Source organism: Seriola aureovittata, chromosome 17 (assembly GCF_021018895.1).
Source record: "Seriola aureovittata isolate HTS-2021-v1 ecotype China chromosome 17, ASM2101889v1, whole genome shotgun sequence".
Lineage (NCBI taxonomy): Eukaryota > Metazoa > Chordata > Actinopteri > Carangiformes > Carangidae > Seriola > Seriola aureovittata.
In genome coordinates, this window is record NC_079380.1 from 3,259,413 (window position 1) to 3,770,776 (window position 511,364).

General features: G+C 40.6%; 23 protein-coding genes and 1 long non-coding RNA gene across 37 annotated transcripts; 14 read left to right on the forward strand and 10 right to left on the reverse strand.

Annotated features, from left to right (window-relative positions):
- Nucleotides 1–307: 307 nt before the first annotated feature.
- slc16a3a (solute carrier family 16 member 3a) lies at nucleotides 308–13,963 on the reverse strand. Of its 2 annotated transcripts, XM_056400409.1 has the most exons (7): nucleotides 13,894–13,932; nucleotides 13,582–13,725; nucleotides 9,758–10,021; nucleotides 6,575–6,718; nucleotides 4,664–5,286; nucleotides 4,370–4,550; nucleotides 308–2,339 (listed from the first exon to the last, which is right to left on the reverse strand). In XM_056400409.1, exons 3-7 carry the CDS (start codon nucleotides 9,978–9,980, stop codon nucleotides 1,906–1,908), a joined length of 1,605 nt encoding a protein of 534 aa, XP_056256384.1. In that variant the 5' UTR covers nucleotides 9,981–10,021; nucleotides 13,582–13,725; nucleotides 13,894–13,932; the 3' UTR covers nucleotides 308–1,905. The 2 variants fall into 2 exon arrangements, with proteins under 2 accessions (XP_056256384.1, XP_056256385.1); XM_056400410.1 differs by lacking the exon at nucleotides 13,582–13,725 and having other exon boundaries at nucleotides 13,894–13,963.
- Nucleotides 13,964–15,865: 1,902 nt separating this feature from the next.
- Nucleotides 15,866–24,094, forward strand: dus1l (dihydrouridine synthase 1-like (S. cerevisiae)). The gene is made up of 14 exons (XM_056402455.1): nucleotides 15,866–15,967; nucleotides 16,977–17,254; nucleotides 17,480–17,588; nucleotides 17,711–17,761; nucleotides 17,952–18,064; nucleotides 18,521–18,603; nucleotides 18,825–18,928; nucleotides 19,046–19,193; nucleotides 19,465–19,561; nucleotides 19,784–19,872; nucleotides 20,038–20,207; nucleotides 20,294–20,331; nucleotides 20,606–20,681; nucleotides 22,014–24,094. The coding sequence occupies exons 2-14, from the start codon at nucleotides 17,018–17,020 to the stop codon at nucleotides 22,181–22,183; spliced, it is 1,485 nt and encodes a 494-aa protein (XP_056258430.1). The 5' UTR covers nucleotides 15,866–15,967; nucleotides 16,977–17,017; the 3' UTR covers nucleotides 22,184–24,094.
- Nucleotides 24,095–26,614: 2,520 nt separating this feature from the next.
- Nucleotides 26,615–29,868, reverse strand: LOC130185347 (tryptase-2-like). The gene is made up of 5 exons (XM_056401767.1): nucleotides 29,770–29,868; nucleotides 28,838–29,012; nucleotides 28,414–28,691; nucleotides 27,864–28,003; nucleotides 26,615–26,959 (listed from the first exon to the last, which is right to left on the reverse strand). The coding sequence occupies exons 1-5, from the start codon at nucleotides 29,819–29,821 to the stop codon at nucleotides 26,792–26,794; spliced, it is 813 nt and encodes a 270-aa protein (XP_056257742.1). The 5' UTR covers nucleotides 29,822–29,868; the 3' UTR covers nucleotides 26,615–26,791.
- Nucleotides 29,869–33,198: 3,330 nt separating this feature from the next.
- On the reverse strand, nucleotides 33,199–35,763 carry LOC130185335 (tryptase-2-like). Its single transcript, XM_056401751.1, has 5 exons — nucleotides 35,675–35,763; nucleotides 34,743–34,917; nucleotides 34,319–34,596; nucleotides 33,863–34,002; nucleotides 33,199–33,558 (listed from the first exon to the last, which is right to left on the reverse strand). The coding sequence occupies exons 1-5, from the start codon at nucleotides 35,724–35,726 to the stop codon at nucleotides 33,364–33,366; spliced, it is 840 nt and encodes a 279-aa protein (XP_056257726.1). The 5' UTR covers nucleotides 35,727–35,763; the 3' UTR covers nucleotides 33,199–33,363.
- A 3,337-nt stretch (nucleotides 35,764–39,100) lies between these two features.
- Nucleotides 39,101–42,788, reverse strand: LOC130185291 (tryptase-2-like). Its single transcript, XM_056401671.1, has 5 exons — nucleotides 42,688–42,788; nucleotides 40,646–40,820; nucleotides 40,222–40,499; nucleotides 39,766–39,905; nucleotides 39,101–39,460 (listed from the first exon to the last, which is right to left on the reverse strand). The coding sequence occupies exons 1-5, from the start codon at nucleotides 42,737–42,739 to the stop codon at nucleotides 39,266–39,268; spliced, it is 840 nt and encodes a 279-aa protein (XP_056257646.1). The 5' UTR covers nucleotides 42,740–42,788; the 3' UTR covers nucleotides 39,101–39,265.
- A 1,098-nt stretch (nucleotides 42,789–43,886) lies between these two features.
- Nucleotides 43,887–61,537, forward strand: cln3 (CLN3 lysosomal/endosomal transmembrane protein, battenin). 2 transcript variants are annotated; one of them, XM_056402401.1, is made up of 15 exons: nucleotides 43,887–44,352; nucleotides 44,448–44,484; nucleotides 46,006–46,102; nucleotides 46,237–46,320; nucleotides 46,760–46,839; nucleotides 48,766–48,851; nucleotides 51,034–51,106; nucleotides 52,012–52,155; nucleotides 53,308–53,447; nucleotides 55,411–55,463; nucleotides 55,551–55,619; nucleotides 55,797–55,852; nucleotides 55,954–56,047; nucleotides 57,243–57,383; nucleotides 59,485–61,537. In XM_056402401.1, exons 1-15 carry the CDS (start codon nucleotides 44,298–44,300, stop codon nucleotides 59,599–59,601), a joined length of 1,326 nt encoding a protein of 441 aa, XP_056258376.1. In that variant the 5' UTR covers nucleotides 43,887–44,297; the 3' UTR covers nucleotides 59,602–61,537. The 2 variants fall into 2 exon arrangements, with proteins under 2 accessions (XP_056258376.1, XP_056258375.1); XM_056402400.1 differs by having other exon boundaries at nucleotides 43,889–44,352; nucleotides 55,408–55,463.
- A 645-nt stretch (nucleotides 61,538–62,182) lies between these two features.
- Nucleotides 62,183–68,999, forward strand: LOC130184982 (serine/threonine-protein phosphatase 4 catalytic subunit B). The gene is made up of 9 exons (XM_056401135.1): nucleotides 62,183–62,341; nucleotides 63,034–63,282; nucleotides 63,649–63,700; nucleotides 63,800–63,850; nucleotides 65,184–65,285; nucleotides 65,444–65,617; nucleotides 65,775–65,901; nucleotides 66,746–66,935; nucleotides 68,040–68,999. The coding sequence occupies exons 2-9, from the start codon at nucleotides 63,173–63,175 to the stop codon at nucleotides 68,167–68,169; spliced, it is 936 nt and encodes a 311-aa protein (XP_056257110.1). The 5' UTR covers nucleotides 62,183–62,341; nucleotides 63,034–63,172; the 3' UTR covers nucleotides 68,170–68,999.
- Nucleotides 69,000–70,023: 1,024 nt separating this feature from the next.
- On the forward strand, nucleotides 70,024–78,295 carry aldh3b1 (aldehyde dehydrogenase 3 family, member B1). Of its 4 annotated transcripts, none has more exons than XM_056401133.1 (10): nucleotides 70,024–70,408; nucleotides 71,317–71,486; nucleotides 71,721–71,831; nucleotides 72,818–72,938; nucleotides 73,645–73,730; nucleotides 74,224–74,305; nucleotides 75,021–75,413; nucleotides 76,808–76,974; nucleotides 77,073–77,172; nucleotides 77,929–78,295. In XM_056401133.1, exons 2-10 carry the CDS (start codon nucleotides 71,325–71,327, stop codon nucleotides 78,114–78,116), a joined length of 1,410 nt encoding a protein of 469 aa, XP_056257108.1. In that variant the 5' UTR covers nucleotides 70,024–70,408; nucleotides 71,317–71,324; the 3' UTR covers nucleotides 78,117–78,295. The 4 variants fall into 4 exon arrangements, with proteins under 4 accessions (XP_056257108.1, XP_056257107.1, XP_056257106.1 ...); XM_056401132.1 differs by having other exon boundaries at nucleotides 70,024–70,327; nucleotides 71,287–71,486; XM_056401131.1 differs by having other exon boundaries at nucleotides 70,026–70,327.
- A 1,183-nt stretch (nucleotides 78,296–79,478) lies between these two features.
- Nucleotides 79,479–85,514, reverse strand: clpp (caseinolytic mitochondrial matrix peptidase proteolytic subunit). The gene is made up of 7 exons (XM_056401136.1): nucleotides 85,390–85,514; nucleotides 83,706–83,807; nucleotides 82,929–83,000; nucleotides 82,741–82,837; nucleotides 81,838–82,025; nucleotides 81,622–81,727; nucleotides 79,479–80,205 (listed from the first exon to the last, which is right to left on the reverse strand). The coding sequence occupies exons 1-7, from the start codon at nucleotides 85,399–85,401 to the stop codon at nucleotides 79,979–79,981; spliced, it is 804 nt and encodes a 267-aa protein (XP_056257111.1). The 5' UTR covers nucleotides 85,402–85,514; the 3' UTR covers nucleotides 79,479–79,978.
- Nucleotides 85,515–88,290: 2,776 nt separating this feature from the next.
- si:dkey-204f11.64 (uncharacterized protein LOC100537752 homolog) lies at nucleotides 88,291–91,582 on the forward strand. The gene is made up of 3 exons (XM_056401675.1): nucleotides 88,291–88,471; nucleotides 90,868–90,994; nucleotides 91,196–91,582. The coding sequence occupies exons 1-2, from the start codon at nucleotides 88,379–88,381 to the stop codon at nucleotides 90,991–90,993; spliced, it is 219 nt and encodes a 72-aa protein (XP_056257650.1). The 5' UTR covers nucleotides 88,291–88,378; the 3' UTR covers nucleotide 90,994; nucleotides 91,196–91,582.
- Nucleotides 91,583–94,220: 2,638 nt separating this feature from the next.
- On the forward strand, nucleotides 94,221–115,010 carry carm1 (coactivator-associated arginine methyltransferase 1). 2 transcript variants are annotated; one of them, XM_056400830.1, is made up of 16 exons: nucleotides 94,221–94,439; nucleotides 99,772–99,897; nucleotides 101,874–101,980; nucleotides 102,803–102,907; nucleotides 103,845–103,955; nucleotides 105,119–105,296; nucleotides 105,505–105,595; nucleotides 107,148–107,229; nucleotides 107,502–107,587; nucleotides 107,691–107,780; nucleotides 107,893–108,030; nucleotides 109,587–109,676; nucleotides 109,798–109,910; nucleotides 110,838–110,915; nucleotides 112,183–112,284; nucleotides 112,373–112,512. In XM_056400830.1, the coding sequence occupies exons 1-15, from the start codon at nucleotides 94,298–94,300 to the stop codon at nucleotides 112,281–112,283; spliced, it is 1,638 nt and encodes a 545-aa protein (XP_056256805.1). In that variant the 5' UTR covers nucleotides 94,221–94,297; the 3' UTR covers nucleotide 112,284; nucleotides 112,373–112,512. The 2 variants fall into 2 exon arrangements, with proteins under 2 accessions (XP_056256805.1, XP_056256804.1); XM_056400829.1 differs by having other exon boundaries at nucleotides 94,223–94,439; nucleotides 112,183–112,251; nucleotides 112,373–115,010.
- Nucleotides 115,011–117,214: 2,204 nt separating this feature from the next.
- Nucleotides 117,215–124,540, reverse strand: yipf2 (Yip1 domain family, member 2). 2 transcript variants are annotated; one of them, XM_056400832.1, is made up of 9 exons: nucleotides 124,474–124,540; nucleotides 123,943–124,008; nucleotides 122,479–122,630; nucleotides 122,300–122,380; nucleotides 122,044–122,131; nucleotides 121,049–121,165; nucleotides 120,782–120,948; nucleotides 119,150–119,332; nucleotides 117,215–119,070 (listed from the first exon to the last, which is right to left on the reverse strand). In XM_056400832.1, the coding sequence occupies exons 2-9, from the start codon at nucleotides 123,971–123,973 to the stop codon at nucleotides 118,981–118,983; spliced, it is 909 nt and encodes a 302-aa protein (XP_056256807.1). In that variant the 5' UTR covers nucleotides 123,974–124,008; nucleotides 124,474–124,540; the 3' UTR covers nucleotides 117,215–118,980. The 2 variants fall into 2 exon arrangements, with proteins under 2 accessions (XP_056256807.1, XP_056256806.1); XM_056400831.1 differs by having other exon boundaries at nucleotides 124,276–124,530.
- A 668-nt stretch (nucleotides 124,541–125,208) lies between these two features.
- timm29 (translocase of inner mitochondrial membrane 29) lies at nucleotides 125,209–129,182 on the forward strand. Its single transcript, XM_056402501.1, has 2 exons — nucleotides 125,209–125,420; nucleotides 126,431–129,182. Exons 1-2 carry the CDS (start codon nucleotides 125,315–125,317, stop codon nucleotides 127,099–127,101), a joined length of 777 nt encoding a protein of 258 aa, XP_056258476.1. The 5' UTR covers nucleotides 125,209–125,314; the 3' UTR covers nucleotides 127,102–129,182.
- Nucleotides 129,183–139,209: 10,027 nt separating this feature from the next.
- LOC130184644 (uncharacterized) lies at nucleotides 139,210–148,900 on the forward strand. Of its 2 annotated transcripts, XR_008830036.1 has the most exons (5): nucleotides 139,210–140,009; nucleotides 140,182–140,286; nucleotides 140,578–140,652; nucleotides 145,799–145,872; nucleotides 147,859–148,900. It is a non-coding gene; the product is annotated as an uncharacterized LOC130184644 (long non-coding RNA). The 2 variants fall into 2 exon arrangements; XR_008830035.1 differs by having other exon boundaries at nucleotides 139,217–140,009; nucleotides 145,799–148,900.
- A 5,704-nt stretch (nucleotides 148,901–154,604) lies between these two features.
- LOC130184620 (cytosolic phospholipase A2 gamma-like) lies at nucleotides 154,605–166,066 on the forward strand. Its single transcript, XM_056400596.1, has 14 exons — nucleotides 154,605–154,832; nucleotides 155,327–155,437; nucleotides 156,771–156,913; nucleotides 158,814–159,000; nucleotides 159,096–159,201; nucleotides 159,283–159,423; nucleotides 159,722–159,787; nucleotides 159,946–160,086; nucleotides 160,345–160,491; nucleotides 160,603–160,686; nucleotides 162,128–162,282; nucleotides 163,374–163,545; nucleotides 164,397–164,565; nucleotides 165,839–166,066. Exons 1-14 carry the CDS (start codon nucleotides 154,719–154,721, stop codon nucleotides 165,888–165,890), a joined length of 1,788 nt encoding a protein of 595 aa, XP_056256571.1. The 5' UTR covers nucleotides 154,605–154,718; the 3' UTR covers nucleotides 165,891–166,066.
- Nucleotides 166,067–168,464: 2,398 nt separating this feature from the next.
- Nucleotides 168,465–276,397, forward strand: LOC130185782 (carbonic anhydrase-related protein 10-like). The gene is made up of 9 exons (XM_056402430.1): nucleotides 168,465–168,953; nucleotides 179,257–179,331; nucleotides 224,183–224,325; nucleotides 252,391–252,576; nucleotides 259,882–259,977; nucleotides 260,433–260,505; nucleotides 262,986–263,140; nucleotides 266,094–266,268; nucleotides 274,627–276,397. Exons 1-9 carry the CDS (start codon nucleotides 168,893–168,895, stop codon nucleotides 274,647–274,649), a joined length of 987 nt encoding a protein of 328 aa, XP_056258405.1. The 5' UTR covers nucleotides 168,465–168,892; the 3' UTR covers nucleotides 274,650–276,397.
- A 36,269-nt stretch (nucleotides 276,398–312,666) lies between these two features.
- On the reverse strand, nucleotides 312,667–339,501 carry LOC130185130 (ras-related protein Rab-40C). Of its 3 annotated transcripts, none has more exons than XM_056401410.1 (7): nucleotides 339,183–339,501; nucleotides 338,116–338,372; nucleotides 329,963–330,023; nucleotides 325,157–325,217; nucleotides 324,893–324,970; nucleotides 319,550–319,772; nucleotides 312,667–318,614 (listed from the first exon to the last, which is right to left on the reverse strand). In XM_056401410.1, the coding sequence occupies exons 2-7, from the start codon at nucleotides 338,255–338,257 to the stop codon at nucleotides 318,340–318,342; spliced, it is 840 nt and encodes a 279-aa protein (XP_056257385.1). In that variant the 5' UTR covers nucleotides 338,258–338,372; nucleotides 339,183–339,501; the 3' UTR covers nucleotides 312,667–318,339. The 3 variants fall into 3 exon arrangements, with proteins under 3 accessions (XP_056257385.1, XP_056257384.1, XP_056257383.1); XM_056401409.1 differs by having other exon boundaries at nucleotides 339,104–339,501; XM_056401408.1 differs by having other exon boundaries at nucleotides 338,785–339,501.
- A 2,400-nt stretch (nucleotides 339,502–341,901) lies between these two features.
- On the reverse strand, nucleotides 341,902–359,901 carry pigq (phosphatidylinositol glycan anchor biosynthesis, class Q). Of its 2 annotated transcripts, none has more exons than XM_056402017.1 (14): nucleotides 359,805–359,901; nucleotides 358,817–359,014; nucleotides 358,355–358,541; nucleotides 357,859–358,082; nucleotides 356,380–356,576; nucleotides 355,733–355,864; nucleotides 355,273–355,393; nucleotides 354,630–354,756; nucleotides 354,343–354,496; nucleotides 348,480–348,591; nucleotides 348,279–348,359; nucleotides 346,855–346,969; nucleotides 346,464–346,525; nucleotides 341,902–345,500 (listed from the first exon to the last, which is right to left on the reverse strand). In XM_056402017.1, exons 2-14 carry the CDS (start codon nucleotides 358,967–358,969, stop codon nucleotides 345,348–345,350), a joined length of 1,818 nt encoding a protein of 605 aa, XP_056257992.1. In that variant the 5' UTR covers nucleotides 358,970–359,014; nucleotides 359,805–359,901; the 3' UTR covers nucleotides 341,902–345,347. The 2 variants fall into 2 exon arrangements, with proteins under 2 accessions (XP_056257992.1, XP_056257993.1); XM_056402018.1 differs by having other exon boundaries at nucleotides 358,817–359,038; nucleotides 359,805–359,867.
- A 1,700-nt stretch (nucleotides 359,902–361,601) lies between these two features.
- Nucleotides 361,602–365,903, forward strand: eef2kmt (eukaryotic elongation factor 2 lysine methyltransferase). 2 transcript variants are annotated; one of them, XM_056402636.1, is made up of 8 exons: nucleotides 361,602–361,751; nucleotides 362,726–362,788; nucleotides 362,881–362,961; nucleotides 363,188–363,289; nucleotides 363,645–363,778; nucleotides 364,241–364,485; nucleotides 364,647–364,787; nucleotides 365,766–365,903. In XM_056402636.1, the coding sequence occupies exons 1-8, from the start codon at nucleotides 361,602–361,604 to the stop codon at nucleotides 365,864–365,866; spliced, it is 1,017 nt and encodes a 338-aa protein (XP_056258611.1). In that variant the 3' UTR covers nucleotides 365,867–365,903. The 2 variants fall into 2 exon arrangements, with proteins under 2 accessions (XP_056258611.1, XP_056258612.1); XM_056402637.1 differs by having other exon boundaries at nucleotides 361,618–361,751; nucleotides 363,191–363,289.
- Nucleotides 365,875–371,722, reverse strand: alg1 (ALG1 chitobiosyldiphosphodolichol beta-mannosyltransferase). Its single transcript, XM_056402635.1, has 13 exons — nucleotides 371,430–371,722; nucleotides 371,163–371,240; nucleotides 370,967–371,070; nucleotides 370,478–370,626; nucleotides 370,143–370,232; nucleotides 369,293–369,406; nucleotides 369,020–369,141; nucleotides 368,646–368,684; nucleotides 368,484–368,543; nucleotides 368,273–368,383; nucleotides 367,320–367,434; nucleotides 366,536–366,611; nucleotides 365,875–366,337 (listed from the first exon to the last, which is right to left on the reverse strand). Exons 1-13 carry the CDS (start codon nucleotides 371,719–371,721, stop codon nucleotides 366,203–366,205), a joined length of 1,485 nt encoding a protein of 494 aa, XP_056258610.1. The 5' UTR covers nucleotide 371,722; the 3' UTR covers nucleotides 365,875–366,202.
- Nucleotides 371,723–373,330: 1,608 nt separating this feature from the next.
- On the forward strand, nucleotides 373,331–383,118 carry c17h16orf89 (chromosome 17 C16orf89 homolog). The gene is made up of 8 exons (XM_056401764.1): nucleotides 373,331–373,630; nucleotides 377,616–377,768; nucleotides 377,909–378,059; nucleotides 378,306–378,423; nucleotides 379,193–379,355; nucleotides 379,769–379,873; nucleotides 380,600–380,689; nucleotides 381,143–383,118. Exons 1-8 carry the CDS (start codon nucleotides 373,453–373,455, stop codon nucleotides 381,244–381,246), a joined length of 1,062 nt encoding a protein of 353 aa, XP_056257739.1. The 5' UTR covers nucleotides 373,331–373,452; the 3' UTR covers nucleotides 381,247–383,118.
- ift70 (intraflagellar transport 70) lies at nucleotides 382,878–397,501 on the reverse strand. 2 transcript variants are annotated; one of them, XM_056401762.1, is made up of 20 exons: nucleotides 397,328–397,501; nucleotides 396,697–396,762; nucleotides 395,698–395,907; nucleotides 394,922–394,978; nucleotides 394,581–394,716; nucleotides 393,381–393,485; nucleotides 393,156–393,284; nucleotides 391,508–391,557; nucleotides 390,732–390,884; nucleotides 389,720–389,785; nucleotides 389,482–389,535; nucleotides 389,135–389,200; nucleotides 388,640–388,716; nucleotides 387,951–388,158; nucleotides 387,765–387,812; nucleotides 387,056–387,127; nucleotides 386,747–386,850; nucleotides 386,221–386,299; nucleotides 385,284–385,413; nucleotides 382,878–383,791 (listed from the first exon to the last, which is right to left on the reverse strand). In XM_056401762.1, the coding sequence occupies exons 1-20, from the start codon at nucleotides 397,373–397,375 to the stop codon at nucleotides 383,655–383,657; spliced, it is 1,995 nt and encodes a 664-aa protein (XP_056257737.1). In that variant the 5' UTR covers nucleotides 397,376–397,501; the 3' UTR covers nucleotides 382,878–383,654. The 2 variants fall into 2 exon arrangements, with proteins under 2 accessions (XP_056257737.1, XP_056257738.1); XM_056401763.1 differs by lacking the exon at nucleotides 387,765–387,812.
- Nucleotides 397,502–397,809: 308 nt separating this feature from the next.
- Nucleotides 397,810–406,791, forward strand: si:ch211-76l23.4 (uncharacterized). The gene is made up of 6 exons (XM_056401838.1): nucleotides 397,810–397,986; nucleotides 398,243–398,305; nucleotides 399,212–399,669; nucleotides 402,896–403,021; nucleotides 403,414–403,543; nucleotides 405,650–406,791. The coding sequence occupies exons 4-6, from the start codon at nucleotides 402,910–402,912 to the stop codon at nucleotides 405,894–405,896; spliced, it is 489 nt and encodes a 162-aa protein (XP_056257813.1). The 5' UTR covers nucleotides 397,810–397,986; nucleotides 398,243–398,305; nucleotides 399,212–399,669; nucleotides 402,896–402,909; the 3' UTR covers nucleotides 405,897–406,791.
- A 56,897-nt stretch (nucleotides 406,792–463,688) lies between these two features.
- On the forward strand, nucleotides 463,689–504,101 carry gsg1l (gsg1-like). The gene is made up of 5 exons (XM_056402390.1): nucleotides 463,689–464,888; nucleotides 481,371–481,418; nucleotides 495,784–495,936; nucleotides 498,726–498,837; nucleotides 502,776–504,101. The coding sequence occupies exons 1-5, from the start codon at nucleotides 464,552–464,554 to the stop codon at nucleotides 503,146–503,148; spliced, it is 1,023 nt and encodes a 340-aa protein (XP_056258365.1). The 5' UTR covers nucleotides 463,689–464,551; the 3' UTR covers nucleotides 503,149–504,101.
- Nucleotides 504,102–511,364: the final 7,263 nt, after the last annotated feature.

A 511,364-nucleotide genomic window follows, 5' to 3' on the forward strand; every position in this document is an offset into this window, starting at 1 on the left:
TGTCTGCAGCAACCTTTTTGTTAGATGACTATCTCCATGCCCCTTTAGGTTGACCTAGTAATTGGCCACCAGATGTTCCAGATGTGACCATACAATGGCATTTCACACGCTTCACCTTAAGAGTGCGCACGCATGGGGACGTTGTACAATCAGGATTTTAGCAGCAGCTTTTCATGTTTTTTCATTTTCAAGTTCATCAAGTCAACACTTCTTGACTGTATCAAGCCTTCTGGACTTGATACAGTCTTCCAGAGAGTTCATGCAGATTTCATCACACTTAGCTCAGAAAATGACCCATGGTCCATAGTTCATTTTTGTTGTACAAGTTTATTGATGGAGTAAGGCTTCATATTGCACATACAGTACATGAAGAGGCTGAATAATTTAGATTCATCTATAATCTGCAAAACCGAACAACCAAAGACTGGCTTCTGTCCCTCTTGAGGGTTTAATGTTGACATCATGTTTGGCAGCTCATACAAAGGGAACATTTTACTGCACATTCTGACCACATCTGTCATGACTACTACGTAAAGCAACAACACCTGCACACATCATGTGGAAGTTGCCAGTATCAACACCGTTAAGAACAGTTCAGAAAAATACTTACAAATGAGTTACAGGGTCACAACTTTTAGTTCATCCCCAGGGAGACACACGAGGCCTTTCAGTCCTTTCTCAGGACATTTCATCCGTCACTGTGTGTGTGACAAAAATCTGCAAGGGCTTTCTGCAAGTCAGGAGGGTGCATGCTCACACACCGCCAGATCGTAGGTCTGTGTCATGTGTCGGAAAAATGCGACACACAGTATACCCCAGCAAACAAGCTCCAGTTCCCTGAACATAGCAAAGATAATTCAGTAATTTTCTGGTATAATATATGGTTCGTGGACCTTTTTGAAAAAGTGTGGGTTTATGTGCTCAAATGAAAGATTTTGAACTTGTAAAGTGACACCCAGAAATAATGCCAAAGTGAAGTAAATCAGCCTCTCTATAAACCTGTAAAATAAATCTGCATGAGAAATTCAAGTTTGCACATGTGTAGAAAGGATTTCTATTTGTAAAAAATAATATTGTCCTTGTGTAGAAAATATTTGCATTTGTAAAAAAATAAAAGAAAAAAAAGAGACCGAATAAAATCTGTGACATCAGCAGTGACGTTACACAAAGACACTGAAAAAAAGAAGTGCTTCTGTGAACATCTGTTTGCAGATACAAAGCAGACAACTGCGTGTTAAACTCAGCGCTCAAACTTCCTGGACTACGGTAACAGAGATCCCACTATATTGGCATTAAGACAACTTCACTACGGCAGCTTTGCTTGTTTACAATGGACAGGTTGGTTTGCAGAGGTGCATGGATCAGCTGTACTGTGCTCTTTTCTGATGTGAGCAGGCCTTTTGTAGGATAAACTGATTGTTGGTGTTTAATATTTATTTCATTTAAAAGGAAGCTCTTTAATACATGTGTTGCACCAGATCCAGCTAAAAGCTCATTTCCATGTGATTTGTTGACACCAATACAGAATATTGCCAATCTTTATTTGCTGGTGGCTACATCAAAATATAACTTGTGATATAAACTGTACAAACAAGGCAGTGCTGCAACTGAATTCTTCTACTGTCTCCTATTAACCACCACACTTTAAAACATCTAGTGCTCAGGAATTGATAACATACAGTAACTCTTAATGTTCCCTATGGCAGTGACACAGATTGACCCCCCCGCCCCCCTGCAAACGACAAACACTTGCACATGAACACGCACTGTATGACGGCACAACCGACCAGCAGGGGACTCATGGGAGCACTTCACAAAACACTTCATCCTGCTGCTGGATTATCTAAAAGAAAAAAGTGTGTGTAGCCTGCAGGTATAATCCTGTCCAGCATCCTCCGTCCCTGCTCAGGCTTCAGCACTGACGGCTGCGTCACCGTTCTGCTGTGGTTCTTTCAACAACGTTTCCACTTCCTGTGAGTCTGCTGTTTCATTCTCTTGCCTGACCTCCTCTACTTTCTCCTTGTCTCTCTCCTCCTCTTCCTCCTCCTCCTCCTCTTCCTCCTTTAATTCCTCTTTCGCCTCCTCCACAGTCTCATTCTCTTGCTCCTCTCCTGGTTCCTTCTCCTCTTCATCATTAACCTCTGCAGGTTTACTGAACACCTCTGTCTTGGCATCGTCATCTGTCACTGTGACATTCTCCAGCTGGTCTGCTGGAGCTGAAGGTTTCCTCTTAATAAAAAGGAGGTTACAAGTGGCCAGAACCACAGCGGCGAGGACCACCTCGCTCCCTGCCAGTATGAAGACATACATGTAGTTCTTGGTGGCATCGAGCAGCCGCCCTGAGTCAGAGGAAAGAGACACAAGGAAACAGATGAGAGGATAAAATCCTTCCGTCTAAGTCGACAAACTGCCATAATTACAGTAAATTAGTCACAGCATGTCTGTCCACAACGCTGTCTACTGAAAAATTTGGTTTATACATCAGCAAATAGGTTTTGAAAGAACAGACGGCAACTGGATTACACTGTCTTTTACAACCCTGTCTCCTGGAAAATAAGTTTATATATTGTGTACCTTGTGGTACTCAGGCTGGATGGTGGACATACAAAGGGATTTAAGACTATGACACCAGAGTCTGGGGTTCACATCCAGACTCATTGGGCCAGTTTCAAAAAGACATGTCAGACTGGTCTGTAGTGTTGGTTCAGTCTTCATTTAGCTCATAGTTTAGTCTAATGTTAGTCAGACTGTTCCACAAAAGAATGACTTATTTTAATCCAGAAACATTAGACACCTTAACCCCCGGCTAACTCAGGCCTAAGACCAATGTTACCATGGTAACAATCAATAACACCTAACAACAAAAAGCAGGAAAATATGGCTTATTATTCCACTTAAACTACCATTCTTCCTGAAGACAAACACTTTCTGCTGGGGTAAATGGAGCTGAGCAGTTGGATGCAGTTCTTCTGCCAACCATTTCTTTTATTATAAAATGTCTTAATTTACCCAGAATTCATTGTAGCACAGTCTGGTTTAAGTCAAGAACTAAACTCCTTTGTGCAACATACGGATTCAGACTCAGTCTATCTGAATCTGACTGTTTGTTATATTTAAGACACAGTCAAAGTCTCTCTTTGTGAAACCGGCTCCTTGCAACAAAAGCACTTTGGTTAAGGTTAGAGAAAGATCATGGTTCTGTTTAAACACTGTTAACCTTTTCTGTATTAAACTAGACCAGAGTCTTTCCCTAACCTCAACCAAGTGCTGCAGTAATGGAGCCAATATAAGTAGGATAGCCTATTGTTCTGTAAGATCGCACATTCTGGTGAAAGAAACTACATTGTCAGTATATTAATTAACATCAATTCCTCATAGCATTAATAGAAAACATAATCCAGTTGGAGTAATGTTTCCTTCCAAACATATTTGCTGTTGCAAATTAGTTGTATATAAATTTATTATTTCTTGGAGACAGAGTTGTTTCCCAGTGGTTACAATTACAACTAGAGAAAAATTGTTCGATTGTTATGATTAAAATAAAACGTGCTCTGCGAACGCATCATTTGGGCTCCGTCCTGTTATGGGGTCAGACATTTTTGTGAGTGTGCCATGAGTTGGAAAAGGTTGGGAACCACTGGTCTAGCATGCTTATTCATCTGAATGTGAGCAAATATATTTAGGGTGTTGTTTGCAGACAGTTGCAGAGCAGCTGTTTGTTCAAACTTGGGGTAAGTCTTCAATATCAGTTTCAAACCTTTATCCAGAAAGGAAGTTGATCAAACCAGTTTGCTAGCTCTATGCTCAGGGCTGCGCGATGTGTTGTTGCGATTCTAGGTTTTGTGCATCAGCTCTTGTGTGTGGATTGTATGGCGACGCATAAAAACAGCCTCACAAAATCACATAAAGATATCGTCATGGTAACATTATGGTTGCCATACATCAAGAAGGAGTATGATTTTCTAATATGAGCCGGTCAGAGGCAGACACAGGGACAAGGAGGAAGAAAACACCAACACAAAAACGTTGGTGTGTTTCCGAGTAACAAGACAGACCTTGATGGTCATCCATTAAGTATCTTTGGTTTGGTTTCTGTCTAAAGAGGGGGCACAAAACGGCTTCAACCACACAGCTCGTCAGGATCCGGAAGGCCCAGTTCCTTTCTTTGGCGTTGGCAATGAATGACACTGAGTATACGTATACGCCCTGTTAGATCCTAGTAGGCTTAGTGTCAATAAATTCCCCTGTAGCAAATCATTTCTCCAGTGCCACCTGTGCCATGACGGGCTCAATGCATGTACTACTGTCAGCAAAACCTTTTCAAATGGGCACTTTAGTGCAGTGTGTGCATGTCTTGGTGCTTACTCACCTGCACCAGGTGGCCCCACCAGCACAGCAATGGCCTCCATGAGCAGAACCAGGCCAATGGCACTGGGGAACCTCTCAGTGCCAACTATTGCCATGAGAACCTCAAATTGCAGGGCTCCCACCATGCCGTAGGAGATGCCAAAGAAGACACAGTAGACCACCAGAGATGTATAATCCTTGGCCTGGGTGCAAATATGAAATTGTGAAGTAAGAGCAAACCTAGCATGTTTAGGTTTTATATCAGTGAGCTAAATGTTTTCTTTTCAGTTCATATAAGGAGCAAGCATTCACATACCTGTGACCCCACCAGGTCAGTGGTTCCATTGAAGATCAAAGCAAAGCTGAATAAGTAGACGCAACGAGGCCGCACCCAGCTCAGCCCAGCAATCACACCACACGTGGGCCGTGAAAAAATGTCAATGAAGCCCAGGATAGTGAGCAGCAGAGCCGATTTGGTATCTTCATTCCCCAGCTCTTTAGCATAGCTCACAACGAACACTGGAGGCACAAACAGCCCCAGCACCATGATGGAGGCTGCTACAGTGTAGATGACAAACCCGCAGTCTTTGAAGACAGAGAAGTCCAGCAGTTTGGCTTTGGGCTTCTTCTTCTTCCTCTCTGCTTCCTCTGCTCCCTCCTCTGTGTCCTGCTCCATGTCCTTGGTTGGGATGGTCTTGGGGGCGACCAGAGGCTTCATAAGGGCCCCACACACACAGCAGTTGAGAAGAAGGCCACCCAAGATGAGGAAGCCCCCCCTCCATCCGTACTGGTACTGGAGGACCTGGCCCAGTGGTGAGAGGCAGCACAGGGCCACGGGGCTTCCAGCTGCTGACAGCCCATTGGCCAGAGGACGCTTCTCACTGAAGTAGCGGTTTAGCATAATCAGAGATGGCTGGAAGTTGAGGGCTAACCCCAGACCTGTGGCACAGGAAAGCAAGTTTTATACTGTTATACTGTCATTCTGGTATACTTACTAGATCCACAGTTGGTGCGAACAGGGACTTGTAAGTTCCCCAAAAGATTGTTGCTTTGAATGGATTTACACTACATACACCAGTGAGACAAGCATTGATTGCTATTTTTATCAACAGGCGCCAGTCACACTGGGAATCGCTGGCATTTATGAAGCTAATATAACATCAGCAATAGCTGAGGACATAATGTTGGCATCGCTTTCAGTGGCTATCTTTTACGTTGATATCAATAGGAAGGATTAATGAAGAAAACTAGACAAAACTAAACCAAAAATCACATGACTAAAGTTTGGCTAAAATTAATTTACATTTTCTTCAGAAGACTAAATTAAAAACATGTGTCAAGATCCTGACTCCAAAGTCCTTGCTCCACTCAAATATGTATTCATTACACTAAGCAAATAAATGTGAATATGAAATGACAACTCAGCACCTGGATGGAATTACCTGCATTTATGTATCAATTTTTCTAAAATATGATCATCTCTTCATCCACGTTAAAATTATGAACAAACACAATCTGTTTTAACTTATAACACATATCATTGTGTTTCTTGTCCATGTTGAAAACATCATTCAAAATTCACAGTGTAGCTCGAAAAACTATGTGAACATCTTGGCTGATGACATCAACATTGGAGTCTAATCAATGAAACCAGATTGGAGGTGTGGGTAAGAGACTCAAACATTTACAGTTTGCTATTCACATGACGCAGGTGCTGATGTGAACTATGCCTCGCAGAAAATATATCTCAAAACTTATGATTAAGAATTGTTATTTGCTTAAAGCTGAAAGGGTTAGAAATTCATCTCAGAGAGTTTAGAGCTATCAGTCCACAGTCAGACAGACTGTCTATAAATGGAGATGATGTAGTTCTGTGGCTGCTCTCAGTAACACAACAACAAACCTCAGAGTAAGAGGGTGTTTTTCAATAAAGACACAAAAGATTCAAATTGTTTGTGTCATATTACTGTAGGGACACCGTGTTTGTCTACATTTATGACTTAGATGAAGATCAGATCACATTTGATGACCAATCAATCAATGCAATCAATCCAAAACCAGGTCATTCCAAAGGGTTGAGTGACTTTTTCTGGTCGCTGTATATCCTCATATCAGCTTGTACTATATACTGTACGCTGTGACTTTACATCACAAGGCCTGATGAAGCGCAGGTAGGTTCATCCATTCTTGATAGAAGATGTCAGAGGTGTTAATACTTTCAGCTGACCTGTAATGACCCCAACAGTGAGGTAGATGTGGATGATGCTGGTGGAGAAGGAGGCAAGGATCATTCCCAGAGAGGCGAAGAGGCCCCCCACCATCATCACTGGACGACAGCCAAAGCAGTTCACCAGCATGCTGCACAGAGGACCTGGACAAAGTGTAATGAACTTAGTCAGCTCTGTGTCAAGGTGGTCTGGCACCTATATATCAGTGTGAGATACTGCATGTAATAAGACATTGTTGGGGGTTTTAGAAGATTATAAAATTAAGGTGATACTGATTTTCTGATCTGACTTGAGGCGAAAAATGAAAAGTATTTAATTTTGTCGTTGTCCAATCCAATCAACATGCTACATTCAAATAATCCAAGTTTATTAGCATCTGATTGGTTGGTCTGGCCATATAAAAACTGATGCAACAGTTACTTCACTATCACTTCAGCTCTGCTCAGTTGCTTGCACTCTGGTTACCAGCCTATTTCACCCACACTCAGTAACTTGAGTCTGATCAGAATAGCCTGGTTTTATTGATCTCTACATCTGACAGATTTATTTGGCTACTTGCAAATTGTGGTTTTTGTGATTATTTATTGTCAATCCAACTATTTCACTCTGAACCAATACGGTGGACTGACTAACCTACTTACTGACCGTCCAGTCAACATTACCATTCCTCTATTAGGGCCATGCCGCAAGCATGATTTAAAAGAAGTACATTTATTAAATTTTAAGCAAGAGTCTGTAAAGGTGTATTCCACCAATTCTACATGGCAAAGTTACTTTAGTGATGAGTACAATTCAGCCTGTGGGAAGTTGTTGAATATTTCTGTGGCTCTGAAAGAGCTTTGACTTGTTTAAGAAAATAGTAGTGACAGCTTGGCAACTACAAAGTGTTGGACACTATAGGTGTGGGGAGTTGTATTATGGGAAATGTAAGATCCAGTGTTTTTGGAGGTTAACCCATGCTAGGGACGGAGAGTCAGGATATCTCAGCCGCAGCTTTACTGAACTGATACTAAATCGTTGGAGGACTTTAAAAAGTGCTTTTACAGTGGCTGAAGCTTGTTACACATTTCCTGACTGAGGATCAACAGACACACGGATCATTCTAGAAGCAGAACTGTGAGGGAATCAAGGAATCTGTGTAATAACTGATGGAACCGTTCCATGGTTCCACCACTCTTCTTACCGGCATCACTTCACCAAACACCTCTGCAAGACACACACACACAGATCGAGCTGCACAAGTGAACTAGAACAAGATGGCAAGACCACTACATGAACTCCACGCTGAGATGGAGATCGCCAACCACATTCGCAAAATGACCCCCGAAGAGAGAAGGGCGTATCTCAGGAGAGAGAGCTTTAAAGAGCTGAGAGAGATGGAGATGGAGAGAAGAAGAAGAGTTGCTCTGGAGGAGCTTCAGAGGAGCAGGAGAGAAAAGGAGGAAAGAGATAGAGAAGCTGAGAGTGTGAGAAGGCAGAAGGAAAGAGTTGAAGAGGAGAGGAGGAGGCGGGAGGCCAAACAGAGAGAGGAGGAGAAGAGGAGGGAATATTATCAAAAGGCCCTGGAGAAAGAAAAGCAGCAGCAACTGAAGACAGAGACACTTCAGTGGAAAAAGGTCATGATGGTGCAGGAGCAGCCCATCATGAAACCCATATACACCATCAGTGATCTGAAGAAGGCGCAGCAGAGGAGGCGCGAGGAGGCGGAGCTTCACCGTGTGCAAGACAACGCCAGCTTGAAGGGCCCGACCTCTGTGGTGAAGAACCAGGAGCAGGGTCAGAGAAAAACTCTGATCAACAACTGGGTTGGAGAGCAGACGACACGCTGCAAGGAGGGGCTCCACCCAGATGACTCCACCCTCAGCTCCAGGGCTGAAGGAAAGAGCCTCAAGTCTCAAGCTACACCAAAATCCACCAAGGCCCTGCACTGGCTGCAGAAGAGACTGAAGTCTGGACTCAGTCTCAGAAAGAAGCAGGATGAGGATGAGCTGGAGAGGAAGAAGGAGGCTCGCAGACTCAGAGAGCTGTATGGACAGAGGAAGTGCATCAGCCTCTTGTCTGAGCAGATTGATGGTTACTACATGTCCAGGAACCGCATCCTCAAAAAATCCATGTCCTGAATGGAACCCATCCTTCTCTCCCTCCCTCCCCCCTTCCCCCCTCCACCAAACCCCTCCACCCCCTTCCCCTCTCTCCCCTCCAACCCCACCTCTACCCCCCCCTTCTCTCTCCTTGTCTAATCCCCCCCTCTTTTCTTTCTTTTCATGATATGAACTGGTTTAATAAAACCGTCTTGTTCCTATCAACAACATTTGTGTTTCTATGTTCCAATCACAGCAGTCTAGAACCGGGCCTGCCATACAGTCATGGGAGTGGTAAGAAGGTGAATATGGGTGCTGCCAAAATTTTCAAACTGTCCCTTTAAGTTTACTTGAACAGTTCATTTTATCCATAATTTTCATTTAGTCCTGGTTTGGTTTCGAAATTTAACCCCCTTGTTAAAATATTTGAAATGAAATGCAGGAAGTATTACAGCCAGTGCAAGTAATGAGACAGAATAAATAAACATTACACAGCACTTGGTGATGGTGTTGCATTGGACTGGATAATACTGTAAGATCTTCATGTTGTTCCTCAATCTGAACAGAAATTGCTTAAATATGGTATAAAGGCAGATGTCCATGTGTTGTTTGATTATAGATCAGGTCTAGGTTCTATATTAATACTGTGAAAGTATCAAAGCCTCAGTCCACAGAGAAATGCACACAGCCTGTATTCAGACACTGAGCCTTAAAACCAGCCGTCAGGACTTTGTGATGTCACAACAAAACAGTCAACATCCTTTATCTGAAATCTGCCATATTTTTATTGGATCACTCAGAAAACAGTCAGCCAATCAGAAGAGAGGCTCAGAGTCTCCTCTCTTCTGATTGGCTCACCAACCTGTTGTTACTAGAGCTCCAGAGAGAAGCCTGAGAGAGGAGATGTAAAACTACACTGAGATGGTTTTTGGTTCTTAAAACCACAAATATATCTTCTTATGATCACTACTTCAAATAAAACACAGAGAAGAAGAAAATATTGAGCTTTAACAAAAGATATCAATTATGGGTTTGCATTAAAGCTACACCACACTTTTTGCTACTGTGTCTACCTGTTGTACATGTGTAGCAGCAGCCTACCTGTCCCATAGAGCATGGCCAGCAGTATGGAGGAGATCCAGGCAGTATCGCTATATCCCACCCCAAACTCCAGGATCAGCTCTTTGAAGAATACACTGACCGCTTTTGGGAAAGCGTAGGAAAAGCCTGTGATGACGAAACAGCCGGCCAGCACTGCCCAGCCCCACCCTCCATCGGGTGCCTTCACTCTGTCCGCACCCACGTCCACCGCCACGCCTCCCATGATGTCTTAGGGCTGTGTCTTAACAGACGCAGATAGAGAAGCTAGAAAAACAATGGAAATGACAATTAGCTGTTGGATTGAGTTTCTCTGTAAATGCACGTAATTCAGTCCTGCACCATGACTACTGTCTATCAGGAATAACAGTTTAATATTGCCACCTTAAATTAACCTTGATAAACTTATGAATTTATGGAATTGCTAGAAACTCTTCAAGTTCCATTTGAGCCAAGCAGAACCCTCCAACCTGCTATTTGTCCCCATAATTTCTGAGAAGAGCACACCGTAGTTCAAATAACAAAAAAGAAGAACAGAAATGTGATCCTGCACAGTGTGTGTGGGGCTGCAGAGAAGTGATGCTAACTGTAGGTTAAGGAGGTTAAAACAGATCCTGATGAGCACTGAGGTTGGGCCAGTCCCCAATAGGAACTAGAACAAAAATCCAATCCAAAAACAACATTTGCATTTCTATGTTTATCTCTATTTTAGATATAAAGACTTTCTATTACTGAAAATGGATTTAGTTTAATTCCTTTAATTCCTCTTCTTCGTATTTATTAGTTATCCAAATCAACTTGCATTTTTTTCAGGAAGCAGTCGACCAATCAGTAACCCTTACTTTCTGTTTCTGTTCTCTTCTAAATTATCATTGTAAACTACATACAGAGGCTTCAGAAATTCAGACCACTTTGCACCCTTTTTTTTAAATTTCAAATTTATAAAACTGCTGTTTTTGTCCATCAGTCTACTCTCAACGATCCATAACCACAAAGTGAAACTATTTTTGGAAATTTATTAAAAATCAAAAACTGAAATCTCTCATTACAAAAGTACTCAGAGCCTTTGGCCTCAAAATTCCTCAGTGTGTTTTCTATTATTTCATATTAAGAGTTAAAGCACATTTCTCCCAGTTTTCCTTTTAGAGAGGTTTATGGGCGCCAGTGAAAAAATTAACTGCAAAGGTCTATTAGACTGGATTATTAGGCCTAGAGGCCTTGAAGCTTCAAGTATTACGAAGCTTTTCATTGTTTTTGTATAAAGTTTATCCTACAAATAGTTATTAAATATGATTTGGGTTGAAGTCACATGTAAAACAAGCACATTTCCAGAAACTACAAGATGTTACCTTTCAAATGAGGTCTCATAAATGCATTTTGGCCTTACAGTTCTTCTGTTGTAAGCTTATTACATTTACATATGCAAATAGAGGCAAAGCTCTAAAACAGGTGGGCTGTTAAGAACACAAGTGTGGTGGTCAGGGTGTTTCTTTTGGTCAGTTTTTAACTTTGTTTGGACAGTGAGGAAACGGCTTGTGTCTCCATCAGCTCATTTACAGGGAGCTGGAGGAACGAGCTGTGCGGTAGACATGCAGGCTGGGCTCAGCCAACAATCCAGTGTCTCCAGATAAGATGGTAATTTCAGGCCTCACGCTGACGGGAAGGTGACGTGACCAGCCTGACTATGGATCAACAGACACTGTGTGTTTCAGTCAGTCTCTCCCTGGGGAGTTTATGCTGCATTATTACACAGTCATAAAAAACTTTGAAAAATATCCTGAGGTCATTGTTGGGAGTATTGTATGGACTGTAATATATTCTTTCAGAAAATGTCCTCTGAGTCTCCTTGGACGGCAGATAAAGTCTAGAAACAACTCAGATATTGATTTTGTTACAGAGCAGTGCCACAAAGTCCTCAAACGTTTTCCCGGCACAATGTTGACAATTCAAAAATTTTCACAAGGCCTTGAGGGGTAACATGCATAAAATATTTCAATAACATTATGAGTAATTGTTAATAATTTAGCTTTTTATAGCTGCTGTTATTAAAGCGTGATCTTTTATTATCAGCATTTCTTATCCAGAGGGCTAATGTACAGTATGGTGAGATATATGTGTATGGTATGTAACTATACATGCTGCATGAAGTCGGCTCAAGACGTTAGTCATTACACACAGAAAAGCGAACATCATGTAGAATTTCAAAAAGCCAGGGATGTTCTTGTAGCTCAGATTAGTCTGGTTTCATCTTTAAAGCTGCGCTAATAAATATTTGTATCATTATAATGGATTCAATGACTATGTGTAATGTCAAAGGTGTTGCTCACAGTGATGAACCCACAGAGAATTATAACCTCAATCTAGTGTAGTACCCCCTCAGCCCTACAGAGCGTTTTAGCTTACTTTAGCTCATTGCTTTGTGTTGGCCCACTACTTTGATGTTTCAGTTCAGTCTAACTGATCTCATCAACCTCATTTTCAGCAGCAGGCAGCTGTTCTCAGCAAAAAGAAGCTCTGATAAATCCACCGTGCACTACCTATCTAGTAATAGCAGACATAGATGATGAGCTGGTGAACATAGTAGATGCTCTACGCATTGTGGCGTAGAGCATAGATAAAGATAGAGTTGGTGGAGCTCAAAACAGAGCAAAAAGGAAAGTGAAAATTGGAACATGACTCCAAATTGATATTGACTGTGTTGCTTTACGCCTGTTGGGTGCGTAAATTAGCAACTGTTAGCAAACATGTTTGCTGAAACAACTTTATATTGCAATATGTCAAAGTAGTTAGTTTGCAGCCTGCTACGCTGCCCTCTAGTGGCAGAGACAAATGAAAGCTGCATGAATGTAATGTGAAAGGTGTTGCTCACAGTGATGAACCTACAGAGAATTATAGTAATGATGCTTTAAAATCTTGATGTGGAAACAGCTTTACAGACCAAAACAACAACATAAGATGCCTTAAAGCAGTGGTTCTCAAACTTCTTCACATTGAGGACCCTAAACTGACACAATTTAGACCACAGACCCCCATCTGATAAGATTTTTGCTTTTACAGTATATGTCTTACTATAGAAAGTTTCAGGCCCATGACCAAAATACTCATTCACTCTGTCATTGTATTGCTTATAGATGGAATTATAGTGAAAATAAATGATTCCCCTTTTTGCTGGGAACCCACAAGAACCCCTTCAAGGACCCCTGGGGGTCCCTGAACCCGACTTTGACAACCACTGCCTTGAAATAAAACAATTGAAAGCATTCAGACTATAATAAGAAGTGATGTAAATAAAACAAAATGTGATATGGTTTAAATTTTTTATCATAATAAAAAAAAATTAAATTATTAAGAAACATTGTAGATAATGTGGCTAAACTACATTCTCTTCATTAGAAAAGATAACATTTTAGTGAGATGTTCAAAGCCATGTGACCCACTGAACAACAGGTCAATAGGATCGAGGAAATGAACACAAGAATACTCTGTAGTTTAAAAAAAAAAATAATAGTGCTGTAAGCAACTCAAGCTGAAATTAAGAGGAGAAAAGATTATTGATTAGCCTATAGTAATGCAAAATACAGTTTCCTAATAAAATAATCATAAAATAAATAAATAATAATAATAACCACTAATAATTGCCATTATGCCTGTCACATGAAAATGATTTCGATTTTTTTTCACGTTTATTTATACGTTTATTATTTATTTTACATTAGGATACTTTGAGAACACTGAGATTTAAGTAAAAGGTTTTAAGTTTAAATACCAAAACGCTAAATATAACTTGTTATGGGTAAACTAACGTCAGTCTACGTAGGCTACCATACCTGCATCATGGGGATCTCTGTCTGGATGCCCCTGCACACCTTATATAACTCTGTCATGACATGGACGGCTGGCTGGGATGGTGCGTGAAAACGTGCACTAAAATAACAATTTGCGCCATATGACGGACATTAACGGTCCCAGATCTAAAAAAAAAAAAAAAAATGTGGTTGTTAATATTAATGTGTCCCTGTCACTGTGACAGACGCCTCGCTCTCACCAGTCCGCCACAGACTTGCATGTGTTTATAATAATAGGAGAGATTTGATTATCAGTCGTGATGCCCACACGGTGACAGCTGCTGAGTCTCTTACCGGGTGATGCTGCTGAGAGTTGTCCCTCCTTCAGTCTCCTCCCTCAGCTCTGGAGCCTCGTTTCTCCCCGCACGTCTGCCTGCAGACCCTGCGAGAGTGGCAAGCCTCATGATGCTGGGTCCTAAAGCCTCAGGTTCACAGTCCTCAGCCGGCAGTGACTGATGAAGACTGTTTTTGACCTTTTTAATTACCAGTGTGGGACAAACTGGGACTGGCAGGCACTCTTATGTCTTTCTATCTCAGTGTTTTCAACAAGATGAATATCAGTGACCACAGGGATCTTAAATGTTGAGGTGCTGTAACTTTGATTACACATAATATACAGCAAAGATCTCAACATGCTGTTGCCAAAGCAGTTTACACATGATTGAAATATTATATTTCACATATAGTATGTATATTAAATATATGTGTCAAATACTGATGAAATCCATTGTTTGATTTCTATAGAATATTATTCAATATAATACAAAACAAATTTATACCGTTTAATACAATCATCAAATATCATACAGATCTGTAATTTGGAGGATTGTCTTCTCTCACTTGTCAAAGCTACGCCAGAGTAAGTAATAGTAATATTACTCGTCATTATTAGTAAAATAACCTTCATGTACATGTCGTGCATAAAGTCAGTCGGGTGGGGCTTTGGAAGTCTTTTTCTTCTATATTAAAGGTGTCCTACAAAAACTCTTTTCCTTTTCAACAGAAAAAAATGTTTATGTGTATGGGTGACACCTACTATGTTTAAAACGGTTATAATTGATATTCTAATAATAACAATGTATCAAATGACAAGGTGAAAATAATATGATAATTGAAAGGGGTCACTTTTAGTGACAAATCTACAAAGAACTGTCAGCTGAATCTGGGGCACCCCTGAGCTTTACAGAGTAGTGGGTTTCAGCTCATTGTTAAGCTGTCCAGCCCACAACTTTACTGTTTTGGCTCATTTACTACTTTCATATAACCCTGCCTTACCTCAGCTACTCCATCCCACACATAGAGTAACTATTTCAATAGTCAATCTTGAACTAATCACAACCTACAAGGTCTTTCTCAATCTTTGCAAATTTGAAATCAAATTGCATGTTGTGTTTTTCTCAGCTAATCAGAACTGAGTATAAATCAATATATTCAAACAAAGTGGACTTTCGTTGAGTGGTTTATCTTTGGAGACATGGAAGGTGGGATGGATGCTAATCGTCTGGGGAGGCGGGAATTGGGCACTGCGACCACAGGACCATCATAGGAAATCATCCATTGGGTTTTAATGATCAGCGTCATGAGATCGAGATGATGACAAAATTGCGGAAAATAAGGCGGGTATAGAGGACAACGTCAAAAGTATGTTAGGACGTGGAGACGGTGTACAAGGGAATCTTTAATTAGTTGTGTCTGGTCGACTGAACAACTGAGACTGTGAGAGTGAATGAGGGAGAATTTTTATTTTAATTTTTTATTGACAATCTTTATAACAATCAAAACGGATAAGAACATTATAGGCCAGAAGAAAGAAAATGAGTAAATACCTAAATAATAAGTAAATAAATACATTAATAATAATAAAACAAAGGAAAATAATAAACTTAATAAACGAGAAAAAATATATGAAATAAAAATAAAAATAAAGGGACAAAATAAGTTGGTATTAAAGTGCATAGCTATTCATATAGATGTTGGGCTTTTTTAATGTAACAGCATTTTACATTATAATTTTTAAAATATTATTTCATTTATATATAGGTGTGTTTTTTGAAAAACAACATTTATGTATAAAGTATTTTGCTAAAAGTATTTTTTATTATAGTATAGTATATTGTATTTATTATTATTCCCAAACTCTTTTTTTAAGGGGAATAAAACCTGAGGGTGGCAGTAAACAGACATCGAGGATGCCAAATGTCATTTAAAAAGTCAACGAAGAAGAAAAGGAGTAGGAAGTCCTTTCTCTGCGCGTTCACGGATTTCCCGGGAACGCACCCGTAAACTCAGCCAGTCTGCGAGTGCGTGAGTGCGGTGCAGTCAGGACATTTGGATCAAGCCACACTCTGCAAATCTAACACTATTACAGGTGAAACAATAAACCATCCAGGTGTATATTCGTAACTGCAGTTAGTACGTGACCGGAGCAGTGCATGTTGCCGCCAGAGAAACAAAACTGATACATTTTCTGTCACGTGCTAGATGTCTTTGCTAGCTAGCTGACAGTACAGCAAAGATACAGCTAAGTAGTTAGATGCTAATAGGTGTTGAGGCAGAAAGACAAACGTGAAAACGTTAGAGACCAAGCTGTCACCCTCACTCTTAACGTTAGAAAGACAAGTAAAAATGTGGCTAAGCTACAACATGTAATGTCTTAGAAATAGCTAGTTACTTTTTGACGTTGTTATGTTTCACTACTCTGCTTTAAGTGGTCGACGTATAGACTTCTGTTTGTACACAAGTAAAAATTGATAAATTGAAAATATACAAATGACTTAAGTTTCACAGGCAGTGTCTTGTCAGTAACGTCAGACACTTATATAAGTCCATATGTCACAGCTGGTTTGAAACTAGCAAACTAACTTAAATATCACACGTTTTATGGATGCTAAGTAAGCTGTCCAAGCCTTAAAGAAGAAAAAACACTGACAGCAAGGCAGGAGGAAATTTGAGGACTGGGTGGAACTACTGAGTATTACAACAAATGTGTCTTTCAAACCTAATTTCATGGAGTACTTTTACTTATTCTGTTCAGTGTTTGTTATGTTGGCAGGAGACTACATTTTTGCAGGCTCTTTAATACTGGGTTCAATGATATATGACAAGAATCATATTGTGATTGTTTTTTCAGATATTGTGATTGCAATATGAGTCAAAATTTTTGTGGGAATTTTTGAGTGATGAAAAAATGATGACGATGATGTGATTTTTGCTGGGGTCTTTACCAAACAAGCATGATGTTCCCTTATGTCTGGTGAATATGATTTGTAGGCTGTGGCATCTCTGTAGCCCCACAAAGCTGTATTAATAATGTTATGGCACATTTTACCTTTATCAGAAGACTGCAGCTTTTGATAATATTTCAATTAATTGTTCAGTCCTAGGTCTCGTGGTCTCCTGTGTGGTGAAGTCAGCTGTGATGGCCAAGCTCCAGGGCTTTGAATTCTGGAATAAGACCCTGAAAGCAGCACAGTTTGTGGTGGCACCCATGGTGGACCAGAGCGAGCTGGCTTGGCGCCTGCTGAGCCGCAGACATGGTGCTCAGCTCTGCTACACCCCCATGCTGCATGCACAGGTGTTTGTCCGTGATGCCAACTACAGGAGAGAAAACCTCTACAATGAGGTTTGTGAGGAGGACAGACCTCTCATCACACAGGTGAGGATCAACATCAACAAGGTCTTTTACGGTTTGTTTTTGTTAATGATGGTACTTTGAAGTGCTGGTGGAAATATCACAGCATATTTTTCATCTTTGATAACCCCGGGGAGTCACGGGTTTGTCACAAGACATATTATGTCACATTACACACACTGACATATTAATATTGTTCCTCATGTGATGTTAAATATAAATCACAGTGTTCTTTTCCCTGTGTGTCAGTTTTGTGCCAATGATCCAGAGGTGTTCCTTGAGGCGGCTCTGCTGTCGCAGGACTACTGCGACGCCATTGACCTGAACCTGGGCTGTCCACAGATGATAGCTAAGAGGGGTAGGCACAGTTTCTACAGAAATTAATCCTCAAATTCTCACCTAGTGGTTGTATCAGAAAAGATACTGATGCTGACCTTACAAACAACATAATCAAAACTAATTCTGATGCTTGTTTCCAAGGTCACTATGGAGTCTTTTTACAAGACGAATGGGAGCTGTTAGAGAAAATGAGTAAGTCTTGTCATCTTTGGGTTCAGCAAACATATCAGCAATGCAGAAATTTTAGTAGTTTATCTGAAACCAGCAAATTCTGAAAAAACACACTTCAGAGGTCTAGCACCAATTTTCCCTCAACTGTTTTATTTTTTGTTTTATAAACCACCGCAGCATCTCAAACTAAAATGCCACCGTTATCTTACAGTCAGGTTAGCCAATGAAAAGCTCTCGGTGCCCATCACATGTAAGATCCGTGTGTTCAAGGAGATTGAAAAGACAGTCTGCTATGCCCAGATGCTGGAGAAAGCCGGATGTCAGGTATGATCACTGTGATAATGTTATCATACTGTCACACTGTGTGAGTGTTCTCCCAGAGCACATCCTCCCTCCTTCATTTTTTCGCAATTATTTTTGTATTTTTTCCTCCTAGTGCTATTTTTAGTTAATTTAGGTAAATAATATCACCATTGATAAATTACTGCTGTTTCTGTATATATGTTGTTGTTGTATTTAACCTTGGTTTCTATAAACTCAGCAGTATTTTTAAGGTTAACGACCTGTTCAAAATCAATAAAAAATGGAATATTAAAATAAAATTATTGTATTTGTAGTGTTCACGTTCCTTTTATATTAGGAATATTGGGCTTATTATAAGTTTCAGAATATTTATTAGTATATATCTGAGATATTAGCCTTAATTGCAGTTTTAGTAAGAATTTGAAAATTCTTAACAGTCTTACATTTTAGCTTTTTTCTCTTCCATTTCTTTCCCAGCTGCTGACAGTGCATGGCAGAACCAAAGACCAGAAAGGAGCCATGACGGGTATCGCTAGCTGGGAGCACATCAAGGCAGTACGGTGAGCTACCGCCTCTTTGCTTCAATTCTTCACTGTACTGTATTTAATCTGAACATTTGTGCAGCTTTTCCAGTGGTCTCAATTTAATAATATAATGCCTCATCATCTGATTATCCGGTATTATAACAAAATCAAAGAGTCATAGTGCTGAACATTTCCCCTTTCCCTTTTCCTGTGATACATATCATATTCATTAATTGTTTGGTGTTCTTCTGCTACAGGAAAGCAGTTAATATTCCAGTGTTTGCTAATGGCAACATTCAGCACCTGAGTGATGTGGAGCGCTGTATTCAGGAGACAGGGGTTCAGGGAGTCATGAGTGCAGGTTAGTGTTTCATTATGTTCATTACACACATTTTTGAAAACACGTAATATAACGTACTTTCCTTCAAAGGTTATGCATTGTCCTGAAACGACCTCCTTTTTTTTGTATTATTTTTAGAGGGGAACCTCCATAACCCAGCGCTGTTCGAGGGCCGTAACCCCCCAGTGTGGGAGATGGCTGAGGAGTATCTAGAGGTGGTGAAGCAGTATCCTCCCTGCACTCTGTCCTATGTACGAGCCCACCTCTTCAAGCTCTGGCACCACACGTATGTCTGTCTGCCCCAGTCTGCATGTGTCTCTGTACAAATGCATTTACTATAATATAATATAATACAACTCCTTACTGCACTGACAGTTAGTTTAGGGAGATAAAATTATTTACATTATCTGTAGATAGTAAATAAATATACATATGGAGCTTAGCCATTTCTATGTAGTAGTGTCTCAGTCACATATAATATTTAATATAATATGTTTTAATGTAGGAACAATGTCTTGTTGCTGTGTGTGTGTGTGTGTGTGTGTGTGTGTGTGTAGGCTACAGATCCACCATGACCTGAGAGAGGAGTTGGCCAAGGTGAAGAACATCGAAGGTTTGGCTGACGTCAGCAAAAAGTTGAGGCTGCGCTGCCAGGTACCCAGACCTATGAATAAAATTTCAAAATAAAATTGTACCTAAATAAAAACCACGTGACAAATGAATTGGGTCTCATACTTGTTGTACATGCAAGTGACCTTATCTCTGCCAATGGCCAATGTTGACTAAAATCTTTTACACAGAGCTGTTTAATCAGTCTTATCCAAGCAGACTAACACTAACTGGATGAACAATGATTGGTGTGATGTGTCCGTACAGGAGGAGATAGCCAAAGGAAAGGATGTGGAAGAGAAGGAGAGCAGCCTGCCCTTCCCCCACTGGATCTGCCAGCCATACGTCAGGCCAGTGTGAGTCACCACACTGTTTTTAGTTGCCTATATATAATCATTTTACTGGCACAGTTTCATACATCAGTAAGATACTTGTGAAAGGACTTCCTGACAGATGATAAAATAAACAGATAGTGAAGAAAAATCTTTTTAATCTTACTGTCAACTGACAAAACCACACAGGCCAAAGGAGCCAGTTGCCAACGGTAACAGCAAGGGTTCAGAGGTGAAGAAGACAGTGTGTCAGAAGAGAGCGCTGGAGGACTCTGATGGATCTGCTGACACCCTCTCTAAAAACAAACAGAAGAAGAGATCCCGTAACCCCAACAAGAACTTTTGTCCCGATCAGAAACGTGAGTCTGGCCCATCACTTCCTGCTCAAAATGCTGAGGTCCTAATCTGAAACATACAAAGTCTGACTGTGTTTTTCTTTCCACAGCCAAGTACATCAAATGTGAACAGTGTGGAAACCCCAAGGTAAGTCAGTTTTAACACAGTGTGTGTATGAATGTGTATTTGATTCAAGGTGACAGAGGAGCCCAAATAGAGTTTAGGTTAGTTATGTAATGTCAATGTAAATAATAAGTCATAAGGGCTAAGTTTGATATAACGATATATGTGATATAGTGTGTATATATATATATATATATATGAGTATATACATACATATATATATGTTGCATTATGTGTTTTCACTTGAACAAAGTGAGCCCTCTAGTACATTTGTTTGATGTTTTATTTTGCTCTGCAGGGAAATAAGTGCGTGTTTAATCTGTGTAGAGGCTGCTGTAAGAAAAAGGCCTTCAAGGAGGTGGCAGACTGTCCAAGTCAGTACACACACACACACACACACACACACACACACACACACACACACACACACACACCCACACGGCATACACAGATAAGTGTTTTTTTTATTTTTTTCATACTTCATATTCATATTTTATTTAATCTTTTCCTTGTCAGATTTTTTTTTTTTTTTTTTAAAGATTAAACAGGTACATCAACAAGGAGGCTTGACATGTGCCACAGGTCATTTCATCAGCCTGTACAGTTGTGGTTCAGTCTTTGGCTCAGCTGTTTGGAGGAAACAAATTCTGCTCCAAAACACACAGGTTAACATGCCTCGTTATGTAACCCAGACTCATGGAATTGCCTTAATTATGACAGACAGTCACTATATTTGGGTCCTGGTTGGGGTGAAAATATTTTGGTGCTCCATCCCCTCAGGATCCACAGCTGGTGTCTGTGCCCAGTTAACTGTTTCAGTGATAGTGGAATCTCTGTTCGTTTAGTATCTGTTAGTTCTGAGACAGAGCTGCTGAAATATTTGGTAACAGGAAGCATTAATTGTTTTCCATAAATTTAGCAACAGCTAATTTCACTTCTAATGTGAATATTGGTAGGACACATTGTTAAGATTAATTCTAAGATGTGAAAATGTTAATTAAATTAAGATTCTATTAAGATATTAAATGTATAAATTGGAGCATCATATTAAATTTTTAGTTTTACCTCTTTAAGTTTATTTGTCACAGTTCGATACATTTCATATTTTGGTTTGAAATAAGGCAGGGTGTTTTTCTAAGTACAATACAAGAGGTACGTCCTCAGAGCAGCGCTACTTCTTCAGGACATACTGGACGCTACGGTGACTGGATATCGGAAAATGGGACGAGCCTACCGCACTGGAGCTAGCTGGTTAGCATGATAACTTCAGTAGCAGAAAATAAGTGATAGAAAGAGGGTTGATTTCCACACCTGAGGACAACTGTTGGCAAGCAAGGGAATAAAGTTTGAGTTTTAAGCTTCTTTTGAGGGCTGCGTCCAAACAAAATCCGTTTGAAAGTGAAACAAGGTTCCTCTCCTTCTTCCCTTGCTCCCCATCCCCACACCAATCATTTCCATACTGTCCCATAGCTTATTCATTGACAGTCAATAAACCAGATTTGCTTCCAGCTTGTCAGATGCAAAGATGTGCTGTTTATCTTTGTTTCATATCAATGTAAATTGATACTCTTTGAGCTTTTGGACCGTTGGTCAGACTAAGTAAGTTTGAAGACATTACATGTGACTGGCTGTGTTATTATTTGCATACTTATGAAAAAGTAGACTAACCAGTACTGAATTTAATCTTTATTACCTGTGATTGACAGGTCATGGGCTGAGGTTCAAGACCAAGGCGGAGAAACAAAAAGCTGACGAGGAAAATAGAAAGAAGGACTCGGCAGCAGAGACAGAGAAAAACAGCAGCGGCTCCCCTCAGCCTCCCCCACATCCAAGTCCAGAGCTGCAGGAGCAGTCACAGGCACATCTGCCACTATGAGCAGGAATATGGCTACCTCTACATGCACATACCAGACTGCTGTTATTGTAGGTCTGAGCCGCCACATCTAAAAGTCGGACTAACCCAGTTAAGACCATCTACATGAATAGTTCAGTTCAGATGTGCGTCACAGTAAAGATCAGTCCAGTGAGGCTGCTGTGTGGACCTACTGTGATATGTTTTGCTGGTGATGAACACATGAGGGGCGAGCTTTTGTGTTTATTCGGGCAACAGAGAGATGCAATTGGAGGATAACAACTTCAGGTGTTTGCATGTAGAGGTGACCAATGATAAGTCAGGACATTATATAAGACAACACAGCTGCTAAATAACCTCAATGACAGTTGTTTTCCAGGAAGAGACTGTCTGAATCGGACTGATGGTGGACATTGATCCACAGACCAAAACCATAAACTAGAAAAAAAATATTTTTAATTTGATGTGGATTTGCTTGGCATTTTTTCTGTGGGAAAGTTGGGAAGTTTCCTCATGAAAATGAATTAGTTCTCTACTGATTCTGTCATTTTATTTTTTAAAGATTGATCAAAGATTGTATGTGAGGACAAGTTTTAGACATTATTATTTTTATTTTGGGCGAAGTTGTTACTGAGTCACCAAAGTATGAAGATTCAGTAAGTGTCAGACTGACGGAGAAAACACCTCGTCCTGACAGACTGTATTGCTTTCATTTAAGGTCATGAATGTGGTTGCATTTTCAAGTGATGACTTAAACTATTTATTTTGGGTTTTATGTTTTGCCTGTAGTGCATTGACTGTATGTGCCTTTTGATGAAAACACCACTGCCTATCCAGATCTGATCTGAAGGGAGAGGAAGATCAAAGTGGTGCTCCATCTGGTGTTGTCTAAAACTCAGTGACGACACAGTACAAAAGAAATGTCTCTACTAACTATGAACACTATGACATTTTGTGAAATATGTTTTATCATCTTACACCCAGACAGTGTTTAGCCTAGCTTAGGACAAAGATTAGCAGCTAGCCAGAGCTCCATCAAAAGTGGGAAAAGAAATTAACCAACCAGAAACTTTGTTTACACATTGTACTTTGTGCGTTTGACATAGAGAAATCGGAAAATACATATTGTGACCTTTGTATTGGCAACTAACTTACTTAACTAAAGGGTGGGGGCACTAGCCTTATTCTGTCCAAAGGTAAAAATCCTCTGGTGCTGGTGCTTCTGTTCCCCCATGCATTCTTTGTGCTATGCTAAGCTTTAGATTTTTATATTTTCCACAGACATGGGGATGGTTACAATCTTCTCATCTAATCCCCTTGCAAGATATTTCTTGGAAAAAAATACATTCCTTTCAAACGTAAACCTCACTTATCCAAGGTTTCTCCATCCAAACGTCAGTCATCTATTTGTGAGAGTTGACGTAGATGAGTTAAGTAGATCATTTGAGCTGGTTAGCATTATATTAGCCTGGATGAACTAAACAGCAAACACAGACTGGGGTCGAGATCTTTGTGTCAACTTGTTTACTTGAATTGAAAAACTGAAAAATACAAGACGGGTGAATACAAATCGATCGTCCATTTTATCCAAAGACTCAAGTTAGCTAGCAGGAAGCCTGTAATGTACGTAGAATTGGATCACACTTGTTTTCTTTGAAGCTTGAAACCGGAAGATGCTGCTGCTTGTCAGACTCAAATGGACCTCGCAGATGTTGGAGAAAGTAAAATGCTAACAAAACTGATTATTGTCTTGATAAATACATGAAAAGGTGATGGGAAATGAGGTCTTAATTAGCCCTGCTGTTTCTGTTATGATTTATAGTGTTAAATTACATCCAGCACATGACAGGTTGATTTGGTGAAAGGGCATTTAAGTTCATCTGACTCAACTCTGGGTGTACGTCAAGACAAAAATAAAAAGCTGCTCCACCTTCACACATTTTTATCAGCATGAAGTGTTACTAGTAATCAGGTGAGGAATCAGCATTTGAGATGTCACTCTAATTATCTTAAGCTTACCCTTAAGAATTTGAAGTTGTATCGCTCTGCTTTATCTGAACTGGGAAGTCAGTCAGCAAGATCTTTGATAATTCAGCTTCTGCATTTTGCAGGTTTTCTTTTCCCTGCAGTCGAATCGTGCTGTTCTGTCAAAGTCGATATATACTGAACAAAAATACAACAGCAATACTCTAATATGTGCAGTTTTGTCACACAAAAACCAATTCCACAGATGTTACATGTTTTAAGGTGACGTGTATTTGGCATGCTGAATATCCACCAGAGCTGTTGCCCATGAAGTGAATGGTCATTTCACCACCATAAGCCATCTCCAAGGTCATTTCTGATGGGATGCCCTGGACCTGTGTGTGTGACTGTGATGCAGTTCCTGACAACATTAAGCAACTTCAGAGCCATTGAAGAGGAGTGGGCCAACAATCAACAGCCTGATGTGTAGCTCTGCATGAGGCAAATGGTGGTCACCGCACACACTGCCTTGTTTTCTGATCCACGACCTCCCGCAAAATAATGCACATTCGTAGCCCAAGTGAGTCATGTGAGAGCCACAGTGCAGAGCCCAATAAATGCCTTCTATCAAAATAATTTCTTTAAAAGTAATGTTTTGGCATTTTGCCTTCATTCTGATAGGTACAGTGAGCGCGAGACAGGAAAGTCAGGGACAGAGAGAGGGAATGACACACAGCAAAGGCCCGTGGGTCAGACCCGAACCCATGGCCGCCGCAGCCAGGACCAAACCCACGTGGTACGCACTCCGCCAGATGAGCCACCGAGGCACCCTAGGGTGACCCTTTGTTGTGACCAGCCCAAGGCACACCTGTCAGGTGGATGGATTATCTTTGCAAAGCGGAAGTGCTCACTAACACGGCTTTAAACACATTTGTGAAGAGAAACAAACCCCCTGTTTGTGTCCAAAAAAGCCCAAATCTTTTATTTAAACTCATGGAGGTAAAGTTGGTTTTATATTTTATTTCAGTGTAGTTTTTTATGTCCCCACACCAGCGAGGAGGCCTTATGTTTTCCTTTTCTTGTGAGCACGATATCTCAGTAAGGGAGGGAATTTATTCATATTTGGCAGATACGTTCACTTGGATGAAGCGGTATGTGATGGGTCATGAGCTGCTCCTTTTATCTCTCCATGCTTTTGTCTTTCCATCATTTTCAGAGAGGTTGATTTTGACATCATCAGTCTGTAGAACAAGACAGCGCTCTACTTGTTTAAAGTTTTTGTGTGCCTCTTGATTGTTTGATAAGGAAACATGTCTGCCTACATCCTGGAGAGCATTCTTGACTTGCAGTTTCATTCTTCACCATGCTTTTACAGTCATCCAGAAGGCTTGTGGTCCTCGGTCTACCAGGTCGTACACAACTGTTGATTTTGGTTAATTAACTACTTTTGTAGTTTTTTGTTTTTTTTTACCCTTTTGTACGGTGGCCAAGGAGAAGGGCAAATGTGCTGCAATGGCCCAAAACACGAGCTGCATATTCAGAAACGTTGCTGAACAAATACAACAACATGCTGCAAATGAAAAACATGTGATATGAAAACCCTTTCATTTCCAGTGTTGGCTTGTTATTTCATTACCAATATAAAATTTCATATATGATCTAATGTTAACAAACACCTACACTTACACCTACAGACAATAGAGGATTATTTGTTTTAGAGAAACATTTTTGACATTTGGTTTAATTAGTCCTTCACCTTTTTGATATTAGCTTCTATAATAGACATCTTTGTTTTGATTCAGCAATTCAGTTAACTCAGAGTTTTACCTGTTGGGTCATTGAACAATATGAAAATCCATGTGTGCTGAAGGCTCAGTAATTGTATTAGCAGTCACTACGTCACTACATTTATTTGACAGCTTCAGTAAAAACAAGCATGATCCTGAAAAGGTTAACATTTCTGTTTATTGAAGCACACACCTGCAGTGTACTGGTTCCCTTTCACCTCAGAGAAAAAGTCAACCCCTGATTGTCATTGTATAATTTGCACTCTGCAACAAACAATACCGAAATCAATATAGATGTGTACATTATATATTTATAGTATACTATTTGTGTGTGTGTGGGGGGGGCGGGGGGTCTCTTTCTCCTAGAAATATTTTTAATTTTTATTTTTTTTAATTGTTGTGGAAGTGAAATATAATATCTCAGAAGAAGTCCTGATGTTGCGGTTAACATTCTGTTATGAAAGTAGAGTAGATGGAAACCTGTATCGGGGTATTGGCAGGATCTAGCTGGTGCACAAATCTTTCACAGTGCATGAATTCCAGTTGGAAAAAAATGCAATAATTACTAATATTACTATACTGGAGCCATTGGTTTTGGGGGTTGAGGGACATTCTGTGTTAATGGTTGTAGATGTCTGATTTTGCTAATGTGCTTGAAGCATGTAAACAGGAATTCTCCAACACATATAGAAACACCAAGATCAATGCTTTAAAGCTTTAATGCAAAGAATTTAGTTGAACAAACCAGAGTACAAGTCAATCAGCAGAAAGGACCACATGGACTGACTGTACGGCACAGGGGAGAAGCTTTAAACAGTAAGGCGGCTTGGCAGGTAAATAGACTGGACCACTTCAGCTTCCTGGAAATTTAGACCTCAGCTTAAGCATGGTGGATGTAGTCATCGATGAAGTGCAGATGCTTGGACACCTGGGTGAAGACGCCAGGGCGGCCTGAGAGAGCACAACCGTTAGGACTCCCATAACTCATGATGCCAACCTGCACGAAACCACGGCCTGAACGACAGACCAGTGGGCCGCCGTAATCCCCCTGTGGAGCCCAAAAAACACACACATGCACCGTGCAGACCGTTAGACCGTGCAGTTTGCATTGTTCCTTTGTATTGTTAGATTTTTCTTGCCGAGATGATATACATTTTTAAAAATGCATTTTATTTTCATAAGCTCATCATGTTTTTTTCTGTTTTTTTTTTTTACATAAAATCTTTAACTGTAAATTAACAAGAAACTACAGCTGGTAGCAGGGGTATTAGTGTATTAGTATTATGTATTCCTCTGTAATGCTTTACCTCTGTAAACCTATAGGCCTACTTTAAAAGTCTCATATAGTCTAAAGGTCTCTGTCCATGTGTTGTTTGATTATAAAGCAGGTCTAGGTTTTATATTAATACTGTGAAAGTATCAAAGCCTCAGTCCACAGAGAAATGCACACAGCCTTTATTCAGAAACTGAGCCTTAAAACCAGCTGTCAGGACTTCTGTGACTTTGTGATGTCACAACAAAACAGTCCCAGCTCTCATCCATGCCCCGAGCCCCGCCCACCTGGACCCACCATTCAACCTTGATGGATTTGGTTCCTCTGAGTGTTTACCTGAAATCTGATATATTTTTATTGGATCACTCAAAAAACAGTCAGCCAATCAGAAGAGAGGCTCAGAGTCTCCTCTCTTCTGATTGGCTCACCGACCTGTTGTTACTAGAGCTCCAGAGAGAAGCCTGAGAGAGGAGAAGTAAAACTACACTGAGATGGTTTTTGGTTCTTAAAACCACAAATATATCTTCTTATGGATCAACACTTCAAATAAAACACAGAGAAGAGGAAAATATGGAGCTTTAAGATACTCCCCCTGATTGTTTAATGTATATAATTGATTCATTATGTTATGAAATTTTGAATTTAGATTTCAGTCAACTTAAATAATAAAATATTATACTGTGCAGGCGTCCTTCCCTCTGACCATATCCCCAGCACACAGCATGTCAGAGTTCAGCTCAGGATACTGTGTCTGGCACACACTGTTAGGCACGATGGGAATCTTCATCTCCTGAAGGACTTCTGGATCCTGCAGAGGAACTGCAGTGACACACACATGCACACACAAGACTTTTAATGTGAAAAACATTATTAAATGTTAAATGTTGTTGACAGTAGTGTAAAATGAGTATGGCAAACAACAAAGTAGAATTACTGATCTTTATTTATTCATGCCACCAAATCCTCTGTCCATTATGTGACAAATTACGGCAATTACCTTTTTTATGGACAAAACACACCAGTGAACTGATCAACTATTATTTAAAGAATGTTTTATATCTTGTAGGGGATCAAAAGAATTTGAACCAAATCCAAACAAAAACCAAAGTGTAAAGATTTCAGGTAGTTAGCAATAGTCCAACACATGACCCCCATAAATCCACAACTTGCTGATGTGTTCCTTTGTCCCTTTACAGTATCTTATAGGCTACGTCATGTGTACAGCTCACCACCAGTCCCAGTGTTCCCCCAGCCAGTGATCCAACACTCAGACGATGGGTCAAAGGTGTCGTCGACACTGGGTAGACTCACTGGCTGAACGCTGCCTGAGAATGTCATCTTCTTCTTCAGCTTGACCAGAGCAATGTCATTGACAAAGCCATTGCCCACAGCTCGGTATCTAGGTTCAGGAATGATAGCATATATACCCATGTAACGGGCAGATGCCTTTTGCAGGCTGTGTGTGCCGATCCAAGCAATTGATCGAGCCAAGTAAGGCTTGTCCCGTCTGTCAACACAAAAGACATGTATTAGTTTTTCTGCATTCATGGATGAACCCTCCATTAAGTGTAAAAACCCAACACACGTACACTACACAAAAGTATTCTTACATGAATATAGGTATATTTATATAATTTAGAAAAACACACTTACGAATCCCAGCAGCTTGCAGCGGTCAGCACCCACTGATTGTTGAGGATGGTGCCGCCGCAGCGCCAACTTTTCTTGTTTTCAGATGTGATATTTAGGTGGACCATCCATGGCCAGGCGCCTTTTCGAGCATCGTGCCCCCAAACAATGGAGCTCCTCACCTCAGCTCCATGCAAACCTAAAAAAGCAATAATGAAACTTTATAAAAGCTACTTTAAGGTAGAAGCACTGAAAATATGTATTATACTTTCTTTATTTTTATAACTTCATCATACATAGAATTTAAGGAACTTACAGAGCCTATGTAACAAATTCAAACATTGTGTTGGGTTAAAGGAAGGGATTCACATTTTGGGGAGGAAACTTATTTGCTCTCTTATCAAGAGTTAGAGGAGAAGATTGATTTCACTCTCATTGCTCTGTGTTAAATATGAATCAACAACTAACCGCCAGTTAGCTTAGCTTAGCATAAAGACAGGAAACGGAAAGGGAAATGGTTAGCTTGGCTCTGTTCTGAGGTAATACAAATCCACCACTGACTACCCAAGGGTAAAAAGGCATCGCACACACAGAGCTTCAGGACAAAGTTCACTAATCTCAATTTCACCACTTTATTCATGTCAAGAAACATGCTAATGTTTCGGTCTAGTGGCCTCCATCAGAGCATGGAGCAAAATGTAAGTCACGCCATTTACTGTACGGTACAATATTAATTTTTGGACTTTATCATCTCTACACACCAAGATGGCAACATTCATACCTTGAGTTACAAGAAGCCCATGCATTCAGGTGTTTTCAGTAAAATTCTAAATAGTTTATATCATTCTATCAACAAATTAGATTCTATTATCATAAGTTTGTGAAAATTAACCTTCACAAAGTGAATACAGATGAATCGGCACACAATAATAATCTCATGTGTCTGTCTTTCTCACCTCCAGTGATGTGGACCAGTACCAGCACAGTGAGAAGTTTGCAGAAGGCCATGGCTGCGACGGAGTGAAGCAGTGTCTCTGCAGAATACGAGGGAGCAGCTGCAGCTTTATATACACAGCTAGAGAGATTTAATCCTTATCAGCACTATCAGTCTTCCTGCTCAAACCACCCAAAGAATATTTACTCAAGTATTTTGAAGTGAAATATTATGGTACTGGTACTTTGAGTATTTCTAATTTATAAGACTAAATATTTGTGCTCCTTAACATATCATAGGGAAATATTATACTTTTAACATTACATTCATCTCACAGTTGTAGGACTTTGATTATAATACGCAGAACATGCTATTAACTAAGTTAAGGTCGCAGTGATGAACAGTCTTATCATCGCTGTCATATCATGCTATACAGTGGGTACGGAAAGTATTCAGACCCCTTTAAATTTTTCACTCTTTGTTTCATTGCAGCCATTTGCTAAAATCAAAAAAGTTCATTTTATTTCTCATTAATGTCACTCAGCACCCCATCTTGACAGAAAAAAACAGAAATGTAGAAATTTTTGCAAATTTATTAAAAAAGAAAAACTGAAATATCACATGGTCATAAGTATTCAGACCCTTTGCTGTGACACTCAGATTTAACTCACATGCTGTCTATTTCTTCTGATCCTCCTTGAGATGGTTCTACTCCTTCATTGGAGTCCAGCTGTGTTTAATTAAACTGATTGGACTTGATTAGGAAAGGCACACACCTGTCTATATAAGACCTTACAGCTCACAGTGCATGTCAGAGCAAATGAGAATCATGAGGTCAAAGGAACTGCCCAAGGAGCTCAGAGACAGAATTGTGGCAAGGCACAGATCTGGCCAAGGTTACAAAAGAATTTCTGCAGCACTCAAGGTTCCTAAGAGCACAGTGGCCTCCATAATCCTTAAATGGAAGAAGTTTGGGACGACCAGAACTCTTCCTACACCTGGCCGTCCAGCCAAACTGAGCAATCGTGGGAGAAGAGCCTTGGTGACAGAGGTAAAGAAGAACACAAAGATCACTGTGGCTGAGCTCCAGAGATGCAGTAGGGAGATGGGAGAAAGTTCCACAAAGTCAACTATCACTGCAGCCCTCCACCAGCCGGGGCTTTATGGCAGAGTGGCCCGACGGAAGCCTCTCCTCAGTGCAAGACATATGAAAGCCTGCATAGAGTTTGCCAAAAAACACACGAAGGACTCCCAGACTATGAGAAATAAGATTCTCTGGTCTGATGAGACCAAGATTGAACTTTTTGGCATTAATTCTAAGCGGTATGTGTGGAGAAAACCAGGCACTGCTCATCACCTGCCCAATACAATCCCAACAGTGAAACATGGTGGTGGCAGCATCATGCTATGGGGATGTTTTTCAGCTGCAGGGACAGGACGACTGCTTGCAATTGAAGGAAAGATGAATGCGGCCAAGTACAGAGATATCCTGGAAGAAAACCTCTTCCAAAGTGCTCAGGACCTCAGACTGGGCCGAAGGTTCACCTTCCAACAAGACAATGACCCTAAACACACAGCTAAAATAACAAAGGAGTGGCTTCGGAACAACTCTGTGACCATTCTTGACTGGCCCAGCCAGGGCCCTGACCTAAACCCAATTGAGCATCTCTGGAGAGACCTGAAAATGGCTGTTCACCATCCAACCTGACAGAACTGGAGAGGATCTGCAAGGAAGAATGGCAGAGGATCCCCAAATCCAGGTGTGAAAAGCTTGTTGCATCATTCCCAAGAAGACTCATGGCTGTACTAGCTCAAAAGGGTGCTTCTACTCAATACTGAGCAAAGGGTCTGAATACTTATGACCATGTGGTATTTCAGTTTTTCTTTTTTTAATAAATTTGCAAAAATTTCTATATTTCTGTTTTTTTCTGTCAAGATGGGGTGCTGAGTGACATTAATGAGAAATAAAATGAACTTTTTTGATTTTAGCAAATGGTTGCAATGAAACAAAGAGTGAAAAATTTAAAGGGGTCTGAATACTTTCCGTACCCACTGTAGATGATGTAATAGTTCTGAGTGAGGATGACAGTAATGCAGCTGAAAATACTATAATGTCTTCCAATTACATTTCATCATTCAGATTCATTCATGCAACAGTATCTTCCTTTAATCCGTATACTCATATTCAATTAATCTGAATCTGCAACCATGCTCAATGACAACTCCCAATCAACTCTGAGCCACATGTGAGCTCTACATGAACTAACATCAGGGTTCTTGGGAATCTTGCGACGCCCCTAAAGTGGACTGTACCATTTCTAACATCTCGTCTGCTGCCTCATGACATCAGTGGCCCCGTCCTCAAGTCTCTGCTACTCTGTGTGCAGAGACACTGCAGGTAGGCCTAAATGTAAATAGCAGTAGCTAACTATCTAGCTTGTTTAATGCACTTTACTTTCCAACCTTCAAAGTTCTGAATTAGATTGTCAAGTATATACAGATGAATGCTAATATATGTTAGCTAGCTTCTACCTTTAGCCTTAAGTTACAGTTTAGCTAATGTTATCTAGCACATAGCTCCCCTTTCATTTCCAGTGTTGGCTTTTCATTTAATTACCAATATAAAATGTCATATCTACCTTTAGCAAACACTCGTGCTCAGTCATGAGCAGTGAGACAATGGTGCATTAGTTGTACGGATACATTTTGACATCATTATAGAGTTTATTTTATTTGGTTTGGTGGTTTAGTTAGTGTTTTACCTTTAACATTAGTCTTTATAATTATACACACCCTCTTTGTTTTAACTGAAGAATTTGGGAGTTTTATTTGTTGGCTCATTGAACAATATTAAAATACATGTTTGCCCAACAGCTCAGTTCACTGAAGCGTGTGCCTGCTCTGTACTGGGTTTATACCCTGGAGAAATAGTTGACCCCCCTGATTGTCATTGTATACTAAGTAAATAATAAGGTCTGGACACCAGTTACTCCTTTGTGTTGTACTAGGCAAATGCAAAACAAAGGTATTCCACATAGTGTGTTTACAGGTTTCTATCGACTACACTGTCATAACAGAACTGCCCCTACCCTCTACCATCCTGCAGGAGGTGCCGGTGCATCAGGAGCTCTTATGACTTCTATACTGTGTTGAAATGACAATAAAGAAGCTTGAATCTTGAATTTTAAACTGTGATCCTGTAGCTGGTCGAGGTGGAACTAGTTTGTGCACTGAAAAGGTTGATACATATTTAAAAACTCAAATGCTCGGGTGAAATGTGTAATTAAGAGCATTATTTATGTAAATGTATGTGATTACTTGTCATCACTGGAGCCATTGGTTTTGGGGGTTGAGGGACATTCTGTGTTAATGGTTGTAGATGTCTGATTTTGCTAATGTGCTTGAAGCATGTAAACAGGAATTCTCCAACACATATAGAAACACCAAGATCAATGCTTTAAAGCTTTAATGCAAAGAATTTAGTTGAACAAACCAGAGTACAAGTCAATCAGCAGAAAGGACCACATGGACTGACTGTACGGCACAGGGGAGAAGCTTTAAACAGTAAGGCGGCTTGGCAGGTAAATAGACTGGACCACTTCAGCTTCCTGGAAATTTAGACCTCAGCTGAGGCTTCCTCAGCTGAAGCATGGTGGATGTAGTCATTGATGAAGCGCAGATGCTTGGACACCTGGGTGTAGACGCCAGGGCGGCCTGAGAGAGCACAACCGTTAGGACTCCCATAACTCATGATGCCAACCTGCACAAAACCACTGCCTGAACGACAGACCAGTGGGCCGCCGTAATCCCCCTGTGGAGCCCAAAAAAACAACTTCACTTGTTGAGTTGACAGACAGCAGTTGCTTTATATTTCTTATATATGTATATATTATTATAAGATTATCATAATTTTTTTTACATAAAATCTTAAACTGTTAAGTATCAAAAACTACAGCTGTCAGATAAATGTAGCAGCGTGAAAGCTATTGTTGGCCTCTGAAATACTTTCCCTCTGAAAACCTATACTTTGAGATACTCTCCCTGATTGTTGAAATGCATACTATTGATTAATAATGTTATGAAATAATTTTGACTGAAATATTAAAATACTCTACTTTGCAGGCGTCCTTCCCTCCGACCATATCCCCAGCACACAGCATGTCAGAGTTCAGCTCAGGATACTGTCTCTTGCACACACTGTTAGAGACGATGGGAATCTTCAGCTCCTGAAGGACTTCTGGATCCTGCAGAGGAACTGCAGTGACACACACAGACACACAAGTGCAGAGGAGGTGATATTATATAGGTATTCATGCTACCAAATCCTATGGTAATTTACCTTTTTTATGGACAAAACACACCAGTGAACTGATCAACTATTATTTAAAGAATGTTTTATATCTTGTAGGGGATCAAAAGAATTTGAACCAAATCCAAACAAAAACCAAAGTGTAAAGATTTCAGGTAGTTAGCAATAGTCCAACACATGACCCCCATAAATCCACAACTTGCTGATGTGTTCCTTTGTCCCTTTACAGTATCTTATAGGCTACGTCATGTGTACAGCTCACCACCAGTCCCAGTGTTCCCCCAGCCAGTGATCCAACACTCAGACGATGGGTCAAAGGTGTCGTCGACACTGGGTAGACTCACTGGCTGAACGCTGCCTGAGAATGTCATCTTCTTCTTCAGCTTGACCAGAGCAATGTCATTGACAAAGCCATTGCCCACAGCTCGGTATCTAGGTTCAGGAATGATAGCATATATACCCATGTAACGGGCAGATGCCTTTTGCAGGCTGTGTGTGCCGATCCAAGCAATTGATCGAGCCAAGTAAGGCTTGTCCCGTCTGTCAACACAAAAGACATGTATTAGTTTTTCTGCATTCATGGATGAACCCTCCATTAAGTGTAAAAACCCAACACACGTACACTACACAAAAGTATTCTTACATGAATATAGGTATATTTATATAATTTAGAAAAACACACTTACGAATCCCAGCAGCTTGCAGCGGTCAGCACCCACTGATTGTTGAGGATGGTGCCGCCGCAGCGCCAACTTTTCTTGTTTTCAGATGTGATATTTAGGTGGACCATCCATGGCCAGGCGCCTTTTCGAGCATCGTGCCCCCAAACAATGGAGCTCCTCACCTCAGCTCCATGCAAACCTAAAAAAGCAATAATGAAACTTTATAAAAGCTACTTTAAGGTAGAAGCACTGAAAATATGTATTATACTTTCTTTATTTTTATAACTTCATCATACATAGAATTTAAGGAACTTACAGAGCCTATGTAACAAATTCAAACATTGTGTTGGGTTAAAGGAAGGGATTCACATTTTGGGGAGGAAACTTATTTGCTCTCTTATCAAGAGTTAGAGGAGAAGATTGATTTCACTCTCATTGCTCTGTGTTAAATATGAATCAACAACTAACCGCCAGTTAGCTTAGCTTAGCATAAAGACAGGAAACGGAAAGGGAAATGGTTAGCTTGGCTCTGTTCTGAGGTAATACAAATCCACCACTGACTACCCAAGGGTAAAAAGGCATCGCACACACAGAGCTTCAGGACAAAGTTCACTAATCTCAATTTCACCACTTTATTCATGTCAAGAAACATGCTAATGTTTCGGTCTAGCGGCCTCCATCAGAGCATGGAGCAAAATGTAAGTCACGCCATTTACTGTACGGTACAATATTAATTTTTGGACTTTATCATCTCTACACACCAAGATGGCAACATTCATACCTTGAGTTACAAGAAGTCCATGCATTCAGGTGTTTTCAGTAAAATTCTAAATAGTTTATATCATTCTATCAACAAATTAGATTCTATTATCATAAGTTTGTGAAAATTAACCTTCACAAAGTGAATACAGATGAATCGGCACACAATAATAATCTCATGTGTCTGTCTTTCTCACCTCCAGTGATGTGGACCAGTACCAGCACAGTGAGAAGTTTGCAGAAGGCCATGGCTGCGACGGAGTGAAGCAGTGTCTCTGCAGAATACGAGGGAGCAGCTGCAGCTTTATATACACAGCTAGAGAGATTTAATCCTTATCAGCACTATCAGTCTTCCTGCTCAAACCACCCAAAGAATATTTACTCAAGTATTTTGAAGTGAAATATTATGGTACTGGTACTTTGAGTATTTCTAATTTATAAGACTAAATATTTGTGCTCCTTAACATATCATAGGGAAATATTATACTTTTAACATTACATTCATCTCACAGTTGTAGGACTTTGATTATAATACGCAGAACATGCTATTAACTAAGTTAAGGTCGCAGTGATGAACAGTCTTATCATCGCTGTCATATCATGCTATACAGTGGGTACGGAAAGTATTCAGACCCCTTTAAATTTTTCACTTTTTGTTTCATTGCAGCCATTTGCTAAAATCAAAAAAGTTCATTTTATTTCTCATTAATGTCACTCAGCACCCCATCTTGACAGAAAAAAACAGAAATGTAGAAATTTTTGCAAATTTATTAAAAAAGAAAAACTGAAATATCACATGGTCATAAGTATTCAGACCCTTTGCTGTGACACTCAGATTTAACTCACATGCTGTCTATTTCTTCTGATCCTCCTTGAGATGGTTCTACTCCTTCATTGGAGTCCAGCTGTGTTTAATTAAACTGATTGGACTTGATTAGGAAAGGCACACACCTGTCTATATAAGACCTTACAGCTCACAGTGCATGTCAGAGCAAATGAGAATCATGAGGTCAAAGGAACTGCCCAAGGAGCTCAGAGGCAGAATTGTGGCAAGGCACAGATCTGGCCAAAGTTACAAAAGAATTTCTGCAGCACTCAAGGTTCCTAAGAGCACAGTGGCCTCCATAATCCTTAAATGGAAGAAGTTTGGGACGACCAGAACTCTTCCTACACCTGGCCGTCCAGCCAAACTGAGCAATCGTGGGAGAAGAGCCTTGGTGACAGAGGTAAAGAAGAACCCAAAGATCACTGTGGCTGAGCTCCAGAGATGCAGTAGGGAGATGGGAGAAAGTTCCACAAAGTCAACTATCACTGCAGCCCTCCACCAGTCGGGGCTTTATGGCAGAGTGGCCCGACGGAAGCCTCTCCTCAGTGCAAGACATATGAAAGCCTGCATAGAGTTTGCCAAAAAACACACGAAGGACTCCCAGACTATGAGAAATAAGATTCTCTGGTCTGATGAGACCAAGATTGAACTTTTTGGCATTAATTCTAAGCGGTATGTGTGGAGAAAACCAGGCACTGCTCATCACCTGCCCAATACAATCCCAACAGTGAAACATGGTGGTGGCAGCATCATGCTATGGGGATGTTTTTCAGCTGCAGGGACGGACGACTGCTTGCAATTGAAGGAAAGATGAATGCGGCCAAGTACAGAGATATCCTGGAAGAAAACCTCTTCCAGAGTGCTCAGGACCTCAGACTGGGCCGAAGGTTCACCTTCCAACAAGACAATGACCCTAAGCACACAGCTAAAATAACAAAGGAGTGGCTTCGGAACAACTCTGTGACCATTCTTGACTGGCCCAGCCAGAGCCCTGACCTAAACCCAATTGAGCATCTCTGGAGAGACCTGAAAATGGCTGTTCACCATCCAACCTGACAGAACTGGAGAGGATCTGCAAGGAAGAATGGCAGAGGATCCCCAAATCCAGGTGTGAAAAGCTTGTTGCATCATTCCCAAGAAGACTCATGGCTGTACTAGCTCAAAAGGGTGCTTCTACTCAATACTGAGCAAAGGGTCTGAATACTTATGACCATGTGGTATTTCAGTTTTTCTTTTTTTAATAAATTTGCAAAAATTTCTATATTTCTGTTTTTTTCTGTCAAGATGGGGTGCTGAGTGACATTAATGAGAAATAAAATGAACTTTTTTGATTTTAGCAAATGGTTGCAATGAAACAGAGTGAAAAATTTAAAGGGGTCTGAATACTTTCCGTACCCACTGTAGATGATGTAATAGTTCTGAGTGAGGATGACAGTAATGCAGCTGAAAATACTATAACGTCTTCCAATTACATTTCATCATTCAGATTCATTCATGCAACAGTATCTTCCTTTAATCCGTATACTCATATTCAATTAATCTGAATCTGCAACCATGCTCAATGACAACTCCCAATCAACTCTGAGCCACATGTGAGCTCTACATGAACTAACATCAGGGTTCTTGGGAATCTTGCGACGCCCCTAAAGTGGACTGTACCATTTCTAACATCTCGTCTGCTGCCTCATGACATCAGTGGCCCCGTCCTCAAGTCTCTGCTACTCTGTGTGCAGAGACACTGCAGGTAGGCCTAAATGTAAATAGCAGTAGCTAACTATCTAGCTTGTTTAATGCACTTTACTTTCCAACCTTCAAAGTTCTGAATTAGATTGTCAAGTATATACAGATGAACGCTAATATATGTTAGCTAGCTTCTACCTTTAGCCTTAAGTTACAGTTTAGCTAATGTTATCTAGCACATAGCTCCCCTTTCATTTCCAGTGTTGGCTTTTCATTTAATTACCAATATAAAATGTCATATCTACCTTTAGCAAACACTCGTGCTCAGTCATGAGCAGTGAGACAATGGTGCATTAGTTGTACGGATACATTTTGACATCATTATAGAGTTTATTTTATTTGGTTTGGTGGTTTAGTTAGTGTTTTACCTTTAACATTAGTCTTTATAATTATACACACCCTCTTTGTTTTAACTGAAGAATTTGGGAGTTTTATTTGTTGGCTCATTGAACAATATTAAAATACATGTTTGCCCAACAGCTCAGTTCACTGAAGCGTGTGCCTGCTCTGTACTGGGTTTATACCCTGGAGAAATAGTTGACCCCCCTGATTGTCATTGTATACTAAGTAAATAATAAGGTCTGGACACCAGTTACTCCTTTGTGTTGTACTAGGCAAATGCAAAACAAAGGTATTCCACATAGTGTGTTTACAGGTTTCTATCGACTACACTGTCATAACAGAACTGCCCCTACCCTCTACCATCCTGCAGGAGGTGCCGGTGCATCAGGAGCTCTTATGACTTCTATACTGTGTTGAAATGACAATAAAGAAGCTTGAATCTTGAATTTTAAACTGTGATCCTGTAGCTGGTCGAGGTGGAACTAGTTTGTGCACTGAAAAGGTTGATACATATTTAAAAACTCAAATGCTCGGGTGAAATGTGTAATTAAGAGCATTATTTATGTAAATGTATGTGATTACTTGTCATCACTGGAGCCATTGGTTTTGGGGGTTGAGGGACATTCTGTGTTAATGGTTGTAGATGTCTGATTTTGCTAATGTGCTTGAAGCATGTAAACAGGAATTCTCCAACACATATAGAAACACCAAGATCAATGCTTTAAAGCTTTAATGCAAAGAATTTAGTTGAACAAACCAGAGTACAAGTCAATCAGCAGAAAGGACCACATGGACTGACTGTACGGCACAGGGGAGAAGCTTTAAACAGTAAGGCGGCTTGGCAGGTAAATAGACTGGACCACTTCAGCTTCCTGGAAATTTAGACCTCAGCTGAGGCTTCCTCAGCTGAAGCATGGTGGATGTAGTCATTGATGAAGCGCAGATGCTTGGACACCTGGGTGTAGACGCCAGGGCGGCCTGAGAGAGCACAACCATTAGGACTCCCATAACTCATGATGCCAACCTGCACGAAACCGCTGCCTGAACGACAGACCAGTGGGCCGCCGTAATCCCCCTGTGGAGCCCAAAAAAACAACTTCACTTGTTGAGTTGACAGACAGCAGTTGCTTTATATTTCTTATATATGTATATATTATTATAAGATTATCATAATTTTTTTTTACATAAAATCTTAAACTGTTAAGTAACAAAAACTGCAGCTGTCAGATAAATGTAGCAGCGTGAAAGCTATTGTTGGCCTCTGAAATACTTTCCCTCTGAAAACCTATACTTTGAGATACTCTCCCTGATTGTTGAAATGCATACTATTGATTAATAATGTTATGAAATAATTTTGACTGAAATATTAAAATACTCTACTTTGCAGGCGTCCTTCCCTCCGACCATATCCCCAGCACACAGCATGTCAGAGTTCAGCTCAGGATACTGTCTCTTGCACACACTGTTAGAGACGATGGGAATCTTCAGCTCCTGAAGGACTTCTGGATCCTGCAGAGGAACTGCAGTGACACACACGGACACACAAGTGCAGAGGAGGTGATATTATATAGGTATTCATGCTACCAAATCCTATGGTAATTTACCTTTTTTATGGACAAAACACACCAGTGAACTGATCAACTATTATTTAAAGAATGTTTTATATCTTGTAGGGGATCAAAAGAATTTGAACCAAATCCAAACAAAAACCAAAGTGTAAAGATTTCAGGTATTTAGCAATAGTCCAACACATGACCCCCATAAATCCACAACTTGCTGATGTGTTCCTTTGTCCCTTTACAGTATCTTATAGGCTACGTCATGTGTACAGCTCACCACCAGTCCCAGTGTTCCCCCAGCCAGTGATCCAACACTCAGACGATGGGTCAAAGGTGTCGTCGACACTGGGTAGACTCACTGGCTGAACGCTGCCTGAGAATGTCATCTTCTTCTTCAGCTTGACCAGAGCAATGTCATTGACAAAGCCATTGCCCACAGCTCGGTATCTAGGTTCAGGAATGATAGCATTTATACCCATGTAACGGGCAGACGCCTTTTGCAGGCTGTGTGTGCCGACCCAAGCCATTGATCGAGCCAAGTAAGGCTTGTCCCGTCTGTCAACACAAAAGACATGTATTAGTTTTTCTGCATTCATGGATGAACCCTCCATTAAGTGTAAAAACCCAACACACGTACACTACACAAAAGTATTCTTACATGAATATAGGTATATTTATATAATTTAGAAAAACACACTTACGAATCCCAGCAGCTTGCAGCGGTCAGCACCCACTGATTGTTGAGGATGGTGCCGCCGCAGCGCCAACTTTTCTTGTTTTCAGATGTGATATTTAGGTGGACCATCCATGGCCACTTGTCTTTTGGAGCATCGTGCCCCCCAACGATGGAGCTCCTCACCTCAGCTCCATGCAAACCTAAAAAAGCAATAATGAAACTTTATAGAAGCTACTTTAAGGTAGAAGCACTGAAAAAAATGTATTACACCATTTTTTTTTTGTTTAGCATAACGAAGGGGAAAAATAAGGGGAAATGGTTTGCTAGGTTCTGCTCATCCATTCTTCTATTACCCATACTGCTTTTAGGGTCGTGGGTGGTGCTGGAACCAATCCCAGCTGACACTGGGTGAGGGCAGGGTACACTCTTTTGCATGCCACCAGTCTATCACAGGGCTGACACATAGAGATAAATAACCATTCATGCTCATTCACATACTATGGGAACTTTAGAATGCCAATTAACCTAACGAACATATTTTTGGATTATGGGAGGAAGCCAGAGGAAACCTACACAGGCACAGGGAGAACATGCAAACACACAGAAAGTCCCTTCTCGCTGTGAGGCAACGATGCTAATCATTGCAGCACCATGCCACCCTGGCTCTGTTCTGAGGTAATACAAATCCACCACTGAATACCCAAGGGTAAAAAGGCATCGCACACACAGATATTCAGGACAAAGTTGACTTATCTCAATTTCACCACTTTATTCATGTCAACAAACATGCTAACGTTTCAGTTTAGTGGCCTCCATCAGAGCATGGAGCAAAATGGAAGTCATTTTATTTATATACAATATAAATCTTTTCATCATCATTCAATCATCTCTAAACTACAAGATGGAAACATTCATACCTCAGGTTACAAGACGCCCATGGAATGCAATACCTTCCTCCATTATAACAGCAACCACCCAAACCATTTAAAACAAAAATATATGGAAGGGACGACTCAGGAGAAGTTACTCAGAACTGGTTGAATTAAAATGCAGAGCAGATTAGATGAAATCAAGATTCTATGAAAGGAATTACCACCCATCCATAATATACCTAATATAACCTGACCAAACCTAATCGTACTTGGCTTCATCTAAAAGGAAAACTTAAGATGCAAAAAGTGCAGTAATTTTAACAAGACTACTTTTTTTTTCACCCATACACACACAGTCAAGAAGTTTCCTATCAAACAAATCATAAACTGAAATCCAAAATCAGTCATGCCTACATGCCCCTGTGGACAAGCATATGTTTCACATACAAATAGAGCACTCAACCTCTCATTCGCTCAGGGAACATGGAATAAGCTACAGCAAAGCGCTGTATTGTGCAGTTATGGTCTCTCTCTAACACCCCAACACTCATATTTGAGTCTAATTTATTTGCAAAAAAACCCCCCAAAAAACACACAATACACAAAGTTAAAGATGCATTATCATTATTATTATTCTCAGTTTCTTATAGATGTAGGGATAAAATTTTTTATCCTGAATTCTTTTGGCCATGATAATTGTTTAGTGAAAATCTGATCATTTCAAGTAATAAAATCCACCCACCTAAAAATTATACTGCTTGCGCAATTGTAACAATCATTTGTGAGCTTTACGGTGGATTGTGTCGCCTTTGGACAGAGCCAGACTAACTGTTTCCCCCTGTTTCCAGTCAGCTAAGTTATGCTGCTGGCTGCAGCTTCATATTTAACAGGCAGATGTATGAGGTGAATTGATCTTCTCATCTCACCATTTGTAATTGGAATTTGTAATGCCATTTGTACAGAGACCAAACTAAGCTGTCAGGTCATCACCATCAGTCAAACAACTAACAACATCAGAAAAATGATTAATAATAACAGTAATTTCAAATAATTTATATCATTCTATCAACAAATTATATCCTATTAGTATGAATTCAAATGAGTAGAAAAGTAAATTAAACCAAGATTAACCTTTACAAAGTGAATACAGATGAATCAGCACACAATAATAATCTCATGTGTCTGTCTTTCTCACCTCCAGTGATGTGGACCAGTACCAGCACAGTGAGAAGTTTGCAGAAGGCCATGGCTGCGACGGAGTGAAGCAGTGTCTCTGCAGAATACGAGGGAGCAGCTGCAGCTTTATATACACAGCTAGAGAGATTTAATCCTTATCAGCACTATCAGTCTTCCTGCTCAAACCACCCAAAGGATATTTACTCAAGTATTTTGAAGTGAAATATTATGGTACTGGTACTTTGAGTATTTCTAATTTATAAGACTAAATATTTGTGCTCCTTAACATATCATAGGGAAATATTATACTTTTAACATTACATTCATCTCACAGTTGTAGGACTTTGATTATAATATGCAGAGCATGCTATTAACTCTTTAAATACGATGCACTGTCAGAGTTTAAACTAAATTAGAATATCAATATTCTGGTCCAAAGTAACAGCAGAATTCTCAGTTTTACTAATTTCAAAAGACAGCTTTTGAAACCATCAACCACCAAGCAAAATTACGGTTCAAACATAATTGTGCTTGGTGGTAAGTTTTTTTTGTTATGAAAATAGTTTAGTGCAAATAGTTTTAATATAAAGTTACCAGTATGAATTATAAGAACATCACCCTGACCAAATATTGGCGCCTCCCACCTGTCCAGACCCCAATAATAATAATACATGAAATTATCATTTGTATTACTATCATTGTATGTTAATATTTTGTCTATCTCCAACTCTATTTTCCTGAGGTCCTATGTATTGCTGCATAAGAATTAATGGGCAGTATATAAACACTCACAATAAATAAATAAATAGTTTATGACATGCTATAATGTGGATATAAGACAATATAAGACCCTCTCAAAACAGAAGCTCCTTTAACAATGTATAAACAATTGATGATAACACAGTGTTGTTTATCTGTATATTACACACACCAACAAATTCTTACAGTGTGTTACAAAACATTTATTAACTATACAAATCCGTCAGTGGTGGGTTTAAATCACGTTTATAAATGTTTTTGAAACTCATGAATACATGTAATTATATATAATAACAGCTACTTTACATTATGTTATCGAGTATTTTAACACGTATGGAAATACTTTAGAAATACCAAGTGTTTATATACTGCTGATAAATATTAAATATGTAAAAATAAATAAATAAATAAATAAAGCCACAACTACATCCATGACCGAAGGTACCTTTGACCACAGCTAACTGGGTCGGGGTTTTTTCTAGCTAGCTGCTAATAATTAAATGTAAATCTTGTATTTTTTTATATGACAAAACACTTTCTATCAGCATAAACGTGAAAGGTTCCCACTTTGCGACCTAAATAGCTTCATCGAACGGGAACCTCAAGGTTGTCTTTGTTTCCAAGGGACTTTATTTGTAAGGAACACCGTGTTCCGTGTCGTAAGTTTGCAATATTGGTAAGTAACACAAGCTAAATCCATCCAAAACACAGCTCGTTCTTTGTGTTAAATGATTTGCCGTCTGTTTTTGTTGAAGCCACTGGAGCTGTTTAGCAGCTAATGTACGATGTCCGGGTTATTGTAGCAGTTTTAGCTGTTTTTAACCGGTTTTTAGCGGTTTTATTTAGTTTAGCCTGGGCTCATTTGCAAACATGGAGCAGACTGCCAGCGTCAACACAGATCCTGGCCATCGCTCAGTCACTAATGGTAGGTCTGTCATCTGTCAGTAATTTCAAAGAAATATGAAATTACAAATATTGTTACGTGAATTTCGAAAAATCTTATTTATCTTCTTTTTAAAGGTCGTTGCTCTCAGTGGCGCAACTGGACTGGATTTTGGTGAGTGTTCAAAACCGAAATTCTTTTTTCAAAACCACTGAGGAAGAAGCAGAACTACAACACGACAAATAGCCTTTCAAAGTGTAACATACAAGGGGAGAAATGGCGCTGGGAATCCTCGTAATATATATTAAGTATGAGAAATCCTGAATGTGAAATTAAAGTTCAAACTGATGAAGCCCACAGCTTCCTCATAGTGTTGCATTACTATTGGCAGTAATTCTACTTTAATGTTGATTAAACAGCCTGTGTATGTGACACATTGACATAACTCAGCTTTAGACTAGTTCATCTCTCTCTGAATTTCTTGATCCAAATACTGATGGTCATGGCTTAAAAATAGTCGAAAAAAAGGATATAAGATGAAATTATTGATATGATATGAATGAAAGTTCATTTGATCCAGAAGGTGTCTCACTATTGGATTTGTTGGACCTAAAGAAACACTTTGTGGTTTGACAGTAGTGTTACAGAGTTGCACATCATCACATCCCTCACAAATTATCTTTGACCAACGTGTGCTTTTAAGTCAGAATGTGGAAACAACATGGACGCTACAAAGAAGTGGTTAAAACAACTGGTTGGTAGCTGTTTCCAGTATTTGTAACTTATCATCTGCTAATAAATAGCTTTTCTAATTGATCTAGGTCACTGTATGTAGACAGAAATGAATTGTTACAGTGTTATTCCATATTACAAATTAAATGTTTGAATTTAAGATGCAAATTTGCACCATAAATGCCAATTCTGCATTTACTTCTGTCATAATAATAATAATAATGATATATTCAGCAACATAAGATGAAAAAAAAAGTAATTATGTTTATTTTTATATTGTCTCAAAAAGTTAACTGGTGCAATCAGAAAAAATATTAACTGCCAGCATATTTACACTTATTTTTTGTGAATTAGTGCGACATACAGGGAAAATATGAGTGGAATTAGATTTGCAGTTAGATTCTAGTGTCCTCTTGTTGGGTATCAAACCTCAATACATTCTGAGTTCCAACAAGTGGTCAATCGATGTGAGCTTTTCAGTAGTTGATGCCAGTATTATATAAGAGCAGGGTGGCTGTTATCATGTTTTGTTTTTTTTTGTTTTGCATCAGATAAAATACAACAATTCAATAATAATAACATATAGACACAAAATTGTTAAATGAACACTCATTTAACACTAATGTTATTATTAGATTAGATTTGCTATCATTCAGGATGAGAGAAACATTTAGAAACATTTAGAAAAGTAGATTTCGGCAGGTGCATGAGAGTTAGTACAGGACTCGCCACTAACTTTTTCACCACCTTCCCAAAACTGTCTTAAAGCATATTTTTTATGTTTGTTGACAGACTTGGTGACGAGACAAATCATCATTCCAAGCAATCCAAATCAAATGTTTGATTTGGATCTGCAGTTGTTTTGCTGTTTTCACAAAGAGAAACCTCTCAGTCTGTGGTTGTTAGTTATTGAGGCATCTGCTTACTCTGTATTATCTTACCCTTTTTTGTTGACCTTTTCAGGTTCCTTGGATTGTGCAACAACTTTGCCTATGTGGTAATGCTGAGCGCTGCCCATGACATCCTCAAAAAACAAGAGTCAGAAAATGGCACAGCACCTGTAAGAAGGCAAATTATTATCTTTTTCATCAGTGATTGTTATTTCTAAGAGTTTTATGCTATAAAGTCTATTAATACATATAAAGCTATAAAGCAAATTATTCACTTTTCACCTATTTTTTCTTTTAATTCTAGACACCACCGACAGTGGCTGTGGATTTCCAAGGCAGGAACAGTAGCAACAGTAGCCGCTATGACTGCAATCCTGTCTCTACTGCGGTAATTGGAGATTCATAACACAATGCTGAATAACCCCCTTCAGTCTGTATGATTACAAAGGAATCAATAGTATCTCATGGTGAGGTTTTGTGAAAGACGAGACAACAGAGGTATTATGCAGGGTTTCCTCAGCTGACCTTTAACATTGGTAAAACATTTTATTACTAAACAGGTACTGAAACTAAATTGGTAATAAATATAGAAATAAAAGTACAAGAAAGGAAATTCCCCGCAGCTCTCAGTGCTGCAGAATCCCACGGTGTTGTGAGGTGAAATGCTGTTTTTGTATTTACACAAAAAGACACAAACCAAGCAGCGTTCACTATACAGACTGAATTTAGCTCTCTGTGCAGCTCAGGGTTGGGGATCTCAGGCTGTGTTAAGATTCTTCAGAATTAGTTTGAACTCTTAATGAGAGTTTTCATTCTTCTCTTCTCAGGCTGTGCTGTTAGCTGACATCCTCCCAACGCTTGTCATCAAGCTGTTTGCTCCTTTTGTAATCCACAACCTGCCTTATGGGTAAGACCATGATTATTACTTCTAACTCTGTTCATAAAAATCTCAGGCTGTGATTACTGTGACTACCATTTGATTTAAATCATGGCCTTAAGGCAGCAGAGTTTTTTCGCTCAAGCTGAGTATTTATAGGAACTAACGCTGATTATTTGAATGGGAATAACTAATGTCAATGCACTGCTAATTATTCAAGTGTTGGTTTATCTCGCCGTGCTAGTGGCTATACCCGAGAAATGACTTCATTCATTCATCGACTAATAGTTTCCATTTGTTTCCACTTTGCTGTTGTTTGTATCACTGTTAAGCTGCCATCAGGAAACTCAACAGTTTCTTGGTACTGGTGGCCCAGATGTTTGTGTCTTCAAGTTTCTTTATAGGCTTTTACTTTGAAAGATGTGCAGGATGTGTTGAGTTTTAATGGATTTGCAACATGAAGCCACTTTCTAGCTCTTTTAGTGGCCTCTGTTTGTCAATGCTGGACAATTGTCCATGTTTTTAATAGCAGCTGTTTTTTTATTTCTATTTACAGTGCACACAGACTGGTTGACTGTTAGAAATGTCACTGCATGTGGCTTATATACAGTGCAGTCTGTAAATACTTACACAGTGACTTTTTAACAGGGCAAAATAAATATTGTTGTACCAATATAAGAGGGAGACTGAAGCGCTCTATGCTTGAGTGATGACACTCATACTGCACATGCTCAGTCAGACTCCCCCTCCTCCCAGTAGAAGACAATAAATGCTGCTCCATTGATTGAAAAATTGTTTTAAATGTGTGAAAGTAATTGACATATTCCTGTCAAAATGTTCTGACCTTTTTATGAATTAATCAAAACCTACTTAGTTTGAATCATTGTTTTCTTGGCTTCTTAGTGACATGGTGAGCACGTGTCGAGGCCTGTGTGTCTGGGACAAGTTATTGTATCCGTCCCCAAGCTAAGCAGCCAGATCAAGACAGACCACGCAATAATGTGCAGCTAATTTTGTCCCATAGCGCATGTTGGAGCCATATTAAGAGTTTTGGGGTTAAACAAGAAACATCTGTAGATCTGTGGATGCAGTGTTTTAAACTTGATTTTGAATTATATTAATTTGACTTATGAAATACTAATATTAGTTTGAGTAAGCTGGCCATAAAGGCCCTTAAGCAAAATATGGATGATGTGTGTGACCTGTGTAGGTGCTGATTACCTCACATGTTCCCGCTGTGTATCCTCTGCTCTAGCAGCCTATAAGTAGGTTTTTGGATTTGGATAACAAAAGTTTTCTGACCAAGCTCGTGATTAATCACATCAAAATCCTGCTTTGATCGTTATTTTCTTTTGGAAAGTCAACCTGAGTGTATTATTTAATAAAATCCCATTTCAGTTATTGAAATTATTATACATCCGTGCGTGCTTTATAAGTGTGTATGTCGGTCAATAAACGACAATTAAACCTGCAAGGATGACTGGACATTGATTCTGTCTTTTTGGGTCTGCGTAAAGACAACTGGCTGCCCCTCCTGTGCAAGTAATGGCAATATGGGAAATTGGATGAACAATGAAAATTGCTATTACAGATATATATTACTAAATAACATAAATAACATTGCATATTTTCATAATACTGAGCATATTGAGACAAACAGCAGGGAAATTTAAAGTATTCTTAAAATGTGTTATGCAACTGTCCCTGACTTCTGTCCCTAGGGTTGGGGTCAGTTGAAACATCTGAATTCTTCCATTCAAATAAATATTGTGAATGATATGTCATATGTATATATGATGTAAGTTTGGTTGGTCTAGTCTAAACAGTCTGTGACTTACTGAGAGAGATGCAACTGTGCAGTGTTGCAACCGTCCCCGGTCCCCCCCTAAACATGGTTATTTAATGTTTTTGTTCTACCTGCACATTTTGTTCACAAATGTCTGTTTTTAATTCTAGTGTCAGAGTGTTGTTCTGTGTCATCGTGGCAGCTGCAAGTTTCCTCCTTGTGTCTTTATCGACTGCCGTCTGGATCAGCATTCTAGGTAAATAGCCACCATTTTTGTTTTACAGAGCAATCATTAGTTTAGGTTCTAGCTTTTATCTCAATTAGTGGTGGAACTCAACAACTCAGATGACAGATTAGCTGCAGCATAAAAAGTCTTTTGCCGCGATTAAATTTCCTGCTGTCTTATCTGGATGACGGCAGCTGCGGCGGTTCCACAGAAACGTGATACTATTTTAGTCTTATCATGACCCGCTGCTGGAAATATTCATCGCCATGCTTTATCACCTGATCAGTAAAATATGTTCAAATTCATGTATTTACATTTGAGCTGTCAAGCGATGTAGAAAATGAATCTAATTTATTACATGCATTTTGATGAATTAATCTAAATGAGTCGACGATATCGGAGAAGCATGTAAAAATATTTCAATTCAAATGGATTTTGGTAAATGAGTAAATTAATTATTAGACATTATAAACTAAAGGTCAGCATCTCTTTTATTTCATTTTTCCCCACTGTTCCTATGCAATAATGTCCATAAATATGACCCAATGAAGAAATAAAAATCTGAAATATGTCAGCAAGAACAAGTATCTCATTTTATTCATGACATTGTAATGAATGTTAATGCGTCTTATTTTAGATGCCAAAAAAAACCAAAGCTAAAATTAGGCCACTATAGACCAAGAGTAATATATAGTGGAGTTTATGACAGATGTTTGTGGGCCTGGGCAGACAGCTGTAGATGGGTCGCTGCATGAGTTAACCACCGGTGCAGTGGGCAATCCTCCATGCTGATACTGAGGCTCAGAGCCCTTATAGGCCCTGTTACTTCTGAATCTGGAGCCTGAAACCAGCAGCTGGAGGCTCCTCTTTCTTCTTTGCTGGCTCCTCAAAAGGCCCTGGAGTGGCTCGGCAGGCCATTGCAATCCATTTAACTATTGAGCCGGTTAATCTGTCACAGATATACTAACTCAGTCTGTGTCTGAACTCGCTCAAAGCTCTGTGCTAAGCGTTTTGCATTGAGATGATATCTCAGGCTTGAACTGCTCCACTCCTGTGGTGAGGTTTTAACATAAGCCCTAGATAGGTTTCTTGACTCACCTGCACATCCACTTGATAAACAAACAATAAACAATGCAATTGTAATGTTTTATGTGTGTGAATATGTAAATCAAATCAAATAGTATGAAAATTCCTTACTGAAGGAATTACACAGAACCGTGCTTCTACCAACATTTCCATCGGGGTGTTTATTGAATTAAAAAAATTCAGATTTTCCATTCACTGAGCCAAGCATCATGTTTAAAAAGCTTATGTGGACGGATGTATTTATGTTCAAATTGTGCTATATGCAGTGAAGTATGGGGTCAAAGGGCATCAAAGAGTGTGATGTCATTTTTCTATAAGTATTAATAGAAATTAATACATTATTATGCCAAACTTAATTGACATATATTTTTGTTTGATACTCAACAGTATTTATCAAAAGAATCTAATTAGCTGTAACGAAGCGTTCACTTACCGACAGAATGTTTTTATTGCATCATGCATGACATAAGGCGACTTGATGCTGAGGTCCATCAGAGGTCAGAGTCCAGTTAGTCAGTCCACACTGATGACATGGACCCTGCAGGGCCCGGTGATTCAACAGCAGCACAAATTGCATCCTCCAAAATTATAATCCATTTGAATCACCTCTTTTTTTAATTCATTTTTTTTTTATTGTGTTATTTCATGATGCATTCAAGTAGTGTGATGGCTTATTGGTTTTTTCCATCCAAGGATAAGACTCAGTTGTAACCAAAAGTAATGAATCTGATTTAAAATAGATAATGCAGACGCAATTGAGGACCAATGAAGTAAATCAAACCATTGGCATAAAATAATAATGATGATAATGAATAAAATAGAAAACAGAAAAATCAAACCAATCCAAATAGAAAACAAAAAGTTGAGGTGTACCTGCGTGATACTCAAATCCCTTCATAAAAAGGGGGTTACGAGAAAAAGACATAAACAAATGACATTATACAAATGAATGCATGGAGGATAAATGATTGAGGTGTGATTTCACAACTACATTTATTAAATACACAGAATCACACAAGAATAACTGCCCTGAGATCATTCATTTTCTGTTCTTCATGAACATTTTAAAAGCATCTCTGTCTGTCCTTACTTCACTCACTCGGATTGTCTCTGTCTCTGTTTGCAGGAGTGATCTTCGCCAGTATCAGCGCTGGACTGGGAGAACTGTCCTTCCTCTCTCTCACTGTCTTCTTCACCAGGTAAACACTTTTTCCATTGTTCCGACTTAACAAAATGACAGAATGTGGAGTAACATATAGACTGTGAATACAAAAGGGCTCGAACAGCGGGACATTACACAACACTTTTCACAACTTGACTTCATGTCCTGCCATCCAGGAAAAGTTTTGTTATTGCTCTGTGATGCGTTTGTGTACATCTGCCTGGAAAGGAAAAAATAGGCCAATAGTTTAAATGACAGAAAGTAAAAGGTTTAGTCAGTTTGACTCGGTATCTCACAATTATGACTTACTATCTTCAAATTTTGACTTAACGTAAGGGTTTTTATTTTTATCCTTTCTGACTTTTTATCCGTTTGTTTCTTTTTGTGTCAGAAGTAAGATTAATAATAATGATAACTTGTATTTATACAGCACTTTTCTTACCAAAGTTACTAAGTGCTTCACAGAAAAATCAAGCCGGATAAAAGAAAAGGTCAAATGGGCTTCCATAGTCCGTGAGCAGGGGCTGTTTTCCTTATTGGGAATTTTGAGAAGAATATCTAACATCCTTGATTTCAGAATTGCGCCAGTAAATGTTTGTCACCCTTGACTCTGAAATCCCTGATTTTAGAGCTTCCTTGAATGCATCTTCAAGGAGGGGGCTCCTTGAAACCGCAATGCTACTTCACAGTAAATGATTCTATCTGAAACAAACTTCAATTCCTGGAAAATAATTGTATTATCTCTGTGTCATTACCATGAACCAAAATTAGAAAAAATTAGCAATGATATCAAGCAGCAGCAGCAGCAGCAGCAGCAGATCTAACAACCCATGTGTGTGTGTTTCTCATGTTTTTGTAATTGCTGGTTATTGAATATAGAATGATTTGTCTTACAACAATATGTAGTTTAGATTGTGACCAGTGGTTTTGTGCCTGTCACAGGGATGTACTGGGAGGTTGGGGCTCAGGTACTGGTGGTGCTGGTGTTGCTGGAGCCTTCCTCTACTCAGGCTTCACCCAGATTGGCCTGTCACCCCAGATCACACTTCTCATCATGCTGGTGGTCCCATTCGCCATGTTGATTAGGTAAGAATGTCATTGGTTGTCATTTACAATGTATTTCAGGTGAGGTGGCCCACCTCTTCTTATATAAAGACAACCCTTACGAGCATCAGGAAAAATGTATAATGGTTTTTGAAAATGAAGCATTAACCCTCAGGGGAAAAGAGCAGAGGTGCTATTTCACACTGTAAATGCCAATTAAATGGCATTTGCACTGTGGAATATGACTGTAGTTTAGGCCGTCTCCAGCTAACTAAATGAGTGAAGAGATAAGATGCATCAGGATCTGGACGGCTGACATCTTCTGCCTCTGCCTTTGCCTGCAGTTTCTTGGGGGGGGGGGGCATCCTGGAGAATAATAACCGTGTGTTTAGGATGGATGTTATGGATTTAGATTTAGAAATATATTTACTGACTCTGCAAAAGATTAAATCAACCATCATATGCAATTAAAATGAATTATAAATATGTTGTACAGCAGACAGTGGTTTAACATGCTGGTCATTTTTCCCTTCCATATATTTACCTATTCTCAGTTCAACCAGGCTGAAACCGGCTCTGTGAAGCCCTAGTGTTAGGTCACAGTGGTGCTTAGAGCTAAATGCTTAGCATGCTAACATATTTTGTGGTTTAAAAAGAAGATATAAGCATGTGAGCAAACTGTTAACTAAACATACAACTGTTTTATTAGTTCAGCAGCTGTGCAGGAACACGTTACTCAGCCTGAAGCACATTTCCCATGATGCCCCACATATTTTAACCTGGTTCATAGTAGCCCATAATACATGATACATTGTGCACCAAGATACAATAATACCACGACCTCACAGTGACAATGCTAACATGCAGATTTTTTGAATAATGTTCTATATCTTCTTCACCATCTTAGTTTAGCAAGTTAGCACAAAACACAAAGTACAGCTGAGACTGACGGGCACGTCATTAGAAACCAAAGTATTTGACCTGATGGTGGTTCTAGATATAATATAATATATTATAATATATTATGTGTGATGCTGATGTTTTCTGTTCATCTTTCAGTCATAGATCTCCTCTTTTTTTTCTTATATCATGAGTTGCTTACTCATAACATTATTGAGATTTTGTGTCCTGGTTTGTATTTTTTTGCTTACACCAACATGTTGACCTTCTCCTTGTCTCACCATCCACCACCAGCTATTTCATCCTGCTGGTTCCTCCACCTTCATTCCCTCAGTGGAGAAGCAGGACGATGGAGTATACAGCTGTGGGCTCAGAGGAGAGACAGCGGCTGGTGGATGATTCAGATCAAGAGCAGCAGGAGAAATCAACCCCAGGTATATGTCACAAACTCTCATCACAAATCATAAATAAGTATAAGTAAAAATATTTTTATATCAGAAAATCCAGTTAAAGCAGGATTTTCTGAACTGCACTCAGTTATTTTGTTGGTTGGTGAGTAGACTAATCTAACACCAAGGTTTTATATTAACTGCAACTGTGCAGTAAATTTATTTGGAAGGCCTTAATAAATTTTTTTCCATTTAAACGTGAGTGAGAGAAGTTTATTTTTAATATTGGTTTTCAGTGGTTAAAGGGAGATTTTGCAACAGAAAACATGGTGAGATGTGAGGTCAGATGACCTCAGTGGCTCCAGCTGTTTTATCTTGGTTTGGTTAGAGGATCTTGTCAGTCATTCAGATATACACTGAGTCACTTCTCAGTTTATCAAGACACCCAGCTAAAACTAATGCAGTCTGTTTCAACAGTCATGCAATTAATCCCACCTTCTTGACAGTAATAATGTCCAGTTTTTTTGCAGCTGGTTTAGAGACATGTTGGAGGCTGCAGTTTGTGGTGCTGCTGAATTATATAAGGTGTCTCTGTTATTTTGTCCACCATCCACCATTTTCTATTCTTAGGCTCTTATTAGCCGTCCTGTCCTGGTAGATAAAATCACTTGAGTTAATCTTATATTAGCCTTATTTCTCCCTTGTCAAACTAACTTTTGGCCACAACCCATGTGAGTTGGGGACTAGAAGCTTCTCTGCACGGCTGCCTAGCTAATGTCTACCTGATAGTCTGCATGTGAGGTGTTCAGGGAATCAGTAAATTATAGCTACAGAAAATACCCTGGGTTACAATCTCACCACCATCATCAAAATAACAAATGAGGGAAGATCTTTTGGAGGAATGGTGTTCATCCCTCCAGTAGAGTCCCTGAGACTTGTAGAGTCAAAGCCATGGAGCACTGCAGCTGCTCTGGCTGCACGCGGTAGAACAACATCTTACTAAGACACTGGACCTGGACCATGTCTTGCGTCCGGAGCAAAGGGTGTCTTTGTTAATCTCAAACCGACGCAGTTTCCATTTTCACGCTCAGCACACACGTTGTTCAAATAGCAAATATACTTGCGCCCATCTGAGCCGCATTATCAAGATAGTAACATGTGTCTAAATAGGTGGGTGCACAATACACTGAACTGCACACTGAGGTCTGTTTCCAGAGAAGCGTCCTTTCTTACTATTTGACAAGTCCTCCGTTGTAATAGCAATCCCCAAGGAGCGAGCACACCTGGCTTTTAAAGGAAATGGGAGATGGCACCCTGGTTGGTTCATTGCACGTTGGAAGTTCCCATACACTCCATAAGACAGTGGGTTCTAACTTTTCTTGTTATCAACGGCTCGTATAAATGGGGTTTAAGAGGTGAATGTGAATATGTGGCTCTCAGCGACTGACGCAATAAAAGGCCTGTTGTGATTTCTGTATTTTTCACGATCTCTTGTCTGCTCCTTGCTTGACCCACATCAAAGCCATCTTCCTTGGCAATCTAATAGATCCATATAAACCGTTTCACAGGTCCGGATGACGGTTTATGATGATGACACATTGTTCACCGGCTGACAGCCAATGGTTGTACATCATTATATTTATGTCAATTTTTGTTCAAATAGAAAAAAAAAACATTAATTTAATTAATTTGATAACAAACAAACAAAAAAATAGAGCCCCACATGTTAATTTTTCCTTTAATTTGTCACCAGTCTGTACATGGATGGTGAAGTGACCAGACAACCAGAACACTTCTCTTTTACAAATGAGGGTGAACCTGCTGTTTCTGAATTAGTGTGTCTATATGACACACTCCACAATGAAGCCACACATCTGTAATTTTGAATTTAAAGGAGGCAGCTGATTGTCCACTCTCACAGCACTGCACTGTTTCTCTGAAAGTGTCATTTGAAAGTCATGCTGTTGAATAACTACAGACCATGTTTTCTTCCCCCTGATTGTAGCAGATGACAGGAGCACTGGACCTCTCACCTTCACAGAGAAACTGCATGTCAGCAGAGTAAGTTTACTCTTTATTGAATGTCAGACCTGAGTATTTGAGTATTTGTGTGGTTACATGATTATTCCTCTTGATTCCTGGGAGCAGGGTTTGCTGAAGTTTGTGTTTCCCCTGGGGCTGGTTTACTTTGCAGAGTACTTCATCAACCAGGGCTTGGTAAGTTCTATGGTGCCATCTGCCATCATATTGATCTTACTGCATGTTGTCAAAACCTCCTTCTGCTTTAGGCTGTCCGGAGATATGATGTATAATTTTCATGTATTGGGAGCCCATTTCAAACATTTAAAAACATTGCAGCTGATAATATAATAATGCAAATGTTTCCTTCTCCAGATGGAGCTCCTGTATTTCCCAAACTTTTTCCTGTCCCACGCAGAGCAGTATCGCTGGTCAGTTAACCTCACTGGATTAGTATTCTCAAGGAATTACTTTATTTAAATTGTCTAAGGATGTAGACTTGAGTTTGTTTATTATTTGTGTGTGTGCTCAGGTACCAGACGCTGTACCAGGTAGGTGTGTTCGTGTCTCGATCCTCCCTGTGCTGTGTGAAGATCAGGAAAGTGTGGGCTCTCTCTTTGCTACAGGTGAGAAATAGAGTTTTTTTTTTGTTTTTTTTTTAACAATTATATTGTCAACAAAATGTGAAGCTGTCTGGATTACATTTTTTGTAAAATGAGCATATTTGCAAAATGTTCAATGACAACATTTTTAGTTGGATATTCCTTTAATTCTGATCATGCATAAAGCATAATCTAGTTGCCAAGTTCTATATAACCACTGTGTGAGCAGATAGTCAACTATCAGTCTATTATTATTATTATTATTATTGTTATTAGTCTTATTGTTATTATTACTAGGTTAAGAAGGGTATGTTAAAGCACTTGAAAGTGGAAAACAATTTCCTAGTGTCTGTAGCAGAGCTGATCTTGTCATGGAAAAATGCTGTTTTTGTGGCAGTTAAACTGATCTACACCATTTATGTTGTTGTTAACATCTTAATTATTTCTGCTGAATTTGAATGCAAGGTGCTCTTGAAGTTGAAATGTAGACACAAGGACAGTAAAATGTCCAAAACAAAGATCCCAAAAAGGGAGTAAAACGCACAGCGGTTTCAACCACTACAGGGTCTTCCTCAGGGCATGGTTGGAAAAGGGAAGTTTAACTCTGATATGCCCTAACAAAATGAAGGCATTTTAATTGTATCCTTAGCTCTGTGCGAGTGTACCTGAAGTCAGCCCAGAAGCTTCATAATGAACTGAAAATATTTAACTATTTCAAATGGATAAAAACTTATTTCATTGTAGAGCTGTGAGCAGTGCATTGACTCACTCAACCCCTTGTTGCACCACTCAGGGAAGTGAGATCTTATCACAAGAGGGAGAGACACATTTTAAAGCCAAGTGTGAACTGACGTATGTAGAGCGGACCACTTGTGATCGGATCACCTGAGACGCATGTTAATACTAGGTCTGAACAGGGCCTTAGTGGCAAATATCAAGTATATATCAGCTTTAAAACAGAATATTGATTCCTCAGCTAAAATAAAAACAGGTACAGTGATAACCCACAGCGATCGGTACATACAGATATGTTTGAAATCTGTATTTCAAAGAAGAACTTCAGAGCTTCGTGATTTCAGATTACTTGCCAAAGAGCTGCATTTGATAAGGTGTCACATTCCTCGTGACTGCTGACCCATCAGTGCAGTCTGTCTTGTATGAAAGTGCTGATTGCCGGGTTCTCTGTTTCTCCATCTGCCCTCCTCTCTGACCTCCACAGGTGGTGAATGCGGTGTTGCTCCTGTTCGCAGTACGTTACCAGTTCCTGCCCAGTGCCTGGCTGGTGTTTGTTATTGTCCTCTATGAGGGTCTGCTGGGTGGAGCTGCGTATGTCAACACCTTCTACTTCATCAGCAAAGAGGTCAGGTCAACGTTCTGTCGGATGGGTTGTTATTCTGTGTGTGAAAAGCAGCTGGACTGAACTGAAACTTTTCATGTAGCTCCATCATCAGATGAAAAATTCAGTTTGTCCAGTTCTTTGGTTTATGACAAAAACATTTACAAAACTAATGACATCACCTTCAGCCTCAGTAGTTGAGCTAATGTTAGCATGCTAACACTAAGACGTTGAACATAGTAAATATTACCTGTTAAACATCAGCATGTTAGGATTGTCGTTGTGAACTTAATAACAGGACTTCAAACTTTTGGTTTGATACTATCGAGGATGGAAAAATGTTGTATCGTTTAATACCAAATTTTGATATCTAAGGAGTAAATGAGTAAATCTCATCAGCATCACTGAGCCAATCAGCATGCAGCATGCTCAGACCAAGATCTAATAATGCTGGTGATTGGCAGTTTTTTTATTTATTTATTCTTTTTACACAAACACATTTCAATCAATCAGACTTTATTTGTATAGCACTTTTCATACAAATAATGCAACATAAAGTGCTTTACAGAATAAAAGCACACACACACACAGAGAACAATAAATAACCAAGTAAATATATAAAAACAATAGAAATAAGACAATAATAACAGGAAACGCTGAAGACTGGAAACCAAAGACAGTGATAGTGATAAAGATAAAATAATAAAATGCTAAAACCTGAGAGATGTATTAAAGTGAGAAAACCAGAAATAAAAAGTTGAATATTAAAAATAAAATAAAATAATGACAAAATAGTAAAGATAAAATTATAAGAGGAGATGTTTGGAAGTGAGTAAAAACAGAAATAAAAGTAGAAATAGAATAAATAACCAGAAATAAAAGTAAGGTATTAAAAGGAAAACAATCCAGAAAGTAATCATACAATAAAATAAAGAACAAACCTGTAAACAAATATATATATAAATAAATTGAAAGATAAAAAAAATTACTAATAAATAAAATTAAATGAAAAGCCAAACTAAAAATGTTGGCAAAGCCAGACAAGTTTCCTTTTAAAAATATGCCTAAAAATAAAACTTATGTCAAACTAAAATTTGTATTTTAATTTTTCTTATTGTTGAAATGGATTTGATAAACTTTGATTCAAAAGTATCATTAAGAATCAGTATCGAAGTCAAGGTATCTGTATCAGAACTGATACCCCGCCCTAGTATTGGTAATTCCTTGTTGCCCAAAATGTTTTGAGTATGAACTTTTTTATTATTATTTGAAACTAAGACATTATTTGAACACGCTTCTAATAAGGTTTTAATTACAGTTCATCACAATTCATCTTTTGTCTGCCTTCAGTTATGTTTAATTCTGTCCACACTTTACTTTAGACAAAGGTTTGCTTCACTAAAAAGGATTTCTGCTTGTATGTTAATGTAGCCTCTGATGAGCTGAATTATACAGTTAGTTAACAGTTTAACAGTTGGTCCCGACCGAGTAATTTGATTGGACGAGAGACATTCCATAAGTGCTGATATAGAGCACAACAGCCCTGGACTTTTAACTACGTGTATCACTCACTTCACAGGTGTTCCAATAACTGTTAATCAGCGTTACATTAACGGTGGTTTATTTGTCTTAAATTGTAACAAACTTTGCAAAGATGAAAATATTTCCAGAAGTAACATTTGAATCAAATGATGTATGACCATCAGAAGAGGATGAAGGGAAGAAGCTTGGATACTTCAGCGCACACTTGCAGTAATGTGTAGACAAAGTAACAAGCTAGTGTGCACTGTGCAGGTCAGGAAAATGTTTGTGTTGCTTAGCAACAGTCCAATACCATTCCAGTTGGGGAACTATTTGTACTGGAGTAGCCGAATAAATGATAAAATAAACAAACAAATCATAATTTGTTGTCGCTTATTTAACTAATATGGTGCTCGTATAACTTGTATAAACGTTGTCTTGGATACTCGGCCAAGTACCAAAGACAATCACAGCCGTGCTGATATTCAGTACGAGATCACAACCTCTCGTGTCATATTGCTTAATTAGCAGTGTGCTGCTAATTTGAAGCTGTGTTGTTTCTCAGTTTACATTAAGTATCTGACGTCTCTCTTCTGTCCCACAGACTGAAGACAGACAGAGGGAGTTTGCCATGGCTGCTGCCAGTGTAGGAGACAGTCTGGGCATAGCTCTGGCTGGAGTCGCTGCTTTCCCCATCCACAGATATTTCTGTTCGCTCTGACCCCGCCCACACACTGACCAGCAGGATGAATAAGAGAGACGTGGGTGTCTTCCATTTAAGGGATGTTTTTTGATCAGAAATGAAAAAAGCAGACTCTACTCCTACGTAACATTGACTCTCTCAAACTGTATTAAATGTGGATTCCTAATCACCATGAGTGAGCCAGAGAGACGAGGACTCACTTACCAGCTTGTCCTTTTCACCACCTCCCAAGGATCAACCAATGCAGCTTTTTGAGGTACATGTTGAATCATCCTTTGAGTAGGTGTGATCACAGTGGTTTGCCATAGAATAGGAAGCCAGGGTAAGGTCCCATATAATGCTCATTTTCAAGCTCATACTTTTATTTGGTACTACTAGAAAAGGTTTACACATGTTGGAGGTTTGCTGGTTTGCACAAACTGCACTGACAGCCTGTTTCACAGCTGCACAAGAAAAGCCTTATAGTGGCTCAGTGGTGAAAAGATGTAATTAGGCAAAATGAAGAAATTTAGTATGAATCACACACATCTCAAAGAAACAAAATATATGACACAATCATAATATATTTAATATATATATACATTATATATTTCAATAGTGTTTTCTGCACAAGCGTGTTTGTGAATGACAAGACACAGTGAAGTATGTCATTTTCAATAATTACGCCTACTGTATCTTTATCTCGTCTTATACTTTAAATGATTCCTGTAGCTGACAGCAACAACTAATTCTAAACTGGCCAACCACCAGACTACAGCATAAAAACAATAGTTTTACTGATCTCACTTATCTTTTTTTTCTTATAATAATGACGTATTCAAATTGACAAGTGTGTGTTAAACTTTCGCTGCCTTTCAGAGCTTCATTATATAAAATGACCCAAAGCAACTGAGACAAAACTGTTACAGTAAAATGGTCGGTGGTCAAGATGTGACAATATTATACAATATGTGTGATGATAATTAGACATTTGAAATGTTTTGTGCTGACTGTGGTGGAGTTATGTGATCACAGTTATACCATTATTACATGTTGATTCTGGGACTAAACTCATAATATGATATAATATAATATAATATAATATAATATAATAATAATTGAAATAATGTGTAATAATAATTCATTTGTAAAATTCCTCCAGGGGTTAGAAGCTCCCTTGTAAATGAAAATGTAAAAATGTTTTATGATGCCCTCTGTGCTCATAGAGCAAGGTTCAATCAGGTTATTGCTTAACTAACTCACCTATGTTGTTGCCTTTTAGTCACTGCTACTATAACACAGGCCATGACTAAAGTGACCAGAAAAGTCCTTTACTGTTTCTACCAAAGTTTCTACCAAAATGTGGCTTAGCAATTTATATTTTATGCACTGTAACAATCTGGAAAACAGGACAATGACCAGAGGTTTAAAATTATAATTATTTTAAAATTATAACAAGTCAGGAAAAGGGTTTTTTAACAAAAGATACATAACAGTATGTCTGTCATGACTGTTAACATCACCAGGGCATTTTGCCTTTGTTCTGCACTTTGTTGTGAGTTCTTCTTCTTTGCTCCAAAAATCTTAGTACTCCTGCTTTGTCAAAGTAATTAAATTTAAGTTTTAAAATGTGATTTTACAATCCAACAAAGTTGTGTTTCATTTACGAAAAAAAACGTTTTCTCTTAAAGATGTCTCACCAATGTGCACATTCCTACTGAAATTTTTGAAGACCATTATTTAATATGATACTGCTGCTGTTCAATTGTCATAACTTTGTTACAGTTTGATCTCATGTTATAAGCATGTACTTGTTTGAATAACTTTAACTAAGCTTTAACTACATAAGCTGTAACTGCATAATTGAGGAGGAAAAAACATTAAAACGCGTAATTGTCTTGTAAAATAAAACATGTATACAGTTTGAAGTACATTTGAAAATGAGGTCTTTATTATAAAGATATACAATAGAATACTTTGATTGTACTGTGATTGATGCTTCTGCTCAGTTGAAATTACGTCAAAGTGAACAATGAAATATGTCCATTAGATACCTAAATCATCTTCAAATGATGTGCTTTGTTTGACCAACAGCTCAAAACCACAAAATGTTCGGTTTACTATTACATAAGTGAGAAAATGAGCAGACACAGAAAAACAGGAAAACGAAGGAATAGTATTTTTGCTAGAAATATGAGAAATGATTAATCAGTTATTAAAATTGGTGAATAACTTTCTGTTTAATTGACTAATTGATGAATTAACTTGTTTCTTCGCCCCAAGTTTTCTTGTAAACTCATAGTTGAGCTTGATTTTGGTGAGGTTACACAGGTACAAATGAACATTTGTGTTGCGTTGGTGATATTAAAGAAATCCTCCCGATATTAAAATACTCAAATAATGATAATGATTAGTAATTTGTGCCAGATTCATTTTTTCCAAATATAAAAAGTCACTCTTAAAAATCTTAAAATTTTATCTTACGCCATTTGCCTTATTTTAAAAATCCAGAATGTAAGAATATGCAAGATTTAATTTAAACTTTTATTTACCATTGTCTTTAATCTCAACCATTCGTGTTTTTTCTTGTGCAATGCGCGCTCCCTACACCGGAAGTTACAGCCAAGTCGTCGGTGTTCATGAGCACGGCAGGAGCGAGTGAACCGGCAAAGACCGGGGTAAGAAGAGGAGCCGGTGGACGGCGAAAAAACACCCAATCCACGGAATGAACATACCGATGTGTGCTTCTTCTCAAAGTTCAGCTATCACTCACTTCACGGTAATCACTTTTACTTTTGAGTCGTCGATTTAATGGCAGCGTGTGAATCGTTTTGATATACCTCATTAGCATTAGCTAGCTTGCTCAGGAAACTAGCCGAGAAGCGCTAACCAGTGTTGACGCCGTTTGCTCAAGTTAGCCAGGTGCTCTGAGAGCTAAGGTTAGCCAGCTAACACACAACCTTTCGTCAACAAACTTAAATACATTACATTGTTTAATTAGCACACTAACACTATGCGGTTGTTCGGTACCAGTTGGTAAACATTAGCGTTAACCTCCAGAACAAATTCCCTAACAAAATGGTTGGTTAAGTTATCAAAGAATCAGTAGTTCGCTGACGTCGTTAGCGGTGATGTAAGCTAACGTGCTAACGGTTAGCTTACTGCTACGCTACGCCCATAGGCCCCACATTCTTTGACGAATAACGTCTGTTTTGTCTGGTCCTTTATTCCTCTGTGTAATTTAATGAACAATATTTGTGAGTTTCATTTTTTCTTATTAAATGACCCTAATTGTTCACTCAGGAACCACCTTGAGGAAACTCAAATCAAGTTATTAAGCAACAAACATTAGCCAAACATGTTTCTTTGGTTACGTGACTGTTGTTGCGTTGTTTTGGTCTTTATTCAGGTTCGCTTTTGCATAACTCAGCTGTTAACTGTATTTTCTCTTTTACATTTCCTTATTCTTAGCATCCTCATAGCAAGAGCCTGACCTACAATTGATCTGACTGCTTGCCCCATTGCCCGGAGAAGTACGAGCCTGTTATTTTAGTGACCCCTGTGTGTGAGAAGAGGAGTGTGTGACCATAGTGTGTAAGCAGCTCTCCCTATGTGTGTGACAATGGGGGACATCAGTGACCTGGACCGACAAATAGAGCAGCTCAGACGCTGTGAGCTCATTAAAGAAAACGAAGTCAAAGCACTGTGTGCCAAAGCCAGGTAATGGATCAAATACACCTATAACAGAGACACAAAATCAGATGTTTGTGATGCCAAATACATATAGCAGAGTTTCATCAGGACTTTTGACTCATGCTAGATATATCCATTCATATAGGTAGCATAAAGCTTACACCAAGCAAATTCAAGTAAATAAAAATACCTAAACTGTGTTTTCATGACATAGTAGAAACTAATTGTTTACAATATCAATGTCACCATTATAGCATTGTTGTATAACTTAAAGTAAATATCAACTAGACTTCCTTTATGACCAGCTGCTAGTGTTTTGAATACATCAATAGAAAACCCAACACGCTTTAGTAGAACACGGAATCCTATTGTAATATCTGTGTGTGTTTTCAGAGAGATTCTGGTTGAAGAAAGTAATGTCCAGAGAGTGGACTCTCCCGTCACAGTAAGAAATTTTTTTTTTTAGTTTGTATGTTCAGAATTTAAAAGAAGTTATATATATGTATGTGTGTAATAACTATGTTTCTCCTAATTTACCTCATAGGTGTGCGGGGATATACATGGTCAGTTCTATGACTTGAAAGAGCTATTTAGAGTAAGTTTCTGTTTGCTTTTACACACTGCTTAATACAGTCTACACCTTTTTTTCTTTAGAAGTTATATTCTTAAATTGGTTGTTCATGCTGGATGCCTACCACAATTTTCCTAGTATTTTGTAACATGATAATGGCGTTTAAAGGAGTTAATTGTAAGTTTTGCTAATGCTACATAGCTAATGTTAGCATTAACAGCTTACGAGTATTGCCAAAAACTTCAGCCATTGTTGTGTTTACAATGCAAATGGTTGGAATACGTCCTCTGAGCAGCTTCTTCTTCCGGGTAAAATGGACCTTACCTCTGATTTGGAAAGTGATGAGATTGGCCAATGCTAGCTGGTTCCACCCCAGACACAGCTGTTGACAAGTGAAGGAGCACCGCTTGACTCCTTAACTTGTGCATGACGACTACCTCACTTAACTGCTGCTGCAGCTCCCACGCATATGTGTGTCCACACACATGCCTTTGATAATGACCATCAATAATAATGTTCATCGTTATTGTTGATGAGCAGTCCGAAAAGTGAAGATTTGGAGCCAGAAAGCAGTAATGTGATTTTTTGTTTACCCTCATTTAGAGTGTGAGAGAGAGAGCCCATCATCCATTTATTAAATAGTTGATAGTCATGTTGTATTATGAATATACAATTGAATTCCATTAAAGAAAAGTTCCAAAATGTTTTTGTAGTTGTCAACTAGATTTCTTAGAATGAAATATGGAATCAGCTGATCAGACTTTTAATTGGAAATTTGCAAAAAGAATTTGCAATCTGTGCATCTCTAGTAGCAATAGCAAAATTTACTAATAGCTCCTTTTGAAAATGTTTTCCCTTATTTCACTGCAGCCATCAGGAGTAAATGACCTATGCATATCCAGAAAGTCGGAGTTTAAAACACAATTTTAATGCAGACAGACTAACTGCAATTGGACATATATCTTTTATAGCTGCAGTTAATGTTAATAGCCTATTCGATACTTCAGTAGCATTGTTCTCCTGTGTGCTGGACACTGGATTTCTGCCGTGTCCAAATCGTACTGAACTAAAAGGAGAGCGGGTCATTTGTTTTTGTTTTTTTCAGCTTTTGGTTTATTGGTGAGTTTTGTTAGTAGAGTGCTCACATCTCTACTAGCTTTGTAGGCACATGCTGTAGCAGTTCAGTAGACTCTGTTAGTCAGCACTCCAGGCTAACTAATGCTTGGTCAAGTTTGATACATGTCCAGTCACACTGAGAATGGTGCTGATGTTATTCATAACATTGTGTTTTTTATGTGAATTCTATAATATCCAACTGTTAAACGGACTGGTTGTTCATAATCTTTTTACCTTGCAGGTAGGTGGAGATGTCCCAGAGACAAATTATCTCTTCATGGGTGATTTTGTGGACAGAGGCTTCTACAGTGTGGAGACTTTCCTTCTTCTGCTAGCTCTTAAGGTACTCATGAATTTTCATCCATGTTCACTGCTGAACTGCACTGCAACTTGCAACTTAACAGGAAAACGCGTGTGTTACCTTTTAATGCTCATGTCTGCATATGCTTTAAAGAAATTCACACAGGATCCTCATCTTTTTGCTTCTGCTGTGTTCCTAAGGTGCGTTATCCAGACAGGATAACTTTGATCCGGGGAAACCATGAGTCGCGGCAAATCACCCAGGTCTACGGCTTCTATGATGAATGCCTCCGCAAGTACGGCTCAGTCACTGTCTGGAGATACTGCACTGAGATCTTTGACTACTTGTCCCTCTCTGCTATCATTGATGGAAAGGTGAAATGCATTTTCCAGTACACCCTTGTGAATCTGATATCAATGGAGCTTAATGCATTACATTTTTTCTTAGAGGTTTTGCTTTTCTAATATCTGGTTGAATAACTTATTTCCATTCCATCATCTGATTTGATCCACTCCTCTCTATGTCCTTCAGATCTTCTGTGTGCATGGTGGCTTGTCTCCTTCCATCCAGACACTGGACCAGATCAGAACCATTGACAGAAAACAGGAAGTGCCCCATGACGGGCCCATGTGTGACCTCCTGTGGTCGGACCCTGAAGGTATACAGGAATCTCTCATGCCTTTTAAACACTGCATTGTTGATTCATGTGCTTATTAATGTTCAAGCTAACATGGAAATTTTTGATTTGAAGAAGGGCAACTGGCAGAAGTGCTGGAATTGATATACATAGCCATGATATGGCCATGCAAAACCTGAAAAAGTCATGGAATTTGTAAATTGTGTTTTCTAAGTCTGTCAAAGTTTTGCAGGACAAGAAATCCTCAAAGGTTTTTGGAAAAGTGATTAGTCATAGTTTAACAAAGTTTAATAAATATAAGTTTTACAAGTGATCTGTACATATTTTATATCGGGCAATGCGACGACAGACAAATAATTACTGAATACGATGATCACAGGTGTAGCTGACCACAGTAACAAGCTACATTGTCTTGCGTGGCTATACATAGACAATATACTGTTTGTCAAGGTTTTGAAAAGACAACAGAGTGTGGATTGTGTGGAAAAACATTTGGCATTTGGAACATGGGAGATGAAGAGCTTTTCAAGGATTCACTGGATTTATCATGTTTGCACCACATATCTGATGTCCACTGTCTTCAACTAAACTGTGTTTCAGCAGACAAGAAAATTAACTATTTTATTCAGAATTTGTTTTCCAAGCATTAATTATGCATTATGAAATATGAGTATCTCTCTCCCCACGCATGCACTTTCTTGTCTCTCTTGTGTTGGTCACGAAACTTAGTTTAATGTCATGACTAAAATGTGTTTGAACGTTTCACGCAGCAATCATTTTCAAAGTTTACACAAGTCTTCCCCTAATCCTGATATCATGTTAAAATCAGATCATCACCTGACCGATTTTCTCTCCTTGCTCTCAGACACCACAGGATGGGGAGTGAGTCCCAGAGGCGCTGGGTACTTGTTTGGAAGCGACGTGGTGGCCCAGTTCAACGCCGCCAACGACATCCACATGATCTGCCGAGCACACCAGCTGGTCATGGAGGGCTACAAGTGGCACTTCAACGAGACGGTGCTCACTGTCTGGTCAGCACCCAACTACTGCTACAGGTAGATAAGTTACAGTAACACAGTTTGTTATATGTGCTTAAGGAGAGGTCTATTGTGTGTGTGTGTGTGTGTGTGTGTCTCTAATGGTAACCAGTGACCCTCTTTGTACAGTTTTGTGTCCTATTTGACATTAGGGAAGGAATTGTCCTCAAAATTGTCTTTTTGACATAGTAGCCAAAGTTGAAGTGAATCAACTGGTCAGATCTGTTGGTATGTTGGTTTAGTTTTAGGAAACTAAACTTTAACTATGTGTTATGTCTTGTTCACTTGTTGGTGAGTGTCCTTACTCGGTTCGTTTCGTCCATGCGTTTGTAAAGTTTATATTTGAAAGGCCTATCAATATGGTTTTGTGTTTTTCTGTAGTGTAGCACAGTGTGTTACTCATAACATTCTTTCCCAGCCCTGGAACTCTAACCATTTTAGGATACACCCAAAATTATATATTTACATAATTAAATTAATATCATAGATATGTGACAACTAGTCGCCTAATGCCTTGAACTAACGACTACTAGTCGACCAGGACACTCTTTGGTGGGAGGGAGCCCTATAATCATCAGGTTTAAGTTTCCTTCAGTAGTAAAGTTATTCCACTTCTCTGTACATCCATGGATACAGTGCAAACAGGAACTGCTAATAGTTAATTTAGCATACTGTTAATGTTGTCAATTTGACAACAAATATAGAACTGTGCTCACATTGTAACCACAGCTTTCTGTATAAAACTCCTAAAGCATTATGGGAACTGTAGTTCTTACACAGCGTGATGTACAAAGAATTATCCATTAATATGAACTATTTTTTAATATTCCTCAGCTATTATAAAGCTCAAAATGACTCATCACTGTGGTTCAGATATCCCTGCATCACTGACCCTCTCCTCAATCCATTCATATACATGTATATGTTCATTTGGATGATTTTAATATGTGAAGTATGAAAACTACCTGGTTTGGTATCTTAGCACCAACATCTAGTAGTTTATAGACAAGTCAGTTTTACATCACAGGTAGCAGCCATGTGTTGATTTACCCTCAAAGTTTCATGACTGGTAACTGCAAATATGTGAATATCCTAACCACTTTTTTGTCTCTGGACAATCAGATGTGGCAACGTGGCGGCCATTTTGGAGTTGGATGAGCATCTACAGCGAGAGTTCATCATATTTGAAGCAGCACCACAAGAGACCAGGGGCATCCCCTCCAAGAAGCCAGTAGCTGACTATTTTCTGTGAAGGCTTTGAGCAGACAGCCATGATGTGTTGAAACCTCCGGTACCATTTCACACCTGCCGCACTCCATCCTGCTGCTGGACGGTTCCGTCAGTCTGAACTCACAGCAGTTAGACAGAAAACCCGCCAAACCCTCTGAAGCTCCACACAGGTTCAGTTTGAAGAGCTGGATTTTTGCCGCACTGCCCAAGCCTGACAGAGCAGTCACTGTGAAAGTTGTAGGGGTGAGGTCGATACTGGGCCCATGACTGTTGTCACTTGTCTTCAGCTACATAAGGTGGTCATTTTCTTTCTGCCCTCAGCCTCCTTCCATTTCCATCTGCTGTCCTCCTCTCTCACTCTGTAGATATGACACTCTCTCTCCTCGACTTATCCTCAACCACACTTGTAGTATTTTTTTCATGACGAACATTGTCATTTAGTTTTAGAAATATTTGGAAGGAGTTAGATTTTTTTTTTTTTTTTTTTTTCAAAAATATGCAGGTGTAGGACAATTTTATCTTTTAAAGGAATTCCTCCAATGCATATGTTATTTGTTTTTGATTTTTGAATAATTTTTGCTGCCAGGATTAAATGCAAAATGACCAATCCCCTCACCCTGTTTTTTGCTCTTATGTTTCTTTTTAACTGTCATTTTGTCATGTGAGTCACTATTTAACATACCCAGTGCTGCTGCTCAGCACCATCACAAATAAATACCATTAATGTAATGACTCCCAGTAGGAGTCACTATATTCATCATTGTTTTCTCTCTTAATTCCTTTTAATCTACAAATCTCTGTAGGTCTGTCAATTTTGATATTGTGAGAATAAAGTTTTTGTATTAATGCTGATTTATTTTCAGGTGTGATTTAATGGCGCATGCATTGTGACATTGAAACTGTAAAACCGGATGTTTGATCCGACTGTCGCCTGAGCTCAGCTGTGATTGGCCGTCCTTATTAAGCAACTCTGTCCCAGTGAACCCTGAAATCCTATACCTGTGCAGTTTTAACGGGCACACAGTTAACACATGTCACAAGTACCTACTTGACTACTCAGTAATAGTGCTGACATCTTTAAGTGTTAGTTTCTCTTGCTTTTTATCGAAATATATTGAGTATTTTGAGTTTGAGTATTGGGTGTTGTGCATCTTTCAGCGCACATTAACATATGTTATATTGAGTGGAAATAATGTACTTTATTATTCTCCCAAGATATTAAGCTGCATAAAGCTGATAACTTAAGATAGGTGTTTTAACTTAAAAGTGTGATAATATAATTAATACTACCAGGGTTTTTTTTACATTACATCAACAAAACTCCACTGAGTCCTATGCATGTCATACTATGACAGTAGGAGGAATAAGAAATGACCTGGAGATGATAAGAACACAAAACAATTATTAACACGAATGCACACAACTACATTAAGGCCAAAGTATCTGCACAGCTTAAACATTGTACCTCAGTACTCGAGTCTGAAGCACAGTTCCATGTTGTAATATTTTAATTTATGTACAGTTTGGTAACAAAAGTTGAGAGGGTGAAAGTGTTTTGAAGACTCAAGAGAACGAGGACATGTCTTTTTCCTGCAGGCTGTTCTACCCTGTTACTGAAGTAAAAACACGTCACATCACATTTTTAACACTTCATAAACACTTTGTACAAGCTTCAGCTTTGTAGTTGTTAATATGTGATGCCCTCTCCTCAGATAATCCTCAATGGCTGACAGCATAATGAATACACCTCATGCAATTATTCAATCAGCCAATCATCAGCCCTCTGGAGCACACTCAGAAACACGCAGTGAGCTGTGGTGCTGCAGCCGTGTAGATAGGAGAGGTCAGAGTTTGAATAGCTAGACAGGCCGCAGTAAACCAGGCCGACGGGGGCTGCAACAGCAGCTGCACGGCGCACTGAATAAATGGGTGACAGTTTGCACATGGAGCTCCACGCTGAACACACAAGGTCACTGCTCTCCCGTCTGACAAGTTGTACTGCTAGTTTTTCAAGATCGACTAAAGCGGCTCCACCTCCCCGTTTCGATGGGCGTCCAAGGCGAACCGGTAGTTAGAAAAGGGAGAACACCCGGAAACAAAAGAGCTCCCACCAGTCATCATCTCATCGGCACGGGGGTTGCGGAGCTGTGCGGTTTGAGAGACAAAACTCACATTAACAGGTAGTCAAGGCTAAACATTACTTCTTCTGGATTTAAATTTATGTATTTGACAAACACTAATTCCCGTGGATGGATATCATAGTAAGTTTTTTTAGAAATAGAAAATTCCTTAAATTCCAGGGAAAAGGGGAAAGATTTGCTCTCACACTAACCTGCTACTTTCCTCAGGTAATCACAGCTTTGTGTTACACAAGCTGTAACTGTCTGCACTTCTTTTATCATAATGATTATTATTAAACATAATATCATGTCAGTTCATTTAAACTAAAACAAGTTAGTAAAACTAACTCTTTACCGCTAATCTCTGGCTTTTTAACAGTAGCTGCAAGTAACACTAATTCGGTGAATGTCACTGTCATGGTCAGACAGTGGTGTGCCAAACTCCATTGACAAATATCACAGTTTATGTGTTTTTTGCTTTCCCGCTAAAGTGAATGAGAACAGCCATACACTTGAATACATCTGGTGAATCGTTAAAGTGTTGTAGTAAATTCGTCTTACAGAATTTTTTACAAATGTTTCCTCTCCGCGGCGAAATATTGCGAAATTGCTTGAGGCTCCCTAGAAAAACCCATTAGTTTTCCCTGGGTTTTGAAGGCTCACTCTGGCGTCTTCGTGGATCATTTCACTTCTTGAACAGCTCCACAGCTAATGAACAGGCGCCTCAGTTCATGGAGCTATAACTCAATTCCACGGGGTTGCAAATAACAGGGTATGCTTGGAAATTACACAGAGGAATACTTAAAATGTACACTTCTTATACACAAACAATTAATGGTTGACACCAAATGCTGAAATGACAGATCAACACTGAATCAAGTTTTTTTTTTTTTTTTTTTTTTTTTTTTCTTGTTTTTTGTTTTTAAAAACAAGCATTTGCCTGTTACATCCTCTCAAATGTGATTTTTTTTTTTTTTTTTTTTTTTTTTTTTTTTTTGTCTTGCTTTTCTCTGTTTCAGCTTATTTGAATCTGCCTGTGTGTGTTCCAGGTGAAAGAATGGAAACCCATAGTCAGGTAGTTGATAGGCTGCGGTCATCGTTTCGTTCAGGTGTCACAATACCAGAGCAGTTTCGTCGAACACAGCTGACCAAGCTGATGTCCATGGTCAAAGACAACGAGGAACAGATTTTAAATGCATTGCACAACGACCTCGCCAAGGTACAAGACTGTGCTCACGTGTCGTGTACACACACACACACACACACACACACATGCACACACTCTACTTCCTCAAAGTTTTGTTTTGCACAGCTGTTTCTTTGCAGTTCAGTATTTTTAAAGCCTGTAACAACCCTGCTACACATTTGTGAGAAATTCACACATTAAACAATATGTACAAATATCAACTGTACTCAATAAGCACTAACTCTTTTCTCTTTCTTGGTACATCAGCCAAAGTTTGAGGCCATCCTGTCTGAGGTTGTCATTGTGATCAATGAGTTGCACCATGCCATCGCTAACTTCAAAAGCTGGATGCAGCCAGAGTATGTCAGCAAAAACCTGGTAGGTTTAACAATGATTTATCAAAAACATACATTTCATATACTTACATTATAATGCTTTATCATTTTTATTGTATACCATAATTAAATGATGTCTTGATCTTATCTTGTGTGATTACCATTACACATTGCCAAAGGTTTTCGGTTTACAAAGTTAAAGGATAATTAAGCACCAGGCTGAGAAGTTTGTTTTTACTTTTGACCAAACCCAGGACCGACTCAAATGTGATGTCACCAAGTACTGACACACCCAGTGGTACATTTCTACATCACTGCAGCGAGTCGAGACGTTAAACCTCTGGAGACCAGAAAAATCTTTTTCTTTTCAGCTGGAGTTAAAGGGGTATTCCAGTGATTTATACGGTGGCCCTGAGTGCTCAACGCACTGCAACTTAAGAAAACACAAACAACTATCAACTATCTTCATCAGTTTGACAACACACGTGCTGCAAATACTCGCAACACAATGGAAGTGTTTTCCAGGCGACACAAACAAGTGATGGACCTAACTGGGACACGCTTGCATGGATGAATTATAATACTTACATACTTGTAGTTCAATGCTTTTAACTTCAAAAGTCACAAAGTATGAACAACAAGTGCGTCCCGGCCGGGTTCATCACTTTTTAGTGTCCCCCTGGAAACAACGTCGTTTTGTGAGTATTTGCAGTGTGTTTGTGTATCTGGTTGTGTTGTGAGTACACGTTGTCAAATTGATGATGTTTTCTGAATTTGTTTGTGTTTTGTCTGTTTACGTGTGCTTTCCTAAGTTGCAGTAGTTTGAACTCTCAGGGCCACCGTACATTTAGTATTGCTGACAAAAAATCACTGGAGTACCCCTTTAAGTTGCTCTTTAAAGTTTTAAATAAAAGGAAACCTTTGCATTTAAAATGGATGACAGAAATGATGTTCACATACTGTATGTTTATGTGCTGTATTTTCAAAATGTGTGTTTTGCTTTATAGTTTTTTATTTGTCCATTTTCAGGCCACAAAACTAGATGACTGTTTTGTAAAGAGGGAGCCGTTAGGAGTCGTGTTAATCATCGGGGCCTGGAATTACCCCTTGCAACTCCTTATCCTACCTATGGTTGCGGCTATTGCAGCAGGTATCATTCACATCCACATCTGAGCTGTTCAAACTGCAATAATCAATTTTTTTTTATTTTTTTTTTTATAAATAATAATAAATCAAATGGCAACATTAAGTCATCACCAGTTCCCTTCAGGTCCATGGAGCATTTTAGCCTCACTAGCTTTTTGTTTCGGTTTTCTGTCCCACAAACTCCCACCCTGAAAAATTAAACCGGTTCATGCTGTTGCTACTGGAAACCAGCGCAGCCAGTAAAACCCAAAAAGATGAGCTAAAAGACGCTGTAAAGCTGAACAGAACTGAGGGGAGCAGCAGATCTAGGTGATACTTGAGTGACCTGTCATGTGATCCAGTGTTAACACATTAAATATTTATTAGTAAATTGAAGTCTTACGTTTTGCTTTGCATTCACAAGCTCTTTTTCTCAAACCTACAATTAAAGGCAGGTCCTCGCATGATGACGGCTGGTCTGTAGCTGACTCATGTGTTAGATGTCAAGATTCAAGGTCATTAACACAGCAATAACACAACGTTACATGAAGCCAGTAGATAATAGCAGCATTTCTGACTTCATGATGCAGTGGTCTCAGTAAATGTGGCTGAGGTTAGAGGCTTTACAAGCTAAATGTGGCCTCTAAACACTCTTAGAAACAATGTGCAATTTACTAATATCACTGAAGTCTTTACTGGTTGTTGTTGTTTATGTTGATGTCTCCAACTAGGAAACTGTATAGTGGTCAAGCCTTCAGAGGTCAGTGCTGCCACAGACAGTCTGATAGCAGAACTCATCCCCAAGTATCTGTCTCAGGTAAAGCATCGTCTCAGGTTTTCTTTTGGTCCCGAGATGTGTTTGATTGTGTTATTTCTTCTGTTAAATCTACAAAGTCAGTGTTGTGTGGCCAGTTGTGTTATTTTTTAACAATAATAGAAGGCTAAAAACATGAACCTGTGATCGATCGATCGATCAATCATCAATCTCATAATCTCAAAAATAAAGAGATGTGAGAAGTACTGGAGAAGAGTTGTGCAACGTGTTGTATGGACTTCAGTGGTGACCAATATATTAAATGAGCCATGACATGACTCATTTTACAGTTGAAAGACGAGCTTATTTGCCTTCAGGTGGATGAACGACGTGATGGACAAACTGTTTCTAAAACATATCTTTGACTTGTCTGTTCTGCAGTTTCCTCTTAATCATTGGCTGATGTATACACCAATAGGATACAGCTCTTTTGAGTATCTGTGAGCTTGACACAGTGCATCCGACACTAATTAAAGTGGGACTCTTAATTTGACAGGACTGTTATGCAGTTGTTAGTGGTGGAGCGGAGGAGACCAAAGCGCTTCTGCAGAATCGCTTTGACCACATCTTCTACACAGGTAAAAACCTCCGGGATGGATCCGTTTACTGCATGTCGGTGTTGTAAATGTAGACATTTATATTACCCCTTTTAAACTGGTCTCAAGACCACAACGTCAGCAATTTGTCTTGGACAAGAACACAACAAATACATGCTAAGATCCAAAGCATCACTCTGCTATCAACAGATTTGTAGTTGATCAGGGAGTTAGCAATATAGCTTGGTCCTCGCCCATTAAGGGCTTTGTATCTAAGGAGGAGGAGCTTTAGAATCAATTCTAAATGTAACAGGAAGCTAAAACTGACTGAAGTGCTCTGTCCTCCTGGTTCTGGTTAATAGCCAAGCTGCAGAGTTTTAATGAGCTGAAGTCTGATTTATTGTGGTGGTGGTGTTTTTTTAGTTTTTTTTTATTTGGAGGCCAGTAAAAAGTGGAATTACAATAATTCAGTCAGCTTGAAATAAAGCCATGTTTTTCAGCATCTTTTTGATTGTATAAATGACTGTACTATAGCGATGTTTCCATGGTAGGAAAATGTTTTTTGTTTCCTTGATGTGGAACACTGAATCTTCAAATAAGCAGGTTACTTAATAATGTAAAATTAGCGTCTGACAGTAAAGTAATAATCATCTTTTCTAGCAGCTGTGTTGTCATGAAATGTAGAAATGTAGTTCATGCTCATCAGAGACAGAATCTCATCCTCTCTTTGGACATTAACCTTTCACTTCTCTTTCAGGTTCTCAGACCGTGGCTCGCAGCATCCTGCAGGCGGCTTCGGTCCACTTGACCCCAGTGACCTTGGAGCTGGGCGGGAAGTGTCCGTGCTTCATATATGGTCGGGTGAACATCGCAGCTGCTGCTCGCCGCTTGGCGTGGGCTAAGTTTTTCAACGCGGGCCAGAGCTGCGTGGCTCCGGACTACGTTCTGTGCTCGCTGGCCACGCGGGACGCCCTGCTGCCGGCACTGCGGGAAGCCCTGGAGGGTTTCTACAGCAAGGAGCCCCAGAAGTGTCCCGACCTGTCCCGCATCGTGTCACCCCGGCACTGGATGCGTCTGATGGAACTGCTCAAGAAGTCCAGTGGTAAAGTTGTTCTGGGAGGAGAGAGCGACCAGGAGGACAAGTACATAGGTAGGTGATACCCTGTTCTACACAGCGTCTCACAGTACAACAGAGAAAGCCCAGCATTCATACAAAAACTCCCGAAGGTAACCTGTTATTAAAGCTTAACTCTTAACGAGCAACATGGCTGACATAGTTTACCCACAAACGACGAGAGGAGGAGCGGCAATGTGCTCGTGCCAGTTTAACATCCTTGATTTAAGAGATATTACAAGATACTGATAAGATACTCTGAGTGTATACCGGGTATTTCCCCTCAGCGGAGCCGAGTGGAAAAACAGGTAAATGATTGTTTTCATAGCGATCAGTGATCTTCATAAAGCTACAGGATGTAACCGTGCAACCTGATAACATCAGGAAAGTGTCTGTTCAGTCAGAGGAGACGAATACTTTAGGTGAGAAGAGGGAGAGGGGGATGAAGATAGAAACTGTGACATCAGTTACACAGGACAGTTGTTGATCAGTTAGTGTGTGTGTGTTTTCTTAATTTTGGAATTGAAACATTATCACTCATTTTACATTAAATGTCTCTTAAATAACATTAATGGTCATGATGAAAGTAAAGACTTAAAAATGAACTAAAGCGATTTAAATACTTTTATAAATCATGTAGTTTCTGGTTCCTCCTGCAGGTTCCTGATTCGAGCGTCTTCAGTGACGATTGTTTAGTTTAGGGAAACACTTATTATGTTTAAGAAGGTTCATAAGATGGCGTCTGTGATCATTTTAGATGCGTTTGGGGAAACGAGGTCCTGAACGGTAGAATCTTGCACTGACCTGTATGATTTTAACTTCAGTTGTTTATATCAGGTTTGAGTCAGTGCTCAGAAACAGTAAGAGAGCAAGAGCCCAGTGACGTCTGGATACTAATTAAGTAAAGTATAAATAAGTGTGAAACTGTCTAGTTCAGCTTTAAAATAGGTGCAATTTGGTGGCGTTTTTGATTTTGTATTAAATTACATCAATTTCTAAAGAACATGTAGGGAGGCAGGGAATGGAAACTCTTTCCAAGTCTCTGTTGTTGCGATAAATAAACATCTGGGTTTATGCATTAATGTAGAATAAACTAATAACTAATAAATTAATAATTGCTGGTATTGCTGGAAGAATTTGGGGGCGTTCAGAGATAAAATTTCATAATTCCATAAAGCAAAGTTTCTGCATCATCCACATTGTGTCTGAATGTAGATAATTTCTTGATGTATTGAAATATATATATATATATATATTATATATATATATATATATATATATATATATATTATATATATATATATATATATATATACACACACACACACACACACACACACACACACACACACACACACACACACACACACACACACACACACACACACACACACACACCGTAAAGGCTTCTGGTCCTGTGCTCTCCTCAGCTCCAACAGTGCTGGTGGACGTGTCTGAAGACGACTCCCTGATGGAGGAGGAGATTTTCGGCCCCATCCTGCCCATCCTAACCGTGGAGACTCTGGAGGAAGGCATCGACTTCATCAACCGTAAAGAGAAACCTTTGGCTGTCTATGTTTTCTCTGATGAATCCTCTGTAAGAACACACAACTCTGCTAACTCCCGCCTCACAACTACAGACATATCGTCTTATATTTTTATCTTGTAATTTTACTGTTTAATTTTTGTTTGGAGGTGGTCAACACGGTGCTGGAGAAGACCAGCAGCGGAGGATTCTGCTCCAATGATGGGATCATCCACATGACCCTGCCAAGTCTGCCTTTTGGAGGTGTAGGTAGGTGTGACCCTGTTCTAAAGTGTCTCTGATCTCCCACTCATGTGATCACTGGTTCAGATTCAGAGTGTAAACATCCTCTACTATGATTTATATCTTGTTTAACATGGTTTTCAAAAAAAATCAAAATTTTAAAACTGGGTCTGAAGCTCATCTTCTCTTACTTCCTGATTGAGAAATCTGGATCAGGCCTTGTGGCCCCGCCCACCACCTGCTGGCTCCAGGTGGACAGGTGAGAGAGCAGAGAGTATCAAGATGGTTAGAGGAGGAAACATGTTTGAGCCTCAGTCAGACTCAGATGAGGAGTCTGTTGAGACCAGAACCAAAGACTAGCAGACGGATCAGAACAGTTAGCGCAGTTAGCATCTTTTATTTGTTTATGTGGTTTGTGGCTCTCTGTGCTGACAAGGTTTCAGGTTTATTTAGCCCCGCCCCCTGTCCTCACAAGTTGACAGGATTGGTTCCTTAGGTCTGTGACATATGAAACCCTGGCTGTCTGAATCTGTTATGTGACTATCATTGGTTCATAGTAATATGTTAACAGGGTTAAACACTGGATTTTCATTGGAGGGGGTCTTTAACATTGGCTTGTTATTATTCTGAGTCCGTTTGATCATGTCGGAGAATATTCCCACACTGACACTGAGATGATAGTTTCTCAGTCATTTCTAGTCTGGACTGGAACATATGTAAGTTTGCCTCTCCTCCTTATCTGTGTTTTTTGACTGGTGTTCTGGTTTTCACTGTGTCGTCCAGGGGCCAGTGGTTGGGGCAGTTACCACGGCCGCTGGGGCTTCGAGACGTTCAGCCACCAGCGGGCCTGCATGCTGCGCGGCTGGGCTCTGGAGAGGCTCAACGGCCTGCGTTACCCTCCGTACAGCGACGAAAAGCTGGGCTGGCTGCGCTGGACCACGTCACCCAAGAGCAGCTGCTCGCTCATGTGATGACAAGCTGTGTGTGTGTGTGCGTGTGTGTGTAGATAGTGGAGCTTTTTTATACTTTGTGCATGAGTGAATGTTGGAAGTTAATGTAGAAACAGGATTAATCATTCTTTTTTTAATGTGTGTGTGTGTGTGTGTGTGTGTATTAACATACTTGTTTTGTCCCTTTTCACACTTTTCATTTTGCAACCGATTGTAATTTTGTAATTTACAGTGTTTTTAGAAAATATTATGACCTGTATTTTCTCTTCAATAGAACAATTCCTACCTTTAATCACTGCGTTTAAGTCACATGCTTACCTTCTGAGCTCATGTGTTTTGGCACAGATTGGAGAAAAAAGATTTTTTTGTGTTGTTTTTTTTTTTTAAATTGATAAAACTCTGCACGGGCTCAGATATCTAAATTTCTAGGAATTTCTGTCAGCTTACTTTTATCTCCTTGCACTGAAATCTTTAGGTGGTGAGAACAGTGGAAGTGTTTTGACGACCTCATTGTGAATCTGTCAGTTTGTTTTTTTTTTTTTTTTCTTTTTTCAGATTTGTTATTGTCTGTATTTTAATAGTTTTTCATTAAATACTGTAAATAAATTAGAAATTTGACCTTTATTGCCAAACAAATGTCTTTAAAAATTTGTTCCAAAAAAAAAAAAAGGACGCAGTCTTTATTTCACATTCTGGGCCACACTGAGCTCATGCTGCCACGTGACGATATAAGACAAGCAGATGTTTCAGTTTCCTGAAGTGTAATACATTTTCGAGATGGAGGACGGGTCGACTCAGGCGTGTTCATTCATGAGTCATGATGCTGTAGAAAACAATGGTAAATATTACGATATGCTGTGAACGTATGGAAACTCACCTGGGTCGCAGATGAGCACATTACATCTTTCAGGACCCCATCGGACCTGCAGTGGAGATGGAGGTAACGGAACCACCTGCCCTCTGATTGGACTCTGTCATTGCCCAATCAGTTTCAGGTGTAAAAACAAGGTCATACTTCAATACTTGTAACTTCAGCATTTGATGTTTGAGTGCTGAGGTTTATATGCAGTTTTGGGCTCTCTGTACATGTTCACATAAGCATTCGATCGTTTGACAGACTTCATTCTTCATGCCTAAACGCAGACAAACGGGTGTCGGCGCTTACGTTCACAGTGAACCCCAAATTGACCCCCAATGTAACATCAGCATGTGTGGTGTAGAAAGAAAAAAACCCCACTATGAATGTGTAAGCGTGGCATGTGGAATAAAGCGCTTTAAATGGTCGATGAGACTAGATATATCACTATATATATGAATCACTAAAATGTCTGTTTACACTGTTAGGATGAGTCACTATTGTGGAGTAAAAACAAGCCATCCGTGTTTTGTGTATTGTGGTCAAAATTAAATTTATTATTACAAATATGAATATTCAAATACAGGTCATACAAGGCCCTCTGCACTCTTCAGTGGACATCTCTGCAGTAAGGAGGTACAGACCAAGATGGCTCCGTAGTCTTAACACTGCTTCCCCTTCCCCCAGTGAACCTGTGTAGAGCTTCTCCTTCAGCTTCCACCGTGTCAGATCAACTCAACTCAAACACCAATCTCAGACCACAGGTATCGACATCTGACAAATAATTAAAAACAAAGCTGTACCCCACAATGACTTCACTTCATGTTAAGATATGTCACAGTGCATGAAGCCAGTATGTTGCCTGCACATGTGTAGACTGCATAGTGTTGTTACTGAAGGGGGAAGGAAGAAGCTACTTAAGACAAGAGAAATCCATCATGGAGGATGGGCCCCGCTCTCAGGAACTGTCAGGCACTGAATCCTGAAGAAGTGCACGGAGAACTCAGACAGCTCTGTCGTGGTGGGTTCATGGCTCAGGTTTGTATGAGGAGGGGGGATTTGTCCCTGTGGATGGCTGCTCAGGACCTGGAGACTCTTGGGGTGGGGAGGAACTGGTTGCTGCTGGTGGCTCTTTCTGCACCAGCTCAGGCTCATCCTGGCCGGCCTGGGGAGGATGGACCAGGACCCGGTCTATGATACCGAAGTCCTGCGCCTCCATGGGACTCATGTAGCGATCCCTTTCCATCACACTCTCTAAAAGACGAAGGAAAAGAGGAAAGAAATGAAGAACATTCATGGCAGTTCCATTTCCTCCTCTAATGCACATCACACCTACATGGTATACAGACCAGGTTTCTGTACCATTAAGTGACTTTTAACCAAACACCAGCTGGGGATGGGATTACACGTCACATGGAAAACATAAAACACACGTTTTTAATTCCATTCAGCTAGTTGTAAACACAACGCTGACTTATTATCAGCTTAATGTTAGTTGAAGTGCAGTCCGATGAATTTAAATCCAGTCTTTTCTCTCCTTCTAGTTCTGTTTTAAATATCTGGCTCAGTAAGTTGTAAACGCTCTGTTCACCAGCTAGTTTCTAAACCTAAAAACAGCTCACTGCAGAGTTGTGGGACGCTTCTCTTTGGCTTTGTCATGATGAGCGACTCCTTTCAAGATGACATATAATCATTTGACTCTTTGTTAAATCGATAGTTTGCGACCAAAAGTTCACACAATACTGATTAAGCCTCTAGGACTCTGGTAAATCTCTCTATATTCAGTAGTGTACCAGAGTTTTAAATCTCCTTCTGTATGAACATTGTAAGAGAACTTGAGGCTCGATTAAGCACCGGACACACAGCATTATTTCTCAGATGTTTATTAAGTGTCCCCTGATAATCCCAGTACAACATGCTGAAGGTTCCTAGATGAAATGCATGAGTAGGAACCTTAAGCATGTTGTACTGAGATGTTCAGGGGACACATTAAAAGCCCAGGAAGGAGCGACCGTAGCCATGGAGACGGAGCAGCTACAGCAGTAGAGGAGCCTATGATGGAAAAAGCTTGGAGGCATCCAGGAAAACTTTCTGGAACTTTTCTTTCTACATACAAAAGAAAGTCTGCGATGGTGAGAACAATCACAGAGTAACACCGGTACGGCTTTTCCTCGCTGGAGAGCAGCGAAAGAAGAGAAGAAGAGCGACGGAGGGCAGATACAGATGTCGCCTTACTGCTCCTGGACAGGTGGGTGTTTGTAAAATATTTGTATTCAACAGCGTTTGTGTAATTACTCTCACTGTCAGAGGTTCTGCACTGCAGGTTTAAGGATTTACCTGTTTGACTTTTATACTTAAACGCCACATCACTTTTTCACAAAGGGACTGTAAATCATCTCGTCAGCTGAAAGGTGCTTGACGAAGACTGACTCCCAATCAGCTCGGGGGACGTGTCAGGAATGGGAAACTAAACATCCCATTCCTTACTTGTGCCAGAGTCATAGCCGCATGTAGTGTTGTCGTATCCTAGTGGTGCTATTCTGCCTGCGCTGGACCACTCGTGACAAACTGTGCAGGAAAAGGTGATGTTGTTGTCATGTCCTTGACGCCTCATGTCTCTCCGTCAGACCACACAAAGGAGGTTAAAAATAAACAGTTGAGAAAACCTACCAATGGTCTCCAGCGGCTGCCCCGTGTGTTTGGCATAGATGTTGTTGATCTGTCTCTTCAGTTTCAGGATCTCCTCAGCCTGGATGGCGATATCTGTGGCCTGACCCTGGACACACAGCAACACTATGAACATTAATTCCCTGTTTCAGTGAAATAATCCCCTTTAAAGATTGATTTCAGATTAGTATCGATGGACCCAGGGAGACCAGCCCTTACCCTGGCGCCTCCTGAAGGCTGGTGAACCATGATGCGGGCGTTGGGCAGCGAATGCCTCATCCCCGTCGTTCCTGCTGCCAGGAGCAAGCTGCCCATGCTGGCCGCCTGGCCAACACACCAGGTGGAGATGGGATTAAGGATGTACTGCATGGTGTCGTAAATGGCCAGACCTGCTGTCACGACACCACCTGGGAGGGGAGAGGAACGACGAGAGAGGCTCATATTCAGATTATTTTACTCAGAATCTAAATCAAAAGAGAAAATTGCAAACAGACTATTATTGTACTGTCATACTCAGGATGATCAGACCATAATTAAATATTGAAAAGAAAAAGGAAACTGAAAAAGGGAATTGGACACTTGGAAAGTGAATGTTTTACCTAAATAGTTCATTTTTTCTTAACTATATTTTGCAGGCACCAAATTAACAACCAATCAAAAAGGGGAATCAAATCAAAAGACACAGACATCAATAATTTATAAAAAAAAAAAAAAAATCTTTACAATGAGACAAATAACTGAAGTTAAAACTGTACAATCCGAATCAAAACTGAAACGTTTTGTATAAAGGTTTAGGGGCAATGCAAAACATTTGTTATCAACACAAAGTGCTTTGAAGAGGAGGCAGATCAGACTCTAACCAGTAAACTTAAACTAATCTTTTATAGAAATAAAAAATCTGTGTTTACATTTGTGTTCTACACTTTCTATTATTTGTCTCATTTTCAGGATGCTTTTATGTATTTGTCCATTGTCCCAATCCTAAATGCGGATAAACACTTTTTTCCTCAGTAACGCACATGGACTTGAGAAAGAAACTGCAAAGTGAAGTGTTGAAGCTTAACAACTCCAGACGTCTTCTCTGAACGTCCTGTCTGCTTGTGTCTTTACTGATGCTCTTACCAGGACTGTTGATGTACATGTGGATGGGTTTGTTGTTGCTTTCTGACTGTAGGAAGAGCAGCTGGGCAATAACCAGACTGGCAACAGAGTCATCAATCTGAGCAGAAGGAGAGAGAAAGAAGAAATTTTAAAATTTTAAAATCTGCAATTTACTCTTGATCAATCTCAACACTCCTGAGAACACTTACAGGACCCATCACACAAATGATTCTCTCCCTCAGGAGGCGGGAGTAGATGTCATACGCTCGTTCTCCTCTCCCCTGGAAAAGAAAATAGGTACATGTGTTTCTTAAATAAACCAACAAAACAACTTTATTTAATGTCAAAATAAAAACACTGCATGTGCAAGCATATGTTTTTAGTTTTTGGTCCCCACTCTCCAAGCCACTGTCTTCAGCTCACTTCAGTAAAATAAACCATCTTGCAGAGACTTTAAATTTCCTTTAAACAGTAAACAGCACACTAGAGACAGAAACTTTTTCTGTTGGTGCGATCAAGGATGTTTTGACTTGTGAGAATTTAAAAGCTAGCAGTGGAACAGTAGATTATTATCCTGCAAGAACAAAAAATGTGAAACTATTTGTTTCTTATGTACCAGAGCATCTTTCCTTGTAAAATCTATCTCAAATCTGCACATACAAAAGCCTGAGAAGAGATGAAGACGGTAGTTTATGATGTTGTTATGATACAGAGGAATTATTGGAGGGAAAATGTTCCTGACTAACCTGCTGTAAGTTCAAAACAATTAACAGTGAGTTACTTTGGGGATATGAGGATATTAATGGGGATAATTTAGAATGGACTGAAACCAGCTGACATGTAGCAAAATACAAATATCACGCAATGACATCATGCTTATTAACATATTATGCCATTTAGCAACATTTAGCAACTTTTCCAGCAACAGCAATTAACAGACGTGGCAGCTTTGAACACAGCTGAGCAGTTAAAGTCATTTCACTCACCGTCTGCTCCACAACTATAGGTATGAGAGGACTCCTCCATACAGGACTGTGGTGGATGGTCCTACTGTGTTTCAGTGTCAACCCTCCGATGTGCAACACCCTCTGAAAGACAGACACACCGAAAAAAAAATATAGTTTCTTTCTTTGTTTTCAAACTTTATCTAAGTTTCACTTAACAACTGGAGCATATTTTCCATGTAAGACAAATGAAGAAGTGTCACTATAAGCTGAAGTTCAAACACTGTGAGGCAGAGAAACTGCAGGTGGCTTGTAAGGTTGTTTATGACCTGAAGCTTACTGAAAGGTCTTGAGGCGTCAGTAGAAGTGTGTGCGCTGAAAGGAGAGTAATATTAAAGTGTTTCATGGATAATTTAAATCATTGCCATGACTCCAGTGTCAGGAAACCTGTAAGAGGTGAAAATAGCTGAAGTGTTAAGGGACTGAAAGGTTGGCTGAAAGTTTTAAATTCAGTTAATTGGAGTGTCCAAGGAGTAATTTTCACTGGCAAAAACATTCATATATTTAAAAAACAATGAAAATGTATGGTTATTGAGCAGTAGGCATCACATGGCTTCAATATTGCAGTTAAACTGTTATCACCACAGCTGGTTCATGCTCTTATTTCTAGTAGACTGGATTACTGTAATGCACTTTTTGCTGGACTGACAAAGTCCAGCTCACTCTTAATGCTGCAGCCAGATTAGATAAATTAAAACCAAAAGGTTTAATCACATCACGCCTGTATTTACTTCTCATCACTGACTCCCACTTAAACAAGAGTTTTGATGCCTCGGATTATGGGGCCTTCAGTCATTATGGTCTCTGGTCTCTACCACATGAGATGGTGTCTCTTAATTCAAATCTGCATCAACTGCAGACATTAGCAGCCCCCTTTCTCATACATACTGTATCTATACACAACATTAGGTGAATTTACAACTATTTTAACTGAAAATATTGTCTAAACTCTTTTGAGTCCTTGAAACTTTACCAGGTCTACCAAGGAGCTCTGGGATAGGACTGATTTTCAAAGTAAAAGCCTCCAGATTGTAACTTGTGGTTACTGGGAGTTTCTCTGGAGCAGGATTCCTAAATAAAAGACCCAAAATATAACATGAGATTGGTGTAAGGCTCATGTTCAGACATTCAAAATAAAATACGTCAATGCACGCAATTTAGCCTTCAGCTATTCCCAGCTTTTACAGCAATTCAGGTTTGCTTCTGCTTTTCTACTAGCCAGCAATCCAAATGCCTTCTCCAGTTTACTTTTAGTGACAAATTTAAGCAGTTAAATCCATAAACTCCTGCAATGCTCTCTGTGGCCGTCATGTACACAAGGTAGCTAAACCTAGAAACATGGCTGTCATCCGCTGTTATGTCACCGAAACAAACGGCAATAAATAAAAACGAGCACGAATTTATTTTTTGACAGGCTCTGTCCGCTGCTTTTAGTGAGAATCCCTACACTCAATGTCTCTGTAGCAGAGATGATGAGTAGCAGCTACAGTGTGGAGCTGACAGTGTTAGAGGTGATGTCATGAAGCAACATTACACAAGCTGCTAGCTAACACAGCAACGGTCAACACCGCGAGCAGCGACAACAACACTACACACAATAAAATAAAATGTCAAATAAATGTTACAGTGTGACATGACATGAGGCTTCACTGCTGGATGTACTCACACGTAACAGCATTTTGGAATCTCTTCACTCCCCCTCTGTGTGACCCCCAGCTACTCCGGAAACAGTTTCAGTTTGACCTTTGAACCGCCACTTTAAGGCGCTTGGTTTTCCGGTTTATTTCATTAGTGCCATCTATCTAAAGGTTGAGGTGCTGTTTGCATCTAATATCAAATTCCCCGTTAATTACTGCATTCTACAGCATGTCATTAATATTAAGATATGCTGGTTATCGCCAGGCAGAACCGTTTCCCTAAAATATATGTAAAATATTACATTAAAAAATAGGTATTAAAAAAATTGCTACTCTTGTTGGATTGTGCTTCTCCTATATGGAATCATAGTGCCATAAAGAAGAATAAATCTGTAAAAGAATAATAAAAAAATTAATGTAAAAATATAAAGAGGAATAGATAAAAGAATGAATAAGTGAATAAAAATGTGTAACAATAAAGACAAATAACCAAACGTAAATAAATAATATTAAGCATTTTTTATTTTCACGTTTATTTGTCCATTTATTTCTGTACATATGTTTAAAAATGTTTTTAATTATATTCATTTATTTATTGCATATAAATGACTTTTGATTATTTAAAAAATGATTCATTTACTATCACTTAAGCATGTTGTACTGAGATGTTCAGGGGACACATTAAAAGCCCAGGAAACAACATACCGTTGTCTGTGAGGTGCTTGTGTTGATATTTTTTACAATGTACATATAGACAACACAGCATAGTGTCAGAAGGAGCGACCGTAGCCATGGAGATGGAGCAGCTACAGCAGCAGGAGTATAGAGGAGCCTATCCTAATCCTGAAAATAAATAAATGTGTATATATATATATACTGTATATATATATAATATATGAATAGCACAGACAAAACGCAGTGACAGTGGCCAGAAAAAGTATGTGAACCCTTACCTCATTTTCTGCTTTGATAAGATGTGATTTAATCTTCATCTAAGTCACAAATGTAGACAAACATAGTGTCCCCAAACTAATATTACACAAGTAATTTGAATCTTTCTTGTCTTTATTGAAGACGGTCAGTAGACATTCACACTCCTGGTGGAAAAAGTAAGTGAACCCTTGGATAGGATTGGCTTACTTGTTTATCAATGATCAGGTTTGATCACTGATAAGCACGTAAGCTACTTCCAGTAGCTGCAGATCAGATCTGCACAACATTCATTCTTCCTACAGAACTGGTTCAGCTCAGCCATGTTCTTGATGATGTTTTCACATTGGTATGCGGTGCCCTTTGCACCTTCCATATGTGCTGCATGTTCTTCCTGAATTCCTGTTTTCTTCTACCTTAGTTTCATCAGTCCATAAGACATTCTCCAAGTGCTGCGGAGTATCAAGCTGCTCTTTGGCAAACTTCAGGGGCACAGTGGTGGTTTTTGGAGAGCAGCAGCTACTTCTGGGGTGTCCATGGCAGGACTCCACACGACCATGCACCATGATTTGACTATGGTAGACTCATAAACAGAGATGTTAACCAGCTCCAATGATTCCTTTAAGCCTTTAGCTGTTAGTCTGAAGTTCTTTTTTATGTTACTGAGCATTCTTAGGTTATGGAGTCATCTTAACTGGACTGTGGATTGATGAATATCTAAACTCTTTGATATGACTCTGTGACCCTTTCAGCTTTATGCACATCAGCAATTCTTGATCGTAAGTCTTCTGAGGCATGTTTCACACCAGCAGTTTCTTGTAAATAGCAAACTCAAAATGTGTGAGTGGTTTTTCTATGCCAGAGTATCAAACCCACAACTCCAATCTGCTGTCATATACTGTTTCCAACCTACACTATGAATGTTTGAATGATGTTTTCAATATAAACAAGAACAACATAATTTGTTTGTAATTGTTTAAACAGATTGTATTTATTCATAATTGTAACTTGGATGAAGATCTGACCATATTTTAGGACAGATTTATACATAAATTGAGGCAATTCCAAAGGGTTCCATTACTTCTTCTTGCCACTGTAGCCTATATAGATTTGAAAGCTTGACAGAAATATATGATTATAATAGATTATTATTATATTAAAACACAGGGCTCAGTTTAAACACAGTACTGGGTTACACAAGAACAAAAATAACAGTTTAGTGTAGAAATTCAGCATTTCTGCATTGTGAGCACTGTTCCGAATGAGCACTTTAAGTGATATTCTTATATTCCAGTGTGGCAAAATTTTACTCAAATAAAGGATTCAAATGCATCCACCACCATTATAAGGAGGTATCACAATTTAATTTTAATCTACCCATACAGAGATGCAATAGCCTATATGACATATATGTCCCTATATCAAGAGGGATGTTGTCACCTATAAAGGGATATATTATTATCACACACACACACACACACACACACACACACACACACACACACACACACATTTAATATAGGTACATATATTAAATGTGATGATTTTATATGGTATAACACGTTGCAAACATATGTGTTACCAATATATATTTAACATTTCATTTATATATGCAAGTTTTACAAGTTTATTAAAACAGCATAGACTACATATACAAATTCTATATCCACATATGTTTTTCTTTTTTTCACGTGTATTTGTATGGGCTAGACATTGGCTATATACCAATATATGAAATTGTTTCAATCTCTAATAGGTTTTATATATGTTTTATTTTTTATTTTTTATGTAGATAGCGTATATTTCATAAAAGAAAACCCAATATATGTACAGATATTGAATTTAAATTTTAAATCGATAATCACAAAAATCGATTTAACCGACAACGAGACTGTAAATAAACAATTCACAATATCCTCTAATGTAGTGCGTGTGTCGGTGTGGGTGGGGGGGGACTAAGAAAGAGTGAGTGAATAGGCTTTTTATTTTGAAAGTTTTGACCGGAAGATAAGTTTTTATTAGAGACTAGGGGTGAACGATTAGTGTAACTGACTGCTTGATCACTTTCTCTGTTATTGTGTCCCAGTCATGTCAAACAACAGTGCCGCCAACAGCAGTTTAGCTCTCGCCCAGAAGTCGGTGAAGCAGCTTCGTCTGGAGGCCAGTGTCCACAGGATAAAGGTACGTGAACACAACACCTCCATTAAACTTATCATCTAACTCTCCTGTGCTCCACTCCCGCTCTGAGGCGCGGTGTGACTTGTAATGTGGAGCGCGCTGCAACTAATTAGTCCGTCAATCACTGTTAATTACTGCTGAAAGTTTCACGTTCTATATGTTTGCAGTCAATTCAAAACTTATTACGGTGTAACAATAAGTAGTTTTAGTCGAGGAGACAGTATATCCTTATGGAGCCTTCTAAATAGGTTTGAATGTAAGTTTTTATTTTCTTATTTTTTTATTCATCTGCCATGTAACAAGAAGATTTAATGTAATTTCAATAGGTCTAAAATATATAGTCAATGGTTTTTACAGTGCCTCTGTGACTGGGTAGAATAAATGTAACTTATAGGAAATGTTACCCTCTCTGTTCCTGTTAAAAGCAGCTGCCTACTGTGTTGTCTGTTACTACAAACTTGAACAGTCTCTTATTTAAACTACTATACACTTCACATATTTCCTGCTGTGCAATGAAATGGTAGCAAACAGACTTTTCTCTGCTGGTGCAGCACAGTGATAGCTTTGTTGATTGTGCTGCTGTGTGACTGGTGTGATTGTTGGGCGGTTACTTAATTTAGACCATAAGTCAGACAACGTGTGTGTGTGTGTGTGTGTGTGTGTATGTCTGTGTGTGTGTGTGTGTGTGTGTGTGTTAACCAGCCCAGCAGTGAGCTGTAGGGGAGGAGTTCCCATAATAAATAAATCACAGATGAATTTCACCCAGTCTACAGATTATTGCAATTAGTTCCAGTCCAAACAGTAGTGCCTTTAAACGATCACTATCGACTGGAATGACTTGAATTTACAAGATGAAAAAAAACAATGTAGTTTCAGTTGATTACTATGGTGTGAAGCAAAGGGATATTTACAGCAGCAAACATCACATTTTCATATTATGTCTTTGTTATATATTGCTGTGATACTATTGACACAACCTAAAAACAACCATGTATAAGAAGAGATCACATCATTTTCCTTTTACAAATGAAAAGTTTTTATTTACTCAGGCAGTCTCATTGAGATGAAAATCTCTTTTTTCCAGAGACCTGAGAACAAGAGACAATCAACAACAAAGACAACAGAACTATACAATACAAGAAGCTGAGAAACAAGGAATTAACAAAAACATTACAATACATCAAATAATAAACGCTTTAAAGTCTCCTTGGGGAATGTAAGACTCCAGTTTGAGGGCAGTTTGCAGTTCATTTTATTTAAATGGTGCAAAGTACCTGAAAGCAGTTCTGCTAATATTAAAGTGAACATGAGGGATGTCGAGGGTTAAATAGTTACTGGATGGTGTTCTGTGGATTTAAATGAGAAAGAGGTGAAGAGGTTTGGAAGCTTTAACAGCAGAGATTTATAAATATAACGTGAGATGGTTATTTCTTCTTGACGACAAAAGACTATCATTCAAGGTACATATTCGACACTTGATTCAAAAATTAAAAATCGAGAGAAATTCAAAGTTAAATTCATAACCAATAAAACACAACTTAACACAACTTGCTTAAGTCAAATGTTTTGTTGTCCCCACAGAGATTCACAGCGTTTTCAACTACTAACTAACCACTAACTCTTTTCACACATTTTATTCTTTCAAGTTGGGGAACTCGTGAAACACAGATTTAAAAATCAATCTTCAAAAAACGAAGCAGTAGAGGCTGAGAAGTCCTGACTTTTATTCCCTAATATCAAACACTTACAGGATCCTACACTTCCTATAATTCAACTCCATAGCCTCTCTTCATTAGCCCCCTCCTGCCTGATAAATACCATGTGACTTTCAACAGTTTGCCCTCAGTGTGTAACGCAGACTCCTATAATTTTATTTCTCCTCCAAGTCAACTGCTTCCACAGCTCAGTAGTGCTACTGAACTAAACTGAACTCCATGTGTAAAATTAACTAATTGGTTTGTAATTTTACTTTCATGAAGTGTCAAAAACACTGGATCCTACACTTCCCATAATACAACTTGATAGTCTTTCTTTATACAAGCCCTTGACCACTAAACACCAATCATCAGAGTTATTTAATATTTTGGCAACACACCCAATTTGTTATAGTGTGCCAATAGTGCCCACAAATTTCTCCCCGTTAGTTGTAGATGTTTTTAAAAATAATAATGGATAATGGATATTAGGATAAAATACGGGAATTTGTGGACACTGTGATGAAATCAGGGAGTGGACCTTTAAAATGTTGTTTCCTAATGCATTAGAAATCTGCTGACACATTTTCATATGAATATAAAAACATGTTCACATAAACAACTAGGCATTATCAGGCTCTATTAAATAATATTTTAATATAATAATATCCTTAACAATATCCTGATATACTGGATATTATTCAGGTTTCTCAGGCTGCTGCAGAACTGAAGACCTTCTGTTTGCAAAATGCCCACAAAGACCCTCTCCTCACCGGGGTGCCCTCCAGTGACAACCCTTTCAGGCCTCCCAAGTCATGTGTCCTTCTCTGAGGTGTGAGTGCTCCTTTTCTCTTTGCCTGAATTAACTTTATTTATTTATTTTTTTTATATATATATTCAAAAATTAATTTCTTTTTCTGCTCCTCTGATACTTTGTCTACTGTACCTCTCTCAGCTGCTGAACAATAAACATGCTGTGTTTTAGAGCACGAGAAACAGCCCTCAAAGCAACATTTATTTCTTGTTTTTTTAGGAGTGTGAAGGAGTGCAAACCACTTCTGTCATGTGCCCCACTGCCTCTGAGGATGAAGAAGTCAAGACAACACAAACACACACACACACTGGGGCAGCTACGGAATGATGCTGACATTTTCAGCTGAAAAATGTAGTAATGCATTGTATTTAATGTGGTAGAATGTCTGTGCAGAAATAATAAAAGCTACTGGTTTCATTTTCAACTCTTAGCAGGGTTCGGGGGTCTTCACTATGCTGGCTTTACACAACAGGCCTGATACACTGTTATAAGTTGATGCTGATTTTGTTGCTCACAGTGTGAACACGTGGTCCAGTTCATACAGCTGAAACCGTCTCTCTCAACCTCTGTGCAATTTTATTATTCACCATTAAAACTTGCCATCTGTTTGTTTTTGTCATCTATGACTGAAGCTGCATCTTGCATTTTAGTTTTTTTAACAAATACCAACGACACTGGGTTAAAGTGACACTTGTGTTTCTGACTTTCTGTCTGACTCTTTCCGAGTTCAGACCAGAAGCTGAATAGCAGACAATGGAAAATTAAGATGCCTGTTTTAGACATAATACAACATAACGCTTTACAAGGAACATCATTTACAGTGTGATGCCATTAACCCCTGATGTGTTAGACAGCGCTCTTCTCATCAAAACACGAAACAAGGGAATATCTTTTGGAGGAATGGATCTTCATCACTGCAGTTTCCCTCCATACATCTGTCTCTTTCTCTGTATTTATCAGAAAGTTTGAGGATTCAGAAACATATCATATGGGGCATTCTGAGCTCTCATTTACTAATCTCATTAGTACTAATGTAGTAGACTCATTTTCATGTCACAATTAACACTATAACACATGACAAACGTATTATCCTAACTGAAATTAGGGCAAGTTGTATATTATGTAACTCCTTTATTGTCTTCCAACTGCATGTGTTGGTCCAATCCATGATGGAGTAGAAAAAAAGAGGTATGATTTGGAGAATCGCTACACCTGCACACAAAAAGTGTCAGATTTTCATTGAACAATGAGTTCACACACTCTGGGACAAGTTGAGCTGCTCATCAGAGACTCATTCATGTAACTCCACTTGCAGCTTATGTTCACCTGTTATAAATAAGGCTGTGCCTGAAGTTTGCAGCAGATCATTGCTCATAAAGTAGCATTGTGAAAGTGGAAAAAAAGTGGTATCAGAACTAAAAGAGTGACTATCTTACTGTCAAATCATGGCTGGACTAAAGGTTTCTAAGGGGGCAGTGAGTGGAGCTTTCAGAACCTGGATCAGACAGTAAGGCAGAACAATAGTGACTGTCAAAGGCGCCCGATCAGGTGAACCTGAGTGCAAGCAGAGTCCACGAGACTGGGAAGAAGTAAAAGAAATTTACTGCAGGTTCACAGCCAGTTTGAGCTGGTAACTGGGAGCCTGGAGCAGAGAACTAGACGGGAGCAGGCTTGGTGAGGTAAGGCTGGAAAACAGCAGCTGGAGTCCGAGGCAGAACTGAACTGTATGGCAGATGGATAGCAGGATTAGTTCAGGGAACAACAAAGAGGACAGATCACTCGATAACAAAAAACTCGTACAAAAGAGTAGCTAGAAATGTTGCTACACTGACTGTTGCAGAGCGTACGACCTGGCAGGATGGAAGTGGCAGAGCTGAGTATTCAGAGGTTTGATTATAGAGCTGGGTGCAGCTCTGCTCTGACTCCGGCTCACCTGCAGACAATCACAACACACATACGTACGTACCCACAGAGAGAGAGAGGGAGAGAAGCTGGAGCCAGGATTGGGAAAGGGTTAGGGAGAGGCAGAATTGGAGGTGGAGGACGTGGTAATGGGCGTCCCAGTGTAAACACACAATCAGAAGATCAATACATCAAGAGAGATAGAAAAGGAACTTAATCACAGACACAGAATTTGCTAAATAAAGAGCGCAAGACCCAAGTCAGCAAAGTACAGTCAAAAGAAGGCTGTCCTGTAGTGGTCTGAGAGGACGGGTAGCAGTTTCTAAACCACTTCAAGGCCAAATGCTTTAGGTGGACTGAGAAATACCAGCGTTTCACAGTAGACAACTGGAAAAAGTCCTATTTACTGGTGACTCCATTTTTGGCAGAAATAGTAAGGTGTATTGAAGGAAACAAACAGGAAGAGCCCGATACCGCAGTGTTTGTACCTGCTCTGGAGTTGGACACCCGCACTGAACTGACTCCACCCTGACCAAACAGAAGTACCACTCCATTCTTCAGACATGATCCACCCTCTGGGTTGGGGTAGAGAAGGATTCATACAGGAGCAGAACAATGACCCCAAACACATCTCAAAGCTTTACAAAAAGTACACGAACACTAAAGAAGACCATGACCGACGAGTCCTGACTGTCATGGACTTTCCTCCGCAGTCACCTGACCTCAACCCCATTGAACATTAATGGGGGCACTAGAAGACTGAGAAAGCCAAGCAGTCTGAGACATCACAAGTAGGGACATTGTCAGACCATGCAGAGATAACACAGGTCATCAGGTTTTGCACAAACTTAAGGAGTCGATGCAGCTTGAGTGCATGCTGTCATCAAAGCAGAAGGTGGACAAACCAAATACTATTCTATAAATTCTCAAATTCAATAAGTAACTTGTTTTTGAATGACTAATATTGCTGTATCATATACACATAGTTTTGGTTTCATCCAAATAAAATGAAGGTGAATTTCATTTGTGACGCTCACAACATTGGAAAAAAACAGGAATTAATCAAAATGTAATGGGGGAAATATCTGAAATTTGTAAAAAGAAAAAAAAAAAAAGAAAAAAAAAAAGAAACAAAAAGATATATATTTTATTTCATCTAATCCAAAAAATTAAACATTGAAAAAAGAGGAAAGAAACTGTTTGTTAAATGAAAATCTTTGAGAGCTCTGGGGTTGTGTGAAGCAGTCTGTGGTGTGAAGTCATGACGTACGCTGCCTGTGTTTACACAATACCCGCTATAAGCCTCCAGGTGGCGCTGTTGGGGCGGCTAATCATGTTGATGCCCAGTCTGCCTCCAGCAGAGAGCAGTGCTTGCTTGGATGTGAGCGTCACCGACCTGTCTCGACTTCCAGATCGAAGATGGCGGTCTCGGTGTTCCCCGGCGTGCGGCTCCTCTCCATTGGAGACGCGAATGGAGACATACAGCGACACTCAGAGCAGCAACCCCTGCGGTTAGAAGTCAAAACCTCACAAGATGCTGCCCTCATCAATCTCTCCAATGGTGAGTTGACCTTTTCTGTAGCTGCTCATCGGGTTGGTCGGCCTGGCTTAACTGCCAGTGCTAAAGCTATGCAGTGCTAATGCTTATACGGCTAATCTGGCCATACGTAGCGCTAGCCACCAAGAAGCTAACCCATCTTGAGAGACCACGTCGCCTCCCCCTGCTCGTCACGAGGGAGCCCATAAAACTCAAAATTTCCCGTTGTCCGTTGGGGTTTTGGGGCTTGTTAACTTCAGGCTCCCAGCTCCCACACATGTTCTCCGCCTTGGAGACCTCGATAGAAGTGTAGTGCAACACATTCAGTGGAGCTTAGTTAGTCACATCAGTGAGCAGGGCAGCTAAGTAATATGTAGTTTAATGCTAGTTAAACAATGCCACTAGCCTGGCTTCAGCAGTGATGCGCTAACGTGCATGAGACCCGCTCACATCTAACATCTTTTGCCCTTGAGGGTTCACTAACGTTTATTTTGGCTCATAAATGTGGTTTTTGTTGAGTGATCCGATTCCGTTTGCCTCCAAGAGACCATTGTGATGTTATTTAGCTGTTTAGCTTGTGAATTAGCTTATGTGGATTGTTTTGGAGCCGAGAGCAGATGGCATCCGTCCCGGCTCGCCGCTGTGCGCTGTGGTCCAGGCGGCTGCCGCTGCTATAACACTGTATTTAGCCGGTAGCACGTTGCGTCTTAGAGCGGTAAACGCATAAACTTTTCACGCTTTTACTTTTTTGGAGGGGAAAACGGTGTATGCGTTTTGGGTGGCGTAGCGAGACCGGGCCCTCATTACTTATGCATTCATCTTTGTTCTCATCGGAACAATAGACGCTTCCCCGCGCCTTCTTCCCTCCCGTGTGGACGCAGGATCAGAGCCGCTGCGCTCCCTTCGCAGCTTTTGTTACTCGGTGGGATGTCCCGCTGAAAAGAAACAGTCGCGCCGCTGGCCTCCTCTGCCGTGATGCTCAAGTTAAACAAAAGCGCACATAAAAAAGGGCTTTATTGTAGCAGTTCTGCATCAGGTTTTAGTGTAGACACCCCCACACACATCTCTTGCTGCACAAATTAAAAGAAAGTTTTAAGTTCTCTTTGTGGGATTTTTTTTTAGGCCTTGGGAAAATTGAAATAAAGCAGAAAAAAGAATTTATAAAATGGGCACACAAATACAGCATAATGTCTTGACAGGGAATGCTTTAGAAAACTTAAAAAAAAAAAAACTTGAAATCACATCAAAGAGTGTATGTAAAGGTTGTCTTTAATTCTCTATTGGTATGCTATTGGAAATTCTGTTGGCATGAAAATCTAGAAAGCCTCTGAATATATCACACAACTTATTTGCATTACAGGGGAACTCTTCTGATTTTTACACATCAGTCTTATTTCCACGTGTTGTGGAGTACTACTGCAGGAGTGAAAAACCTCGTGTAAAGCCTCTCACATCCCCAGAGGGAGCAGTGTGAAGACTGACAAACTGCCTCAAAGATGTCACAGGAGATGGCAGCGGTCGGGTCTGAAGAGTAAAAGTTTGGAAAGTAAAAAAATCAAATAAAATCTGGGGGTGTAGAGTTAGAAAAGAAGGAGCTCAGAGCTCCACAGTGCAAGCTTTTATAATGTGTGAATGCTGAGACAAATTATTTGGGTGCATGAGTGCAAATGGCTGTTATTAATGAAGCTCATTGTGCAAAACATTCAGTTAGCGGCTTCCCACTTTTAGGTGGCACTGATTGTTGCTGTTGCTGGTTAAAATGGCAAACAGCAGCTCATATCAGCTGTCACTAACTAATATTAATTCGATGACTTAACTTAGAGTGTGAGAGTGGGGAGCCGTGCCCGGACTTTGTACGAGTGTTATTTTTCCTTGGTTTATAATAGGCCTGCACATCCTAAATGTATTGTTATTGAGTATTGGGTGTTGCACACCTCAGGCTTCAGGCCACAAGAGTGCAGGACACACCAACATGATATGCAATTATCCAGTGAAAGTAACACAACAAAACATGATTCATTTTCCTCTCAAAGGTTTCACCTGTAGTCCAGATGAAGCTGACTTCTGAAATAAAGAAGTGATGCTATGTGTGTATCATTTTTTACAATAACAAATATGTATCAACTTGTATGCATGTTGTTTCATGAAAGCAACCAAAATAAGAAACCTGGTGACAATAAAAGTATTTAAATCAACTGCACTTAAAGATTCCTATTGACCAAACTGCAGCAAATAGTCTTGGTAAAGTCTGAAGGCAGGCAGGCAGGAATAGTATCCACAGGCTTACAGGCACTGAGTCTACTGTCTGACTCTGGTATGTGAACGAACCTGGCGTGTCCGGAAGCTCCCTCACCCTAACCCTCCCTCTATCTTGCTATTCCTTACAGACTGCAGTTTTGCAGCGGGTACAAAAATAAACAAACAAAAAACAAGAAGTAAATCTAGTAAATTGTCATATCGTTTCATTTTATAGAGTAATGAGTTGCTGTGTCAAATTTTAATGTGAGGAATCATATTTTACAAATGCAATTCGCATGTGCTTGACGTGTTCAGGGCTGCAGGTTTTATATGATAGCTGGTATTAGCCACAGCCAATGTGGTAATACAGTGCATCCAGAAAGTATTCACACCCCTTCACTTCTTTCATTTAATGACAAAGTGAAAACAAATTTATTAAAAAAAATAAAAAACGGAAATCTCACATTGACATAAGTTTTCAGACCCTTTACTCAGGACTTGGTTGAAGCACCTTTGGCAGCAATTACAGACTCAAGTGTTCTTGGGTAAGACGTGGCAAACTTTGGTTCTGGACACTAGGATTTGGGGTTTTCCTGCCGTTCTACTCTGCAGATCCTCTCCAGCTCTGTCAGGTTGGATGGGGGACCGTCCATGGACAGACATTTTCAGTGCTCTGGCTGCACCACTCGAGGACATTCACAGAGTTGTCCCTAAGCCACTCCTGTGTTGACTGTGCTTAGGGTCATTGTCCTGTTGGAAGGTGAACTTTGGGTCCGGTCAGATGCCCTGAGCAATCAGGATTTCACTAAGTAATATCTTTGTTCAGTTTCCCCTTCACCCCCAGACATAACACTTAGAATTGAGGTCAAACAGTTCAACATTGGTTTCATCGGACCAGAGGATCTTGTTTCTCACAGTCTGAGTCCTTTAGGTGCAGGTATGGTGGTCCTTCTGGGACGTACTCTCTTGTCCACACAGGATCTCTGGCGCTCAGCAACCCTGTCTCCTTCCTTCTCCCTCCTCATTGCTTGCTTTTTGCTCTGATATACATTGTCAGCTGTGAGACAGGGTGTGTTCCTTTCCAAATTAAGTCCAATCAACTGAATCTACCACGGATGGACTCCAATCAAGCTGTACAACCATCTCAAAGATGATCAAGAGAAATGGGAGGCACCTGAACTAAATGTAAAGAGTCATAGCAAGTGTTTTTGATAAATTTGCAAAAGATCCTAAAGTTCTGTGATTGTGAGGTTTTGAGTGAAGATTGATGAGGGAAAAATGAATTGAAAGGATTTTAGCATGAGGCTGCAACATAACAAAAAGTGAAGAGGTGTGAAGACTTTATGAATGCACTGTCTATAAAAACAGAGCAGACAAAACCTTGTGCCATGTTGCACATCAGAGTCCTTGTATATGGTTACTTTCCCGGATGCAGCACACAGACCCCATGGGTATCAAACTCGTGAAAGTGCCAGTTGAAAAGATTAGTTTGCTAATTTTTGTGAGTGAGGAGTCTTCTCTGGAAAAACATTCAGCTGATCACGTCTCATCAATTTCCAGAGGTCAGAATCTCCCAGTTCAAGTTTCATTCATGTCATATTAAGTAAAACAACTAAAACTAAAATATTCACTGAGCACTTTATTAGCAACACCACACTAATACTGGGTAGTTCCTCCCTTTGCTCCCAAAACAGCCTCAGCTCTTTGTGGCATTGGTTCCACAAGATGTTGGGAACTTTCCTTTAAGATTCTGGGTGACGGTACGGATTTTTTCTTTCCAACGTATCCCTTTGGTTTCACTGTTTATCGCCAATGATCCCCCCTTACTTTACCCCTCACATGCCTCTTGTCTAACTTGAGTGTAGAAATATTTTAACACTTTTCATAACAACATAAAAGATAATTGAAACAGTGTTTTACAGCGTTGCTTCATTGTAGAGCAGCTCAACTCAGCTCGTCTCTCACAAACACACACACACACTGGCAAAAAAGAAACAGTTTTTGACCGTCCTCCGTGTGTGTGCGTGTAAGTGCGTGCACGCGCCGGGCTGGGCTCGCTCACGCTATGTTTGATCTATCAAACTCCACCCTTTCTTTAACTCAATTCTGGTACTTATGTTGTAGTTCTACTCTTTGCTGAAGCAGTTAGCTGAGAAAAGCCTTCTGTTCAGAGAGCTGTGTATGTGGAGTCACCTGAGTGAACGAACCAGATGCTGCAGCTCACTGGTGACGGCCTCTGTTGAACTGCATCACTGTGCCTGTATTTGTTTGTGGGTATGTGGTAGGGTCTCCTTGATTTCATACTAACCCTGGTCAGCTGTGCACATCGTAGTAAGCAGAAGTTGTGGTGGTAACATTTTGTCATGAATAATGACATGTGTGTGATAATTCAGCAGTAGCACATACATATGGGAGAAACACTTCTATTTCCTCCTCTTTGAGAAACATATGCTAAAAACCACAGTGTACAGCTGTTTGAGGAAATGACTGAACCTGACTGGCATTACTGGTTTTGCACTTTTCATGGGATTTATCGACACTAACAAAATTATAGAGGAACACCAGCTGTATCCTTCTATGCTAAATGCATTTAGCCTTGTAATGTAAATGTATGCAAATATAAATGTAAATCCTGTAGCGGGGACGACACTGGTATCATCAGTAGGTGTGGGATAATCTCACCTAGACCTATGTAGAATATGATGAAAATGAGAGTCTGGTAATTGCATATGGATTCCTGTTCATTTGCCATTTTTTCAAGCTTTTAAAAAAGACAGAATTTCACTAAGTGTGAGTCAATATGTGTGAGCAGTGGAAGGAGATAAAGAGGCTGAGGCAGCATTGTGTTCAGCTCTCCCACACAGGAGCTGGCTGTGTTAAATGTTAAATGTGTGATCAGCAGCAAGAAAACGGTCTCCTTGCCTGTTGTGCAAAATGCAGAAAAAATTAAGACACATTAAAACCGAAAAAGAGAATTTTTAAATCAGTTCTCTCTCCCCCCCCCCCCCCCCCCCCCAAAAAAAGTAAAGTTACAGCCATATGCATCACACAGTTGTTTTGGAAATGCAAGTATGTCTCATGCTGTCCTAACTCTCTCATCCCCTCCATTTCGTTCCAGGAGAGGAGGCGAGTGTGTTCAAGTGTTCGGTTTCCAGGGAGACAGAGTGCAGCCGCGTGGGGAAGCAGTCGTTCATCATCACACTGGGCTGCAACAGCGTCCTGCTGCAGTTCTCCTCACCTGCAGGTACACAGGAAATGCCCCAATACAATAACACTGTCACGCACGGTTCATGAGTAACACACACAACAAAATGCATGAGCCAGAATTGGTTCCACACCTCTAATGTCTGCAGAAAATATTTTAAATATGCAACTATTTCCTGTGTAAGTGAACATGCATTTGAAAACTGAAAGAATAATAATCCGTCCATTAGTGAAGAATGTAGGTAACTACAGACATGTGTTCCTCTTTAGTGCACACTTGTAAATACGCTGCTCCAGCACCATATTGGTTTTGCTTATAACCTCAGAGTGGGCCAGTGTTGAAAAGTCTGTGTAAGCAGTGAGCATGTGTTTCCCACACACTTGGCACACCTTCCACGTAGTGTGGAGCAGGTTTAATGAGTCTCACCCTGACATACGCCCTTTTTCCAATGATTCACCTGAATAATAATTTTCCAATCATTGCTTAGTAATTGTCACTAGCCAGGCCGGCCTGTCGGCTTGAGATTTCTCCACGAGTCTCCAGGAGTCTTTCCACAACCAAAAACACAGGAGCAAAAACAGTCAGGAATGGATTAAACATTGTGTTTACCTGCTCCAACATGAGCTGTAATCTGAAGCGTGTCTGGCTAAGTAGCTTATTACTACAGTGGTAACTGTCGCGTCATTAACTACTGAACACTAGTTTGTCAGGTTACAGGTTACTTGTAGGATAAGCCTTGTCCATCAGCAGCACATCAGCAGTGCTGCGTTCCCCTGCTGCTCCTGGATCTCACCGGGGTTTTAGGATAACGTTAACTTTAACAGCTCTGTCACGCTCAGCAATGGGTGTGGGGAAGTTTCTGCTCCAACAGCGTTACTTCACATAATGTTAGGCTTGGCAAACACATTGCTTAGTCCTCATCCTAACAGACTTTCTCTTGTCATGTCAAAAGTAAGAAATAGATTTTGAAAATCCCAACCAAAAGTACAAAGCACAAAGTATAAATCTAACATCTGTCTTGTTTGTACTAAGCTGTACTAGCTAGTTATTTTAGAATGAAATAAGTCATTTTTTCCCATTTTTCCAACTTACAGCGCTAAGACTCAACTAGCTCTTTGGCGTGGTGAAGGAGTTCAACATGGATCTCAAACCGGAGAGGATTTTAGCTGTTAGCTTTAGTGTCTGTCTTGGTATGATGTATGTAGCCAGCATGTGCAGGATTAACCACTTTGTGCAGCAGCTGTTTGTGGCCCATTTCTACACAACTCAATTTAATTAAAGTAATAACTTGTCATGTAAACATCACAGAGCCATGGCTAAAGCCTTAAATGGAAGAAGACACTGACACCATTAAATGTATAAGAAAAAATTACTTGATGCATCTCAGTGAAAATATAGGACAACAAAAAAAAGCTATTAATTAAAATCACACATTGACTCTACGAAACTATAAATTATAAAACTTCTTACATTTTACATTTCCTGGTTCCCACACTTAATGTCTGTAATTGCACCAAACTACATGTTGATGTGTAAAAAATACTAAGGTTCTACTGAGTGATTAGTAAGCACAGTAGTCAAGAATTCTTTTGTGCCAAAATGATCCAAAACCTCCAAAAGAGCTAAAATGTGTTGCTGTATTTAGTAATAACTTTTTTTATTTATTTATTAATTTTTTTTTTACAAATAATCTGTTGGAGCTAATGACAATTCTAAACATGTTATAAACATATTTACATGTACTGATGGCCACCAAAATGAGGGCGGTTCAATTTGATATTGTATGGGTAGATCTGTGACAATACACTGTTGAGCCAATATGCTCATTTTCAATATATGAATATGTCAACTTCACATTCATTGTTTCATTTCAAATCCAATGTGAGTGAGTGGCCCAAAACAATGAAAACACAAAACTGTGCTATTCTCACTCCACTGCGTGTATAGATTATTGTCTTCAGTGTAATGTATCCACAGTGTGACCTGTAATGTTTCATGTGTGTGTTGTGCTTCAGACTTTCAGTCCTTTTATAATCTCCTGAAGAACTGTCGTGGGCATCTTGGTGAGCGCTCAGTCTTCAGTGACAGAACAGAGGAGTCCTCTGCTGTACAGTACTTCCAGGTGAGACCTGCCTGTGCCTGTGTAGACATGTGGTCTTCCTCTGACTGAGAAGACAGAACTTCCTTGTTTGGTCATTTTAATTTTCAACTGTATTTGCATAAAGCAGTAACTTAACTGTTTTATCACTGGCTGTTTGTAGTACTGCTGTCAGACAGCAGCCTGCCACACAGCACAAAAAGACCTTGAACACAACACGCAGTAGCTTTCTTGCTGATGTCTCCTGCTTCTCCAAAAGCATGGACACATCTTGTCCTGCACCGTGACCTGCTGCACAAGCTCCCAACAGAGGAAAAGTACCTCATCATTTTATAGCCCACATAGCTAATAAGCTATTCAGTTGTAGCACACAGGTCAATAAAAAAACTTAGCTGTACATGGAAATGTTGGTTAGTTGACATGCTAACTGTTGTGGTCCATAAGCTTGAACACCACTGCTAAGAAAATACTTGCTGTGACGCATTTCAGTGGCCACATCTTTCAGCGGACGGAGGAAGGCATGGCCTCCGAGGCCCGCATAGACCACAAAGGCCAAACCGAAATGAGACAATCTGGTCTACAGAGGACTTCCTGTTTTTCCTCAGCTGCTGTTTTATTTGCCAGTTTAGCTCCAGTTCCTAGTTGGAGAATATCTCCCAAGATGTGTTTTTCCTTTTATTGAGAATTATTATTAACGGCAAATTTGAAGACCTTAACTTCATTCTTTACTGCAAAACAGGTTGACTTCTATTTGTTAATGTCCTGACTGTTGGCTTGTTCAGCATTGACTTCATGAATAAAGACAAATTGCATCATTATTTTAATATTTTTCTTGTCTCTCTGCAGTTTTATGGCTACCTCTCCCAGCAACAGAACATGATGCAGGACTACGTTCGGACAGGGACTTACCAACGGGCTATTCTCCAAAACCACAGCGACTTCAAGGACAAGGTAACCTTATACTACTGGATATGTGCGCCGTTTAATAAAGGCTGGGGCGTGCTTTAAAATAAGTAGTTCACACTAAGTGTCGACAAAAGTGTTTGTAGCTCTCCCAAATGACCAAAGGGCAAAAGGGCTGCTGTGATTAAAGAGTCGTAAGATGTAATGAATCATACAGAAGTTTTTATTGGACTTTATTATTTGTAACCCACAGAATGGGGTTGGGTGATATGATGGTATATATCATGCAATGGTGAAAATGTGTCCACCGGGAGAGATTTGGCCAAACCATTTCCACTGTGGTACCTATCCATTCATGCTGTGGTCACTGACAGGGGCGCCGCCATCCAGGTCCAGACGCCCAGCCTATCCGGACCTGGACCTATGCCCTATAGATTATTCAGACGAGAGTATTGAAATGATTGAGACGGACTGTTTCTATTTGAACCGGTGCAGCTTATCCAGCCTTTACGTGACACTACTCAGCCAATCATTAGTGAGTGAGTCAGTGAGTGTTTCGATTGTTTGTAATGAAAATGGTCGAGACTGTTGATGTGAAGTGGGGTGAACAAAAAAGTGAAACTCAAACTACGCTTTTATTTCATTTTTCTAGAAGCACTTCATTTTAAAATGCATATTATATTTGCATATATATTTTAAAAGCTCTCTTGTATTACAGCTGTTATTTTCTTTGGAATGAGAAAAGAACATTGAATTATTATTGGAGGTTATTTATATATCCCAATATTAACAGGTGCTAAACTTGTTGTTGAACACCCAGTTTTTTTTTTTGCTGGATTTCATTATTTATTAATAGAGGAAATGTATTTGTTTACTTCTGTCTAATGGAAATCTGTAATCATCACTTTTGCTCAGGATGTGGGTGGACATGTAGCTGTAATTGTTGCTGACGGTGACGTCGTGTTTCCTGTTCTCTGTCCTCCAGGTTGTGCTGGATGTTGGTTGTGGCTCGGGGATCCTCTCTTTCTTTGCAGCTCAAGCTGGAGCCAGGAAGGTCTACGCTGTGGAGGCCAGCACCATGGCACAGCACGCCGAGGTACACACACACACACACATACACACACACAAATTATTGTTAATATCAGTGACCTGATATGTTTGATGTGTTACTCTGTTGTGGCCACAAGCTCAAAATTAAAACCATCATTAAAATCATAGTACTGGAAAACTATTCTCAAGTAAAAGTACTGTTGTTAAAAGAAATTTTACTCAGGAAATAAAAGTACTTGTGTAGAAATGTCCTCAGCGTCAGTAAGTCAGGGTCTGCATGATGTAAATAACATCATCAGAGGATGTTCGCAAGGCAGTGCAATGCAGACCAATTTGTTGTGTCTGCATGGACTTACCCGAGTCCTCTGTGCTACAGGGGCACCAGCTGCACATGTGCTCCTCCAAGCAGACTCTGAGAGGAATAGAAAAAAGTTTAATAAGAACAAATATACATCCATGGTGTCAGCAGCTGTCCATGTCTGCAAGGGAGTATAATTGAGGCCTCACATTTTTAAAAGGGGGAAGCGGATGTTATATGGTGATAATAATGACACATGATGAAACTATTAAATTAAAGAAAGTCTTTTGGCTGCCAGGTATATACACATTGGGCATTTATAAAACTTATTGGAAAGATTTTTATTGCGTTTCACATAACGAGCTGTTGACCTGGCTCTCCTCTGTGCTGCTCCGTGTGTGTGTGTGTGTGTGTGTGTGTGTGTGTGTGTGTGTGTGTGTGTGTGTGTGTTTCACGGTGAAAACTGAAAGGAGAGGAGAGTAATGTGACTGTTTAGGACAGGAACTGTCACACTAAATGAGTGAAAATAAATAAGTTATATATATATTTTTTATTATTTGTTTTTCCGTGGTTTCTTGTGGGACCGGAGGGGGGTGTTTGATTTGAGTCACTTACTGTGGCTGCAGGGTGGTGCATCAAATCAGCGGCTTCCTCTCAGCTGCAGCTGCTGATTTGACTCTCTTATTTGTTCTCACACAGTTAATCAAAAGTCATCATGTGTGTGTTTTTGTTTGTTTTTTTATTGTGTAACGACTTTGACTTGTCGTTACTGTAGCGAAGCAAAACACTTGAGTTGAGAAACACTTTTTAAAAATACTTCAAAAAGTACAAGCACAAAAAAAATGACTGTTATAGCAATGACAGTGGATGTAAGTCGTTACAGCCTCAGTGAGCGCTCCTCTGCCTTACAGGTGCTGGTGAACAGTAACCGTTTAGGGGAGCGTGTGGTCGTCATCCCGGGGAAGGTGGAGGAGGTGACGCTGCCGGAGCAGGTTGACATCATCATCTCAGAGCCAATGGGCTACATGTTGTTCAATGAGCGCATGCTGGAGAGCTACCTGCATGCCAAGAAGTTCCTCAAACCCAATGGTGAGAAGGATTGAAGCACAGAGGAATGAGAAAACACAGTCACTCTCATTCTGTGTTGTAAGTTGCTACTTTTTTTGACTCGCCTCCTGTGTGTGTGTGTGTGTGTGTGTGTGTGTGTGTGTGTGTGTGTGTGTGTGTGTGTGTGTGTGTGTGTGTGTGTGTGTGTGTGTGTGTGTGTGTGTGTGTGTGTGTGTGTGTGTGTTTTCAGGTAAAATGTTCCCCACTATCGGTGACGTGCACCTGGCCCCCTTCACAGACGAGCAGCTCTACATGGAGCAGTTCACCAAGGCCAACTTCTGGTGAGGAGGGAAAGAGGCCTTAACCTGAACCTTTTAAAACCTTGTGAGGTTTTCGGGGCCTGGTCCTTCACTGTGTTTTAAAACCAAAAAAAAATGTGGATACACGTTATTAAAAAGGCAACAGATGGATCGACTCCGACTGAAATGGAGCCACGATGCCACTTATATGAACAGATTTGTCCTTAAGTGACGTGTTCAAAGAATGAGGGTGGTGGGTTAAGTGCGTGAAGGGGGTGGGAGGGGGCTGTAGGCTCTGCAGGTGTAGCGCAGATGATAGCTGTCCAGCAGGGAGGTGAGAGAGGGTCTTCCCAGCTGTCCTCCCTGTCCTGTGTAGTTTCTGTTTAGAAACTTCCCAAAACAGGCAGTAATGATGAGGGAAGATGCTGTTGATGGGGCCCCTGTAGAAGATGGCGAGTACCAGGGTGGAGAGATTTGTCTTCTTCAGGCTGCGGAGAAGGTGGAGTTACTGTTGAGCCTTCTTGAAAATTCCCATGGCGACCTGACCATAATGATGACTGCTGTCCGGTCATGTGGCAGGTGCACCATGGTGCTGTGTTTGTGTGTGGGGGGGCTCTCCAAAGGCCAATAACCATCTGGTTGGCCTTGTTGACATCGAGGGAGGCGTTATATTCCCTGTACTAGTTCTTATGGTCTGATGGTGTTGAGAGCAGAGCTGCAGAGAGTCCTGGTATAACAGTCCTTGTTTTCAGCCATTCGGTGGAAGTCTTTTGTGCAGGATGGATCTCTCTCTGTGACGGTCTTTAGGCAGGAGGGCAGCTCTGCTTGACTGAGTGAGGTGTTGAAGAAAACATCTTCCTGTTCTGTGCACTCTTTGAGAACAGAGCCGGTCCGACAGCCTTGTGGGGGTGGATGCCGGAGAAACCACTCTTCACACTGGCTCGGGATGGCTGGAGCTTCTGATGTGTTTCCCATAGATCTAAATGCAGATCTCACTGAGGTCACTGTTCCTATTGATCCACCGGTCAGCTGAGCAAGTCTGGTGGCTTCAGTCCCAGTTGCCTGGTGTTTGGTTGTCTGATAAATCTGAAGGGTTTTACTGTGTTTCAACTTTAGCTGTAGTATTTCATCATCGTCATACAGTGATATATTAATATTGTTGCATGGAAGTTTAATACTGACACATCCCTCATAGTCATGTAGGTTTCAAAAGGGAATTGGTCAAGTAAAACAACTTCCTGTCTTTATGTATAAATAACTTGGTTTCTATGATTTATATGTACCATCATCAGCAAAAATTAAGCTGGTTTGGTTTCTGTTTCAGTCAGTAACATTCATTATAGGGTGTTTGTTCATTTTTTTTAACACAAGAGGGCATTGTTTGAAGGAAATTTCACACAGTGCATCACAGCTCCTCCCTGGGGCAAAGATTTAGTAAGAATTAATTTCAACTGGTTCACAATGTTTTGTGTCTGCATTCAGAAACATTATTCTGAGATTCAGCCAAATATATGATTTTAGTTATAATTTTCAACATTCTTATAGCTGTTGAAGTGAGTGATTCAAAATGTATCTCTGATCTTCTGGCTCTCAGGTACCAGCCCTCCTTCCACGGTGTAGACCTCTCTTCCCTGCGGGGGGCAGCTGTGGACGAGTACTTCCGCCAGCCGATCGTGGTACGTTTTCCACCGCACATACCCACTGGAGTTAAATGTCTGTAGACGGCAAATGTCCAATCTGAAAAAATCAGAGTGGTTTTTGGTTCTCACGTAAAGACTGAGTTCTGGTTGTGGCCCAGAAATGCAGTTTGGTCTGGCCTCGTGTAAACCTCAGGGCTGCCTCTCTTATTTATTTGCTTCATGATACTTTTTCAAGTATGTTAATGAGGTCTGTGAGTTTTGTTGTTGTGCTTCAGTCTTGTGTGATGAGCAGAAATATCTCTCCACAGGACACGTTTGATATCCGTATTCTGATGGCCAAGTCGGTCAAATACACAGTCAACTTCCTGGAGGCCAAAGAAGAGGATCTTTACAGGTGTGTGTGTTTGTGTGTGTGTGTGTGTGTGAGTAAATATATTAAATGTGTACATCATGTGTTATTAACATGCCTCTTTCCTACCTTTTCTTTTGAACGGCAGGATAGAGATTCCCTTTAAGTTCCACATGATGCACTCTGGCCTGGTCCACGGCCTCGCTTTCTGGTTTGATGTGGCATTCATGGGATCAGTGTAAGTCAGCCAATCACACGTGGAGTGTGTTGAATCTTAAGAAATGCATTCCGTTGGTCCCACAAAATTCTCTTGCCCTCACACCACAACCTGACTTGCGTTCTTCCTGCAGGATGACAGTATGGCTGTCCACGGCACCCACAGAGCCGCTCACCCACTGGTACCAGGTGCGCTGTCTGCTGCAGTCTCCCCTCTTCACCAAGGCTGGGGACACTCTGTCCGGCACTGCACTGTTGGTGGCCAACAAAAGGTATGAAAGCCGTGTGTACTTCAGTGTTTCCTTATTGGAGGGCCTCAACAAAGGGATATGAGGAGACATTAACTAGCAAAATTATTTAATTGATTTAAATACAAAAAATACACAGTTTTTTTTAATTATTTCTCTCTGTATTTATTTGATACTTATGTAATTATGGCAGTCATCAAAGTGTTGATACTGAACAAATACTGAGGGTCATGGTTCAAAAATATAGTGTATAAGCTTAAATTACTGATATATGAAGTGATCTTCTCTGTGTACCTGGTACTCGGGGTGTGCATGAGAGCGAGCTGCGTGCGTGTGGCTGCCTACAACATTAGCTTGAAGAAATCTAACCTCAACAGGGCAATTGTTGACATGCTGCCAAACCTGCGTGGATTAGGAAGTAATTTTTTCCCCACCAGTTTAACTTGCCGTCTGATTATGTAATTGGTAGGTTGTTTTCTTCAGTTATTGTTAGACTGATGATGATGATTTCGCTCCCAGTCTGCCCAGTCAGAGAGACAGGGACAGGAGCAGAGGACGAGCCACGAGATAGAGCAACAGTCACTGAGCTTGAGACGAGCAGAAGAATGTTGCTGAGAGACGATGGCTGCTATGTTTTAAGCTAAAATACACTTTGCTCCTTTAACTGGCTACTTTAGAAAGAGAAGGAATAGAAAAGAGGAAACAAAAATGATGGGTGCTTAGAAATCGAATCTTTTCGTACATTAAACTGTACAAAAAGAGGAAGCAGAACAAAGCATTTATGCTCATCAGTTACAGCTGTTTCATGGATACACATAACAGCGGCAGCACAGATCACGGCACTTCACACTTTATCAAAGCCACTGAGAAGTTTAAAGGATGTTCAAAGTTTAAAGATATCCATGGTAACCACACCAGAGAAAGTCACAGTCAGTCCACCATCCAACTCAACTGAAATGTAAATAAAATCTATAACCGGCTGTTGATATTTTAAGTTAGTTGCTGTTTTGGTTTCATTCCAAAGATTCAAATGTTAACATCTCTCTTCTGTGTCGTCTCTTATTTGTTATGTAATCTGATGTAGACGCCTTCAATGTCGCTTCACTCTGCCAGACCATTTTTTGGCCCGGGCACAGTAACTTCTTGGAGTCTTTGCTGGTTGCACGGCAACCTCACATTGACGACAAGACTCCAGGAAGTTATTTTACCTGGCACTTCCCTTCCCGTAACAGCACAATGTTGTTTTTACATTTTGGTTTTTGTTCAGATTAAACAAAAACATGACATGAAAATGACTGAGCTCGCTTTGGAAAGAGCACGCCGTCTGCTGTCCTGTTTGGAGTCTTTGTGCTAAGCTAAGCTAACGGGCTGCGGGTTGTAGCTTCACATTTAGCATACAGACATGAGAGATGTATCTGTAGCTCTCAGCAAGACAGCAAACAAGCGTGTTTCCCAAAATGACAAACTACTCTCTGAAGGCCCCGCAGCAACCCACTGGATCTTTTGCTGGCGTGCATTTCATAGTATGTGATTTTATATTAATTTGTCAAATAACACAAAGTTGATCTCCTCCCCCACAGACAAAGCTATGACATCAGTATTGTTGCCCAGGTGGACCAGACAGGATCAAAGTCCAGCAATCTCCTGGACTTGAAGAACCCCTTTTTCAGGTGAGTTGGCCTCTTGAAACCCAGTAAACACACTTGTATGTTGAATGCGCTGTTCAAGTGTTGAAACGGGGATCGCTGTCTGTCTCTCTAATGTGGAACATGTGTATGTCTGTATTTGCAGGTACACAGGCACCTCCCCCAACCCTCCTCCTGGCTCACACTACACCTCCCCATCTGAGAATATGTGGAACACGGGGGCAGCCTACAGCATGAGTCAGGGGATGGCTGTATCAGGTGAACACACATACAAACACTGGTAAAAGAAACATATCCAGCGGTTAGGGATTCTCTTGAACATAACAGAAATTTAAGAGACAGGAAATTACATAAACAAAGGATAATGGGTAACAATTGTTCATTTATGTGTAAGGTCAAGCCTTTCCGGGCTTGTATACATTTTAATTAATATCCCAAAGTTTCTGAAATTGCACATTACATTTCACCAACCATGATAGGAATACTGGTGTTTAACGGTTACTGCCCTGAGCTGCTGTGATCAGCTATGATCAGTGTTGCATTCACTGTCTTCTTTGTGTCTAAATGGAAAAGGCTTCACTGAATGTAATGACATTCTTCTATACATCTACACTGAACCGCTTCACCTGTGTGAGGCTGTCGTTTACCTTACACACCAAACATTTCCAGTATTAGGAAGTGGCATGGTGTCATTAAAACAAAACAAAAGAAAAAACTGTACTTAATGTGTGTTGGTTACATCTGGACATTACTGGATCCATAATGGGTGATATCTAATTCCTGTCAGATTTCTTTCCACCTAGAAGTGTCGCCCAAAACGGCTCTGAGCAAATGAGTTTGTGTGTTTTTTTTTTTTCCTTATATGTCTAATATTTATGTACATAATACAGAGCTATGTCTTTATGTGAGCCAGAAAATCCAACATAAACTCAGCAAAGGAAAATAAAGTTTTAATGAAAACTAACACACAGAGACACTCCACACAGCCTGACACTAAACTGTGTTGTAAGATTGTTTATAGTTGTGTTTATATTGCCTCCACTGCCTGACTTGAGTTACAGACTAATGTTGCTGTGAGGCATTAGTATTTTAAAAAGGCAGTAAACAGCCTCATATTTCTTCACAGTTTTTACAAAAATTTGCGGGTAAATGTTTATTGCGCTGTTTTCTGTCTGTCCCCTCCAGGGATGCCTGCAGCTTATGACCTCAGTACAGTCATTGGCAGTGGCCCGGCAGTGTCTCACAACAACCTCATCCCTCTAGGTACGAACCACACTCCTAAAGCCTCTACGTCTCATGGAACTGAATGTCATGGAGAGGAAATAGGAGAGCGAGTGCAGCATGAAGTAGCAGGCGAACACGAAAACAGCACAGAAATGCTGCTGATATTCGACTCTAGTGAGCTCTGCAGCGCTGTATGACATGGAGAAGAATGACTTTGACAGCTGTTTTCCCAATCACAAGGCTGAAACAACATATTCCGTAGGATCATGAGTTTTAGAATAACCACTGAAAGAGACAGCTGTCACATCTTGTTGGTCGATATTTGATAATATTGAATATCGCGATATTTCCTGCCAAATGGGATATTTTCAACAGTATCATTTGTTTTTTTGTTTTTTTAAAATGTATTTATTATTTATTTTACTGTTTGCCCTGTCTGCTGTTATCAAGATACTAAATGTTGGATCTCACCCAAGCCTAATTACATGTCATTTGAACTCATGCTAAGTGACAAGCTAATATAAGTTAAATGGTAAAGGGGCAGTTATGTGGAAGTTTGAGCTTTTTAAAATTGTTTAGGGACCGAACATGAAGTTTTAAGTCTGACTCTCTAACTTGATGTTTTGTATGTAGATGACATAATAACATGCTCATGCTAGATAAAGTCAAGAAAAAGGAACCACCAACAGCAAAAATAATCATCCCATGTATGGATTTTTTTAGATAAATTTATTCACAATCCAAAGGCTGACAAATCTGTTGACGTGTTTCAGCATTAAGTCTTCCTCAGAGCATTTAGAAAGTCAATCTGCAGAAAACAATTACACCTGTACACCTGAGAGGAGGTTCTCTACATACATACATGTATGTATGTATGTATGTATTCACTTGAATGGCATTCATTTATTCCAGGACTTTCCACTTTGAGCTCACACTTCATCTCAGTTGGTTGCCTTCATTTCAGCTCCTCCCAGGGCTTGAACTTGAACTGACACTTGAGCTTTATTTAGTCCCTACACTGAAACTGTCGGCGCTTCCATTTGAACTGCGATTGAAATTTTTGTCAGTATTTGTATCAAATATTTTTCAAGAGAAAAATTTCAGCAACTAGCGAACACACTTTTTCTGACGACTCCCTCTCTGTTATCTGATTGGCTAGCATCAGTTACAGGTTGTACTACTACTCTGAGTGACTTAGTTGATGTGACGGGTTCTCATGGCAACACAACAAACGGGAAGCAACAGGCTAAAATCTGTTGTAGTGATGTACATATCGCTAACTGCTCTCTTCTCTGATTGGTCGTAGTGAACACGGGGATTGTAAACCACACCCACTCCAGGATGGGCTCCATCATGAGCACAGGAATTGTCCAGGGTATGTCCACCTGTACAGGAAACGGACAGTGAAGTCAGTTTGTGCAGCTTAACAGAAATTTACCAAGTAGTCACTTCATGCGCTATGAATATTGAATGTAACGCTGTGTCCTTAAATCCAGGAGCCACCACGGGTCAGTCGGGCCCCAGCAGCAGCGGTACTTACTATCCCGTCACCAACCAGTTCACCATGGGGGGCGCTGCCATCTCCATGGCCTCACCTATGGTCATCCCCAGCAACACCATGCATTATGGCAGTTAAGACGAGGACTTTGCCAAGACCTCTTCGACCTCCCAGTCCCTGCATGACAAGAGACCCCTCCCCCCTCCCCCCTCCCCCTCCCAGTGGAGCCCCCCTCAGTCCGCCACCCATCCACCCTTCAGCCCTGACTGATCCACCAATCCGCAGCCAAAACCAATATACCAAAACCAGTGCTGTTCCGGCACTTCCTCCCCTTGTTCGTCACCCACATCCTTCTCCGTTCAGTCCATCACTTTATGAACGATATGAACAGTCAAACGCTCTCATATCCGTCCAGACTCTTGTCTTGCTAACAGATGAAACCTCCTTTTCCTTTTCTCCTTGGATTCATCGGGACTGCAACACATGCACAGCTGAGATGCACAGCAGTTATCATCGACCCCCTCCCTGGGTTTTCACCTTCCCGCCGTCCCAATCCCTCCAACCCCTCTTCTTTTTTTAACATCATGATTCCCCCAAAGTGTTTCCCCAAACCCCCTTTTTCCCTAAGAACCGACTTATTGCCAGATACCAGCATCAGTCCGTTCCCAAAATTCCCCACACTTCTAGGACACTATTATTATCATCAACACTCATCTCTGAGCGACCATCTGGGCTTTTCATATCGGACACAATCTTCAAAAGCCTCTCCGCACTTCTCTCAAGAGACTGACTCAAGCCAGACTGAATGGTTCATTTTAAAGTATCAGTTCACACAAATCACAAAACACATTTTCCCTCTTTGCTCCGTGTAGATTGTTTGTTTTTAGGCAGAGGCAGATATATCAGAGAACTGAAGCTGTCTACATACCTGAGGAGGAGGGTCAAAGCTCCTCCCATCACCCCAATCTGTGGTTGTACTTAAAAGCAGTGGTGTTGATGCATTCCACTAAGGTTCACATTTACATCAGGGTTTTGGGAGAACGCTGGTCACCTTCCATGATTAGTGAGGAGATAAATCATCTGTTGTCTGCAGGAGAAAATCAAAACAATGAGATGAAAGAAGCTACAAGACTCGGTTAAAGTGAGGGAGTTACTGTAAAAATATTGATTAGTGCTGCTTTAAATGTATTTGTACACCCACACCTGTGATGTGGTTATCCTAGCTTAGCTGGAAACCTGGTCTCTCCCTGTGTCTATCCAAAAAATCCAAAGCTGTCGTAGTTTGTATCTTCATACATAACACGTTGAAATGAAACTTTTCGGAGCAGTTGTGTTGGGAGTCTTTTTCTTCAGCAGCAGCAGCTGGATGCAGGGTCTGCACGCAGCTTCTCAAAAGGTCCTGTCCTCATGCATGTTGTGGGGTTGCCAGGTTTGAGCACCGTCCAAAGTGAACTAAAAGCCAGGTGACACTTTTTATCGTCTCTTGCAACCAATTTAAAAAAAATGACTTCCTGGAAATAATATTTTGTCTGATTTGTCTGACAGAGCTCGGCTATCTCTATATATATCTCTGTAGTAGACACACTGAAACCTAATTAATGTGTCTTTTAGTCACCGAAAGGAGCATATTTTCTAAAATGGTGGAAGTCGGGTTAAGGCCTCAGAATGATTCAAATGTGTTGTAAGATGAAATTTAAAGGGAAAAGTGTTTTTAGCTGTTCTGAATGGCCACACTGGTCACAGCCTCCTCGTGGCTGTGTCCCACTGTCTCTGTGGTCTCCCGACAGACTCTGTCTTTCTAGTCTCATTGCAATGAATTGCACAACGCCGTCAGTCCCCTGGTTGTACACAAAATCTCACAGTAGTAGCTGTGTGAATAATGAAGAATGCGACCTTGAGATAGAAGCTCAAACCCTGCTCTCCATGGAAGATGACCAGTGGGACACTCTCCCAGACACCTGTTGTCTTTGTTCATGCTCGAACACTTTAGTCCTATAAACCTGAAACGAGCCGTCTGCTGCTCCCATCACCCGCCCTCGTTTTTAGCTGAGAGGACGTCGCAGCTTCTCCTCCCCGGCCAGGTTACTTCAGCTGCTGGAGGAAGAAGATTTAACAAACCCGTTAAGGACCAATAAACCCAGGCGGCAGCCCGCTGGCTGCTGGAGCGAGGAGAGCTGAGCTGTACTGGCAGCGTCCTACTTCACATCCTTGCTTCCTTCCCTCGCTTTTCCTCCCGGCCTCCTTTGAGACTGTGAGACTGTCGCAAAGAGACTTCATCGTCGAGGCGTGGGAGAGCGGGCCTGTCCACCCACCTCCCTCCTCGTCTGTTCACTATATATGACCGCCAGCATATCATACCCCCACCCATCACACCCGACGCCCTTGTCCCCTTTTATTAGTCAAGGAGAGAAAGACTGACACATGTATGCATTGCTTCCAGTGTCACAACTACTGGACTCGGTTTATTTGGAATTTATGAGTTAGCAAATTTTAAGAGCTGAGAAAAAATGTCTCTTTGTAGGATTAACCTTTTTTGTTGTCTTTATTTTGTTTTGTTTTTTTTCTGTCACAAAAAACAACAATTAAAAAAAGAGAGCAAATTAAATGTGGTGGAGATGTTCCAAACCCATCCTGGATCAGGTGTTGTAGTACTTTAATTTGTTCCCTCTAGTTTGTTAAATAGACTGTGGACGCGGCAGATGTTTTACCATGTGCCCTCTGTCATGGAAACGTTGCTCTGTGTAGTCAGTAGTGACATCCACTTTTCTAATGGAAACGTGTAATAGGCAGACTGTGTGTCATGTTCTGTTATTTCTGTGTTGACGAAGCAGTAATAACACCTTCACTCACTGTCTGACGTCGACTCCTCTGCTCCAGACTCCTCGACACTGTGGTGAGTGTTTCCTCTGTCCACGACACAGACGTCTCCGTAGCAACTTCAGTCCTGAATTAACTCAGTTTGTGTCGGGCACTAAGCACTTTGGTATGTCTGAGAGCTTCAGCTCAACATCTTATATCAGAGTGAACTGTTTTAACGCTTTTAAATTATAAGACGTTATTTCTGCAGTAACAAATGCAAACTACTAATATCCAGGTAAACAGACTGGACTAGTTGGACTGGGACTAGTTATAGTCTCATGTGAGATTATGTTTTGTGTGGATGTTCTCTATCCACACACATGTACTAAAATGGACCAAAGGAAAGGACTGATGATTAGTATGTAATCCATACTGCATATATTTACTATGTACAAAGCGTCTGTGTAAGATTGATCACTATAGGCGGATGATTGACTGAATTTTTCCCCCCCTTTTTTCTTTATTTCTCATGCAGATTATCATCATATAATTGATGTTTATTACATGAATATAGAATCAAACGGACATCTTCACTATTTAAAGATAAGATAACAAACTGTACCGTGGCCCTCTCCTGCTGCAAGCCGAGGCTGAATGGTCAACACATCGAATATAATGGGATGTTGAAAACATATTCACCCGATGTGAATTTATATTGGGAGAGCAGGCGGGGATGGCCGTTACACACTGTGGCTCCTAAACCTTGTACCATAAGTTAAAGCAGAGACTGAGCATATGACGGTTGCATAGGAGGCTACAACTTATGTTGTCGTGTACGAAGAGACCCAAAATGAACACTAAGCAAATTACTTGATTACTATAAGCAAATCATTTAAACAGCATTTGTTTAGGAACGATTCTGTCACAAGCTTTTGATCCACGTAAATGATTGATCGCAGCAACCATGATCACTTCAGGTAGTTTTCCACTGCAGTATGGATTTAAGAGACTACGGCCACGCCAGCGGCTCTGTGAGGAAGTACCGTGATAATGTGGAGAAGGTAATGTTTTCAACATAGTTCTGCATGACTGACACTGTAAGAAAAGACAGGGATCAGAAAAAGTTAGGGAGCAAATTTCATGGCTGTCCATTTGATATTGAGATGTTTCAGTCTGTAACTAAGTGGAGGACCATTCCCCTGACGACGCCATCAAAGAGTTCAGGAATGGGAAAACAAGATGGAGCCAAACACTTCAGGGAAAATGAATCCAGATTAAAATAAGGAACAGCTCGTGATCCAACACATGCGCCTTCATGTGTCATACGTGGTGCTTCTGCTACAGCTCAGGCATGTTCATGTACGGCTGCCAATGGAAGTGGCACACTGGCATTTATTGATGATGAGTGCCGAGATAAACAGGAGCAGATTTAACCAAATGCATCAAAACTCATGAGCTGACATTTCACATTCAGCTGGAAAACAACTCTCAGGGCGAACACAGGTGTTTTTACACTCATTATAAACCCACTCGAATTAGAGCAGAGCTCTGGCTCTTTAATGTAGTATCCAATATATACGGTACGCCAGGGCTCTGTACAATGTGCAAATGTATTTGTTCATCTTGTTTTTTGTCACGACCTCTGACCTCACCTCAAAATAACAATAGCAACAATCAGCCTCTCATTCTCATTCATGGGTGTTCCCTGCATTGTTCGGCCATATGTCTGGTAGAAGGCGAAGGCAGCTCTAACTCAGACCTGCTTACCCACGTCTACTTTAAGAGAACTATGGCAGTTTACTGGAGCTAACTGAGCTTGATAAGGATTTTATAAAGCAACTGTAACATGCAGAGAACAAGTTATTAAATGTATCATAAATCATACATCCTCGCCTTTCACAATCTATAAAATGTGGGAATTAAAAAAAAAAAAAACTATAAATGATTTGGCTGCCGTGCTTGAACTCACACAGGAAGCAGCATGGAGCCGTAGCTGTTGTTACAGATAGCTGAGAGTGTGGATGAAATAATGTTACAGAAATTAGCAGCACAGAGTCTGTTTATTAACAAAACACCCTAAACAGCATCACAGTGGGGGTTACGCAGACACAAACATTTTCCTCAGTTTACAATAAATCATCTATGCAAACAACACGACTGAAGTCATTTTGTAGATGAAAGTTAGGAGGCTGAGTGATGTGGTGCATCAGCAGGAGTCCTACACTGCATTAGTCCAGAATAACTTCCTTTCCTACATCCGTGACTGAAACAAGCAGCTCACGCGATTCAGTGTTTGAATTTTCAACAATAAATAAGTGTTAAGTCTTAATTTTACAGTATTTGCTGAAAGCTGTTGCTTCAGCTTTACGACATTCAAATGTGTGATTGAGGTGGAATTATAAGGTTTCACTTGGTGCTGGAAGGATTAATCAGGTAATCAAATAATAGGTAGACAGAAAATGAGTTGTCATAGCATTTATCAATGAACAAGACTGAGTTTACAACCAGAGCTCTGTGCGACTGCACTAAGACAACTTAGCTAATGCTAACTTAAACATAACATAAACCATGCAACATCAAAAATAGAAAATAACAATGTTAACATGCTGATGTTCAGCAGACATGTTTACCATGTTCACATGCTAACAATGGCTAATTAGCACTAAACACAAGAGGCTGATGGGAATGCCATTACTGTTGAAAGTATTTGGTCGTAAACTAAAGTAACTTGATCTCGGTGGACAAGACTTCAGGGGATCATCAACGTTATTGACTTTCTGCAACAAATATGGCGTTAGCATCTGCTAGCCTTGTAGTCACTGCATTTAGCTGCTTTTCTGTGTTTGTAACTAGTGAAACCAAATACAAACACACTATTTAGCTCCTCTTCAATTGGTTGAATTGGCTATGTTACTGTGTAATACTCTATTTTATTTACATGCAATTGCCAGTGGTGGCTTTGCAGCCATTTTGCCAGCTTTGGTTACTGACACCTCTCCAGTTCTCTTCACCAACTGCTGTCACATAATCCCAACACCTCCAACTCAGAGACTGAAGTGAACAGTTTTCCTACTTGGTTTCCTGTAATAACAGCTTGACAATTTGAAGGTGTCAATAAAATGACCGGTGACTAACTTACTGTCACCGCTTGATTAGATTAGAGCCACTGTTAGTGTCATCTTCTTTTGTTGTATTTTTCCTGTTTCCTGTAACAAGTCAAAATGTCCAGTGTTTCCACCCAATACTTGTTGACTTATTGTTGAAATTTCACCCAAAATCAAATATAATAATTATATTTCATTCTATATTTTGATTTATACAATTATAAATTTAATATCTTTTGGCTTTTAGTCCAGATAAGGAATTTGAAGATGTCACCTTGGGCTTTAAGGAATTGTTATGGACTCTGTATTCACAGTTTTTTAGTATTTCATAAATCATTCATTAAATAATGATGAGTCATTGTTAATTTCTCTTATTTAGTGTCTGTCTTGCTGCTGAGTTCACAGCGTTAAGGAAATCATTCTAGACAGTCTACATGCAGCACATCACAGTAGAAATGCACAGTTATTGCAGAGGAACAAATGCTACTTCAGTTACAGTGAAACCAACCTCAAGATAAATTAGACAAACAACCACACACACCCATTCCAGCGCATGAAGGGAACATGAAACAAATCACACAGTGGCAATAGTCAACATTGCCTCAACCAGCTTGTCTATACATGGTTATATATCGGTCTGTGATTCCAGACATAACAGCCTTCATTTCCTCTCCCCTGCCCACTCTCCTTCCTTTTCCCTCGGTCAGTGGGAATTGGTGGCCAGTGTGATGTGAGTGGAGGGGGTTGTAGGGATGAGTGTTGGTACATGTATTGCTGTCTGGAAGAAGTACATCTGAAAGAAAAGAGAGGAAGTTGATCATGTGGTCAAGGTTAACCGTGCGCAACTGATATGAGGCTTCATCGCCACTAACCTTACAGCCTATTGCCAGCAGCGTGTGCAAAACCACTATGGTCACGACTGTAGCCACAGCCATCACCTTGGTGTCGTCACGGACAACAGGCCAGAAGGTGAGGACCAGGACTGAGCCGGAGATAATCATGGCAACCAGGATCAGTGTCCAGCGTAACCACTCAAATGGGATGATCCACAGGACCTGGGGATGACAGGGTCACATGTCTGAGGGTGTTTTCACACTCACTGTTTCGGGTTAAAGTTGGAAAACTGTCAATCAGACTGGTGCACACTTAACAACTGAAACAAGGAGCATCTATTTGCATCTGGGTGAAAATAGTCGCACAGGAGCTATTCGGTTATTTACACAAGTATGGAACACCCAATGGCTCCCTAAGCGTTTTGTTTTTTAATGCCTTTGAAAAATGGAGTACAGGATGGCACAAATTGTTGCAATGTGCCATTTAATAAGCACCATATACCATGTGGCGTTCTAAACATCTGCCATCATCAAGCGCTTATTAAATGTTGTTGCAGAAAGGCTTTGGGGAGACGGATGAGACAGTATAAAGAGTGACAAAGACAACATAGGGAGGAGGTCGTCGTTGACGACTTTCCCCCAGGAAACCGGGGCTTGACTCCTGTGTGTATCAAAAATTGGTATTTATTTATCTTTAGAATTAGATGACTTATTGTTTTTGGGGGGCATCTTTATTTGATAGGACAGTGAAGATTGACAGGAAATGCAGTGACAGAGAACAAGGGAGTGACATGCAGCAAAGAGTTCAACCAGCTGGGAGTGGAACCAGGGACTCACTCAGGGCATTAGGGTATGCACCCTAACCACTCAGCTGTCGGGTCGCCCCTTAGTTAAGTTATGTTTTTTATTTTTATTTTATTATTATATTAAGTTTTCATTCGCAGTTTGGTTAGATTTAGGAAAATGTTGCGGGTCTAAGTTAAAAAAGACCCTCTCACAACATTAACCATGTGTTAGAAAGACTTTCTGCCAGAATTTCTCCAATGTGATTCATTGTAATAGTCAGGGAGCACAGAACATGGGTGTAAATAGCCATACTGGCTATCCACCCTGGGTGCAAATAGTATCTGCCATATATACTGTATATATCTGCCCCCACGTGCTGCTCAATGTGGGAAGTGTTGGGTTTCTCTCTTTAATACTGTAAGATCTTGACCGTACTCTGTAATGTGCCTTGTGTGTGATTTGGTGTTATACAAATCAAACTCGATTTAATTTTTCTGTGGTGTGACAAACAGTCACAATACATGACTATTTGACTGAGGTTCCAAGTTCATTCGTGACATTTTGGAGCCGTTCAGTTTCCAGTTGTCAATCATTTAAATCACATTTCCATTGTATTTGAGAGAAAATGGCAATAAATGGATTTATAGAATGAATTGTGTTCATGTTATTGCATTCACCGTGAGAGAGAACAACTGTCACAGGAGGAGAGGCATTTCTAGATCACAAAATATATAAGATACTTGTTCTGATCATGCTTTAAATCAGGTGGAGAGATGACAGTTTTTTTTTTTTCAGAAAAACACATGGTGCTTTATGTTGGAATAGTTTATCTGTGTAAAAACATCTTATTATGACCCTGACAGTCTTTAGTAAGGATCTACTCACTGAGGTGGGAATATAGATGAAGAGGGAGTAACCGTAGACACACACTGTCTCCAGGAAGGAATAGCCTCCAATCTGCCTCTCAGCCCCCTGCCGCCAGGTCAGGAAACCCCATAAACCGATTGGCACCAGCCAGGCATACATGAAGATCACTACCGCAGCTATCGTTACTGCCAAGCGAAAAGCACGACACAGAAACAAAGCAGACTCAATAAAAGTAACACAATGAATTCATGTAGACCACAGAACCTGACGGTGTGAAGGACTGACCTCTGTGGAACTGTGGTCTGTAATGGTAGGCGGGGTTTCCCATCTCACTGAGGAAGGTGGACAGGTTCCCGCTTATCGCTACTGAGAACACCAGCGTCACACAGATCCAGAATGGACCTATATACGCCACACACACACACACACAGGCACACACACACACACACACAGGAACATGTTGATGAAACAGCTAAAAGGCAAAGGATAGGATATACATAGAAATGAAATGCCTTAAAACTGTCAATAAAGAAATTCTTTGTATTAATAGTTAATTACTAGTAGCACCACTGACGTATCCCCCCAAACAAGCCTTAACTCAAAAACTATAGTTTTTATTGCGGAAGTTTTTTCACAGTAAGTGTCAGGAGACTTTGCTGAGGATGTGCATGTGCATTTGTGTAGATAATTAGAAAAATAACTGAGATATCGCAGTTTAAATAGTGCCCACATTTGTGTTTTCGCTCATGAGAGGGAGGGGTGAATTAACATTGGAGCCTCTATGGAGCCGTTGAGGGTTCCTCTTGTTCCTGAGGCTGATAATCCAAAAACAAAAGTCCTATTTCTTAAGTAGTAGCAGTGTGTGAAACAGAGCAAACCTGTCTACAATTTGAGATATAAATTGTGTGTGACAAGTAAAAGATGTGAGAGCTACAAGAGCTGAAGTACAATTTTTTTTAGCCTGCTAACCTGCTCCCATAGAGCACCATTATAAACTCTTAAGAAGACAGAAAAAAGTCATAAAACTGAAATTGCAATCATTCAAAAAACCATTTAAAGTTCAAAATGCGTCTGTAGCTGAAAGTATGTGGAAACAGTTGAAGTTCAAAGTGGAGTAAGTTTCAGAGGATTTGAACAGTTCTTCCATTCCTTTCAATGGCACAAATGTTTTGGAAAAAGCTGAATATTTTAAAAAGTAGAGGAAAAAAGTTGAATATAAGCATTAATAATTAAGAGTATGATCTTTAAATCAATAATTGAATTTGTCTCTACTGGCTTACCATATAGATCTGGGTTAGATCTAAGGTAGTGTTTGATAAAGTTTTTTCCAGGTAACGGCAACACTGATCCCTTAACTCTGTCCAGTACCTGCATCACATGATGGGGGTCAAACAGAAGAACAAACTGTTAGGAACTGTCACTAATAAAAATGCAAATGTCTTTTAACTTGGTTTGCTATTTAAAAAACACTTGTATCCACTAACTACAGCTGCAGTTGTATAATGACTGTATTTGTAGAGAGGGAGTGGCTCATACCTGCACTGTGTCCACATTGAAGAAAGACTCATAGTACTCAAAGGTCCAGAAGCCACCACTTGGTTTCTGTCCTCCTAACAACTGAAAACACAGACAGCTCTCAGCTACTGTCAAACGAAAACATCAACACTCTTAACCGGTGTCGTGGTGACGTAAGTCAACACAGATAATTCACTCACCTCTGAACTCTCCTCCTGACCCTCCTCATCCTCCGACAGGTCTAATTTCACATCCTCTCCTCCTCCTGCTGTAGCAGAGGTGTCTGAGGCAGACATACTGAGTGTGGAGGCCTTTGGATCTGCAGACAACAGCTCTGCTGCTTCCTCAAACTCTACAGACATGCGGAGGAGAACACGGGGAGTCAGTGGTGGTGGCGGGGATACAATGGGCCCAGATCCAAGGTGCACACAAAACAACACTGTTCTACTCCAGATCAGGTTCTGCACTGACTGATCAGGCAGAGGAATGATGAGACAAACTGATTAAACTAAAGCACAACACAAACTGGAACCAAACCTGTAATTTGTGTAATTAAAATTTACTCTTTAACGGACAATTCATCAAAAGAATATCAGATGTCAAAGTATTTTTGAACATTTAAACCTGTGTCGGATACAATAACATGAGAGGTTGCTGTGTTCTCAGTAGCTACACTTTACAGTAGAGGAAGCAGTATTCAGATCCTTTACTGAAGTAAAAGTACCAATAGAGCAATGTCAAAATACTCTAGCAAAAGTATATAAGTATACATAAGTATTAGCAGCAAAAGACAACCAACAATGTGCTGTATTTTAAAATCTTGTTAGATTATCTATTGTGTAAAATCTTCATCTTAAAAGTAACTAGTAACTAAAGCTGTCAAATAAATGTAATGGAGTACAATATGTCTAAGATGTAGTGGAGTGGAAGTATAATGTTGCATAAAATGAAAGTACTCAAGTAAAGTACAAGTACCTCAAAAGTGCACAGAAGTACAGTACCTTAGTAAATGTACTTAGTTACGTTCCACCACCGGCAGTTTAAACTGCCCCTGTGGTTTAGTCTGACTGCAGCTCGTGTCCTGCAGAAATCAGCTAATGCCACTAGAGGTCACTGTATCACAGGACTGCAATTAATCTGCCGCAGACCTGGGTGCTTCTCATTTGCCTTCTGTCTTGTCTCCTCGCTCCTCAGATGAAGACATCTAGTCTTCCATCATGAAGCATCGCTGCCAATCGTCCTTTTATTATTTGGACAAATACAGTCTTTTCACTCTGAGGCATCAAAGACACTACTGAGTTGTAACACCTGCAGAATGACAGCTGACCTAGCTGTGCCATCACTTCAGACACCAGTTCAGAGAGAAGGTTGTTTCATTTAACTAAAAACACGTTTCCTCAAATTCTCTTTCCTTCTTCTGTCAATCTCTCCTTGCTCTTTAAGTGGAAGAGACTAGGATGTGAGGGAAGGACTCAAGTTAAGGAAATGTAGAGACAATTATAAACAAATAAGAGGCACCCATTGTTTAACGGATCTTATGGTCATACAGTTAAAAATGAGGGCAGATGTCACAGATCAAATGATTGAATTAATTTCCAAAGGTTGTATCATATGAAAACCAGGCTATAATAAAGTAAGAAATATTTCAATTCCATGATCTTTACCTTGGAAGTGTAGATCATTTGGGCTGGCCATTCTTTCTGTGGCCAAACAGCAACCTCATGCAACCCCTTAGAGAAGATGAACATTGATGTAAGACGTTATGTTCACATAAAACAGCTTCCTGCAGGATGGATATATCTTATAAGTCAGTCAATTTCTCTTTACAGACCAAACATCTGTTAATATACTAGGCAGCAAGCTAACCTATTAAGAATCTCTTTTAAATACAAAGGTAAATATACAATAATCCACACCATTCTCAAAAGTAACCAAGACAAGTCACTTTTAAATTCTGCCTATGCATTGTGACCAGAAAAACTCGTTGAAACTCGCACCTGTCCGCAGAAGGATGACCCTGATGGTGGCTTGACAGCGGCCACACGGCTGTAACAGCTAAAACTAGCTAGGCTAAACGCAGGCTAGCACTCTCGTTTCGCATCGGTTTTAACATCTAAATGTGATAAACGTAAATATATGACACGGGACGTGTAGGTTTAATAAACTGACAGAAATAATAATAAAACACTGCTCACGCTTTTCTGTCAGAGGTAGCGACACTGCTCTCAGGGCAGGCAGTCTAGTTGGCATGCCTTCCGGTACACGTCACCACGTAAACAAAGCTGTCACGTGAATCGTGGGCTGCGATCGAAATGTAGAAAAAAAAAGGCTCAATTCCAATTCGGTCCCTACCATGGATGTACATCCATGGTCCCTACACCCATCTCCAACTGTCACTCATCGTTTGTGCCTACAAATGTGACTTCTGTGCGGTTTTTTCCAAATGTTGATAAATAATATTTGATAGACTGTTTTTGTGCACATATGAGTAAATTTGAGTTGACGCTGTATGTTGTGTACCCGAGAAAACTACTGGTGTTTTTATTTTATTTTATTTGACCTTTGTTGTATAATTCCAGGAACTATGGTAAAAAAAAAAAAACCTCAAGAAAAACAAGGATATAATCAAATTAAAAACGAAAAAACTTCAACAAAATATAAATTCGTCCAAAGAAGCGTTGGAGTGAGTTTTTATAATTTATAATTTTCCTTTCATAGGCTTGTTATGCCATGAATAATGTGTTTGTCAATGCTTATTAAGATTACGTTTTAGGCAAATATTCATTCAATTACGATTTCCTTTCTGAAATATTTTGGGTCAACGTTAGTTTGTAGTACACCATTAAAATTATAGAAGAAGAAGTAGGAGGTGTTCAATTAACAAGCGGAACGTTTGCGAGTTAGCACTTTCTGTCGGAAGGCTAAAACAGATACACCACCGGGCGCCATTTTGGCTCCATGTGAGCTGTCTTCTTGACCATCAGAATGATTCTTCTGCATGAAGGTGACCGTTCTAGTCATTAAAAATCAGTCGAAATGGCTTCGTTGCGTGTCGCAACGAGGATGTTCTGTGCTGCGGCCGAAGCAGCAGCAGCTCCGGTCTCAAAAACCCGCTGGGAAAGACTGAAAAACAGCAAAGCAGGTGAGATACTGAGCTCACGAGAGACATCAGCTAGTTAGTGTAAGGTTACAGGGACACCACTAGTTAAAGTTAAGGTAACCGTTAATTTAACCTACTGCTCAATTCACTTGATAGCTTTACACTAACATTGTACGATGCTAAATTTAAGACACCATCAGGAGGTGTACATGGTGACTTCCCATGCTGCCCAACAGATGTGTTCCCTGCATAATGTTGATATAGCCTTACTGTATATTGGTGGCATGACAATAACTTTAATGTAGCTGTTATCCTGCATGGCAATAACCACAGTAGCTGTCTGTCAGTAGTCTGACTGTCATAGATTCGGTCAGCAGGATCTGTTTCATACTTACACTTCATCATGCCTCATCTTGTTCAAGGTTGTGTATAAATGTTATAAATTCTTGAGTAAGTGTGTGTGATTCATTTCATTATTCGTTCACCCTCGAACAGAACAATTAATGAAATATTATCTAAATCATAATGTGGCTAAGTGCAATATCCTAATTATAGGAGCTGCAGTTGTTTTCTTGATAAAGGTAAAATGTGTTTGGTACAAGCACCAACAAATGAAATGAAAAAATTACCATTCCTACTGAAATCATGACTCATGCAATATGATTTCGGTCTTCTTTTTTTTCTCTTTGCATATCGTTCAGCCATAGTTCTCCCATTATTAATCTCCCATTATTAATCCCAGCCCTAGCTTCTGTTTGTTCATCTTCATGAGAGATGAGAAAGGAACCAGTGAATTGAGACTGTAATGGGGAAAAAACACAGCGAGCATTAAATAGAAATGGCCCTTGTCTTCCCTCCATATACAAGACAGCTGTATTGTTTTATTGTTGCAGCTCTAAAGAAGTATGAATTGTGCAAGTTTGATAAATGTGTACTTCAGATGCACTAACTGACAGCTGCAGTGTCTGGCTGAGATGGAGGCTGCTCAGTGAGGTGTGTGTGTGTTTAGGACACCAGGTGTAATGAAGTGTCTCCACCTCTGCTGTCTGTAGGTGTGTGGTGCCGCGGCCTGGTCTCTGATTATAAAGAGGCATGTAGGGAGATGGTGGTTGGTGCCTGGGAGCGGCCGGTCAAAGCCTCAGTATACATGACCTTCCTGGGCGGGGCCTGGGCCTGTTTCTACACTAAACCAGACCAGTCGTCCTTTGAGGGAGCCCTGCTGGAGCGCTCCAACCAGCTGGCCCTGCTGTCACCGTGGATCCGCAGTGCGAACTCTGACGGGCACGTGCAGAGTCTGGTGAAGCTTCGTAACGAGGGCCGACTCCGCCACGCCAGCCTGGGTCTTCTCTCTCTGGTTTACCACTCCAGCTACGATCCTGACGCCACACTGTACGAAGCCCAGTGCTCCAATCTGTCAGAGCCCTGGTGGGAGTTCCCCCGGCGGGTGCTGGATGTGGGCTTCGTTGGCCGCTGGTGGATCCTGGACTCAAAGATGCAGGACTATGACGTGAACACGGAAGAGTTCAAGCACTTGCCGGCTCACATGCAGGTGACGTTGCCACCCACCGTTCAGGAGGTGGAAAGGAATGAGAGGCTGCACAAAGAGTCCTGGTTACCACTAATGGTGGAGGTGGAGGAGGAGGAGGAGAAGGAAACGAAAGTAGTGGACAGAATGGAGGAGAGGATCAGTGAAGAGAGCCAAATGAAACCACTGAAAGATTAACGGACTCAAGCTGAAGTGCTGTGTGGAGCAGGCAGACAGGCAGGCACGCAGGCACACACACACACACACACACACACACACACACACACACACACACACACAACACACACACACACACACACACACACACACACACACACACACTCTCTGCATAAAAGACTGAACCACTTATTCTCATTCATCATGTCATGCTCACACCTTTGTCTCGTCAAAGTAAAAGCCCTTCAGAATCCTCAGTTGTATTTTATTTATTCCTGCATGGTTTTTTTTGGACCACATGTCAATAAATCTGTCAGTTATCGCCAGGCGTCTTACAGCTGTTTTATCTCACAACCCCAACATATTTATAAAGACCTTCATCCTTTTACTAAAATGCAAACAAATGCTGGATATTAATAAGTGATTCCTATTTTTGCCACAGTTTACTGTACCCACTCTCCTTCAAACTGCCTCGTTGTCTTTTAATTAATTTGCATTTTCTCACATTCTCGTTACTACATTTTGCTTAAATTTCTGCAAGCATGGATGTAAAAATGTGTCACTTCAGTGATGGATTCCTATTTGTATCATTGTTGAACGTCTGCAAAGTGATGGCTCCAGGAAGAGCTCTCTCTACATAATTCTGAGCAGTTGTCAAAATATGACATTTGACTGATGTTTTTTACGTCTCCTGAGTTGTTTTATGCTTTTACAGCAAATTGATTTGTAGATGCAGTAACAGTAATATCATTATGTCACATTGAGTGTGTTAACATGGACAGTATTCTGGTTATGATCATTTTTTTTGTAATATCCCAGTTAAGTGTTGATAAAGAACTGTAAAGGTCATATCCTGGTTTCAGAAACCTGATAAACCCTTGAACTGGTTTTGAGACACTCAAATATGCAAACTGGCATTTAAACATCTCATCCAACTGTCATGTTTGGAGGTTCTTCCTCAGCTCGACTTCGGGAATAAACTAAAGATATGACCATAAACAATGTGATGATGAAGTGAACCTGTGCAGTGTTGCAGATCAGGGTTTTCAAAGTCTGAGACTTCCCCGTCTTAGCTTATTTGCTTTGTTTCCTGGATGCCTACGGGTTCATGATTGTTATTTGATCCCACAGACACTCTGAGCCGAGATAGTCCAATACTGCAGTTTGACTTGACTCGAGACTAAACCAAATACATAAAAAAGGTGTGTCCTGAGGCCATTATTATTTTCTGACTGTAGGGAAAAACAGTAAAATTCCCCAAAACGACTGTATCTCTGAAGTATCTCTTCAACCAAATCACACGCGTTCAGGCTAATTTACGTGATCTCATTTTGATAACTTGTAATATTTTTTTTCCCCTTCCATTCACCGAGCCTCCACTGAAACTGTTTGGAGCCCCCCTGGTGAGGCCCGCCTCCCACTTTGAAAACCTCTGTGGTAGATGATGGATTTTGTCACTCCTGTCTTCGGTTACTGCTGATCAGATGTTGAAGTGAAATCAAACAGAGTGGTAAATGAACTGGACTGCTCCGGCAACTCACTCTGATGAGAAATCAACCCCACCTTGGAGCTACACACAAATATGTATACCAAATAGATTTAATTCATTTACTTATAAACTTTGTCCAATGAGGCCATTAGGGATAAAAACTGCAGAACATTGCATAATAAGATATAAAAACTTGGTGAGTCCCTCTGCTAGAATCCTGCACCATTTATTAAGGGATATCATCAGACGTTCATCCCTTCACGGCCACAGTTCACCATCTTCTAACAACAGCTCCTTCCAGCAGGATAATGCTCCATGTCACAAAGTGGTTTCAAAGTGGGTTCCCCCCCCCCCTCCAGTCTCCAGACCTGAATCCAGAAGAACACCTCTGGGATGTGGTAGAAAAGGGGATTGGCAGCTTGAATGTGCAGCTGATGAATCTGCAGGAATGATGTGATGCATCCTGTCAACATGGAGCAGAGGCTCAGAGGAAAGTTTCAACATCTGGTGGAATCAATGACATGAAGAACTGAGGCTGCTGAGCAAAGGGAGGAAGTACCCAGTGTTAGTATGGTGTTCCTAATAAAGTGCTCATTGAGTTTATTTAATAAGATTGTGTGTAAATTTGAATTTAAGTTGATAAATACATGCAGTACAGTAGAAAGTAGTAGAGTAGATGTACCCCTTGTCCTGATAACCCACTTATAACCCACCTATAGGGAGATGGATCCATAACGGGGTCAAATGTGGCCCATGATGTCACGCTATGACTCACTGTCGGAGATCACCTGGAGGAAGTCAAAGGTCAGACACAAGCCTGTGGTTTTTTCAAAGTGAGCTGACCCCACTGCCTCTGGATCTCTGTTCAGGTGGTGTTTTTAGACTTTACCAGCAGAGGGCGATCTAGTGCCAAATAATTATGAGCGCAGTGCCAGCCAGTTCATTGAGCTGGGTGTCACTCGATAACTGCAATTTCACATTCCATAACAATATGGAGCAGTTATTAAACAGCAGCAAGTCACTGTATGAGCATTTTAACAACATTTATATATTGAGTTTCCTTTGATGCTTTAGATGAATTATCATTTAAAGAGAAAGTTTGATACATTTCTAAAAAAAAAAAAAAAAAAAAACTTGAAGAAGCTGAAAATAAAACTTTCCCAAAACCTAACAGGGCATTTAACAAAACTATGTGGCCTCAAAATTCACATAGATGTTATTTCTGCCTGTCCCCACTTTGTTGTTTTATTTCATGGACTGACTGAAGACCTATAGCTGCCATGTGAGCGGCGGGAGGAAAAAGGAGTGGAAGGGAGAGACTTTATTTTTTCTTTGTAACTCAAGGTGAAAAGGGAAAGGTCACAGCTCTAAAAGAAGAGATGAAGTCATCATGACCAGGTTACGATCAGGTCACTGTGTCCTATAGCAAGGCTGTTTAAGAATGATAGGCAAGCATGCAGATGGCTCAGTCCAGAGACTGTGCACCATGTTCTTCTGGCCTGTAGACATTACTGAGTTGAACGGCAACAACTGTTTAAAGAGCCGCCTGATTTGCTGTTGTTTTCTTATGAAAATAACTATCAGCTAGTTGAGAAAGCTGTTTTGAATTTCCTGCGTTATACTGGACTATAATCTAGAACATGATCTGTAATGACTCCTTTTGTTTAATAACGGTGGAGAGCAGCATTAGGCTTCGTGGCGTGCAGCCTGCTGGAAATGCATTTGAAGAAGGAGAAGAATGAAGGCCTATTGCCCCCCTCCTTCTTAAAACATGTCTCTTTCACGCCAGAAAAGTAATTTACATAATGTTTGAGCAATGACATACAGTAAGTATCTAACGTTAACCTTTCCCGTGCTGTGACGTCTGTCCGGACACACAAACATGGTCAGCAGACCTGCTCAGCTGTTAAACCAGAAACACAGCGGCGACACCTTCCACTGACACTGAAAACACACCAGCCCGAAGCTTCTCACACGGAGCTGCGACACAACTCTGCTTATACGCAGTAACTTTGGTGTGAAAGGGTGAAGGAGTGAGTTGTCTTTGTCATATTTTCCATCTGTGTAAACTCAGGTAACTCTTCACTTGATGAATTTAAGGACTCTCCTGAACAATCTGATCCACGTATTAAAGCTGCTAACTGTTCTAGGAAAGGAAAATAAACAAGATTTTATACTTTTGCTAGAAAAGAAGGTGTTGAAATCTAATGTTCTTCTGTGGTGTGTAGCAAGGAGTTCTTCTCCTACATGTTTTAAAGTATGTAACGTATGTATGTATGATTCATATTTTGTTTAACATGGTTTTCCCACATAAAAAGTGAATAAAAGGAAAACTGTGTCTTAATCTCATCTGCTTTTACTTCCTCATTGAGAGATCCAGATCAGGTCTTGTGGCCCCGCCCACCACCTGCTGGCTCCAGGTGGACAGGTGAGAGAGCAGAGAGTATCAAGATGGTTAGAGGAGGAAACATGTTTGAGCCTCAGTCAGACTCAGACTCAGATGAGGAGTCTGTTGAGACCAGAACCAGAGACTAGCAGACGGATCAGAACTGTTAGCGCAGTTAGCATCTTTTATTTGTTTATGTGGTTTGTTAGCTTGTAACTTGTGATAATCTGGACTGTTGTGTGCTAAATCATGTTTTACTTCAACAGTTAGTAAAAGAAAGAGAGCAAAATAGCTAAATATATATTCCCTCAGTTCCTCGACCACCTGAGGCTAAAACAACAGTGAATGCTACACTGACATTTATCACCTTCATTCTGACTGACCATCATTTTCACAAACCACCCTGAGAAAAGCCCGGCGCCATTCTGCTTGTCTTGACACTTGAGCGCCGTGCGCCATATGAGTATTGTTAGGCTTTCATTAATACCACTTCTCCTCAGTGCTGCGTATCAGTCCACTGCGTTAATGGTGCTTATTTATTAATGTGCAGACAAAAATGTAAACATGTTCTTCGAAATAACAAAATATCGCCTCTGAAATAGCAACAGCTGTGTGGAAATTTAACTAACACAATGTTCTGGACATCAACACACTGACTTGAGTTTAAGTGTCGAGTAAAACAAAGAGGAATGTGAGTGTCTGATGTCTGATCGTGAATGTTCAATATTATAAGCATTTATTACCAAAGATACCAGTGCATTCAGAAAGTGTTCAGACTCTTTCACTTCTTTCATATTTTGTTATGCTGCTGCCAAAAATGATATAGATTAGATTATTAAATAAATCTACCCATGATTCATTTAATCTTAATCAACAGCTCAGCTCGTCCGACTCTTAAAAGCCCAGAGAAATCCTCTCTTCTGGATTTATTTCTAACAAATGCTCCTCAGAGACATTCCAATACTGCTGTATTTGCAAATGGTTTTAGTGACCATTGTGTTATAGGTGCGATCAGACAAGCTAAACTCCCAAAACAAGACCACAAATTTTTTAAAATGTAAAATTCTTAAACCAGGGTTAAGCATTTCTGTGAGCAAGCTTTTCTTCATGATTTGTGGGACTTTAAGTGGAACAAGATCTCTCTGATTAATAATGTAGAACTGGCTTGGAAGTGCTTTTACTAAAATTAGAGCAAATTTAGAGGGAAAGTCCAAAACAATCCAGGGTTTTCCCCTCAGCTGTCCACTCCACTAAAAGAAACAGATGTCGCCTGGGCTAAAGCCAGAAAATCCAAATCTCAGGCTCACTGGTTTATTTCAGATGGTTCTGAAATTGTTGTACCTCTTTAATCAAAAAGATTAAATCCAAGCTGCACCTTTTTAAACTACTAGTAATTTAAATAATCCTTAGAAATTTTGTAAAGTAATAAATTCTTTATTTGCAAGTGTAAGCTCGAGGGAGTTGCCGATGTGCATTGGAGAAGACTGATGTTTTTGAGTCTTTACATCCAGATTCAAACAGCCTAATGAGCACAGGGCTCACTCTTCACCACCCCAGACTTATTCTATGGTTCAACCATTCAATATTAAATGTTTCAATGTGCTAGAGGTTGATAGAGCCCTAAAACAACTGGACCAACCTGACAAGCTCCATCCTTCTTTCTCCAGTTAGCGGCAGACTTTATAGCAGAACCTCTGACTTACACTTTTAATCTTTCTCTTTCCAACAATCAGATTCCTAAAATATCAAAATCTGCCCATGTTCTCCCTTTGCAGACAGGAGGGCGTCCTGAATGTGTTTTAGCTAAAGTCCTTGAAAAAGCTTTTAGTGAACAACTTAAAGAATCTTTAGACAGAAATGCTTTATTAAAAACATACTTTAAAAAATACTTTATCAAAACTTGCGTCAGGCTCAGGAAGCAATAATCAATGCTATTGAAGTGATCATTACTGAGGCACCAGACTGCAAAAGATACGCTGCAGCCCTTTTTATTGATTTGTTCAAGTCTTTTGATACAGTTGCCCATCTCACTTTGGCAGTGAAATGATCAACTGAATATAGGAAAGGTGGTTTGAAATGTCCTAATATAATTTGGTACTATCAGGTTTCATTTTGCAACAAGGGATGTTCCACCGTGGAAAGAAATGGAATCAGCCTTTTTTACCTCTGCCCAGATACATTGCCGAATTTGATGAAACAAACTGCTAATCCAATTGTTAAAAATATGATCAAGGTATGGTTTGAAGTAAATAGCTTTACGAAGGAATCTGGCTTATTATCACAGTACAGTCCCGTGTGGGGAACAGCGTTTCACACCAGGAAGAGCAGATGCAGTTTTTAAAGGGTTAGAAAAAAAAAAATAAGGATTTGTATTTACCCAACACAGACAACATGATGTCATTTGAAGAGGTTAGGTGCAAATATGACATAAATAGAATTTTTTTTTTCAAATACCTTCAACCAAAGTTTTATTATAACAAACCGAAATAAAATAAAATAAAATAAATAATAAATAAATAAATATAATAGCAATATTCCCAATTTGTGTACAAAATGCACTTTCTTTATGTTTGGCAATGCAGCAGAATACATTTTTTCTGGGGGGGTAAAAGGTAATTGAAATGATTATCTCAAAAGACATTCCAATGGATCCTGGGTTTTTTATTCTATGGCTTTACCCAAAATTGCAATGTTTTGGAAAATGACTAACGGACAAAGTGTTGCATACTGGGTCAGGCAAATGTTAAACACTTTCCCCTTAGCAACAGTGACTTATATATGGAAAAGGAAACAGGATATGTTTGAAAAGGTTCGGGGACCATTTATTGCTCTTGTGAAATGCATGGATGAAATAGAGGAAGAGGAATGAGAACTCCTTGATGGAAACATTGTGGCAAAATGGTTACGCAGAGCTCAACTTGGTGAAGATGAAGTACCTTTAATTTTATTTCAATTTGTGTCTGAGATTTGTTTCGTTTTGTCTGAGAAGTTCTTCTTTGTGATTTTTGTTCTTTTGTGCCTCGGTGTGTGTTTTGGTTGATGAGGCACTTATCTGTTTTTTTGTGCCTATATGTACACGTTTGTCTGTGTATGAAAAATATTTAATAAACATATTGTTGAAAAAGAGACATAGAAAATAGACATGAATGATGAATGAATGAATCTAACTTTCTCTCGGAGCGAACATTTTACAGGTAAATATGGCCGTAACCGTAGCACAGCTCTTCTCTTTAAATTATGTGTTTGATGATTTCGTCAGACCATGCTGAGGTTATAAAATCAGGATTTCAGCAGGAGCTTGGAAATGATGGCTGGTTAACATGTAGTCTGAATGAGCCACGTTTCAGTCTCTATTTCATACTTATTCTGTTGTCTGACAACACAAACAGGAAAACATGTCAATAAGAACAGCTTTATTGTGAAGGCAGCTGTATCAAAATGCTGTATATGTGAGCACAGAGAGGAGGAGAGAAGAAGACAGATAAAAACCTGAAACCAGCTGATACTGGCCAGAATGCAAATATGATGACATCATGAAAATGCTAATTAACGTATTATGTCATCTAGCAACATTTAGTGACTTTTCCAGCAGCTTTATCTACCTTCCATTGAAAGTATTTCTTTATAGTGGTTCTGCAACAATTTCCAACTATGTCCTCAATTTCACACAGTGACCACATGGTCAGTCTTTCCTCAGGTTCTGACCTAGTCTTGTTGCAATAATATAAGTAATATATATATGAGACTTTCACTTATGCCTGTCCTGACCATGTTTTATAATTTTATCCTTAATTATCATGCAAACTTTAGCCTTCACCAAGAGAGAGAAGCAGAGAGCAGAAATATCTGAACAGACACACATTAACCTCTGCATTAACAAAATGCCAGAGTATAACTGCAGCACTGCAGAGGTGTTCACCTGCTAAATATCACTGAAACAGATGCAAATGTGGCGCCTGCTCTCTCTCTGTTATCTAACTGAAACTGCAGCTAACCACTATTTTTATATTTTCTGCGGCTCAGCAGGTCACTCACTCTCAGAGCCTTTGGTGTTTTAAGGCAACAACAATGAGGTGATTGTGACAGCTGTCATTCCAGCAGCAAACATCTGGATTTATAGCTGATAGGCTGCCCATGCCAAAATGCCTGAATGTGTATGCCCCCGTTTCTTTTGTTAAACCCAATGACTCACTGACAACATGACTCGAGTTGAGGACACACCTGCTGTCAGAAACTGCAGAGTCATAATCCCTCCTATCCACAAGGAGGCACACACCTGTGAAAGCACCTCCTCCCACCTTATAAACAGAGGCCAGGATGAGAACTTCCTCCTTTTGTCTCCAAACCCTCTTCACCGTTTGAGTTTGGTGTGTGTAGTAGTTTCTTTATTTTCCTTCGTTGGGATTATGGTGTATTAATTAATGAAGTAAGGCTAAATATTATTTGAAACATAAATGATTTTAAGGCGCAGATTTTGGATTTGTTGGGCAGATCTTGTGATGTTCTTCTCCTTTGTTACTTACAACCATGGCAACCACCCGAAATCATCATCCCTGTGAATCAATCCAATTGCAACCCCTTGTTTCCTGGTGGTTTGTGGCTCCACTCGAACCTTAAGTACCCAACACCTGCACACATACAGTATTATCTGCGTCCTGATTACGATTTATCCTGGCGTGGATAATATTATAATGTTTGCATGGAACATAACTAACCTGGTTACTCACATGTGATTCCTACATAGTGATGTGAGCAAATGGCTGTGGAATTGGGTGAGTGGAAAAACGACAGGTTTTGTGAGAGTCGGCTCTCAGCAGTGTCGTCCTGCAGTCTGTGCGGTCTCCTCTCGGTATCAGGTCTTTAGTGCAGTGTGAACAGTGTAAATGGTAAATGGACTGCACTTATATAACACTGGTCTAGGCTCATCGACCACTCAAAGCGCTTTACAATGGAAGGCACATTCACCCATTCACACACACATTCACACAGCTTTTTCCTACACATCTAGTGCTTTTCTAGCTTTTCTCTTCTACCATACAAACACACTCACACGCTGATGATGCATTAGGGGCAATTTTTGGGGTTCAGTGTCTCGCCCAAAGATGAAATGTGGGAAGTTCAATGCATGGCTGCCCCACTAACCAATCAGATGCAAGTTGTGTTGGACGTTTACATCCCATCCTCTCAAGCAACCCAAGAAATGAACAGAAAAAACTCTAATTTTCTATTTTATGTTTTTCAATCCAACCTTCTATAGATATAAAACAAACAATTCAATATATTCAGTGCTGTTTTTGTGCTGTTGCTTTGGTCTTAATCTGAGAAATAACCACACCCCCTCATTTGCATATAACACATGTGAAATAAATGTGGCATTTGGAAATAAGTCTCTGGAAATAAATAAATGTGTAATTACAAAATAAAAGTCTCCTGAAATAAATAAAAATGTAATTTTTAGTCATTTAAGTTATTTATTTATATATTCATTTATATTGCTATTTATTTATTGGCTCACTTATATATTTAGATTTAGATTTATTTATATATTTCTATGTATATTACCTAATTTATTTATTTCATAGCTGTATTTATTTGCTATTGAGATGGTATTCCATATAATCTGACCTTGCCTAAAGCCACACAGCTAGCATAGCTAAAATGAATTATGACCTTGGCTATTTGTTGCTGTAAAATCAACCTTATTTACATATAAACGTAAACAGAGGATTTCATATGTTTATGTAATGACTGTTTGTCTCATTAAGATCGTTTGACGTGCAACTAAGTGAAATGTACATAAAGAATATATGGTGTTGCTGCTTTACTTCTGCCTCCCTCATGTGGTGCATCCTTCCAAGCTTCCTCTGTCTGCATCTCCCCTCCGTCTTTGCCTTATGGCCTTTATTGACCCCTGCCCTCCTATCCATCCTGCCCCCTCCTCCACACAGACAGACAGTCTGTTGGCCAAAGGGGTCAGCAAGGACGGTCACTGTCAAGTGGTGTTTGAAAGACATGCCTTTTTTTTCTCTCCTTAAATGCAAAGACGTGACCATCTTCAAACAATAATGTGGAACATTTTCACATTTCTAAATGATAAATGCCTGTTTTTGATTGTTGTATTGATTCCTCTTCTTTCTTAGTATTGCAGTTTCTTTCCTCCTAATGGTTTGGGAACTCGGCTCTTTCCTGTGTTTACTTTCTGTGAGGTTTGTAAAATTCAGTGAGGTTTGAAATTTGTAAATTCAATTGGGCATTACAACAAAATTGCTTCCTCTTGCCACATGAACCCATTAAGCTCATAATGTGATGCTGTGTTCTACATTGCAAGCCAGTGCATTCATTTTCTGTCAGCTGCTATCAACCTAACTGTTAGGTGAGCTACTGAAAGATGCTGACATTATTGTTTTCCTTGCTTCCTTTACTTCGACTACACTCGCTAACCCTAAGGAGGGAGAGCAGGGGTGATGGAGGAGGCAGGGGGGAAAGGCAACAGAAAAAACAAAGGGGGTGGGGATGTCTGTCTGGCCACCATGTTGACCTCATTGACCACAGCAGGACCAGGCTCATACGCATCCACGCACATCCACACAACGACACACACACACTTTGAGCGACCTAATCAATATGTAACTAAGGAAGGAGGGAGGATGATGGAGAGAGTGGGGGATAAGTTGCAGAAGATGGAGGAGGGTAGAGGAACGGTGTTCAGTGAAAATACAAGTAAAGAGGGCAGCGTTCGGGTGCAGGTGCTGATGGATGCAAACCACAGAAACACACATGCTCGGGGAAAGATTTGAAATGCTTTCATAACAATTAAGTGCAGTCACAGTGGCATGTGTCTGGATTAAAGAAAATCTTCAAACAAGAGACTTATATGAAACAAAGCAAGTGAAACTGTTGCATTTTTAATAAATGCCCAAAGAAATCTCAGGATGGGAAGCAAAATGTGGCCGTTTCTAAGGAGTGTAGCTGGGTTTATGTGTATTTTTAGAACATGTTGGTAAAATGACCTTTACACACACTTGTTATAAGAAAAAAAGAAGAGAGCTGTTTTTCAGGTTTTCCCATTGTTGAGTCAGACTTTCCTTCAGTCTATCAGAATATTACCTTCATAAAAAACATATGAATGTAAACTTAGCAAAGGTAACACACATTTCACCTTAAAACGACGTGGTGCCTTATTTCATAGGATATTTTTAAATATTTCACATGTGAAATCTGGATTGTGCAAAATACCTAAAAACATAAATTTCACTTTTCGGACACAAGATTTTTATATTAAAAATCTGAAATGTTCGACATCATGTGAAAATGTCAATTTCACATATATATATAGATTGTATGTAGATTGTATGTATATAGATTGTATATATGTATTGTATGTATGTGAAAACAATTTCAATTACAGTATAATGTGAAACAGCATTTCATAGGACAAACACATGATGTAAGCATGTGATTTTCAAATATTCAACTTATGAAATGTGCAACTTCCATGTGAAACAGAATTTCACATATCATACACATGATACTTGAAACGTTCAGATATTGAAAATATGATAAATTCAGGTAATATAAATACACTTGATATTGAAATATTTGACATGTGAGATGTACAACATCATGTAGAACACATTTCATGTAACTTCACAATACCGACACATGATTTTCAGATATTTCACATGTGAAATGAAATTTGTGCAAATTGCCAAAAAATATCATTTTCACTTTTCAAATTTTTAAAGTACAAATCTGAAATGTACGACTTCATATGAAAATATAAATTTCAAATATATATACGTATCTAAAACACATATAGTAGTTTTACTAAATGACATATGTGACTTATCTAATGTGAAAAACCATTAAATTCACATGATGCAGACACGTGTGATTTTCAGATTGCATGTATATTATCATATTACGATGTAATGTCATGGGTTTCACACATGAAACAAATTTCACGTCACAAATTTACATGATACACATATACATTGGTTTTCAGATATTTTCAGAGAATGTCAAAACTGCAAAAGTTTCACATTATTATATTTCACATTTATATCTCACATATATTTCTACACATTTCAAATGCATTAAAATCATGCGGGTTTTGAAAATTTCATGTTAAAATACAAATTCTCATATGCTTTACAATATGCTTTATAATAATAAAAATAAGATATCAAGAGAGATAAGATAATAAGATATATAATAGAACACTATAAAAAAAAGAAGTCATTACATAAAAATACACTGACTAGTGCCTGTAAAACAGCATCTATTAAGGAAATGATAATACAAACAGGCAGGACATGCAGCTGCATCAGAAGGGTTAACTGTCTGGGTCCAGGAGAGTGAGAAGTGTGATCCGTGTGCGTGTGCATGTGTGTGTGTTGGAGGGGTGTCAGTAAGTGCAGCTCCATAATGTCAGTCTTGAAGTGTGAACATGTTTGAAGGCAGCAGTGAGGGAGAGGGAGGAGGAGATAGCGAAGGAGGGCATGTGAGAGAGGAGTGGAGGAGGGGTGTCTGGTAGACAGAGAAAAGGAAGGAGGGAGAGAGAAAGAGAGGGGGGAGGAGAGACAAGCCGAGTGTGCACAATATTCATTCAAACTGACAGAGGCTGTGTGTGTCCTGGTTTGCACTTCCCATTGCTCTTCGGTCTCTCTCGACCTCGCTCTCTCTCTCTCTCTTTCGCTCTCCTCTCTCTCTCTCTCGCTCCCTCTCTTTCTCTCTCTCCAGACAGTCTGCAGTTTACAGCAGCAGAAAGGAGACACCGGAGAGCCACTGGAGAGGAAGAAAGAAAGGAGGAAGATTGTGAAAAATGACAAGGAGAAGGAGCTGGAGGAAGCAAAACAGGGAGAAGGGAGGAAGTGATGAAAAGTAGGGATTTGAAGAAGAGTAAAAGATGAGAGCAGAGGATGAAAGAAAGAGAGAGAGAGTGGTGGCTTGGCTTTTCAATGGGAGGGGTAAAAAAAAAAAAAAAAGGAGATATAGAGACGGAGGAATGCAGAGAAAGAGGGACGGCGACACTACTGCTGAAGAGGATGTTGGGTAAGTCAGTTTGCACCTTCATTTCCTACATTTTTCCAGATGGATTATTGTGCACGCGGCAGGGCTCTGATCCCAGAGCAGCCCTGACTGTGGGAGAGGCTGCTTGCCGGCAGACATGAATGCGATGTGACAGTGTGTCAGTGGATGTTTGCCGACACTGATGTGCATGCAGGATGCAATGCCAAGGAGGAACGCCCAAAGAGGCAGAGGAAGAGCGCAGAGTTCAGCATGGAAACGGACGTAGTGAAGAACAGCGAGGTGGCATGCTTACACAAAAGTGAGTGTATTCACACAATGTGCATCTTCATTCATGATTTCTCATGTGACTGCCTGTGTGTGTATATGTGTGTCTGTGTGTATGTGTGAAGGATGGGCATGTTTTTTTTTAAGTGTGCATTTGTGTGTTTTTTTTTTTTTTAGGAATATGTGTGTGTGCGTGGGTGCACATATAAAAATGCATGTTGTATATGTTGTGTGTGTGTGTGTGTGTGTGTGTGTGTATGTCGGCTGTCCCAGTTGAAGTGAATGACAATTAGATTAAAGTACTGATCCTGTCTGTCTGGACCAGGTAGTGAGATGCAGACTTGGTCACACATCCAGCAGCAAGCGGGGGGGAAGGGCCGTCACCATTTCTGCGGCTCAGGTAACAGCACTCTGACATTTCTATGGCTCAGGTAACAGCACTCTGACATCACACACACCAAAATATGCATGTACACACACACAAACATCTGTACGCATCAGTAATGTTAGCCTTAAGCGATGTAAACCTCTCATTCAGTCGTCCTATTGTAAAAATCTACTCTTAAGAAACGGCAGAAATCGTATGAACTCACACAAACACAGACACCGGTGAACTCAACTCAGGTCACTCCGAAACGCACTCAGACACACACACACACACACACACACACACACACACACACACACACACACAGACCAGCAGTTTCCCCAATAATGGTGGTGCCTCCCATGAACTCATTCACCGTGGGGTCACGGGTTCAAGTCCCAGGAGGGGGAGGGGGAGCAAGTAAGCGATTGGGAGAAGTGAGAGAGGAAGGAAAGGAGGGAGGGAAAGAGGACCAACTCTCACTCACTCACTCACTCACTCACTCCCCACCCCGCCACCCACCCACAGCATGTCTGTCTCCCTTTACCCTCCCCCTCTTTTTCTTTACCTCACAGCCACAATCTGTCTTCCCATTCACAACCGCATGCATTCACACGCAACCATGCATGCACACTCACACACACACACACACACACACACACACACACACACACACACATGCAATAGATGTGACTCAACATGCCACTGTATGACTGTGTGTGTATTTATGCATACATGTGTGGTATGTCTAACTCAGTGTGCAGGTCAGTGGTGTTAAATGTTTATTTTGGTTGCTGTTACCTGAACCACAAATGTAAAGACATCACTGTCTGTGTCACTGCAATTGGCATTATTTCTTGTCTGGATTTGTGTGTGTGTGTGTGTGTGTGTGTGTGTGTGAGTGTGTCCAGGCTTGTGTGTGATGTATATGCTCCATAAATTAAAGCACAGCCACAGAGGTAAAAGGCTCCATCTCTTGCGTGAGTGTTGTCATCACCGTGTCACTGCAACGGTAGAGAGCAGCCAGTCTGGGTGGAGCAGAACACAGACAGACAGACAGACACCCCCCCCTCACACACACACGCACACACACACACACACACACACACACACACACACACACACACACACACACACACACACACACACACACACACACATGCACAGCAGTGCAGGGCAAATGTGTCACATATTATCCCGGCAGCAGCACTCGGGACTATTTTTAGCTTTTTCCCATGTGCCCTTGAGCAAGACACCCAATCACCTGACTGCACACCTGCTCTGTTGTTTTGGTTTCAAAATGTTCTGCTGTTCAGATCCTCACTGAAAAATACATGGATTTTTATTACAACTATAGCAAAGTTTAAATAGCTTTTGATGCATCTAAGAGAAGATGCTGCTCAGTATATTAAATAACAACAGTAGACCTGATGTGCTGCAGGTGAGGACAGCTCAGGATATGGAGCTTCTACTAATAGAAAAAGAGAAGTAAAACTAAGCAAAATACCAAGGAGCTCTGTTTCTCTGAGGTATTAAATCACAAATAATAATGATTTTTCATTTAATTTTCATTTTGTTTTTAATAATAACTTACAAATTCAAACACTTCTCTTGAAAAATAATAAAATAAAAATGTTTAGCATTTGCAAATCGTTGAATGTTAGAAAATAGCTGACACACATGTAAATAACTTCAAGTACAAGTTTAGTCAGTTACACAAGTTTCAACACACACACTGGTGATGGATCATTTGACTTGCATGGCTTTGCAAAAACACAGATTAACACGTTGCCCCACTCTGCACATGAGCATGAAAACACACACACACACTAGCACACACGCACACACACACACACACACACACACACACACACACACACACACACACACACACACACACACACACACACACATATAGATGCACACAAACACCGACACACAGCCTCTCTTTCATAGGAAACAAGAGCAGCTGACCTTTGACCTTTACCATTCAGCCTGTCTGGAAAATACCAAGCCTGGAATCGATCAGCACTCCTCTCGCCCAGACACCCCCCCCTCCAACCCCCCCCCCCTCCTCTTTATTCTCACCACTCACCCTTCACCCCCCCTTCCAGATTCTCAACCCCCCCCCCCCCCCCCCCCTTCTCCATCATCACACAATCAGCCCGACAGCAGTTACCCTGTGAGCATAAAGCAGGGTTTAGGCTTCACTGTATGTCCACACACACTCATACAGGCTTATTTACACAGGTTGGATACACAGGTAAGACAATATCTCAAAGTATTGAAGAAAATATCAGATTTGTTTTAGTTTAATGATCCTTTTTAAATCCTAAAAACACTGAAAAGAAAATGTAGTTTTAGAAGGAGCACAGGTAACAAAGTAAAGAAATTATTTTCATCCTACTCTAGCAGGAGTGTGCACACAAAATCGCGTTTTGTTTTATTCGCAGACTCAAATTGGCATGTTTCATAAAAACGCAGAATTGATATATTATTAACTAAGAACATTAGGATGAATCACTCAGTCCAGTTTTCTGTTCATTTAAAAAACGCATTTTTATTGGCCAACCTGGACGTTATCATCAGGTTCCCTCCACAAAAAGTCAGTAGGATTTTTCCATTGTCTTTTGGCTTATTACAGAAAATAAACTCTGTGACAAACAGAAATTTATGATACTGACATGATTTGTTCAGCAGGATAATCTTCACTTTAACACCTCATCTATTCGTTTTGAAGCCTAAATTCAATCAGCAGAAATAAAAAGCTAATGTTAGCCTATAAACCAACTACACTACGGTCACATGACTTCAGCATCACCACCAATAATCTTCACCTTGTAGTTTGATTCAGCTCTGACCTCTTCCACAAAAGCCTTTCCTCTTACTCAGTTAGTGACACTTTGTATAAACACAACGAGGCCGTAAAGGTGGACTGGAGAGCGGACTGGTTTTCATGCTCAACGTCATCACGTGAAAATGTCTTGAGCTTGTGTTAAACCACAGACCTTATTTCATTCATCTAATCAAAAACCCAGTTCCTTCATCCCAAAGTCTATGGGTTGACCAGAAATGCTAAAATTCAACTAATTTCCAGATTGTAGGACTCATTCCTGCAGCACTCTATTGTTTAAAATTTAATGATGCACTCAATTACCTTTTTTGTTTTTAAAGCATTCCCATATTTCCTCTGCTGTTTTTTTGAGACTAACAACACATGTAAAAAGGAAGTGGACAGACATCTTAATTCTGTACATTCATAACATTGTGTGTGGTCAGAAAATGTCTGGTTTTTAAAGCTTTGTTTTTTATTAGGGTTTTTTAGATGGTATTAAATCTTAATTCTGATCAACACGCTTTAATGATATTGAATTTAAACTGAAACCTGCAGATACCTCAAGTAACTAGACACACGATGCATCACATGGATTGCTTATAAATTCAGGCAAATTTTGCATTTATGAAGATGTGCTGAAATCCAATTATTCTATGAATTATTTGTGAGCGCTTCAAATTTTGAACCAATCATCCACAATTTTTTGCAAAAACAGAAAAATATCAGCAAATTCGACAAATCACCTTCCAGCCACAATAATTCAATTCAGAACCACAGCAACATAATTCATAGCAGTTTCCAAATGTCACTGAAACTGAAAATTGCAATGTATTTTCTAAAACATCTCCTTCAGGGTGATAAGAACAAACAACCAAAGATCATCAATATTCATGCTGTACTCATATAATTACACTGTCAGTCAGATAAATATAACCAACCTCCACTCCATAAACTGCTTCTAGAGGGTTTGCTGTCCTCTGCATCACTGGTGAAAGTGTGTTTGTGTGTGTGTGTGCACCTGCAGTGCTCTTGTCTCCTCTTGTTTAGCGTCCTCTCGGGTCCGTCCTGTCATGGCTGTCCACTCCTTGTAGCACTGGAGGACAGGCTGTTTGTTAGCTCGCTGTCAGCCCGAGTTTTTCAAGTCTTGGGGAACATTCAACGCTGTCGGTGAGTTTGTGACTCAGTAAAACCATCGAGTGTTGAGTGTACCCTTACGCTTGAACACACATCACCCTGAAACACGCGCACGCACGCACGCACGCACACACACACACACACACACACACACACACACACACACACACACGCAGCATACATGCATGTACCGCACACTGCACATGATCCTCCACATCTCTGCAGCATTTAGATATTAAACAGAGCGACATAAACAAGGGCTGCTTTCCATTTAGGTGTAGCAGTTTCAGTTCTGGCCTATTTGCATGGCTCAACGACATGTCAACGTGCAGCTGAGCCATTGTCCTTGTTATTAGTTCCACCTGTGCTTTTCTTACTATGACAAATCAAAATGTCTGCTGTGAAAAAACTCTTTAATATCGAAAACATTTTTAAAAATTCAGTTCAAACTGATTTTCAAGTGATCACAATATTATTCTATAGAACTGGCCATGGAACAAATAATGCACCAGTACCCATCCATGGTGCTGATGTAACAATGGCCATGCTACAGTGATACATGGCACTGAAATTAAAATGGCATGGATATCTGGTACCCCAGCAATATCCATACATTTCTATACAGAATAATAGGCTACTTTATAAAATGAAATGATTTGAATCAATGTATGGCTATATCAAATCCAGGCGCAGTGGTATTATTAAAGTTGTTTTTTATAAATAATCCAGACACTTGATGCATTCAGTTATTAAACTATATCCATATTCAATAAAAAGAGTTAGCTAAAAGCAAATGTTCAGCTAAAGTGTTAGCTTATTGTTAGCTTAAAACCCTTGGATAACACTAGGTAACTGCTACACTACATGGCTCGTAATGCAGCACATTGTCATTAAAGGAAAAAAAATGAACCAGCTGTGGAGGTGTGGAGTAACTGGGTAGAAAGTGAAAGTGAGGAAATGATTATTGCCCTAAACCTTGACAACATTATTATGTTGTGGGCCTGCAGTAAGTGAACTACATGTGTAACTACGTGATAATGATAATGTCACAGTAATATCATCATCAGCATCATGGCTCTTAAATGTTTTAATTTCCAAAATACATTGTCAGATACATATTCTCATGTAACTTCAGTAGATTAATATACAGAACATTAAGCACCTTTTTAAATAGATAAATATTAATCACTGCCTGTTCTTTGTTCACAGATTAATGGCAGCTATGGAGAAAACATCTGACAACTGTGCCTTTCCATTAGCGGAGCTATTGGATAATTATGCAGGTAACGAATAAACTAAATGTGCCAAAGTGTGTCCTTGTGTGTAAACTGTATCTGTGTTGGTGGAATCAGCTGGCCTGTAGCACTGTGCTCAAATTAATTTAATCTGAACCCCATCTGAAAACCCCATCAGTCGCAGTCTAAATCAGATCTGAAGTGCTGAGTTTTCTGTGTAGGAAATGGATAAATCATTAACATACTGACTGGTTTCTTCTGTTGATAAATTCGTTAGAGAAAAAAAACAAATTTTCCTTTGTTTAACTTGCTTGCACATGGTATTTTATACTATAATGGTACATGTCATGGTATTGCTGTACAATGGCACAATGCTACAGTACCATGGTACCATGCCATATTACTATGCGATTGTACCATCATCATTGTAGTGACCAAAACACCCTGCCAGTCTTTTATGGCATTATCATGGTCCTTTTTTTGTAAATGAAGGCAGATGCAGAAACTACACTGACCAATTCAAACTAGTGGAACAGAAACTGACCTAACATTTCAGCTCTATAGCTCCACCTGGAAAATGTTAGTGTGCAGTTAGTTTTGCATCAACATACCGACCTTCCAGGTTGTCTACAACTGTTATTACTGAGTCCTCTTTTTCTTAGGTTTTCCTGTTCATTTTCTATGAGTTTTTATGTCGTTATAGCAGGCTAGCTACAGTGCATTTACTCATTTATATACACTCACCGAGCACTTTATTAGGAACAGCTATGCACCTGCTTATTCCTGAAATTATCCAACCAGCCAATCATGTCAGCATGCCAGACAGCTGGTGTGAGTATTTCTGTTGCTGATCTCCTGGGACGTTCATGCTCATCGGTCTCTAGAGTTTTTCTCTCAGAGTGGAGCCAAAACCAAAAACCATCCAGACAGAAAGGCTACGGTCACTCAGATAACCACTCAGACACAACTGTAGTGAGCAGAAAAGCATCAGCGTGACCAACATGTCCAACCTTGAGGTAGATGGACTACAACAGCAGAAGACCAAGTCAGGTTCCACCTTCTGTCACCAAGAACAGAAACTGTAAGAACGTAGCTGGTTCTGATAACTCTGATTGTCTGCTGAGGCAGCAGGGGCATGAGCAGTCCAGGATGCTACTGCTGGTGTAATGGTGCCCTTTGGGCCCCTTAGTATCAACCAAACATGGTCTGAATGCTGCAGTCTATCTGAGTATTGTAGCTGACCATGTCAGACCACAGTAATTGCTACTTCCAGCAGTATAATGCTCCATGTCTCAAAGCTAAAGTCATCTCAAACCGTTTTCATCAACATGACACTGAGTTCAGTGACCTTCAGTGACCTCCCCAAGTCTACAAATGTGAATCCAGTGGAACACCTTTGGGCTGTGGTAGAGCAGGATATTGGCAGCATGAATGTGCACGTGTCACGTCAAAATGCAGCGGTCTCAGAGGAAAGTTTCAACATCTGGTGGAATCAATGACAAGAAGAACTGAGGCTGTTTGAGAGCAAAGGGAGGAAGTACCCAATGTCAGTGTGGTGTTCCTAATAAAGTGCTCAGTGAATGTTTAACGTATATATGCCAGTAGTTGAGTGATAATTGGTTCAGATCATTATCTCAAAAGTTCATCTTGACCTAATAAATGATATTGTTGTGGTGCTCATGTCTATTTTTCAGACTGATAATTTAATTGTTATGTTTCAGAGATGTTTTTGATATCACTTGAAATCATGTGACTTAAAGGTCATAGGTTCTTAGGTTGTTTTTAAGTCTCAAATAATACATATTAAAATATATATTAAAGCAGTTTGTGGTTGCTGTAATCCTTCCTCCTCTCCACACTGGCTGGTGTGTGATCTCTGCTTAGCGCAACCCCAGTGTAGGAGAGGGAGGACAAAGCAGCTAAAATGGAAACAGATTTGGCTGTTCCACACCACATACACCACACTGGCCTCTTCCTACGTTTTATTAAAAGCTTGATGTCTGCATTAACCGTCTGTTTCACACATCGGGATAGCTGCTTCCTCATCAACGGTTCCTCTGGGAAAATCCACACGTCACAGTCCTCCACCGCTGCAGGTTCCCGGTTCACATTCATCGCTGTCGGTGGGTTGGTGATGCTGTCAACTCGCCGGTCGATGAATGACAACCGTGTCCGTGCGTGGCCACGCTTCCTGGCGTCTTGCCTTCATCATCTGTATTGGCTGTTTGCATCTGCCCAGTTAATGGGTTGTTTGTGTTTTTTTCAACATGGAATATCTTGTCAAAGAGACAAATAAAGAATCTGGAACAACATCCTGTAATTGTTGTGTACTGTGTGTTACAGTGGTAAGAAAAAGTACGTTTTCTGCATCATACAACATGATTTGGTCCGAGCCATACTTTACCTAGTGAGCAAAATGAAACTTCTGGCCCAACATATGCCTGGATCCTCGGCCTGAGTCTGGCACATATACGTCCCTATCTGAGTCTGGCTGTTATCCTCTGATGCTGACTGACGGCCAGATGATTTTCTGTGTGTGCGCCAGAATTGGTCAAACTGTGGAAGCAGCATCTTAAAATCATGTTGTATATGGGCCGGTTTTGGCCCGTGGAACCGGGTGTATAGTGGGTCAGAGGAAAACAAACCTGTGGCCCAAGTATGGGCTGGATTGAATCTGCGATCTGGGTTAGGATGGTGTGAATGTCTCTCTTTTGAAATCCTTCCACAGCATCTCTACAGCGTTACAGTCTGGGCTAGGATCGAACCAAAAGGTGCATTTTCCTTCTTTGAAGCCATTCTGTTATAAATGTACTTCACTGTTTAGGGTCATTGTCCTGCGGTATCACCAGCTTCTACTGAGCTTCAGCAGGTGGACAAACACCCTGACATTATCCTGGAAGCATCCTGACACCATGATAAACTGGGGAATTCATTTTCTCCTCCATGATGGCAGTGTTGTCGTGCTGGTATGTGAGGTGCTGTGTGTCCTTCCCAAACAACTTAACCTTCTCCCAGTTGTGGAGTTTTGTTTTGTCACTTTTTTTTCTTCAATGAGCGGCCTGTGGTTTTGGTGCTGGGCACGTGCTCCTTGCAGAGTATTCACAGAAGGCTAATTAGACAAAAGAATAAATACTATAATATTATTGCAAAACAAGGCATATTTTTTAGAATATTATTCTTACTGAGACAAAGAACAAAAGTTTAATAGTGAAATTTAATGTATTTTAATATATTGCAACCATCCCTAATCTGTGCTGCAACTGTCCCCAGAGCTGGGGTCAACTGTATGGATAACTAATAGACACATGTAGGTTTAATATATTAATGTTTGGTTGGTCTGGTCCAGATAGTCTCCGAGTTACTGAGAGAAATGCAGGAAGTGTTGCAACTGTTCCCAGTCTCCCCTACACTCAATATTTGAATGGTGTGTTCAATGTGGACAAGCTTGTTAGCTCATCAGTTCACTACACTCGTTCAAATAGATTGTGTTTGTTGATAACTATAACTTTACTTTCTAATCATATTTATGACAACTTTATACATAAATATAATTCCAAAGGGTTCACTTACTTTTTCTTGCCACTGTACGTCGCAACCACTGCACCTGTAAGGGAACTTTTTGGTGGTTAACCTAATTAAAAATTCAAGAGGGTAAAAAAAGAAAGAATGTTGCTACTATTAAAAAAAATACAGAAATGAGTGTGAGTCAGACCAGTGCACAGGCAAGCAGAGTGAGAGAGAGAGAAAACAAGGGTAAAAGCTGACAAAAAATAATTGATACAAGGAGACAGTGGAGGAGGAGGCAGAACACAGGGGGAAGAGAACATGGATATTTGGGATGACACAGGACAGCATGACTCCAAGCTGTGAGTCTGTGTGTGTGTGTGTGTGTGTGTGTGTGTGTGTGAGTGAATAGCCTTCAAGCTTTGTAACAAGGTCACTGAGCAAGGTGCTTTCTTACACACCTCATGTGAAGTCAGTGTTTAACAACAAAGGAAGAACTGCCCTTCACCATGAACCTGAATCACAAGAGTGGACAAGATTGTAGTTTTCAGTTACTTGGCTCTGGCCTGTGACTGACTGAGACACTGAAATGTGTGTGAACCATTAGGTCCAATCAGTGATCATCATTAAGATAACAGCTGATACAAAGAAAAGCGTTAGTTAATGTTTTTCTCATATCTTATCTCACTTTATGTATTCCCTGTTATGTTAGATATAATGAACAGGAGCTGGTTGATCAAACTTAGCCTCGTTTTACTGCAAGTGTTAAGTAAATAGAGATTCATGAATCACTAAATTAAAACAGGTTCCACCACACAAACTAGTTCTTATGTTGTGATTAGATTTAATGAAAAATTGCTGGGTGCAACTGAACCAACTGACAAGACTGACGTTTGCTAGCTGATATATGAGCCGATCAACCTGAAACGGTAACGTACGGTTGACATATCTGAGCTGACACTGAATGATGTTAACTGTTGTGTAATGACAAGTCAAAAAAAACAAACGCGTTCTGTGAAGCTGTAGCCCTTCATGGCCCCAAACCAAAATGAGATGCCTCCGGAGGATTTTTTCGCTTTGCGTCCCCTGCTGTGCACGACTTTACCGTCGAGTCACACAGCACCACTCCTGTTGGCCGGAAACCTCGACAAAACGGGATTTTTTTTTTTTTTAGGCCCTCGGTTTTAACAGTTGTACCGTTATTTGTTTAACTTGCGTGTAATCCTCAGGCTCTCTGTTACTGTTATTTTGATTAGTGGTGTGTAATGAATCTTGGGATAGGTTGGGCCACAAAGGACTGAGTCGCAACGATGTATCGCAGTCGATGTATCGCAGTCGATGTATCGCAGTCGATGCAGCCTCCGAAGGGTGCGGCCCCTGAATTGGGAGACAACCAGTAAACCTCGAATTCCAAAATATCATGCTAATAAAGATTAGCCTACGTGACCAAATATCTGTGGTTAGCTTAACTGAACAAAAAAGATTCATACCTACATTTACAAAGGATTGTCTGGTCAGCTTAATTTAACTACTGCTTCAAACTGTACAAGATAGAGGCTGATACACGACAGAATTTAGGCTCATGTTTAAGATGGGAAAGTCACACATTACCCAGGAATTAAGCATCCTGTATTTATTTGTCAGCTAAAGTTCCACTATATTGAGTTCAAGTTCAAGTTCAAGTTCGAGTTCGAGTTCAAGTTCAAGTTCAAGTTCAAGTTCAAGTTAAGCTTTATTGTCATTTGCACACACACATGACATACTGTACATAACAGGGATTCCTTGTGGACCAAAGTGCAACATAGATTAAATATTAAGTACAATCACAAATAGGAACAAAAACAAAGTAGTCATAGACAAAAATTAAACATTAAAACTGTAAACTAAAAATCAATATGTAAATTCATCACACAATCTTCAGCACTCTTACATCAGCAACAACTTGTATGTAAACCAGGTCCAGTGTAGTTTCTCCTCTTGAAGTAAAGTTGATATGCTGTGGATCTTTAGATTTGCATGAGTGAAGTTTCCAGTGATGATGCAAAGTCCACACATGCTGTTTGTTGATCAGTGATGTTACAACTTACTTAGCGCTGCACTTAGCGCACACACATAAGATTGATATGTTATTGATTTCCTCATCGCACTCTTGGAAAGATGACAAATAATCATATAACCCAAAATAAAACTCTTCCTTTCAAGCAATGACTTTAAAATGCCTTTAGAATATGAAACTTTCCGCCTCAGCACCTCTGTGGCATAAAATCAGGCTGACATGGATTTATCAGGATGGATGATATTAATAATAATTTATAGCGTTTGTACCTTATTTGCTAGGTTTATTGTTATTTGTATGTTTAAGAGCAGCCAGTGCTTTTTTTATCCAGAAAAATATGAATTCTCAAAACTTTTATTTGATTAAAGTTGTCAGAAAATTCAAATCTAATTCATTACAATTTCATAACATGTACAGAATGTCACTGTATGTATCAGGGTCCTGACAATGGGAATAATGTCAAAGTCAAAACATGGTGAACAAAGAGAGACCTCTACTGTACATCTAAGTTACTACACCCAAATTCAATTCAATTCAGTTTTATTTCTATAGCAGCAAATCTTACCACACACATTATCTTGAGGCACTTTACAGAGTGAGGTCATGATCTTACAGTATTATAGAGACAAATGCCAAAGTTCCCACAATGAGCAGCACTTTGTGACAGTGGAAACAGAACCAGACTCAGGGTGGGCTGGCAGGCTGCTTGTTATAATGGTGATAATAATCCTGATATATAATGATATATGTAATAATAACACCAGCTAAGATAGCATCACCAATTGATACTACTGCTACTACTAATAATATTAAATAAATAAATTGAATAATGATAATTATGAGTGCTGAGTGGTAGTGGCAGATCCGGATCCTGCAGCTGTGGAGTGACACCTGCAGAATGAGGACAGAGAGGAGAAGCACGAGGGCCGTCACTGGTTACACTGGTTACACTGGTTACACTGGTTAGAGTCCGGAGTTGAGCTGGACCCTCCGCATGTCGTCACTGACATGGAGGACGTTGTCAAAGCTCCTCTCCATCACGGACAACTCGCTCTACTATTACGTCACAGAAGGTCCTTCTTCCTGTGAACGTACACTTCTTCTTCCCCTTTCTGCTGAATCTGACCAGTTTTTACAACTGTCACAGTCTACCGTCACTGCTGCTTACTGACTTACTTACATCTAAATCAGTGCTCTGCTGTTAAACTGTTTTATAACACTTTTCATTCAGTTTACTGTTAATCTACTTCACACAGTTTCATTTTGGCACTTTTATACATTCTGTGATTCTACATTACTTTTCACTTTTTGCACATTTGCATTTGTACATTTTTCTATTCACTTAGTGTGAATTTATTTTTATCACTATTTTAATATTAGTTTTTACAGTTTTACTTTACTTCATTTACTTGCAGGGATCAATAAAGAGAGAAGACACAAAGTTAAAGACATGCAGTAATGTGACGGCAAAAAACAGTGATGCAACTGTTTGCACACATCTTTGTACATCAGCCATATATTCAAACGAAAATAGTTTCAAATGTGATGTCGACGCAAATTCAAACTGATTCATTCTTTAATCAGTGATTAAAACTGTTATTTAACATGGTGCTGAAGTAATGGAGAAATAAAACACAAATAACTGGTAATTCTTTTGTCACACAAACCCGTTGATGTTCAGAGGAAAGACTGCCAGAGACCTGTTGTGAGAAGAGGAGGAAGGTGGAGAAGATGAGAGATAATAAGGAGGAGAAAAAAGAAAAGATGGAGAGGAAGAGTTGCAAATGAAGAGAAGAAGCATGGATGAAAGGGAAGAGGAAGATGATGATTAGAAAGGTATAAAGAAAATGAAGAAAAACACATTTAGTGTTCATTTAGTGATTTCCTTCTCATTTCTCAAGTCTATACAATGTTTGTTTCACAGTAAGTGTTGTACTGGGGGTGCACTGCTTGTGCACCTGGGTCAGGGATCAGGTGTTGGGTCGAGCTGAGGAGTAGGACGACGAGAGAGAGAGAAAGGGAGAGAGAGAGAGAGAGAGAGAGATATGAAAGCACGGTGAGTGAACCGTTGAAAACCTTTTTGTTTTTGAGAGAGAAACGACTATGCGGTGTAACACTAGTTTAGTTAACTAGTAGTTTAGCTAACTAGCCAACTGCTACGTCTAGGAGGTGATTGCTAATGACTGACAATAAATAATCACAAAAGCCGCAATTTGCAAGTAGCCAAATAAACCTGTCAGATCTAGAGATCAATAAAACCAGGCTATTCTGATCAGACTCAGGTTACTGAGTGTGGGTGAAATAGGCTGGTAACCAGAGTGCAAGAGAGCTGAAGTGATAGTGAAGTAACTGCTGCATCAGTTTTTATATGGCCAGACCAACCAATCAGATACTAATACACTTGGATTATTTGAATGTGGCATGTTTATGATTGGACAGGGACAGGTGGTGGTGGGACAGTTGCAGCAGTTGGTGGGACATTGCCCCCTTCATGCCTATAGAGCCGGGCTTGTATGTCCCTATATTAAGAGTGATGTTGCCATATATGTATATGTGTACAATATACACACATATATATTTACTAATATATGAAATAGATTTTTTGATAATAGGCTACTCGTGTACTTTTATTGAAGATGAAGTTTAGATGCAGGTCCGCCGCCTTGTTAAGTACAGCCAGACTATTCTGTGAGCAGGACTTGAACTTGCACATTGAACTCTCATTGTATTTCAAGTCTAACACTTCAACCACTCAGTCATCGCAGCACATCAAAGCTTTCCTCTCAGTGATACAATCATTGATTACAGTCATACATCATTGATTGGTTGGCCGCTGATTCCTTAGACTCTTCAATGATCAAATGATTTATTAAGCTGAACTGGAAGTCAGCCACGAGCCCAGTGCCAATCACAGAAAAAGACAGATAAAGAGTGTGTGTGAGAATGTGTGGGCCTTCAGTAATGCTGATGCATTTACCACTTCAAACGTACAAAGTGATTTATTTACGTGCTTTAGTTGGGAGCTCATCCATTTCATTCCTCCCTGTTTTTCAGCTTGTTTTGCATTTGACATCTGGTGCATATTGAAGCCAACACATGTTAGAAATTAACAAGCCTGTGTGTGAGTGTTAGATTTGTATTTGTGTGTGTGTGTGTGTGTGTGTGTGTGTGTGTGTGTGCATGCCTGTGTCTTTACACATACATGTTGGAGCGTGTCTTTGTGTCTGCAGCGACTTATGTAACTGCAGTGAAGTCAGAAGAAGGAACTGTCACTGTAATGTGGATTTAACTTCTGCATTTCCTTTGAAGTTGAGGCTTATTTGCATGTGCAGACATGCAGACTGGGCACCTACCTTTGTCAGCCACATTGATTTGCCTTTTGCTTGCGATTTCAGGAGCTCTGGTAAGAGCAGTGGACAACATGGAGGGAAATGATGCAGCGTCAGAGGTGAGAGATGCATGGCATGTACATTATTAACATGATGTGTATAATCCACTGTCTGTCTACTGTCCTTCACCAGGAAGCTACACCATTTATCAGATCCTGATACCCTGATACTGCATATATCTGTATTTGTCTGTATGATACTGTATACTGACAAAAACAAACAAACAAACAAACAAAGATTATTGGCTATAGCCTAGACTTTTATTGATTGATCATGAAAACCAGTATGAACTATTGTGGTATTTATTGCTCCTATTGTGGAAATTGTTAAAGTGCATTTGCAGGTATATTCAGTTATGTGAAAAAGCTCACACCATACAATGTGTATTATATTCTAGCACATTTCAAATTTAAATTCATATTAAGCTATAAGGTAAAATGTACCATTTCTTTATTAGTTTTCTCAAAAAAGAGTTTAAATCTAAAATCCAAAATAAAAGCTCGCCATGTTCATTTCCTTTTCAGTCTAAATCAGTTGATTTTTTTCCCCCCAGAAACCCATCCGTCAGTCCCACGCTCTGTGTGCTGGTGAGCAGGAGTATGTTGACAGGAGGAAGAGAGTAGTTCTGGAGTCAATCAACAGCCTGGAAATCAACTGTACTGCAGTAAGTCAGAACCGGCTCACACTGAGAGAGATCATCTCTGTCTGTCTTTTCTTTGTTTCTTGTATTTTTCTTTGGGAATGTGTCATATTTGCACAAATGTTCTTCACATGTTTGACTTTCGTAACTCATGTTTACTGTTTGTCCTCCATGACTTGATCATTGTTTCTAAGTCTTACAGTAACTTGTGCAGGCTTTAGACAATGATGCATCTCTTCACACCAAATATTCTCTGTACTGCTGAAGCTATGGTTAAATGACAGATACTGTGGTCGGTTACATAATATTATTATATCACAATCACAAGATATTTAAGCATGTTATGTCATACCCCAAAGCAAAAAAAAAAAAATGTAGTTGAGCCCCTTTTAACTCCCCTCCTCAATCCTTTCAACCTCTCACAGGCCTTCACTGCACCTTCACGTCTGAACACGTCTTTATTTAGTAATCTGCAGTTTGAGAACATGTTAAAAAATAAATTAACAGAGGTGCTATAAAAGACAGAAATAATACAGGACCAACAGCGTATTTTGATGGAAGCTAAGGACATGGTAGCCTGCTCTGCCTGGTTAGTAACGCAGCCTTGCATTTAGAAATAACACTGTATAAATAGATGTGGCCCGATGTGCTATGACTTTAGTTTATGGGACAGTTTTCCTCCAATAAGCAACAAATGATCGGTTAGAGAGTGAAGCGATAAAGGCCAAATAACGTATGCCTGATAAAAGATGAAATTACATTCCTCTAATTACAGCTGTCTGATGAAGCTATCATAGGTCCATGAAGTATTCTATATGAACTACAACAGCATCATTTGTAGAATAGTGTCAAACTGTAGCATATTTTGGATCTGATATTACATTGTATTTTATTTGTCATTAGACTATCATCTTGTAAAACGGTGTCTAATAGTATATTAATTAATTAGAGTATAATTTGGTGTAACAGTGTCTAAGTATCGTTTATTTTGAATATAACATGTAATTATAGGAAGTTACTAATTGCAGCATAATTTATGTGTAGCCTCTAAAAACGGCGCATAAAGAACATATTATTTATAGTTTTGTAAAATTTGATACAAGCTACAGCTTGTTTCATCTTTAATAAGGTTGGAGTACGTTAACATGTTTGAAACACTACAGGTAATACAGCTTCAAACCTATGAGCTCTGTGAGTTACATAAAAAGCAGCCTCTTTCTGATTAGACAACTGGAACTAGTTTTGGCCCAAAATGAACTAACTAATCTTTTCTACTGGTAATTTTGTAACTTTGACATGTTATGCATATTCTCCTAGCTTACTGCTACTTACTACTCTCCATCATCTCTCCAACCAGGACTCAGTTCCCCACATCGCTCTGCTGGCATCAGGCGGGGGTCAGAGGGCGGCCGTGGGACTGGTGGGTTCCCTCTATCAGATGGAAAAGGATGGTCTGCTGGACACTCTGCTCTACCTGGGAGGAGTTTCTGGATCAACATGGTAACAATGATCACGTTTCACATGTAAAATCATGTGTGTGAATGAATGAGAGCTGAACAGATGGAGGCCTGATGGATGATGAGCAGCTACCAGTGACGTGCCCTTACCAAAGGCCCTGGACCTTTCAGCTGTGAATGAGATTTGAGATGCTGCAGGAGCATCTGGAAAAAAAAGATGAAAAGACTAATGATCGGATCAAACTATATGATATCTGTATTTAATTATGAGGTTTATTGTCTTTCATTGTGAGGAAATACTCGAAGAGTAGGACATGCAATACTGTTTTTATAAAAGATCTACAGCTGTGCTAGCAGCTCTTTGAGGCTAAATGCTAACATCAGGCAGCTAACATGCTCACAGTGACAGCAGTGAGACTGACGTCACCTCTGGGCTAGCTTCTGGTATTTAATGCAGTCTCTCACTCAAAATTACTTGCATTGCTTTTTCCAGAAATTAAATGTGCTCCTGAGGTTTAGAGTTCAAAAATGAGAGGTAACTACACACAGGAACAGAAGTCGTACAGTAAGAGCAGCACAAAGGGAAACACAGAGACGTTAGCAGACAATCTGACCACTGAATGGAGAAACAGGGCTAGAATAAGAGAAGATGAGGGAAAGGAGAAACAGAAGTGTAGATGGATGGGGAAGTCCCAGTGATTGAAAAATGGAAAACAGTTGAGCAGGTGGAAGTGGGTTGGAAAGGGGAGTATGACAGGTCCGGAGAAAGCAACAAGAAAGTCCAGACACCCCCACCTGTTATTCTAGTGATGTCTGAGCCAAACCAGCATGAGCCAAAATCTCAGCTCCATACGCTCCCCACCTCTTTGCCCTTTTCTAACATTAGCTGGGAGTCAGGCACTGCCGAAATGGCGACGCTGGATCTGAACTTCAAAACTGGTCTTCAGAAACCGGTGGGTGAGGTCACGGAGGCTACGTCCATCGTCATTTACAGTCGACTTACCTCATTTTAACCTGCTATAGTGTTTGTTGAAAGCTGCAAAAAAAGAGAAATACTCAACCATCAATAATAGTACATTTTTTACCTATTTCACCTCACAACATGAAGTCTGTGTTCCAATGATGTAATTTGTGTTACTACAAGGTTTTATAACTTCCAACAGAGAACTTGAAAATCCCACATTTTCTTTGGGTTTCTATGATATTTACCATGTTCACCATCTTAGTTCAGTGTGTTAGCAAGCTCACTAGTGCTAAACACAAAGTAATAATAATAAACTTTATTTATACAGCACTTTTCATACAAGAGATGTAGCTCAAAGTGCTTATGCAATAAAAAAATGCAAATACTACAATGAAAGTGACAAAAGTCACGAGGGTTCATCCTTATAGGATCATGAATATCTGTACAAACTTTCATGGCAATCCATTTCATATTTGTCCTAATATTTCAGTCTGGAACAAAGTGGTGGACATACTGAACAGTCAACCAACCAACATTGTTGTCACCACAGCCACGCTCCAATGTGGTGAAAATAATTGCAAACTTGGCTTCTATGGGCTACAGAGCAGGGTCGTCCAACCTTTCTGAACGTGGGTCACACCACTGCAGGGACCAGTAACATGTCATGGCCTGGTTGTTGAGAATCACTCCTAAAGAGGACAGCCAGATGTAATCTACTGGAATTGAGACGGATGTTGGTGAATCAGTCAATACATGTTGTGTTTGTTATTTACTCTCCAGTGAGAATGTTTCTCAGTGTTTGTGAAAATACTCAATTATCCCTGTTTTAGCCCCAGGTTATAAATTAGACTGATACAACTGGATTGTTAGATTAACATTTGGTTGGAGCAACTTTAAACACAATTTCTACTACAGACGTTACAGAAAAAAAACAACTCATTATGCTTTAATTTGACCCTTGTCTGTCTTCCTCTGATAGGTCCATGTCCTCCCTGTACAGTGACCCGCAGTGGTGCACTAACATGGACACAGCAGTGTCTAAGCTGTTAGGTCCCGGGGTCGGGCTGGAGCAGGCTCTGGCCTGGTTGGATGAGAGGGCAAAAGAGGAACTGTTCTCTCTCACCGATATCTGGGGGGTGTTAACCTCTGCTGGGATCATGAAACAGGTAGGTACTAGGGAAAACACACACAAACTTTTACTCCAAACACACCCAAAGATTTTATTGTCAGTCCTTCAGAGAAATATCTTGTTTTTCATCAGATGGACTTGCGGCGTCTTTCAGATGAGGCCAGCAGGAATGCCACCAACCCTTACCCCATCTACAGCGCCATTGAGAAGCAATGCTTTTCAAACGGGCCCATAGAAGGTATGCATTTGCACATGTCACATTAGGACTAACTGAGTCACTGATTTGAATTACTGTGTAGAATAAACCTCTCTCTCACAGGGAAATGGTTTGAGGTGAGTCCTCACGAGGCTGGATTCACAGAGATGGGTCTCTTTGTTGAAACGTCTCTCCTGGGAAGCAAATTCCAGCGTGGAGAGCTGCTGGAGGAGAAGCCGGAGATGGACATGGTCAAACTACAAGGTTCGTGTTTACAGGTTAAAGCAGCATGATGTGAAAACCAAGGCAGAAAATATAAAGCTGAGCAACAGCTTTTATTTTTAAATATAAAAATCAGCTACATGTTAAAGCGACAGGAATTCTTTTTTTTTTCTTTAGGCAATAGGCAACTCTTTCCAACACATTAGCCATAATAGGTTTATAAGGTGACACTGTGTTAATATTGTATTTTGAGCTTATTATAGTGCACCCAAAACTCAATGAATCTAATAATTATAATTAAAATTGAAAAAAGGTGCTTTAACAAAATGAAATTGTGCAGGGGTTCTAGGCTGTGCGTTGGCTCATGAGGACATAATCAGAGAGTTCATCCCTCCCTGGCTGAATGGTAATCACAATGACATCTATGTAATCATCATACATACTAAATGTATAATATAGTGTGTTTATCATATATTACACACTTGCTCTGTGTGTGTGTGTGTGTGTGTGTGTGTGTGTGCGTGTGTGTGTGTGTATGTGTGTGTGTGTGTGTGTTTGCGTCAGTGCCGGGGCATATAGACAGTGCTTCTGAAGAGTACCTGCGTGTATACAACAACCTGGATAAACTGGTGGTCCTGACCAAAAGCACCATTCAGGATCCTGCTGCTCTGTCTGACCTGGATAAGCTGCAGAATATACTGAAAGGTAGTGATGATGATGATGATCCTAATGAGGATTTACTATCAGCTTGACATCGTATTAGTTTTACTGATTAAATCCAATTGTTTTGGTAGCTCTAAGCTAATTCGTGAAACTGCATCTACTGATAGCCAGACAGGAATGCCATCAGTGTTTCAATTTTCTTCCCAATTCAAATATTTTCTTGGATTGTGATGAAATAATGACACAGAAAATGTCTGATTGAAAAAGCCACAGTGCCCATTAGATTCTTATCTTTTCCAGACAAGGTAAATCATAATGAGTCTGCGCTGCTGGAGTCAAAGAGTGCGGAGGAAAGAAAAAGTCTTTTTCAGCAGTGGAGTCTGGAGCTGATGGTGGCAGTGCAGAACTGGAGCCAAAGTATGGAGGATGGAGTCTTCAAAACATACGGTCAGTGTAGAGTATGGCAGAAAAACAGACAAAATGCTCAATACTATTGACAACAGATACATTTTATTTAAATGAGATGGAAACAAATTTCTCTATTTCTTTTTCCCCCAGTCTCTCTGCTCACGAAACACGTCATTCCCCTGATTATGAAATGGGAATGGGGAACAACCAGAAACTTCCTCTACCAATACCAAGGTGAGAAGACACACCTCTTCAGCAACAATAAAAACATTATCTGTGTCTGTAAAACTACTATAATCAACATTTTTGTATGAAAGGAATATTTTGAGATTTTAGATAATACGCTTGTGTGTTCTCGGAGAAAGTTAAAGGTCCCATATTTTGCATTTCTCTTGTGTTTTATTTGAAGTGTTGATCCATAAGAAGATATATTTGTGGTTTTAAGAACCAAAAACAGTTAGCCAATCAGGAGAACCTCTTTTCTGAGAGGCCCTTCAAGGTTGGATTGTGGGTCCAGGTGGGCGGGGGCTTGGGGCATGGCTGTTACAGACGGCTCGTTTTAAAGATCCCATATAGTATGAATGTAGATGTGCTGTTTGATTACAAAGCAGGTCTAGGTTCTATATTAATACTGTGAAAGTATCAAAGCCTCAGTCCACAGAGAAATGCACACAGCCTGTATTCAGAAACTGAGCCTTCAAACCAGCCGTCAGGACTTCTGTAACTTGGTGATGTCACAACAAAGCAGTAACTGCCCTCAGCGGCAATCAAAGCCCCGCCCACCTGGGCCCACCATCCAACCTTGCAGGATTTGGTATCTGAGTATTTACCTGAAATCTGCTATATTTTTATTGGATCACTCAGAAAACAGTCTGCTGTAAAACTACATTGAGATGGTTTTTGGTTCTTAAAACCACAAATATATCTTCTTATGGATCAACACTTCAAATAAAACACAGGAGTAGAGCGTCTGAATACATTCTGCATTTCTCTGTGGACTAAGGCTTTGATAATTTCACAGTATTAATATAGAACCTAGACCTGCTTTATAATCAAACAACACATGGACATCTACCTTTAGACTATATGGACCTTTAAGATTTGAATCAATTAAGTAAACAAGACCTTGTTAATCACAGGGATGAACTCACAGATAATCATTAACTCTGCAGTTCACCTCAGCTCTGCTGAACATTTCAGCGTCTGCCTCTTCTTTGTTTTGCTTTTCCAGCCTACAGTTTTACTGCTTGAGTTCAGTCACACAGCTGTCATCAGCGTGGTTTCCAGCAGCAGCTGGCAGCTGTTTTCAGTGGAAAAACACACTCCACACTGCTAGCACAGCCCCAAAGAGCAGACAGACAAAGTCACCGACTAGCTGGTGAACAGAGTCAAGCATTTAGCAACTAAAAAGCCAAATATTTCCCTCAAGAGTTAGCAGACGCCAAAACAGAGTGAAAGAGAATAAATATTGAATTTAAACTGATGAGGTGGCCTGAAACACTACTCAGAGTAAATGCTAATATTGCTCTGTGTCTGCTGGATGTGTAAATAACTGCTCACTTGAGAGACCCTTAGAGAGTGCTTTTTCTTTCTTCTTTGACAACCCCTCAAGTTAGTTAGGAGATATTAAATGATGGAAAAATTAATTCTTGAATCGAAATATTTCTGTTGTCAGATTTCCCCATTCCTCCCTGCCTTCGCAGTCAAGAGAGATTCCACCTGGTGGATGCTGGGATGCTGATCAATGTGGCCTACCCCCCATTTCTGGGAGACAAAAGAGACATCGATCTCATCATTGCACCAGAGTACAGCGCTGGAAACATGTTTGAGGCACTGTGAAGAGTGTCTGTGTTGTGTGTGTGTGTGTGTGTGTGTGTGTGTGTGTGTGTGTGTGAACTTAAGCCACGGGCAGCATTTTAAACCATGCAGCTAACATTAGCATTATTAGCTACTGTAACTGTAGCTGATACAATCTGTCATTTCAATTGGCAAGAACCACAGAAACAAAGGTTAGTTTATCTGTGATCTCTGCAACACATTTGATTACACCTTTGTCCAAGTAAGACTGCATGAACAAGATTATAGAGTAAAAACTGAACATAAGCTGAAACACTTTATATACATTTATAGGGTTTATCTTGCACAACTATCATCTTTATCATGTTTAATAAGACATTTATTATTATTTTATGAATCAGGATTAAGTAATTCAAAACAAACAAGCTGTTAACCATTTACCTTCTGAAAAGTGCTGTCGAGGATCTGAACTTAAATCTGTTTTGTGGCAGCCCGTAGTTGGACTGGGAGAGAAATTCAGCCCTGGACTCTGCTCCTGGACTCTGCTGGGTCCACCAGACTATTGTATTATAATTTTTTTCAGATAATCTGAACAACTGAGTTTTCCTTATGGACTGAAAGTTGAAACATGCATTGTCAAACTGTCAAAGACAGATTTGAAAAATGAACCGTTCAGCAGAGTTTTAGTTACAGTAGCTCTCTGCCTAGTAGAGAGCCATGTCTGTCAAACTCTAGCTTATAACACAGCCTTTCTGTTAGAAATTTAGTGCCTATTAAATCACTTAGGATATTTTTGCAGACTTGAAAAGGCCCCTGAGATGCCACAGGAGATTTTATACAGCTGTTTTTCACAGTCTGAGTGGTGTTAACTGTGAAAATGAAGATGATATTTATGTGTAAAGTTCCCCTCTGAAGAACTAGATAACAAGACAGAAAAAGCAAAGCAGACTTTGCTGTTGTCACATATTGGAAACCCAAACATTGTTCTCACAAAATGTTTCATTACTGACCTACAAATACTCAATAAATGATTTATTATAACTTAAGATGAAGTGATATCTGTGGCTGTACCTGTGACTTATGAAGTGAAGGATGACTGACTGTTCACCATCTGCTGTCTTCAGACTCTGACTCTCGCCAGAGACTACGCAGCGGAGGTGAACAAGCCTTTCCCAGAGATAGATGACAAAATCCTGGAGGACAGAGACTGGCCGAAAGACTGCTACGTATTCGAGGGGAATGAAAAGGCGCCCACCATCGTTTACATGCCGCTCTTCAACAGACAGAACTGCAAAGGTCTGTTCCACACACTGAGACAAAACTGCTCAGTAAACACAACCTTAACCTTCAATGGACAGAGACAAAAAGGAATCATGGGTTTTTTTGCATCCATGTTAGCCAACCAGGAAACCTGTTTTATAGTGTTTTCTGCTAATAGTTTAGCTTATGCAGCAAAAAGGTTTTTAAAGCCACAGTGTAGGTTTGTGTGATTTATCTTGGCTTCACTAATGACATTCCCATCAGCCTCAGCTCTCCTTTGTCTTCAGTGCTAATTAGCACATGTTAGCATGGTAACACGCAAAGCTACGATGATGAACATGTAAAACATTATACCTGCTAAAGGTCAGCATATTAACATTGTCTTTGTGAGCATGTCTCCGTGTAGACGTTAACATTTACCTTTTGAAGTACGGCTGTGCCTAGCGGGGCCCCTAATGAAGCTGTAGACTCATGGTCTTGTTTTAATATTGAAACGGTATGGATCTGATTTGGAACCAGTACATTGATATAGACAGTAATATATTAAAGACTGTGGATCTGCCTTAAACAGCCATAACCTGTTTAGTGGCTGTAATTCACAACTTCAGCTTGTTTTAAGTGTCAGACTGGTTTTTACTAATATTTTACAAAATATATACATGTACCTATAATCTCTTTTCCTTACATGCTAGGACATGTACTGGTCCTGCAGCCTGCATATTAAAGAGTGTATTGTGAACTGCAGCACAGACTTTTGGTACATGTTCACTCAAGATGCAAACTTATTTCTGGCTGCACCATGGTCTGGATTTGGATGTGTGCTGGATTTTGTGTTTCAGTACCTGGCAGCATTGAAGGGCGACACATGTGTTCACTGTTTTCTATAGATGCAGAGGAGTTCAACGCAAAGATGGAGGAGTTCTCCACCTTCCAGCGTCCCTTCAGCCAGGAGAAGATTATGTTTGTGTTGGAGACGGTGAAAGCTAACATGAAGAACAACAAGGAAACTCTGCTGAGGGCGATCAACAATGCCGTTGTCCGCCGACGGAACAAGAGGTAGGGAAGGGCCTGAGTGGCAGGAAGTCTTCAGTGAGACCATGAGAGAGAATCAGAGATCGTCTTTTTCAGCATCTAATTTGTGAGCCCAGTGTGTCTGAGGAAACAATGAGCCTCATGCCAAGAACGTTCTTATCCTAAAAGTCTCTTACTGCTTCTGTGAGGCTGGTTTGTTCATTTTAAGTTTGTTTAACATAGAAGTTCCCCTGCTACCTTGAAAATGTGAGTAAACTGAACACAAGTTAAATAGTTAGTTGAACATTGTTTTTTGAGTTTTTGTTAACAGAACTTGAGAAAACAAGTTCAATAAACTTATTATAATAATATGATCATTTGAGTTATTTGCGTGAGGTAGTTTAGTGTATAATCTGTAGTGGATTCTGATTGGTGCCCTCTCAGCTTGAAGAAGTAGACCTAAAAAAGCCAACATCAGTTTAAGTGTACGGTTTGTTGTTTTTGAATATTTGCACTGTTTTCTGAGTTTTTTCTTATATATTTGTGACATTAAAGGGATAGTGCAGATTATTTGACTTGTTGTGTGAGGTAGTCATGCATAGTCAGAGTGTTAACTGTATTAGATTCAGATCAGTGCGCTGCCAGTTAGGAGAGGCAGCAGGAAACACCAACACACCAGCAGAGCGATGTGCTGCTGTGCACGGGGCCAGCAGAAAAACGTGTCTTAGACACTTTTAAAAGACGCCCACCGAATATTTCAGCACGTTATCTTCCAGTCAAAAAAGCACTTTGCTAAAGATTGGTACTACATTTTCACAACCGGTGAATTACCGTATTCATACACAGTGTACTGTATTACGCTGCAGCTGCAGGTCAGCTGAGTGAATCAGAAAGTGGAGTAGTACAGTGTGCTTGGTCTCAGCCCCTCCTCCCACTCACCAAGTTTTGTTTCTTTACCTATCATGGCCCTAATACGCCGTTGTAGTTTTCCCCCTGTGAAGAAAGGCAGTCTATCTGTTCACGACTTGTATGACATATCTGGACCACTCGTGGATTTAGCTCGGAACTGACAGAAAATTGTGAGAATGATTAAACGTCTCACTTGTACGAACTACTTCAGAATGAATCTGTCCATACGACTGCTTCTTGCATGGGGCCCAGTGTGTGTGAAAGGAGATGGATGGATAAAAAAGGAATTCATATAATATCTGTGTGTCACTGTGTGTCTGAGACAGACAAAGAGATGTGGATGGCTGATGAATAAATAACTGACTTATCAGAAATCTATCATGTCCTTTTCTATTTTCTTCTCTTCCAGGAAGCCTGAGCTGAGCCACGGCTCTGATTCTAATCCTTCTGGTTTGGTGTGAACTGAACTCTGTGGCTTAATTCATACTGATTATAAATCAGACACTGGCTTCCCTTTACATAGAGACCCTGCCCCAGGACACAGAGAAAGCACAGCAATACATAATCATGTAATGCATGCATGTCTAAGATATTCGTCTTTTGACTCACACTATCAATAAATATAACTTACATGTAACAGTATGTGTCTTCTCTTAGGTTTACTGTGCTGCACATACACAATATGTACATCTTTTTTATGTTTTGCTTCAGACCCTTTAGTTCCACTGAAGGGAAGTCTTACAGTAGACAGTGATCCAGTGGTTGCGACCATGGTTTGGGGAAGTCCCTTTCCTGTTATAACAAGACAAAACTGCTTTACACTAAGCCGGCTCCATAAAGAAAAGTTTTGTGGAAGAACTCAACCCCATCCAACACCTTTGGGATTAAATGGACATTAACCGATTGTGGATCAGGCTTTATCACGACAGGTGATCTGTAGTCTGTAGTTTATGACTACTTAAGTCCCACTCCACTCAGAAATGTTTTGTGCTTTTTCTTCATTCGCTGCCCAACTGCTCAAAAAGTGTAACCCCATTTCCAGCATATCCTTTAACAAGGTCAACTACAATTAAGTCCACTGTTGTCCTTAATTCAGGCTGCATTCAGACAGAAAGAAGCCCTGCTGCAAACAGCACAGCGTTTGTGGGGGTGTGCCTTTTCATATGTGAGACAATGAAATACAATCTGGGAAGTTCAGTTGGATTTTATTAGGCATCAAAACACTGTACAGTGGTTTGTAATTCTCACAGAGAGGATTTCGGGAAGGATGAAAAGTAATCATGGTAGAAAAAGGTTTTATCCTTCATTTCATGTCGAGGCAAACAGCAGAGATTCATATTAGAAAACTATATCCACAAGGAATAAGTGCAGGATAATGTCACATTGTGTTGCAGCTAAAGCTGAACCAGATGAAAATTTTTCGCTGCATGACACAGTTGTTTTGGACAATCCCTACAGCATCAGTGCACATCCCCCATTTATTAAATGGATGAGAAGGGTTCAAATTTTCCACACAGAGTAAATGTAGGTGTCAGTGTGGCCTTAACTTATCCTCCTCCTTAAGCTAACACTAGCTACCACTAATTAGCTTAGGTGTCAACACTAACCAGGAATTCAGCTAATACATGTTTGAACAGCCTCCTGCCGCACAATCCATCTCAAAGTCAGTCACAAATTAAATTAAATATAGAGTCAAAAGCATCCCAGCAGCTGGCTGGCGCACAGGAAACTGTTTTAATGTGAAAGGCTGTCTGTCATGGCTGCCATCAGCTTGTGTCAGTGCAAATAATCACTGCGTATGGTTACGCCCCCAAAGCTGTGATTGGACAGTTGATTATTTTTCATTTGATGATACATCTCCCTCTTACACCTCAGCAGGAAAACAAATGACAGTGCTTTGCAGCTAGTATTGGCAGCAGGTCTATGCTGCCCTCTGCTGGAGGCACTTCTTAATGTTATTTTAATGTGTCATGGAAAATTTATATTACAATAAAAGACAATTCATTCAGGCTGAATAATCTGTCATATCATTTAACATTCATTTAAGTTTTGAATTTAATTTTGACACAATAGATGCATACGTAAAAATACAAATAACAACATCTATTGTATTTTACTTTATTTCTGTGTTTGACTTGTTTTTATTTTGGCATTTAAACTCTTCCATATGTCTTTAATTAAAATTTTCATCCTTACAATTAAGCCTCAATGTCTTATTTCTCCATATGCAGGTTTAAAATGCTGTTTCAAAGCCAGTCAGGTTATAAACTCTGGCTCTAAAAATACTTTCATCAGCCTAGAGAAATCACATTGGTTTCTAGAGGCCCTAAATTCCCAGAAAAATACAGAAGACATGATCTCAGTGTGTTGAGGTATGGTCCTGCTCATACATACAGTACAGGTATATCCCATATCTTAATTGTGTGTATGCCATTATGTCACATTTCATCCTCCACACATACTAACTATAGCCTACAGTATGCTCAGCCTGACTGGCCAGTCACGTTACACCGCTTCTGAAAGCAGTAATTCAAACCTAACGCTAGAGGTCGCACAACATCCACACGAGGGAGCACCAGCGTTTGTCAATCCAGCGGTGCATTCATCAAAGCCACCTGCACATCTGTACACATCACTCTGCTTCCAAAGCTGGTCGCTCTGCCACTGTCGTTGTAATTTATGTAAAATAAAATGACTCATCAGTGCTGGATGATTTCTTTTAGTTCAGACAATCAGATTATCACTGACGCTGAGTTGGCTTTTGAGATTGGAATAAAAGCTTTGAAATCTGACAGTGTCTGATTGTAATGTTTTATATAAGCTCTCACTAGTAGCTTATGTATTAAAGTTTTTCCCTGCCATGCTAAACCACTTTGGTTGCAGGCTATTCCTTAGTAGAAGTCTGACTTTAATATAATTTGTGGTTTCCCATTGAGAAATGAACTTTTTCTGTGTGCTTCACGGAGAGAACACTCTGCCATCATACAGTATCATTAATATGTAGCCTCTGTCTGTCCGTCAGTCTGTGCGCTCCTGGTGCGCTTTGCGTTGCCAGTAAAGTTGCCTGATCCGTCAGCAGGCGAACCCTGCGCCACTAACATCCACCCGAACCAGAGGAGAAGCAGAGGAGGGAAAATGCATGATAAAAGATGTCACAGCTGAGATTCCTCTCAGGTGGATAAACAGATAGGTACATGAAACAAACGCGGGCAGGAAGGGTGAGATGCTGTCAAACCAGGAACCAAACCGGGAAGCGAAAGAGGACAACGCTGTGAGGGCGGATCTCCTGCGAGACTTCAGACCATCTCGGCGCTCCGTGAGGGCGAGACGGGGATAAGGAGAACAAGAACCGGAGAGGAGGGGGAAAAAATGCTCAAAGTTTGGCCGTGTCGTCTGGAAGTGCGACCCTGCAAAGCGACCGTCCCGCAACAGCTGAAGGAAATGAGCATGAATTGAACGAAGAATGCATGTCGTTTGGGATATATCTGTGATTTTACAAGCATATATCATCTGCACGTCATCAGGTAAGGAGACACAAGGAACTGCGACCCTTTCAAATATTAGAACAACATAGAGATATGAGTGAAATGTTGGAGTGATGCCATTAAATATGAAAAGTACTTAAATATGAAAATCAGCCCACCTGCAGGTAAATCATTACCTTTCACTTTTAATGGAGTGTGTGTTGTACAGTAGCTACTTATGTGTCAACAGGCTCTTTGGACAAAGAGACATTCAGTGCATCAGCAAGTGAAGCTACACTGAGATGATTGAATTCATGCCTGAAAACTCACACACCATAACCCGGCATTTTGATCAGCAGCCTCTTGTGGATGCGCATGCACTCACTCACTCACACACACACACACACACACACACACACACACACACACACACACATTCTGATCATAGTAGTAGTAGCCTAAATACACAGTCTGACTCAAACGGCCTCCCACTGTGAATACAAGTAGTCCTCCAGTCTCACTGCCAGTGTGTCAGGGAGCTCATACAGTATGGCCGTGTCAGTGCGTCCATCTAGACGGACACTCAAATCCCTCAGTGGGATTATGGTCAGAATTTCATACTCCTCCCTGCGGAAGCTGTCAGCCTCCACTTCTGCACAGAATGGGAGTGAGAGTTTGGACTGGCGATAGTGATTTTAGCAAACGGACATGCAGACAGCAGCAGGGATTTTGGCCCCATGAAAAGATATCACAATGGGCCCCACCAACCCGTCACCCGCTACCACAGGCCAGGCCAACCCTGCAATAGAAGGCTGACATGCATGCAACATTAATTCATATGCACTTCACTATTTCGATGCAATGCTGATCTATAAGAAATGTGCTTTAAAGATTTAAAAATGTCATTTTATTGGTAAAATTCTTGAATGGAAAATTCTCTTACCATTAATCAATAACTTATAGTATATATAACTTAAATACACATTTAAATCTTCACTCATCATCAAACAAAATAATAAAATGAGCGGCACATTTTTGAACTGAGTATACATGCCAACTGGAAAATAAGCAGCTGTAAAAATGGAAATGGAAAATGGAGAACAAACTGGAAATGGAAACGAAAAGGCCTGATGGTGGCACTAGAGGAAAGTGAAGCGGTCACAAAATCAGGAGGTTTCTTCCACTTGGGGTCTGGATTGTGCAAATCTATTTTTATGGAAATCAAGCCATTACTTTGAGGTATATCGTGTTCTTGGTTTGTTCTCAGCCTGTGGGCATCATGTGAGTAGTGATCCAATATCCATAGCCATGCCGTTTAACAGATATCACTGTGTGCATCCATTACACACTATAGGCCATGTTCTATAGCTGTTAAGGAGAGGAGGAAACCTCTGCAAATAATTTGGCTGCAGGTCAAAGAAACAATCAAAGGTTAGCAGCACTCTCAGCTCCCTGCCCTGACGTCCTGTGTCCGCACAACACTGACTTTTTTTTTGAAAGTTACATTTTCTGGCATTTTTTGCCTTTATTGCAGTGAGAGAGAGAGAGACAAGAAAGTTATGGAGAGAGAGAGAGAGACAGAGAGAGAGAGAGGGTCTGACTTGCATCAAAGGGCCTCAGGCCAGATTCGAACCCATGCCGCCACAGTTAGGACTAAGCCTCACAGGTATGTGCACAGTTGAGCCACCAGAGCATCCTGAAACACTGACTTTTAACCCCTTATCATTCCTGTGGAATTAGCCTAAAACTCCTATCCAATGTAAACCCAAAGTAAATTGAAAGCTGTTCTGGAACAACTTGGAGCAGAGGCATGGTTTCGGACTCTTCTGAAAGGTAACACTGACTGCAGATGTGAGTTAGACTGCAGATGAGACCACAGCATACCTAGTCCAAGTTCAAATCTGGTAACAATACCACAGAAAAAGAATATTTTACATAGGTTTTGCTGTGAGTATGTCTAGGTGTTTTCCAAAATGGCCATTTGGAGGCTCCAAAAAGGGGCATAAGTCACATACGTAGGATAAAAAGGCTACTAGTCCTGAAAGCCTAAACATACACAGTCATAATGCTGGGCTCTAATGAAAGGTGACACTTAGCGGGATCCTATCCCATATCCAGATTCACTATCAGCATTACTGACACAGAGTAACTCAAGCACAAACATTATGGTTCTTTTTTGTCTGTGTGGATATTAAAAGTGGTGAAGGTGGCAAATATAATTTATATAAAACAGAACAAAGCAAACTATTCACATTATTCACTGTTCACATTGAAACTATTTTACAGTTTTGAGAACCTTTGGAGGGGTCTGTCTGTCTGTCTGTCTGTCTGTCCGTCCGTCCGTCCGTCCGTCCGTGCGTCCGTCCGTCTGTCTGTCTGTCTGCCTGTCTGTCTGTCTGTTTGTCTGTCTGTTTGTCCGTCCGTCCGTCTGTCTTCCCAAGGGCATATCAATAGCATCGCTCTTCTACATGTTACTTGACATGAAGAAAAAAATTAACATAGATGAATGAATAAATAATAAATAATGATGTCACATAAACCATTATCATCAATGACATCACAGAATACACACACGCCTCCTTGCTTGCAGGTTTGATAGTTTGGCTTGTGACTGTAATTATATCTTCTAAACCAGCATAAGTTATGTCTAATGATTAGATGCTAGCTGAAGTTGATGGAAGATGATATTGGTGATCGATGATCATCAGAACGATCACTGACTGCTCATGCCTTTCCCATTAATGTAGTAACTTATTATTTGTAGTATTAAATTAAAGAAATATTATTCAGCTTATCAAATCAAATTCATCTTACTGTCATTACTCAGCTTATCCATGAGAGAGAGAGAGAGAGAGAGAGAGAGAGAGAGAGAGAGAGAGAGAGAGAGAGAGAGAGAGAGAGGCAAGCGAAACAGGACACACTGGCCTTTTTGGTCACTTCTTCTTCTTCTTCTTCTTCCTCTTCTTTCTCTCTGGTTCATTTGTGTGACCTTTGAGTGTGTTTTGTGACTTGAGGTTGAGTTATGTAGCTTGAGAGTGTTGTGTGGCTTGAGAGTAAAAGCTACGAGACGTATCAGCATGAAGAATGGTGTTTACTGAGAGGATCGGTGGTGAAAGGAGGACGAGGTCCACTTATTAGTTATATTGCTGTAGCACAGCAGTTCCAATCGTCACGGGTCTTAATTCCTGTGTAGAATATATTTGGTCGGAAAGTTTAATATTATCGTCTGCGGACTGATATTGACATGCATGTGCATTTCACATTAAGTGATGTTTAGTTTCATTTTGACGAGGTCTTCACTTCACAGACACACTGGTAGACCTTGTCGTGGAAATGTTCTGCTTTTGGTGAAGAATGGAATAGAGACTTCCGTCGGCCGACAAGGTTTTATTTTCTTTGCAAAGAAAAGGTCAATCAACGTGCGAGCGGTTCAAAATGAAGAAAGACCTCGAGCCTGGGGAACCTTGAACATTTATACCTGAGGGAAAAGGCCCCCCCCCCCCCCCCCCCCCGGGGTGTGTTTCAAGTCCTTCGTCTGCTGTGGGGTCGGCCTCTTACCTATGGTGTGCTTTCACACTCTTTCGTCTTTCTCAGGTATCGGCACCGACCCCCTGAAGTGTGAAGGTGGGAGGTTGGGTATCTTACAAAGAAGTTGAAATTACAATTACAACCTGCTGTGGTGAAAATGAGAATCTGCGAACAACAACATTTGGAGCACAGGAAGTGGAATATGTAAACAAGTCTCACCAGACAACATGAGCACCACTTAAACTGGAACACCAGGAGAGGATGGCAATGTTAGTGAGGACAACAACTCCCATGATCCCACAATACTTCGCTAACTCACCAAATTTTGCCACGATTTGGATTGAGAGACCCATACTGCACGTTGAAGGCTTATCATGGTGGAAAAGATGTTGTTCCTCTTCTCATGACTGGCTTTGGTAAGAGTTTGATTTAGAATCTGGCTCCACTGGTAGTGAAAAAAAATTAAGGATAAAGAATCCGATTGGTTGAAATTAGCCTGTGATAAACACATGGTTCATACAATCAGCTGTATTTTTTGAAAGCACCTGCTTTCCAATGAAGCCTTCCCATATGGTTCTTTGTAATATTGAAAAAGAAAGTAAGTTTAAGTGGAGGAATCTCTGTCTGTCTGCATTTAGATTTTCTCCATAACAGCTCATCTGATGACTTCACACTTGGCGGGTGTATTGCTGAGGACACAAGGAAGTGCAGTGTTGACTGTGAAGTCTTTTTTTTTTGGATGAGCAGTTCTTGAGAAAATTACAAACTTCGCTTTTCTACGTGTTAGTTGACATGAAGATGAAGGCAGATCTGCATTATGAGGGCAGGTTAGCACCTGCACAATTTCCAGTGTTAACATGCCCGCTGCAAGATGGACTAATGTAGGGCGATCGATCAGCTCCTACCAACATGCACTGCACCTGATGTTCTAATCATTTTTTATCGGCTCTGTCAGTTAGAGTCGTCCTAACATTTCCCTCCCATATGGCGCCTCTGAGCAAGCACCATACAGCCTGATTTCTGTTTGGCATGTTGCTCGTCTGGTGAGCCATCTGTGGGTAAAGTTCGGCACATAGCAAGCCGCACTCTGCGCTGTCTAAACGTCACTTTTTTGATGGAACAATGCAGGACAACCTGAGTCGCAGTAGTGGTATTGTGCCGACTACACTGGAGCAGCTCTAAATAAAGTGAAACACAAAATCAGAGGTTTAATTAGAATATAACAATGATAAAATCAATATAAAAAATAGGTATAAAACAGAATAATAGAATATTTTTAGTGGTCTATCAGGTTAAATGGTTGTATAAAGAATAAAACAGCTCAGGTGATTTAAATGTGGGTGTTTGGTGCTGGCCACGCTTCCTAAAGCGTTTAAACATGAAATGTTTTTTTCTAAACTTTGCAGACCCAGCTCACAGCTTCGCAGGGATTCCCTGCACAGGACTGTCCTTGTTACATTGTTCTGTTCTTTGTTCTTAAGCGATTCGTCTAATTGGATTCAATGGGACGACATCCATTTAGATACTGGACTCCCTTCAGAACATGGATGGTCTAAGACAGCCGGACATGGTGCCCCCCACTCGGCCTAGCTGGCGGTTTGTCCCCGTGGACACTTGTGGTACTGCATCAAAAAAAATTCTAGAGAATTGTCTAGAGAGTCACCCGCGCTGAACATGGCCCATTTCAAGAAGCTATAGCAAAGGCAAACTGCTGCTGCTGGCACCCACTGTATGTCCACACCACCAGTGTTGCTGCTGTGCCTCGGATAATGGCCATCAATAATAATAATCATCCATCGTTGATGAGCAGTCTGAAAAGTGAAGAGTTGTAACCAGGAGCTGTCATCTGACTTTTGAGGGAGAGAGGGAGAGAGAGAGAGAGAGAGAGAGAGCCCTTCACCTACGTATTTAACATTTAACAGTCTGTGTTTTATTTTGAAGGTGCAATTGAATTTTCCATTTGATAAAAGTTACAAGATGTTAGTGTAGCTGTAGTTCTTCTGTGTCAGTCTTTGAAAGAAACAGACAGAGATGGACAAAAGGCTGACTGAATCAAACTCATTCAGTTCAAGTAAAGAGATGCAAAATATCTGTCCCCATGTATTATCCTGACTGTCCACATTATTTACATCAGGTCAGAAGCTTCCACTCATCTGTCCATGCTGTTTAAAGTTTGAGAAATACTGGAAGTAAAGGATTACTGGCAAAACTCATTTTCATATTTCATGTTTTCAGCCCGGATGTTACATGAACCAGTGTTTCGACCTGCCTACAATCACAGCTGTTTTTCATCTCTCCTGTTAAAACAGTGTCATTACAAACAACTTTTGTGAAACAAAACAATGTATTTTCTCCAATACCGGAGAACCCTTACTACCGGATCATGTCCTGTAAAGATTTACAAGTTTACTGAGGTGGTGTGATGCGGTGCTGAAGCTCTCAGAGCAGAAAGTCAGAACGGTCATCTTGACGTGTGAATACCTGGAGATCTTCGTGAAGCTGCAGACTGTCACCCACCTAGTGAAAACTCCCTCCTCCCTCTTATTCTGTGAGGAGAGTAGGAACACCTCACCAGACGTGAGCTTCATCAGGTTACTCAGAGCAGATCCACAGTCTCTGCTACATTATACTGTTTCATTAGTGGCCTGATCACAGTGTTCATGTCAGTTTACAGTAAGACATGACTGACCATTTTTCTTTTTGAACTGACTGTCACTAAGAGCCTCTTCCACTATTGATGTGACTTAACAGTTGTGACATCTGGAGGTTTTTTTTTTTTTTTTGTTTATTTGCAGTAATTCTAGTGGGAATGATCTATTTTCATGAGCCATATTTTTAGAATTAAATACTTTACCAGACTTTTATTGCATCTTTCAGAAAAACTGTATCCATCTTTTTTGTAGAATGTTTACTCCTGACCATCTGTCTTTGTAGCATGGACAGCAGTGTACCTGCTCTGTCTGGAGTCATACATGCTGGTCTCATGCTGTGGTGCTGGCACAGGAGTCCTGCTGTGATCTACAAGACAAACTTTAGTTTCACAAGCTGTGGCCTCTTTTCCAGACAAAAAGGCCTGGTGCACATGACATTAACCATTTGCTCCAAGATCAAAAGCCTGCCGATGTTCGACCACTCTTCTTTCAGATGTTATATTATGTAAGAATCAGTATATGCAGCTGGAGATCAGCAGCAGCGCAGCAGACCAACTGAAATAACATCACTTTACCTATTCATGCAGACGTCCTAACGAGCTATGGGCTCGTTCTGAATGCGTGAAAGCTTATGCGTTTATTAAGTTTAAGAAATTCATTCATTCAAATTCGTCTGGTGTCTGACTTTTATCCACTGGGAGTCATAGAAAATGACGTGCCCTTGTATAAAAGCTTGAAGAGCCTCCCACAAAGCGCCACTACCAACATCGGGGGGGGGGGGGGGGGTGTCATAAAATTTAAACAAATCTATGTATTAATAAAATATTTAAATCATCTATTAAATCTATTATCTCATTTCTCTCTTAAAACAGATGAATGGACAAGTGGCGATGAATAAATAGATAGAATGGATTACATTTTTTTTTTAATGATTATAAATAAATCCACTGCGCTGTGGTCATTTATAACAGAAAAAATGAAAAACAAGCAAACATCACCTCATATTTGCTGGGTTACTTATTCATAAATGGAAATTTGCAAACAAAAAACTCCCTCTTCTTTGCTACTTTATGTAAAACATGAGAGCAGTACTTCAAGACCATTAAATCCTCTACTGATAGGAAGACTGCAAAAAAATGGAAATGGGTGTATTGTGTTTTGTATCTTTATTTAAATGTATTCTTTTATTTTGTTCTTTTTTTTTTAATTCTTCTTTTCTTTTATGTCTTATTACTGTACAGAGAACTCCCCACCCAGCAGTGTTTTAGTCTCAGTGTTGTATTTCATGTACATTCAAGTTGCAGTCAATAAAATAAAATAATAAAAAAGTTCAAGAGGGGCGTCGTTTCCTGCAGTTTGTCCTGCAGTTTGTTTTCTGCACTTGTCAGTCTCACTAACAAGACTGTATGTCTGCTTTATGTTGTAAGCTGCTTCAGTACATTGATTTGAAGTAAAGACAAGTAAAAAATGGCTCTATTACAGCTGGCTTCATCCAGTTTTTCCCCCAGGGTTCACTGGGTAGAATAACATAGGTATCTCTGTGTATCATATCTCAGACTCTGCAGATTGGATGCTGGTTTATTGATGAAAGCTACAGTATGTAACTTTTTCTAATGTTTTTTTTTTTTTTCGTTGAAATGTGCGACCCGAACATATCTTAATGTGCAGAGGTGCTAGCAAAGGCTCCTGTGAGCCAGACTCAGTGAACTGCAGCAGTGCAGAGACATTTTCCTCCAAAGTTTTTAAGTGAGCCTCAATTCTATTGGAGCCAGTTTTATTTATGTGGTGCCAGACCATAACATACGTTATATCAAGGCACTTTACAGAGTGAGGTCAAGACCTTATATAATATTAGAGAGAGAGAAAGCCAATAGTTCGCACCGTGAGCAAGCAGAGTAGAGAGGAAAAACTCCCTTTTAACAGGAAGAAACCTCCAACAGAACCGGAGCAGCTGTCTGCCTCGACTGGTGGGGGTGAGAGAGGGAGAGAGGGGGAGAGAGGGAGAGAGAGGGGGGAGAGGGAGACCAGGAGCAGCTTTATATACTGTTGTATTCAAGCTCTTCACGGTGTATATGTCTGTGGATAATGATGGTGTTTTTATGTCTGTGGATAATTTTTGTCACAGTGACAGTGATGCAGTCACAAACATGAACAGTTGTGTAGTTGAGATCAAAACTAGGGCGTTTGGTCTCAACAACACAACAACCCTCCAAAACAAAGAGAATTTTAAATTCTGTCAACACAACAGTTTTATTAACATATGATCTGTATTTATATTTAAATAAAAGCTTCACACAGTAACAAATAAAAGATTAAAAGAAAGTAAACTTTACGAAATGAGTTAAAAGATAAAAAACAAACAATACTTTTGCATCCATAATTATTTTATATTCAACTGTTCAAGTGTCGCAGTTCACCTTTTTCCCCTTGAATTTACATTTAAGCTAACTCCACCTTGACCAGCTACAACAGTAAAATGCTGCTAATCCAGTGATGCATCAGTATTAACAAGCTAATAAGATAAGGCTGGTGATGTTAGGTAGCTAGCAGGGTTTAATTTGAATTCAGTGTGGCAGCCAGCTGTTAGTTTACTACCTTATACTTTGTGCTCTGGATGATGAAAAAGTTCCTGATGCCTCTTTTTGGTGGCATGATCTCTACAAAGTACAAAACATGTTGGCATGGACAAAATGAAGTTATGTGTGCTGCAGTTCAGACAACAGAGGAAAGGGAGTCATCTGAAATACTACATTTTCGCCCCATGTTTGCGGTCTGGACCGGCATTAATAACTTACCATTGTCAGGACACTGATCCACTCTTGCCCCTTCCATATCTGGCAGTAATTGCGATATTTGTACATACTGTGAGCCTCCCCGCCCTTTCAGCCAATCAAATGCTAGCATGCCTCAGTCGTCTTGGAAACAGCCTGTGAGAGGGCACATCAGAGTTATCTTATATGACTTCACTCCAAACAGTGCCAACGAGTATATTGGATGGGACTTGTCCCCACCGTCCATATGCAAACCTACACCCCTGGATCAAAATGATTGCTCAGTGAGAACTTATGTAATAATCTAATAATGACAACAGAGTAATCATTGGTCAGAGCGTCACCATGGTGACAGGCGTCGCGGCTTGTGTGATCTCAAACCAAGATGCTCTCATGTGTTTACAAGACACCAAACGTACAGTTGCAGTGGTCAAACATTTCATTATATTTCATTTCCTTTTATAACAAAATTACAGGATATTTTCTAACTCAGACCCAGATATTTTATAACTGCCTGAGCTGGGCAAATCAAATCTGTAAAGTTTTCTTCCTGAAGTGTGACTCCACTTTTTCATAATGACTCTCTAGCATACTGTAGTATTATACAGCAAGGCTGTGAAAAAATACCTCACTTCACCATACACAAAACTTCTTGGACAATCTCTCCACTCCCATAATTTGCTAATTTTATCATGTGGAGCTGACATCAAATTATCAGGGAGATGTGGTTATTTGGGTGATATTGAAATAACATAACATACCTTCTATATCCTAAACAAATTGTCTATGTTTAGATCTGAGGACTCTTCAGAGTTTCCCTGTCTCCTCTGTGCATGCGTGGGTGTCCTCCAGGTGTTTCCTCAGTCTAAATTTCAGCAGGTCAGGTGAACTGCAGAGTCTAAATTGACAATTAGTGGGAATGTGAGTCTGTCAACCTGTTCACTCAACTTAGTAGTCAACTGCAGTCTTGCTCATGTTTGGATCATGTGACCTGGTTCTTGGTGCAACATAAAACTCTACCATTCAGATCTACCCGTCAGCTCTGTTTTAATTGCGCCGCTGCTGTCAGGCAGGCCGGGTGCAGCTCGCAGGGTCGAGTGGCAGTGGAGCTGCAGCACAATCAGTGGCAGCCTGAGGCCAGAAACATACAAGACACACAAGTGTTATGTAATGTGTGCTATAGGCAACTGTGCACACCAGTGACGCACCATAGGGACTCCCTCCATATGAACAAACCTCCATTTGACCCACTTTGTTTCATGAAGAGTCATCAACAGACCAATTATAATATAAGATAATTAAAAATTAAAAGCATTTATGAATGCTTTTAACATATCTGTATATGTGTATGTATGTGTGTATGATTTATTAACCCAGCTTGTTTCCTCTTTTTCTCTTTCTTTCTCCCTGTAGCTCAGCCTATTACATCCAAGCTTGATGAGGGTTGGTGGGCGTATAAGGACGTTGTCCAGGAGAGCTTTGTTCCAGGTAATAGACCATCACCCATCTCATACACAGCAGGGTTCATAACCAACAAACATATGGTTAGATATCTGAAAATGCTGAGGTGGCACGGGGCCGGTTTTTTCCTAATTCTAGAAGTGTCGATTACATTTTTTGAGCTGTGGTTTAGAATAAATTCTTCCTGTCTGTGAATCCAGCAAATCCTCAAAATGTGGGTCTGATGGACTGGCTGTTTAAAGCTAGGTCTGCCCAGAATTTGAAAAGACTGAGAATAGATCTTTAAAGGATTTTTGTATGAATAATACAATAACTGAATGCCAACTGGGGCATGTGATTTTAACCTGAAGGTACAGCGGTTCCTATCATCTAGGATTATTGATTAGAATTCATTCAGCTTAATGCTGCTCAATCAACCTGTGGTTATAAATGACTCGGAGAGGCTAACGGCTGGTGTCGATCTGTGTGATACAGACTTCTCATGGATTGGGGGAAAAAGGCTAACTAGCTTGTTATCCTGTTAGATGACACACACAGAGCAGTCAACATCCAATCACTAATCTCCACCACCTTTTAAGTCACAATAATGTGACTAGAATTGAATTTAATACTGTTTTCTTCTGTTTTCTTTCCTAAGCACTTCCATTTTCTGTTTTAATGAATGCATTGTTTGTTTGTTTGTCTACACGATGCAAAATTAGGCAGAATCACTGAGCATGACCTTGATAACAAAGGAGGGTTTTTAGGAAAGTCCAAGGAGAAAATCAGTTTAGTTCACTCCTTTGGGCCACTACATAACAATGAAACTACACAAGTCTTTTGAGATGATAACTGTTAGTTGGGGAATCATGCTGCCTTTAAGGTATTTAAAATGTATCTGCAGCGAAGAGGTGAAAATATCCATATCTTGTTTTGTAGTCCAGTTTTGTAGCCATCCCTCCCAGTAGGGTTCAAGGGACAGCAGTGCCACTTGGTATGAAATATATATATGGCTGTGGTGCTCAGAGGATAATGCAAATCACTATGGTGATTCCTTTACCTAGATAAATAGATAGATTGATAGATACTTTATTTATCCCCTAGGATAAATTCATGTGTATATTTGCTAATTGTTGATAATAATAAAACAGTTAATAATAAATAAACAATAATAATTAGATTAGTTCACTTCCTTTGGCTGAGGTGTTGTACAGCCTGATGGCAATGGGAACAAAGGATCTCCTGAACCTCTCTGTTCTGCAGCGCACTGAGATGAGATGTTTGCTGCAGCTGTAGCTGCTTCTCTGTCCTGCCAGAATGTTGCGGAGAGGATGGTTGGTATTGTCCAAGATGGCCTCCATCTTACATTGCACGCGTCTCTCCACAACAGTCCTGAGTGAGTCCAGACTCCTGCCGAACACATACCCAACCTTTTTCAGTAGCGTGTCCAGTCTCTTGTGTTCATGTTGTCTGACAACGACGTCTGACGACGACATGAACACAAGGAGATGTCAAAGAAGATGTCATACAATGTCATACGATGTCATAAGACGTCATAAGACGTCATAGGATGTCATAGGACGTCATGAAGATGTCAAAGGACCTGAGCCTCCTGAGGAAAAAGAGCCGACTCTGCTCCTTCAGGTAAATGGCATCCGTGTTCAGGGACTAGTCCAGTTTACTGTCCAGGTGCACACCTAGGTATTTATAAGTGTGCATCACCTCAATGTCCTTCCCTCAAATGTTGACTCGCTGAAGGGTGGGCCTAGACCTCCGAAAGTCCATGACAATCTCCTTGGTCTTGGAGGTGTTCAGAAGGAGGCAGTTCTTGTCTTGATTACGGCAATGGAGGTTATGTAATCTTAACTGCCTCCATGAGCTGTGTGCTGGAGCCACTGCTGCTGCTCCAGCATCTGGTAAACGGTTCAAATCTGCTGCCAAAGTGTGAGAACTAACTTGCTGTTGTTTTCAGAACACCTGTCCCTTTCATCTTTACCTAATATCCTCTGCACCTCCCCTACAACTTCATGCATCAGACCAGTGTTTACTGGTTGGTGGCTACTGACTGTTTTGTCATATTGTTGTTGCTATTGGGTAAGACCAATGGAGCGGGCAGTGGCTAATGTGGTAACAGATAAGCATGTCCTAAGAGGTTTCTGTACTACAGCAGTGGAAACAGGAAACTCAGTGTACTCCATTGTGTCCCTCTACGGTTCACCTGGGATCTCCACACATAATCTCGCATAGCCAGACCTCAGCGCTGGAGAATGGTCTGGCTGCTATTGGTGAGGAAATTCTCTGGTTGGTTTGCATTTCTTTAAACCAATCATAATCATTTTGGGTGGTGCTGAGCCCATGGATGCAGCAACGGTGCCCCTATAAAATAGTTTGCACATTTATCTGTACTGTTGTACATATGTACATATCTCATTAGTTACTGAGCTTCTTTTGTTTTCTCCATCATCCAGCATTTGTACCTGCTGCTTCATCACATATTTGTATATATAATAATGTATGTATATTACAATTCATGCTATCAGATTGTTCAGCACAGTGGATATTAAAATGGAGATGCTTTTTGCTGGTTCACTTCAGCATTCCAGGTAGTTACAAACATTTATTACTGTTAAAGGGAGTCTTATTGTAAAGTGTAAAACACATTTATTAATCAGTTAGTATAAGGCTCCTTTTACCAGTTATAAATGGTAGTAACTCATTAGTAGGATTAATGAGTAATAAGCATTAACTTGATCTTGCCAAATAGTAAACCTGCAACAATGTATATAAACTGTGTTATAACGTGTTTATAATTGTTTATTTATGATTTATTAACAACCGAATTAATAACATAATTACAAACCATTTATAAATCCTTTATAAGGGTATTTGTTACTCATTTAGTCATTTATGTGTTCACATGCACATGATGATTATCGTGCCCGCACTATGTTTCTTGCAGAGTTGCAGCACATCTGCCCAAATTAACTGCACAAATGCAATAGATCCACTTTGACTGGTCAAAGGAATCGCATAGGTGGAATTTAAAACATTAAAGATGGCTGCATTACAGTTAATGGAGCAAGTTCCATGGTGGCTGTGGCTCAGGAGGCTAGGCTGGTCATCCAGTCGGAAGGTTGGTAGTTTGGTTGGGATGTCAAAGTGTCCTTGGGCAAGATACCGAACCCCAAATTGCCCCTGATGGCGACTCCATCAGTATATGGGTGTGCTGTATGTATGTGTGACCGAATGGGTGAATGCAGCAGGTGTTGTAAAGTACTTTGAGTGATTTCTAAGACTAGAAAAGCACTATCTACAGTAAGTGCAGTCCATTTACCATTCTGGTATTGTGTGTGCTGGTTTACTGACATGGCCTTACTGCGCCCCTTAATGCACATGAGCAGTGTAAGCTCAGCAGCAGACTGAACAACTGCTGCCACCTTTTCTGCTGTGATTGTAACCATGAAGGAATAGATCAAGGTTTTGGGAAATAATCTTTTTTTTTTTTCTTTGCAAAGAATTAGTACTGCAAATATGAATCTGCAGCCAGTAGCAGGTTATCTTAGCTTAGCATACAGACTGGAAACAGGGAGAAACATCTAGCCTGGCCCTGTGTGATGCTTAATGTTCACAGGATCTGACTGTGTAGCAGCTTTAGCTACTTTTTTCCATAAAAGCAGTTTGTGACATATCAAGACACTTTCTGGACAGACATTATCTCCTCTCCTTCTCAGTGAATAAGCTCTGATGTGGCTCTGCACTGACCGTGCTCAGTGGGTGGGGGCAGAGCAGCAGCACGTTCAGTCGACCAATCACCAGCCAGACAGAGACACGAATAAGATGACCAATCACTGATCCCCACTGTTTATGACTTTACTTTACTATCTAAGTTTGATTCTGTTTTCAACACAGACAAACTTAACAATAATGAATTTATTCCAGTGCTCTATTCACACAGTCTGTGCAACAGTCTGCATAAAATGTTTTTTTAGTATTAGAGTGTTAGATTTGGCTAATGATGTAGTTGCAAAGTATGTTTAGATTAAAAAAATGTATCTTGTATGTATGTATTTGCAGGCTGTACTGAAAATAGTTGGCAACACTGCTTCTGAGATTGCAAATCGTCCATTGGTTGTTTAAGGGGGAGGAAGGCACATTTTGAGACATTACTGTGGAGTTTGTCAGCCCTCAGGGGCCCCCAAACAGCCTGGGGCCCCAAGCAGTTGCCTGCCTTGCCTGTTCACAAGCTGGGCCTCTGTATTTAACTTGTATTAATTACTGTGCTATCTCAAGCCTTCTTTTATATGGTGTTGTGTGGTGTAAATAAAGTTAAATACAGCTACATTAAAGCTGTTAAAACTTGTGAATGCATATTTTTCTCAGGCCCAACATCCTCACTACGCTTGAGTTTTTCCCCTCCTCAAAAGACGGTAGACTCACCAATAAGGGTCAGGGACCATGTGGTAGTACAGTAGTAGTCTATCACAGTTGTTATCACTAACCTGTTATTTATATTGATTTTGTCAAACATTGTCTTGACCATAAAATATTGATGTGATCAGCACTGCAGTGCAGCAGTCTCAGAGTGACTGATTGCCATGTAGTATTTATGAGCTCCAATCAAATCACTGCTTTAGACTTGTTTTGTTCACTGACAACAAACAGAGAAATCTGTAACTGAGAACAACTTAACTCACGAGTTTGGCTTTATCACAACACAGTTTAGGGGCTCATCAGAGAGCAGCAGAGATTGATGGATCTTTAATGGGGCGACACTCAGCAGAGCAACTGGGGAAAATCACGGGGATAAAAAGAAAAAGATGCATTAAAATTGTTTCTCTCCCTCTCTTGCTCTTCCCTTTCTTTCTCTGTCATGCTCTTCCTCTCTCGCTAATTGTTTACAAGAAAAAATGTCCTGTATAGGCCAATATAACATGAAATGCATCACTAAATTTCCAATTAACATGGAAACAAGGCTATGTCAAAACCTCGTATATGGCTGGACCACCTATGGTCAAATCCTGATTTTATAACTGCAGTGTCATCTCACAAAATCACCAAACACATAAATTAAAGACAAAGACTAAAATTATTTACTGTACCATGATCACTCAGAGAAAAAGTTAGAAGAGACTGACTATCTTTCTTATTTAGTCTCTCTCTCTCAGCTCACAGCCTCTGTCTGGGATCCACAATAGTTTAGTCTTTATTTAATTCATTTCCAGAACGAAACAGACTTTTATTAATGTCTAACTCCCTCTGTTTGATATGTATCTATGTATATGTAATTATTTTAGTACGAAGCCTCGTTTTCAGTTGCTCCCATTTGCCGTGTTAAAGTGACCGCATTACATGTTAATACAAACTCAACACTTCCTGTAACCGTTCGAATTAAAAGCCTTGTGTTTCAGTGGACAGAAACCCCTTTATTTCTTAACAGGGTTTTTATTTCTGTGCTGCAGTAGGAGTTTTGTCTTATTTCCGGTTGCTGGTGTTTCTGTTGTTTACATGCTATTCAGGTCTGCTAGTTACTTTAGTAGTTAACATTGACCTCTCTCTCTCCCCCCCTCTCTCCTGCTCTCTCTGCTCGGTCTGTCTTATGTTTAGTTATTCCTCTGCCTCCTTTAGTAATAATGATACATACAATGAAGGTAGTTTATTTGATGTAATGGTGGCGAGGCTCAGTGTATTGGAAGCTCACCTCCTCTTCCCTGCAGTTTTCCCATAGTCTTCCCTCCAGGATTATATCCAGTCTGTTTGGAAAAAAGTCTCTAAATCTGGAGACTATGTGCTAAATTGGCAACACTGCATTCCGTAAACACCCCCCTGTCAGAAACAAGAAACTCCAACTCAGACATGAGGCATTCGACTGACCAACGGTGGAAATATGATCGATCAGTCAGTCAGTCAGTCAGTCAGTCAGTGACATTCCAGATTATAGGACTGGCCCTGCTGTAGAGGTCCAACCAGAAAGAGCTGTGTATGATGTAATGGACATTGCCACAGTAGCCTTAAGAGGTTACACATTTATGGAGGTCTGCAGCAGATGAAATCGTTAAGTATCAGTGGCCCCTGGTCAACAGTGTCACATCTGTTGGTCTTACAGTTTTATTCATTTAATTTTTTTAGTAGTAAACAGAAACATTTTATCAGTTGCTTTCATCTCTGTCACTCTTTGTTTATCACTGTTGGTATGCTATCCACTCTTCCTCCTCTCCCTCTGTCGTTTCTCTTCTCACCTCTCTGTCTTTCTTTGCTTCAGGCTGTAATGAGCGTCTGGTTCATCCTTTAGTTGTACAGTTCTTATGTATATTTGATCACATCTGTGTCTGGTTGTCTCCCTGTCTCCTTTTATCTTCTCCCTCCTCTTGCCTTTATTCTCTCTCATCTCCTCTGCCCTTTCAGCCCCTCTCCTCCTCGGTTCCTTCTTTTCCCCAACTGTTCATCGCTGGTCCACTTTTCCACTGCCTCTTCTCTCGTTTTTCCTCTCCTCATCTCATCCACAGCCACCCATCCTTCTCCCGCCTGGAGATGTTGCTCTCAGTCATTTGAATTTGATCACGACTTGAGGTCCATTCAGAGCCTCAGAGGAAATCTCGACTTTGCGCTGTGGTGATGGAGAGATGGCTCTGATGATAGCACTTCCCCCATCAGCATTTACTTGGACATGTTAGAAAGAAGTCAGTCAAAGGATGATTGATGGATGTTGTTGGTCACGCTAACCTAAAATGTCACGGCAACAGAAAACCTCATGTCCTTGCTTCCAGGTTACTGTGAACAAATCTCAAAGAAAGATCAAATAAACCAAACAGAAGCTTGGTGCCTGTAGATGAGGTTTACACCAGGACAAGGACAATTTGAACAAGAACTTTTTCTATGTATAACAAGAAACTGAGCAGACTTGCCACAGTGGCCTGAATACAATATATTATTATAGTAAAGTATCAGTACTGGAAAACAGGTCACACATTTTTTTTCGAACAATCTTTTTGGAGAAAATTACAGGAAAGAAACATTTTACACCATACATTTTCTTAGCTGTTTTTTTTTTAATTCACCAACCCCCAACGGTGTATGGTTATATATATAGAATGTGCATGTATAAAAACCATGTGTTATGCTTCCTACCTTCCCAATGGTGGATCCTTACTTCACGTATATATCACTTAATATTATATATTAATACGAAATATTTGCTTCCAGAATCTAACCACATTGGGGCATTCCCAATACATACGCATAAATGACCCCAGGGAGTTATCACAGTGGAGACAGATGGATGATCCTCATGGAGTGATGCCTTCTGGGGGTTAGGTACATCCTATCAATAAATGTATAATGTATTAATTGATTGTCTGGATTCCAACACCATCTTCCAGCAAATATCCTCATCACCACCAAAAAACAGGTCACACAATTAATAACCATTTAATAAATGCGGTAGCAGAGGAGTTCAATATTATCTTTTTAATGCCAGCTTTAATGTATCTTAATTTATTATCAAGCCTAGAATTACAGCTACATTAATATGTGAGAGTGTGAGGCAGTGAGGTGAGTGTGAGAACATCGTAAGACAAAGGGTGAAATCCAACATAGCAGCAGTCTGTCGTTAGACTAACCAAACTACCAAACTTGATCAAACTACTGTACAGACTCTCTGAAACAGCGACCAAACAAACTGAACCGTCATTTTTCCTCGATTATACCAGCAAAACTCTGGATGAGTTAGAGCACTTCCTTGACAACTACTTTTACAGAGTGGTCCACTGAACCAGATGGCAGAACGCTGAGGTCAGTGTGTTTGAGTCAATAAGCAATAAACTGGCAAACTGGCAATAAACAATTGTCCATCCACCAGTCAAGAGTGTGAATTCTTGAGTTACGGCCAAAAACATGATTTGTGAAGTCACAATGACCTTGCCCTTTAACCTTTGACCACCAAAATCTAATTAGTTCATTTTTGAGTAAATGTTTGTGCCAAATTTGTAGGTATTCCCTTGAGGCATTCCTGAGATATTGCATTCGCAAAACCAAAAACATACGTTGTGAGGTAACAGTCACCTTTGACCTTTGACCACCAAATTCTAATTGGTTCCTGTTTGAGATCAAGTAAAAACTGTACCAAATTTGAGGAAATTCCCTCAAAGCTTGACTGAGATATTGTGTTCACAAGCATGGGACAGACAGACTTACAGACATATGGACGGACAACCCTGAAAACATAATGCCTCCGACCATCACTGTCACCAGTGTGGAGGCATACAAACAAGGATCTATCCAATTATCTATCTATCTCCCCTTCTTTTAGCATCTATCTATCCATCTATCTTTTCTATCCATTGTTTCATATGGCGATCTGTCTGCCTTCCTAAGTCATGGTCTATTTGTCTACCTATCGACATCACCTGTTAATATACGTAGGGGTATATATGTATATGTGTGAATGGATGGGTGAAGGCACATATATATGAATTATGTATGTGTTTATATAAGTATGTATGTATGTGTCTGTATGTATAAACATCTGCAACTGCTTCAGAGATATGTATGTACGTATTTACGGTGTAGGTGTATATGTATGTATTATATATATATATATATATATATATATATACAGTATACTGTATATGTGAGGTGAGCATCTGAGTGTGTATGTGTATGCATGTATGAGCCAGGTATGTATATTTATGCTTGCATATTCATTTCACTTCATTTGATTAATTGATGGCTTGTTCATTTATTTACATCTTCCAGTAGATCACAATATCACCAAACAGAAGGCATTGTTAGAACAGAATAGAACACCCAGTTGGCCCCACAATAAAACACAATGTTCTCTGCATGGTTTTGTTTTGTGCTCAATGTTCTCACATGGTGTTTAGGACCTTTGTCTCTGTTTTTCTTGTTGCTATTTTCTTTTTCTTCCGCCCTGCACTTTAGTGTCATGTCTTTCCTGTTCTGTATGTTGTATGTGTGCATTTCATGGAGGTAGGGAAGTTTGCATGGAGCATGCCATGACATTGGCACTGAATATAACATCCGGAAATATAAGAGGAATCAGCTCCACTGCAAAAAGTGTTGAGCCATCTATACAAACTGAACCCTGACATCTGTCTATTAGATGAAAACGAGTCTCAGAAACTCAAGGCCAGATGAACTGGCCAGACCACTCAACTTATGACTCCAAAAAACTTTGTGCATCTATTCTGAAAAAAAACAAACACTCCACACCTTCATAAATAAACTGTAACTGATCCATAAGGATGTTTCAATATCATCAATGATAACATTAAGAAAGACAGTATAAAAATAGTTCAATCTATGGGCCCCAGCACTGAGTCCCCACTTTCTTTCTATAACTCTTTTCAGAATTAGCCAACTTTCCTAATCTTCATTTTATTCTTGGAGGTGATTTTAAGTCTGTATTAATTCCAAATCTTGATCACTCGTCTATTTCAACCTCCCATAAGCCTTTCCGCTCCTCAACTACGATTAAACAATACATGTCAGAGTGTGAATAGATATCTGGAGACTACACAATCCAGACAAAAGAGAATATTATTATTACTCCCCATACCAAAATACTACGACATCAGCTATTTTCGGATCAACAACAGTCTCACGTAGAGCAATAGAATCCAACATCCACAGTATCATTATTACTTCAGACCACTAGCCTCAAATTAAATAACAGGAATTCATCCACATCCCCACCTAGATGGTGCTTTAATATCACAGCAAAGAGAATGGGCATCCTTTACAGAAACCAACAGCACCCCTGATATAACTAGAAGTAGAAGCACTCTCTGAGATACAGCAAAAGCAGTTCTAAGAGGTAGAATAAAAGCATATTCCACTGACAAACAAAAGAAGAAACTATGAGAGAACATTTTCTACAGCAAGAGGTGAAGAGATTAGATGCCCCGGCCTCTCAAACGCCTACAGACACAGACATATCACCAAAGAATTATTCAAAACCAAACACGAACTTAGTCGTCATCTTACCAGTGTTTAGAAAACTGGTATACTTCTGGCTAATCAAAGTGAAACCACAAACTGAAAGATCTAACATACATCTAGGAATATCTCCTCCCAAAGAGCAACACAACCCATGCAGAGAATTTGGATAAATCACTCTCCTAGATGAACAGAGGAAAGCACTGCTATTCATGCCTAACAACAAGGCCCCAGGTTTAGATGGATACCCAGTAGAATTATAAACATCGCTCGTCCTTATATTTTTTTTAACATTATCTCCTAAATTTCTGCATAGTTTTATAATTCAATTCATATAATTTATGAATAGTGCCTTGATTACTTATCCCTAAACCAAAGATGCTACACACTGCTCCAACTACCGTACATAAACTAATAATGAAACACAAAAGCTAATCTCATCACCTGTGCACCTGGATCAGTTTCATCAAAGGAAAACATGCAAAGATTATTCAATGTAATTAATGTATCTGAAACCAAAACAGATGCAGATATTAAACAACCTCCCATTGATTGAATTCTAGATACAGTAAAGGAGTTTAGATAATGCTGCCCTTGTCTCATTAAACCAATTCACACCATCATAAAAACTAGTCTATATGCTGATGACATCTTGTTATATCTCCCAAATCCCCCAATCTCCCTCCTAGTAGTCCACAATCTGATTAACAGATTTGTCAAGGTATCTGGCTTCTCGGAGACTCTATAACCCTATAACCACACAACATTAAATACCTCAGAAAGCATGTCTCCACAAATCTAAATGATATATTCAAACTCTATTTTACCCAATTATGACATAGTATCAAAGAAGACTTGGATGGGTAAAGTCCCACTCTCTTTAACTGGCTGCAATTCTACCAGCAAAATGAAAATTCTTCCAAAAATTAACTCTATTTTATCTTTTATCTCAATGTCCTGAATAGTGCATGGAAGGTAGCCTACATTGTGTCCACATCACACTGTTGAAATTAATAAACACATATATTCCTCCCCATTTCAGTCTTCCATCTAACGTAGGTTGCAGTATTTCTTACCCCAAAATGGAGCATATGAATAACAAAGACCTGTCCAGTGCTGGTCGATGGTTGTGTGGCATTAACCTTTTGTGAGCAATCATGTTAAATGCCAATAAAGCCAAGAACACAAATTATTATTTCTTCCTCATCCTGTTGTCTGACAACAGAAAAAGAAAGAAAATGAAAGAAGAAAAAAATATATGTAAATGAGAACAAAATTGTGAATGTATTAAACTACAGTATAGGTGATCACAAGAGAGCAGGAGGGAGACACCTCCCACCCCCTATTTCTATCTCTCTAACTTTTATACAAGAGAAATTAGTTTTACTGTGTTAATTTTCACAGTCATTTGACAAAAATATACACAGGCAGGGGACACAGCTACACTGGCAAGAACAGTAGCAGATCATAACCAGCATCCATGATTGAGTTGGTTATTGTGGACTTTTAATCAGAGATGCTATGTAGCAGCATAATGGGATTTGTAGGGTCCAGAATCTTTGAAGCTTCACCCACAATAAGAATTCGAAGTATGGATATCTCAGATTCTGCTGCTTCAATTTCAATTATTTGATCTTGGAATCAAGGATGACTCTATGAAAGTGCGATACTTTGATGTATGTACCAACACATCTGGCCTTGATATGAAGTCTTTGACATATTATTATTCAACTATATCTAAAGAACACCAGGAAGGGAAATGACCTGTAAAAGATTTAGTGCACACTAAATCCTATAAAGGACATTTTCCTTTTGCAGGAACTCATATTGTAGATATCATGGCTGTGTGTTGTTCAGTGGCCATGCAGTTTTTGAATGTTGCAAACCGCACTGGAAAGATTCTACAATTTAGACATTTCTTGGCTTCAAACTGGCGAGACTGGATTCTGTATTCTCTTCAAAGTTTGAGTTTCTTAGCTTTCTTGGCTCGGAGAAGCAGATTTGATAAACTGTCAAACTCTTATTCAGAGTTTTCGCCAGAGCACAAGTTGTCTGCCCAGCGTTGTTAGAGGCAACAAAGTTTGTGTTGCTTTTGTGATGGTGCCAGCCTCTGAGAAGGATGTCAAGATACTGCAAAAAGATCTGTTTTATGCTTCACATATGTGGTGTGTGGGAGAGAAAGGAGGACCTGTTTAACAATAATTGATGTGCATTGTCCCTTCTGTCAATTCTGCAGTCCCTCTCAGTCTCAAGCCTCAGTCTGACTTGTGAGGGTTTCTTTCAACTTCAACCTTTTTACATTGTACATGTATAAGAGGGAGCAAGATACTTACAGGAAGAAGGAGGACAGGAGAGAGAAGAAGGAAAGTAGTAATTTTATAGTTTATTTTCAAATCCTCCACAAAGGTAAGAGGTTGAGACAGTTGCTGTCCCTCCCAGATGTTGGCCAAGCAGAAGAAAGTGGGCTTTTAGGGAGTGGGCCCTAAAAGAGCCTGGAGCTAATATTGCCTGTTTCAGTCAGAGTCTCAACTAAGGGGCTGCAGTTTGAGATAGATAATGAATAATTTAACAGACAATCATGCTCTTGTGGAGTAAGAATAAAAATAGAAAATATAGAGCTGGAAATGAGCATAATAGTTCCCCTTTAATGTAACTGTGGTGAGATGACAATAAAGCTCCCTGTATCCTTGTACATATTACTAGAAACAGAAATTGTCAAAACTCATGGTGATGCAAACACAAAAGTCAAAAGTTCACTAAAGTCAACAGTATATCTGGGGACCATTAATGTCTGCACAAAATGCCATGGTGATCCAATAGTTGTTGAGATATTTCAGTCTGTACCAAAGGGGTGAACGGACCAACACTGCCGTCCCCAGAGCCAGCTAAAAACTGTGCTTTTCAATTATTAAAGCCTCTATACGAAGAATGAGAAAATTCCTGACTTTGGTGCCCCAAAGGGAGGCAACACGGTCAACAGGGCCTTACGCTGCTTTTAAAAACTTCACCCTCATCAAGAAGAAACTGTACTGTAACACAATCAGGACCTAAACTAGACTGAATGTTTGCAGTAATGAAGCGCTCAAGAATTAAACTATGTTAAAAGTTCTACTTTGGTTCTTATATCTCTTTCATATGACACAGCAGTAAAATCAGATTTACATATCAGCAGAATCTAATTAAACATGTTAAGCTGCAATTGTTTCATTACATTTCATTATTTGGTAATGTTAAACTAATACATAAATGCATAAATGAAAAATGAAGCCAACACTGAAGTGCCAAAAACTGCAGCTCCTCTAATGACCACTAGAGTCTGGCTCCAACAGTGAGTCAATCCCCATTGACTCCCATGTTAAAATGTCCATAATAAACATATTTACAGCCTGGTACAAAAAACAGTTTTGGTCTGTATAGCTAATTTCCTCCTTCGTGACAACTGTATATAACTCACCTGTTTACATTTGATTAAGACTTAATGTTATGTATAATTGAGGGTGTGGTTAGCAAGTGTATGCTTGCCATAAACTGCACCTCTTTGCCCATTTTTGGACTATTCGGGAGTTAGGCAGAGTCAGGCACTGCCAAGATGGCGATGGCAGAGCACATAGACATATATACGTAGACATTGTCCTCTGGATTGTACGACAACATCACTGCCATATTGAACCTGGCATGACAAGCCTGTTAAATGCAAGTAAACAGAGGAGAATTGAAAACACTGAAAAATGTAAATGTTATAGAGCTTTTTATCCAGAAAAGCTGCAGCTTCTCCATTTATACCTATTTGTCTAAAAGGCAGTCTTGCCCAGTCCAAAAAGGCAGCAACATTGATGCATCACAGCAATGGACTGAAGCGGCTGAAGTAGCCAATGTGGCATCTATGTATATATGTCTATGGCGGAGCAGCCCCCTCACAAAGGCTACGTCCATCTTTATACACAGTCTGTGGTAAATAGCCAAGCTCAGAATCAGGGGTGCAGGTGTCTCTTACTGTTCATCAATATGGAGCTCTTCATCCACAGAACTCAAAACTGATCCTGACGGAACTCATTTCAAACTTGTTTGTGTCTGTGTATTTCAAAGGCCCATATAGGGAGAGGCTTGGTAAATTAGCTATTAAGGCTGTGGTATGTAGCATTGATTGGACCTAATTTGGGTTAATGCTGATGTTTTAATGTGCTCTGCATTGGTATATGCTCCAAGCTGGAAGGAAGAAAAGTGAAATCTGAGTGTGTCTCTCCTCTGTCCCTGTTACAGAGGAGGATGCTGGGGGATGGCTGATAGCCCACTTGAGAAAAAGGAAAAGCAGGGAAAAAAAAAGACAAAACAGACTGCATCACCCCCGGTGTGTTCATGGAGGAGAGACCAACTTATAGTGGAGTTTGTGTTTGTGTATTGTGAAGATGGGGGCGTGTGTCTGTACAGGATGTAATGTCGCTGTTGTTGTTTAGTGTGTGTAAGTGGTTATTTCTGTGTCTGTGTGTTCTGGGTATATTATATCACAGCTCAGGGTTGTTATTTGGGTGTGCTGCAGAGAGAGTAAGTAGGACACCAAGTCAGTGATCTGAGGCGCCTCTGCCTCGCTCTATCTCTCTCTCTCTCTCTTGCACACACACACACACACACACACACACACACACACATGCGCGCGCATACATATTGTTATTATCCATATATATTTTTCCCTTTGTCTTTCTCATGCACTTTGCCAATTTATGTCCTCCTCACTCTTTCTTCTTAATATCTCTTTCTGTCAGTGCCTCTGTCTTTCTCTCTCACACGTACTTAACATGCAGACACACACCCTGGCAGAGACTCACAGGGCCACAGGAGAGAATAGAAAGAGGAAAGAAGAAGAAGAAGAAATGAAGAGAAGTAGTGAGATCTGGAGGAGGAGGAGGAGAAGGGGGAAACTACATTACTCCCACGCAGTAGAGGAGGTATGAGCAATTTTAGATGGGACGAGAGGAGGGAGACAGAGAAATATGAAAGGGAGAGAAAGAGAGAGACATATGAGAGATAGAGAGAGGATCAAAAGTGTCAGAGTCACCAGATAACACAGCAAAAACAAAAATACCTTACTTATTAGAGCGAGAAATCACATGCACAAAGCAAAATGTTATCTGGCCCTAAAAAGACAGAGGCACTGTACCAGAGCACAGCGACTGATGTTAAACAGCAAATTACAGACTGAGTGCAAACAGACTACAGGAACAGGAAGATATGAGAAAACATGGCTGCCAAAAGAGGGGCGAGTATTCCACCAGCGTGGAGGAACGAGTGTAGAGACCTAGAGAGCTACACTGATTGAAATCTGCCCGGCAACCAAAATTCACAAATAAATATTTAAATGAGAGTTCAAATAATGAGAGATTACAAATTGTTCTGTGGTAAATAAAAGAGAGTTGTGTCCTGTGCCTGCCGCCGCAGACGTCCAGCCTCACCGAGGATTTAAAAACACGCCGATGAAACAGAGGTAGTCCACTTAACTCTAAACACTAGAAAGAGCAGCATCCAGTTTGTCGTTGATTACATGTCTGAGAATGCCACTGACCACTAGATCCTGGTCCTGTCAGGTCCCTTAACTGCAACCTGAAGGCGGCTGTTCTGGTGGCCAGCAGAATGAGGCCACGTCTCCCTATTCTCTGGATAAAAACAACACACTCAGACCTCAGAAAATGTGAGGCCAGGTGAGGCTACAAGAATATTAATCACAAGTACCCTATTTCTTTTGGATAACTGAGTGAGAAGTCATTTCCTTTCCTTCTGGACCATCATCATTTTATTTGTCAAGTAGCAACAGAGGGACTTTGGTATTTTTCCTGGGAGAACATCACACCATCACTGACAGCAAGGGCCTCACCTTTTCTCCAGTTCACCGTTGCTGCAGAGAACACTGTTCCATTTTTTTGCAATGTCAGCCAACAAATCATCACCACTCTGATATTTAATAAAAACAATGGCAACATCTGGATAAGCAGGTAAACAATGTTATCAGCAGGTAAAATCAGGCCTTCAGTACGTGCGTATTACTCGTAGCCTGAGCTCCAGGGGGAGAGCACAGAGCTTACCAGACAGTGCACAGCCCTGCGGGATCCTCCTGTAAAAAATTAGCCCACAGGTCGTCTGTGCAGCAGCTTATTATGACCCATAGTTATGTTTTGTTGCTAGGTGACATCTAATGGTCGTAGTAATTATGACAGGAGCAAAGGGAAAAGTGCGGTGACATAGTATAAAGAGACAGTCTGTGTTAGGAGGAGGTTGGACAGGAGGAACGGGTCAACAAAACACAGGAATATGACACAGGAGATCGGTGTTTGACTCCCATGTGAAAGTAGCTGTTTAAGTTTTCTATTACCCATTAGCATTAATTCGTCTAGCATTCGTCTGGCAATCGTCTAATGTTGAGGAAGTACTTATCTTAACCCAAATCACGATCTTTTCCTGAACCAAACCAAGCCATGACTGTTTTTATAGTAACCATGGCGACCAAAGTAGGTACGCCGCTCTCGGTACAGTCCACGTATTTATTACTGTAGCCATGACAACCATGTTCCAGTATGCCTGGCACCGTCGGGGCGCTATTTCTATGGGTGGTGTCAGAGGGTTGAAAAAAACGACCTATATGGTTGTTCAGGTTGGAGGACTGGTTGGATGCTGCTTCAGCACACTCTCAATGTCACTGTACAACACCCTGATCTTGTCAATGAAAGCAGCACTGAACCCAAACTTCTCCAGAGGAAGAAGTGCTCAACACAGTCAAAAGGTTTTTCCTGATCTAGAAAAATCACATCAGTGTTTATACCCAATAAACTGAAGACATCCAAAACATCCAAAACAAACAAATTAGGTAGGTGTTATCTCTGCACACAGAATGTCTGCCTCTGATGGCTGATACTGGGTGCCAGTCCCTGATGTCCTGCAGCTTATACCTTATTTAGGCAGGAGGGTAATAACAGCCCTGTGACAGGACAGTGGAAGTAAACCTGTGGCCGGACTTGAATGAAAAATATCTAACAGATCGTTTGCTAAAATGTCCCAGAAAGCTTAACAAAACCTGACAGTCAGGCTGTGTATTCCTGGAGCACTCTGTCTCTGCATGCTCTGCATGCAGGGCATGAAGCTCCTGCACCTCCACAGGCCGCTCCACCTGAGAGTTGATCTCCTCAGAGACCTGAGGCAGCTCACTGCAGAACCCCTCAAACAGCATGTCATTCTCCACATACTCACTGATGCAGAGGGAGGGGAGAAATTCAACAGCTTGCCTTCTTATCTGGCCAGGTTCTGTTAGTTCTTCCCCAGTGTTAGAGAGGAGAGAGTGGATTATCTTGTTCTGTCCGTGTTTATTTTCAGGCTGAAGAAAAATCTAGAGGGAGCGTTCATCCCTGTGATGTTCAGGACTCGGGTGTGCACCTTTAGTGTGCACCAGGTCGGCCAGAGCCATTTCTTCAGACGTGAAGGTTTCAACACATTCTTGATTTCCTGTGGACTCACTCATTCTCTCTAATTCCACACTATCAGGTCTTTTAAAGATCTGGTGTCTCGTGAACATAAAAGTTAAAATTCAGGCTTTCAGTGGTCCCACCTCTACTTAAGACAGGTAACAGAGTATCCCTACAGTTTTTTTCATCCAAAGTTAAAACTGAATTGAAATGCTAATATATGCTTTTTGGTAAAATGGCTCTGATTAAAACATTAGGAAGGAATGAGCTGTGGAACCAACCGGCATAACTTTGCACATTTTAAAAATCTAAAAATGATATTTAAAACTCTAACACTGGTCAAGCCAGGCTAAGCAGGTCATGTTCTCTCTTACACCGGTCCATGGATGCTGTCTGGAGTTTGTGTGCAGCCGTCTCCACGCATCCACAGGCGACGAGAGCAGAGCAGCTGCTTCAGAGTGTGTGTTGGGAGGCTGGATGAGATTGTGTCTGACTGTTTTCTAAAGATTTATTTGCAGTAAATTTTAAATTCCTGCCTAAGAATAAAAAAATTCTCTGACCCACAGTTATTCAGTTGACCACAGAGAACAACTTTCTCTGTGCACCATTTGGTGGAGCATATGTTGCACACTTGGACTTCCAGGCGTGCATAAGTTTGAAATAATTCCTTTACTTCTTTTCTTTCGCTCTGGAAACAGAAACACAAGCACATCAGTGTAAGGCCAGGAACACACCGGCTGCGTGGCGTGTTTGTGGCGGCTGGGGTTAGAGTGGACACAGACGTGCTCCTCATGCATATTTTTGTGATAAAACCGACAGAGAAAAGACCTGATGATGTCATCATACCAGTAACATCCACTATAGTTTCAATGTCTAGGCTGAATCTGAATATGACACTGACATGAAAGAATATAAAAAGTATGTTTTTAACCATTTTAGCAGCTGCATGTGGAGACAGGGACATTTTAGTGATGTTTTCTGTCAAAAATAAATCAGAAATGAATTCATCTCTGTTAAAACTCTGTGTAGAAAGACAGAGCTGGCAGTAGCAGCAGACACACAGCCGGTGTGAACACACACAGCAGGTCAGCTTCATCCTGCAGGTTGTCTAGGTTTACTGAATGACACATGAACATTCACATTCCCTGTTGAACTTGCACGAAACATTAAATGTCTACTTTCTCTTTCAACACACACACACACACACACACACACACACACACACACACACACACACACACACACACACACACACAACCTGTTTGACCTGTATCTCTCCGGCTACATGTGGTTACACTCCTGATTTCCTTATTAGCAAGCGCTAGTTGAAGCACTGTTTCACAAACGCTCTTTCATTTAACTTGCAAAAATCCAATTTAAATTTCATATTTGCATTGCCTGTAGTCCATTACTCTTAACCACTCATTATATATCTGTGTTGTTACATAATTTCACCACTTTGCTCACATGGAAACACAGTGAAAGGTTAGCCTGTTAGCCTGTGGATATTACTCCTAGTTCCTGCTGCCCGCAATCTTTGAAGAGACTGTGGTCACGTGACACAAAGTTTAGTGTCTGTGTTTGTGCATTTTGATCTAAACACTTCTATTGTATCCAGTTTATTTTTGATTTCAGCTACTGATACAGCATATAGTCTATACAAGTGGTTAGTTTTATTTTCTACTGTGAAAACACACACCTAGCATCAACACAGTAAGTTAACTATAAACACTTCTTTATTTCATAAATGATCAGCTTCATGCAGCATTCAGAGACTACACGTTTGTCTAAAGAGTGAGGGACATCACTGAAGCTTCACTGCAGTAGGAGACCTTGGTCTAAGTACTAAGCTGTACATCTATTTGATAAGTGAAGGAGATCAGGTAAAGAAGTGAAGGCGTATAGTAAGAGCTAGTTAGACACGTCAGGGTGTTAGAGGTGTTGGGAGAGGAGGTGCTCTCTGCAGAGAGGAGTCTTCAACAGATTCTTGAAGAGGGAGGCAAGAGGACCTGGACCCAGACCTGGGGCATACTGAGTCAAGTAAGGTCTGATTTTCTGATGTTGTATAGAGCAACATGGTCAGAGAAGGATAGTCTGCGGCTTAATATTTTAGGAGGAAAATTATGCATTTTATTTTACTGCTACTTTATACCGTGGATACCATGTTGATGTGCCCTGCACTCCTGTGGGCGGAATGGTGCACAGCACGCACTGGAAAAAACATGAAATACTCCAAATGCTCCATACATCCAGAGGTCATCCTGGCACTATCACTCATTCCCTTAAAGCGGCCTCTGCACTACGTGAGGCATCAAGTCAAAGGTCAAAGTCATAAGGCAGAACCTGTAACACACTATGACCCCTTACTCGTTCTCTTTATACCATATAATCCTCCTGTTTTATTGCATTTTACCCAGGATTATCTTGTGACCTGTACCACCCGTTATAGAGCAATCCACCGCTGACAGCAGTCTCATGTAAAGACCCTCTCTGAATAGTACAGTTTAGCTGTTCCTCAACAATCCTTACCAGCACCCACACCACCCACACTATTCTCTCAGCCCCTCTCTATCTTCTTAAGAATGTGAGATTACTGCTTGACACGCAGCACTCCTAACAGCTTGATACAAAAATAATGTTATTTTTAAATGTCTATCTCTGTAAGTCATGTCAGATGTGAAATAGGCTTTGAGACGAGACGGAGATGAAGGGACGTTGATGGAGCTGAGGGTTCGGCATCAAAGAAACAGCGGGAAAAATTGAGTTGCGATTGAAAAGAGGTTTCAGGTTGTAAAGTCTAAGAAGAGTTTTTCTTTCTTGTTTTCTTGTTTCCTTTTTTTGCACCAGAAAACATAGAATCATCAGATGTAGTTGCGGTTCACTGATAATTAAAAAAAACGTGACATAATTGATAACACATAATTGGACAACATAATACTCCAGGGTCGTGACACCTGCTGATGGCATGAGTGTAGTTATTTTTAATCCTAAATCGAATCATTGTCGGCGTTAGCTCTGACCACTTTATGTACTGCATGTCTCTATGTGCAGTGTGTTCTTTGGGGTGTGTCTAATACATTGTTGTTGGAGAGCAGAGCGAGGCTGATTATATTGCTGACAAACCCACGACCTTCTTAAAAGACATATGAACGATAAACAGACAGACATGGATTTCTAACCGTTTGTAAGGATATCCATACGGTTGATATAAGCGCCGTTGATCCAGGCTTCAAGTTCCTAGGCCACTTAGTCTTAACTTATTAAGGTCTGAACTTATTGTGAAAACCCAACTGATTGAATCTTACATCTGAGCCTGGACCTTTACGGACTCGATGTTCTACACACTGGTAAAAGCCAATTAAGTAGATACGCTATTTTTGATAGAATATGCCTTGAAGACATACGATTTGGATTCCAGATTTATCAAACTCTGTCTAATAGTCAATGTATATGTTAAATAGTGTATTTCGCTATGGTTACACTTCTTTTTCTATTACAGTTGTAAAGTGTACAATTATACAATGTAATTTACGACAGGTGATTATTTTGGTGTTTTGGAGAAAGAGACGTCAACAGAGTTTTGGATCGTCATAAGTTTTTTGACCGTGGTGAATGTGACTGATTCAGCTAATGCAGAACATCAAGTAGGTATCGGACCAGGCTCAGATGTAGAATTGGATCACCTGCTGTAACGTTGGCATATAAAAATAATCCCTTGTTCAACTACTCCTGCCTGGGCGTGAGCACATTGGGTTTTCAGTTCAGCGACGCAGCCACCAGATACACGCAAGACAGTCAGTGTGTTCCCGCTGTTCTCAGCGCTGTCTTATCCAAAGCACTCAGCTGTTCTACAGCACAATCCACCTGTCGTAAAATACAACAATATAACTGTATTCTAACACTTCACAGCGGAATAAGAGAAAAAGAAGCATAAGTGTAGTTCACTGTTCAACAAATACACGTGTCATATATATGTGTCATAAAAGCAAATAACAGGACATGTACTTAATTGGCTCTGACAATATAAACACACTTAATTTTCAAGGCTCCATGATACTTTACAATGTAAGTATAGCATCATGATGCTGTTGAAGCAATGCATCATGGGCATTTTGCTTTCAGAAAAGGGAAAGTATTTCAATCACATGGACTTTCATTGCGTGTGGGAGCAATCGATATGTTGTTGAGGGTGTGGTAGCTGCAGTGTGTCGCAGCATTTCTAACCGTGGAATTCTTTTATTTTCTGGATTACATAGTTTTACTGTTAATTACAATTTGGCTGCACAGAAAGCTTTTTAGCTTTTAACTAACTCAGTAATGCACTGGCAAGGATGGCATAAAATAAATATAAAATAATATAGCCATGGAATCATGATATAATCCAATAAATATTTTTATAATTTAAAAAAAAAAAAATTGTGTCATTTTATTGTGTCACCCTGCTCCTTTTCCACAATCATTTATAGCAGTTTAATTTCGAAATACTCCTCTCCCAAAGTCTGTTTATTTCATGATGCCATTTTCCTAATGACCGCTTTCATTTAACAACGCCTCACAGTCTTTATCGGTCGAGACAAACATGGTCAGAGTCAGTGTGTAATTGGCTGCAGCTTCAGTCTGAATTAGTAAACAGATATGTTTATTTTATTTTTCTAATTACTGATTAATTATTTAATATTAAACACTGTGGATCATCATACACACATGCATTAGTTGTGTTTTTTTTTACTCTGCTGTGGTTGGAAAAAACTGAGAAAACTAAGGAAATAAGTGTTTGTTGAGGACTATTATCAAACAGGGATGAAAACATCTGGTTCTCATCAGGCTTTGGCCGCACAAATAATAATAATAATAATAATAATAATAATAATAATAATAATAATAATAATAATAATAATAATAATAATAGGTCAATCAATTGTTGGGTTGGGTCTTTCATGGGATATGTTAATAATGAGAATAAGGTAAAATATTTAAATATTTAAACACATTGTAGAAAAGTCAAGACCTGTAACCTGAGGTTTACTCTATTTGTGTATAAATGTTTTTCATATATAGGACAGCAGCGTTGCTCATAGACTTTGCCATACACTGTATGTATTAGAACAACTTCTGTATAAATATAAATATAAAAATCTGAATATCTGAACTGTGAAAGCAGAAGTTCGTTGCAGGTCTGTCTTATAGTATCTTCCCATATGTCAGCAGCCCCACATGTTTTCTGGGATCCTGGCTCCCAGAGCTCCGCTGAAGTGACTTGTCACTTCGCTAAAATTTGGGTCCTGAGCTGAAAACACACGAGTGGTATATCTGGCCTATTTTCACAGAAGCTTTAGGAGTAAAAAAAAAATCCCTTACCCTGGTGTCTCTCTGTAGTGCTGACAGTCAGACTCACAGGTTCAAAAGGTAGCAAGGTGCTCCAGTTCTGACTGCTGTTTTTCACACTGCTGTTTGGATCCATCCGGCTGAATCCTGCTGGATTTCTGTGGCAGTTTGGGAATGAATTGGACTTAAACAAAGGTGTATTAATTAATCAAGCTTAAAGCAACAATAAGGTACAGATATTTCTAAGTTGTGCTTTTTATACATCTCAAATTCTTTCTGTCTGTTGGAAAAACACTGCTCAGTCATCTTCAGAATTTCAGAACGGAAAAAAAAAAAAATACCATGACAGGATATTCACTTTGATGGCACACAGATGGCCAGCAGATTTATTTTCAAACTGCACTACAGTTGAAAACAGTCTGTATGTGGCATCGGTGAAGTAGGTGAAAAAAAGAAAAGGCGGTAAAAGGGTCTGAAAAGCGGCAAAGGCGACACAGTACAAACACTCACACACATCTTTGATCCTGGTGTCCACTCGTCCTGAGGCCGGACGTATAAAACTCTGTGTAGATTCATGACTACAACTATTTGTACGCACTAAATCAGAACTGCACATACTATACATCGCATTTCCACTCCCACTATTAGCCATGAATGGATGAAGAAGACTCCCTCAATCCATCACTTTGCATAAAAAACACTGTCTGTGCCACAAGTGATCAGACACAGAGAAGAGTGATGAGAAAGAAGCGCAATTTCACCCACTGTGAAACTGAGTCCTGCTTTACTCTGAACTTCAGTTATGAGGACCACAGACGTCGTAGTGAGGCTCCACAGGCTCTAACACTGTGATTAGCATATATTAAAATAGTATGAAACTATTACAGAATGACTCACAATAAATAATAAGGATATTGGACGATGCTAAAGGAAACATCGAGCACAAAAACAATTATTTCTGTTTATGAATTGTAAAAACGTTGCACTGATAATAATGACTGCGAGCTCTGAGAAGTTTGTTTTATTTTAAGTTCAATTGTCTTCATTTATTTTGTATTCTCACTTCACTGTAACTTGGATCACAAACCGTGTGGTCACATGGTCAAAAGGAATGTGTGAGGTGACACATTCTGTGTTTATAAAGACCAAGTTATGTGCGGGAAATGGCGTAGGCATGTATTTTGTGTCAGTCAGTCACCAACATTCGCGTTTATATGGCTGGCCCTGACATACATGTATACACACACACACACACACACACACACATGCAGACTTTTGATGCCAAATCTACACGCTTGACTAAAGTAGAGAGAGAATGGTCACTGTGGTCTTCTCCCATTCATTTCACTGCATCTCCTCCGTCAGTGAACTACAATGAAAACGTGAACCCGCTGTGATTCTTGCATCAGTGATCAGAGCTGATTGGGAAAGTTATATAATGTAGTCCATGGAAACAAATGTATTGTTTTATCGTGTGTTTGTGTGTGTGTGTGTGTGTGTGTGTGTGTTTGATCATAATTCATGTCACAGATGAATCACCTGGAATTTTCCTGGGTCATGCTCACGCTGAACATGTGCACCTGGGTCAGGGATGCAACAAACTGCACCTGCTTTTCACGCAGTCACACACACACACACACACACACACACACATATATATATATATATATATATATATATATATATAATATATATATATATATATATATAAATATATATACGTACATAAAGCTCTGTGCTTCCTGGTCCACAAATAAACACAAACTGAGAACAGTGTGGGTGGAAAAAGGAGAGGAAGGGCAGCATGTTCCTGGAGAAGGGCCAACGATCAGACTGAGCTTTCTATTTCCTGCTTTTCACCACTTCTATAACTCAGGCTATGGAAAATTTACAAAAACTCTGAATTGATTCATGAATTGTTTCCAAACGTCATAAACAGAAATGTAAAATTACCTATTCAATTCAGTTCTATTTACACAGCGACAAATCATAACAAACACTATCTCGAGACATTTTACAGAGTGAGGTCACGACCCTGTAGAGAGAAACCGAACAGTTGGTAAGACATACGTACTGTATATGTGTCACATATATTCTCATACAGTGGCTGCAGTTCAGTTATGCTTATATGTTCTCTCCCTCTTTACATCCTCCTCTCTCACTTTCTTTCCTCCAGAGGTGAAGAAATTAGCGAGTAGGACGGAGATGAACATAGAGACAGTGAAGGGGAATGGAAACAAAGTGGATTACAGTGGCGTTACATCATTTTTTGAAAACACTGAGACACTTTATTTGCCCCACATTATTATTATTATTATTTTACTGACAACTGCTGTCAGTCGAATGCAACGTTTAGAAATTTTAATTCATGTTGCAGCATCATGCTAAAATCGTTTAAATTCTGTTTTTTTCCCTCATCGATCTTCACGCAGGGCCACACGACGATAAAGTGACAATATTAGAGGTTTTTGCAAGGAAAAACTGAAATATCACATTAACATAAGATTTCAGACACTTTGGTATGACACTTGACATTTAGCTCAGGTTCCTCCATTTCTCTTGATCTTTTTTGAGATGGTTCTACACCTTGACTGGAGTCCACCTGTGGTTAAACTGATTGGACACACACCTGTCTAAGGTCTAACAGCTGACAATGCAGATCAGAGAGAGAAACAAATGATGTGGGGGAAGGAAGTGCTGCAGAGCTCAGAGACTGGATTGTGTTGAGGCTCAGGTCTGGGAAAGGCTACAAAACCTGGCCTCCATCAGTCCTGCACCATGCGAGGAAAACACTGTACAATATCGTCATGACGATACGACTTGCGATACATAAACAAATATTGAAGTGTGCATGTACTATGTCTTCCTCCACCATCATGTTAGCTAACCTCATAGTCGCCACCATTTTGACCATCTCAGGCCGGAGCTTTATGCTTAAAAGCGTTGTGGCAAATGAAGCTACACTCATACATACATATACATATAGAAAGTTTTCCTTTTAGCTTGTTGATAAACAGATCACCTTAACGCATACTTTTTTTTTTCTGGTTCATTGGGCTCAGGTGCTGCACCTTGAAAACTCCAGTGTGAATGCATGCTGCGTGTAGATAAAATTACTTTATTTTTTCGAATTCATCGTGTTTTCTCTCAGTCAGTTTTTGACCAAAATACATGCAGAGGAGGGAGCGGTACTTTTTTTTTTTTCCCAGAGCAGAGTCTGCTATCATGCTGAGTCTGGCCCCAGCAACCTCCACCAACGAGGCATAAAGTCCTACAGTGACTTGCTACAGAACTAGCTGCTTGTAAAGCTTATTGAAAAGAGAGACATGCTTCCCTCACTCCCCAGTGGAAATAATGTCCTTAAGTTGTTAACCAATATGTCTCTCAGCTAAAACTGTCTTATAATCTTATTATCCACTCTCATAAGACATGATCTGCATTTTTCAGACGTGACATTAACATCCTTATAGTGCTCATAGTGGACTCACTAACATCATGATAATGGTGTGTCGGTAATGCACTGCTCCTGAGGATATCTTGTATACAACATAATCCCTGCTCTCCAATCGAACATATGGCATTTCCACGAATTGCCGGATGTTTGTGTATGTGTGTATGTACAGCACATTACATGCACGTGTCTCTGTGCACACAGAGAGAAAAGTACAGAAGGGAATATGGGTCAGAATGGCTAATAGCCTCTTAAGCTTTGAGATGGGCTAATGCATACAGTTAGTGGGATGCTAATGGGCAAACACTGCAGCATCTATGACACAGTTATCACACAGAGCTCACATTTCATTTGATCACTTCACAGCTACTGTTTTAGCAGTGACAGCAGTTAATGCAGTCTCAGTCAACGGCTGCCCACAGCTAAGATTTTAGAAGTCAGTAGTAATTATTTCAAGGGTTTTTTCCTGAAGATCGACGACTGCTTATTATCTGAGTGTGACGTTATATATAAATATGTGTAAACTGTCGGGTCCAAAAGTCTGACATCACTTTCCCATTCACTTTTTACACACAAAAGTCTTTTTTCTTCGGAAGGTTCCTAACTGAGCGAAATGATGGGGAAGTATCCAAGCAGCAGCCATGATGAGAGCTGGACCAATTCTTTAAATGAAAGGAGCTTCAATGCTTCCTCTCTTATCTCCTTTAGCGTAGGAAACACTGGACCTTCCTTTATGAAAGGAAAGGAAAAGTGCCATCTGCACCAACATTTAAAAGCGTGATTGAAGTGTTACCACCGCAGACTCACATAAATGCAGAAACAACTGAGGACATTTTATGTTTGTGACATGATCCAAAACCAATGGAAACCCTTGTCTCATCAACTGCGTCTCAAATCCATATAAAAAAGTCAAAACTCTATGTAGCCTACTTACGTCTGAATATAATCTATTCTGGCCCCGACTTGCTTATTTTATTTACTCATTATTTCAGTGGACTAACTCTTTTATATGTCTTTCATATTATCTTATTTTAACATTTCAACCCTGTTTGTTTTGTGTTTGAGATTAGGAAAGAAGTATATATTGCGGAGATTTATACATTAAGTGTTATAAATAAAGTTTGTTTAAAAAGATCCTAGTGTAAGTGCAGTCAGATTCTCTCTGCAGTGCTGTTGTCTTTTCTTAAGTCCTTATGAATCCTCCATCACATCTTTCCTTGACCTCATGACGTTTGCCATCGAGGTCGAGGAAAAGTGTCTAGCAAAGGAGATTATTTTGACTTTTCGACAGCAGCACAGCTGTTCCCCTCTGCTCCCAATCTTTGGGTTAAGCTAAGCTAACAGGCAGCTGACTGTAGTTTCACATTTACCATGCAAGCAAGAGAATGGTATCAACATGAACCTCTCAGCAAGAAAATTCATGAATGCATTCCCCAAAAATGTGACCTTTTCCTTGAAGGAGACACGTGTTTTATTAGCTGACCTTGTTGAGGGAGTGAGCTGGGTTTATATTATGTTTACATGGTGTTTTTACTAGAACACTCTGTGCTTATGCACATCTGCGTAGGAAGCAGTCTTCAATTTGAACTTGAATTGAAATTTGGTGTATATTAAATTAGACTGCACTTCAATCTCACTTGTCTGATATGACATCATAAGCTACAATCCATTAAAAAAATATCCATTCATTTTTTAAGGTGTCCTAAGTGAAGAAAGTTTTATTCTGTCAAAGCTCTTTTAGGAAATGAGTTTGTTGTGACGTGGTTCACAAAGGACATAGATAAAGATAAATGTAAGACAAGGAGGAACAATCATGTCTCAGATTTGAAAAGATGCTGCTAATGCTTGTTGTTTTACGTCTGCGCGGCATTTCACACAGACAGAAGCAGTCAGCTGCAGCACTAACACAGAAGGGATGTCTGATAAGGGACTTCTGTTATGGCTTCCACTCTTGCAGGAGCTGATAATGAAAATCATTTCAGAGGATAAATTGCTTTTATAAAGAACAAGAAAGGTTAATGTCGGCATTTGCAGGCTTTGTGACTGCAGAGCATGTTCCCCACTGTGACACATCAATTCTGAAAGTGGTAAAACTCATATTTTTACAAGTAACCAATTTACTTAATGCTTGTTGTTTTCTGAGAGAGGTGGGTCACTCCTGATTTATTTGACACGCACAGTGAAACATTAATTTTGTAAGTGCATTATCCCAAAACAAACAGACTACTGTTGTCATGGCTGGTGGCGGGAGCACAGGCATGGAGGACTTAACTGCAGGTACACAGGTAGGCTGGTGCAGTGAAGTTACTTTAATAGAAGAAATGATGAATACCAAAGCATGGGGGAGGAAACCTCACATGGACGGCCTTGTGGCTGGACACTGGCGAAGCAAGATTCCTCAGGTGGACGGCCTGAGAAGGAAGACGGGAGCACTTCAGAGGGAGACCCAAAGACAGGGCCAACAGGTGGAACCTCTTAGGATGGAGATCCTGGAGGCAGAACCGCTTTGGAGGGCAAGCATGAGGCTTGCAGCAAAGGCAGACGTGAATGCAGGGCAAATACATTGAGGACCTGGTTGGGTGTTGCTGAAGGTGGCCAACCCTGTGTCCGGCTGGGCTTCTGTCGAGGGCAGTGGAGGTGTTCAACATCCCCTAATACCCTCTGGAAATAGCAAGCTGAGTGCCCAGGAAAGGTGACCGCTGAACATCTTCAGGGGAATGATCAGGCAGGAGGCCGGCTGACTGGAGGGTAGTTAACTGGGATGCACACTGTTGGCTAACCGACCTGGAGCTAGCAGGATGGGATGCATGCTGGTTGCTAGCAGGCCCAGAGCCAGCTGGCTAAGATGCAGGCCCAGAGTTGGCCAACTTGGAGATAGGCTGGAGGCAGGCAGGACCAATGCTGGCCAGCTGGGATGTAGGCTGGCTGCTAGCAGACTAGTGCTAGCTGCAGGAGAAACAGACTGATGGCCAGCATATCCAATGCTTGCTGAGTGGGAAGCAGGTCTCTGGTAAGCATGTGGTATAACTCTGCAGGTGGTAGAAGGGATGGGTTTATAAAAAACAGGACATGGAGCAGGGCTGATAAAGAGCTTCCACCTAGAGGGCTCTTGGTCAAATTCAGAGTTCTGCTCCCAAACGGTAGTCAGCGACTTTAGAAAGTCTGGCTCTGTCATTAGACACTCCAAAGTCCTCCTAAGTAAATGGCAGGCTGAATGGGAGCTTGTCTGCTCAGTCCATGTGGGCCAATTCATACTGTCATGCCTGGTGGTATGAACACAGACAGGGAGGACCCAAACAGGCTGGTGCAGTGAAGTACAAAGCATCTTAAGGCTAAAAGTAGCTCCTAACTTGCCGATTTAGGAGAAACAAGGGAGAGGAATAAGGGGTGTGTCAGTCCTAACTTTAGGACTCCTATGTTTTCTGACAAAGAGTAACTCCCAAACCACTTAGCAGTAAAAGTAGCACCTAAGTCTGGTAGAAGTTAGAAGTAGTGGAGAGGACTCATAAGACTGGAAACCTTACACGATGCTGAATTACTGAAAAGATACGACTCAGTCACGAGGGAATAATGATCGTTGTGGAGTTTGTGAAGGATTAAATAACATCTCCTACCAACTGAAACAACCCGATCAGGGCGGAAATTAAGTGTTTGGCAACGCTGCGTTACTTGGCAACAGAGAAAAGCCGATCTGTTCACCAAACAATAAATGAGCTCTGACCCGACATCATATGAGAATTCATACGTTTTCCTTTAGATCTTCAACAGCTACAGAGAAATGAAGCAGCTTCATGGTCGGTCTACCTGCTGTGATCGTTGCCAGAGATGGAACACATGTAAAATTTATTGCACCATCGAAAGAGGAGGAGGTTTGTAAACAGGAAAACAAAATAACACCGTCAACACAGGTTGTATTGATTGGTAAGATAAAATGCTTTGTGAATACGGGCCCTGGTGTACAGACAAACAGGCAGGCAGCTAACAGACATCAGGTAGCAAAGTGCAGGCAGCATTATCAGAACTAAAGGAGACACACTGACACGTATACAACACTCTGGCAACTACGGGCGTTTTCACACCTAAGGTTTGTTTGCTCTGGTCAGATTCAGTTGATGAGTTTGTAAACTTGAAGCATTTTCTCCTTGGTCTGGTTCGCTTTCACACAGAGAAAAATCAAAGTGAACCAAAATGCTTCACTACAAACCACTTGAGAATGTTCACTCCTCTTATTGGTCAGATTCTCCGTCTGGAGCAGGAAACTAAACACAGGAAGAGGGTTACGGAACCGTCTCCCTCAAACTTGTGAATTCCCCTGCTAGAGGGGTCGGCTCCAGGTCAGAACTCCTTCACACCAGAAACACATTGCTCCACAGTTCGTTTGGGAACAGACCAAGACCATCTCCTCAAAAGGGTCTTTTTTCCGCACCTGAGTTTTTACACCTGCACAAACAAATTGTACCGGGGGGGGGAATGAACCAGGGTTTGATTTAACTGGACTAAAAGGAGCAGGTGTGAAAACACCCTAAGTAACTAAAAAGGCCTGGTACAAATCCTTGGAAGCAAATGAGGGAAATGAGAAAGAGATGTGTAGGCAGGTGGTAAAGCTCCAGTGAATGTTACAGTGAACCATGTTAGCAGGTGTTGTATCTGGAAACAGGAGGAAAGGCCGAGGACACCTGGTGGGCGGGTGGAGTACGGCAGCAGACCGAGGCAGAAGAGCCAACATAAACAGGGCTGAGACAGGGATCATGAGAAGTGTCCACCCACCAGCCCTCCAACAGTTACTCTCCAGCTCTCTGAAAGCTCATCTTCTCTCTCTCTCTTGTCCTCACCCATTCACATCCAATGTCTCACTATTATACTGTGTTCCTGTGCTGGCAGCTCTTATTGGTGTCATTTTTATTGCATAGACTGGGTACTGGATATTTGCCTCTAACACAATGAGCTATGTGTTTAATTTGAAAGGAAATAACTGTCAATTGAAGAGGATGGGCTGTGAGAATGTAAGGCTGCACGTCACCAGCAGAGACTCAGTGAAGTTATTACAGCCAGCTATGGTCCAATGCATAACCCCTGTAAAATGTAGAAATGTTTTTTATACTCTTCTGTATTTGTATGGCTTACACAATCGAATGATTAGAGGTTCAGGTAGGCTGATTTAGTTACCTCAGGAAAGGGAGTCAAGTCTTAATGCTAATATAAGCTAAATGACTATAGCCTTTTATTGAGTGGAGAGACACAAGAGTGGTATCAATCTTACCCAACTCTACACCAGAAATCACAAAACCATATTTCTCTAAATGTCTGTGAGGCAGAAATCTTGCAGGAGGTGATGAAGATGAAGTTTCTATGATGAGGCAGAGTCAATCAGAGACAACAGTTCTCAGTTGAGGCACTTTAATATCAGCACTGGGTCAATGACTTCATAATTCATGTATTCTAAGAGATTAACAAAGAACTAACAAACCTCTAACCATTTACATTTGCTACAAAGTCTTCAGATTTACTAGCATCTCAACACCATAAAACAAGTTTATTACTCCATGACACGTATGGGATACATACACTTAGAGAAATGCACTTAGAGGGTTAAACAAAACATAGAAAACACAGTTCAAGACACAATTCTGACTTTCTGTCAAAGTAAAATGAAATTTCAGCACCTGTTGGGCTAACAGTGGCACAGCAAAGCAGGAATGTAGAGTATTTCTAATTATTACATTTATTACATAACATTAACTCAAGGCACTTTACAGAGTGAGTCCGAGACTTAACAATATTATAGAGAGAAACCCAACAGTTCCCACAGTGAACAGCACGGCAATAGTAGAGAGGAAAAACCTTTTGACAGGAAGAACTGGACTGAGGGTGGACGAACATCTGCTTTGACTGGTTGGGTTGAGAGGAGAGAAAAAGGGGAGAGAGAAAGAGGGAGTAACAATAGTAGCATTAACTATAATGATCATTTCAATAATGAGTGTAGTAGTGTCAGAGCTGGATCCTGCAGCTCCGGAGTCAGAGATACCTGCAGAATGAAGGCAGTGAGAGAGAGAGAGACAGAGAGAGACAGAGAGAGAGAGGAAAACCTAAACTATGGGAGTTAATGACATACAGCGGAGTGATATAGATGCATTGAGAGAAAGAGAGAGAGAGAGAGTGAGAAAAGTGCTCAGCGTGTCAGGAGTTCCACCATCAGTTTCGGCCTATAGCAGCATAACAATTTTTTTATGTGTGAGCCCGAACACAATTTTCCTTCCTTGGCTGGACAATCTATTCTATTCTATTCTATTCTATTCTATTCTATTCTCACCCGAGCCAACCTTGTCTCTAAGCTTTATCAAAGATGAAAGGCTACTCTTAAATGTGGAGAGTGTGTGAGAGGAAACTGATAGCTGAAGGCTCTGTCTTTGAGAGCAGAGTGTTCTGTCGGGATAATAGACTACGAGCTCTTTAAGATACATTGGAATCGGTTTTTCCAAATGTTTTCTAATTTTCACAATACTGTGCAGATGGAAAAAGAGTTGTTTTAAGAGAAGCGACCCTGTTGGCCCAATTGATTTTAAGATTTAACTGCTTGTTTTTAAATGAATGGTTAGACATCTGCTTATATCTGATTGGCTAATACTTCAGCATCCTCCAGCAGGGAGGCCTTTGCTGTTCACACCCTTCAACTGAGGAACTCACTGCCTGGAGAGCTCAGGCAGGCAAACTCAGTATCCTCTTTTAAATCTCTTCTTAAGACTCACTTTTATTGTATGGCTTATTCTTAACTAGGATAAGTTAATACCATCCAAAGAAACTATATGATTACATAATGTGTTTCTGAGGTGGGCCGAGTACAGTCACTCCAGTTTTGTCTGAATTTAGAATCTTAAAATTATAGGTGACCCAGATCTTTACGTCTTGTAGGCAAAGACATGCCTGAAGGATTTGTTTAACTTAGCTTTATAGATAAGTACAGCTGTGTGTCATCTGCATAGCAATGGACATTTATCTGGTGCTTCCTGATAATATTGCCTAAAGGAGGCGTACAAGGTGAGAGACATTGGGTGTACCACAGAATCTTGAACTCCATGACTAAGTCTGCATGTATGGAAGAGTCATTGTTTACATGAACAAGTCTATCCAGCGTAGTATGGTTCCTTTCATCCCACTGACATGTTCCAGTCACTGTAATAAAATCTTGTGACTAATGGTATAATGCTGAGTTTTACATGGAAAAATTATTGCTCACAGTCTGGTAAATAAATAGTCGCCTGCTTCATCTTCATATTGCGACATTCAACATGATCCTGCTTCAAAACAACAAAGAATATTTCTTTGTCAATCATAGCAGGTTCTATTTTTAAAATAACACTCTTTCGCTTTGAAAACCCAACTGTAGAATGTAACCTAAACACATGTCTATACCACGTCATGGTGGTGATTGCAGTGACATGTCTACCTGTACAAATGCAGAGCTCCAGGTGTTGCTTTAGCCAGACTTGATAAAAACAAGATGAGTTTTGCTCTGTTGCCCTGGTTACCCAGTGTTTTAGATAGAGACACTGCAGAGAGGAAGAAGTAATGGATGATGCTGAGGGAATTATTGGAGAAATTTTATTCAATTTAAAATTTTTCATGAGGCTATGGGAACTCTCAGTGTGTCAGTATGAATAATGCCTGTTGATTTTCACTAGAAACTGTAGAATGATTAATGAAAACAAAGTCTCATGTTCACAAACACAAAAAAACATGAAATAAAAGTGGAAAGACGAGTAAAACATGAATAGAGGGGGTTCATTGAGTTTGGGGGGGGGGGGGGGTACAACAGACAACAGAAGTGGTAAAACTGCTCTGAGCAGGCGAGCGGCAGACTGCACAAAAGCACAGCCATTCTCGGCACTAAGCAGTGTGCCACTGGATTCATGTTGCCACACCCTCTGTTCCCACCTCTCCTCCCACTGTGCACGGCAAGTCACAAAGATACCAAATTATGGAAATAACCTCAGTGCACCGCTGGAAAATACCAGTTCACTGGTGGGTCGCAGCATTTCACGCCATGCGCCAGCAAAAAAATGGAGCCCTTAAAGTTAATTTTAACTAGTAATATCGTCCATATTTCCTCAAATAAAAATGCTAGTCAATTACAAGTCAGGTCTCTGATAATGGCTTGGGGCATGGTTGACACAAATATGAAATATATAGAAAGACCAGGCCCTAAACACAGGCTGGGAAGAAAACAAAGATGGGTGAACTCCTGCCATATAATGTGCATGCCTGTTAAGCATAATGTACATTTCTACTGCTTTAATTCAATAAATTTAACAATATAATCATAGTATTTTCAAAACTTTGTTGTTCTCACTCACCTAAAGTATTATTGTCCCATCTCAGCCACTGTAGGTGTATGCACAGTATGTATCCACTTTACTTTGTCATCCTTTAATCACTTCTGTTGTTGCATATGGTATGCCTGTAAATGTTTCACAATAAAAGCTCGGTTAAGAAATAAAGGGGCTCTGTCCACTGAAATACTAAAGGGATTTTAATTTGAAACAGCTTACAGGAAGTGTTGGGTTTGTATTAATAGCATAATGCAGCATCTTTGACAGGGTAAACGGGAGCGGATCAAAACGAGGTTTTGTACTAAAATACCGGCATGTCCAATTATAGATATAAATAATGAGCTGACTCTAATAAAGGCCTGTTGCCTTCTGCAGTTGAGGTAAATAAAGGTCATCTGAGGAAACACAGTAATTGCTTTTCTCGAGTTATATTTTCAATGCAGGACTATTTGTATATTGCAGAGCTGCTGCTTTAATGAAAGTAAGGGATCTGAATACCTTGATGAACACATGAAGACACACCTCTGCAGTGGCGTTATGTTGGTCTGATTGTTTCCTGGAGATGCTTCCACCGCTCTTTTTTAGTTGACAAAATGTAATAATGTGCCTTGGGGGCCTATTTTAACCATCTTCACATGCACCTCCTGTTTTGGGGTCATGTATGTATGCAGCCTTACATTCTTACAGTCCACCCTCTTAATGTTTGTGTGTGAAAACAAGAGTTATTTCCTTTCAAATGAAATTGGAGTGTGTTTGGTGACTGCTAATTTTGACGATTGGTAAGTCACATCAGTGATGTCATCGCTCTGACACGGTGCCAGTCACAGTGACATATGAGACCAACAACGACTCAACAAATGGAGAGAGGCTTCCCCAGGAAATTGTGTTGTTGTCTAGATGTTGCAGAGCGGCACGACGACAACACACACACAGCACTTCAGGTCTGCAGCCGGCCGGCAGGTGATCCTGAGGAGTTTTTATTGAATTTGTACAGTGGTGATAGAAAAAAATAATAAAATGTTCATGAAGCTGTTTATATGACTACATCAATCTGACTCTATTTCAGTTTTATTTCTATTGTATCTCACATCATATTGTAAAATGTGACACAACAGCATTTGCACCATAATGCATTTCAAGAATAAAACATGAAATGCTGCTTTTGCTTGAAAAGAAATTTGGAAATGACACACAGGAGTGATGGGCTGCTGTAATCCGACCTCTCCCACTTACACAACAGAATATCATTATATACCAGCATGATGTGTGCAGAGGTGCAAGGGGTTATATTGTAGGAGCCCAGTGTCATTTCCACTTGATTTGAAAAAGGTAATAACTGCAGGAGCTCTGCTTGTGCTGGTGGTTGCTTTGCCACAAAAATAGAGCCCTTTGTGTGTTTGCTTCATATTTGTAGCGTACCCAGTTTGCTATGTGCCAGTGTTTTTAGCTATACATCATCCATTTCATACCTCTCTGTGCAGCTCGTGGGTTACGTAATGGCAGCAATGGATCGTTTTTTCATCATTTGTTTCCTGGGCTTGCTTCCTCTCGGTCTTGGTGCCTTTTTATTTCTGGGAGAAGACAAATGAAAAGCTGAGAAATAACCGGTCACATAAGAGGTTTTCGAGTTGATTCTAATCCATCAGCTAAGGCCTGAGCCTTCATACTGCTTTTCTACTATTGGACCAATGTATTTTAAAAGTCATACATGAATTCTGCACTAGCAGCACCTCTTCCATCCCAGTGACATGTTCATATGATGTTTTTTATATCATAAAGCCCATGAGTTAAATAATTGAACTGCAGTGAGCCAATGACAGTCTCATAAAAACAGATTCAGACAGCCAGGGTTTCATACGTCACAAACCTAAGGAACCAATCCCGTCAACTTGTGGGGATGGGGGGCGGGGCTAAATAAACCTGAAACATTGTCAGTACAGAGAGCAAGAGTTAGCATTAGCATAACCTCTAACACTGTGTCAGCCACTGCCATCAACCGGTCCTCAAACCTAAACAACCAAATAGGTCGTTTTTTTCGACCCTCTGATATGACCCATAGGACTCCTGAAATAGTGCCATATACGGCATCAGGTGTGCCTACCTTTGTCACCATGGTTATTATAATAACAGTCATGGCTTGGTTAGGTTTAGGAAAGGACAGTGATTTGGGTATTTTGAAATACTTCCTGAACATTAGAGATCTTTGTTGTCATACAATAAAAACAACATGGTTAACTTTGTCGAACAGTCATGGACAACAGAATTCAATTCAATGCACAGTGTACCACAAAATTACGTATCTCCATTGGTACATGCAGTGATACATACAGTAAGCATAACTACATACAGTAACAAAAACTATAGTAGACATATTAAAATCTGTATAAATAAATAAAAACAAACAATAAATAGTATAAAAACAGAAGTATAACAGCAGAGTGAGTCCGTGTACTCAGTTATTATTGCACATAGGTGAATTGCACAGATAATATTGCACATGAGGGTGTTATTGCATGTTACCGTATAGGGTTGTACTTATTAGCCTGATTGGGTTGACACTTGGGTAGAAACTTGCCAGGAATCTGGAAGTGCGAGTTCTTATGGACCTCTATCTCCTTCCAGAGGGCAGCAGGGTGAAAAGGTGTTGTCCTGGGTGAGATGAGTCTCTGATGAGGTTTGTTGCCCGACGAAGACAGTGGGTTCTGTACATGTCCTCCAGTGGCGGTAACTAAGCGCCAGTGATTTGTTGTCTGACTCTATGGAGAGCTTTCCTGTCAGCTGCAGTGCAGCTGGCAAACCACACCAGCATGCCATAGGTGAGGATACTTTCATTGTTGCCGCGGTAGAAAGACAGAAGCAGCTGCTGGGACCGTCTGGCTCTTTTCAATGTCCTGAGAAAATAGAGCTTCTTCTGTGCTGTCTTTACCAGAGCAGTGATGTTTAGGAGCCATGTGAGGTCCTGTGAGATGTGTGTACCTAGGAATTTAAAGGAAGATGCTCTCTTCACTGTGTCTGCTCTGATGTGTAATGGAACAGGTTGTACACCCTGTTTCCTGAAGCTGATTATCATCTCCTTTGTTTTAGAGATGTTGAGTGCCAGGCTGTTAGTGGTACACCATTGTGTCAATCTGCAGAGCTCATCCCTGTAGGCAGACTCATCAGCAGTGTGTATCAGTCCAACTACAGCAGTGTCGTCGGCAAACTTTACTATTGTGTTTGTGCTGTGAATTGGTATGCAGTCATATGTGTAGAGTGAAAACAGTGTCTCTCTTTATACAACGTCACACTTTTCACTTTGACCCTGCCATAATTGCTATGACCACTAGATGTCGCCTAGCAACAAAACGTAACTATGGGTCATAATAACCTGCTGCACAGAGGATCTATGGGCTCGTTTTATAGGACAGTCTCCAGTTACAAGCTAACAAGCAACAAGTAAAAACTAGTAAAAGATGCTAACTACGCTAATCGTTCTGATCCGTCTGCTAGTCTCTGGTTCTGGTCTCAACAGACTCCTCATCTGAGTCTGAGTCAGACTGAGGCTCAAACATGTTTCCTCCTCTAACCATCTTGATGCTCTCTGCTCTTTCACATGTCCACCTGGAGACAGCAGGTGGTGGGCGGGGCTCAAGGCCTGATCCACATTTCTCAATCAGGAAGTAAAAATAGATGAGCTTCCTACCCAGTTTTCCGTTTTTTCACTTTTTATGTGTGAACACCATGTTAAAAAAAATATTAATCAGGAGAGCATTTTAACAGAGTTTCAAACATGTCTGGAGAGGAACAACACGTTAGTCAAATGTCCAGTGAGTCCATGAATCTTTAAAAAGTAATCACACATATGTAGTTTCAGTTTTAGAAAAGGCTCAGCAACTTCCAACAATTGCTTGGCACTATAGTTTTTAGCAAGCATCACTCCAACAGGACGACATTTTGCATTTTATCAGCAGCAGATTAATCCACATTTCATAATCTCATTTTCGGCGATGATGTCACGCAGTGCAACAGTGTGGCTCACTGATGTATTTCTAATAGTTCCTGGACAACAATGGATCCCTATGTCACAGAGGAATAAGACATCAGTACTTGTTGGTCGGAGACATTCAGTGTCGCTTTTAGTCTTTTCACGTGACCGTTGACAATAAAGAAAATATAGAATATCACTAGCGTCATGCTTTAAATTACTTTTCATTTAGCTTCTATCACTCACCATACAGTGCTGAATGCTAAAATGCAGAATTAATTATGTTCTTATCACTTAACACATAAGTCTCCTGAAAACTTTAAGAAGCGTCATGGATCATCAGGCTCTCCTCCCTCACTCTTTATCTCCCTATTCTCACCGTGTATTTGTTTCCCTCTCTTGCTCTCTCTCTCTTCCCCACCATTTGAACCCAGTCAGATTTATGAATATTAAAAAGGACAGTGGATCCTCAGGGCTTCCTCCTTCTATCTCCATCCCACTGCCTCCATCCTCTCACTGTCTCTCTCTTTGTCTCTGCGTCTTTGTCACTTGGGGTGTCTTCAGTCTCTCTGAACCTGTCTATAATCCAGTGCTTTTACAGAGGCCTGCTAATGCAAAACCACTCAGCTGTTGGGACGGACATGCTCCGGACACACGTACATAGACACGCCAGATACATTTAAATGCATGCACTCTACAGGCCTGTCTCATACAAAGGATGACAATTATGGGAGAAACATAATTGCTCCTGAAATTTGACAGATGTACTAAATATTCTGTGTGAAAAATCAGATCCTCCACACACATCACATGAAGACATTTTCAAATGACCAGACCATGACAAAATGACCCATGAATGTGCAAGACAACACTTAAGAGCAAAGTGTATGATAGGGCTGGGTGATCCGGCAAAAAGATCATATGACAATCTCTTTGGGTAGAATCGCAATCCGCAATCTTAATCATGATCTGCGTTTTGTTTCTGCTCCTATTTTATTGTGAAAGTCCTGACTGGAAGTTGGGATTTGTATCTTTCCGCCGCATTGGCGGATGTTTTCAGATGTTTGTGTGCTCGACACTATTCTTGCTAACATTAAATATGTAAATATAGCACATTTTAATGGGACGATCTGTACGATTCATCTGAAAAGGAGAACATATGCCAAAGTAAGATCGTCCACGATATAAGATCATCAGATCACCCACCCCTAGTGTATAAAATCGTGAATCCACATTGACACGTGACCCCATACAAGTGCACCCAAACACACCTATGCACACCCACCTTTATGCATTTCCTGCAAGGGAACCACCCTGGAGACCCAGACTTTCCAGACAAAATATTATAGCAATAGGTTATGAGAATATTCTCATATTCTCACAAACAATCACAACGTTGTTTCAGTCATATAGAGTACAGTGCTGTCCTCACAGCTCTAATATATAAATCTTCCCTGGGGTTTTGCCTGTGTTTTCATTCTGTATGTGATGGTGAAGATGCATTAGTGTCACAAGTTTGAGGACAGCACAGAATACAATCCAGACCATGAGACGACCTTGTGACCTCTAACCCTCCAGTCACACAATAGAAGACTGTCAACTGAGATTATTGTTAGGATGAAGGGGGAAACCATTAGATCATTAATTTTACAGGCTAAACCTATGTTGATGTAACGGGTGCCACTATGTTCATCTGGGCGGGAAATGATCCAGATTACAAAATACAATCATCTGGGACTGACAGACAAACATTACATATATTGTGTCAATAAGTTGCCTGAACATTAGCTGAAGGGCTATAGTTTTCTGGTGCTCTCTCTTGCAATTCAACATAGTTTCAATATAAAACATGAAACATGTGCAATCAGTTTTCATTATTATGAAATCACAATACACAACTACACTATACTGAAATATATTGATTGTGATGTACAGTCTAAGAAGTGACGATAACAATATCAGCAAAAACAAAACAAAAGGACAAAACAATTGCATTTACAGATGCACAGGGTGAGTACAAATGATTACAACTGATCACTTTTCAGATAGTGAAATTACAAATTAATTTATACATAATAAATGAATCAAGCAAATTAAAAACATGCTGTTATTGATGATCATTATCAAAGGAAATGTTAGGGCTGACAGGAGCAGAACGGCTGGCAGTGTGGACACACACATGCAGCAGGTCATTGAGGTAGTGTAATACCCCAGACAAGGCAGGTTGGGTCTATATGAATTCATGCTCTTGATGCCAAATTCTGAACCTACCATCTGCTGCCTCAGCAGAAATCCAGATTCATTAGACCAGGTTGTGTTGTTCCAGTCTTCATTTGTTCAGTGTTGGTGAGTGTCTGTCCACTGCAGCTTCAGATTTCTGTTCTTGGCTGACAGAACTGGAACCTGATGTGGTCTTCTGCTGTTGTACTTCACGGTTCAACATGTTGTGCACTGAGATGAGATGCTTTTCTGTGCTAGTTCTCCAACTGCTGTGGGAAGAGATACAAGAAGATCATACTTTTTGTTGATGCTGGACAGGAGATCAGCCTCCATCTCTGTCATCTAGCTCCTCAGTATCCATGGATGAATCTACTTTTTTTTCTTTCAGAAGATTTGGTGGATTGCCATCCATGTTGTCTTGTTGATAGAGGTAATGATCAATAAAGGCTTCTAAGTCTGATGGCCTCTGAGGACAGTCCTCACTTAAAGTGCCTGGGATCACAGGCTAGAAGTGCAGCACAGTGGCACGGGAGGCAGAGAGCCTGAGCCTGATCAACATGGTGGGTTGTGCAAGCCTTTTACTTCTGTGCCTCTGCTTTGCCTAACAATGCGGCACAATGTGGTCTAATTCGTTCAATATTCTAATTAACATTAATATCTCTTGTTTTATTGTTATGCGTTATGAGACTTTGTTCTTTGTTCTTCTTATTGTTGTTCTTGGTGCTTCTAAATGATCTCAATATCATTCACATTTTAATCTTAAATTTAAAGCAATGTTTATTAATTTGCAGTGTCCCTGTTAAAGCTCCATATAGTCTAAAGGTAGATGTTCATGTTTGATTAATAAGCAGGTTCTATATCAATACTGTGAAAGTATCAAAGAGCTCAGTCCACAGAGCGATGCACACAGCCTGTATTCAGAAACTGAGCCTTAAAAACGAGCCATCAGGACTTCTGTAACTTTGTGATGTCACAACAAAATTCACCACTCTCAGCCATGCTCCAAGCCCCGCCCACCTGGACCCATGGTCCTGCTTTACAGGATTTGGTTTCTCTGAGTGTTTCCCTGAAATCTTCTATATTTTTATTGGCCCACTCTGAAAAAACTCAGAGAGGCTCAGATCCTCCTCTCTTCTGATTGGCTCTCTGACCTGTTGTTACTAGAGCTCCAGAGAGAAGCCTGAGAGAGGAGATGTAAAACTACACTGAGATGGTTTTTGGTTCTTAAAACCACAAATATATCCTCTTATGGATCAACACTTCAAATACAACACAGGAGAATAGGAAAAAAATGGCACCTTGAAATAAACAAACAAATATAATAAAATAAATATAATTTCCTGATTCTCAAAATCCCACATATTCACATTTTCTCCAATTTTAGTCCTAAGGTGTTTGTTTGCTTCTTCACACACACACACACACACACACACACACACACACACACACACACACACACACACACACACACACACACTCACACACACACACACACACAGAGCTGGGTAACATAACATTGTGTTGACATGCGGCTATGTGCCTAGCAGGGGTCAGGATTGCACTCTGCAGGTCAGGGCTGGCACATCTGTCACTTGGCTCCTCCACTGCCAGAGATGGGTGGAGGAGTGGATGGAGTAAGAGAGAGTGAATGAGTGTGAGAGAGAGAGATAAAGCGAAAGTAGGAACGAGGAATGGGAGGACAGAGTGAGAGAGTGTTGTTCTCGGCAGCTCTCAGGTTTGAATCATTGTCTATGAAAATGAAAGCAGCACGCAGCTGGAGACAGAAACAGAAATGATATCAGCTGTAAAACTTAACTCACTTTTATCGACCGCAACTTCACATCCATCACGCACTTAAACATTTTTCCCATCTAATCTCAGCTGAGCATGCTGACAACTGCTGATGAGTTTTTTGATCATAATGACAGCTGTTTCACACCCTGATTTGTCATTAAGCCCGTCCCTGACAAGCATTATGAGTATAGTCATAAGCCCTCTCATCTGTGAGGGAGTGTGTGTGTGTGTGTGTGTGTTTGTGTGTGTGTGTGTGTGTGTGTGTGAGAGAGAGAAAATGAAATAGTCTTTGTGTGCAGGTGTCAAAATTACAGTGGCTTTAGTGAGGTCGTCTGAGGCTGTGTGTGTGGACTTTTAAACTTTGTGTGTGCATGTGATCCTCCATCCTCCTTTCTGTTCATTGCAGTGTTCAATCATGCATCCCACATCTGGCTGGTATTAGATCAGCTGTCAGCCCGACATTCCCATCTTATCCCATTCCAGGTCTATGACACAGCATAGAAGATCCAGTAATCATGTAATGGCAGAGGATCAGCTGGTGCCAGAGGAATCCTGCAGCATCTGATCCTCAACAGATCTCATGTTTCCTGTTGTATATATAATAGATCCATGTATCATAAAAACAAAACATATGCTTTTTTAGTGAAGGTCATCTACTGGTGACTGCTGGCTAAACCCCTCCCTCAAATGGTGATTGTCCAATCATAAGTTTAGCAGCTCCATCCCACTCGTAATTGGATTTAAAGAAATTGTACTCCAGCAACCACAACCGGCGTTACTCGCATTTATTGTTGTAACATTACAAGTGAAAATATATGGTTAGAAAATATGAACAGGTCGGCTGCGTAGCTGTCTGATCTTATATTTTACCTTATTGCACTTGCAATAGTACAAGTAGAGCACAAGTTTGAAAAAACGAAATAAATTCTGCAAGTGGAGTTAGAACAAAGTGATATTACTAGAGCTCTGTAGTCCACTGCTCTGTGCTTCAGACTACAGGCTGCATGCTACATTAGCTGCTACTAGCATAACAACCAAATCTTCGACTGAACTGCTGAAGGTTGAGTGGCATTGTTGTTAAGTATACAATAGCAAGAGAGGCAGATGGGGGGGGGGGGGCATTTGTAATTAACTGCATTTCTATATAAAGTTGTCTTGAAATATGGTTGGAGCTTCATCTAAGTTAAATAGATCAAGATGAACAAGTAACATCTAAATATTCACAGGTTGGTTGGAGGATGATGTGAACCCTCAGCTGCTTGAGTTTGAGTTTGCAAATGAAGCATCTGATGATGTGAACCATGTTTTGCAAAATAGAGATCTCAGAAGATTGATGATTGAGAATTGTTTATTTGCATAAAACTGAAAAGGTGGCAGAGTCATCTCAGAGAGTTTAGTTCACAGTCAGACAAGCTGTCTATAAATGGAGATGATTTAGTTCTGTGGCTATACTCTCTTTGGAAGTGGACGCCCAGATGACTCGCAAAGACACAACAGGTAAAAGAGAGAGTAACAGCTAAAGACTTAAAGGAGTCACTGGAGCTGTCTGTAATAAAGGCAGAGATGTGCGAAGTGGATTGACACGGGCCAGAGAAACCATCATCCTCAGAACAAGTCTGAAGAATGGTCCAACTTCCTCCTGAACACTGAGCGGGTCTGATCAGCAGCTACTGGAAGAGCTGGTCTCAGGTTATTGTGCCAAAGGAGTTTCAACCATTATTATTAAATCCAATTGTTCACTTAATCTTTCCACCAGCTCTGTGAATGTTTAATGGCTGTGTTCAACAAAGATACTAAAGATTATTATTCCTTGTGTGCTGTTATCTTATCTAAGGTTATTGGCTTATATGAAGTTTCTGTACTTGGAGCTGACTTAGATAAAGATCAGATCATATTTTATGACATATTAATGTAGAAAACCAGGTAAATCCAAAAGGTTCACATATGTTTCCTTGCTCCAGATTTGGACAAGGAATGTGGACTTTTCCTACAGACTCTTTTAAATCTACACTGCACTGTAGAGTCAGAACAACAAGACAAAAGCTTTACGAACTACTGCTGTGTATTATAAGCAATGGAAACTGGTGGAAGAACTTTTGGACAGACTTTAAAAAAGTCAATTTCTCTGCCTTAGTTATAATTGCAGATAATAACCTGGAGATTTTAATGAAAGCTCTGTTTTAAGTCAGATTTTAATGAAGCCATATGTAAATTCAAATCTCCCTAAACTCCCCATTTCTCCTGTCCTGTCATAATGAAGCCCATCTGCTCACTTTCTCCTGATTTTTATGGTTTGATCTTGTGAAGCACAGACACCCACACCCACACACACACACACACACACACACACACACACACACACACACACACACACACACACACTAATTACTGTTACTCTCTCCTTTTTCTCCACCAACAGTCCCATCCTTCTGGGGTTTGGTGAACTCAGCCTGGAACCTGTGCACCATAGGGAAGAGACAGTCTCCCATCGACATTGAAACCAGTCACTTGATCTTTGACCCCTACCTGACCCCTCTGCGGCTCAACACGGCTGGACGCAAGGTAAGGGCCCTCATCGTTCATATCCGTGGTTCCTAACCTTTTCCAACTCATGGCCCACTCGAAAATCTCAAAAATGTTGATGACCCAATAACAATACAGAGGGTCAAATAATATGTCTTAATATATATTAACAATCAAACATTCAGGACTGAACTGAAACCAGGGGAACTCAATTCTTCTTTTTTGTTTTGACCGAGAAGGGACTTGACTCTCTTTCCTTTTAATTCTTCCTGTTGCTAGCCCGCTATCTATTTTGTTATTCCACTTTTGCCTTGGATGTAATCATTTAGTTTGCAATCAGACTGAGATAGAAAACAAGTACAAGATGTGATCCGGCTGGCAACAACATAAAAATTTCAATCATTGGCTTATCACAGTGACAGGCCTTAATACAGGGAGGGGGGGGGGGGCGTTTTAAATGTTTGTAATGTTTTTAAAGATCATTTCATTTCAAAACATTTCAAAAATGTTTTTATATTTTTACATTCATTTTATGATTACATCTTTTCTCCAAAATTGTGCTGTTTTGCTAATTATTTGTTGGCCAACTTGCAATACCTTCACAGCCCACCAGTGGGCCGGGGTACGGTGGCCCTGAGAGCTCAACGCCTTCATTCTGATCGTGAAAGTGAGAGAGAGACAGGAAAGTCAGTGAGAGACAGACAGGAAAGTCATTGAGAGAGAGATAGAGAGAGAGAGAGAGAGAGAGAGAGAGAGAGAGAAAGGGGATGACTTGTAGGAAAGGACCATGGGTTGGACTTGAACCCGTGCCACTGCGGTTAGGACTAGGCGCTCTACCAGTTGAGCCTTTCTTGTCACTTTCTTGTCTCCACTGGAAACACTTCGGTTGTGTTGTGAGTATTTGCAGCACGTGTGTTGTCAAATTGATGAAGTTTTCTTAAGCTGCAGTGTATTGACCTCCAGGGCCACTGTACCGGGGCCTACAAGGTTGGGAACCACTGGTTTAGATGACCTGTAATCTGTCTGTGGTTAAAAACTCGTCCTCAGGGTCTCAATCTATTTAGAAGGTCAGTGTCTGTTATAAGGGACACTGACCAATGAGGTTTAGGCTAATGTTTGGAGACAGAACTCATTAAATGTTATAATACAAGCAGGGCTGTTCTCTTCTGACAGTACTGGGCTTTAATCCATCACAGTGGCTGAGAGCTGAACATGACACATTCTCAAAATCAAGACGCAGAGAAGCCTCTGTCTGACAGACACTATGAGCTTTTCATCCATATCCGAAGGCTTTAAAATTCCCAGCTGCATTTGACTGTACCAGGCTCAGGAGGCATTACAATTTTAGCCCTCTACACAGCAATCACAGTTAATCTTTGCAGGAAATCCTCTCTAAAGCACCCAGACTCACCGTTAAAACACAGCTTTTGATGATGTTGGACATTGCATCCTGGATTAATTTTTGTGTTTAGTGGTGTCTTCTTGTTATTGGCCATATTTAGGTGAACTGATATCATGCCGTGGTATTTTCAGTGGAGAGGGAAACTGACCCCAGCCAAAAAACAGTAGAAGACATCATCAGAACCATAGTTACGTTGCTGCGCTGTGACCTTGGAATCTATTGTGATCTAAATGGTTTTGAGATTAAGAGATTAAGGTTCAAAGTTTAGACATCCTAGAGAGCAAAGCTGTACAGTACAGTTAAATAACAAGTACTCTTAATATACTTTAAATTTATAATATCAAGTCGAAAGTCTATCCTATTTTAAAACGAGGGGTTTCTCTGAAACCAGGTGGATTTCAGATTGAACTTTGATAACTGTGACAACCAATTTTCTTCTTGGGTCTGCTGAGTACAAAAAGTAATAGTTTTTGTTGAAAAAAAAAGTTTAATGCACAAAATAAAAGAATAAAAAAACACACCAATAGATTGTAATTTACTGAAAGGTGTTATGATATAAAATATTTGGCCACAGACAAAACAAAGCAGTCACCACCCTCAGCCCCGCCCACCTGGACCCACCATCCAACCTTGCAGGATTTGGTTTCTCTGAGTGTTTCACTTGAAATCTGCTATATTGGTATTGGATCACTCAGAAAGCAGTCAGCCAATCAGAAGAGAGGCTCAGAGCCTCCTCTCTTCTGATTGGAAAGATTAGCAAGCTAAATTTGTGGTTTGGTAACTAGTGGTAAATGTGCCAAATTAAAACAAAATTTAAAAAAAGACCTTAAACATAGTTGACATTTTTAACAGTGTCATTCCTAATATTTTAGATAGAATCATAAAGTTTTAGGTTTCAAAAAAGGTTGAGCAACATTTCATGTTTTTCAGCTCTTTTAATATCAACATTTTACAATCCAACCCTACAGATACAAGTTAGACAATTTCTCTGGAGGTAAAATATTTTCCTGTTTTAGGGCAATTACAAATCATAAATTAATACTGATAAATTACATTATTCCAAATTTTGCAAACGCCTTTTTCTGTGTGAATATAAAAGAAGCTATAATTTTTTATATGTAGTGCCTTTATCCTTTTCCTTTTAAGCAGTTCACTGTCAAAATATTAATTAAAATAATAATTTTTCGTGTTACTACATAAACTGCCACCGTTGTTAAAGTCCAAAATACTATCTTGAAAACGAGCCAGACTTCAAACTGGAGGCACATTTGACTATAACAGCATCTCTTGCTCTTACTTTGAAGAAAATATAAGTCATAAATCATTATTTCACAACATCATGTCTTTATAAAAATTTTATCTTGTTGGGGGCTTTGATCTTGGAACAATATGGCGCTTTGCTATTACATTTTAATATCCTCCTTAGAGGTTTCCAAAATCCAGGAGCACTGTTCTCTCAAAACAGGTTTACGGTTGACTTCGATGACTGAAGGTGTTTCTTAGCCTCCAGAAACAGGTAAATATTTGAATACTGCCAGGGAGAAGAATCTCAGTTTCTGACAGACTGACTTATTTGTAGAATTGTAGAATATTTGAAGAATAATGCATTACTATGGAGGCCTAAAACTGACAAAATGTACCACATTATCAGAAAACTAAATGTAATATTGTTAGTAAAAACATCAAATGTAATGTGTAAACAAATGTAAACCTTTAAAGGAATAGTGAAACAGATCCTCACTGCCACTAGATGTCACACTACACCACCAGCGTCTCAGACCAAAACAAATGGTTTGTCGGCCACAACCCCCCCGGCCCTTCTTTCATGTTCTTAGTCAGAAAAGGGTAATGAAGCCCAGTGAAAGAGTCCACTAAACAGAAAACAAGAAGCACAACTGGATAAAGTTTTCAAGTGTACATGAGAGCCAACAAAAAACAGTCTAATCAAAACCATTAGCCCACAAGCCCACACTTGCATTGCTGTGATATGCTGTACACTAATACTGACAGTTATCTGGTTAGCGATAGCAACATTTGCTGAATACATTTATACTATGGGTAACAGTTAATGTTAGTATGCCTACTGTAGCCAGCCACTAATGAAAACAGGCGGGTAACATTATGTAGCTATCAAGTTACTGACACGTGGAAAAGAAGAAAAACCAGCTCTGAGTGAAGCTGGACCTTTTAAAAGCTCGTAGGTCTCTCCATCTCGATAAAGCCAGACCAGTATTGGCTCCATGGTCAGACTGGGACGGAAATTCAGCCTCGGACTTATCCTGGGACCCGCCACATGAATGACACTGCGGGAGCAGGTAAAGACACTGACGGAGCCGGTAAAAACTTTAAAAACTGTATGGATGTTTTGACTTTCCAACGACCGAACGGGATTTGAACTGGTGGTCCCCATGGCCAGTTGGCCTGTCCTCTGTTCTCATCTTTTTCTTTGTCACCAAGGACCAAGGGTTTAACAGGAGGGACTGGCATGCACGCACGTACACGCACTAACATGTACATGCTAACGAACCAGCCACCAAAACAAAGAGAAACTCTGATTACAACACATACAGAGGGGGTGTGACTTCGTTCTGTGCTCAGGACGCCATCGCTCCACTATATCTTTCACATAGAAAATAGTTGTTTGCTATAAAATCTTTTGTATTTTAAAGGGTATTGGACTGTTCTGCTGTAGAAACATTGGAACTATGGACAATATCCATTTAATGAAAACTCAGCTTCAAGGTTCAGGAGTGCCTCATTAATGTCTTCTTCATTGTCTTCTTCAAACATCTGGTTGAGATGGAAGGAAGAAAAATGTTGTGTGTAATTTTATATTAAACTAAGTCCTGCACACTAATTATTATTTGAAGAGCAGAAATGATTAAATTAGTGTTATTTCTCCATGACACTTCCCTGGCTCTGTACTAGTCTGTAGGATTTATGGGGATTTATGGGCAGAACTGGAATATGATATTTATAATAATGTTTTCATCAGCGTATAATCACCTGAAACTAAGAATCATTGTGTTTTCATGAGCTTACAGGGTGTGGGTCCACTTACACAGAGTCAGAGTCATGTTGCAGCCATGAACAAACCAAACTACAGAGGGTCTTTCGCATTTTTTACATTACCTGAAGGCCACCGTTGATTTGCTTGGAAAGGGAGGGGTGAGGGGAGGGGCAATCAGTTGGTTCCAATCTACAACCTCACTGCTTGATTCCACTAAATCCTACGCACTGGTCCTTTTCTTCCACACTGGCAACAGCCAGAAGAGGCATTATTTTTTGGTTTTGCATCTGTCCATCCCATTCTTGTGATCTCGATATCTCAGTAACACCTTGATGGAACTTCTTCAAATTTGGCACAAACATTCATAAGGACTCAAGGATTAAGTGATTAGATCTTTATGGTCAAAGGTCAAAGGTCAAAGTCATGGTGACCTCAAAAAATATAGTTTTGGCTTCTTGAATGTGGTATCTCAAGACCAATTTGAGGAAATTTATTAAGATTTGGCACAAATATTCCACTTGGACGCAACAATGAACTAATTAGATTTTGATGGTCAAAGGTGGTGATCTCACATTATTGTGAATGCAATATATCACACTGGTTATAGAAGAAGTGTAATGGAAAGTGCCCACTTCATTTGTTATATGACAAAGCCAGGCCACTTATCCACATAGCTGTCACACAGCTATAGCCTCTCATCTGAGGTTTTGTATGAGAAGCAGATACATTAGATCCTACACATTCCAAAAGAAAGCCTTCAGCTCAGAGTCTAAAGGTGTGGTACATCATTCCCTCTGGAGGAAATAAACAGTGTCATTTTGCTTTGTGATTATAAAATAGTTGAATCAGGATATAATGAAGCCCCAGAAATGTAAGTCTCGAGCACAAGAATTAAGTTCTATGAGGTCCTTTTCTTTTGTTACATGCTAATGCCACACTTCTATTATTTAATTGCTCGTATCTAACACTGTTACACAGGCCACAAAGAAACCTAGAGGGACCATTAGCCCCATCTGTGACCTCTTCAGAAAATCTTATCCCTGTAATTCCCTCTGAGACTCCCTCATTGTGATGAAGACTAAGAAGTGCCATGGGGTGAGCTCCATGTTATTTCCCGAGAGAGAGCAGTGTCAGCCACTAATCATGGCTGCTGTGGCGTGCTGTGGTTCAGGCGAGGATGGCTTGAGATCAGATGAGCGTCATCGGAAGCTCAGGCTCTGCTAATCCAAGCCACTGGGGAATGTAGGTCGCCTGGGCGAATGAAAAATCTGGATTATTGAAACACTGTGCCAGAGCTCATTTGAAATACATTCGCATGGACATCCTGTTAATATGTGTCGAAATGCACATTGCACATCCCCTTCTTGGTCTAATTTTTTAGAAAAAAATAGAACAATTTTACTGTGTTTGTAATTAATTATCTTTGTGTGTGTGTGTGTGGGGTGGGGGTGGGGGTGGGGGGTTGTTGCTGGTAGGAATACAGGAACAGGAAGGGTGGACCCAAACACAGACACACAGAGTCAGGCAGATGAATCAAAGAACAAAAACTGGCCTACAGACAGAAAGGTGGAAAAACTGAAGTTCAGGCAGGTGATACAAAGTCAGGAAACAAAAAAACTTGGATAAAAAACTAATGTGAGGGGAACAAAGAGACTTCAATGCTTCATATTTTATCTCCTTTAGCACAGGAAAGACTGGACCTTCCTTTACCAAAGGAAAGAAGAACTTGCTGTCCCACAATTCCTTGCTGCAGCAACATTTAAAACCACGCACCATTGTAGTTTCACCGCAGCAGACCCTCGGAAATGTAAAAACAACAAAGTTTTTATTTTATGCTTGTGACACGATCCCAAACATATGGAAATCCTTGTCTGATCAGATGAGCTCCAAATTCATGCACTAAAAAAAATGGATTTTCTCTTCTTCACAAATGTACAAAAGAGTCATAACTCTGTGTAGCCTGGGGCGCCCCGGTGGCTCACCTGGTAGATTGTGCACCACAAAGGCTTAGTTCTAGCTGCAGTAGCCCGGGTTTGAATCCGACCCATGGCCCTTTGCTGCATATCATCCGCTCGCTCTCTCTCTCTCCCAAACTTTCCTGTCTCTCTCTCTTTCTCTCTCTCACTGTTGTTATTCAAATACAGGCTAAACATACCCAAAAAAAAAATATGTAACTTCTTTATGTCTGAATATAATTTATTCTGGCCTCTACTCAGTTGCTCTTTTTTTATTTTCATGACTCAACTCTTTAATTTCTCTCATGTTATCTTATTTCAACATTTCAATCCTTTTTGTTTTGTGTTTATGGTTAGGAAAAGAGTATTTATCATCCTTGTGTTATAAATAAAGTTTTGTGTAAGTGCAGTCAGATTCTCTCCGCACCACGGTCGTCTTTTCTTAAGTCTTTACGAACTCTCCTTCACATCTTTCCTTCAACTCATGATGTTTCGCTTCAAAGTCGAGGAGAAGTGGTTAAGAAAATAGATTATTTTGACTCTTTGATCACAGCCTAAATACTCTAATTAGGGGAAGCCAATGAGACAAGAGTGAAACTAATCACAAAGGTGGGAAAACACACAAGGGCAGGAAGCAAAACTACCATACATACAACAGGTAAGAGATTTCAAAATAAAACAGGAAACAATAAACCCAGCGTCCAGGTGAAATGTCACAGGACGGGTGACACCATAAAGATTAGGTTCCAAAACTATATCAAGAAACACAAAGGCCAAGGTCACAGATCCTGATACCATTGGTTATTAAAAGTGGTAATGCGTTGTCATACAGGGCGGGGCATGTGTGAGGCGAATGAATCATTGGCTGTTGGTTTTCCAAAATGATTTGGCATGAACATTTTCTATTATATAATCAGGGGCCATTTACAGCAGATCCATAACAGTTTTCATTTTCAGATTCCTTTAGCACTGTCTTTTTCCAAAAAGCACCTAGCGACAGACCTAGCGACTTTTTTCTCCACACCACCTGATGACCCTGGAAATGATCTTACATCGTAGATTATGTACGTATATGTTTTGCATAGAAAATTGAAATCTGAAATGAAACAGTATAAAGTGTTATAAAATGTATTTACTCAAAGTGCTTGTAAGGTATAAGTTCCTAAAAATCGTACTTTGTTACTTTATCACTGGTTGAATACACAGCAGCAGCCACTGGCTCATCAGTAGCAATTACCCGTAGCAGCATTTTTCAGTTCCACACTAACGACTTGAGTATGACTCTTCTTCATAATGATTTAATGTGTTCAGCTCTGTGCTTGGATCAGGGATTGAGACGTTAACAGCCTGTGACTTTATGCATTAAAATCTCTTAGCACCTTCCCGCCCCCTGGGGGGTTCCTGTCCAAAATGGTTTTAGACAGAGTGCTGTGTTCACAGTCAGGCTCTGGGGGGCCTTAATCCTGCTATGCATCAAATCCACAATCCATGCTTACTTCACAAGGTTTAACTGGACGTGTCCACTGGGATGGTTTTACACAGATGTTTTAATGCAGGCTGTGTGCTGCTTTAACAATAGGTCAGAGTTTTCAATTCATTTGTAGCAGCTGTGTTATGGGAAAGTCATGTAGGATTTTCTCAGAAATGCTTGATGAATTGTGAAACCATGTGCTCAGGCTTTCCCTATATATCTAGATTTCTCGAATTGGATGGTTTAATAATAATAACGATAATAATAAATTTGATTTTTATAGCGCTTTTCAAGGTACCCAAGGCCGCATTACAGGGAAAGAAACACAAAATGAATAAAGAACAAATAAATGAGAACAAGATGAGACAGAATAGGGATGGCAGAGATTGGAGGAGATTGTAGGAGATGATGCAGCTAGAGGCGATAGGCCTTAGTGAACAGGTGTGTTTGCAACCAGAGATGAGGCTGTGCGGATCTCTGCCTGGAGAGAGTTCCAGAGGGTGGGTGAGGCTGCCACACTGAAAGCTCTGTCACCGAAACATCGCAGGCTGGTGTAGGGGGTGGAGAGCTGACCAGTGTCAGAGCACTGTAGGTTGCGGGACGGGGGTACAGGGGTGGAGGAGGTCAGACAAGTACTGAGGTGCGAGACCATGGAGGGATTTGTGTATTTAAGCACAACTCGTTGTATTCTGTGTGATTATAAACTGAATAAACTGCCGACTGGCATAGGCTATGCAATGACATACCAATGCATACAAGTGTGGAGGCTTAAAGATACTCTGTAACTTAATTGTATTATCATATGTTATTGTTATCACCGTATTTTTTACCCCTTCCCTGTTATACAGTAACATTTTACTCAGAGTACATTTTAACTGACGTACTTTGTACTTGTATCTGAGTACATTTTTACACATAGGGAGAACTCTTCTTACTTTTGGAGCTTTCAACCACATCTCACTGCCTTCATTCAGCCCGTGGAGGTGGATCAGGTGTTGAAATAAATGTAAAGATATGAAATAAATGTTAAACTGTGGTGACATGTGAACAAGCGGTCGTATACGGGGGGAGATTGTAACTCCTGTCTTGGTTTGAGGATAAAGTTCATGCTCAAATCTTGATGACATCATCAGGGTTATCATAGCTTGGGCTTGGAGCCTACAAATGTTCAACAGAAAGCTTATGTAACTGGAGGTATGGAGTTTGAAAAACATAGTCAACTACCATGAAAGATGCTTTCAAATGACATCAAAGCAACTGGAGGATCCAGTGTTTTTGGAGCTGGACCCTCACCAGGAACCGAAGTGCATTTGATGTCTGTAACATAAAGAGAAGACCTCAGACAGCAACATTTCATGTTCAGCATTTCTTTTATGGGTCTAAAAATTGCTATCAGAAATTGAAACCCTCACAATATTAACAAAGTTACTTTGTGAGCACAGAAGAAAAACTACAGTTCCCATAAAAAAAAAAAAAAACTTCAAGCGTGGAAGTGTAGGTACTTGGTGTAGGGAGAAGTCCAAGACAGTTCAACAGAACCAGCACCAGCCTTTAAGATAAGGTTAGGTTCGTTGCATCTGTCCCTCCCTCATTCCTGTCATCACTCCACTCACTGTAACAAAGGTATAAAAAATGTTATGCCTCGGTGCCAGGGGTCCTCGCTCTGGCAACCAGCCAGTTGACATTGTTAACAGCTCTGCCACAGTGTGAAGCACATGAGGAGCGACGGTTTGTCACAGGTGGAAACACTCTGTCCTGATGCTTCTACTGTTTCATTTCCAGTCATTTCTGTGATGCTGGAAAGTACAAAGTACTTTCAACACGCTGTTAGTGTACTGTATCTTCATGACTCGAACAGTGTGTGTATTAGGTTGCCATAGCAATTGGGCCAATGTTGGATCAGATCTACTAGAGAAATAACAGCCAAATAAAGGAAATCAGACAGGATTTTTCTCTGTCACTGAACGCAATTTCTTGTCAGAAGCAGGTGGTCGTGACGGTCAATTGACAAGAGCCTCAGCTTTTGTTGCGTTTACAAGACAAGAGGTTATAATATCTCTTCTGAGCAACACTACGTCTTCAGGGCAGATTGGAGGCTACAATGGGAAAGTGACAAGACAAGACGGCTAGCTGGTTAGCATGCTAACTTCAGTAGAAGAAAAGACATGATAAAGAGTTAACATTGCTGGTGCTTTCCACCTCTAGAGACAGCCGAGTAAAAGAATTAAGCTTTATGCTGCACTCACAACATTTCTTCTAGATTGGAAAGTGAACCGCTGTTAATGCTAACGTTGGCTATGTAGCAATAACAAAACTTACAAATGGCTCATTCAAAAGTCCCATATTGTAGAAAGTGAGATGTCCATGTCTTTCTTTTTATCATAAAGCAGGTCTATGTTGTATTTTAATACTGTGAAAGTATAAAAGTGCGCAATGCATGGAAAAATTCACACAACCTGTAAAACTGAGCCTTACAACGAGCCATCAGGACTTCTGCAACTTTGTGATGTCACAACGAAACAGTCACCACCTTCATGTATGCCCCCATCATGACCCACCTGGACCTATCATCCAACCTTGCAGGATTTGGTTTCTCTGAATGTTTACCAGAAATCTGCTAGATTTTTATTGGATCACTCAGAAAACAGTGAGTCAATCAGAAGAGAGGCTCAGAGCCTCCTCCCTCCTGATTGGCTTACTGACCTGTTGTTACTAGAGCTCCAGAGAGAAGCCTGAGAGAGGAGATGTAAAACTAGACTGAGGTGGTTTTTGGTTCTTAAAACCACAAATATATCTTCTTATGCATAATAGAGCTTAAAATATAACACCATAAAGGTGTAAAATATGTGACCTTTAAATGTCTGTATATCTTGCGTTTCAGCAGTGTTGTTGCCAACCATTCTTTTTTTAAATTTTTGTCCTATGATTCCCTTAATTTATTGGAAGTGCAAATTCAATTGCTGTAGTTTACAACAACAAGGCCCAGGAGTGTTTGCCCAGGATTTCCTAAAATCTACTTGTGCAAACTGCTACTATAAACCTATGGACCACCCATGCATGCTAAATAATACACATACAGAACAGAAAACATACAGAAAACCTTCTGGATCTGCTTTTTTTTCCATACCTCTGCTCATTCCCCTCTCCTGCAGAGGATCTCTAAGCTGCAGTACTTCATCATACCCAACAACTATAATGATAAACTGACTGAGTGTAGGTGCCAACTGATCAGGCTACTGGCCAGAGTTAAAGTAATCACATGCCATTTCTATCCAAAGAGTCTTACATTACCATGTGTGCATAAATTTGACTGTGTCTGCACCTGGTGGGAGGAATACTGTTAATTCTGCCAGTGTTAGTCCCCCGAGCTACACAGGACCACAGAGTTTGTGAATGTGATTTGTCATTATTACTGCAATGTCTCACCCCAATGTAAGTACACTGGGAGAGTATTTGATAATAATATATTCAATAATCAGCCATTGGTAAGATTTTGGCCTTGTAATCTGCTTCTCTCCCACCAACTCTTGACATCTGAGGAAGTTGCAGTCTCATATATGAAATGAGTCTTCACATAACCAATTCTCTTTGGTGTGATGTGGCACATGTGCATCTGTGCTGTTACAGAAGACCTGACTTCCAATGATCTTCACGAGACAAATTAATCTGGTCTCTTTACAGGAAGCAGCACGACTGTAGTAAGAGTTAAATCCTCTGTTTGAGTCTTGTTTCATGATTAATGCTCTTGTGCATCTGCTGAGCAAGAGCACATAGCAAAGCCATCTGTCCTGGTGAGTGTGTGTGTGTGTGTGTGTGTGTGTGTGTTTGGGAGGATGCTGAGTAGAGAGAGAGAGTGAGAGAGAGAGAGAGATAGAGAGAGAGAGGGAGAGAGAGGTGGAAAGCATGTGCATGGTTAGATTGTGTATGTGTGTGTGATATTATGGCAAAAATTGGGGGCAAATGTGAGAACATGTGTTGCTCTGGGTTGCTTGTGGGTGTATGTGCAGGTTACAGTGAAAAACAAAATTGGACACATTTGACTTTGCGTGTGTGTGTGTGTGTGTGTGTGGTGTAGTGTGCACCTGTACTCTGTGTTACCCATACCCAGTAATCCAGGCCAGCCTCTCTCATGCTCGAGCTTCTTGTGAGTTTCCTCAGAAGCTGTTGCACAGCAGATTGGCTGTTTTGGCTCCTTCTGTCAGCAACAGATTTCTTTGTTGCTTGGAAGTTTACAGGCCACATTTACATACATTTTCACTGCACAAACTCTGCTGAAGAACTTGTACATTTGCTGTCTCGGTAAGTACAAATGTGTTACTTATACAAGGGCCTGGGCATCTGTCCACACACCTGTTGCTCTGAACAGGCACTGAATTAGTGATTTGCAGGCCTTGAGCAAAGTCAAGCACGGGGGACCCTGAATCCCAGCTTCACCCCTCCATAAACCTCATCTTCAAGTTTATTTTTTGTTGTTGTGTGCAATGGGACTTTGTGAGCACAGAAAAAGACTCTTAGCTAGGACATAAATTATACTGTATTTTGTAGAGAAATTATCTCTCAAGGAATAATTCACTTGAGGAAACAAAAATGTGTTTTGGCCTCAATATTTACCATTAATTAAATGTATTTACATTTTATTCAGGACTGCACGATTAATCTAAATATAATCAAAAACGCAATATAGCCAGTGCAATATTATAATAATATAATATATATATCACAGGAGGTCTCATTGTTTTGATAAAGGTAAAATGTGTCACCACATTGTTGTGCATTGTTGGCACTATAAGTGTTGTGATGCTACAGAGACGCCCCAGCCTACAAGTCATTCTCCAGATGTACCAAAACACACAAAACATGTTTGTTTGGTACAAGACCCAACAAAAAACACATTTTTTTCAGTGAAAGTGAAAATACAATAATTCTAACTGAAAATCTGCCAAAATAATCCCAATAGGACATTTTTTGCAGATGGTGTAGCCCTAATGTTATTATTACAGAGTGATGGCTTCTGTTACTCATTTTACACATTCATTTTTATTATTTGTGCTTGTGAATTTCTTTTCTCTGCATTGTGTTCTCTCAGACCCTTGAAAATTTAATAATATTTGTACTTGGACTTGGGCGATATCCAGAATTGAATATGTCAATATGTCAAATATCGTGATATATGATAATATCCAATATTATCGCAATATATATTTATAGATATTATTAAAAGTATGTGCACGTGGTGGGAAATAACATCATATTATCGAATGGCGGCCCAAGCCTATTTTACTACAGTACTAGGACTACCTCCATCCTGCGATGTATTTAAGACCTCTTTACAGAGTTCTCATTTTAAGATCAGTCAGCTTGAAACATTAAAAAGTCAGCCGGAGATGAAATTTTCAACATTAGCATTAACATTAGAATGATCTTACACTAGCGAGCTCCAGATTACATTTACATTTACTCATTTGGCAGATGCTTAAATACAAAGAAACCTACATGTGGGGGACATCACTAAATTCAGTGCAGTACTACATCTATTCAATAAGTACAAGAAGATCAGGTAAAGCAGTGCAGTCATCACATCATCTGACAATATCCAGGTTGTTGGCTCGAAATGAGAAGCATTGCTTTGTCTGTTTGTGTGTGAAATCAAGGAGCCATTGTTTCAGAAAAGTTACTGTGAATTTAGGGAGGTAAAGCTGCCATCTTAGAGGGCCAAAAACCCAACTGTAGTCCAAGGAATAACGTATGAAAGGTGCTCCTGATAATTTTGCTTTTAAACGTTCTTAAAATGTATTTGAAAATCATAAATACAAATTCTTTAAAAGTGTAAATGTAAAAAAAATCACATGCAGTTGAATTTGGTGAGGGGCTCATTATGACTAGACAAAGTCCAGCACCTGAATTTGGCTTTGGACCTGTTGGTCTTGACTTGGGACTATACTTGTGACTTACAAAACAACGACCCCTGAATCTGGATCCTGGTGTCAAGTGGTCTAACTCCATCAGTCAGCTGATCCATGCACAAGGTTTGACCTTTGGGGATGGAGGAAGCAACAGAAGCAGATGTAGTGTTTATCAAGTTAAAGTCAGCTGGGCAGCCCACAATATGAGACTGTCCTCCTGTCAAAAACCAGCCCACAGGTCGTTTGTGCAGCAGGTCGACTCATAGTTACGTTTTGTTGCTAGGTGACATCTAGTAGTCGTAGTAATTACAACAGGAGCAAAGAGGAAAGTGCAGTGATGTGGTAGAAAGAGAGACAGAAGTCCACGTCAGGACGCTGTAGTGGTGGATGGATGGGATGGATGAGCTATTTCAGGAGAAGGGTCGTATCAGAGGGTTGAAAAAAAACGACCTGTATGGTTGGAGGAGTTGTTGCACAATGTAAATGCTTACTGAGTCCACTTGAACAAACTAACCTGCCCGTCATTCTCTGTCACATTTACTCTGTTGGTAGACTATCAGTCATTCTGTACAAACAGGTTTCAGCCGTGGACGGTCATTCATAGCCGGTTACGTCACCCTGCAGTCTGTTATTTGTCAACTTGTGACCGTGCAACCCTGAAAAAGTCGTCAACTTCATTTACATGCGACAGAGCGACCGTCACATTCAGAGCAAAGAGATCCTATAGAAAGGTACGATAAGACAAACGGCTGTCTTCCCCAAGACTGTGATGCAGCACGCTGACATTTTACTAATGGGTCAGACAGTACGTGTGTGTGTGTGTGTGTGTGTTTGTGTGTGTGTGTGTGTGTGTGTGTGTGTCTGTGTGTGTGTGTGTGTGTGTGTATCTGCACGTGTGTGTGTTTGACAGTTCATTAGTCATATCCTATCTCATGAACTGCTCCAGTACACACACACACACACACACACACACACACACACACACACACACACACACACACACACACACACACACAGAGATACATGCAAACACTTACTCATGTCGCACAGCAACTGATCTGTGATGACAATCTCTCATTAACTTACCCAGACACAATTTGAATTTCTTTATTAAATTTCATTTAATTTTGATGTGGCATTAAATAGTAATATCCAGAGAGGTCTATTAAAGGAGAAGCTGAGTTTCCAGGCCAAAAGACAAATGACAGTTTTTCCTGTGCTTGTAATTAGTGACTGTGTTACATTTGCATCATCCATTTGATCTGATTTGACTTTGCTTTGAAGAGCTTGTGAATGTGCTCACGCTCCACTTTCCTGCATTAAAAAACAAGATTTTACTTCTACATGAAATGTAATAAAGTTACGTAAAACAAAACAATTTGGAATCTGCTCATCCAGCGCATATGCTTTATATATACATTTATTCACAAAGGTTTGAAGCAAGAGACACTGGACTTGGTTTAAGATACTTGAAGAAGTTGTGCAGTTGCCCTCGATTCAACCCTTCCTCTTAGATAACCGTGACTTGGACGACTGAGAATCTTCACAGTACGTTGTGTGACATATTACACCTGAATATCATGTCACGGTATGAAAAAAGCAGTTATCGTTCATAAATACCTAAGCTCACAAAGAAATGTAGAGACTGAAATTCAGAGAGAGGCTCTGTTCTTATCTGCTGGGTTGATCCTGGGTGTTGATTTTCTGATCTGACCTGGTGAGGAGACTGTTCCACAGTCTAGGAGCTTGTTATAACCAGGATTACCTGTTCTGATTACCTGAGAGGCCGCTCTCTCCCTCTCTCTCTCTCTACCTGTCTCTCCCGTCTTTCTCTCACTATGACTGAAAAAAAGGCTAAAGCCTGAAAAAAATTAAAAAAAAAAGAGAAAGAGAGTTTCTATCTTCTAACTTTGTCTCTGAGTGATCATTTTATAAGTAAATACAGCCAAAATCACTGTCCCACTGTCTTTGTCTTTAATTCATGTGCTTGGTGATTTTGTCAGACGAGGTCGCAGTTATAAAATCAGGATTTGACTATAGGCGGTCCAGACATACACTAGCTTTAGACCTACTCTTGTTTGTTTGTTTTCAAACCTGAAATATGTTGGACCTCATAATACGTAGGCCAAATAATACTTTCTCAGAGCACTTTTTGTTTTAGTGATAATGATCGAACATTCAGGATTGAACTGAAAGTAGAGGGACATTTAAAAAAATATTTTTATATTCATTCTTTTATAATGACATCTTTTCACCAAAATGAAACTGTTATGTCTCGGCCCACTTGCATTAAAACAAGTGAAAGGGTTTTGAATTCAGTGAATTCCTGAATTTGACAGGAAGCCAACACAGAGGCATTAAAGGCACATAATGCAGAGGAGTTGTGAACCAGCTGTAGATGCGCAGCAGCTTTTACAGCCAGTGTATCTAAGTGCTGCTGTATTATTCAAAGGTCTAGTTTGGGGCCAGGAACAGAATCTGTTTCGTAGTGATTTAACAGCAGAAATTTCAGAGATATCCAGGTTCTAATATCCTTAAAACAAAATAGACAGATTTAAAAGTTCAGGTTTACAGCTGAACATCATCATCATCATCATCATAGAAATTATGAGAGAACCAGCCAAAGTGATATATGAAGGGAGCAGCTATGGAGTTGACCTTTGTTGAACTCAGGTCAGAGAAAGCCATTCAAGTGCTCTACCTGAGTTCCAAAGATGACTTTTTTTAACGGTGATAAAATATGAAATTGTTGACTGGTATGTTGCTAATGTTGTTGTATCAACCTCCTTAAAGCGCTGAGGTTCTCCTGTTTCCCATGAATGTTTCGCAGCAGCCTGCTTACAACATAGGAAGCGTATAAATAATAATCGCCGGTGAAATATTCAGGAGAAATGAACAGGAGTTGTGTGTTTCTCCACTTCATTCTTCTAAAGTGCAGCAGATACGAGGGAGGAGGGAGAATAAGTGAGAATAGAGCAGGGAGCTAAAGATCCGTTTGACTTGAATGACAAGAATGAATGTCAGGAGACGACCAGGTGAATTAAAATGAGGAAAAGAAAGAAAAAGGAAACCAGCTGAAAGGAAGTAGTGATAAGAGAGAAGTAGAGTGAGGCGGAGAACAGGACGAGGGAGAACGAGTCACAAGGCTGGAGGAGACAAGAGTGAAGAGAAAAGAAAGGTAATAGAATAAGAGCAGATGGAAGCAGACAGAGACGAACATGGGGTCATTCAAACAGGGAATTAATCATTTTGACAGCCTATTTGCCTCCTCTCTGCACACACACACACACACACACACACACACACACACACACATGCACGCATGCATTACATGCTCTCCTTCAGCCACTTAAAAAGAGTCACAGCATATAGATATAAGTTAGACACAGATATTACAGTATGAGTGTGATGTTCACAGAGTTCACAACTGCTTCCTTCTGATTACAGACAATTTAATTTGGTTTTTACAGATTAAACCTAAAAGGGAAATTAGCTGTTTTAGGTTTCACACCTGTAGTTCGGTTTATTTGATCCAGACCAAGAGAAAAAACTGAGCCATTGTTGCCTTTTAGTTTCTGTCCGCTTCATGTTCACACTGGATTATTACAACGAAACCAAGACACAGTAATACAGGGATTTTCAGTGAAACATTAGAAAGTGAAAAGGAGTTCAGCTCCATATTTTCCTCCAAGTGTTGATCCATAAGAAGATATATTTTTGGTTTTAAGAACCAAAAACCATCTAAATGTAGTTTTACATCTCCGCTCTCTGGCTCTGAGCCTCTCTTCTGATTGGCTGACTGTTTCCTGAGTGATCCAATTAAAAAAAAAGCAGATTTCAGGTAAAACACTCAAATCCTGCAAGGTTGGATGGTGGATCCAGGTGGGCGGGGCTTGGGTCATGGCTGAGAGCGGTGACTGTTTTGTTGTGACATCACAAAGTTCCAGAAGTCCTGACGGCTGGTTTTAAGGCTCAGTTTCTGAATACAGGCTGTGTGCATTTCTCTGTGGACTGAGGCTTTGATACTTTCACAGTATTAATATAGAACGTCGACCTTTTGTGACTCTTTAAAAAGAACGAATACGCAGTAACTTTAAACACATATTACGTTATGATATATCTTTGAATGCATTTTTTTTTTCATCACCTTTATGACACACAGTTCGTTACTATTCAGGCTCATAATTTTTTTTTTTTCTGTGGTCTTTGTGAAACCAGAGAGTATAAATAAAGGGTAAAAGGACTTATATACAGCCTTTCTACCTTAACAGACTAAGTGCTTTAAATGATGGCAGCAGTGGCTCTGGCCTGAACACCAGGAGACTGTATCTTGCTCCCTGGACAGACCACTTTGACATATGGACAGGAAGGGCTGGGGATCAAACCAAGAACCCTGCGGTTAGTGGACGACCTCCTGAGCCATATACATCTTAAAATACCCACATCAGACTAAGTCAAGCGCAGCATGATCTGCTGTCAGTCTCTGAAAATTGATTTCCCCACATGGCTCCATCTTGCACTAATGATGCAGGATCATCCAACTAATGACCTCACCTGCCAGTTTCATAAGAGTTCATGTTTACACCTCTTGGTTAATTTGTAATGAGAAGAATGAAAGCTACCACCATGTATCTTTTTCTTTGGCCTGGACCAAATGAGCTGAACTCGACGTGTGAAAGAGACTTTAGCTTTCATCCATTTGAGCTCTTCAGCAAACCTGTGAGGTCAGCAGCAGCTCTTCCCCATTCACTGCATGGTGTGATGTGCCCTATATCCAGTCTCTTTGCACAAATGAAATTCTTGAATTACTGGCAGGAAATCAATTCTGCCCACAGGATGTACAGCTTTAAAGAAAATGATAAGCAGGAAGATCCAAGGTCTTCATGCTGCTACATAACTGTATGACTGTTTTCCACATTTTGACTTTGAAGAAAATGTAAGTTTACATGGAAACTTCAATAAATATAAAGCTAAATACTGTCAAATTAGCTAATGGATGCTTACGTGGTTGTGTCTAAAATGTCAATTAAATTAGACTCATTATTTATCAGTGCTGGTTTGGTTGCTGTCAACCAAATTTAATCTAATCTATGATCTCAAATATCATCTCAGAGTTAAATATCTGCTGAAGTTAAAAATAAATAGAGCAGTTTTTTGAAACATTGGCTGGAAAAAAGACTGAAAAGCCTGTGAGACTCTCTGACCCAAAGACCAAGAGACTCTGCTGACCTATAAACTTTCAACTGACGGCCCATGAGGCAGTTTCACATTGGAACAGTGTGGGAAACAGCTGTTTGAAGCCGTTTGGCCTTGAAACTTTTCAAGGCCATGAATACCCAGAATGCAGTGAATTCAGAGCACACAGATGTATTCATTGTATGAAAAGAGCAGATATAAAACTAAGGCCAGTATTTGATGTTAATTTGATAAAGAGCAGCTTGTTACTGTGGTACAGTCAACCAATAAATATAGAAACAAATAAATAAGCAGCAGTGAAATGTTAATGATGGTGAAGATTTTTGCTTTGGATATGAAAAACTACTGGAATAGTTTTAACCTTTAACGCTAATAAGCAGATATTAACCTGTGGACTCTGGCTGTAGGCTAAATGCGTGGAATCAGATTGATGATTTATTTTTGTGAGCACAACATTAAATCATTTTGAAATTTTCCTGGACTTCATAATTAGTAAAGAAACAGAGGGTTATGACGTGCAGTACATCCTCTCCACTGAGTGCTGCCCATGCCGGGAACTGTTTCTCTCTATAATATTGTAACACCTTGTCCTCACTCTGTGAAGTGCCTTGAATAATGCGTGTCATGATTTGGTGCTATAGAAATAATATTGACTTGAGTCTTGCAAAAAATATATCCCAGATTTCAGCGACACACCCTTGACATTTTGCTGTTTTGCTTGCTGTACATTGCACCTTGGCATATGACAAATAAAACGGCCGTTTAGTGGCAGCGTTGTTTATACCTGCAATATAAAATACAATCATATAAATATATATTATAAAAAAAACCACCAGGAACATAACATACAATCATATGATTATGTATTTAAACATTTTTCTTTTAAATTATACCCCAATCCAAACGTGATATTATAGTATATCACTTTATTTGGACTTCCTCTTTCACGCATGACGTGCTCGGGTCCCAGCAAGCACAGACAGAGAACAGACCTGTTGATAATACCAGCAACATCACGTAAAAACTGGCACCTTCCACTATAGTTTCAACGTCTAGGCTGAATCTGAATATGACACTGACAAGGAAACATATAAATAGTATGTTTGTTTTTTTTTTACCATTTTAGCAGCTGCATGTGGAGACAGTGACATTTTAGTGACATTTTTTGTCAATAACAAATCAGAAATGAATTTATAATGAAGAGAAATCCAACATTGGAGTAGCTGATGGCCATTATCCACGGCAAACTCTATATAGAGAGATAGGGCTGACAGCTCAGCGATGCAGAAATGTGTTCCCAGCGTAAAACACAAAAATATATAAATATGGGGAAACAATTTAAAACCAGTATATCCAGCATGTGACATGTGCTCCCTTCTAAATCCAGTGTACACACTGTGCGTCAAACACCTCAGTTAGGAAGTGAGGGACTTTTAAAAGCATTATGTGTGACTTCCACATACTCTTGTATACTCTACTCCAAAATATAAATGAGTCTCTGCAGAACGTCTCATTTGAACTTGTCCTCAGCTGGAATTAGGATATGTAAAATTTCGTTTTACAGGGCTTTTGGACTTTTGGCGCTTCACATCACAAATACAACAAATCACTGCGCTGAAAAAGAAGCAGTAAACATCTTTTTGAAGTGTGGATTAGCCTAGTAAGAGATGCTCAGCCCTGCAGCATTGTGTCTCTTCATCACGAGTGTGTAGCCGGGATTGGTTGGAAATTATCAACCTCCAGCAGCATAAAGCTGTAAAAGAGCAAGCAAAGCAGAGCTATCTGCTCACATTCCTCTGTTGGGATAATTAAACCCACAGAGGGATAGCCACAGAGCTTGTCTCTAATAGACACCGACAAAGCAGAGGACTTAAATTAAAACCTTGGCCCCCACGTGTGCTCATTGGGGTTGCATGCATTATGCAGCGGCCTATTACAGCCCTCGCCCAGGTGGGATTCATCACTTTTCCTCTTAAATATTAGCATTTCATTTTCCTTAGTGTTTCTCACAGGAGCTGAAGCTCTTCCGAACTCATTTCTCTCAACCCTCTCCCTCAAACTATTCTCTTCATATTTTTCTCTCTTTTCGTCATTATTATTCTGCTTTGCTGCTAATTCTGTTTTCCTACTGGTAATTGTTTGACTGACTGAAAACTGATTCTGTCTTTATCAGTATCTGTTTGTCTTTCTGTTCATTCCTAGTGTGAGATGTTATGGTGTTTTTTAGGACATTGTAATTAAAACAATAATCTATCACAGTCCTAAAAAGCAGTTCTACTCTCTTCCATCAGTTACCTGCACTCTAGTTTAGTAGAAGTAGATTCATGTAACTTTATTTGCATTATGATGACATCCTGTCCAGCTCATTTCTCACAGACTGCCCAAAAAACACATCTTCAGTGAGTGGAAATTCATCCCCTCAACAAATCAAAAATGTATAAACTGAGCAAATTGCGTTGTTCTTTTGAGTAACACCTTCGCTGAGAAACACAAGTCAGCCATGATTATCTCTCTCTCTGTATATTTTAATGTCAAATTCTGTGGTTTCTGTTTCTCATACACTTTTTCTCTCATGCTTTTTTACATTTCTTTTTGGCAGGTCACCTGCCATTTTCTTCTTCACATACAGTTATTTCCACTAATATAATTATGATGGAAAAATGAGCGCAGGCTATGTTGCGTATTGTATATGTATAACATTCGCCCAAAATGAGTATATAGTAGTGGTATAACACAAAGCTGTATCTATACGTCACAAAAACTACTTGACGCTTGAAATAAAAAACACAAAAAAGAAAGTTTAAATTGAGTCTGCCGGTTGGGTGACGGTCCAGGTGGAAATGAATAGTGGAAATACAAGAGATTTAACAGTGGGAAAATACCATAGACTGTAAATTAAGATGGATGTAGTGTCCGTGATGTCACCCACAGGTTTCTGAGGAGCGGTGAGCTGCCCCACCAACGCCATCTTGGCAGTGTCTGACTCCGCCCCTAACTCCCAGATAATCCAGAAAGAAGCGTACGCTCACCCCACCTGTCACTCAAAGTCTTTACTTGCAGTTACTCATCATGCAACAGTTGTATCTTCTGTGGCTTTCTTAATTCTGAGAATAAAACCCTAATGATGACATCAGGGTTATCTAAGCTTAGGCTTGAGCTAGAACTCTTTAAAGGAACGCCTGCGTTACAAACTGGGGGTGTGGAGTGTGAAAGATGTCGGTCAAAGAGGGTCTGATGAGAAGAGCTGCATTATGGAAAATGCAGGAACTGGTGTTTTCAATTTCTTGACCCAAACTAGGGACTAGACGTCACGATCTCTGCCCCAGCTGTTTTGATTTTGACATGTTTTTTTCTTTCTCTTGCAAGTTCCCCAAATCTATGGAAGTACAATCCTAAGAGAACCTCTTTAATACATCCATGGGTCTGATGGTGCAGCACACAAACAAATTCAGGTCATAATTTCATCCAATGTCAGCAACAGTGCATCTGGGTTTTATTCAGTATTTTTTCATAATTCTCTCCTTCTTTCCTTTTTTCTCTCTCTCTCTCTACTGACCCTCTAGTCTTCTCTCTCTCTCTCTCTACTGACCCTCTAGTCTTCTCTCTCTCTCTCTCTCTACTGACCCTCCTGTCTTCTCTCTTTCTCTCTCTCTCCCTCTCTACTGACCCTCCTGTCTTCTCTCTCTCTCTCTCTCTCTACTGACCCTCCTGTCTTCTCTCTCTCTCTCTACTGACCCTCCAGTCTTCTCTCTCTTTCTCTCTCTCTCTCTCTCTACTGACCCTCCTGTCTTCTCTCTCTCCATACATGTGATTCCATTATATGTTTGACAGAAAACAGATAAAGTCTTTGAAGATTTGCCTCTCTCTGGTTCGTTTCTTCTAAGATCACACATCAAACAGCTTTAACCTGTTTGTTCTTACTTACTTGGAGTGTGTTGGATTTGTTTTTGTCAATCCAGTGCAGGGAGCTCCCACACACTATTGCAAATCCCACCTGCTGTGCTACAACCCCGTCATCCAACGCAGTTTTGTTAAAAGATGTGAAAATCACTTGTGAAGTTGTCTCCCGCTTATTTGTGGGCACAGCCGTTCCTCCACTGCAACTCACATTTAGTAGTCTCACGATAGATAGATAGATAGATAGATAGATAGATAGATAGATAGATAGATAGATAGATTGAGTGTTGTTATGGTCAGGACTGTTGCTGAAGCAATTTAGATCTTGAGGAGTCTATTTACTGACAAACAGCACATACTTTTCTGTACTCCGCTCCAGTCGCTAGCCTTGCCTCTCACCCTCTCTGAACACAACCTACATACTGAGCTATTCTCCGGAAGGAGCTGCTCTACTCCTGTAACAATATCCTGCCTCAAATTTACTGCAGATCTCACACGGAGATAAATTAGTGTAATTACCTCATTTACTTGCTACTGCTGCCTCTTCACGCTTGATGCGCACGTTTAGTTTCCACACACGTCTGCGCATGCGTATTGTTGCAATACCATAACTGACCTCAGAACAGTAGAAGCTGAGTCAAGGACAACTTGACAGGCGGACCTTGGCTCTCGCTAGTCACCTGTCCCAGGATTATCCTCATTGTGCAAATAAAGAAAAAATGCTGTTGTCCTCTCTACGCTTGACAAGCTCCAGCCTTCGTCAGCGGGACACGGTCACACCCACGAAAATGAAAGAAACTATAAACCGTAGCTAGAAGCCAAGCTAGCTTCCAGAGACAATACCCTGCTGCCACCATAGGTGGGCGGTAAGTGACACGATGAATGCAAACAGGCACAAGGTCCTTTATGGGACAGATCACTGACTTCCACTTCAGTATTGTTGTAATTGATGTCTAGTTTTAAGTTCAGTTGGTTAAGCACTGCTGGCTTTGCTTGCTTGTGATTGTTGGCACACCACTGATAATAGAACCAAACACCACAGGAATGTGGTGGACATGTATGGCAGCAGCCATCGTGTTCCAAGTGAAAGCTACCCATAATCCAAAGCAGTAAAGGTCTGAGAGCTCCAGAGGAACTACAGTTCGGTTTGTTTAAAAAGGACAATATGTGACGTAACCTTTTTTTTTTAAAAAAGCCCCTTGTGACAAATCTAGCGACTTTTTGGACAAACCAGCTTCTTTGCATAGTAGAGAGCCCCCCCCCCCCAGCCAGAGGTCCACTTCTCTCTGTATCTACGCTGTTCACTGCGTGGCAGAGAGGTGGAGCAGCTGTGTAAGAGAAAAATTAAGAAAGATATTACATATTACAATACATGCAGTCAAAATCACAGCACAGTGTTGGTCTTTAACTTGTGTGTTTGGTGATTTGTCAGACTGCGTTGTAGTTATGGAATCAGGATTTTAGCGGCAGCAGAGCAGCATATACCCTTTTCTTTTTAACATTGGTGGGTATAAGCAGGTTTTTTGAACAAAGGCAATTGACTCCTTTTACACTGCCAGCCGAGTTTGCCTGAGAGGTCACACACAATTTCAGGGACAAATGTTATCACATCCACGCAGTGGAGAATGAGCTGTTAGCCGCCGTGCAGACTGGTAAAATGGATTTTTAGCGTCTCACCCTGGGGTCGCTGCTCCTGTCAGAGTGTGAGCCTCCATCTGAGGCACTTCGATCGGTGATTATGTGTTGTTGAACCTTATCTCAGGGCTGCGGCTCACTCTTTCATCCCTGAGCGCGGCGTAGCCGTGGTGTTTCTGTTTAAACAGCGCTGTGCTTGACAGGTGACAGCTGTTCAACGATGTTACAGCTCAGAAAAGGGGTGAAAATTAGCGTGTTCACCCGGGTGTTGTGTTTCCATCAAATCCAATCAGAGCCTGTGTTTTCTACAGAGTCTTTGTTCCCTTTTCCACTACCAACAAAAGCCTGATGTTAGCAGGTCTTAGCGGGGTTTTTTCACCCCCCCTAAGTTCCCACTTTGTTTCTGTAACAGTACACAGTGCACAAAGCATTCAAAGCTGCAGAAATATTTTCTCCCCAAATCACTCTCTTTATACTCTTGGGTGACATTATTATGTGTGAAACTTGTCCACAAATGAATCAGAACAGCTAACATTATGAAGCTAATCTCAAAAATGCATAATTACTTATAAACAGATGGCGTTCATCAGGTTGAAACAAACAGTTTACAACACTGTTTGTGCAGTCAAGAGAGTTTCAAAATAAGAGGTTTAGGATGAGAATATGAAAATGTTCTTGAACGAGGCCAATTCTTTTAAAATATCTCTTTATATCATACAGTATAAAAGAGGAAAGTGCTTACCCTCGATGCTGTGTTCTAACTCAACCTGTTTCTGAGTGACGTAGACGAGTGAAATCATTTAGTCATTTTTAGATTTTAAATCCTTCGCCTTTTTAAAATAATGTTGTGCTTTTCTTTAAGGATTATCCTGTGAATAGATTCCAGGCTGGTGAGTAATGGTTTAATTTCATACTACCCCAGCACTGGCATGCCACAATTAAACTGAGGCCGGGTGCTTTCTCCTCATTTATTATACAAACAGCAGTAATGAATACGTGAACACAGCCAATGTCATACAAAATGCATGATGAATACGGTTGGCATGCAGGTAACGAGCATTAATAGTTTATGTGTTGCCAGGGGCGTTGTGAGGAACTTGACAAGATATGACTCTGGAGCCACATGAGCAACAGGAAAAGCTGTTTTAATCCATACAAACAGAATCACTTTATTTGTCCTGCACGGTAAATGTGGAAGAATTTGTTCTGCGTTACAGGGCAGAGCACGGCGCAGGGACAAGGACGCGGCGTCGAATGTAGCGCAAAGGCCAGTTGAAGCAGACGCATCAGACGAGACAGAAACCTACAGACACACTCAACCTTGTAGAGAAAATTAAGGTTTTGCAGCTGCTGTGCCAGACACTGAAAGAGTGTTTTGAGGCCTGGATGGGTTTTTACAGCTGAAGTGATTTGGATGAATGATCTGGGTTTGGTGAGCACGATAGAGTAATTTGGTTTTTTTAGTTTTCTGCTCTAGTTTTATTCACAAAGTCTAATGTTGGATTAACCAAACTTCATGTATTTTGTCTGTGATCAGTTCAGCTGGGTTTCAATGAAGGAAGAAAAGCTACTAAAATAAATTGTTTGGTGCTCTATTTATTACTTGTCCTGCATTTTCCCTATACACTTGGAATGCAGCCTGAAGTCTATTTTCCTCAGTTTTATGTGCGTTACTATGGTGATTGTGCAAACTGATCTGCAATATATGCATGCCGGGGTAGCTAGCTTGCATGTGCTTCACAAATTTCATATAGCATTGAAATTGTGGACGGGGTTGTCCTGCTGGAGGGAATGTGGTGGAATTAGCGGCAATGTAGCAACAATGGTCTAAGAAACCCTGTGTTTTAATATCAATATAACATTTACATCCCTCTATCTCAGACGTATTGTTGATGGACTAAACAAAGATGATTCCTATCTCCTAAAGATTACGCTGGCAGCAAGTAAAAAAGCCATTACAAAATACTGGCTTCGGAAAAACTGTCCTTCTGCTGGAGTCTTTATCAATATTGTTAAACATCTGCATCTTCTAGAACAGGTGACTGACTCCATATGACTGGGAGGAAAACGATGGGAGAAAGGATGTGACCCTCTGTAAATATAGTATGTAACATGATATTTCTTTTAAATTTGACTTATTGATCATCCCATGACCTCATATCCGTTTCTTCCCCTTTTTTCCTGCGTCCTGCCTGTTGTTTCCATAACATGAAAAATGTTCAGAAATAAAAAGTAAAAAAAAAAAAAAAAAAAAAGTCATGGGGCAATGTGGGTGAGGTTGTGTATCCAGGTGAGTTTTGGTGGGAAATACCATGGGCAGATTTTTATTCCCACTCTGCCCCCTTTTCAGTACTGCAATGTTATGTATGGTCTATTATGTGTCATGGCCAAAGTAACAACAGTAAGTAAAACAGTATTGAACAATGTGTCTTTACTGCTGTCTGACACCTTTTTTTCCCACCTTGAACAACACCAAACGGATTGAGGACAAAAGGGACTTATTACATGTGCCAGGGTGAAGTTCAAGGGTAACGTTAGCATGGCGGCAGGAGGTAGTGACTGTTGTACTGGCGGTTTATGCTGCACCTGCTTTGGTGCTAACTGTTTCCGCTGAGAGAACAGAAACGGTGCAAAAGGCAGAACGACTAAAACAGCAAAAAAAAAAAGAAAGAAAGAATTGAAACAACACTTAAATAGAAAGCAAATTCTATTACTTGCACCAAGAAAAGCAAATAATACTATTTGATATTTATAGCCTGGTATTATTTAGCACATATTTGAAATGGGTTGAAGCAATAACTCATGTGTGTGTAAATAATTCAGTGGCTGGTTTTGTGGTTCTCTTGGCTGGTTCTGAGATCCTCAGTCTCGCTCTGTTCTCGAGGTGAATGTGGTTGCATGCTGCTGATATCCGTCTCTGTTTAAAGATGTCTGGACATTTCGCAGATGGGTTCACGGTTCAACAATCAGCATTAATGTTAACGATGGTTCACAGAGATCTGTCAGGCCTGTAGAGGAGTGATCTTTGCCTCGGGACACTCCTGATGCAGTGGTGCTATTGTTATTCATTGTTAAGGGCAGAGCTGATGTTGTTAGGGGTCTGGTTGGGCAGGGAAGGAGCACTGTCAATTAACATGCGAGTGTATTCTTATTACTACTGCTAGTTATAATAACAACAACAATAATAATAATAATAATATTTTATTATTGTTATTATTAGTATGTTTAAACAGCAAACACTGCCACATGCTTAGTTTGATTTTATATATCTGTTATGCCTCAAAATAACATCTGTAACATCTGTAAAATGTTATTCTGAGGCTACAAAGACAATCCTGTGTCGTTCCTGGAGAGGAACTGACTCGGACTCCTCTGATGTAAGATTTGACATATGTGAGATGTGACTGGACTTTAGACTTGAAAGAGAAACCACAATGAATTTTGACTCAGTAAATTCCTGCAACAATGGAAAATAAATAGACTTAGTTTTGCACATGTCATGTTTAACTTAAATACTGTTGATAAAGGAGCTTCTTAATAACAAAAAGCAATCTTACCATATAACTTACAGTATATATTATGTAACGTGATATTGAAAAACTATTATTAATCCCTCTCTGTCTGTTTCTCTGTAGATGGGAGGCACCATGTACAACACAGGGAAGCATGTGTCCCTGCGGCCGGACAAAGCCCACCTGGTGAACATCTCGGGGGGTCCGCTGGGATACAGCTACCGGCTGGAGGAGGTCCGCCTCCACTTCGGGAGCGAGGACTCCCAGGGATCAGAGCACCTCCTCAATGGACAGGGCTTTCCTGGAGAGGTGAGGCGACAACACGGAGACACACTCGATAAGACGATGGTTAGACGATCGTGTTATCTCAGATGAACACACACCTGCATGTACGAACACAGGGAGATACACACACACACACAGCTCTTATAGTAAGAGTAAGTTATTCTGAAACAGTCAGCTCTCATTAAGAAACTTTTCATGTGAACAATCTGGTTGTCAGAGCTCATCTTGTTATCCATCATGAAAGCAATTCAAACCTGTTTGTCAAATTTGGAAAAGCAAAGTTTTCTCTCGTCTCTGTGGAGTCTGAGGCTGTGTCGAGATTCCCTCGGATTTTGCAGGGATCACAACTCTGCGTTTGTTTTACAAATCCAACGTCTCCAGAGAGGCACACTGAGATGTTAAAAAATAGCTTTTAAACTTTTCAGATGCTTCATGCTCTTCTTATGCAGATTGGGTTTGTGGCTCTACATCTGTCAGAGATGTTCAGAAGAAAAAAAAATCTCATTGGTTGAGTCAAAATTCAATGGACAGAGCAAGAGAACTACAACTTTGTAAAGTTTGTGAAGCCTGCAAACAAAGAAGATCTAAAAACTCTGGGTTTATTTTGGAATCTCCCAATGAGTCCTGAGGCCAGTGGAGTGGTCTTCACAACCCGAGCACAGTCATGTTGTCTCAATCAGTGGTTCTCAACCTGGGGTTGGGACCAACGGGGGGGGTCTCAAGATTTTTTGGGGGTGTCACAACTTGGTTTTCAAAAATAAATAAATAGAAATTCATATTTTTTGAGAATGAGTTGTCTCCTCCAGCTGGATTGGCACAGTGAGAGCGAAACAACGTAAGTTAACTACTACAAAGTGGCTGAATGTGTCTAAAGAAGTCTTCCAGCTCTGGAAGAGACCAGGAGGAGATACGTGGAAGTGGGCCAACTTAAAGTAACGTTACATTGTTAAGTCCAACTGAAAAACGTAAGGTGACTTGGCCTCCGACGGCGTCACAAGTCAGAATTGCAAGCTTTGTGTACGTCTGGGATGCTGCTGGGATGAGGAGGAGACAAATGTGTGTTTTCAGCAGAGGGTCGCTCAGTCTTCCACTGCTGTGAAGTGTGTGTCCTGTACACGATGCGGGTCACTGCAGTGTGTTTCAAAGGTGAGTTGAGATAGAGGTGGCTGAGAACCCAACTTAAATATTAAATGTTTCTGCATGTGGCAGCAGAAAACAGGATCCGTCACATGAGGCATTGTATCTTTGAGAACCTTATAACCCATAGTTATGTTAGTGGTCGTAGTGATTATGACAGGAGCAAAGAGAAAAGTGCAGTGACAGAGCATAAATAGAGATAAAGTCCACGTCAGGAGGAAGTTCTGGTGGAAGGGTGGATCAACAAAACAGTCCTCGTGACAACCGAGGTGCGTTACGCCTGCTTCCATGGAGACGCAATTGCAGGACACACTCTAATGGGTTATATCAGAGGGTTTGAACAAAGGACCTATACAGTTGTTCAGGTTGGAGGACTGGTTAGTATCTTCTTCTTCTGTGCAGTGTTAATGGGCCTTCACCAGCTGTAGCCTCACTAAACTGTTCCTGGCTGACAGAATAAGAACCTGCTGGTCTAATGCTGCTGTAACCCATCCCATCAAGATTTGATGTGTTTGTTCAGAGATGCTCTTCTGCATAGAACAGTTGTTACCCGTGTTGTTATCCGAGTTATTGACGCCTTTCTGTTAGCTTGAACCAGTCTGGCCATTCTCCTCTGACTTCTCTTTAACAAGATTTTTTGCCTTAAAAACTGCTGCTCACTGGATGATTTTTTTTTTGTATTCCACATAATTCTCTGTAAACTCTACAGACTGTTGTGTGGGAAAATCCCAGGAGATCTGCGGTTTCTCAGAAGCTCAAACCAGCCCCGTCTGGCACCAGCATCCCACGATCAAAGTCACTTTTTCTTCCCCATTCTGATGTTCGGTCTGAACAGCAAATTAACCTTTTGACAATTGCTGAATGCTTTTATTTGCCACATGATTGGCTGATTAGATATTTGCATTAACAAGCAGATGTGCAGGTGTACATACAGAGTGCACTCACATCCATTTGGAACCACATGGATACTAGACTAACCTTAACCCATGGTGGTAAAATAAGATCCGTATAATTTGGTCAAAAGAAAGAGATAAAGGATACAAGTGATTGAAATTAGTTTCTTTTCCGGGGGGGGGGGGGGGGGGGGGGGGCTGGGCTCACCATTAGTTCAGATGGTCCAGGCATTTTCACATCCAGCAGACACGAGGCCACATTAGAACTCCTTAGGAGTCATGTTTCTGGCTACTTGATGAGGATCGTTTTAAAATTCACCCTCCTTTTAGCTCTGTTTTAGTCCCCTCCATCTCCTGGGAAAAAATCTCTCTTTTTGTAGCTGTTAACTGCTTCACTGTGTTCACCAGCTTGTCCCTAACTGTGCCTCATGTCAGGTATGTGTCACAGTCTGCTCTGCCCCTCTCCTGCTCTGCTGCTCAGCCTAACTGCTCTCACCTGCCACTCTCACCTGCTCACCATCTCCATCAAGCCAGTAGATATGAAGCTTCACTCCACTCACTCTTTGCCAGATTGTCTTCGCTCTCATGCCTGACTCTCCAGCACTTGTTCCCGGGCTGCTAACCCGGTATCGACCCGACTTGCCTCCGACCTTCACCTCACGTCTCAGCCCCGGTGAATCCACCAGCCTTCTGTCCCAGACTACGAGTATTGCCTGCCTGTTTTCTGCTCCTCGTCTGCCTGTGGCTGGTTGGCACTCAGCCTGTTCCTGCTCCACCAAGAGACCCACCTTGTCAGCTTCGCCTCGCCAGCTCACCTCTTCTGGTGACGTCAGTCCCACCGACTCCGTCTCAAGGACCGGATCTACACCCCGCCATACTCACCTGAATCCAGTTCTCTGCTGCCATCCTCGTGTTAGCTGTGTACCGGTTTTGATCTGCCAAATAAAGACTTTCCAAACTAAAACCTGGTTCACTTGTGCTGCTATTGGGTTCTCTTCATACCCGTTACAGTATGAACAGTGTGTTTATCACAGCTTTTGCTTGCTGTTTCCCATTACTCATCAAATTGATCCATTTTAACATATAAATATTAATTAGTTCAGCTGGGGAAATATTGTGGTCATGTTTAAAAGAAACGAACATTGACTGTTGCTAGGAAACAAGATGCAGCCAGAGGTCTATCATGTCAAATTCTCCTTTCTACTAAAAGGTGGTGTGGTGCTATAAAGATTTAATGGCACTGACATGTACTTCGCACACATTACTGAGACAGCGGACCGCGGGACACGTCCACCCCTATGTATGAAATTTGGTGTAGGTATTTGAACAAACAGGTCATGAGTCTGAAATATATGAACACTTCAAGTTGTTCAAAATATGTATTTACTGTTAGAAGTTAAAAGGAGGTTTTGAAATGTAGCTTTACTTGGTTGTTTGTTTGGCTGGCTGGTTGGTTGGTTAGCTGATTGGTTGGCTGGCTGGCTGGCTGGTTGGTTGGTTGGTTGGTTTATAAATAACATGGACACGTAGAAGGAATTTATTTAAATGTAATCTCTAGTTCTAATGCTTGGTCATACCTGCATTTAAAATGGAAATTTTGTGGTGTAGTTCACTATGACCATTGACTGTGACCGTTGACCAATAGCAAGCCGTACATTTTGATAAGTGAAGGTGATCAGGTAAAGAAATGTACCAAAAGTGCATAGTAAGAGCTTAGTTAGAAATGTTAGGAGAGGAGGTGTTGAGTCTTCACGTTGACGACAGGTTGCAGGGACGTCCTGGTTCTGATAGGATTCAGTAGCTTCTTCCACCATCAGGGAAGCACAGATGAGAAGCCCTCGACACAGTGCTGACCTTTCAGAGAGTCGAGAGGCCAAGAGTCCAAAATGGAGGAAGCCACTCTGCCTGTTTCTCATTGGCTGAATAAATTCAGTCAAAGTGAAACTTCTCCCTATGTTTCTGTATCTTTTCCAGTGTCCTCTATTATCTTAATATCAAATCTTTCTTGATTCTATTATTTCATCATATTTGGAATAATAAATATTCCTGATCATGGAAAACTTCAATTCAGTGACCAAAACCTACGAGGGGGATGGCTTCTCCTAACTTCTATTTCACTATTGAGCTGCAAATACCTGCTGCTTGTCTTACTGGATTCATTTTCATCTACTTTCATGTCTAGCTTGGGTTGCTATGGAAACGACATTGAGTGCCAAGTGTCAGCTATGAGAACTGCATGAGAACAGGATCTAGATTTTAATTTTTCAGATGACATTTGGGGCCTGGCCCTGAGCAAGATACACCCCTCTGCTATATGCACTTATCCAGTTCAGGGTTAGTTCATCATACTCCTTCACTCCTTCACACTCTTTCATGTGTTCTGGTTGTTGATTTTTGGAAATCATTCTTCTAAAACTTTTCTGAAATTTGACAATGTCCCGTTGAGCCTAGCCCTCTGACTGCGGTATTTGATGTCCCCCCAACAAATTGATTTTGCCCCAGACCAGACAAGGTGAGGTAGCCTTCATCTCTTTACTGACTCGATGAGCTATACTACTCAAATGCAGGAACGCTGCCCCGCCCTCTCATTCCCACCGGACTAGGAATGATTATGGGATGTTTTAAACTTGAAAAAAAGTTATTCTACTCAAAAGCCACTGACTGTGAATTATAAAGTATGGAGTCTTTTTTTCTATTTTTTAATAAACCTGAGACTGTTGTCTCCGGGTAACTTAGTTAGCTTTCCTTTTTTGTAACAACTTTATTGGTAAAAATATATAAAAAATAAAATATATAACAAAAGGAAAAAGAAAGAAAACATGATAGTAATGTAAAATAGTTTAAAATAATATAGTAGTGATATTGTGAAAATGTATTATTTATAGATTTTACACAATATGATAATTTTAAATATATCATTATACTATAATAATATAATATACATATGATCATATAACATATTTCATTGAATTGAAATTTTCATATGCAATCATTCTGGTCATTGTCTTTTATGGGTTAATATACGATTGTGTGTGCAGGGTTAAGTTCTATGCATGTGTTTGTTTGTTGTACTTGGTGTTGGGTTTAAAGGAAAAATGTAACTGCAACACAAATGCAACATAAATAGGGTTGGGGTTAGCGTTCCACTATATCTTATCTTTGTTGCATCATTCACTTTAATTGAACCTCCTCAGAGTAAAATCTGCTCTGCAACAGTCCCATGGTTTACGCCACACAATAATGACAAGAGTCAATAGTACAAATACATATTTTCAATCAACTGTGTGAACTTACTGTCCCACTAGTGACTGAGCTAACGAGTCTGCTGACAAACTGTTAGCTTGCAGCCTTTTCCTTCTTCAGTAACACTTCACTGAATGAATTCCCTATTGATCCAGCACCAGGGTCCAGATTTTCCTTTAGACGTCAGATTGTGGTCCGCATGTAGCCCAATAACACTGTTTCACTACATTTCCATTCATGGATCATGCCTGTAAGTGGATTTAAACCAAGGACCTTCTTGCTATGAGGAGACGATACTAACCACTGTGTATAGCCTTAATTTTTTCCACCAAATTAAAACTGAAAAAAACTAAAGTACAACTGAGGCTTGAAGCTGAAAGAAAAAAGAAGCACTCCAGCAAGAGAGTGCAATGAGGGCATAAAACCAAGATTAAAAAACACACTGAAAGCATTGCAATGGCAGTTGCAAATAATTCAGGTTTATACAGGCTCACTAAAACAAATTTTACAGCCAAACACAAAAAGCTCTGATAACAAAAAAACTGTGCAGTTTAACAGCAGCAGAGCTGGAAAATATTAGAGGTTTCTTCACAGTGTCTGCACTCATCAGCAAAGACTCTGGACGGACTGAGAGTCAATGACTGTGCAAGGCGAGGGGCACATTACCAACATAACTGTATCCATAGATTCTTGTTTTGTACAATTGCATTAGTGGCCTTGCTACCGGGGATATTACAATTAACTGAAACTAAACTAACTAAAATAACGAAAACTGAATGTGAATGACATAAAAATAAAAACAAGGCTTTATAAAAAAAATTACTAAAATAAACTAAAGTTATAGAGAAAATGTCTTTGGTTTTCGTCTTTGTCAGTTAATTTCAAACCTGGTATTTTGACAGATATGACAGTTTCTAGCTGTATCAGGTGGAGCAGTATCTTACCAGCTTTCTGGCTCTCAGCGTACAACCAGTAAATGTGCACTTTAAGTGTATTTATGAGTATTCAAGTCAGGTATTTTATTTATGAGCCACAGAGCTGCAGCTCCTACGACTACTTCATTTTGAGTTGGTTCATCTGAATGAATCAAACATCTAGACGTTGCTGGGTTTTTGAGTTATTTCATGTTTTTTTCTCTCAGATTGACTCGACCTGCATCTCATTTCAGAAACACAACTACACACATTTACACAACTTGTGTCAACTGTTTACATATTTGTGCCCAGATCTACATTTTCTGTTGTTGTTGTTGTTGTTGTTGTTGTTGTTGTTATGTCCAGTTGAATTGTTCTGGTTAATGACTGAAACACACAAACACACATCCGTTATATTTGCCTTTTGTTGATGATTGTTCATCTCTCCTCAGTGAATATGTTTTTAAAATGGTTTGATGCTTTGTTGAGTTTTTATTACAGAATACTTTTTCTGACCTTTTTGAATGTCACCCCTGACCAATACCACAAATTACAAAAAACTAAAATGAACACTAAAGCTAACAAAAAACTAAACTAAAACTGAGAATTTTCAAAAAAATAAAACTAAACTAAACGAGCAAACCTGCTTTAAAAACGAATTAAAATTAAAAAAATTAAAAGCAAGACGTCAAAATGATGAATAAAAAAATTGCTTCTCTAATTTATTAATTTATTCATTCTTTAAAATCTTATTTAGGTTTTCAAGCCTGATTGATATTGTAATATTATGTGTCTGTGTTAATTATTTGGTCTGTTTAGTGTAACCGAGTATGTTTACTGATTTTTATCTGGTTATTTATGTCATGTTTTCGATTAATTATAAGAAACAAAATGTAATCAAATAAAAAGAGAAAAATTTTCATCATCATAAATTTTCAACTAACTAACCAGTTTTCATTCGGTTGGTCTATAGCAAATCTTGAAATGTTGTGCTGTCGTGATAGAAAGTGTTAAAAATGAAACAGGAAATTTGCAAATTAATCAAAGCTGAATGATCCTGAAAAAATATCCATTAGTTTCAGTCTGCTTGAGTTGCTGTAATTTAGCTTGTAATGCTCTGTGTCGTTGTGTCTCTGTTTCAGGTCCAGCTGATCCATTACAACCAGGATCTGTACGCCAACTTCAGCGAGGCAACGAAGAGCCCTCATGGCATCGCTGTGGTCTCCATATTCATAAAGGTCAGTGTGACCTGCAGGGGAACAGGCGAAGGGCCAGTTAAGAAACAAATACATCTGTTAAAGAGATGATTTGATTATATGACCACAGAACAGATAGAACAGTGTGTGGGCTTGTTTTCCTATATTGGTGGGGTCTTAAAACTGGGAGCCCACTATACTTGTGGGGACCAATAGCTTTGTGGGGACCAAAGTGCTGGACCCAAGTTTAAGTGGCTGTTTGAAGGTTAGACTTGGTTTTAGGGTTAGGGTTAGGCATTCAGGTATGATGGCTAAGATTAGCGCAAGGCGCTGTGGAATGCTTTATGTCCATGACAGGTCCCCATGAATATAGTCAGAAGACAAAGATGTGAGTACTTCTGCAAATGTGTGTGTGTGTGTGTGTGTGTGTGTGTGTGTGTGTTGTACAGTGGTTTGTGATGAATATTTGATCTCCCTCTCTCTTTGTCATCTCACAGCTCTCTGAAAACTCCAACGCCTTCCTCAACCGCATGCTCAATAGAGACACAATCACCAGAATCAACTACAAACGTAAGATTCACATACACACACACACACACACACACACACATATATCGCTCATTCTCTCTGTGTGTCTCTCCTCCCTCTGCCTGTTTTTTTTGTCCCTAGACAAGTTAATTCTGCTTTGAACATCTACAGGACTGTATCTGCTTCGTAGTGTAAATGAGATCTTTAAAAATGCTCCATATGATCTTCAACACTGTTTGCTTCATAGTATGAGATGATTATAGCAACTCTTGGTTCTATTTTCTCCTTTGTCCAATGAACTCTTGGTGTCCAATGGGCATCTCATTGGCTGTTACAATGCCTTAGATAAAGTGGGAGAATGTGACTTTCTGAAGCTGTGAGATGTTGCATGCAAACATTTGCTAATTGGTGCAGAACACAAAGTATCCTACAGCTGAGGCTGATGGGAACAATTCAGTTTAGCAGGTATTTGGTCACAACCAAAGTGCTGGACAATTTTATGACATTTTTACAATATTTTTCACTTAAAATGATAAATGTAGAACATCATGGTGGCAGAAAAGGAAAAGTCAGAATCATCCTCTGGGACCCGTGAACATCTGCACTAAATTTCATTCATCCAGAATAGTTGTTGAGATTTTTCACTATGGACCAAAGTGGTGGACGGACCAACATCCCTAGAGCCACACCACTAAATACTAGTGCTAAATACTAAACATGCTCATCTTGTTTCTCTAGTAGAGACAGTTGAGAAGGAGACAATCATTTCCTGTAACTGTGGCACATGGGTTACACCACCACAGGTCTGAATCTGTTCTCTCAGATTATGATTCTTTCACCCCACCACAGTCACAGTGACTGATACTTAATTGTTTGTAGGTCTGTAAGCACTTAAATGGCCCAGTATAGTGCTTATGCATTTTTTTGGTATCTATGTGTTTTTCCAACAGAGAAATCAGGAAAAAATGATCTTTTAAGAACCTGTTTCTGTCGCAGCAACAAACGTAGAAGACAGGAAGTGTACACCATTTCTCCCCATTGGCGCTGCTTGCAATGCATCATCTTTTGTTACAGAGTATTCTTTGCTAGTATACAATTCCTTCTTGATAATAGCAGACCTGTCAATGTAACATAAAAATCACAGACAAACACACACACAGGACTTTTACAGTGTTCTCCCTCAGCAGGAAAGCGCTCTTAATTTCACGCAAATCAGTGGCACATCGCCTCAAACTGTCGTCCAACCTCGTTCTCAAGATGTATGACCCTCTGGAGTGTTCCCTCAGGTTAATGGAGCTAAATATAGCAGCGCCACACTGATACACACACACACACACACACACGGCATCTTGTTTTTGTCACTTAGGAGATCATTACAGTTCCTTATATTAGTCATTAATATTAACCAAGAAATAATAAGCTATAACCACCTTTTTTGGCCACCAGTGTGAAGTTAGTCGCCATAATGCGATTGTGTGATTAGTCTCTGATTACAGTTTTTCTCAGTCGCTTTGATGTAATTCACTCATCAGTAACATCGTTCTCACAACTCTTAATGCAGTTCTCAAAACAGTTAATGCATTTCTCGTAACACTAAACCACCAGTACAAAAGCCCGACCTCTCAACAGATCACTGTCCTGTCACTTAAGAACACTGTATGGAAATATATATACAAGCCAGTTTTAGCCAAATATTTACTATACTGAAAAAAGTGTTTGGCACTTGATGCAAATATTTATTTTTTAGATGTTTTCATTATATTTTCAATGCAGTGTTTAGTTTTGCAGCAGATTTGTGGCACTTTGCACTTTGTGTGCAATTTTAGTGAATAAATTCACACCATACAGTATATGTATATGTATATACATTACTGTATATATATTTGTGTGTGTGTGTGTGTCTGTGTATGGCCTTGCTCTCTCATACATATTTGAAAAGAGTTTAAAATGATTTGATTGAAAACACTAATGCAATGCAGGACTGTATCAAAGTGAGTGGGAGGTCTGTCATTCCATGTGACGAAGCTACAAACTCTGAGTTGTCAGAGTCAGATAAGAAATGCATCAACACAATGAGAAAACCTCTTTAGTAGTGAACTACGTGTGGATACAAATGAAGCTTGTACAAATACAATAGGAAATGCTAATTACTGTGGGGAAATGATGATCTGTTTTGAGAACTGCATTAAGAGTTGTGAGAATGATGTTTCTGACGGGAGAATTGCATCAAAGCAATTGAGAAAAACTGCAACACAAGAGCACACACACTTTCTCTGCTCTAACATAACATTATGCTTTATCTCAGCCAGGAAAATCATTCCTTTTAATTTGTCCAAACATTATACATTTACACAGTGTTCTACATCAACCACACTAACACACACACACACACGCACACAAACACACGCACACACAGTTCATCTCCTCTTTTTTTCAGAGCCTGAATACAACAGACTTTCACACAACACACTGCAGCGCTTCAACACTCTCTTCCTCCCTCTTTCTTCTTCTCCTCTGTTTAGATGATGCGTTCCTATTGATGGGCCTGAACATAGCCGACCTTTACCCTGACACCACACGTTACATCACTTACGAGGGCTCCATCACCATCCCGCCCTGCTATGAGACGTCCACGTGGATCCTCATCAACAAGCCCATCTACGTGACACAGATGCAGGTACGCGAGCGCAGTAAACATAAATGTGACATGGGGGAAAAAATAATGGCTGGGGCTAAAAATGTAATTTCTAAATTCGTTGCGCGCACAGGACGCTCTGAATTGCAAATTATGACCTCATAACCTGTAACTGAAGGCATCTGCTTTTTCATGAGTGCTTTAGATAAAAGAGGCTGTAACGGAAATGGAATGAAATGCAGTGCACACACACACAAAACCATCCGAATGTTAACTTGCACTTCTATTGCCTCTCAATGTTCTGAGGCTCTGTGAATGTCCTCTTCCTTCATCTGTATCTTGAAACCACCTGTTCTCTAATGTGAATGAAGTAGATTTTGAAGGTGATGTAAAAAAACATCATCTGCATGCAGTCACAGTGACAGCTATACATCTAAACATCATAGGTGACCAAAAATCCGCTTTATAACACCGACGAGCAGCTGGATTCAAACCTGTTTCTTCAAATCAGGAAGCTCACCAACAAAATGCAGCACAATGCAATCTAGTGCAGCGCTCAGCTGCAATGTAATCAACTGCCATATACCATCTATCATTTACTATCACATTCTTTACTTCCTGTGCTCACTCACTTGTCCTTTGCTCTCACTTGTCTGTCAGCTCTTTCAATCTCTCTCTCATCATCATCGTCCCCTTTCTCCTTCATCTCTCTTTTTTTCTTTTATTGTTTAGTTTCTTCTTCCTGACACTTTTCACTCATGCCGTGGCAGAACTGTGGAACTCTACAACTGCCTTTGTTATTCTTCGTTTGTAGTATTTTGTGCAACTAATCAATTGCAGAGTATACAATGTGCTTCCTGTTTACACAGGCTCACACATGCCCAGTGTACGTGAATGGTCGTATTTATGTGTTTTCATGTGTGTTTTATGGACGGACGTCTGGATGGAGATCGTTTTCGTTTTGAATGTAAAAATGAAAATGAAAACGCAGTAGTGTGGACAGAGCCTTAGATCCACAGGAAGATCAGTGCACTGTCGGTAGTAAGGAGCACGTTGGACTGGACTGCTCGAGTGAAGAAGGTTCTCAGCCTGTAAGCAGTAGGGTTGAGACAATAAGAATGAGACTGGTTGCAAGAAACAAGAAAGGAGTTTCCTTGGCAGGGTGTCTGGGATCACCCTTAGGGATGGGGTGTGACTCTCAGACATCCAGGAGGAGCTCAGACTGAAACCCCTGCTGCTTTGCAATGAAAGGAGCCAGTTGAGCTCTTCTCTGATTTGGAAGCGTCCTGGACTCCTTGCTCTGAGGGTATTCCTGGCAGGTCCAAATATGAGTTGACAAGCTTGAAAGGTTACACATCCCATCTGGACTGGGAATGCATTGGGATCCTCCAGGAGGAGCTCAAGAAAGTACCTCATGCCCTTTCTCTAATGTCTGTACTTTGGTTTCCACTGCAACCTGGACCTGGATCCACTGACTTCCTGTTGGCACCCAGCACACAGTTGAGTGTTTTTCACCCACAAAATAAATCATTCACCTCTGTTGGGCTGAGCTCTGCCTCACAAGTGGGATACCATATTTTGGACATTCGGTCGTTTATCAATTTATTGGCTATCATAAATTAGGAAAATATAAATATTAAATAATAACTTTAAAATGAATTAAAGGCACCAGCCTAAAAAACATAGGCGAAATAGCCAATATTGGTTCAGTCTCAAATTATTACTATTAATCTGGAACTCTGATTAACAATTAACTTAATAACTATAACCAAATTACCATAGCAACAGTAAGTAAAGGTTGAAGGATTGGACTTCTACTGAGTAGAGGTCGGCAATATTCACCCTTGTGCAACATTAAACACACCAGTAGTTATACTTAAAGGCATTTAGCTACAATAGTACAGAGCAAAAGACAATGTCTAATCTAAAATATATACAGGTGTGTGTCTGTGTGTCTGTGTCTGTGGGACACAGACACAGACACAGACAAAGGCTACCAGGTACCAGGTTAGAGGGAGGAGGTTAGCAGCATGCAGGTTCTAGAACTGAGACGTACTACAGGTACGTGTGTGAACGTACAAGTACTCGATTAACTCTGTGACTAACCACAGCCTAAGCAAACAACAACAAAACATTAACCAGTTCTGCTGCTTAGCTGTGCTATGGTAGGTGAGGTTTGGCCCAGTCAGTTAACGTTGCCCAGTCCTTGGAACAAACAAAGAGGTCCTTTCCAGTGTTGTTGAGGTGTCCAGTGAGTTGGGAGGCTTCCTGGTGGGGTAAAGTCCTGTCTGGCTGTGTGACTTCCGCTGTTAGCTGCTGATACTGAAAAAAAACTTGGTTCACTCTCAGTTAATCCTAAACTGGTTAGTGCTGTTGAGGAGGAGAGTGTTGCAGTCTGCTGTGGGAAGGCCAGCAAGAGAGAGAAGAAAAAGAACAAAGACAGAGATCTGATTTTGTTCGGTGACACCCTGGGGCGTCACATGTCACACACTCGTCCCCAGGTGTGAACAGTGAGGAACTGTGGGGAATTGAGTTCTTTGTCTGTAGAACAGAAGAAACATACATACCTTGAAAGTCCCAACATCTCACAGTTGTTCATTTTTGATTTTGTATAGATAAAGAAAATGGAAAACTGCACGTCCATAGCATCTATGTATTTATTCTTTTGTGTGGATTTTGGACAATTGTGCGTCATCCTATGGCAAAATCGTCTCACAGTCCAGTGCTGTTAAGAGTGGCTTGGTAATTAAACTCTTCCTCATTAATTAACAAAAATAACATTATGTCCTCAGGCCTTGCCTTGTTGCAAAAATGAATAGATAAATTAAAAAACTGCTGGACTTCTACACTTCCTGGAACCAGCATTTAGTGGCGATTAACTGCCGGTTAAATCAGAACATGGTGGTTACCTCTTGAATTGAACTAAATTGAGCTAAGCTGAATTGTGTCTCAGACTCCACACATTCTCCTTTAACCCTTCACTTGTCCTCCACAGATGCACTCCCTGCGCCTCCTCAGCCAGAATGAGCCCTACAAGATCTTCATGAGCATGAGCGACAACACCCGGCCCACCCAGCCTCTGCTGCAGCGCTGCATCCGAACCAATATCAACTTCAGCAAGCAGGGTCGCGACTGCCCCAATAACCGCGCCCTCCGCCCACAGTACAGAGGTAACACTGAGGATAGAGGGGGAAAGTTAAGAGCCAGCTCCGTAGTGTTTGACGATACCATGGATCTAGCAAATTGTAATTAGCGTAGCATTAAGCAGCAAGTGAAGAAGCTGCAGTGCAGGCAGAGATGAAGCTAAGCTAACAGGCTAGGCTATGAAAACGTAGCTGAGCTAGCTTTCATTTCCAGCAGCACAAGCTGTCCAAGTGGAACAGACTGGCTTTTTCATGTGTCTGTGTAAATGCATCACAGATAAAGAAAGTGCCAGAAGAGTGAATGATGAGTGAAATGCTTTCTGTCTTTTCATCTTTACTAATGAACCATTTAATTCACTGAGCAGCTCAGAGGCTACCTGCAGCTACCAACGTCTTTTAAGGTGGAATGTTTTCTTGCGTGTTACTCAGTGCATGACTGACATTTGGAAATTATTCAGTTCACTTTATCTATCAATATTACAACGTTGACCATTTAATTTGTTTTTATTAGCTCTCTTGCATGGCATAAGCTTTAGTGATGATCGGATCGAAGAAAAAACTGGCGTAGTGTTGTTCCGATGCGCTCTGCCACTCCACTTATGCTTAAGAGTATAGCCTCTGGGACCACTGGGAAAATGAAATATAGTGGAGATGGCATATAGTGAACAAATAGCCCAGAATCATTCCTATACACATGCTGTTTAAATAATTTGCTCATAATAATCAAGTAGTCTGTTCACAGTGTTCATTTTGGGTCTTTTCACACATAAAGTTGATTCTGTTGCCTCAGAAAATGGATCCTCTTCTTTGTTTTAATATTTAAAAACCGCATTTCACAGAAAAAAAATTGAAAAGCAAACCACTGTAAAAATAGAAACTATCCCCTGATGTATGAAAGTCACAAAGCACCATCTGCAGTGATGTGAAACTGTGAGAAATTGCAGGAAATGAGCAGAACGTTCACTCATCCTGCAGTTAGACTTGACATTTAAGGATGCCTTTCACTGCCACCGCAAAACAGGACGGGTGCATTAATTAAAGTAGTGAAAATGTGATAATTAGCCACGAATAATTTTGTGACAAATTAAGAATTGACTTTTCTGGTTCTTAGTCTTTGTTTTACATCAGTAGCTTCTGTCTAGTTTACTTAGACTCCTAACAGAAAGATATATTAATGTGAAATCCTTCATGTTCTGAATCTGAAATAGGTTTAAGTTAGTTGTTGGTCCTTATGAATATAGAGATACAGCTTATCATGAAAGCTGCATGGAGCAGGGAGGGAAGGTTGACTGAGCAGGGCTCTTTGTCAGGCCTGTGTTGAGATTCTCCTTTGAGCAAAAGAAGGGAGAGACACATCTGAAAATAATATGTAAAGTGGAAAAAGTAAGTGAACCATTGGATTTAATAACTGGTGGAACCAATAGCCTCAAACTAGTTCTTCCAGTAGCTGCTCATCAGAGTTGCACAATGTTCAGGAGGAAATTTGGACAATTTTCTCTGCAGTACTGCTACAGCTCAGACAGATTCTCAGGATGTCTGTTGTGAGCGGCTGGTCAATCCACAACATCTCTACTGGGTTAAGATGGATTTTCTTAGTTTAGACTTAGTCTTAGTCTTAGTCATTCTGTAATGGATTGAGGCTTCATGCACACTAATAGTTATTAGTTTTAAAATGCATCACTTATGCTACTTTTAGGCCTGACCTCCACGCTACTCTTGAGCCCCGAAAACTGAAACTTTTTGAAACGCTGCTGTCTCTATTTCAGTTTGAAAACGCTGGGGTTGGGGTGACCTGATAGCTGAGTGGTTAGGGCACATACCATTTGAGCACAGGTCCTCTGAGCAGCGAGTCCCCGGTCTGACTTCTGGCCAGCCAGACATCTTGTCACTCTTGTCATTCCCCTTTTCTCTGTCCCTCAAATTCCTGTCTCTCTACACTATCCTGTCAAATTAAGGCATAAAATGGCCAAAAAAGAAAGAAAGGAAAGTCTAAGGATGCATTGTAGGGTGTATGACCAAAAATGGAGACTTTTGGAAACTATGACACAGACCCCCACATGGGTCTCCTGATTAGGTGATCAGTCATGAGTTGCAGGTTGCAAGTGTTTCTGACCTTGTTGTCTTTGCTAGCGGCTGTTCAGTTAAATTCTGCATTTTAACGCTACAACTGTCTTAGGTGTTCCTCGTTCAGAGTATTTTCTGTAACAAATCAACTGTAAAGTAGGCAGTCTGCTTCCTGTTTACACTGGCATGCACATGACCGGTGTTCAGGAGTGGTCATGTGATATGTGTTTTCAAGTGTGATTGTATGGACGGAGATCGTTTCTGATGTGGAGCTAAAACGGTCATCTGGACGGAGATCGTCTTTGTTTTAAAACGCTGGTTAAAAATGAATTAACTTTTTATCCATTTGAAATAGTCAAATATTTTGGGTTCAGTATGAAACTATGTTGGGACTAATCAGACTGTGACAGAGGACGTCAGTAGAGTAGGTGGTTCTTCATTGTGGCTCAGGACACATTTGTGTTCACACTGCGCATGATCAGATAATGTTGGCTGCGTTTACACCTGAACTTAGAGCTGACCACTTTTGATTGATCACCTGAGATGGATGTTAACACCAGGTCTGAACAGGGCCTAAGTCTCTGTCCAGAAGAGTCCAGCTGTAGGAACGGCTAAGATACTGCACTGAACCCTCAAACTCCCAGGCCTCAAACTTTAGGATGACACCCTCCACCCCCTCTCACACACACAGACACACAACCACACACACATGGGAGTGAGAGGGAGATTATATAATATATAATTATTTAATAGATGTACATACATAGACAATACACTCCCACACCATATGTGTGTGTGTCTATATATTGTCTGTCGGTGCGGATGTAAAATCAGGTATGCGTAGGTGAGCTAGTTGGAGTTAAAGAAAAGCTGATACATCACACACACACACACACACGTGGAAGTGTTGAGTGTAGGAGTTTTGATATCCTTCAGGAGAAATACACTTTCAGCCTCCTTTGTGTCCTGTGAATATCTTTGTTACTGATCTGCTCTCCACAGCATCAATGGTTTTCATGGACTTTGCTTCCTTTTGATAATGGCTCGTTACAAAACAGAGCGCCAACCGAAGTTTCTCTGTTCAAGGTCAAAGAGCACAGAGGACACGGTGACACTGAGTTGTCTGAAACTACTCTTAGAAAATAGGATGAGACTTTATGAAAAAAATTAAAGAGACACTGGCTGAGGGAAGAATGAGAATAGAGCCCAGACCGAGAGTAAACATATTCTGCACAGTCCTAGAGAACATTTGCAGATATAATATGTGGACCTAATTAAAATTGAGCTGGACGAGACGTTAGAAAAATGTTTAGTTATATCACAGGTTCTAGCTACAACATCATATCCAGGGCAGCTGTGGCTCAGCAGGTAGAGCGGGTCGTCCACTAATCAGTGGTTAGATCCCCAGCTCCTTCAGTCCACATGTTAAAGTGAACTGAACCCCAAATTATCCCTGATGTATCATCAGTGTGTGAGTGTGTGTGATAGAATAGTGCTTAACAAGGTTGTGAGCAAATGGGTGAATATGACTTGTAGTGTAAAGAGCTTTAAGTGGTGGTAAGACTAGAATAGTGCAGTGCATTAGCCCCATTGACATGTGGAGTCAGGTATGGTAGATGTAGGCAGTGCTGAGGAGAGAAACATACAGATAATAAAGGAAAATACACATAACTGTAATAAATGTGTTAAGTTCAACCTATGGTATATTAAATTGGATTCACGAATTCTCGTTGAAATTATGACACAAACAGAAAACTGAGAGCTGGGGATGTTATGACTGTGGTGCCATCAGATTAGTTTCTCATTATATTGTTATTGTGTTATTCTGTTGTTTGAATAACTAACAAGCAACTAACAGCCAAATGCTGCAGGCAAAGCTGGGATCAGTCAGAAGCAAAGTTCATAAGATTATGCAAAACAAACACAGTCTGATCTCTGGAACATCGTCTTAAACTGTGGCAGATCTGAGTGGACTCTGGCGTGCTGGTTGGAAACCGAGTGCTCATTGACTTCTTATCTGCCTCAGTCTCCATCCATCCATCCATCCATCCATCCATCCATCCATCCATCCATCCATCCATCCAACTTCCTTCACTTACAGCAAAGTCAAGCAAAGTAGTTCAGATCTACCTCAAGGCCTCCTACCGGTTGGACGTGCCTGGAAGACCAACAATGGAAGGAGGCTTCCAGGAGGCATCCTAACATGCCTGAACCACCTCCTTACCCTATCTCTAAGGCTGAGCCGAGCCACCCTGCAGAGGAAACTCATTTCAGCCACTACCCGGGTCACTAGCCAGGGCTCATGACCATAACTGAGGGTCGGAACGACGGTCATCTGGCAAATCCGTCTGTTGATCTCCTGGTTCATCCTAACCTAACTCATGAACAAGACCACAAGATACCTAAACTCCCTCACCCAAGGCAGACACTGGAATGGACACCATGAATTAATGTCCTTAACTTAAAGCTACCCTGTGGAGATTTTGGAGATATTGTGTTTTGTTTGTATCTCATGCATGTGTTCAGTGTCACATTATTCCACTGATTGACAGTCGGCGGTGGTAATGTTGCAAGAAATAAACCAACATGTTGGCAGGGGGCAGGAAAGAAGAGAAGACTCTGCTAGCTCATAAACATTGATGTCGACAAAAGAAGTTTCATAATATTCAAAAGTTTTGGATGTTACGCAGTTTGGTGTTATAACGGTGGATGTTCCCCCTGACAGCGCCGGCATAAAGACCCTGAGGCAGAGAGTCAGAGTGAGAGAATTTTCCTATAACAACTATGAACTCTGCGAACTCCATATTCATTCAGACTGAGGCATCATGACACTTAAATGAATGCAACAAGCAACAAGCTCTTAAATCACTTGAGTGTGCCACTTAAATATGAACTCAGCAAGAAAGTGCTGCATTCAGGGAAAACTGGGCCAATCAACAACAGCTAAACCTGTACAACACAGTAACCTGCCCCAGCCAATAAGTGGACATTAGTAATATCCCAGGAGTCTGCAATGATACTCATTGAGTCTACTCATTAATGTTAGACACTGAATCATTACCAAAGATAAGCCCATTGCATATAAACACAGAAAGCCTGCTTATAAAACTGTAGGATACGTCATGGGGTTACAGTCGGAGTATATATTGTACTGTAGTATTGTACATACTGCTGCACATCTCCAGTTCTGGATTGGCAAGCACTGCAAACACTGAGATAAACAAACGGCAACCTCCTCCTCGCTGCAGTTCCTCGACTGGCCACTAGAGTCTGGCTCCAACAGTGAGTCAATCCCCATAGACTCCCATGTTAAAATGTCCAACTTTACAGCAGAAATAAATGATAATTATAATTACATGTTTACAGCCTGGTACAAAAAACAGTTTTGGTCTCTATTGCTTATTCCCTCTTCCATGACAACCGTACGGGGGGGAATTTTTATATAACTCACCTGTTTACATTTTATTAAGGCTTAAAGTTCTGTATAATGAGTGCATGGCCTCTGTGAGTGACGTGTGGGTGAGCGTATGCTTGCCACAAACTGGCATATGCAGAAGTCTCAGCTGCACACGCCCCACCGCTTTGCCCATATTTCATGGCAGCGGTGGAGCAAATCACTCTGAGCTTCATAACAGCTCTTCAGGAACCTGTGGGTGACGTCACGGAGGCTACATCCATCTTTATATACAGTCTATGGAAGCAGCCATTAGCTGTAGTTGCAGTTAAGTTGCTGATATTCTCTTGCAGGCACAGCAGTCCAACATTACTGCATTCTCCACAGAAGTGATAAAGGCGGATAATCAAACAGCAGGCCATAGAGCTGAGTTAAAAACTCTCACAGTCCACAGTGAAGCTACAGAAAGCAGACAGCACTCACTGGTGATGAGAGGATCCCTGGTGGAAATAAGCAAATGTATTTCTCTTTTGGCTCAATTTATTTTCTCTCCTTCACAGACTTAATCACTCTGAATTTTTCTTCGCCTCTCTTTCACTTTGTTCTTCTCTTGCTCACACCCATTGATTTCCACGCTGTACTTCCAGTCCTTTTAGTTCAGTCTGGTTTTCTTCATTTGATAGCAGTGGGCTCTTTGGGCCTTGACACACAAAGTTGTCCTCAATGATAGACTTTGACTGATGAAAAGTTTTGCAATGTTTTACAACTTCTGTTAAAAGTTGTGAACGTGTGCATATGTTCTGTGGCAGCGAGGAGGAGAAATACCCAATTACTCTGCCGGTTTTATACCACTCTGAATCTAGAGTGTGCTTGGAATCCAAAAGGAGATGAAGCAGATGCAGAAAATAAGGAGAAATTGAACTAAATGGTTGGAATTGCTGATTTTCAGGACTCATCAACCAGTCAGAGCTGTTTCTCACTGACTGTGCCAGATTTAACATACTGAAAGGCCAAATTGAGCAAACATTGTAGCATACACTGCAAAAACTGCAGGTGAGGGTCGGCCATAGATGTTCCAATAAAAGCCAGCTGATAGCTGGGTGTGTCAGGGCTCTTTAAGGATGAGACTGCCTTTATTTGTGTTGCTGTTATCATTAAATCAAATTTTAAAAAACAGCAGCCACAATACATTTATTCTATTAACACATACTGCCTGAGCAGCCATTGCCTGATATATCTTACCCCTCTGTGCTTCAGAACTCTGTTGTTGTCCAAAACTATTAAATTTGCTGATGCAAATCAGCAGAAAAAAGAAAAGTTATTGAGGATGAAGCTCATTGAATGTTTGAATATTAAACTTTAGTCAAGTCAATTTTATTTAGATAGTGCTGAATCATAACAGAAGTTGTCTCAGGGCACTTTTCATATAGACCAGGCCTGGACTGTACTCCCCATAATATTGTTTACAGAGACCCAACATTCCCCGGTGAGCAGGCACTTGGCCACAGTGGAAAAGAAAAAACTCATTTTTAACGGGAAGAAACCTTGAACAGAACCGGGCTCTGGGTGAGCAGCCATCTGGCTCAACTGGTTGGGTTTAGAGGGGAAGGGTGCTCAGTGCATCATGGGAAGTCTGCCGGAAGGAAGTTCAAGGCAAGCCTGAGTCAGCTCTAACCACAAGTTTAAAAGGTCCCATATACTATAAAGGTGTAGGTTCTATATTAATACTGTGAAAGTATCAAAGTGCCCAGTCCACAGAGAAATTCACGCAGCCTGTATTCAGGAACTGACTGACTGGTCATCAGAGTGCAAGTGACCTGAGACTGGGGCGATGTTTCGCCATCCAGCACAACAAGCAGCAGAAGCATACAGCCAAGACAATACTGGAGTGCCTTCAGGACAAGTCTCTGACTGTCTATGAGCGTCCCAGCCAAAGCCCAGACTTAAACCCCTTAGAACATCTGTGGACGGACTGAAGATGGCAGCTCACAGATGCTTCCCATCCAATCCGACAGAGCTTGAGAGGATCTGTCAAGAAGAATGAGATAAACTGCCCAAACCCAGGTGTGCAAAGCTTTTGGAGACATAGCCAAGAAGACTCAAAGCTATAATTGATCCCAAAGGGGCTTCTGCAAAGAAAAAGTAGTGAATGGTCAACATTTTCTAAAAACATGTTTTCACTTTGTTGTTTTGGGTGACTAAATCTAGACTGACTGGCAAACGTGATATTTTTATCCATTTTAAATTAAATCTACAAGACAATAAAGTGGGCCAAACTGAACGAGACTGAATACTTTCTGAAGATACTGTAAAAAAACAAAACAAAAAAAAACTGTCAGACATCAAACAGCTAGTTTGAAAAGCTGCTGACAACTTGAAAACAAAGAGAAAGCAAATCAATGAGTTCCCAAATCAGTTGACACGTCCCAGATCCACACAACATACTAATTCTATATAGTGGGTACTACGTACTACATCGTAGTAGCAACAGCCACCTGTTACTGAATGTCATTGCCAGTTAAACTTCACAAAGAGAAAGCAAAATGATTTTCTAAATATTTTATATATTTTTCTTTCTGGAGCCTTTTCACTGCCATGCTCAGTTCATTTTGTTTCATATTTTGTGTGTGCACTCACTGTGGATGTACTACATACTCATAACCTGCACAGTTAGGAAATAGTATGGAATTGGGACAAAGTTTCAGTCTTTTTTTCCTCCCCTACCTTGCCTCTCATTATCATTTCTCAGGGAAACATTTTATTTTCACTTTATCTTTCTCTTCTCAACTTCTGAAACCTGAGGCACCCCTTTATTCTGTTTCACTGCACTCTGCTTATCCTTTCTGTACTAATTATCTCTTCTCTTCTCTTCTCTTCTCTTCTCTTCTCTTCTCTTCTCTTCTCTTCTCTTCTCTTCTCTTCCTCAGTGAATCAGTGGCTCCTGAAGTAGGAGATAAAAAGATGTCAAGCTGCAGCGCCGCGAGACGAGAGGCAGGATGCATCTGAGTTTATTTCACACTGTCGATCCAAGCTGAGCTGAACAAGTGGGAGCTGGACTGAGTGCTGTTGAGCTGAGAGACAACTGACAGACAACTTAACCAAACTGATCTCAGCTAAAGCTCCACTGGCCAAACTCCAGACAATCTGCTGTGTTGGCCTCCTACACATCCACAACCTAAACACAGTTCATGCAGGCCAGCACAGTGAGGACACAGATCAGACTTTGAGTCCAAAGTGTGAAATAGACCATGAGGACTCTGATGTGTACATGGTATTGTGTTTTTATTTGTTGTGTGAACTCACAAAGACTGGAGATGTAAAGACTCTCAATCATTTTTGTTGGCTGGTGTTCAGGAGGATGGATGTTATCTAAAGACTACAGTACATCCTGTTTGTTGGTGTGACCATCACTTGTCCATATTCAAATCCTTGCTGCAAGTCAATAATGAAAATGATCATCCTCTGATTGGAGGAATTATTACAGTTCCACTGATGGTCTGAAGGCCTGGCAACACACAAACACACAACTGTGTGATGATGTGATGATATAATATGTGACATATGTAGATCTTATGGTTCTGGTATAAAATCATTTATAAGATCATTTTCAAATAGAATATAAAATGTGTGAATTTCAGATTACATAGCTACAGGAAACAGGAAGTAACTGAAACATTTTTACAGTCCTGAAGAGATGGAGTCACTGCAAATCAAGGAGGGATGAGTCACTCATTTTGCATGATTTTGCAATAGTTTACTTCTCTCCCCTCTGCAAATACAAGAGCTAACAGACACAACAAAAATGCTTAACTAAAATTGTGAATGCCTAATTCTTCAAAGCTAGTGACCATTCGCTTAACCACTTTCCCAAGATTAGCTTTTACAAAACCAGAAAAGACAGGCAAAAGTTTCCTGCTCTAACTGAAGCTCCTGGAAATGTTAGCATTTCTAGCTAATTAGCTTAATTTACTATATCTTATTTACACAGGCAAGAGGCATGGCATTGCTAACTTTATTATTTTGTAAGGTTATGGGTCACATTAGGAAAACACCTTTTTAGAACTGGAACATCCACCCTGTGGGAACCAAGCGGCAACCTCCAAGGCTGAAAAATGAAGCCAACATGGAAGTGCCAAAAAAAGTGCAGTTCCTCCAATGACCACTTGAGTCCGGCTCCAAAAGCAAATCAATCCCCATAGACTTCCGTTACGTTAAAATGTCCAACTTTACAGCAGAAATAAACATGTTTACAGCCTGGTACAAAAAGCTCCTTGGGTGTCTATAGCTTAATTTCCTCCACCATGACAACTGTACGGGGGTGAATTATTATATAACTCACCTGTTTAAATTTAATTAGAGCTTAAAGTTATGTATAATTGAGAGTGTACTGCTTTGAGTGACAGGTGGGTGAGCTTATGCTTGCCACAAACAGGCATGAATCAAAGTCTCAGTTCCATTAGCGCCCCACCTTTTCCATCTTTAGGAGGAGTCAGACAGACACTGCCAAGATGGCGACAGTGGAGCAGCTCACTCTGAGCTTCAAAACCACTTTTCAGAAACCTGTGGGTGACTGCATTTGACAGTGTTACATTTGCCAAACTCATTGGTTGTCCTCCATCATAAAATATTATTCACTTGTAAAAGTGAAGCATACTCTTTGGAAATAAAAAAAACATTAAAGCATAAATATAATCTCTATTTTCTTGTCCAAGTGTTTTTCTATAATTAGCTTCAAAACCATTGAAGTGTTATGTTATTTAGATTACATTTCTACCTAAAATGGATTATCTTCTACACTGATCACTTTGCCTGAAAGGTGTAGCTTTAACCTCAGTCTGTTATCATTATACCATGTCTGAAACACACACTCAAGACCCCTTTTACAGGGTTCTTCTTTTAAAGTGATTCAGCTGGAAATGGTGAAAGCTGAAGACAGTTTTCAAACAACTCACATAGGTCTACTTGTTCCATAAGCTTACGCTGGCTAGTTACAGCTGTCAAAATCTGCCAGTGTCATTTTAGCCGACGAAATCTGCAGTCACCTTCTAGAAGCAAGAAGCTGCCTTTAATTGTGGACCCATTGTTAAGAAATTACAAAAAATATGTGATACATCCGCCATCATTATCACAGAAAACTTGACAGGTGGAGCAACAACAACTAAGGTGTGGTGGGCTTTAGCGAATGTTCACACGGACAAGATAAAGTTCAACTGCTGTTCAAGATCGAGGGTCTAATTTCAAAATAAAATGTACATGATTTGAAATCTTGTTGATGATTAAAACTGAAACTGAAAGGAAATCACATTATTATTGATCATGTTATTACAAATCTTGATATTGTCCTGAAATCAAACACGCAGTTTCCAGATGTAAAAATGAATGTTCCTGCTATACTGACTAATAGATCTCAGGTCAGGATCTATTGTAATTTTTCATTTGTCCATGCACACAGACGTGAATATTGATTGGACACGTGAAGACTAGTTTACAATGAGCATGTGGAATTTTGTGAAATGAGTGACCTACAGTGTGCATATTATGGATTGACACCATGAATCAACACAGACATAAAACTGGTCATTAGCTCATTTGATTGTTTTATTCAGTTTGATGTGATGTTGTATCTCATGAAGGGAACATTGTAATTCAGTACAACTCAAAATGTAACTGTAATAAATAGATGGAACTTTAACAAGGTTGGAGATCAGTGTGATCACATGTAGCTCAGTGGAGAAATGCACAGACTATACCAACAATCATAATAATAATTTCTTTAGGGTCACCTGTTGATGAATGATCAATGAATGCTGTCATTGTGTGCTCAAAAGTTTTGGAGCTTGTGATGTTAACCCAGGAAGTAAGAAGTAAGTGAAAGACGACCACCTTAGGGTGGCCTCAAAAAAAAAAAATCCAACTGCAACCCCAACGAACTCAGCTAAAACTTGTCTTTGGCGAATTTAGTGAAAACTGGTATATTCTCAAATTGATTTCCTGAAATAGTAAAGCTTTGATTCAAACTCTCCTCCAGTCATCTCCAGTGCAGCATGCTATCTTTGTAAGTATATTTCTTGACAAGCAACAAATGAAAGTTAAACTGGGTCTTGAGTATTAGAATTGACAGGCTTCATAGCTGAACAGAAAATGAAAGCAAGAAGTCAAGAAAGGGGAGAGAGGTAAAACATTATAGTTTATGTTACAAAGTATTGTCCTTTGAATTTTGGCGACAGTCTAATGATGTTTCATATAGCATAGCATGCACACTCATCTCATTGCTTGCTCATTTTATAGTTAAGAGCTATAATCAAATCATTATTGAAATATGGCCTGTTATGGTTTGTGATTACTGGCCAGTAGCCATTTAAAAATATTGTAGAATCATATTAACCAGACTTTATGTGGACGCTACTATTCTAAAGGTAGAGTCACGCCAGCTGGTAGGACTGAACTTGGCTGTCTCATCAGGGATGTGTCCGACAGGATGATAAAGTATCCCACTCACAGATCACGTGGGACACCTGACAATGTCCACTCGAGCTCCACCAACAGATTAAAGGAGGTATTTGTAAGTTTTACTATTGCTGCATAGCTAATGTTAGCATTACAGTTAAGTACTTACCAGTGTAGAGGAAACGTTGCAAGTTTGGCATCAAGCTTCATTCCTTTACTCGAAAGAGCTGCCTCCAGTTCTGGAAATCCACCCTCTTGTTTTGATTTTTTTTTCTCTCACTTCTTTTGGTCTACTGAAGTCTGACCGGACCATCTTGTCACTTTCTGATACTGAGTCAGTGTAGCATCCAGTCTGCCCCGAATAAGTTTTCTTTTCTTAGTTTAAAAAGTTTACTTCTTCAAGGAAATATTATAACCTCTTGTCTTGTAAACGCAACAATGAAGACTGGTAAGTAGACAGCTTTTAATGCTAACAGCTACTACTATAGCTCCATTAAAAAAATATTAAAAATAAAACACCTAACAGTTGTACTACACACAAATAAATACCCCAGTAAATACAGGGGGGAACCAAATAACTTTAAACAATTTCATTATAAACTTGTGAGCTTGTGCCCCCTTAGCACCTCTGCTTACCAAGCAAACATAGGTTAAGATGCAGTTACCAAATCATTAATGTAGATGAGGAATATTAAAGGCACAAGAATGGATCCCTGTGGGACACCAACTCGTGCCATATTGGACATCTATCTATTTACATTAGCAATTAGGAATATAATTAAGAGACATTTGTATATATAGTCAGTTGTCCATGCCCATTGTAGCCATTATGTGATTACTGAACAAGCCAACTGTGTTGAAATCTTGAGATAAAACTTTATAAAAATCATATCTATCTGGGTTTACATGATCATATCCCATAACATCAGTTGAGAATTGCTGTCCGTGAAAGCTACGTATATAAACCCAAAGGAAAACCCTTTCAGTGTATTAATTTTGATCACATTAAAATTAATGATGTCCTGGGGCGTCGTGTGGCGTAGTGGTCTAAGCAGGCGCCCCATTTGTAGAGGCTACAGTCCTCGCTGCAGTTGGCCCACGGCCTTTGCTGCATGTCATTCCCCCTCCCTCTGCCTCCCTGTTTCCTGTCTCTCTCTACTATCCTGTCCAATAAAGGCACAAAAAGCCCCCCCAAAAAATTACTGATGTCCTGATACAATGGAAGGGATATTGAGCAAGCAGATTAATTCTGCGTTTTGTTTGTTTCCACGTACAGGCTCTATTTACTGTAGTCTGTGTGATAAAGTGCGGTACTCTCAAACAATAAGCCTGGCACATGTATGAAGCTGGATATGCTCTCTATACTCTGCTGTTGTGAAATGTTGAAAGGTTGTCAGGTTGTGGTTCATTCTGCCAGTAAAGTAAATAATACATCCAAGTTCAGCTTACATGTTTGGTTGGAGACATAACCTACCAATATGATGTAACATGCACAACATAATCTTTAGTTCTAGGATGACATGGATAGCAAAGTTATAAAAGAAAAGCCTCCACTATTCCTTATATGTTCACTGTGTTTGTTTGGAAAAGAAATACTAGTTTTGCAATAATTAATAACAAAATAAAAGATTTAGTGAGAATTTCAAAGAAGCCTAGGGCAGCTTTTTTCCTTTCACTTACAGTACATTATTGCAAGATTACAACTTAATTATCATATTAAAGATATTAGAGAAAGTGCAGGTGCAGCTGTAATGAACGTCTTTGTGTTCTCAAGCTATGTTAGGTTCCTAAAGGCAGATCATCTTTAGAAATTACCATTATATAATAGTAGATTGTGAAACAGTGGAAGAAAATAAAACTAATAGTCTATAAGGGTGTATTGTAAAGAAAAACAATCTGTGAGAAAGATAAACCAAAATATTAGACAAATTGTTGATCTGATGATTGGCTCTAGATGAAAAGTCAGGTGGTCACAAAAGTTCACAAAGACAATGAAAATATGCATGCCATGGTATACAGCTGTTTTCCAGACATTTCAGCCTGAACCACCATGTCAACCTGCTGGTGGTGTAAGATGAAAAAAACTATCAAAAACCATGGACTTCATTATGTCTAAACTAAGTTTCATGACAATCCATTCAATAATTGTAGCGATATTTTGGTCTGGACCAAAATGGTGGACAGACCAACATTGCTATCCATAGAACCCCACCATTAGCGTGGCTCAGAAGGGGAGTGGTAATCAGGAGGGTTTGGAGAGGTCTGGTTGGCCATTAGCGTTATTGTGTAGGCTAACAATAGTCTACACATAGGGGGTAAATGGGCGGCCCCTCCTCAAGTGGCACGACCGATTTGGCCAGCCCTATGCTTGTATTAGCTGAATATTTCGCTTTGTGTGGTATTAACAGCTAGCAAATGTTTGTAATACTTGTATGTTAACTGAACTGAACTGAGTCAGCCCAGTGATCCAGATGTGACAAGGCTGGGACCTAGAGGTAGTGGTGACTGTATAAGTGATAACTTGCAATTTTCAATTGCCTGAGACAGAAATACCACAAAAGTTATATACTTCAAGCTTCTGCATAATCACTCAAAGAGTTCAAGTGCAAGTAACAAGAACCATATAACTAATTTCCTTCTACCTTTGTCCAAAAACTTGTCAGTCACCCCGCATATTGCAGGAGCCAACTGCGCTGATCTCTTGAGACAGTTATGGTAGAAAATCCAGAAGATTCAGCATGCATAGCTGAAAAGAGGAGTGTTCTTTCACCAACGCTCCAGTATACAAGTCCATAGTGGCAATGGCTGCCATCCTGGAATGCAGATTTAAACTCATCCAACACCTGCCCTTTTGACCTGATTTAGCAGCCTCAGACTACCGCCTCTTCGCCAAGATGAAAAAGGTCTCCAGCTTGACAGTCACTGCCGTGTTCGACTTTCTGGAGGTCAAAGACACCAGCTTTGACAAAGAACGGATTCATATGCTTCTGTGACCGCTGGACTAAGTGTGTAAATATAGGAAGGGACCATGCTGAAAAATAAAACTGCAAATAGTTTTCTAAAATTGACTTATTCTACCTTGGACCATGAACTTATCAATCACCTCCAGTACCATGTTTTTTCAATTTTAGTTTTAAATCAAAACCAAAAACAGACAAAAAACCCCCCAGAAAAATAGAGCACTTTTTCCTTCTTTTTTTGTTGTCAGAATAAAAAAAAAACAACAACAAGAAAACCAAATTAAAGACAAATGTACTAGTTTAGTGTGAGCAAATTACTTTTTCTATTTTTTTTTGTTCAATTGGAGAATGAAGAAAGGCAGACAGATGATGAAAGTAAATATATCAAAATAAAAGCCAAGACGACAGAATGGCCATTCCATTAAAGGGTAAAATTATGCAAGCACTGGATCTATTAGAATATATATCAAACACTTAATCAACATACACAGACCGACTCATTCCAACCCTCCATGATCTTGAAAATTGAAGGAAACGACTGACACTAGTTTTTTTTATCTCTAGTAGTGTATTTTCAGCGTAAAGGTCTGCAGCCAAACAGAGAGGTCCACCCACAGCTGTGGGCAGCCTGAAGAAGCTACACTGTATTTGACCTAGATCCCCTGTTAAAGAGTATGGAGTTTTTTTTCACGGACACAGCGAGCGACGTGATTTGTCTGCAAATTCAACTCACAAGGCGTTCCTTATCAAATATTTATCCTCATTTTGGATTCAGAGCTGTAACTGTGAAGAGGAGTCTGTGAATGCGTGTGCGTGCGTACATGTGCCAGCCTGTTTTCTGTGTGTGTGTGTGTGTGTGTGTGTGTGTGTGTGTGTATGTGTGGGCGCGTATGTGCATATCCATCCACCCAGCTCTCAGCTGGGCTGTATTTTGTCAGATTAAAGTAGGTCTGATGCAGAGTGTTAAGCAGCCTGCTGTCTGTTTTGGTTTTGGAGTCTATCACAATAGTAGCCATGGGAATATCACACTCTGCTCTGCCCTCGGGTTAAAAGCACGCTACTTCTCTGGTTAGTTCATTCTCTCCCTGTCTCCATCTCCCTGGCACTCACTGTTTCTGTATCTTTCAGCCCCTTGCATCTCTTTCACACTTTGTTGCCTTCTGACACAGAACTGCGCAGGAATGATGAGCAATAATGTAGATGTCAATCTGTCCTTCTAAGTGGCCAAAAGTATGTGGACAGCATTGTCCATTTTTTTTTTTGTAGTCTCTCATTGTTTTGGCTGGTTTCCTGGGTTCCAGTTTAGCTTCATGCTACTTGATATAGGGATATTTAATGATCTGATTCCATCTTTGCAGCAACAATTTCAGGATGGTCCTTTCCTGTTTGTGTGCCCGTGGTTTTTGGTGTGGAAGAAGTGGACAGCCTTGTACAGAGCCCTTACCTCAACTCCATCCAACATCTTCTAGAAATTTTCCACTACAGGGACTTAACTACCTGAAACCTGGAGTTTCCCACAGCTTTTAAGAACCTGGAAACTTTGGATTGACTTTCTACCTCATAGCTCCACTGGGTTCTTCCAACAGGAACATTTTGGATATACTTCTTTGAAAAAGGGACATAGTTTTTACGCCATTAAAAAAGGGACATCTGTTTGATAGGAAACTGCAGTTGTGGGACTTGAAATAATGAAGTAAGTGGTAGGAGGTCCACAGAATGGAGCAAAGACTGATGTGCTTCAGTGCAGGGTGCACGTCGGCTTCCCCGAGCTGCTGGTCCAGCCCTGTCTTTGTTTCACACCAGCAAAAAACAATCCAATTGCTTGTTTCTCTACTAAGTCTGAAGAGAGGAAGTAGGAGTGTGGTACAGTCATGTATTTGCTTTTTAGTCCTACTACTGGCAATCATATAAGGTTTCCACTTTGTTTCTGACACTGTTTAAGATAATTCAATGATCCAACATGAACATTGTTTGTTTGAAGCACACCCTGAGACTTATGGCTTTTAGAAATGCCCTCATGTCAATGGAAAAGTAAGGGTGAGGAAGTTGGGGTATTGGATAGGCCTGTAGCACAACAATCTGTAATCAATACATGCTTTGTTTTTGATCTTATACTTTCTTTAACCTTAATAGTATTTAATAGTGTTTTAAATGCAGAGCAGTAATCTGCATTGTTTTAATTTTTTTTCCCAGCTGGAGGCAGCGCATTAAGCATGTACACATGCAGCAGACATGGAGCAACATTATTGGGGTTGGGTATTGGCACTGATTTTCCAAAACGATTCAATTCCGTTTCATAAGGTCCCGATTTGATGCGATTTCTGATTTGATTCGATATTTCAGTTACAACACCAGTTTTGCTCGGATATGAATTAGATTCCCAGAGAGCTAATGCTTTTTATTATTATTATTCTTGAAAATATTAATGCTTACATTAAGAATGGACCCAAAGGAGGTATTATTCAGTGCTCTTAATTTAACATGTTTAGACATGCATCTCTAGAAATAATAGGTAGGTAAGTGATGTGGGTTGCTAACATACCCTGGTGCAGTGGCTACAGTGTGAGCTAACAGATACACACAACTGCTTCTTCTATCAGCTTCCTCTTGCACGTCTTGCATAAAGCTTTTCTTTTGTCCAGCTCTTTGTTATTGTCTCTTGCATGAACAGATCTCGTGGCATGAGAATGCTGGTGACATGAGACTGACGAGGTTACAGCTTCAAACATCCACGGGGAAAGACCGTAGACTGTAAAAGGCATATATTCAAATACTGATCTCAGGATTTTATGAATCAATATTGGATTATTCAAATGAGGATCAATTGGAATTGGAACCCAGCTCTAGACAGTATCATACATTTCATAATAATTGGTGTGTCCGGTGTTTGTTGCTGAGCAGGTAGTGTATAGTGAGATTATTAGCTGCTGCTGCTGCAGTGAGGTTGATGAGAACAGTGAGAGTGAACCACAACACTAAAGTCATGGATCATTAAACCAAAACAATGAGCTGAAAGATACTAAAACACAGTAGAGTTGAGTTGTGGGTTCATCACCAGAGGCAAGATCTTTTCAAATGACATGTCATTTTTTTTTTCCATTATTAGTATAAAGATATTGATTAGTAGTAGTAATTGTAGTATTTTATTTGCCCCTGTGGGGAAATTGGTTTGCAGCATTATCACAGGCATTTCAAAACAAAAAAAAGAAAAAGTATAAAGATAGATAAACAAAGATTTTTTAACCAGTGGCATTAGATTAGGGTTTTGCTGAATTGTCCGATTGTCTTTCGTTGCTGAATGGAAGCAAAACCCTGCAGCCAGGTTTCAAACTCCTGTGAAAACCTTTCCCAGAAGAAGGATGGAGATTGTTACAGCAGAATGTTAATGCCTGTGATTTCAGAGGAACCTGTTCAACAATTACATACAGTCTGGGTGTCATGCTCTGTTGTCCACGTAGTTTTTACCCAAGCTGCATCTGCTTCTTGCTCTCTCTTCTTCTCTTCCTCCTTTACTCCCCAGTTTTCCACACACCCTCTGCTTCACACACACACACACACACACACACACACACACACACACACACACACACACACACACACTGCCTTCTTATTCTTCCCCTATGCTCCCTCTCCTCTCCAAGGAGAAATCCTCAAAAACACCTTTCCTCTTCCTCTTGCTGTCTTTCCTTGCTGTTTTCTGGCTCTTCTCTCGTTCCTCTTCTTTGTCTTCCTTTTCGGTTGTCTTTTGCTTCTTCCTTCTGTTGCACTCTCTTCCCTCTGTGTGTCCAAGATGTCTGATAAGTATTCAGCGGCAGTACCATCTGATTTGCCACTGAACGCCATGAATGATACATGACTTGCACCAGGTTTAACCAAAATGATAGTGTAAGTTTTTACATTTTTATGGTGAATCGTGGCTCCTCAACCCCTTCCAGACTTTGTATTATTTGTACCCCAGAATTAAGTGCCACAAGAATCGGGAACACATAATCCCTCCTCCATTTTTCCACAAAATAAGAGGATTCAGAGAAAATGAGGAGATTTAATTACCCTCAGTAATTCACTAAATGCTTGAAGGGTGTGTGAAGGTGTATCACACACAAAAACCAAGCCAACTCCATTTCCCTCAAATAACCTGCGGAGAATGTGTTCACCTTACACATACCTCAGATCATACAGCCATGGCTTCCTACAGCCGAGCAAACGAGGGTTGACAAGGTGGAAATGAAAAATAAGGTAAGGGACAGACTCTAACAATAAAGTATTATTCATTTAGGTTGTTGGCCAGTTTCACTGCAGTCTGTAAACTGCCAATCGAAGGGCAATTTATAACCTTAATTTTGATTCATTACTTTTGTGCAATCTATTTCTTATTCCCTGTTTATGTTTGTCCCATTTTATCCTTTACAGGGAACATTGTTGGGCAAGTTTCCTGAAAGTTATAATATGTAACATTTCCACATTGAAATGTCTAAAAATGACTAGACCTACAGTATGTTCTATATGTATGTTGAGTTGTGTTCTTACATTATCACTAATGTTTCCATCAATTCTCAAACCAGAGAAATCTGTGATTTTAATCATGGTAATGTTTTATTTAACACTTCATATCCTCTATGTGTGTGTGTCGGCGTTGTGGTTGTGGTCGGCTGCCAGAAGCTCAAAATTGACTTTTTTATTCAGTTTTAAGTCACATTTTTAAGATACACTGTTTGGTGGTTTTCAGCTCTATATTTGAAGCAGATGAAGGATTTTAGTCGTCGGACGTCTGGATCTGAAGTTATCAGAGAAACAAGCTGAGGAAATGTTAGACAGCTCAGCTCCCAGCCGCTGGAGACGTCCTGTGTAAAGGATTACACTTTGAAACTTACATTAGTAACATCCTGTTCAGTGGACAGGGTGGGCTGAGATAAGATAGCACGGGAACTGGGAAGCATGGGGACGAGGTAGTTTGATAAGGAGAAAAGCAACTCCCAGTAATTCCATAGTTGTCACATTTATATGTTGTGTGTTCTTAGCTGGCTTGTTAACGTTAGCCATGATGGTGTGAGGACATGTGGTGAAACTGAGCTCACCAGACTTTGGTAGCCTGCTCAAGGCTTGCAGCTCACAGACCAAAGTGCTGGCAGTCAGGTTGCCTTGTGGGTAATAAGATGTCAGGTTTTATCTTTAATTTTTTTTAAAGATAATATATCTGGTTCTGTGGCATCAATTCTGATGCTTTTTTAAACTGTATTTCCTCGAATAATAATGTCCTGCAGTACGGTCGACATGAACAAATAAAGGCCAGCCCCCAAATACAGGCAGGGGAAAATGACTTCACTGAATACTAATAAATAAGTCATATGCAATGAGTAATTGAAGAAGCAACTTGTTTGACACTGTTTGTTACTGGAAAAAGTAATCACATTATTTAATACAGTCCTCAGTATTAAGGCTCTTGCGGAATTATCACCACAGATATTGGTTTACAGGTGCTTGTGATGAATTAATGATCGCATGAGCGCGATCAATTATTAAACTGCTGTGGCATTGTTGGAGCAGTCAGTCAAATCCTGCTTGTCTTTGCTGGTTTTTTTGGGGGGGGTTTTTTGTCAGGTTTAAAAACCCGTGGAGCAGATAGAGATTCTGGTTTGTAAACAGATTATTAAGGGAATGTCTCATACATCTCACAAAAAGAATGTGTACACAAAGTTTGCAACATCTGGCCCCTGATGTCTGAGACGTCCCAGCCCTCCGCTCCACGGAACAGCTGGATTCATTCCGTTAACTTCAACCGTCTACCATTAATCTGACACTATTTGCCATTTGTCCATGATGATGAGACACCTGCCCACTGTATAAATGAGGTTTGCACATGAACCAAACGGTCTGTCTCACTCAATCAATCAACACATCAAAAGCCCCGTTCCTTACGACTGAAATGAACCATGACACTTGGTTGCAACCCCTCTTTGTTATGCTGATCCGAGCAGAATGTGAGCATCACTTGTGGTTGTGCCTGAGGGAAAATGAAGCTGTATGGATTTCATTCAGTAAATGCGTGCGTTCTTACTTGGTTGTGATGCTTTAGTTACGGCGTGCCAGTTGTAAAGTGGTGCACGCTCAGTTTACACAGCTTATCATGCAGAGGGTGAAGCTGCCCTGGGCCCTAACCCCCGGGTCCAACCCAGTGCTTCACATGCGTTGATCTGTATGTGACAGCCACGACAATATCATCGTTGACTTAATAATTTTCTGGTATTTTTAACATTTCAAATGGATAAAATCCTACTATATTTTAGTGCTTCATACGGCATATTGATTTGCTCTGCCTGTCTCTCTCTCTCTCTCTCTCTCTCTCTCTCTCTCTCTCTGTGAATTTCTAAAATCCTGTTTTCACTTTGTCATTATGAGGTATTGTTTGTAGATTGATGAAAGAAAAAATGAAGTTAAATAATAATGGCATGAGGCTGCAACATAACAAAACGCACTGTGCAGTATAATTCACTGTAAATTTCGACTGCAACTGTTTACATCAGATCAATATTTATGTCCAAATAGTTCTGGTGATGATAGCAAGAGTCTTTGTGAGGCAGGATCTACTATCATTACTAACTATAAACTATGGCTATACTATACTTATTATTTTGCCTATAACAATCAACAGCATGCACAGCTGTTCCTGGATTTGAGTAAAATGTCTCTACAACTATTTGCCATGATACATTCATGCTCCTCTCAGGATGAGTCACACCAACTTCTGACTTGTGACCTTTTTTAAATGATTTATGTTTTCAGTAGGAAGCAGTGGGATCAAGGATAAATGCCACAGACAGAGTGAGGAAGTCAGAAATTGTTGAGAGACAAACTAAGCACATTGTTGTTTTGATCTTCTCAAGGGATTTGTGACAATAAGAACTTGAAGTATCAGCTTGTGGTTGTTTCCTCCCCCAACCAGGAAATATGGTCACAGCGTCTCCTTCCTGAGTTGCAGTGTTTTTGCAAAACATTATGACGTCACAGTGAAGTTGCCCTTTGACCATTTGGATATAATATGTCATCACCTCATTTCATTCTTATGGACATTTGAGTTAAATTGTGCTGTAATTAGTGAATTAATTCATGAGTTATGGCCAGAAAAGTTTTCTGTGACCTTTGACCATCAAATTCTAATCAGTTGAGTCCAAGTGAAAGTTTGTGCCATTTGGGAATGAAATTCCCTCTGGGCATTTCTGATGAATCGGATTCACAAAAATGTGAGATCACTGCGGCGTTCACCTTTCACAACCAAAATCCAATCAGTTCATCTTTGAGTCCGAGTGAATGTTTGTGCCAAATTTGCAGAAGTTCCCTCATGGTGTTAATGAGATATCCTGGTCACAAGAATGGGACGGACAACCCGAAAACATACTGCCTACAGATCTGACAGTCGCCGGCACGCAGGCATAAAAACAAACTACAACCCCAACCTTATCCCTTATGGTGGAGAATTGAAACAGAATCTACATCATCTATATAGAATTGCTGCACTTTCACACCACTGCACCAAGCAAGCCACTGGAAAAACTCTGCTAAAGTCAAATAGGGAAGGGGGGGGGGGGGGTCAATCTCATCTCCATTGCAAGAGAAGACAGGGCGTGTGACATACATGACTTTTCAACAGCACATACTACAACATTCACCTGTTACCCCCAAGCTCTGTGTGCAGGCTGAATACTGTTCTCATTAGAACCTCCAGTGGTGCTGCTGGACATGTCCATGATGAGTGTTGCGGTGGCAGGTAAATACTGAGCAAGTCCGGGTCAGTATTTATTTTAATCTACGTGTTAATTTGCTTAAATTAAATTGTTGATCCTGTGACACTTACAGGAACCACAGACTCCAGATAGACTATCCAGATAGATAGAACGTACTAGCATAAACACACACAAACACACACATAATCAGTGTAGTGTATGTGAATAAAAAGACAATGCATCAGACTCTCACCCATGAGACTGTGACTCCTCTTCCTCTGCACATTCATTCCACAACAACAACAACAGTGTTTTCACATCACATCACTCGAAGGCTGTTTTGTTGTATTGAATGTCATAAGTTTTTCAGTCAAGCAAAGTATTGGACAAATAAATATCTGTATAAATTTTCATGACAATACATCCAATATTTATTTGTCAAGATATTTCACTAAAATCCAAAAATACCAAACTCATGGTGGCACGAGAGGAAAAGTCAGAGGATCATCACAGTCATTAGGATTCACCCTCTGAGGAACATGAATATATGAGTAAAACCTTCATGATGATCCATGCAATAGATGTTCAGAGTGGTGGATCAACCGACTGACAGACCAAGGATTTGCCGCTGTCTAATTAACACACTGTGAAAATTGTGGCAAAAAAAAATAAATCCTAGTAGAGCAGAGCTGACACAGAACAGAGCTAAAATATGGTAAAATGGCTTCATGATTACCTGTGATTTTGTTCAAATTGCAACCTGCAAACAGCATAAACAGAGAGCCGAAGTGAAACCAGAACTTCCAGGGTCTCATCAATGAGTGAGAAAATCTTACTGATATTTGCAGCAACATTATAACAAAAAATACAGCCTTGGAACAGAGCCTCTCTGAACTGCATGTTGTGTGACTCACTTAATATATTTAGACTTCAAAACAGAAGTAAGTTGAGAGAGAGGAGGAGAGAGAAGAGGCTCTGAGCCTCTCTTCTAATTGGCTGTTTTGTGAGTGATTCAATAAAAACATAATGGATTTCAGGTAAACACTCAGAGACACCAAATCCTGTAAGGTTGGATGGTGGGTCCGGTTGGGCGGGGCTTGCTTGGGCGTGGCTGGGAGCGTTGACTGTTTTGTTGTGACATCACAAAGTTACAGAAGTCCTGACGGCTGGTCAGGCTCAGTGTCTGAATACAGGCTGTGTGCATCTCTCTGTGGACTGAGGCTTTGATACTTTCACTTTATTAATATAGAACCTAAACCTGCTTTATAATAAACAACACATAGACATCTACCTTTAGACTATATGAGACTCTAAGATACTTAACTAGAAATTGCTTGCAGCATGTTGTGCCTGTGAGATTCTATGCACCCGCTTACATTTAATCTGACGCACCTGTCTATAGGACTTTCTGGGGTGCAAGAACTTTGTAATAAGTTACCTGGTGGGTGTTAAAATCATTGGTAAGTCAGTTGTCAGTCACATTAACTGCATGCTTGTTTTCTCACCGAACATTACGACTCAGCACAAATAAACAAGCTCCACCTCTGTAGCTCAATCGACTGACTAATGTTAAATGTGAACTCAGAGAGAGCAGACCTCCACCAAGGCTAACGTCAAACAACATACACCAGACTTCATGGAAAAAAATTCAAATTAATTGTAAATGATCCAGATCTGCCCCAAAATTTTATAAGTTCTTCCCTGGCCCATGACACATCCTTCCATCAAGTTCGGTGCAAATCAGTTCAGTACTTTTTGTGTAATCCTGCTGCCAAAACAGATACTGGTGAAACATAACCTCCTTGGCAGAAGTAATTAATGGCCAGAGTGAAGCTTTGCCAGACAGACGAGGAGTTGTGTTGTTCTGCTGTGGCTGCTCCGTGTTTGACTGGTTGAAGAACAAAATAAAACTGCTAATGAGGGCAGGAGGGCTGTGCTGTGTTTGCAGTAGTCTCTGAAAATGATGGTAGCCACAGTCATGGCTACATTTCAGTTGAAATAGTTTCACCACAGTATATAGTAAAACCGCTCTACAGACACGTCGCTATCGCCGTCCCTAGAGTCATGCTGTTATCATGGCTTTAAACAGAAAAGGAAAAACCAGCCTGAGATCTTTGTGTTGTTGACAGGTGTACAGTGGTCAGAGACGGACATTATGGCGTTCGGTCCTTCTTTTTAGAATTCAGAAAACGAGGATAAAGGATTTGATACGTAGCAAAGGTCACCGGACCGTACACCGCTACAAGCACATGACGTGCACTCTGAACCCCGCTGAGCCATAGAAACAGCAAGAAGAAAGTACATTTTTCCTCCCACCACCTTTGATGAGAGAAGAAAAGACAGTGCAGAGGAAGTACATTGGATGTGAATTATTGAACAATGTCCGACAGCGGTATGTCTGTGTATTCACATCACAAGAAGACTTAAAAGGACAAGGCCATACGCACATAGACGGAATACCTGTATGCCTGGACATACAGTCTCTGTCCTGTCAACAAACTGAAATGATTCAGTATTTCTTGATTTTCTTGTGGCAGTGTGGAGGAGGCTTTCAGGCAACATTTAGAGCTTCGTGTTGGAAAATTAAAGTTTTTTCACCCTTATTTTAATTAAAATTTCGTGTTTTTAGAGTAATATTTTTGAATTGCTGAATTTAAAGCCACAGTATGGAAGTTTTATCTTATAAATATCTTAAAGATACTCCAGACATGTTTTGAACTCTGTAAAAATCTATGATTAATAATTGATGATTCATTTATTTCCTCTAATAATTTTTTGAATACCTGTTCAGAGCTGCATAGACCTGTAGACCTTAATCATAGCAGAGGAGTTTTACAGAGTTCAATCAAAATCTGAAACTCTGAAAACACAAAACTATAATTAAAATAAGGGTCCATGAACTTTTTTCTTTTTCGCATAATCACTAAATAAAAGAAAAATAAAGCACCTCCATGATGGGGAGAAAACTTTAATTTTCCAACACGAAGCTCTAAATGTTGCCTGAAAGCCTCCTCCACACTGCCACAAGAAAATCAAGAAATACTGAATCATTTCAGTTTCTTCAGTGGCAGCCATGGCGCCCACAATATGTTACATACCATGGTCTTCAGCGTGAGATGGAAAAAGGTTGTGACAATGTGAGAGACGTCATAGATACTGTAGATGCGTAAGCGACAGGTAAGAGACTGTATGTCCAGGCATACAGGTATTCCGTCTATGTGCGTATGGGTTTGTCCTTTCTTTTGTTGTCAAAGGCGTCTGTGACCCACTCTCATTGATCAACCTGGCAGAAGTGCAGAGCTCTTCCCCTCTAAATTGTTTTTTGAGCAAGCTTAGCTCTTACCAATCAGAGAAAGCTGAGGCGCCAAATCAAGGTCAGTAAATGCAAAAAACATATCATGAATTTAAAAAATACATTCTGTAAATATACTGTCTAAATCATGAACCCAAAATTGTAAGCAGGAAAAATTATTATTATTATTATTATTATTATTAATTTATTGAATGGCAGAATTTAAAACTTGCAACTAAAGTTGCAGTAATGTAATTTATCCTCCAAGTATTGAAAGAAATAGCTGATTCGCTCTCAGTCCTCAGGTTTCCCTGTTGGTTTACTTCTCTGTTCTCGCTGCTGACCCTGTTCTGACATAGTGTCTACAGGCCACCTATCAAGTGATTGACAGCTCAAGTACTGAGAATCCTCTGTGATGTGTTTATTTGCTGTTATCTGATCAACTAGTGGAAAATGTCCAGCTGAACAGATGTAATCAGAGCCACTGCAGTCAGAGCCAACAGTATCTAACAGAGCAGGAAGTAATGCTGTTCTGGCATGGAATTAAAATGCCCCAGAGATACTGCAGTCAGGTCATATTAAAATGACTACAATTGTTAAAATAATTACCAGAATATAGCGACCCAGAGGTTAACACTTACACAGTCCAGGCTCTGTTCAGTACTGCAGTGTATGAGACTAAAAAGACTTCTTTTTGTCTCTGTGTGCCGTGTCAAAACTTTGAACTCTTCAATGTCCCACAATTCAGAATCACCAACAAGGTCACTGAAAAGAAAAATGACTTTCTGGCTTCAAATATTTTACTGAACAAGCTGGCATAATTATGTTTCTTAAAAAGTCACCAAACTTTATTTTGGCAATTCAGACACTTCATGTTATATGTTCCACTTTCCATATTGTAAATGTGGAGGCCAAAATCAAGGAGAAGTTTTGAGGCATCTTCAGAGTGAGCAGCCCAGCAGATCATTCAGCTTCTACTCCCACATCAACAAGGTGACAAAAACATAATTTTTCCACCTTGGAAACATCGCTAAAGTATGGCCATATATAAAAATCAAAAAGATCCTGAAAGACCGACTCATGCCTTCATTTCAAGCCAACTCTATTACTGTAATGGACTTTTTACATTCAAAACTCTGCAGCTCAGCTATTAACCAGAACCAAGAGGAGAGAGTACATTAGTCCCTTAATGGACGAGGACCAAGCTACACTGCTAACTCCCTGATTAACTTTATACCTCCACGCACACTGAGATTTTTTTTTATGTAAATCTAACAAAGGGACAATGTGCAATCACACTGATCATTTACAAGAAATAAAAAGGTGGTTGCACCAGATTTAGAGAAATGCTAATTTCCATCTGTAGTCCCACATTTAACAAACTGACACATCCCAAAAAATGACAGAATACACAATATACAATATACCGAAAGACAATGAGTAAACACTAGACAGCACTAAATACAGTATGAGGACACAATAACCACTTTTTTTTTATAAAAACCACAATAAAAACAGTAAAAGCTATAAGATACTCAGTGCATATTTCAAGGTGCAATATGAGAGAGTTAATAGCTACATTTAAAGTGACAAAGTTAGCAGCACTTGTGCCCACAACGGTAACTTCAAACACCTACCCTAAGATCAGTGCTGACATGACTGATTGCTAAAAAATCCAGTTTTTAACATCACGGGAAAAACTGAGGTAGTTTGTAATATTTTCAATTCCATTTGGACGCAGCCTTTGTCAATTACAGCCCAAAGCTTGAGAGGAAAAAATAAAGTTATGAGTGCGCAGTCCTTTTCCCTTTGGTTACGACTTAGACCACATAAACACACAAAGCCACTTTGGCCTTCCCCTTGTTTAACCATGAAGATATATTTGTTATGACAATTTAACACAGAAGTAATTTCAGCTTTAATTTTAAAGGTTACTTTTGCATTTGAGACTCCATGATAAACTGATGCACTCCACGTCTGTATCAAAACACTGGCTGTCCGTGAGTTGGTCAGCCCATCCTTGGAGGCAGGTTGCAATAGTACAGATGTAAGTCCACTGCAGTTGATCTCACACTCTTCAAAGCTTAAACAATATCAGACAAATTTGCAATAAGTTCAATCTTGCCCAGGGACACTTCGATATTCGGACTGGAAGAGCCAGAGATCAAACCACCAACCTTCTAATTAGTGGATGACCCACTTTACCGCTTTCTGTCTAGTATTTTTCTGTGAATACAACACAGAAAAGGTTTTAGTAATCAGTTCTCTGAAGGTTTCAGGCTCTTAATAAATGTAATCAAATCTAACCACAGTAGATATTTACTGCTGAATGTTTTGCATATCGCCCCCAAAAAACAGAACCCATTTAACATCGTTTTCTCAGTGTGGTAGAGCTGATGCATCCATTCTCTGTAAAGTTATCCTGTCAAAACATACAGTCAGGGCTCAGGTTGCTTACTAAAAATATAGTTAAACCTGCAGGCTGCAGTTTGTCTTTGCCTCCCTGTCACCATGAAACTTGTACAGCCTGTGTGTCTCCTGTGCTACAGGCAGTGTTGTGCCAGTTCATACAGATGAAAATGAACTAGCTCACGTTTATAGTTCATTTTTTTTTAAATTTTGAACTAAGTTCACAGTTCTAAACATGAAGTACTTCATGTTTATTTGTTGCGTTTGTTTTTTATATAAATAAATTTATTATTTCTCAACCTCCTTCTACCATCCATCACCAGCCCCAAATCATTGCCACTCCCAAACTAAATGAATTATTGTACACCACTGAAGAATCACAGACATGAGTTACATTTAAAATCTGTCTGAGTCTTCACTTGTTTGTTCATAAAACTGCTTCAAATGCTCAAACAAACTTCATCTTCAGCAGTAGTAGACTGCTGTAACGTCTGTACCGCTAACAGCAGCCAGCCTGGGCCGCTGAGGTTGCTTCAGGAGAAACACTGGGCAATGCTGTTTCGTCTGTTTGCAAATGTTAACTTCTACTAGCATTTTCCAGCTAGTGCTATAACATCACAGCTCATAGGAGGAATTTGTTGATCCCAGTATTTCTAAAATTCTTGTTGAGTGTGTGACAGAACAATTTCTCTCTTAAAACAGAGTTATGGTTAAAGTTTCATACAAGTGTGTGAGATCACGAGTGTAGAAAGTGGAGACTCCTCTAATGATTTTTCATTTTAATTGAAAGCCTGTTCCTTGAAGCATAACACTGAAAATTTCTCTGATTTTCCCCATTTTCTGATCCGTACCTTTAATAAGAGGGAAATGCCCCTTTCTGCCTTCTGTAATTTGCTGTTACCTCTTTGATTTCTACATATTTTCTACATCTGGTGAAATAAATGTGTTTTTCATCTCGTACCAACGTGGTCATTTGTGGATGAGGCCTCTTTTACTATTACATTCATTGTTCATGAGAACATCAGCTACAAATCTATAAAAACATCCCCCATCTGCTAAATGTTAACCATTAGTCACCTCAGGGGATTTTATACAGTTTCAGTCAGAGACCTAAGAAATGAGGAACTTTAAACTGACACCGACTCTCGTTTGCTATAAAACATACCAGGACTCATGAGGAAAGGGTTCATAGCCATTTTTTAGGGTTTTGACACATACCAAGACCCAAGGGCCTTGATGCATGGGCCAGTTTTTGAGGTAGTGATGGTTGCTTCTATGGCCTCTAGCTAGGAAAAATGGTCTAATATAAAGCACAAGGAACAAAAAAGCTGGAATTACATTATTTCCCATCTCTGGAAGCCTAGACTAGGTTTTTACAGGTAACCAGCTCTTGTGTGGGAATATAAACATTATAAAACTGTACAAGTTTAAAAGAAACAGCCACTCAAACATCTCGGAGCAACCGCGTGCTGATGAAGACCTTGAGGTGCAGGTAAAACATACAAAACAAAAAACTAGCAAGTGAACCTCAAGTTGTCACAAATGCTTCTATCATTTCTGAACATAGGAATGATGAATTTTTCTAGGCCAACCCAGAAGTTAGCATCACGCTGGTTCACTCGACTCCAATGGAAGTTTTCCACTGGCTTTGGATTGTGTGACAAATTAAAGTTTGTGATACTTACATGTTTTTTTTCGGCAGGATAATCTTAACAATCACTTTACCACTTTATGATTTTTGAAGTCAAAATACAGTCAGCAGAAGTAAAAAGCTAATGTTAGCCTGTGAACCAACTACATCACAGTAGTACGTTTCCAACGCCACTAATCTTCAGCTTGTAGTTTGATTCAGCTCTGACCTCTTCTACAAAAGCCTTTCCTCTTACACAGTTAGTGACACTTTGTATAAACACAACGAGGCTGTGAAGGTGGACCGGAGAGTGGACTGGTTTTCATGTTCAACGTGATGACGTTTAACGCCCCCGACAACCTCTGTAGTCTCATTTAGACACGTGTTAGCAAACGGTTAACAGATGTAAAAACTTTAAGAAACCAGGACTGGAGTGTTTACTGACATATTTTATACGTATTAAAACGTGAAAATGTCAGTTAAAGACAAGAGAACCAGAAGTGCAAAAATGCTAAATAATTTCCAGGGTGTAGGAATCATCCCAGCAGCACTTTATTCATGACCCTCTTTAGGATTAATTGTAATCGCCTCTGTGACTCCTGACTGACTTTTCAACTAGCACTGCCATCAGGTCAAAATGATTACTGTCCAAACCTTTGGTTTATAACCACATACCTACAAAACATTCCCATCAACCCCAGCTGCATTTCATTTTTAGTACTAATAAGCAAATATTAGCATCCTGACTCTCCTAACTAAGATGGTGAACATGGTAAACAGAGTTCATTCTGACCATCAGAATGTTGGTGTTTTTATTATGAGTATTTTCACATGGTAGTATTTCTTAAAGGATTAAGTTATTTTTAATTAATAAGTTGTTACTAGTGATCTAAAAGAGGCAAGAAAGCCCAGAGGGAAACGTGTCACAAAATAGTTCATGTAAAACTGAAGAATTAGTTAAAATGATGTTGTTTTCCCAAACCTTTTGTTAAAAACACTTTCTGAATAACTTTAACTGTAGCAGTCGCTCAAGTGTTTTGAGATAGTAAGAACCTCTGAGCTCCAAGCTATTGAAGAGAGGCCTTGACATTTTGAGTTTTTATGTCACCAGGCGTCTGTCAAAATGTGGACCGGACTTTCTCTACTGACATTACAGTTAACCAAAAGGCCCTTTCAGTCAGTGCGCTATAAGACATGTGTCTAGTGAAGACAAAGCACAGACTGCAGTGTAAAATGTCAAGGTAGCCCGTTGAGTGTTCGCCTAGCTTTAAATGTATTTCTGTGGAGCCTCTTTGTCCACAGCGAATAGCCCTCATTCAGGCACTGACGTCTCTGACATTGCTGCTCAGATAATACAGCAACAGCAATTTCTTCAATTTACCGTATCAATGTTATAGAAAATGAGTTCCACTAAGTTATTAATTATTCTGTTTACTGGGAACTGCTCGATATTATTGTCAGTAAAATAGAAATAGAAATTGATAGTGAGGGTAATGAGTAGTGTCAGCAGTAAGTATGCTTTCTGTGCTCAGATCACACATACAGATTGCTGCCTCTTAGATAAATGATACAACATTATTCTCCATATTCTTCATATTTTAATCATTGTAAATATATGCAGTTTTTCTTTAGCCCATACATCATTAGCCCATGGTGCTTTATTATCAGCAAACACATGTCCCTGCGCACCTGCACAGGTGCTTATTCTTGCTGATTAGACCTCTGCTCAGATTTGAGTTTGGTGGAGCTTTATGTGTAAGTGCACAATTGGTGTGTAGGACCTTTAAAAAGAAATGCCTCACAAAACCACAGTTGGACAATGATGTTTACACATATTTTGACCCAGAGCAAATCATTTGTCCATGAAAAAGAAATACCCCTTTCATCACCTGCTTTCTTTCCATATTGAGTAACCAATTCATCTTGATTCACCAGTTGATCTTCATTCCAACCCCATATGATATGTCATATGTATATAAGCTATGATCCAGAGTGATGTTGCCATGTTACCTATAAGGGGATATATATATATATATATATATATATATATATATATATATGTATACTATACAATTTTCTATAATTTTCTATTTGCTTATATGTGTTCTTGTAAATTTCTTATTAATTTTAAACATGTCAAAGTGGTCTCAGATATTTGGACCCTACTGTTAAATGCATATATGTCACTATATGATTTTTTTAAAATTTTTAATAGGTTTCACAATTAACTTTTATGTTTTTATTTTATATGTACATATGTTTCATATATAGAAATTAAACACATTTACATATATTAAATTTCCATATAGGTGGTCATGAGCTCTGGGTAGTGACTGAAAGAATGAGATGGTGGATGCAAGCAGCTGAAATGGGTTTTCTCCGCAGGGTGGCTGGGCTCAGCTGTAGAGATAGGGTGCTCAGAGGAGCTCAGACATCCAGAGGGAGCTGAGAGTGGAGCCGATGCTCCTTCACGTCAAAAGGTGCCTTCCTTTTGAGGTTCTCCCGGGGTGGACCCAGAACTTTCAGGAGGAATTACACAACCCACCTGGCCTGGGAGCGCCTCGGGATCCCGAAGGAGGAGCTAGAAAGTGTTGCTGAAGAGAGGGAAGTCTGGAATGCCCTGCTTAGATTGCTGCCACCCGGATAAGAGGGAGAAGATTGGTGGATGGATGGATGGATGGATGGATGGATGGATGGATGGATGGATTCCGTAGCAGAGCTAGTGATCCTCACATGGTTCCCGTCCCATATCACCCACTATAGCCACCATAACAGGTTCCAGAATCTAAATAATACTCTGACTGACACAGTTGAAACACCAGGGTAAACAGCAAATGAAATAGTTAATTTAACAGAAGCTGGCCTGAGTCTGAAAACTCTTGGAAAGATTATAGAATGACATCATGTGCAATACTGAAAGATAAGAATTTTCCAGATATGAGAAAACCTGAATCCTGCTGCTGCTACAAGCAGAAATTTTGCTGTCTGGCTTGAATTATTATTATTACTGCTGATTTGAATGAAAGGGCTGAGGAGATGATGCATCATTTGTGGGTGTTTATGTTCTTACTACATGTTTATAATATGTTGTCACACACCTAAATACAGAAGTATCCCCCACGTTCTCAGAGTCGTGTAGCGCTGTGTCACCCACACCTATATTTTACATTAATAAACATTGTGTTTTAAAAGACTAACAGGAAAAGGCATTTCTTATTTACACATGGAGCTAGAGAATATTCCTGCAGCAGATATATTTCAGACTGGATTTCATAGTTTTCAGACATTAAAAATTCATCAGATCATATGGGAACTGCATTTCTTTCTCCTACTGCAGAATTTCTCTGTGCTACACCAGAATATTATGAAATTATTGCCTCATTTGTAGTGAATGTGTTTGGTTTGGAAAACCTGTCTGTAATTTTTTGTCATATTCAGGAAGTGATTTGTGCCATGATGACAGGAGATAATACACCTTCACTGTGACACATGATGGAAATAACCCAGAGTTGGTGCAGTCGTCTTAAACTATCTCATTAAAACAAGGCATATTTAATTTTAATTACCACAATTACCAAAAGCTAACACATCACACTGACCCCATGTGCAATCTATTGTAATTTGTCATGCCGTGCCTTCCCACCATAAAATGTCACATATACAGTATATCAGTCTTTTTGAGCCAGCTTGTCTTTTTCCTGGAAACAGTTGAGTTGCCCAAGCGTCTGTACACATTTAAAAGTCTCTGAATCCATCTGTGTGTGTTTGCCTGCATAACTTTAACTGTAATTCTGAGCTGGGAGAGAGAGAGAGCTCCTGCAGAGACAGTGATGGTGGTTTGCTGCTATCTGGTGGAGATTTGAAAAACATGCTGTTAACTTGCTGGTGACCGACCGGATCCTCTGTAGAGGGAAACATCTGCCAAGAATCAAACAATGCAAAATTTAAAGATATGATGGGATACCTAATATGTCGTCTTATGATTAGGCATAATGTATTAATCAAACTAAGACCTTACCGATTCCAGTTAGGATGTCCAGAACTGTTCTGAAAGCTCAGTAAAATGCAGTTGTGTTCCAGGTGTTGACAGCAGCGTTTCCTGCTGTATGTGTGAGGGAACGTGCTGTGATGAAAACAAGACTAAGGATCTGTCCAGTACCCACACTTACTGTTTTTGTGAGATGTCAAGTGCCTACTTATGTAACATAATTCCATTAACTGCCACAGCGCCTCAGTTCTCATCAAAACTGCGAGAGAGTTGAGAGCTACCAGAGCTCAGTGTGACACATTAGGTTAATAACTCTGTCCGTCATGCAAACACACAGCTCAGTCAAGCTCAGAGTCTTTGTTGCTTCCTATTGAAGAGCAATGAACAAATAAGTCGACTGATAATAACCGTACAGCAGCTGCACATTCATTTAAATGGAGATATCTAGAGGCACATGTGGGTCTACTGTGAGCGAAAAGGACAGTAACATAGCGTAGTGTCATGGTCACAGCCCGGTGGAGCGGGCTGTGCGGCCCGCCGTGGTTCTGAACCATCTCCATCATGTCTGTACGGTGGCCCTGAGGGTCAAAACACAAAAAAACCTTTCCCCAAAACACATCATTTCACATAATGGAAAGGGTGGGACAACACTTCACGTTTGTGAATACACAGAATCCAAGTTAATAGTCTGTTTGTGTATGATGTCTGCAGATGGAGGCAGGAAGCGATTTTCCACAATCATGGCTTGGGAACCTTCGCCTGTGGTCAGAGGAGCGGAGTCACAAGATGTTTGTGAGCGCAGCGACCAATTACATGGCTCTGTTAATGTAGCAAACTGTTCCCGTTATAGTTTTTGTTACGCTTCACCTCTAAGCCAGCGTTCAACACCAGCAGCAGTCTGTGCGATAGGTTTTGAAGACGTTTAGATTCTCTGTTTAAAACAGTCAACGACAAAGTTCAGATCGCTGTGGATGGAAATATGAAATATGATAGAAAGTTTATTCGTGTTTTTGTTTGTTTGCAGCCTTGTTACCATCTCTACAAAAGTGCACTGAAGTGTGTATAAATGTAGGAAAAATTGTTGTCACTGGAGATTTTTTTTCCCCCCACTATTACTGCTGTATATGAACTGCTGAAACACCTGGCTGTCATCTCAGCTAACGACCTCCCCAGATGTTTTATATTCCTGCCTCGTTACCACATATACAGAGGGGGCCGTCTCTCGATTCTGGCATTCCTGTAGCCTTGGTGTGACACAGAGGAGGAGGAGGAGGAAGAAGAGGAAGAAGAGGAAGAGGAAGATGAGGAAGAGGAGGAGGAGGAAGAGGAAGATGAGGAAGAGGAGGAGGAAGAAGAGGAGGAAGAAGAGGAAGATGAGGAAGAGGAGGAGGAAGATGAGGAAGAAGAGGAAGAGGAAGATGAGGAAGAGGAGGAGGAAGAAGAGGAGGAAGAAGAGGAAGATGAGAAGAGGAGGAGGAAGTCGTCACAGAAGAGCAAGAACAGATGAAATCAGAGCCACGGTCATTGATCATGTGGTGAATCATGAGGGCAGCAGTTTTGAGGGTTCACCTTGTCTACATCATCAGTGAGGAGGAGATTTTCAGGCAAACCAGTGGGTTTGCAGCGAGGGCTCAGAAGGTCGGTGGTTCGATCCCCGGCTCCTCCGGGCTGCACGTGGAATATCGCCCCTGATGTGTCGTCGGTGTATGAGTGTGATGTGTAGTGTAAAGAGCTTTGAGTGGTCCTTAGAACTAGAAAAGCTCCATATGAATATATACATATAATACAGCACGTGTATGTTAGAGTTGTACTGTGATTTGAGAAAGGCTCTGACTCTCTGCTGCAGGACCCAGCAGCTACTCAGGGGGAAGAGGAAGAATATTTACACCTCAACAGGAGGATGCAGTGGTTGAAGTGGTCATTCCCAGCAACAGTATCCTGCTGTAACACACTGAATGGTTTGCACCCTGATGCAGAACACAGACTCCAGATAGTACTGGTGTGGAAAATGGGAAAAAAGGTTTTATGGCAATCAGGAAACTCAGGGGCAGGGTTTGTTATCAACAGGGTTTTGATGGTTGAGGGGCGATGTGGAGCAGGCTTGGTTGAGTGGTGCGGGACAGACGGTAGAGTGCCGAGGTCGGGGTGGGAGCTGGCAGGTTGGTGTGGCTGGAGTCCTGGTGTTGAACTGATTCCGGGGAGGGAACTTGTGTGGAGGGCAGATGGCAAAGGCTCTGGGATCTGGCAGGAGAGCTGAGGTTTACTGGACTAGGAAACACAGCATTACTATAATGTACACCAGAAGTCAGCGGCTTGATGTGAACTGAACTGAACTGAACGATCTGGTGAAGACTGGAATGAAGAGCCGGTGGTTTCATACCGCAGCGTTGATTATAGATGAACCTCAGGGGTGCAGGTGGAAGCAGGAACCAGGTCACCTCACCAGGACATGCACACACACTCACACTCACTCACTCACTCACTCACTCACTCACTCACTCACTCACTCACTCACTCACTCACTCACTCACTCACTCACCTTCTCTCTCTCTCTCTCTCACAGAGAGAAGAACAGACGGGAGAAGCAAACGCATTAATCATCAGGCTAAGAGAAATGAGCATAAACACAGACAACAACATATTATTTTAAAGCAGACAGTGTTAGCACTACAACCATTTCAAGAGCGCTACAGAATTTCACAACTGAAATAACCATATTTTCATATTTTACATATGAATCTTGCTGTACTGTGATTTCCTAAGAGGAATTCCATTTTTCACAAAGACTCTTAAGCCCTTGCACCATCATCCACTAGTTTATTGTCACTGAGGGGAAAAGTGATGGGGATTAAAAGTGACCTCGCAATCGTTGTATGACATATATAGTGCACTGGGATGCAGACATCAAACAATAAAATAAGCGTCACTGTCCTGTAAATGCACTGTGGGCTGCATGTCTTGGCAGGTGGCACTGAAACATAACACGCATCGCTTCCTCTTTTACCATGACACATCGCTGACACAGTGGAGCGGTGGTGGTTATCGGTTTCCACTGTGCAGCCAAACAGACTCTAGGGTCTGTGTCTCTATCTCACACCCCCCCACAAACCTCCAGAACCGGCTCGTAGCAACGTGCCATCTGTACAGAGCGCAGATACTGCAGCCTGAGTGCGACGGTTTAAACATTAAACATTATCAATGTTTCAGTGTTTCACATTAACAGCTGACAACAGCTGTTGGTTTTTTTTTTCATGCTTTTGTTCTTGAAGAGATGCCAAGAACTTCAAAAAGAAAAGCTGACAATGTCACAGACGACTCCAAAGAGAAGTTGGACTCAAATCTTTTACATGTCTGCACAGCTTTGCATCGTTTACCAAAACACCTGAGAAGACACATCAGAGATGTAATCCTAACCCTAACCCAGACATGACCTGGATTAAAGAAAGAAACTCAATTTATGTCACTCACTGTGACAGTTTCTCCCATCCAAGTCAACAAATACACTAAATTGGCTCTGAGGTAAAGAACAGTGTTTCCCCCGCTGTTGCCCTGAGGGAGGGCAGGACGCCGCCCCCAAGAATCCAGTTGAAAATTTTTGCTTTTTAAATTTGACTATACCAAATTAATGTGCACTTTTAATTCCAGCTCAGTGTAACTGAGGAAACTGTACTGTTTTCTGTTTCACTGTGTGTGTGTGTGTGTGTGTGTGTGTGTGTGTGTGTGTGTGTGTGTGTGTGTCTAAGCCCCTCCCCCCACACACCTGGAGAATCCGGGCGACAACTCGTTACATTAAGTGCAATAAAACCTTTCCAGCAAGAGTTAATCCCTCTAAAACACAAAGAGTCTGGAAAGGTCTGAAAGTCTGGACAAAATATCAGCGTTTTTAAACACATGCAATCCGGTGACAGCAGCGAGGACGCTAGCAGGTGGCAGGGAAGCTAGTCCCGAGAGCACTAGCAGCTCTCCTTTGACAGCGATTTCCCCCGACCCCACCCTCCGAACGCTCGCCCCCTCAAAGCAGCCAACCCGAGGGACACACTGGAGAAGTGTTGTAGATTCCTGTAGATTGGATGGTCTTCAGGAAACCATGAAAGAATGAGTACACCTGGAAAGAAGCAACCAACAATGCCAAGCCGGCTGTCCTCACGTCTGCCTCACCGTAGGACATGATGGGCAGAGTGTCCTGTGAGTGGGGGTCTCACACCGTCCACTGTGGAGCAGATAGTGCGTTTCCTGTTTGTTGTTTTGAGATGAGATATACTAACAATGGTGGTACATTTTTTTCAGTGTTCACAGATGAAACAGACGAGTGGCGACAATTTGACAAGGCTGAGATTTGATGCAGTGGGAGGACAGTGGAGCTGTCGGGGGATGGGGAGAACTCCCCCACCTCCCCTGTGCTCTATATATCCCTGGCTCTGCTGGATTATATCTGAACAGACCCACCGTGGTTCATGATTTATTTTCATGAATAAAACTGTTTCAAAAACATCCCCCCAGTGTTTCCAATTATTTACCTGGACTGTGGCCACCCCTGAGGGGGATAAGCCGTTTTCTACTATCAGAGATATGATTGGCATAGATGTTTTTTCTCACCGGACCTATTAGTCTGTTAATAGTCTGATATGACAATGTACAATGTATGTATTGATTACACCTGGTTTTAAAGATATGAGCCTGGTTTTATGGTCAATTCAAACATTGGCTTGAGTCTGCAGAGTCATACAGAGATGGGCAGTATTTACCTGCATTTAAATGATTTGAATGAACGATTGCATTTGATGGTATTTCGATTTTCTTTTGAAAACTTTGTAATTGGTATTTGACAAGGCCGAAAAACATCAAAACGTAAGACCTGGATATGGACATTGTAAAGACATGGTTGGATCTGAACAGGAAGGCGTCATATCAGGCGTCTGTTTCCTGTATGACGACGGAGGTTAGCGCTGAACGAACGTGGTACGATGCATCGTCAAACTAACATCTGAAGTGCAACTGTTTCCCAGCACCACAGTGGTTTGAACTGCGGCTGGGCAATTTCCAACTATTATGGAAACAAGATAATCAAGATAAAACAATTATTATTATTCTGCATTCTGTTTTGCAACAAACTTTTTTTTTCATGCAGAGACTCCACTTGGCCGTAGGTGAGTTAGGATTCCTTCCTAGTAGTGAAGGACTGGAGGTGGGAGCACTAAGTGTACCTCCTCTCTTGGGCCCAGAAGCATTCGAAGGAGTCCTTGGGGGGGGGGGGGGAACGTCTGTGCCGTCTGTGCCTTCCACCTCCCGGCAACTCTCTTGTGGCTCACTATCTGACCCACTACAGGATGATCCCCCCCACCCCCCACACCCTGCACAGAGCTGCAGTTCCCCCTGAGTTCCCCCTCAGCCCGGGAGCTCTGCCTCACCATAGGCGTAGAAACATCCACCACTGCGAAAGTCCAGCTGCAGATGTTTGAAGAGCATGCAGAAGGTGACGTCCTGTTCAGAATGATGCATTGCGTCCTGCAGGCCTAGAAGTACAACAGCAGTTATTACAAAACATGTTTGGTCCCTGACCCGCATTCTTTTTTTACCTTTTTTTTTTTTTTTTTACCGAGCTGACTGATAATGCTAACCCTGCAAAGTCTGTAAGTACTTGTACAATAAAGCAAAGAAGAAACTAGCACCATCACTTTTATCTTCTGCTGCTCATGATGTGGGCTGCGCTGGCTGCTCTTCCTGGCAGCTGGCTTGTGGCGAGCTGCAGCACGGACCAGCAGTGAACATGAACAGACTACTGCCAGACCGTTTCCACTGCATGTGTGTGGGCTCACTGATGTGACTGGCTTTATGGGCTGTCACTTTAGGCCACTTCACATTGAAAATCCAGAAAGTAGGACTACAGATCGTGTGGGGGAGGGAGCGGATACAAGAAAGTGTGATGTGAAAAAAACGTTGTTTATCCATTGTTGTGTATTTCATACTGCAGTTCCAGAAATATCAGTTGAGCTCATAAACTGCCTGTAAATCAAACCCTTGATGGACGTTCACCCTTTCCTCAGTGGTGATAATATATTTCTTTTTAATACTTCATATGTCAGGTGACCATTTGAAACAGGCTCCTGGGGGGTCCGGTGACAAAAACATTTTACTGAGGGAAGACAGAATTTGTTAATGTTTGTACTGCTTTTTTTCAAACGTGATTTATTTTCTTTGCAACAAAGATGTATTTTTCTATTTCATTGCAATTGAAAAGAACATAATTCGTGCTATACTTTAATTGTTAATAAATACAGATTGTGCCTGTGTCACATGTTTTCTTTGTCGTTGAGAGGAAACTGTTGATATAGTGAGCATTTCACAAGTGAAAGTATTTGAAGTTGATTGAATGTTCACATTTAGATCAGATTTGCGATAAAGACATTTTTCATCCTCTACAATGTGCAAATAATAATAATCTATCATCACCTAACATCCAAATTTCTCTCTCTCCGCAGTGGAAGCAGCAGGACTCTTGATTGTGGGGTTATCTGTGAGCTGCTTGTCTTCCTGTTCAGTGCATGTTTGGTCTGTTGGTTCATCGAAGTCAATTGTTCCCAACTAGGCAGCTGAAAAGCAAGTGCTAAACATTGAGTTCACTGTGGAGAATCTGACTCTCAACCAATGTTACCCAGCTTCTGAAAAATGACGATGCTGACTGAGGTTAGACTAATTGATTTCTTAATATTCAACATCTGTACTGGGGATAAGAGAAATGCTGTGGTTACATCAGATGTCTTTGTTACACAGGACTTCCCACCCACTGTGAAAGAAATGTTAAAGATGGGGGGGGGGGGGGGGGGGGGGGGGGGGGGGGGGGGACAGGAATTGGGACGACAGGAAGAGACTCCAGCAGCTGTTGCCTGGCCTGGAAAATAAAGTCGTGTTTGTTCCATCGAGCAACTGGGACAACCTGGTACGTGCAACAAAAATGACAGCTTGTTATTTTCTAACAGGGGAGATGGGAGCACCCCTCCCTCCCAGCTCCCACACCACCAACCACCAATCCCTACACACCCGTGTACACCTCCCGGAGGACCCCTCAAATTGCCTGCTGCTTACGGTTATATAGAAACACACACTTTGGAATATTTCAAAAGGACAAACTTGATAGTTGAAGGTTTTGTCCCACTTGTGTTTTTCACCAGTGTTTTCCACGGCCACAGAAAACACTAACCGAGGGTACAGTGCAAAACTTGTGTAAAAACTGTCTACAGTGTGTGGAGGGAGGATTTCTTTTGTGGATGCATCCTCATCCCAGACGGGCAAGAAAAGTCCCACACGTGTCAGACCCTCGCCATTAAAATCAAAGTGATAATTGTTATAGTTGTGTTTGATAAAGAAGGGTTAAAAATGATCTTTTACTTTATTTAGGATTGATAGGATGAGGCATCATTACTGAAAGCATAAAAATCTGTTAAAACAAATGAACAACTAAAGAAAAGACGTTAAGGATGATGAAGAGAGACATTCCACTATACAGTATAAACAATGTACAATTTGATAAACTTGGAAATTAAAGGACATCATCAGAGTTTAACGTGTAAAGATCTGACTTCAATCGAAGCAGTGCTTTGTCTTCAACAGAGACGACATCTCGGATCCTGTTAGCAGAAGACTTTCCGACAGATGGAGACGCAAAGGTCGTAATATACATTATAAATCTTCTCCAGTGTCCAGATGTTTTATCACCTAAATGTCATTCACTGATTACACATACGGTTCACACTGGTGTGTGTAATCAATATGTAAATATGTAGTAATTACAGGATTGTGAAAGAAACCTGCAGAGCGGCCATGTTCTCGGTGGAAACACACAGACATTAGTGACCAGCCTTGGCCACACCTGTGCAGTAATGACGGTGTCTAATCAGCATCTTGATCAGCCACACCTGTCAGGTGGATGGATGATCTCGGCAAAGGAGAAGTGCTCACAGACACGGATTTAAACACAGTTGTGAAGAACATTTGAGAGAGAGAGAGAGAAGAAAAAAAAACCTCACATCTCGTATTTTCAACTCATGAAAAATGGGAGCAAAAGCAAAAGTGTTGAGTTTATATTTTTGTTATGCCTCGGTACATCAGCCAGAGCCGGAGGCACATTGTTGTCTGGTTGTTTGCAAGTACATACATCCCGTTCTCATGGACACGATATCTCAGGAACACCTTGAGGGAACTTCTTCAAATTTGGCACAAAACATTCGCTAGAACTCAATGATGAAGTGTTTAGATTTTGGGGGTCAAAGGTCAAATGGCCTTGTGAACGCAATATCTCAGTAAAGCCTGGAGGGAACTTGGAGGGAAATTTGAACTCAGGATACCACGCCCATCAGACACACATACACAGACAGACCAACACACACCACCCCTTTACTCCCCAACACTTTTACACAGGGGAGGGGAGAGGGAGGAACAGGTAGGCAGAAGAAATGTTGTCTTGCCAGTTCCCTCAGCTTTTAAGTCTTTATTGTTAATCTCTTCTGTCAGCATGGTTTATAAAAGAGTTTTTTTCCCCATGCTTCTTCTTCATTTGTTTCCTCAGTCAGAAGAGATTATCCAGCGACCGGAAACAATCCTGTCAGTGTCAGAACTGTATCTGAGCAGCAGCTATTCATCACAGAAGTGAGCTGGTGAGGATATGGACCAAACATTTAGTGCAAGAATTACATTTACAGAAAAACACTGAGTGAGTGAGCGAGCGAGCGAGCGAGTGAGTGAGTGAGTGAGTGAGTGAGTGAGAGAGAGAGAGCTACACATGTCAATAGACTTGAGAGGAATTAAATGGTGAAAACACCATTTGGAGAATAAATAGAATCATGACTTTCCACTGTAATTAATCACTAACAGATAAAATCCGAATTGTAATACCAAAGGTTAAGTGAAAACATAAATATATACAAGACTTAAATATGGTTAATACTGTCAATTAATCACATGCTTTTAAATGAAATGAAATTATTTTATTATTAATAGTTCATTTTTTTGCAGGTTTTGATTGAGCAGCATGTGCTGGTCCCGAGCAGAGCCTGTGCTTCTGAAGAGCACATCTTCCAAGGACAAGAGAAGGTGCAGGAGCCCTTTTTGTTTCGTGGGTGTTCATGTATGTGCGACATCACTGATCCGCCGTGCTAAATAATTGTTTTTGCATTTTAAGGCGCACCACTTGAACACGGCTCGCTATCACCCTCTTCTGGAGGCACTGCAATGTAACACTCCTCTGTCAGACCACTCAGCACACTACAATCCACTCACCATCACTAAAGGTGAAAACTATTCATCTATTCATCTCCCAGACACACACACTTATATATATTTACATTATATTGTGTCACCCTGTGCAGTCCAGTGTATATAGTCTTTTAATGTCTTTCATTTTGTTACTTAAATTTTATTGTTGGTTTGTTTTCTGGCTTTGCTATTTTTATTTTGCCTTACTTACTCTCTCCTGCGACCATTGACTTTAACTATTATAACTACATGTATATATATATTCATATATCTTCAAAAACATCTTACACAAGACAAACATCTCGCCAGGTTTTAGACACCAACTTTGATATTTGCTGTTACAGACACATTTAGTTCTGCAGTCAGAAAGTATGGTTCAATTCCCAGTATTTACTACTTTTCCAGCAGTCTTTGAAGTAGCATTTAGACCTCCATGTTGGATATGACGATCTTCAGAAAATACATCAGTTATCATCAAAATTGTGTTTCTTTGTGCACAGTGTTAAAGGATTTCTAGGGGTCCAAAAGTCACTGGATATAGATACGCCTCCTGCATCAGTGAGACCCACCATCGTCTGGTTCCTGGCTCCGGTTGCTGGGGAGTGTGACACTTGGTCAACACTTTGACCGTCAGCATGGTTGACAAATAACGGGAGCTGGTCCTCACGTTCGGCCTCGCAAGGTTTCGCAGACTCTGCACTTGTTTGCGGTCTCTGGTCGACCTCACCGCCTCATGACATAATGCGTTCCCTCACCGTTTACCTTAACTTTAACCATCTCAACTACATGTTTAACCTCAACCTGATTCTGACCTGAACCCTAAACCCAGGTTAACCTCAAACAGCAGTCTCTACCTGGGGACATCAGTTTCTGCTCCCACAGTGACACGAGTTCCTCATGTGTTGGTGTGTGTTCAGTTTAAAGTCTCTACCAGGATATAAGAACAAGAACACACACTCTTCCAAACAAAACTGTTTTTAAAAAAAAAAATGGAAATACTTAAAACAAAAAAGAATCAGTCGATGCAGCACCACCAGCAAAACCCTCAACTGTTTTATCTTATATTGAGCTCATTTGTTTTTAAAGTTGTTTCATCAAATTTCTGTGTGTCAAGTAATTAACACACAAAAACCTTAGTAGTAACGTAGTATTACTCCATCGTAACACCGCAAGGCTGAAACCAACAACAGTTGTTAATCAAGTCAATAGATCTGACAATTATTTTCCGTATTAATCATTTCAGTCAAATTCATCTTTAATCATGGTAACGCTCGTGGATGTATTGCCTTGACGGTGCTAAAGGAGGAGTTCTTTATCTCCCTGTCTGTGCAGCCTGAAATCACCAGCTGTCAGCAAGGGGAGGATACTCCCACAGCTTTGTTTGCTGTAGTGACGGGATTGTTCTCATTTCAAAGGCTCTCACTTTGTGGGGGCCGATGATCTCTGTTTAAGTGCTGAGCTCGTTTTCAAATGCTGTTGAATAAAAACCACAAAGACAGGCCTGAGAGATAAGAAAACAACATGAAATCTTTTAAATGAGCGATGTTGATGTTACCGACTGATTTGCATCAAGTTATCAAGCAACACTGTTTTGCATGCTGTGGCACAGTCGGCGTGCAACTCCCTCCTATTTCACAATATTAAATAGCAAACAAAGACGTGGGAAATGATCAATTTTCTCCTCCGTTGTGCTTGGGAATAAATGTTAAATGGGATGTTTGATTGTCCCTGTTCATGTGCAGTGTTGACACTGTGACAAATATAAAACATTACCAGTGTCCAACATGTGCATTTTGTACTGACACTAAATATTTCTGACAGAGAGACACATTAGAGGAACCGCAGCTTTTGGCACGTCAGTGTTGTGGCTTCATCTTTCAGCCTCGGAGGTTGGAGCTTGTTCAGGACGTAGTCAGAGCCCGACATATGACCAGACACGGTGAAAGACAGAGCACACGCCAAAGGCTCACAAACCTGAGTGTTTGTTTCACCAGTATCAAGTTAGCGCCTGTGCCCAGCTGGCATGAAACATTTCCTTTCACAGTATTATTATTTTTTCAAAATAAAAACGACGTTTCTACAAAGATAGGTGATAACTGATTTTCCACCTGCCGCACGAAACCAAATGATTGATGTCCAAAAGTACAACTCTGACTTGATGTGGACGCTGCAGTATTTCACTTAAAACATATGCAGCTCCTTTATGGAGATTTTCCACAGGGTTACATTCATTAAAGTCTTTTTGCCTTGAATTATATTTTCTGATGTCAAATGTATCTATATTTTGTACATGATTACTTATATATCTGTTATTTCTTATGATATATTGTGACTTTTTGGTGCAGGTATCCTTATTTGTTCTATGTTTATTAGGATGTGTATTTGTTGAACTATATTGAAATTATATTATTATTATACATTCCATCCTTCAGTACTGCTCCTACGTCAATTCTTTGCTCTACAACTTAGTGATATTGTACATATTGTATGTGTGCAGACACATTTTCCTCTGTAAATGTAGTAGTTTTCTTTCTTTTATGCTACAGTTACTATGGTATAAATTAGTATAAAATTATAACAAAGCTGTGCCTTGAACCTGAACAGTCCTGAAACATGGAACATGGAAAATAACATTTATGACTCTTATTTAGTGTTATTAAAAAATACAAAATAAAGGCATTTAAAGAGGATACATCTGATATGTACTATGGTCAGAATGTCTTGTGCTGCAACACACACAATGTTTAACTGATAACCACACAAACTAGTCTTTAGCTCTAATGTGGACAATCTAGAGGACAGCTGGTTGTCTTGATGTGATGTGTGTGTGTGTGTGTGTGTGTGTGTGTGTGTGTGTGTGTGTGTGTGTGTGTGTGTGTGTGTGTGTGCGTGTGTGTGTGCCTTAATTCCAGTAGATGGCAGCCTTCCCAAAAGAAACCTCACCGGCCCATGAAAGCAGGAAGTGTACTTGTCAGATAAATCACCTAAAAGACCAGACAGACTCATGTATATTTCATGTACATACGATAACCCAGCAGATACGGAGACAGCGGCGTTGAGCTTGTATGTTGTGTAAATATTAATGTTATTGTCTCTGTTTCTTAATGTTTCTTTGGTGGATTTGTTGTGGTGGTTTTGGTTAAGATCTTGTGCTTTTGTTTTGTTGATATATGGAGTGGTCTGTGGATATTTATAAAAGAAAAATAAAATCAAGAAAGATAAAAATAAAGATAAAGATAAAATCCAGTAAAATAATCAGCAGAGACGTCTTGACTCCAACATTCAATAGTTTTATTGTGAAAAAGTCTTTCTCTTCATACCCTTGCCTTGAAACTGTACAATCAATAATTTAAAAAAAAAGAAAAATGTTCAGCTTGGTGTTTGAAGAAATTGTTTCTCTCTCACACACACTCGCACACACTCGCTTCAGATCACTCAGCAGCTTTAGCCAAAAACAAGAATAGTGTTTTACAGGTGTTTTTTTTTTTTTTTCTCTCTCTCTCTCTACGTCAGCTCCTTTACACAAACACGACCACATCAGGCGACATCAGAGCGTATCCCTGAAGGGTCCTGACACAATTTCCCATCAACATTTCCATCATTTAGAAAAAAAAAAAAGAAGTCAGTGGAAAAAATTCCAAATGGAAACACAATCAACAAACACTGACAAAAACAGAGGAAGACGTAGAACCAAAACCTGGAGGAAAACGATTGTGTTGTCACATAACACAACACAAAATAATACCATCACACCCAGTGAGGGTTAACATGCTCTGTGCAACAACAATAAATGCATTCTCCGTCACAGAGCGGGGAAACCTCTTCTAAAATCTTGGCAACAAGCTCGAGTTAAATTCCTTTTCCGTTTATTTTATAGCATCGCTCCTTCTCTCTTTAAACACTGGTGGTGAAGAAACAAACACACAACCCTGTAAATGTCTGGTCTTATTATCCATTAACTCTGGGACACACAGAGCCATGACCCCTCCTTACAGAACCAAACCAGCGTCACATAAATGTGTGTCCTATGTGTCGTTCTATGTTCCAGGCAGTCACTGGTTTCTATCTATTTAAACCGCATACAACTTTTCTGTGATTGTGGGTTTTTTTTCTTGTGAAACACTGGATTCATTTACCACTTGAAGCTTTATATTATGTCACAAGCTGAAAAGGTTTGGAACCACAGGTTCAGATCATCTATCACTGTCAGCTGTCATCGTGTTTCTGTGTGTTATCTCTGTGTTATCTCTGTGTGGTCGTGTAGTTTCCAGTACAGACTGGCTTAAATGGAAATCTGTGGTTGACTGGAAGGAGCTCCACAAAACAAAATGGCTGACAGGAACAAACAACATGCTAATGTTTTAGCTTCTGTTAGAGCCTTGTCAGTGAAGGGGGTTAAAATATAAAATAATAAAAGAAAGATGAGAACCATGGATGTGAAGAAAAAGTGATTTATAGGAAAAAGGCTAAAGCAAGTAAAACACTGATGCTGTTCTTTAATGCTGCAGTAATCTGACTCTGGATCAGGGGAACACTCCCCTAAAGCGGGGAGGATTCACCGTCTGAGTCAAGACAGCTTCAAGTCTCATGGCAAAGGTGAGACAGAGAGAGAGAGAGAGAGAGAGGAGAGAGAGAGAGAGAGGGAGGACACACGGAGAGTCCACCAACACTCACACCAACACAAACACAAACACAAACACTGAGCTCAATGAACCTGAATGAAGAAAAGCAAAATGTGGTGTAAGAACAGGTTACAACTGAAAACCTGCTGGTCATCCAAGTCTTAATGTTGTGGAGGAGGGAAGCAGGACACACAGCAGATGCTTAGGAGCACAGCTTCCTATGGGGCAAATGAAAGAGCAGCGAGGAGAGACGGAGCCGGGGCGTACTGATAAAGCCCTCCAGAGATCTATGAAAAGAGCATGTATTATTCAGCAGCTATGAATCATGGGACAGCATGCGGAGGCGGTGGAGCAGATCAGAGGGAAAGAGGGGGAAGACATGCTGCATTCAGTCCCGTGGGAGATCCAGACGCGAGCAGCGCCCCGGTTTAAAAGGCAGCGACTCGGAAGAGTTCGTTGGATCTGATTTCAACACGACTCGACCGGTTGGTTCGGTCTGATCACCTGTTCACACGAGAACCGAGCGAGCGACGGGCCAGAGAGCCGCAGAAAACACAGCACATGCATTTCCGTGCTGTTGAAGCATATTTACAAGGATCTGCTGCTGTTCTCTCTGGACATGGACGCAGAGAGTAGTGACAGCATGAGGGGGGGGGGGACACGGCTGCTCATCATGTTTAAGCCTTTCAATTGTTTTCTCATGAGAGTGCTCGCACTGAAAGAGTCTGCTGATATTCTGAAAAGACCAAAACCAGCAATGACTGTCTCCGACTAATACGTGCTGAGTATGAATCGAAAGCCTGACGTATCGTAGTTTATTTTGACACGCAGTGTCCAGCTGCCCCGAACACTCACTACAGGAGCAAATATAGATTAATACACTGCTGAAAATAGTCCCCAACAAATGCTTTATATATTCCCTCCTGTTTGTTTGATAGAAATTACAGTGAGCAGCTGAGAGTCTTTTTTTAAAATGAAACTACATATTTGTAGGTTTTTTTTTAAAAACCACCATGTATTGAGAGATGCATTAATGTTGCGCTGGTTTTGGCCTTTATTATAGAACTTGTTAACAATAATAACAATAACATTATCTTTACTACAAATCAGAAACATGGTGGTGTCTCTCTCCCCTTGTTTCCTGTCACCTGTAATACAGGTGTAAAATGCCCCAAAAATTTGATGAACTACAATCACCACTTTGAGGTTGTTTGTCTCCAACAACCAGTCAACAGTTTCTCCTCCCTGAGTTATAGCATTGAATGACCACATATGTTTTTGCAGACCATTATGATGTCACAGTGAAGTTGACCTTTGACCCTTTGGATACAAAATGACATCACTTCATCATTTTATACTGTTAGACATTTGCGTTAAATTGTGTCGTAATAAGTGTATGAATTTGTGAGTTATGGTCAAAAACGTGTTTTGTGAGGTCACAGTGAACTTTGACCTTTGACCATTTCATTGTTGAGTCCAAATAAATGTTTGTTCCAGTAACGAAATTCCCTCCAGACGTTCCTGAGATATCGTGTTCACGAGAATGGGACGGTCAGATGGACGAATGGACGAATGAACGAATGGACGGACAGACAACCTGCAAACATGATGTCTATGTTCACGGCTGTCTCTCCTCATGAAGAAAAACTGTAAATCCTCATGATCACCAAGATTGAACTTTTTTTTTAGTATTTAGCTTGAAAAATTACAACAATTCCACTGATTAGCAAAACGGTTGCCAATAAATTTTCTGTTGATCAATTTGTAATTGTTTCCACTCTCTTTAAAATTGCTGAAAAAACAACAATAAGGACCCGATGTTCACTGTCATGGATTACCAACATCGAACACAGTTTAAATCTGTACAGGCTGATTCCTACAGTGAACTGACACAAAGTGAAACCAGTGGCTGCCTGAAAGGAGGGAAATCAATTACCGAAAATCTGCTTTGGAGCGATCCGAGAGAAAATCCAGATAATGGGCTAAAACCTCTAGTTTGGCCCTTTTAGTTAAAAAAGTCACGAAGAGGAGTGAGAGGCCTGATCAACACGGGTCAGTGTTTACTATCAACACAGAATATTACAGTTTCCCTGAAACCTCTGTCTCTGCACAACACCATCCAGTCCAGCTGCTCTGACTGGTCTCTGCTCATCACCACTGAACACCAAACAGCAGACAGCCTCAGATATCTGCGCCTCCTCCCCCTCAGGGTTCACACTCGCTCCGTGTCTAACTCTGCAGTGAACGTATGGAAAACACATCAGTGCGCAGCAGAAACGGGAGGGACGGGGGGGGATTCCACCCAAAAACTTTGTTAGTATCAAAGACTCAGTTTGCAGAGCAGCAGCTATGCTCGGATTCAATTCATGTCTGTCACAACGGAAACAAATAAACACGTCCACAGAAACTTCTCTATTGTCCATCTGTGTATTCAGTTTATGGCTGCAACTATTAATTAATCTATTGGTTAAGGACGATTACACGCTTTCAAATATCTTCCTCCAAATCCTCACGTCGGAGAAGCTGCAAACAGCATTTTCCATCAAATGAATCAATTGTTAACAGTTATTTTTCAATAGACTGACTATTCAATTTATCAATCAATCATTTTGGCTCAAGTTCAGTATGTTCCAAACACTGAAGCACACAGTAGGAAACTCAGATCATACATGTTGGGTGGAGTGTCGTGATGAGGGAGCGGATGGAGCCGAGTGTCCTGTGTACATGTGTTCATATAAAATCAGCTTGGACTGATGCTGGTGTGTGCATGTTTGGTGACAAACACAAGATAAGCAGGGACGTGTTTTTGCTGCACGTAACAGGCGTGACAGGACAGGTGAGGCGTGACATGACAGGTGAGGCGTGACATGACAGGTAGGGCATGACATCTGGAAACATGAGGAGCAGGAGTGTGTAAATGCTCGACCGGGAGGAACAGAGACGGGGAAGAGAAAGGAGAAAGACAAAGAGGAATCTGCCTGGATCCAGACTCTGTCTCACCTCCAGACTACAACTCCCAGAAGCTCTTGAGTCAAAATGAAAAGATCGACAGTTCCCTAACAAGGGCAATGAAGCTGTGCAGAAAAGAAAATTGTAAAAAGATGAACGTGTCTATTTTTACATTGTTTGAGGTTTTTTTTTTTTTTTTAAAGATTTATTTTCTTCAGTAGGAACCAGGGGCTCAGAGCTGAGAGCCACAGACAGAGGAGGGGAGACGAGTGTTGGGTTGGGTCTTTTCATGGGCTTTGACTGACTGTTTTACTTCACTGTGTTTATTTTGTTCAAGTTTTAGTTTCACTTTGTTGTAAAAAAAAAAAAAAAAAAAAAAACAAATTCTTCAATTGACATCATGTTAAAAATGATGTTCATAAAAGTCGTAGAGACATTAAATAGGTCACTTTTTAAAAAATGCAGTGAGTGGTATCCATAGCAACAAGCATCACTGGATCTCTTTGCTGTAAACCTACAGCGTAATAAAATCTAAACTTTGTTTACCCTGTTAATTGTTCGATTATTTCAGGTTCTTTTGTTTGTACAGACCCAAAACCTCTGGCAGGGAAAGATCGACTTGACTTAGACTCAAGGCACACTAACAATTCTGGACCTGAGACCTGATTCAGGTTGTGTGGTGGGTGGGTGGGGGGGGGCAGGTTTGCCTGAAGACCGGATGGGAAGCTTCACTCATCTTGTCACCAAGATTTCACTTCAGCAAGCGTCACAGATCAAATAGCAAAAAGCACATGAGTGTTCAAATCCAAATCCAGCTGTTACAGCCAGCTGCAGGTAAACAATGATCAATAAAGGACTGACTGGTTACTAGTGTTTCTTGATCATTAGCTTATTGGTCAATAAAATAGCAAATAAACGGAAGAGTGAACAGAAACAGACAGAAGCAAGAAATAAATGTGCGACATAAAAGTGAAGAATAATCTTGAGGTGATGTGTGTGATGCACAGACACGCGTGCATCATGTAGAGTAACTAAATATGAGTTGGTGAGGGATTTTTTTTTGTACATTTAGTCGACACTCCAGTGGACAGGAGTGAATCTGGAGTCTTTTCTCTGGATATAGTGAGAATCAGAAAGTCTGTTGTCGTTCTCTGACATCCTGAGGCATCATTTGAACTCCACCACTTGGAAAGGTCTTCACACCCTTTAACATGGTCTCATGAAGGAGGGAGGTACTCATTCATCCCTTTATCCGTCATCTCTGCTCTTCAGCTCTTCAGGTTCAGGGATGTGCTCATACCCTCAGACTTACAACCTCCTGTACACGTGTCTCCTGATCCCAGTCATCCATTGTCTTTTACCAACTGCTCCGGTGATTAGGAGATTTTACAGTTGTTGCGGGTGCAGTTCTGTGGAGGGCTCTGCGGTGGACGGATGGACTTGGATCGCTTCAGGCTGTTGCCTTTGGAGCCGCCGGCCGGGTTGGCCAGCGAGTAGGAGCGTCCGTGCATCATGACGGCGTTCATGCCGTTGGCCATGGAGAAGGATTTGAGGTGGGACTTGATGGCGACGGGCAGCGGGAGCTTGTCGATGAGGTGGACCGGCGTGCACGACACAATGGCTCTGCAGCAGAGGTCTTGGAGGCTGAAGACTGAGCGAGGGGTGAACAGAGAGGAGGTGAACAATAAAACACAAACTCCACAGCGCAGCCAACATACTCAATACTGACTCTTCCAACTGTGTAGGAACCTTAAAAATCTAATAATTACTGAGCTTCTCTGTAAAAAGAAACTGCAGTATACTATATATCTATGAGCTGTTTCAAAGATTTATGTCTTCAGTAGGAAACAGTGGATTAAGAGCTGAGAGCCACAGACACAGTACGGAAGTCAGACCTGAACTTAAATGACTTCAGTGTCACCAGGACGAGCCCTGAACACATTAAATCCAGCTGAGAGTGAGCGTGGACACAGTAAACCTGAGCCTGTTGATACTTGATTCTGAGGATGTGCAGAACTTCACTTCCACCTGCTTTCCTCAGTAAGAGCTGCTTTTGTGAATCACAGTGTGAATTGAAATATGACAGAATGTCTCACTGTTTGACTCCAGCTCAGACTTGTTACTCTGCCCTCTAGACTAATGAAAATCAATGAAGTACAGTTAATCCCATTAAAGCACAATTTGATAAGAGGACAAAATTATATGACAAACAGATCACAAACTGTGCAGTTGCTTTAGCAAACTATCATAAATTGTGAAAGGGTAACTCTGGTTCATGAGCAACACTGCCTTCATGTTCAGCTGCTGTAACAGGCTGCAAAGACAGAGGCTGTCGTATGCTGACATTATTAGTGCTGTGGAAATCAATTACAGATTTACAATCTGAGCCGTGGTTGTAGTGTTTTCTTCTTAAATCTGTCCTTCATTTGTTTGTGCTCACTTACATAATCACAGCATGTTTTTCCAGGAGCTGTTCTGGCCTTGACTGTTGTAGTTTCATTCTTTGATCGTACCCACTGTTCCTCAACCTGGCTCACCCGCTCTGAAACCCCCCCCCCCCCCCCCCCGGTCCCCCCGTCCACTCACCTCTGTTGGGCCTCCAGAACTTCTCCATGCCGTGCCTCATGAGGACGATGCGTGACAGCTCCGTGAAGGACTCAATGACGTTGAAGTTGCACAGGGGGCTCACCTCGAAGAACGTCATGCCGTTCTTCTCGGCGTACGCCCTCGCCTGCTCGGTGGGAACTTGCCGTTTGAAGGCCAGATGTAGCCGGTTGCCTACAAGGATTCGAGGTACGCCTGGTGCATGCTGGGAAGGAAAAACACAAAGCACACCACAGGAGTAAGTTACCAATTGTCCTGATTACTAATATGCTGTGTGGATATTCAAGCTTGGTCTATATTTAAAAACATTCACAATCTATCTTTGCATTTTGCTGGTGAATTACTGGTTAATTTCACAACTTCAAGTCTTCAAGTTTTCAAATAAAATATTCTGAGGAAGACACTCTACTCTTTAACTGGCCGCTGTAAAGAAATGCACTCTGAGAAGAGCGGTCACAAGTAGATATTACCTTGTTAAAAGGGGTTCAATGTCAAAAAGGTTGTGAATCACAAGTGTCACTGATGTTATAATAAATCAAATTAATATCTTCTGAACTGAACAACTTTACCATATATAATTATTTTTCTTGACAAGAACAGTATCAGCTGAAAAAAAGAAATACTGTTGGCAGGGTTCTTCACACCTGTTTTTGACAATTTTTTGTAAAATCATTATAATGGGAAAGTTTTTTATGCTTTGACAACAGTAGAAAGATCTCAGATGTGCAGTATTTTCAGTTGATAGCTCCATATAGTATAAAGGTAGATGTCCATGTGTTGTGTGATTACAAAGCAGGTCTAGGTTCTATATTAATGCTGTGAAAGTATCAAAGCCTCAGTCCACAGAAAAAATGCACACAGCCTGCATTCAGAAACTGAGCCATCAGGATTTTCTGTAACTTTGTGATGTCACAACAAAGCAGTCACCACTCTCAGCCATGCTCCAAGCCCCGCCCACCCGGACCCACCAACCATCCTTGCAGGATTTGGTTTTATCTGAAATCTGCTATATTTTTATTGGATCACTCAAGAAACAGTCAGCCAATCAGAAGAGAGGCTCAGAGCCTCCTCTCTTCTGATTGGCTCACTGACCTGTTGTTACTAGAGCTAAAGATGTAAAACTACACTGAGATGGTTTTTGGTTCTTAAATCCACGAATATACTTTCTTATAGACCAACACTTGAAATAAACACAGAGAAGAGGAAAATACGGAGCTTTAAAAGCATCAGACAGAGAGAGACTGACTCAGAGACATTACATTCATACAAAGTGGCCAGCGGATGCTTGTTATTAATTCAAGAACCTCATGGCAGCAGCACGTCTCTGCTCCTGCCACTCTGGCTCAGGTCTCTCTAAGTCATCCAAATCTGTTCTGACAAATTGAACGAATCCTGACGGCAGCGAGAGGCCGACCTCCTCTCCTCCTCCGCTCCTCCTGACTGTCACCACTCAGACTTTCCTCCCTGTTGCCTCTTCATGCTCAGCAACAGTCAGAGAGGGAACAGCAGCAGCTGCAGCAGCTGTGGTGATGGTGATGGAAACATTAGTAGCAGCAGGAGTTAAAACTGCCTGATCTGTCAGACATTTACCGCAAAGGCTCGGTCATGTTAGAGAGACTTCTCAATACTCTGTCTGGAAAATCTGAGTTTGCAGATTTCAGTGAAGCCACTGAAAACCACTGCCTGTGCACAAAACAGCGCTTGAAACATGTGTATGCCGCTTCCCACGGAAAAGTTGGGTTTTATAAAAACAAACTTGATGGGAGACTGGGGAAACTGGTCACACAGATGGTGAAGTTGTGGTTTAATTTTGCTTCATATTAAACTAACAATCATACATCACATCCACCATGTGATAAACATGAGGCCCAGCTGGGGTATATTGTGTTTGTGCTTGTGAGACTTTCGCTTTCCCAGAAGAACCTCTGTTTTAAACACAGAAAAACCAAATCTGAACCATTTACATCTGTGACTAATCATTAAAGTATCATTAAAGTAGTGAGCGCCTGGTGCTGGCTCATCTCCACATTCCCAAACCCTCAGCTCAGAGGAGAGGGTCGGGCTATGTGATGCTCGCACTCGGTCTTGGCGGGTTGAGGACTACCACAACATGGCTGACATGCCGAGGACGATGCCAGGATGAGTTAGGTGGCAGATTCTGGGAAGTCTGTGTCACCTTTCACTGATTTATTTTCATCTCAAGCACATGAACTGATGAAATAATCATTAAACTGCATCGTATTTATTTATAGAAGTGGAGAACACAGCGCTGGTAGATTTCTAACAGTCTGCCAATACTGTGAATATTTGGCCAACCATGTCTTTAACTTGTTTTCAAAATGTTTGCTATGAGATGCCAGTATTTACTTTAAAGCACCTCCCCCAACACCACCTACATTCAGCAAATGTTCAGCAGTAATAAAGAGATTATTGTAGAAGTAGATCGACAGAAAATTAAAGGTGCTATTTAACTTTGTTTAAGTTTTCTGTCACTGAACGTGGTTTTCTGACGGGAGCAGGTGCTGGTGATTGTTGCTTGACAAGAGCTTCAGCCATCATTGTGTTTACAAGACAAGAGGTTATAATACGTCCTCTGAGCAGCTATGTCTTTAGGGCAGACTGGAGGCTACAGCGAGTCGTTATTGGAAAGTGACGATATGGGCTGGGGCTAGCTGGTTAGCATGCTAACTTCAGTAGAAGTAAAGATGGAATAGAAACAAAAGTTAACATTGGAGTTGCCTTTCACCTCTGGAGACAGCTGTTGGTGAGTGAGGGAATGAAGTTTGATGCTGAAGTCACTTTTGTTCTAGACTAGTGAGACTGCTAATGTTAGCTATGTAGCAATAGCAAAATTTACAAAATTTTTCTTCTGTAAAGCACTTTGAGCTGCAATTATGTATCAAAGGTACTATACAAATAAAGTTTATTATTATTATTGCTATTATTTTAATTTATTAAACAGTTCCCTTTAATATTTGAATAATCATACAAGTTATTTATGAAGTAAAAATGCCAAAAATTCAGTTTCAAGATTCTCAGTTGTTAAGATTTGCTTATTTTCACAATATGATTTTGTTATTTGAATATCTTTTGGTTTTTAACTTAAATCACCTTCAGCTCCAAGGGACATTTTTCAGTATTTTCTGACATGTCATAGACTAAATGATAAATCGGTTAAAAACGTAAAAAAAAATAAAAATGTAAATAATCATCATTTGCAGCCTTATACTGAGTCACTGGCGACTGAGTAAACAGTAAACATCAGCACATCTGTCCTTCAGACCTGCTTTCATCTTCTCTACACATCATTTAAGTTTTATCATCCAGAGATGTTTCCTCTCCCTCCACCTCCACTTCACGTGTCCTTAAAGAAATGGCCAACAACAGCACGTCTGTGGAGGTGGAGCAGGAAAGACCAAACTGAAACATACATTCCACAGGACAAAAATATCACACACACACACACAGACACACACGTACACCCACAGAGCGGACATCCTCCCTGTTTCTAAGTCAGCAGGAAGGACATGTTGTGAGTAGCATATGCACACACACGCACACGCACGCGCACGCACACACACACACACACACACACACACACACACACACACACAGGTTGTCTTAAGTGATTCACTTCTCTATTGACTCTTGTCTCGAGTCAGAGATGGGAGCATTTTCTAACTGCCTCAGATTGAAAGCAAAAAGTTAAAGGATGTCAGTGCTGTTGCAAAGAAAAGCTGTATTCTACTGGAACCAGCACCAGAAAAAAGTAAATGTCAAGTTTAAAAAAATGGAGGAATTCTACATCTCAGAAAAAAACTAAATCCTGAAAAATCTAATCCAGAACTCTGATCACTGGACAGAGCAGCTTTGACTGGGATTAAAACATCATTTTACAAGCTTCTTCTTTTGATATCCCTGCTCTCTTTTCCTGGAAAACTTCAATGTGTATTTTCTGTCAAATATAAACATCTGATTAACAGCATTATGTTAGCTAGTTCACATTCAAGAAATCAATCAGCTGTCGGAGCTTTACAGTCTGTCAGCACACAGTGATCTTTCTCTCATTTTATCCAAATGTTGCACTGCTGAAACGTCCCTCCCTAGAACAATGTTTTATTACAGTTGACTTGGTCAAGTTTAGTGTGAGCAGAGATGGTGCAGCTGAACAAAGTGCTAAATTTAGTATGAAACTGACTTCATACTCAAACTGTGAAGGGGTGGGGGTAATAATAAGTCAGGTGCTTGTGTTTCATTGGATCGTGCTTTTTCTTCCATGTAGTGTCAGTTCAGCCACTCCACACCCCTTTACATGAATCTCATGTTTTACCTAAACAGCTCATGTTTTAGAGTCCTTGTTCTTCATCTGGGGTGTGAAACATCAGATTTCCACACAATCAGACAAAGTAAAAGTCTCGGTCTTGGTCATAGCTCAGTTATGAAATCCTACAGCACTGCAGAGTCTCTCTCTCCTGGCCGGCTGCTGACAGCGCTGTCAGCTGGACACCGGAGCTGAGAGCATCGGAGCAGCCAACAGAGACGAGTCATGCTGCCGTGCCTTGTTCTGCCCCCCCCTTTCTATCACCTGTCTCTACGTGCACCAGAGTTACTTTTGTGGTTTGGTAATTTTAAGACAAGATTGCCACACTCTTGCTCCTGCACTGTGTGAAGTGACCAGCAGCTTCAGCTGGTGCAAAAGGCTGCTGGACTTCAGTAGGTCTAATGTTCTCACATCCTTTCCCAATCTGATTCTCTGACACAAATCTACCCTGCCAACATTCATAAAACCTTATCATACCAGTATCCATGCACCGGTCTCTTAGGCAACATCCACACTACCATGTTTTTGTTTTAAAACACAACTCTTCTAAGTTTCCTCTTTCCGTCCACACTACTCCGGAGTTTTCGAGCACCGAAAACAGAGACTTTTGGAAACGCTGCTGGCCCTCTTTTAGTTTGAAAACTCTGGGGCTGTGTTGTATCTGGACAGGTGAAAACTGAGACCTTTGGAAACGATGACGTAGACACCCACAGTCGCTCCTTTATAGGTCTAATCAGCCTCGACTACAAGTGATGAAAGCAACATGAATAACCAATACAAGTGTTACTGACCTTGCTGTCTTTGCTAGCAGCTGTTGTTCGGTTAAATCCTGCATTTTAATGCTACAACTCTCTTTGCAGTTCCTCTTTCAAGAGGATTTTGTGCAACTAATTTACTGTTTACTCCGGCTTGTGCATGCATGCTCAGTGTACACGAATGGTCATGTGTGTGTTTTCAGGTGTGTTAGTCTGGAAAACATAGTGTGGACTTAGCCTTAGACTCACCTCGTCAATCTCTCTGATCCACCTGTCGATGCCATCAAACGACCACCGGTTGGTGATGTCATACACCAGCAGGATCCCCTAAAGAGAGTCACACGAACAAAATCAACAGTGAGAGTCAGTGTCAAGGTGGAGCAGCCCTTTCCCCGAGTTTTGTTCTGCACTGTAAATTTGCCTTTGACCAAAACAGTCAACACAGAAACATGAAATCTGCCACCTCTCTGACCAAAGTGTGGACTTTTCTGCTGTATTCATCTGTTTCCTCACCTGAGCCCCACGGGAATAAGAGCGAAAGATGGTGCAGAACCTCCCCTGTCCTGAGGTGTCCCTGAAGAGGTACAAAGAAAGATTAACAGTCAGTTCACATCTGTACAGTAAGCAGGAAATTAAACTGTATCAGGTTTCAGCCTCCAGGACAAAACACTGGCCTGACTTTCATCCAAAAGTCACATATTCAGTTTCAGAAGAGTTTTATGTCTCTCCAAACTGAGCACCACAGTCCAGTGGTGATGTGAAAACATGCAATTCACATTCAGTAGTAGTCCTCCTTGTAGTACATTCCTGTGGGGAAGTTTCAGAAACTCTATCTCTACTATTACTCTAAGAAGAAGTTACAGATTGTTTTTATTTTGCAGTCGGTGTAAATCTAGGATTAGTAATCTAACACATTCTGGTCTTTCAGTAGAATTGACACCTATTGGAAAAGCATTTTCTTTTTTTTAAAGTATATTTTTTTGCACTTTTTATGCCTTTATTTGACAGGACAGTAGAGGGACAGGAAGTGGGGAGGCAGAGAGGGGAATGACATGCAGTAAAGGCCAGCCGATGCGGGACTCGAACCGGGGGCAACTGCAGCGAGGACTGTAGCCTCTACACATGGAGCGCCTGCTTCGACCACTACGCCACACGACGCCCCTGGAAAAGCATTTTCAATGTTTTTTTGGGCTTTTGCGAAACATTGGGAACCAGATCCACTGATAGCGATTCTTGGAGCAACTAGTTTTTTATTTTCTGCCAATAAAGAGAAATTCATTTTATGAAAGTAGAAGCTGGACTCTGAACTGAAATATGATTTGTGGTTGGGAGAAATGGCAAACACAGTACACTTGGAGAGACTGAGATTTTACAATGAAGATAGAGGAGGTGTGTTTGATAAGATCTGGGACCCTGTACTGGGTATACTAGATATACTCCGTGTACTTCTACTGCATGCTCATCACCCACAGGTTTCACATTACTTGTAAAATCCTGTGTTATGCATTCTATTCATTAGTTATGAGAACACACATCCTCAGCTTTGTAAAGTCTACATCTTGTGATTTCAGCTTTCACAAAGAGAATAACCGAGGATTAATTGAGCCTGACAAATCAATGATCAAAGGGGAGTGTTCAAATAATGATGTGACCTCTCAAAGCTCCCATGCCCGGTGAACACCTGTTTAAAATAGATGTTACGAATACAAAAGCTTGCACAACTTCGCTTGCTAGAAACTATTTTTGGTGGAAAGTTTAAAGGTAATATGATCATTTCAAACTGCATGTTTTTTCAATCTGAAAATGAAAAGCAAAAACTGGTGACAGCTCAATAAAGGGTGTGCTAATAAAATGTTTCCACTTCTTCAGGCAGGTGCAGCACTGCCTTTATGAATGACTATTAAAGAGTTCACTGGTCTTACTGACGTGGGATAAAACTGACAGGCCAACATCTGCTCTTTGATAAAAGGTGCAATTGGCTAAAGACGTCAGCAAACCAATATACTGGTCTAGGTCTGATGGCAGCTTAATGATCAACTAAACCATCACCTGGTCAAAAACAATCTAAGACCCAAGATGCGTTGAGCTATATTAAGGCAACCGGACATAGAGAGATATATACAGCATGACGACTGATAGCTTGTTAAAGTTGTTTGCTGCGACCAAGAAAGAAATCACGAGGAAGTGGTGTGAAGTAGAACCCCCCTACCCCCCCCCCCGGCCTCAGGCAGTGGCTGGACATTGTCGATGATGTGAGGAGGCTCTCACACGGTCTGAGAATTCAACAATCTGAACTGAATGAAACATGGGAACCTGTTTATTAAATCCATCACAAGGACACTGCTAAAACCTAAAATACAAGAAGGCGATTCTGCGTTGTATCAGTGCACCACGTGTGGTTTCTCTGGTGTACCGCTGAAATGAAAAGCAACACAGTTTAAGTAAAAAAAAAGGCAATCCAGGCCCCGGTGGTTTAAAGCGATAGTTCGGGTTATTTGGTGTCATCACACAATGTTTCTCACACATAGACTTTACTTGAGCGGGCCATCCAGGTATGTTAACGGACACTAAAATATATTCTGCATTTTTTATTTAGATTTTTTTATCTGTCCGAGAGAACAACGCCATCCACGATCAAAGAACTGGTATCTGTACTTCTATCCACCACAGTGGAAATTTTCCATGAAAATGAATCAAAAATATTTTTACACTTCCCATAAGAACATAAAAGATCTGTAAAGGAGTGTTCTGTGCTAGAGCTGTGTGCAGCGCATCGATTGGCTCAGCCCCTCCTTGCCCTGCTCTCGTTAGTCAAACAGAAGGACGTAGTGCATTTGTTAGGGACTATTTTTAGCAGCGGATTAATCCACATATGTTGTTTTAGTGAGTATTTGAGGCAGGAGGAAGGTGTGTGTGGAACTGAGTCAAAATAAACTACAGAGTGTGTGTTCATGGTGATGAAGGAACATGTGTGTGACTCAGTGATATGCTTTTAATAGTTTTATGACAGTGGGACTCTATGGCTCAGAGGAATAAGATATATCAGGCTTTAGATACACACAATAAGTGTTAGACGTTAGAAGTTTTTACATTCTGCAGTTTCTCTACAGCAGGAGTCGAAGTCATGAGACGGAACATGGAGAAGGGGAAAGAGTGTGAGCGGGAGGAAAAGATGAGATATAGACGGTAGAATAAGAGTGAGAGAGTGAGGAGAGGAGCAAAGACTGAGGCAGCAAAAACAGTTCTGCATCATGCCTTTAAACTCTTCTCTCCACGGGGAGGACGAGGCGTTGGTTCTCCCCCAGGGAGCTGAATTCCTTGGCCTACTTCCACCAAACAGGCCTCGCCTAGCACTGCAGTGTGTCTTAACTGACAATTACACACATCTGCTGCATCTCTACTGATGCTTGAGTATTTGTGATGCATGTAAAAATATGCAGTGGACAAGGATTTGCACCCACATCACTGGCAGGAAAGTACGTGCACCTTGCAGCTGGGTGTGTTTGTGTCTAATGTGTCTAACACACTGGGTTAGATAGTTGCTATATAATATTGGAAAGTAAACATTTGATGTAAGACAGTGATGTCAGGATACCTTCTTATGTTTTGTGGATCAAACGTTAAGATGGACAGTTTCTTGTTGCCTGCCTGTAAACCTGTTTATCTGTAGTTTGCACTCATGAAAACATCTTTTCATCTGTGTGATCTTTCTGCAAATATTTTTTGTTTTTGCATCATTATACAAACTGTATTTTTGTATGTATGTGTCTTTTGCCTCAAATGTGATGAATATTAATGCGACCTCATGACATATAGTATTCTCCTTTTTCCCTCTCTTTCACTGTCGCAGAGGATGAGAATATTCTGTATCATGTTGCTCCAACTCTTCACTTTATGATGTTGACACTGAGTCACATATGTAGATCCAAGACTTCATGTGTTTTTGGCTGCATCAAACTGAAATATTCAAGGATCATTTTATACACATTTCCCCAAGACTCAGCCTGACTTATCTGGTATGTTTGGAAACTTTGGGATCGCCTCTAGAATTTAAAATTAAGTTTTGTGGGTTTGAACAAGGTTTGGTTACGCGCAGCATGAACTGGTCCACCGCTCGCTTCATCCAGTTTTCAAAAGATGTTTTCAGATGGATTCTGATGGAAGAGTATTGACCTGGAGTCAATGAAAAGAAACTTATCAGGGTGAGAATTGAGGTGAAAGTGTTTCAATTTGAGCAAAACCTTCCTGTTCACCCTGGAGTTTTAATGAATCTGAATTATACAGGGAGAGAGGCAAACAGCAAAAAAAAGACTAGAGGGTTCCAGCCATTGTCTGTCACACAAATACAGCACAGCCACACTCCTATACACTCGCAGTCAGTGTGTATCAAGCTCACAGCTGACGTCTGAACAATCACTACACTGGCTGATTGAGGCAAAAAATACACAAGTGGTCAAATTAATGCAAATAATCCAAAACCTTTTTTCAGTGTTCAGTATGAACACACTAACACTCACTCACAGCTTCAGAGGGTTTTTAAACATTTTTGCTAATTCTTCAAAAATCAAAAATCAAAAACTCTCATTTACAAAAGTACTAAGACCCTTAAGTCAGTAGTTTGTAGAAGCCCCTTTAGCAGCAGGTACAGTTTGAGTCTTCTTGCTAAGTTACTGTGTGAAGATAGACGGGCAAAAACACCAAAAAAGTGAAGAGGGCCAACACTTTCTGAAGCTAGTTGAGCTGTATGGGTCTGTAAACATAAAGACGTTTGGGTTTTATTTATCTGGCTGTTGAGATTTCTGCCTGCACCACAGAAACATGAAGGTGAGTGGACACTGTGATGTTTAGAAAACTTCCCGGTTACTGCCGGTAATCCACAGACCTCCATGACTGTTTTTCATTGGAACTAATATGACTTACTGAGGAAAAGGTTTAACAGTGACGCCTGTGGATGATCCAGAGTAACAGGACATGACATGTTGTTGTATTACTCAAACATTATTTTTCAATGCTGTGAGCAGCATAATCACATCAAATCACAACAAAAATCACATGATTATCATCATTTCTATATTTTTTTCAGTGAAAAAAAAAATTGGGACTTATATCTGCCAAAATAACCGCCCTACCTTCATTGTATCAGCTTTGAGAAGGAGTGAGCAGATTAGTTTGACACCACAAGATGAGAAAATATTCTGGGAGGTCTAGAACGGGGCTACACTGAGGGATTTATGAATGGTTATCAGAAAAAGAGCAGCAGTCACTCTCACTTTTGCAAAGACATGACGGGTTACCCTTTCAGCAGTGACGTGTGCTTACCAAAGCTCCAGCTTCACTCTCCTCCCGTCCAGAAGAATGGTGGTGGTTTTATAGTCGATACCTGGACAGAGAGAAAGAGAGACGGAGGCAGGCATTAGAGAAATGGATGCATCAGGAAGGTCAACATCAATCAAGTTTATAATACCGCAGTCAGAGACAAGCTGGTGCTCGACAGAATGACTCATCATCTACTTGAGCCACATGACTAAATGAAAGTGTACATTTACCCACAGCACAACACAGAGGAGCGGGTTCAGCTTTTAAAAATGTGACAACCGTGTATTTAAGGGAAAGGATCTCCCAGTTTTCTCTGAATGTAAGATTTTTATTTTGTACATTTCTGACTTGTTTTCATTGAGGGTAATAACTGAGGCCAGTCCCTTCCCGTTTCTGATTTTCAACAATCACGCTCATTTTTTTAATTTGGAGACAGTTGGTTTACCTTTCGGTCGGATCGCTGTTCTATTGTCAGGCATTCTTTTCAACATTTAAAGTTGTTCTGATAACAACATTAGTGTCGGAAACGCCTCGGATACTGCATAAAATACGTAATCAGGTATGGACGAGGATGCTCTTCTCTGCTCTAAAACAGTAGCCTACACAGGAAGTTGTATCACGTCAGCCGTCAGCAAAATGTCAACAATTTGGCAATGTTACACTGGAAAGGCTTTCATTTCAGGGTGGCATGAGTGTTAGGACAACTAGTGTAAGAATTGTTATTTATTTCAAGATTATTTTTTTGACAGTCACATAAATAATTAAAAATAATAATAAAAGAAAGATTATAAAAGAAACATTCTATGGCCTTCACGTATCTGTTCACGTTTTACAAAGGGCTTCTTTTTTTAATGTATTGGTGTCTGATCAGTACTCAGTATCAGCAAATACACATGTTCAGGTATTGGAATCAGTCTCAGGACGGAAAACATGGTATGAGAACATCTCTAGTCTCATTCAGTGAACATAAGAAGTGCACTGTAATAAACTTTCTCATGAGTGTGACACAGACCACGCTTGCTGTTTGACGTCATAACGTCAGCATGCAGCCTCGGGCGTCTAACACATCTCTCTGTTCTGGCCCGTTGTTTGGCTCATCTCTGACAAACCTGTCTGACTGCTACACCTGTCGCTCTGCTGCTCCACGTCTGGACATGCTCACCCTGACTCTGCTGAACAGGTCCCTGTGGTTTCCTCTCGTACCACCTGGGGCCAAACAGGTGAACCACAGGAGAATCAGTGTTTCCCACCAACGATATATAAGATGTTTATTGTTTTTACTCAACAGTTTTATGTGTGATTGTGTGCCTCACCCTACTTTACTGTAGTTAGTACTTAGAAATGATTATAGGTCTGAAACTAATGATTTAATTAGCATTTCACCTGTTGATTATTTCAAAATGAAGCCAGGAGAACTGACAGTTAGTTGACTGTTTGATTAGTGAATCAATAGAAAATCATTCAACAAATAATTGATTGATAATTAATTAATAGTTTTGGACATTTTTAAAGAAAACGTGCCAAACTTCCTCTGGCAGCGCCAGATTTATCCACTTTTTTTGTTTTATATAATTGTACATGTAAGATTTTTGCTTTTAGTCTTTTGGTTTAATATTCTCACAATTTTTTTGCATGTTACAGACCAAAAAATTGATCAGTTAATTGAGAGAATACGCAGCTGATTAATGAATAACACAAGTAATTGTTAGTTGCAGCACTGGAGGACTCATGACTGCTGTCTTTAAAGTGCTTGATTAGTCAGAAATCCCTGCAAAAAAACTAAAATCAAAAGGTATTCACATCTGAATTAGAAGCACAGTTCACATCTGCAGCACATATGCAGCTGCTAACAGCAAATGTTAACAGTAAACATGTTATTGATTGATGATCTGCCGACAAGCTTATAATTCAACTTATCGTTTCAGCTGAATTGGCTTAAAAGCCAACGCTCAACAAACTCTCCACCACCACCAACGATCTGTTGGATGTACTGTATATTAAGTGGAAATTGTCAGGAACAAGACTGAAAACGAAGACTCCTGGGAAAAAGACCTAACAGTAATATTTGAACAACAGCGCAGGAAAAAAAAATAGCAGAGAACAACCCTCCCATGCAGTTCCCAGACTCCCACACATGACTGCATCAGCCTTTGGCAGGTAGCAGCTGCTGGCTAACAACATTAGCAATATCTTCCAATTTTCCTGGCAACATAAAACTGCTGCTGAGCTAAAGTGCTGAGCTCAGGCTAGCCTAATTGAATTGGAGCGAGCGCAGGGCTTCGTACCAAGTGCTTCCTTTCCTTTCGTTGCCAAGGCTCACTTAGACTTCCCAGATAATCAATAGCTGCTCTGATGTCTGAGCTGAAAACTGCTGCTTCTATTCTGGGAGGCGGCTGACTTTCTTTGTTCTCTGGACGTGCTCAAAGCTGTGAGAAGCTTCTAATGTTAAGCTTTTGTTGAGACTGTGTCAGAGAGGCGTTGATTTAACTCTGTGGTAATATTCGAGATGGTGTTTTTGTCACAGCACAAAGCACCATAGTAAGACTGGGAGTGGGCGACAGGGTTAAATCCACACTCACAGTGTATGTAATTACCTGTTATTAGTCCATTTTCCAGTACATCAATTAAGAAACTGTTCATGTAAACACTGACCTGAGAGGTGTGTCTGCATTTGATCAATTTGGTGAATGAAATCCTGCCCACAGAGATCGAATACAGCCAGATGCATTAATGAGATAGCTACATTTCTGACAGTATATTTCCTCCTGTTATATATCATCATACTGTCCAACATTAGGTCAGCCATAATAGAAGGATTTCTCTTATGTTATCTTTCTTCCAGATATATTTAGTTGGAATAGAATAAGACAATGACTCTGTTTAGTTTCCAAAGAGCTGAAGATGAGAAACTTTACTGTGATGCATATATCAGCCAATACTAGCAACAACTGATAAATAAGAAGAAATTTCAGCTAAGGATTATCAAAGATATACCTTAGATAGAAACAGTTTCTACATGATGTTGTTTTTCCAGAAAGCAGTGACAAGTTTATTTTTTTAACTGTAAAGCATTCTACTCATCACATATCTCGGTCACATTTCTTTTTAAAAAAAATCATTTAATGGATGTTTTCTTATGTTACAGGTATATGTAAAAAAAAAAACATCCCGTCGAGGAATCATTATTAAGGCTGCATGACATGCAAAAGGAAAAAAAATCATGTTGCAAATATTTTGTCAGAGATTGTGATTTCAGTTGAAGTGGTTGTTTCTGCATTTCATTTTCACTGAGAAAAAATTTAAAATGATGATGATGGGATGGGTTTTGTACCAAACAAACATGTTTACATGTTCTGGTAAGTCTGGAGAGTATGATTTGTAGGCCGGGGCATCTCTGTAGCACCACAACGCTTATAGTGTTAACAATGCACAACAATGCTGTGATATGTTTTACCTTTATCGGTACCTTTTATTTTTGACCTTTCTTTTTTTTAATGCAGCTCCTGCAATTTGGATATTGCACATACTGACATTTCAATTATATTTCGATTAAATGTGCAGCTCTAATCATTATCATATTTTTTAACACTCAAATATCACTAACTGCTTCAAAAGCACAGTGTGAGTCAAGCTCTAATAAGTATGTAAAAAGGTTAATTGCCATTAGGAGCACAAACTAAGAGCACCATAAAAAACAAGCGAGAAATCCTGGAAAAAAAACCATTGGCACTCTGATTTATGTATGGGTCAGCTGTAGCCGGTAGTACCAGCTCTTAACAGAGCTTAATAAAACCAAGGACAATCTGGTCTAATACACAGCTGGTCTATCAGACTGGATACAGTGTGCCATCATGAACAGCAAAGACTAATGTAAATGTGCTGTAACCACTGAATGCCACTGAATATGAAATACATCACATCCCCAGGGAGTAAATAACATGTAGAAGGAAGAAGGGGGGAAAGAAAAAGTGAGGCAAGTGCAGAAAATCTGATGTGACAGCAGTGAGGCTGCATTTCCAGCTAAGCTCTGTGGTAATATTGAACAGTCTGTGTGTCAGTCTGTGCATCTTTCAAGAGGATTAGACCAGGTTCAGCTTTTCATTTACCTACAAACTCACTCTCTTAAACACACACACACACACACACACACACACACACACACACACACACACACACACACACACACACACACACACACACACACACACACACACCACACACACACACACACACACACACACACACACACACACACACACACACACACACACACACACACACACACTAAACCCGCTCTCCTTCAGCAGGGCAGTATGGGAGGTTATCTCTGAGCTGGCCTGCATCCAGCGATAACTGTTGTCTATGGATATGCCACTGTCAAAACAGCCAGTTCACTGCCATAGACAAACAATGGGCTGCCGTGCCTGGTCGACCCCTGGGGAATATTCCATTGTTAGTGTGTGCTGAATGAAAAAAAAGATTCAAGAGTCTCACTTGTCGACCAGCTGCATGGAAAAAAAGAGTCTTTTTTTTCAACCTGCTTTCGCATTTTAAATGGCTTTCCTTCTCCAAGACTGGAGTTATCTGATGGCTACCATCCACCAACTGTGAAATTCAAAACCTTATCGTGGTGTGAAACGTTAATCTAGAAATCGCCTTAGAAATCATTTATAACCCCAACACAATAAAGCCCTCTCACAAAGACTGACGCTCTGAGGAATCCTTCAATTGTGATAATTCAGAATGTGGTAAAAACGGGTTGGTTAATATCATAGAGATTTGTCAGCCATTGTATTCGGCCATTGTAGGCAACACTTGAATATAATACACAGGACTGCTTTGTGGTCATTTGGGTTTAAGATGAAGTACCTTCATTGGTAAGGTAATTCAATCAATGGATTTAACAAAAGACTCAGCAGTTTTGTCTGTTGACAAACCAATCAATAAATTCTGAATTTGTTTCGTTTAAATCATCACAAACATCTTTTACAGTCACAATGTTTGAGGCATTTTTCATGATCACAAATTTCTGATCGATACACAAACAGTGATCACTGAGGAGGAAATGCAACGGACTGGTCTATCCCACATCAGACAGGGAGCTCAATCATAGCTCGAGGACACTGTCATCCAATCAAAATCAGTTCTCCTGTCCTGATTCTCTCCTCTTCAAATATTTAGGATCCTCACGAGCATTTCCCATCGCTCCACGCTGACCTCTGTTTGCCAGAAGGATGGAAATCAATAGCAGAGCTTCTGTCTGCATAAACATCCCAGCTGAAACGGGCTCAGCCACATTCAGCTCTGCCCTCCCATATTTAATGAAGCCGTTAGGCTTTTGATCTCGCTCGCAATAGGACGCTCCTCAGAAACTGGCTTCCACACTGATGCCTGATCAATTTCAAATATACTCCATCTGAGGGCTGGGCAGCAATGTGTCCAATCAGTGAGATCAGTCAATCTGCACATTATTTTTCTGATTAATAGATGAATTATTTGGTTTCTAAAATGCCCATCACAGTTTCCTACAGCCCAGGTTTAACTGACTGCTTTGTCTGTCTAACACTTCAAAATATTATTTATTTATTATCACACCAGACAAAGAAATGCAGCTAATTCTCACAACTGAGAAGCTGCTACCAGGGAATATTGGATTATTAAGACATCATAATAATTAACTATTATTTTCTTGTCAATTGACTAATTAATCAACAAATCATTTCAGCTCTGTCGTATTCCGCAGATAACTGGACCACGTATACAAGTAATGATTGCACGTGTTCAACTAATATGTCCAACCAGCAATCCAAAACACAAAGCTATTGCATTCACAATAATATAAAAGCAGCTAATCCTCATGTTTGAGTAGCTGCAAGTAGAGCATGTCGACTTCAACTTCAACTTCAACTATAAATGGATTATTAAAACAGCTGCCGTTTATTGTCAGTTCATTGACTAATTAAAATACTGATGATATGTTTAGCTGTATAAAACATGTAGCTTCAAGTACAATCACAGCCACAGACAATCAGCAAAGACAGATACTACAACCACAATACAGAGTCTTGTCAGCTCTTTAACTCTGGTCATTACGTATTTGTAGTGATGAACTCTCTCTCTGAATAATATTCAACTGCTGCAATCAAACAGTGTGGCCTTCAGTAAGTGGGGATGTCTGCGAACACACTCAACCTGACGGAGGGTCTTCACATTGCTGCCAAATGCCGACAGCATCACCCTTTGGCAGAATTCATTAGCTAAGCGCTGATGAAAAAGGGTCACTCTGCTGACTGATGTATTTTTCATGAGCGGTTGCTGTCGTTGCTGAAGGCATGAGATGATAATCTTCATCTGAAAACTTAAATGGATGCTCTGGGGATCAACTACAGCAGCATCTCTGATGAGGACTGTTTGCAGATGCAGCTCACATGCACATTTTACCTTAAAGGAATCAGCTGATATTCTGATCAGTAGTTTAAAGGGAAGAAGAGGGTCTAATTAGGTTGCATGCATGTGATGGATGGACTCTCTTCCTTTCTATCCTGCTGTGCACCTCATTACTGTTTCACACAACATCCATTAGCTTCATCTCAGTGATTCCTGTGATAGAGGATTCATTCTCTACTGTCTTTAGTTTCCCTTAGTCCATTAGTTTCATCTTATTTCAGTGCATTCATCAGAAACAACGATATATGAAAGTTGCCTGAGTTGGGGTAATCAATCACAGCGAAGATTGTGATAGCTTTTTGTTGTGATTTGCACAACATAACCACATAATAGTAATATAATTTGGACAGCAGCAGGCATTATGTTCATTTTGACAAAGTGTTTCCCATATGTCGAGTTAATCTGGGCAACATTTATTATTTCTTCCTTTTCTTTGGCAGCTTTAACTGCATTCCCCCAATTATTTGAAGAAACAAGGGAAAACTGTGTGGCTACAACAAACCTAACTCTTTGTTTTGGATACATGTGATGACAAAGCCATGAGACCAATAATGGCTGTTTATCAAAAAAAGTATGGATGGGAAAAGCTGTATAGCTGTGGATGCAAAGTTGTACAGTGATCCACCCCTCAAGGTTGACCACCGCAAATTCATTCTAAGCCTGTGGAACACCAGAGGACACATGTACGAAATACATTAAAGAAATCTTGGTCGACAGTAATGTGTATATGATTTGTACCAAATAGGCAGAAAGATATGAAAACACAGAGCTGGTCCGTTAAGAACTTTCTTACATTATTCTTCCCTTTGGTTCTACCTGCTCTTCTTCTAGGGCTTCCCTTTGATAGGAGTGGTAGTGTCTAAGTATGTGCGTACAGCAGCCACAGACTGGCAGCTTACTGCAGCAGCAGGCTGTGATAGTGGCTGTCAGCCCCAGAGCAATAGCAGTGGGAGAGCCAGGTGATCTGAGCTCCTCCGCCCAGGGAGGGATCATCTGACTGGGCACAGCTCCATCAGCCCTTCCCTTCCCGGAGATAAGAGTGCTGGTGTTCCTGAATACACCTACTCTCAAGTAACTAACACAGCTGACTTTGAAACTATGATCTAATTCAGTTTGCCTCAGTGATATTCAAATTCAAATCTTTCTTATGGGTCTGGAAGCATGTTCAAAAATATAGTTAAGCAGCCTCCAATCAGCTAAAATACAATTATATACAAGTGCCAAAGCATATTGCTATAGTTGGGTTGGCAGCGTAGCTTACTTTTTACAGTTTGGCACAACGGAAACTGATTCGGAAAAGAACCCACCATCATACGGGAGAGGACGTTGATATTCACTGTGTAATACCAGCAGCATGCATATCATGTAGGTCTCTAAAGCCTATTGTTTTGTTGTTAGACTATGGGGTCATGAAAAGCATTGTTTAGTAAATGACTGATAAGTCAACAACAATGCACATACATTCATGGCTGCATGACTCACTTCCATTAGAATGGTCTGTGTTATCAGTGTTAGTCTATGTGAATGTGTTTTTTAAAGACAGTGAAGAGAGGTCATTGTGCATTCTCCTCAGTCCAGGCTCTGAAATGCAGCTAGTATGTTCAGGACATTTCTGCTGAGCAAGCATGACACAATCTGAGAAGCCTGTCATCATAAGCGGGCAAAACTGAGCCAGCAGGTCCCAATCAGCTGAAACAGGAGTGACTCACCGCTACTGTAAGCATATGGGGACTCAGCTGATCCATCCTGCAGGCTGTCCAGGATCTCTCCTTTGCCCACGTCGCTGTCTCCGACCAGGAGGAACTTGAGCAGGTAGTCATAGCTTTTCACTGGGCTTCCCTGGCTGCCCATGACGTCTCACATCTGAGCCCAGTCCCGATGGAGGCTGAAGATGAGCAACTGTAGACTTCCCTCGTTGACACAAGGATGGGTAACCAATGAGACCCCCTGTGTATTATCCCTCTGACTTGATCCAAAACAAAGATGATGTTTGTTATGCCATGAACTCACTGAATGGGGGTCCACCAGTTAAAAGTCCTTGTTTAGCCTGTTTACTTGGAAGTCTTCCAAACTGTGTGCAAGTAGTTAAGTTTTAGACTAAAACCACACCACAGTCTCACAGGAGGAATGCCCTGCCTGAATAACAAGGTGGCTGCCAAAAGTGTGGTTTTGAAAACCAATACATCCTTACTGCTAAAGTTAAAGACAAGAAATCTAACAGTTTGAGCAAAGCTGGTGCTCACTGGGAAAAAAACTTTACTCAAAGAAAATAACTAGTTCTTTCTTTCCAGCTGACAGCTTAAGTAAAGTATAATAATAATAAGTCTAATAACCAACACCACATCTATTAAAGATTAAAAGAAGAAGAACATGCTTACTGTCTGGATGATGATGTTTATAATAAGCTGGGTGGCAATTGCAAATTTTATGAGCAGATATCTCTGTTGAGATATATTTTCTAGTATGCAAAAAAAACAACAATAAAAAAAAATACCAAAGCTGGATGGTGTTAGTCTATCTTTTTGTTCCTATTCAAGAGAAGCTTTCTGCCTAACTTCGCTGGGGAACAACAAGCTAGCCCTGCCAGGGAGCTAGCCAGCTAGCTTAGCTATTATCACTGCTGCTAACGTTACCAAAGACACGTAAAACAGCTATTCTTTAAACACACGTTACACCACACTGCATATAGCCACGTACTGTGCTGTGTTACCCTTTATAAGATTACTTCCCAGTGGATAAAAACAACTTGGTGTTTCACAGCAAGCTAAATGCTAACTTAGCTAGAGCAGCCCGTAGCTCAACTTCTGCCGACGTCTGTGTGATTTCAGGCCCGCTTGTCTTTCTTCAGTCCGGGACAAAGATTCCTGTAACTTCACTGCGTTATATCCAGAAATTTCCGACCTCTGCAGTGGCATTAAAAAGCTGTGGCGTTTTTAAGTCCAGTCCAAATCTCTGTAGGTGTATTCAGAAACCTCAGTCTGTGATTTTTCCATCTTTCTCCATTATTTTGAATCATATTCACGGTTGCATTTGTTCTGTACCGAGACACAACAACACTAGACCAGCCGCTGACAGATCGGCAGGTCGCCACACAGCGCTGCTGTCTGTAACCCCGCCCTCTTAATTTAGGCCCCGCCCTCCTCTCATACAATTGGACGCTGACCCCGCGATGACATACACAGTGGCTTAGATTGGCTGAGCAACACGTCCATCAAAGTTTGCTGTCAACAACACGCAGATGGTGAGAGGAATACATCTATGGGGGAAAGTGGATAACAAAGGTGATTCATATCTCACTGAATCTGAACTGGTACGGACGGATTTCAGCAAACACTGGATTCCAAAGCTCGGGAGTAGTCAGAGATAACTGGTTGTGATGAGGGTAAGGTTCGAGTGAGCATCATAAAAGACGACTGGTTAGGGATAGGGTGACGTTTAAGTTCAGGTTAAGGTAAGAGGAAACACTGGGACACAGAGGGGGTTCAGTTTTCTTTGTTAACACATTGTCAGAAAAAAAAAATCACATGTGGGCCCTTTCTGCCTGCAGGTTGAACATTGCATAACTGCCATATGAATAATATTATGAAATGTGATGTACAGTATAGCAGGCTGAGTGTGTGTATTTATCTGTGTCAAATGTGTTTTTGTAACATAATGAGTCACCTCTCCCTTCAGCTGAGGATGAACACCTACACACACAAAATGAATGAAGCATACAGGCAGCAGCATCTTGAATGGGATCATAATGAGTAAAGTGCATTAAGAGTGGAAACATGTTTGAAATATAATTTCTACAGAATTTTTAAATGTGTTTGGAGTTCCATACGTACTCTTCGAAATCACTGATTTCTTGATTTACAGGGTTAAAAGCAGATTTATACCAATAAAAATGTTGATATGCTTAAGCGACAGAACATAGGATTTGTAAAACATGTCAAATCTACTTTTAAGCCTTTATATTGTCTGCTATCCAGGAAATTAAGTTACATTTTTAAGCAAACAATGAGCTTTCCATCATCACAGAATGACTGCCGAAATCAAAAATCAAATTGTTGCTTTGTCTCAATTTTATCTAATTACCTCCAACAAGAAGGTTGTGTTCTCAGCCGTTTGTTTATTTTTTTATCAGCAGGAATACACAAAAAGTACTGAACCGATATGCACCAGACTTGGTGGAGTGGCCCAGTGAAGAACCCATTAAATTTTAGTACAGATCTGGTTAAATATGTGGATCCAGGGGATAGGGCATTTTTCACCTTGGCTTAAAGTGGAAATGAAGCAGTCAATCAAGTTAACGTGATTTACTAAATGGATTTCCACTCTAATCAACAATTATATAACAAATATGACAAATGTAAACATATAAGAGAAAATATAAGATCCGTTACATCTTTCGTAGCAAGAGTGGCGCCATCTTGCAGTACTATAACCTGTGACCTCACAGGGTTGGTTGGCTTGGCGGTTGAGACAGTGAAATAGTTGAAGATAGTGAAAGGATGGAGACTGAAGAGCCACAGGACAGGAGAAGACAACAGGGAGGCCACTATTGTATCACTCCTGGATGTAAAAATGAGTTTTACATAGTTAAAGCCAAGGACAAAACTGTCCATTTTCATAAACTGTACGTGACGATGATTGTACTTTTTAATGGACCGGAGATGATGTACTCCATGTGTTTCTGTTCCTTCTTTTTTTTTTCTTTAAGCTGAGTGCTTTTATTCTGACAAGCTTCTTAAAGGATAGTGTTTTTCCCCTTAATTGCTCTCTGGGTCATTAATGAGGAGGAGTCTTTATGGCAGTGTGCCAAATGATCCTAGTCTCCAGTGGCATGCTGGGACATCTGGACCTTAAAAGCTTAAAAACGTAATAACTCCTTGTAGCATCAAACTTTTATCTGCACGCACACTGACACTGCACAGGCATTAACCCACAAAACATGAACGATTTGATAAGCAATTACTGCACCATAAATAATTTGATATTTGTATTATTAAAAAAAGGAATTCAGAAATTCAATTGAGCATAGTCATCTCATTTTCAAGGTTTAAAGAGGTCTAAAGATGTAGCTTCACAAGCAAAATCATGTGCAAAATCCACATTTAAAGTTATAATGCAGTTTTTGCAGGACCAACACTGTCCCCTTTGTGTGAATGTCTGATCTTCTGTGGTCTAGGACAGATCAGTTTGGATTTATAATACTGTTGTGAAGATAAAAGAACAACCACAGGATCACTGAAGACTGGATCCGTGTTCGCTGCAGCAGTGCAGTGATTGCACACTTTATGGTTCAGAGCTGCTAAAATAAATCCAATTAAATTTAACTACATTCATTCTGTTTAAATTAATTATTGATGGAGCAGCTCAATGTTTTGTCTCTTATTGATGTTGCAGATGAGATTAAATCATGTAAGACTGTCATGTTTTCTACTCCAGTTCATTCATTAGCTGTTTATGATCAGGAAAGCCTCATATAGAAAAGGATAGACATCAGAATATTCAATATGAATGAATTTTATTTAATGACAATGTGACAATTAAGACAGATGAATGGAGGATTAAATTAATAGAAACAAATAGAAACAAGTAATAAGCACATTTACCAATTCAACTGTTACAAATGACAAGTTGGTGTTAAGGATGCTAAAGGGCAGGGTGTAAAGATCTAAGTTAAATTAAATAGCAATAATTCACATTAAAAGCAAGACATCTACTCCAGAGTCTGATAAGAAGATTCATATCAGTTTCATCTCTGTGTATCTGGAGATAGGTCTAGGATGTGTTACATAATTAGTCTAAATAACCTTCCACCAGCTCCGAAGCTGTTTTATGCACGATTCACCAACAGACAACAAGACAAAGTTCAAACTGCTGGAGTGTTTCTTTAAACGAGATGACGAGCTGGTTCAGGTCGATTGTTCTACATAATCCAAGGGCAACATTTCAATAAAAAGAACATGATTAGGCACATAAATAAAAAACAAAAAGACTTGTCAGAGATGCTGACAAACTGGCCGAGAGCAGAATTAGATCATTTGCTTTACACCATAATGGTACTGCATGACCATTCATCCATATCAGTAACTCAATCTCAAGGGCCAAATCCATCTGCCAGAGTAAAATAGTTCCAGTACATGGAGGAAATATGGCAACATTTAAACCTAAAACACTAATCATTACATTTAGACTTATAAAGATTAAAAAATGTTGTATTTAAAAGAAATAAAAATATCAGTTTGTCCAGTTATTGTTTGAATTAGGCTCATACTAATACTTAAGCATATAAAATCTGAAGGATTAAAACTATCTACACAGTCAGTGCAGTTAATACATAAATACCTGATTTCTAAGGGGGATTCTGCCATGTTATTGGCAGGCCCAGGCTTTAAAGGAACAGTTCATCCATATATGAAAATACTGTCTCATCTACTAACCCTTGTTTCAGGTGTAGCTGCAGCTAGTTAGCATCTCACGTTCCCTCTAAACTCTCTCATAATCTGTTATAGTAAATTAAGTCAGACTGATAAAAGTTTAAAGCAAGACTATGTAACTTTTGGAAGAAGACATAACACCTTATTTCTTTTACAAATAAAATGTTGCAGACATAAGCAGTAAAAATCAACAGAAGTTTTGCTGTTAAACTTGTACTTGGTCTGGTATGACCAGTAGCTCATGTTGGGATACTTTAAGATGTTTAACAGACGACACTGAGTACTTTGTATTAACTTTCATACTCTATACTTAGTCTGTGAGCTTAGTGATTTGATGACTTTTACGTTCATTTAGCATCATCCCATTATTGTTACCTGTGGCCACAGTGACAACTGTTCAGCAAAAAAGTGTTTCAGAGTGTTGCTTAACCCAACTTGCTTTCTAAAAGCACTCTAAAAAGTTATAAGTTATTCATTTGTTGGATGGGACCAACAACAGACTGATCATTTAGGTGGAGCTAAAAATATTAAGCTTGGGTGGTGCTAGAGGAAAGGTCATCGGGTCTTTAAAATAGAAAAGGCTCCATTAATAAGCATAAATGTGCTTAGCATATTTCATGACAGTTTTAGATTATAAAATGTGGTTTTAGAGGAAGGAGTGTCTAAATTGGGGAGTGTTTATCCTCCGGGAAGCATGAATTACACTGAGTTGTTCTGGGTTTGATTCTTTGTAGTACGTCACTGGTGGTTTTCAGTGTGATGCTGCAGCTGCTGTTTTACTGGCTTCTGGCAGTTATAAACAGTTAGACCCTCATCTTCCACTGTCACATATATTACACTTCCCACCGACATACAGCACTGTGCAAAAGGTTTAAGCACTTCATATGTTTAGAATCTCATCCCATCACACAATCCCATAAGGTCCCAGATTCATTCTGGAGCAGGACAACGAGTCCAAACACACAGCCAGAGCCATAAAGAACTATCTTCATCATGGAGTCAGTCTGGGATCACATGAAGAGAAACAGACACTGAGACAGAAGAACTGAAGCATGTTCTCCAACCTACCTGACAAGTACCTGAAGAACTGAGCAGGTTTACTGAGGAGAACTGCTGATGGTTTAAAAAGGCAAAGGGGGGTCACAGCAAATCCTGATCTGATTTAGTCTTTTGTTTACTGCACTTTATATGATAGTAATTATTTTCTTACAGCATTTTTTTCCCCATAGGTGCTTAAAACCTTTGCACAGCACTGCTTATCTCATGGCACATATCCGTATACCACTGATTGCTGTGATATGTCTCTACTGTGTGTTACTCATACATGATTTGACATCAGAGTGGCAGTAACAATCGTCATGAGACAGTGGGGAACAGTTTCGATTAGTGCCACAAAAGAACGGTTTCCTGTGTCGTGTGTCGGATGAAGCAGCAACGTGCAAGTGGCATACCACTTAGAATCAACAGTGAATCAAGAGTGATACAGCAGCATCTGCCAGGGAAACAGGAGTGATGAAGCATGTTGTAGTCACACACAGCATCTGCATATCAGAATCAGCAAGGGCACATGACGCATAGTTTATAAATGCCATAAACCAGTAGAATGACAGCAGCATCACACAAACCGACAGTGACACACCACCCAGAATATTTTTAACCTAATGGTGGCACTAAATAAAAGATCAGAGGGTCGGCAAATGCAGCAGGGATTATCCTCTGGGGAACACGATACACTTACCAAATATACGGAGTTTTGAGCACAAACATCCAGAGTGCTAACGACAATACACAGACTACAAGCTGTGTGTTTGCTGGTTGAGTTTTCACTGACATTAAGGGGATAAAGCTAGGACGATATTCCTTTACAATAATTTCAAAATGTAAACTCACATTTCACATCTTATCTGCACATTTGAAGTTGAACTCTTTTTTATTATTAATCACCTGTTTTTTTTCCCCACACTTAAGACATATTAAGTAGTTGTTTTGGTCCCTTGGTGTTTTGTACTACAGTCAGAAAAGCACTGTTCACTTCATCTTACAGCTGCTTGCATCTAATGATGGAGTCTAATTTCTCACATGTGAATAAAAAGAAAATAGCTGACGTCACTTAAAGGGAATGTTTTTATAAAAAATAAAGGGTTTTGACCATTTACTGAAAGTCACTTTACGATCACAGCAGCACATGACTACTTGCTGTGTTTTAAGTTTGTGGCTGACACTGTTGAGCTCAGAAAACTACAAGAGTGGTGACTTGGCAGCATCACTCTCTCTGACGTTCTTCCCATCATACATGAAAGCAGCTCGACTCAGAGGTCTTTGTACCAGTTTCACCCTTGCTTCCCATTTCCTGTCCCTGCTCCATCTGTCTGTTTCAATCTCATTATTTATTCAGTCTCTTCCCTTTCCTCTGTTCCCTCATCTCTCCTATTCTTTCTCTCTCTCTCTCTCTCTCTCTCTCTCTCTCTCTCTCCCTCTCTCTCTCTCACTGTCACATTTCTGGCTGGTGTCTCTCAGTCTGCCTTGGTGGTTTTGTGTCTCCAGGGGTAAATCAGCTCCCCGACAAACAGTTTCTTGACCAATGCCGCCCACGAATCTTTTGGGTAGCAGCTGTAAGTGGGAGTGCGGTAGGTCTGAACCACTGTGCTGCACTTCAGAGGGTTGAGCTGAGGAGAAAAGCACAAAACAGCCTGACGATGAGAGAAAAAAGGCAAAACATTTAATACATACATCGTTTCATCGCATGCTGTGGTGGAAAAGTTATTTAAATAAAAACACAAGGGGAGGAGTACTCTGTTATAAAGAGACTTGGACTGGACATGGAAGAAAAAGTTTTAGTTTACAGGAAATAAAATGATCTATCTTTTGCAAAAAAAAAAAAAATTGTTATGACCACAGCTGAAATGGTCAGATGACTGTCAGGAACCAACATGTGCTGGTTTTCTTAGACATCCAAAAAACTGAATATCTTAGGTTTTTGGACAGTTGCACAGACAGAACAATTTAAATATGTCACACTGATCCCTGGAAAATGCTGATAGATAGATATTTGACTATTTTCTGACATTTTATAGATGAACAATGGATTGACTAATGGAGAAAATATCTGTCAGATTAAACAATAGGGCATGGGCCTATTAAAATAAACATTATTTTCTGAACTAGTTATGGGAATAAACATTTTGCTTTGCAGCAGCAACAAGGCTTTTGCCTGAATCTTTCAGAATAAAAGCATCATTTCCAACACTGACTGACCAGAAATCTTGTACAATTACTTTATCCTCCCTCTTTCATTTAAACTGTTACGACTTAGAAAATAAATACAGGTCATCAAAATTATCAATACTGCTCCTTTCACTGTTAATGCACAAGGCATACACTATGTCAAAATTGCATGAACTAAGAAGTTTCTTGATTTACTTCACTCCACAGTGTCAGGAAATGAAAGATTTTCTCCAGATGACTGAGATGAGAGGAAGGACTCACTTTCAAATAGTCATCAGCTGGAGGAGAATGGTCTTAAAAGTGGAGCTGAGTTTTTGGTAAGACCACTGAGGGTCTCAAGTGTTCTCTGAAACCAGCAAACCTTAAGTTTTAGATGTCGGAGGAAACAAAACGTGGCCTCTTACCTCCATCAGCAGGTGAAGGGCCGTCCCCGGCTCGTCACACAGCACCCTGAACTTTACACCCTCTGTAATTTACGTGACACACATCACTGAATAAGACTAAGTGTTCAACAATTCAACTGTGCACTGATCATTGCATCCATTCATCCGTCCAGATACACTTTAACACCCTGCATCATGTTGTTATCCATCTGTCCAATCATGTCCCACATCGCTTTAATATCATTTCCCTTCATTATTAAGCAGCAAAGTAGAAGAAACTGTGGTGACAGAATGGAGTTTAATATTGTTATAAATTAATGCACATAATTCCACTCAACTTTGATCTTGTTAGCTCGCTCTTCTGAACAGTATTAGACAAATAAAGTGGATAGACAATAAAAGGGTCAAGTACCTGCCAGTCTGTAGGACCGACAGATGCGGAGGCCCACAGCGAACAGAGGGAAGGAGTTGATGAAATCCACACTGAGGTGGAGGACGCCCTGGAAAAGCACCACCACCAGCCGCAACTGCACAACAAAAGGACACGTTGGGGTCAAAATCTAACCTATCCTTCTGGAGATGATCAGGGTTGAAGTCAGTTTGGTCTCGTTGTTTCGTTAAAAAACTGGATCTGGACCACTTAGAGTTGTGGATGGAAAAGAGTCCCAAAGTCTATTATTTGAACATGTTCCCAGTTAACACCTGAGCAGGCCAATTACATCAAGTAAACATCAAACATTCATTTCATGATGTGAAGTGAAACTCCACCCAGGATCTATTTATAACCATCAAACACACCCTGTGTATATTTAAAAAAGGCTGCAGAGTTTGTAACTGGCAGGAAACAGCAGCTGCTGTCAGTTTGAATTTATGTTGTTATGATGAGGATTGTGATTCCAATAGTGACATGTTGTCAAGATGTCACAATACAACAGCGAGCATGAAAATATTCGTAGGAATGACAGAGAAAAGAAAAATCTATGGTTAAGGTTTTCTGTCAGTTTTTCTGGCTCTGCAGCAGCAGAGTGATCCTGCCGACAGAGCTCTGACTGACACAGTGGTTTTTCCAGTCTGAAAAACAACCGTCAGTAGACGCGCTCCAAAACCAGCATAGCACAGTCTCTCTGTGTGCTGGTTGGGCACAGTTTCCACTCCTTTACATTACAGCACATGCCACTTGTGCCGACCTGAATCTAGAGCCACAACTAACAATTATCTTTATCATCAACTAGAATTACAGCCTTGCGGTTAAATGCCTCTGCAAACCAGTCTGTTTATATCCATGTCTGTCCAGACTCATATGTAGTGACTTTGAAGGAATTTAATAAAAAGTAGGCTATTAAAGGTCCCACACTGTATAAAGTGAGACTTCAATGTGTTGTTTGATCATAAAGCAAGTCTAGGTTCTATATTAATACTGTAACAGGGTCAAAGTGCTCAGTCCACACAGAAATGCACACAGCCTGTATTCAGAAACAGCCTTAAAACCAGCCGTCAGGACTTCTGGAACTTTGTGATGTCACAGCAAAGCAGTCACCACTCTCAGTCATGCACCAAACCCCTCCCACCTGGAACACCATCCAACCTTGCAGGATTTAGTTTCTCTGAGTGTTTTACCTGAAATCTGCTATATTTTTATTGTATCACTCAGAAAACAGTCAGCCAATCAGAAGAGAGGCTCAGAGCCTCCTATCTATTGATTGGCTCACCGACCTGTTGTTACAAGAGCTCCAGAGAGAAGCCTGAGGGAGGAGATGGATCATCACTTCAAATAAAACACAGGAGAAGAAGAAAATATGGACCTTTAAAGTTTCTTCACCTGAGACTTGATCTTACCAGAGTGAAGACCAGGTAGTAGAGAGCTGTGGTGGGGAGCAGGAACAGCAGGATGGTGAACAGCAGCGTCCCAATGAAGAGCTGGAGCATCACAAACACAAGGACACTCACAGTAAACACATATAACTCTAAGAAAATGATTATAGTGCTTTGTTTGTTTGTGTGTGTGTGTGTGTGTGTGTGTGTGTGTGTGTGTGATACCTGGTCCAGGTCATAGGAGCAGGAGTCCACTCTCTGCCGCAGGACATTCCACTTCTTCCCTCTGAAGAGCCTCCAGAGAGACGAGAGGCCGTAGATCTTCATACAGTACAACCTGACAGGGACACAAACACAGCTGATGACATCTTCGTTGAAAAACACACAACTTAAATACCTGTGTCCCCGCTGCACAGCAGGTGTGAATGGACGGAGGGGAGAAGGAGAGGAGGGGGCGAGGTCCGTTTGAATATTAGAGTCGGGTTATGTACTGGGAGAACTGCACCAGGCAGCAGTAACAGTTTGCATCTGATGATTTATACATTTTGTCACGGCACTTTTAGCATATTGTTCTATTTTTTGTCTTTATTAGCAAGAATGGAATTTACAGAAGAGTTTCTTGCTTTGTTTAGACAATTCAGAGAAAAGGAGGAGGTACAGAAAATAAAAAAAAAACAGCCACACTGGATATGTTATCATTTCGTCTTAGAGTACTATGGCTCACTTTTAAGTAGGTATGGGTTCTGATAGTCAGTTCGGTTCAGGATCCAGCTCCTGGTCGTCAGAATACCTGGATTTCTCAAACCTTCTATCTCTCCTCTCTGCAATTGGCAAAGAGCAGCTGAAAACACATGCAGCAGCTTCTCGTTTTCAGCGACCGTTACTGTCACTGGTTAAAGTGACAGTAACAGCAGAGTAACATCAGCAGATGAGATCAGCTGGAGCTAATTCATGTTAATTCAGTGTTACAAACAAGTGTGTCTGTGTGTTAATGTGCTCTCTGCAGCTGCTGTCTGTAAAAGACACATCACTCTGTTACATCACTGTCTGATCACGTCGCACCAGTTTATCTGTGATTGTGATCAGATCAGTGTTTTCTGATCAACCTAATATCTGTGACTCAAGAGCTCCAGTATTTATTATTAGGCTACAGCTGTTCACTGAATGTGTCAGATATGTTTATTCAACATTTCATATCTTCAGCTGCTCAGCTCGTTTTCAGGCTGTGAACATTAAATAGTAGTGTAGTAGTGTCTCTTCTTCTCAGCCAATAAAAGTTGATCAAACATCTTTGTAGTTATTTTAGCCTTTAGCAACTTACAGTGTTGCAGTGTAGGTGAACCCAGTAAGATTTGATAGGGGATTCAAAAGGATCCTGATTTGATAAGTGGATCTGATGCTGGATTTTAAGTCAATAAAATCCCCATCAAAACATTTAAGGCACACTGATCAACTGAGCATAAAACAGGAAGTCATCTCACTTAACCGTTAAAAAGCACATAAAAAAATCAAAAGGGGAAACAAAACAATAAAAAGAACTATGTAAACAGACCTGGACTGATCATCTAAAATGAGAATTAGTTACATAACTGTGTTTGATGTAATATCTTGTCTGTGGGGTTATTCTACCTTTTCTGGGCTGTTATTAACTGGAGACAATGAATAATAAATATAATTTTAAATTGTTCACAAAAGAATATCCATCAACTGTGACCTAAAAAAAATCTGCATCCGTTTTCAGAAACATTTATTAATCACATTCACATCATTAGAGAAGCTTCCTAAAGCTGATTCAGATGCGTTTTATTCTTTCTCTCTCCAGTGTCGACGGTTGGATTGTGATCACAGCAGGAGATATTTTTAGGTGCAGGCATACAGATTTAATAAGTGACTCCAACAAAGGGTCTCAGACTGAATCTAACACACACTTGCCCACAACCCAAGAGCTGTTGGAGCATAAATATGTAACAAGGAAAGTGGGTAATATTTCATTATGCACCACGGGCGAGAGAGCCGACCTATCTTTAGAGCAAATGCATAATTTAGTCACCCCTCTCTCCTCCAACACGCAGGACTATTATCAGTGTTCAGACTTCCATCACACCACAGAGATCTACAGCCATTACTCCTCCAGGTTTAAACAGAGCTGAGTGGAAATCAAACAAGGTGAGGCCACCTGAACGTCAAGAATTCAAGAATATTAAGATTTAAGAAGATCATCAGGCTTATAAATAAATAAATAAATAAAAGTCATTCTGTTCTATTATCCTTTAATCCCCAAAGAGTACTTTCCAGTGATGACATGTTGGGACTTGGCTTCACGTGTCCCAAAATGACATCAAATGACAGAAGATTAACATACAATATTATTTTAAACCATTAATCTGACAACATAACGATCCAGTGACATAGTTTAAACTATATTTAGGTTTTTCTCAGTTTAATGTTGCACTAGGAGATTTAAAAATTTAAATTCTCTCATGAGAAAAAAAGCCACTTTTGAGCTACTCTGTAAGACTATGTTCCACAATTTAGATTAAAAACAAGTCTAACATCTTACAGGCACGCTAGTGGCTCTGTGAGGCTTAACTTAAAAAAAATTTAAAAAAAAGATACTTCTTTTTGGACAGTCAGTGCAGAGAGTAACAGAAAACGTGGGGAGAGAGAGGGGTGTGATATGCAACAAAGATCGCCCGGCTGAGAGCCACCTGGTCTTGGCATACAGGTGCTTTGAAACAGTCGCATGAGCATGCTAACATGCCCACAATAATAACGCTAACGTGTTAGCATTTAGCAGATACTACAGGATGTAATGTTTGCCATGGTGACCATTTTGCTAATTAGGACTAAACACAACTTGAAAATGAAGCTGATGAGAATCATTAGCTCTGCAGATCATCAAAGTTGCAACAACACATTCCTGAGGAGGATGAACTTTCATGAGAATCCAACCAATAGATGCTGAGATATTTCACTCGGAACTGCAGATGTCAGCCTCCACCATGAAGCTGACATCTGCAGCTGGAGGAAAAGTGAGAGGATCATCAAAATCGCTAGGATTTATCATCTGGGAACCACAAATGTCTGTACAGAAGTTCATGGCAGTCCGTCTGATAGTTGAGATTGAATAGAGATATTTCATCTGGACCAAAGTGGTGACCAACAGGTGTTGTCATCTGAAGGACCCAGTGAAAAGTAAAAGACTATCTGATGAAAATCTACTGTTTAACCATGTTAACATCCATATGATGTTTTTTATATAATACAAGACATATGAATGAGTTTTTTCTTCCTTGAACTGCAGTGCACCAATGACAGTCTCATGAAAACAGATTCAGGGTTTCATACGTCACAAACTTAAGGAACCAATCCTGTCAATTCGTTGGGGCGGGGCTAAATAAACCTGAAACCTTGTCAGTACAGAGAGCAAGAGTTAGCATTAGCACAACCACTAACACTGTGTCAGCCACTGTCAGTTACAAGCTAACAAACAACATAATCAAATAAAAGATGCTAACTGCGCTAACCGTTCTGATCCGTCTGCTAGTCTCTGGTTCTGGTCTCAACAGACTCCTCATCTGAGTTTGGGTCAGACTGAGGCTCAAACATGTTTCCTCCTCTAACCATCTTGATACTCTCTGCTCTCTCACCTGTCCACCTGGAGCCAGCAGGTGCTGGGCGTGGCTCAAGGCCTGATCTGGATCTCTCAATGAGGAATTAAGAGCAGATGAGCTTCAGACCCAGTTTTCCATTTTTTGTCACTTTTTATGTGTGAACAAAATATGAATCGTAGCAGAGGATTTTTTTAGAGAGTTGAAAACATGTCTGAAGAGGTACTTTAAAATTATCTTTAGGTCCAATAAGCACCAGGACATGTTTAAATGTTTTATATTGAGCAACCAGATAACAGATGTTTCATAATGAACAGTTCGGAGCATCTTCACAATCTTCATCGTCTTTTATTGCCAACATTTAAATTATTCCAACGAGCAAACACGTCGAGAGCCGTGTGTGGATCAACTGAGGCAGACTGAAGGAAGAAATGACTAAATCATTTTTTTTTACAACCATCTGACTCAAACACAGATCCTGTTCTCACAGTCAGATCCAGGTGATTTACGTATGTGTCGTTACACTCGTTTGAATTACAGAGATAACAACAAAGCTTCTCTGCACTTTCTCTGTTAATAAACAACACAAATACTTTTCATGTATGCGTGACTCCATGTGTGTTTGAGTTGATGTGGGTGTGTTTCCTTGTTACGTTAAGATAAGGTTGCTTAGACTGATCAGGTCTGAAGCTTTTGTTTTGTTTTCCTCAGACTGCAAGAATCTAAATACACTGAAGTGCTGTAATGATCATTTCTGATATAATTAATACCCTCTATTAGTGGCAGGATCCGCATAAGGCAATAAAGTCACGTGGCTAATCTGTCATCGTAGTCCAACAAAAGAAATCCTAACAACTATTTGCTGAGTTGCTATGAAATTTATGATGAATAATTATCTCTAATTGTTTATCATCATCACTAGTAAACGATGCCTCCTACTGTCTCTGGTGACCTCCTGATCTTTTGTCTAACACCAAAATCAGCTGAAAATGTCCATATGTACACAAGAAAAAAAGGCAGATTATTTTCCATTTAGCACATATACTCTCCTGGTACAGATGGAGGTCACTGAAATATTCACATTCAGGAAAGGGTCAGTTAGAAGCTATGATTTACTTTAAGTGTCTTTACTGGAGAAAAAAGTTTGGAAAAACTGCCCCCTGCTGGTGAATCACTAAAATCATTGGTGGGTCCCAGTTCAGCAGCTCACACTGTTTCACAGCACTGCTTGAATGTCTGGTGTCTTCACACTGGGGACGTCAGTCAGCATTCAGACGAACAACAATGTTTTACAATATTTTTTTTATTGTAAATATTTTAGTTTATTGTTAAATTTTTCTATTTATATGTAAGATATCTGAGCTCCAGTACCTGCTTGTTTTGTCCTTGTTTAGATTTCTTTTCTTCTTACTATTTGTTTGTTTGTTGTTATGCACCAAAACACCAAAGCAAAGTCCTTGTATGTTGAAAACCTACTTGGTAATAAACCAGATTCTGATTCTGAGGAAATGCAGGCCCTGCCCGCAGTGGCAAAAAAATTAAATGCAAGACCTGATGACAGGTCAAAACAACATTTATCATTTAGCACGAATGCTCACCCAACTTTCAGCACACTTCACTATGTGTCTGTGTGATTCACTATAAGTTCAGGTTACACAACAATGAAAACTGTCAAACACAAAATCAACTTGATAAAACACACTTGAGATGAGAGGGTGTGTATGTGCTGATGCTGCCTGTAATGTGACCGACACATGACTGAGACCTTCCCAGTTTATCAGGGGCTTGTTTCACCAGATCTGCAACATGCAAGCTGCCATTTGCAATTTACTCTTATTTTAATTATGAGATTTTTCACTAATCAAATAATCAAAAAAAAAAAAACCACAATTCTGACCCATGCAAAGACAAAGAAGAACCCACCACACTCACACAGTCATCATCTCCTTGTGAGTGTCATGTTGTGAAATGGGATCTTGCCACCACCAGTGATAAGTGTGTAAGAGGTGTTGGCAAGTCACTTCAGTCAAACAGGTTCCAGAGCTGCATTTTCCTAAGCAGTGTAAATTTACTTCTGTTAGCTCATCAAGTAAAACAGACTGAAGCTCCCTGTGAAATTACTCTGGTGCACAGGTGACCTGACGGTTTAGGAGCAGACCACACGGGCGTAAAACGCCCTGAGCAGCAGGTCTCTGGTTCGGCTCTGGGCCGGCCGGAACATTTACTTCACGTCACTCCTCTACTCTCTCTCCCACATTTCTTGTCTGTCTCCACTTTCACTGTCAAATAAAGGGCATAAAATGCCCCAAAATAACTTTATTTTAATTTATTTATTATAATTACTGTGGTGCATTTAAGTGATTAAACTTCTAAGCTCTTTGCATTTATTAAGAGTTAGCAGCCACACAGAGAAGCTAAGCTACTTCTGAAACCAAAAACATTCAAGTCCCAAAATGAGGTCTGTGTCGAGGTCTCACCTGGCTCCGTAGACATAGAAGCAGTAGATATGGAAGGTGAGCAGTGCCACCATGTCAGAGAGCAGCGAGAGGGCAAAGGTCAGGCCCAGGCAGGCTGACAGGCCTCCGTACCAGAGGATCCCCTCGATGAAGGGAGACATCAGGTGGATGTAGCCTGGGAGGACAGATACAAGGGGACAGTCCTGTGAAGCCTCTAGGGGGCACCAGCAGCAAGTTTCCTCCTGTGTTCTGTGTTATTTCAGCCTGGACGTTTAAGGCCGTGAGTGTGTGTGCGCCTTGTGACTCACTGATCCACAGGTGAATGTGGTAGAGGAAGAAGCGGCCCAGAACCTGGTCCAGGGCCCGATTCATCTTCAGCCCTGCAGGAGCTCCCATCAGCCACTGCAGGAGCTCCTCCAGCTCTTTAGCCACATGCTGCAGGAAACCACAACAGGAAAGTAAAGGTGGGAAATGTGTTATCATTAAACTAAATCTGGTCAGTTAGAAATGACCTGATAACTTCTACTTGCACTGTGTCTTGTTGGTTCAGACACCAGTGAACATCTACAGTACGTAAGAGACAACAGCAGTTTGCTCCTTTAGTTTAGTTTGATGCTTCTCCAGATAGAAGAGATCAGGATGTTTAAAATCTTTTGTATGAAGACCAAAAGTGGCGAAAGTTTAAATTATTTTTAGACCCAGTATTTCAAGACTACAGCAGAAATATATCATTATTTTTGAAATAATAAATTATAGTTTTTTTTTATATTTTTGACACATTTGTACTTATTTTCTTGATGGCATGTGTGTGTCGTGGTCCGACATGTAACCTGCCGTCTATCTTCGCCAAGTCACGGCAAGAACATATGACTGCGATCACCGAACCTGACACAGTGATCATCTCAAAAGACATAAACATTTTAGAGTCTGACCAAACTAACACACACTTACATCTGCTGCAGGCACCAGTGTGTTTGCCAACATGGTGATGTGGTTGTCTCTGTAGAGCCACGAGATGAGCAACATGCCGAGAGCCACGTCCACCAGGAACGACACCAAGATGTTGGCTTTTCTACAGACAGAGGACATGAGGGTAAAAACAGAGTCACGTCTGTTTGTCCCCTGCACCTGGTCATACTGTCTTGGGGCTTTCTGTGGATATTCATGGACTCCCAAGGCTGATTCCCTCTGATCTCGGTGACCTTATGACCTTTCATATGACAAAACTGCCACCTGCACATAGTGTATATACACATACATATACACTGCAAACATTTATACTCACCAGAGGATAGACTTTTCCTTTTTTCTTTACTGTTACAAAATCATCAAAATCTATAAACAAGTTATGGTCGCAGCACCACATCTCCACATGAACAGAACGGTCATTTAACTTCCAGCACAAACTCGCCTCATAAACTGTGTGTGTCCGGCAGCAGGTTTGGGTGAGCTGAGCGTCCTCATGTGTTGGGTTCTGTAGCTCAGCTGGACACAGGTGGACAGTTTACTGGACAGGAAGCGGAGCGGGTACAGACTGAAGATCCTGCAGGTGAAATAAAACAATGACAATAATGACTCCACACCACAAAAGACAGTTTTAATGGTCTTGTTTTCATAATCAGAGATTCAGAGCTCAGGTTTGACTCAGTCTCACGTCTTGAAACTTTAGATTCTGAAGCTTTCCAACTTAACAAATGTAAAATTCTGTAAAAACAACAAAACAAAACAATAAAATCTTCAGGAATCCCTGAAATTAAAGTTCTAGGATTTAATGTTTGTAATCAGAAACCTCACAATGTTTCTTTTGGCCATCAAGAACCGTCCAAACGTTCACTACAAGTGTGTGTTAGAATGTTACATTTCCTTTGAGGCTGCAGGTAACAATTATTTCCATTATAATTACCATTACTTTTAGTATTGTGAAAACTGATATTAAGATATTTCATTTGCAATCACCTTAGACAGAAAAGCAGCAAATCCACAAATGAGAATCTCAGAAAAGATAACATTTGTAATCTGGATTATGATTCAGCAATTATCAAAATAGTTGCCTCTCACCGGATATTACAGATCCACGTCCATAAGGACAGCAGCCAGCTGAGGAGCAGGCAGAGCGGGACAGACGCCTGTTTGAGCAGCTCCACGATGATGCTGGCCTCTCGACCCTCTGACTGCCAGTGCGTGGACTTCAGTGGCCCGTCGTCGTATTTGTCCAGGAAGAACAGAGGCTGGCTGTGGGCCACCGTCTGGAACATCTGGACGGGAGGAGAGGAAGAGATCACATCAACCTGCTGCCTGAGCCACAGTCACACTTTACTCTCTACATGCTCTGGACACATGTCCGTGCTGTACTAAAATCTTTCGTCTGCAGAAGTTGCTCTGGACCAAGGACACAAACGGAAGGAAGTTTTTGACTCATGTATTTTTATTCCTCCGCCCCGGCAACAGTCAGAGCTGGAGGCATATTATTTTTGGGTTGTCTGTACGTCCGTCCCATTCTCTCGACCTTGAAGGGAGAACGGAGGGAACTTCTTCAAATTTTGCACAAACATTCACTTGGACTCAAGGACAAACTGATTAGATATTGGTGGTTAAAGGTCAAAGGTCAAGGTCAGTGTGACCTCAGAAAACACTTTTCAGCCATTACTCGACACTTCAAGCAGAAATTATGAGAACATTTCACACAAATGGTTCATACTCTGGATAAACAGGGATGTAACCTGAAACTAGCCTGAGTGAAGGAGGCAGACAACCACAAGGAGGTAATTCAAGTTTTTCTTGGTATGTCTAAAACAATAACTAAAATGACTGTTGATGCAGACAACCAGGTTACAACTAGGAAGCTAAACACTAGATATAAATCAATCAAATGGGAATCGGAGCTAAATATTAAAATTTTTGAACACCAGCCCAAGAGTACGGAGAGTTTTTGGCTGGAAGAATCAAAAAGCCCAGATTAAAAGCAAACAGGCAGCCAGGCTCTGTGGAGACCTGGGGACAAACCAGGCTCATGGTTTAAACTAAAGCCTGTCTGAGGTCAAAGGACATTATGGGAGATACCATTCCAGACTGTTCAGAGGAGACGGCACGAGGAAGAGACAGAAACCTGTTACAAAACCTGGTGTAAAGCCGACCCTCGAACAAAAAGCTGCTTGATGCTGTTCAGAAAATGCATTTGGTGGAAAAGCTTTTTATATGTTTCTAGAGTTAAAGCAAATATTTTTACACATAACCACATGTTGAAGTAATGCAACAGTGTAAATATGAAATAACTGGAAGTGAGAATCTGTAGAGATCTGACAATCCAGTAGAATAAAGTAATGGCACTTTCTGATGAGTACAATGATATTTTCATGCAGCGTTATTATTCTTTCCTTCAGGTTTTGCTTCAGAAAAAGACAAAATCGGAAGTCAGAAAAAATCATCACATTCTTCAGACCATCGGTCATGTCATTTTCACCTTTCATTCATTTTACTTACAAGATAATAGTCATAAAAAAAGAATTAAACTGAACCAGAGTTGCATCTATCTCGTACCTGTCTCAGCTCAGACGGTGGATCAGTTTTGGGGTCGGGAACCCCGTTCTCGATGGGGTGAAGCTGTGACAGCATCACCTTCCTCTGCTCGTAGTGGACAAAGATCACCTTCTCCTCCTCCTCCTCCTCCTCCTTGTCCTCCTCCTCACCTCCAGCCTCACCATCACTCTTCACATCCTCCTCATCCTTTTTCTTTGTTACCTTCTGCTGAGCTGCTCCTCCATCTGGCCATTACAAAGATTCATTCATTTGAACTCATGACTGATTTTTTTATTAAAAAACTCTGAACAGAAAATCCTCTTTGGGTTTTCAATGATTCACTACAGATAATAAACCAGAGTAATTGTATTTGAAATAAAGGAACTTGATGGAAAGTCTGCGATGGGACATAACCTGTAACTGGAGAAACTAGAATATATTAAATCTGACATTTCTGTCTGTCCGAAACTCCAGTACTACTTTAGAAACCCAATGAATATCAATGTGATGCTCTTACTCTGAGCTCGGTTGAGGATGTTGCAGGTGAAGCCTGTCTTGCCCATCTGGCGGCTGATCTGGAGCCAGCACTTCTGGGGGAAGATGGTGCTGAGGTCTCTGAGGAAACTCTCCATGCCCTCCTGACCGTCTTTGGGTAAACTCCAGGAACCCAGCACCGACAGCTCCACCCCACTCTGAGCCTGCATCTGAGAGAAAATGATGGAGTAAGACTTTTTTTGTGTCTTCATGAAACTGATTTTGTTTTTAGTATCAGCATTTTTGATTTTGGATCATTTGTAAAAATTTTAACCGAGGTGATATGTCATCTCTGGCTACCATCTTTGTTTAGATTTGGTAACAGAGGTGCAATGTGAGAAACAGGTTAAAAATTATTTTTATGGTGCAGCAGACGAGCTATAAGGATATCAATCGGCAAGTTTAACCTGAGAGGACACAGAGGCCAGCCCGGCGCTGCACTCACCTGCTGGACGTACTGTTTGACCTGCCCGGGGATGAACGGGTAGTGGATGACCGCCAGCACCACGGCCGAGTCATGACCGGCAATCCAGCGGCCCACCAGCAGCCCGCTGTCCGCCCGGTTACAGCACTGTGGAAAGAAGATCTTCAGCACCATGATTTCACTGCTGCTCAGTGTTCAGCCTCCAGCAGCTCTGATGACCTGAGAGAGATGGAAAAAAAAAAACTCTACCAGGATTGGTACTTTTATTAAAGGTATAACAAGAGATTAATATAAAGTTTAATCAAATTTTTTTTTTTTTTGAAAATCACAATTTATTTTAAAGGAAATATTTTTGACAGAAATTGGCAATATTAACATGAAACGAGATGAAAAACAAGTAACTTGACTGTCTTGACTGAGTGTGTATTTGTACTTTGTTATGTTGTATTTGTGCAACTGCCACTTTGTTCCTGGATGTGAAACAAAACTTAAAGTAAAATTAAAGATGAATTGGACTAAAATAGATGATAACTTTTGTATGCCGAATGAGTGAGTGTATCCTTAATTTATATAAAAAATACTCGTGTGCGCAGAGTGTGTTTAGTGGTAAGCGCGACCACAGGAATAATACTAAATTTCCTAATCTTTATAGGGGGTTTGGAGAGCGAAGGGAATGTTACAGGCTTTTGCGGTTGGTGTCCTTTTCTTGCCCTTCAAATATTGAGTTTGGAGCGTGTTGTTGTGGCAACATACAAAGCCCGGGGCAGGATTACCATCGATTTCACTTGACAGCAACGTCAATTAGCAGGCCAGAACAAGAAAGTAGGTTAGCTGTAGTTAGCTGCCGAATACAATTGTGGGGAAAATTCCTGCTTCACGTTCACCAGACTCTTTTAACTAAATACGTTACAAATTAAATATAATTATCTCAATAAAGCTAAAGCAAACAGCGGAATCTGTGTAAGTCAATATGTACTAAAGATATGAGTGTAAAAAATACATCATTTACCTTCCTTATCACCGACGCAAGTTTTCACCTTCCATCAGTAGCGTCGAGTACAGATCAGCTATGTATAAACCGCCGCCATATTCTTTGTTGACAGTCCATTGCATAAAACGCTCCGGTGAGAAACACACGTTCGTTTGCGTTCCTCGTATCAAAACATTTATCCCTTTGAATTATATTCTATGTTTTACCATTTAAACTGGGAAATTTCAATTGGACAAGACCAATCATAAAAAAAATAAAAAATAAAAAAATAATTCTTTTTTTTTTAAATTTTATACTTACTATATTATACTATTCGAATATAAAACCTTTTATGACTCTTTTAAATGTGACCAAATACCAATAAAAATCGAATATATATATATCTATAAATATTGGAAATAATATATAAATTAATAATAATATATACAGAAAAAAACAAAGCATAGAATTATAAATCTGCAAGGGGATTATTTGAAATCAGTTTAATTGAATGAAATTCATTTGTACCACCAATGTGTATTGAATGCGTCCAAAAGAGGAGGGGATTTAAAATAAAATCAGCATTGCGTAAATAATATTTTACCCTCAGAATCAAATCTAACTTAATGCAGATCAAAGGAATATTATTATTCACATTTTTCTATCTACTCATTCATATTTCTTGCTATATAACAACACACAGTAATATGAACACCTAAAATAAATGATACCTTTATATTTAAGTCATCCTTTCCAAACCTTGAGTTCAGTTTTGTTGGACCAAACTTTCTGGCCTTTAGATTCATATAGTTATCTGATCCTCAACTTGTTTAGTATGTGTTTCATTTTCAAATAAGTCATAGTTTTATACTAGCGTTGCACACATAATGCCATAGCCAATAAATTTAAGAACAGAAACACATTATATCATAGTAATAATCTGCTTGTTACTCACCGATAAATGCTGACTCTGTGTGTCTGTGTGTTTGTATGTGTGTATGTGTGTTTCTGTGTGTGTGTGTGTGTGTGTGCTGCTGCTGCTGCTGCTGTCAGAGTTGTGGGTTGAATGAGGAGTTGGCCCAACTGTAAAGAGATTTATCTCCTCCTGCAGTGACACAGCAAGAAAAGAGCGGGATGAAAACTTCCAACAGACTAAAAATAACAAAAATAATCTTCTCAGATTATCCACATCAAACCCTTTAAATCTAAAATTTCTGTCTACATGTACAGATGGTGTTGGGCAATAAAAAGAGATACTGTAGCTTTGTGCTGAACTTTTTCTTAATCATGTCTTTAAAAGCAAACAAAAAACATGATTAAAACATTGTAATTGTCTTTATTTCTTACAAAGATTTTAAAATCCTTAAAGTACTACTTGGCTTTGTGCGTTTTGGTATGTATTAATATTCGAATTTCATTGTAAATGAAATGAAATATTACTATTATATTTAAAGGTTACTCCAGCATTTTCTGCTTTTGAAAATAATCTGGAATCTTAATTTAAATTGGATAAATTAGAAAAAAACAATTGTCCAGTGTAATAGTCTTATAAGAGTTGGAACTGTACAATGGCAGTCAGAAAAAAATATCACGGGCACTCCGATTGTAGATGTGAAACTAAAAATCCTTTATTAATATATATATATATATATATATATATATATATATATATATATATATATATATGTATTTATATATATATAAATATATATTTTTTTTAAATATATTTTTTGTATGTTTTACACAGATACAACCGTTTGTTCGTTAATTAAAAACAAAACCCGTTAGAAAACTACACTACCCAGTAGCGCTAGCGAGAGATGATCGCGCTGGATTATGGGTAAGCAGGAAGTAAACAGACACACGTTGAAGATGGGGCATTCAGAGGAAACCTCGGACGAGATTAGAGTGAAAAAGATGGATATTTTAAAAGATTTCCAGGTGTTGTTTTTCTCTATGAGTCGTCTGCCTTCATTTCCCTGGACTGTGAGTATGACGCACCAAAAATGTGCCTGTTCGTGCTGCTGAGCTCGGCGGGAGAAACGCTCACTGAGGACACATCTCACACAGTTAATACATATTATGTCAGAGTTCATTCAGAGCTGCAGGTCCTGCTCTGTTCTGGACCTGGAGTAAGTTTTTTTGTTTCTGAAACTGTAGAAATAACAGGTTGAAATTTAAAATACTAGAGGCTTGAATGTGCATCCAACAAGGTTTTCCTTGTTACAAAACCAAACAGTATGTCTTTGTTAAAATGCAGGGTGCTATACTTTAAAGGCTGCGCTAAAAAACTTCAAAATTCAAGAATGAATAATATATGTAATAAAAAATATTGAATTAAATCAATAAATCAATATTTATTTATGTTCTGACATGTAAATGAAATACATGTTTCTTGTATAAGCAACCATAAAAGGTTTTTGCCTGAGTTCTGTGGCCTTTTTCAAAACAAAATTAAAAAGTGCTTTACATAGTTTTCAGACAGAATTACAATATTAAGAGCTCGAAGTTAGGAAGTGAAATTAGACATTTAACATTAAATTCAAAATAATAGACTGAAATATTACAATATAAGATAAAAACAATAAAACAAACAATAAAAACAACAGTAGCCAAAAACTGTTCTATCAATTAAAGAAAGGTATTTTCTTTAAAGATACGTTTTAAGAAGTGATTTTAAAGATGTTCCTGATTCTACAAGTGTCCCAGAGCTGAGGGGTTTGATATTAAAAGCCTGGTTTCCTTCAGTCTTAAAACAGGACTCAAGAGCCTGAAGAGTCCTGCCCTGATGAAATATAATCCAGAATACTGAGAAAAATTTGAATTTTCTGATTTAAAATAGTCTTTCAGTTTTTAACACTGATGTGCTGTATTAGCCGGTTGGCCTCAGAAGCACTGAGTGTATTAAGGAGAATCACAACCATGTCATTATTTCTGACTGATCGTTTCTTCTGTTGCAGTTCCTCGAAAAAGACCTTCAAAGCAACAAATCAACAGAGTTCATTTCAGATATCCTGAAACAGGTGAGCAGCCTGCACACGGACCCCTCACTGTGCTGTAATCACAAAGCAGTTGTCACTGGAACTAACAGCCATGTGTCTTCATGTGTTTTCAGACGTGTCTTCACTCTCTGTGCAGGAAGTTTCCTCCATCACTCAGATACAGGCGACTGTTCCTCTCTGAGCTCATCAGACGGGTTGGTGCACTGTCACTTTGTCTCTGGACTTTCTAATATAAAGTTATCAGAGTTTTCAGTAACACCTATATCTTACAGGTTATTTCCTTCTATTTCATTGCAATGCATTCACCCCACTGTTTCATGACAGGTATTTCAGTGTTCAGTGTCTTCACCAGAGTCACAGCAGCATCACAACTGAAATCTCATCACAAAAATCCAACATGACTCTCTCTTCTCTCCTCAGCAGGAGGCTGCAGGCTGCGAGCCTCTGGACGAGCTGTACGATGCTCTGGCTGAGGTGGTGGGAGCTGAGGACTCCACCGAGTGCTACAAGAGCTACTTACTGGTACCAGACACACGCCACTCACTGCACTACAACAGGCTCTTTATGGCGGTGATGGCCGTCTTATTTGTTTTTAGCCACCTAAAAATTAAAGGTCGTTAAATGTATTTACTCAAAGAGTGAATCTTTCATCAGCCGCTCTTAAAGTAAAGACTATTATTTATGTTATTATCAAGAGACCAAAACCAACAGGGTGTTGGTTCATCTCTCAACACCTTCTGACTTCCCTCCTGTCTGTGGATCTCAGCTTCAAGCTCATTGGTTCCTACAGAAGACATAAAAACTCCTCATGAACAGGGCTGGGCAGTAATGAAGTACATTTACTTGAGTCAGTAACATCTGGCTTTGTGTCCTGCAGCCCTGTGGTGACGCTGTGAGTCTGTTGGAAAACGTTGCTCTGATCTCAGAGGGAACCACTGGTCTGGTGACCTGGGAGGCCGCGCTCTACCTGGCTGAGTGGGCCCTGGATCACAAGCAGGCCTTCACCGGCAGGTACCACCACCCCCAACAGCAAAGGAAGAGTCTGACATTTGCTTTTTTTTTTTCCGACAGTAAGATGAGAAGATCGATACCACTCACAAGTCTGTGTCTTTAATTATGAAGCTAAAGCCAACAGCCGCTTAGCTTAGCTTAGCATAAAGAGTGGAAGCAGGGGGAAACAGCTAGCCTGGCTCTGTCCAAAGGGAACAAAAATATAACATACATATATATATATATATATATATATATAATATATATATATATATAATGTTATATTTTTGTGTTGCAGAGATGATGAAAATTAGCACAAAAAAGTCATCTCATGTCTGTTTTGACAGAAAGTTTGACAGAAAATGTCAAAACTGAATCCCTTCCCCCCCAAGATTCAAACCCCTCTTTCATATTTTTTTTCATATGAGTTGTTTAACTTTAACGGGGGCTGGGGATCTCTCCTCCTCCTCCTCCTGTCTGCAGGACGGTGCTGGAGCTGGGCAGCGGCGTGGGGTTGACCGGTATCACCGTCTGTCGCTCCTGCAGCCCGAACAGATTTGTCTTCAGCGACTGTCACCCCAGCGTCCTGCAGAAACTCAGAGCCAACGTCCAGCTGAACGGGCTGAGCGAGCAGACGAGTCCCACGGTCAGAGTGGAGGAACTGGACTGGACGGGGGTGACGGAGGAGCAGTTAAAAGAGATCGGGGCTGACACCGTCATCGCTGCAGGTCAGAGTTCAGTCTTTATTTCCTGTCTGATAGCAGCAGAGCGTGGGGATAAAGTAGCAGAAGCAGCTGCTCCGTTGAATATGAGTCCTGCACATCCATCAGGCCATCAGAAGGAAAGGTGCAGAACGAAACCACACAGATGTGAAATCCCTGTGTTCCAGATGTGGTGTATGACCCCGACATCGTGGGAAGTCTAGTGAAGCTGCTGTCCAGGATCCTGAGGTGTTCCTCCTCTCCTGAAGTCCTCATCTGCTCCACCATAAGGAACCCGGACACTTACAGCGGCTTCAAGCAGCAGCTGGGTGAGAGAGGGTTCGTTCTTTCAGACATGGAGGTGACATCCGGGTCCAGCTGCACACACATCTGTCAGAGTAAAATCAGTTGTTCTCTCAAATGAGTCTGAAGATTCTTTTGAAGTCTAAAATGTTGGAGAAAGTTGTATAGACAGACTGAAACCATGAGCAGCTTCTGACTCAGTGACAAACAAACTGCAGCAGGACACTCAAAGAGTTTGCATCAAAACTGAAAAACGTTAACATGGCGGCTATTTCCAATATGTGTAGACCCTGTTTATTTATATTTCAATCAGGAGAGACTCAGAATATTACAGTAGCAAAAAACTTTATTGCCGTGTGCAAAACAGAGGAATGAGAGGTGAAGAGTCTTTGGCGATTAGACCCCGCTGTGATGTCATCATATTGAAAAAGGGGGAAGATGCTGTGCGTCGAGTAGGAAAGTAGAAAGTATTTTTAAAGCATTATTGGTACCACTTCACTATAAGACTAACCTTATACAGGACTGATGAATGGTCTAACATAGTTTATTAATTAAACACTTTATATATCATTTATAAGCTGTTATAACACATTAGATAAAAAGGGCAACAGTGATCTGTTGTTTGCCGAATAGTGAGCCCACATTTCTCTGTACTGTTACGCCTCATATCTCAGTAGTTACTGAGATTTCTTTGTTTTCTCCATCATCCAGCGTTTGTTCCTGCTGCTTCTTTTCGTTTGTTACTAACAATTCATCCTCTACTATAATGGATATGTCTTTATACGTGATATATCTTACCTGTGGAATAAAAGCAGAATTTGTTTCTAGTTTTAATTAAATTGGCCAAATACAATTTTCCACCTTCAATTCAGTTCTGTTCTTGTGTCAGTAAATCCAACCGCAGCCTTAGTGAACTGATTTATTACTCATTACTTCCTCCTGGTTGCTGTTAACTTGTTTGTTTTGTGACTTAATGAATTGACTGATTGTGTTTGTTGCAACAGGAAACGCAGGAATCAGCCACGACGTGATCACAGGACCCGTCAGCCACGTGTTTCCCTACAATAGGCTCTCCTCCATAGAGATGATTAAACTGTACAGATGACTCCACTGTCACAATAAAGATTTTATTTACAAATGTACATCGTATCAAAGTCTTTTATACATTCAAGTGCTCTGTAGAAAAACTAAAAAGTGGAATTCAAATTTTTGGACAAGTGAGAATTCCCAGTAAGAATCATCATCATCATCAACTGCTCTGACAGAATCCTTTACCCTCACACAAAGCTGTTATTCTAGACAGCTTCTAGACTTCCCTTCATCCCCCTGTTCAGAAGAATGACACTTCACTGCCAAGAATGAAGTTAAGGCAGAACATTTCTAATGTATTCTACTCTGAACTTTTTGGTGTTGATGCTTAAAAATCTGAATGTGTTTTTTTTTATCTGGGAGCAGTGAGGAGAGGCAGGACGTTCTGGTCCCAGTTGTCGTCCCAGCGCTGCCCTCTGCTGGTGCGAAGGTTCCTCCTGAACAAACCCAGTCTGCCTTCTGAGCTGGGAAACTCTGACAGGAGAGACTGGAAACACACAAACGCCAAAACAGATCAACACCAGTCTTTTATAAAGAAGCAGTGAAATCAGAGATTGTGTGGAGCTGTTAAATGATCAAAAGAAAACAACGGTGGCCTTTTAGAGAGCTGCATCTTTGATGCCACACGTTCAATGTCACATGCACTTCATTAAGATCACAGCACACCGAGGCGTGGAGCTCTCACCTTCAGCTGCTCAGCGAGCTCCTGAGAGTCTCGGAAGATCAGACCGTTCTCCTCGTGTTTCACCAGCTCCTGTAAACTGAGGAGAACAAAACACAGAGTCACACACTTCAGCTTCACCCATTCATTTAAAGTTATCTTTCTGGTTTCCAGTTTGTTCTGAGAAAGTCAGGAGGACTCATGGGAGGATACGACCTGGAAATCTTCTGGCTGCAGCCACACTGATCTGAGTCGGACCGTTTGTCTGATCCTTTCAGTTTAATGTTGAGTTCTTCTGATTATTTTGGCTAAATGCATGATGACAATTCTGAGATACATTTGTCATTTCTGACATATCAGGTTCAGCCTCTTATATAAATATATACTGTACATATGACACTTACAGCTGGACAAATATTCATCATGATTCAGTCATTAGGTGAATTTGAAAGGATTCAATAGATCTATGAGGACACAAATAGAATTTTTGTTTTTAATATTTTATATCTTGAACACATCTCAGAGTGTTCTCATTAATAATATGTGACAGGATATGAATCTCTTTGTTTTCTGAGGGAAGTGAACTGATTCCTCCCAAAACTTCACGAGTTTCTTCCTGAAAACTGGGCGAGAAAACGAACTATTTTCTCTATACACTTCCGAAAGAGCCAGAATTGGACCAAACAACATCAACTAAGCAAATCACATCAGTGTGTCTGGTTCAGTTCAATCCGTGTGTATCTGTACATGTAAAATCTAAACCAGACATCCATTAAAAGCCCCCCCTCCCTCACTGTGCGGCGCTCACCAGTCGAAGTGGATGGCACAGACGGGCAGACAGCAACCGAACATGTCCACCACCTTCATGGGCAGGTCCAGACCGCTGGAGGACTTGTGGAGACACACGCCCAGGTCTGCTGAACCTGGAGGACAGAAGATCCTGAGTCTGATTAAAGAAGTTTTTTTTTTAACCACATCCTGAGGTCAAAATAAAACAGACTTCACAGATTTCTCTACATTATGAGGCAGCAGTGTAAACTGCATACAGTTGGCTATAGATGGCTCATACAGAGGTGTTTATTACAATATAAGATGTTTTCTGTTCTCTCAGGCTGCATAAGTCCAGGGGTAAAAAACTTATTTTTTTCTTGAAGCCCTAATTATTGACCACCGAGTGCAATCACTAGTGACCACATAATTATTTTACACTTATACAGTATATAATATTTTTTTCACATATTTTTTTTTTTTTTTTTTATCATATATTACATTCTGTTGTTTTTATTGTTGTATCTGGAACTGCACAGACTATAAAAAGGCATTAGACTGGGGCTGATTTAATCCTTATTTGCTCACATGTTGTGTGTCACGTGTTTTGTTGGATCCATAATTTCATACAGTTGGTATAAATGAAAAATGGACCCCAGGGAGTGAGTGCAGGTCTGATAATTCTAAAAGCTGTTCAGGGATTTTTTGCCTCTTTTGTAAGAAGAAAGTTGTTTTTTACAGATTGATCTGACGTAAGAAGCAACTTCAAACTGATTCATTCATGGTTCGTTAAACTGGTTTTCAGAGATGATACCTGAGTGATAAATTTGATAAATACATTATGTGGCCCCTAATAAGGTGAACAAGATAATCACCGTGTTGAACCCTGTCAGATCTCGTTCTGACTGACATCAGATTGACAAAGGGGTGCACGTCTGACAGGGCCTGAAGACAAACACAGGAAGTATCATGTCATGTTTGTGTGAGTGTTACCTAATAACACAGGATAATCTTCTGCCTCCAGCCACGGAGTGCAGATCTCCACATGCTCCAACTGCAGAGAGTCTATCAGCTTCCTGTAGTGTTCTTTCTGAGGTCCTTTACCTGCACACACACACGCACGCGTACACACACACACACACAAATAAAAAAAACTGAAAGCACTCTGACGTCAGACACTTGGACGGACCGTGAGGCTGTTTACCTGTGATCGCACAGACTAGAGGTGGTAACGAAGCTCCTTCTTTAATGAAACCTTCGTACTCTGTTGAGAACAAACAGGTGTGAGCTGCTGAAACATACAGTCATGTATTCTAGGCTCCATGTGTAACATAAGGTAAAGAGCAGCAGTCTACACCTGTCGTACCTTTAAGAGCCTCCAGGAGGATGGAGAAATCTTCATCCTCTGTGGACACAAAGTAAATGTGTTTGATTATAAAAAGCTGAATACAAGACAGCTGACTGTGACTTAGATTTAACAAACAGTCAGACTTCAGAGAGACATCTGAATTCATCTGTTGCACAAAGCAGTTTAGTTCTCGACTATCTTCAGCCGGACTGTGCTACAATGAATTCTGGGTAAATCAACAATTTTCATAATTTAAAAAATGGCCGACCGAGTTACTTCATCCAACTGCTCAGCTCCATTTACCCCAGCAGAAAGTGCAAAGAGTGTAACAATAAAAAGTAAAAGAAAAAAAAAAAGAAAAAAAAAGGCTGTTATTCAGTTCTTCCTCAGACCTGTCCAGCTGGTGCTGCTGAGCAGCAGTGCCGGTCGCTCCATCGTCAAGGTCACCGAGTCATCAGCGAGGTCACAAACTGTGAAGATCGTCCTCTCCACCTTCACCTCCTCTTCCTCAGAACTAAAAACACACAACAGCTCAGTAAAGCCAGCACTTAGTGCTTTTGTTACAGGGCAGCTTGTGCCTGAAATGTTTCCATAACAAAATGCCTTGACGACACTTTTACAGACGGACGTGAAATGCGCTTGTGGTGTTTTCTCTCAGCTCTCACCCTCTGTGCTGGAACTGAGGATAAGTGTTGGCCAGTCTCATGAAGAGCTCGTGCTGCAGCTTCAGTGGAGTCTCTCTGAAGATGGCGGCCGGTCTGTCGTACAGAGTCGTCGCCCTGCAAAGGTCAGACAGTCAACAGTGTCTATCTATACAAGACTATTTATAAAATACAGGTAATAAAGAATGTTGAGACTTTTATCGACCCGCTCGTGTTTTTACTCCAAGATTCGTTCGTTTTTGCATCAGTAGAGTCTGAATCTACTGATGCTCAGTGTGTCCCTGCGTCCCTTTAGTTTAGACTAAGGTGCCCCAACAGATGAAGGTGCTGTAGTCATAACCGCCTTACTTTTACTGCATTTTAACCCTGACTACTCAATTAATCATTTATTTACTGTCAATTATATTTGTTTTTAAATCACTTTGTTTTGTCTTTTTTTTTTAAAGAAAAATCCTTTCTTCTTTTTTTTTTTTTTTTTTTAAATTGTCCTTGTTTCTTCCATCTATTCTATTATGTGTTTTTTCATCTTTTCTGAAGCACAATGTTTTGCTTCTTTTGTGTGAAATGTACTGTATAAATAAAGTCTTCTTATCATAATTATTGTTGATGCTGTTTCAAAAATCGGTGTGTGCTGTGAAGCGTTCTGTCTGAAAGGAGATCAAGGTGACGGCTTTCATTACTTTTGTTAATGAACAGATTAGTTAAATGATACTATGGCACTAATCCAAGGAATGATGAATGTTTGTCAAAATTATACTACTTTTAAGTAACTACGGTATGTTTACCATGTTTATTGGGTAGTATTTGCCCCAAGTATTATTTCAATTTAGGGACATAAGTGGCCAAATCATACCTGATGCCCCAGTTTTTCTGCAAGTCGTCCTTCATCGCGTTGGTGACACACAGGTTGTGAGTCGCCAGGGGGCCGAAGAAGTGCTCATACCTGGAAGGAGACAAAAATTAAAAACACCTGAACCATGTCACTGTCAGAAAGTAAAGAGTCAGTTGTATAAGCACATTACAAACTCAGGAATTAAATAACACATATAAACACAAAGCCTGAGCAGCACAGTCTTAAGATAACTCAACATAACAGTCATAATAAATATTAGCCTCCACAGATGATGTGTCGCCACCATTAATAATCTCCAAAAAGTTCAGTGAACCATCAGCTGCAGCAGCACTGACCACTTAGCCAGTCGGACCACCGGGTGTCTCTGGCCGTGACTCAGAGCCATGATGGTGTAGCCGTAGTTGTGCCAGTCGATGACGAATCTGCTGCCCCGCAGGACGCACACGAACCAAGCCACTGCGATGCTGGGGAGACCAGGGGGATTCTGGGATGCAAACACAATCATTAACATTGACACAGAGACATCCAAATGAGTGGATTACATTGAAATTATAAAAGCAGAGCAGTACATACAGTTCTGTAAAACTGCTTAAAGTGGAAGTGAATTAAAGAAATCATGAAGTCTATAATGCAGCCAAGAAAAATGTGTCCTCTGTAGACTATGTTAATGTGGACATAGATTTTAAAAGAAGAAAGAATGGTGATAAGCAGGGCTGCTTCACTGGAAGGTCCATTAATCTACAGACCTGCCATTGAATCTATGGAAATATATTCATCACAGTTCTTCAACTTTAAACCTGAATCCAGACCAGGGTGTAACAAACCTGCATTAGAAGATGAGACTGTGGCTCCACCCTCAGCAGCACAGAGAGCAGCTGTAGACACTGAATGATCACCTTCGTCACATATGTGAGGAGTTTTGGTCCCACTGAGAAAAACAGCACTTTGTGAAAACTGCAGAATAATCCAGTGAGAAGAATCACAGAAATACAGAATCACTGCTGCCATAATGCTACTTACCTCGAACACCTTTCACTTCTGCTATAGGGACTATCCTGATGTTCTCCTCTCTCAGCACGTCTTGATGAGGTTTATTGTCTGAAATGAAAAAGAAATATGTCAGAGACCATATCCATCACTTTCACATGAGTTTCTCTACTTCGACGCTGTCAACAGTAACAGCCTCAGGTTCAGTGTTTTTGAGCTAACTGACATCTTGTTATGAGGGCAGCAGGTAATGGATGATGAACAGTATGACACTCTTGTTGTCGTGTGAGGCAGTCTCACCTAAAAACCCAACAAAAGTGACATTAAATCCGTGTTTGCTAAGGGACAAGGCGTGATACTGCATCCGAGGACTGCGACCGATGTCCCCGAGCACCAGCACACACACCCGCCGCTCGGTCCCACCGTCCCTCCGCCGCAACCTCCACAACCACAGCGACGCCAGCACGGTAATAACAGCCACACATACAACCAGACACGTTGCATTTGATCCTGTTACACAAAACGCAGTTAGAAGCGCCGCAATTAGCACCAAAACCGTCAGACAAGCCGTGCCGGTGCCGTGCGACGCCATGTTTGTTTGTAATTGGTGATGACGTGGCTCAATGGAGGGGAGTGGCTTCAGATTTAAAGGGACGGCGGACTTGGTGATGCGTTCAGGTCCAACAAATGAAAAAGTATCGTTACATTTACCTCGTAGCGGGGCCCTTCTGACCCCCACTGTACATGGCAGCTTTACTGTCTCACTAGTACTATGGAGCTAAAATGATAAGCTGAAACACTAGTTGACCGACAGAAAATACAATCACAACAAGTTTGATAACTGATCAATGATACAAGTTTTTTCAAGGAAAACCCCAAAATTCACTTGGTCCAGCTTCTCAAATGTGAATAGTCACTATTTTCCTTTGTCCCCTGTGAGTGTAAACGCAACATCTTTCTATTTTTGACAGGTGGTCAGATATACCAAGGCACTGGGACCAGTGGTGGGCAGTTATCACTTTTCTGACATTTTGTTCACTGAACAATCAAGTGATTATTACAGTAAGTAATTACAGATAGTAATTGTCAGAGGTATTGATTATTACAATGATTGTTGTTTGCAGCCTTACAGTTATCAATAAACAGTAATACTATCTTGCCCCCATGTTTCTGTGTAATTAGTCAGCTCACAGAAAAACAGAAGCAATCTGATAAAACACAACTTTTTCTTTTTTTTTAACAAGGTTTATTTTCAATTTCATATATAAACAAGAGAGTTTATGTTACAAGCAGTGGACTCATAAATTGAAATAATGCAGGTTACACTGGAATGGAAGAAAAAGAAAAAGAAGGAAAAAAGAGAGAAAAAGAATTTTATATTAAAATAATAATAGTAATTTAAAAGGGAAAAGATCAATACTTTATTTATCCCCTAGGGGAAATTCATGAAATCTAGCCCCTCCACAAAGGGCTTCCATGTCGAGTAGAATTTGGATATAGACCCTCTTGACCTCTACACCCACTGATGAAATCCAAAAGTTTCACCATTCCTTTCATCAGATTAAAAAAAAAAAAAATACAGTGTTTCCTGTTCATTCATGATTATGTCTTTTGTCTGGCATGACTCATGCCAAAAACAGACTTCTCCTATCATCACAGTGTTATATATTCATTTACTTTCCGTGCTGGAAACAACTGCATAAAAGGCTCAAAAAGTCCATGGGTATGGAGGACCAGAGGGGTTAAGGACAAAGCATTCAACCATTCAAACCATTCCATTCATTTGTTTGTAACTGGTCAATAAAACAGGACTTAATATGATATTTTACAGATGAACTAATCCATGAACAATTAGACCAAAGAGAAATAAATAAGCGATTTTACAAATTAAATTAAGACTATTTCTCTTCAAAAATCGCATTGTGACTGATATGTTATTATGTGACATCATTAGCTTGTTAATGATGTGAGATTTAAGTAAGGGAAATGTCTCCTGGGTGAACTGGTAACTCACCTGAGGATTGGCCCTTTGTGACTGTATTTTATGTAAAATCTTAATCTGAAAAAGATGACGAGTGACTACAGTTGTAAAAATGTAGTGGAGCAAAAATAACAGTGTTACTCTCAACTTCACTATCTCAAGTTTTGATTTCCTTATAAGAGCCCATCTGACGTCACATCTGTTTCCTCCCCCAGCCTTCTCACTTTTCCTCCCCCCGGTAAGAGGAGAGACAGCCCGTCCTCCCCGCTCCTCTCTCTGCTCCTGTTTCTGTCGGAGAAAACTGTCCCGGAGCCTCTAGACTGGATTTATCCGAGTGAGAAGATGCGGGCAGCGAGGCTCCAGCTGGCCGCGGTGCTGGCTCTGTTTGCCGCAGTGTCCGGGTCACGGGCGGAGGTGATCGATGATGTCCTCAGCAGCCTCTCCAGGGGAGCATCCTTCCTGGAGCGGCAACATGAGCACATCAACCTGGACGGGGTGGTCGGGTTCCTCATGCTGCAGGGTAGGTAAACAACTCGCTGCAGCTGCAGGACGAGGCACCTCATTGGAAACTGACGTGTGCTCTCAGCTGCGTGAAACATCTGGAATATATCTGCAGTTTGTTTGTCAGGGTGGGTCAGTTGAAGTAGGACAATGATTTTATTTTCTGATACCATTAGTCAAAGAAAAGCTACATTGGTAAATAATTAAGTACATTTACTCAAGCCTTGTATGACACCATGTTCTGATAAAACTCCATCTATAAAGCGTTTGTAAGCTGGAATCAGTGGCTTTATTAGTGTTCTTAATGATTTACTGATCAGATATTACAACTATTAGCTATTAATAACAACAACGTTTGGGTTGCCAGGTTGTGGAAAAATCCCCCCTCTAGCATGACACTTTGCAAGCACTTAAATTCATTAGTGAGACCCCTCCTAGACACCAAGTCTGCAGTTATACATGTTAATAAGTCTGTATGAAATGATCATATGTTTTCCAGTTTGTAATGAGCCCTTAGCAAAAGTTAAACATGCCAAACACATAGGCCTATTAATTAGTGCTGCAACTATTATCAGCAATATTGGTTTTCAAGTTTTGTCTATAAATTGCCAGCAAATAGTAAAATAAAAAAAGGTCTGTTATAATTTCCTACAAGCAAAGAACCCGACAGTCCAGAACTCAAAGATAGTCAGTTTACAGATATGTTTGACACAGAAAAGCAACAAATTGTCATGTTTGCGAAGCTAGAAACAGCAGAGATTTGACATTTTTGCTTAAAATGTTGGATTCTGGTCCAGATGTTCTGCAGCTGTTTTCCAGGAGATCAGTGGTCAAATTATTTGAATTACAGAGATTAAAAGACAAAGTGTCTGCAGGAGGAGGGTTTTCCACAACCTGGCAGCACAAACATCGTTATTAATGCCTTATAACTGATCTACAAAGCATCAGTAAATGATTTATTAGCCAATTACAGCTTATACAGCCTTTATAAATGATGCCAGAACAATAGAAATGTCACTGTTTTCTCAGTGTTTCTCATTTAAATGAACATTTAGGTGTAAATACAATGGACGTTTCTTAGAATATTCAATATCAGATCTAAACATCTTGTTTAGTTTTACTGGATATGTCTGATGCAAAATGGTAAACATATTTCATTTTATTGCTAACACAAATTTTTATCACCAGCTAACACTTTTTTAAATGCTCAAATTTGTTATTAAAGTAAAGTATTGTTCTGAAAATGACCAGTCTGTGTGTTACTATTGGCAGACTTACCAAAATAAGAGCAGAACAGTAAAAACAGTTACACAAAACACCCTCGGGTTTCCTTAAAATACTCACTATTTTAGCTTTTCTCCTTATCTTGGTCTTATATTTAAGAAATCACTTAAAGTCAGTTAAACCATTGCACAAACACCTGAAGTTTAGATTTTCCTTACACATTTTGTGCTTTACTTCTTAATTTAAATGAGTTAAAAAAAAATGTTTTTGCAGATTAAGATTTAAAATAAGTTACACTCATACTGCAACATGGAAAAATATGATTAGGAAATATATATGTGATGTCATATTATTCTATTTAAGAAGAAGATCATTCGGGAATCAAAAGTATCTAATTGAATGATTTTATTGTCCAAATTAGAGTTTGAATTAGAGTGTGGGAAAAACCGGAGGACCCGGAGGAAAACCCACGCCAGGACAGGGAGGAACTGGGTCCAGTGGTGGTCCTGGCTTCAGTAACGAGGTCAGAACCACCAGTGAGCCCAGTTCCCCCCTGTGTGGCACATTATAAACTAATGATAGGAGACAGGCCAGGGCTGTTGACCAGCATTAGCCTGTCCTGTTGACACAGGCAGTGAGGCAACAGTGCTAGCCGCTGCACCACCGTGCCACCTTCAGAAGTTTATAATAAGACTATGGCCAAGACGGACCACAAGCCACAAATAGCGATGACGCTCATGACGGGCCAGAAGTTTTCTCTCCATGCAGATGTCTTCCTCTTGCTTGCAGACACAGTCAAGTGCTTAGAGATGTTTGCTTGTAAAGACTTGATGATGACCGCTTCCACACATGGCTGCTCTGACAGGATTACAAACTTGAGTGAGCTCTTCCCGCCAAGCTTCTTGGTGAGATCTTTGATGACGGCCCTGCAGATCTGCTTGATGTCTTTGTCGCTGGGGCAGAAACCGTCACTCACAGTGAATCCTTGCAGCGTTTGGTCCACCAGCTGTTTGGTGTAGGTGGCCAGTTGCTCCTCCGTGCAGATGTCGAGAACACGGCACTTAGTCAGCAGTCTCACGGTCAGCAGGGTGACAAACAGCTTGGTCTTGTCGATGGCTTCGAAGCCGGAGGAAGGAGAGTCAGCAGAGTTGGTGTTCTTCTCTGGTGTCTTTATGGAGATCTTCTTGTCCTCTTGGGTGAGGTATATGGTCTCTATATCATCTTCTGGGAGTCTTGGCTCTGCCGGGGCTTCACAGCTGGAGGCGGGAGAATCAAACTCTCCTCTTGGTAACTCCAGGATGATCGTAGAGGCGCTTGGCTGGACAAGAATCCGTCTTACACCATGGGGGAAGGGAGTGAATCCGCCAGAGGCTTGGAACATAGCAGACACATTGGGACTCAGGGACCTGGTGTCAGGGTGAAGGTCAGCAGCTCCAAGAACAGGAGCGGCCGAGCCTTCAGGTGAATTGTTTTCCATCACAGAAACAAATGAGTGTCTTGAAACTGGGAGCTCAGATAGAGGTGTGTGTCTCTGGTGAGGTCTTCAGTACAATGATCAACAATCAGGAAAACTGTAAGTTTACTTCACACACATGTGCCTTTGAAGTACAGCTGATCAAAGGCAAATTGAACGAGCAATCTAGAATCTGACGTGGCTACTTCACAGCTGCAACGTCCTCACGCACACGTGCGTGCGTACACATATCGCAGCAATCATAGACACGCTCGTAGGCACGTACGCTTGCGACTCTCAGCGCTGTTTTCGTCATTTATGTAATTTAGTTTGAATGTTAATGTTGGATATATATGTATGATTTTCCATCAGGTAGTCACTATAATAATAATGATGTGATTATATCGGGCCGACACTATTTTAGCATTATATACACTCAAATGATGCGCTGGCAACAAGCGGCGGCAGGTCTGCTTAACGCTTAGTTTTTTTTTTTGCAATATATTTGTATTTATTAGTATATTTTTTTTCGAGTGACGTTTTTTATTCTACGTCGTTGTTTCGTCTGACGATGGAGAAAATAATGCAGATAAAGGAAGAACTCCGGGCTTTAAAGTGAACCAGATATGGAGTTAAACATCCCATACCGGCTGAGCTGAAGAAGAGCCGGGGCTAAGCTAAAGGCTAGGACATGGAGATATAAGCCTTTATACCTGGATAACAAGTGTGATGAACTGGAGGCACTTGTGAAGAACCAGCGAGCACATCGTCTCATAGTCTCATGAGTTTCACGGAGACCTGGTTAGACGACAACACTCCCGACCGTTGTGTGGATTTACCCGGCTTCACTGCAGTACGGGCGGACAGAGACGCCAGAGCAAGCGGGAAGAATAAAGGTGGAGGACTGGTTCTGCTTGTGAACAATGGATGGTTCAGCCCCGGTCACATCACGGTGAAGGAGAGGATATGCTGTCGGGATACTGAACTGTTGGCAGTTGGTCCTAGACCTGTACCAAGGGAGTTCTGTCACATCGTCGCCATTGTTGTTTACATTCAACCACGAACAGAACCTGGTAGAGAGAACAATGAGCTAAGGGTCAGGGGGGTCACCAGCAGAATTAGGATTCATCCTCTGGGGAACAGGAATCTGAGTTTATGGAAGCTTCCATCCAATAGTTATTTCTGTGTGCGTTACCTCAATGTCAACTAGTGTTTTTAAATTGAGTGTAGCTGGCATTTGTATGTAAACCTCCTGAGTAACATTATTTGTCTGAATAACGTGTTTTGCCGCTGATTCTTCTTCTGAGTTTTCTGTTTTGTGTCTCAGCTGAACTGAAGGAAGCGGTTCGGACGTGGCCTCACACCGACCCGGTCAGCTGGGCTCAGAGAACCTCCGCCGTCGCTCTTGTCAGGCGTCTGGACCAGAGCTTCGACAAGGCCGTCGCCGCCCTGCAGCAGAACGACCCCAAATACTACAGAGGTGAGACTTTCACGTCCGCAGAAGGATCTCCCAGAAACCCTGTGGTATGATGTCAGCTGCAGCGGAAAAAGTACACAAAGAAGAGCTTCACTTGATCCAACCCAGTTTCTTTCGTTCTTTCACTGGTGTGTGTTGTCCAGAGTTTGAGCCGCTGCTGTCCTGGAGCTTCTGGTTGATTCCTCAGGAGTGGAGCTCCACAGACCCCAGCCTGGTCTACCCCTCCACCATGACCACCGAGTGTTATGACGAGCAGCTCAGTGACAAGTGTCTGACCCTGCTGCTGGGAACCTGGTACGAACACACAACACACACTGTAGCATGGGAAATCTCACGGAGAGGGGATGTGACTTTAACTCAGCCGGGTTCATATCCCGTCTGCTCACAGTTTATTTCTTTTGATCTAAAGATCTTGAACTAACCTTGACCAAATGTTTTAGTTGACTAATCTTAACCACACCTTAACCGGAGAGAAGGCAGATCAGAAAATAATAATTTTCATTTTAAGTAAAGAGTTGCTGCTGTTTTTCTGTTTATCAGGAAGATGAACGGGACGCCCTGCATCGTCACCAAGCCGTGTCGGGACACCATGACTCAGTTTGGTTGTCCACACTACTCTCTGTCCCACCAGCTGCTCTACTTCATGATCGGAAAAATGGTGAGATGTGCAACAAATCATCCAAACTTTTTCACCCACTGACAAGCCTTTAGGAAAACATATTTCTTATTTGGACTCACACTGTCCTGCTGCCCCAAATACTCACTAGAGCAGCAAATGTGGATTAATCCGCCACTGGAAGTAGTCCCCAACTAATCCTTAATATATTGCGGTTTGTTTGATAAAAACTAAAGTGAGCAGCTGATTTAGGAAATTAAGTCTTTTTTCCCTAAATAAAACCATGTGGTTGTGAGGTGTTTTGAAAGATTTCTGTCTTCAGTAGGAACCTGTTTGTTTGGAGCTGAGCTGTTGGTTTGGTTTTGTACGAGATTTCTTAGCGCTAAAAAAAATTGAATATCCTCAGATCCTCTAAATCATAATTAAAACTAAGTTGAAAACAAGAGCCTTCCAGTATTAGCTTTTGATATTCCCTGTGTACAAGTGCAATTTTCTTTTCAAATGCTAAATGCCAAATGACAAAATAAGGAGGTAATAGAAATAATTGGAATTCATTCACTGGGAACCTCGAATATAGATTTCACAGAACCTGGTCTGGAGCGAAGTGTTGGACTGAAGTCACAACCTTTAATGCTCCATCAGTAAAAACATCCTGTACAGTATAGGAAAAGGAAAAGGACCTGCATACCTGCAGATGCGAAGATTAAAAAAAGAGAGTTACCCATAATTCAGCAGGAATGATCAGAATTGTCATGGTGTTTATTACCTGGACTACAGGTCAGATTCTGACTGGTTTGTGTTTCCCTCTCAGAGAGGCTGCACCAACCTGCTGAAAGGCGACACACGGGCGTCCAGAGCCAACATGACTGAACAAAACTACGAGAGGATCTTCTGCTCCAACATGATGAAGACCAACCAGGACATCATCAAAGACGGTCTGACCGAGCAGACGGTCGACATCTTCATCGAAAACAGTGAGTGTCTCCCATCCCGCCAGCCTCATAACTGTAGAATTTCCTATATTTTTTATTTATATGTAGTTTCTTTCTGTTTTATTATATTTTCACAGTGGTGACTGAAGCTTCATCTTCTCTAATAAATGATGCAAAAGCCTGAAAACATGAAAAAATATGTGGTTTTCAACAGAAATATTAACATATTTAACAGCTTTATTGTTGTAGACGTTCTGTCTAAATCTGTCTTTTTCCTTACACACAGAAATCTGCACTGTTAACATTTGTATTTATCTCACCCATTTTTTTTGTTTTGAAAATAAAGTCAATTCTTGAAGGTTTAATCTGAGGTCCAGCAGGAGATTCAGCAGAAAGAGTTTTGAAAAATGAATCTGTTGCTGCCTGAGTTGATCTCCTCTGCTCTCTGTCGACAGTTCTGATTTGTGGACTGGCCGGTTTCTCCGACTTCTACAAAGCTGACTGGCTGCAGCACATCCTCAGGCTGCAGGATGAGGAAGTCGGCTGCTTCGGGAGAGACAGTGAGTGTTTGAACACAATTATAATGATCAAAACCAGTTATAAAAACTTTGAATGCTACTGAATCTAAATCATAATTATCTCATAGTTTAATTTTTTAAGCTCAATATCTTGTGTTGATGTTAACTTAAAAACTTGAACATTTATACCCATTTCTCCTATACTGAAGGATAATTCCACTGCTAACCCACAATGACTTTAACGCTAATTACATGTAACCCTATAAAAATAACTTGTGCTGCTCCTCCTGCATCTTCACTCTCAGACTGTTTATACTGATGCACAGTTCTGAAGTGGTTCAGTCTTCTATCTATCTAATTCTTGTCACGTGTATTTAAACATAAATGAGTCACATTAGAGATTTACAAATTTGAGGTTCCTAGTTCCTTTTATCACGAGCCAAAAATATCAGAAAAACTGGACTTACTTTTTACTTGGAAGGCATCAACATGGATGGATGGCTGGCTGGATGGATGGACGGACAGATGGATGGATGGCTGGCTGTTTGGATGGATGGACAGATGGATGGATGGTTGGATGGATGGATGGCTGGCTGTATGGATGGATGGCTGGCTGGATGCATGGACGGATGGATGGATGGACAGATAGATGGATGGTTGGATGGCTGGATGGAAGGCTGGCTGTATGGATGGATGGACAGATGGATGGATGGATGGTTGGAAGGCTGGCCGGATGAACATGATTTTCTCTGCTGGTTCTTTCCTCAGAGAGCATCATCTCTCAGATCATTGGAGACGAGCTGCTGGAGCAGCTGCAGCCTCACAGGAGAGTGAAGAGGAGGGAGAAGATACTTCCAGGTCAGACATTCTGACGTATCTGGATCTGTTCACTGTTGTGACAGAGCTTGTGTTCAATGTAAAGATGGTTGCAGATGGTTTCTCACCACAGGTCAGACCATAACTCAGGTCAACTCATATAAGTATTTGACAGTGCATCCAGATGTTGCTCCTTGCTGAGGGGGAATGTAGTTAACAGCCTGTTCCAAACTGCACCAACATACACTAAGCAAGCACTTTATTAGGAACACCACACTAACACTGGTTAGTTCCTCCTCTGCGCTCAAGCAGCCTCAGTTCTTCATGTCATGGATCCACCAGATGTTGAAACTTTCCTCTGAGACTTTGCTCCATGGTGACACGATGCATCACATAATTTCTGCTGATTTGACAGCTTTAACTTGTAATGGGGTGCACCAGATCCTTTTCACCTCAAATCGCCTTCTCTCCTCTCTGCCATTTCTCGCCTAACAGATGGCTGCTCCAGTCACATGACCGCAGTGGCTGTCGGTGCTCTGGGAGGATACCTGAACTATTACCTGACAGAACAGGACATAACGAAGAGGCCGCTCTCCTGAACGCGCCCCTCCTCACCCTGCTTCCACGCAGCCGGGGCTGCGTGCGTTCAGGCGAGCAAAACATTGTAGATCATCAGGTAGAGACAGAGCTCCGACACAATATGTTGCTTTATGAACACAGTGGTAAGATGATGAAATACTTGATGAAATTTTTTTTTTCACATTGTATTCCATGTCCTGACTCCTTCCTGAGGACGTAATTAATCTCAAACAAGACGCCTTTAGAAAGTGCTGATGATTTGGATGATACTCATTATAAACAACCTGATTGATTGAAAAGTGCTGATCATGGATGTCTGATCTTTATCAAACAAATGTCTGAGGCAGTTCATGTTTCTGTCCAGCTCCACATGGACTCCACATACAGTCAGACAGGTAGTGTCTTAAGGCTGCTATTTAGTGATTGGTGTTTGCTATGAGTCAATGCATACAGTTCAGGATCTGGTTTTTTTTGGGTCTGGGAGAATTTTTTCTTGCATTTATCACAGTTTTATATTTTAAGAGCGAGTCAATGTGTCAGAATCAGATTTTGCTTCTTGCCACACAAGTACTTAATCATTTTCGTGATGCACCAGGTGCAGCTGAGTCGGAGGGATAGATAGTAGCTGTGTCCCAATTCAGAGGCTGCATTTGAAGAGTGATTGCGTCACAGCTGTGTGACTAGGACATCCCATTTTGAAGGCTCCTTCAAATGTGGCCTTCTTTTCCTGGGCCACCTATCCCAAGACTCATTGCGTGGCGGTAATGAAAGCAAACAACACGGACAGAGAGCCTGAGGATTACACAAAATGTAAGTTTTGGGTTTCAGCTCAGTTCAACTGTTAAAACCAAATGCCTCAAAACCTCAGGGTCAGGGTTGCTAGGCTACAGGAGCTGAGCGGGCACAGCTGGTGACGCAAAGCGAAAATCCTCCATAGGCCAGACCGTCTCATTTCGGTTCAGCCTTCGTGGTCTACGATGGCGACGAAGGGCCGCGGCTTCATAGACTGCATCCTCCGAGGCATGTGGCCCCTGAATTGGGACACAGCTCGTGACAACAGTAACAGTGATGTCATTTCCAAGTTGATAGTTTCTGTCTGAATGAGATTTTCAGGTGTCTGTAATATAGTTTGATGTTTCAGGCTGCTGGGATCATCCAGAGTGAAAAAGTTTGCTTAGGAGGGAGACAGGTGAGACAGCTGTCTCGTCAAAGACATTCAAGCCACAAAAGTCACTGCTCACGTGAAAAGTGATGGCAGTGGTGTGAAGAATGGGGGGGGGGGAAGAGAGAAGGACTCCACACAGTCGACCAGTTACTGTGAAAGTGGGCGTGAGTCAAACTGTTGGTTTTGGAAAGTTACAAGGATAGAGTGGAAAGGTGTGGGGTCCTGGAGTCCGGGGGTCTCAGGTGCTGTTTGACCATGAGACAAGTAATTCTGCTGGAGCATACTGATGCCCTTCAGACAAACTGGTGGTTCTTACAGGGTCTTTCTGCAAAAATGCTTAAGAACAGGAAACACTCAGTTAACAGCCATTCAAAGCCTGATTGGAGCATCCCAGTTTCATAGGCCAAGAAATATTTACTGTAGCTTTAAATAAAAACATCTAAAATGTGCTGTTATCTACAGGCAAAGACTTCGCAGGACACTAACCTTTTTCCAAAAATAATAATCTTTATTGTCTTTAAATTATGATTTTGCTTTTCACAAACATTTTATCTGCTGAATATAAAACCACAGAACAGGGCTGGAATATGAACACAGCTGTACAACCAGCACTCACCAAAGAGAATATGAGCATGAATGTATGTAGATGAACTTACATACAAGCTGTTATCATGTATTCCATGTTAATAGAATAAACACAGCCAATAAAACAAAGCCTGAAAATCTGCTCTGTCTACAAACCTTTTTATACTCACTGAGTAGTTCTGATAATAAATGCAGATCATCTCTCTTTATGTTACTGGCTATACGACTGTGTAAAGTGGAGCTGACGCTGGTGCACCAGACCTCCTTTAACAGCCACAATGAGAGAAAGAACACTAACTGATTATATAAGATTCTGTTGGAGCTCTGGGATTTTGTCCTCCTGCCAAACCTCCCTGAGCTCAACTCAAATTCAAAATAAAAGCTTCCCCTGGTGTGTGTGTGTGTGTGTGCGTATGTGTGTGCGCTAAAGACTGAAAGACGGAGTAAGTCCAAAAGCTGGGAAAATGTCAGGGACTGGACATGGTTTTAATTCTCAGACATATATGACTGCACAGCTGGTTTGATTTAAAATACATCAGTAAATCTGTGTGTTTGTGTGTGTGTGTGTATGTGTCTGATTGTCTCTGGGTTTATGTTAATTATCCTTTAAGTCGAAGACATTGATAGTCAGGGATGTATTTTGGGATCAGACATTACACTGACACCCGTGTGATGATGTCACTTGTTCCAGCCAATGACCTCGTAGAACAGCGCCTTGAGAAGCCGAGCCTCGTAGGTGACGGTGTTCTTGCCGATGTGAATGCGAACCTCCTCCAGAGGCTGCTCAATGATAGCTGGAACCTCCTTTCCGTAGACTACAAAAAGCAGAATTATTATCAGCATCAACTTGACCAGAGCAAGACTGAACAACTAAAGGCCCGCTAGTGTTTCCTAGAGGCCGCAGTGTTCATTACACCCACATTTGAATGTGTTGGAATGGATTGATCCAATGGTGGTGATAGGGGGAAGATCATGGCATCATTAAAATGTAAAGGGTTCATCCACTGAGGATCAGAAAATGTTATAAATATGGGTTGTGATGTACAGGCCATTCATAAATATATAAAGTTCTTCCTAAATTCTTAGTAACTCCTAGTTAGTTTTAAACCCCTGAGTGGCTGAGCGAATTCCACTGGTTTTACTTGTGTGTGTATGTGTGTATGTAGAGTACTACTGCTAATGGAAAACACTAGTATAAAGCCTTGTGTCACTTGAGTCAATGTGGTTTGGGTCTGAAGACAAGTTTGAAAAGTAAAAAAATCTGGGGTTGTTGAGTCAGAAAGAAGCGAGTTTACCAAACCTCTGTAGCCCACTGCTCATCTCTGCTGAGGGCGACATGATACATTAGTCATTACGAGCATAATGCACTCAAATCTTTGACTGAATTGCCTGTGGCTGAGTTGCATTATGGGTAATGTAGGCAGCAGGTTTTGACAAGGAAGAGGAAATATGTATCTCAGATTTTTTGTAAACTGTGTATTGTGAGTGTGACCATGTTAAAACAGTGCAATGTTAAATCAGTGGAGTTCCCTTAGCTATCACGAGCTAGAACAAGACTCCCAAAAGTAAATAATAGTTTTAGGTGGTCTACTTCGTAAACCTGTGCAAATAGAGGTATCACTTTGTTCAGTTTATATTCGCACACACGTAGAAATACGTGTGTTTCACAGTTCATGGTATTCATTTTACAATACCTGAAGTTTAAGGGGTAGTCAGTTCACATCATTATTAAACTGTGTCTGGACTTCCCAATTACCTCCTTTACTCTTCACTCTAAACAGATCATAAATGAACAAACTCATTTATGTCAGCTAGTTCAGTTCACTATGTAACAGTTAGACCTGGAAGTTAGTAGGTTTGAATATTTAGTAATAACTAATAACTATATATGCACCATATATGTGCAGCAACTGTTGTAACCTATAGTTAAGTAAATCCTTATGGCGACCTTATGGAGAAAGTGGAAAAGTCAGGGAGTCCCTATAATCTTCCGGATTCATCGTCTGAAGTTCATGAATATCAGTGCAAATTTGATCAAAATCTGGCCAGTAGATCTCAAAATAAACAAGTATGGACAAAATGTTGATCACCAAGGAGAAATCTTGAGCCAAAGAGGGGGCTGGAGGAAATCTCAGGGGCCACCGAGTTCATCATCATCAGCATTCAGGATTCATGAGATACTGAATCCGTCAATTCAAACACAGGATATTAAATGGTTTTTTGGATTTTAGCCTTTCGTCACACTGGCGGTGGAGTGGTCCAGCATTTTTGAAAGTGTGTGTTTGTGTGTGCGTGACCGCTGCTCACCCTCACAGTGCTCCAGGAACTGAATACACTCCTGTACCACAGTGTCCCTCAGCATGACCATGTGTTTGGACACGTTCTCCAGCAGAGAGAGGAAACAACGCTTGGCGTAGAACCATGTGTCCGTCCCCAGCTACACACACAAACACAGACACACAGACACACACACACACACACACATTAACTTTTTACTCACATGTATTTGTCATAGTTCATAATAAAACACTAAAAGCCTGAAGTCTTGTTGGTGTCTTTGTTTTTCTAAACCTTTACAGTTATGGTTTAACAACACAGGATGTTGCTTGGCACTGACCCCCGTGTGAAACCTTGTGGGTGTGAAGGAACCAGAATTCAGACATGATGATCAGGTTGTGAAACACTGGCATGACTGTGGCTTTACATTCCAGAGCTTCTCTCCACTTTCCCTGTGAATGTGACTCTGTGGTGGTGATTGTTGTGAGGATGAGAGGGGAAACACTCAGGATGACGGCTTGTGTTCTCAGCTGGAGTTTAGTGGACTCAGCTGCAGCCAGAGTCTGCTGTTGTGACTGGACCAGATCAAAGGTCCCAAAAAGAGCAGCTCGGTCTCAGAGAAGACCCTCGGCCAGAGAGTCCTGCAAGACTCAGGAGGATTCAACATTGACAGTGACTGGTATTTGTCTTTTAATTGTCAAATTTTAACACTAAAATTATTGTGTCCATACCTCAGCCAGTAAAAAAACAAAATAACAAACAAAATACTCCCTGCAGCCCTTGAAAAATAAAAGCCAAACAGCTTTCCTTAAAAAATATGACTTGAATGTAACCTGTTGTTTAAGGTTGACTGTCGGGTTGTGTGTGTGTGTGTGTGTGTGTGTGTGTGTGTCACTTTCTCTGTCTGATTGCTACAAACTTTCTATAAAAAAAAAACAAAAAAACAAAAGCACATAAAATGGCCGACCTTCTTATTGTATGGCTCCAGGCTCTTGATAACACGAGAGATGCCAAAGTCGTAGTTGCCCTTGGCACAGTACAGTGTCCTGGAAGAGAAACACAACTTCACAACAGAGTCAAAAAACTCATCAACTACCTTCAACAGGTCTACATGACTCCTTGTTATCATGACTGAATTTCCATAATAAGGTCCATTTGCTGATGAAGGCTGTGGGACATAGTTAAAAGCTCAATTTTTCATTCAGTTCAGAATATTTTACCTCAGATTTTTTTCGGGATGTTTTCTTTTGTTTTAGTTTTACAAAGATTCAAAGGTTTATTTGTCACATACTCAAACAATACTTGTTAAAGTGTTAAACTGACTTGAACACTTAAATACTTTGAAATTCATGAGGTTTAAAAACCCCCCACGAGGAACTCAGAAAATGCAGTTCCATTCAGAACCCTGTGCTGCTAAAAGCCTCCTGTGTAATCAGGCCCTCCGTCAGTTTTTCCAGCAGGATGAGTGAAAGGCAGCAGCAGCTGGAACTTACCCGATCACCAGGTTGACGATGCAGAGGTGGAAGACCTTTTTATCGGGATCGTCGTAGGAAATCTGCTCCTCCTCTTTCTCAATCTTCCTCATCAACTCCTCAGCCTTTTGAACCAGAACGACATGAAGAAGAAACAGGAGAGAAGAGTCAAATTTATACTGCAGGGAGTGATGACGAAACCACACGAGTCAGAGGGATGATTATTAACACTGTAAAAGTTATCTCCATACAGAGACACAAAGAGAGACAACAGTTACAGACAAAAATTGAAACTAAATGAGCACATCATCATTAACCTCTTTACAGTACCTCTTCATTCTGGCTGGTCATGATGTAGGACACACACAGGTTGGCCAGGACCACAGCACTGACGTTCAGGATCTACAGCAGAACACACACATTTATTCATCATCACTTTGTTAAACCTGATTTAAGGACTTACAAACTCTGAGCCGCTACAGCTCATCTGCGGTTTATTTCACTGAATATCTCTAGTCAGCATCAGGACCTTTAAGAGATCTAAACCAGGATATGAGAAAAGAAAATATTTAGAATTTCTTCAGTGACAATCACTGATATTAGAAAATGAACTGTGGGGATTTGAGAAGACACTCGACACACTTCAGATCAATCAATCAATCAAGATACATTTTTAAAATTAATGTAAGATGTAAAATACTGTATTAGACTGTGCTCAAGAAAATAATGTCAATTGAGGCAATAAAGTATTCCAGGATATGAAGAAACCCTGTTAAACAAAGCTGCTCTGATAAAATGAGTAATTTCTAATTTCTTGTGCCTGAATGGTAAAACTCCAGGAACCCTCAGCCAAGCTTATGGTGACTTCATTTTCTGAAATTGGGAAAATGTCAGAAACACGACTGCAAACAAACAAACAAACAAAAAAAAATATCCCACACAAACACAGCAACAGCCGGAAACCATCCAAACAGATGTCATGCACAGATGTGAAGACACTGCACAGGAAGAAAAACAGCTGTTTGGTCTCTATTTTTACCGAAGGTTTGCACTTGCAGGGACACTCCTGAATGTTACACTGCTCCACCTGGACAGAAAGTCAAACTGTCAGTGTTTCATCCTGACCTCAGACTGTGATTGGTGCTGACAGGTGAACGATATTCTGAGTCTCCCTCCACACATTTGTTTTCTCTGTGAATGTGACCAGCCACCCCGAAGCACTCACGTTGTCGTAGTGCTTCTTGACGATTGGCTCGTAGAAGCCGATGGCCTCCTTGTACTTGTTCTGCATGAAGAGCACGTGGGCCACGTTCAGCTTCCAAGTGTCGTCCTCGTTACAAACCTCCACCGACTTGCGGAAAATCTTCTCCACCATCTGGAAGTTCTCCCGGTTCCAGTAGATTTTGGCCTGGGCCATCAGGACCACGATGTACCTGAGGTAAGACCCCGCCAATCAGACGGGAAGGATGGAGGGGGAAATAAAAGCACTGATGGTGTTTTCATGTGTGGTGAGAACAGGTAAATGGATTTAGTGGCTTTAGTAGTTCTAATATGTAGAGAGTACTGGTGTCCAATGATTTAAATTATTTGTCAAAGGTTTCTTTTGGCTTCTAAAAACACATTTCTTGTTCTTATTTCTTCAGGACATGAATATTGTTTCATTAAAGAGTCAAGATTCAAAGGTTTTTATGTCACATTCAACAATATGTGGAATGAAATACAGGGTGACATGATACTGAGGCTGTGCAATAAAAATAATTGGAACAAAACCAAAATACTAAGAATTATAAAGAGGGTAAAAATGAAAAAAATATACATATGCATGTTTTTATATATAGGCTGTGTGTGTATCTGTTTGTGTGTGTGTGTGTGTGTGTGTGTGTGTGTGTGTGTGTGTGTGTGTGTCTCTCTTACTTCTCCTGCATCAGGTCGTAGTCCTGCAGTGCTTTCTTCTGTGCTTCATCGTCTCGAGCCAGCCTGGCTTCCTGCACCTTCAAGAAGAAGGAAATATAATTCAGCCAACTGAGCTTCTTGTCACATCACAATCTAGCTTTTGTTTTGGCAGAGTAGTTACAACACATTGAGAAACATTCCTCAGAAAAAAAACACAAGTTTCAAATATGGCTGTTTCGCAATTTCCTTCAGCAACTGTGAGTCAGGATGTTTCACTGATGTCGTCTGGACCAGATCAACTGATAGATGAAGCTCATTAGCAGGTGTGTGCCACTTACAGGATGATATATGTTTGATAAATAATACTTCAGAATTATATATATATATATGTGTGAATTAAATATGTAAAATAAACATGTGTATTACAATACAAAATGAATTAAAAAGAAACAAAAGGTTCTATAAATGTGCAGAGCTGCAGAGGAGGAAGAGTAGAGGAGGAAGGAGGTGAACAACCTGCTTGGCCAGCTTTCGAAGCTGCTCAGTCAGTTTAGCGTTCATCTCATCAAACTTCCTAAATGCCTGTGACATAAACAGAAAAATTACACAAACAAAAGAGTGAAAATCCACTGATAAAAACACAGCTAAGCAGTCACACAACAAAACTTGATTTTTTATTTGATATAATAAAAACATCCGAACTGAAATCTTGAGTTAACACTGAGCAGGATTTTTGTGTAAAAACACTGAGCGACACTTTTCACATTACACTTATGCCAGTTGATCCCCTGTTGAAAATACTGATTGAGGCATCTTTAGAGTTAAAGCTTTTAAAGTTTTTCACTTTGTCATCTGTGCTGTACCTCTTCTGGTGCTGTCTGGCATGTCAACAAGGCGTCAAGAAACTCGTACATGTACTGGAAAAAGACAAAACACGTCAGCTTTCATATGGACTCAGTGATTGGAAACTTTTCAGGATTTCAAAATAATGAGACTGAAAGTAATAAAGAAAAAATGTGCTATTCAGTTCATGCAGTGTGAATGAGGAGCCAGTGTGATTGTTGATGAAACACCCTCATGTGAACGCAGACTGTAACTCACTGGGGAGAGGAACTTGTAGGTAAGATGGGCGTTTTCTGCCAGGACGTCAGCTGCCAGGTCAAAGTACTGAGGGAGAAAGAGAGAGGTTGGATCCAGCAGAGACACTAATACCGTTTTAATGAAAGACCCACATCTCTCTGTTTTTAGCTCTTTCCACTAAGAATCACACCACGAGTCCAAATCCTTCTAAAAACATTGTTACTCCCTGTGTAGACCCCCACTGGTGTACAGTATGGTGGAAAATACTGACACTGAAGAAGAAGAAACAAAAAGAAATATGGTAACAGGTAGTTTACTGTCTTCAAGCAGTAAAAACTTGAACGGAGGTATCTTTTGCTGTAGAACTCTATATTGATGCCTTGTGATTCTGCAGCTAGTAAACAAGGAAGTCAGCAGAAAGCTTGGCTCTCGATCAAGCTGTGTTTCACCCTTTAACTACTTCTTCCGAACTGTTGATCAAACGGCAGTTGTGCCTCACTGTAAAATGGTTGTCTTGTGTTCAGTGAGCCGTGTAGAAGCTCCAACTCAAAAAGGATAAACGTAGATCACCATTCTGGAGACACAAAGTGCACAAACCATACTAAACAAAACCCAGTTTTTGACACTGGTGAAATACTGACTGTTAAAGTAGTTGCTGGCAGAGTGAAAATGACTTTCCACAGAGCACCACAGTAAGGTAAAAAAGGTTGTTTACCTTGACGAGGTGCAGGGGGTGTGCACCAACAAAGTTTTGCTCACTTGGTGACAAATGCATTGCATTTTCTACATACATACAGTGTGTATCAGCAATGACTTAAAACAGTTACAACTCAGTTAGTGGGATTGTCATCTGTCGTGAGGATGGGTGTGATTAAATGGACTAATTTGGGCCCACGAAAAAGTAGCAGGACGACAAAGGAAGCCTGACCTGCATGTGTAGAGTCTGCAATAAAGACTTACAGACTCACTGCCCATCGCTGATCGAGTCTGCCACCTTCCAGTGCCCAATGCCACAGTGCAGCCTCATATATACCTCGTGTTTGCAGTAGAGCAGCAGCAGGTTTCCGAAGGTGACGGGAGGGAAGGAAGGCTGCTGCAGCAGGAAGGCCAACTTCTCAAAACCCTCCGATGGCTTTGTGTCCATGTTCACCAGAGCCTGGTTGTGGAGTGTCACCGGGTCCAGCTCCTAACCCAAAACACACACAAACACACATAAGAGCATGTACTCTGCATTTTATATATAAACTCTATGATGAGAAAAAGAGATCATTTTAATAAGATTATGAAAAAAGGTGAGATCTTTTTTTTTTTAGATGACTCTTTGAGAACCAGAAACATGCACCAGTAGTGGTCAAAGCATGAAAACTGTATCAACACACAATAAAAATCATTCTTTCATTTCATTTAATGGTATTTGTTATTTGTGAGTTTCCATCTTGACACTGACATGCAACATTTGATGCCACTAGGGGGCACTAGTTGTGCACTTCTCTCAAACTTAAAAGTTAAAAACAACAGTCATGACTCTGTGGCAGTGACAGACTGGACCAAGGACAGTGTCCCATCTGTACATTCATTTTAATGAGGCAGTTTCAAGACAATAAACCTATCATCATTACCTCCATGTAAACTTTCACACCTATGTCTCTATTCTAATTCTCTATTAATCTCTCTTAACTCCAGGCTGTTAGCGGGGCAGGTCCAGGCAGCTTTCATTCAGATTACACAGTATTGTAGGGTGTGTGTGGTAGAGAAACCACACACACCCACACACAGACCATAATGGGAGTCAATGGGGATGGTGGTTACCTCCTCTGATCTGGGGGGCATGTCTGTCAAAGCCTCCTGAGCACCTTTCACTGCAGGAATCCACATGAAAACCAAACAGAGAAGAAAACAGTTGGTTTGAGTCAGTATCAGAGTCAGTATCAGAGTTTGGATGAACTTAACAAACCAGTACAAATCAACATGAAAAGAGCTTTGGCAATGGTTATGAAGCAAGTCAATAAGCAACACTTAAAGACGCCCTGTGGAGTTTTCTTGTAAACAAACACAAGTTGTTTACATTCAGTGTTTCTCACCAAAACACAGTGTGTGTATCCTTGAGTTGTGACGATGAATTTCCTTCCTCATGAGACATTTATTAATTTACTGGTTATTTATTTACTGCATTGTTTACACAGTGTATACACTAATGGTCAAAAACTCCACAGGACACTGTTCAGTTGATGAAGATTGATTACAGAGTTGGACGCAATTATTTTTCAATATGCAAATGGACTTCAGAGATTTAACGTTAATTAATGAAATAACACAACTGATACAAAGTCAAGCTGAAAATGGATATCTAAAATCTAAAATGGTGTCATTTGTAAACAGGTTTACATGTTCAGATTTAAGGACAATAATTCACTAATTCATTTTAAAACAAACTTGCACGGTGAACTTTTATGTGGGATTTTGATGTAGCAGTTATCTATTAGCTTTTTTATTTTCCAGCTTTACCACTTTTGTGGTAATCTGGGGACATTATGTGGTAAAACTTTGACACTCTGCCACTGGGTTAAAAAGATAATTGAATGTTTAACGCCTGAAACTTTCAGCATGACTTTGCTTTTAATAGACAGTGACAGAGACACAGAGAGTAATTGAACAGGGGATGTTGCAGTTAAGTCCTGACTCCCTTAACTACCAAGACGACCCCCACTTCAAATCCTTTATTTTATAAGTATGAATATGAAAATATGAGTTAATCTCTACAGCCTGGGTTCAGATCTGGCCTGGAGCACCTTGTCTTGTGTCAGTGAGTACATACTGCCGGTGATGTAGTTCCCTGTCCTTTTGACAGAGCAGATGTTTGATGTGGGCTTCAGATATCCTCCTTCCTGCTCTTCATCCTCTGATCACTGTTCTTGAAGCTTTGTTCTGATAATGTGTCAGAGGGTGGAGGAAAGGAGGGAGGAGAACTCTGCTTTTGAAGATAAAAGGAGGCTTTACAAGTTCCTTTCCAGGTGATTTTCATCTCTTTCTAAATGTCTCTGTCTCTCTCTGGATACATTCACAAGCTTTTCAGAACCGTGAAAGTGACCTGATTTTGGGTTGAATTATACAACCTGTAGTTGAGTAAGAATAACCCAGATTAACACAACGTACACTAATGACCAACGTTGCTGTGATGCTTGGCTGGGATACACAAACTTTAAGAATGAGTTAAGAGCTACCACATACTTAAATCACTATTGTGATATATTTGCAGAGAAAGATTGAGAGGGTGGTTTAACAACTGTTTCAGAGAATTTCAAAAAGTGTTACTTTAATAATTGGTTATTTTCTTACTCCTGTGTTACTCTGTGAAAGTCAAGGTCTCTGCCTGTTAGGCTCTTTCTCATCTCTCCCTTCATCCTTCTTTTTTGTACATCCCGTGCCAAGTTTCAGAGGCATTGCCTGAGGTTCTTACGGTTCTTCAGCTGGTACTCTATGGCGGCTTTGAGGTTGAAGGCTTCGATCAGAGCTGTCTGATGCAACACCAGGGTGTTGCCCACACTGTGGACGTCGATGCCTTCAGTCGTCATGCCGATGCTCAGCTCTAGCACACAGCAACAACACACAACAAGAGATCGTTATTAGATAGACAATTGACTGATGACTGATGTCAGTCTTAGTCTACACATTGTGTTTTTACCTGGATGTTCCCTGATGCCTCGTTCGATGATTTCGCCGATGTATTTGAGGGCCTGAGCGTAGTTCTTCAGGCTGTAGTAAGACAGGGCGATGTTGTAGGACAATGCTGAGAGGAGGGGCAGAAAGACAAACAGGCCAACATTAACTTTAAATGGTGCCTGTGCGGACGTCCCAATCAACAATCTTTAACTCATTCCTGATCTGATAGCCTTCTAAATTTCTCCTTAAATATGTGATAAAATAACAATTTAAAATTCAAATCATATTATTACTATTTAGTATTTTGTCATGTTCAACAACAACTCAATCTGTATTGTCTGTATCTGAGGAGAACTGGTGCTGGTTTAAAGGCAAAGGGGGGTCACAGCAAAAACAGATGGGATTTATGTTTTTTACTCTTTACTGCACTTCAGTGTTCAGCGATAAATAAAAACTACTTGGCTTTATTTGTTAAAATTTGCACAGCAATGTTCGTATATAAATATAGAACATAAATACGAGTATTACAATATAACTGTAAAAATTGTTCATTTGTTTTCAGCTGCTGTGGTCAGAGTTACACATCCGGGTCCTGTACTCTCTGTGTGTGACAGATGGTGGATTCATGGGAAGTTTTAGAGCAGACAGAGCTGCTCTCATTTGAATGAACAGAGTCAGTGATGCCAACAGACCTGCTGTACTGATGCAGGTTAGTCAGGTGATGGTCGTTAGTAAGCTGAGTTCAGCCGATCATTTCTGAACTTTAAGATAACTACAACTCATTCAGACCTTACTGACTATAACATGTTGCTGATTATCAGCCTAACTTCAAACTGGTGTGACTGCTTGTGCTCTTCTATTTGTGTGGTGAGTTTCTCCTCACACTCCTGAATATGACTGACTAGGCTGTTGGCCTAAATTTTTCCCAGCGTGCAAAATCAATCAATGAATCAAATAATGAATCATTGTCACCTCGGCAGAATCAGATCCTACAGCGTGTCATCTTGTGATCGGTTTAGTTCCTAGATGATGGTGTATGTGTTCTTTGTTGAGTGTTGTGTGAGCAGGCCTACCATTTACTCTCCTTCCAACCAACTCATACACAATGAAGCCAGCAGCAAGGTTACTCTTACTTCCAGCTATATGTGTTACTGTTGTATGTAATGATAACATAAAAGCAGTTACTGACTGTGTATTCATGTATGTGTCTTTGGAAAACTACCTGGCACGTATCCCAGCACTTGCATGGCAGTCATGAACTTCTTGCAGGCCTCCTCATACTTTCCATCTTGGTAAAGGAGACAGCCCATGTTGTAGATGTAGTCTGGGTCATCCTGGGGCAGCTGCTCCAACAGAGACTGCACACACACACACACACACACACACACACACACACACACACACACACACAGACACAGACACAGACACACACACACACACACACACACACACACACACACACACACACACAAACACACAGATAATAATGATTCAAACTGCCTCCATATTGAAGAGAAATGGTAATTTATGTGTATAAACAGATGATGTGTGAGAGCTTGTCACCTTGGCAGCAGAGTAATCTTCCTCACAATATTTGATACAGGCTTGCAGCTTGACCATCTGTACCAGAGAGAGTGAGAGAGAGAGAGAGAGAGAGAGAGAGAGAGAGAGAGAGAGAGAGAGAGAGAGAGTGAGAGAGAGAGAGAGAGAGAGAGAGAGGATAAACCAAAGTAAATCAGGGACATGATGTGTCGAGCCAAGTGCTGGTTTGACTTGGGGCAAAAAATTAAGCACTAACATCAACTTCCAACTCCAATCCAAACTGTCATCCATAATTCATCCAATGACCTGGAATCTGTTTTTCCACACGAAACCAACACGTTTTCCATGGAATTACAAAAAAATTCTACTTGATTTTATCATATTGACAAATTAACTGAAATTCCATCCAAAGTTATTTTGACTCTCTGGTACTAAAATGTGTTCCAAGTTGCTAAACTTTCCTTGTTTCAGTTGTTTTGCATTTCTGGTCCATATCCATTAGTTAAAGCACTTTGGTTGAATTAATGCTCCCAGTGATGAAAAGAACATAACAGATGGAGGGAACAAAGTCAAAGATTTCAGTGTAAATAAGGTGGAGTTGTTCTTAAATTGCAAATTTGAAGCAGTGATTGAACACCTGGACAAAACATTTTAGGTCCCTATGATACAATACAGTAGACTCACTGTGGAGCTGCTGAAAAGTTGGGATGTTGTGTGTGTGTGTGTGTGTGTGTGTGTGTGTGTGTGTGTGTGTGTGTGTGTGTGTGTGGTGTGTGTGTGTGTGTGTGTGTGTGTACCTTGGTGTGACTGCTGGGGTTGTCCAAAACAAAGGAAGCCTTGTTGGCCTCAGGATAAGCACCAGCTTTGTAAAGGGACTGGGCATAATACACCTTGTACTCCTCCACCTCTGGGTGCAGCTGTGTGAGCTGCTCATAGCACTCTGCAGCGTTGGTGAAGTCCTGGATGTGATAGTAGCAGTAGCCCAGCAGAGACAGTGCTGCCCTGGACTGGGACATAAAGTAAGAGTGAGTTACAGTTCTGTCACAGGAGGCTGTGTGGCTAAACAAAACACCAACCTCACCCTTTCACAAAGTATCTAACACACAAGAACAATGAAATATAAACAACGATGTCTGCTGTTATCACATGAAAAAACATTATACTTGTCTGAACTAAATATAAATTATAAATCAATGTATAAATATAAAATCAGTATAAAGAAATGGTTGTTTGTGTTCATTTCCACGAGGCCTATGACTAATGATTATTTTTCTTCTCTTTTCTTAGTTTGGTCTGTTAAAAGTCAGAAATTGCGCAGTAGTGACTAAGGTGCAATGTGATGTCCTAATACTTCTTCTTTAGTCAGACTAATATAATCAGAAAAATATTCAGATTACAATCAGGGCTGCAACTAATTATTATAAATTGATTATTGATTAATATGCAAGTAATTTAATCAATTAATTGATTACTCATTTTAAATAAATGAACCTACTAATCGTTTCAGTTCTTAATTCAGTTCTTAAAACAGACAAAGGGAGTTAAGTCTCATAATTTTGAAAGCTGGTGAATGTTTGGCATTTTTCTTTTAAGAAGGGATTGAAACAAATAATTTATCAGTACAAAATCTTAATTTTTTGTCAATCCACTGATCGGTTAATTAGCTAATTGTTGCAGCTGTAGTTGATATTAAAATACGGTTACAACTTCAGACAATTCAATGACATTCTTGGCCCAAATCTGACCTGCAGACATCGTTAAATTTTTTAATGAAATCAAACATATCCCACACTTACCTTCGTGTGTTTTTGAAGCTGACTGTTTAGGATGTGAATTGCCTCTACATACTGGCTGTCTTTAATCTAAAAGACAGATGAGACTGAACTGAGATAGTTTTGTACAGAATTCAACTCGATCACAAACTATAAGCACTAACATGAAAAACGCTCCTGTCAGCAGCTATTGTTAACATGCAGTTTAGATGAAGCTATATGCTAAGCTGGGTCTATCCTTACTGATAAATTGAACTCGCCGTCTGATTCTCCGGGCATCAGTTAAACTAACCGTGTTGACTGACCGGACAGCAGTGTAATGTTACCCTGAATTATAGGAATCATAGCGGTAAAAAAAACAAACAAACAAACAAAAAACACTAGACAGACACAGATCTAGAAACGGACTAACATATCACAACAGTTTAAATTTGATGGAATTAGTTGGTGCTAGTTGTGCTATATGTATGCTGAATTTACCAAAAGTCCTTCGCATTTCCGGGAAAGTGTTACCTGTCTTGTTTGTATGTTTCAATACGCATGAACGCTAAAATGAACGATTTTTGAATGGAGTTTCGGTCACCGTTAACTGTTTTATCGATGATAGCTCAACACTGAGCTAGGCAGCTAACCTCAATTGGAACAGTACTCTCACCAGTTTGTAGATGGTTGCCGTGTACTCCCCGTCTTTTATAGCTGTCATGGCTTCTAACGAGTAGTTTTAACAGCTACAAATTACTGTAATCTTCGTATATTCCCAAACTCACTTAAACATAGCATCTGGCTAACTTCTGTTTAGCAGATGGAGAGAGCGCATAGGAGCTGTAACTTAGCAACGGAGCACACACGGAAGTGGAAAATGTGATAGACGTTTGTAACAGCCAATCAGACAGGAGATTTTTTTTACCCTACAAACTTTATTTAAAAGTTGAACATGAATAGACACACTGTAATTTCTTTCTTTCTTTCTTTCTTTCTTTCTTTCTTTCTTTCTTTCTTTCTTTCTTTCTTTCTTTCTTTCTTTCTTTCTTTCTTTCTTTCTTTTGTTCTTTCTTAAATAAAACGTACCTCCTTTTATTACATGCAGCAGGTCTGTGTTTTGGGATCTTAGCAGTTAGTTCATCATGTCCAGGGAGTCAGCCTGAAAGCATGGGTGGCAATTTAATTTCACTACTGGGGGAGACAAGAAACAAAAAACAATCTCAAAACGCAGATCCTGGAAATTTTTTTACTACTTCTAGACCAAACAATAACTAAATCAACAATAGACTAGTCCTGTGCATTGATATTATTGCCTATAGGAAGTGGTGGAAGGTAAATATACATTTACTCAAGTGTATTTTGATACAGATTTAAAAAGCTTGTACTTAAATACAGAGGCTACATTTTGGGCAACTTCATTTTTCAGAGGACAACATTGAACTTTTACTCCATTACATTTTTTTTATTTTAGAAAATATTATTTTTATATGCAGGTCACCATGTTTTCCTTTATAGCTCTAATTTAAGAAAAAGTTCATTCAGAAATCGAAGATATAATTGAACATTTTTATTGTCCAAATTATGGCAGGAAGTGTGGGAGGAAATTGGAGCACCCCGAGGAAACCCACGCTGACATAGGGTCTCACCACCAGTGAGTATAAACTGTATAAACTGATAGCAGCAGTGAGGTGACAGTACTAACCAGTGCTGAAGTGGGAAAAAAAGGGTTAGGTTAGGTTATCTTTCAGTGCTGTCCTCATCTGTGAACTGGCAGCCTAAAGATGCTCATGCTTCATTTAATAGTTTTATCATATATTATGACCAAATAACATGTTTTGCCTTTCCCCTTTACCTTATTAAAATGTAACACAGTTATACATTTATTCAGAGACATTATAACTGACTTACATTGTACTTTTATCTGAGAATATTTTCACACAGTAATTTTACTTCTGCTTTAGTAAAATTTCTTTTCAGTAACAGTAGTTAGTGACTGTTCACATTCTGACATGCTGCAGACAGTGTAGTGTCTCATCTCCAGTCTCTTTCTGTTACTGGTAGCGTTTATTGCTGCTCTATCTGAACACAGTAACCGTTGCTGTTTTCTTCATCACAGTGATACTTCACAATTTTTCACATTCCCTTTAATATTACTGGAGGCTTACTTGGCATCTTGCAGCACTGAAAAATAATAGTATGTCCGTTTTCCTTTTTTCTGCGCCACAACCATTGTACTGGCTAATGTGTGTGGGATTGTAGCAGGCAGTGGACCAAATACTAAGAAACTTAAAAACGCCTTGTTTTCCATTTATCATTTTCACAAGTGCTTTCACTACATATTATTATATTACTTAAATTTACATAGTTACGTTTACAATGACATATTGAGAGGGACAACCCTGAGGAGGGGGATTTTCTATGCCGTATACAATTAATAAAGACATGCATTTGGAAAAATTCAATATTTGTTATTTTCCTTGTCTGGAGTGCCATTGTGAAATGAAAAGGTCAGAAGAAGTTATTCTGGAAACAGTCTTTCTTATTCTCTGTCTTTCAGAGTTCAGAGTGCAAGCACAGACTGGTAAAATCCGACCAGTGATCTCATATTTGAAGGATCCAGGATGTGACTTCATCCAAGGGTCACAGAAAAGAAGGACACACACAAATCTTGGTCAAAACAGACGAAACTAACCGAGGTGCTGGAACTTCGCCTCAAACCCAAACCACACTGTGCTGACCACAGGGCCTCTGTAATGATGGGGGAATGGGTCGATGCTATGCATGTGTTTCTGTACGTGAATGTTTGAAAGTGAGAGTGTGAGGTTTTGTGTGTATATGCATGTGCATGCATGCTTTTGTGCGGCTGGGGTGTGTGTGTTTTCTCTCTCTCCCTCTCCCTCTCTCTCTCTCTCTCTCTGCAGTTTTGCATGCCTGTCACTGACTGCTGTTGGGACTGTTGGGAACCTTTGCAGTAGAGGAGCTGCAGAACATCAGGTGCACACTATTGTTACACAGGTATGTGCAAAGAGCAGGATTGTATTTAACGATCGGTCGTACTGATCAATGGTTTAAAATTTTCTTTGAGCCTTAAATGATTAAGAAACGGCAGGAAAGAGTTATCAAAAGGGAAGGGTGTCTGCTTACCTGATCAAGGGTTAATCGAGCTACTTTATTTCTTGTCTTGATTTAAGTAACCAAAACAAACTGTTTAAAAAATGCTCATAAAATCAATGATAAAGTAACTGCAGTGTAAAAATATTTTTTTCTCTGAACTGTGCTGCTGCTTTGAAAGAAAATACGACTGCATTTGTGCTGCATAAAAGCATGAGCGCTTGTAGTGTAATGCATGCCTGAGATGAAACTGAATGGGGCTCTTTATTAATGTTGAACATGAATTTGAATAAGGCATCTGCCGTTTAAAATGTGAATGACTCTGGGAAATTCTCTCTCACCAAAGGGCCAAACTTGTGTCATGGTTGCCAGATTGAGTGTGGTTAGAGGTGATGAGATTTCAATCGCTTAAAAAATAAGTTGTACCTGTAGAGAAAACCTGCAGCTGAGGGCGAGACAGAAACGCATGTGAAATCTCAATGTGGTTGCCTGATGAAGATGCAGGACATGCTGAAACAGTCCTGGTTTACAAGTATAACTGAATTCGTACACTGCCTAGCTTTGAGTTCAATCTTCATTAAACCAATTATTTCTGAAATCAGCAAATCAGTCAGAAAAACTGTTTTTTTGCACTGTTTATGAAAGAAGACACCAAGATCTTCCACATGTACATGACAAACCTTCAGCATATGCTGTGTTTAATAATGGCAGGAGGCTAAAGTCAGCAGACTGGTGATTAAGTAATGTATATAGTTTGCAATTTTAATTACACAACCTGTCAATTTACATATTTAGAATATGATCATCATGACTATTTTAGTAGTTGGTATGGACAGGTTTATGTTGAGATGAAGCTGCAACCACACTGTGGAAGTGTCTTTCAGTTCCAATTGTAGACACACACACACACACACACACACACACACACACACACACACACACACACAAACCAACACTATTTAAATCTGCAATTGATTGAATTGAAGTGAATTAATTGAATTCAACAAGCTGTCAACACAACATTGTTACATTATCACCAAAAGAGTTGTTTTGGTGGTGTCCACTCTCTCTACTTGTTTGTGAGGGAAATCTCTGGCTGTAAACGCTCCACTCTGTTCACCAGCTGCCCTCTGACTGTGTCTGTTTGCTATTTGCTGCTGTGCAGGTAGTGGATGCAGTGAGTTTATCAGTTTGTCATTGAGCTTTTTTTGCTGAAAACAGCTGCCTGTACCGTGGCAGGAAATGACGCTGATGAGAAAAGGGGGAGTGAACCAAAAGGTTGCGAGCCTTAAAACCAAAACACTGAATTGAAAGATACTAAAAAGTTCTTTTGAGCTAAGAGGGAATTCAGGGTTGGGTGATCATTGTTTTTTTTTTCGTTAGTTTGTCACAATGAGGAACACATCATCATTTGATCCATTGTCAAACTTTTACAGCCACTTTAATGAGAGCAACTTCCTTTATATGTCTCATCACGTCTTTTCCCTGTTCGAGTTGACCAGTGGGTCAACACATGTGTAAGATGACCAGCTGTATAGTCTACTACAGCATCTGTGTATTATTGTAGGCGTGTGTGTGTGTGTGTGTGTGTGTGTGTGTGTGTGTCTATGTGTGTGTGTGTGCATGACTGGAACAAACATGAAGTTGCTGAGGTAGTTTGTACTCTGCATGTCTCTGCAGCTCTCCTCCCAGTTTTCCAAGTGGCTGTGTCGGGTTCAGTTTTGTGTATCAGCTCTGACTGGAGCTTGGACTCGTTCCTTAATGTGAGCTGACTGCAGGAGCTGAGAGTTTTGCCCCGGGGCTTCTTCCTCTTTTCCATCCCTGACACGCCTGGAAGACTTAGAAGTTTGTGTTCAGAAAAGTTAGATTTCCTTTTCCTCTGCTTTATCAGGATTGATTGCCACAGCGGCGGCAAAGCCATACAAGGTTTTTACACAGTGCCGAGGAACAGTGTAGTCCATGCAGCAATCTCCCTCAGGCTGTACAGAACAATATCTTTAGACTAAAATAGAGAGTGGCATACAGTACTCAGAGGATATCTTGTACTTCAGGAAGGGAAGAGGAGACAGAAGACAATCAGTAAGACTTCATGAAGACTGAACCCAGAGAAGGAGCTCAGATACACAATACTAATGTATTAATAGAGTTCAAATAGTGTGTCTGCATGTTCAGCATCAGTCAATAAAAAAAAGAAGGAAGGAATAAAAAAAGGATCAAATTAGACAAGCAAGGCAAGTGTATTTATATAGCATTTATTCAACATATAAAGGTGCTAAAACAATATATAAATCACAAGGTGCTATAAAAAGAGACATTAAATAAATTACATAAAATGCGAGATAGAAAATAAGCTAAAACTGAATTAAAAAGATTAAACTATTGAATAAATATTCCCTGTAATATTTTTGTGGTTAAAAAAAAAAATCTTTAACGTGTGTTTCACATTTTCTGAAACCTGAATTGATTTTTAGACCATTAGTGGACTGTGCAGTCTTTAAACACAACACAACATTGATCATGTTTTAAATTTTTAATGACAAAGTCCAGTGTTGGCTCTCTTTCAGCTCTGTGTTTGGTCTCCACCTCTTTCTGAGGGAAATCTCTAGCTCCATCTCTGTTTGGTAACTTTCTCTTTTCTCCCCGGTGCTGCATATATCTTTTGTTGCAGTAGTTTTTTTTAAAGAAGCAACCGGAGCTCGCGTCACACTAAACAAAAGACGACACACCTCGGCACCGACCGATGACGTAAAGTGTCGCAAAAACTGTGATACACTGAAATCGAGCAAAACAATAATCAAAATATTTGGATACTAGACAAAATGAAATTAAAATATATTTTCCTGCACATCTATTATGTCTCCATAAAATCTGTATTGTTCCTGCTGTACTGCTGTAGCAGGTAGAAGACAGAGGCTTTATCAGAGCTTATACACTGCTGATGAGAGCTGTGAGAGTGAATCAACACAATAAAAGTTTGGGCTGTAACTTTATTGAGGCTTGTAAAACCAAATCACTTTAGCTGAAAGAAGCTAAAACACTCAGAGCTGAGTTTAACTGCAGACCTGGGTGATCATTTTCTTTGTTCAAAAATGATATTATCATAACATGTCATGAACGTTCTCCCCCTCAGGTGCTGGTCCGACCATGGCCTCCAAACTGAGCGTGCTGCTGCTGTTGCTGGCTGTTGCCACGGTAACAGTGCTGGCCCAGAGGCGGCGTCCGACGAACACCAACGAGTGGAACTACAGGGATGGCTGTGAGCACCCAGATTACTCTCTGTTTACTCTGGGTCAAAGGTCAAGTTCAGGGCTCATCATGGTGATGTCAAAGCTAGAGGTGAAAGTTCACGCTGCGACCTCCCCGTTCAGAGCAAACCTGTCTGTAAATGTGATAATAGTTCATTCGTTTTTATCTTAAGCCCTTAGGATGTAGGATCTGTCTCTTAAGGAAGATGAGGGGAAACTCAAAGAGAAGAACGGATTCAGTTTTGGCCTTAAAATGATTCTGACTTTATCACGGTTTCAGACTTATGAGCCTTCATTGTGCCTTCAAAGACTCATGAGTTGTGCATGAACAATGATCTTTACAGTTGTGAACCAAATGATTTTTTTTCGTGCAATAACTGTAAATGTCGTCTCTCTGTCCCAGCTGAGAAGGTGAACATGCGTGGCGTGGCTAACCTGACTCAGGTTCTGGACAACTGGAGGTTCGACATCCTGACCCAGATGAAAGGACTCCTGCAGAACGATCACCAGTCTCTGCTGCCGGACTACGCCAGGTATATACGGGGGGGGGGGGGAGACAAGAGAGGCAGAGAGATCCCGCTATATTGTCGTTAAGAAGACCCCGTCTTTACAATGAACCAAACATGAAGCTGCCCCAGTGTGTGATTCTAGATAGCATGCCCTTATTCTCGAATCAGAGGCTTGATATTACACATCCCGCCATGCTTTTACACAGACACTGATTCTCTGTGACTACGGCTCGATCCCCCGATGGTTTGACAGTGGGAAAGCCCTCACACACTTACTGGGAACGCGACTCCAAGTCTGTGAGTCTGTGAGTGTGGACGTTGGGATTACGCCTACCCCGGCTTCCGGCTCAATGCTGGGACAACATTGGTTGTCCGCCCAATTCCATGTTTGAACCCTTCATGCGGAACGGCGAGGTGGAATAAAGGGCGCGACATTCCCAAGGCAGAGTTCGAACTGGTTCAGAGGTTTTAAAAGGAATAGTTCAACATCTTGGGAAGCATGTTTCTTGCCAAGTTGAGATGAGAAGATTGATCTCACTAAGATACAGATGTAACTGCTGTAGCTTCATATTTATTAGCTCAGCATTAAGACTTGAAACAGACTATGTCCAAAGATAGACTAACTAATAACTTGTTGTTGGCTCCATGAGCTGCGACCAGCACATAACCCTCCACAAAAACAGGTTTTATTTTTACACTGGTAGCTACTTACTTTCCACCACAGGGTCTATGGAGTCAGGGAACATTTTAGTCATTTTAATTTTATTAGCAACCAAACTTGCATTGAATTTTGCACTTACATATTTTAATGAAAAAAACATCTGTCAGAGTTTGAGTTCCCCTCTTTGAGACTTCCAGAATTTCAAACACCAGTTTTATCTTTTGGCAGTCGGTTCACAAATTTAGAAATTCAAATGGACAAATTCAGAGTCATTTTAAAGGTTTAGCTGAACTGAATCTTAAATACCTGGAGATAGTTATTTCAATATCTAGTTGCCTCCTGGAAATTTCAGACAGGGGAATTTAAATCATGAATTCAGACAGACTGTTTTTCAAAATAAAATATTTCAGTTCCACACATTCAGCATTATTTAGACTTTAACATGAAGGATTCAGTGTGATTACATTTCATTATAAGATTCAAATCCTGATGGTTTTTCTCTGCTCCCCTAGTGGAAAACACACAGTGTAAAAACAGTAGGAAGGAGGAATGTGACGAGAAGACACTGCAGTGAGGAAGACAGCTGAGTTTAGTGTGAAAGATCTTTAACTTAATGGCAGAGCAGGCTGTGTTTCTGTCCTCCTGTGTGTTTTCGAAGGAGCGGAATATTCCACATAATGAAATTAAACAGTCTGGAAGTAGAGAGTCACCACAGGAATTTGGTTTACGCTTCAGGCTGAAAATAAAGTCGGGAGTTTGATGGTTCCACTCTGTGGCTGCTGTCGTCAGAAGAACCTGCAGCTGAAACTGCAAATTTAAAAGCCAAAATAGAAACGTGCATTTTCCACAGGGAAGTCTGGTGTTTCCTGCTCCCCGCCACAGTTTAGAGGTCGAGACATCATAATAGTCCGGTAGTTAAATAAACAGTACAAGAGTATGCATGTTTAAAGTATCAGTCTCTCACTTATTTTTCTCTACAGCCATATTTCTTCATCTGCTTCTCACTTTTTTATTTCCTCTCTTCCTTCATCCTTCTTTTCTGCCTCCATTTTATCTGCAGATTTCACTCTGATGCATTTGAAATTGTTTTCATGTAAAAAAAAATAACAGTTTTAAGCTTGCGACAGTTTCTAAGGTGCCTCTTTTAAGAAACTTGAGCTACACTTGCGCACAGAGGGACGGGAGTATGTACTGTACTCTCTTACATTACTGGTGATAAACCTTAAGGATTTATTTAGAATACTGTAAATTGTGTGCAGTTGCTTTTTCACATTCAGCTCAGGGACCTGATTTATTTTTAGTATTCTTCATGTCATGCATTTTGTCGTTTCTTGCTCCTTGGCCCTAAAGAGAAGTTACATATTGTTCAACGTGGGTGAATGAGAATGAAACTTCATATGATCTGGGACCAGACTGACCGACTCGCCTCATGATCCAAACCAGAAACCTCACTGTATCTCTCTGTTCAGGATCCAGCCGCTGTCCGAGGCGTTAGACGACCTCTACAAAGAGTTCAACGCCCTCAAAGCTCACCTGGGTGACCTGACCGAGAAGTTCAGCGCCATAGAAACGTTCATCGACGAGGTCAAGGCCAGCCGCGCCAACAACGCCAACGCTGGCACGGCTCCAGCTGCGGGTGCAGGTGTGGGTGCGGGTGCCGTCCCAAGACAGCCCACGAGGAGGGTGATGAGGAAGAAGGCCACGGCCTCCTCCTAACCAGCCAATGACGAGCTTCTGCTCTCATGTTTGCTTCTTCTCAGGCTGTCCCGTGTCACGCTAATCCTCTTTTATTCATCATCCTCATCTTATAAGAGATCTAAACTTCTGAGCTCCACATAGAGTCTCCCCTGTCAGGGCCTTTTCTCATTGGTTAAAATCACAACACCAAGTGACAAACTGTAGACAGGAATTAGTGAACTGTAACTGAGATGTTAAATAGTCATAAGTCATTAACACGAGTTTGCAGATGTGGACTAATAATTTCTTGAGCTCATGCAGGAAATTGTTGATAAGATACCCACTTGGTTTAGAAATCCAAACACTGTGTGGGTCTGAACACACACCCTCTTTCACTCATTCACTCCTCCCTTTATAAAAGAACCTAAGTAGTTTAGAGAGAGATGTAAATTGAGATTCACACCTATGTGAGGTTATTGTTCTGTACACAGTGGATACATTGAACACTGAGAATTTGGACATGCAAATAGTTGGATGACAGTAAAGGTAGTGCACTATGTGGTAAAGACGGAGTGATTTCACACACGGTTTGCTCATCAATATTATCTCTTTCGGTGACTCATGGGAACTATATCTCACCGCCGCTTACTTTACCTGAGTATGGCTCCATACAAGGACGCAGTAGCACCGCTGCACAACAGCACACCAAAGAAACCAGTCTGTGATCCTGTGTTTTAAAAGTCAGAGAAAAGACCAATTCTAGTTAAAGTAGGTGTGTAAGGAAAAGGACGCTAGAGAAGTCAACCTGCTCTGTGTCGTAGAGCTGAGCCGTTTCTTCTGCATGCTTGTGGTACAAATATATTTGTTCGGTTTGGGTTTCAGGTTTACTGCTGCTTCATGTAAGCTCCAAATAAATTCACTTTTTGCATCCATCCATCATTCCAATTATTGTTTCTTCAAAAACAAGTTTACTTTGATCAGGACGGAGAGGAGCTGAAGATGATGAACGATGTCAGTGTCTGAACATCAAGGTCGGGATGGATAAAGCTGCTCACGGTGTTTTGGTCTTAATTATATCAAAGAAATGGTAAATGGACTCCTCTCATGCAGTGCTTTTGTCCTCTCATCCACCACTTGTTATATTCAGGCAGCTGCAGAGGTTTCCTCAGTCAGTCAGTCAGTCAGTCAGTCGCCAGCAGAGGCAGCAGCTACACACTCAGTACACTGTAGAGGGTGTGTTAAAGTCTGTTACAAAACTCACTCAACCTACACAACACAAAAAAGTTCAGACATCATGGATTTAACATGAACGCGATCAAATGTTCATGTTACTGTGATTCCTCATCCACATCAGTTATAAAAAATACAATAATTATTTTAGATCAACTGTGAAATAAAATATTCTAAATATAATAATAATAATAATAATAATAATCACAATTATAATAATAATATTTTAAAAAAGTATACATAATATTTTGAAAAGTGGAAAAACATTTCCTTTTAGTAGTATAGTATATAATTCTTTAACTTATTCAATATTTCAATGAATAATATTCCAAATATGATATTTTACTGTCAACACATAAATAAACTTTCCTCTTGCATCTTTTAATAAATTTAAGCTTTATAACACTGGGTACAATGTGCTGCTGTTCAGTCTTAATCATTCCAGGGTGTGTGTGTGTGTGTGTGTGTGTGTTGGTGCAGTAATGACACCACCTTTGTAGTGATTTTGGGTAGATATGATAGTTTATTTATTCAAAGTCCTAGATTTGACTCAGATGTAGTTCAGGGTCCAGCTTTTATATCCTGATGAGATTTTGATAGAAAACGTAAAATGCATTAAATATGTGGATATTGTGGCTTATAAACTGTTAAGGCTCCAGATCTGTGGGTATGAAATATAATTCGTCAGAGGCTTCAATTCAAAACTGTTGGCAAAAAAAAAAAAGAAGAAAAACTCAAACCAAACTCAAGTGTATCTGGGTCTCTGAGCTGTGACCCAGTTTGTATTACATCAGAGCCACTGAGAGAAAACATCAGTAATCCCATATACTGTAACATACTGTGTGTAATCTGCGGCTGCTCTCAATTCTGACTGACTGCAGGACAGAATGTGGGACAGATCACAGAGAGGAGGAGGTGAAATAAGGTGACATGAAGAAGCGACAGTCACACGTGTGTCAAAAGCAAGACAGGAAATAATCTAAACTGCTATAATAGACTATTATCATTAAATTAATATCAAGGTAAGTAACTAACTACAAGTACGTTGTGTTAGTACACTTACTACTACTAACATTGTACTTTGCTGATATTTAGCTGTAAATCACAAGGACATCTACAAGACAGGCCGATGCAATGTGGCACTAAATATAAGTAAGAGTGTTATTTGCTACAGTTGTTAAGTACCCACCTGTGAAACTTGAGATAATTCCATGTGTTTGGTGCACAAAAACTAAAGACAGGTTTTCCGAGTTCAGAGTAAACCTGCAGGACTTGTAGCATAAGAGAGTTCGTAGCGTGAGAGAGTTTGGTTTGGTCCTGTGGTCCAGTCTAGCATAGATGTTATATAGGGTGGTGAATGTAATTTTTCTTTTCTTTTCCTTTCTTCAACTCTGATGGACACTGACGTCTGTTGATGAACTATTTTTCACTACTGCATCATTTCTTCATTCGTTTGTTTTTTTCTTAAAACCTTCAATGCAACACGTTCCCATTTTCTCCTATAATTAGAACCAAACTCCGTCAGGCTTTCTAGGATACATCCTTATAATTTACATTTATAAGCCCGCTAATTATTACGCCTCCGGAAAATAAAGAAAACATAAAATAAATCATTACTCCTAATTTCAGCCTTTGTACTGATCACAGAGAAATAACACTGATGTTCATCTTCTCATCTGACTCCAGGGAGGACAGACAACAATGTTTCCAAACATATCAGATTTGTGCCTTTAAAAAAAGCATTTGATTGTTGGTTCTTTTAATATATATGTTTTGAAAATGACGGATAAGTTGTTGTTAAGAGTGTAATTTACCGTCATGTTTCAGTGCTTAATTTAAGGTGGACATGTAAGTGTTGACTGAAGACTTGTGGCTGAATTAAGAGGAGGGCAGCTCATCAGATGAAGGTGACACCTTCCTTTGACCTCTGGATCAAGAGGCCTTGAGTGATGGGCTGTGAAATCAATAACCTCATCTGACTGTTAGAGACTCGTGACGTACTATGACATATGACTGGCCTTCGAATGAAGGGTCAGAGGTCAGCGCATGTTAACAGCATCACAGAGAACTAGAGGACAGAGAGGACAGGATGCTGTCACGGTTTGTGTGGAGTGAAAACAAGGAGAAAATGAATTTAATCATCTTCAGTCAGATAATCAGGTTTTTATCAGCAGGGCGATCACAGACACCAGATGTGAAAGTTTCAGAAAGCAGAGCGGTTCTTGTGTCGTAGCGTCGCCGCTGCAGCGTGTGGCTCACTCACGCCAGAAAGCATGAAATTTGTTATTGATCAGAAATGTGAGGTGAACAGTAAAAGAGCCGCAGCCAGTGAATCCACTCATAAACTAGTCAAGTGAGGCAAACCAATAACGGCCGTGTGACGATGAATTATGGCATGAAAGTGAGTCCTGGGTGTGAGTTTTTCTTCACACCACCTGCTCTCATGTTGTATTCATCAGATGATTTACTGTACAGTCGGTTTGTCAGTGGACTGAGTGGATCTGGAGTTCACGGTTCAGTTGTCACAAACCAAAACATCTGTAAAATCATCACAAAATTCTGATTCAGTGAGGAAACCCCCGACCTGTACGCCGGCTAAAAATCACAGGCTTGCGTCACGTTTAACTTGAGAACAATGAAATTCAAAACACTGATCAGCTGAATACACTAGATATGTGAAATGTTATTGAAAGTAGATAATTATCAAACTGAAGTAATGCAGTATTTCTAGAAAAGAAACATGATGGAATGGTTTAACTAATAAACTGACATTTCAAACGATGCATTCAGTGGCACGTGTGGCATCCGGACATTTCACAACACATATGTTGGCAGATGTGGTTTTGGACATTTGATGTTTAAATATTCAGTCGCACATGGTTTTCTTACATTTTACAAGTGACACGTTCAGATGCACATGAGGTTTTTTGGAAATTTGAAATGTGACGCAGTCAGTGCCACATGGTCATTCATTTCATGTGACATATCCAGTGGCACATGGTTCTTGGATGTTTTACATGTGATGCATTCAGTGGCACGTGGTTTTCAGAAATTTTGCATGTGGTTTTTGGAATTTCGCACATGGTCTTTGGACATTTCATGTGACATATCATGGTCGTGGTCATGTGGGATTGAACATTTCACATGTGACACATTCGGATGCTAATGTGGTTTTTCGGACATTTTGCATATGATGCATTCAAAGGCACACACCACTACTGGGGAAAAAATATTATTTACCATTGTTAAATACTGAGATGATGGGTGTGTTATCTCTCAGAGTTTTGTGCAATTACATGCTAACAAGTGTTTCTCATAAATCTACCTGTTGTCATGTTCATACATCTTCTGGTCCAGATACAGTAATTGTACGGCTGCCTGTAAAATACAGCTTTCAGTCTTACCTGCACTCAGCTGACTGCTGGAAACAGGCCTATTGCATCATTTTCCCCTAGTGATGTACCCTCAAGGAGCCGCTTGCGTTTCCTGGATCCAAAATCAGATCGCTCAGCAGATAAAGCAAATAGACTTTTATTAGCTACAGCTTGATGGTGAGCTTTTTCTTGACAGCTTGTGGTATGACTGAAATAAAGAAACACCCAGTGAAAGATGAGAGTGAACTTTCATAAACTCTTGCTGGGGAACATTGCACTGGGGGTCGATTTGTCAGCTGGTGAACGATTTTTGATTTTTCTAATAGACTCTGGGTTTCTGAAAGATTCAATTGGAGCAACGTCTTACATGAATAAATTAAAATCAGTGCTGTGAGGGGGGAAAGGGAATCTGCCACCTGGTCTTGTGCAGCCTCTCTGTTCTGACTTAAAGTGAGCCACAGCAGAGCCAGAATGCAGCCTAAATGGAAGAAGTGTGTTTAATAAACCAGCTCTCTCTGATACTGTTACTCATCCATTCAGAGGGCGAACTCAACATGTCAAGATTTAAGATAAAGGTAGAAAAAGAGCAGGATCTCTACCAGCCACGGTTCAGTCAAACACACTTACGTCAAGGAATTGATCATCTATGGCTGCGGGGTCTGATGAGGCAGAAAAGGCTTAAAGAATCCTTGTAAAGAATCAGAGCAACAAAGATTTTGCCGAACAGAAATGAAACAACAAGATCAGAAAAGTTGCACAGAAACAGCAGTTATTTGGGGGCGTTGGTGGGAGCTGCTGCAAACATACATGTAATCAGCGCAGCAGCAACAGCTGTACTGTAAACCTGCATGAATATGACTGGTTGCGACTCAGCTGGTAGCTGCAGAGCTGATGAATGGATTAAAACGAACTGAACGCTGATTCTTGAGCTGGTCTAAATTCATTCATACGAGAGACAATGCAGCTGAGTGTTTCAAGTGTTATCTGCTGATGAAGACCATCAAAAGCTCGGGAATTTCTACTAAATACACCTTGTGCTGAAATTTACCCTGGAGGTTTTTAGGTAAATGTTGCGAAACCAACCCTTTAATATGCCTGTTCATGTTTATTAAATCTTTATGTAACATTCTTACAGTATGTAAAAAAAAAGAGCTTTTTAGCATATCAGCTTACTATTTTCTACCTTTTCTAATCAGGTCAGTTCCACTGAGATCCAGATTGAGATCCAAAGTCTTGTCGAGGGCTTGTTTTTCTTCTGCAGAACTTCAGCTCCCTGTTGCCATTTACTGCATCTGTAGAAGCAGCAGCTCTACAGCGTCGAAGCCAGGAGTCGAGCACATTAGCATTCACTGCAGTCCGCGTGAGTCTCAGCGAGGCAGCACTCACTCAGTTAGAGAGTGGAGTACACCAGAGTTTCCACAGACTGTCCGTCCATCACGCGTTAGCCTCCACTATTTATGGAAAGTCTACTCTGGACTAGATTACTGAGCCTCTACCCTTAGTATGAATGTTTTTATATCTTATTATAGCTTTTAATCAACTGGCACTCGTCTTTGTTAGATCCACTGTCGCCTTCTGCAGCTTCTGACCCAAACTCTGTAGAACTGAGGACAGTGTTTCTTCTTCCTATAATCTATATTACTACTGTGTATAACTTCTTTACTTCCATCTGGGTTGTCCTTGTTTACTAACTACTAACTTCTCTAGACTAGCACAGTTTATAGGCCAGCTGAGACCAGCTAGAGGGCATGCAGAGCAGTTTTAATGTTGGCCATGTTAGCATACTTTCTATGCGCATACTCAAAGAGATCAGAAGTAGGCTTGGCCTCAATAATACATATATATTTTCTATTTATTTATTTTTAGTACAACCCACGATAATATTGTATAACATTTGTATCAAGATTACATTTTGAGATTTTGCACCATCCTGTTATTATAATCCGGTAATGATCTATGATGCTACTGATGTGTTAGCGTGAGCTCAAAGACACTAGATCTGTGTCCAAATTTAGGCCCTGCGTCCTTCGAAGGCTGCATTTGAAGAGTGATTGCGTCACAGAAGTGCGACGAGGCTGTCCCATTTTGGAGGCTCCTTCAAATGCGTTGTTCTTTACCTGGGCAAAGAAAGCTCCAACAGGTGCATCCTTTGTGGCCCAACCTACCCCACGATTTGTTGCACGCCAGTAACGAAAATAATATGGCAGCAAACTACACAGACAGAGAGCTCGAGGATTACACTTTTAAATGTAGGTATTCAGCTCGGTTCAAGAGCTAACAGTACAACTATTAAAACTAAGGGCTTTAAACCTCAAGTGTTTGTGAAAAAAGTTACACGTTGTCATGGTTGCTAGATGCGGTCGTCTAGAAACCTTGACGATATGTAATGATTTCGGTGCTTCGCAACACCTCCATGTGCCTGGAAGGATGCGACCCATGAATTGCACATTTTTAGCAAAAGAAAATGAAGTACCGTCGCAGCTACGGTGAGTTCGCTGACACCATCTGAGAGCTAACACAAACTAATGTGGGAATAATGCGAGACCTTTCATCATTTCTTTATGGCTAATGGATGTGATTATGAGAGGAGAAAAGAAACAGGCTGCGTTGTGCAGGTTTGTTTGTGCTCCTACAAACTGATGAGAAACCTACTTGAGTCCCTACAGTCCTGGAGAACGTTTAAAGCACAAACTGGTTAGACAGAAACATATTCAGACAAAACTGAGTGAAATAATGTATTGGAAATAAAATTCAAGGATTATAAAACCTGACTGAATATGTGTCAGAGCCAAGGAAACTTACACAGGACTGTAACTTTGCAGACACCCTGACAGTGACACTCAGATTGCAATAAATGATGACAGAATATAGTGAAGGCTACTGTTGGTGGACAGACAGGCCATGGAGGCTACAAATAGTATAAAAGACAGTATGAAAGAAAATGCTGAATGGAACTGTGCTGACCAACGCAGCTTGTGTAAGTCCAGACGGAAACAAGAAAATCTACAGATGTGGTTGAAATGTAGGTAAATGATGGTAGGTTTACTGGAGAGTAGTGTCAAAGCTGTGGCAGGTACAGGAAGTAAATCCAAAGAGCCCGCAAGACACTGTAATATTTTCGACATGTTTTCTTTGTAATGTAAATCATTATTAGCTTCATTTCGTTTATGAAAGTTGTTAATAAATAATTACTCACCACATCTTTCATCTCTCAACCGACTCCTGATCTGCCATGACGCCATGAAGCTAGTGAGGGCTCCACTGAATCAGCCGAGTCTGCTCAGACATCAATATCCTGTTCTAATTTCATTATTCATCAGGTGCAGAGCTGCAGCTCTTTATTGTCTGAATTCACGGAGTCTGGGATTTAGACGAGCTTCTGAAGGCGTTTTTCAAAGTATCTCCCAGCACTTCCACGCATACTGATGCTCCACCGAAAGGAGCAATAAAATATGCACATTGAAAACATGAAACAATTGATGAGTACCTCAGTATCAAGAGGAAAAAAAAGAATTGAACAATTTCACTTTTAGTCCCAAAAAAAAAACCTTTAGAGACTTGTGGCTAGTTTAAGTAAAGCCATCACAGCTTTACTGACCCGGGATATATTTTTAATTGTTGGTGATGCGACAAGATAATAAATGAAACTAATCAGTCTGACAACTGAAAAAAATATAGACACATAACACAATCAAACAATCTTGTTTCTTACTTTTAATTTCTTTTAGAAGAAATTGTGACCATATTCAAGGTGTAGTGATCCTACTGGTCTGCTGCGTTCACTGTCATCAGGAAACAGGGACGCCCCTGACCAAGCTCCTGGTGTTTTGGGATTTCTCGGCTGTCTTAATGTTGCTCTGCTAAATAATGAGCTCTCTGACACTGGGAGTGCTTATTAAAAGGAATGGCTCTTCTGATCAGTAAAAAGATCAAATCCCACAAATCCTCAGCCACTCATGTCCTGCAGACAAAACAGGCTTGGCAAAATATTAATCCACCATATTGGTAGTAATTAAATGTTGACTTGGAGCCTAATTCAAAGCTCCACACTCTTCTTTCTCATTATTCACAAAAATGTGAAGAAACTAATTTTGGTGATATGATGAAGACTTTTAAAATATCAGTACTCATGTTTTCATTAAGATAAGGAGATTTCTGTTTCTTGGTTAAACAGTCAAAATAATAACAGGCTTTATTAAACCTTGTGAAGCAATGAGATTAATATAATATTTGATTACTACTGATTAAACACTTCAAGATATCTGATCACTTTCTATCAGTAAGTTTGGAAACTTTGACTTTGACATGTATGTGATGAGGTAAGTTGATTTTAAAGCATTTTCGGTCTGAATGTTGACCATTAATGAATGACACTTCTTTGTGCTAAATGCTAACATTAGCATGCTAACATGTTCGCAATGGCAACGCTAACATGCTAGCATTTTAGCGTGTTAGCATTCAAACATTAGCATTAAACACAAAGTAGCCTACGACTGGGGCTGATAGAAAAAACATTATTTTTAACTGAAGTTAGCATGCTAACCAGCTAGCCCTGGCCCGTCTCCTCACTTTCCGATAGCGACAACCTGTAGCCTCCACTCTGCCCTGAAGACGTAGCGCTGCTAAAATCTCATGTATTATAAAGACAACTATGGCAGAAGCTCCTCACAAGAAACCACATTCAGCAGCAGAGGAAACGTACATATAGCCCCTTTAACAACAACGGCCAATGAAATTACTACTAACTGACATTCATCATCAGCCATAACCACAGTCTTTCTCTACTGTGGCTGCCATGTTCAGACAGCCTATAGAAAGTGAGATAAATAAAAACAAACATTAGTTTTAGATGAAAAACATGAAAAAAATGAAAAAAATCATTGAATGTATTCTAGGGTTTGCAGTATGTGTGTTTCTGTCTGGCAATAGCCCATACAGTAATCAGACATATAAACACTGTTAATTTACCCATCAATACTTGAAAAGCATTTCCTTCTGTAAATGACACTGATATATTGGCTCTCTCGCAAGTCTTGCTTCCCTTCCTTTATAAATACCATTACAAACGCCTCTGTTGTTTCAGGGGGGGTTACTGCTGATCAGCAGTCAGTGGATTTGGAGAGAGTTGGTGTTGTTTCACTGAAAGATCATCTATAATAATGTCTAGTTTGCAACTGTTTGAACTGTGCTGTTTCTCAGCTTCAGTCAGGGTTTTCCTTGTTTGTTGTTTTCCAATAATGGAGCAGACGTTTAGGCCGACACCCTCAGTCGCTCTGAATCTTTTCTCCCTCTTTCTCGCTCATGCAAACAAACGGAGGCAGGAAAGCTGAAACAAGGCAGCCAGCGTAATCCCTCCTCCATCTCCCTGTCATGGCTTCTAATCCAAGTCCCAGATGCCCCAGGCTCCTCAGCCAACTCTCTCTCTCTCTCTCTCTCTCCTCTCTCTCTCTCTCTCTCTCTCTCTCTGTGTGTTGGTTAACTCGCTGCAGCTTAGCACACACAAACGGAGGGATTTTGTTTGGAAACAAAGCAGGAAACAGCTGGAATCAGGAAGTGTCTTGTTAATTTGTATGGAGGGTCTGGCGACTTTTGGATGTGAGTCACAAACAGCAGAAGGTGTCGAGGTAGATCACACCAGCTAATTGCTAATTTTCATGTCGAACTCGTAAACGAACTGGCTGGCTGTCAGGTGAGATGAGATGAATCATGGACACACTGGCAGTATAAAAACAGAGTATAATGGACGTTGTGGTGCAGGGTGCGATCATCACAGCACAGCGAGAATGTGGAACTTCTTCGAGATCTGTGAAACATTTTGTGAGAGGTTGGGGGTGGACAGTTGGTCCTCTGTACCCTGGAACAGAGACAGGAGGACCAGCATGTGATGAAGTGAAGAGGGTTGTTAGTGTCTCCTTTCAGCATGAGGGTTGGTTTAATACAAATAATCTAGTGTTCAGTGTCTTGCTGAAGGATTCACTGGCATGTGGATCCTGACACAAGGTGTCAAGGTATCTACAGGTGTTTTCACACCTTATCTGTACAACTCAGTTAAATGAACCCTGGGGTGTCTGCCCGGTTCTCTTGGGCTGGTGTGAAAACTGTCAATCAAACCCTGGTCATTCATTCAAGAAAGCTTGAAAAAGAGAGTTTCTGAGCGGAGCGAACACACCAATCACAGATAGTATTGGTAGTTTTGATGGATTAGTTAGACAGGTGATGTTAGCCTACTATGTACTACTGACTATCATGAACTGTTCACCAAGTGGTGAGTCAACCACACACACACGTTTTAGTTGAACGCAACAACCAGGGAGAGGCACTAGGTTACTGGCTGGCTAGCCTTGAGGAAAGATCACTAGCCTGTGGTTAGCGCAGCAGCGTGACACTTATATGTTACATTCAGGAACAGTTCCATCTCGTCATCGGTCCGAGCCACGAAATCTCTGGACAGAACTTTCACCATTGCTGTTCCTCACTCGTAGCATTTACTGCAACTAAGCAACCAACTACAGAGAAGACAACCTGCTTCCTGTTTACACTGGCACACCTATGCCCAGTGTACTTGAATCATCATGTGATATGTGTTTTCAGGCGTGTTAGTACGGACGGAGAATATTTCTGATACAGAGCTAAAATGCTCGTCTGGACGGAGATCGTTTTAGTCTTAAAAAGATCTTCTCCTCTGTTCACATTGACCAATGAATCTGCCTCATGAGCAGGTTTACTTACAACTTTGGTGGCTAAAATATAAAATGGCTATTCCATGCACTAAATTTTTCCACAGCATGTCTGGAACTTACAGGGCTGCTGTTAAAATGCTGAAAACACAGCGCGAGAAGACGCCTTTCACACGACACTCAGCAGAAATGTCAGACGACAGAGGTGAGGCCGAGGCACAGAGGAAGCTCTTTTCATCGACAGGCACCTGGAAATGTTAGGCAAAAAACACCAAAGCGAACGTTATATATTTCCCATCGGGATGATGGACCCTTGACGGTTCTGGTGAGATTTACAGGGCCCCCCCAGTGACAGCAGGTCACAGGCTGTCTTTCAACAGGAGGAGGCATCTGTCGCAGGAAACCTGGGGGACAAAAATGATTCTTCAGAAGCTAAATTGGCTGGACAGACAGAGTCAGTGTGATCAGGAGTCACAGACAGAGGCAGTCTGATTACAGACACTTTGATAAACAAGTAGGTGACATCTGAAGCGGAAAATTTCCCCTGTCAATTAGATTCCGTCATCGCTGTCCCCTCACACACACACACACACAACACACACACACACACACACACACACACACACACACACGTCATCTCTCTCTAATAATGCCTTAACTGTGGTCCTGATAGAAAGCATTGTGCCGTGACTGCTCCATAATAACCTCATCCACCTATATCTGCCTGCTGGAGACCATCTGTGATGTAGCGGAGGATAAAAGCCACTGAAACTCTCTGCAAACACCTTTTTAATTGAGACAATACACTTTTATAAGTGTTCTACAGTCTTTCTGGTCTGATAGAAAAGTTTATCTCATAAGTACCATTATGATATGGTCTTAAAGGAACACATCACCTAAATGAATGAGGCTCAGAGCTTCCTCTCTTCTGATTGGCTCATTGACCTGTTGTTACTAGAGCTCCAGAGAGAAGTCCGAGAGAGGAGATGTAAAACTACATTGAGATGGTTTTTGGTTCTTAAAACCACAAATATATTTTCTTATGGATCAACACTTCAAATAAAACACAGGAGAAGAGGAAAATATGGACCATTAAGTTTAGGGATAGGATTAGGAGGCAGCAGTGAATACACCCAGAATCATAAATTTCTCAAACTACTCCTGCAGCAATCTAATTCTGGCATTTGCCATATACAACAAAGCTGAGTCCACCCCTGTGCAAGATCACTAAAATGTTCTATGATTCAAAATTCAAGCTCAAGTCTTGAGTATTTGATCTTGATATATAACTAGAGAGCATCTTGTGACGGGCATCACAGCTGCTGTGATGCCCGTCAACATGTTGATGTTTTGACCAATGGGTACTCAGTTATCATTAAATTCAAATTCAGACTATACTTTCTTTTATGTAAACTTTTATACTGTAATAATAAACCAATAATATAAAGTCATTTTCTGAAAGGAGCAATGTAATGTAATATGTAATGTTTGATGCTTTGTTTTTATGCTCATTTTGTACATAAAACATATTCACCTGTACTTTTGAATGCAGGACTTTTACTTTGTAATGGAGAAAAAGGTTTCCTCAGACTGCATACAGGACATTTAGATGTATTTTAATGGCATGATGCACGGTACTGAGTTCTTTTTCAATCTTAATAAATTTCAGAAGTGACAATGAACATGTAGTGTCAGCTGTCAGAACACACTCGTAGTGATCTGATTCACTCCGTATTTAACTTTGAACTCACAAGGTCAGGCGGTAATTGACCTGCCAGGGACTCACTGTCTTTGATTTAAGGCGGTCCTGATATGCAGCACACATTCCTCTGCTGGGATACAGAGGCGAATGTAAATGATGCTGCTGCTGTATCACAAAAATATAAACAACAAAAATCTTTTGAGGAACTAAGAAGTTGGGCAGTACTGGTCGTATTTCTGTCTTGATTCATTTACAAAAAGAATACAATTTTTTTATGAGGGGAGTTGTGGTTTTAGTGTAGTTGCCATGTGTTCAGAAACACAAACAAGTATCTGGACAGAAAAGTAAAATACTGACTAATTAACAAGAAGATTAATACATTTAAAGCTCCACTAATCAATATTTTTTACATGAGTGAGTCTGTGTCATGTGAAAGGGCTTATTTGAGAATTTTTAGTCTATCTTACATTATTCTGGTTTTCCAGCACATTAACAGCAAGTTTAGCCTCAGTAAAGCCACTTTCACACTGGACAAAGAACCCACTAACTCCCACTTACATCTGGCTTTTGTCTTCAGTGTGAAAGGATATGATCATTTACTCCTGGGTATCTATCGGCTCCAGCTCTGATTGGCAATGACGGAAAACGTGACACCCGGGTGAACACGCTAATTTTTGCCCCTTTACCGTGCGACTCTTAGCCGTCTCAGCCACAAATTCCATCCACCTCCCTTCAAGCAGCACTCAGACATCATTCAGTCGGCGTCAACTTTGAGGAGACTGAAGAAGTAACAGATAAAAACTAGAGCTACCACCTCCTGGTTATCTGCCTCACTCAGACTGGTCTCAGATTACATCCCTGCTTATCCAGAGTCATATAGAATATTGTGTGAAATGGTGTCATAAATACTGTGTGAAGTCTTGAATAATGGTAATTGTTTTGCGTTCATCCGTCCCAGTGGACATTTGTGCCAATGAGATATTGTGTGAATGGGACAGATGGACAGATGGACACATGGACAGATGGACAGATGGACACATGGACAGATGGACACATGGACACATGGACAGATGGACATGTGTACGGATGGACGGACAACCCAAAACCGATATGCCTCCAGCTCTGGCTGCTACCCGCGCGGAGGTATAAAAAGTAACCACCATAGCATAGTCACATGCTGCTTTCTACTGTTTACTAACCCTGTTTTCCAGTGCGTTTGTGTTTTGTGACATCGAACATGATACACCAACAAAAAACAAAAGAAAGAAAATAAAAAACAGAAATACAAATTTGTCTCCTTGCAGTTGGAACCCTTCACATGTTTATTAGGTGTAAAGAGGGTATAAAGCTTTAGTTTGCAAGGTGCATCTCTCTTGTTTGCATTTAGGGGAGGATGATTCAAATTAGAGGCTGAGACACTTTGACAGAGGCTGGTTATTTATTTGACTGGAATCTACTGGATTAACTACAGTCACACAATTTGCTTCCATTGGTGTTGTGTTGAAATGTGATTTACAGGAAGCATGTTAAAGTGGGGGAAATTGAATTAAGTATAGGTGTTACAGAAAAATAGGAGCTGTCAGACTTATATAATGCACAATGTATATATATAATGAAAAGACAGGGTTGTATTCATCAGCTGTAAAATCACTACAGGCTGCAACAAATTTTCTTTCTTCAGCCTTGAAGTGTTCGTCTGCACCAATTTCAGTATTAACATCCATGTCACCACCCACTCTAACCCCCTGGCTGTCACGATCCCACCCCCATGAGCCCCTCCGAGCCCTGTGTGAGTGTATGTGCTGTTTATTTTTTAATCCTCATTTTAGTATGAATGCTGTGTGCCTGGTGTGTTTGGTTCTCTCTCTCCCTCTCTCTCTCTCTCACTCTCTCTCACTCTCTCTCTCTAGTGGACTGCTTTCCGTCGGAGGAGTAACACACCTATTGTATTTAAGTTGAGGCCAGAACGTTGTAGCTCTTTGTGTATCCCGTGTTCTTCACTGTAGACCTGCAGGTTGTGGTGGAGTGTTTTCAGTCTCACTCTCAGAAGGTTTTCTGCACGGAGAGTGATCGGTTTCTTTTGTCCTCAGTCTGTGAATTCTCCAGTAAAGGATTTCCACTTGTGTCTCTTGCTGTGTCTCCATTCACTCACACTTGCTATTTTGAGTGCATTAGTGTGTTCACATTGCCAACTATGACAACATGCTGTACATGCTCTGTAAGTACCAGAATCACAATACTTCATTGTTCGTGGGGGGAAATTAGGTCAGGATAGTGTTGCTCCCTCAGCAAAGAAAAGAGGAAAGGAAGTACATTACAAAGGTAAAGATGAAAAAATAAAGAAAAAAAAAATCCAATATAATCATCAAATATAAAAACACTTATGTTATATATAATTAATAAAAAAATATGTAAGGCTATGTGTATAAAATTGCCTTGTCTGAAGTGTCAGAATTGCACAGTTCATATGGTATAAATAAATAAATTATGATGTGACATCAGAGACCCTGAGGAACAAGTTGGACAGTTTGATGGCCACAGGCAGGAATGACTTCCTGTGGCGCTCTGTGGTGCATCGTGCATCGTCATTCTTGAAAGTGCTCCTGTGCATGACCAGCACATCACGGAGTGGGTGGGAGGTGTTGTCCAGGATGTGGTTTAGACTGTGGTTTAGAAAGCATCCTCCGGTCTGTCACCACCATCAGAGAGTACAGCTCCACGTCACCGGCCTTACAGATGAAAAGGACCCGGATGGTTCCCTCAAAATGGTCAAAAAGTTGAGTGTAAAACACTGGACTCTTCTCGCCCTCAACAGTCGCCGTCTTGGCTACGTAGCACGAGGGGAGGGATTTTCAAACTTGTGAAAACTGTGAGCGAGGAAAGGGGGGACATGTCGCTGACAGTGATGGGAGCTGAATTTCCACTTTGCATGACACAAGGGGCACAAAGGGAAATAAAACATTCAACCTCAGTCAAGTGAGTGAAGCAACAGCAGCAAGCGACAATCGCAGTCACATGATCCGATTGTCATTTCTTCGTGAGTGGCACAACAGCGGTGTTTGATCTAAAACAACACTGCATTGTTGAAATTCACGCACTACACCATGAGTATATTGTGTACGTTGTGTCAGCGTGTACCCATAACGGTTTTATACTTTCAAACATCGAGCAACCTACATTGTAAATAAATGAATTTAAGTATAACGACTGGTGTGTTTAATGTCGCTCAAGAGTATTGCCAACCTCTACTCAGTAGAACTTCGATCCTTCAACTTTAACTTACTGTTGATATGGTAATTTGGTTATAGTTATTAAGTTAATTATTAATCAAAGTTCCAGATTAATAGTAATAATTTGAGACTGACTCAATATTGGCTACCCTTGTTTCAGGCCGGTGCCCCCAAGGACTTTAATTCAATTCAATTTAAGTTATAATTTAGTATTTAATATTAACCCTAATATTAATTATTAATAACTATATTAATATTTATTTATTTATATTTATATAAAATATTTTATTTATGATAGCCAATACATTGATAAACAATTGATGCCACAATAATAGTGCCAAGGCCAACATTATTTGTATACGGAGTGAAGTTAAGGATTTTAAATCACTGGTATTGGAAAAGCAAGTGATCCTTCTGTGGTAATTGTCTGTACAGGATCATCTGTTATTTAATTTATCATAATTTTGCCTGTACATCTGCACTGGTCCACATTTCATGCCATAACTAATTGTTAACAGAAGTGTTAGACCTGGTTCCACAGCCTGGAGTTGTGAGGTTTTGTGAGTTCAGGCTGAGGAGGATCACAGCTGTGTCTCCAGGGGGAGTTAGCTTTGTCTGGAGCATCTCTGCCAATCAGTCCGAAGTGAAGCTGCAGAGTCTTCCAACTGTTAAATTGGGTGAACTGGGAACAACATAAATCCCAGTCTGTGATCAATAAAACTCCACCTGTCAGTCAACCAGGAGCAGGAATATGAATAAACACACACACACACACACACACACACACACACAGACACACACACACGAAGACATGATGTTGATGAACACTGTAGCTGTAGACAATATATAAATATTTTTTATTGCTTATTCGTTTTATTAAAACAGAAATCACATCACATTTACATATGTCTCACATTTTATTTCCTTTTTATTCTTTTCAACTGTCAGGAATTAAGAAAACATACATATGTAAATTTTTCTTTTGTGTCACTTGAAGATTGTTAAAGGTGCATATTTTACACCTTGCTTTATTTGAAGTGTTGATCCATAAGAAGATATATTTGTGGTTTTAAGAACCAAAAACCATCTCAGTGTAGTTTTACATCTCCTCTCTCAGGCTTCTCTCTGGAGCTCTAGTAACAACAGGTCGGTGAGCCAATCAGAAGAGAGAAAGTTTCTGAATACAGCCTGTGTGCATTTCTCTGTGGACTGAACGCTTTGATACTTTCACAGTATTCATATAGAACCCTGGAACTGCTTTATAATCAAACACATGGACATCTGCCTTTATACTATATAAACCTTTTAAATTCTGTCATCCATGACTTCAGGTTTATTCTCACCATAGCTGGGGGGAGCTCTCAGTTGTCCAGGGTTCAGTAACTGAGTTCAGTTTGTTGTAATTGTTTGGCTCTAGGTGAAAGTAACTCTGGGTGAATCATCAGTGTAACGTTGAAAAGAGAGGCTGTGAAGTGAAGCTCAATGTCGTCCTGTACGACTCCACACAAACACCTGCTGCTTCCAGACAAAACAGGTCAGCACAGCAACACACAAAACGCGTCTTTCGTTCATATGCCAGTCACGAAGACAGAGCAGACGGAGGACGCTGGCAGTGGCGGTGTGCTGTGTGTGTGTGTGTGTGCGTGTGTGTGCGTGTTGGCCATTGTCTGAAGGCCATGTGGACCCTACAGGCAGTGGGACCCCAGCCCATACAAGGGCCTGTCTGGATGTCTGGGTGTGTCAAATTTTGTAAATGTGTTACACAAACATCGCGACACACAATCCACCATCACCACTGAATCATTCAAGTGTGTGTGTTCACATGTGTATTTGGAGATACACCAACACCCAACTTAAGGTATCTTTCTAGTTCATTCCAGTTTCCAACAGTGTGTGTGTGTGTGTGTGTGTGTGTGTGCGTGTGTGTGTGTGTGCGTGTGTGTGTGTGTGTGTGTGTGTGTGTGTGTGTCCTCTCTCTGTGGCTCATTGGTTCCTACTGAAGTCATAAATCTCACTAACACCTCACAAATGTGGTAGTTTATAGACATAGTGTAAATAGCAGTGTACATGTGCAGGTGCTCGTCTTCGGTGCATGTCGCTCATGATCAGAACCAGAACTTGTCTCCACAGTCAGTTCTGGGATCCATCTGGACCCTCCAGCTCTCCAAACAAAAATCCATTTATCCTGCCCGCGAGCAGCACCCCTGGGTGTCCTGGGAGCGCCACAGTGCGCTGACATGGAGCCACGCTAGTGCTGCGACATATGGTTAGAAAACGGTGAGGATGAGTCACAGAGTGACGGTCATGGCACAAGTCGCATGTTATGCATCTACTTTGCATTATTTTACATGAACGTTGCGGCAGCTCTTCACCAGACTCACACTCGAGGAACTCTTTCAACTCTCACTCCACTTGGAAAACGTTACATAAACGAGTTACTTATTTAATGACAGCATTCGAGCAGTGAAGTGGTCAAAGCTGTGTGTTTCAGGAGCATTTTTCTCTCTCACAGTGAACTGAACTTAAAACGTTTATATGTAATTTCTCCTCTCAGATGAACAAGAGGCATTTGGTCCAGAAGAATGGATGAATTCATTATTAATAATGTCACAATCACAGGTTGTCAGGCAAGTTTTGATTGGTTGCCAACCTACGAAAAGCCCCTTTTTCCACTGGTCAAAAACCTGCCAGGGAAAAGGGAACAATCAGCTTTCTCCCCTGGGTCACATGACTGCAGGAGACACAGGTATTTATCGGCTCTGGCTCAGATCAGCAGTGATGTAAACACCTGGGTGAACAGACACTGTGAATATTATTACAATTATAGCTGTATGGCTCACTGGTAATTAAATCCCCTCGACCTATCAACAAATCATTCTAATGGTCAAATGAGTGATCTGTAAATCTGTTAAACTTGACAGGAAACCAAATCCTTCATCAACAAAACTTTATTGTTTGTTTTTTGTTTTTTTATCACAGTTTCATCAGAATCACCTTCAGGTTGGGTTTGGTTGCTGCCTCCACCAAGGAGGTTATGTTTTCATGTCTGTTTGTTTTTGTTACTTGTTTGTCAGCAAGGTTATTTAAAAAAACTGATTTGCACCAAACTTGCTGGAGGGAGAGGACATGGGCGAGGACCCATCCCATTTTAGTGCTGATCCGGTTGAAAGGGCAGATCTAGGAACTTCCTACCTTTCCTAAACATTGTGATAGTGGCCATTTTTTCAACACTTCTCAGTAACTAATGTTTGGATCTTGATGTAAGAAATCTCAGTATCAATGGTGTTGATCCAGATAATCTGGTTAATAATCAGGATCTGACAGTCTTGTGGATTGTCTGGCCTTGGCAGAAGTTTGTGCTCTACTGATTTCTAGTCTAATATATATATATCTCACTTCTCTCTCTGACTGTGTCAATCAAACCTTGCATGTCATACAATACCCACTTTTTAAGTGATCTGTTGCGCTTAATGTATCACTGTGAAACTCGTTTTTCCTACTGTTACTGACAGGGTAAGAAACCAAACAAGGAAAAGAAAAACTTCCACCACACACACACACACACACACACACACACACACACACACACACACACACACACACACACACACACACACACACACACACACACACACGCTCACCCTGGGCAGCTTTGGTCATTGTCGTCGATGATGGACAGGTGTGATCTTACAGTGAAAACCCAACAGGTGTTTTAATAACGAGCCTCCACAGGGTGAGAGCTTTGATGAGATCACACACACACACACACACACACACACACACACACAGACATAATGCCATTCATTTCATCTATAAAAGGATACTTAAAGAGCGCCAGGTGGTCGATGTCACACTCCACCACCTGTGTCATCGCTGACACCAGATGCTTCCTGCTGCAAGTGGCACTCTGTAAGTTAGTGTGTGTGTGTTTGTCTCTGTGGGTGTGTGAGACAGTAGGAACTCTACTCACCTAGCAACTATCTTTCTTATTGTCCCCATGAGGTCCGGAGGTGTTAGTGTGTGTATGTGTGTGTGTCCATCCTCTTCAGACAGTAGGAAGTGTTTCATTAATGTCATTGACGTGGAAGGATTTCTCAGCTTCATGGCTCAGTGACGATCAGCTGAAACACCACACTGAGCTGACAAACTTCTCTACTGGAACCAGAGGAGTTGCTGGTCTTGGTTATCCTCCTGTAGACAACGCAGTCTGAGGATGTGCAGGTTAGATGAACTACAGACTAAACTGCTGCACCTTCGCAAAGACCAAAACTACTGGCGCGTTCTGTGCCAGTCGTCTTGTAAAGTCAGAAACATTTGAGTTTACCACCATGACTCTCCCGTCAATCAAGTGTCAAAGTGATAACGCCACAGGAAACTACATTAAATCTATGTAGAATGTTCTTGCCACCGAGCTGCTCATAAATAATTGGTTATGTCTGAATTATCTGTATCAGCAGCTATTTCTCTCCCTGTTTTGACAGATACAAGAAGACAGAAGACAAGAGAAGTCGAGGTACAGCAGCAGGGATGAGGAGAAAGTCTGACACAGTGTGTACTGTTCAGGAACACTTCTACACTACAACACAGTCCCCTACATATATGAAGGTTGTCATATTCCCTTTTGGTTTGAGGCTGTTGATGGTGGTGTCAGACTAAACTGAGTTATACTGAAATGTTTTATCAACAGTGGAGGATTGGACTCCATCACATTGTAAAGATGTTCCTATTTTCTCTATTATTGTCAACTAATAGCACTAATGTTTTGGACTTGAAGAGAAGGTTCAGAAGGTTGAGTTTCGTGCTGAACTTATTTTTTTAGGTTGCAAATTTAGATTTTTATAGTATATATGACTTTGAAAAACATGAATTCAAGGAACAAGTCTGGATTTTGAACAATACCCTAAAAAAAGCTTTTTGTTTCACATTGTACAAGATTATATCACATAAGAGAGCCATAACTTACTGTGTGGTAGTAGATGGTAGTGAGGCAGTTTTCATATAATTGGTTGTAATTTTTGCTAGTTTTATTTTGTGCTTCATTTCAAATCATTGTGAATTATTGTGTTAGTACAGCTTTCACACATTCAGATGAATCAGGACATCGAATCAGGAAAGGATCGGTACTAGCTTCCAGGCTTGGGCATATTTTGTGCGGGTGAACAGATGATACTTTACTGCTGCGTTTGAAAACATGCTTTTTTCTTTCACAGCACAACCACTGTAGACAGACACGTCACCGTCCAGCACGGTACTGTTGAACCAGGAACGCCACAGCTACACTGCACTTGGGAATGAAAGAGTGAGCTGCAGGCCCGAAATAAGTTTGATAAACACACAATCACTGATCGAAGCATGTCACACAGAGACTCCGACACCTTGCAGGAGAACCAACCTGGGGATGACACGCCACAGATCCATTGTACCAGTCTGCACGGCAGCTAGCAGCTCACTGTTTCTCCCCTGTGGCTGTGTGTTGTTGCCGATCAAGGCATTCAGTGCCTGTTGTGGCCTGGCCCGCTCACTGGTAACTAAATAAAATAACTTTGTAGAAAAGTAACATAAGAAAGAATTCTGTTATCTGGGTTGGGTTTGGATCAGTTTGTTGGGTTTGGTTGTTACCTAGGCCACAGATCTTATGTTTTCTCTCGTGTCTGTTGGCCGATTTGTTTGTTTGCTGTCAGCAGGATTACGCAAAAAGTACTGAACCGATTTGCATGAACCTTGCTGGAGGGAGGGGACATGAATCACGGAAGAACCCATAAAATTTTGGTGCCAATCCAGTTAAAGAGGCAGATCCAGGAATTGTAAATCACCTTCCTAAACATTGCATTTTGTCTCACACCTGCAGTGAGCACTATGAATGTAGTGTGTATCTCTCAAAATGAGTTACACCTGACCAAGCAAGCTGTTTTATCTAGCCAGTATAAAACTTTTGCTTGTAACAGACTGTCACCACTAGTTTGGTTACTGCCTGATGAGTGATAGTCAACTTTATATTACTGTGAAGGGAAACAACACAGTGTTTTTTGATTGCTAATGCTGGTCACTCATAAGAGTGATGCACTTCTTTGCCGGTTTTCCTCAATACACTGCTGATGGCGTCACTTCTCCTGATCCTCGTCTGTTCCCACCTACCAACAAGTTTGTGGTAAACTAATCAACTAAGATATTAGGAAAAATCATATTATTTCAACTTGCATATTTGACCTTTTGAACACCATGTTGTTGTCGCAGTTTATTCCCTTCAGGTGCTGCAGCAGCTCGGCCAGATGCCCAGCAGCATCTGATCAGGTGGTGTCTGTGATGGTGTCTGTTTTGTCGTGCTGTGGTGAATCCCTCATGGACGTCACAGGCGCTGTGATTCACGTCAGTCAGATACAGTTGGTGGGACGGTCTCGACCTTTCCCTGCTGTGACCCCTCACTGGGTCCCCAGCACCCTGCTGTCCTGCCCTGAACAACACAAGTACCTCAGGGTGCACACCGCCTCCTACTGCTTTATACCCTGCAGACATGTGATCAGTGTGTGTCTGTGTGTGTGTTCAGGTGACTTTAAATCATGTCAGGAAGACTTATTAGAAGTTTGTGTGCCTGTCTGTGTGTTCTGTGTTTTTTACTGCAAAAGTAAATGTCAGCATGTCTGTCCAACACTTCTGAGCATAGAATATCTGATGTGGATATTCATGGTCTGCAGAGGATCAAACCTGTTGATATTCATGACCACAGACATTTCCTCTAACACCATGATTTCCTCACCATTTTCCACCAAAATGTTAAATTTAAAGGTCATAGATAGCCGTAAAATTAAAACATTCCTGCTTCCCATAGGATGAACCTTCATGATCTTAATGACCCCATGACCTTTACTGTAGATACAAACTTGTTAAACTTTATATGTCCATATTTTCGTCTTCTTCTGTGTTTTATTTGAAGTGTTGATCCATAAGAAGATATATTTGTGGTTTTAAGAACCAAAAACAATCTCAAGTGTAGTTTTCCATCTCCTCTCTCAGGCTTCTCTGTGGAGCTCTAATAACAACAGGTCGGTGAGCCAATCAGAAGAGAGGAGGCTCCGAGCCTCTTTTCTGATTGGCTGACTGTTTTCTGACTGATCCAATGAAAATATAGCAGATTTCAGGTAAACACTCAGAGAAACTAAATCCTGCAAAGGTTGGATGGTGGGCCCAGGTGGGCGGGGCTTGGGACATAGCTGAGAGAGGTGACTGTTTTTTTGTGACATCACAAAGTTATAGAAGTCCTCACAGTTCATTTTAAGGCTCAGTTCCTGAATACAGGCTGTGTGCATTTCTCTGTGGACTGAGCGCTTTGATACTTTCACAGTATTAATATAGAACCTAGACATGAGTATCCTAGCTCAGTAGGTAGGTCAGTTTTTTTTTTTTTTTTATGGTGGTTGCCTTGTGTCACAGTCTTTGGTGCCAGCAGAGGTAATAGACTCTCTGCTCAGACTAAATAAAGGTGCGAATGCTACAGAGCCATCCCTTTCACTCCAGGTTCACCTGGCTAGGCTAATGATCAGAGTGGAGACTGATTTAATTTAAAGAGTGAGAAATGGGGGAGGTGTGTGCATATATGTGTGTTTGTACTGTAGGTAAACTGTGTATATATTTGTGTGTGCATCTAAATACAAAGTGGAGGTCACTGACATCTCAGCTCTAATTTGATTAATTTTGCCCCCCCGTGGCATTGGAAGGTCTAATTTAAACAAGGTGAACAAGGTGGAAGGATACACACGTGCACACACACACACACACACACACACACACACACACATACACACACACACACACACTGAGTCTGTTGAAGGACGCCTGACATGAAGTATGCGTGTGTCAGCTGTGTTTGTTTCTACCCTGAAAACAATCACTCGTCTCTGCTGCAGTGTCTTCCTTGCGGCTAATTTCCCGCCCCTCGCTGTCCGTGGTGACGTAAAGAGGGAAGGTGACGGACGGCGAAGGATGACAACCTCGATTGATTCATTTTTGTGCTCACGCCAACCGTGGTTAATGAAGCCTTGGGATTTGACAGCAATGACATTCAATCAGGCCACATGTGATCCTGATTGAACACGATCGCAAGAAACGTTTTCTCTGAAACTTAGCGCACAACCTGTGGAGTGTGTGTGCAAATCTATCTCTGTGAGGACTGTCAGACCTTATGAGAAGATATTGCCTCTTCGTTGTTGTATTGAGGAGAATTCAGAGATGTTAAATCATAATTTAACACCTTTAAAGTTTCCTTTGAACTTCATCAAAGATCGACTGAAGTGTCAACATACATACATGCGTGACAGCAAAGGGACAAGAGAAGTATATTTGAATCAAAACAAAACCACAATCTTTCCCTCAACCTGTTAGACCTGAGCAACTGTCACTGGAATAAACAGCTTAAATTCACTTTTGTTGCTGAAGGAAATAAACCACATTAAAAAAAAAAACCTGACAGCAGTTACCTGTCTGCCCTGCCTCCTCCTCGTCTGTGCGCACCTGATCCCTGCTTGTGTCTCCCGCACCTGTGTCTAATCACTCCCAATCAACCCCGCATATATTCCCCTTTGTGTCTTGTCTCGTCGCCAGTTCGTCGATTCTCACAGATCACGTTCCAGCTTCGTAGTCATAGTCACAGTCATAGCTTTCTTGTATTTTGAACCTTGCTTGTTTTTCGAACTTGCCTTTTGCCTCATGTTTTGGATACCTTTGCCTGGTTTGACTGCCTTCTCGTGTACCGACCATTGTTTGTAATAAGCTTTGTTTTGCTGATTCAACCGAGCCGAGTCGTGCATTTGGGTCCTTACATCCTGAGCTAAGTTCATGACAGTTAGGCTTTGTTCAGTCTGGTAAAACACTGGAGGATCAGATGCTGTGTTTTTAGACAGCAGGGATAACAGCTGAAACAGTCTGAAAGACAGAAGAAGACAGCACTGGTTTGATATCACTGATGTGGAAGAAAACAGGCTTTAACCAAAGGTCGAATCATGGGAGTTGTAGTTTTTGTGTACTAACAAATTAATGGATATTGTAACTTTGCTTAAATCACAAATCTTTCCACTTCAACTAACAAGCTATGGTGGACACATTTATCTTACATGGGTTGTAAATCCCTGAAACATGAACCACTCTTTAAATGCCTCATGAAATGAAAAATACATCTTCCCAGTTTTAATCCTGTGTCCCCGTGTTAATTCTTCATTTATCTCTTGTTATATGCCAATAAATGTCAAAAAATGATTATTTAAGTATTTTTACATCAAATTTTTCTTTTTCCTGCAACATGGTTTCAGACATTTAATGACTCGTCCAGCACTCAAGGGCGTTTACTAATTTATCATCCAGTGATACTTATTTCTCGAATTTTACATCCCTCCCCCAAAATATAAATCCTGCCAATCACCAACACTTCCGCTGTGCAGGACCCGCGAGCTAGCTGGCGAATATGGGCCGACGCTGTGTTTTTTCGATTTCATCTTGACCCGTGGTTAATAAGAAAATGGCCGGATTTCACACATTTTGAAGAAGGAGGTCTTTGTGCAAACTCGAAGACATGTGACAGCCATTTTTCAGAGGATTCCTTAATTAATTTGGCAATGTACACTGCCAGACTGGCTAGCTACCAGAAAACACGGTCCCTTCATTGTACAATGTTGGCACGTCTCCTCCTGTAAAAGTAAGTATTCCGACTTTCACTGGTAATTTAATTATCTAATGTAAGTTAATTGGTAATGAAATATGGAATCATTTGTCCTTTAAATATTTTCTAGCCAGCTAGTGTGAGGTAGCTCAAATAGTGCCAGTGTCCAAGAGAAGCCACCAAAGATATATGGAAGGATGGAGTTAAGGTATCATCAAATAAAGTTAAAGTTTGCCACCAACCCTATGTGACTGCACCAAACCAGGTGAGACTTTATGCAGCTCTTTGTGTTCTTCTTGATTAAAGCTTGATTCATCCAATAGTTGAATAGAAACCTTCAGAGTGTTAAAAAGGTAATTTAACATCTACATCTCTGGTTCATTTCCTCAGCTCCTCCACAACACTGCAGAACCCCGACTGTCCCCTCGAACACATCCACATAAAGCAACATCCATCTCTGTCTGTGTTTGAAGGAGTCGATCTCTCTCTAATCGATAACCAGCCTGATATTACTGCGGGCCGGCGGTGAGTTATTCCTGCGGGCTGCAGAGGGTCCGAGGCTGATGGAGGGAGGAGAGCGATGCGGGCAGCAGGGTGGATGAGTCTGAGCAGTGGAGCGTTGAGTCAGGATTGAATCTGCGGAGACACCGACTCGGAGATAATATGAGACAGAGAGATACTGCACATGTATAGGAGAAAGTCTGAGTGACAATTTTATGTAAGTGAGAGAGATGTAAACATTAGAGCTGAAACGGTAACTCGGGTTGAGGAATCTGAATATGGAAAATCCTCGACTGATATTGTCCGTCTCAAAACTTTGAATAATCTTCAAAAATATAACACGACTGAACTAGATTTTTCTAGTTTTTTTTTTTTTTTTTTTTTACAGGGTTTTAAAACCAGAGAAAATAGATCGGCAGATATTCTTCTTACCTTCAAAACCACCATTTTGATGAAGATCTCTGAGAATGATCACAGAGACAGAAAAGAACCCAAACATGTGCAAAACAACCACAAAGAGACACAAAATGACCACAAATACACAGCAATGCAAAATCACTATAAAGAGACAAAGTGGCTGTGTTGCTTGTAGTTATGTCTTTCAGTCTACAGGTCTGTCCCCAGGGGCCCATAGCCTCATCATGTGTCCATGTGTAACAGCAAACAAATATGCTGATGCCAACACACACCTTGACCTCTAACCTTAGATCTTTGTGGTGCTGTAGCTCATGTTGAATCTTGTTTTTAAACTTAGGATTTTTTTTAACAGCTGGAGAAAGTTTATATTTTACACTTAGTGGATATTTATGAGCTGATTTCATATTTTTTTTAAGACTGGGTTTGACAGCTTATAGGCCAACAATAAATAATAAATAAAGGATTCTGCACTTTTCTACCAATGTTTTATTTCGGGCAGTGTGGAAAAGCCTTTGAAACCAAATCTAAGTTTTTTTTCAGATCTTCATGTTTGGGGAAAAATACAGGCAATACAACTGGACGAAGTGAAAAACAAAATGAAATATGAAAAAAAAAATTTATACAGATTTAACCTTTTTAAAATACGGGAAAAATCTGGGCTGTCCCATTTTGAAGAATGCTTCAAATGTGGCCGAGAAATGCGACCTTCTTTTCCTGGAGCAGATGGATCCTTCGCGGCCCAACCTATCCCAAGATCCATTGTGTGCCGGTAATATTACTTTATTATAATAATATGGCAACAATGATAGACTGATAGACCATGGATTACAATTTCAAATGAAAGTATTACGTTTCAGCTCAGTTGAACAGCTAAAATATCTTTGTAAGAAAAAAAAAAAAGTTTGTCGTCAACGTTGCTAGGCGACAGGATTGGTGCTTTGTGACACTACGGTAAGGGAGGGCACAGCTAGGGATGGAAAATGGAAATCCTCCGAGGGCCAGACCGCTTCATTTCGGTTCAGCCTTTGCAGTCACGTCTTCGTGGAGGAAACAGGAACAGGTCTTGATCAGGACCATGACAAGAGTTGCATTATGGGTTGTTCGCAGCCTTAAGGTTCTTGTGCTAGTGAGAGTTTTTGAGAGTCTCTTTATTGTGAGTGTTTCAGAGTCCGTCAGTGTTTCATTAGTAGGAGTAGCAGGAGTTTCTGAAGGCTGCTGTAAGAAAAATCTGTCAAACAGCTGAGAATCACAGCTGTCACAGCTGATGAGCTCAGACACAACTGTTAGAGAAAATGATTCTGACCCCGAGAGTGAGTCTATGACTGACAGATGTGGGTTTTTTCTGTATCACTGTATTTCATGGTTTACTTTGTGACGACCCTCTCTGAGCAGGAGCCCGATGGGTGGAGTCCGGTCGTCAGGGAGATTAAACTCTGCAGTCTCTGTTTCTCCCCTGGCTTCCACCCTGTTTGGTTTTCTTTTGTTTGTTGTTTGATTCATTTCCTTTTCAGTTATTTGCAGTCAACTCGTAACTCATGTGTGGTCTTCCCTCCTTCGCTCTGACAGCTTAGAGAATAGGCTTCAGTGATGAGGACTCTCCGGGTTATGGACTACAGGAGGCGCAGAGCAGACCCTGCCCTGCTCAACATCAACAGGGACTATGTGGAAATGGTTCCCACATTGCAGAGGATCTCTCCTGCACTGCCAGAGCCAGCAGCGTCTGCACTTTCAGAGAGTGCTTCACAAAAACGATCTAAAGAAGAAGCTGCTGGCGTCCTTTTACCGCTCCACCATTGAGAGTGTGCTGGCAAACTGCTTCACAGTGTGGTGTGCTGGCTGTGCTGGGAGCCCTGCAGAGGGTCAGACAGCCCACTCTGCCTTTACTGGAAGACATCTCCAGCTCTCTCTGTGCCTCAGCAGAGAAAGGAAAATAATCAAAGACCTCTTGCATCCTGGACATCACCTGTTCAACCTCCCGCCCTCTGGATGTCAGTGCAGGAGCATCAAAAGCCGGACAAACGGACGAAAAAACAGTTTCTTCCCCTGAACTCTACAAACGTGCACCCATAGCTGTCATCTGCTAACCTATTTTGATCATCACCATGTTTTAATATTCACTGTAAATAATGAAAAAAAAAAAACTCTTTTAAGTATTTATTAGGTTTCTAAGTGCAATACTTTTGTACGTGCAATATTCTTTTAAGCGCAATATCCTGTTTTTACAGTTTGCACTGATCAGGAGTAGCTCTCTGAATTTAGTTGTATATTTTGTACAATGACAATAAAGACTATTCTATTCTATTTTATTTTATTCCTCCTGGATTAATCATATCTCAGGGAAACCAACAGGACGAGTATTAAAGTGTCTCCCATCCTCAGAAAGTCGTCGGGGTCGTCTTATATTAGCCAATATTACTCTCATACTCTCTTCATAAACATTAGCTGTCAGAATAATTGAATACTTGATTCTGAGAGGATAATGAATAGCTGGAGCCTCATTGTTTAAATATTGATGTGTTGTAACCAAGCAGACGCAGAAGTGCTCAGTCTGTATGAAAGAAACCTTTAAAATCTCTGTGTGGTTATCGTCCTGTCCTCAGACCTCTATCTGTCTCTCCTCCAACCTGTCAGTCAGAGATAAGCCGTCCCTCTGTCTCCCTCACTGTGTGTAGACGCTGCTCTGGTGGAGGCATTAGCCGCTAAATCACTGGAGCTTTTTGTCAGACACAAATGATGTTGTTCCCTTCATAAGGAAGCAGCCGGCAGCAGGGAGGAGAGGACAGATAGGCTGTAAACCAGAGACACCAGATTAAGCTCAGGATTAGCTATTGATCCCTCATGCAAACACACGTTGTTCTTTTCTCACTTCTCTCTCTCTCACACTTTGTCGCTTCAAATCTGTTCATATTCCTCTGCGTCCGGTCTGGTATCACGCCGACATGTCACACAAAGACAGAAAAAAAAAAAGACGGAGATAAGGACAGGTAGAAAGTGAGGACTGATTGCGTTTCCCATCACCTAATGAAGCCACGTCCCGTCCAATCAGCAGCTGAGCCCTGGCTCTCTGAGGGCTGATAAGGAGGGAAGGCTGTAATTGAAATTGACCAATTGGCCGTCTGCTGGGTTGAAATATGCCTGGACGGCTCAGACGGTGTCATTACGGAGCAGAGAAGAGATTTACCTGCTTTCTGCTGTCCACGGTCTGGAGGTGAGCTGGAGACGTCAAGTCTGCACCCGTAAATCTATGGAGGGTTTATTTGCCTGATCCAGGTTCTGGTTTTAACTGTTCTGTTGATTGATTTTTCTTCTCTTTAATGAGCAGGTTGTTTCTGTTAGTCAAGAAAAAGAAAAAGAAAACCTTTTTCCACCACATGGCACCGACTCAAATCGATTCAGCTCCACTCGGTGGTTTTGGGAGTTGCCGTATTAAAAGCGTAGAACATTAACGGACAGAGATGTACCAGGCTACAGCGAGCGGTGCACAGTCGCTTGGCTGTTTAAAAATGCCGGGTTTGTTCAGAACGTCTCGTCTCGATGAACGATGAAGCAGCGGTTACAATTCTCTCAGACCAATCAGCAGTCTCCATTGTTTTCATGTCACCCTTTGGTATCGCCTCAACTTGCTTGGAATCTCAATGGAGGTGATACCAAAAAAAAAAAAAAAAAAGAACCAGGTACCAGGTTCTATCCACAACTTCTGCCCAATGGAAAAACCAAAAAACCTCGAGTAGAGGGGAGTTGGCTGGAGTCAGCTACTGACATGGGCCTGGGGTCACATCAGGTCAGGGGTGGACCGGTACAAGCACACTCAGGAAGCTGTCCCCATGCTTTCACTTTTACCCACAACCTGAAAGTAGTAATTCAGCTACAAGTGTCAGGTGTTACACTCAATATCCCCCTTCAAGGCAAAATAAGAAAATCCACACTCAATTTTCATTTTTGATACCAATAAAACATAATACCATATCCCCGAGACTTTTCTTTTTCTGAAATCTTTCTCTAGAGGCTGAGGAATAATTGATTGAACAGAGGCTTCAGCTGAAGGAAGAAAAAAACCAAAGGGAGAAAAGTATAATGGGCTGTCTCTTCCTTTACCTGCCAGTTAAAGAAGCGCCCTCGTCAAACCCAGAGAGGTGAGCAGAGGCAGACAGAACGAATGCTGTGAATAAAACATTGATTCAGCGAGCAGTCGGACCGGCACACACACAGGTGTACACTCCACCCTGTTCTCCCAGGGAGGGGGATTTATGGTGCATCTCCTCCTTTTCACTTCACTCTGACACTTTCATTACAAAGTAAAATATCACAGAAATTGGAAATTTCCATCTCCTGGAGAGGCAGTCGCACGGCACGAGAGAATGAGGTGTGCGAGACAGGCGAGCTTTTCAATAACAAGGTCCATCTTAACACCTGACTAATCCTGACACATGACAGAGGGGCCCTCGGAAAAGAAGGATGACCCCGTTTCACACCCAGGGTCCCCGGTGGAGCAACTGGATTGTGAATTGGACGAGACCCCCGGGCGATAATGGCCTCTGTGAGTTTCAATTGTAGCTCAAAGGATTAGGAATGAGCTGAGACTTCCTCCACTGGGGTTTCTCATGCGTGCTGCACAGACTCTCAGCAACTTCAAGGTGCGACTTAAATAAGGTTCCAACTCTGATACCAAACATGTTTTTGCCCAAATACCCAACATTTATAGTCTAACAGAGTGTTGGAGCCACTGCTAGAATAAAAGGATACTTTGAGAATAAAGTTGAAATATTTGGAGAAGAAAGTTTGAATTTTGTGACAAAAAGTCATAATTTTGAGAGAAGGGTCATATAAGGATAATAAAATAACAGCGCTTAAAGTTCCCATAAACGGTTTACAGCTCTGGTCAGTGTTTCCAGGCTGTGTCACCTTCACGTTATTCTTGAAACATTTCCTTATTTCCTTTCCTTTTTTAAGTAAGTCGTCTTTGCTGCTGCATGTAGTTTCTCTCCGGGAGCAAGCGGTGGTGATTGTTGCTTGACAAGAGCTTCAGCCATTGTTGTCTTTATAATACAAGAGGTTATAACACGGCCCCTGATCAGCACTCAGAGGCTGCAGTGAGTCACTTGGAAAGGGACAAGACAGCCCGGGGCTATCTGGTTAGCATGCTAACTACATTAGAAAAAAAACACCTGATAGAGACAAAGAGTTAACATTTGTGTTGCCTTTCACCACAGGTGTTTTCATTCACTCTGGCTGATTACACCTCTGGTCATGTTCATGGTGCAGTCACACTGGATTTCACCTCCCATTCATTGCCATGTGGAGCAGACAGAGACACATTCAGCTGACCGGCCCTCACTTCAGTCACAGTCACAGTCACAGTTCAGTCTGATGTGAGCTGAGGTTCTCCGCATCCAGCTGGTTTGAGACGTGGCGGTGGGACTGAACTCTATAATGTTGTTGTATAACTTCACAGTAAAATTTTACAAGCAGCAGAGAATGAGAGACGCTCCAAGCCTGTGGGGGCAGTTAGAGAGGTTAATAACACTTAAATGTTTGATAAAACGCTGCACAATTCACACCTGTGATGTTGCTAGCTCCTGCAATTTGTTTACTCTTTCCTATTCCTACAGCTTTGTGTTCAATTTCAGCAGGTGGAGTTTTAGTCTGACTGCAGCTTGATGTGTGACTGGTGATGTGTGACTGCCAGTGGCTGCATTAATTCCCAGTGGCCTTGATTCTTGGGGGCCACACACACACCCACCCACCCACACACACACACACACATGCAGACTATTGGCAGACCCTAAAATTCACAGATGTCACCTATACGTCTCATGTACAGACACTACAACATACAGATGTTCCCTGAATGTCTCACATGCAGGAAGCGGGTAGATACTAGCTGCAGCACCGATCATCATCACCCACCTAGAGGGGTTTTGGGGGAACAGCAGTGTTCTGTATAGTGTCTTTATGAGGAAGTTAAAGGGGCTTTATCATTGTCGTGCTAATACGAGGCTCCTTTTCCCCTTGGGGGCCCTGAACATTTGCCTGGTTTGCCTCTGCCGCTCTGGTGACTGCACCATTAGCCTGAGGTGAAACAAGGCAACTTCAATGCACTTATAAGAATGATAACAGAGGTGTGCGTCCTACCCAAACGGATGCAAAGAGCTGAAAGGAGAGTGAAGGATGTGTCAGTCAAATCCAGTTTATACACACTCATACTGTCCCGAGCACCTGTGTGGGTGGATTATGGGTATGAGCGGCTGTCAGAGACAGAGGTTCTCTCTGAATGAACCATAACCAGTTTTTCTCACCAGCTTTTAACCACTAGTTTCAGTAACATGGAGCTTTGCAGCATGGAGCAATGTTTTTCAAAGAGGCTGAAAGGCATCACAGGAGGACAATCTATCCGTCTTCTAGTTCCTGCTGTCTGTCCCTCATCTGTCACTTTCCCGCTCTCCCTCTCTCCACAGCTGCGACCATCAATCTCGTCCGCCTCTACTGTAACGGGCGACTCTGTGTGCAGAGAGTGCAGACTGCAGATTTACAACATCAGCCTCGCTGTCCGAGCCTCGGACTCTCTCTCTCTCTCTATCACACACACACACACACACACACACACAGAAAGCTACAGATCTCAGCCCTCAGAACTTGTGCCCTTGAAAAAGATATCTGCAGAAAACAAAAAAAGAACAATACAAGGTGGTGACTCGAATGCAGCACCAGTCTCACGAAATGAAACCGTCAAAGTAATGAAATTCTCTTAGAGAGCAATAGTTTCAGTGCAGGGAAGTGCGGTCGAGCTGATGTATGTTCCTCGTATTGTGAGAAAAAAAAGATGTTTACTTCAGCACCTTTACTTAGTTTTGACGGCAGCTGTGTGTCGTCTTCACCGTGGAGGACCGCGGGACACGAGGCAGTTTTTCTCTGGGACAAATCACAGCCACATCAAATCCAGTGCGTTACAAACTGCGCAGGATGCAGCTTAAATCTGACCCAGCTGTGTAAATGCTGTTGCAAGTGTAGGTGAAGCTCTTTTTTATCTGCAGTTATTTATTTTATTTCCCACACTCATGTAGTTTTCATGCATCCATCCATCCATGCTGCTGACTGATGATCCACCCTGTCATTCATCTCACTTGCCATTTTTTTTTTCTGGTTTTGCTCTATTTGTTTTCCTTGGCCTACATGAAATGCAACCTTCCATCAGTATCAGATTTTTTTCTTACCACCTTCAGACGCCAGTCATCAAATGTCAGTCATTGAAGCACAAAAAAAAAAAACCCTCTCTGAAAACAGGCAGGTTGTAGTTTTGATGAAGACACACAATGACAAGTCAAAGTACCAGCTTTCACTCACTCACATTCGAAACCTAAAGAAAACGTGTGCCTCACACTTTGCATCGTGAAGCTGATTTGTTTTTGCTGCTCGAAGCTGAAGAACAGAGCCGTGTCCTATTTTCTGTACCGGTGGCTAATCGCTGTCCAGCCTGAAACAAAGCATCACTCCCTGTTCCAGTTCCTTCAAAAACACACCGACCACACTGTCAACCCATTTTCCAAGACAGGAAGGTAACGAGGAAGCAAGTAGAAAAGAAACAATACATAGTCTGCACAGTGATGACATGCAGACATTGTGAAAGGTTTAATTATGCTCGCTGCATGTTATCACCATGTGCTATGCATTCTGTTTTGTGACGCTGTATTGCTGGAGCCGTCCACGAGTCGAAACCGCATCACCACCACGTCCTGCTGTGCTTTGTCAGCTGAGCACAGCCGCCACATCTCACTGCAGCCTGCACGTTGTCGTTTCTAATCATAATTCAGTGTTTTTTTATGCTCTTTTTCCTGCAGCAGGGAGCAAACAAATCCATCCGTCCTGTAAAACCATTTTCTGTTTGATGTTAACGATCCTGAAAAAAAGTCACTTCAGTGAGATGAATAAGATTCAACCATGAAAATAAAGCTCGACTTTATTGACCTGCTATTCAGATCACTAAGATTTGCAGAGCGCAGAAATACCTTTAATGCATACTACATAAGTCTAAACAAACAAACTCCTCTGGCCTCTTCCTTCTTCTGTCACTGACTTTTCTACTCAACTTATACATGATAGAGAAGAAAACATGAGAGGGAAAGGCTAGAAGAAGAGAAGATGTGAAATGAGGAGCACGTTTTTACTTTCAGATTTTTATTGTAAATACTTGCAACATTAAAGCTCCATATTTTACAGTCTTCCTTTGTTTTATTTTGAAGTGTTGATCCATAAGAAGATATATTTGTGGTTTTAAGAACCAAAAACCATCTCAGTGTAGTTTTACATCTCCTCTCTCAGGCTTCTCTCTGGAGCTCTAGTAACAGCAGGTTGATGAGCCAATCAGAAGAGAGGAGGCTCTGAGCCTCTCCTCTGATTGGCTGACTGTTTTCTGAGTCACTGAATAAATATACAGCAGATTTCAGGTAAACACTCAGAGAAACCAAATCCTGCAAGGTTGGATGATGGGTCCAGGTGGGCGGGGCTTGGGGCGTGGCTGAGAGTGGCTACTGCTTTGTTGTGACATCACAAAGTTCCAGAATTTCTGACGGCTGGTTTTAAGGCTCAGTTCCTGAATACAGGCTGTGTGCATCTCTCTGTGGACTGAGGCTTTGATACTTTCACAGTATTTGTATAGAACCTAGACCTGATCTATAATCAAACAACACATGGACATCTGAATTGAAGCATCTGATGTTTTACTGAATTGTCATCCACTGCTCTCATTTAAAACAAACGCGTATGGAGTAAGTTTTGAGCCACAGCTGACATTGGTCCTTCAGGGATCCTCCCCGCTGAAGCACCAGTTGTCCTCTGGTGGAGTTGAATAGATGAGTCGAGTCGGAGCGAGCTGAGACGAGCTGAGACGAGACAGAGCAGCAGGTGTTGGAGCCGTTCAAGTCCCATTCCACTTGAGAAACAGCTCATCTGTATCCCATGAAAGCAGCAGCAGGTGTGAAATTAAATTATGACTTCAGTGATTTGAAGTACAAGCACGGGCCTGTTGTGCCGCTCTGCTCTCTGAAGGTTGGTCTGCACGGCTGCAGTGATTGCTGGAGTTACACTGATGCCACAGCACTTACATCACTGCACAAGCATCTTATTATGAGGCAGGTTAAGCTGTCAAAAGCCAAACATTGTGCCCTGAGGGAAAAAAGGACTGAGGTGCAGTTACAACCCTGTGAGCAGAGGTCTGATTTCACTGAGAAAACTGTCCACTACCTGCTCAGCAGCAAACAGCAGAGAGACACAGTCAGCAGCTAGCTGGTGAACATATTGCAGCATTTAGATTGTTAGTTAGTTAGTTAGTTGGGAATGTTTTCAATCAGGTGAACGCAAAAACAACAGCAAATGAATGCTGCTGTTGCTCCATGTGTAAATAAACCATCCCAGATAGCAAAATGAACCTTCTGCCTGGGTCCTCAGCCCGAGTCTGGCCCATTTACTTCCTGGGCAGAGTCTGGATGTTATACTGACAGCCAGAAGATTTTCTGTGTGTGTGCCAGAATTGGTCCAGCTGTGGAAGGAGCATCTTACAATTGCACTGTAGGGCCAGATTCGGGCATATACTGGCACAGAGGAAAAACAAGGATGTGGCCCAAATATGGGCAGGATTTGTTTTGCTATGTAGGCTTCTTTTTAGGCAGAATGATGGCTGATAAAAACAGAAGCAAAGTAGACCTACAATGAAGCACCTTGGATTCAGAAGAGTTATGGTGAACCTGGAGGCTCTTCACAGTATTACTGTAAATCACACAGTGTGTGCACAAGGGAGAAAAAAACTGAATGACTGAACCGGAACCGGAACCGGAACCGGAACCAGAACCACAGAACCAGACAAACTCTGTGTGGATTGAAAGGCCTCTTACCTCTATAGCTGCCTCCTAGACAGAGCAGCAATACAGACAGACACACACACAAAGCACCAACAGGAAGTTTTTCACTTTTAAACTGTAACTTAGAATCTGGCCCACACATGGGCCACATGCTTGTTTTCTCCTGGCCCGCCTGGTTCCATGGCCCAACATGATTCCCAGATGCTACTTCCACATATGGACCAATTGAGGCGCACACACATATCTTCTGACTGTCATCCAATACCAGAGGATAACAGACAGAATCTGTCCAGATGTGGAAGTATATGGGCCAGCCTCGGGCCGGGGACCCAGACACGTGTTAGGCCAGAAGTTTTAAATCAAACAGGAGGAAACAGTGTATTTGTTGGGGACTATTTCAGCGGCATATTAATCCACATTTGGTGCTGTAGTGAGTATTTGTTGCAACTGGAAAGTGTGTTTGGGACTGAGTCAAAATAAACTACAGTGTGTGTGTTCATAGTGATGAAGGAACATGTCACCCAGTGACAAAGTGTGGCTCAGTGATGTGTTTTTAATAGTGTTTGAACGATGCAGCTCTGTGGTTCAGAGGAATAAGATAAATCGGGCTTTGACACACACAATACTTATTATTCTTTAAAGTTTTTTGGTGATGGCTGCCATCTAAACCCCATGCTTGCACCCCCATCCCTATAAACCTCAGCAGATGGGGGCTTCTGAAGTACATCTTTGAAAAGTAAAACATCTGATCATAAAAATAATCAGCAGTTGCAGCATTTGAATGGAAACTGAAGCACATAAGTACTTCTGACTGCTCCTTTTTGCACTGTGTGTGTGTGTGTGTGTGTGTGTGTGTGTGTGTGTGTGTGTGCAGGCTAATAAAAGTTGTGTGGAACCAATTAGAAGCATCCACACCGTCTGACTCGGAGGCCGTTTTATATCGACCCACAGCAGGCAACATTTAGTTTGCATCATTAGTTTACATTTGTTTGTGTCACATTGGTTCAATTTGACTTCCTCTGCCCAGACTTAAACTGTCCACGCACAAGTCCCAGTTACCCTGGTACGTACATAAATATATGGGTTAAATTCAGATTTAGAGGCGCTTTCCACTTCGACAAGAATGACAATTCTCAGAGTAACATATTTGTAATTTAGGGGGAAACTTTTGGCATAAAACCTGTCGAAGATAATGGTGTAAGATAATGGAAATCCTGGCATTGGCCTTCAGAAAGTCATTTTGGTTGTTGGGACTCAGTCATTCAATAGACCAAATGTTTCTTTGCTCCACTGGACAAAGGAATTCACACTCCACAGTTCCTCACGGTTCACACCTGGGGATGACCCTTCCCCCCAAGGACCCCACTGGCCAGCCAGTGTGGGCCAGCGTGTGACATGTGACCCCCAAGGGTGTCACCAAACAAAACCAGTCTTCTAGACCCCTTCTCGCTCTCTTCCCTTCTTGGCTTGCTCTGGAGAGCAGCTCCAGCCCTCTCCTCTCGGTTCTTCAAAGGGCAACAAGGCCCCAGCCCAGGTCAGCTCTGCTACCTGAGAAACTAGCTCTCTCGCCGGCCTGCAACCAGCAGCCTGCAAACACTCTTCTCCTCCACAACAGCGACCTGCTTCGGATTAACTGTGAGTGAACCAAATCCTCTTCAGAATCAGCGGCTACAACACAAGGCCAGCTGATTTTCCAAGCAACAGGAGTCGTAGCAGAGTTAGCATGGAACAGCTAACTCTGTGAGGAGAACAAAGGAGATACCAGCAAGCAACACAGCCAGACAGGACTTTACTCCACCAGGAAACCCCCCAAACTCACTGGACTTTACAAGACACTGGAAAGGACCTCTTTGCTTGTTCCAAGGATTGGGTAACGTTAACGGACTGGGCCTTACCTCTCCCAGCACAGCATAGCACAGCATAGCTAATCAGCAGAAGCCTTAACTTGTTAATGTACTTGTTGATTGATGTCTTGTTGTTGTAATGTTTGCTTAAGTTGTGGTCAGTCATACAGTTAATCGAGTACTCGTATGTTCACACACATAGCAGTACGTCTCAGTCCTAGAACCTGCATGAAGCTAACCTTCCCCCTCTAACCTGGTACCTTTAGATTACATGAGCTAGGCTAACAAAGAAACTCACACCTCCCCTCTCACACACACTAGGTGGTCTCAGCGGCCATTTTAGTAGTTTCTTTGTTTACCGCCATCTTTGTAGTCTTCTTTGTTCAGGTCATGTGGTCACAGTGACCACTTTGAGTCGGCCATCTTGCCTTTGTCTGTGTCCCCACAGACACACACACACACACACACACACACACACACACACACACACACCTGTATATGCTAGATTAGACATTGTACTTTACTCTGCTCCATTGTAAATAAATGCCTTTTAAGTATAACTACTGGTGTCTTTAATGTTGCACAAGCGTGAATATTGCCAACCTCTACTCGGTAGAATTCCAATCCTTCAACTGTAATTTACTATTGGTTTGGTAATTTGGTAATAGTTAGTAAGCTAATGGTTAATCAGAGTTCCAGATTAATGGTAATAAATTGAGACTAAAACCATATTGGCTATTTTGCCTATTAGTTTAGGCTGGTGCCCCGTGAACTTTAATTCATTTTAAAGATATTATTTAATATTAATATTTTTAATATTAATATTTCCTTAATTTGTGATAGCCAATAAATTGATAAACAACCAAAATCTAACACATTTGGTGTCCAGCTCATGAGGTAGAGTACTGTTAACATAATGGTGCCGCCCGGGTGAGGCCGAGTACTAATGATGCCCCCGTGTGAGGCCGAGTAATAATGATTTCCAGTTACTAATAGAGCTCAGACCCAACATAATGGTGCCCCGTGTGAGGCCGAGTAATATTGGCAAATATTCATAATTGTGCAATATTAAATTCATAATTTGGCCAAAACCGCAAAGGTTGAAAAAATTTTTTTAGTCCACCACAGGAGTAAATGTCCAGGTGTACTTACAAACAAGTGCACTGTGGTGAGAATTGGTTTACTAATTTTACCTTAAGTAATATTAGACGTCCTCCAGTTATTAATAGCTAACACTTAAGCCTTAGTATCAAGAGCCTGCTATTGTTGCTAACAATTCCAGTTGAGTTTATTCTGTAGGAAATGTAAGAACCTCAGTTCAGCATTTGAATACCACGTGTTCAATGCTATCTAGTAAAGCTGTCAGAATTGCTGCTCCCTTTAACATTAAACACTGTGTGCCGACAGCCCTGTGTAACACAGAGAGCTTATACCTGGCTGTTACTGCCAAGCATTTCAGCCTGAGTAAGAAATAGAGCCTGAGATAGAGCCACAGCGTGCTACCAGCCCTGTGAAACCCAAGTTCTGCACCTAGCTGTTACTGCCTTGCATTACAGCCTGAGTCAACTTGAAGAGATAATCTTTGGACTGTTACTGCCTTGCATCTCAGTCATTGCTTTTTGAAACATTTCTTAAGCAGACAGTAAACCTGCACTTGCCTTTACTGTCCTTAATCTTTATGCCCACTAGTGTAGCTGCCCCTCCTCCACAGGAAGCTACCCCCCATAGTGTAGGCCACTGCATTGTTTAGTTAGGCTAGTGTACTGCCAAACTACACTACAAGGTGTCTGCCAGCGCAACACCGCAGCCAACTATATTGCCTTCTTGTTTTGTGAAAAACTTGTTTAACCTCCCTCTTTCCCAGACACAACAATGGAGAACTCCTGTGTAGAGCAGTTTATTTCTTCCCTAGCACAGAGCCTGAAGCCTGGCTACCTAGAATTTATCAGCAAGTTAAATTCCAGTGAGTGCAGTAAAGAAATAGACTTGCTACTCAGTGACAAAGGTGATGCTCAGACTGCATCCAAAGGCCCATTGTTAAGATGTGTACTGTTGAACTTCCACAGGCAAACCAGCATTTCACTTCAGAGCCAAGCAGCCCTAGAGGAGGAGGTAAAATCGCTTAGAGCTCAAAATGCTTTTCTCCTCCAGGAAGTTAAGGAAGCTAACAAGAAAGCCATGCGCTACTTAGGAGACCTGCATGCAGCAGAGGTAGACCTCTGTTCACACAAGGAAGAATTGTTAAGGGTTAAATCAGAATGCTTTGCTCCACCACGATCGGTCAGTGCTTGTGATTCTGGTTTCTCTGCTTCACACTCTTCCCTTAATGACAGGTTAACTCCGCCTCCACTCAGAGGATGGGACAAACTCCCAACTGACCCTAAGTCCTGGGAAATGAAGTCAGCTCCTCAACCTCCACTGAGAGACAGAGGTTACACCCACCTGACCTCCCATCTTCCTGAAATTGACACTGAAGAGACAGGTAGTTTATCCGGTAGAGGATATTCATGTTCCCATCAGCCACTGATGCATAACACTTTCACCTGTGCTCACCCCTCCAACAGAAGGACCAAAACTTTCCCGGACTGTTCAGCCTCCTCTCTGCACCTCCATGAGAGTGATGACCGCTGTTCAGCTCCTTCCTCTAGTCCAGCTAGCATAGTCTCGCCTTCATCAGTAGGGACCTCACAGTGCCCCCGCCTCGAAGCGCTTGAGTTATTAGCAAAGGACATTGAACATTTTGATCCAGACAGCTCTGATCAACATATTGAAAACTACTTTAGGGAGTTAGATCACAACCTAATTGATTTGCCCCATGCAACCCAAAGGGAGAAAACTAAACTTGTGTGGAAGACCAGCTCAAAAGCAGTCCACAAGTTTATGCAATCACTGCCTCCCAGTGTCAGAGATGACTACAAAGAGCTCTGTCAAGCACTGACAGAAGAATTCTCTCCTGCTGCGGATGAGATAGAATCTTTGGTTGCAGCCTCACAAATCAAACACTCCCGCCATGAACATCCCAATGACTTTTACCAACGTTTGAGGCATGCATATTTTCAGGGTAGGAACACACCAGGCTTAGAGGAGAACTCCACCTTCAAGTCTTTGTTCCTACGAAACCTCCATCCCTGTGTACGCACTCATGTTACACTGATGACGCATCAAGGTAAGCCCACCATGCAGGAAATAAAGAAAATGACAAAAATGGCTTGGGAAACCATGGTTAATTCCAAGGCAAGGGGGAAAACAACTGAGCCTAGCAACTCAAACACCTTAGCGTCACACAGACATGTAACCTCAAAAGATCACCCTCAGAACAGATCGAAGGGGGGTGATAAAAGGCCACATATGGGTGCTGAGCGTAACCGCCACGCCCACCAAGTGAGTAGAGATAGGCACTCCCACAACAGGAGCAGGAGACGGCCTTACGCAGAAATTCTGGCTCAGACACAGGACCAGTCAACACATGGATCAGACAATGACCACGTCATCTCTGACCATGTTAATTCAGACAGTGACAATGCCTCTGAATGTTCTTCCTTCAGCTACTCAAAGTGCTACAGCTTTGTGCCACAGGTTAAAGAAAACTTAAAGCACCGGCGCTCCAGAGTTCGCCGCACTGAGTACTGACAGTAAGTAGGCTCAGGGTACCCTACACTCTTCCAGATGGACACAATGGGTTTGTCAGCAGCAGCAGCAGCAAACTAAATTCTGAATCAAATCAGATACAAGTTTAGGACACTGCATATACATGGCACACTCACCCAGACACTCCAAATCTTGTCATTCTAGGTGCCACCCTCTATATCTCACCTTAACAAACTAACATCACTGACTTTCCAGTCCTCACTAACACCATGAGTAACTAGGAAACATGTTAGTTGTTTTACACTATTCGATCATTGTGGTTATTATCTGAATTCTGCCTTGTAACCTGATTGTTCTTGCTTAGCCAAGATAGATAGTGTTGACAAATGCCCGGATGTTACCCGTTGAATGAACTGACAAATGGACTATACATTGTGCTCTCAGGATGACACGTCAGGTGGCATCCTGACAACAAAGGGGGGACTGTTGGGACTCAGTCATTCAATAGACCAAATGTTTCTTTGCTCCACTGGACAAAGGAATTCACACTCCACAGTTCCTCACGGTTCACACCTGGGGATGACCCTTCCCCCCAAGGACCCCACTGGCCAGCCAGTGTGGGCCAGCGTGTGACATGTGACCCCCAAGGGTGTCACCAAACAAAACCAGTCTTCTAGACCCCTTCTCGCTCTCTTCCCTTCTTGGCTTGCTCTGGAGAGCAGCTCCAGCCCTCTCCTCTCGGTTCTTCAAAGGGCAACAAGGCCCCAGCCCAGGTCAGCTCTGCTACCTGAGAAACTAGCTCTCTCGCCGGCCTGCAACCAGCAGCCTGCAAACACTCTTCTCCTCCACAACAGCGACCTGCTTCGGATTAACTGTGAGTGAACCAAATCCTCTTCAGAATCAGCGGCTACAACACAAGGCCAGCTGATTTTCCAAGCAACAGGAGTCGTAGCAGAGTTAGCATGGAACAGCTAACTCTGTGAGGAGAACAAAGGAGATACCAGCAAGCAACACAGCCAGACAGGACTTTATTCCACCAGGAAACCCCCCAAACTCACTGGACTTTACAAGACACTGGAAAGGACCTCTTTGCTTGTTCCAAGGATTGGGTAACGTTAACGGACTGGGCCTTACCTCTCCCAGCATAGCACAGCATAGCTAATCAGCAGAAGCCTTAACTTGTTAATGTACTTGTTGATTGATGTCTTGTTGTTGTAATGTTTGCTTAGGTTGTGGTCAGTCATACAGTTAATCGAGTACTCGTATGTTCACACACATAGCAGTACGTCTCAGTCCTAGAACCTGCATGAAGCTAACCTTCCCCCTCTAACCTGGTACCTTTAGATTACATGAGCTAGGCTAACAAAGAAACTCACACCTCCCCTCTCACACACACTAGGTGGTCTCAGCGGCCATTTTAGTAGTTTCTTTGTTTACCGCCATCTTTGTAGTCTTCTTTGTTCAGGTCATGTGGTCACAGTGACCACTTTGAGTCGGCCATCTTGCCTTTGTCTGTGTCCCCACAGACACACACACACACACACACACACACACACACACACACACACACACACCTGTATATGCTAGATTAGACATTGTACTTTACTCTGCTCCATTGTAAATAAATGCCTTTTAAGTATAACTACTGGTGTCTTTAATGTTGCACAAGCGTGAATATTGCCAACCTCTACTCGGTAGAATTCCAATCCTTCAACTGTAATTTACTATTGGTTTGGTAATTTGGTAATAGTTAGTAAGCTAATGGTTAATCAGAGTTCCAGATTAATGGTAATAAATTGAGACTAAAACCATATTGGCTATTTTGCCTATTAGTTTAGGCTGGTGCCCCGTGAACTTTAATTCATTTTAAAGATATTATTTAATATTAATATTTTTAATATTAATATTTCCTTAATTTGTGATAGCCAATAAATTGATAAACAACCAAAATCTAACACATTTGGTGTCCAGCTCATGAGGTAGAGTACTGTTAACATAATGGTGCCGCCCGGGTGAGGCCGAGTACTAATGATGCCCCCGTGTGAGGCCGAGTAATAATGATTTCCAGTTACTAATAGAGCTCAGACCCAACATGGTGGAACCCTGATACGGACGGCTGCCAGAGACAGATAGACAGACAGAAAGTCCCATTAGATTAGGAGAGGGAGGCATGAAGAGGAGGTTCAGCCGAGGGTATAATGAGCTGCAGGTCAGCACACAGCCACAGTTCTTTACCGAGGGGAAATCACGAAAAAAGTGAGGATGAGCTGCGGTGTTGGCAGCAAACACACACACACACACACACACACACACACTGAATACAGTTATAGTGTGTGGACAGGCCCACCGACAGACAGATGGACTGATATCCATGCACACACACAGCTCCTCTGCAGCTTATGGAAGTCAGTGGCTGGTCACAGAGAGGATTAACAAGCCGTCTGACTGCCATCGCTGTGTTTCTGTTTTTTAATCTCATTCTCTCTGAAAACATTCAGGTTCACCATCTGTTTCTGTAAGTTAACGCTCCTCACGACCTTTTACAGCTGCAGTAACTCGCTGATTTCTTTGGCCACAGCGGGGCAGAAAAGCTCCACCATGAGCTGACTGACACACACACCTGACATATCCAGTGTTGTGCATGAGAATATGTTCAATGAACGGCGTCACATGTTCATATTTTTTGTGAGCGCTGAACTGAGCGAATGAGTTTACAAATGATGAGCGCCGCTTACGTTCACGTTTTACGACACAAGTTTCAAGTTCACGTTGTACGACAGTTTTACGGCACGCCGCATAACGTCTCCATAGATACGGCCCAGCATGGCTGGTGCTGGCTGTATAGACGTATCTACTACTGCTTAAACCAGTTTGTTTGAGTATTTGAAGCAGTTTTATGAACAAACAAGTGAAGACAGACAGAATAAAACACATGTTTTTATGCTAGTTGTGCCCGCTGGGTCTGAACAAACAAGTCCGGACGTCAGCCACATCTGCATCGGATTTGAAACAACACGTTTTTTCACTCTGCGCATAATATGACATTGACATTGTTTAAGTGGTAAAATATTTTCTAAATATCAACATTGTTTTGTTTTAGATTTAAATGTAACTAATGTGTGTGATTCTTCAGTGGTGTACAATGATTCATTTAGTTTGGGAGTGGCAATGATTTGGGGCTGGTGATGGATGGTAGAAGGAGGTTCAATTGAAAAGAATAGCGGCCTATTTATTAAAAAAAAAACAACAACAACAACAACAACAACAACGAATGAACATGATCTAGCTCATGTTTGGAACTGTGAACTTAGTTCAAAATTTAAAAAAAAATGAACTATGAACCTGAACTAGTTCATTTTCATCTGTATCAACTGAACTTTGAACTAGTTCTTTTTAAGTTTGACCTGGCACAACACTGGGCATATCATTATATTATGAGGTAGTTATGGTTAATTATCTCCCACTCCCACATCCAGCAGGCACAGAGGGTCATGCTGCTGGAGTGGTGGAAATACGTTGCATCTGTGCAGTGGCTACATCGCTAAACTGCTGCTGCTCATGCGAGTGTGTTCACACTGACTGTGTCTCTGCTGAGTTGCTGCTACCACCAGCTCTGTCTCTCTACACAGAGTTGGCAGGCTACTCAAATGTTGGATTTCTTTTCATTATAAATTCATTTGTGGTTTATTTTTGACAGGAAAAAACATGCAGCTGCTAAAACGGTTAAAAAACACACAATTTCTATTTTTCATTTCTGTGTCATATTCAGATTCAGCCTAGACATTGAAACTAAAATCTATTTTTGCTGGGACCCGCACACATCACACGTGAATAATAGGTGTGACACCAAAACTCTCGATCATGCGACTCACAGGCAGTGTGTCCGCTCTGACCAGTTACCATGGGAGCCAAAATGAAAACCAAGATGTTCCACAACCGCCACACACACGCCACGCAGTAAGCGTGTTCCCAGCCTGATCAGTGTAAGGTCAATAGTCACTCTCTTTTAGCTCTGTGATGAACTTTCACCAAAACTGTTTCTTGTATCAGGCTGTAAACATGTTGGACATGAAAAGTTGGACATTTTAACATGGGAGTCTATGAGGATTGACTCACTGTTGGAGACAGACTCTAGTGGTCATTAGAGGAACTGCAGTTTTCCAGCCTCAGAGATTGGTGCTGCTTTCCAACAGAGGTCATCCATGACATGCCCTTGTTTGTAAGATTAATGCTACTCTGTGATGTTTAACAGGTGACAATCAATGAAACGGTATGAAGCAGTTTGTTGTAAGATTCCATGTTATGTTCTGTTTGAATATGAGTTGCTATAATTCAACAGGTCATGCTGTAAATTATATTGGTGTATCGTGTGTCCCTTTATCTTTGAGCACCTGCTGCTGTGTCTTCTTCTAACAGCCAATTTTGTTTTCTTTTAATAACAAAAACTTCTCCAAAATTAAAAAAAATATTTTTAGTCATCCAAAGTTAACCAGACTAACGCCTCTAACCGGCACATCATTTGGTCCATTCAACCTGTAGTGTAATGTGGTTGGAGACTCAGCGCTGCTGCTGCTATCTCACCGCCACACTGACGTCCACAGGTGCGATGTTATTGTTAAAAAGTCTGCATGGACATGCCACACATCGCTGTCAGCAATCCATCCTGAGGGAATTTGCATAAATGTGATTTACTGGCCAAAATAAACAACTTAGCCCCCCCACCACCACCCCACCCCACCCCACCCCACCCCCAACCTCCCAGCGCCCATTCACACATTTAATTGGAAAAACACAACCAGGAGGAATCTGCTGAGCGTGGAATTGATTTGCAAGTTATTTTCACAGGAAACTGCTATTCTGATTTGGTTTTTTGTTTTTTTTTGTTTTTTTGAGAAGTGTGTCAGTGGCAGGTGCTGTAAGTGAGAGGTGTCACTGACTGTGCCCAACAATGTGACCAACTGTGAGAGAGAGAGTTAGATCCTTCTCTCAGGTAGAGGCAATGAGAAGCTCTACATTCAAAATGTATACAAGTAAAATGATCTATTTTAAGTATAAGTATCTTGAATAAAAGCACCAATACTGAAGATGAGCACAGTTCAGTTTGGAACTTTGCAACTAAATCATGTTTATGTTCAGTTTATTATCATACAGGCTATAAGAAAGAAAAGTTTTGGCATTATTACTTGACAGAAAACGGATTATCAGAAGGGTTGTAGTTTTATTTTCTCTCGGTTGATTGACTGATTGAAATAAGAAAGGAAGAAGGACAGAAACAAGGCAGTGGAACGAGAACAAAAACCTGGTAACATTTATCTGTAATGATTCCAAAATAATCCAACAACTCCTTCAACCCTCTGATACAACCCATAGGAATGTTTCCTGATTTAGTGCTCTTACTGCAGCGGCCATACTGGACCTTGGTTGTCATGGTAACAATAAGAAACATGCAGACTGTACTGAGAGTAGCGTACCTACTTTGCTGCCGTGGTTACTAAAATAATATTCATTGCTGGGTTAGGTTCAGGAAAAGATCATGATTTGGGTTAAAATAAGCACTTCCTCAACATTAGACGATCTTTGTCGTCATGGTTACAATAATAACAACGAACACTCATTGATAATAGAAACAACATAAACTGCAAATTGCACATGGGATTGGAACACCGCTCACCTGTGTCATATTCATCCATCCACCACAACCTGACTCTTTATACTACGTCACCGACACGTTTCCCTTTGCTCCTGTCGTAATTACTATACAACCACTAGATGTCACCTGGCAACAAAACGTGAGTATAGGCCATAATAACCTACTGCACAAACGACTTATGGGCTTGTTTTTTTTTTTTTTTTTTTACAGGAGGACAGTCTTAAATAATCGGCGCTTCATGTTGAGCAACATGTCGTCCCACAGTGTGAGACTGGATTTAATTAACACGAGTTATTAGATTAACAGGAAGTCTAGATAAAGGAGGAGGCTTCTTATTTGCATGCAAGATGTTATGGTGCTGTTGAAGCCTGAGCCAGGATCAGTTTCAAACATTTAATAAACTAAAAAGAAAAAAAAAATCACAGGCAGTCTGTTGCTCTGACTGTTAATTGTTATTTATTAACCTGAAAAAGTTTCTTGTGAACCTGAGAGTTTGAGGACTGTAATCTCTGAGGAGATAAAGAGACACTTCCTCTGCTGCTTTATTGAGTTTGCGGGGCACTGACACCACAGAGCCACATGAATTTATCAAGAATATGGTTCATTTTCTTGTTTCTGACAGTTGGGGTGGCTGTAATAAAAACCTGTTTGAATTCAAGTAAACACACACTGAGGGACCCGGCAGCACTAATCAGAGCTGAGAGTGTTTATCTTGTTTCGACAGATAATTCAGAGACAGGGAGCATCCCCACATAATAACTAGGCTGTAAATGTGTTTGCTCTGAATGACTGTGTATAGTAATAACTGTGTGAGGACAGAGAGTTTATTCTATTTTTATTTATTTACTGTCGTGAAAGCAGCCAACCAATGGAAACACATCCAACAACTGTATAATGTTTTCTGTGGAATTCATGGTCCCCAGAAGATAGATAGATAGATAGATAGATAGATAGATAGATAGATTGATAGATAGATAGATAGATAGATAGATAGATAGATAGATAGATAGATAGATAGATAGATAGATAGATAGATAGATAGATAGATAGATAGATAGATAGATAGATAGATAGATATATTTTTTTGTGACCAAGGTTCTGGTTAAATACTATGATTAGATTAATTAAAAAGGTCTTGTTTTCCAACACTTCGTGCAGTATCATATTTAATGAATCAGCTCCTGATGAATTATATCCAGTCCCAACATTCAGTGCCAGTGCAGACCCATACGCAAATGTAAGATGTGTACATATATTGAAGTTACATATATGAAATATATGGACATATAAAATATCAACATATATGTAAAAATGATATATGAAACCTATTAGAAATTGGAACAATTTCATATATTGACATATATGTCTAGCTGATATAAATGTATGTATGTAATTGTAATTTATATTGTGGACAGATGTTACAAAACTATATATTTATCCCGCAGCCTGTCAGTATATGTTGATATTATAAACAGTAGGGTCCAAAAGTCTGAGACCAGTTTAAGTTACACATGTTTAGAACACATATGCATTCTATGTAAAAAATATGTTTAATAAATGTACATAGGAGAGGGTGGAAGGCCGGCAGCAGTTGGCAGCAGGTACATCTTCCAGTCAATAAGTCTCTACAAGCTTTGATCACCTGGATTTGAGCAGGTGATCTCATTCTTCCTGGCAGATCCTTCCCACAAGTTCTTCCATCTCTGCAGAAGAGTTTTGAAATTGTTAGAGCAACCGTTGGGTTCTCGGTCTCCTCCCTCACCAAGGCTCTTCATGAACAGTTAGTCAGTTTGGTCGGACAGCCACTTTAGGAAGAGTCCTGATGGTTCCAAACTTTTGTTCCCTTTACCTGTTCAATGCTTCACCACAGTCGTGTCCCTTTCTAAAGTATGTCCAGACAGTTCAATTTGCCACAGATGGACTGCAGTCGAGTACTACACACATCCCAAAGATTATTAAAGCAAACAGGAAACACCTGACCACAGCCTGGAAACGTGTTTTCACTTTGTTATTATGGGTTATTGAGTGTTGTCACAGGCAGTTTCATCCATTTAAATAAAATCTACAACACAATAAAGTGTGTAAAAAGTGAGGGGGTCTGAATACTCTCTGAGGACATTTATGTTTATCTAAAAATATACTATAATATATAAATATATAATCAATCCGAAGAAGCAGAAAATTAGAAATTGAAATGAAGTCTTGTATTCAGCGTTCGCAGCCTCACAGTGTCGGGTCATGAGACCTGGATTCTGTCGCACAGACTCACTGAACTGAACCGCTGACTCTGATTAAACACAACATCCACTTTAGTTCACAACAGAGTCAATTTCAGCCAAGGTCGCTCCGAGCCACTGACGCCACTCAAACAGCCACCCTGTGGGTAACAGCCCGCGGTGTGTGTCCCTGCAGACAGAAACATTCCTCCCCTGACACTGTGCGTGTGTGTGCGCGTGTGTGTGTGTGTGCGTGACACAGTGGGGTTTTTTCTCAAAGTGACAGGTAGCAATGTGACACCTGGGTGCAGAGTCAGAAGCAGTGAGTGTGTTTCGTCACCTCTGACATCTCCAGATGTTGATCACTTCCTGTTGGTGGTGTTAACCTGCAGTGAGGACGTCTGTGTGACAGGTTGCATCTTTCCCATGAGCCCGATTCACCTGTGTCCAAACACTCACCTGCTGCCCACCCTCCAGTCCGTCCGTCCGTCCGTCTGAAAAACAGTATGCAACTTTTTTCACAATATGGGTATTGGAATGAAGAACAGAGAAAGCAGCAGTTTTGATTGGTTGGTAGTGTGTGTGCTGTCAATCAGCAGTCAGTCAGTCCCCCCAGGAGTTTATGATTTTGTTAGTCCAAGACTTGATGCAAATTAGTCCTACTCCTGCATTTTCTGTGAGGCACAAATCCTGCAAAATATCTGAGATAAAAAGAAAGAAAGAAATGTTTCCCAATCAGAGATGTTCTTATGTCAAATGTTCTCGCACAGGTTATTTGGACCCGAAGCAAAATTGCATTGCTAGTTTTGCGAGGAACAATTTCCATTGCAAACCAGATTTCAAGTCAAGTTTTATTTATACAGCCCAATGTCCCAACTCACAAATTCCAACAGTCTGAGGAGCATACGAATCACCTCCTCATGGTTGTCTGCCTCCGCCACACAGACCAGTTTCAGACCATCCATTTTTATCCAGTCATATAAAGTATAAACCTTTAGTGTGAAATTTTGTCATAATTACTGTGTGAAGTCTTGTGTAAGTGTTTTCTCAGGTCATACTGACCTTGACCTTTGACCTTTGACCACCAAAAATCTAATTAGTTCATCCATCAGTCCAAGTGAATATTTACACTAAACTTGAAGAAGGTGTTACTGACACATTGTGTTCACAAGGCCAAAATCATGTTTTGTGAAGTGAGGTGACCTTGACCTTTGATCTTTGACCACCAAAATCTATTCAGATCATCCTTGAGTCCAAGTGAACTTTTGTGCCAAATTGGTAGAAGTTACTGAAGTTACTATCGTGTCCACGACAATGGGACAGACAACCTGAAAACAACATGCCTCTGGCTCTGACTGTCGCCGGAGCAGAGGCATAAAAACTGAAGAAAGATCTGGAAGAACATTATAGATTGTAAACATATATGAAGAACATGATGCTGGACGACGTCAAGCAAGCTTTAGAAAGAACCTGAGCCAAACAACCTCCTCTCCACCATGAACACCTGTAAAGACAACCGACTACACAAACACACACCACAGGTCAACTCACCATTCACACGTCCAAGAGAAGGAAACAAACACACAACATGAACACAGGGACAGAGAGAGTGAGAGAGAGAGGAGGATGAGGCTGGGACTCCTGGAGGATGAAAATCCAGATCCAAAACATCTGGAATAAGGCACTGAGACCTGGATGCTCTTGTGCTTCAGGGACTAAATGAACAGAGGGTTATAGAGATGCAGTAGTTTACAGAAAGTTTACAGTAATCTCATTGTCATGACAACATGGACTCTACTGTACCAGGTTGAATGGATTCATTGAGACTGAGTATGGTTACAGGTACAAGGCCTGAAGTAAAGAAAGAATAAACTAAAACTTAACTAACTGAGAGTTAAGGCATGGAGATGAGTTTAAGTCTGGATTTAAATACCTGAATACAGGAGCCCTGTGTTCAGAGAGTGAAGGGGGTGGAATAAAGGTTTAAGGAGATCAGACAAGTGTGAAGGGTCCTCTGCATTTAGGATTTTGTCTGTCACTGGAAGCTCCTTAAAGTCTGATCAGGAGCTGATGAAGGGAAAATAAAACTGGTGTCAGATTTGAGTTGAAATTCCAGCTGCAGCTCGTCCTCACTGCTTCAAAGATCTGTGTGAGAGTTAAGGCTTTAAAGTTAAGGGCTTAGGTTAAAGGCTTAGGTTTGGGGTTAGGGGCAAGAAAAGGCATCATGTCAACAAGCATAAACTAACACGTGTGTGTCTGTGTGTGTGTGTGTGTGTGTGGAGTGGAATCATTTCTGTCCTCTAATGAGTGTGTCCAAACAGGATCAGCAGTACAGCCCACAGTTCATACAGGGGAACAGCTGGAGGGCATTCTCTCTCTAACACACACACGTCCAGTCTCTCCTCCCTGTCTCGTGTCTTCACAGGTCATAATAAGAACTGACTATTGCTCTGAGAGCTCAGCGCACAAAACAACCTTCACCAGTCTGACACAACATGCCGCCACATTTCAATATCTACTGCTTAAGATTTTGATCAAAATAAAACCCGGTTTGAGGCAACTTTTCTCCAGTGACCACTGATCGTTATTCATTAATGCAGCCATATTAAGTGAGTGCTAATGCTAACGCAACATTTCATTCTGCTGCTGTTTTGCATTAAAGGGGCTAGCTGTAAGTTTTCTCAGGCGCCAAACGTGGTTTCTTGTCAGGAGCTCATGGAGGTGAATGCTTTACAGGAGCTTCGGCCATTGTTGTCTTTACAATACAAGAGGTTATAATACGTCCTCTGAGCAGCGCTATGTCCTCAGGGCAGATTGGAGGCTGTCGTGAGTCGCGATTGGAAAGTGACAAGACGTACCCGTTTTTGTGAAAATGTTTTCTTCCTGGTTATGTCCAATCCTGTGTCCGTAAACGTATGAAAGCGGGTATAACAGCAAGTGGCAGCAAGAGTGTGAGTAAAACAATAAAGTTTGGGGTGACCGATGGCCGAGTGGTTAGGGAACATGTCATATGGACATACTGAATCCTTAGCAGCTAGTCCCGGGTTCGACTCCTGCCTTTTTCGTGAGCATGTCTGTCCTGCAGGAGACAGAAAACACCACAAAACTGACACAAAAAGACCTGGACAATGTTTAACTAAATCCTGCCCTCAGCTAAGTTTGATGTTGCTAACATTTAAAATCCTGATTACACACTTGAAGATAAATTTGGAGTGGTGTGTGTGTCTTTGTGTGTGTGTGTGTGTGTGTGTGTGTGTGTTTGTAGCAGGGGTGTGTTGTTGTTGTTGCCTTGGGTGTATCATGTTACAGGCTGCTGTGCAGTGAGCTGTGTTAACTCGGACGTCGTGATCTACTGGCGGGTGCCGGGATTTAATTCAGGCAGCAAACAAAGCTGATGCGAACCCACAGATGGTCCCATATATCCAATGGGAAATCTTGTCAGGGGCATCTATCCAACAATACAGCAAAATATATGTGCGGCTGTATGTGTGTGTGTGTGTGTGTGTGTGTGTGTGCAGGTGTGTGTTTCCAAGCCAGAAAGAGGATTCGCTCAGATAAAATGATTCACAGCTCTATTTTAGGAGCTTAAAAGAAACCAATTCATGATGTAAAAGAAGCAACCAACTCAAATATTTTCTATTCACACTGGTTTAGTTAAAAACATTAAATATTCAATTTGCTGTTCAGTGGAAAGTTTAATTAATGTGTTAAAATGTTCTGATTTCAATCTGATTCCATCTATTCACACACTATCAAGAGTGGGGAAATAAATTGGGGTCAAATACTGGCTCAGACCCTTGCAACATCCTTTCTGGATTTCTCTCCAAGAAACAAATGTGTCAGCTCATGGTCTCTCGAGGTGAGTTCAGGTTTTGGATGATTTTCAAAAAATAATATATCCGGCGTGGGGAAAATATTGTTTTTTAAAAAAGGTAATGTAAGATAAAACAAATTGACGGCCTGAAGGAGCAGAAACTGTTGGGACCACACAATACAACAACCAGCGCTGCACAAACCAACAGGAAGTTAGACTCATTATTCAGCCACAGTAATAAAAAACACTTATAACTTATGATTTTGTGTGTAGAATGATTCTACTTCACCAGATACCACACAAACATCCTGAAAGTCTTTGCTCTATCTCATCCATGGCATGAGCCACTGACACAGTCCAAACACAGATGCATACACAGTGTGTATTTACGTAAAAACTGACAAATGAAAGAGAGACTAGAATTACTGCCTCGTGGTTGTCTGCCTCCGCCACACAGACTAGTTTCAGATTACATCCCTGTTTATCCAGAGTCATGAAATATTATCTATTTGTGTGAAATTTTGTCGTAATTGCTGTGTGAAGTCTTGAGTTATGGCTAAAAAGTGTTTTGTGAGGTCACACTGACCTTGCTCCTGTGCTGAAAGTTACTTCAAAGCGTCACGTTCACAAGGCTAAAAATGTGGTTTGTGAAGTCACCACAACCTTGACCTTTGACCTTTGACTTCCAAAATCTAAATAAATCATCCTTGAGTCCAAGTGAATATTTGTGCTAAATTTGAAGAATTTCCGTCAAGGTGTTACTGAGATATCGTGTCCACAGGAATGGGACAGAGAGACAACCCGAAAACAATATTTTATGAAGGCTCCATCAGTGACAAAGAGACCCTGAAGCAGGCTGGCATTGTGCTTCTCCTCAAACCAACAATGGCCATCGTGGTAGACAAGGGTGTCCTTGTGGAGCTCAGCTAACTAACATTAGCTAATGTGAGCGACTTACCCTCATAATTTCAGAGATGGGAAATTTTTAATGTTTACTTTCGGCAATTGCAGCATACGGCGAGTGAACCGTGACAATTTTCCTGTTTTCTCGGGCTATCAATTTTGCGGACCAGAAGTGGGGACACGGCCTTATGTCAAACATGGAAGTGTTGCGAGCATAATATCTCTGACTGGTTGGAAATCTAACCAGTCATATGATATCCATAGGGTTTTACCAGCGCTGAAGGCCCAGAATGTCACTGAAAGGCTAAATGGAGAGGCTAAATGACTAAGCTAATCTATTAGCTAATAGGAAAAGGAAAAGTAGCTCAAAAAAGAAAATGGAAATTAAACGGTGAATCCAGGAATATATTGCTATTCTTAAAATACCTTTTCAAATGGTTTTTCAAATTCTACTATTTATTCATGAATGAATAAATGAATGAATTTCTAAATGGTTTATTTAATGACAGTTTTATGCTGTTTTTGTAAATCCATTTATAAAAACTATTTATTTGATGGATTAATAGTTCATTCATAAATTCTTTTTACAATTCCTATTTTTAATACCTATTGAAATATGAAATTTAGGACACACCTTAATTTTGTGACATCCCCGATCCTCCATAAATAAGCGTAATTTTGCATTGCATTGAAATGTCTAAAAGCAGCTTGACCTGTGTTATAATTTTTTTGAGTTGTGAATTTAAATTATCCCAAATATTGCCATCAATTTTCAAATCCAGAGAAATTTAAATGTTAGCAACGGTCATTTTCAATTGTTTGCTTGTCAGTGGTGTCATATCGCCTTTGTACATGTGTCATTGTTGTGGTCATCTGCCAGGAGAATCGAAATTGACTTTATAATCAGTTTTAAGAAATAAGCTGAACAAACGTTAGTGGCAGCTTGGCTCACATCCCCTCCGACACTGTTCACCGAACAGTGTCGAAAAAACACAGCTGCTTATCATGAAACTGGTTCCTTCAGTGTTTTTACTGTTTGGTATGTAGAGGAGGAGATCTCTGTGGATAATTCAGCTCCAAGTAAAAACCTCCTGAACGACACTGAAGGAATCCAAACCAGGAGAAGCTGCCAGCTATGGTGGTGAAGACAGCAACTCAAAAATCAAACTCTGTCTGTGATTGAGAGACCCCTAGTGGCTGAAAATGACATACTACATACATTTAAGTTTAAACAAACCACATCACAACATTCAGCACCAGAGAGTAGATGTTGAGTCCATGTTGCTTCATAAGACTATAAATTCTGCCTCTGAAAAATCAGATCCGGATATTTAATGTTCTCTGAGAGTAGGATTGCAACAGTCTGGACTCACGGCGTGTTCGAACTGGTGTTACTGTACTATCACAATGAGCTGAAGAGGACTGGAGTCATTACACTGAATGAGCATTAACATTTTAACAGCTCAGAGTTTGACTGCAGATAAATCCAACAGCATTATCACACATTTATCAACGCACCGTTTTCTGCTGTTTATTGACTTTCCTGAGGTGCTTTGTCACTCTGAATCAGACCCGACTGGCATACATCACACACACACACACACACACACACACACACACACACACACACACACACATACACATACACACACACACACGCAGTATTGATCTGGAGGTGGGAGCCATAAAATGAGAGGTGATGGATGGGTGCGGTGGGCGGCTCGGCCTTGTTGCCGGTGATTTTCATGCCTGGAGATGTGAGCTTTCAGCTGGCTGATCGATTAGGGGGCCGGGCTGTTTCTACATATTCATCAAGAACGATACACCTGCAAAAACAAACACAGCGGAGGTGTGGTCCATCATTACAGGTGTCGGGGTGGACAGGGGTTTCCCTGAGAGCAGCAGAAAAAAAATGCATCTCTCACCTTCAGTCTGTGAGAGGTTTGACATAATGTGACTGATGTATTTGAGCAAAAAGTTTATAATTTAGTGTCGTCCCTGCAGAGTTGGTCTGACACAGTATATTAAACTGTCATAAAAAAAAGACGTAAAGCATAAAGCTGCTGGTGTCCAATACAATCTGCAACCTATATTAAACCAAGAAAACAAAGCCGTGTGTGCAGGCTGTTTTCTTCAGGCAAATATGTGTGTGCATATCGCTAAAATAAAAGATATGCAAAAACAATGTCAGCTGAAATATGATACCATAAACATTAACAGCTGACTGCTGAAGTGTTCATGTTGTTTTTACTTCCATCAAACTGTTTTTGTTTATGATTTAATAATAACTAGGAGTGGCAGCATTTTGTACTAGTTGAAGACATTGGGTGGATGCCTGGCTGATACCCAAATAATGTGCATTACAATAATCAAGCTGAGCATAAATGAATGCATGTGCAACTTTTCGTATGTAAGCGATTGATAATAATGATCTGATTTTAGAAAAAATCCTGACCTGCTAGAAACAAGACTGAACCACGTTTGACTTGATTATCAAAACTTAGGTCAGTGTCAAATATTATCCCCTAGGTTGCTTAAATTTTTACTTCAGTTTTATTGCTAGACTTTTAGGAATTTTGGGACATCCAGGATTTAATATCTTAGAGGCATGAAGTAAGAATCACAAGGCTGCTAGGATCTGTGTGCTATAGAGGCATATATAATTGGGTGTCATCAGCATAAAAATGAAATACACACCATGATTCTGAATAACCTGGCCAAGTGGCAGCATGTAAATTGAAAAGAGAAGGGGGCCCAGAAAAGAACCTTGAGAAACACCCCATCTTTCAGCTGTGCTTTGATACTTTCATAGGATTAATATAGAAGCTAAACCTGCTTTATAATAAAAAAAATACATGGCCATCTACCATTATACTACATGGGACCTTTAACTAGTGATGTTTGGTGATTTTGCCAGACGATATCGTGGGTATAAAAGCAGGATTTTAGCTGAAATAGCTTGGAAGTTAACATGTAGTCTTAATGGTCTTAATGTTTCAGTCACTGTTTAATACTTGTTCCGTTGTCTGACAACAGAAACAGAAAAACACGTAAATGAGAACAGCTCTATTGTGAATTCAGCTGTATTAAAATACTGTATATATAAAGAGCTGAAACCAGCTGATACTGGGCTCATTGAAAATACAGCGTGGTCCAGACATAGGTTTTGACCCAGTCTTGTTTAATTTGTTTGACACTTGGACAATGGGTAATGAAAGAATTCATTGGTGGAGAAATCAATCTCACCACAAGCTCCATTTAGTAGCTGCTCTGATTCTTTAGATATTGAGAGTGTATCAGGTCCAAGATTCATTTTGCAGCTGGACAATGAGTCCAAACAAAGCCAGAGTCAAAAAGAACTATCTTCAGAGAGCAAGGAGTCCTGCAGCAGATGATCTGGCCCCCGTGGAGACCTGAGCATCATGGAGTCAGACTGCAATCACATGAAGAGACAGAGACACTAAGACAGAAGAACTGTGGCAGGTTCTCCAAGATGCTGGAACAACCTGGAGCAGAAGAACCTGAAGAACTGTGTAAGGAGAACTGGTGCTGGTTTAAAGGCAAAGGGGGTCACATCAAATCCTGATCTGATTTAGGTTTGTTTCTCTTCACTGCACTTTGTGCGAAGTTCAATGAATAAAACTCTGCTATGAAAATGACACAAGTAGTCCGGTCACGGCAATGACGCACGAGATAGAGAGAGAGAGAGAAAGAGAGTTGGGGGGGTGAGAGAGAGAAAGAGAGAGAGAAAGATGCTCCCCTCTCAGAGTCACGTTTCCTCAGTGAGCGTCCTGCTCCCTGACAGTTCACCGTCTCCTCTCGGAGAGGCTGGAAGGTTTCCGATGGAGGAGGATATTTATAACCCAGAGTTTCAGCCTCTCTTTCCTGGGAGAGTCCGGACCACCTGTCACTTCTCTCCGCTCTGAGGACGAACTGGCACAAAGAGGAGAAGAGAGGCAGACAGACGCGCGTAATTCCTCTGCGCGCCTTTACTGCGCTTTGCCTCTCCTCCTCATCCTCCTCTGACCGCCTCCGTCTCTCTCCTTCTTGGATGAACTTTCTCGCCGCCTGCGGGGACGCGGCCGCTCGCACCGAGATCATGAAGACAACGCGAAAATGTCGCGCGATGCTGTCGGTGGGTCTGAACCTGGTGGCTCTGTTCTTCTCCACCACCGCCTTCATCACCACGTACTGGTGCGAGGGCACCCAGCGTGTTCCCAAGCCCAACTGCAGCAAGCAGCGGCGTCACAACTGCATCGACTACGGCGTGAACGAGACGGACCAGAACAAGGTGCACTACAGCTGGGAGACCGGGGACGACCGCTTCCTGTTCCGCCGCTTCCACACCGGCATCTGGTATTCCTGCGAGGAGAACATCCACGAGGCAGGTGGGCACATCCGTCGAGTCTGATCTTGCAGATGAAAACAGCAAAGATCACTAAGTTGTTCCAGAAAAGAAAAGTACAAACCAGAACTAATGATGGATATTATCTGAGCACATTTAGGATCAAACACAGTGTCTGTCAGCTGTTGCTCTTCTCAGCTGAAGTTTAGTGTGCCTCTGTGGTTATAGATCAGAGCTTCAGAGCCCCTGAATTGTCCCTGATGAATACATTTTTACGCACGAAAAAAAAAAATTCAGTTTGTTGTTCAGTTTTGTTTAGTTGAGTCGTGTCAGGTACACACATCCAGCAGGTTTATACAGGTTGTCCTGGTGCGTTTAAGGTGCTGAACTGAACTGAGCCTGTGACTGAAAAGTCTCCTTCAGAGATAAATGACACACTCTCAGGGATGGAAAGTGCTGCTTTCTCATTAAAGCTGAAAATATAAATCGACTAGTTGATTGGCAGAAAATGAATTGGATGCTGTTTCAATAACTGTTGTATAGATTTTTTGGTTCCAGCTGCTCAGATATGAGGATTTGCTGATCTTCAGTGATCCACATCATAATAAACTGAATATTGTCCTGGTTTTGAACTGTCGATCTGACAGAATCACCACTTTGAAAATGTTGCCTTCAACTTTGGGAAACAGTGATGGACCATTTTCACCATTTTCTGTTATTTTACAGACTAAACAATTAGTTGATTAATCAAGAAAATAATTATCATATTAGTTCATAATGTAAATATTTGTTAGTTGCCCTACTCCTCACTTTGCCTTAAGTGTTGTTCAATGTTCAGTATTAAGAACAAAACCCCAAACACAGATTCAGTCATTTAAAACACAAGACAGCTGCTCCCTGTGTTTTTCATCGAACAAACAGGAGGAAATTTAGCATCTGTTAGGGACTATTTTCAGTGGTGGATTAATCCAAATTGGGTGCTCTACCTGAAAAGTGCAGAAACTGTCTGTGATGATGTTACACGGGTGCTGTAAGTGTCTGCTGCTGACGGCGCGTGTGTGTGTGTGTGTCTGGGCAGTGTGCAAGAGTAAATAAACAGCTTAGTGAGACAGACAGAGATGAAGGGTATGAGGAAATGTGTGTGTGTGTGTGTGTGTGTGTGTGTGTGTGTGTGTGTGTGTTGGGGGGGCTATCTTTGAGGTAATTGACTGCTGTAAAGTAGTGCTCACCATATCTACATTCCTGCCTCACAGAGAATGAAGCAGCCCTGCAGGAACAGCTCAGGACTGATGATGATGATGATGATGATGATGATGATGATGATGATGATGATGATGATGAGGATTTTGATGATGGTGATGTAGTGGTGTGTTGGTGTAGTGGTCACAATAAAAACTGCAAGACCACGTCACACGCACTGGCCCAAAAATACTTTTTCCAACTATAAATCAGTGAGCACAGTTTCCCAGCATCATGAACAAACACTCTGAATTTGATCCATCAGGTCAAATGAAAAAAGGCTCAGTAGCAGGATCTGAGACTTTCAGTCTTGTCAGTGAGTTTGTGACAGTAGTGAAATGTGACAAACATTCAGTGCAAAGAGACCAGTGAAGAGTCTTTGGTTTCCAAACATGTCATTGTACTGCAGTTCTACTGCAGATCAGTGGTTTCTGTTAAGACCCTGTACACCAGACCTCTTCAGTGCAGACTGGGCCTGACTGACTCTTCAGTCTTGCCTGTTATGCTGGAATATTTTACACCAGTTGTTTTCACTATTTTTCCATGGGAGCCCCACAGTCAACAGGACAACAACTCCTCCAACCTGAACAACCATCAACCCTCTGATAGGAGCGTCTCCTGAAATAGCACGGCAGGCGTACTGTACCTTGGATGTCATGGTTACAATAATAAACATGCAGACTGTAACGAGAGCAGCGTACCTAACTTCGTTGTCACGGTTACTATAATAACGGTCATGGCTTGGTTAGGTTTAGGAAAACATGGTGATTTGCGTTAAAATAAGTACTTCCTCAACATTAGACGATCTTTGTTGTCATGGTTACAACAATAAAAACGTGGTTAACTTTGTTGAACGTTCATGGATAATAGCAACAACATAAACAGCTTCTTTCACATGGGAATCGAACACCGTGCTCCTGTGTTGTATTCATCCATCCACCACAACCTCCTCCTGACGTGGACTTTGTCTCTCTTTATACTACGTCACCGACACTTTTCCCTTTGCTCTTGTCATTATTACGACAACCACTAGATGTCGCCTAGCAACAAAACAGAACTATGGCTCATAATAACCTTCTGCACAGACGACTGGTGGGCTTGTTTTTTTACAGGACAGACTCAGAGCCACATTTACCATGAAACACAGGAAACCTCAAACTTTTTGGTGCATGATTTGGAGCAAATGGTCCAAGTTACTTTGCTTGAACCTGGAGTGGGTCTGGTTTGACACCAGTATCTGAATTACCTGACAGATCAGCCTGTCTCAGACTGAATTCCCTCTGAACCAGTGGCGATTGCTCTAAGACTGCAAGGGAAGCTCAGCTTCCCCTAAAATGTCAACAAAATAAGTGGTCAAATATGTGCTGTTGTGTGAACATTTCATTGACTAAATATTCGCTAGAACACGTTCATCTTTTGTTCAGAATCAGCTACTTATCACAGGTAACCGACACGACTTCCTTCTCATTCATCCCCGCAGCGCCACAGAGCTTTACACAGTGTGGACGCCGAGCGTCTACTGGCTTCAATGGGGAAGCATAGAGTGGGTTGTTACACTGCAGCGAAACTAGACGGGCATTGGATAAATGCTGGCCTTTGTCCCACCCATCGGACGCTCAGCGTCTCTGGGGGTCTATGGGACAGTGGGCTGGCCCGGACGCTCGGCTTCTGCATGATGATTGGATGATCTGTCTGAGGCTGAGTCCTTTTTTTGATTGACAGCGAAATGAGCGAATCAGCGATCTTGAAGTATAAGCATCCACCGGAGCAGTTTTCAAGTTTTTAATTCCATTGTTCGGAGTTGATCTGGAGACGTTACTGATCCTCAGCGACTTTGTCTCTGTTAAAAACGACTAGCGTTGTGTTTGGCGACTCTCTTCTGTCACTCTGCGAATTTACATATAAATAAACGGACATATTTTATGATGTAGGCCGAAAATGAGCTTCCCCTCCTTATAAGACCAGCAGCCGCCACTGCTCTGAACGTGATTGGCTGCAGCCTTCAAGCTACACAAACAGTACAGCATTCCTCAGTGTGTATTTATTACTGTTTGGTGTGTCTGGTTCTGCAGGATAAAGTGAGGTTTGACGTCACATACATCACCGAGCAGAGACTTATGTTAATTAACGTTTTACAGTGTGAGTCCTTCTCTCTCTCTGTCATACGTTCATTCATTCCTCTTCTGCTCCGGCTTCACTCCTGCTCTCACTGACATTGTTTGTCTGTACAGAACAAATATCCCTTTGTGAACCACCTCTCATGTTCCCTGAAAGGATGAGAGCAGAAGAGGAGATGACACAATGAGACACAAGCCATTAGTTAACATTCATTAAAGTTCCCATATGGTATAAAGGCAGATGTCCATGTGTTGTTTGATTATAGATCAGGTCTAGGTTCTATATTAATACTGTGAAAGTATCAAAGCGCTCAGTCCACAGAGAAATGCACACAGCCTGTATTCAGACACTGAACCTTAAAATGAGCCGTCGGAACTTCTGTACTTTGTGATGTCACAACAAAGTACCTGGACCCACCATCCAACCTTTTTTTTCTTGTTTTAACTTTAATAACAACACAACACCAAGTAATCATTCCATCACTGAGCTTGCAGCTACAACCACAGAGTACATATATCTAGTGTGGAGCTGAGACTTGCGGTGCATGCTGGCTTGTAACAAGGATAGGTTCACTCACCTGTCACGCAAAGCAGCCACGCCCTTAATTATACAGAATTTTAAGTTTTATGTAAATGTAAACAGGTGAGTTATATAAACAGTTGTCATGAAGGAGGAATTTAGCTCTAGACACCAAAACAGTTTTTTGTACCAGACTGTAAACATGTTTATTTCTGTTGTAAATTTGGACAATTTATCATGGGAGTCTATGGGGATTGACTCACTGTTGGAGTCAGACTCTAGTGGTCATTAGAGGAACTGCAGTTTTCAGCACTTCAAGGTTGGCTTCATTTTTCAGCCCCAAAGTTTGCCGCTCGGCTACACGACATAAAAATGTCAAGGAAACGCTGCCGCAATCGTCAGCTGTCAGGAACCCAATACATCACTGCACAACCTTCCCAAGGAGAGTAACATTAGAGACCAGTGGTTAAAGTTTATTTTCTTGAAATGCCGCAGCATTTTAGTCTGAATTTAATGTTGTGTTCAGCACAATACGCCCTGTTCTTTACCTATGTGGCCTGGCCGTGCATCACTTACGAAACAATCAGCTAGTCAGAAGAAAGGCTCAGAGACTGAGAGAGAACACCCTGTTCTTGCTGGAGCTGCAGAGACAGGAGATGTAAAACTACACTGATGGTTTTTGGTCGTTAAAAACACAAATATATCTTCTTATGGATATCACAACTTCACCACTTAAACGAAAAGTGTAAAATATGGGACCTTTAATTTCTAAAGTTGCTGTCCGCCGAGAACAGTTGTGAATTTCAATAAGCTCTAAGGTTCACTGATCCATAAACATCATAACGCAGAATTTGAAATAACATCAGTATTTATCTTTATTTATTTCATTTTAAAAATACACCATCCCACCTGTGGGATGCTTTGGCCTCAGTAGATCTACTCAAAGTGTGTATTGGTCCGTACCGGACTCAGTCTTAACACAACCTTGACAAATTGTACAGCATCTGATAGCTCTAAGTCTCCTGATTCCTGAGCATTTTAGGATCCACATCACTTTAACAGCTGCTGACACAGAACTGGTTCAGACTTACCTACTACAGGCCTTGTATTCTTACACCAAAAAGTATCAGTATCTTTTAAACTCATTCTGACTTAGTGCTGTAAAATATAAAGAGTAACCTTTCCAAGGAGAAGTTAGGACTGTGATCAGGCTGGTCACAAGTTAACTCTTATGTAGGTCAGTGCTTCCCAAACTTTGGAGTCAGGACACAAAAGTCCATTTACTTTTATGTATTTTGAATGATTGGATCCAAAAATGCAAAAATGATTCAAATAAACCAGAAAAAAAAAAAGAAAATACTTATTTATAACATGGTCAAAACCAAAAAGGTTAGAAACCACCGGTCGAGTTATATGAGAAGTAATAAAAACATAATACAGACACAAAAATTAAAACATTTATTGAAGAGAAAATTTGCTGTAAGGTTGAATTGAGCTTCGTTTCACAGTTCAACAGTTACTCACTAAATTAAAATCTCAGATCTGGGAACACAGTGACATTGTCAAAAAAAAAGTCAGGCAGCTGATGAGACACACGCAGTGAGATGTTCAGACAGGTTGTCAACAAAGGTCAAACTGAAAGTGAGTGCACCTGAAATGTTGGTAATTATCCTTCATTGCACAGGAAAACTGTGAGAATGCAACTTCAGCAGGCCAAAGGTGAAGCAGGTTGTTTACTTCAGCAGTTTGGGACATGATTTTACCCTTCACTATGATAACATGATTATATAACAGGATATTATTTGTTCTTTTTCCAAAGGTAGTTATGATTGGTTGGTTTTGTGGGCAAAAAACTAGTGGATTCACCTGCTGCCTCATGCTGTAAACAAGTGTTTAATTGAGTTCAGATACAACAGATTGTCTTGGATTTTTATAGTTTTTGTGATCATGTTGACACAAACAAACACTTGTTTAAAGACCAGAAAGAGACTGTGTCCTTGGGACTTCAGCATCAAGCTTTTACCAGCTGCAACAAAATGTTGCCAGTAAACACATGAACACATGAGGGCAAAAACGTGAGGGCAAATTAGATGCACATGAACATAAGTGTAATGTAATTTTTGTCAGTTAAATTACACCTGTACCAAAATTAATTTGTAAATTTTCAAAGCTGATGAAGTCAATGAAAACTGTTATAAGACAGGAAGACATCTAATATCATGCAATCTAGTCATGCAAAGATCGCCATTCTTTACAAAATCTTATCATGTGAGACTAAAAAGCTCTATTTTAACAATCCAAACTGGTCTGAAGTGCGTCTTACTACCAGGTAGTAAGAAAGAAGTTTCTCTGCAGAGCCTCATGCAACAGACATCCATGACACTTAAGCAAACTCACACTCGAGGTCATGATGCTGTACTGAATATCAGCACGGCTGTGATTCGGTCCTAGGTACGAGGCTGCAGGCCTTCCCCTGGCTGTAACAACCTAGCTTGCTACTTTGTCTACACGTTACCTCGGGTGTGTGCTGTATCCAGGCTTCTTCCCTTCATCCTCTTCTGACGACCATACGTCATTTTCATATTTTCATCTTTGTTTGTCACAATCCCAGATAGATAACGACTGTTAACGTAACGCTAATTAACGGTTAATACAACACCTGTAAAGCGGAGCGATACACGTAGTTAAAAGTCCCAGTGCTGTTGTGCTCTGTCTCAGCACTTATGGAATGACTCTCGTCCAATTAGATCACTAGGTCGGAACTAACTGTTGCATAAATGACGTTATACACCACAACATGTCAGAAAGAAGCTCTGACCTTCTGAGGCTGTATTGTAATGTTCCACTTGACTGATCCCACCATCTAAGAGTGTTTTCAGCTCACTGTGCTTCTGTCTAACAGACAGTGTATGCGCTCTGCGCGCCCGTGTGTGTTGGCACATATTACTCTCTTGACAATGTGTCCATAAGATAAGAGTGAAATACTGAGCCACAGACTTCAGAACAGGTTTTTGTTGGTCAATCACTTTCCTCTCCTTCAAGCAGTGCACCAACAATGCGCCTGACCACGCCTCATGTTAGGACCAACTTGCCCACAGGCGTAAGTGTATTTGCTAAACAACATGGACGTTGGATGGGAAAATAATAATAGTCTGAAATTAACAAAGACTCTCGCATTGCACTTTGTGCCGGGTGTAAGATAGGGCCTGTTGTCTTTAGATGTGGGAGGGTGTCAGACTTTGGTCTTTTTAAGGTCTTCAGGAGTGTGGTAGTCTAAGTCTAAAAGGTTCTGGGTTTGATCCGTAGTGCAGTTTTCAGAGTTCAAACCCAGAGTTGAGACTCGGAAGCGGTGCAGTAGCAGCCTTTGTTCGCAGCCTGTAATTCGCCAGTGACGGTTGTTGTGTCTGGCTCAGTTCTGGTGTATTGCCAGAACCTGGAGCGAAAAAAACCCCACTTCTTCAGCTACGACCCCCCCCCCCACAGAGACGGCGCCGCGGTGCGATGTGATAGAAAACAACAGATGGCTGACATTTTTCTCAACACTGAGGATGAAACAAAGGTTGGATGTCGCTGTTACCTGTTGAACAAAATCATCCACATATCAGATCACTGGCTTTGATGCTTCACATGTTCCTGCAGTTAAATATTAAAAACACTGGTTAATTATTCCTGATGATGCCAGATAAGAGGAAGTGTTTCTGTCTGTCTGGAAAATGTGCAACATTAGGAAGAAATTATTTATAAGGCTGCTTGCTTTCTTAGCAAGGTCAGGTTTTTTTTGTTTTGTTTCATGTCATACAGCAGCCCCCTCCTCTTTGCTTTGGTTTAAACTCTTCGTCAGTTTCCTGTCTGCCACCAGAAAGTTGTGAGGAAAGAGATTAAAAATTAAAGATAATTACAGAAATTATAGAAATGAAAGATAACCTGTTACCAATCCTCTCCTAACTCTGTTTAGAACAGAAGCTGAGAAAGGCCAGACTTGCAAATTTTTTTTTGTCCCATTATCTTAATTCAACAAAGCCCGTTATAATGAGATAACGAGATATTATCAGGAGGAGAGGATTTTGACTGAAGCTCATACACCAAGTCGCAGTAACAACCATCCTTAGCAACAATCCTTAGTAACTCATTAGCTGACGAGGACTGATCTGAAAATGATTCATGTCCTGTCCTGAAACCTGGGTTGTTTTCTGTTTTAACTGAATAACTGCCTCGTTATCTTGGGATAACAAGCTTTTCCAGTCAGTGTGTCCTCTCTCAGTGCAGACTGCAGTGTCCCAGTGTTACTGAAGCCTGGACAACTTTACTGCTCGTCTTCATCAGTCTCACTGTACTGCACCTCAGTCTCCCTGTCTATGAAGCTAGGACAAATGAAGCGCTCCTTACTCCCTTCCCCTCAAACCCCCGAGTGTGCCCCCCCCCCCCCACACACACACACACCAAAATGCTGACAGAAAGTTGAAACTGAAAACTAGTGACACTGAAAATAGTGACAGTGTAAAAAAATAACTGTTACTGAAGAAAAAATCTGAAGATTGACATTGAAAAACATAATTAAAAAAAAATATCAAAATTGAATAAGATTAGATTGTAAGATTGATTTTATTTTTAATGCTGGTGCATTTTTCAGTGGAAGCTTTTTCAGTGCCAATACAGCCTTTTCCAATACAACGTTTTTTTAATGCCATTGTTTCCTTTTTCAGTTCAGGTTTTGTTTTCAATGCCAAATTTTATTTTCAATGTCAAAATGTTGCTGTCACTGTTCTAGCCCTGTTCCTGTCCTCCTGCTCCATAAGCAGCATGTTGTGAAAATGCTTTTAAATTATATGATGAAACATCTGGAGTCAGAGCAGCTGTGATTCTCTGTCCAGGTCCTGACTCTGAACTTTTGTGGATTTATTTTATATCTGCTGACATTTTCTTTTTCTTTTTTTTTTTTTGTCATCATTTATCCAGCTGCCGTCACATCTGCTTCAAGAAAGAGACACAAAACATTACAAAAGGCAATTAAAGGTTAAGATCGAGACACAGTCTTGCTGTGATGATCACTTCAGTTCGGCTTACTCGCTTCGTTACATCACTACAATCTGGCAGGCCTGGCGCTGAGACTCGTAAGCAGCTCAGCTCGATACCGTTTTAACAGCAGTAATGAGGAGTTGCTCCAGCAAGAGGCTTTAGTTTGCACAAAGTTTTACATCAAACTAAGCTTTTTGGATAGGAACTATATGCACCCACGTTTTTAGAGATACGTTTTTAATTGACTAGAGAGCGTCTGCTTTATTTGCTTTGCTTCATGAAGTTTGGCAAAGTTAATGCATTTAATTTAAATTAAATTAAAAGTATATTAACTGGATAATAAGAAGACTACTTCACATGTTGTAAACTGAGTGGACACATTTCATTCGTCATTAAAAGTCCATATTTTCTTCTTCTCCTGTGTTTTATTTGAAGTGTTGATCCATAAGAAGATATATTTGTGGTTTTAAGAACCAAAAACCACCTCAGTGTAGTTTTACATCTCCTCTCTCAGGCTTCTCTCTGGAGCTCTAGTAAAAAAAGGTTGGTGAGCCAATCAGAAGAGAGGACGCTCTGAGCCTCTCTTCTGATTGATTTCTGAGTGATCCAATAAAAATATAGCAGATAGCAGGTGAGCATTCAGAGAAACCAAATCTTGCAAGGTTGGATGGTGGGTCCAGGTGGGCGGGGCTTGGGGCGTGTCTGATAGCAGTGACTGTTTTGTTGTGACATCACAAAGTTACAGAAGTCCTGACGGCTGGTTTTAAGGTTTTCTCTGTGGACTGAGCGCTTTGATACTTTCACAGTATTAATACAGAACCTAGACCTGCTTTCTAATCAAAGAACACATGGACATCTACCTTTAGACTATATGGACCTTTAAGTATATTTGTTTGTATGTGAATAAATCAAGATAAAATAACTGCAGACTGAAACCTTTTCTTCTTATTGAAGCTAGTTCTCCGTTCCGCGTATACCCGGCAGATACAGTTGAATAATGCAGACAGACACAACTGTAGAAGTAATGGCACATTAGCTGTTGTTTCGCAAAACCATTCATACTCATTACAGCTGCAATTAGCCCCAAATGACATGGGATCAGTGATTAAACAGACTGCAGAGCTGCTGGCTGCAGGGAAAGGGAATAATGAATGAGCAATGTGAAAGTGAGAGTTGGGCGAGTGAAGCTGAAACACAAGAGAAGACATTTCAAACCACCTGAAGCTTCTTCGAAATTAATCTATTCTCTTACAACCCGACAGACTGGGAGCTGTGATAACTGGAATTTTTTTTTTTGTTGTTTTTTTTTGTTTGATTGACGTTTTTTGAGGAGCGCCGTGTCCTGTGTGCAGTAAGGGAGGCGTAGGAATACTGATTGTGCTGTTAGTTAGTCCTGTCGTCAGGTCACAGACGAGCCCGCTCACTCTTTAATTACATTTTAGATTCATGTCCTAATCAGACGCTGTGCTGCTCACCTTTTAGCTTTGGCCCATTTTCACTGCAGCTCACCAAGTCATGAGCACATTCATCTGCTTTTCCCACTCGCGCTCCTGACTTCCCTTGAGCCTTAACCTTGGAAAAGATGAATTATAACCATCTCAGATGAGTTTCTCTGCAGTATTTGCAAAATAGCATGAAGCATTTATAACGGTGATGTCATAGACCAACTTTTATCTGCAGTTATTATCATTTTAGTTTAGCAAAGTTTTGGTAACTGGCAGACAGGAAGGAGGACTGAGATTGCTACAGGATTTGAAGTGTAGGATTTTAGTCAACACCTGGCGGACAGGTGGAGTCAGGGGAACAACCAGAGGAATCAGCAGACAGGACGGACTCAAACAACAGGTGGGCAACAGGTAACACACAGGCAGAAGAAGCTGGACCTTGCGGTTTATAGAGTTCACTTGAGTTTGTGTAAGTTTATTTATTCTGTGTTCATGTTACAAAGGAGTTACCAGGAACCTCCCCCTTCTCTACCTTCCATGATATATAATATGAACATCACATTACTGCTTTGGACTAAAAGAAATTCTATTAAAAGAAATTCTATGATACGACAGATCTCAGGTAAACTTAAAGGTCCCATATGGTATAAAAGGTAGATGTCCATGTGTTTGTTTATAAAGCAGGTCTAGGTTCTACTAGAACTCCAGGGAGAAGCATGATATCTAAAATTAGATACATTTATATCCATTGAAAATTTTAAGGGCACAATTAAGAATGCGGTGAATGAGACGTATTGTTTTTCTTGAGAGGCCGTCATGTCGTTTGTGGTATTTTAGGTTTTATATGTGGTGAGTTTGTGTGGCTGCTGTCTTCGCTAGGTTTTTTTTTTTTTTTTTACCTCAGTAGGACTTCCTGATAAAACAGTCTGTACAGTTTTAGTTACAGTTTACTACTACTACTTGTATGAGTCCAATTATTTGCTAAAAAACAGACAGAACACACACAAGGTTAAGGATGATGTTGACTGATAGCATTGGTTTTTTTTAATTCAAACTTTCTGTAGATACTGTTATATCATGTAGTGAAAAACTGATATTGTGACAGCTCTACTCCAGAGGTCACCATCACATTTTCCATTGCATCTTGCACGCAATACCCCGAATATAGTATGAATTAAAAGGGTGTGTCCATGTCCGTCCTGGAGAATGATAAAAGGCTGAACTTTGAAATGCCAATGTGAATTAAACACAAAAGTTTAGCAAAATGGTCTTCTAAATATTTAAAATGTATTTTTTGTTTACTCTGATTGTCCTGGTCACCAGTATCATTTAATTTGTCAGTTTTCCAGAGTACAGTGGACTGTACTCTCAAAACCTCCTCCTGATGTGAGTGTAGTGTGGAACTTGGTCACAGAACAGGACGAGGAGAGTCTTTAAGAGTGTTTAAAGGCAAATAGCACGTGTGTTTTATTATATGTAAAACTGAATTACACACATGTGATCATATAGAGCAGATGCAGCTGGATAAACAGCAGCCACAGTATCTGTTGTATTCCTCTGTAGTTTTCACCACAGACTCAGGCTTCACTTCATGTCTATTTTAACCTCTGACACTTAGATTATCCTGTATCCAGGAAACAAACAGTGTTCCTTCATCTGTTGCTTGGCAGAGGGTGGTGTGGTATGGGGGGGGGGGGGGGGGGGGGGGTTCAGGGTGTACGGTGGTGTGAGGGCGTCGGTGCTCAGGCTGGTTATGGATGGGCCTGGCTGCAGCCTGTGACACTGCAGAGGCTGAGTTATGGCTCGTGTTGTGGCCGGTGATCTGTGACCTGCAGGGTCCCACCGAGCTCTGATCAACTCTCTGCAGCCAGAAATAACTGTGATGAAGCCAAGAGCAGAGTCACTCCCTACATGAGCACTGATACCACATGGGATAAAATACAATGAAATCCCTACCAAGTACAGCTGTCAAGTATGTTATAGATGTGATGATTAACAAGTTCATGATGATGTCATAGTGACAATATAGACAATTTGAATCAATCAAGACAACTATCAATGTAAAGTAACTATGCTACCAAATAGCAATTCTCATATCTTGATCATTTGTGGATCATAGGTCACGAGCAGTTCAAACACCAGCAGACTGACAGTTTAAAGGAGCAGTTCAACAATCCTGAGCGTAAGAAGTGAAGATGATGTCTGTTAGGTTAAGTTCAGGCTGTTGTTAGTCTAGCTTAGCTTCAAGACTGGAAGCAGGGGGAAACAGCCTGATAGTGTTGTGCTGATGGGCGATATCGGAGATCGACGATCATCAGAACGATAACTGATTGTTCATGCCTTTGCAAATGTCAAGACAATATTTGACTTGTTTTCCCATTAATCTAGTAACTTATTATTTGTAGTATTAAATGAATACTAAATTTGCCTGTCAAAATTCAACCACCACCAAATCTAAAGCTCACTGTTGAACATGCTGTATCTTTTCTCTATACAAACAGAAACATAAAGGTGTTCATGATGAGTTACCTGCAGTTCATCCATCCAGCCAGTACTTAGATTGGGCTGTCAGATATGGTGGATATAGGTGTTGTAGTCTCTGTGCAGGTACAAAGGCAGCAAGGTAGCGATGGGTGGACTGATCGCCAAGTACTGATACTAAAATGATACAAAGTCTTGTTTTTAGTCAATAGAATCAATACCAAATAATCAATCATGTCAGATCACATCCTGAGCACATGCACTTTAGTGCTGCAGTATTTGCAAAATAGCATGAAGCATTTATAACGGTGATGTCATAGACCAACTTTTATCTGCAGTTATTATCATTTTAGTTTAGCAAAGTTTTGGTAACTGGCAGACAGGAAGGAGGACTGAGATTGCTACAGGATTTGAAGTGTAGGATTTTAGTCAACACCTGGCGGACAGGTGGAGTCAGGGAACAACCAGAGGAATCAGCAGACAGGACGGACTCAAACAACAGGTGGGCAACAGGTAACACACAGGCAGAAGAAGCTGGACCTTGCGGTTTATAGAGTTCACTTGAGTTTGTGTAAGTTTATTTATTCTGTGTTCATGTTACAAAGGAGTTACCAGGAACCTCCCCCTTCTCTACCTTCCATGATATATAATATGAACATCACATTACTGCTTTGGACTAAAAGAAATTCTATTAAAAGAAATTCTATGATACGACAGATCTCAGGTAAACTTAAAGGTCCCATATGGTATAAAAGGTAGATGTCCATGTGTTTGTTTATAAAGCAGGTCTAGGTTCTACTAGAACTCCAGGGAGAAGCATGATATCTAAAATTAGATACATTTATATCCATTGAAAATTTTAAGGGCACAATTAAGAATGCGGTGAATGAGACGTATTGTTTTTCTTGAGAGGCCGTCATGTCGTTTGTGGTATTTTAGGTTTTATATGTGGCTGCTGTCTTCGCTAGGTTTTTTTTTTTTTTTTTACCTCAGTAGGACTTCCTGATAAAACAGTCTGTACAGTTTTAGTTACAGTTTACTACTACTACTTGTATGAGTCCAATTATTTGCTAAAAAACAGACAGAACACACACAAGGTTAAGGATGATGTTGACTGATAGCATTGGTTTTTTTTAATTCAAACTTTCTGTAGATACTGTTATATCATGTAGTGAAAAACTGATATTGTGACAGCTCTACTCCAGAGGTCACCATCACATTTTCCATTGCATCTTGCACGCAATACCCCGAATATAGTATGAATTAAAAGGGTGTGTCCATGTCCGTCCTGGAGAATGATAAAAGGCTGAACTTTGAAATGCCAATGTGAATTAAACACAAAAGTTTAGCAAAATGGTCTTCTAAATATTTAAAATGTATTTTTTGTTTACTCTGATTGTCCTGGTCACCAGTATCATTTAATTTGTCAGTTTTCCAGAGTACAGTGGACTGTACTCTCAAAACCTCCTCCTGATGTGAGTGTAGTGTGGAACTTGGTCACAGAACAGGACGAGGAGAGTCTTTAAGAGTGTTTAAAGGCAAATAGCACGTGTGTTTTATTATATGTAAAACTGAATTACACACATGTGATCATATAGAGCAGATGCAGCTGGATAAACAGCAGCCACAGTATCTGTTGTATTCCTCTGTAGTTTTCACCACAGACTCAGGCTTCACTTCATGTCTATTTTAACCTCTGACACTTAGATTATCCTGTATCCAGGAAACAAACAGTGTTCCTTCATCTGTTGCTTGGCAGAGGGTGGTGTGGTATGGGGGGGGGGGGGGGGGGGGGGGGGGGTTCAGGGTGTACGGTGGTGTGAGGGCGTCGGTGCTCAGGCTGGTTATGGATGGGCCTGGCTGCAGCCTGTGACACTGCAGAGGCTGAGTTATGGCTCGTGTTGTGGCCGGTGATCTGTGACCTGCAGGGTCCCACCGAGCTCTGATCAACTCTCTGCAGCCAGAAATAACTGTGATGAAGCCAAGAGCAGAGTCACTCCCTACATGAGCACTGATACCACATGGGATAAAATACCATGAAATCCCTACCAAGTACAGCTGTCAAGTATGTTATAGATGTGATGATTAACAAGTTCATGATGATGTCATAGTGACAATATAGACAATTTGAATCAATCAAGACAACTATCAATGTAAAGTAACTATGCTACCAAATAGCAATTCTCATATCTTGATCATTTGTGGATCATAGGTCACGAGCAGTTCAAACACCAGCAGACTGACAGTTTAAAGGAGCAGTTCAACAATCCTGAGCGTAAGAAGTGAAGATGATGTCTGTTAGGTTAAGTTCAGGCTGTTGTTAGCCTAGCTTAGCTTCAAGACTGGAAGCAGGGGGAAACAGCCTGATAGTGTTGTGCTGATGGGCGATATCGGAGATCGACGATCATCAGAACGATCACTGATTGTTCATGCCTTTGCAAATGTCAAGACGATATTTGACTTGTTTTCCCATTAATCTAGTAACTTATTATTTGTAGTATTAAATGAATACTAAATTTGCCTGTCAAAATTCAACCACCACCAAATCTAAAGCTCACTGTTGAACATGCTGCATCTTTTCTCTACACAAACAGAAACATAAAGGTGTTCATGATGAGTTACCTGCAGTTCATCCATCCAGCCAGTACTTAGATTGGGCTGTCAGATATGGTGGATATAGGTGTCGTAGTCTCTGTGCAGGTACAAAGGCAGCAAGGTAGCGATGGGTGGACTGATCGCCAAGTACTGATACTAAAATGATACAAAGTCTTGTTTTTAGTCAATAGAATCAATACCAAATAATCAATCATGTCAGATCACATCCTGAGCACATGCACTTTAGTGCTGCAGTATTTGCATCTCTTCTTCTGAAGCGATCAGCTCGTTAGTTGATGAACATTTGTCATTTATCATTAAAACTGTCTGTGTGTAAACGTCAAAAGCAAAAAGAAATTCCTCCTTTTTGGCAAATTATTTGGTGGTAATTAAAATACAATAATAATGTACTCATAAATAATGATGCATTTCTCTCCTTACATGACATCACATTAGCTGCTTTTATAAAAAAAAAAAAAAAAGCATTGATATCTGTATTGATGAGTGATCCTGACCCTAGTTACATGTGGCATCGGATCAAAACCAGATTTTGTGATATGGCCCCACCACTAAAACGTGGAAAAAAAACAAAAATGTATTTATCATTGTTTATAATGCTAAACACGCTAACTAATATCAAAATAAAATCCTGTAAACCTCTGGCATCGTGAGCGTCACATAATAAGGTGACAGTGAGAGACTACTTCCTGTCAGTGTCTGCTACAAAATAAAGTGCTGATAATGAAATAAAAGCCGTGACATTCTAGAGTCACTGTGTCTTTGTCAGTGCGACACGTTATTAGCTTTATTTTTTAAATCAGTTTGACACACTGACACTAACGCTCTGTTTATCCTTCTCCTTCCTCCCTCTGCATCAATTCTCATCCTTACATCTTTTTCTCCTTCTCACTAATCACCTCATCCTCTCCACCTTTTTCTAACCTTCCTTTCTCTTCCTCCCTCTTTTCTCATTCCCCCTCTCTCCTTCATTCCCAGCTCATTTCACCTTGAATTCTTCACCTCTCCCCACTTCTCTTCCTCTTTATATACCTCTCTCTCTCTTTCTCTACCCCTCCCCCCTTCATCTCCCTCCTCTCTCTTTCCTCTCGCAGGTGAGAAGTGTCGGAGCTTCATTGATCTGGCCCCGGCGTCGGAGAGAGGTGAGTAATGACGGTCATTAGATATCACTGCCACTCCCTGCCGCTCCACACCTGTTCATCAGTACCAGTGAAAAAACAAAAAGAAGAGATGGAAACATCTCTTTTCTGGACTCGGGGTCTATTATGATTCTCAAAAACTGCAGAGATGAAAACATGGTTTCTAAGGTCACTGTGTGATTCTGGATTCATTGTTGTTGTTGTTGTTGTTGTGTGGAACAGATGCTGAAGCTCCACTTAGAAATAGTCTGTAGTTTGTGTGGTCAGACAGGAAAACATTTCCACATCTGGTTAGGATTTAATTGATGTTTGTACTGATATTGGTGGAAGGTTTTGAATGTTTTTCTCTGGGCCCACAAAGCAGAACAACAGCAGGTGGAGTGAAAACAATGAGACTTGTTTGAGCTGAGTTATGGGGGCTCGGTTGAAGGTGCTGGAGAGGGAAGAGCTGCAGGCAGATAATGGTGGAGGCAGGACAAACAGACAGGAATCCACAGAGCAGGGCAGGCGAACAAAATCCTAACAGGTGAAACAACGAGACTGGGCGGAGGGTAGGGATGCAACGATTATAGATTCTAATGGTACGATTAAAGTCTGAGGAATAATCACGGTTTCACAATTATTATGCATTAATTTATTTAACAACACTACTGATGTATTAAATCACATGAGCATTCTTTACAGATTTTAATGTGTTATTTATTGCTGCCATTTGAAACAGAAATAATACAGCAACCAAATAATACAGAACAAAATAATAGTGATTTTAAATGATTGTTATAAAAATAAGACTAAGATTTACTTTATTGATCCCCTAGGGGAAATTATTACTAATGTGGGTTAGAAGCTGAAGTGTCATCAAGTTTCATCCATGCCCATCTTTTATTCATTTTTAACAAGTAATCTAATTTTACATGCAGCCTGTCTATAATTGTTTTTGTTTCTTTGTTTGCAGTTTTAGTAAAAACTAAAGGAAAGGAAGGAAATTGAGAACATCTCTTATGTAGTGTTATTAACTGAAATGCAATATATTAAAAGCCATTGTATGTTGCTGGAAGGTCCTAGTGTTGAGTTAATATTTACCTACCATACCTGACTGTTAATTCAACACAGACGGGAGGAGGAAACGTAATGTAACGTTAAATGGTCAGAGTGACTGAAGCCGGTTTATTTACGTTTCACTGGAAGCCAAACGCTCACCGCCACGCCATCCATTGTAAGTGACACGTTTATGTTCATTTCCTAACACCTCAATGTTTCATGAAGTAACTTGCCTATAACATGATTTAACTAGGTCGTTAGCATCACCTTTACTTTGGTGTGTAGAGCTGGGTGGTGATCCCAGATGCTGCATCACGTTTGGTGTGTCAGACCCTTTAGCTGCGACTTTTTTTCCGGCAGGTTTTTGCAGACATTGGTCATTCTTGGTGTTAGCGTAGTTAGCGTAGCCTCCAAGTGCGGTAAATAGTGAAACCGGTTCATATCTGCCTTCCTAGCTGAGGGTGGCGGGGTGCAGGGATCTGGACCTGAAGAACAGGAACTGAAAACTTAGAGGTTACTGAGAAGTCCAAAAAAATACAGAGCAAAAAAAGGTTGAAGAGCAGAGACCGTCTGGAGAGTTAGCACCACACAATGTGTCTGGTGGAGACATGAAGCCATGAGGCGGGCTTACATGCTGCTGCAGGGTGGGGAGTTGATTGGCAGATGAAGAACAGGTGTGCTGGAACCAGGAGGCCACGCCCAGCTAGACGGACACAAAGAACAAACTGGGACAAACAAAACACGAGAGGGAGGGGAAAACAATACGGGGAAAGGACGAGAGAGGACTAATCCTAACAATTGGTACTTTTATTAGAGATCGACCGATATGGTTTTTTCAGGGCCGATACCGATACCGATTATTAGTAGTCAAGGAGGCCGATAACCGATATTTGGAGCCGATATTTATTTGCAATAAAAGGGAAAATATTGGCGTGAAAATTTTGAATAATGGAAAAATTCCACTTAACTTTGTTCAAATGCCTTTAATCATATGTTTATTTAACAGCTTTTCAGATTTGCAACATGTTAAAGTTTTTTTTTCTTAGACAATAGATATCTTTGTTTTAAAATTCTAACAAAAAATGCAGGGAGCTCCCAGGCTCAGCAGCATGTCTTATAAAGTTGAATGAAAACTTAAACAAATAAATAGCTCACTAAAGTTTTCTACAGTAAATAAAGTTTTCCAAAATTTCAATATAACTGAAATGTTAATCTTTCACTTATCTTTGTTTTAAGTTCAAACAAAAACAAAAAGTGCAAGGAGTTCCCAGGGTCAGCAGCATCTCTTATAAAGTTAACTGAAAATTTAAATAAATAAATAAATAGTTCCCTGAAGTTTGCAGTTTGAAGAATGCAGTTCATGTAGGCTTTATAATGCAGTTACATTATGTCTTAAGTCTTGAACAGCAATATCCTGCTCCTCTCTACAAGAAACTATCAAAGACAGCTTCAGGACACACTTCATCTAACAATATGTCATTTTCTGCTGCTTGGGATCTCTCAATCAACACAGAAAAAGGTGAAGTACTTGCTAGTTAAACAGCCATTATTGCCCTACAGTTTTCTCTCAGACAGACGGTACTTGCTGTCAGTTTCTGCAGCTTCTCATGTGGCTTACACAAACACAAACACAAACACACACACACTATTCACTAGCCATCCCCTCAACGTGCTTCCCTGCAATCTCTCTCTCTCTCTCTCTCTTTCTCACACACACTTCTTACTTTTATAACTATTTCAGTATCAATGTTATCAGTAACCTTGTTTCAAGGGATTAAACACTAAATAGCCTAAAGCATCTTCACTTTAATAATCAGTGTTTATCGTAGGAACAGACAGCTGCCGCCAACGTATTGGGCCTCACAGTAACGTTAGTAGTCGTGAGTTGTAGAGTTTCTCATGTGACTTCCACACAAACACACACTATTCTCTACCATAACAGACAGTCTCCCCATTGCTACAGTCTGCTGAGCATCTAGAGCCGCGGACCGATGGGTTAACGTTACGCTAAAAGCTAACCAGCCTTCACCTCGACGGGCTTCCCTGCAATAAAACCGGACATATCGATATTATCAGCAACCTTGTTTCAAGTGATTAACAGGCACGTCTGGAGGGACTGCGAGCAGCAGAGCTGCCGCTTATGTTTATATAACGTTAATGGGCTCACAGTAATCTTACCAGTAGTTGTGAGTTGTAGAGGACTGGGATTTTTATTACAATTTCGGGAAACTCTGCTGCCTTAACTTACCTTCAAAACAAGTATTTGCTCTCCGGACCTTCTCCACCGTGTGTGTAAGGACTGTTCATGCACAGCTTACACTGCTGATTGGCTGTTACCGTGGCTCTGCTTGTAACCAATCAGATGGTGCTGTGGGTGGGACAATGCTGGCGACAGAGTAGTGACAGCAGACAGAGAGGCGCGGCTGCATCAGAGCCAAAATAACCCAGTTTTAAATTGATCTCTTATCGGCTGTCGAATTTTAAAAAAGGCCGATGCCGATATGCGTCAAAATGCTGAATATCGGCGCCGATAATCGGCCCGGCCGATAATCGGTCGATCCCTAACTTTTATCAACACTCCCTTAACTTGAGGTGGATTTGGTGATGTGACTTGAGGTTGACTCGTCTCATCATTTTGGGTTTTGGAGCCACTGGCCAACAACAACTGTAAATATATGGTGTAGCTGGTGTGTTGACAGTGTCACTCTCATTACGAACACTGTTTTCTTTCACTTCAGCCAGTTCTCTAGAGCATTTCCTCCTGTCCATGATACTGTCCACAGCATGGCAAGTCACTGAAATGTTCCCACAGGTGTGTTAAACTGTTTTCTGGTTCACTTCAAACTCTCACAGCACCTGGTTCAGGTTAGTTCAAGATCTTGGTCTGGTTTAATACAAAAAAAGTTCACTGACATGACACGTTTATTTACATTTAACCTAAAACACCATCTTTCACTAACTTTAACCAAAGAGCTGCCGTTGACTAAACCACAGACAGATCCAGTGAATTAAATAAATGCTGTGCTTCTTTTTTTCTTTTCTTTTTTTTAATGACATTACTCCTGAACATTAATCCAGTTTGTTACCACGACATAAATAATTTAGTAATATACAAATGTAATTTCTAGGAGACACCCGTGAGGGAGAAGAAACCTGCCATCAGAGAAAGGGACGAGACTCAGACTTTCAGTCATATTCACATTCACAGTGCTGCACTCAACTGTTCAAACCAAAGGTGACAGAGGTGGTTGTATAAGGAATGAAAAAGAGCTTCAGTTCTACCTCCACACACCTGAACCATCACTGAGTGAAATCCCAGATTGTTTTTATAAATTTACAAAAATCTTTCAAACGCAGCTCCTGATCATTGTGGACAATAGACTGTAAATAAAGATGGGCGTAGCCTCCGTGACGTCACCCACAGGTTTCTGAAGAGCAGTTTTGAAGCTCAAAGTGAGCTGCTCCACCGTCGTCATCGTGGCGGTGTCTGGCTCCGCCCCTAACTCCCAGCTAATACAAAAATGGGCAAAGAGGAGGGGTGTGTGTGGAGCAGAGACTTGTGTGCATGACAGTTTGTGGCAAGCACACGCTCACCAACCTGTCACTCAAAGAGGCCACGCCCTCAATTATGCAGAACTTTAAGCTTTAAAGTTATAATCTGTAACTTTTCCACATTAAAATTTCATTAAAAGTTAGTTTTAAGCCACATACACTTCAATTGTGTAAACAGGTGAGTTATATAAACAGGTGTCATGAAGGAGGAAACTATAGAGACCAAAACTGTTTTTGTACCAGGCTGTAAACATGTTTATTTCTGCTGTAAAGTTGGACATATTAACATGGGAGTCTATGGGGATTGACCCACTGTTGGAGCCAGACTCTAGTGGTCATTAGAGGAACTTGGTACTTGACGCTGTTGGCTTCATTTTCCAGTCTTAAAGGCTGGAGCTCGAAGCTTCCTGAGAACTTTATTGTGATGATATTGATGGAGGAGGAAGCAGAGGAAAAGTGACATGTGGTAATTGATATGAAATGAGCTCAGTCTTTTCCACTGTGTTGTCAGTTTTGATTTATGGATTATTATTGGAACCTGTACCCTAACAAAATGAGGATGATGCTTTATGTTCATCCACATTTCAAGTAGATTTTAATCTAATTTCCCAAAGGAAAATGATTCTATGTTTCCATCAAAAATCTACTCGTGTTATCAGAGGACCACAGATCTTCTTTACCTCAAATTATTTCATATGTATTTCACATATTATTATTATGATTTCATCGCTGCTTTGAACTGTAATCAATAATTCTGTTTTCTCTTTATCTATACACCAAGATCAGAATCACACCTTCTTAGTACAATCCCACAAACAGAATATTCAGGCGCCTGATAATGAGGAAGGTCCCAGACCTCTCATCAAGCTGCCCCCTAACCGCCGATAAGAGCAGCACATGATGTTTGTATCCTGCGGCTCATAAAAGGAATATCTGAGCGTCCAGAAGAAAGGGAATATTTTGGTTATGTGTGGGCCTCGCCTCTAATGCTCTGTGTCGGAGCAGGTAGTTAATAATGAAACTTCTATGATGGTTTCATCTGTTAATGCCATCTGGAAGAAGAGCAGGGGTGGATGATGGGATATATAGAGCGGGGCGACCTTGCTTTTCGCACAAGGATACAATATGTTAATCTGCCTTCCTTTGAGCCCGACGTGCTCACTGCTGTTTTATAACACACAGCTGCTCCTCGGTCAGTTCCAAGTCCAACCTTAATGAAAACTGAAAAAAAAAAAAAAAAAAAAAAACAACGTCTCATTTGTTTACATGAAAACACTCAGAGAAGCAGGTTTAAAGTCTTATATGTCCATATTCTACTGAACCGTTTCCCCAGTTATGTTGTGTCACTATCTGTTCCTGTTTCCCTTGCCCCCCCTTGGTCCCCAGTCCTGTGCTCTCCACCACACATCCTCAGACATTTCCTCCCTGTTCTCATTCACCTGACTGCCCCGCCCACCCACACACCTGTTCCTACTAATCATCAGCCCTGCAGTCACCTGAACTCTCCCCATCTATCCATCAATAATCAGTCCTGCTCTATACAGGCCCAGGCAGGGTCTCTTCATTAAGGGGGAGGGTATAAATATAACAGCAAGCTTTGGGACGACCTCACCTTTTTCTGACGGAAACAGGAAATTCTTTGTTACTCAAAATATTTCAGAAAGATATTGTGATTAAATCAATATTTATCTAAAATATAATCTTATAAACAGCATTGACAAAGATGAAGGTGTGTGGGCAGCGACATAGTGAGCTTGTGAAAGGAAAATCATTAATTGAATAAATAAAAATTCACTCCCATGCTTCTTTGGCCGCATTTCGTTTGTGCTGAACATATTTTTGTTTGCCATCTTAATCTAATTATATCTTTGTTCTGTCAACAGTCTAATTTTCAAAAGTCAAATAAAAAAACACGTCCCGTTTTTGTTCAGGTACACATCGCCATGTTCATTTCAAAATACAATGTAAACTCAAATGTCTGTTTATGACCTGTCTCGGAAATAAACACACGGAACTCACATTAGTAGGTGTATGGCATTTCATCCATCCCAGACTCAAAGCGATGCTGCAATCCTCTGGGAGTGTGGTTTGTAAGTCTGCATTGATGCAGTGTTGGAGGGCTTTACGACCCACTCCCACTTAAGGGTCATTAGTTTGATACGACACTCAATGCGGCGGACCCTTCACACGAACGTGCAAACGGAGTGAGAGTGGGTAGGGGGAGTGTGTAGGGGCCGGATTGCAATTGGGCAACAGTATATTTATCAGGTCACTTCACCTGCTCCTCGTCGGGTCATTGGCTCCTGGTTTTGTATCTTAGAAGTTTTTCCTGTCTTCCTGCAACTAGAGTTTTGTTTCCTGTATCTGCTTGTCATCTCATCTGCTATTCAAAGTATCTTCACTAAATCTGCATTGCCTTGGAGTCTGGAGTCAGTCCAGCTTACCTGTGCTGTTCATCCAATCCTGACAGTGTTGTAGCTGCAACAAATGGTGGCTGGATAATGTCTTGGATTTAGGTTCTAACGTTTTATGCCACCCGAGTCATGGCCGGAGTCATTATGTTTTCGGGTTGTACGTCCGTACGTCCCATTCTTGTGAACCCGATATCTCAGTAACACCTGAGGGAATTCCTTCAAATTTGGAAGAAACGTTTGCTTAGACCAAAGGATGAAGTGATTAGATTTTGGCGGTCAAAGGTCAAGGTCACTATGACCTCACAAAACCCGTTTTGAATTCATGCTCAAATTATGACACAATTTAACTCAAATGTCTATAAGGATAAAATAAAGTGACAAAAGACATTTTATATGTCAAAGGTCAACTTCACTGTGACATCATCATGTTCTGCAAAAACACTTCTGACCATCATTCAATGCTGTAGATCAGGCGGGAGAGATTGTGATCATGTTTCCTGTAACTTGACCGGTTGGCGGAGGAAACAACTGAGAAGCGGTGATTCCAGTTCTGTATTAAACCAGGATCTTTCCCAAACCTGAACCAAGAGCTGTGAGAGTCTGAACCACGAAACAGTTTAAAGATGCTGGAGTCACTACGGGTGGAGATTGAGCTGCAAGATGAGAGATTCTGGTGGAAAACAAACACGTTGCCTGCGAACATTTTCCTGATGCGTTGAGTATCAGTGTATTTGCAGTTTGCCGAATATCAACAACTTCAGTTCTGTTTCTGACTCAACATATTTTCTGATGCAAATTAGCCATATATGAACATAAGGTTTTGCAGACAGGGTTGACTTCTGTGAGATTGGCCCAACAGAGTGAATGAAAAATGAATAGGACTCTGTACGCTGCACATACCACCCAGCATGCATTGCATGGTTGAACCAGTATCAGTTGGTACGGTCCGTGTCACTGAATGGTGTTTTTTGCAGATGAGGGGAGGTGAGCTCCATCTTAAATCTTCTTAAGTGAACGCATGTGTGGACACGAGCCCTCTGGTTTCCCTCCTCTGGAGATCACCTGACACAGAACAGAAATTTCCCAGCATTCAATTTGACCATTTGATTATATTTCCTCTAAATCTTGTCTCCTTACGTTTTCGAAATGTTTCCCCACTCTGCCCGCTATGAGCTCTTTGTAACATTTTTATAGTAATTTATTTAATTTATCAATCTCAAAATGAATTTATACAATAATATGACATATTGACATACATCCTAATAATTCACTAGAAACTTCTGATTCAAATTATTGACACTAAATATTGATCCATTAATCAATAATCTTGTTAATGAGGTTCCCTCTCTGGGTCTAAGTCTAACAAATCTGGGTTCTTGTCAACGAGATGTTTTGAGAAACCTGGAAAGCCGATGTCAGAAATGTATCACAAACAGAAACTGTCTCCATAACACACCGGTGACACACCTATGAAACCACACACACACACACACACACACACACACACACACAGTAATTAAAGATGTAATTAAATCCATCTGAGATGAGACTCGGTCTGATGAGCTGATTCCTTCCTGTTATCAGTCCTGCTGGCTGAGTCCCTCCAAAACAGGTTTTATTTGCTGTCTTCAGTTTAATGAAGTCTCAGTCTGCTGATACATATTCAATAAAACAGAAACAGGGAAGAAAATTATTTTTGGTCAATATTGTTGCATTGTGAGTTTCCCTTACAGGCATTTTACACCCCTGGAGTTTGTTTCCATCGACTGGCTAGAAATGAAAGCTGCTGCTAACAAGGAACCAGAGTGTAACATCAGACGGGGCGTTTCACCGCGATGCCGCTCCTTCATTAAAAATCACATCTGACAGTCAGCGGAGTGAAAGATTCACTTCATGTAACTTCCACGGTCCTTTCCCAAATTTAAATTAGCTTTATTGGCATGTGCATCATCAAGGGAATTGTTGCATGAGTTCATTTAATGTTCACTCCGTGACGTGATCGCTGGGACAATGCGATATTTAGAGCATAGTGCGTTCGGCGTGTTCATAAACCGTGCTCAGCTTCTCAGAAACAGAACTACAAACATGGCTCCACTGTTCTGTTTGTCACTGCAGGAGAAGATACTCTATAACAAAAGATGGCGCATTACAAGCAGCGTATAGTTAGAAATGGCGTACACTTCCTGTGGCCGTGGTCGTGATTGCTTGTTCAATACAATACAACGCTAAATATAAATTTACATTTTTCCTCCAAAAAGAGTTAAATAACAATAACAATAATAGTATTATCACGTAAAGAAACACTAGTTTTATTTCACTTTTAACTTTTAATTGCACGTGTATGTCCCCCTAAACTTCTGTGGTTGGAAATCTACGGCAGCAAGACTGAAGCGGTGAAAACCAGAACCAACAGAGGGCCACGTGACAGTGAAAGGAAATGATTGTAAGAACGCCGTCTCCTTTTCTCAACCGCCTCTGGCTCAACACCTGTCCAAATCTAATGGAAGTGTCAACATAACCGGTCAGCGGATGCACCGATAAATGCCGTGTTTGAGCCTTTGTTTTCCTCAGTGTGCTTGTTGTGAAGGTTTCGGCTGCTCCGACTCTGCAGGTTTGCAGTTTTCTCCTTCAGGTGGCCTGAGCTGAGAAACCGTCACATTAATTTTACACCTTGACATCGTAAAGTGGTTTATGCTGCTTTTATCACCGAAGCCTCCAGAGGTTCCTGCTCCTCCTCCCTCTCCCTCCTCCCCTGCTTTTTCTTTCTTCTTTTGAATGATCTTCCTCCGCTCTCATCTCAGTCTTTAACTTCGCTGTGTTGTCTCATAAAGCACAGAACTATCAGATTTGTCATGTTTTAGCGTCATCGCTGCTGAAGCAGTCCTCTCCTCATGCTGCATTCACAGTCTCATGGGAATCTGTAGATATGAGCTTCCTGCTGGAGTTCACCATAATTCGCAACAGCATGCTGGAGCTAATTGTGCTGCGGGGGATTTCTCACAGGGAGATTTTTGAAATTTGTTCCTTGTGCAGTTTTTTCCTTGTGCAGTTTTTCCATGCATCTGAAATGATTTTGTAATTGTTTAATACCTTGAAATTAGGCACATCACTGCACTGCACAAAAAAGAATCCTCTTTATTGCTCATGTTGATGAAATTATCCAACCATCTGCTGGACATTCTCACTGAGATGCAGAAGATAAAAGCTTGATGGAAACGGATATTCACTGAAACAATCAGGACGTTGGGCTGAAAAAGAAACTTTTACCAAGACGTGTGAGACGTTTCCTGGAGATTGAAACAGTCAGCTCTTTGTGGAGAGTGAGACAAAAGCTGCAACTACAGATTATCAATTATTTTTTAGCCCAAGCGGTCGTTTTCAAACTGCTAGTTTTTATATAAGCGTCAGCCCAAACGTATCTGCAATTTACATTTGTTTTTATAAACATATAGATTACCAAATGTCATTTTAATCATTTCAAGCTCAACCAATACTCAACTTTTGGGGCGGATATTGATATTAATATTTGAGCAACAGTTTATCACCCCTGATGACACGAGCACATCATCCCTTCCAATTACTCCTTTAAGAATGATCTGTCTATAAAATGTAAGCTTCATATGAAATGAATTAGTGCCGATAAAACACTTTATAATACAACCTGCCATTTATTTTTGAATCCTGTACCAATAAAACACTTACTGGTTCCTGGTGATTCACTTCTCTTCCACTGTACCTGCATTAAAGCACCAGTAGGAAACAAGCGAGTATTTTAGTTTGTGATTCACACGCTGTAAATTCGAGGCTGTATTATTATAAGGAAGTGTGAAGATGATGATGACAGCTAGGAGCTGGAGGGAGGAGCACCTCCAGGAGGACACGATGAGATGGACACAGCGTCAGATCCCAGCGTCGCACCGGTGACTGTGTGACGCTTACTTCTGCAGAAGCAGCAAAAAGTTGTTGAAGCTTGAGAAATCTGGAACAAACTTCCAGACGATCTGAGCTTCGCCTCCAGATTTACCATCGCTTTCAATTAAAAAAAAAATTTGGGGGCTGCATTGTAATTTCTCCTCTATTTTAAAATGCTGTTTTAATGCTCAGTGTCTTATGTGAAACACTTGAATATAGAAATAAGGTTCTCGCCTTGCCCTGAGAGAAGTGCGACAGGAAATTAGCCGTCGATATTGATTCTTCAGGGACCCTTGCGCCCCCCCCCCCCCACTCACTTATGTTCAAATTGAAAAGTCAGCCTGCAGGTTGCATTTCCACATCAGCTCCAACCCCCGATGGAGCGGAGCAGATAATCTGTTTAATTCAGTGTCGTGAGCTTCGCCGGTTAAAGAGGGGCTTCTGCGTTTTACAATTTCTAAATGTGGAGAGAAAAATCCAGAGTTCTGGTAATGAGAGTGGATCCCGAGGGCAGCTTCGGTTACAGCACGACGAGCCCTCTCTGCTCTCAACGTGTTCACACTGCCAGAGCGGGAGGAAACAGTGGGGCTGTGAAACGTGTTCATCATCCCGCATAATGTCTCTCTCAACTCTGAGGGGATTTTATTTCTCTCTGTGTGACCGTAAAGAGTAGCAACAGTAAAGAGCCAATCAATGTGTGCCAAACCAAGCAGGTGGGGATATCAAACGCACCCTCCTCCTCCTCCTCCTCCTGCAGGTCGATCAGAAACAAATATCTCACCTTGTTTTGAGCTCTGAGTGTCATGGCCCTGCCTGTAGAGGAGAGATATATCATCATCCTGCAAAAGATTCATCAGGAGCTCCTGGTTTATGGAGCACCTGATGAATGACTGACGACAGAAGAACAGGAAGGACAATCAGACGTTCCCGCCCTCAGCTCGTACCCGGAGGAGAAGAAAATGCAACAACGTCGAAGCTGATATTCACATCCGTCTCTGCACATGACAGAAACATGGGGCGAGAGTCCACACCGGCATTTTAACAGGAGAAAAACAACATGTTATAACATTTTTTTTTTAAAATAGAAATTTTGGTTTAACTGATCAGCTTCACGTTCTGTTGTGATGCTGTTAAACCTGCTGTGGATGCCAAATGTGAACATGATGGTAAAAACAAACAAACAGAGACTGTCATCTCCCAAAAATATAAAAAAAACAAAACAAAAAAACCCACTGTTCGTATTCATTCGTCTGTCCAAGCTGCGTCAAACAGCCCGTAGGAGTGTGACGTTTATGCTGCTATTAACAGTGTTAGGAAGAAGGTTAGATGAAGCCCCGGTGAACACATCTGTTCACTCTTCCTGGTGGATCGGAACCCGCAGAGCCGAACATGGCTGGGATCGTTACAGACCTGGTGTCTGTTTTACTGGGTTTGGGATTTATGTTCGGTGCTGTATGCGTTATCTTGTGGAGTTTGCTGTTCTTGCATTAATGGAGGGCCGTTGAAGAGTGCTCTGTATGTGGCATTGACCCCAGCTGTATATCTGAAATAGGAGAGAGAGAGAGAGAGAGAGAGAGAGAGAGAGAGAGAGAGAGAGACATGCAGCAAAGGGCTACAGGCCGGACTAAGCCCTAATGGCACACCAGCAGCTGAGCCACCGGAGCACCTTGAGACACACTATCTTTCTTATTTAGTCTCTCACAAATGGAAATACTCATGTAAAGTACAGGTACATCAAATGTGTAGTTAAGTGCGGTGTTTTAGCAAATGTACTTACTTGGACTTGCCAGTACTTTAGGTGTTTCCTCTCAAACAGTTACCAAACTTTACTTCTATCTTCAACATGAGTGTTCGGTTAGATGAACGTCTTCAGTCCAGACTACGAGCCCCTCTGAGTCCCGTCTCTGTCTGAACCTGCTCAGGTCTGACGGATCTCGATCGCCTCGCGGTTTCTTCAGCTCTTGGGTCTCGGTGGTTTTTCTCCCAGAGTGGAAAATCTTCAGATGTTTGACAAGTGAAAAACCCCTGACCTCCAGAGGAGCAGGAGCTCTCTCAGCCCAACTCTGTGTTTCTTTTTGTGAATTTCTGTATAAGTGTTCATGTCTGAGAGAGCGACGCAGAGCTAAAAGGTAAAAAAACATCATCAGAATAAGAGGAGAACTCTCCCACAAGCCATCACTGTATTCAGTTTGATGAGTTTTCTCCTCTGGCACCGATCCCACACTCTGTCATCTGAACGACAACACCTGCTCCCACAGACTCCTGCTTAAGATTTTCATCCGCATCCTCAGGCTCATTATAAACTACAACATGATGCTGAACATTGTGGTTTATTTACTGTGTGCCGAGAAGATCATGTTTCCACAAAACCATCAGATCCAAAGAAAAAAGGAAAATGATTATAAACAGGCCTGAATATCTGTAGACAGAAAGTCTGTATCTTGGTGCGTGTAACTCATTTGTTAAGATTTCTTACATTTTACAGATCGTTAGGAAAAGTAAAAAAAACTATTTGATCATAAAACCGTTAATAAATCATCATAACTGTCGCTACACCTGTCAAGCTTTCTCACACAGCTCAAAGTTTACAGTAACAGCAGTAGCAGATTTATTATTTAGTCATTTTTAAAACCCTGGATCCTTGATTTCCGACTGAGGTTGACAAAAGCTGGTTCAACATTGATATCCAGCGACAATCAGTTTTGCACTGGCAGATTTTATCAGCTGTAGCTACATAGGTGAGTTCAATAAGCCAAGAGTGGACTGTGCTGTTTATTTCAGTAATGAGTAGTGTAAGCTCACTGCTTGACGGTGAGTAAAATATTAGCGTGGTTGGTTTGTTAAACAGCTGTGCCAGCGTTTGCCAACTTATCGTTTATTTTGTGACTTCTAAGACGCTTTCAGCAACGACAAATCCGGGGCTTTTTGGGGCAGAAACCTCCCACAAGGAGACAGTCAGTAAAATTTCTCAGTGAACCTGCTCTCACTTGTTGGTACCTCTCTGGACTGCGTGGAGCTCCTGTTGGTGGGGGAGGGCGGCGACATGTTCAGTCCACCAATCAGCACCCAGAAAGAAGAGTGAATGAGCTGTAAATGTGTCTACATGACCATTCACTAATCCCCCATTGTTTGTCTGGATAAACCGCTTCTCTACTTTAGCTAAAGAGCAATTAACCGGGACTGGAACTGGGACCGGTCTTGTGTCGTAGTTAAATTAGCATTTCCTCAGTGGTTGGGGTTAAGTCTTTTTTTCCCCACATAATGTAATTTGTTCATTATTAAATCCATGTAGTTAGTTGTACATGCTAATTAATGCTGCCTCAAACAAACAAACTAAATATTTATATTGCATTTCTTTATATTTGAATCCCTTCTGGTTTTGGGTTTTTGGAAAGGCCAAGAGCTACTTGTGTTTGTGTAACTGAGCTGTGTGTGTTGTGTGTGTGCAGGTGTGTTGTGGTTGTCGGTGGTGTCGGAGGTGCTCTACATCCTGCTGCTGGTGGTCGGCTTCAGCCTGATGTGTCTGGAGCTTTTCCACTCCAGCAACGTCATTGACGGACTCAAACTCAACGCCTTCGCCGCTGTCTTCACTGTGCTGTCCGGTAAGATGGACGCCTGATAACACACACGCACACACACACACATACTCGCACACAAAATTTCCACATCTCCATGCAACATGGAAGCGTCCCGTACTGTGTGTCCGGCACTGTCAGAAACTACTTGTAGATCTTCCATGTGTAAGAGAATTTCTAATCTCAGTGGGATCTGATTAAACAGTGGTTAATAATCACTAATTTAAATAAACAGTCATTTAAAGCCTTAACTTGGCAGCAGGATCCACTTTACAACAGTGACAGACACCATGTTCAGAAATGCCCTGAGAATTACGAGAGGAGTGGAGAGAGACTGATGCAGATTTGTGAAAGGCCGTCCAGGGTCAGAGGTTATCCCTTGGAAGTCTTTGCTGTGCTGGGTGCCAGGGATTTTTCTCCCAACTCATGTTAAACCTGTTATGCAATCAGCTGGCTCCTCGTCCACCACGCTACACACTGCTCACCTCCTCCTCAGCCTCCCCTGAGGACGTTTTTAATGCACCACTAATTCTTTTTGAAGCACATTTTACATGTCTTTACAGGGTTTTCACTGATCATTTATTCAATTTCATAATTCTCAAATGAACATTTTTTTTTATCATGGAGACAGATATCCTTTAAAACACAAGCTCACAGGAGCTGTTGATTTCCTGGGATGGAGTGATGCGGGTTTTTCTCCTGTCGCTAAATCACCCCAATTAAACATGGTGACAGATTTCCAGCATCTGCTAATTGTTAGGACAATGCATATAAATGTTTTTGCAACATTTGAGTTTTTTTTTATTTAAATTCACATTTTCAGTACTTTTTAGTTCACAACTTCAAATTGTGCATTAAGCATGTTAATGAGAAATGCAGCTGTTGTATAGTTACGATGTTTGAGATTACAGTCCTGGTTAGCATTTACAACAGCAGGTCCCCAACAGGTGTGTCTGTTTACAGTGCAGCCAAACAAACTGTGGGCCGGGAGGATTCATCGCCTCCTTTTAATAAAGAAGGAACTCAACAGTTATCTGTTTCCCATCATGCTCCAACCGCCATCTGCTGTGCATGACACGAGTGGGATGCCATACTATGAGAAGCTGGTAACCTTGACACCGTGTTGTGTCTGAAAAACTGCGGCTGTTCTTTTTAGTTCCAACACAAAAAAATTGACATGAAAAACATTAACAACTGCAGAATACAGTTATGTGGGGGTTTAAATTGACTGATCAGTACGATTGTGTTTAGTTTGTACATTATTCCACTTGTGTGCAACACAAAAACTAAAAGCATTTTTTTATTGGCACCATTTTTATTTTACATACACACATATTATTAATATACAATTAACTAACCATTACAGCTTTCTATATGTTGGTTTGGACATAAACATGTGTGACAGATTAAAGGTACAGTATATTGTTGACTACATGTATAAAGCCAAACACACATTAAAGCAGTTGAAGGACGTTGTAAATATGTTGGTACGAGACATCTATATATATATATATATATATACACACAGACACACACAGACACACACAGACACACACAGACACAGACACACATTTCCTAGAAATCTGTGTCGTCATGGAGTCAAGGTCGAGAATAAATGATGCTCTCTTTATGGTGAACTGTAAATCTGGAGCAGGCGGGTGTTATTTACTGTGGCATGATGCTGCACACACACACACACACACACACCCACACACACCCACACACACACACACACACACACACACAACCTCAGTGAGACTGATTATAAACAGAGACACGTGGCTCTAACCCATCAGGCTTCCACGTGACACACACATGCACACACACACACACAGAAAACAAACAGTGCTGTCTGCTGCTGTTGGTGCGGTTGTGATGTATAAGCTCTGCATTAATGTTACACTGACTCATTTAGATTGTGGCTTTTTGATTTACTGTATGTTTATGAGTGATTATATCCCTATCTCTAATTGATTGGATGTGTTGGCATGTTGAATCAATTGATACTGTATAATGACTAATTATGATAATTACATGTGTTCTGATTTATTACTGATAATGTGTTGAGCTGCAACTCAGACATGTAGTGATTTACTGTTGTTGTGTTTATGGTAATTATCAGAGCAGATTATCTTGTATTGAGTGTTAGCAGTGTTAAGGAAGACCAAGAAAACATACTGATGGTTGAACCACTCACAGAGCCTCAAAGCTCTTGTCCAGAGTCTGGCACCAGAGGAAAGGTCATGTGGTCATTAAAATTAAAAGGATTCACCCTCTGGGGAGCAGGAATGTGACCAGTAAATTCTATGGCAGTCAGCCAGAAACTCTGCCCAAACTGTGCTGGAGCCACCAGCTTGTACACCTCTTGCTAGCTGGATACTCTGCCATATTTAAAATGTCATGCTTCTGATTTTATTATGTATTTCTAATCAATTTACAATGTAAGAATACGTAGATTGCATGTTTTCTGATTTAAAATCATATACAAGCAAGTATAGCCAGTTAGACTCACACAGCACTTTTATATTCAGACTGCAATCTGAATAAAATGTTCCTTAAATGTTATTTTATTACCAAATCCTGTGATGTAGCATATGTCACATTAGTGTTTTACGATTACATTTTCTGACCATGGTTGACCTAAACAGCCACACTCAGCCAGTCAGCAACTCTGCTCTCCTTTCATCCTAATGTATTGCAGTTTAGCAATAGTTTTTCTTGTTGGCATTTTGTTTGATGCAGAAAATGTGTGTGTGTGTGTGTGTGTGTGTGTGTGTGTGTGTGTGTGTGTGTGTGTGTGTGTGTGTTCATTGCAGGTCTTTTGGGTATGGTGGCCCACATGATGTACACTCAGGTGTTCCAGATCACAGTCAGTCTGGGTCCTGAAGACTGGAGGCCTCACAGCTGGGACTATGGCTGGTCCTTCTGGTCAGTCCAAACTCTCTCTCTCTCTCTCTCTCTCTCACACACACACACACACACACACACACACACACACACACACACACAGCCTGGATTTCTTTTTCAGACCACTTCTTTCTTTTCGTTTGTGATGACTCCGAATAAAATGACACAGTAACTTAATGTTCTGCACACACCAATCAGCAACAACATTAAAACCAGTCACCTGTTTTATTGTTGTGGCTGATCGGTGTAGGTGATTGCTAGTGTTTTCTAGGTGGTTGATAGGGTGCTTAAAACACATTAGCAAAACTGAGAAGAAGGATTTCAATATACACTAATCAGCTACAACATTAAAACAGATGAACTGGTTTTAATGTAGTGGCTGACCAGTGTAAACTATATATGCCATTAAATAGTCTCTACTTTGCACTGAGAATAAACTTTCCTGTGGTACTTTGAGGGAAACTGTGTTAAGGAAAGTGATTGGAAAAAAAAATCATACAGCAAAGTAAAATAAAACATACAAATAATAAAGGCTGCCTGTGAGAGCCATATTAAGAATTGGTAGTCTGTATTAAGTGAGTGGCTAACAATGTGCCGCAACATGGTGGAGAGCTTTGAGAGAAGAGTTTGTATATATACCAGATATATACAGATATACAGAGAGTATTCACCTGATTACATGGCCTGAATCTGCCCCATATACAGCCATACTTTGTCAGATGCTGCTTCCACATCCGGACCAATTGTGGTTCACACACAGAAAATCCTCTGAAAGTATGTGGGCTAGACTCAGGTTGAGGACCAAGGTATATGTTTGGCCAGAAGTTTCATTTTGCTATATATACTAGCATGTATACTGTATATATAGTATATGTATATATAATTTTACTATATCACTGTATCACTGCTGTCCATGCAGGCCTGTATTGACCCTGCATTGTATGAATCAGATCTTCTCTTTATGATGGCTGTTGCTGGATGTGTGTGGGAGTGTGTCAGCAGGTGGTGTTCAGGTACACAGGGCTGTTGTTTCCAACATAATTAGCCAGACAAGACTCATCTTGACCTTCCCTGGTCTCTGCTTGAAGGCAGAATCGTGCTGCAGCTGTAGTCTGAGTTCACTCAGGTCACTTCTGAATCAAAGAGAGAAAGTGACTCAGAGACAAACAGAAGCCAGTGTCCTGCCTTTGTATTTTTTTTTTTTTTATAAAACCTTGTTGTAGTGATAAGCATCATTATTAAAACTGGAAAAAATCTCAGTAGTAGTTGCTCTGGAGCTTTCACTCATATCACACAATCTCCCTCAGCAGATGGCATTCTCCCACTTGTCATCATATTGTAAATGTTTAAATTTAAAAACATTTAAGGGCTGCTCATCCATGCTGGCTAAAAACATGATGAAAATAATAATTTAATCAAAAGCACCTGAGCAGCTACTAAATGGACCTTGTGGTGAGACTGTTTTGTCAGCTGCTGATTTGAAGGTCAGGACTAAACTCTACACTTTAATAACATTTATGTTGCTTTGTACTCACCACTGCCAACATTAGAAAGTGCTTTATGAAAAACAAAATAAAAGAATAATAGTCAGAGAAAAGAAACAGTCACAAACAAGGATTTAAAGACCAAAAAACAAGAACAAAATGCGAACCAATGCCAGCTCCTGTTTAAAGTAGATGTTCTCTGTCAGTCATCGGATTGAAGACCTCTCCTTCTACACCATAAGGGAGTTGTTCAGGGTCATTAAAGTGGAATAATATCAGGAGGCAGAAGTGGAGCAGAAGGCCAAAAAGCTCCTTCAGGACGAATCAAAAGTCTGAATGTGCTCTATTCTGAGGACGATAGACAACTGATGTGCACTCACATGTTCTGCTCAAAGCTCTCCTGAAACTCATAACCTGCCTGACAAAGGTGAAAACAGGGTCAGGAAACATGTAAAACCTTCACCACAAGCTTGAATTAAAAACAGGCCACTGAAGCTGGGACTGTGTATGTCCTGTTCCTCACGGCTGCTCCTCCATAATCCATAATTAATTTACTGCTTTAACCGGAACAATTCTCCTATTATTCCTATTATCATAGTTGTGACCGTGGCTCATGCAAACTGCACAACTCACCGCCTCCATTATAGACTAGATTATAGGAAAAACGTATATCTTTTCATCTGCACTCACATCTTACTTATTTGATATTCATCATGGACTCTTTTCATGCTAAACTAATAAAGTTAATGAATCTACAAAAACAACAAAAAATCTACATTCCCACAGATTTGTTCCCAGCAGGGTTGAAAAGTTTACAGGCTGAGACAACCACTAGCATCCTAATCAGTTCTATAATAAATACATAATCAATCTAACCGCATCATATTCATCACAAAAGTAAAGTTTGGCCACAACAGTTATTTGAGCTTCATTGACTGATATCTATCTATGTAATATATGTTTTACATTGTGGTACTTTATGATTGATTATTGCGGTTTGATATTGTTTATTGGGTTGTTACTGTGAACAGAAAAGTGATTGATTGTAATTTGATATTTCATAATTTTATGTAAGTCACAGCAGAGTTTGTGTTTCTGTATTTAAAGATAAAGAATGATGAACTGCATCAGTTATTTCCCTTCATGCTGTTCTTGCGTCTCTTCATGGTTTTCTTGCTCATCATATTTAAGGTTCTTTGCTTGACGTATCTCTCTGCGCACAGAGTTTGACTCCGCACAGATGGACTGTTAGCTTTCCTATTAACAAACTAATATCACCCCCATTCCCCTCAGAGCCCTCAGCAGTCTCTCAATCAATTAGCAGCACATCATTTATGTGCCTGCTAACTTTAACTGGAGCAGAGGGTCAGGTCTGAAGAGCTCAGAGTATTCACTGAATCACCACAGATGTTTCTGTGAGTAGTCCCAATGGAAATTTCTCTATCTGGCTAATAACGCACCTCTTGACTTCCTTCAAGTGTTTCTGTCCTGCTGGTGACAGGGCCTGAGAATGTGCTAATCATTCCTTCCTCCATCCATCCAACAGACTAACTACTATATTGGCCAGTAGTTGTTGTGGACATGAGCGGCCCCAGGAGCTGAAGTCTAATAAATGAATGACCTTTAGTCATTTCTTCTCTAGCAGCACCATCAGGATACAATTTCCCTCTTTGGTATACTTATAACGAGCTGAACTGCTTTATCGTTTCTCTGAATTCATTCAGGCTGACTTGATGGTGTCAGTCGTCTCTTAGTCACATGGAGGAAACACAACAATAAAACAGCTGTTAATTCTGTGAAGTGGACTTACACAACCTGTGCAGCTGCATCAGTCTCATGAATGCATGTCGCTAGCTATGCAGAAACATAACATCCCTATTCTCAAACCTGGCAACCGAGCACTGATTGGTGGACTGTCTCACCAACAGTGGAAAACTCCACAAATAGAAGGAAAAATGGGTGTAAATTTGCCTTTAATAACTCATCCAAGATTACACTTTACACAACAAATATCCAAATCAGGCAGCATCAGCCTCAATACAAACTTTTGTAGCTATGTTTCTTTAGCTACAGAGATAAATCATTCTTTGGATGTCATTAGCATTGCAACCTCTAAAAAACTCTGTCAGGGCTTTAGATTTTTATATCTGTTTTGACATAAGATAAGTAATGCATATATATTTATACGTGTATGTATATGTATATTGAGTTTTACTTATTGGCAGCTTAAGTCTACAGCCATGCTAGCAACTCTGTGAGGCTGCACCGCGGTGCTTTGAGGTACATGAAAACATCACAATGCTAAAATTAGGATTAATTCTCTGGGGAACATGATCTATCCCAAATTTCTTGGCAAACTACCCAATAGTTACCAAGGTATTACAGTCTGTTTCCTTCGTTACTGCCTTGACATTAACATGGCTAAAATCTAATTGTATGGGCACCTTCTCATCATCTATGTCCCTCTCTAACCAGCATGGCCTGGGGTTCCTTCACCTGTTGTATGGCCGCCTCCGTCACCACCCTCAACTCCTACACCAAGACAGTGATCGAGTTTAGACACAAAAGGAAGCTGTTCGAGCAGGGCCTGCGCGAGGAGCAGAACTACTTGGACCAGGAGGCTTTCCACTACTTCCGAGACCGCTCCCTCCAGTCCATCTCCAGCACTGTGGAGGTCTACCCCGGCCACAGTGGAGCCAGAGGCGGGATTGTTGTCGGGGGCCCAGGTCCAGGTCCTGGACCAGGTCCGGGTCCGGGTCCTGGTCCCGGACGGGGCAAGATGCGAGCTGCATCGGCCTCCATAGACCTGGGGGAGAACACTGACTCTCTGGGGGAGGAGCAGTGCTGAGCCACCCACGGGAATGGGAGGGTCATGTGGGATGGGATGTGATGAGATGATGAGGCAGACTGCTCCTTTAGGTCTGGACCCAGCTACTGGTTTTCCCGCCAAAATCAAAAGCACAGCAGCCCTTATTTTCTGTTTGAAGAAGATGATTAACAGACTTGACGAGAGGAGACATGGAGGAAGCAAATAAATAAAATTAGACGGATATGTTCTATATATGAAATGAAAATGAATATTAAATGTGACAAACGGACTGAGATCATTCACTTTGAGATCTGTGACTTCATGGATGGAAATCAGGTGTTTTCCAGCATATTTCACAGTGCTATGTGTAGTATTTTAACATCAATAAATAATATGAACTATGAGACATTAACCTATTTGTAAGTTTTGCTATTGCTACATAGCCGACTATAGTGTTAACAGCTGTTTACTTACCAGTCCTGCCAAAAGCTTTGGCCATTGTTGCGTTTATTGGACAAGAGGTTATAATATGTCCTCTGATCAGCTACTTCTTCAACAGTCAAAACAAGGCTGAACGTTAGCATTGCTTTCCACTGCTGGAGACAGCTAAACTCAAAATGTTTCTTGTAGACTGGTAATTAGCTGTTAATGCTAATGTTCACTATATATCAATAGCAAAAACTTATAAATAACTGGTTTAAAGCTTTTGAAACTTTTTCTAAGCAGTGACTGTTTTGTGGCCAGAAGTAATAAGATAATGGTAAATGCTAAAAAGTAGCGTAACAGTAGACTGTAATTCAGTAATGTCAATTACAAAGCAATATCTATCTAATGTTTGCTAACATTAACCACCATAAGCTGCTAGTCATAGCAGGAGTTCAGCTGAGTGTGTTAAACTGAGCCAAGTCAACATTTTATTTGTGAGAAGAAGAATGTGTCATTTATTATTTCAAAATTTAAAGACTCAGTTTAGTAATTATTTCTGTAAAACATGGGAAACCATTTGGCTGAGCACTAGAGGTCTTTCCTGGTCCACCTGAACCCTAGGACCCAAGACCCTACTTGGGGGCTTTATGGGTTCAGAAAATCAGTGCAGATCAGATCTGTCTTCCAGCTCGGTTCATTTCACAACATTTTCTCGGGTCTGCATGGGTCCGATTCCCTGCTTTCAAGTAACAGAGAGACTGGTTTGGTTCCAGGGATAATATTTCTGAGTCTTTTTGGAATCGGGCACAAATTTTTGGACCTGCGAAGACCTCTACTCCACATTGTATTTTGCATTATTTTTACTGGCATGTAGCCTGATCTACAGCCTGCAGAGTTTCAACTGGAAAACTCTCAGAAAACAGTGATGTGGCATCTGTATCATCACTCTTGGGGTTTGGAGGTGACACTTTATCAGGAGCTAAAGGAACTACAAAAACCACATCTGAGCAAAGGAGGCAGGCTAAGACAGAGGACTTTTGAGGAACCTGTAGTTCAAAAATCATGTGACACATTGGTATTCCTTGGTAGCCTTGCTTGGCCCTCTATATGTACTGTTAGAATTATAGAAGGTAATTAGCAAAGAAGAGCTTTACACAGCTGTGCGTGAAAAATGTATGAAACTCTTTACGGTAAAGGCAAAAACACAGTAAAACAGCACATTTCTATATTTGTTTACCCATATTTAGCTTTGAGAGAAGCTTTTTGGAGACTGATGTCAGGGTGGGGGAGGGGGAAACAAGGAAGGAGTGTGGTCTGCCTCGGGACAGGAAGTTACACTGTTCATTGGTCGTTGTGTTTTTCATAAAATGCTACACATAGCACTTTTTACCAGGCCATGTTCAGGCAATGTCCTATTTATGACACTGAATGTGAAAACTATTGTTATAAGTTCTGTTAAAACTACATGTATGTTCATTTTTCAGCTGTGTTGATCCTGTAGGTGAAACTGGAATATACTGACCAGAGGTTTGAATTACATTCGGCTTCTTCTGTCCTCAGCAGCTTTGCGATGGTTTTCACTTTTACTTCCAGCTTCAGAACAAGTTTGGTACAAGAGTGAAAGCCAGATGTACCTTCTTTTTCCTGTGGTTGACTTTTGTCCTCTTATAATGTAGTTTACACTGTAGGTGTGAATTCTTGCTTATGGCTATTTGTAAAACAGCTGTATGTTTTTTTTTCTTCATACAGAAAATGCTAACCAACTCAATGCCAGCAGCTAGCAGATAAGTATAATTAGCATTTAGTTACCTCCATCAAATTTAAGTTTAATGTTTGATTTGCGAGACCATTTTAAAACACTAATCATACCAACGTTGTGGTTATGGGATTGTTTCTGTCTTTGGATTATGACAAACTGGGCCTCATGCAAGAATCAAGTAAAATTGATTGAAGACGACTTTTAGCTTAAATAGCATGTCAATAAGCAGTCTCTTAACGTACAGTTGTATATATTGACCATGCAACTGTAAAATAAATTATTAAGTTTTCACTCTTGTACCAAACTTAATGTTTTTTCATAACAAATATTTCACAGATGTCATGTTGGGTTATACTTTTGTAGCTGACATGCCACAAGTGTTGGGGACACACATGACAAACAGCCTCATGAACCAGAGGTCAAAGGGTCATGCCTCTCAGAAAGTTAATGTGCTCCACAGTCACAGTGTCCTTGGAGAGCCACTGAACCTCCCGCTGCTGCAGGGAGCCATTCACCTTTGACCTTTGTGGATATTAACTGCATGAATGTTCTATATATGGCTCTCATGGGGATATACCAAGGAGATAAATCCTAAACCCCACTGAGGGCTTCATATTTTTTTTTTTTTAATTGAGTGTGTTAGCAGCTGACTCTGAGGGGTCAGAGCTGAAAAGATGGCAGAGTGTTGGATCCATCAATTTTGATCTTTGAAAACACAATGTTTGAGGTGTCTCTTCTTGGTCCCAAGTGCAGAGGATAGTGAATCACTGGACTAAAGTGAAATTGATTTTGTGCTCTTATTGATTTGGTGATATCCAACACAAATCACAGTCTGGATGTCGATGTTAAATCTGTCTCTCTGCCCACGTCTCCAGTTTGGTCACTGATTCTACTGCTGTAGGTTCAGTGTTGAACTCAGTGATGGCTGTGAATCAAACAACCAGTCAGACTTCTGTAGGAAAGATTAAGAAAAGGGTTGTTATCTTCCTACATAATTAGCTCCTTAGCTATGAGGCTAGAATGGTGACATTAAGCTCTGGCATTGAAATTAAAATTTGGCATTGAAAACAGAACCTGAACTGAAAAAGGAAACAATGGTATTTGTATTGGAAAAAGTTGGAGTGGGGGTTGGGAGTTCAAGGTGAACTTTTAGAAGCCATTGCCTGGGAATACAGTCCAGTCAGGCTTCTGGATGTAGATAAATCACACGCTCCTTGCTTTTCCCCTCAAAACCAGTGACACTGAAAAATAGTGATAGTGTAGAGAAAAAAACTGTCACTGAAAACAGACAGACATGAAGGAAAAATCTGAAGATTGACATTGAAAAAAAATTAAAAAAGAATAAGAAAATAAGATTGTTAGATTATAGTTTTTTTTCATTGCCATTGTTTTCTCTTTCAGTTCAGGTTTTGTTTTCAATGTCAAATTTTATTTTCAATGCCAAAATTTTATGTCGCTATTCTAGCCCCATACTTAGCTACATGAAAAATAGCAACAGAAAAACACCAACAGTCAGTCTTGAATGAAATGGATCCAGCTGTGCAGGTTTCTGTTAAAAATAAAGTTTTAAAGTTTTTAACATTTATTGCAGCTAGCAACTCCTACCATTGCTTGTGTGTCAAAGTAAAATGACATTGGCGGGATGTATTTATCATCCACTACTGTTTGATTGGGGCAGAACAAAGTAACCTGCCTCCTAACAAGAAATCAAGCTATGAACATGATGTCAAAATGAATTAAGTGAAATAAAATGTTAATTCAGTCTGATTTTCAGGCAAAAAAGTCAGTGTTGAATCAACAGTTATATTTAACCTTGATGCCTAAGAAAAGTTTAACCTTAGCGTTTTGCTTGTTTACCAGTTGGGGGGCGGGGCAAACAAGCTGTAAACACAACACTAAAGTTGACATGATGAGAGCAGTGAGAGTAAGTGACAACAGTAACTTTGGAGGCTGAAAAACCAAAACAATGAGCTGAAAGAGATTTAAAAGCTCATTGAACTGAGGGGAACTACTGTCAGTCTGATTGATCCCTTCCACATTAAACACAGTACACACAGTAAAAATCTGATGAGGTTGCTCATGAGGTTGGATCAGATATCGACATTTGCCCTGAGTCAGACAGAAAAGCAGCAGCTGCTGAGGACACTACAGTCTCTCCTGGATGCTTACAGTGTAATACACTCAGTCTGAGGATACTGAGTTATATAAGGCATGGATTGTAAAGAGCAGGGATTAAATTGGCTGGGAGTTGCAGTAGCAACAGGGAGGTTTTTGGGGTAGACATAATCCAAACACAAGTTCCAAATCCTCTCGCTGCCTGACTGTATAAACTTGTGGTTTGTGGTGGGTCATGAATCATCTGTGCACTGATGTAAAAACGCCGGTGACAGCTGGAAAAATCTATTCTGTTTGAATGTATTTACTTACATATATTTATCTATGTATTACACATCCTGTTTCCTGTCTTCTTTTCTGGATTTAATTCACTTCCAGCACATTAAACACATCATGTACAGACAGGACACTGTCATCATATGCTATGCAAATAATTTTCATTTATAAATGATGCAAAGTACACAATGAATTTACCATATGTGTAACAACATTTCATGTGATAAATCCACATGTTACAGGCTCATGTGACAAATGTGAACCACACATGAAACAACATTTCATATTTGAAAAAAAATTCCAATACAAACAAATACTTAAATACATTTTTACATTTGCTTCTTTTTAAACAAAGAATGTATTAATTGATATAATACTGAATAGATTATTATATCACAGTGTCACAAGGGCTGCTAACACAACCACAGACTTACAGTCTTGTTTTGACCTCTGTTTTGAGCTCTGAGAGGCAATTTTTATACTTGCCTTTCAGAGCTCCTGTACAGGGGAGATAAGAATGCTAATGGTATAAAGATGTTCCTTTAATTAACATATCTAAATTCTGTAATAAACTCTGTTATTTACTGTTCGCAGTCCTGCAGCCGGATCAGAGCTGGATTAGACTACTGCTAATGCTAAGACAACATTTTCACCTACAGCTAGTGGTATCGAGCCATTCCAGTAGTTTTTAGTTTAATTTGACCATCTTTGAAAAATTGCTTAGAAAAGATTTTATAACAACATGTGTTTCCAGAGACGATGCCCCTGTATCCCTTGATAATCCACAGGGATGCAATGACAAGTCACCAGACCTACTTCCTACTGAGGAAGGTGGTTGGAGTAGTCACTACACATACTGACTTTTGAACAGTGAGCTTTGACTCATGAGGGAGTATTTTACATTAAACCACTAGATGTCGCCTAGCAACAAAACGAAAGTAATGTGGGCTCATTTTTTACGAGCGGACAGTCTTTGATATATCCACAACGTTCTTCCTTCACAGTGAGTATAAACATGTTTAATACAGTTTCAAATACAGCTCAAAAAACAACAATAATAATGATCTAATCAAATCAGTTCAAAGTGAAAAAAGGTGCTACACTATCACAACAAAAAATGTCCACAGATTTTATAAGAATATCACGGCTGACACAGACAGTATTCTGTACGTGGATGCAGTTTGGATTCTCCTGTTTGTTTTACATCTCCTTAAACAGATGTTATGGGACAACAGATTGTTCCTGTTCTGGTAATTAGTGCGTTCAAATGTTTAGTTCAAGGGAACAAATTTAATAACACAAGGAAAATTAGTAATGAAATCCTAATTTGAAAGCGTGAATTATAAAAACAAATTAGCCCTTATGACCTGAACTTCAGAGACCTCTAAAGAAGGATTGTGTTCCATGCTGACCTGCGGGCATGGATTCCTTCTCCCTTCCCATATCCTGCAGATGAGTCAACTTGACTCCCTCTCATCCATAATACCTCCACAGACGTGACGGATGGACTCTGGGAGCTGTAATGGCCGGCAGAGATGCAGAGTGGGAAGATTAAATAAGCAGTTAAAGCTTCTGTTTCGCTGCAACGCCAGACGTTGTAAATGGGGATGGAGGATTTATAATGAAGGAGAGACACAGAAAGCCTCCATCTTCTCCATTACAACACACAGAGCTGCAAACAGCACAGACACGGGGTGACGCTGAAGGCAGCAGGTGAGGAAACGTCATCCACAGCATTGATTCCACCCAACGGGTTACATCACAGTAAATGATAAATCTCAAAGTCCAAACCGGCTGTTGATTCAGTCGGAGAAAGTAGCAAAATGTCAACTAATTTATATGAATACACTCATTGATTATTGATCCAGATGACCCGCTTTATAAAGTTCATATTTTCAAAATAAGACAAACGAAGTGATGAACTGTGGCACTGACATTTGGAGATGCTTTTACGGTGTATGATTAACACTAGACCTTTTAATCTTCATTAACAGCTGACATTTAATCAGTGTATTGTTATTATCTCAACTTTAAATTCAATTTTGACTGTTTTTTTTTTAATGTTCAGAGTATAGATAGTAAAAGTGTCAACTGGCTAAAATGAACAATGGCTAGTGAGGCTGTTTCCGAGGCCAAATCTGTCATAAAACCCATGGTGTGTTCAAATCCAGCTTGAATTTTCTTAGTTTAACAGGTTGCAGATTTAAATCATAACGCAATCCAGCCAAGACCTATTGGCACACACATGGATGAAATTCTTTGTGAGTAAAAATCAAGCATTAAATTAATTATTGGTCTGTTTTTGGCCACTTGCCATCAGCTCAGAGGGGCCATAAACACAACATGGATATAACTCACAAAGTTGCTTTGGACAACTTCCTCACCCTCGAGATGTGGAACAACATTAACGTTATTGTGAAGTAGTGTTTGTGTCCCCCTGATAAATCTGTTCCCTCTCTTTTGGTCTCCACCAGCTCCTGAGGGAAATATCTGGCTCTTTAACCTTTAGACGTTTCGCTTTCTTCCCCAGGTAGTCTCAAACTGTGCAGCAGGATTTCTGTCTCTGCCCTGATCATTTTGGCCATTCTGTGCCAGATCTGCTTTTTTCTCCATCCAGCTACCAGATGTCCTCTGACTTTCCTCCAATCCCAGTCACCTGTCCTTCCCCACTCACTCACACACCTGTTCCCAGTAGCAGTGTCCCAATTCAGGGGCTGCAACCTTCGTGGGACGCGGCCATCGTAGACTGTGAAAGCCAAACCAAAATGAGACGGAGAGGTGGTCTACGGAGGATTTTCACTATGCGTCACCAACTGTGCCCAGCTGTGTCACAAAAACCTGAGGTTTTAAGGCATTTGTTTAACAGTTGTACCATTGGCTGTTGAACTGAGCTGAAACCCGATACTTGCATTTAAAAGTGTAATCCTCAGGCTCTCTGTCAGTGTTGTTTACAGCCATATTCATTTCATTACCAACGCAATGAATCTTGGGTTGTGGCCAGAAATGGTCCACCCGCTGGATCCTTCATTGGCCAGGAAAAGAAGGACGAATTTGAGGGAGTCTTTGAAATGGGACGGTCTAGTTGCGCCACTGTTATGCAATCGGTGTTCAAATGCAGCCTCAGAAGGATGCAGCCCCTGAATCGGGACACAGCTGGTTTCGTCATCACTTCTGTCAGTATTTAAACCCGTCAGCTTCGTCTTCTCTCTGCCCCGATCGCTGTGTCTCCCAAGCTGTAACGCTGTGGGCTCTGTTCTTGCCACCTACCATGTTACCTCAGCCTGTTTACCTGCCTGTGTTCCTTACACCAATTGTGACACTGTGTCTGCGTGCTGTTTGGGGCTGAGCAGGGAGTGTGCAGTTGTTTTATCAGAGCTTGTTTGATGCAAACTGCCGCCTGCTGCTACCACAAGCATTTCTTTTAAGATGAGAGCTGGTGTGAGTGAACCACAGCAGTAACACTGTGACCCATCAAACCGAAACACTCTCCTGAAAGACACTAAAAAGCTGAAGAAAATCTAAAGCGACCTCTTTCACATTAAAAAATAGTAACTTGCGCAACTGTTAAAATAGAATCGTTAATTAGGAGGCCACAGCTTTGAATAATGACAAACATTAGCATATTTGGTGACGTGTGGGTAAAACTTTAATTGTACTTCTTGCAGTAGCAACTAGTTGA

Coding starts and splice junctions, on each gene's coding strand:
- c17h16orf89 (XM_056401764.1), top strand. CDS start 373,453: ATGCGGGCAGCGAGGCTCCAGCTGGCCGCGGTGCTGGCTCTGTTTGCC. Junction 377,769..377,908: donor CGACCCCAAATACTACAGAG/GTGAGACTTTCA, acceptor TGTGTTGTCCAG/AGTTTGAGCCGCTGCTGTCC. Junction 378,424..379,192: donor ACTTCATGATCGGAAAAATG/GTGAGATGTGCA, acceptor TTTCCCTCTCAG/AGAGGCTGCACCAACCTGCT.
- si:dkey-204f11.64 (XM_056401675.1), top strand. CDS start 88,379: ATGTCAAACAACAGTGCCGCCAACAGCAGTTTAGCTCTCGCCCAGAAG. Junction 88,472..90,867: donor CCAGTGTCCACAGGATAAAG/GTACGTGAACAC, acceptor GATATTATTCAG/GTTTCTCAGGCTGCTGCAGA.
- timm29 (XM_056402501.1), top strand. CDS start 125,315: ATGGCTTCGTTGCGTGTCGCAACGAGGATGTTCTGTGCTGCGGCCGAA. Junction 125,421..126,430: donor ACTGAAAAACAGCAAAGCAG/GTGAGATACTGA, acceptor TGCTGTCTGTAG/GTGTGTGGTGCCGCGGCCTG.
- LOC130185130 (XM_056401410.1), bottom strand. CDS start 338,257: ATGGGCAGCCAGGGAAGCCCAGTGAAAAGCTATGACTACCTGCTCAAG. Junction 330,024..338,115: donor CCCATATGCTTACAGTAGCG/GTGAGTCACTCC, acceptor CTCTCTGTCCAG/GTATCGACTATAAAACCACC. Junction 325,218..329,962: donor AGAGTGAAGCTGGAGCTTTG/GTAAGCACACGT, acceptor GTACCTCTTCAG/GGACACCTCAGGACAGGGGA.
- gsg1l (XM_056402390.1), top strand. CDS start 464,552: ATGAACTTTCTCGCCGCCTGCGGGGACGCGGCCGCTCGCACCGAGATC. Junction 464,889..481,370: donor GGAGAACATCCACGAGGCAG/GTGGGCACATCC, acceptor TTCCTCTCGCAG/GTGAGAAGTGTCGGAGCTTC. Junction 498,838..502,775: donor GACTATGGCTGGTCCTTCTG/GTCAGTCCAAAC, acceptor CTCTCTAACCAG/CATGGCCTGGGGTTCCTTCA.
- LOC130185335 (XM_056401751.1), bottom strand. CDS start 35,726: ATGGCCTTCTGCAAACTTCTCACTGTGCTGGTACTGGTCCACATCACT. Junction 34,597..34,742: donor GCTGCAAGCTGCTGGGATTC/GTAAGTGTGTTT, acceptor TTGTGTTGACAG/ACGGGACAAGCCTTACTTGG. Junction 34,003..34,318: donor GGGGAACACTGGGACTGGTG/GTGAGCTGTACA, acceptor GTGTCACTGCAG/TTCCTCTGCAGGATCCAGAA.
- si:ch211-76l23.4 (XM_056401838.1), top strand. CDS start 402,910: ATGGCCTCCAAACTGAGCGTGCTGCTGCTGTTGCTGGCTGTTGCCACG. Junction 403,022..403,413: donor GTGGAACTACAGGGATGGCT/GTGAGCACCCAG, acceptor TCTCTGTCCCAG/CTGAGAAGGTGAACATGCGT. Junction 403,544..405,649: donor CTGCTGCCGGACTACGCCAG/GTATATACGGGG, acceptor CTCTCTGTTCAG/GATCCAGCCGCTGTCCGAGG.
- ift70 (XM_056401762.1), bottom strand. CDS start 397,375: ATGACAGCTATAAAAGACGGGGAGTACACGGCAACCATCTACAAACTG. Junction 393,486..394,580: donor AGTGCTGGGATACGTGCCAG/GTAGTTTTCCAA, acceptor CCCTCCTCTCAG/CATTGTCCTACAACATCGCC. Junction 388,159..388,639: donor TACGACCTGATGCAGGAGAA/GTAAGAGAGACA, acceptor GTCTTACCTCAG/GTACATCGTGGTCCTGATGG.
- LOC130185347 (XM_056401767.1), bottom strand. CDS start 29,821: ATGGCCTTCTGCAAACTTCTCACTGTGCTGGTACTGGTCCACATCACT. Junction 29,013..29,769: donor ACTGGTCCACATCACTGGAG/GTGAGAAAGACA, acceptor TTGCTTTTTTAG/GTTTGCATGGAGCTGAGGTG. Junction 26,960..27,863: donor GAGGGAAGGACGCCTGCACA/GTATAATATTTT, acceptor TGGGCTCCACAG/GGGGATTACGGCGGCCCACT.
- aldh3b1 (XM_056401133.1), top strand. CDS start 71,325: ATGGAAACCCATAGTCAGGTAGTTGATAGGCTGCGGTCATCGTTTCGT. Junction 73,731..74,223: donor TCCCCAAGTATCTGTCTCAG/GTAAAGCATCGT, acceptor TTAATTTGACAG/GACTGTTATGCAGTTGTTAG. Junction 77,173..77,928: donor TCTGCCTTTTGGAGGTGTAG/GTAGGTGTGACC, acceptor TGTGTCGTCCAG/GGGCCAGTGGTTGGGGCAGT.
- dus1l (XM_056402455.1), top strand. CDS start 17,018: ATGGCCAAGCTCCAGGGCTTTGAATTCTGGAATAAGACCCTGAAAGCA. Junction 17,762..17,951: donor GGAGCTGTTAGAGAAAATGA/GTAAGTCTTGTC, acceptor GTTATCTTACAG/TCAGGTTAGCCAATGAAAAG. Junction 19,562..19,783: donor AGTTGAGGCTGCGCTGCCAG/GTACCCAGACCT, acceptor GTGTCCGTACAG/GAGGAGATAGCCAAAGGAAA.
- cln3 (XM_056402400.1), top strand. CDS start 44,298: ATGGAGCAGACTGCCAGCGTCAACACAGATCCTGGCCATCGCTCAGTC. Junction 46,103..46,236: donor CAGAAAATGGCACAGCACCT/GTAAGAAGGCAA, acceptor TTTTAATTCTAG/ACACCACCGACAGTGGCTGT. Junction 55,853..55,953: donor CACGCAGAGCAGTATCGCTG/GTCAGTTAACCT, acceptor GTGTGTGCTCAG/GTACCAGACGCTGTACCAGG.
- LOC130185782 (XM_056402430.1), top strand. CDS start 168,893: ATGCATGTCGTTTGGGATATATCTGTGATTTTACAAGCATATATCATC. Junction 224,326..252,390: donor TCAACACGGCTGGACGCAAG/GTAAGGGCCCTC, acceptor GTTTCTCTGTAG/ATGGGAGGCACCATGTACAA. Junction 260,506..262,985: donor CACCAGAATCAACTACAAAC/GTAAGATTCACA, acceptor TCCTCTGTTTAG/ATGATGCGTTCCTATTGATG.
- LOC130185291 (XM_056401671.1), bottom strand. CDS start 42,739: ATGGCCTTCTGCAAACTTCTCACTGTGCTGGTACTGGTCCACATCACT. Junction 39,906..40,221: donor GGGGAACACTGGGACTGGTG/GTGAGCTGTACA, acceptor GTGTCACTGCAG/TTCCTCTGCAGGATCCAGAA. Junction 39,461..39,765: donor GAGGGAAGGACGCCTGCAAA/GTAGAGTATTTT, acceptor TGGGCTCCACAG/GGGGATTACGGCGGCCCACT.
- clpp (XM_056401136.1), bottom strand. Junction 82,026..82,740: donor CATGTACATCAACAGTCCTG/GTAAGAGCATCA, acceptor CTCCCCTCCCAG/GTGGTGTCGTGACAGCAGGT. Junction 81,728..81,837: donor AGCCTTCAGGAGGCGCCAGG/GTAAGGGCTGGT, acceptor CTGTGTGTCCAG/GGTCAGGCCACAGATATCGC.
- alg1 (XM_056402635.1), bottom strand. CDS start 371,721: ATGGCGTCGCACGGCACCGGCACGGCTTGTCTGACGGTTTTGGTGCTA. Junction 369,142..369,292: donor CCTCAGTTCCAGCACAGAGG/GTGAGAGCTGAG, acceptor GTGTGTTTTTAG/TTCTGAGGAAGAGGAGGTGA. Junction 366,338..366,535: donor AGCTCGCTGAGCAGCTGAAG/GTGAGAGCTCCA, acceptor GTGTGTTTCCAG/TCTCTCCTGTCAGAGTTTCC.
- yipf2 (XM_056400832.1), bottom strand. CDS start 123,973: ATGGCCAGCCCAAATGATCTACACTTCCAAG. Junction 122,381..122,478: donor GTCAGGAGGAGAGTTCAGAG/GTGAGTGAATTA, acceptor CTGTGTTTTCAG/TTGTTAGGAGGACAGAAACC. Junction 119,071..119,149: donor TGCTGGCAATAGGCTGTAAG/GTTAGTGGCGAT, acceptor CTTTTCTTTCAG/ATGTACTTCTTCCAGACAGC.
- carm1 (XM_056400829.1), top strand. CDS start 94,298: ATGGCGGTCTCGGTGTTCCCCGGCGTGCGGCTCCTCTCCATTGGAGAC. Junction 103,956..105,118: donor CCATGGCACAGCACGCCGAG/GTACACACACAC, acceptor TCTGCCTTACAG/GTGCTGGTGAACAGTAACCG. Junction 105,297..105,504: donor GAAGTTCCTCAAACCCAATG/GTGAGAAGGATT, acceptor GTGTGTTTTCAG/GTAAAATGTTCCCCACTATC.
- eef2kmt (XM_056402636.1), top strand. CDS start 361,602: ATGGGTAAGCAGGAAGTAAACAGACACACGTTGAAGATGGGGCATTCA. Junction 363,290..363,644: donor GCTACAAGAGCTACTTACTG/GTACCAGACACA, acceptor TGTGTCCTGCAG/CCCTGTGGTGACGCTGTGAG. Junction 364,486..364,646: donor TGACACCGTCATCGCTGCAG/GTCAGAGTTCAG, acceptor CCTGTGTTCCAG/ATGTGGTGTATGACCCCGAC.
- LOC130184620 (XM_056400596.1), top strand. CDS start 154,719: ATGCAGACTGGGCACCTACCTTTGTCAGCCACATTGATTTGCCTTTTG. Junction 159,424..159,721: donor GGACATGGTCAAACTACAAG/GTTCGTGTTTAC, acceptor GAAATTGTGCAG/GGGTTCTAGGCTGTGCGTTG. Junction 160,087..160,344: donor GCTGCAGAATATACTGAAAG/GTAGTGATGATG, acceptor TATCTTTTCCAG/ACAAGGTAAATCATAATGAG.
- slc16a3a (XM_056400410.1), bottom strand. CDS start 9,980: ATGGGAGGCGTGGCGGTGGACGTGGGTGCGGACAGAGTGAAGGCACCC. Junction 5,287..6,574: donor CACTGTTGGGGTCATTACAG/GTCAGCTGAAAG, acceptor CCTGTGCCACAG/GTCTGGGGTTAGCCCTCAAC. Junction 4,551..4,663: donor CTGACCTGGTGGGGTCACAG/GTATGTGAATGC, acceptor ATTTGCACCCAG/GCCAAGGATTATACATCTCT.
- LOC130184982 (XM_056401135.1), top strand. CDS start 63,173: ATGTGTGTGACAATGGGGGACATCAGTGACCTGGACCGACAAATAGAG. Junction 63,701..63,799: donor GAGTGGACTCTCCCGTCACA/GTAAGAAATTTT, acceptor TTTACCTCATAG/GTGTGCGGGGATATACATGG. Junction 66,936..68,039: donor GCACCCAACTACTGCTACAG/GTAGATAAGTTA, acceptor CTGGACAATCAG/ATGTGGCAACGTGGCGGCCA.
- pigq (XM_056402017.1), bottom strand. CDS start 358,969: ATGGTGCTGAAGATCTTCTTTCCACAGTGCTGTAACCGGGCGGACAGC. Junction 348,592..354,342: donor TTCTATGTCTACGGAGCCAG/GTGAGACCTCGA, acceptor TGTCCCTGTCAG/GTTGTACTGTATGAAGATCT. Junction 345,501..346,463: donor CCCTTCACCTGCTGATGGAG/GTAAGAGGCCAC, acceptor TTTTCTCCTCAG/CTCAACCCTCTGAAGTGCAG.